The sequence below is a fragment of the Pan paniscus genome, chromosome 4 (genome assembly GCF_029289425.2).
Source record: "Pan paniscus chromosome 4, NHGRI_mPanPan1-v2.0_pri, whole genome shotgun sequence".
NCBI lineage: Eukaryota > Metazoa > Chordata > Mammalia > Primates > Hominidae > Pan > Pan paniscus.
In genome coordinates, this window is record NC_073253.2 from 122,777,158 (window position 1) to 123,353,873 (window position 576,716).

A 576,716-nucleotide genomic window follows, 5' to 3' on the forward strand; every position below is an offset into this window, starting at 1 on the left:
TGATTTGGCTCTCAGCTTGACTGTTGTTTGTGTATAGGAATGTTAGTGATTTTTGCACATGGATTTTGTATGTTAACTGCTGAGACTTAGGAGAGTAAATTTTCAAAAATTGAAATCATAGTTGAGAAAACAGAAAAGACTGGTCCAAGAGACCCAATAGTTAAGTAGTTGCTAATCCAGAAGAAGAAATAAGGAATCATGGAGAAGTAGAAATCAAAGAAATAATAGAAAAAACTTCCATAAACTACGCCTTTCCATAATATGAATCTCAGATCTTCAGATCTTTATTTCAGATATAAAAGGATTTACCACGTTAATGAAACAGAATTAATAAAATACTATGGAGGGAAATACATCCTAGTCAAATTTCTGAACTCTAAGGATAGAAAAACAAACTTAGAATTGTACAAGCAGAATTAACATATGGCTTACACAGGAAAGATAATTGCATCAAATAGGAAAAGTGTAAGGTGGGAGCAGGAATAAGGAGAAAGCCACATAGGTCAGGACAGGTGACTGCCTGGCAAAGTGGATTATGCACCTGCCTGCTATTCTCCAGCGGTAGCATAAGCTGTCCCTCCTCCCAGGACAGCAATGGCTACCTGACAGCAGATTGTTAAATAGCTCTCATTTCATTCTGCTTCAAATCTCTGACCCCAACTAGTTTAGACCAGACAGAGACAGTGGCAACAGGAAGAAGAGAAGGAACCTACATGATGGACTGGCACTGGATAATCTGGCCAGGATGGACTGGTGAGACAGATGCTCCTGTTTATCTGGATTAATTGAATTGCTATTAAAGAATCAGAAAAAAAATTCAACCTGAAAATTTTGGAAGCCTTGTGTGGCTCTTGGCCTATGGCATGCTGTACTTCCTTCTATGTTGATGACCTGGACTTTTTTATACTGAAGATTAAGAAACAGAAAAATCCAAATATGCCACACAGTGGCTAATCCACCATGGTATATTCAATGATTGGAATATAATGGAGAGGTTTATGGAACAGATAATCTTTAAATACCTAAGACCAGAACTTGAAGTCCATTGATTTCTTGTAATCTCTGCTGAACACTCCACAAAACGGAGAATACACTGCTGAATTAACATTTGAGCTTTTCCATTTTCTAGGCTTCTAACTGGCTGTACAGACCAGCTTTGCTTTACCTGCATCTTGGACATTAGGGACAATTAGAAGAACAAACAAAAACAGTCTTCTCTGGAGGCCAATCATGATCAGCAGCTTGAGACATGGCTTCCCAAGTGTTTGGAAGGGAACTGCAGATTCCATACATACTGAAATTAAGGTGAAGAATTGAGAGACTGTAGGAAGTCAAAGTGTACTGACACAGTAGCCATTACACATCACACGCACTTCTGGAGGCTCAACACTGGTTTCAATGCTTGAATTCTAGCCATCATGTCACAAAGGATTACGAATGACAGAGCTAGCATTTGTTATCACATTCCAATGTTTAAAGTCATGTTGTAGGATTGATTTTATAGTTAATGGGAAGGAGATCATCTTTCTTATTACCTAGTTTGTATGGATGGTTGGTAAACCTGGCTTGACAATAAGACTGAGTATAATGATTTAATTAGTATATCAACATGCGAATGTAGAGGCAAGCCAAAATACTTATTTTGCCCCAACTTAGATATCTAAATATTAGATAGTTATCTAATGTTCAGTGTAACAATAAAGAAAAGAGTTTTAGTTTTTCTGGCCCCGATATTTTGTATATTAACAAATTTTCCAAAACCGAATAGAATTTAACAATTCAAGAAAATAATGCTTAAGTCATATATATCTAAAGGTATAAGAACTTGTTTATTTTTTACCCTTATGCTTTGAGGGGAAAACATAAAAGAAACTATTGTTTTTAAAGAAAAAAGTAAACATTGAAAAAAAATCCCCACGATCTTGTTTACACATTTGTGAGATTCTAGTCATTATCATTTAAAAATTATTTTTTGTCATCCTGAAAAATATTAGGAGGATTCTTTTTAACAAATGCTCTTGGAGCTAAGAAACTAGTACAGGCTATTCTGCTTCAATGTGTGTATCTATAATACATATTAGCTTTCGAGCAGGTGGTAAATAGAGAATGGAGTCAATATAAAGTGGAGGCTATGTTAGGTGAGATGCAGTTTTTCTTAGCAAAGGAAACCAGAATAGTGAGAGTAAAATTATAGTTTTCAACAGGAAAGGGAAAAGCTCTAATGTTGCCTGCTGCTCAGTCATCACTTCTGGAGGAAGGCCTTTCTTGATCACCTGTGTGGTATAGGACTATCATTCTATATCCTATTACCCTGCTTGATTGACTTCGTGAGGCTTAGTATTTGAAGATGTATTATTATTTTGTTTATTCATTTATTGTTTGCCTTTCTAACTAGAATGTAAGCTCCATGAGGGTAAGATCTTTTCTGTATGGTTTACTGCTGTTTGGCACATGGCAAAGGCTCAATAAATATTGATTGATTGAATAAATGAATAATGGCTTCTTCTTACTTTGTCAATGCCAAATTTGGCTTTGTTCTTCCTCAGCATTCATCTTAGGTGACAGGGAAATATTCTCCTTTCACATCCTACAATTGCAATAATTCAGAATGAGAGCTGCAAATTCAGGAAGCTGGTAACCTAAAGGGATATAGGATAAAAAGAGCCTGTCTGTTTAGAAAAATATTTTCTTTTACTTCAAGGCTCAAGTCAGGTCTTTGATACTTATCCACAAAGCTAAGAGCCCCAGCTTTAGAGTTTTTGTGTGTCAAGAGCATTTTCATTATATGTGTCAATAGGTGACACTAAGCAATGCATTTTAATGAGAAATGTTACATTCAACATTTCCCTTCTTTGCTTCTATGAGTCCTCCATTACAGCCAAGTTGGTCTATTTGCTGATCTTCATTCTCCCTCCAGCCCCCACCATCTTCTTCCCTGCACTTCTCTCATCTCTACCTTTGCCCTTGTGGCTGCCTACACCACATTTGCACCAGGACTACACTTTCAACAGGCTGCTCTCAGGCAATGATTGAGCACAGGGGAAAATTAAGGAAGGCCTATTTTTGTGAGGTGCAGGACCCCTTTGATGGGTGACTTTGGCTAAAAGACTCCACTTTGGCCTGACCTAAACTACCTTAGAACTGCTTTTTCAGTCTAAGATTCTGCTTATCCAACTCTCCTTCCTTCCATCTCTCCTTACAGGACCCAACTTGCATCAGGCTAAAGAGAATATAGGAGCCCATCTACCTAGGCAAAAATATTTCATGTGGAATTCGCCCTATAGAGACATCTGTGTAGTCTGCTTTATGGTGGGACTCTGATTCCCTTACTTAAATCCACTGCTCCCTCTGCTTGGTCTCAGCCCAGTGACCTCAGTGGTATGCTGGTAAATGTTGAAAAACCAACTCACTAAAAAATTTTTAAAAGCCAGATAATCACGCCTATAATCCCAGCACTCTGGGAGGCCAAGGCGGGCGGATCACTTGAAGTCAGGAGTTCAAGACCAGCCTGGCCAGCATGGTGAAACCCCGTCTCTACTAAAAATGCAAAAATTAGCTGGGTGCAGTGGCGCATGCCTGTAGTCCCAGCTACTCGGGAAGCTGACACAGGAGAATCGCTTGAACCCAGGAGGTGGAGGCTGCAGTGAGCCGAGACAGCACCACTGCACTCCAGCCTGGGCGACAGAGTGAGACTCCATCTCAAAAATAAAGTAAAATAAAATAAAATAAAATAAAATTAGAAGGCACTGATATGTAGCACCTAACTGTTCCTATAGTGTAAATCCTCCCACCATGGGTAATTTCAAGCTTCCAACATGTCATCCCTGAATGCAGAGTAAGAAAGAGATGCTGAGTAGCTCACCATTATACAGCATTTTCACACTACAGATACAATAGATGCAACTAACCTCAAGAACATAGCTAATAGTAAAAGGTAGCAAATACTTTAATTTTTTCTTTTCTTTTTTTTTTTTTTTTTTGAGACAGGGTCTCACTCTGTCACTAGGCTGGAGTGCAGTGGTGTGATCACAGCTCACTGTGATCTGAACATCCTGGGCTCCAGTGATCCTCCCACATAGCTGGGATTACAGGTGTGCACCACTACCCTGGCTAATTTTTCTATTTTTTGTACAGACAGGGTTTTACTGTGTTGCCCAAGCTGGGCTCAAACTCCTGGGCTCAAGTGATTCACTAGCCTCGGCCTCCCAAAGTGCTAGGATTATAGGTGTGAGCCACCACACCTAGCTATAATAATTTTAATAATGGCTGTGTTTAACAAGTGGCTCATGAAATTCTGGAAAATTTAACAATTGGCTCTCATAAGTCTGTATGAGCTGCCTCAGCACATTACTAGTTTACCACAACCTTGATTTCTGATTGTTCAAGCAGGGGTTACAAGGTCTCTACCCAAGCCACTGATATTGACTTATACAGTAGAGGAGCTGGAAAGGAGCTGAGAGCAGGTTTTCTCCTACTTGTTCATTTTATGTCTAGGAAAATTGATGTCCACAGCGTTTATCCATTCAAGTAAGGAAAATGCCATGAACTGGGTCTCCTCAAGTGTATATATTTCTGATATACTCATTTTACCAGGATTAGATGATGGAAATTGGATTCCCTCTTTTGTTAATAGATCATCCAATGAATTATTTGGCCCTGGAGGAGTTCTATTCTCTAGCGGCTTTCCTGTGAAACACTGAGTTGGAGGATGACTTTACTAAAAGGTCCCAGATTCCCTTTAATATATAAACTCTTTGCATGAGGATTTATTTATGAATTGCCTTTCAGAAAAAGAAATGCACTGATGCACAAAGCTATTTAATCAATTGTTTATAAGTATACACAGACAGTGTTCCTTAACTTTATTAGAGCCCACTGGAGACTTTTCCCAGGATGCATGCCTAATTAACAGAGGCCATTAAAAATAGATGACTATGTTATAAGAGCTCAGTTAACTGTTGTTTTCTTCATATTAGACTAGTTTTTAAAAGATTCACTTTCATCTTTTTACTCACTGATTAGCTGGGCATTGATAAATAGCAATGGTTGGCCTTTATCCTTGGTTTCAGCTGCAAATTAAGTAAAAATAAAGTGTACTGAATATTTTATTTGTACTGCAGGTAGATCTTACTTCTGGCAGAAAACAAACTAGAGTTAAGCCATTCAAAAAAGGTAATCTTAAAACACCAGAATGAAAGGCTAGATTTTTCTTACTTGCCTGCGATATTGAGAGAGACCCTTGACAGGCTCTGAAATGTTGGACTTCAGGAACGATGCATTATTTATAAAGTGGAGAAAGGGAGAAAACAGTGCAAGAAAAAAGATACAGAGGCTTACAATATTGCTCTTTTCCCTCTTAGAGAAAAGTATAAGATGATTGCCAATGAATACCCTTAAACCCAGAGTGAGGAACCATGTATATTAATTAATAGAAAAATGCCTTTTTGTTATTAAAAGAGCATTTTTCCTTTGGTGAGAAAACTCATTTTTCTTTGAGATCAGCACATGGTACATGTAAGATAGGTTCCCACTGAAAGTTTTTGATGGCGTGAGCCAATATAAAAACATTATGTGACTCACTAAATGTTTTAGACACTTTTAAGACAAAAATCAGTATTAAATATCATAAATATTAAGAAGCCACATTGCCATTAAGTGAAAGCTTAAAGACTAAGCACAATCTATTAAAACACTGTCATGCAACTTTACATACAGGCATATACCTCAGATATATTGCAGGTCCCAGATCACTGCAATAAAGATACTATCATAATAAAGTGAGTCACACAAATGTTTTGGTTTTCCAGTGCATATTAAAGTTATGTTTACACAATACTATAGCCTATTAAGTGTGCATTATGTGCATTATAGCATTATATCTAAAAATGAACATAATTAAAAATACTTTATTGCTAAAAACTGCTGAGCCTTCGACAAATCATCTTTTCGGTAGTTTACGATCTTACCTTAATGTGGATGGTAGCTGACTTATCAGGGTGGTTGTTGCTGAAGGTTGAAGTGGCTGAGATGTTTTCTAAATATAAGACAACAATGAAATTTGTTGCATTGATTGACTCTTCCTTTCATGCAAGATTTCTCTGTAGCATGTGATGCTGCTTGATAGCATATTACCCATAGTAGAACTTCTTTCAAAAATTGGGGTCAATCTTCTCAAACTCTGCCACTTCTCTAAGAATAAATTTATATAATATTCTAAGCCCTTTATTGTCATTTCAACAATGGTCACAGCATCTTTATGAGTAGATTTCATCTCAAGAAATCACTTTCTTTGCTCATCCATAAAAAGTAACTCCTTATGTGCTATAACATTAGATTGCAGCAATTCAGTGACATCTTCAGTTCTAATTCTAGTTCTCTTGCTATATCTATGACATCTATAGCTACTTCCTTCCCTGAAGTCTTAAACCTCTCAAAGTCATCCATGAGGACTGAAATCAATTTCATCCAAACTACTATTAATGTTAGTATTTTCACCTCCTCCCATGAATCACAATTGTTCTTCATGGCATCTAGAATGATGAATCTTTTCCAGGCAGCTATAACTCTATAATACATATTTTTTAAATAAAAAGACTTGAAGTTGGACTTGATCATTGACCCATAGACTACAGAATGGATATCGTACCAGCAGCCATGAAAACAACATTAATATCCTTGTACATCTCTGTCAGAACTCTTGGGTGACTAGGTACATTGTCAGTGAGCAGTAATATTTTGAAAGGAATATTATTTTAAGAGCAGCAGGTCTTAATGGTGGAATTAAAATATTCAGTAAACCATACTGTAAACAGATATGCCGTCATCCAGGTTTTGCTGTTACATTTACAGAGCACAGGAAGACTAAATTTAGCATAATTCTTAAAGGTAGTAGGATTTGCAGAATAGTAGATGAGCATTGGCTTTAACTTAAAGTCACCAGCTGCATTAGCCCCTAACCAGAGTCAGCCTGTCCTTTGAAAACTTGAAGCCAGACACTGATGTTCCCTTTCTAGCTATAAAAGTCCTAGATGCATCTTCTTTCAATACGAGTCTGTTTCACTGACACTGAAAATCTGTTGTTTAGTGTACTTATCTTTATCAGTGATCTTAGCTAGACCTTCTGGATAACTTGCTGCAGCTTCTACGTCAGCACTTCTTGCTTCACCCTGCCCTTATGTGTTATGGAGATGGTTTCTTTCCCCTAAGCCTCATGAACGGATCTCTGTCAGCTTCAACTTTTGGTCTGCAGCTTTCTCACCTCTCTCAGCCTTCACAGAACTAAAGAGAGTTAGGGACTCGCTCTGGATTAGGCTTTGGCTTAAAGGAATGTTGTAGCTGGTTTGATCTTCTACCCAGACCACTCAAACTTTCTCTCTCCTAGCAATAAGACTCTTTCACTTTTTAAATCACTCATGTGTTCACTTGAGTAGCACGTTCAATTTCTTTCAAGGACTTTCCTTTGCATTCCTAACTTGGCTAACTGTTTGGCACAAGAGGCCTAGCTTTCAGCCCATTTTGGCTTTCGACACACCTTCCTCAGTAAGCTTAATCATTTCTAGCTTTTAATTGAAAGCAAGAGACATGCAACTCCTCCTTTCACTTGAACACTTACAAGCATTGTGGGATTATTAATTGGCCTAATTAAATATTGTAGTGTCTCAGGGAATAGTGAGGCTCAGGGAGAGGGAGAAAGTCAAGGGAACTGCCAGTTGGTAGAGCAGTTCGAACACATACAACATTCATTGATTAAGTTCATCATCTATCCACATAGTTTGTGGTGCCCCAAAACAATTACAGTAGTAATATCAAAGGTCACTGATCACGGATCACCATAACAGATATAATTATAATAAAAAATTTGAAATATTGCAAGAATATCCAAAATGTGACACAGTTATAAAGTGAGAACATGCTGTTGGAAAATGGGCACCAATAGACTTGCGCAATGCAGAATTGCCACAGACCTTCAATTGGATAAAACAACAGCAACCATGCAGTATCTGAGAAGCTCAATAAAGCAACGTACATGAGGTATTACTATATTACATAATGCAATACAAATTTCCTTTGTGACTGTTACTGGTTTTAAAGGCAGACTGATTTAAGCCAAGACAGCATCTCTTAGAATAATGGTGTTACTACACAAGGTGATGCCTTCCAGGAAAACATTTGCTTGGCTGTTCACATCCTGAATTATTCATTTTTAAAAACCAGACTCACCACTTCTGTAGTCAGAGCTCTACATTGTTAGAAATCAGTTCAGAGGCGAATGGAAAGCAAATTATTCGAGGGAAGCCTCAGAGGAATCGGAGACAATCAGTAGCTGCTCAGAGAGGCAGTGAATGTAGTGTCCCCTTACCCAGTGACAGAGCTGGCTGGTGAACCCAGCGCTTTTGAATATGATCAGCCAGTATCCAAATCCTCTGGCTGTGGTGGATTTCTTCTTGACATTTTTACTCACAGCTGTTCTCAGCATCTTGCCACTTGAAGCATGCAAAAGTGGAGAAGGATGCTTGTACATCCCCACTTCTTTTCTAATTAGAATAGGCAGCTTGCTACATTCTTAAGTAGAACTTAAAGATGTTGATTTGACTTATCTCTACTAGGATATAGAGGATCATTCCATCCTTTCTTGAACTCCTCTCCTTTTCCTCTCACCCCACCATGCACAAACCATGCTACCTCTTCCAAGTAGCATTGCTTTATAATGCGCAGAAGATTTTGCCATTATAATTAAGGAAATCTCATCTCAACTTAATGGTTAGTCACAGTCATTATTTAAGTCTCTGTATTTATTTATCTTACCTTCTCTCTGTACCTTACTATCTTTATTGTCTATTTTTGCAGTGCTGTGGAAGCGGCTTTTATTGTGGCTACCTCAAATTCTTTCTAGGATTGAAAGGAATGTACTCTAAATTGGTAAATCATTTTGAGAACGATATAGAAACAAGAGACAATGTGAAAATGACAAGACTGTTGACAGATTTCCAGTTTTGATACCTTGTGTGATCTTGATCAAGGTAATTCATCTCATTGAGTCTAGTTTATTTACTTGAAAAGGAAAGATATTGACTTGATTTTTCCTCATAGAATTGTCACAGCATGTACAGTGTACAATATTTTAAAACTCCAAGTGAATGTGCTACCTGCTGGAAAATAACATAAAATAGCTTAAGAGTAACTGAGATAATCTGTTGAAGCTAGAATTTACCAAAATTATCATTCTTGAAGGATCAAGAAAGAAGAGACATAAATGTGATTTCCTAGAAATAGCAAAATGTCATAAATACATTGCTGTGCTGACATGTCGTGCAATAAATTCTTACAGAATAGGGTCATGGGTGTAAACATGGAAAGAATAAGATTGGTAGTCCCAAATCCTAATTTAACCTATGCAGCTCTAAGATGAACTTTATGGGGAGCACTGTTTAAACAACTTTGCCTTCCATCTTATGGGTGTCATCTGGCATTTCTAGTAGCTGACCACATTAAAGAAATAAGGATGGAAACGTTTAAAGTCCATCAGATAATTTCTGGAAAGATTCCAACCTTTTTGGGATAATGCTGCTATTAAAACAATAAATATTATTTTTAATACAGAGATGATCTTATATAAGTGAAATATCATATTTAACTATAATGATAAACTTTATTTTTTGAAAGGTTTTAGGATCACAGCAAAATTGAGTGGAAAGTACAGGGAGTTCCCATTTACCTTCTCTCCCTATACATGCACAACTTTCCCCCATCCATATTTCCTGCCACAATGGTACATGTGCTACAATCAATGAACCTACATTGACACCCCATCATTACCCAAAGTCCATAATTTATATTAAGGTTCACTCTTTGTGTTGTGCATTCTACAGGTTTGGACAAATGTATAAATGAAATGTGTCCACAACTGTAGTATCACACAGAATAGTTTTACTGTCTAAAAATTCTCTGTATTTTTCCTCCTCCTACACATCTGATAACGACTGACCCTTTCTCTAGTTCCATAGTTTTGTCTTTCCAGAATGTTTTACAGTTGCAATCATACAGTATATATCCATTTTAGATCGACTTCTTTCACTTACTAATGTGTATTTATGTTTTTTCCAAGTTTTTCATGGCTTGATAGCTCATTGCCTTTTAGTGTTGAATAATATTGTATTGTCTACATGTACCACAGTTTACTTATCCATTTACCTGCAAAGGACATCTTGATTACTTCCAAGTTTTGGCAATGATAAATAAAGCCGCTATAAACATCCGTGTGTAGGTTTTTGTATGGATATGAGTTTTCATCTCATTTGGGTAAATACCAAGTAGGATGATTGTTGGATCATATGGTAAGAGTATGTTTAGTTTTGTAAGAAACTGTCAAACTGTCCTCCAAAGTGGCTGCACCATTTTGCATTCTTAACAGCAGCAAATACTTACATTAACCATTTGTTCTTGCATTGTTGCCTACTTTTTCCATTAAAAGCGTTAGCATATTAATTAGGTTTTTAAAAATTTCCTGGTCTGATAATTCCAACATTCCTTACGTATTTGACTCTGGCTCTGGTCCTTCAAACTGTATTTTTCCTTTTCAAATGCCTTGTAATTTTTTACTGAAAGGTGGGCATGATGTACTGGGTGAAGAAAATGTAACAAATAAACCTTTAGTAAAGTAGTAGTAAGGTGTAGGGGGAGGGGAAGCATTCTATAGTCCTGGTATTTATTAGTCTCCATCTTTTGGTAAGCCTGTACCCTTGAGCTGTGAACTTCACAGGTGCTGTTTAGTATACCCATCCCTCTTAGGTGAGACAGGATGGCTACAGGGGGCTGGAGTTGGATATTTTCCTTTCCCAACATCAGTTTAGCTGTGATAAAACCCCAGCAGGTTAGGCTCTGATAAGATAGTTTGTCCTGTAGGCAGGACTTGTAAAGCAGAACAGAATGCTCTGGAAGATTTCAAAATGGCCATTTTTTCTCCTCCTAGCAAGAGTGGATTTTTTTTTTTCTGTAATATTCACTGTGAGGACCAGGTCCAGCTCCTGAAGGTAAAACTCTCAGAAGCACTGAGGATCCCCATGACTGAGCCCCCCACTGGAGTTTCCAGCTCTCAAACTTGTCCATACTGAGCCGCCAGCGATTTGTCAATTACAGTTTAGGCTTTCCCACCTTGACACTCGTTCCTGTAGAGGGTTCCTATTCCTGGGTTTCTGCTTCAGTAAATCGTGATTCTCTGTATCCCCCTGTCTGTCTCTCCAGTTTTGGGAGCAGTGATTTGCCCTGTGGACTTACTTCTCTGACAGATCTGAGAAGAGTTGTTGTTTTTCAGTTTGTTTAGCTTTTTACCCTTTTAAGGATGGAATGGCGATTTACAAGCTCCTTATGTGCCAGAACAGAAACTGGGAGCCTAAAGTAGAACTTCTATGTTTAATGACTTTTATGACTTCCTAAAACTATGGACATGAAATTGCCTTGCAGAATAAATGCTGGATTCACTCCTTCTTCTTGAATATGCCAAAGGTTCTTGCTCCTTAGTTCAACACTAGAATTAAAAGGACCCATTTTGTATTACTGGGAATTTGTAATGATTAACATTTCAACTGTTCCTTTTCTTTTAATAATAGAAGAAATTTGCATATTGAAAAGTTTAATTTTTATTATTTTATGTAACTTGTATAAATATAAATATATTTATAATATATAAATATATAAATATATTATATATATGGTGCCATATGACATATTGTATGTAAAAAAATTATCCTTACCCTGTGGGAGCTTCCAGTCTAAAGTGAATTATCTTCCTTTCATACAGCAGCCATTTTTCCTAGGGTATGATGGCAAAGCCAAGAGAAAAATGTTAATGTTCTCCATCTCTTCTCAGTACCTGCTGGTCTCAGACTACAATAAAAGTTCTAAAATATTAAAATGCAAAATATGCAGCCTAAGAATAAGGTTCACAATATTTATTAAAATTGTCATTAAAATAAATGTAAGTAAATGTTCTTATACTGCTTAAGTCAGACTGCTGCTTTATTTTCTTGAAAGAGTCTAAAATGCATACAAACTGCATGATTCTATACTTTTTTTTCTTGTTTTTCTCATCCAACATATATGAAATAATGGCTGAATCCTTTTATGTCAAGACACTGCTGGGCAATAAATCACTTCTATTTTAAGCAATGTGATTTCATTTATCTCTGATCAAGGCATCAAAACAGTTGCTTAAATTACTAAGACAAACCCAAGAGAAACAAGGGTTGGATACCTCTGTTAACCTTTTATTTCTTTGCAATTATTTTCAGATACCTTGTTCAATGGTCTTATTACTTTTCAATACATGGTATCATCTTTGCTTCTGCTATCAAAGAATGTGCTGCACAGATTCAGAATCACATGTAATCTATACTGCGTTTTTAAAAAATGTATTTCCATGGCTTAAATTAAAACAGAGTATGGTCATTTATCACTTTTGAAAGCAAAAGATTCGTTCACAATCCTTCAGCGCATCAATCAGATGGGGCTAGGCTTTTTTTTAGTTAGTCCACAGCTAAAAGCTTACATTAGAATGTAATTCATTATCATGTCCACACAGATATAATGCCCCAAGGATTTGCTATTTGTTTTTCCTTAGTATCATGAAATTTTTGTGAAACAGCAATACGAAATGCAGAAAGTCCAGTCTCATGATAACTTGGCACTTTCCATTGCAGGGCTTTGAATTCTCCTACATCAAAGCTTCACTCAGAAACCAAAAGGGTTATGCAAAAAGTGGAATTCTACCTCAATACAAACTCAGGAAGAACTAGACATCCTGCAAGGCTGGAATGAAAAACCTAAGCTCCTGCCATAGATTTATGTCCAATCAGAGGAGAAACAGTACAGATTAATAACAATTTGCAAAGGAATCCCATGAACATTTGGTGAGTGCTCTCTGACCCAGCAGAGATCCATCTGTGGGATGTCCAGGTTAGAGAATACCCAGAGAGGCAAACAGCAGTTTGACTTGAGCCTTAGCCCTCATACCAAGAGCACAGTTTGATTTTGGCTTGGCTATAAGCATGTATGCCTAAAGTGGAATGCATTGTATAGAAATGCTTGAATTTGAATCATTTCTTAGATGTCTGGCATTGTGATCTTTACAAACTTTGAATAAATGGCAATCAACCCAAAAGGTTCAAATACTTACTTTTTTAGTAGCAAAGGTCAAAATTTGGATGTGCAAATTTTGGTCTTATTGTATGTCATTGGGAATGTAAAAGCTAACATTTATCTTTAAACCTACTAAACTATTCTGATCATCAGGGAAATAACCCAGTAGGCTTCAATGGAGGTTCTCTAAAAGGGTCTCAGGGATATTCGTTTTATGGACTTGACAAAAATTTTAATTAAACTCTCAAGAAGGCAATTACAGGGTCAAGAAAGGACATGGAACCTTAGGTCATTGAGAGAGAGGTAACAGCTTCCAAAAGCTTATATAAAAGTGATTCTGTATCCCCATAGCATTATGATTGATGATGCTTCATAGGACTCATGATTTAGAGCACATACAGATGCTCCCCAACTTATGATGGAGTTACATCCTGATAAACCCATTGGAAGCTGAAAATATCATAAGAAGTTAAAAATGCATTTAATACATCTAACCTACCAAACATCATAGCATAGCCTTGCCTATGTTATATGTGCTCAGAACACTTACATTAGCCTAGAGTTGGGCAAAATCATCTAACACAAAGTTGATTTTATAATAAAACATTAAATATCTCATGTAATTCATTGAATATTGTACTGAAAGTGAAAAACAGAATGGTTGTATTAGTACTCAAAGTTCAGTTACTACTGAACGTGTATTGCTTTTGCACCATCGTAAAAGCTGAAAAATCTTAAGTCAAACCATCAGAAGTACAGGATAGTCTGTACTGTCAAATCAATTGTAAGACTGGTAAACATTTGTTGGGGGTGATAAACTGGTTAAAACATAAGAGAAAATTATTTACCTGTGCTTAGAATATGTTATAAACCCTAATGCATTCATCTTATTTGTTATTTTTTTCAATGACTATTTATAATTATTTTTATTTACCAATTCAGCACATACCCATTGTGAATTATTTTAATCCAGATAAAGGAAAATAAAATTGCCTTCCAGAGACAGGAACAAATAACATTTTGTTCTCCTTAAACAAACAACACAAAGATCACACTGTGTGTTCTGTCTTGAAATCTTTTCTCATTGAACAGTTTTCTTTATCATTAAATGTTATTAAACATTCTTCTATATTTGTAATAGCTTTTATTAGTCTCTTCTATATATTTACCATATAATTTATTTAGTGATGTCTCTCTGGATATTTATGTTGCTTCTAATTTTTCAGTATTAATAAGACAGTACTATAACACATTTGTTTAGCTTTAATTATCTCCTTAGGAAAATGTTTAAAAGTGCCATTTATGACTCAAGGGACACACAAAAGTCTAAAGTATCTGATGCTTGTAGCCAAATTACCATCTGAAAGATTTAGTGCCAACCTATCTATAAATGTTTTCACCTTAAAAGAAAAAAGCAGGACGAGTGAGATGGCTCACGCCTGTAATCCCAGCACTTTGGGAGGCCAAGGTTGGGGGATCACCTGAGGTCAGGAGTTTGAGACCATCCTGGTCAACATGATGAAATCCTGTCTCTCCTAAAAATATAAAAATTAGCCGGGAACAGTGGTGAGCACCTGTAATCCCAGCTACTCAGGAGGCTGAGGCAGAAGAATCGCTGGAACCCGGGAGGCAGAGATGGCAGTGAGCCGAGATCGTGCCATTGCACTCCAGCCTGGGTAACAAGAGTGAAACACCATCTTAAAAAAGAAAAGAAAGAAAAGAAAAGAAAAGAAGAAAAGAGCAAGTTGTTAGTAGATTCCCATTCCATACGATGAACCAAGGTCTAGTTTTCTTATTTGAAATTTTCAGAGGTTGATACAAGATGGAGTAGAGAAGAATTAAATGTCTGGTAATAGACATCAACATGCATTTAATAAAAAGTTTTTTAAATTCTCTTTCATGTGTTTCTTTCTCTTTCTTATGTTTCTTTTTTTCTCTCTCTCCCCACCATCCTCTGTCCCCAGAATAAAAAGAGGTTCTCTTATTAGAGGGACAAATATACCTAAGGCAAAATCTCCTACAAAGCCTTTTGCTGGTGCCTATGAGCATAAGAAATTAATGGGGGTGTGATGGGGGACAGTGTTAATTAGCAAAAAGAATAATAATTAAAAAGCATTTGGTTCAACGTTTAGGGCAGGAAAATTAGAGTGGTTGCATATTACAGTGGGCACTTACATATGGCCCTTTCATCAGGCAGAAAGACCAACATTGGAAAAGAGGATTTAGGAGACTACTTTCCTTATCTTCGACTCCTCTATTTGATTATTAGTTAAATATAATGTTAAAAATAACTACTGGGAAAAGAACAATAAAGCCCTTCAGACTCACAGACCCTTTTGCTAGCGTACTTTTGTCAAGATTCCTGTGGTTAAATCAGTGTATTAAGAAAAGGAATAATTAGAGACAAATGTGTGTGTGTGTGTGTGTGCGCGTGTGTATGTGCATAGGAGGGTGAGGGTGGAAGATCGACGTGTGAAATGTAAACATTTTGTGTTTAAGTTGTGAAACAAACAACAAAACAGTTAAAAATATATTAAATGAGTTATATGTTGCCTTAGTCCATTTTGTGCTGCTATAACAGAACACATGAGACTGGGTAACTTATAAATAATAGAACTTGATTTCTCACACTTCTGGATGCTGGGGAGCCCAAAATCAGGCCCTGGCATCTGGTGAGGACCATCTTGCTGCATCATAACTTGGCAGAAGGGCAAAGAGAGGGCAAGAGAGAGCAAGAGATCAAATTTGCAGCCACAGCCTTAAGCCTTCAATTTAATTAATTTATTTAATGTCAATGAAAAGAGTCAAACTCTGTAATATGTTTTAAGAGATTTATTCTGAACCAAATATGAGTGAACCTGGCCCATGATACAGCCCTCAGGAGACTCTGAGAACATGTGCCCAAGGTGGTCAGGGCACAGCTTGATTTTATACATCTTAGGGATGAGACATCAATAAAATACACAAGATATACAGTGGTTCAGTTCAAAAGGTGGGACAACTTGAAGGTGGGGAGGACTTCCAGGTTATACGTAGATTTAAAATTTTTCTGTTTGCAATTGGTTGAAAGAGGTTGTGGCGACCAAAGTTTTATCCTTAAGATACAACTTTTATCATGCTACCTCCAGGTAACAGGCTTCAGAGAGAATAAATTGTATATGTTTCTTATCAGACTTAAGTCTGTTTGATGTTAATGCTAGAGGGGTATAATGAGGCATATCTGACCCCCGCTTTTTATCACTGCCTGAACCAGTCTTTCAGGTTACATTTTGCAGTGTCTGACCAAGGAAGGAGTCCATTCAGATGGTTGGGGGCCTTAGAAGTTTTAGTTTATATTAACATTATTTAAAAATAAATTTTATTGTGTATATTTAAGATATACAAGATGATGTTATAAGAAACATAAATATGTATTTATATATAACAGTGCATTCATCTTATTTATCATGTGTATATCCATATATATATATGGTTACTATAGTAGAATGAATTAACATACCCATCTTCTCATTGTAAAAAGTGAGGCCAAGCTGTAGTATATGGTGAAGGATGCTCTGACACCTGGGGCTCACATAGTATCAAAACTGGCTGCAGAAGAAGCATTAGCGCTTGAGGGTAACAACTATCACTTCTCCATAAATCTGAAGTGATAACCATCTCATTTCTTGAGTGTCATGATCAAAGTCACCTTAGGTCTACCCTCTAGATTGAAATATTTAACTTTATTAAATATTACCTCAAAGGTATGGGTAGAAAAAATATTCACATAATTTAGGGCTGCCTAGTTCTGCAAACTCCTCCAGAAACAAAAATCTACCCTCCTTAACATTCCTCCTTCCTTAACATGAGTGCAGAACCTGCCTCCTGTCTGTTTCCTGCCTTCTTCTTCAATGCCTTTCTGGCCTAGGCACTAGTCTGTGAATCTGTTTTCACAACCAGAATCACCTCTGCTCTCAGTTCTACCTTTCCAGCCCATCTCCTCTGTCCTCCAGCCATGAAATCTCTCAGACTCACTAGGGATGGGGCCAGTACCTGCATTTTTAATAAGCTACCTCCCCACCTCTGCCCCAAAAATATTTTTAAAAATGTTTAATTAACACATACTAATTGTATATATTTATAAGGTACACAGTGATGTTTTGATACGTACAATGTGTATTGATCTAATCAAGGAATAAAACATATCCATTATCTCAAAAATGTATCACTTCTTTGGGTTGGGAACTTTCAATATCCTCTATTCTAGCTATTTGCAAAAATATACTACTGTTAACTATAGTCATCCTATAGTGCTATGGAACACTAGAGCTGATTATTCCTACCTCACTATAATATTGTATCCTTTAACAAATCTCTCTCTGTCCCCTGGTTCCCCCTACCTCCAGCCTTCTTATAATCAGCATTAATTCATTCATGAAGGTGGAGCCCTCATAACCTAAACACCTCCCAATACTGTTGCATTGGGGATTAAGTTTCCAACACATGCTTTTTGGGGGACACATTCAAACCATAGCAACTATGTTACTGCAATTTTAGAAGTGAATCTTTTTAACATGAATTAATGTGATGTTATAAACCATGATATTAGTTGATGACTAAGGTCAAATGTGAAAGGCAATTTATTTTTAAAAATGTATTTCCTTATATTTATTCCTTCTTTTTTGTTTTTTTTTTTTTGACAGAGTCTCACTCTGTCGCCCAGGCTGGAGTGCAGTGGTGCGATCTCGGCTCATTGCAAGCTCCGCCTCCTGGGTTCATGCCATTCTCCTGCCTCAGCCTCCCAAGTAGCTGGGACTACAGGCGCCTGCCACCACGCCCAGCTAATTTTTTTTGTATTTTTAGTAGAGATGGGGTTTCACCGTGTTAGCCAGGATGGTCTTGATCTCCTGACCTCATGATCTGCCCACCTCAGCCTCCCAAAGTGGCTGGGATTACAGGCGTGAGCCACCGCGCCCAGCCTATTCCTTCCTTTCTTAAACAAAGAGAAGCTCTCTCCTTTATCAAATCCACATTATTTCATTTGTCACAAATTTTAACTCTGATCTTAAAGATATAAGAATGATACATAATTTCAGAAACAACATTGTGAAGCATAGGTACAAGGTAACTGACATTTACTGTAAAAATAAAAAAGCAAGTATAGGAATTACTTATTGGCAAAGTATACATTACAGTATGGATATACTCCAGAATCTCTAGAGATGACTCTTTTGTTCTTAATTTAACAAATGTTAACTAAGAATTAACTTTGTGTTAGCCACCAAGAGTAGACAAATAAATAGACTTTAGTTTAAATGTGGCTTGGTAAGCTATATTTGATCCCTTGTGCTTCATTACTTTTCATGAACTTAGACAACAGCCATAACCCAGATCCTCTATCCGTGGAGAAGTGTTGCTGAGAGCAGAGCAAATTGGACATGGTCAAGGGAGGAAGCCACAAGAAAATGTATTGTTTTCTTCTAATCATCTCAGGCAGTGAGTTCTCTAAAACTCGGAGTTCTCCAAAGATAGGTTGAACTTCCTAAGAAGTCTTATTAATAATCCCTTGTTTGGAAAAGTACAACTAATTTGAATGTGTATGGAAGCTGTCATACACATTCAAATTAGTTGCCTAAGTTCATACATACTGTAATGTATACATTATAGCCACCAAAAATCCAATGGTACAGTTTGGTGAATTCCTCATCTCAGTGGGAAATGTGAGATAGTATATTAATTCTTCATTTTTACAGTAAAAATTTACATTTTTATAGATGCTGTCTAAAGTTGATAAAGGAATAAAAATTTAAGTAAATTACATCAAGTTATAAATCCACTGAGAAAAAAAAAAAAAAACTTCCAAATTGGTAGGAAAAGCATGGACACACAAAAGTAAACAAAACACATCAATAGAGCAAAATATTAAAATCTAAAAAAGTATTGAAAACAGAAGGCATAAAACAAAATGGCAAAAAAAGATCAAATACATATGCCACATACAAATGTAAATAGTATAAACATTAACATGTCAGTATAAATGATATACAGGTAATATAAACAACATACAGATAAAAAATAAAACAACTAGTTGGATATACAAAATACATATAAACAATAAAGTGTTTGAAATGTTACAAGTGAAGGTGTAAGTAAAATATTACAGGAAAGTATTACAGGAAAATATTACAAAAATCAGGAAATTTAATGTTAATATCAGACTGCTAAACTCAGGTAGGCAACATTAAATAAGACCAGAAAGACAACTTATATCAATAAGTGGTTCAATAAACTATTTATCAAAACAAATATAACATCAGAATTTATAAATCAAAATAATAAGAAATACAAGAAAAATGATAAACATTATAATAGTAAGAGGCTTTAACTCCTAAAGTCAGTTCATGACAAAGTAGACAAATAGATCAGAAAAAAAGAGACTAGAAAGGACTTAAAGTAACTTAATAAGATGAATTGAACTTTATACTCTGAAGACAGAGAATACGCCTTGCATTCTACTCTTGCAATATTTTCTAAAACTAACCACAATTACAGTACAAAATACCTTATAAAATATAACTAGTATATATACATGTTTTTAAATGCTCAAATTCATTCATTACTTTAAAAAACACAGATTTAGATAAGACGTCATGTTTCACTTACATGATTGGAAAAGGTCATCACGTTTGGTGATACACAGCATTGTCAAAGTCATGGGGAAAAGAGACTATCATACACTGTTGATGGAAGTAAAATTTAGTGAGGTTCAGAAATATCTTACAAAATTTAAGTGATAGCCTTTTTTAACTTAGAAATTCTATTTTAGAAATTTAGCATCCAGTTATACTCATATATGTACATAAAAATGTAATTAGTATGTTTATTGAGGTCTTGTTTGTAACAAAAGCAACTGGAAACCATCCAAATGTTCATTCATAAGAAATTTGTTAATAAAATATGTCATGTCCATAGATCATAGGCTCATGTGAAAAGTTAGGCAAAAAAATACTGTTAAAGGGAAATAAACAGTGTTCAGGAAAGATCATGTAACATACCACCATGTTATAAACATTTTATATGCACAGAACATTTCTTGAAGAACATGCACACGAAAACCAATGGTAATTGCTTCTGGCTAAAGGACAGTCATTCTGTAGTGAGAAGGAAAGTTTTTTTTTATTGTATATACTTTTGTACTAATTTTTGTTAACCATGTCCAAATATTAGATTTGCAAACTTTTTTTTAAGTAAACAAGGAATGACAGGGACATTGTATGTGCCCATGAGGCACTTACAGGATAATGGAGGATACGAACATTTACATGAAAATGACAATACAATGTGAGAAATAAAATCGATTTTGTACAGATTGAGTGTAGAGGAAATGCCTAATTGTGATAGTGATTTTCTTATAAAAGTGAGGGAAAGTTTGTACAATGCCCCTCCCCCTTTTTTTTTTACTGTTAGCATACAACTTTCTAAGAAAACAGGCCTTATTTACCAACTTGAAACACGGGATTCAATGGTACCTAAAACTGCCAGATTCTCGTGAACAAAGGAAGCAAATGCAAGCAAAATCCAAGAGGAATTGTTACTAAATCAAATATGCCTTCTCCCTGTGGGGAAGAATCGTCCTTTAATACAGTCTTCTCTGATTATATTCTCCCATTCTCTCCTTTTATTTCGAGTCATCTTTCAGGCAGGGTTGAAAATTCTGTTCATGGTTTGCTGCTATCAATAATGAATGTAAAATATGTCCCCATGAGTATGGTCATGGACTCTGTATTTTAAGCGAATTCTCCCATCCTGGGTGATGGTCTGTCCTGATGACTCTGTGTCCTCTGTGGCACTGGCTTTGCCACGTATGTGACACAATGGTGGCGGTGCCATGGCAGTCAAGCTGAAGGCCATTTGCACAGTGTGACATGCCTCCTTGCTTTGTGCACTTCCAGTGGCTTTGATGATGTGATCATCAAATAGTCCATTGTTAGAAACAAGAGACCACTTCATCTTGACATGGACAAAAGGGGTGAATTACTGAAAAGCTTGAAGGAGTTAAGTTTCTCACAATAAATAAACAGGCTGGGAAGCATTGACAGCAATATAATCCTTTAGAAACACATTGATCTTTGGGTTTCTGTGCATTGTCTGCTGGAGTTCAGAATTCTACGCTTCTGGCAGAAAAAAAAATAGTGGAATGTTTAAATGTATGAAACATAATAGCTTATTCTAAGGGTGAAAGTATTGTGTTAGCAGGCCCCCATTTGACAGGATTTCCCTCAAAAGTTTCAGAAATCTCATGTTGAATTTTGATGCCTTTCATGATAAAATGCATTTCAACTCCCATATCATTGCATTCCTGCACTATCACAAACAGATGCTTGATTGAATTTTGCATTACTACATGTCTCATTACTCTTTTTTCCTTGCAGTCTACCATTTAGTACCACCAACAAATATTTTAAAATGGATTTACTATTAGAGTTTGTTGTTAGTAAAGATAATTCTGTGAATTAATATAGTCAAAATGAATAGAAAAAAACCATTAGGAAAATCTATTAGACAGGTTCTCCATTGGGCCCTTCAAATTTCTATTTGGTAAAAGTGGAAAATATCTACGGCAGGAAATTCATATCATGTTTCACTATTTTCAACAAAAGTTTTGTTTTCAACAAAAGCCTAAGAAAAAAGAAATAAAATAGCTGGCATAAATAGAGATTCACAAATCTTCTGAGTGGAAATCACAATTATATCAACATTACATTCTATATTTCCAAAAAGATTTTTCACCTAAATGAACGTTACAAAAATGACATATCATAACTTATAATTTTTAAATTCTATACTTTAGTTCTGTCGTCGATCTTTCATCCTATCATAATTTTAGAAAGCTATCTCAATATGAAACTGTGCCTCTTTCTGTATTCCACAGCAGATAGAGTTTAGATGATGTTAAAGAAAAAACAAATTGTTGCAATATTATTTTATCTTAATTTCAACTACCTCCTTAAAGCATATATTATGACAGTGCAAAGATTGTAATCTAACCTGTGTGAAACAAAGATAAACTTTAAATTCATTCACATTAAGAATTTAGTTTAATTCAATGATATAATAAATTCTTAGATTTTAACCCCTCTTTTTCAATTGAAATGATTTTACACTCATATTGAATTACCGTTTCACTCGAGAGATTTTACTAATGCTTGTTTTTCTCTGTCTGTATTTATATAACTTGTGAATTCTCTGCAACCAATTAATGATCCAAATTGGCTTTTCCTTGCCAAGATGTGTGCTATTTCCTTCTACCATGGACTGTTGTCTTCATAAAATGAAAAATCATTTTAATATTGACTTCAGTAAGACATACTAAGACAAATGGCCCCTGAATAATAATGTCAGACTTTTCAAAGCCAAATGGAAATGAATTTCAGATCATCTTCTGTTTGTGATTATCGGCACCACTGCTCTTCCCATTAATACAGGTAGTAAGAGCTAAATCTACTTTTCCTTAAATAAATCAAAGGTAGTGGTTTATATCAAGGTTTTTGCCAAGTTTATTTGGTTTCTGTTCCCACTCAATCATTAATCTATACTTTTTGACAAATGTTTAGCTCAAGATCAATTTCCTATCTTCCTGCAATAAGAACCCTGTTCAGCTTAGTATTCCCAATACCTCACCGAGTGCCCTGCCAGTAGTTTATGCATAGCTGGGTAACTACCAGCATACATGCCAGTCAATGTTCTAAGCTCTACATTATTGACTAATTTCATATTCACAACATGGAGAATTAATGGTAAGAACCATTATTATCCTCATTTTACAAGTGACAAAACAGAGGCTAAAGAACTTGTCCAAGGTCATAAACTAGGTGGTGGAGGAGCCAGCCTTTAAACCTTTAAACTCAGGCAGTCTGACTCCAGATCCTGTGTTCCTAACCACTAAGGTATGAATTCTCAAAAATATTAATTTTATACAACTGACTGATTTCGTTGAGTACTTTCGCAGATAGCATGGCCAAAATGCTGAAGGGGAGAAGATAAAACTTTCTTGGCCAATGATATCTAATAAGTCAACACAGCGGTCTCCAACCCTTTTGGCACCAGGAACTGGTTTCAGGGAAGATGATTTTTCCATGGATGGGGATGGGGGATGGTTTTGGGATGAAACTGTTCCACCTCAGATCATCAGGCATTAGATTCTCTTAAGGAGGGCACAACCTAGATCCCTTCCGTGTGCAGTTCACAATAGGGTTCCAACTCCTGTGAGAATCTAATGCCTGCTGATCTGACAGGAGCTGGAGCCCAGATGGTAATGCTTGCCCACCCACTGCTTATCTCCTGCTGTGCAGCCTGCTTCCTAATAGGCCACAGGCCAGTACGGATCCACGATCTAGGGAATGGGGGGGACCCCTGACCTAACAGATGAGGGAGTTACATTATTTTCTCTTTCTTCTGCTAATTTGTTTTGTGTTTGTTTGTGGTGCTATGAAGGAATACACGAGACTGGGTAATTTATGAAGAAAAGAAAAAAAAAGAAAACTCAGAAAACGAAAGTATCAAAAACACAGTACAAAACATTTGAGGGCCTAAGGATATGAGACTGTAGACTGGAGAGCCCCACTGAGTGTAAAGGATAATCAATGAAGGAAAAGAAACCTCTTACCAAAGCGCATCACTGTGAAATATCAGAACACGAGCAATTAAGAGATAAACTTGAAAGTTTCTGAGAGAAATAATGAAGTCATATAGAGAATGACATTGCACTTGTCAACAGAATGTGGGAAGGGATAAAGCAATGGAAAAATGCTTTTAAGATTCTAAGGGATAATGATTGTTAATTTAAAATTTCATATCTTCATACCTCACTAATAATCAAGTGTGAGAGTAGGATAAATATATTTTCAGATATGTAAGTTCTGAGAAGAATTCTCCTCCAGGCATCCAATTTTAGTAATCTGCAGAAGGATGTATTTTCCCAAAATAAGCTGGTGGACTAGGAAACAAGAAGCCATGGGGTCTAGGAAGTACAGGATCCAATATAGAAATATCAGGAAAATAGTAAAGAAAGTCCCAGGGCAATAGCCGTAGGAGCAAGTCAACAGACAGTATCCAAAATAAAAAATTCAAAAAGCAGCAGAAAAAATATTATTTAGAGACAATAAAGATAATTATTAGAAGAAAGAACTAAAGTGTTTAAACTGATTGCCTCTGGGGAGTGGGATTTAAGAATAGACAGGCTAGGCTTGCTCCTTTTCCTCATAAGCCTACACATGAAAGTTTTGATTTTTAAGCTTCTTGCATGACTTTATGAAAATTAACTTATTCAGTGAAGTATACCTATAAAATATAGAAATAAAATCAATGCAAAGTGGAATTAGTGATGGTGCAAAAAGAAAATATAAAAAATTAGATTAATCCAATTGAGAATGAGAAAGAAGGAAAAAGAAGCATAGAAAACTGGTAGAGATAAAAAGCACAAAATAAGATTATAGAAATAAATCTAAAATAAAAATAATAATAATAATAAAATGAATTAAACTTTCCAGATAAAAGACAAAGAGTTTTATATTGTGTAAAATAACAAAACCCAGCTCTGTGCTATTTAAAAGACGTACTCAAAAGGGCCAGGTACAACGGCTCACGACTGTAATCCCAGCACTTTGGGAGGCTGAGGCTGGCAGATTACCTGAGGCCAGTAGTTTGAGACCAGCCTGGCCAACAAGGTGCAATCCTGTCTCTCCTAAAAATACAAAAATTGTGTACCTAAAATTTAATTGAAAGGGAAATATAAATACATATGTTAGGGGAAAAATTGCCTGTATAGAGTAAGGATTTAACCTTTACTAAATGCCAGGAGGCAGAGGTTGCAGTGAACTGAGATAGTGCCACTGCACTCCAGCCTGGGTGACAGAGCAAGACTCCAGCTAAAAAAAAAACAAAACAAAAAAACCACATACTTAAAGCATAATGGTGCAGAAAAATAGAAATATCAAAGATGGAAAAGCAAACACTAACCAAAAGAAGGTGGTTGTTATTACATTAATTTCAAACAAAATGGAATGTAAGGCAAAAGATTTATTAGGGACAACCAAATTCCAACATGTGGCTAAATAAACAATTTACCCGTAAGCCATAATTCTGAACCCATGTGAACAAGATAGCTTCAAACTATGTAAAGAAAATTTGAAGAATTTCGAGAAAAAGTAGAAAATGTCAAACATTGGGAAAAGTATACACATTTAAAAAATCGAATTAACCATCTTGGGCTAACGTGTGTGTGTGTGTGTGTGTGTGTGTGCATAGCATAGATATAGAAATAGATATGGATAAGAATGTGGCTATATTTGTTTGTATCCTTATACATGGTATATTGAACTATCAAGCTTGTTGCAAAGTGCAAGGAGAAACTAACTAATCTTTCAACTTCTAAAGACTTTGCTCCTGAATGAAATATTGACAAGTTTTATAGCTCTTCTAATCATTTTCATGTGATAAAATACAGCATAGTCAAATATAAACCCTACATTCTCATCCAATTTTAGATGATTCTCCTTCCCCAGCTCAGCTCACATGGGTTCAAAAACTTACAACGAGAAAGCAGGACGTGGTTGGCTTCTTTCCTCTTTCTTGGTACACCCCCTTCTCACCTCCTGGATGTGCTTTTGGTCAATGGGAAGAGAAGGAAGGATATAAAAGGGGCATTAAGGAGACAACAATTTTTCAAGGCTCACAGGGTCACAATCTGGTATGAAGCTTTGCTTTGTATTCCACACGCAATGCTCTTTCTTTTAAAGGCAGTTTTGTAAAAAACTGTGAAAGATCCCGCAGTATTGCTTATGCATACAGCTTACAAATCCTAAGCTTAGCTACTAGATTCTAGCAGCTCACCCTACTGTTGTGGCTACCTATTCTTCTAAGTAATACTTTTAGGTAGTATGTCCCTCCCAAGTAGCCATAAAATCTTGAGAGAAATGTACATTCACTTTTGCCCTAACAGACTATGAAAGTGCAGTCCATTTCTAAGCAGATCACTTTGGCTCTAACTTTTAGAATATATTTACTCATGAACCCCATACCAATTACTGTGTCCTCAAATTCGAGGGAGCATCTGTCTTGCTCTTTGATTGTTTCTGTCAATATATGTCCCTGGCTGTGATTAAAATGAGAGTAGCATTAGCGCCACATCTAGATGGAGACGAGAAACATCATGATTCTCCAATTTTCTCTTTAAAGAAATACTGTACTTCTTTTCTTCATCTTTATCATCCCATAACCAATTCTCTAGCCTGGTTTCATACAGCATTTGAAGCGAAGGATGATTTAAGTTTTGTAAACCCAGTCTCACATTATCTTAGATGCCCAGCAAACATGCACATTGAGAAGCTGAGACTTTAGCTGAAACATCGAGACAACAAAAAAGTCACAGCTAAAATCTTCTCTTTCTCTTACACATGCGCGCACACACACACACACACACACACCTACCTGCACCCAAAATTTGAGCCTTAAAAAAAAACCCAACATAATGTAGACCCATTCTTGTATCTCAATGTAACAAAATTAGAAATCAAAAAATAAAGATAAAATCCTCATACAGTTGGAAAGTTTAAAACACAGTTTTAAATAAGTCATAAATCAAAGAAGATAATGGAAATTAAAAAATAATTAGAACAGAATTACCAAAAAATCCCTGTGGATCAAAATTTGTATACCTAAAATTTAATTTAAACTAAAATATAATTACATGGGAAAAATTGCCTATATAGAGTAAGGATTTAACCTTTACTAAATGCCAGTAAGATGTTGCTTATAGATTTTGTTGTATTAGATCATGTATATTCTTTGTGTTTTTTAGAAAGCAATTCATTCCTTTTAAAAAATTTTAATTTATGAGAATCTCTAAAGTAATTTCTTATTCTTCACATGGTTATAATGAAAACGGACTGTTCTCTAAATACTGTGATACTTCAATGACATGTTTATATTATTTAAGTAATTCGTTAAAAGCAATTTTTTCTCTTTTTATTCTCAGGTACACACATTAGGGTAAATCTCCTGCATTTCAATTGATCTTTTAAAAAAAATGAGGAAAATTCAGGGCCTTAAGAATAAAGTGCTAGCAATGACAACCAAGTGCTGAAAGCAGAGAAAGAAAAATATATGTATATATATATTATTTTAAAAGCTTTGAGCTCCCTCTAATGGCCTTTGGTAAAATTCCCAGAAGCAATAAGACAACTTTACTTAAGTAATAAATCTCCAATAAAGATGTTTTAAGAACATCTTCAAAATGTTCAGATTGCTGTTTTACTTTAAGTAGAGCATTCATTGTGGGGAAAAACTGAGCATATCCAAATGTTGTTGTGGGAATGTCCTTTCCTGTCTACCTGTTATCCTGTTACTGATGAGAGACACATTTTCTCTCCCCCTAGTGGATGTTTACAAAAATGACACAAAGATATTTCCAAACTAAGAGATTAAATTATTGCAATCAGAGAATTTAGATAGCACTAGCTGAGGCTCTTGACATGATTCAGCCTAACCTGTCATTTTGTGCTAGAGGAAATACAACAAATTTATGACTGTGTCATGGTCCAGGGGCACAGGCTCACTAAAATACTGAAGCAAATTTTAGGACTATGAACAATTTCCTTCACTCTACACCTTACTTCTCCTTAATAGGGTTCCTGTACAACAACAGGAATTACAGTGGAAAGAACTGCAAACCTCAGGAATGATTTAAGAAGTGTCCAGGGAAATCCAAAGACAACAGAGGAGACAAAAACAGGGAAGCCAGAGGAAACTTTAGCCTCTGACAGTGCTACTGCAAAGAGGAAACACAGTCAAACTCCCAGTCATATAAAACCTCACACTAAAGACATAAAACCTCACACTAAAGACATGAAACTAAAGACATAAAACCTCACAATAAAGACATAAAATATATAAACCATAAAACCTCACAATAAGGACATGTTTATCTGTTTTTTTTACCCAGTACTTCATATTTAGCTTCCATCAAAAAATTACAAGGCATGAAAAAAGGTGAAAACCACAGTGTGAAGAGACAGAGCAGGCCTCACAACTAGACTCATATATGGCAGAAATTTTAGAATTATCAGACTTGGAATCTGAAAGAATTCTGAGTGATATGCTAAGGGTTCTAATGGAAAAAGTGGACAACATGCAACAATTGATGGGTAGTGTAAATACAAATATGAAAACTCTACGAAAGACTCAAAAGTAAATGCTATTATACAAATTAAAAATCCTGCAATAGAAGGGAGGAATGCCTTCGATTACTTATCAGTAGACTGGACATGGCTGAGAAAAGAATCAGTGAAATTAAAAATATATCAGCACTAACCTGCACATTGTGCACATGTACCTTAAAACTTAAAGTATAATAATAATAAAATAAAAAATTAAAAAATAAAAATATATCAGTAAAAACATCTCAAACTGAAAAGCAAAGAGAAAAAAGAATGAATAAAAACAGAATAGTATACCCCAAAATTGTGGGACAATTGCCAAAGGTATAAATACATATAATGGGAATACCAGAAGGAGAAGAAAGAGAAAGAAACAGAAGCAACATTTGAAGCAATAATGACAGAGAATTTTCTCCAAATTAATGAGACACCAGATCACAGATTCAGGAAGCTCAGAGAACACAAAGCAGGATAAATATCCCCCCAAAATCTATACATAGGCAAATCACATTTAAACCACAGAAAAGCAAAGACAAAAATAATGTCTTAAAAGAAGCCAGAGGGGAAAAGAAACCCACCTTACTTATAGAGGAGCAAAGATGATAATTACATCAGGCTTTTATGTAGAAACCATGTAGGGCCCAGCATGGTGGTTCACATCTGTAATCCCAGCATTTTGGGAGGCTGAGGTGGGAGGATCACTTGAGTTTAGGAGTTCGGGACCAGCCTGGCCAACATGGCGAAACCCCATCTCTACAGAAAATACCAAAATTAGCCAGATGTGGTGGCACACACCTGTAATCCCAGCTACTCAGGTGGCTAGGAAGCACAAGAATCACCTGAACTCAGGAAGCAGAGGTAGCAGTGAGCTGAGATCATGCCACTGTACTCCAGCCTGGGTGACAGAGGGAGACCCTGTTTTGAAAGAAAGAAAGAAAGAAAGAAAGAAAGAAAGAAAGAAAGAAAGAAAGAAAGAAAGAAAGAAAGAAAGAAAGAAGGAAGGAGAAAGAAAGGAAAGAAAGAAAGGAAAGAAAGAGAAAGAGGAAGGAAGGAAGGAAGGAAAGGGAAGGGAAGGGAAGCAAGGAAGGAAGGAAAGAAGAAAGAAAGAGAAAGAAAGAAAGAAAGAGAAAGAAGGAAGGAAAGAAAGAAAAGAAAAGAAACCACGAGTGAGAAGACAGTGGTGCATAATATTTAAAGTGTTGAAACAAGAAAAACCAACCTAGAATTCTGCACCCAGCAAAATTATCTTTCAAAAGTGAAGTAGAAATAATTTCTCAACAAATTAAAAAGTAGGGAATTTGTATCCAGTAGACTAGTTGAACATGAGATATTCTGAAAGTCTTTCAAAAAGAAGGAAAATCATATAGGTCGGTAACTCTGATTTACATAAAGGAAGAGCATTAGAGAAGAAATAAATGAAAGCAAAATAAAATATTTTATTTTTCTTAGTTGATTTAGCAGATAACAATTTGTTCTAAAGAATAACAGCAATATTGTACTCAGTTTGGGGATAGGGAAAAGAATAATAGCAATGTTGTAAGGGATGGGAGGAAAACATTGGGAATTTGCATTACTTGTGAAGTGGTATAGTGTTATTTGAAAGTGTACATGGGTTAGTTGTAATTGCAAATCGTTAACTCTAGGGCAACCACTAAAAAATAAAAAGTGAAAGCATAATTTATTTGCAAAGACAGGAGAGAAATGGAATTGTATAAAATGTTTATCTAAAATCACAGAAGACAGAAAAAGAGTGGAAGACAAAAACAGGAAACAAAAAATAAGGGCAACACATAGAAAACAGTAACAATTATGGTATATATTAATCCAATTATACCAATAACCATATGAAACATCATTGTCTAAATATATCACTTAGAAATAAGCTGGATAGAAAGACGAAAACCATTTGGTCCCACTTGTATGAGGAATCTAAAACAGTCCAACTCACAGAAGCTAAGAGTAGAATGATGGTTGCCAGGGGCTGGTTTGGGGTGGGGGTAGGGGTTTGGTGAGGTATTAGTTAAAGGATGCAAGTTTCAGTTACACAAGATGAATAAATCCTAGAGATCTACTGTATAACATAGTGCCTATAGTTAATACTGTATTATGTTAAGTGTTCTTGTTGCACACACACACACAAATAATAACAAATAAAACTTGTGGGAGGAAAAATGAATCAATGAATAAATAAATAACCATTTAATTTACAGAGTATCACAATAGATTAAAAACAAGACCCAACTATATGTTGTCTACAAGAAACTTAAAGACACAGATAGATTAAAAATAAAGAAATAGAGAAAGATACACCATGCTAATACTAATCATAAGGAAGCTGAAGTAGCTATATTAATGTCATTCAAAGCAGATTTTTAAGAGCAAGAAATGTTGTCAGGGATAAAGAGGCATATTGCATAATGATAAAGGAGTCATATGTCCAAGAAGACATAACAATTCTTAATGTCTATGCACCTAACAACGCAACATCAAAATGTGTGAGCCAAAAACTGGCAGAACTGCAAGGAGAAATAAATGAATCTACTATTGTAATTAGAGACTTCAACATCCCTCTATTAGTAATTGGCAGATCCAGCAAGCAGAAAATCATTAAGGACATAGTTGAACGGAACAGCACTATCAATCAAGTGAATCTAAATTGACATTTATAGAATATTTCACCAACAGCAGAATACAGATTCTTCTCAAGCTCACATGGAACGTTTACGAAGAAAGCCCATATTCTGGGCCATAAAATACACCTTAACAAATTTAGAAGAATAGAAGTTATTAAAAGTGTACTCTCAGACCACAATGGAATTAAATTAGAAATTAATAACAGAAAGATACCTGGAAAATCCCAAATCAACAATCAAGGCTTCCACCTTAAGAAAGTAGCAAAAGAAGAGCAAATTTAATCCAAATGAAGCAGAAGAAAAGAAATAATAAGCATAAGAGCAGAAATCAATGTAATTTAAAAGGGGAAACCAATAAAGAAAAATGATGAAATTAAAAGCTTGCTTTTTGAAAAGATCAATAGAATGATAAAGCTCTAGCCAGGCTAACTAAGGAAAAATGAGAGAAGATACAAATTACTAATATAGAAATGAAAGACAGGCCATCACTCCTGATTTAATGGGTATTAAAAGGATAATAAAGGAATATTAGGAACAACTCTATGACCACAGATTTGATAACCTAGATGAAATGGACCAATTCCTTGAAAGACACAGTCTACCTCTTAAAAATGTAACCCTTAGGATTCAACAATGAGAAAATACACAACCAAATTTAAAAATGGGCAAAAGGTCTGAGCAGACACATAATCAAAGAAGATATACGGATGGCAAATAAGCATCTGAAAAAATGCTCAACATCATATGTTATTAGGGAATTGCAAATTAAAACAATATTGAGATATCGCTACCACCCATAGAATGGCTAAAATTCAAGAGATTGACAACACCAAATGCTGACAAGGATGTGGGGCAACAGGAACCCTCATTCAAAGTTAGTGAGAATGCAAAATGGCACAACTGCTTTGGAAGACAGTTTGGTAGTTTCTTGCAAATCTAAACATGCTCTTACCTTGCAGTCCAACAATTGTGCTCTTTGATATTTGCCCAAATGAGTTGAATACTTATATATACACAAAAACTTGTAAATTAATGTTTATAGCAGCTTTATTCATAATTGTTAAAACATGGAAGCAACCAAGATGTTCTTCAATAGGCTAATGCATAAGCAAACTGTTACAGAGTCATGCAATAGACTATTTTCCAGTGATAGAAAAAATGAGCCATCATGTCATGAAAAGACATAGAGGAACATGAAACGCATATTACCAAGTAAAGGAAAGCAGCCTGAAAAGACTACACAGCATATAATGCCAAGTATATGACATTCTGGAAAAGGCGAAACTATGGAGACAATAAAAAGAGCAGTGGTTTCCAGGCATTCAAAGTGAGGGAAGGAGGAATGAATGGTTGGAATATAGGGAAATTTGGGGCAGTGAAACTATTTTGTACCATATTATAATGGTGGATATATGAATCATACCTTTGCAAAAGCCCATAGAACTGTACAACACACAGAGTGAACCTTAATGTAAACTATGCATTTTAGTTAATAATAGTGCATCAATATTAGATCATTAATTGTAACAAATTTACTACACTAATGCACGATGTTAATAAAATGAGAAACTGTGATTGGGGTGATAAATAGAAACCCTCTGTATCTTCTGCTTATTTTTTCTGTAAACCTAAAATGGCTCTAAAAAATAAAGTTGATTAATTAAATAAGCAAGAGAGAGAGGGTTTTGGAGCCTAACAAAGATTCAAATCCTGGTTCTCTCACTTATAATTTGTGTGGGCTTCTGTCCTTACATTTTAGAAACTGATTTTTTTTTTCTCATCAGAAAATAAAAATATTTACCTCCTAGAATTATTTTGGATTTGAGTGAGCTAATACATGAGAAGCTCCAGAGAGAGCCTGGTACACAGTAGACATTCAGCATTTATTAACTCTTCTAGCTTTCCCTTTCTTTATGAACATTACTACTTGATAGTTACTAAACAATGTAGGAGAAGATGGGCAAGAAATCACCAGGAGCAGTAGCAGAAGCAAAAGTGTAGTTGAAGATGCCAGAGATGATCTAACAAAAAGATCAACTTTTGAGGCTGCATAACATAAAAAGCATTCCTGTTGAGAGACTACTGTGAATAAGAGAATATATTAAGCAAATGAGGCACTGAACTGGATTGAAATTTATACACTATGTGGCATTTGAAAATGAGCAGTAAGCTATCTTGTGAACTGAGACTTCATCTTTGAATATTCCACTCTCTGAGAATGCTTATGCAGTGCTGCCCAACAGAATGTTGTAAAATGATGGAAATGTTTTTGTCCACTGTCAAATATAGTAGGCATTCACCAAATGTAGCTAATTAGCACTTGAAATGTGGCTAGTATGACTGAAGAACAAATTTATTTTATTTTATTATGTTTCAATTTAAATTTAAGTAGTCATATGGGGCTGGTGGCTGTCAAATTGGACAGTTTAGACAATCTTCAAAAAAATGATAAGCACATAGCAAGGAAAATTAGAAAATAATTTGACATGAATGAAAATGAAGACACAACATAATGAAACTCACAGGATGTAGCTAAAGCAGTGCTTAAAAGGAAATGTATAGCTGTAAATACCTATATTAAGAAAGAAGAAAGACCTCAAATCAACAGCTTAACATTTCACCTAAGACAGTAGAAAAGAAAACTAAATGCAATGCAAACAAGGAAGAAAATTAGGATTCGAGCAGAAATTAATGAAACAGGGCCTAGAAAAACCATGAAGAAAATCAACAAAACCAGAACTTTGTTTTTTGAAAGAATAGACAAAATTGACAAACCTCAGCTAAACTGACCAAAGAAAAACAGAGGAGACTTAACTTACTAAAATCAGAAATGAAGCAGAGGACATTACCTTGCATAAATAAAAAGGATTATGAAGGAATACTATGAACAGATAATAACAAGTGTTAACAAGGATTTGGAGTAATTGGAACTCTCATATTGCTGGTGGAAACATAAAACATTGCAGCCATTTATGAAAACAGACCGACAGTTGCTCAAAAGATTTAACACTGAGTTACTCTATGATCCAGCAATTAGACTCTGAAGTGTATACACAAGAGAAATGAAAACACATGTCCACATAAAAACTTGTACATGAATGTTCACAACACCCTTATTCATAATAACCAAAAAGCGGAAACAACCCAAATGCCCATCAATTGATGAATGGATGAATAAAATGTGTGTCATTCATACAGTAGGATATTTTTCATCAATAATAAGAAATAAAGTACTGATATATGAATAAATTTTGAAAATATGTTAAGTGAAAGACACCAGTCATAAAGGGCCCCATATTGTCTGATTCCATTCATTTCAAATAGGTAAATTGGAAAGGCAAATCTGTAGCAATGGAAAGCAGATTAATAGTTGCCTAGCACTAGGGGTGAGGTCTGCTAGGGGTATGGGCAGGTCATCACCTGCCCATGACTAAGGGGTATAGAGATTCCTTTTGGGGTGGTGAGAATGTTCTAAAATTGATTACGGTGATGGATACACAGCTCTGTGAATATACTAAAGCCATTGGATTGTATACTTTAAATGGATGAGTTGTATGTCAACTATACCTCTTATAGCTGTAAGTAAAAAAAAAACAAGCAAAGTGGAGGGAGCAATACTTCAGGCACTAACAATTTACAAAATTGTAGCTTCAGCAGTGGTTGTTCTTTGTTTCCGGGGTTCCTAGAAAACCCAACACCATGTGTTCATAACAAAGTTTCCAGGTTTCCTTGGGCCAGCCCAATTCCACCTTATTAATTTCCTACTAACCTTCAACCTAATCTCACCCTCAACAATGCAAGCATACAGGAATTGAACCTGCATATGGAGTCTCATGAAACAATCAATAATTTTTTCATTTTGAGGAAAAAATTTTCTATTCTCTATTTCTGAAATTAAATTTACATTGCTTAATGTTTTGTCAAATTTGGATTTGATGATCATAATAACATGGTATTACAGTTGAAGTTTTGATTTGATCATTATTCTTCCAAAGATAACATGGATGCAAAATTTCATTTCTTAAATTTGTTTTGACTTTTAAAAATGCTTACACAGTCAAGATTTTATGTTAGAATTTTGTACAAGTAGGATTTTTTACTGATTTTTAGTTGCTTCGTTAAGGAGAAATAAAATCTCATGACAAAATCAGACTGTTGGAGTGTCTGGCAGTAGTTACAACAGTTGCCAAGATATTTTTATGTCTGAAAACCAGAACAATTACCCTTAATATTGTAGTTTTATATTCTTACATCTTTGGCTGCTTGATTTGTTTTTCCAGCCAACACCAGTGTTGGTGAGTAATGTAAGAAATGTGTCTGTAATCAGTCCTAACACCTTTTTCGTGTTTAATCTATATATGTTCCAGTGAGCACACCACTCGTCTACTGTTCTTTCTGATAGATGTTTCTAGTTATATAGGGCTTTACTTTGCCTATATTCAGGTAGAAGGGTTCTGATATTGATAAATGAAGAAGGCCCACATTATCTCTTTTCTTTTTTTTTTTTGAGATGAAGTCTCGCTCTTGTCCCCCAAGCTGGAGTGCAATGGCGCGATCTTGGCTCACTGCAACCTCCGCCTCCCGGGTTCAAGCGATTCTCTTGCCTTAGCCTCCTGAGTAGCTGAGATTACAGGCAGTTGCAACCATGCCCGGCTAATTCTTGTATTTTTAGTAGAGGCGGGGTTTCACTATATTGGTCAGGCTGGTCTCGAACTCCTGACCTCAGGTGATCCGCCCACCTCTGCCTCCCAAAGTGCTGGGATTACAGGTGTGAGCCACCGCACTGGGCCATATATTTAGCTTTACAACAAGAAGCACCTGTCTTCATTAGATAGTGGCAGCAGAAATCCCACATTCAAAACATGAACTTGGCTTCACCGACTCCTTCATAGATTCCAACTTCACAAACTTCATATTCATTTCCAAGAGTATTCTTACAAAGTCCATTTTATTTTGCTCCTCCAAATTTAATTGAAAATCATTGCTTCCTATAATGCTTCCTTGCTTCTCTTTGCCCAAATTTCTGAAAATATAGATCCCAGATTTGCCCATAGCTGCTAATTTTTATATTGCCCTGCTCAGATTTTCTGCCACAGTGACTTAGTTTTAAGCTTGTCTAGACTCTGATTTTGACTCTCAGATTAGATGTAAGAAGTTTAGATTGGAGGTACAGACCAGAAGACTAGGAAGGGTCTTGGGAATCATATTAAGCCCGTAAGTCAAGTAACACAAGTGTCTCATTTTAAAATTTAAAGGTAAATACTACCACTGAGAGTGATAGCTCACACCTGTAATCCCAGCACTTTGGAAGGATGAGGTGGGTAGATGGCTTGAGCCCAGGATTTCGAGACCAACATGGGCAACATAAGAAACCCCCGTCTCTACAAAAAATACAAAGAAATTAACCAGGTGTAATGGGGTGCACCTGTAGTCCCAGCTACTTGGGAGCCTGAGGTGGGAGGATCACCTGAACCCAGAGAGGTTGAGACCGCAGTCAGCCGTGATCGCAACACTGCACTCCAGCCTGGGTGACAGAGTGAGACCCTGTCTCAAAAAAGAGAAAAGGTAGATACTACCAAAAATATATAATCAACTGAAGTGAGATGGTAGCAGTCAGGAGAACCATGGGTGTATACTGGTTTCATCTTTTCTCATAGTAGGGAATCAATAGATGCTAATACATAAAGTTAAATATACAACATAAAGTAGTAGTTATAAATATAACCATTAGTACAAAAACATGAACTCTCCAAATTACCAGACAATACACACATATACAAAATATTATAGATGATATAACAAAAAATTATAAAAAGGAAAAAAATAACTGAAAACACAATATGAAATATAATATGAAATATATCAGATAAAAAGTAAACATATATGCCATATAAATAAAGGTAAGTAGATTAACTCCTCATTTTAAAAAGTCTCAAACTAAATCATAAAGCAAAATGTAATTATATTTTCAAATTCAAGATATGTATCTAAGATAAAATAACTCAGAAAAAACGAAAACAAAGGAATGAGTAAAGGCCTATCAGACAAATGTAAAGAAAATAATAAAGGATACAATCCACTTCAATGATCTCATCATTATGTATATCTATGAATAAAATAACCTCGTATCAACATACTTAAAGCAAAAATTACAGGAAACACAAGAGGAAATAGAAACACATTAGGTACAGGCAGTTTTAATGCCCATATCTCAGTTCATGACATAGCAAGTGAATAAAAAATAAGTTTGTAAATGGAACACATAAATAATGTAAGTAATAAGTTAAGTTTGCTAACTAATTGCTCTGCATGGAATTAAATTCCATGACTTCACATTCTTTTCACATACCCACAAAGCATTGGAGTAAACTGACCATATTTTAGACCACAAATAAAACCTTAGTCAATTTTTCAAAATTATAAGATGAAAATATGAATATAAGAAGTAAAAATATGGTAAAGGAAGAGTAAATAAAAGCAAATCAATTCATAAGCTATTGGAAACAAGCCAGTTCAGTAAGGTGACTGGTTACAAAATTAATATTAAATAAATAGCCTTCCTATATGCAAGCAATAATCAACTATAAAATGTAATAAAAGACTCTATCAATAATGGCAAGAAAAAAGATTAAATACCTAAGAGAAGCTTATGAAAAATATTTGTCTATATTTTTGCCAGGCACAATGGCATGTGCCAGTAGTTCCAACTACTCAGGGGCTGAGGTGGGAGGATGACTTGAGTCCAAAAGTTCCAAGCCAGCCTAGTCAATGTAGTGAGACCCTATCTATAAGACAATATAAATTAAAATGAATCTTTTTAATCTATATTTTAAAATATAGGATCCCCATAAAAATACCATCTGAGCTTTATTTTAATATAGATGAGCTGATTTTAAAGATATAATAAATTTTGCTCTAGAAAAAGTTTATATATGGCAACATGCACACACACACACACAAAGACAGAATTCATATCACAAAGAAGTCAAAATATTTGCAACATGCATTGCATATATATTTTCTTATGGTGTGAAGATCTCCCATAAACTAACTTTTAAAAATCAAGAAGATAATATAAGATGGAGATCACAGCAAAAGAAGCACAAATAACCTTAAACACATAAAATAATTTTACTCTTAATATGATAAACACACCTGTAAATTAGCAAAGATTCAAATCTTTGGTAACAAACTGTAGTTGGAGAAGAAGTAGGGAAGCAGGCACTCATAGTTCACTGGTGAGAGTATAAACTGGTATGACATCAATGCAGAGCGACTTGGCGATATCCATTGAAATTCCAAAGACACATATCATTTGATCAAACAACTCTACTTTTGAGAACTTATTCTACAGATAATACTTGCACATGTGTAAAATGAGACATATCTAAGTAGGATCAATATAGCATTGCTGGGATTAGCAAAAGATTAAAATGAACTAAATATTCAGAATTAATACAAGTTAAATAATTGGCAATCTACTCTCTTCATGGAAGGTTTAGGTAAGGAGGTAGTAGAGTTGAAAGTTGAATGGGACCATGTTAGTACAATCTGAAATCTAAGCTAAAGGATTTGGACTTTATCCTGTAGTCAAGTGAGGGAAATCAAAGTTTTCAAGCAAGGATCATGTGGTCAGCCTGGTGGTGGTATGCAGAAATCTGAGTTGGGGTCAAGAGTTCCAGCACAGGCCTTAAATTTGCACCAGAGCTGTGGGGATGATAAAGCCATTGATGCAAAAGGCCACAGAAAGCTTTACAGTTTCAGAATTTTGATGACTATAGTTGGTGCAGGAGGGAGAGCTGTGGAGTATTATTTAGAATTACTGCATAATAATGACAGTATTAATAAAATTAAAAAGGCAAAATCTGAAAATAGTTTCATGGATAAGGTAATTAATTTATCTTTTATCTGATTGCATTTGAGAAGATAGTGAGCTTTCTATGTGGTTAGAAACTGGAACTGACATTCTAGAGAAAGATTAGAGAGGGAGATGTAGAATCAAGTGTTTCTGTTAAGGCTTTGAATGTAGATTCTTTCTCTTGTGTATAAGCAGGGAATATACAATTGGGTTTGCCATCTTGTAAAGAGATACGCCAAGAGTCTGACCCTGATATGGTTTGGCTGTGTCCCCACCTAAATCTCACCTTGAATTGTAGCTCCCATAATTCCCTCGTGTTGTGGGAGGGACCCAGTGGGAGATAATTGAATCTTGGGGGGCAGTTTCCCCCATACTGTTCTCATGGTAGTGAAAAAGTCTCATGAGATCTAACGGTTTTATAAGCGGAAACCCTTTTTGCTTGGTTCTCATTCTCTTCTCTTGTCTGCCACCATGTGGGACGTGACTTTTGCCTTCTGCCATGATTGTGAGGCCTCCCCAGGCACACGGAACTGTGAGTCCATTAAACCTCTTTCTTTCGTAAATTGCCCAGTCTCAGGTATGTCTTTATCAGCAGCATGAAAATGAACTAATACAGACCCTTTCTGTCTAATGTAGTGGTGGGGTGAAGGGAGATAGATGTGGGCAGTGGGGCAGTGGCCGGTGAAAATCTCTTGCAAGCCAAATGCTAAAAGTTAGTTGACTATGTACTGGTTCCTGCCATTCTCGACTGGAGCAGAGGAACATGATTTAAGTCCTGGTGTCATCTTTCATAAGTGTGCGTCTGGGGACAGCAGAAATAAAAGGTGACAGAGCCAGCCCTTGTTAAATGATTCCAGTGCCTGATACTCACTTGAAATAAGTATCTCTCAAATAAGAAGGTAGAGAGACCTAAAAGAAAGTAAATTTGTAAGAGATAAGCAGAAGTTAAAAGGAGTTGGAGAACAGATGAATGCAGCATCATGAACCCAAAGAAAGAGTCTTGAAAAGGACTGGCTTTTTTTTCCATAAAAGTAATAGTCAGGCCAGGCGCAGTGGTTCACCCCTGTAATCCTAGCATTTTGGGAGGCCGAGGTGAGTGGATCACCTGAGGTCAGGAGTTCAAGACCAGCCTGGCCAACATGGTGAAACCCCGTCTCTACTAAAAATACAGAAAATTAGCCAGGCGTGGTGATGGGCACCTGTAATCCCAGCTACTCTGGAGGCTGAGGCAGGAGAATCCCTTGAACCCAGGAGACGGAGGTTGTAGTGAGCCGAGATCATGCCACCGCACTCCAGCCTGAGTGACAGAGTAAGACTGTCTCAAAAAAAAAAAAAAAAGTAATAGTGTATGAACAAATATAGAGAATAACAAAACCACCACAGATCTGTTTCCTGACTGCCAGCTGCAATGACTCTTCTCCCAATTACCCTTCTCTTTTCATACAACACTGTGTAGTTATGCCATACAGTTTGTGTTCTCTGCATCATTTTCTGTGTACTTCTGTTATAGTATCTGGCATTTTTTATTCTTGCATTTTTTGTGCTTTGATAGATATATTTCCTGCTGCCTGTAATCTCCTTTAGGGAAGGAATTAGTTCCTGTTATTTCTGGTATATGGCTTCTAGCATAGTGCTTTACTCAATAAATGTTGGTCGTGTGAATATTTTGAAATATTTCCAGGAATTGTAGCTTCTAGAAATTTAAGCTGTGGGCAATGCCACATGCCTATGCATATAAATTTTGGAAGGAATCTTAGCTCCCATCTTAGATCATATTCTGAGGCCAAGTTTAATTGACTCACATTAAGTAAAATGAATTTTATGTATGTGAAGGAAACGAAGAACTAAATTATCTCTGGAATATTTTTGATATGATGGGAGCAAATTATGAGCCTTTTGGAAAAGAATGATAAGAGCACTCTGCAGCATCAGCAACTGCAGTGCACTGATGAAACTTTATGATCCTTGGTGCATTCATTTATTTATTCACTTAACGAAGATTGGCTGTCTACTAAGTACTTGGGGCTAACATTGAGGATACAGTGGTGAATGAAACAGACAGACTTGCCCTTGAGTTCATAAGCTTATATTTATGGAAGATGGACAGTAAACAAATAGATTTATATTATAATATCAGGAAGTGCTCAGTGTTATGAAGAAAAATGAAGCAAGGTGTTCAGGGAAGCCCTCCCTGGGACAGATGTTATGAGGAAACAGGACTCCATTCAGCAAGAGGGAGCAGCTGCAAAGAGCCCAAGGTGTGAGGGAGCTGGAAACACCACTAGGCCAGGGCGATGGAACAGAGGGAGTGAGGGAAAGGGTGGTAGGAAGTGAGGGCTGAAGGCGGCGGGGGCAGGGATTGGGTCACGTGGGTCTTGCAGGCCATGGTAAAGCTCTGTGGAAAAGCACCATAGACAAGCAGATGTGGAGCAAGTGGGCCGTTACAGTGCTAGTGAGATTTCCAAGTGACACTGGGTGAAATCGGGGCTCAGGTGGGAGCAGGAGGGTGGAGGGGAAGTGGTCAAACACTGACTGTTTCCTCTGTGGAGCTGACAGAATTTGCTAAAGGACTGGATGTGGAGTGAGAGGGAAAGTGAGGAGTCAAGGAGGTCTCCAAGGTGTGTGTGTGTGTGTGTGTGTGTGTGTGTGTGTGTGTGTGTGTGTTTAAAATAAACTTACTTTTAGAACACCTTCAGATTCACAGAAAAATTGAAAGGATAGTGCAGTTTGCTTATTATTAATAACATCTTACATAAGTATGGCACATTTGTTTCAAGTAATGAGCCAATATTGCTACATTTTTATTAACTAAAGCCCATACTTGTATTCAGTTTCCTTAGTTTTTACCTAATGCCTTTTTCTGTTCCAGGATCTCATGCAGGATACCACGGAGAGACTGAATACCCAGTGGGTAATGACAGACCATATATAAAAACAGAGCTCTGACCCACAACCTGTAGCAACCAGTCCAGGAAGCTAAACAACAAGCCCTATAGCAATTGGCCCCACATGGCCAGAACCTAATGACAAACAGCTTCTGTAATTTTTGCCGCAGCTTCCAACTTAAGACAAACTAAAGGAAGCCATTTAAGTCCCAAGTACTTAGGAGGCACTTGAATGGTCGACCAATCTCCGTTAAATGAATGACTGCATCCTTAACCCTGCTTCTGTTTGGCCCACCTACAGCTTCCCCATGATAAAAGCCTCCAATCTGAAGCTTCTCTTTTTCCCACTCTGAAGCTTTTCCACTGCTGTGAGTCTGCCTTTGAGTTTCCACCAAATGCAAGTGATGGTGGCTACTCCTCTGCTATAGTAAGCTCTAAATAGCCTTTTCTTGCTCTAATTTAGGTTCTCTTTGTTTCTTTCCACAGCACAGTACATTTAGCTGTCATTGTCTTCTTAGGCTCCTCTTGCCTATGACAGTTTCTCAGGCTTCTCTTGTTTTCAATGACCGTGACAGTTTTGAGGAATACTGGCCAGATATACTGCAGAATATCTCTCTATTCTCATGATTACACTGGGATTACGGTTTTGAAGGAGGAAGACCACCGAGGAAAAGTGTCATTTTCATTACTTTATATCAAAAGTACATTCTCTCAACATGACTTATTACTGGTGATGTTGGATTGGACCCATGGTGCTTTTTATCAGAGCAACTAGAAAAGCACAGTTGCCATTTACCGAGTAGGAAGAGTACAAGAGGGGCAGGATATTTTGGGGAAACACTGAGAGTTTTAATTAGTCTCCTGCCTAGACACCAAAGTGAAGCTATTAAACAGTTGTAGAGTTTAGGAGAGAAGTTATGGTTGGACATATAGAGATGGAAGTCATTAGCATACAGATGTTGTTTAAGGCTGTGGACTGGTGAAGATCACTGGGAGCTTGAAAAGAAGTACAAGTACTACCTACTGGATCATTTCAACAGGAATTTTTACTACAAATAAGGATAGCTGTGTTTTTTCCATGTTAAAATTTTTTTTATCTCTTTTTACATTGTTACTTTAAATGAAAGGCTTCTATCTCACTACTTAAGTGTGTTGGCTATGTTATTTTGTACATGTCCTTTATCAGGTTAATGATTGCTTCTATTCCTAGTTTAACAAGAGTTATGAATAAGAGTTCAATTTTATCAAATGTTTTTAACTGTATCTACTGGTATTATCAGATTCCTTTTCTTTTTAAATTTGTTAAATCATCAATAAATTTTTCTGACGTAGGACCACTCTTCTATTCCTGGGAGGAAAACAACATTACTTAGTCACAATGTATATCATCAATCATCATCATCACTATCACCCAATTCAATTTTCTAACATTTCACCTAGAATTTTTTTTCTTTTTTCTTTCTTTCTTTTTTTTTTTTTTTTTTTTTTGTTTGCGGGGCTAACTCCGAGGCAGTGTGCCCAGAGTTAGCCTTTTCATCTATGTTGATAAGGAAGAATGTCTTATTTTCTTTTGTCTAGTTAGGAAGCTAACCATAATGAATGCTCACTACAGAAATCGTTTAACTATCCCTCACTCATCAGGGGAGGAAATTAAAGCTCAGAGAAGGTAACCGTCAGACAAGAGTTGCTTTGTTAATTAGTGGCAGAAGCTGTGCTAGATTCCTAATCTAGTGTATTTTCCACCTAACCCTGCTGACCTGCTTAGAAGCAGTTCTATGAGATAGGAAGCAGAAGGACACCAAATGGCTGTTCCCATGCAGCTGGTTTGATTGGGGAGTTACATAAATTGGACTCATTCACCTCACAGGCTCTCTTGTCAAAATTTCACTTCTAAGCATTAAAGAAAAGCTGAGTTGACAAAAGAAAAAGCACATGGCCCTGAGCTTTAAATATTGCTTGAAAATGAAGGTGCTTGTAGGAACAATTGTGTTATGTTTCCTTTTCTAAACTATCATAAAAATTAAAAGGGAAAAGTGGAATGTTCTGTGAATTAAAAGTCTTGAGAAACACTACTACAGATATAAATATTTAGGAGGTATCATGCACTGAGAGCTATTGCTTGAAGTTATGCAAACTTTTAACTTTGTAAAAACACAAAATTCTAGAAAACAATTAGAATACTCTGCAATATGTTATTGCATATTAACAGGGATTCCTTGGCCAGAGAACTAATTTTAGTGGCATGGTTTCTTATTCAAAGGAAAATTTCAAATTTTTCAAAAGAAACATTTGTTCTGTCTCCTACAAGAATATTTTTAGTGAACTCATATTTGGAGGAGAAAAAAGATGATTATGAGGACGTTTTGCTATGTGTGTGCTGCACATGAATCTTAATAGAAAATTCAACTAAATTCAAAACATGTTCGTAGTACTCACTCACGTAAAAATTTGAATGTAGTGGTATTCTAAACCCAAAGTTACTACCATCAAGGAGCTCATAAATGAATAGAGAATATAAGCATGTACGGCCAACAATACTACAATGTAAAAAGATTTTATGGTAGAAGACAACTTTGAGCAAGTCCTTGAAAAGTGAAGAATACCTATTAGTAGAAGGTGGAAAGGGAAAAACATGCTCAGGTAAAGGGATTGATAGGGGCAAAGGTGCACGGCTTCAGGCTTCGGTAGGGCAGATTCTTGCAGTGGGTGCCTGGGAAATATGGAGCAGGATGTAGGAAAAGGAGAAGAGTCTAGAAAGCAAGAGTAAGTTGAGTTTTTAAGATTTTACCATATGAGAAAGAAGGAGTGATAGACGTTTTCATAAATATGTATTTGAGAAAAACAATTGAGTTTGCTCTTCTTTTTTCTTTTTCTTTCTTTTTTTACAATTTAAGATTACCGTATTTCCTTGTAAGAGGAACGTTTCAATAAATTTTACAGGTGTCAATCAACCCTTGTTCAAATTGGTCACATATCAAATCTAGCATCATGGGTGTTTTATTTATTTGCAAGTGAATTTTAACTATCATTACAAATGCCAATATACTACGCAAAACATCCACAGGAACTTTTTTCATCTTTTTTTGAATTGTACACAAACATTTCCTACATAATCCAACATACAACAGAGAAATGGTACATCTTTTTCTTTCAATTTGCATACAATGGAAAAACAAGTATATATGTATTTTATAAAGTTTAATAAGACATTAGAGCAAGTTGACAGTTTATAGGTGAGAAATTATCTAATAAAAATAATCAATTTTTTTCAGCATCAGTCACTTCCATAACCAAGTGTTATTCTGATTAATAAAACTTGCTGCCAATCAGAATTCTGGTATATACTCATACCATTACTCAATTTGTAGTACTGCTCCCCACTTTAGTTCTTCACAACCACTAACATAGAAAATTGTTGAAAAGCAGGGGCAAGCATTTGCAAAAACAAACCAAAAATCCCCAGCTTTTTATAAGCATGAATATGTATGTTGGAATTTATTCCCAGAAATAGGCTTTCAAACCATCAAGAAATCACCAGAACTAAGTTTGCCGAGTTATTTTGCCTATGTCCAAGAAGAGATGCATTTACATATCCAACAGAGGAGCTGAAAATCAAACTTAGTGTTTAGTTTGGGGGTGGAGAAATTCAGCCACCATTTTAAAATGACTGTCTTAAAAAAAATGACCACAAAAAATAGGTTCACTAAATTTATTTTAAAAATCATAAAATGTTTCTTTAAAAAGAGCATTATATTCTGCACACTGCTCTGAACAGATGCCAGGGACATGTGGACTATTGTTACTTTTCCTCCCTGTCCCACCCCCCAAATGTTACAGTGACCACAGAGCAAGGTGTTCGCAATAATTACATGGGGGGAATTTTTTTTAAACCATCAACAATAACAAAAAATAAAATCCACTCACTCTGCTGCTGTTTCAAAATTTCAATGTTAGTTTTTGCACGGCCTTCCCCCACAACCCTATTTGTAAGGAACTAAAACATTACATCTGGTGAACAGCAAAGATTTCACTACACTTCAAATGCAGAACACCTACAAAGCAGAGGAATGTTGGCTTTTTAAACAGAAGCAAATAAAAAAAAAGATGCAGGACTCCTCCAGTTCTTCACTAGTCTTAGAAAAACTTTCCAGAATACTGCTTCACATTGTTCTGCAGCAAATATTGTGCATTCCGTATCTGGTCCTGTGTTCCTGTAATGATAGTGATCTGATCTTCGGATCCTTCTAAAGGCTCATCAATTTTGACTGAAGCTCCCAACTCATGACCGATTTGTTTAATCCGCTGACCACCTTTGCCAATAATAGATCCAGTCAAATCTTTGGAAATAGTTACTTGTGCAGTAGTAATAGGTCCACCAAGATCACCATATGAGCCACCAATCCCTGCATAGGAATAATCATATCCGGAGCCACCCTGTGGTTCATAAGCCATCTGCCATTCCGATGGGCTCCATGTATCTATTGCAGAGTTCCAAGTTTCATCAGGACTGAAACCAACCATGTCATCATAACAGTCTCCAGGTCTCCCTCTTCTGTCATAGGCCATTAGGTCTTCCCCTGTAGGTGGTGATGGTGGAGGAAGAGGAAGATTCCGAGCTCTGCTACCACCCCGGCCACCTCGTCCAGTAGGAGAAGGAGGTGGTCCTCAATGAGGGCTCATATCTCTTCTAGATGGACACATGGGACGCCCACCCCAACCAGGAGGCATTCTGTCAAAACCACCTCTTCCCCACATTGGAAATCCCACTGGGCGTCCAGGGCGGTCATCAAACATCATTGTAAAACCACCATAATCATAGGTTTCATTGTAAAAACTGGGATCATAAGGCTGTGCAGGTCCTTTGATGGGAGACTCAGATATAAGATCAAGGATGATCTTTATGCACTCTACAACCCTATTGGGTTTTCCTCCAATAAGAACAACTCTGTCAGTGGGATGAGAACAGCATTCCTAGAAAAGCTTGATGGTTGTTTGAGCGTTCTCTCAAAGTTCTTGGATTTTAGCGCCTTTGACCCCAATATTCCTCCTGCTAGACTCTGATAAATCAACAGCTTCAACTCCCACTCAAAGTCTCTTCCTTTATAGTGTTGGTAATTTAAGCATTCCACAGCATCAGATTCCAGCAGGAGCTGGCTGGTTGCAGTGAGTAATGGCAACTGGAGGCCCTCTTCCAAGGTAGGGATGATTTTCTTTAGAATTTCTCCAATTGTTTCAATACCAGCACTGATACTCAGTATGCACTCGGGGCCACTGCTGTCTGGGACTGAAACACTGGCACTGTAGTCTATACAGGGAGCCTTAATATTCTTGCCTCCTTCTCCAATCACTGCCCCAGCATTCTTGTTCTGAAGCAGAATGTGTAACTCAACCATCTCATCAGTGTTTCTAGATCTTTTCAATGCTTGTTTCTCTTCCATATCTTCTGCAGGGCATTTACTAAATTCACCATTGGTTTCAGTGTTAGGGAAGGTTTCTTCTGGCTGTTCAGTTTCCACTTGTATTAAAGGGACACACTAAGCTATAGGCCACGAACAAGTGGGACACAGGCTGAGTTTGCTCTTCTTTAAGGAAAATTAAAATAGACTCTAGTGATGACTGTGTGGAGGGGCAAAGGACAGGTATTGAAATTTTCACACTGAACTCGTGTAAAAATGAGTGACTTCTTGATATCTCTGTAATAGGATAACCCATAAATTCTACTGTCCAAATTGGAACATTTTTTAGAATAAGAGGTGGGTACTTTAAAAAATCATGCTGGGACAACAACCCTAAAGTGGGAGTGTCCCAGACAAATTGAGAGGTAGGGTCCCACTATATCTTATTACATTTCCTTTAGTTGAAAGCAAACTAGCAAACAAACCTTGATTTGGAAGTTACAATTCAGACTCAGCCAAATAAAGGTCCTTTTGGTTTAAAATAGTTATTATGAGATGAAGATGAATATTTAGGCAATTTTAAACTCAAAGAATAAGAGCTAACACTGTGAGTTAGGCACTGTGCTAAGCACTCCACACCTATTAAGTCATTTAATCTTCATACAAAAACTATGAGGTAGGTATTAATATGACTATTTGCTCCACTTTATAGGTGTTAATGGAGAGACTGTTTTAAGTGAAAGGTCCAAGGTTAGCTGATGACCCAGCAGAGCCAAGATTCCAATCCAGGATTTTTGGTGCCAGCTGATGTCCCAGTCCATGCTACATTGCCTCTCACACTCTAAGCTTCAGCTCACTTGCCTCCTAAATTTGAATTTCAAATGAACAATAATTTCTTTTTTTAGAACAAGTGTGTCCTATGCAACGTTTGAGACAAGGCTCCTCCTTTTTCCTGGTTGCAAAAGGAGCTTACTTATCCTCGGCGTGGTTGAGTGCTGAATGTGGGTGTGGGCTTCTGATCTCTGTGTCTCAGCCAGTACCCTTGGCATTACCTGCTGAAGTGTTCTTTTTGGTTGTATAACTCACAGCCTGTTCTCAGAGCCTGGTCTCCCAGCAGAGCCCATCATTTCTCAAGCCAGAATCAGCTCTGCCTCTACTCCTGGTTATGTTACAGATACCTAGTCTCAGCCTCATCTCTTATCTGCCTGGAAATATTCATATGAATATTTTTGAATGTTTGCATATTCATATGAATATTATGAACATTAAGGACTATCTTAAGAATATTTAAGAATAGGCCGGGTGCAGTGGCTCAGCCTGTAATCCCAGCACTTTGGGAGGCCAAGGCGGGCGGAACACGAGGTCAAGAGATCGAGACCACCCTGGCCAACATGGTGAAACCCCATCTCTACTAAAAATGCAAAAATTAGCTGGGTGTGGTGGCGGGAGCCTGTAGTCCCAGTTACTCTGGAGGCTGAGGCAGGAGAATTGCTTGAACCCGGGAGGCGGAGGTTGCAGTGAGCCGACATAGCGCCACTGCACTTCAGCCTGGCAACAGAGCAAGACTCCATCTCAAAAACAAAACAAAACAAAACAAAAACAAAAAAACCAAGAATATTTAAGAATAGACCTAATAAACCTGATTTGGGCTAGAAAAAAAAGCTCCACTCAAATAGGGAAGAGTTTTTTTGTTTGCCTATGTTCATGAGCAAGTAAAGCAAAATTCCACCATAGCACTTGCTCACTCACTATAGCTCACAAATGAATTCTATCATGTTAGAGAATTCCTATAAGGAAGAATTTGATGAGTTGTTAGCAATGACTGAAAAAATAACAAACCAAGCAGCTCTTCGTTCTCCCATAATTTTCCATTGACTCCCTTCATTGTCTGCCATCTAAGAAGAAATCTTCTTACCTTACCACCCACAAAGCAGGCAAGCAGTTGAGGTACAGCCTAAGGATTCTAGGTTCCATCTCCAGCTCTATGCACCATTTTCATAGCCTTAGTTTCCACGTTTCTAATAATGGAATAATAATACCTGCCACACATAGTTCTTTTGAAGTTCAAATGAAAAGTGGTAAGTAAAACATAAAACATAGTAAATGTAAATCAAGGTTAACTTCAAAGCTCATCTTACCTCATTGTCCATGTAGTGGGTTGAATAGTGCCCACCCCCCAAAAAAGATATGCCCACCTGGAACTTGTTACTGTGAACTTATTTGGAAACAGGATCTTCATAAGACCTACAAATATATTGAGATGATATCATTCTGGATTTAGGGTGGGGCCTAAGCGGAATGAGTATGCACTTATAAGGAAGTATGCTTATAAGAGAAAGGCAGAAGGAGATTTGAGACACAGAGACATGGAGGGGAAGGCCATGTGGAGACAGAGGCAGAGATTGGAGGTGTGCTGGCACAGAGGCAGAGATTGGAGGTATGCTGGCAGAGGCCAAAGAACACCTGGAGCCACCAGAAGCTAGAAGAGGCAAGGAAGGATTCTCCACTCGAGCCTTTGAAGAGGCCCTGCTGACACCTTGATTTTGGACTTCTAGCCCCCAGAACTGTGAAGGAATCAATTTCTGTTGTTTTCAGCCAACGAAAACATTAGTTGCAGTAATTTGTTATGATAATCTTAGGAAACTAATGCAGCTTACTCCCAACCCATCAGTAAATCATGACAGCTGCATCTTCAAAATACATCCAGACTGTGTGCCACCTCCACCTCCATTAGGGACACTAAGCCATCATCATCTCATTACTGGTCATCCTGCATTCATCCTCACATGGCCTGCAGTCACACAGCAATCAGAGTGTGATCAGAAATTGATGTCAAATCTTGTCAGTTCTCTGCTCAAAACCCTCCACGTGCTTCTCATTTCTCTCAGAATGTAATCAAAGGCTTTCTCATGACCTACAAGGCTAGACACGATCTGGCCCCACTCCCTGTCCTGTCTTCTTTACCACTCTCACAGTCCTGCTTCCCTGTTGTCTGCGCACATGCCGAGCACACTCCATCCTTAAGTCTTTGCATGCTCTTCTTTCTGTCCGGATAAGCACAGGCCTGCTGCATTACACATCTCTGCTCACATCACACCTATTCAGAGAAGCCTTGCCCATTCATCCTATCTGAAGTGGTCTACTCCAATTACTGTCAATATTACATCACTCTTTGTTGACTCCTCAAACTGCACATCACAAACAGTACTCACTTTATTTTCCTGTTCCTACCCTCTCTCCTATTATAAAGAACTCTCCCTAGGTATCAAGACCTTGTCTGTCTTGTTCGTTACTGCATTTCCAGTACCAATGCTCAGCACCTTGCAGCCACTAATAAATATTTGCTGAAAGGATGGAGAAACCAACATATCTTATAGCTATTAAGGGTGTTGATCAGAGAGGATGAAGATGGTTATCTGTCTTTAGCACCACCCCAAACAGCACGATCCGGACAGTAACCTGGATCTCCACCTACACAGATTCTTAGAGGATAGGAGCCACCGCCAAAGAAAACCACCCATGGTAGTTGCACAGTGAGATCTGAAGTCAGAGTATTGCTACATAGTATTAACTTTTCAGTGAGGTATTTTAGAATGCTTACAACTGTGAAGCTCAAGAGATAGATTAATGTTAAATCTCTAAATGAGTTCCTGAAAAAAAATTGAGAACAACAAAAACAATTTTTTATATATTTAATGCTAAGCAATTTAAAAAATGTTTTCAGACAGGTGCGGTGGCTCACGCCTGTAATCCCAGCACTTTAGGAGGCCGAGGCGGGCCGAGGTCAGGAGTTCGAGACCAGCCTGGCCAAAATGGTGAAACCCTGTCTCTACTAAAAGTACAAAAATTAGCTGGGCGTGGTGGCCTGTGCCTGTAATCCCAGCTACTCGGGAGGCTGAGGCAGGAGAATCGTTTGAACCCGGGAGGCAGAGGTTGCAGTGAGCCGAGATGGCGCCATTGCACTCCAGCCTGGGCAACAGGGCAAGACACCGTCTCAAAAAGAAAAAAAGTTTAAAAAGTTTTCATATGCTCTATTTTATTTGAGTCTGTCACCTGCCTGATTTAGGGATGGTGGATAGTATTATTCTCAGTTTGCAGGTAGAAATATGGAGACTTATGGAGACTAAGTGATCTGTACAAGGGCAGGCAACTGTACAACTGGCATTAGAGTAGTCTCAGACTCAAATCAAGACTTCTGATTTGAAGTTCCTTATTTTCCTCTATCGCACTCCATTAATTTATTTAATGTACATTATTGAACACCAACTATTTCAGGTACTGTGTTAGGTGCAGCATATAATAAGAAAGTTGATAATCTATTTTACAATTAAAAAAAGAATGTGCAATACATGTACTTGGGGAAAAATTCAGTACAGTAACTGCTACTCTTCTCCCCTCTCCCTCTTCTCCTAATCCCTCTCTCCTGATACAGTCAGTTATCTGGAAATCTTTGACTATACAGGCTAAGTCCCCTGTATCTGCCGCGAGGTCCTTCCTGGAGGTGCTGACTGGACTAGCTGACGTTGGCTAGATGACCACCAACCAGATGACCTTGGCTAACTGATCCTTATCCCTTGGGCCGCTGTGGCACAGGATGAGTGAGCTACGCCTGGTAACAAGAGTGCCACTCTCGTGTAAGGGGGCTGCGAAGTAGAAAGGAGGCCAGCCCTTTGGAGGATGTTTCTAGAGGGTGTGGGCAGAACCAAGTCTCGGTAGTTAGGAAGATCTTGGCTCCAAAGTTTAACTTGCAGCGTCCCGGCCGGGTTCACAGCGCATGGGACAGGCGGGGCGGGGCGATGCGGGGGCGGGGCGGGGCGATGCGGGGCGGGGCGGCGACGCGCGGCGCGGTGCGGCGCGCGGCCGACGTGGCAGCCGCAGGAGCATGCGCCGCCCGTGGCCATCTTGTCGGCGGGGACACGCCGAGGTAACTTCCAGGGCGCACCTTCGTTGTCTTCTCCAAGCTATAGTTCTACGTCCCTACCTCCCTATCATACCACACTCTTCAGCGACCACGCAGGCACTTTCCCGGTCCCCAGGTGAGCGCCAGGTGGCTCCGAGGCGCGTGTATGAGGGGGGGTAGCATGGCATGGTGTGGTTTGCAGGCGCCAGAACCAGACCCCGAGGGACGGTGTCCCTGGAAGGTGGGCGGGCCGCCGGCGCCACTGGACGCCGATGTCGTTTGCGAGCCCCCTAGTCCCTTGGTCCAGGCGCAGCTGTGGCGGCGTGCGGGGTGCAGCAGGCAGGAGTGCACATCGCAAGGTGAGCAGTTTCCGCTGGGGATGGCACGGTGGGCGCGGTTCGAGGGTCTCGCCCCGCGACACTTTGCTCCTGTCCAAGGACCAAGGCAGGAGCGCTCTGGCCCCACCTTCCAGGGCGCTGACTTTAGGGGAGACTGGCGGAGAGCGCCGGCGGACCTTAGCCCGGCCCTGTCTGGCCTGGAGACGTGGCAGAGCCTGAGGGGAAGCCGCTGTCTCCTGAAACAGGATTTCGGCGGCTCTGGCCCTGGAGAGGCCCAGGAGGCTCGAGAGTCATCACACCAGGACCTGCAATGAAAGGAAGCTTATTTTCCCTGAGGTTACCCCATCGGTGCTTAGCGCCGCTTGGGAGAGTTTTTGCATTCTCTGGTTTCTTTGTTTGGTCTTGGGACCTGCTTCAGGCAAATTTGCAGATAGCACGTTTCCTAGATTGACAGAATTTATAGCCAATAGTGTTTTTGTCATTCGAAGTAGTTATTTTGAGAGACAACATGTGCATTTCTGCGATCGTGACACATCTTGGCATTCAGTCTTTCTCCTGTGCAGCCAGTGTTTAATTCAGTGAAAATTTATAAAATTTTATTTCGGGGTCAGATTAGGCTCTAACTAGCGCTCACTGTCTGGTAGTAGAGACAATCTTGTGGCACGAGTAGGTCAGCAATAATTGCTCTTAATGCTTTAAAGTTTATCAGAGCTTCACTCTTCCATTTCTTGTAAACTTGTAAATAGACATCCACTTTTTTTTTTTTTTTAAACAGAAAAACCAAGGCACAAGCAAATTGGAACAACAGGGTCTAGCTGGACTGAGAACTCAGTTTTCCAAACCATTTTCTTCACTTTTTCTTTAGTGTTGATATATGAATAGTACTTTTCGTGACAAGACTTGAGCCCTAAAACAGTTACCAACTCTGACACTTCAGTATTGTTTTATCATAATAGGTTTTTTTAGTAGAAGGCACTATGTTTATGCATGTAAAATTTACCTCAGTATTGCCATTACGGCAGTTTTCATATAAAAAGCCATTAAAGACAAAGAAATTGATTATTTATTCCACTTAATGACTTTGTATTCATTGTACAGTTTCTTTTGCAGACACATTTGTTAATGTTAGGGATTCTCTTACAATAGGACTTCTACTAGTCATTGTAAGGATTGGGGAGCATCTGTAGTAGAGGGTGAATGACCAATAAAAAATTAAATGAAGAAAAGAGGTAGCTTTGGTTGAGGAGTGGTAAAATCTCCAAAGGGGCATTTCTATCTCAGGTTATTTACCTTCGATGTATAGGTACTGAATGAAAGGATTCAGCCTCCCTGGATCCCTGTTCTCTGCTTAGTGCCATAGATCTTTCCTACTGTTCACAGCCAAACTTTTTGAAAGTGTCATGCGTGTTAGTCTCACCTGCCACTGCTCGATTCAGTTTACACTGGAATCTTTCTCCACTCTTTCCATGAAAACCGTTCTCCCTAAATTCATCTCCAGTTTGGCAGATCCATTGAACTTCTCAGATAGTATCCTATTTGGCTTCTCTGCAGCATTAATACTGTTGCCCATTCATACTGCGAAACTCTGGCTTTTGGACACCACAGTCTCCTGGTTTTCTTCCTTTCTTTTAGCTCATCTCTTATTCTCTGCAAACTTGTCTTCCATCTTACTAAACCAATAATTGGTTTAACATCATATCCTCTTTTCTCTTGGTATTCTCTTACGTAATCTCATCTCAAAACATGACGTTAGACTATCAGTACACTGATGACACCCACATTTATGTGGTTGCTAAGCTCCAGACCAAGTCAGTGTCTCTACTTAGATGTTTGTTGCAAGGAACTTAAACAGCATGTCAAAGACTAAACATTTTATGATTTCCCCCATCCGACTCCCCCAGAAAGAACATCAAACACATTGGCCTTCTTCAGTGTTTCCTATCTTTGTGCATGGCACCACCATCTATCTAGTTGTGCAAGTCATGCCTCCTTTCCCTTCCTCCATACCCAGTCACTGAATTTTGCCACCTAATCTTGTCTTGAACTTATTTACTTTTCTCCATCTCCACTATCATCACTTGAGTCTAGGTCAGAGTTTTTCAACTTTGGCACTATTGAAATTTGGGGCCACTTAATTCTTGTGTGTAGGTTGTGCATTGGAGGATTTTTAGTAGTATTCCTAACCTCTGCATGCTATATGCCAGTAGTAGCCCTCTAGTTGTGACAATAAAAAATGTCTTGGGCATTGCCAAGTGACCCCTTGGGGGCATAATCAGCCCTTCCCACTATGAAAATCATTAGTCTAGGTTGTTACTTACTTCTGATGGAACTACTTCTGTATCTTCCTTAATGGCCTGTCTGCATCTGCTCTGTCTGCCCAGTGGCCCAGGCTGCATACTTTGTTCAGATCTTTTCAAAAAATAAATATGAATTGCTAATAACTGGAATCAGCCTAAATGTCCTTCAGCAGGTACATTTATACAATGGAGTACTATTCAGCAATAAAAAGGAACCAACTTGATATATGCAGCAGCTTGGATGAATCTCAAGAACATTATGTTGAGTGAAAAAAAGCCAACTTCAAAAGGTTATATGCTGTATGATTCGATTTATGTAACATTCATGGAACAAGAAAGTGATAGAAAACAGAGCAGTGTTTGCCAGGGCTTATGGTTGATGGGAAGGTAGATAAAGGAACAACATGAGGAAGTTTCTTTTTAGTGATGGAATGGTTCTATGTCCTGGTCGAGGTGGTGGTTATACGAGATTGTGCATATGATGAAGCTTCATAGAACTATGCACATACCCACACACAGTAAATGTAAAAACATGTGAAATACAAGTAAGATCTATAGTTAATAGTATTGTACCAATGTCAGTTTCATGGTTTTGATCATTGTAGTGTAGTTATGTAAGATGCTGTTACTGAGAGAAGCTGGGTTTGGGGTACTCAAGAACTCTGCTGTTTCTACATTTTTTTTTTGAATCTAAAATTCGTTCAAAACAGTTAAAACAAAAGACAGTTATGCTACCCTCAGCTTGAATGCCTTACAATTGTAGGATATGATAAATTTCTCTTCATAGATTTTAGCCTGTAAATTGTTAAGTACAATGAGTTCTGAGATCCTCTCCAAAGAACCAATGTATCAGTATGTTCAGCTCCCCTGTTCTTTGTTCTTCATTTTAAAGTTTAAATTCCTAGTTCTTTATTTCTCCTTGCCCCTAGTTTCAGTAAACAATCCCCTTCTAGCCTCTATCAACTGCTCTGACCTTAGTCACCCTTGGTCACCTGCTCTGACCTTAGTAATCCTTGGTCATCTGCTCTGTTCTTAGTCATCCTGGGTCACCTGTTCTGTAACCGTCCTTCCCGCCAAACTACTCACGCTGCTGCTCTGGCTCATACCCCTGCTCTCTTTAAAATAGCCAGTTGGAATTAGCTTAGACTGCGTGGTCCAACCCTAGCCAATGGGGGAAAGACACAGCAGTAGGGACTAGCTGCGTTAGGATAAGAACCCCTTCCCCTCCCTTGTTCAGGTGTGCTCTTGACATTGCTCCATCTGTGAGACACACCCTTCTATAGAAGTAAAATTGCCTTGCTGAGAAAATTAAATTTATGTTCGAGTGCTATGTCTTTTGTGGCACCGAAATTTATTTCTAACACAATGACACTCTGTTCTTTAAAAACCCAAGTTTTTTAACCTGGTTTATGAGGCTGAACACCTTCTGGGCTTCTGTCTGTCCCTCCAGTCCTGACTCTTCTTTCTCTCCCTTCACATGGATTTTATTGAATGTATCTTGTTCTTCCCAGCTCAGTTGGTATATATATTTGCTATATATTCACTTTTTCTGGACTCTGCCTTTCTTCCCTTGCCTAATTAAGTTCTTATCCTTCAAATCTCGGTTTATCTGTGACTTATTTGGGGAACCCTTTCCTTACCTCCAAGTCAAAATCATATTCCTGTCAAACAAAACTGTGTTCTTACCCTCAGAGCACATAATTCAGCTACCATTCATTGTAAATTGGTTTATTATTTGATTGTTTCCTGTACTAGACTGTAAGTATCCTATTTGTTTTTGCTAATCATTGTCATTTCCAAAGGCATCAGTATAGTGCTCGTCAAGCAGTTGACCTTCGCTAAAAACTTATTAAATGAATAAAAATATTAAAAACAAATATAGCATATTTAGAAGTTGGTTCTGTATTTGAGATACACTTCAGGATTTGTAATTTTAAAGAAAGTTTTCTCATATTTTATAATCCATTGTTGTCTATTAGAATGCTGCTATCTAATGGCATTTTTGCTATAGTTAACTTTTCTAAAACCTCAGATATACAATTTATCTGTTACTGGATATGCTTTAAAATGTGAACTAGGAAAATTGTGAATTAATGCTTTTATCAAGTGAAGCACATTTTATTTTATTTTATTGAGACAAGGTCCTGCTTTGTTGCCCAGGCTGGAGTGCAGTGGCATTCTCACTGCTGCCTGCAGCCTCAACCTCCTGGGATCAGGTGATCCTCTCACCTCAGCATCCTGAGTTGCTGGGACCATAGGGACATGTCGCCCTGCCTGGCTAATTTTTTAATTTTTTTGTAGAGATGGAGTCTTCCTGTGGTGCCCAGGCTGGTCTCAAACTCCTGGTCTCAAGGGATCCTCCCACCTCTACCTCCCAAAGTGTAGGGTTACAGCGGTCAGCCACTGCGCCTGGCTTTATTTTTTTTTTATGTTAATGGGGATATCTTATACACAATACTTTATGAGAGAAGAGGAAGGGCTTCAAAAATACATTAAATATTTTATTTATTTATTTTTAGAGATCTTGCTCTGTCACGCAGGCTGGAGTGCAGTGGTGCAGTCATAGCTCACTGCAACCTTGAACTCCTGGGTTCAAGGCATCTTCCCATCACAGCCTCCCAAAGTCCTGGGATTTCAGACGTGAGCCACTGTGCCCAGCCTCATTTTTATTTTAAATTTAATAATGACTGAAATTTATATTATTTACTTATTTTATTTTTTAGAAATGAGATCTTGCTATGTTGCCCAGGCTTGTCTACAACTCCTAGCCTCAAATGCTTCCCGTCTTGACCTCCCAGAGTGCTGGGATTATAGGCATGGGACACCACACCTGGCCCAGACATAACTATCTCTAACATGCATTCATGTGGCAGAAATCAAATTAGTAATTTACTATTTGAAATGTAGTAGATAATTAGTTATATTGTTATTATAACATGAAATTATTTCCCACTTATAAGGTATCTACATGGGAATGTTACAGATTGTTTGATATTAAATATTCTCATAGATTGCTTTCTTAGAAATTTGGACAAACTCTTCGTCTGGAAATAAGTTGCATTATAAACAGTAAAGGTGGACATCTATCTCTTGATGATTTTTTTTTTTAGTCGTTCTCTATTCAAGCTTTAAAAATATACTTTTGGTTACTGTGTAATATTTGTTACATTTTTATGTTTTTATAGTATACCATAATTGAAGAAAAATGATGGAAGAGAGTGGAATAGAGACAACACCACCTGGGACTCCTCCACCAAATCCTGCAGGGCTGGCTGCTACTGCTATGTCTTCTACCCCTGTTCCATTAGGTACATGTAGTCGTCTAACATCTCATGTGTTTTGAGAATAGTGAAGATACTGTCATCTTTTCTCAGAGTCAATTAAGAAAAGAATGCATATATTAAAACTTCTCTATTATTTTTCAGGATGAAAGGAAATAGCCTTTTTAATTTAAAGAATAGAAAGAAAGTCTTTTGTATTTAAAGTAAGAAAACATCAGTGTTTTCCTTTAGGTGGACTTTTGTTCTTTATGTTCATAATTTTACCATCATTTATATTATGACAGAAATATCCTAAAAAGCATGTGTTAGCTTTGTCTTCAGTTCTTTTTCTTTTTTTTGAGACGGAGTTTCACTTGTCGCCCAGGCTGGAGTGCAGTGGTGCGATCTCATCTCACTGCAACCTCCGCCTCCCGGGTTCAAGTGATTCTCCTGCCTCAGCCTCCCGAGTAGCTGCGATTACAGTGCTCACCACCATGCTCAGCTAATTTTTGTATTTTTAGTAGAAATGGGATTTCACAATTTTGGCCAGGCTGGTCTCAAACTCCTGACCTCAGGTGATCCACCTGCCTCAGCCTCCCAAAGTCCTGGGATTACAGGTGTGAACCACTGCGCTCGGCCTACTGCTCTATGACTTTGTGGTGATTAACCTTTCTGAGCCTTCAGGGCATAGGTTTTTATGCTCAAACTAGGGATGAAAAATCGCTTTATTTTATTAAAAATACACCAAAACAAACAAACCAAAAAGCAAAAATGAACAATGCCATAGGTTCATACAGCTGCTTCTTTTACCTATGGGAGTTGAAAGTCATTTACACTCAATTATATTTGTTGTATATTTTAAATTACACATTTTAAAATAATTCTTGGGATATGCTTTGGTAAGTTAAAAATTTTGCAAGAGGAAAGTAATTAGACAGTTTGAAAACTAAATAAAAAACATTTCTAATTCTGTGCTTTTATCCTCTCCACTTTTTTCTAGCGGCAACCAGTTCTTTTTCTTCTCCAAATGTATCCTCCATGGAGTCCTTCCCACCACTCGCATACTCTACTCCTCAGCTGCCCCTTCCTCCTGTGAGGCCTTCAGCACCATTACCTTTTGTGCCTCCTCCTGCAGTTCCTTCTGTCCCACCACTTGTTACTTCTATGCCACCTCCCGTTTCTCCATCAACTGCTGCTGCCTTCGGTAATCCTCCTGTATCTCACTTCCCACCTTCAACTTCTGCCCCAAACACTCTTTTACCTGCACCCCCTTCGGGTCCTCCTATATCAGGATTTTCTGTTGGTTCAACTTATGACATTACAAGGGGACATGCAGGGAGAGCTCCCCAGACACCCCTGATGCCATCATTTTCTGCACCTTCAGGAACAGGTAATTCTTTCTTACTGATACTTTGAAATACATGGCTATTAATTAATGTTTTATTCTTTTTTAAAATAATAGCTTTGTTGAGATATAATTTATGTACTCTACAATTCACCCAATTCAAAGCATACAGTTCCATAGTTAGTTTACATCAGAATTGTGCATCCCTTGTCGCAATTTTATAACCTTTTCATCACTTTAAGAAAGAAACCCTATACCTTTTAGCAGTCAGCCCCTACTGTCCCCCAAATCCTCACAGCTCTAGGCAACTACTAATCTACTTTCTATGTATATGGATTTGCTTATCCTGGTCATTTCATATAGATGGAATCATATAATACGTGGTCTTTTGTGACTGGCAACTTTCACTTAAATATTTTCACTTAAATATTTAACTTAAATATTTTCACTTAAATATTCAACTTAAATATTTTCAAGGTTCATCCATGTTGTAGCATTTGTCAGTACTTCATTCCTTTTCATGGCTGAATAATATTCCAGTTTATGAATATGTATACCACATTTCATTTATTCAATTAATCAGTTAATGTTGGGTTGTTTTCCACTTTTTGGCTATTTAGATAATGCTGCTATAAATATTTGTTTACAGGTTTTTATATGGACATGTTTTTATTTTTCTTGGGTGTCTACCTAGGCATGGAATTGCTGATTTACATGGTAATTCTACACCAAACTGTTTTCTAAAGCAGGTGTACCATTTTACCTTCTTATTAGCAGTGGGCGGGGTCCCACTTTCTCTGCATTAATGTTCTTCTCTTTATTCATTTCTTTGGTTTCCAGAGTTACCTATTTCACATTTTTGCCATTTAAATTATTAAAATAAGGCTGGTATAATTTAGTATATGATTTTTTTATGTGATATACAACTCAGTAGATGATTAGTATATGGAATGTCAGAAAATTCCAAAATTTTGTCCTAATATTTGTGCATTTATAGAGAAATTTAAAGGTGAAGTCTGAGTTTTTTTAAGTTTTACTGAAAAAATTATCAGGACTGACTGTTCCAGGGAGTAGTGTTTTTTTAGCCAGCTAAAAATTCAGAAACAAATAAAACCTCATGTATGCCAAAAGTTTGTGATACTGGGTCATTTCCTTTCCCTAGGTCAGTTACATCTACTTGTTTTGTTTCTTTGGAATAATTGTTGCAAATGAGTTATCAAAACTTCGTCCTTGTCATCCTCTGCCTGTTGTTTCTCATTTTAGGGAAAAGCAGTAGCTTTGCTGTGCTTTTTATTATCTATCTTTCCCTGTCTACCTTTACAAATGAAAATTATTGCAGAGTGCAAGTACTATATTCATGTCTGTGTATATGTGAATTTTCTTTTTGAGTTAACATGAAGTATATAGAGTATGTGTAATAATTGTGTGCTTTTTTGTGATGAACTTCAGTGCTCAATTAATTTTATGGATTAAAGAGACCTGAACTACAGCTGTTCATATCCAAGTGCTGAATAGGACAGACCTGAAGAACTTTTGGATATACGCTTTTTGTCCATTTTCAGGATACTTGGTTTAAGACTATATAAAGGGAAATAAATTTCTTTTGAAATTCTGTTTAATTTGCATTTTATAAAGGTTTGTGTTAATCTTTGATTGTATAACTCGGTCTTCAAATGCCTGAATATTAATATTAAAGTTGTTTGAGCCACTCCTTTTTATAGGAAAAAGTTTATGGAATAAATTATACATATGAAAATTTTTGCCATTGACTAGGTCTTTTGCCAACTCCTATTACTCAGCAAGCCAGTTTGACATCTCTGGCACAGGGAACTGGAACCACATCAGCCATTACTTTCCCAGAGGAGCAAGAAGACCCTAGAATTAATAGAGGTCAGGATGACGCATCTGCTGGTGGAATCTGGGGTTTTATTAAGGTAAGACGTGTTTTAAAATTATGTTTAATTTTCTAATTATAAAACTAATAGATATTCATTAGAGAAAATATTGAAAATACAGGATGGCACAAGGAAAAATAAAATTCTTTTTTATTAGCAGTTTTCTGTAGCTGCTCTCAGTCTCTTGCCTATGCATATCTGTGTAAACGTTCCTTTGAATTAAAATCAAATTGAAGTAGTGACAGGTCAGATGGATACTATTTCATGTTTTCTGGTCTTTACTGAGCATATATCATGGATATCTTCCTGGCCGTAAAATATTTTTTTCAGAAATGTATTTTGGTTTCTCTTATGGCTGCTTCACCATACATGCTGTTGCATTTATTTCCCGTGTTTTATTTTGCTAATCTGCCTATTGGCATTTTCTAATTGTAATTATTTTTTTTAAATTAGTTAATTTATTTTAATTGACAAAAATTGTATGTGTTTATTATGTACAACATGATGTATACATGAAGTGTCTATACATTCTGGAATGGCTAAATTGAGCTGATTAACATATGCAATACCTCACATATTTACCATTTTTTTGTGGTGAGAAAACTTAAAATTTTGAAATGTAAAACCTTATATTTCAAGAATATAATACATTGTTCCTAACTATAGTCAACCTGTTGTACAAGAGATCTCTTCTAATTGTAATTCTTATCAATAAATCATCATCATGATTAGGTCTGGCATGGTGCCTCATGCCTGTAATCTTAACACTTTGGGAAGCCCAGGCAGGGGGATTGCTTGAGTCGAGGAGTTCTGTATGAGACCAGCCTGAGCAACATAATGAGACCCAGTCTCTACCAAAAACTTAAAAAAATTAGCCAGGCATTGTAGCGTGTGCCTGTGGTCCCATGTACTCAGAGGCTAAGGTGGTAGGATTGTTTGAGCCCAGGAGGTCCAGGCTGCTTGAGCTGTGATCATGATACTACATTCCAGTCTAAGTGACAGAGTGAGACACTGTCTCAAAAAAAAAAAAAAAAAAAAAACAACCAAAAAACTATGATGAGCACTGTTGTATGTAAATCTTTATGGACATCTTTTTTTCCTCCGAATTAATTCCTGATGAACATTTGAGTGAACATTTGAAGAAATTGATACATATTCCACTTCAGGAGGTTTATACCAAAATACACTGGTATAGCATTTTTCACTTGCCAGCAGTAGTTATTAATTTGGACTAGGGTGTTTTCTGATTTGACAGGCAAAAAATAATACCACATTTTAATTTGCTTTCCTTTGCTACTGAATTTGAACATTTTCTCGTATGATTTTTAGCCATTTGTATTCTTCTTTTGTGAAATATCGGTTATGTTCTTTGCCTAGTTTTAAATTGGGATGATTTTCTTTTCTTATGAATTTGTAAGAGCTCCTAATACAGTAAGAATACTTTTCTATATGCTCTCATATGTTGCAGTTTTCTCAATTTTTAGTTTACATTTTAATTTTAATACCCTTTTTGACAGAAAAGTTCAATTTCAGGAGTCAGTTCTGTCAATCTTTTCTTTTCTTTTCTTTTTTCTTTTCTTGTCTTTTCTTTTCTCTTTTTTGAGACAAAGTCTTGCTCTTGTCGCCCAGGCTGGAGTGCAGTGGTGCGATCTTGGCTTACTGCAACCTCTGCCTTCTGGGTTCAAGCAATTCTCCTACCTCAGCCTCCCAAGTAGCTGGGATTACAGGCATCTGCCTCCATGCCTGGCTAATTTTTTTGTATTTTTAGTAGAGACGGGGGTTCACCATGTTGGCCAGGCTGGTCTCGAACTCCTGACCTCAGGCGATCTGCCCGCCTCGCCTCCCAAAGTGCTGGGATTACAGGCGTGAGCCACCGCAGGCAGCCTCTCTTTTTCTTTACATTTTTTTTTAATGCTAAAAAAGACCTTTTCCCACTATGATACTGTGATAAATGTTCTTCTGTGATCCCTTTCTGGTTCCCTTAATGTTTAATTTTTTAGACACTTAGCGTTTAATATAGTTGATATTTCTTTACTATATGAGGTAGATATCAAACTTAATTTTCTTCCAGCTACTCAATGGAGTCTTTCAATATCATATCCCCATTGATGTGGTATGATCCCTATATTATCTTCCTTAAGAAATTGTGTGTTAAAATCAGCTTCTGGCCTCTGTATTCTAGTCCACTGCTGTTTCCCTGTTCTTGTAGTAGAGCACACTGTTTTAATTACTTTTACTTTGTGTTCATTGTACTAATGTGTACTGAGGTGGGGATGTGGAACATTCAGTGATAAGTAAGATAGGACAGTTCAAGTCTGCATTTATAAATGTATATCAGTATTTAGTTGTGTAAGTTGTATAAGCTGGCTGATTTTTCTTTTAAATTTTTCTTTACTCATCTTTCCCAATTTTTTTTGCAATGAATTTTGAAATCATTCTGCGAAGTTCCAATATTCTGCTAAGGGTTTGTTTGCAATTTTATTATTATAATTATAATTTATTATTATATTAAAGATTTAAAATTGGTAGATGATTGGCTGATTTGTAGTATTTGAGCTTCATGTTTCAGGAATGTGGCATTTTTCTAAGCTTGTTTATTTTTTAATACCCCTCTGTACTTTAAAAAAGTTTTTTTTGCATACAGACTACAACATTTTGTCCCTCATTAAGAGCATGTGTCAGTGTGTTTGTCATGAGTTGTAATACCCAGTTCAACTCTATAGGTCTTGTAAATAGTAGTAAGTCATGATGTTTCAGCATATGGTTGGTTGGCAGTCTTAAATTTCAATTTTATGAACTCATCTTTTCCTGAGTCACCTTAGTTTAATGGCAGATTGGAAGACGGGGAATCATGGCAGGTTAGTCAGATGCCATCTCAGGAGGCACTGCTCCCTGGAGTGTCTTTTACCCTTTGTGAAGTATCGCACAAAAAGGAATACTCAAGACTTGGTTCCTTTTAGTAGTAACGGCTCTAAGAATCCAGAGGAATAGATCTGAATATAAATGGAGAGTTTGGGAATGTACAAAACAAGAAACGAAGTAGGAAAAGGAAGAAACTAGTAGAAGATAGCAAAATGTTGTACGTTAAGGTAATAAGTAACTGTTCTGCCCCCAGACGAGAGGTGTTTTTACTCTTTTTATTTTTTTTTATTAGGGAACAAGTATGGACTTATGTAGACACCTGATTAGGACCTTTATTTGGGACCCTAAGGGACAAGTTTTGCCCAATCTTTTATATAAATAAGTAGAAGTGAAATTATATATATGTAATAAATATATGTATATATAGTATAGCATCCTTTCCATACCCATGCTACTCAAAGTGTGATCTGTAGATTGCTGCTGGTCTACACACTGCTGAGTCAGGAAAAAAAATTGAGTATCATTTAGAAACTTAATAGCAATTTGATATTGTCATGACCTTATATATCTTACAAAAGTACTGGTTTAGGATGCATTGGAAACTTTTAAAAAAGTTTTCTTCACAATCATGAAGATCATGGTGTTGCTCACTTAGAGTGAATACTTACATATTGATTTGTTTTATGCAGGGTGTGGCTGGGAATCCTATGGTGAAGTCTGTGCTTGATAAGACAAAACATTCAGTAGAAAGCATGATTACAACGCTGGACCCTGGCATGGCTCCCTATATCAGTATGTACATAAGTTAGACCAGTATCTGCCATTTTTTTTAAAGGGTATGTCCACATCAGCCACTAATTGTAATTCTCTGTTCGTTTCCACTGATTGTGTAATCAGTGGAAATTCTTATTATATTCTTGCATTAATTTAATTGTCAGTCTTATTTTTTGGTGTTACTAATTCATCTTTTTTAAAAGTCATCCTTAAATAAATTTTGAAAATCCCACAGAATGATCCTAGAAGGAGTAAAAACCATGAATTATTGGTATACTTGCTGATTTTAATTTTAAATATAGGTTAGCATTGCTTTATATGAATTTTACTTTATTCACTACTGACATTTGAAGTGATGTTTGTTTCATACTTTTTTTTTTTACATTTCTCCTGTTATCTATTTTAATTAAATGTTTGTGTGTAATTGAGGGATAATATTTTTGGAGGAAGCAAATCTAGTTAATAATATCTAATGACTGGGTATATTGGGAAAGCTATTTTTAACCACCTCTGAACACTAATCACCCAGAATCATCCAGACAGTTGATAGATACTGTCTGCTATTTAATTTTTATGTACATATCCAATATGTGAAAAAATATCACAGGGCTCAGTGACCAATTATTAGTAATTCTGTAAAAGATGACTTTTAAGTCAAAATTGTGCAGCAGGTACCTGAACAGCGATTTCAGTGGCAATAAAAAGCCAATAGCTTTCACAAGTCTTGACTATGTTGGTAGTTTACTGTCTAGTAAATATCAAAAGATAAGGCCTAGCAATTGTTAAGTGTCTTTATTGAATGCTTCTGCCAGGCACTTTCTCATAAGAGCTCTGCAAGGTAGGTATTTTCCTCAAGTTTTGGATGAGGAATCTAGGTTTGGAGGGATGTAAGTTATCACCCTAGATCACACAACTTGGTGGAGCTGTATTGAACTCATGCTCAATTTTTTTACACTTAGCCACTTTGCTTCCCTTGTAGTAGAAAATTGAATCAAGCATTAAATCAACTGAGTTGTTCTTTGTATTTGTAACTGTCCAAAGAATTCAAAATTGGAGTCCACCATATATGTTCTTTCCTTTGCAAGTACATATTTTGAATGAAGGAAAAAAAGGAATTAATATTTTTGGAGCTTTTGCTGTTTTAATAGCTGTACTATGTTAGACTATGAAAGCAATTACCTTATTTAATCCTTAGAGCAAACCCTATGAGGTGCCAGGTGTTTTTATTCTTCTTCTTCTTTTTTTTTTTTTGAGACAGAGTCTCACTCTGTCACTCAGACTGGAGTGCAGTGGCATGATCTCAGCTCACTACAACCTCTGCCTCCTGGGTTCAAGTTATTCTTATGTCTCAGTCTTCTGAGTAGCTGGGACTACAGCCGTGTGCCACCACGCCCAGCTAATTTTTGGTGGAGACGGGGTTTCTCCATGTTGGCCAGGCTGGATAGCAGGCATTTTTCTACAAAGAAACAAGCTCAGTGACTTCCACAAGGTAAAGAAGCTAGTAAATGATAAAGGTAGAGCTCATACCCAAGGAAGTTTCTCAGGCCACTAGTCTTCATGACATCAAGAAAAATGTGTAACACTGAAGGGGAAAAAAGAAAGGTACAGAAATGAAATTTCTATTATTAGCAAATGTCATAACTTTATCAGCTTTAAAAAGTAATAAAATTGAATTTAGGAAAGCTGACATCTTTACTGACAGCAAAGCATCACCATTCTGATCTAACAAAACAACTCAAAGTAAATCTTAAGGTTTTTTTGTTTTGTTTTGTTTTGTTTTTGAGATGGAGTCTCACTCTACCGCCAGGCTGGAGTGCAGTGGTGCAATCTCAGCTCACTGCAACCTCTGCCTCCTGAGTTCAAGCGATTCTCCTACCTCAGCCTCCCGAGTAGCTGGACCTACAGGTGCACGCCACCATGCCCAGCTAATTTTTGTATTTTTAGTAGAGATGGGGTTTCACCATGTTGGCCAGGATGATCTCGATCTCTTGACTTTGTGATCCTCCCGCCTAGGCCTCCCAAAGTGCTGGGATTACAGGCGTGAACCACCGCGCCTGGCCATCTTAAGGTATTTTTACACAAATATTCTAGAAATCATTTGATGTAACAATTTCATATGTGTCAAGAAACTCAAAAAGTATTAGAAATGGCAGGACTACTCATCACAAGCTGAAAAGCCATTTTGAGCTGAAGCTTAATGGAGCAGTACTTAGCTAAGATCAAGAGATGTGTCCCATGTGGAGGAAAAAAGTGAAAAAAAAAAGTATATTCTTCTTCTCTTTTATGTTCTAGTAACTTCTGAAGTATCCAGTACAGATGTGATCTGTGAGACATTATGTCAGGAAAAAGGGATCCATTATTTTTAAAACCCAAATATTTGAAAATATCTTTCACTGTTCCACATGATATTTATTAGGGAAAAACAACCTTGTTTCTAGGGCAAAATGTTTTACATTATAAACAATTTTCATGAAAAATCTCTTTTGCCGGTAATAACTATTAATGCCAAATATCAAAATGTGCTGTGTTTAGAACAAGGGCTTTGAATTCATTATATCACAGAAATGTTTGGTTAAGATTTTTAAAAATAATGAAACATTTGGTCAAATTGATCTGTCTAGAAATAGTAGTACTTAGGTTGTTTAAGTAATTGAAAAATTAAAAATATTTGAAAATATTTTTATTTCATATTACTCTTAATATTTTAAATTTCAAGTTTTATATGTTATTTCAATTTCATATATGCTTGCATATTTATATTAGGGCAGTAGTACATGTATAATTGATAAATATCTATTTGTGGTGTATGCTCAGAACATTGTGGGGATATTTAATAAAAAGCTTGATGACCCCATATTTAAACTATTTTCTAGGTTAAAAAGTATATTTCATGGTAGTGCTTGTTTAGTACGTAACTTCTCTGCAACTCATTGACAAATCACTTACTATCAGTAAGTCTTTATTTTAATTTTCCGTGGAGTATACTAAATATGTAACTTACACTTCACAAGCCAGATATGTAATTTCTGGCTTGTGATATGTAATGTCAGTTTTGAGTCCTGACATTAGTGCTAAGTAGATATGTTACCTTGGGCAAAACTTTGTTGGCCTCAGTTTTCTCAAGCATATAAAAAAGATAATGATCTATATCTTGCATGGTTTTATGAAACTGGTAATAATTATGTATATTAGATGTTAGCACCTGGTATGGTAGTAATTATGAGAATTTCATTATTTTAATTTGAAATTTAAATTTTCCTCTGGTCTTTTTAGAATCTGGAGGTGAACTGGATATTGTAGTGACCTCAAATAAAGAAGTAAAAGTTGCTGCTGTCCGAGATGCCTTCCAGGAGGTCTTTGGCTTAGCTGTGGTTGTAGGGGAAGCTGGACAGTCCAATATTGCCCCACAACCAGTGGGCTATGCAGCTGGATTAAAAGTGAGTAACAGAACACCATTTTCAGGACATGGAAACTGGCATTTAATTTTTTCACAATTCTGATAATCTGTTGTCTCTATGGAGCTAATAGGCTTTTACATACTGAAATAACAATGAACTTTGCTTTTAGTAGACAGCCCTATTGTATTATGAAGATATAGTGGAGTTTTAATTTAAAGAAATTTAAGATAGGTTTTGATTATTGTGGGAGGGAAAGAAACATTGAGAGAGCACAAAAGGAATAGTTAGTCCTAAAAGAGATCTTCTTAATCCAGCATTAACATTCAAATCAATTACTGAGATGATAATATCCCTTGAATCCCATAAGCTTTTATTATCCCTATTGATAATGCTTAAAAATGTGTAAGTTCCAGGAATTCCGTCCTCTCTTTCATACTTTATTTTCCTCTCTTTGTGTTATTACCAGCATACAGTCATGCAAGAACAAATTAACAGTTCATTGGCATACAAACATCTTTCTCACCTTGAAAAAAAAAGAAAAAACCAAAGGAAACCCCAACAAATTCTTTGACCTCCCTTCCTCTATAACTTAATGACCTATTTTGCTTCCTTTTGCAGCCAAACTCCAAAGAGTTGCCAGCACTTTTCTCATATCCTTTTCACATTCAGTTAAGTCTACCTCAGTGAGGCTTTCATGTCCAGCACTCTACTGATAGTGCTTTCAGGCTCGTGCTAATGTTCTCCATCTTATTTGACTTACCAGAGGCTTTTGAGACAGTTGATCATGCACTTCTCTTTAATGCTTTTTTCACTTGATTTCTAGGATTCCACACTTTAGTTTTTCCCTCCTTCATTTATTGCTCACTCCTTCTGTACTTCCTTTGCTGATTCCGCCTCTTCTCTCCAGTCTTCTGACGGTCACCTTCTCCTTATCAATTCACTCTCAGACTATCCCATGGCTTTAAATACTGTCTCTGTGCTGACAGTTCCAAATTTGTATCTCCACCTGAGACCTTCCTGTAGACTCTTGATTTATATATAAGTTGCCTTTTTGACAAGTTTACTTGAATATCTCAAACTTAATATGTCTAGAACTAAACTTCTTTCCTCCACACTTGCTCCCTCTAGCCTTCTTCACCTTAATTGATGGCAGTTCTAGCCTTCCGTTTTCTCAGGCAAGAAACCTTGGAGTCAGCCCTGACTTCTCTCATTACCCACTTCTAATCCATCAAGAAATCTTATTTGTAAGACAGACAGTTCTTGTTTTTCAACATAATTGTGTTCCATAAGGTTGCTACAGACTGAATTTGTGAATACTGAGCCATTGCTCCCAGGGGAGATACGATGGTTAGGATACTGTGGGCCTCCGGTCACATTTTGCCAACCTGTCAATACATAACTTTGTTTTATGCCTCTTTCTGTTTAAATACATTTTTATACACATACATGCACATATTTTTGATTCATTAATATTGAACTCTCACAGTCAACAGTACTATAACTCATGCTTGAATGCAGCTTATTTAACACACTCGTTTTCTCATTAAGGCACATCATAGTCTTCTTGTGCTTAGGAACACTACAGCACTCCAGCACTACACTTGGGGGCCATTTGAAAACAGCAGTTAACATCAACAAACACAAAGATGCAAAAAAGAGGTGCTAAATAGACCCCAAAAAGGATACCTGTTTACATTGTGTCAGCTGAAAGAAGAAGACAGGGCACTGCCTTGTTCAACCTCAGCTAGGAGTGTATGCATCAGGCAACTCAAATTTCTCATAGCTCTGTGCATGTCCGATTTTGAGATTATAAATAAATTTCATGTGTAGTCAATGGAATCCACAAAAATAATAGGATCAACTGTATTTATGTTTAAGGAGAAACACATTTTCATATATGACATTCTGTTGTTTTATTTGAAGGAGCTTATAATAGCCTGCATTTATTGAGAACATCCCAAGCCAGGCACATAGACCCTTTACCTGCATTCATTTGATGTATGTAAAGCATTAGAATGAGGTAATTGACATAGCATATTTCATTGGGGAAAAAGTCTGTTGCATTAATTATAATTAGTCACTAAACACAAACCCACACTGACACTAAATTATTTTTAATTCTACTAGGTAGTGCTACATAAGTTTGAGGTGTTCTTTGAGTTGTATTTAGTACTTTATTTAAATAGAATATGAAGCCCTTTTCTTTTACAAATATGCATACTCACATACCACAAAACCACTTTTCTATATTAGGGGCTATTAGGCAGTAGTTATACCCTATCTAAATGTAATGCATTATATATAATATGAATTAAATTACATGTTTTCTGCCTTTTCACTTTTCACAGTGGTCTGTCCTTACACACAGAGCAAAGCTGCCAAAAGCACATGCACTTTGAAATGCTTCTTTTCTCTAGTAGGTTTCTCTTGAATTTGAGCCCTAGTATACATTGCCAATAAGAGTTTCTTTGGTGGTAGGTGTTTGGACTTAATAAAATTTAGCAAAGCTAACTGACGGCTGTGGGGTTTGAATTTAATCTAGAAATGAAAAAAAAATACAGCAAATGGGTAAAATAAGTATGTATACATGATAATTGCACATTAAACTAGTTGTATATATATAAGATAAACCGTAAGCATTCATACAGGCGATTTTTACTTGAAAGACTGGAACAAGTCACATACTTAGATTGAGAATGTATTTGAAGATTTCCCAAGAGGTTTTGCAAGTTGGAAAGAGTTTATAGATCTGAGAAAGAAGACTTTTCAAGATTTAGTTGCAGAGAGTAAACTGAGGAAAATCCTAAGTAGAAATGATTATTAGACAAAATGGTGAGTACATTTCACTGAAATTAGAGACTAAAACAAGGGTTTTCTGTAAATTGTGAAGCATTGTATAAATGTGATATGGAAGTTGGTAACCTTATTTGATGGAAATTATTGTAGTTGCATTTATCTTTTTATAATAGCATTTGACAGATTATTTTTGCTGCTGATTTTTATCCTTCAAATTTACAAATATGAATTCATTTTCCACAATTTTCAGTTCAAGCTCAAAACTAAAATTCATTGAAACTAATATATAAGAAAGTGATTTGTAAATTTGTCGGCTTTTTATTTTTTTTCAGAAACAGTAGAGGGAGCTAATGAGAAGAAAAATAATGTAGAGTCTTAGAGTATAAAATGGTAACCTGTTTTTGTTCTCCCCAATCAGATTTTATTTGAAGTAAATGGGTTTTCTGAACTAAACTTACGTTACCTTTTAAAAATAGGAAATTATTTAAGGAAGTAAATCAGTTCAGCCAAAATTAAAGTTAGGAAGCTTCTAGAACTTTTATGCCAAGTATTAACTTTATTGAAAAGCCAGTTGTAGTTATGACTACTGTTTTATATAGTTTTATATTCAACAAATATAATATCTATAAGCATTTATGAAAATATTATAAAATTTTAACTATTCACTGAACCAAGTTGCTTAGTATAAGCTCTTAGAGTACAATATTGTTCTTCAGTTCTGAAATGATTATTTTAATATGGTCTCTAAACTACCTAATTCTTGATCTCTTATATTGCTAAAAAATAAAATCTCCTTCTCAAAACATTGGTAGGGACTAATATTAAAATGTCTGTATTTGTAACTCCAAAAGAGGCCACATTTAATTAATGTAGTGGTCAGAGGAAAAAGAAAGGCCAGATATAACCCCATTTTCATTTTCTTATGGATTTTATAAACAAAAAAGAAACTTGTCTACCTAGCTTATTATCCTGTTTCTTGCAGGAACTAATTAATTTTAATTAAATGTTTTGTGAATCCTGTGAAATATAAAGCTCTGTGCTGTAGGATAGTGAAAAATGAACAAACTTAGTCTCTGTTCCCTGGAAGCATAAAATCTAGGAATATTTTGTTGTAGTGCATAGCTGAGATATCACCTTCAAAGAGTTAGGGGATGAATCTCTGTACATCTTACTAATCCCTTAATAGTTTTTACGGAATTAATGTTTACTTAAGCTTTTTAAAAATCAAACTTTAGCCATAACTGCTTCCTGGGAGGAGTGAATTAGGCAAATTTGTAACATCTGGTATAAATAACTAAGTTCATCTTATCTGTTAATACTGCTTTCAAAATCAACAGCTGCCTCTTTAAGTGTTATTAGATTTGATGATGCCATATTTACACTATTTGTATTCTTAACATTGACCACATAGGCCTTCAGAAGCATTTATTTTTTTCTTTGTTCAGTTTTTTTTGTGGTAAGTTCTTATTGAACACCTATTAAGTTAGGCACTGTGCTGGAAACTAGAGATAGAAGAGTGAGCAAAAATATACAATCTTGGTTTTATTGTACTTTAAATCCTATCATCTTCATCTTTACAAGCTAGTATCTTAAATTGTCTTACACGTTCTCGCACAGTTGTCACTTTCTCTTTTTTACTTCAGTTGTCTCTGAAGTAAATTGAGTTTTCTCGAGATGTGTCCTAGCCTTCTTAATTTTCATTTGGATAAGAATTTACCATTTAATCTGATATTGTCTGTTTACCTCTGCTGTCCTTATAAAAATTATCCATGGCTACTTTTGTTCAGACTTTTTATCTTGCGTTTTGAACACATATTCATCACATTGTTCATGGTCACCTTTTATGAAAGGATTCAGATAAAAGCAATAAACAGAAACCTTTTCCCTCAGTAATCCAGCTTTTAGTTTTCTATTACATATAATCAGTTCATGACTTCAATGGTAATTATTTTGTTGAATAAGCTGTGGTGTAATGTATACATTTGCAGCTTTTTATTTTAAGTAACTGGTCATTTTGGTGCATGTATATTTAAAAGGAATCAGAAGAAAGAGAAAAACATATTTATTATTGATATGATTGCCTACCTGAAAAATTCAAGAGAGAATTAACTGCAAAACTGCCAGAACTGATAAAAACTTTGTATGTAGTAAGATGGTCTCTTGCCAGATCAACATTAAAAAATACAGTTTTCTTAAATTATTTAACAGTAACAATCAATGAGAAAATGTAATATAAAAATAATCCACAATAGCAACCAACATCATAATGCATATGGAATAATTTGTAAGGTGTACCCCAAACTGTTGATACTACTGAAATGTAATTGTATTTTGTCATTTTTTACTCTACATTTTTGTATTGTTTGAACGTTTACAGTGAGTATATATGTTTGCATATAAATGTATGCATGTATTGTGTAATCATAAATTAGTATATTTAATATGTAATAATTTGAAATGGTCTCTAACCTCTGCCATTGTTGTTTAGGGTGCTCAGGAACGGATAGATAGCTTGCGTCGAACTGGGGTGATCCATGAAAAACAGACAGCTGTGTCAGTAGAAAACTTCATTGCAGAATTGCTGCCTGACAAGTAAGTGTATTATGTTTCTCTTGGAAGCAAAATATAATTGGGTCTGGGAGTTGACACTGAATACTTAGCAAAAAGTGTCTCCTGTTTTATAACCAGAGAGAAAAGTATATTTTGATGCTGGCTATATCACTTAACTAGCTGTGTGTCCTGCATGGCTTAGCTGGCATTTCTATCCTTGTGTCTCTTTTTTAATTATGAAATGGAGATGGTCATGCCTGCTTTCTGAGATCATGCTAATAATTAATAAAATGGCACTAAGTATAAGATGATAGATTTGGTGTGGATATAATTGACCATGAGTAGCAAACACAATTATTCTCATAGTTATTCAAAGTCGTGGAATATATGGGCAAGAAGGCCTGATGGCATTCTCTAGGTTTGAGTTTCTAGTGAGCAGTATCTCTCCTGTACTCATAATAGTTTAGAAAAACCTCCAGACAGCATAATTTATCATTGTTTTTCAGGTGGCTTTTTATGGGAAAAATTTTTAATTTGCTTAATTGATTTATATTAAAATAACTTCCCTTTGTTGAAATCTACCTTCTTTTGTATTTGCATTATGGTTTTGTTGTTTTTATTTTTTATTTGTTTGTTCAGTATTGAATAACAATGGGCATAGCATTTTGTGGCTTGTAATATGCAAAATATATCCTCCAACTTTGAGGCATATTATAGGCCAGTGGGAAAGAAGATATATGTAGTACACAGATGAGCAGTTTTAAGTAATTGTAAAAAGGAAACATAATTTTTTGCTGACAGGAAATATATAAAATTTCAGTGGAGGTAACTGTGGAGATAGTGTCAGGTGAAATTCATGAATATTTAGGGCTTGAACTGGATTTTGAAGAAGAGGTGAAACTTGGCCAAATGGAACAAAGGAAGTAGGATGTTCTGGGTGGAGAAAAAGTTTGAAGGTAATTGAAATGTATTCTTGGGTCAGTGATTATATCAACTTGGCTGAAGGTTTGTTGGATGGGAAATCAAGAGGCGACGGGACAAATTGTGAAGAGCTCTGAATTCTAGGTTTATAAGTTTCAACTTTCTATGTAAGCACTGAGAAACCATCCAGTGATTGTTGTGTCATTTTTTTTATTAACCTGTTACTGTTCATTTAATAATTAACATTAGAAATTACAATATGCCTTTTTGATATATTATAACAAAAATTATAACTTGTGATAATACTAGTACTACTTTTAATACTATTCACTCCCTTTTCACCTTTTGCGGTATCATTGTTAAGTATTTTAATTCTGCATATATTTTAAGCTCTTAAGACATAACTAGTAATGTACTTTGCAGTCAGTATTTGTTTATTCTCTGAATTCTTTCTTGCATTTCTGTTTTTCTGTCTGGGGTCATTTTTCTTCGAAAGGAAGCCTAAAGTACTTCCTTTGATAATACATTATAGTTCAGAGCTGCTCACTACCAATTCTCTCAGCTTTTGTTTATCTGAAAGTGCTTTAATTCACCTTTATTTTTGCTGGATGTAGAAGTCTAGGTTGGCAGTTTCTTTTCTTTCAGCACTTTAAAAATGTCATGGTACTGTTTTCTGGCTTCCGTCATTTCTGTTAAAAAGTCATCTCTCCATAAATGTTTTCTTTTGAGAAGTGTCTGTTCATGTCCTTCACCCACTTTTTGATGGGGTTGTTTGTTTTTTTCTTGTAAATTTGTTTGAGTTCATTGTGATTCTGGATATTAGCCCTTTGTCAGATGAATATGTTGCGAAAATTTCCTCCCATTTTGTAGGTTGCCTGTTCACTCTGATGGTAATAGGAGTGGTGAGAGAGGGCATCCCTGTCCTGTGCCAGTTTTCAAAAGGAATGCTTCCAGTTTTTGCCCATTCAGTATGATATTGGCTGTGGGTTTGTCATAGATAGCTCTTATTATTTTGAGATACGTCCCATCAGTACCTAATTTATTGAAAGTTTTTAGCATGAAGAGTTGTTGAATTTTGTCAAAGGCCTTTTCTGCATCTATTGAGATAATCATGTGGTTTTTGTCTTTGGTTCTGTTTATATGCTGGATTACATTTATTGATTTGTGTATATTGAACCAGCCTTGCATCCCAGGGATGAAGCCCACTTGATCATGGTGGATAAGCTCTTTGATGTGCTGCTGGATTCAGTTTGCCAGTATTTTATTGAGGATTTTTGCATCCATGTTCATCAAGGATATTGGTCTAAAATTCTCTTTTTTGGTTGTGTCTCTGCCCGGCTTTGGTATCAGGATGATGCTGGCCTCATAAAATGAGTTAGGGAGGATTCCCTCTTTTTCTGTTGATTGGAATAGTTTCAGAAGGAATGGTACCAGTTCCTCCTTGTACCTCTGGTAGAATTCGGCTGTGAATCCATCTGGTCCTGGACTCTTTTTGGTTGGTAAGCTACTGATTATTGCCACAATTTCAGCTCCTGTTATTGGTCTATTCAGAGATTCAACTTCTTCCTGGTTTAGTCTTGGGAGAGTGTATGTATCGAGGAATTTATCCATTTCTTCTAGATTTTCTAGTTTATTTGCGTAGAGTTGTTTGTAGTATTCTCTGATGGTAGTTTGTATTTCTGTGGGATTGGTGGTGATATCCCCTTTATCATTTTTTATTGCGTCTATTTGATTCTTCTCTCTTTTTTTCTTTATTAGTCTTGCTAGCGGTCTATCAATTTTGTTGATCCTTTCAAAAAAACCAGCTCCTGGATTCATTAATTTTTTGAAGGGTTTTTTGTGTCTCTATTTCCTTCAGTTCTGCTCTGATTTTAGTTATTTCTTGCCTTCTGCTAGCTTTTGAATGTGTTTGCTCTTGCTTTTCTAGTTCTTTTAATTGTGATGTTAGGGTGTCAATTTTATATCTTTCCTGCTTTCTCTTGTGGGCATTTAGTGCTATAAATTTCCCTCTACACACTGCTTTGAATGTGTCTGAAATTCTGGTATGTTGTGTCTTTGTTCTCGTTGGTTTCAAAGAACATCTTTATTTCTGCCTTCATTTTGTTATGTACCCAGTAGTCATTCAGGAGCAGGTTGTTCAGTTTCCATGTAGTTGAGCAGTTTTGAGTGAGTTTCTTAATCCTGAGTTCTAGTTTGATTGCACTATGGTCTGAGAGACAGTTTGTTATAATTTCTGTTCTTATTTGCTGAGGAGAGCTTTACTTCCAAGTATGTGGTCAATTTTGGAATAGGTGTGGTGTGGTGCTGAAAAATATGTATATTCTGTTGATTTGGGGTGGAGAGTTCTGTAGATGTCTATTAGGTCCGCTTGGTGCAGAGCTGAGTTCAATTTCTGGGTATCCTTGTTAACTTTCTCTCTCGTTGATCTGTCTAATGTTGACAGTGGGGTGTTAAAATCTCCCATTATTATTGTGTGGGAGTCTAAGTCTCTTTGTAGGTCACTCAGGACTTGCTTTATGAATCTGGGTGCTCCTGTATTGGGTGCATATATATTTAGGATAGTTTGCTCTTCTTGTTGAATTGATCCCTTTACCATTATGTAATGGCCTTCTTTGTCTCTTCTGATCTTTGTTGGTTTAAAGTCTGTTTTATCAGAGACTAGGATTGCAACCCCTGCCTTTTTTTGTTTTCCATTTGCTTGGTAGATCTTCCTCCATCCTTTTATTTTGAGCCTATGTGTGTGTCTGCATGTGAGATGGGTTTCCTGAATACAGCACACTGATGGGTCTTGACTGTTTATCCAATTTGCCAGTCTGTGTCTTTTAATTGGAGCATTTAGTCCACTTACATTTAAAGTTAATATTGTTATGTGTGAATTTGATCCCATCATTATGATGTTAGCTGGTTATTTTGCTCGTTAGTTGATGCAGTTTCTTCCTAGTTTAGACGGTCTTTACATTTTGGCATGATTTTGCAGCAGCTGGTACTGGTTGTTCCTTTCCATGTTTAGTGCTTCCTTCAGGAGCTCTTTTAGGGCAGGCCTGGTGGTGACAAAATCTCTCAGCATTTGCTTGTCTGTAAAGTATTTTATTTCTCCTTCACTTACAAAACTTAGTTTGGCTGGATATGAAATTCTGGGTTGAAAATTCTTTTCTTTAAGAATGTTGAATATTGGCCCCCACTCTCTTCTGGCTTGTAGAGTTTCTGCCGAGAGATCTGCTGTTAGTCTGATGGGCTTCCCTTTGTGGGTAACCTGACCTTTCTCTCTGGCTGCCCTTAACATTTTTTCCTTCATTTCAACTTTGGTGAATCTGATAATTATATGTCTTGGAGTTGCTCTTCTCGAGGAGTATCTTTGTGGCATTCTCTGTATTTCCTGCATCTGAACGTTGGCCTGCCTTGCTAGATTGGGGGAGTTCTCCTGGATAATATCCTGCAGAGTGTTTTCCAACTTGGTTCCATTCTCCCCGTTACTTTCAGGTACACCAATCAGACGTAGATTTGGTTTTTTCACATAGTCCCATATTTCTTGGAGGGTTTGTTCATTTCTTTTTATTCTTTTTTCTCTAAACTTCCCTTCTCGCTTCATTTCATTCATTTCATCTTCCATCACTGATACCCTTTCTTCCAGTTGATCGCGTAGGCTCCTGAGGCTTCTGCATTCTTCATGTAGTTCTCGAGCCTTGGCTTTCAGCTCCATCAGCTCCTTTAAGCACTTCTCTGTATTGGTTATTCTAGTTATACATTTGTCTAAATTTTTTTCAAAGTTTTCAACTTCTTTGCCTTTGGTTTGAATTTCCTCCTGTAGCTCGGAGTAGTTTGATCGTCTGAAGCCTTCTTCTCTCAACTCATCAAAGTCATTCTCTGTCCAGCTTTGTTCCGTTGCTGGTGAGGAAATGCGTTCCTTTGGAGGAGGAGAGGCGCTCTGCTTTTTAGAGTTTCCAGTTTTTCTGCTCTGTTTTTTCCCCATCTTTGTGGTTTTATCTACTTTTGGTCTTTGATGATGGTGATGTACAGATGGGTTTTTGGTGTGGATGTCCTTTCTGTTTGTTAGTTTTCCTTCTAACAGACAGGACCCTCATCTGCAGGTCTGTTGGAGTTTGCTAGAGGTCCACTCCAGACCCTGTTTGCCTGGGTATCAGCAGCAGTGTCTGCAGAACCGCGGATTTTTGTGAACCGCGAATGCTGCTGTCTGATCGTTCCTCTGGAAGTTTTGTCTCAGAGGAGTACCCGGCCAGCTGTGTGAGGTGTCAGTCTGCCCTTAATGGAGGGTGCCTCCCAGTTAGGCTGCTCGGGGGTCAGGGGCCACTTGAGGAGGCAGTCTGCCCGTTCTCAGATCTCCAGCTGCGTGCTGGGAGAACCACTGCTCTCTTCAAAGCTGTCAGACAGGGACATTTAAGTCTGCGGAGGTTACTGCTGTCTTTTTGTTTGTCTGTGCCCTGCCCCCAGAGGTGGAGCCTACAGAGGCAGGCAGGCCTCCTTGAGCTGTGGTGGGCTCCACCCAGTTCGAGCTTCTGGGCTGCTTTGTTTACCTAAGCAAGCCTGGGCAATGGCGGGCGCCCCTCCCGCAGCCTTGCTGCCGCCTTGCAGTTTGATCTTAGACTGCTGTGCCAGCAATCAGTGGGACTCCGTGGGCATAGGACCCTCTGAACCAGGTGCGGGATATAATCTCCTGGTGTGCTGTTTTTTAAGCCTGTTGGAAAAGCGCAGTATTTGGGTGGGAGTGACCCGATTTTCCAGGTGCCGTCTGTCACCCCTTTCTTTGACTAGGAAAGGGAACTCCCTGACCCCTTGCGCTTCCCGAGTGAGGCAATGCCTCACCCTGCTTCGGCTCGAGCATGGTGCACTGCACCCACTCTCCTGGGCCCACTGTCTGGCACTCCCTAGTGAGATGAACCTGGTACCTCAGATGGAAATGCAGAAATCACCCGTCTTCTGCGTCGCTCACGCTGGGAGCTGTAGACAGGAGCTGTTCCTATTCGGCCATCTTGGCTCCTCCCCCAGTAGCTCACCATCACTGGCCATCAGAGAAATGCAAATCAAAACCACAATGAGATACCATCTCACACCAGTTAGAATGGCAATCATTAAAAAGTCAGGAAACAACAGGTGCTGGAGAGGATGTGGAGAGATAGGAACACTTTTACACTGTTGGTGGGACTGTAAACTAGTTCAACCATTGTGGAAGTCAGTGTGGCAATTCCTCAGGGATCTAGAACTAGAAATACCATTTGACCCAGCCATCCCATTACTGGGTGTATACCCAAAGGACTATAAATCATGCTGCTATAAAGACACATGCACACATATGTTTATTGCAGCACTATTCCCAATAGCAAAGACTTGGAACCAATCCAAATGTCCAACAATGACAGACTGGATTAAGAAAATATGGTACATATACACCATGGAATACTATGCAGCCATAAAAATGATGAGTTCATGTCCTTTTTAAGGACATGGATGAAATTGGAAATCATCATTCTCAGTAAACTATCACAAGGACAAGAAACCAAACACCACATGTTCTCACTCATAGGTGGGAATTGAACAGTGAGAACACATGGACACAGGAAGGGGAACAGCACACTCTGGGGACTGTTGTGGGGTGGGGGGAGGGGGGAGGGATAGCATTAGGAGATATACCTAATGCTAAATGATGAGTTAATGGGTGCAGCACACCAGCATGGCACATGTATACATATGTAACTAACCTGCACATTGTGCACATGTACCCTAAAACTTAAAGCATAATTAAAAAAAAAAAAAAGTCATCTCTCCATCTTCTTGTGTATTGTCTCTGTGAAGATAATATGTTGTTTTCTCTGGCTGCTTTTAGGATTTTCTCTGTTGTTTTATTTTTTGCGGTTTTAGTATGGTATGATTATATGTATTTGCTTGCTTGCTCTCATAATTATTTTTTGTGGATTCGCTGAGCTTCTTGATTCTGTGGATTAATATCTTCAGTTTTGGAAATTCTTTACAATTATGTCTTCAAAACTTGCTTCTGGCCCATTTCTCTCCCTTCTCTTTGTAGGACTTTAATTACATGCCCATTCACCTTTGACAGTGTCTCACATTGTCAGGTTTTTTCCCCCACTCTTTTTTTCCTCTCTGTTCTTTAGTTTTGACATTTTCTATTCACCTGTCTTCAGGTTCACTAATCCTGCCTTCTGCTGTGTCCAGCCTGTTGTTAAACTCTTACATAGAGTTCTTACCTTTTAAAATGTAGGTTCAATTTATCTTTTGAATGCCTGTATCTTTAAATGTAGCTGAACTATCTTTACCTCTCTTTTCTTGACTATATGAACCATAGTTAACTTTTAAATCCTCATCTACTGATTCCAATATCACGGTCACTTGTGGTCTGTGTTAGTCTCCTTTTTCCTTTTGGTTTGAATATATGGTGCTGTCTCTCTGAATGCACAGTAATCTTTGAAAACCATTGTTTAGAAAACAAAACTCTAGAGTCTTTAAGTGGTCTTGAGAAGGTTCATCCTTTCCTCTATAATAATATACACAATTTTAGGGGTGTGAGGAAGGGGAGGGTAATGTAGTGTACTTCAGTCACAGTCTGAGCTGAGTCAAGGCTAGGTCGGTGTTCTAAGGTATATTCACTGGCATCATAGAAAAAACTTTCCTCATACCTTCAGTAACACTTTTTAGGATGTCCACACCTGAAAGCTTGGTTAGTATGTTATTCACCATAGACATTATTGTCTGCAAATTATGCAAAATAAGGCAAAATAAAATTTAGCTAAGCTCGACTTTATGGAGGCTTCACAAATACATTATCTTGATTGAGAAAGTTGTAGTAAAATACAAAATATCTATTAGTCTACCAAATAAAATAAATGTCATTATTTAATGTTTTTAATTTTAAAGTTTTAGGATATGAACACTATAGACATTATAAAGTGCCATTTTAGTATTCAGCAAAGTTATTTATGTTACTGTATATTTTACTTTGTTGTGTTTTTGAATGTGTAAATAAAAGTCTCCTAATCCATTTTATATTTCATTGCATTTTATTAGATTTACATTAAAAAATAGGCATTAAACATTTTCCTGCTTCATATCCTTTTATTGTTTAAATTCATTTTTGAGGGTATCTGGCTGTTTCATGATTTGGGTTAGCTAAAATTTGGGTGGTACTACAGTTGTTTTCAATAAAGTCATTTTTAAAATTTATCATTTTGTATGATATATAAGTCTCTTTAAATGAAGAGAAGTTTCCTGGATTTCATGAGGCTGTTTTCAAAGACTGACTCATTGTGAATAATTCAGAAATTGTGATTAGAAGGATTTATTATTAATGAAGAGAGTATTTGTTATTATTTCCTCTGAGCTTATTTTTTAATTTGTTAGTAACTTAGTTGAGTACATATTCATGATAGAGTTTGTATTATAAAATTTCCCATATTTTAGCAAGTGACAATTGAAAAATATTACTCATAAGCTGTTTGCATATTCAATGTATGTAAATTTACCTGTTGCATATTTGAGTACCCTTACTTTGATTATTCTCCCTTCCCATGGAGAGGAAGCTTTCCATGATAAGTATTTTTAAATTATTTTTTCTTTGTGGTTATTGTCTTTTTTCCTCTTAGAATTAATACAGAGTAATTTTATCTGTTGTTTTTATGAATTGTCCTTTTGCAAGTTGGTAAGAAAAAGATTTCCTTTTTGAAATCTGTTCTATCTGAATAATAGTACTTGTTTTTTCTTTTCGTCTATTCATGATAACTTTTATTTGGCATATAAACCATTTGAAACTCGTAATTCTGTTGCAGATGGTTTGACATTGGTTGTTTGGTGGTTGAAGATCCTGTCCATGGCATTCATCTAGAAACATTTACACAAGCCACACCAGTGCCTTTGGAATTTGTACAGCAGGTTGGTTTTCTCCTTTGCTTTTTCATTATGCTCCAGAGAAACTTACACTATTGTTTTCAGAATAAAAATTTGTTCGGTTTTTTTGTTAGAAATATGTTCTTGATTTTGTTTCAGTCATTTTTCTTTTAGTATTTTTCTTTGCTTTTTAATTTCCTGATCCTTCCATGTTGTTTTAGTACCTTCCTCCTTTTGTTTTCCAGGTGTCTTTGAAAGGTAATACATTACATGGTTAATCATTATTTCTCTCATTTTTTTCTTTGTTTTTACTCTGAGTTCCGGAAAAGATTTACCTTTTCTAGTTGTTTTATGTCCGCCTTTCGTTTGCTTTCCCTTTTATCTCACATTTCATTTTCACTGTTATCTCCATTTCCCTTTTCCTTGATTGATTGTCCTCCTGTTCATCTTTAGTGAAATCAACATTAGAAACCTTATAGGCACATGTCTTTAGGTTTTTGGCTGAAAAATGGACCTAATAGTGTACCTATCCACACAGTTTCCAGGAGAATGTAAGTATAAATGATAATCCTTATGATAATCCTTATTCCTCTTTTTTTTTTTTTTTTTTTTTGGTGTGTTTTCTCTAATCCTTTCATGAACAAAATGGAATATAAATATATACTTGCATTGGAATCTCTGTGCTCTTAAGTGGTATTCTATTGACTTTTTTCTGTCAATTTCATAAAAATTTTTGTTACAGTTGTAGTTTGTACATTGTTAAATATCATTTCAAAACTGCCTTTCAAACTTATTTGGGACATGAAGACATTTGAGAATCTAAGAAAACTATTGGGCTGTCTCCCAAGAAAAATGCGTGTATGTGTACTTTCATAGAACTTTGGCATATGTGTTCACATAATCCCTAAAAGTAACCTCTGGCCTACTTATTACAGTTTAGAAAGGGGGCTAAGAATTGATGCTTGGAATTTGAAATTTTACTGAAACTTTTATTTGTACCATAATTTCTTTTCATAAGTTCAAGAAAACCTTTTTATAGATATTAACATTACACTCATTTCAATATGAAGGTGATTAAAAGACTGTAAGTGAATACTATGCATACTGTTATGCCAGTAAATTAGAAAAATTAGGTGAAAGAGTGGATTTTCTAGGAAAATAGAAGTTTTGCCATAGTTAAGAGTATTAGGTTGAACCAAATGACGTTGTTGCCTTTGATGGTCAGAAATAGTTATATATTGTCAGTTTCATATGATTCAGCTTAATTGAAGCATTAAAATGGAAGAACTTTATGTAACTAAAAAAAAAAAAAATCACTGAGTACCAATGGTGTTACAAGTGAGTTCTACAAAATGTTCAGAGATGATTCTCTTGCTGTATGAGGTATCAAAAATAGAGGTAGAGAGTTTTCCAGTTCATTCTGTGAGACTAGCCTCTTTTAACTTTAAATGAAATTATAGTCCAAAGAACTAAATGTCAAAACCATTGGTAAAATTAATAAATAAAATTCAGAAATGTATTAGAAGAACATTGTATCCTGACCATGAAAAATTTGTCCCAAGAACAGCAGAATGGTTCAACAATAGTAAATTTATATAATTCAGTACATGAACATCTGCATTGAAAGGAGAAAAAAGATTTTGATAAGAGTTGAAGGTATTTGCTAGAAATAATCATACTAATAGCTCTTAGTATTAGACGGGTATGTGTGTACTACAAAATCAAAGCAAACTTCAGATCTAATAAATAAAACACTGAAAACGTTATAATTATGAGGATGCTCCTATCATTGCCACTGTTAACATTGCTGTAGATCTGGGGTCAGCAAACAGTGGCTCACAGCCAAATCTGGCCTGTCATCTTTTTGTAATTAAGTTTATTGGAACACACCCATGCCAGTTTGCTTACTTATTGTTTATAGCTGCTTTTGTACTATAGCAGCAGAAATGAGTAGTTGCAACAGAGAATGTCTGGCCCACAAAGCCTAAAATATTTACCATCTGGCTCTTTTCAGAAAAAGTTTGCTGACCCCTGTGTTAGATATCTGACCATTGCAAAGGACAATTTTTATGTTGTTTTTAGGAATATATACTGGAAAGAAGTAGACATGAAAGAATGAAGTGGACTCGTGTGTACCAGTACCAAAAGATAGCTATTACATATTGCTGAGTATAAGTCAAAAACAGCACATCTAGTATGATCCCATTTACTAGCAGGCGTGTGTATGTGTGTGCTTTAAAATTTTAATAAGAATAGGGAAAAAGGCCTGGAAAGATAACACAGCAAACTGTTAATAGTGGTTAATTCTGAATAATGGTATTTAAAGGATGTTTTTGCTTTTTACTTTGCTTTTTATTCTGTTTGTTTTATTTTGTGTCATTTGGTTTTAAAATTTAGAAGATACAAAACTGTGTGCATTGAAATGTCTTCTTTTTATCCTTAGCTATTCAGCTTTCCTCCCTGTTTCTTTTTATTCATTCTAAAATGTTTTATGCTTTTTTATTGTTGGAATTTTTTAATTTAAGGTAATGGAAATCAGCCCTTCAGGTAATTAGAATTATCAGTATATATTAGTAAAAATCTGGAAATAAATTTCATAAAATTTGTACTTGTTAAACTTAAATATAAATGATTCCCCACCCCCATAAAAAACCCCAGCTGTTCTGGATTTTTGCCAATAATATAGAATACCTTGTTTCTAAAAAGTGTGGTCCTTGGCTTAACATCATAAGCAGCACCTAGAAATTTGTTAAAATGCAGATTCTCGGGTCCTAACACAGGACTAGTGAATCAGGAGCTGCATTTTAACAAGATATTCAGGGGATTCATAGGCATGCCATAATTTGAGAAGCACAGTGTTACTGGTGTCTCTGAGGACATTAGTAGTATATCTGCTGTTTCTCTTTGAAATATAGTGAAATACTAATACTGTAGTATACACATTGGAAGAGAGTACTTAGAGCAGGGGTTCCCAAGTGCTGGACTGTTTGCATCAGATTGACTTGGAAGCTATTTTACGTACGTAATACTGTACTGTTTCTCTTGGAACCAGCTGTAGAGTTTCCAATTCAGTTATCTTGGTGTCTCAGTTATCTTAGTGGGATGTGAGAAACTGGATATTGTTAAAAAAGAAAAAAGAAACAAGAGCTCCTCAGGTGTTTGTAATACATGGCACATTTGGTAGTCATGTATAACTGTATAGATCCGTTCTAGATGTGGCTATACTTCTCTGGACTATACCTAACACCCTAAAACAGAAAAACCACATCATTCTTGGATATCAAGCAATGAGTTTATTCTTCTGTCATTCCTTTGTAGATGAATAAATGATTTGAATAGGAGCAAATATGAGTTGGGTCAATTAGGAATGTTGCATCAGTGGTTGATGTTGTCCAGGACTGGATATTACTTGGTACATATTAACATGTGAATCACATTTCCAGAGGGAATTTCCATAATTGAGCAATTCTTTTCTGAATGGATTTAAGCCTTAATTTTCAGTTTTCCTCTTTCTGGTTGAAATTTTACTACTATAAAAGATAACTTTAGCACTGATTTTAGTACCAATCTTATTATTAACCTGAAGTGACACTTAATTTAGAACTAGGACTCAAACCTTCCGACTGTTAGCCTCGTTAATGGGGATATTTTTTAAAAAGTAGATGTGTGTAATGTTACATTGATTGTGTTCTAGCCTTGTAAGTTGATATAGTTGGCAGCCTAGCTGTATTTCTCAGAGTTTGTCATAATCTATATTTAAAATAACATGAAACACTTTGAAATGTCACTTATAGCTAGTTCCAATGATATTTTTAAATGTATTATAAGTAATATCAATTTCATCTTTCCACAGGCTCAAAGTCTAACTCCCCAGGACTACAATCTGAGGTGGTCAGGCCTTTTGGTGACAGTGGGTGAAGTCCTGGAAAAGAGTTTACTGAATGTCAGCCGGACTGATTGGCACATGGCATTTACTGGGATGTCCCGTCGGCAGATGATCTACAGTGCAGCCAGAGCAATAGCAGGCATGTATAAACAGCGCCTGCCACCCAGGACAGTGTGAGAGGAGACCTACCTGGGAGACTGAGACTTTCCCCCACTTTTAGCTTGATGTTAAAGAAGTGGTTGTACCTTCCTAAATCGAATAGTCTAAATGAATCCAGTAGTTTTTATCATTTTCCTGTAGCCTGCAATTTTTCTTTTTCTAGAAAGGCATCATGTCATTCCAGGAGACAAAAAGAAACAAATCCTTTTTATAGTCATACCATTTCACCTATCATAGTACTCAAAAAAGAAAATACACAAATCTATTTACAGCACAATTTAATATACCAGATTTATAAGGTGGAAATTCATGTGCAGAGACGTTTAACTTAATGCCATGTACTTGATTATTTTGTTCTTTAAAGAAGACATTATTAAAGAACATGTTGGTTGAATGTTTATAAAAGCATGATTTGCTTTGGCTTCATCTCTTTTCTGTCAGTCTTTGACTACTTTTGTATGTGCACACGATCTCAGGGCTGGTGCTGAGCAGCCTGCTCAACAGTTACTATAATACACCTACTTGTCGGGAGATGTTCCACATTTCTGTGCATGTTTTCAGTAACATGGGCCAAAATAATGGAATTGATTATTTTCTTTTTTGGCCATCACGTACACATGTAATCTGGAAAATCGTACCTTTGTCAATTTTAAACATAACTTTTGGCATTTCCCAGATTTATAATATGAACATTGGGGTAATAAATTTATTTTTTCATTGCTATATGACAGCTAAGGGGCAAATGATTCAAGTATATTTTAAATCAGAAGTATTCAAGTTATTTTTGTATAATACTGTTCAGTACTTCCAAGAATAAGCTCTGACAACAGCCATTGTTTCTGCTTCCACTCATATTCTCTACACATTTTAATACAGAAATTTTTGAGAGGGGGTTACTTTATTGCTTGTGGGTTAGTATGTCTCTTACTTCAATTAAGGTTACTTATTTGGTTTGCCTTAAGCATTACTTTTTTAACTTTGTGCCATTTGGTCTTTACTTTTTATGGATGTTTTCAAAGAAACTATTTTATATTCAATCTAGTTTATTTAGTCTATTGTATTTCTATTTAGTGGAAGCCTTTTCCCCTCAAATAATATATTTTATCATTTTTGGACTTATATAAATCATAATTAAATAAATTTTTTTCTTAATACTGTTGGACTTTGTATATACAAGTTCAAATAACTTTTTCGAAGATAGTTTCTTATATAAATGTAATTTAATTTTTTTACTCTTCTCTACAGTTCTTTAGATGTAAAAGAATTAGCACAATCTCTGGCAGTTTTATAAAAGCTGTTGAAGCTCTTGTCCTGCACTGTCTTTAGGTATCATAGGTATCAGGTTTGCTTTGTGTTAATGCCACTTCAAGTCATTATTTGGTTTCTTCTGTTTTTTTACCTGAGGATAAGAAGAATGAATATTAAATTTGAATATTAAATATATGTTACTTTCCAAGCACTGTATAATGACTGTTCAGTGAATATCAGACTTCCGTGTCATTAAAAGTCATGAGAGACAGCACAGAGAAGTTATAGGTTGCCTTGGTGTACTTTTGTCCAGGAGTAACAGGGACAGAATACTTTCTTTCCTTCCTTCAAGTACAAGAAGGCTTTCTCTACCATTTGCTTCTACACTTTATTTTAAAAGCTATCCTTTTCTAGTAGTATTTTATCATGGCAATGGCATGATGACAACAACAGTCTTTCATTACAGACTGAAGGGAAGCATGTCCTTACTTAAAATAGTTCTGCTACTTTCCCTATTATAAGGAAATTTTACAGATTCTAAAAATACCTTAATTTTTCTTTGATTTTTATTTTACCAAGTCACAAATGTCTTTTTGATGTTTTGAGAATTGTTCTCATAGAATCACAAATACTGACATTTCATTAGATGATTATTTTCCTAGAATCCCCAAAGAGCAGTGGCAGTCCATGGCTTGGTTGAAGCTAGAAATTTTCCTGCCCCTGGTGACCTGGTAAGCCTCCTGCTCGGAACCGTGTGAGTGGGTGAGGAAGATGAGAGATGGTCAGATGGAAGAGAGAAATACATGAACTGCTCTGGCCTCTCTGGTTCTGTTCTTGGCCCAGAGTTTTTGAAAAGCAGCAGAGCATGACTGACTTCACATGCTCAGCTTTCTCAGCCTTTTGTTTATTTTGTTGTCCTTAGATTTCCCTGTTGTAAAAGGGGCAAGAAAAGTAACTCATCATCTCTAACACACCATGGCAGCTTAGCTAGGTAGTCTTAGTGGTGGTGTTCAGGCATAAGATATGCTGATCATCAGTCTCAGGCCACAGTTTCCTTCACTAATTATCCAGCTTGAGTGTTCTGTTCTCTTCCTGCCCATTTCCTTGAACCTCCTGCTCTAGCCTTGGCGGAGGGAGAGTGCTATTTGCTTTTGTTCTCCTTCTGTCTTAGGAAAAGCCATCTTTAATACAGTTCTTCACCACTGTTGGGGTTGTTTTGTGATTTTTTTTTTCTTCCGAAGAACTCCTGGTTGTTATTGGATTTTGTATTTTAATACAAATTATTGAATTTTATAAGCTTGTACACAATATTTAATTAGTGTGAAAGGAAACAATGCAGGAAAAATAATTTAATATCAACCTCAGTTGACAAGGTGCTCAGATTATTCAATTCGGGATCCTCCTTTTGTTAGGTTTTTGAGACAACCCTAGACCTAAACTGTGTCACAGACTTCTGAATGTTTAGGCAGTGCTAGTAATTTCCTCGTAATGATTCTGTTATTACTTTCCTATTCTTTGTTTCTCTTTCTTCTGAAGATTAATGAAGTTGAAAATTGAGGTGGATAAATACAAAAAGGTAGTGTGATAGTATAAGTATCTAAGTGCAGATGAAAGTGTGTTATATACATCCATTCTAAATTATGCAAGTTAGTAATTACTCAGGGTTAACTAAATTACTTTAATATGCTGTTGAATCTACTCTGTTCCTTGGCTAGAAAAAATTATAAACAGGACTTTGTAGTTTGGGAAGCCAAATTGATAATATTCTATGTTCTAAAAGTTGGGCTATACATAAATTATTAAGAAATATGGATTTTTATTCCCAGGATATGGTGTTCATTTTATGATATTACGCAGGATGATGTGTTGGGTAAAATCAGTTTTGTAAATATGTAAATATGTCATAAATAAACAATGCTTTGACTTATTTCTAAAGTTGTATAGCGATTTTTTTTTTAAATGCTAGTTTATATTGAAAGGACGCATATTTCTTTTTACCTAAATTTGTTACTGGCTGCCAAGAATTCCTGTACAACAGCAACTTAACCACCATCTTTCTAGTGGAACTATAACATTCACATATACCAGAGTTGCTAACTTCAGGGTGCAAGAACTCAAAGTATTTAGAGGAGAGGATACATTGGAGATAAAGGTAATAGGCAAGAATTTAAGGCCTATGGTCATGAGGACACTTCTTGAGTATTGGGTTTTCGAGTAGTTTTATTTCTTAGTTTCGGTTCACAGCAGAATTAATTAAAAGGAGGGAAAGTACAGAGATTTCCCATATATCGCCTTCCCCTACATATGCATAGCTTCTTCTCTCTTTATCAACACTCCCCACCAGAGTGGTCCATAATCAATGAACAATAAGTGGTCCATAATCAATGAATAATAAACAATCAATGAACCTGCATTGACCTAACATCTCCCATAGCCCATAGTTTACCTTAGTTACTCTTAGTGTTGTACATTCTTATGGGTTTAGGCAAATGTATAATGACATGTATCCATCATTATAATATTGTAGGAGATTTTCACTGTCCTAAAAACTCTCCATGTTTTTCTATCCCCCCAACCTCTGGCAACCACTAATCTTTTAACTGTCTCTATAGTGTTGCCTTTTCCAGAATGTTATATAGTCTGAATAATACAATATGTAGCCTTTTCAGATTGGCTTCTTTCATTTAGTAATACATATTTAAGATTCTTCCATGTCTTTTCATGGCTTTGTAATTTCTTTTTAGTGCTGAATAATATTCTATCATCTGGATGTTCCACAGATTACTTATCTGTTTGCCTACTGAAGGACATCTTGGTTGTGTCAAGTTTTGACAGTTTTGAGTAAAGCTGCTACAAACGTCTGTGTGCAGGTGTTTGTATGGACTATTTTTAGCTCATTTGGTTAGTGAATACCAAGGAGTGCCATTCCTGGATGTATGATAAGAGAATGCTTAGTTTTGTAAGAAGCCACCAAAGTGTCTTGTATAGTGGCTGTATTCTTTTTTTTTTCCTTGTTTATTTTGTACTATATTTGGTATTTTGAGTTTATGATCCCAGGACAAGAGATTTTTGTCTTGATTTGGCCATATTTGGGGCAGGGGAAGAGGAGATACCAGAAAACAACAGAATATTGATTGGGGGAAGGGGCTGCTGGGTGGGGTTTCTTGGTTGGTTGTCAGAAGACAATAATACTGTTTTAAAGAGACCAGAAAAATACCAGTTCAGGACCTGGGAAAGGCCCTGTTTCTTTGTATTTAATTTCAGAATTAACTGGAGGAGAAAAAAAAATATGTTGGCAATAGAAACAAAATTGGCAAAATGATATCAAGGAGGTTTAAAAATTTACAGAGGAAGGAAATCTTATAAATTATACTAAAGTGAGCTTATTTTAAGAAAAAGCTCACATTTTCTTAAGAATAGTAGTAACACTTTTTAAATAAATTTTTAAAAAATTTTTCTTAAAGCTGTAAGGAGTGAGGAACAAACATTTATATAAGTTTCTATTAGGCACTGGAGTAGAAACTTAAACCAACATTATGTTATTGAGCCCACAGATTTTATTACTCCTATTTTTATAGGTAAGGTAACTGAAACTTAAACTGCTTGCCCAGTATCACAAAACAGATGAATCACAGAGAATTCAAACAGTATGTGACTTGCTGAACCAGTCTCTTCCCCACCATCCTGAATATTTACTTCAGGAAGTTATAGGTACATAATCCTATAAATGTTTGTTGAATGTAAGTGAATTCAAATAATGGCATGAGGACTTTTCCTTAGTATACTTTTAATCTTACACTATTATGTTTAGTGAAAACTATTTTTACTCCGTATTTTTCTTTTGAGTTTGAAAGGGCTGTTTTGGGCTTTCCTGCTGGTATGAAACTATGTTCTTGACATTTGGATATCCTCCCCAATTTGAGAAACCATTAACTAGGTTTGAGTGTCATTTTTAGGATAAAAGCCACAAATGTTCTCTAGTGACATCAGGAAGGTATTTGAAGAAAATTTCCTGTTAAACTAGTCTTTAGGCAAGGTACTGACCACGTGCCTTTTAAAATATTTAAAAATTACTTTTGTTATTGACATGTAGGAAAGTACATAAATCACAAATGAATTATCACAACATGGATACACTCAGGTAACCACTGCTCTGATAAAAAAAAAAAAAAAAAATAGACCAGCCTCCCAGAGCACCATTAGGCCTCCTGAAATCTTCCCTGCTAAGATAACCAATACCTTAAATTCTAACAGAGATAGTCTTGCTGGTTGTTGAATTCAATATAAACGGAATCCTAAGATATATTCTTTTACCCCTGACTTCTTTTCTTCAACATTACGTTTGCAAAAATCATTTGTGTTGTATATAGCAGTATTTGCTTGTTTGTCTTGCATAGTGTTATGCAAGTTATAGTGTTCTGTTGTCTGAATATACCACAGTGTATTTTTGTTGCTGAAAAATTGGGTTGTTTCCAGTTTTTTTGGTTGTAATGAATACAGCCCTAGTTATCTTGTACAATTCTTTTGATCCACATATGTGACATTTGTGTTGGAAATATAGATAAGATGAATTGCTGGGGCATAAAGTATGCATATGTCAATTTTAGTAGGTATGGCCAAAATATTTTCCAACTATGCCTAAATTTACCACTCCCATCATTACTATGATGTTATTTCTACTTGCTGTACACCCTTGTCAAAAGACTCAAAGTCTCTTAAAATTAATTATATTGTAGTTTTAATTTGCTTTTCTCTGACATTAAGGAGAAAGTTGAGCAGCTTTTCATGCATTTGCCATTTGGATGTCCTTTATGAGGCATCAAGTTTCCTACCCATTTTTCCCTTGAGTTTTCTCTATTTCTTAACTGATTTCTAGAAGTTCTTTGTATACTCTAGGTACTATGAGTTGCAGATATCTCCACTTTTTATTTCTGTAGTGGTATCTTTCAGTGAGCAAAAGTTTAAAATCATAACATACAGGTGGTATCGCTCTCTTTTTTTACGGTTAGTGCAATTTGTCCTGTTTTAAAAACACCTTTTCTTACCCCAAGTTCTTAGAGACATTCTATGTTGACTTATAAAAATTTTTATTATGTTTTAGTTTTCACAGGTGAGATGGGAAAGTCTCCTGGAGTTATTTTGTATGCCTGTGAGTGGTGTGAAATAAGGGTTAAATTAAAAGTGTTCCCCTCCAAAGTGGATATCCTGTTGTCTTGACATCATTTATTGAAAGGGCCATCCTTAGATTTATTGGGCACTTTAACTGAGTTGACAATCTTCTACCATGTGTGTTTCCTCCTCACCCTTCTCTAAACAATTCTAAATGTATTTAAAGGTCTCAGTAGACATTGGTTTTGTTTAGAGTCAACATTGATTTATATTTCCCTACATTTTACCCTTCCCATTGCTCTCTATTCCCTCCTGTATTTCTCAGCTTCCTTCTGTGATTACTTTCCCTTTACCCTGAAGAAAACCTCTTTATAATGTCCTTTACTGTAGATCTTATGGTGATGAACATCCTCGCTTTCTTGTTTTGTTTGAAAATGTTTTTATTTCATACTAATTTTTGAATGATATTTTCACTGGATATAGAATTCTAGTTCATTATAGCCTATCAATATCTGTTTTTGTTTTTGAGATGGAGTTTTGCTCTTGTTTCCCAGGGTGGAGTGCAGTGGTGGGATCTCAGCTCACTGCAACTTCCGCCCCCCAGTTTCAGGTGATTCTACTGCCTCAGCCTCCCAAGTAGCTGGAATTACAGGTGCCCGCCACCACGCCTGGCTAATTTTTTGTACTTTTAATAGAGACGGGGTTTCACCATGTTGGCCAAGCTGATCTTGAACTCCTGACCTCAAGTGATCTGCCCACCTTGGCCTCCCAAAGTTCTGAGATAACAGGCGTGAGCCACCGCGCCTGGCCACCTATCAATATCTGTCTTCTATTGTTTCTCTTCATGAACCAGTGATCAGTCTTACTGTTGCTTTGAAGGTGATACACCCTTTTTCTCTGGCTGCTTTTCAGGTTTTCTGTCTATGCCTTTGGATTTCATCAGTAGTGCTGTGACATGATTAGAATGTTCAACTGCCAAATTCTGTATCACCTCTCTTTTGAGACTGTAATTATACATATGCTAGACATTTTCCCTTTTCCCATATGCCTCTTTTCTGTTTCGATCCTTTTGATTCTGAACTTCAGTCTATTTTCTTTCGGTTTCTCCTCTGCTTCACAAGTTCTTGCTTCACCTGTGTCTACTTTCCTATTAAACTCATCTGTTGAGTTCTTGGTCTATTTTTCAGTTCTAGAATTTATTTCCATTGGATTTTTTAATAGTTTCCACGCTTTGATGAAATTCTCCATTTTTGTTTCTTAATTCCTTGAAAATATTAATTCTAGTTATTGTAAAGCCCATGTTTGATAACTGTATCTTCTGAATCTCCTGTGGCCCAGTTTCTATTACCTGTTCTCATCTCTTGGTTTCTGGCAAAAACTTGTCTTCCTGTAATGGTAATGGCTGAGGATTTTGGGGTTTTTTGTTCGTTTTTAGAGACAGGATCTCACTCTATTGCCCACCCAGGCTAGAATGCAGTGGCACAATCGTAGCTCACTGCAGCCTAAAACTCCTGGGCCCAAGCGATCCTCCCACCTCAGCCTCCTGAGTAGCTAGGACTCCAGATGCATACTACCATGCCAGCTAATTTTTTAAAATGTTTTTGTAGAGACGGGGTCTCCCTATGTTGCCCAGGCTGGACTGGTTATTTTTATTGAGGGCCAGACACTGTATATGACCAGCTGTTGAGGTAATCTGAGGCTCTGACATTATCTTTCTTCAGTGAGCATGCATTTTTGCCTCTGGCAATCAACTAGGTTAGGGGTATATCAGTTTAATCTCATTAGACATCAAAATAATTTAAGGTGTTTTTAGTCTTTTTGAGGACTGGACTACTCTGTTTTTGGTGTACTCTTACTCTTGGTTTGTACCTGAAACCCTGAAACCTGGGGCAGGCCCTGCACTCTAGTTTCTATCTCCATAGTCCTATGAATCTGTCAAAATCTATTCTCAATTCCTTACCATCTCAGCCACTGTTTTCATATCTCACAATATTCCTAGGGGGCAAAATGGTGCCAGGCTTACACCTTTCATTGTCTCTCTTCTCCTGGACGTTGGTCCCACAAATTCTCATTTATTTGGTAGCGTTTTGATGATTTTAAACAGACTTTTTTATATGATATTGATCTGGCTTTTTCATTTGTTTCTGGTGGGAGAGTTGGATCAAAAAAACCTAGTTGGCCCTTGCTAGAAGTGAAACTTTCTTAGTTTTTTAAAGGGTGGCTGTTGGGCCTTTAAGCATACCAGGGGCTGGGGGAGCGGGAGGTATAGGGTTTATGATTTAACAGAACTTTTGAAATGAATAGTTATTTGTAGAAATCTGTTACATTCCAAGTAAGTTCATTTACAATGTAATGTGTCAGAACAAGTGGGACTGTAGAGGAATTAGCTTTTATATACAGCCAGGTCACACCTCAGCCTATATACCTGCACACCTCTGAGGCTTTCACTGGGGACGAGGGAGTCACAGGTGCATGAATAATTGTTGACTGCTAATGGTGGCTTTTGTGCTGGAGCAGCTACTTATCCTAAAATCTCCTTGCCTCTTCTGCTTCTGTGTAATTAGTATTATTGTATCAATTCAATAACAACTGCTAACAGTCAAATGGTTTCTATGTGTGACGCCTTACCACATATGTAGTTCCAAATTTGTTTTTGTAGTCCTTTAAAATAGGTAATAGTATTTTTGTTTCACACATTTAACAAAAGATTGTACCACTAGAATATAAGCCCGCTGAGCACCGGCACCATGTGGTCATGTCTACCGCTACACCTCAATGCCTCGCACAATGATAAATATTAATAAATTAAAAATCAATATTTTTAAATAAAGGAACTCAAGTCTGTTTGACCCCATAGGCTATATTCTTCGTGTACTATGCAGTGTAATTGTTAATAAATGTTTTAATTTTTTAAATAAAAACACTTAAAAAATACCACATGTAAGTCTGACTTTAAAGGACTTTGAATCGCATAATGTAGAAAGGGGTTGAAATTGATCTAAAGAAGAGAGCCCAATAGACCTGCTCCACTTCTGACAGGAAACTACTGAAGGATGGAAGAGCTAAAGGTTTAGAAACCTTGGATTTGAAACTTGTGCTCACCACACAGGAATGAAATTTCAAGCAAGTGTTTCATCCCTTTCAGCCTCAGTTTCTTCATCAGTAAAATAGAGGTGTTGATACCACAGGCACAAGAATGTTGTTAGAAATAAATGAAGCAATATATATATACTTAGTTCCTGTGAGTCTATTTATTATGAACATCTCCCCACACTGAGTATGCTTGTGATGTTTAAAAACGGATTTTTCATGAAATGTAGCCCCTAAATGCTAGCCAGCTGCTTACAATTGCCTGTTTTAATGCTGGAGAATTAACTTTTGGGCTTACCATGAGACATGCCAACCTCTACTCCAGGTCCTTCTAATGGAGTGAAGGTCTTAGTTTTTCAGTAGTACTTTCGAACATATTATAATTTGACAGACGTATTTCTGAAAACCCCTGCTTCCGGTAGAATTTTGTGCTAGAGATAACAGAAGTTTTGGGAAAAGATGGGATTAGGGACAGATCAATAAAAACGTATATAACTTTGAAACCGGGCACTAACAAAACTGGTAATGACCTCAATTAGAATATTAGCACAAATTTTACATTGTATGTTTCTAATAAATACACCAAAATAAGAGGCCTTTGCCTTAATGAACAAAAAAAGGTGAAGGTAGACTGATGGACAGGGAAGGCAGTGACAAAGGACTGAGCATGCTGAGCTATGGAGAAAGAGCAAAATACAGAAGGATCAGGGAGAACTGTGCAACGAGCACTTCCAGACAAAACTGGAGGCTCATCTAAGCCAGAAAGAAGAACATGGGCTGATGGGCATTGAATGTTTGTGATTTTGCATTTAGGTGCTGCTACTTAGTTACACGAACCAAAAAGACTTCTAGGTTATACAAACAACATTCACCCATTTACCAATTTTATTTAAGCTAATTGTTACAGAAACATGAGCTGTAGCAGAGCAGACTGAACTTGCTATTTATCTTATAACCATTAGAAACTAATTACCACCATACATAGAAGCCCTTTGTAAACCACCGTGGAAAAGTCAAAGGCCTGTAGGGGTCAGGCAAGCAATAGAAGTGAGTGAGCAGGAAGACACGGACTTCTCTAAAGAGGCATAGCCCATCTACAGGGGACAGGCATGCTCCGTTTCAGCCAACTGTTGCCATGTGGGATGGAGGACTTGGGTATGGCCAGATAACTTGATTTTTCCCCAGAGAATTCAGATATCTGGATTTTTAGGTAAAATTGCCCAATTCTTAAAACCCTGACCAAAGAAGATAGGACAGGGGGCTGGGATTCACTTTGGGCTCCCAGTTGTGACCTTAGGAAAACAACAGACTGTATAAACCTATTAATACCTGTTAAGTCCCCAGGGAGCTTTAAAATATGAGCATTTTGATGGTTGTAGGTGGCATGGCCTCAAGGGCTGGGATTGCATGGGAGGCTACTTAATGTGTATTCTAGATATTGAAAATAGAGTTAAATTAAGTTGTCTGTCAAGTAGGTTACCCACCATTCTTTGTTATTTCCCTGTAATTGGGCTGTTTCATTTGTGCTTTCTCCCAAAGAGTGAAAAAACCAGTTTCCTTTTGCGTTTGCAGAGTTGGTTTGTCCAGGATACATGCAAACACTTGTGGAAAATTAAAGCCTAATGCAATCGCTTCAAACTTCCTCTAACTTTTCCCCTTATCACTATGTTATTTAACATGAAAACAATGTGTAGAAGAATGTTCAAGTGTTTCTAATAAACGTAGCTAATTGGATTCTCAAGTCTCTTCTGTGACATAAAAACTGAAATAGTTTTGAAGCTGAAGCACCAATTAATAGGGCTAGTCATGGAAAGAACACTTACAGGAGCAAAACTTAATACCACATCTTTAGATTTGCGTAATGGTTTGCTGGCAAGCCAAGTCTTTTTCCCCTGTTTCTTTTGCTTATGTTAAATGCTCTAAAAGGGCGGAGGCAAGTATTCTTGTCAGCAGAGACTTGGCAACTAATGTCTCCTTCCTGGTCCCCTGTGCCTTGCTTCAGCCTCAAGACAGTGAGACAGCCAGCCACCCAGGCAATGTTTTATGAATCTGATGCTATGGAAAGGAGGGCAGTAAATTAGGGGAAGCTGGAATTCGCCTGTCTGTTTCAGAACACCCCATTTGGGGTATATGAAATGTGTGCTGCCAGCAGGAGTTTCTGAGACAAGATGATGAAGTGGCAGTTTGCTTATATGATTTTATTTTTTCAGCTGACTTGGCCCCAGTAGATATATAGGAGGTGAGAGGGGAAAAAATGATTAAATTACCTAGTAGTAAAAACACACTTTCCCCCTGCTTCTAAGTAGGAAAATAAGGCATGGTTGACAAATATTTCCATGAGGTAATAATTGATCCCTGAATAGGCTTCCATTAGTTAAAAAAAATCAGTTTATGCCATATGCCGGTGAAAATGTGCATGAAATCATGGTGGAAAGGAGAGATACATTCAATGTGAGATCAGAGAAATGAACTGGATTGTGTTTCCATGGTTTCTGCAGGAATCTATCATATTGTATCTGCCACACTGTATACGTATGTTTACAGTCATCCCTTAGTATTTGTGGGAGATGGGTTCCAGGATTCCCCATGGAACCAAAATCCACTGCCTCATTATTCCATGGTTTTCCAGAGGGCAGAGGAATTGTGTGATTTTTGGAGTATAGCTGTATTACCTGAGGTGGCCTTTAAAAACTCAGCTCCCATGCTAGGGAAGTTCTCAGAGATACAAGGTAGAAAGTGTCCTTTCTCCAAAAGAAAAGTGAAACTTCAAAAGCATTTGAGAACCCTTATCTTAGAGACCAAAGGATGCCTGCTGAGATTTGCCTTCTGAATTACAGTGAGACAGACACCTTCTGGCCTCCTACCTTCTCCCCTTTCTCTTCCCTTCTCGTAAATCTGGGGTTGGTTAAGTTAGGAAGATTGGATTTCTTTAGCTTTAGTGACTGAAGACTGTTCACCCTGTCACTAGAGGGCACCAGTTGCACATCAAATGTCTAATGTGTAGGCGTCAACGACCACAAACATTCTTCAAATACGGCAAAATGTCAAATGGAAATGGCTTGTAATAAGGTGGTTCCCCTAGTGTCCCTGTTCTTATTTACCCCATTTCTGCTGCTGAAAGGAGCATTCTAAATTTGACTTTCTAGTGCTTTCAGAATTTTCATTTAATTCAAAACTCTAATTAAAGTTGCAGATATGAAGAATCAATGTTTTTCACAAGATTACATGATGGCAATTTTGCTACCATTTATCTGGCTCTTGCTCTGTGCTGGGTAATATGTAAAACCTTATAGGAATTTTTTCCCATGGTTGTATTTCAGATCCTGCAACAAATGAAAATGGTTGTTATCAACCGGAAGCCTCCCCTGTAAGCTAAAATATACCATTCAATATAGAGTATAGATATGTCTCTAGAAAACCTACAAGTTGAGTTTTTCTGTTGAAATTTTACAAAGAAAAACTGTCCAGGCATTTAGTTTATGTTACTCTTCTCTTCATGGGATTGCACAAAGTGTTGTAAGGAAGTTGTCAACAGTCTGGTTTCTACTGGCTTTGCCTCGGGGGACTGACCCACTGTGCCAGCCCTTGCTTGGGTTTACACTGGGAAGACCAGGCTCATTGTTTCTCATCTGTGATGCTTCCCCTCAACCCATAGTTATGTTTTGGCAAAGGAAAAAAAAAGGAGGAAGTGAACATTCACCCCAGGACCATTTGATTCTGTTGATTGCTGACAGGTGCTATGTTCTGAATAGAATTAGAGACTCTGTCCACCTCAGACATACCCAATATCAGGTCAGCTATAATTTGTGCATGGTGAGAGGTCACAACGTTCTGGCCTTGGGAAAAAGGCACATTCCTGACTGTGCGGCGGCAGTTGCTGTGTGGTGTCCAGTAAGATCTTCAGTCATAGCGGGCTTTGCAATGTACACCCTAAAAATGGAAATGAACCCAACATCTCCTTACAAACTGTGTGAGTGCTGATGGATGAGCTTCCTGACCCTAGACGAAAGGAATCGGCCCAAATAGAAGGTCAAAGGAGGATGAAGAAGTATAAATTCCAATTGCTCTTGGAATCTGTGCGTCTTCTCCAGAACTGAGGCAAGTGAGTCGGAGGGGCACTCCCCGTGTGAGGTGGGGCTGGCTGGAGGAAAACAATTCAGCATCACATATTGAAAAGCCACTACATGCCTGGCCCCATCATCTCAACAATCTGATGAAGTAGAACCCTTATTTCTGTCCTATAGAGGAAGAAATGAGGGCTATTCTAGATTTAAAATTTTTCCCAAGGCTATGCTGCTTACTATAAGAGGTAACAGGATGGCAAATATCAGCCACTGCTGACTATGCACATACCCTGTACCAAGCACCATCATTATCTCTGATGCAACACCACAAGGGAGGCATCACCATACCCACTTTGTAGATGAGAAGCCTGAGGCTGGGAAAGGTTAAATCACCTACCCAAGTGTACCACCATCCTCCCCTCCCCTCAGCATTGTCACCACCCTTTTGTGACAACTCTTCCCTGCCACACAGTGTCCCCAGATCTGCTGCTTCCTTCTAGAATAGGAAAAAAAGCCTGATAACTAATTCACTTGCATACCCTGGAAAAATTGTGACTGCCAAGACCAGCATCTCCCAGAGGATGTATGGCAGAACAATAACCCTCTGCTTCTATCCAAACAAAGGATCCCTTCATCAAACACATCTAGAAAATTTAGAGTGCATAGGAAAAGGCTCTGAGAAATCCTGGAATACAGAAGAAACTTCCTTAATCAAGGACAGCCCCTTTAATTTGCACTGTTGAGGCACAGAAAACAGTACCACAAAATACGGTAAGTTGGCATGCTGAATGCTTTGAAGGAAAGAAAATGGAAAGGTCTCAGAAATAAGCCTCAGAACCTTCCCCCTCACACCTGTTTCTCTTATCCTCTCTTTTCTCAAGCACCAGAAGGGACTCTGTCCCAAATTTCCTTATCTGGCTAAGGAAGCTTTTTTTTCCAAAATAAATGCAATTGTCTTAAGACTCTGTTCTTAGGAATCTCATCAAATAACTAGGAAAAATTAACCACAGGAGAAGAGACTGGGAGTTGTCACCACACCCAGACAGACAAACTTTTCATCTATTCTTCTGGAGGCAGCTACTAAGATTACCAGGGAGGCTCTATCTGTATAAGACAAGCTTTGTTCATAATGAAGGTCCACCTTCCTGCCACCTCCCCCAGAGCCCAGAGCCCAGAGGAACATGGTCTCAGACCATTTTTCTTTGGGCTCATTCATTTCCATGGAAAATCGGTTACTCCTTCATCACCATCTTCCCTTCCCCTGTGAAGAAGGGTATGAAAGCCTCTGGGCCTCATTGGGTTATTGGGTAATCACTCTACTGTGATTTCCCCTGGACACTTCAAATACATTTTGTATGCCTTTTTCTTGTACTAATCTGCCTTTCATCCATTCATTTTCAGTAATCCCTCAGTGGGCAAAGAGGAAGATTTCTCTCTACCCTCACAGCATGAAACACCTGTGTTGTAGGTATTTGACTTTGAGCCCCATTTTCATCTGTAAAATTAGTTTATATATGTAAAAGCACTTAGAATAGTGTATGACAGTTAAATTCAGCATAAGCAGTAACCGTGGGACCCTAGTAAATCAATAAGTTAAAAGGAACCAGAAGGAGCCAGGCTGGTAGAACAGGGACTGGACCTAACCCAGGGATCTAACCCCATTTGCAACCCTTTTGTGTGAAAAACCACAGCCAATATCTTGCAACTCCAGAAACAGAAGGCATATGGGTTGCAAAATGGCTAACAACAGCAAAGCATTTCCCTTGGGCACCTGGAGAGGAAAGGGCTGACAGTTAAAAATTACCCCAACATAGTCTTAGCATATAGCATAGCACAAGCTTACTTGCACACAGCCCTCTCCAGCACGACCTTACAAAACTTCCCTCCAGCCCCTGCATCTTTGCAGACAGCCCCTTCTCTGCTGTGCTGCTTGTTGCATCCTTGCAACATTATCTTCATACTTCCTCTAATAAGTCTACCTTTCTTTACCTATGACTGTCTTGGTAAAGGAGCCCAAAGAAAAATGGCCTGAGACTGTGATAACCATGATCTTCTTGGCTCTAGGGGAGGTGGCGGGAAGGTGAACTTTCATTATGAACACCACCAGCCAGCCATCACATCCCCGACAGCAACTATTATTATTACTATCATCACCACCTGTAAACAAGGCACCACAGAGCCCTTGTGGGGCTGAATTCAAGGATGTGGGGCACGTGTGTGCAGATATTTATTGACAGAGCAACATTTCAGAGTCCCTTTGGCACATGTGAAAAGTGTGGCTTAGGGGAAAGATATGGATTTTTGATCAGATAGATATGGGCCATGCTCTAGCTCCACTGTTTACCATCAGTGCAACCTTAAAGAGTTATATAACCTCTCTATGCTTCCTTATCATAAAATGAGGATAAATAGTACCTTCCTTTTATTTTTTGTGAAGATTAAGGGGCAAATAACTCCACAGTTGTGGATTGTTATTACCATTAAAAAGCCAGTGGAGAACACCTGTTGAGCATGAGGGTGTAAAGCCTCCCAACCGAATGTTAATTTCCCCAACTGCATCTTAGAAGCTATTTTGGCAAAGAGTAAAACTGTCTTCACTTTAAAGTTTATTTGGCCAAAAGCATATTTGAAGCTTAATCTTCTCAATATGATTTTAAAAAGTGGAAGAAACTATGATAAAGCAACAGAGAAAGGGATTGACAGGTATGAAAAAACATATGGAGAAGAGTGAGTAAAATCTCTGGAAGAGAATGCAGACCTCTCCCTCCGTTTTGGATCAGTAAGTCTGTGTAGCCACATCAGATCTCATCCGTTGGAAGACCATAAGCTGCCCTTGGGCATGAGGCAATGAAGGGCAGGGGTGTCATCGTGGATGGGTATGACATAAAGAGAAAGTGGAAGAAGAGGGGAAGGAGGAGGAGGAGAGAGAGACACAGGACAACCAATAAAACCTTGCATACACATCACAGAACCAAAAGAAAGAGTAGATATTTTGTGTGTGCATATTTGTGTGTTTTTATCTTAAAGACAAATTGTATGCTGTCTAGATCACACAGGTAGGGCAGCTGTCTGGATATTGAGTATGTTAAGGACTTGGACATCTTAAAACAATACACTTAATCAACTGCCTTTGCTACTTTAAAAAAAACAAATCTCAATTGAAAATGGATTGATTGGAAGCATGACAGAATATTTCAGATTAAGCCAATGGAAGGAATCCTATCGTTGCTGCACTGATAATAATACTTGGAATTCCAATAATACTTGGAAACCACTTACCACCAAAGTGGGTGCTCAATAGATGTTAGTTTCTCTTTGTTTCCCCTTGTTTCATAAAAAAAAGGAAAGAAAAAAAAAAAAACCAAAGCTATACAGGAGGGAGAAAAAAATGAGGGAAAGGAAGAAAGTCAAAAGGAAAGAAGTTAAAAAAAAGAACGAAGAAAATTTCCCCCAAAAGACTTCAAGCCAACTAAGACACGAGAGAAGTTTGTCAATTTAAATATTGATGATATTTGTGGACATTGCAAGTTCTCCATACAACATCTTATGAGTGAGAAAAATCCCATAGTATAAGAGGCTTTTTTTGATTAGATGTAACAGCCAATTCACTACATAATACAAATTAGATATCTTAAAGAGATACTACCACCAATCAGATTTGACATTTTCTCTTATGCTTCTTTTGTATCTCTAAGGGTTGATTTTAAAGGAGAGAATAACACTTTTGACAATAGTTATGTAATGTACTTTTAAAAACTAACCTGTGAAATCGGGCTGCGATCAACTAGTTGACCTTGGTTGGACCATATTGAGAGGTGACAGCGTGCTAGCGGTCCTCACAGCCCTCGCTCGCTCTTGGCGCCTCCTTTGCCTGGGCTCCCACTTTGGCAGCACTTCAGGAGCCCTTCAGCCCGCCACTGCACTGTGGTAGCCCCTTTCTGGGCTGGCCAAGGCCGGAGCCGGCTCCCTCAGCTTGCGGGGAGGTGTGGAGGGAGAGGCGCGGGCGGGAACCGGGGCTGCGCGCGGTGCTTGCGGGCCAGCGCGAGTTCCGGGTGGGCGTGGGCTCGGCGGGCCCCGCACTCGGAGCTGCCGGCAGGCCCCGCCGGCCCCGGGCGGTGAGGGGCTTAGCACCTGGGCCAGCAGCTGCTGTGCTCAATTTCTCGCCGGGCCTTAGCTGCCTTCCCGCGGGGCAGGGCTCGGGACCTGCAGCCCGCCATGCCTGAGCCTCCCCCCCGCCTCCATGGGCTCCCGTGCGGCCAAGCCTCCCCGACGAGCGGCGCCCCCTGCTCGACAGCGCCCAGTCCCATCGACCACCCAAGGGCTGAGGAGTGCGGGCGCATGGCGCGGGACTGGCAGGCAGCTCCACCTGCGGCCCGGTGCCGGATCCATTGGGTGAAGCCAGCTGGGCTCCTGACTCTGGTGGGGACTTGGAGAACCTTTAGGTCTAGCTAAGGGATTGTAAATACACCAATCGGCAGGCACTCTGTATCTAGCTCAAGGTTTATAAACACACCAATCAGCACCCTGTGTCTAGCTCAGGGTTTGTGACGGCATCAATGGACACTGTGTATCTAGCTACTCTGGTGGGGACTTGGAGAACCTTTGTGTCAACACTCTGTATCTAGCTAATCTAGTGGGGACGTGGAGAACCTTTGTGGCTAGCTCAGGGTTTGTGAATGCACCAATCGACACTCTGTATCTAGCTACTCTGGGGGGACTTGGAGAACCTTTGTGTCCACACTCTGTATCTAGCTAATCTAGTGGGGACATGAAGAACTTTTGTGTCTAGCTCAGGGATTGTAAATGCACCAATCAGCACCCTGTCAAAACGGACCAATCAGCTCTCTGTTAAATGGACTAATTGGCTCTCTGTTAAACGGACCAATCAGCAGGATGTGGGTGGGGCCAGATAAGAGAATAAAAGCAGTCTGCCCGAGCCAGCAGTGGCAACCCGCTAGGTCACCTTCCACACTGTGGAAGCTTTGTTCTTTCCCTCTTTGCAATAAATCTTGCTACTGCTCACTCTTTGGGTCCACACTGCCTTTTTGAGCTGTAACGCTCACCGCGAAGGTCTGCAGCTTCACTCCTGAGCCAGCGAGACCATCAGAAGGAACAAACTCCAGACACGCCGCCTTTAAGAACTGGCACACTCACTGCAAGGGTCCACGGCTTCATTCTTGAAGTCGGTGAGACCAAGAACCCACCAATTCCGGACACAATATGATTCTCTTGAAGTCCAAAGATGTGAATAGATCTCTTTGTGTACTCAGCCCTCATCCAGGCCAAGCCAGCCTGGGTTTTGTTTTGTCATGTCCACAAGAACATCATAGGCAAGTAGGTTTTGATTTACAGATACATGTAAATAGATGTGATTTCCTTCCCAGGAAAAGGGCACAAAGAGCTAACAGTTTAATTTATACACATGAGGCTGTTTTAGAAGTTTGCATTGTAGTAAGGGCTAGTTAAAGTCAGTCTTTCAGCAGGATGCATTGCTCCCAAATGTTTGCTGGTAGACAGTAAATCTGGGAAAATATCAAGGCCAGCAGGTGACAGGGGAAGACCAGGACAGGAGAATTTTCAGAGCTGAAACATCTCACTGTAAAGATTTAATAAATTTCACATGCATCCCCTTATTTTTCCATATTTTGTTTTTATTTTTGTTTTAGCTGTTTCCTGTGTTTCAGGCACTGGTGATCCTTTTGCCTAGAAACACTAACTACTGTATTTTTTTCTGATGTGGTTTTCTGTTGGATAGGATTTCCGTAATAAATAAGGTTGATTTGGTCCGGTCAGCTTCATGTCAATTTTCTAGTTGTGTAGGTGGTTCCTTTTAATCATAAACAAAAGCTATAACTTAGCCATTTCCAAAGCTCAACGACATTTACAAGGGCCCCAGAGGAATAACTTTTTGGTTAAGGCAACTTTAGTAAGTTTAATAAGGATAAACAGGTAGTACCCTTTCAAGCTCTAGGACTCTACTCCTCGAGGAGGCCCCTCAGCCAGTTTGGTGATAGTGGTAAGGAGGTCAAGGCTGTTTCAGTTCCCATCAGCTGGCTTTGAGCAGAGAAAACTCATTGCATGGCCACAGGTTGAACCCCAAGTCTAAGGAAATGACTGTGTTGCTCAGAGGAGGTATTAATAAAAAGCATCCTTTGCACTTTTTCCAGCCCTATTCTACACATTTGTCCTTTGTTCCTTCACAACCCAAAGAGACAAAGAATGCTTCTGTCCTTTGTTGGGAAGGCCTCTCCTTTGCAGAGCTTTCTGTTCCCTTTCAATTTCCTATAGTCCATTAAGACTGTTCCTGTGACCGGAAGGCAATAAAAGAAACACATTTCAAGTAGTAAAACAAGCATCCAGGAAGAAGCTTTCCATCAGGTTAAAACAGATGAAAAAGCCTGGCCTCTTGTTTCTCAATCTAGATCTGGAACAGACAAGAGAGAAATATTAGAGACACCTGACGCTGGAGGGGTGTGAGGACACATTTCCAGAGCAGCTGCCCTGTACTCTATCTGGACAGTTCTTGCTTCCCACTGTCTCACTTCAGTTTTTTTGTTTTTTTGTGGTTTTTTGCTTTTCAAATTTTTTTACACTGTCACATTCTCACTCTTTCTGTACTTTTCATTTTGTTCCCCTCTGCTCAAAACTTTTGACTCCCTCTGTCACCTCCCATCCACCCAGCAAATCCCCAGTTCCTGCTCTATAGTGAGTTCCTCTCGTATGTCATGGCAGTTATAATAATAATAACAGCTATAGGTTATTGAGGGCCTTTCATGAGGTTTTTATCTCATTTAAATGTTTCAGCAATCTTAGAGGTGGTATGTTAATCAGGACAGGCTAATTGTTATAATAAGTAGTATCAGTATTGCCATGAGACCAAGTATTTCTTTTTCTCATGCAGAGTCTGATGTGCATGCTCCTGGCTGGGTAGCTGTCTTGGGCAGATTATCTCCAAGCAGTTGGGCACTCCTTTTATGATGTGGCTAGATTATCCTGGAGTATTTTGCAGAGAGGGGAGAGAGTGTGTGGAGGATCACATGGATGTTTTAGGGGCCATCTCTGAGTGACATCTCACCACCTCCCCCACATTCTATTGACCCTAAGTCTGATATATGGTCCTTCCTAGTTGCAAGAGAACAAGGAAATGTATTTTTCTCTTGTGTCCAGGATGAAAATGAAACTACATGGTGTAGGCAGCATTGCCTCTACCATGGTGGGTGGGGTGGGGGCAGGAAGGGCTTTCAACACCTCCAGGTGAGGGAATTGAGGCACAAAGATTCAGAATCATTAGCTAATATGTGGTGGAACAAGATTCCAACCCTATAAATATGACTCTAGAATTATACTCTTGACATTGTGTCCTGCTTTCTGTCTTTAAATAAAAATAACTATTCCCTCTTGTGCTCATGGTTTTCCTTTTTTACAAGTCTTTACTCCAGTGCTTATCACACTGTTGCACCTGTTACACCAGACTGTGAAACCCAAGGGAGAAGAAAAACCCCTTTATATCCATATGAGCAGTATGTGCCTGGGACACAGTGGGGCTCAATAAAAGTTTGATGACTGAAGAATAGCTGTGATCTGTGTGGTGGTTCATGAAAAGGCAACTTGAGGCACTGCATCGTGATTACATCACTGAACAGCTTTCCTATATTAAAGTCAAGGGTGTCTAAATTACTGTAACAATCATCTCCATGTAGCTGTTTTCAACCCATCCACAAGATGGAGCCTTTACAAATATAAGTAAGAAATGATGTCAACAAGGCGGTAGAATAGAAACATTCCACTATCATTCCCCTACAGATAAATCAATTTTGGCAAATATCCACAGTTAAGAGTACCTTTGTTGGAGTCTAGGAGTGCAGCTGAGAAGTTCCAGCACACCACTGAAGCAAAAATCCAAGAATAGGTGCATTGAAGAGTGTGGAAGAACAGTTTCATGTTATCTACCTCACCCCTTTCACAAGGTGGCATAGCTCAGTGCCAAGAGAGACGTTATTGGCCCATGATTTCTCCCATGAGGAAAAATGAAAGTGTAGTAAGGGGGTACCTGGCTCCCCCAGCCACATCAGATGCTGCCCAAGAGGCCTGCTTCTTTCTTAACCCACCCGGAATACTGGGGTGATTGGAATAAATGAGTGGTTGGAAGATGCTGGGAGCAGGGAAGAAAGGCTACCATGGACCTTACTAAGTTCTGCCTACTCCATCAGGAAGCAGGCCCACAAACCACTTGAGGAACCTCAGCTATGGACCCCATACCCACTGCCCCATGGGCACTCCATATTTTCTATATGCTTCACCTTCTCACCACAAGACATGAAGAATTACACCACACATAAGAATTACAGACATGAAGCACTGCATCCAGCCAAAAATGATTATTTTAAGGAAGCTCAGTGAGCTACAAGATAGACAATTCAGTGAAATCAGAAAAACAATACATGAACAAAATTAGAAGTTCAATAAAGACACAGAAATCATAAATTGGGTATGGTGGCACATTCCTGTAGTCCTAGCTACACAGGAGGCTGAGCACAACAATCTCATGTGGACAGCTGGCTTGACTCTGCAGGATTGGGAGAAGGCATACAAATTCAAGCAATTCAAGGTGCCATCATAGCAAAAACAAACAGGAGGCTCTTAGCACCCACTTCGGCTTTATGGGGTCATGATAAGCCATACAATCTTAAGAATTCTCCCCCCACCAAGAGGAAATAAGAGGGGCAGAGTGGGCACATTGATAGAAAAGGTCTGAGAGCCTCAGAATCCCTAGCTGGGCTATTTAGTTAAAGCATTTTTCTCTCGAAGCCAATCAGTAAATATGGGAGGAAATGATTACTTCTTCAAGTGCACACACAATGACGCAAAACTTTAAGGAACATGAAAAATCTTGAAAACATGACACCACCAAAGGAATAAAATATTCCACTAACCAACTCAGAAAAATTAGAGATCTATAGATTGCCTGACAAAAAAATTGAAATTATATTTATTTATTTATTTATTTATTTATTTATTTATTTATTTTTCAGAGACAGGATCTTGCTCTGTCACCCAGGTTTGAGTGCAGTGGCATGATCATAATTCACCACATCCTTGGACTACTGGGCTTCAGAAATCCTCTTGCCTCAGCATCCTGAGTAACTAGGACTATAGGCACATCCCACCCTACACAGATAATTTTAAAAAATTGTAGGGACAGCATCTCACTATATTGCCCAGGGTGGTCTTGAACTCCTGGCCTCAAGCAATTCTCTTATCTCGACCTCTCAAAATGCTAGAATTACAGACATGAAGCACTGCATCCAGCCAAAAATGATTATTTTAAGGAAGCACAGTGAGCTACAAGATAGACAATTCAGTGAAATCAGAAAAACAATACATGAACAAAATTAGAAGTTCAATAAAGACACAGAAATCAAAAAGTTGGTATGGTGGCACATTCCTGTAGTCCTAGCTACACAAGAGGCTGAGGTGAGAAGGCCACTTGAGGTCAGGAGTTCGAGACAAGCCTGGGCAACATAGCAAGACCCTATATCCTAAAAAATTCATTTTAAAAGAGATACAAATCATAAAGAACTAAACATACATTATGAAGCTGAAGAATACAGTGAATGAAATGAAAAATGTAATAAAGAGCAACAGCAGCAGACTCAATCAAGCAGAAGAATCTGTAAATACAAAAGACAGGTCCTCTGAAAATATCCAGTCAGAGAAAAAACATAAAATGAATGAAGAGGAATGATGAAAGCCTGCAAAATTTATGTGACACAGTTAAGAGTGCTAACAGTTGCATTATAGGAATTTAAGAAGGTGAAAAGAGAAAGAGGCAGAAAGATTTTTTTTTTAAATAGCTGAAAACTCCCCAAATCTGGGGAAACATACAGACATCCAGGTATGTGGCATTTAAAAGTCTCTGATAAGCTTTAACCTGAAAAAGAGATCACCAAGATACACTACAATCAACTGTCAAAAGTCAAAATCAAGGAGTTTTAAACGCAGCAGAAAAGAGGCTTATCTCATACAAGGTAACCCACATAACACTATCAGATTTCTTATCAGGCTATCAGAAGATTTCTCAGCAGAAAGCTTATAGGGTAGGAGAGAGTAGAAGGATATATTCAAAGTGCTGAGAAGAAAAGATAAAAAAAGCCAAGAATATGTAAACCTGACAAAGTTGCTTTCATAAATGAAAGAGAAAGAGTTTCCCAGACAAACAAAAGCTGAGGGAGTTCATCACTACTAGACTTGTCTTATAAGAAATGCTTAAGGAAGTTATTCAAGCTGAAATAAAAGCATGCTAATTAGTAACATGAAAACATATGAAAGTATAAAACTCATTGGTAAAGCTAAGTACACAGTCGTATTTAGAGTAAAATAATAGTGATGTGTAAATCACTTACAACTCTAGTATAAAGGTTAAAAGACAAAATATTGAAAATAACTACAACTGGCAGGGCGCGGTGGCTCACACCTGTAATCCCAGCACTTTGGGAGGCCAAGGCTGGCGGATCACGAGATCAGGAGATTGAGACCATCCTGGCTAATATGGTGAAACCCCGTCTCTACTAAAAATACAAAAAAATTAGCCAGGCGTGGTGGCAAGCGCCTGTAGTCCCAGCTACTCCGGAGGCTGAGGCAGGAGAATGGTGTGAACCCGGGAGGCAGAGCTTGCAGTGAGCCGAGATCGCGCCGCTGCACTCAAGCCTGGGCAACACTGCGAGACTCCGTCTCAAAAAAACAAACAAACAAAAAACCAAAAACTACAACTGCAATAATTTGTTGCTGGATACACAATTTTAAAAGATATAACTGGGATATCAAAAACAGATTGTAGGGATGGGGCAAAAGTGTAGAGTTTTTGTATGAAATTGAAGTTAAGATGTTATCAGCTTAAAACAGACTGTTATAACTATAAGATGTTTTATGGTAGCCACAAAGCAAAACCCTATGTAGATACACAGAAGATAATGAGGCAAAATCAAAATACACCACTGCAGAAAATAATCGAATCACAAAGAAAGACAGCAAGAGGAGAAGAAAGGAACAAAGGATATAAAAAACAGCCAGCAGACAATTAACAAGATGGCAATAGTAAGTCCTTACCTAGCAATAATTACTTTAATATAAATGGATTATATTCTCCAATCAAAAAACATAGAGTGACTAAATGTATAAAAAGGCATGACCCAACTGTATGCCATGTACAAGAAACTCACTTTAGCTTTAAGGACACACACAGAAAGTGAAGGAATGGAAAAAGGTATCCATGCAAGTGGAAACTAAAAGTGAGCAGGAGTAGTTTTACTTGTGTCAGACAAAAGAGACTTTAAGTCAAAAACTGTAACAAGATACAAAGCAGATCATTATATAACGACAATTCATCAGGAGGATATAACAATTGTAGGTATATATGCACTAAATATTGGAGAAACTAAACATATAAAGCAAGTATTAACAGAACTGAATGGAGAAATAGATAGCAATCTAATAGTAGGGGATTTCAATACCCCACTTTTTACAATGGATAGATAATCCAGACAGAAAATCAATAAGGAAACATTAGAGTTAAACTGGGATTTAGGCCAAATGAATCAAACAGACATATAGAGAATATTCCATCCAACAGTAGCTAAATATACATTTTTCTCAAGTATACACAGAACATTTTCCAAGATGGGTCATATATTAGGTCACAAAATAAGTCTTAAAAAATTTATCATGACTGAAATCATGTCACACAACTTTGCTAAACAAAATAGTATGAAACTCGAAATTAACAACAGAAGAAAAACTGGAAAATTCACAAATATGTGGAAATTAAACGGTATGTTCTTGAACAATGAATGAGTCAAAGAAGAAATCAAAAGATAAGTTAAAAAATATCTTGAGACAAACAAAAATAGAAACACAACAGACCAAAACTTACGGGGTGCAGCAGAAGCAACTCTAAGAGGAAAGTTTAGAGTAATGAAAATACCTACATGAAAAAGGAAGATCTCAAATAAACCATCCAATCTTACACTTCAAGTTACTGGAAAGGAAGAAAAATGAAACCTAAAGTTAGTAGGAGGAAGGAAATAATAAAAATCAGGAATAAAACAAATAGAATACAGGCTAGAAAAACAAAGCAAAGAACTATGAAATGAAGAGCTGATTTTTTTTAAAGATAAGTAAAATTGGCAAACTTTCAGCTAGACTAAGAGGAAAAGAGAGATGACTCAACTAAAAATGAAAGAAAATCAGAAATGAAAGAGACCTTACATCTAATACCACAGAAATACAAAGGATTATTAAACTGCTATGAAAAATTATAAGCCATCAAACTGGATGATCTAGAGGAAACACATATTTGTAGAAACGTACAACTTGTCAAGACTAAATCATGAAAAAAATCCAAGCAGGATAATAACAGCTAAGGCGACTGAATTAGCAATCAAAAATCTCCCATCAGAGAGCCCATATCCTTATAGCTTCCCTGGTGAATTCTATCCAACCTTTACGGAAGAACTAATACTAATTCTCAATTCTTGAAAAAAATTGAAAAGGAGGGAACATTTCCAAATTCATTTTGTAAGGCCAGCTTTACCCTGATACCAAACTCAAACAAGAACACTATAAGAAGAGAAAACTATAGGCCAATATCACTGATAAACATAGATGCACAAATCCAAAATAAAATACTAGCAAACTGAATTAAGTGTTAAAAGGATAATACACCATGATCATGTGGGATTTATTCCTGGGATGCAAGGATAGTTCAACATATGTCAATCAATAAATGTTATACATTACATTAACAGAGTGAAGGACAAAAACCATATGATAATCTCAATATATGCAGAAAAGGCATTCAATAAAATTAAACACCCTTTCACGATATGATAAAAAAAATCTCAACAAATGTGGTATAGAAGGAATGTACCTCAACACAATAAAGGCCATATATGACAAGCCCCTAAGTAACATTATACTCAATGGTGAAAAGATGAATGCCTTTTTTAAGATCTGGAACAAGACAAGTTTGCTCACTCTCGCCACTTCTCTTCAACATAATAATGAAAGTTCTACAGTAATTAGGCAAGAAATAGAAATAAAAGGTATCCAGACGTGAAAGAAGAAGTAAAATTGCCTCTCTTGACAGATGATATGATCTTATACACAGAAAATCCTAAACACTCCACCAAAAACTGTTAGAACTAATGATGAATTGGGCAGGCACAGTGGCTCATGCCTGTAATCCCAGCACTTTGGGAGGCCTCGAGATCAGCCTGGCCAACATGGGGAAACCCTCTCTCTACTAAAAATACAAAAATTAGCTGGGGCATTGTTGTGCATACCTGTAGTTTCAGCTACTCTGGAAGATGAGGTGGGAGGATCACTTGAACCTGGGAAGCAAAGCAGAGGGTGCAGTGAGCCAAGATCACATCACTGCACTCCAGCCTGGGTGACAGAGTGAGACTCTGTCAAAAAAAAACAAAAAAACAAAACAAACAAAAAAACTAATGATGAATTCAGTAAAGTTGCAAGATACAGAATTAACATACAAAAAGTGCTTGTTTCTCTATAAACTAACAACAAACTATCTGAAAAAAGAAAGAAAACAATCTCATTTATAATAGCATCAAAAAGAATAGAATACTTAGGAATAAATGTAATAAGGAAGTGAAAGACATCTGCAATAAAAACTATAAAACATCGACAAAAGAAATGAAAGAAGACACAAAGAAACAGAAAGGTGTTCTGTATTCATGGACCAAATAATCAATATTGTCAAATGTCCATACCAAAGTGTTCTGCAGATTCAATGCAATTCGTATTAAAATTCCACTGACACTTTTCACAGAATGAAAAAAACTATCCTGAAATTCATATTGAGTGACAAAAGTCCCTGAATAGCCAAAGCTATCTTGAGTAACAACAAAGCTGGAAGCATCACACTTCTTGATTTCAAATTATATACAAAGGTATAGTAATCAAAACCATATAGTGCTTGAGGCCAGGAGTTTGAGAGCAGCCTGGGCAACATAGTGAGACCTCGTCTCTCTAAAAAAAAGCAAAACAAACAAAAAAACTCAAAACCTAAAAAACTAAGCTAGCTGTGGTGGTGCGTGCCTGTAGTCTCCAGCTACCTGGGAGGCTGAGGTGAGAAGGCTGCATGAGCCCAGGAGTTTGAAGTTGCAGTGAGTGAGCTAGGATTGTACCATTACACTGGATGACAGAGTGGGACCCTGTCTCTTAAAAACACAACAGCTATAAACTATATGGCACTGGCATAAAAACAGGCACATAGAGCAATGGAACGGTACAAAAAGTTCAAAAAGAAACCCACACATATACAGTCAATTAATCATTGATAAAGCTGCCAGTAATATGCAATGGGGAAAGGATAGTCTCTTGAATAAATCATGTCGGTAAAACTGGATATCCACATGTGGAAGAATGAAATTATATTTTTATCTCATAACATATACAAAAATAAGTTTAAAATGGATTAAAAACTTAAATGTTCATCGAAGAAAACATAAAGGAAAAGCTCCATGACATTGGTTTGGCAATGATTTTTTGGATGTGACACCAAGAGCCCAGGCAATCACAAATAAACAAGAGAGACTACATCAAACTAAAAACTTTCTGCAGCGCAGAGGAAACAATCAACAAAATGAAAAGACAACTTATGGAATGAAACAAAATATTTCCAAACCATATATCTGGTGAAAAGTTAATATACAAAATATAAGGAACTCATGCAACTCAATAGCAAAAAACCAAATAACCCAATTTTAAAAATGGGCAAGGACATGAATAGACTTTTTTCCAAAGAGGATACATGAATGGCCAACAGGTATGTGAAAAGGTGCTCAACATCACTAATCATCAGAGAAATGCAAATCGAAATCACAATGAGGTATCACCTCACACCTGTTAGGATGGCTATAATCAAAAAGTCAAAAGATGATGAGGATTGCTGAGGACATAAAGAAAAAGGAAGTCTTATACATTGTTGCTAGGACTGTAAGTTGGTATAGCTGTTATGAAAAACAGTATGGAATTTCCTCAAAAAATTAAAAATAGGAGTACCATATGATTCAGGAATTCCTTTTCTAGATATATAGTGAAAGAAAACTAAGTTACTATCTTGAAGAGATGTCTGCACTCTCATGTTCATTGCAGTATTTTTCACAATAACCAAGATAAGGAATCAACCTAAGCATCTGTTAACAGATAAATGGATAAAGAAAATGTGACATGCACACACAGAGGAATATTATTCAGCTTTAAACAACAAATAAATCCTGCCACTGGTGACAACATGAATAATGTACCTGGAGGACATTATGCTAAAAGAACTAAGCCAGACACACAAAGACAAATATTGCATGATCTCATTTACAGTTGGAATCTTAAAAAGATAAACTCATAGAAACAGAGAATAGAAAGATGGTTACCAGAGGTGAGAGGGTGCGGAAATGAGAAGATGTTGGTGAAAGGGTACAAACTTTCAGTTATAAGGTGAGTAAGTTCAGTATCGTGTATAGTATGGTGTCTGTAGTTAATATAATATATACTTGAAATTTGCTAAGAGAGTAGATCTTAAATCTTATCACAAAGAAAAAAGGTAACTCTGTGAGGTGATGTATATGTTAATTAGTTTCATTGTGGTAATCATCTCAGTGTATACATAAAATATCATGTTGCACACCTTAAATATATGCAATTTTATTTGTCAATTATACCTCAATAAAGTTGGGGGAAAAAGGAATGAAGTGCTGATTCATACTATAATAATATAGATAAACCCTGATAACAATATGTTAAGTGAAAAAAGCCAATTGAATTATGTACTATATAATTCCATTTATATATAATGTACAGAATTAAAGAAAGCCATAAAAATAGAGTGCAGATCAGTAATTGCCAAGATGTAAGGAAAGATAAATTAAGAATGATTGCTAATTTCTTTTTGGGGTGATGAATATGTTCTGGAATTTACAAGAAAACCATTGGTCTGCACACTCTAAAAGAGTGAATTGGATAGTATGTGAATTTCATCTCAAAGAGCACAAAATCAAAAAAAGTCAAACAAACAAAATAAGTGGAAACAACTCAAATGTCCATGAACTGATAAATGTGGTACAGATTTATCATGGGTGATGAAAATGTTCTAAATTGATTATGGTGATGTTTGCCCAACTCTGTGAATATACTAGAAACCATTGAATTACACTTCAAATGAATGAATTTTATGGTATGCGAATATACCTCAATGAATCTGCAATGCATAAAAAAAAATCTCAAAAACCCAAGTCAGAGTGTTTCTCTCTTTTGCTCAAATCTCTGCAATGACCTGCACCCAGATCTCCTTCCCTTCCCTTCCTTTCTCTTTTTTCTTTTCTTCCCCTTTTCTTTTCTTTTCCTTTCTGTTTTTTCTTTTCTTTTCTTCCCCTCTCTTTTCTTCTTTCTTCTTTTCTTTTTTTTTTTTTCTTTCTTTTTGGGACAGGGTCTCACTCTGTCACCCAGGCTGGAGTACAGTGGTGTGATCATAGCTTACTGTACCCTCGACCTCCCCAGGCTCAAGTGATCCTCTTACCTTAGCCTCCTGAGTAGCTGGAACTCCCAAGTAGCTGAGACTACGGGTGCACAGCACCATGCCCAGCTAATTTTTTTTTTTCTTTTTTTTGGTAGAGACATGATTTTGCTCTGTTGCCCTGGCTGGTCTCAAACTCCTGGGCTCAAGCAGTCTGCCCACCTCAGCCTCCGAAAGTGCTAGGATTACAGGTGTGAGCCACCACACCAGGCCTCCAGATCTTGGTTCCCTGTACCATGTTCCAATAAATTGAACCAGGGATTCCTGGAGAAATGGCTGAATCCAAGGCGAGGGCAGGGAACACAGAAGATGAGCCTGGGGCATCTTATAGTACCAGGAGATGGAGCATACATTAAAAACAAGATTTAACAAAATGTTCATCTCAAATGGAGCCAATCTGAAACAATTCCCAATGTCCAAAACCAGAACAAATGGGGAAAAAAACAAGTAATGATAATATTAGAGTGTAACTCAAAGAATAATTATCTATGAGTCTACAGTGATATAAATAAGCAAATAAGGGGGAAGGGGTAAATCTTCCTTAGAAATATTAAACATAGAAGGAATGAAGGAAATAAAAAATCACCATTATAATACCACTGGCTATAGTTGAGAGCCTTTGATGGATACTAAAATTACTGGGCAAAATTTTAAGAGGAAGCAGGACATTTTCATAGCCTTAAGGTATCTCTTCTAAAAGTACTTATTAATTACTGTGGCAATTTTAACCTATGTTCACAAATTATTTGATACTCCTTTCTCTAGAAGATGAAGCTTAATTCTCTTTCTTTTGAGTGTGGGCTGGATTCCCAGAAGTGAGATCTACTTCTATATATAGAGCATGGAAAAATAAAAATAGTAACTACTGTGGAGTAACCTGGCAAGATGTCATCTTAACCTAGTGGTGAAAGCCAACATCACCAGTGGTAAGCCATGGGATATCATGTACCCCATGACAAGATGTAATGAGAAGGGCACTTCCTCGGTGTAACTATGAGAAAACATCAACCACATTCACATTAAGGGACATTCTACAAATACTTGCTCAGTCCTCTTCAAAAGTGGCAAGGTCATGAAAAGCAGGAAAAGAATGAGGAACTGTCGCAGATTGGCGGAGAGTAAAGAGACGTGACAACTAAGTGCAGCATGATCTCCTGGATTGGATCCTGAGACAGTGACAGGACATCAGTGGAAAAACCAGTGACACCTGAATAAAGTCTGTATAGTTTTGTACCACTGTTTATTTCTTACTTTTGATAAATGCGCTATAGTTACATAAGACATCAGCATTAGAAGAAGCTGGGTGAAAGGGATATGGGAACTCTAGGTTATCATTGCAACTCTTCTAAAATCACTTTAAAGTAAAATGTTTCTAAAAATACTGAGAAGATAAACCCCTCAATCTCATGCTGGGTAAAATCCAAAGTCATTCTTAATTGCCTTCTAAGCCTGATGTAATGCTCACATTCCCTCTCTGCCCTTGTCTTCTCTCATTCCTTCCCTCCTGCAGATGACTTTGGCTACCTGTCTCCTTCCTGTTCTTTCATTACTCCTGGCATGATTTTTTCTGGGCTCTTGACTGTTACTGTTCCTTTTGCCTGGAAAGCTCCCCATGAAGAAAGTTTCATGGCTAGTTCCTTTACCTCTTAGAGATCTTTACTCTGATGTCCCTTAATCACGAGGCCTTCTCTGACCGACCCATATAAAACCACACATAGTATGTCCTGTCATGCCCTATACCCTGGCTTGCTTTACTTCTTCATTGCTCTTATCACCACCTGTCATTCATTATATTTTACTGATTTTTTTCCTTATCTATTTCCCTTGTGGAAGGCAGCATAATGGCCCCTAAAGATATTCATGCCCTAATGCCTGGCATTGGTGATTATGTTATATATGGCAGAGGGGAATTAAGGTTGTTAATCAGCTGACATTGAGATGAGGAGATTATACTGGATTATGTGGTAGGCCCAGTATAATCACAAGGGACCTGAAAAGTAGAGAGAAAGCAGAAAATATAGTAGAGTGATTCCCTGTGAGAATGACTCAACTTCCCATTGCTGGCTTTGGAGATATAAGGGAACCATGAGCCAAAGGCTGTGGGCCGCCTTTAGAAGCTGAAAAACATGAAACAGATTTTTCCCTAGAGCCTCCAAAAGAAACACAGCCCAACTGACACCTTAATTTTAGCCCAGTGAGACCTGTGTCAGATTTCTTTACATAACTGTAAGAAGATACATTTATGTTGTTTAGGCAAAACAACACAAGACAGCATTCTTTTCCTGTAATACATTTGTGATGATTTGTTACAGCAGCAGTAGAAAACTCATTCATATCATGAACAAAATCCCATTGCTAATGTCCCTGTGGGATCTCAGGTCTGATGAGTATGGGAACTCATATGTAACACAAGGACTATTTTTTCATAAATTTTTCCAGTGGTGATGAACAAGTTTGTGAGCACAGCGAGTGTCTCAGGGTATGTGTGAGTAAGTGTGAGTGAGGGATTTTGTCTGTTGTGTAAAGAGTTCCTGCCATATACTCAGAGACCTCACAGGCACTGTTCCTATCCTTGGGTTAAATGCTAAGAGGTAAGGCCTTTATCATTTCCACTGTTTTTCAAATTTTATTTTTTGTTTTTTTAGAGACGGGGGTCCCTCTCTCTCACCCAGGCTACAGTGCAGTGGTATAATCATAGCTAACTGCAGCCTCAAATTCCTGGGCTCAAGCAATCCTCCTGCTTCAACCTCCCAAGTAGCTAGGACAACAGGTATAAGCCACCATACTCGGCTCTCCCATTTCTAGTGTTCAAGATTGAGAATCTTTACGTGGACTTGGAAGACATTTCTGAATACTTTGCCTAAGAACCCTGTACTACCCTGTCTGTTCTAAACAGGAGATAAACAGTGGCCACAGCATTCTGGAGTTTTATGTTTAAAACTGACTCTCAGACATTAAATAAATCTTACCAGAAGAAATTGATTTAGGAAGGCAGTGCAAATGCGTCTTTTGTTTTTATTTAGAGAACTTCTCATCTAGATTCAGACCTTTGAGGGGTTATAGATTGATGGGTGAATTTGCTTGTGTTCATTGTGTAAAATAACAGAAGAGCCAGAAGCAATATAACCAAAATACAAGAGAGCTTTATAAACAAAATAGGAGTAATAGATACTTGAAAGATAATGTCCCCAAGCACTTTAGAAATGTCTAAAGTATCGTAGAAATTTTTAGATGAATGGCTCTAAATTCATTTTGGAATGGGCTTTAGTTGTTAAATTTTCTTTTCTAAATAACCCAGAAAAAGTTTTAGCTAGATATAAAATACAAATTGAACACCAAGAGAATTCACCATAAAGTTTTCATTGATGTATTTAATATAGCTGTAATCATGATATGTCAGTAGAAGACTGTGGTTTACACATGACAAAAAACCCCTGACACAACCTGGCTTAAACAAGAATGGGAATTTACTGGCTTACATAACCATAAAACCCCAAGAGAGGGTGGGTTTCTGCAAAGTTGATTCAGATGTTTAGAATTCATCAACAAAGTTGATTCAAATGCTTACAATACAATTCCAATGTTTTCTGCAGTTCTCTCACCCCTACTCTCTCAAGTTTGTTGGCTTTTTTCTTGAACTGGCTTCTCTCACTTCTTCTGGCTCCCAGAGGGGTCAGCTTGCTCACATTTGACAAACAGGGCTACCCTGGAACTGCTATTCTAATCATCACGTGGCTAGGAAAGTCAGGATTGATAATAATAGAGCAGAAGTCTGCAAACCAGGGCCTGCAGGTGAAATCCAGCAAGCTTCCTGTTTTTGTAATAAAGTTTTAATGGACCACAGTCATGTCCATTCATTTGCATATTGTTTATGGCTGCTTTTGCACTATAATAGCAAAGTTGAGTAGTTACAATGGGAACCTTACATCATGCAAAGCCTAAAATATTTACTATCTGGCCCTTGACAGAAAAAGTTTGCTGAACTCTGTAGTAGATTAATAGAGAATAACTCTTTGAGGTAGCACTCAGCCCAGAAGCCAGTCTTCTCACCAAAAGCAGTTAATTCATGCTATGGCTCTTTTTAATTTTTTCCACCAAAGCACAGAAAGATTTTTCTTAGGCAATTACAGCAAGCAGTTTTTAAAAGTCAAGAGTCAGGCTTCCGACGTTTTAGGATTTGCATAGGTCTTCTAAATGGCTAATAGTTAGCTATAGCTAAGGAAATAGAATGGAGTACTGTACCGCAAATTCATACAAACAGCACACACTAGGGGCCAGATTCTGCAAGCACTTTATATCTATTCGTCTCTCACAAAATCATGTGAGGGGTGTTCTGTGATTTTTCCTACTTTATAGATGCACCAAGAGCTTAAGAAATTTCTTCTTACAGAGCTGGTAAATGGAGCATCTGTAATTGAAAGCCAGATTGTGGGACTCCAGCATCCACACTGTTAATCGGTAACAAGAGGTTGCCTGAGCAAATGCAAAACGAGGCTAAGAATTATCTGCAGTTTGTGGTCTGACTCAATACTGAAGATGAAAAAATGTGAGACATGCAATGAAAGAGCAGAGGACTTTCACACAGCCAGGAGACAAGACACAGATCAAATCAGAAGCAGAAAATAAACATTTGTTAATAGACACTGGGGACTCCAAAAGAGTGTGGGGAGGGTTGAAAAATTGCCTATTGGGTACAATGTTCACTATTTGGGTAGCAGGTACACTAGAAATCCAAACTCCACCAGTATGCAATATACCCATGTAACAAACAAGTATATATACCCTGTGTATCTAAAAAAAAATTAAGTAAATAAATAAAAAGAAAATAAACCTTCCCTCCAGCTGCCCCTTGCTAAGGGGCTGGAGCAAGACCCTGATGAGGAGGGTGCTGGAAGATAACACCTTACCTATACCAGTGTCAGCCAGAATGAGCTCCTTAGAACATGAGTACTGGAAATTTCTGTATAGAAAATTGGTCCTGTGGTCAGCTTAGTGGAGAAACAGTGCACACACTAACTCACTCAGGGGTATTCCCAGTGCAAATGTCAGAGACTCTGAGAAATGCTAGACTAGAGAAACTGGTTTGCTTAATCTAGTATTTACTGAATTTGTAAGACCACTGAACATTCTTTGTGAATCTGTATGACATCTGTAAATGTCCCAAAGAACAAAATTTCCATGCATTTTATTGTATAATTTAAATGCATCATTTGAATGCCTAGTAGTATAATTTAGTTCATAGCCTGTAGTGTGAAACCATTGCTTCTTAAGTTATCTTTTTTGGTTGTCTTTTTACTTTTTTTTGTTGTTGTCTTTTTACAATCTTAATAAGAGCCCTTCCAAGGTAATTAAACTGGGATTCTGAAGCAGATGGATCTCTGGAAGCCAGATGGACTGACCATTTGAACCAGGTGAGCTTCCTTGCCAAAGGGGGCTGGCAAGGCCCCCTTCTAGGAGGACCTGCCACCTAAGTTTACCCACTACAATGGCAGCATCAAAATAGTATTGTCATACTGATATGCTGAAGGACTAAATTGTGTGGAACAGATATGGAGTGTATCAGAGCACAGGTAAATAGCTGCAAATAGTGTAGGCAATAAATTCACAGGAACTTAAAGATTGCAGTTATGGGCATAGTATGGACTATTGCCAACAGGAAAGGGTGCACGGGAGGAGGAGATGCCTGAGCTGGACCTTATGAGGTCTAGCGGATGTGGGCAGTGGAGAGAAGTTGTGGGGGGTAGGGTGGAGGGTTTCAGACCAGCAGGAACAGATGGGGCCTGAATGTGCACAGGGCTGAGAGCAGTCTCTGTGATAGGGCAGGGGGTAACACTGGGCCTGGATTAGGCAGAGGGTGTGGTTGGTGAGGTCTGAGAGGTGAAGTGGACTAGTTTATGGACCACCCTGATAATCCGGCTGAGGGGTGTGGTTTTAATTCAGCTGATAACAAGGAAATATTGCAGGTTTGTGAGCACGGTCAAAGTGTGTGTTGTTTGACATAGATCTAGAGAACGGCAGTATGAAAATGGATCAGGAGGGAGAAATCTAGAAGGGTAAATAAAATTCCTTTATTACAGGGAATACCTGAAGCACCAGGAAGACCAAATGATTACAGAGTTGGAATTTTCATCCCCACTCACAGACCTCCAGGATGAGAAGAGAAAGAAGAGAAATGTGTAGACTATCTACAATTTCATGCTACCAAGAAGGCTGACTTCCAAATTACCAAAGTCAAAGTCATTGATTTTTCTAAGAAATGTCCAGAGAGATTGACTGTATAATCAACTGTAAGTGGCCCGCCCTGTTGTTTAACCATTGTTATAATTAAGAAGATGGTTTGCTTGCTTTCTTTTAAAGTAACACATGTGTATGTTAAGGGACTGTAACCACTGGGAAAACACACTGTTTTTCTACATCCTCACACAACGCTTCTGACACCAGATGTGTGGGGGTTTTCCACACCAGGCAATTCTTCAACTCTCCAAACACCAGTTGGGTATTCTGCAATTTAATTAGATTCTGACACTATCTGGAGTCAGCTCAATCTCACAAGACTGCCCCCACTTGCCAATCACAAGTCCAGGCCTCTGATATTTCTGATTGACCAACTATAAATCCGAGGTACCCAGGACCCCCTCCTCATGTTCAATAATTTGCCACAATGTCTCACAGAACTGAGGGAAGCACTTTACTTATGTTTACTGGTCTATTACAAAGAATACAACTTAGGAAAAACTAAGTCAGGTGATGCATTGGGCAAGATACGGAGGTGGGACTCGGAGCTTCCAGCCCTTTCAGGGTGCCTCCTCCCAGCACCTTCACATGCTCAGCCACCCAGAAGCTTATCAAATCTCTTTGTTCAAGAGTTTTTATAGAGCTTAATCTCTAGCCATCCCCAGTTCCCCAACGTCCTGGAGGTCTGTGAGTGGGAATGAAAATTCTAGCTCTATAATCACTTGCTCTTTCTGGTGACCAGACCCAAGGGAGACTATCTAGGGGCCTCACCCAAAGTTACTTCATTAGCATAAACTCTGGGGTAATCCAAAGGGGATCGGCATTAATAACAAAAGATACTGCTATGTCTCAATAAATTCCAAGGGTTTTAGGTGTTCTGTGCAAGGAACTGGGGAGAAAAACCAATTTTTAAAAATTGTACCAAAACCATGTATGATTTGCTTAACACAGCATATTTGGCAAATATAGAAAAAAACCTAAGGAAGAAAATGAATCATGCACAATTTCAGAGACAGTCATACATTTTTGGGGGTATTTCTTCCCGGGAGCAGTATGGTGGGGTCTCTGTGAGGTGATGAAGCCGTGGAGAGGTGGACAACAGACCTGGCAGTGCTCTGTGGTCACTGGTCACTGCAGTGATGCCTGGCTGGAGCCTCAGCATCCACCTGAGGCACTGAGGAGCGGGAGCAGGCTTGAGTGGCACTTAGGTGGGAGTCCATCAGTCATGCTTGTAAGCACATGTGGGTGAGGGTTAAATGCACTTGCCAGGTTTTGTGCCATTTCAGTCACTTTTCATGCAAGAGAACAGAGCCTTAAATGCCAGCACCACCGTATCTGACCTTTCTGCACACCACTCCAATAATTTGCGCTATCATACTCCTGCTTTACGAATCAGGCCAAGACAATAACACATAAGAAAAGAACACTTCTGCTTTGTTCCACAAGCCTTGAAATGTAATGTGAGTCTTTACTAAAGTCGTTTGAAGGGGGTTACATCATATAACATACAATGGAACAGCCTGGAAACCCCTCTGCGATTCAGCTCCTTGAAGCCCCGCACTGCCAGCACCGGCTCTGGCTCCTCCAGTTCCTCCCAGGACCCACTGGCTTTCTCTTAAATGCTCCTGATTCTCTGGCTTGCTTTTTCCTCTCCTTGCTGTTGCTTTGGGAATTTTCCTTTTTGGAGAACTCAAGCCTTTTCTTATGTAAATAAGTACAGTATCTCCAAGTTTTTTCAGCTTCTTCACTCTACCCACTACTTCATCCATGAGACAAGGGCTGAGGAATCTAGCAGTTCAGCTAGACTTCCAATCTTTCTTAAAAAGCTGGGGAGGGGAGAAGATAGAGAATCACTCTGTTTTTCTAATATTGCACCTGCCACACAAACAAGTGGGGGTGAGCCTTATTAAGAGGCTGGAACTTCTTAATCCAGATTATCTACAGATTAACTCTAGGCAAAAATGATCTCTGGAAAGCAGAAAGCTGATTATTGCTAGTAAATAAATGGGCTCTAAACCATAGTAGGTACCCAAATAAAACTCTTGCTTTAAATGAGCTCCTTTGTTGATGTTTCCTGCCACTTCAAAGCACATGCTGATTGACAAGCTGAAAAGACCGAATGTTGAGCGGAGCTGCATTTCTTCACTTGGCTGCACTTTTATATAAGACATTTCAGAAACTTCTTGGTGTTATCTCAGAGCTGAAATGAATTTCCAGCCTCATGTTTTCTTAGTTATTATTATCAGTCCCAAAGTACTTACTATATCTGGTGCACGGTCTAGGTCCCTGTGCTAATGTTATGATGATTAAAGAGGGCTGGGTGTGAGTTTCACTATTAATAATGTCTGTGGGTCTTTCTTCGAGCCTCCAGGCATTGGTACGAATGTCTTTCTCTCCTACTGCTGCTTGGGTCTGTGGATCTGATCTCATTTATGCCTTTCCTTGTCTCTGTCCCTCCAGTAGTTGTATATAATCCTGGCTAAATGCACTGGTGTCTTCTATTGTTAGCTTTGCCTAACCTCATCTCTACAGTTTCTTCAGGGATTCCTTGAGCACAGAATAGAGCACTGCCTTTCTGCCACAGAGAGATGGACTGTAAAGTCTGGCAATGTAACTCTGCAGAAGGGATTTAACAGCTTGTAGTAAAATATTTAAGGAAAAAATAACCAGCTAATGGGAAGAGATTAATTGGATATTAAAATTATTTCCATGTAACAAGAAGACTGGGCTAAGAATATATATTGCAACTGGGGACCAATTGCATAATGGGGACCATAATGGGAACCAAAAACTATATGCTCCCTCAATGGGGACCAGTAACTATAATGGGGACCAATTAAAATTTGTCCATAATGGAGATCAATAACTATGCCCCATTCCTACTTTCATCAATAATTTTAATTTATTAAGGTAAATTAAAATATTAAATATATTTAATATCATAATAGTGATTGTATTCATATTATATATAAAATATAAAATATATAAATACTTTAATACATTTAAGCATATTAAATCTATAAAATATAAATATATTAAATTTGTGACAAAGGCAAAATATGCAAACATTAATATTTAATATTAGTTTAAGGATATGAATACTTTGAAGAGTTTGTTTTTTAACAGTCAGAAGGGACTTTAACAATGACCTAGGAGTGCCTTGATTCTGTGGATGAAGACCCAAGGCCTAGGTGGAGCAACTTATTTAAATTTCCTCTGGTTACTGGCCAGAACTTCATTTATTGAGTGCCTACTGTGTGCCAGACCTTAGTCTAGGTCGTGATATGCAGCCACAAATGATATCAAGATCCCTGTTTTCTTGGAGTTTAAACGTCTGTTGGGGAGGCAGACAATAAACAAGTGAACAAAGAACAGATGAACAAGATCTTTTCAAACAGTGATGAATCCCTTGGTGGCTATGAAGAGGGGAACATGATTGAGAGGTGCATTGGGGGTTCTGAAGAGAAGACCTTGCCGCTGAGGCCTTGGTGGTGAGAAGTACCAGTCCTGCAAAGCTGGTACAAGCCTGAATGTGTGTGGCCGATCACAGCACTCCAAACTGCCTCCAGAGAAAACACCTGTGGCATCTTCATCAGTTTCATGGAGGTTCTATCATCTTCCTAGCATTTCAGAAAGAAATGAACACATAGTAGTGATATTTTGCAAATAGGCATCATGTATCAAAAACTGTAATATGCACATATTGGTGATATTTTGCAAAGGAGAATCATGTATCAAAAGCTGGAATATGCATTATGTATCAAAAACTGGAATAGCATACTATTCTAGGGCCTGTTAAAAGGAAGTTTATGTAGCATGCAGCCCTGCCCTTGATGAGCTTACAACTTTATGCACAGCTTCTTCCTCAGGAAGGCAACCTCCTCAACCTTCACAATTGCTCTGTGATCTATACCAGTATAAGTAAGGGAGGCAGCTAATTTGACTTAAACAAGATTCTAATCAAGAGCCTGTTCTCTTCTAGAAAGAGCTTGTAGACATGTATATCCAGGGCTTTGGCTTTATAACTTATCTACCACAAATAATGGTGTTTATATTATATTACACAGTTAAAAAAAAGTCTATGTGTATATTCACAATATTGACTCTCAGCCTGATATTAATTCCTAATAGTAGGGATGAATGAGAAGAGTCAGTGAAATTTCATCAAGCAATTGGCAACATGCAAAGCATTTATTTTTCTTTTAAAAATAAAATTTAGCCAGGCGCGGTAGCTCACGCCTGTAATCCCTGCACTTTGGGAGGCAGAGACGGGTGGATTACCTGAGGTTGGGAGTTCGAGACCAGCCTGACCAGCATGGAGAAACCCCATTTCCACTAAAAATGCAAAATTAGCCGGGCATGGTGGTGCATGCCTGTAATCCCAGCTACTCGGGAGGCTGAGACAGGAGGACCACTTGAACCCGGGAGGCGGAGGTTGCGGTGAGCCAAGATTGCGTGATTGCACTCCAGCCTGGGCAACAAGAGTGAAACTCTGTCTCAAAAAAATAATAACAAAATAAAAATATAACAAAATAAAAAAAATTTAGCTAAATTTAGTTGAGACTGAATGACAAGAATTCAAGCTACAACTTGATCATTGTTCTTTATCCTGTCATCATTTCAGAAGCCACTGTAAGATGGATCAATATATATTTATTGTTGATAATGGAAAAACACATGTTGAAAATATTATCTTCATATCTGTTTTCATAGAAAATTCATCCCAGATTATATGGGCTTCACATTATCTTTTATTTTTTATATATTTTATTTTATTTTTGAGACGGAATCTCACTCTGTTGCCCAGGCTGGAGTGCAGTGATATGATCTCAGCTCACTGCAACCTCCATCTCCTGGGCTCAAGTGATTCTCATGCCTCAGCCTCCCAAGTAGCTGGAACTACAGGCACCCACCACCACACCCAGCTGATTTTTGTATTTTTAGTAGAGATGTGATTTCATCATGTTGGCCAGGCTGGTTTCAAACTCCTGACCTCACGTGATCCATCCACCTCAGCCTCCCAAAATGCTGGGATTACAGGCATGAGCCACCATGCCTGGCCCACATTATCTCTGAAGAGAGAAAAAAAAATGTCTTAGATAGTTATAGTTACAGTTTGGAGAAGACAGCTGGACAAGGACAGAGGATTTTTTAAAAACAGGTTTAATGGAGATCCTGGGTTCTTCAAGACTTTTTCAAAGGACTTTAAAACAATTATAAAATTGTTTCAGTCCCACTGCATAGCGTTCCAGAAATTGTTAAGGTGGAAGGGAGATGGGATAACTATTAAAAACCTAAAAAAGTTTCATAGCCTCAGAAGTGTGAAAATCTGTGCGGCCTAGTCTTTGTCCAGGGAGCAGGGATTTGCACCCAGTCATGATATCTGAGAGCTAGAGTAGGGTGTGCTGTTTGCTACAAAAGAGCCAGACAACACAAGAAACTTTGATTCTCAGAAAATGCTGCATTTCTCAGAAGGTATGAATGGCGGAATAAAAGGGTGGCAGTGTGAATGTGTATCCTCACTGAAGTGTAATAGGAATTCAAAAGACTTTCTGCTGTCTCACTTGAGCCCAACCCCAAGAGTAAAAGACAAGCTGCCAAAGATGTTAGACCCCAATCTGCAGGGCAGGCTAAGAAGATGGCATAGTTCTGTGAAACTGATGAAGAGTTTTTAGACATTTTCTTTGGAGGCAGTTTGGAATGCTGTGGTGTTTCTCTTCTCCCTGTTTCCCTCACTCCATGTCTTGCTATGGGGTAGTGGAGACTGTTACCCCCTGAGCCAAGTGAGAGGAGCTTCAAGGAACCACTCAGACAGCATGACCTTGTGCCTGCACACCCCATCCTAGCCTAGGAACTGTGACTAAATCAGCCTTGAATTGACAGAGCAAAGGGAGAGAGCTTTTCCTTGGAAGGCAACAAGATAGCAGGGGAAAGACGCTTGTTTTGACTTTGAATGAATTTGAAGTTTTGTTTCTCTAGCAGAACAGACAAACTCTGTAACTTCTGACCAAACTGAGCTCAATACTGTTTGAAGGTGACTACAGCTTTTGTTATCTATGCATGATTAGTAACCACAGAACTCCTAGGCCGGGCACGGTGGCTCACGCCTGTAATCCCAGCACTTTGGGAGGCCGAAGGGGGTGGATCATCTGAGGTCGGGAGTTCCAGACCAGCCTGACCAACACGGAGTAAACCCCATCACTACTAAAAATACAAAATTAGCTGAGCATGGTGGTGCATGCCTGTAATCCCAGCTACTCGGGAGGCTGAAGCAGGAGGATCACTTGAACCCGGGAGGCAGAGGTTGTGTTGAGCCGTGATCATTACATTGCACTCCAGCCTGGGCAAAAAGACTGAAACTTCATCTCAAAAAAAAAAAAAAAAGAAAAGAAAAAAGAAACCACAGAACTCCTTAAGATGAATTGAGAGCATTTAATAGAGAAAAATAAAAAATAAAAAATTGGTTTCTAGGTCAATTGATAAGCTGGTTCTGTGACCTGAACACACATTTAAATTGTGTGGCTTTTGGGTTCCAAGGAAGAGGTTGAACACCAGTGATCAATAATGGTTTCTGTTTAACTTGCATTCTCTCTGAGACAATGTCTGTAAAGTGCTTTGCACAGAGTCTGGTATAGCAGAAGCCCTCGATAAATAATAATGTTATTATGCTCATTATCTTTAATTATTATTGCAAGCCATCTGATTTAGAACATATCCAGTTAGACCCTCAGCAGTTCTCATCCAGTTCCAGGCCTCTGTAGAGTGAGCCCTGAGACCATCCCTCCCCAGGCTAAGAGGTGGTGGGCCTCTCTAAGAGCTGTGGCTTCCTTGGGAAAACTTGATGTAGGTGACAGGTGGGACTCCAGGGAGGTACCATGGCAGACAGGTCAGGCCATCCTGACTTTGAATGTTGTCTCCACAATCAATGGAGATTTAGAAATCCAATTTAAAAATCCAAAAATAATATGTACCTATTGTGGAGGTTTAATACCTACTTAATTGGCTTCTTGTGCTACATAATGGAAATCCAGTTCATTTACTTCCTTCTTCCCATCTTACCTGGCAGTGTTTCTTTTCTTTTAATTCTTAAAACCCCTCTGTGGGAGGCTAGCATTCTTAAACTTCCCTGTTCTGTGCCCTGTTTGCTTTACTTACTTGGGAAAGTAACCTATTAAACCAATTTCTAATAAGATATAAATAAATGATAATTGCTTAGACTGAAGATTCCCTTTTAACAGAGGAATTTGGAAGCTGGAAAGCAGAGGAGAAATCTCAGACCCTGAACATCCCCACTGTGTTGACCTGGGAAAGGTCCAGGGCTGCAGAGCCACGTTAAGCACCTGCACTAGGCTGGGTCTTCACAGAAGACAAAACTACCTTTTCTCCAATGTGGGCATCCAACTATGACAGCCGATGAGCAGACAGTGAGCTGACATCTGCCACCTTGACTGGCCACCTGTTCTGAGCTCCTCTGTGCCCAGCTCTAAACTGGGAGCTTTACAACAGAATCGCATTGTGTCTTTGTAACATCTTGAAAGGAAAGGTATTGTTAGCTGAGAGACCCAAACCAGGCAAACTTCAAAGCAGTTGATCAACCCAGACACACCCCTATGAGAAGAGAGCATTGAAGATGTTCAAGAAACACATATGTGGGAGAAAAGTAAAAGATGAAAAAGTAAAAGATGAACACTTTGAAAAGAGGAGCAGTGAGGGGTAAAAGATGAAAGGAAAAGTCACCAACTTTAAACGCTTGAGGTTTTCCTTGAACTCTATCTTCCTTCCTTGCTAGTTAGTACTCATTTCTGTTAGATCAGCACACAAAGCTACTTTTCACAAATCTGCCAGGTACTCAACTGGTAACATGAGGTCAAACAGAAATGCGCATTCACACCCTTTAATCTGGAGCTGGCATTTGGCAGAGTTTGTGGAGACTTAACTTTAATTAATTGGGTCCTTAGGAATAGAGCTGACAGTTTCCCTTTCACGGATTTTAGAAAGTTGAAATATTTTCCTCCAAGAACTTGATTGTTCTCTAAATCCCCCTGCCTGTGGAGGAGGCTATCATAAAACAGATGACTTGATTTCTTAGAGAGTCTTTCTCGTCAGACAACAAACACGATGTTATTCATCCTTGCAGGAAAATGTAGGTCCTAAGAGATAAGCAAAGGGGTATTTGGTGATAAAACTGGAGAAAAATAGAAATATTATAATTGAGCTGTGATCCCTAAATACTCTTCCTGCTCTTCCTCAAAAAAATTCCTGGTGGCTTCCCAACTCACCCCACTGAAATTTAATGCATGATTTAGTTCTGCTGAAGAAATCTCAGCACCCACTTGAACAGCACCCCCCTGATCTCAACCTCTCTCCAGAGGTCTGAGCCCACAGCCATCAGCCATCTCTTAATCCATAAAGTAAATGGGGCTTAATGCTGGCGGCAGAGGTCGCAGCAGGAGACTGGGCTGCACTTGCCCAAGATACAGGCTTGTATGAGCATGCCTGTGGGACAAGTAGGTGAGCCCGCCAGGTGCAGTTTCCATGATGACCAGGGCATCTGCTAGGCAAGAAGATGCTCTAAAAGCAGAGTCAATTATGCTGCATAGATTGCACAAAGTGAGTTCTGAGGAAGCACTGTGTGGATCCATAATTGCCCCCAGGGGTGTTGGGTTGTGTCCAAGGGAGGGGGCTGAAGTGAGATGGTGGATGAAGCTTAAGAGCTCCTGATGATGAAGCGCCAGCGATCCAGGCTTCTGGAGTTGGTTTTGATGGACGGCCACTCCTTCAGTGTGGACAGTACCTGCGTTGATGTGACTTTGCTGGGAACTGCCGGTGGCCTTGTCATATGTTAGTGCCCTGGCCAGGTAGGAGCTGCAGGGGCAGCATTCTGGTGTGTGCCCACAGTGCTGTGCCTCTAGTGAACATTGTCAGTGATGGGTGACGATGGCTTACAACTGCCTTTGAAGATCACTGTGACAAGAGACAACTGTACAGTGAGCAGCACTAATAGCTGTAAACAGAGAGAAGGGCTTCACAAAACATGGGCAGGACCTCTTTGAGAATTCCCATTATTAACAAGCTGTATTCCCAAGGGAGAGGTGTGCTAGAGTTCCTCCTGACTCAGTGGAGGCTGAATCAGAGAAATTCTGTGTAATGATGTTATGTTAAAACTTCTGCTACCCCTGGGTGCTACCCCTACACGCTATAGGGAATCAAGCATATGTGTGTTTGGAGGTGGGTCTCTGCTTTGATTGTTGATGGCAAGCTATGAGATGAGACAGGCAGAGTGCTCACTGAGAACCATGCTGGGTCAGGAAATCAAGGGGCCCTGAGGCTGGAAGTTGAAGAGATCCAGTGTGGTTACTGACTTTCCCTCAAAGCCAAGTGAAAGTCAATAGCCACACTATATCTCTTCAACTTCCTGCTGGGAAAGGAAGTTGGAGAGATTCAGTCAACAGAAAGAGGAAAGGTCAATAGCCACTTTGGATCTCTTCTTACTGACAGCCAGGCCAGGCTGTCAGCAGCACCACTGATTCTCTAGATCTGGCCTACCCCTTTGACACTAGTGGAGTAGTCTGGGGACTCATTTTCCAAGGAGAGTGCCCTAATTTAGCCATGACAGTAAGTGGTGTTTTGGCAGAGGGATGACATTCTGGGCAAAACATGTGTTGGAGGCTTGGACACCTCTGACCTAGCCACTTTAGCATCCCGAGTAGTCTGGGATGGTGACTGAGTTTGTGTGTAGGGTGGGGAGCTATGTCTCTAGAGAGCTGTATGGCTGAGAGCAATCTTAGATGAACAAAATACCAATGCTTCTCTCCCCTGAGCGGGGAGCAACTCCTGTCAAGTTAGCACTGGTGGACTGCTGTGGTCTGCTCAGCAGGGAGGGCTACCTTAACACAGCAGCGATAACAGCCACTACCACTGACGAGCATCAACTACTTGACTGATCATGGAAGATGTCCCACTTTCTCTCCTGAAAGGGCTGCCTATCAAAATGACCCCTTTGACTAAGTAAATACCTCTGGGTCTTAGAACTTCTTTTGGGAAGGAAGGCCCCAGGAATGGAAGAAACACTTTCCTCCATGGGTGTACTGATACCTTCATTTAATTTGAATATTTAAAAAAATGGTACCTTATTTTGCTTCCCAAGTTGGTAAAGAAGGACAGAACAATTCCATATTACACTGTGCAGATTACTGAGACGCCAGTAAATGTGTGTTCCTATTCACTTTCCAATTGTCTTTAGTGCTGTCTTTAGTGTCTCGATAGGACTTTGAACATTTTGAGAAATCAGTAGTTCCTGCTGGTAGCTGTGGTCATGTGAAGATATGGAAGAGCTTGCAAACACAGGATGAACAAGTGAGAGAAAAAAAGTTTGAAGCTTGTCTTCATGAATTAATTATAAAGTGCCTGAAGTAGAAGATAGGACTTGGTTTGAAAAATAAGAATGTCCTGTGGTTTAAATCACTGAGCTGTCTCCATACACCATCAGCCTCTAGCAATGATCTCTGAACCCTGTCTTTCTTTTCAGTCCTTGTGAAATAATGAATCCTTCTGGAAGATGACTGGTGGATAAAATAAGAAATAAAACATTCACTTTCAGGAAAAATGGAACTAGGCACTGTCAAGTCTCATGAGCTTTGTTCTAAAAGTTTTCTTCTTAAATAATTACAACAGATATCTTCTTAAATTCTGCCACATATCCAAGACCAAGATTTAGAAATAGGTTGTAGTCTTGCTTTAAGTGTTTGATTGCTGATGCAGATCCATTTAAAAAATGGCTTTATTTTTAACATATTCTCTTTTGAAACATCGAATAGTCAGGCCTTCCCAAGGCCAAAATAGGTTTTGGTCAGGCAAATTAGATCATGTCCAGCAAGTGTAAGAATAAGCAAAAAAAAAAAAATGCTGTAAAGACTGTTAAGGAAACCATCTTAGTCTACAGATGCTAAAAAGTTGGTTGGAAGCTTTGTTCATAGCATCAATGTATCTTTCAATATTATTGCTGCTTACTGGAAAACCAGAGACTTACAGAATCTCTTAGCCTGATTTTATGATTTTTTTCTATTGGCAGTTAACTTTGGATCATGGCTGTCTTAGTTCCAGTTATCTGGAAACTGCCTTTGAAATGGAGATTTGTGTGTGGGAGGTTATTGAGGCCCACCCTCAAGAATAACACCTGTAAGGGAGCAAGTGAAGCAAGACTGAGTAAAGGAAGAAGTCGTGTGTGACATGGTTGCAGTTGAGGTTTGAGCTTATCCCACAAGGAGCTCTGGAGCTGTGATGACCTTTCTGTGTTGCCTGGAGTAAGGCAAGGAGGATGGGTCTTTGCCTCCTCTATTAATCAGTCATTGGAAGAGTCTCTCCTAAGGGAGGGTTGTACCTTGGCAAGGCAGCTCCTTTGGCTGAAGGCAATCCCTGGAAAGGGACACAGCTGTGAGCCCTTAACAGCCCACATTCCTCTCACCTGGCAAAATGAGTTCCATGGTTCTGATTGGAATGGAGAGAAGTGGAGGGGGCATTAAGGCAGTACACTAAAGATCTACAGCAAGTCCCCTTATTAAAGAGGCCCCTTAATTAAGGTAGACGGCGAAAGTTTGTTACTGTTATCTAATATTGTGTAACATCTCACCTTAAAACGTAGTGGCTTAAAACAACAAAAATAATTACTGACCCACTGGTTTCTGTGGGTCAGAAATTCATAAATGGCTTGGCAAGAAGCTTCTGTTTGTACTGCCTTGTGTGAGTGCAGTCAGCTGGTGGCTGAAGCGTCTGGGGACTGGCCAGGCAGCTCTCTCTGCTCATGCAGTCTTGGGGCCTCTCCGTTTGGTCTCCTTGTGTGGCCTAGTTTGGTCTTTCTCACAGTATGGCAGCCTGGCACTTCTTACATGGAGGCTTAGGGCTCCACTGGTGAGGGTCCCAAGAGAGACTGGAAGAAACTGCATGGCATTTTCTAATCTAGCTTCAGAAGTCATGTGGCATTACATCTTCCATGTTCTATTTGTGTCAGGGACCACCCAGTTTCAAGGGGAAGAGACAGATTCCACTTCTTGATGAGAAGTGACAAGATCTGTAAGAACATGGGCATTTTTGACAATATAAAGGCTATAAAGCTTATATGTTCTGATAGTAATAAATCCCATGAAAAAGAACTAAAAAACAATGGTATAACTAAAATCATTTGATTCTTTTTAGTTACACCATCGTATATATGTGTACCCTATATATGTATATATGTGTACCATATATAATTATACCATGTATAATATACAGTGTACCATATACACACACATACAAATACACACACGCATACACACACACACAAACACACACACTCAATGCTTAAGTTCAGCTCAGACTATTTCATCAATTGTAAGAAACTAGACCTAGATACCAAACCCAGCATTACTAGCTTCTAATAAGTATGCTATATGAGGGTATAAGAGACACTAGATAAACAAAAGTTATTCCTGTTACAAAAGTCGGTTGAATGAATTCCACACTAGTGTTGGTTCATTCTCAGCCTATATTTTTCATATCATAATGCACAGTGCCCAATAGTAAATCCCTTTTTTGCAACAGTACTGGGAAAGGATGCTTTGAACCTCAATTTTAGGCCACAGAAATACTACTGGCTTCCCAACTCTTACTTACCTGAAGAAATATGGTCACCACCTTGAGAATTTTGTACCTCAAGTTCAGTTTCAAAACTGGCAAAAAATTATGTTAGCTCTGGATTCATTTGGTCAATGCTAATAGGTTTGTCTTTCTGAAGTTTATTCGATGGCTCCCAGGAGGAAAACACAACTACCTCTGTGTAACAAAATGTGGGAAACAAAAACCAGCCATGATGCCTCATGGATTTGCTCCACTTTTAGCATCCTTGTCATTCAGCCTAATCTCTCTCAATGCCATGCTAAGTGACCAACATTACCAAACTGGTGGATGAAACTATGAAGGCAAGCACACCATTAGCATTTGCTTGGAGGAAACAGGAAGATTAGTTTTAGGTTAGAAATCCATCAAATTATGCTTTCCAAAAAGGCTTCTGGATTGTTTTATTACAATATCTCTTGGTTTAAATAGGAAAGGCTGTTTAGTTTACGATATGTTGCTATGGAGTGTACAATATACAATTTAGATGATAATAAATGGGACTCCAAATGCTTTTATGATGCAGAACATTTTTTAGCAGTGTTTGGCAGTATAATCAATGTTGTTTTCACAACTTAAAGAAAAAAGCATTTGATGGAAAACTGCTGTTACAGAATGACATTGTAATGTGCTTTCATCAAAAGTGAGCATCTTTAAAAATAACTTTTAAAAGAAGTGATTAAAACCTCAAAGATGTAAAGTTATCTTAAAGTAAATGATGAATATCTGTATATTTTAAACTATGTGCCAAGTTTGGAGATATTAAAAGCATTTTCACTGTTGAACAAATATTGCATATTTTAATCTCTAAAGAGAAGCTGTTCAACTCTTTATCTCATTGAGGCTAGAGGAACTAGTCGGAAGATAGGTTTGCATATTTATTTGAGCACCTTCAGAACTATTCTCAGTTCAGCCTCCATATGACCACAAGTTTGGGGCTCTCTGACTAGAGTTGCATTGTTTCTCACAATGCTTAAAACACAATAACGGGTAAGTCTTGGAAACCTTTTAAATCACTGAATATTATCAGCCGTGCTAATATGCGTTTTAGATACTCCCCCAGTACCTTTAAAGCCAAGATTAGGAAGGAAGATGGAAAGGGACAAAATGAAGGAGTAAGAAAGAAAGAAAGAGGAGAGAAAGGGATCTCTACCAGTGATGTCCAGTGATACCCGGTTCCATTATAAACTCACACCCAACTGATCCCAGCATCCCTGGTTATCACCAAAGCGTAAATCCCTCCAAGCACTGTTCTTCCTCCATCCGTTGCTTGGCTCATGGCTCTTCTGGGGAGTCTTATAAGAACACATGATATCTATGGAAAACTTCTAAACCTATATACCTAAATCTCTAGACCCAACCTTTTCCCTGAAGTTCAGAACCCCGTAGCTGAAAGTTTGCTGGACATCTCCAGTAATGAATGCCACACAGGCAACTCAAATTCAACCCATCCAGCAATAAATTATCCCTGCTGCCCACCTCATCTTGTCCCTGACATGTTATCTTCAGGATTCCTTGTCTCAACAAATTGCAATACTATTGACTTTGTCATGGTAACTAGAAATCTGGGAATTATCCTAAAGTATTCCATCTTACCCTACCCCCATCTAATCACCAAGTCCTAATGTTGCCTTTTCTTGAACATTTCTCAAGTCTGTCCTCACTGCCATTGCTGCAGCTCACATCCGCGACATCTCATACGTGGACTCTGACAACAGCCTCTCCTTGAGCTTCCTGCATCCACTCTTGCTCTGCAATCACTACTGAAGGCCACCAGGGTGCTCATCTGGAGTAACACTTGAGCCTATCCCTGCTCCCCCAAACCTTCATGACTTTCACTCCTTAGAGCTGTGCTGACCCTAAAGGAGCCATTAGCCCCATGTGGTTACTGGGCACTTGAAATGTGGCTAGCTGAATTGAGATGTAGTGTAAGTGTCTATACAATATATATCACATTTTGAGAATTACATGTTGAAATGATTTTTTTGATGTATTGGGTTAAATAAGATGTGTTCTTACTATTAATTTCACCTACTGCTCAATGTAGCTGCTCAAAAATTTAAAATGAACTATATGCCTTGCATGATCTATCATCAGTGCTAAAGTAGAGCCTCAGCTCCACAGGCTGTGTAGGCACCCCTGTGTCCCAGGGGTAAAGGTCCCCATGATCCCCAGGCTCAGGAAGAACTAAAAGTCTCTATACATACGTGTCAAATTGATACCAATTGGGAAGTGGCTTAAGAACTGTGTGTGTGTGTGTGCGTGTGTGTGTGTGTGTGTGTGTATGTCTATATCCGTGCCTGGAGCATGTGAATTTAAGCTTGGTCATTATCACACAGATCATTATGAGACTGGTTGGCACGACACTCGTATGCATTTCTATTTTTAATCCTGAAAAAAAAAAAAACCCTCAATGAGCTCGAGTGATGCAGTTAGGGCCATGGGCTGCCAGCTCAGACAACCCAGATCTCTGTCCTCCCAGCTCCACCTTATTTCTGGAGGCACCTCTTCCCAGTTAGCAACAATCTGAGACCAACACTTCCCCTTTTTATCTGCGGGAGAATTCCTAAGGATTCCTGGGAAATGACCTCGAGTGGTCTCTCAAAAAAAGAAGGCAGGTGGTTCTAGTCGTTTTTCAACTCCCATCCTTTGTTCTCCTCTGACTGTCTGAAATTTGTCACTTTTGTCACTTTCCTTTTCAGACAGTGACAGTTCCCTAAAGATTTTTCACTCCACATCCTCTCTTGACCTTTCCCTGAGAGGTTGTTTCTCATTTTACTGCCGGCTTGCTGTGTGGCCCTTTTTTATTTGCAAGTTTTTAGGGTGAGCACTTTCTTGTGTGAACTCTTTGTACCTCAGGCTGTATTTTACTCTGGGGCTCAGTCTCACTTGTAAAAGGGTAACTTACAGCCAAGATAAGATGAAGTAATAACATCCTAGCTTTTCCTGCAAGCTCTTGAATTCTAGGATTCAAATTTTCCCATTTCAAGTCTTATGCAAATTTGACTTTTCAGGAGCTCTCTTTATGTTTTGTAAGCACTTTCACTGAACCTGAAGAAATATACCTCCTTCATAGATTATTGCAGAAAGTCAAACTGCACAGAATTTGACTTTTACTTTCCTTCTTAATAGTTTTTTGTTGTTGTTGTTACATGAAAGTACAATGTTAATAGAGGATCAAAAGGATCCTCTATTTTATCCTTCCTAGCTTGAAGGATTACTGACATGAGTGGATGAGATTCTAAGAAGGGGTCCTTTATTTACTAATAAGTTCTAAAATAAGAAAAAAAAAGAAACTTTGGAGAATAAATTTTGTTTGACTGCACAGATTTGTTCTTGAAGTTTTAATGATGGAGAAAATATTTTACCAAGTTTCAATTTAAAATAAAATAACTAAATTACCTTATTGCTGAAATAAGATTGATTTGAACTTCAATTAAGTCACCTGATCTAGTCCAAACTAAATGGTAAAACATATATCCAATGTGAAAAATTACCTGGTAATAAAATAGTGGTAAAAATAGGAAAAGAGATAAGCAAAATAAATCCATCTCTCTCTTATTTTTTTCTGTTTTAGAAACTTCTGCACAAACCAAAGTAAGTGAAAATGAGTATGAGGAGTTCTGGAAATTAAGATAGCATTCATAGAAGCCTGATTTATTTAGAAAGCTTCCGTATTTTACATATGTTTTAGTTGTTTTAGTAAGCATACTATCTGTATTTATTTAGCTAGTTATACATTCTGATTCTTACCTCTTTAACAGTGTGTTCTGAGGTGTTATGTCAAAGAATGTTTCCATCATAGAATGTTTCATGTTACTTGGGAGAGTAAGGCAATTTGTTGACCCCCATTTTTCACTATTAAGTGCTCAGGCTAAGGCCAGTTTTAGGTTGGATGAGGAAGAGACCCTGAGGCTATTCTAAGAATCGAACACACTCGCCTCAAAGTAAAAGTGAGACAAAGGGCTTCATCCTTTATTTTCCTCTTTTAAAAAGAGTTTAATAAGTGTATTCATTTCCTATTGATGCTGTAATAAATTACTACAAACATAGGGGCTAAAACAACACAAATTTATTCTCTTGCTATTCGAAAGATGGGAAATTGGAAATCAGTCTCACTGGGCTAACCTCAAGATGCTGGCCGGGTCATTTCCTAGTAAAGCCTGTAAAAAGAGAATCCATTTCCTGCCTTTCCCAGCTTCTGATGGCTGCTTGCATTCGTTACTCCATGGCTCATGTTCCCTTCCACCATCTTCAGCACCAGTAGTGTAACATCTTCTGTCCTCTCTGACCCCGGCTTTGACCTTTACATCTTCTCTTTCTGACTTCAACTCTTGCAACCCTCCTGTAAGGACCATGGTGATTACTTGGTCTGCCTAGGTAATTTAGGATAATCTCCCCATCTCAAGGTCCTTAATGGCATCTGCAAATTCTTTTTGCTCTGTGAGGTAACATATTCACAGGTTCTGGAGGTTAGTATGTGTGCATATCTTTGGGGGAGTATTGATCTGTATACCATAGTAAGCAAATACTCTGTAGTTCTTAAAACTTTTCCAGTTGGACTTTCTTTTCAACAACAAATCAACAGGATGCCCTAGAATTAGCAGACTATTTTCATATATGAGGAAAGAGGCATGAAAGGATAGTGTAAAAGTTTAAGCTGGAACTACTGGTACAATTCTAATATTTATACCACCTTGTCTCATAGGGGTCTCTGGTAAAGGTTTATTCATGGAGTTTGGACTTAGGAACTTAGCTTTAAAACTTATACCACTGTTTGCAAGAGAAAACGAGGGCAGAAAGATCTAGATGGTGTGATATAAATTTTAGAAGTGCTTTACTTTTTTGGATTTCTTCCCAGCAAAAACATTTTCCATTTATAGTCTGCGCCTTTTTAAAATGACTTGTGAAGCTTTCTAGAGGCTGGTCAATGAATTTCAAATATTCTTATGGATGGACTAGATTAATTTTTACAGCACAAGTTTTTCAAAAGCATTAAATCAAGATGCAGATGCTTTTGTCAACTGTTCAGTTCTTACTCAGATGCCACATTCTGTGCTGATCCTCTATATAAAAAAAAAAAGGAGGGGCATTCAATAAAGAAGTTCTTGGGAGTGAGATAAGGACAAATGAATTCTTAAAACTCCAGCAGAGAACATTGAATGGTACACTAATTAGCAGAGGGCAAAACAGGCTGACTGGTTGCAGTCAGGCCACTCACCATCGCAGACTGGCACAAGTGATGACCCCCCATATACAAGTTTGTTTTGGAAGCCTGGGGTCATCTCAGGGGGTCTCAAGGAGCACTCTTGGCCATCACCGCCCACAGAGTACCTAAGGGCAAATCTGCATATGCAAGTTCTTAGATTTTCCATTCAGTCCTAGAGCAGCCCCCATGCTAGAATCTCACTCTGCTGGTGTGGACTTCCACAGAACTTCTGTGCTGCTCTCCCTCCACAGTCTGACTCTGCAGAATTTTCACCCAGGCAGCCACTGAAGGTTCCAGAACAAGGGTTGAGACCAGGACAGCCTCCATCAAGTACCCATCATTGACGTCACCCGTTAAGATGCCAGAGATGTCATTCCTCTCACTGGTGGCTCAACAAGGTTGTTGTCATAACGAAATAAGCCCTGAAAAGGCCTCTTTTAAGATTTAAAATCCTAATAAATATGTCTACATTTCAGCTTAACAAAAACCTTTCAAATTAGTCATCCAAATGCCACCAAAGGACAGTCATCTTAAATCCTAGTTTAAAAGTTTATTTAAGGTAACTAAGAGTTTTTGTGTATGTCTTTGTTTGGTTTTACTCCTCAGCTTTTCAAGTGAGTTAGGGATTTGATTTCAAGAAGTCAGAAGAATTTTCTTTGTAGTCAAGTACATATTTTTCTTAATAAACATAAACATTTTTGAACACATATCTTGAAATTAGTTCACATGTATAGTGATGTTCCTTTTTTAGTTAATCTAAGAATTGGATTTTATCTGTTACAATGGGTACCTGCTAATTGCTTATGAAAGTACAAATATTAAATCAGTGACTTTCACACTTTTTTACTGTTATCATATTAAGAAGTACATTTCATAGTGCATCCTAACACATATACATATTATAGATACATATTTACATACTTTTGAAACAAAAGTTTTATGAAAAATAATGTCCTTCCTATAGCTGTACTCTAATATTTTCTATTTTATTCTATTTCATTAAGAAAATGCTTGTTATGACCCACTAAATTGATTTCATGACCAGAAGTGTGAAAAATATTGTGTTATTAAGTGATACAAAAAGCCATTCTATTTTGAGTCAGAAAAACACAAGTACAATCCAAGTTAATTGCCTGAACATCTTCAATTATAAAGGGATTAAAAGTTCAATCCTTGAATCATGAAGAACATGGTTCAAATTTTTGTAAAACTTATTATTGGTAGATGTATAATAACTTTTGGAATAATGATATTGGGTAATCCAGCTATCAATAAAAATAATACTTTTAAAAAGATGCTAAGGCCCTACACTGTCACAATTTCACTGTAACCCATTGTATTGCTTATAAACACCAGGGGTTAAATTTTAGCACATAGAGAATTACATCAAGGGTGTCAACATAAACTAAATGCAGGTATCCAAGGAAGTAAAATAGTAATACTTTTTCTATCATTTGTGACTCAGAAGAAAAAAAAAAGAAGTTACAAGGACTAAAGTTTTTGTTTTGGAGTAATATCAAGATTACGCCCAGCTGGTGGTAGCTTCATGAAGTTCTAAAGGTAGTTCACTGGGTCACAGGAAAAGACACATTACTGAGAAAGGGGAAGTTTTGACCAAAGAAAGGTGAAGTGTACGTTTGCAGGTGAGCAGAATGTGATCTAACAAAGGGCCAAATGACCACCTTTCGAAGTGTCAGTCCAGAAAAGATTAAGTTGCTTCTTTATTCTGTGATTCAAATTTAAACCAAAACTAATCTGTAGAGTAAGATGCTTCTTTATTTTGTGATTCAAATTTAAACCAAAACTAATCTGTCGAGTAAGCATAAACATGAGCTCATCGAATTCTTCTTTTCCCACTGGTTATCACTTTGAGGTAGTATACCTATATACTCGTTTCAAGTTTTTTTCTCAGTCACTTTGGTGCTTCTGCTTTGGAAGCACCTTAGGCACATACTTACCATCCTTCATCCGCCCCTTACCTGTCTCAGCAGCTTCTGGAACGAAGTGAGTTTGTAATCTTGGTTAGTGGTTTGTGGCTCATGGGTTTTCCTTAACCGTGTATAAAGCATTCCTGCTGTGGAGACACATTTTTCTTACCTTACTCCTACAACAGATTTTTACTGAATATAAATAACTTCAGTTCATCTTCACTTTTATATTGCCTTAGTTGCTGCTTCTAAATGCATTTTCGCATGAACTGAAGAGTTGGCTAAGTGGGTGACCTTCATATCCTTGCACAGGAGAAAATACAAAATGAGACCTGGGATTACCATTTTAAATGGAAGAACTGTGGCTGGAAGAAAAATAGCTCCTCAAGGCCCTTGAAGCAGAGCTGATTAGTTACAGAGAGCTAGAGACAAAGCACCTCCCTTTGCACTGTTTTGCTGAATTTCTTCACTGGTTTTCAGCTTCTAGGCCCTTTATGCAAAGAAGAGTGGGTGAGGGATGGGAAATAACACTTGCATAGTGTCAGGGGCTTTGCATCTGCACTCATTCAACTGGCACAAAAATATCATTTCTTCCTTCATCAAATGGGGATTGAGTACTAACTATGCGGCATGCTAACACACACACACATATGATACATAGATGTATCTATACATTTTCTAGTAGGTTTTGGTGAAAACAACAATATAGCAGAGTAAGAGAAAAAAGGAGTGTGGTAGGCAGGCAAGATCTCTCAATTATGGTGACCTCTGACCAGAATCCTAAAGACGTGAAGAGGAAGAGCCTTATCAGCTTTTGCAAAGCCCCTGAGACGGGGACTGCTTGGCACCTCCAGGAAACAGGAAAGTCCATGTGGTGGGAGCTGAGTGAGAAATACCAGATAGGGCCACAGAGATAGGGAGGAGATGGGGTGTTGGGTGGCAACATATTGCAGGTGACATACTTATACTTAAAATTTTTTGTTACTTATTTAAAATTAAAATTTAACTAAGTGTCTTGTTTTTTGTGTTTTTTAAAAAAATTCTCGCTGTATCTGACAACCCTGTTCCTCCTTTCCTTCCTCTCTTCTTTTTTTTCTGTGTGGCTGTGGTATTCACATGACATAGTCAGGTTCACTTGTTTTGGTTTGCTTTGTTTTGCTTTTTGCCCTTTGTCTTTATTGATGCAATTTTATTTTTGAATGTGTAGGATATTATCATGCTTTTAAAAGTCAAAATTCTCTGACTATATAATTTACAATGCTACTCTTGTATTGTAGCACCACTACCTTTTCTAGCCAATTTCACCATTTTCCAGGTTTACTGTTCTCGTGGGTTTTCTTTCGTTTGATTTTTTGTAATGGTAAGAAAACAGATGCGTGCTTTCTTATTCTCTCTTATGCAAATTTTACCATTCTAAATATCTCCTGAAAATTATTCCACATCAGTTCATAGAGTTCTTTCTCAATCTGTTGTTTTTTTTTTTTTTTTAAAGAGACAGGGTCTCACTCTGTCACCACAGCTGGAGTGCAGTGGCACGATCATGGCTCACTGCAGCCTCAAATTCTGGGTCTCAAGCAATCTTCCCACCTCAGCCTCCCAAGTAACTGGGACTACAGGCATATGCCAACCATGCCCAGCTAATTTTTAAATTTTATGTAGAGACAAGAGACAAATTTTATGTATGTTCCCTGGGCTGGCTTCAAGAAATCCTCTGCCTCTGCCTCTCAATGTGCTGGGATTACAGGCCTGAGTCACCATGCCCAGTCCTTTCTCAGTATTTTTGTTAGAGCTGTATAGCATTCCATTGTGTGTAGAACAATAATTTATCCAACCAGTCTCTTATGCTTGACCATTTAGGAAGTTTTCAATGTTTTATATTTACAAGTAATGCTGCAAGTAATAACTTTGTGCATATGTATTTTTGTAATGATTGATGGTATTTTCAGAATAAATTCCTAGCAGTGGGACAACTGGGACAATAGTAAATCGGCAAGTAATTTTGTTAAATATTACTAACTTTGCCTTCAAAGGAGCAATATCACTTTACATTCCCAGCAGAAATATATGAAAGTACCTGTTGTTCGAAGCCTTACCAAGAGGCTGTATTATCAGGCTTTTGAATTTTTGCCAATCTGAGGAGTGAGAAATGGTACTTCAGTGTAGTTTTGATTTGCATTCCACTTATTATGAGATAGAATATTTTTTCATATATTTAAAATAAATTTTAGATTCTTTTATTGTGAATCATCTGTTTGTGTCTTTTGTCTATTTTTCCGTAGATTTCTTTCTCTCTCAATTAAAACAATTCATTGTATATTAGGGATTTACCTGAGACATATGTTGGAAATATTGTCTCACAGTTTGCCATTTGTCTTTTGATTTTATTTACAATGTTTTTGCCATGCAAAATATTTATTTTCTTGTAGTTATATTTATTTATAATTTCATTTATTGCTTAGATTTTTTTTAACTTTTGTATTAAGTTCAGGGATACAAGTGCAGGTTTGTTACATGGGTAAACTTGTGTCATAAGGGTTTGTTGTACAGATTATTTCATCACCCAGGTATTAAGCCTAGTACCCATTAGTTATTTTTCCTGATCCTCTCCCTCCTCCCAACCTCCACACTCCAAAAAACCCCAGTGTCTGTTGTTCCCCTCTAGGTGTCCATGTGTTCTCATCATTTTGCTCCCACTTATAAGTGAGAACATGCAGTATTTGGTTTTTGGTTCCTGCAGTAGTTTGCTAAGGATAATCACCTCCAGCTCCATCTATGTCCCTGCAAAGGACATAATCTCATTCTTTTTTTATGGCTGCATAGTATTCAGTGGTGCATATGTACCAAATTTTCTTTATCCAGTCTACCATTGTTGGGCATTCAGGTTGATTCTATTTCTTTGCTATTGTGAACAGTGCTTATTGCTCAAAATTTCAAGTCCCACTTAGAAAGCCTTTCCTTACATGGAGGTTAAAGAGGCAGTTACCCATGCTTTCATCTAGTATTTTATTACTTTATCTTTTACATTGAGACTTGGGTCCATTTTGAGTTTATGCTCATGTATGGTGTGAGTAATGAATTTAATTTCATTTTTGCCAAATGGCTATCCAGATGTCCCAACATCATTTTTTTTTTAAAGACTATCTTTGCCTCGGCGATTTGAGATAATACCTTTGTCAAACACTAGATTTATATATAAAATAGGTCAATTTCTGTGCTTTCTATTCAATTCTATTGATCTGTCTGTCAATTCATAAGCCTGGATATGTTTTGAAGGTAGAGTTAACAGGTGTTGGTGATGAATTTGATGTGAGGCGTGAGAAAAAAAGAGTCAGGTATGACTCTATGATTGTTGACCTAAGTAACTAGAATGTTGGAGTAGCCACCTACTGAGGAGAACTGAGTTTTTGTTGGGAAATACCAGGAATTCTGGGTTGGCCATATTCAATCTGCAATAACCTTTAAATGTCCTAGTGGAGATGTGAAGGGGCACGTGGCTATAAGCACAGATTTAGGGGAAAGGCAGGAGAAAGACATTTAGAGTCAGTCATGTGGAGACAGAATTTAAAACCATAAGACTATTAAGAGTTTTAAATGAAAGCATTATCTCCATTTGGGAGATATACATCCTACAGTTTTGAGGGTTTAAGTCACTTGTCCAAGTAAATTGTAGAGCTGGGCCATGAATCTAGTTCTTATTCTCTGTACTCGTTTCCTATGTCGGATGAAACAAAGTACCCTAGACAGGCTAGCTTAAATAGCAGAATTTATTTTCTCTCAATTCTGAAGGCCAGGATCAAGACGTCAGCAGGGCTGGTTTCTCCTGAGGCCTCTCTCCTTGGCTTCTAGGCAGCAGTCCTTTCCTCCCTGGTATTCACATGGTCTTCCCTCTGCTACCTGTAAGTGTCCTAATCCCCTTTTCTTAAGGAACATCAGTCCTATTGGATTCAGGTCTACCATAATGATCTAATTGTAGCTTAATTAACCCATAAAGACCTTATTTCCAAGTACAGTCACATTCTGAGGTACGAGGGGTTAGGCCTTCAACATATGAATTCCGGAAGGACACAATTCGGCAGGTAATATTCTGTTTTTGTGACAACAACTTGCTATGTGTTTGAGACTATATTAGTCAGAGTTCTCCAGAGGGACAGAACCAATATATGAGTTGATTAGGGAGAATTGGCCCACACAATTACAAAGGTGAAGTCCCACAATAGGCCATCTGCAAGCTGGGGAAAGAGAGAAGCTGGTAATGACTCAGTCCAAGCCTCAAAACCAGGGAAGCTGACAGTACAGTCTGAGGCCAAAGGCCCTAAAGCCCCAGGAGGTTGCTGGTACAAGTCTCAAAATCCAAAGACTGAAGAACCTGAAGTCTGACATCCAAGGGCAGGAGGAGAAAAATGGCTGCCCTGGAAGGGAGATAGAGGAAGCTCTGCAAAGTGAATATCTCACTTGTCCCACCAGCTTTGTCCTAATGGCACCAGCAGCCAGCTGGATGGTGCCTGTCTACATTGAGAGCATTCCACTGACTCACATGTCAATCTCCTCTGGAAACTTCCTCACAGACACACCCAGAAACAATACTTCACCAGTCATCTAGGCATCCCTCAAGCCAGTCAAGTTGACACTTACTATTTACCATCATACAGAGGAAACGAGAATTTAGGGCCTGAAAGATCATATGTTTCACGAGAGAATTAAAATGATGATTACTTTGGGCTGGTGCAGTGGTGGCTCACGCTGGTAATCCCAGCATTTTGGGAGGCTGAGGCAGGTAGATCACTTGAGGCCAGGAGTTTGAGACCAGCCTTGCCAACATGGTGAAAACTCATCTCTACTGAGAGTACAAAAATTAGCTTGGCATGTTGGCGCACACCTGTAATCCCAGCTACTCAGGAGGCTGAGGCAGGAGAATTGCTTGAACCCGGGATGCAGAGGTTGCAGTGAGCTGAGATTGTGCCACTGCACTCCAGCTTAGGTGATAGAGCAAGACTCTGTCTCAAAAAGAAAAGAAAAAGGAAAATGATGATACTTTGATGCCTATGGGTTAGCATTTCTCCTTTATTTGAAGGCTATTCATATGTGTGGCATAAAAATAAATGATATTTAATAAGAAGCCACAATCCTCAGATCTGTGTCCAGGAAAGAAAGGCTTGTCTTTCCTTGGGAAACATGGGACAGGAAGGACCCATGACACAGAAGTTACAGCAATGCATTTGAGCCTTGTCTGGGCTGGAGGAAAAAAGGGTGAACATTTTTTTTAAAACATGTGTCAATGTTTATCTTGAAGAAGTCATTTTTTGACCACTAAGAAATGTGGATTAAAATAAATAAGAAATACCTGTCAAGTAAAAAAAAAAAAAATCCGAAAGTTTATCAATATGTTTTTGGTTAGAAGTAATCAACTTCAAGAAAATTTCTCCTTTTCATATAGTCTTTAGTTATATATGAAAATCAAGTCAACTTATAGATTATTGTAATTAATTCATTAAATACTTGTATATTTGTAAGTACATTAAAAAATAATTAAGCTCTCTGAGCTTCATTCATCATTCTAAGAATGATGCCATAACTTCTCTAAGTCACCTTTACTTGGAAAGATTCTAAAAGTTCTACTTGACACTATTTTGTAATCTTTTTTCAATATTTTTGCTACTTGGTTATTACTCACTAAACTACAGTGTATTGGTGCAGGAAAACATCTCCATAAATTACTAACTGAAACTCATCAAGATTCTATGGGAAACAAATTACTTTGAGTTTGTCTTCCAAGAATTTATGTCATTTCCTAACAACTTTTGTCACTGATTCCTGAGACAATTTTTCAGAATGAGAATATGTTATCTGACATTTCTACTTCTCAGAAGAAATTATCTGAACTAAGTAAAATTTGCTCGAATAGAGTAAGCTGGAATACAGGTTGAAGCAGTTTGGATTTCGGCTCTGATGTTTTGATAGATTTTTAAAAGTGTAAGATTGGAGGGGGAACTCTGATGGAACATTTTGGTTGCCTTGGTTGCTTAGCAAGGTGGCACCAGGGTGTCTGAATAAGGGCAGCTTAGAAACTGATGTTGGTTGTTGTTCTCACTCATAGGTGGGAACTGAACAATGAGAACACTTGGACACAGGAAGGGGAACATCACACACCAGGGCCTGTTGTGGGGTAGGGGGAAGGGGGACGGATAGCATTAGGAGATATACCTAGTGTAAATGACCAGTTAATGGATGCAGCACACCAACATGGCACATGTATACATATGTAACAAACCTGCACGTTGTGCACATGTACCCTAGAACTTAAAGTATAATTATATATATGTATACATATATATATATATATAGAACAAAACTGATGTCGGTTGTAGATAATGGACTGAAAAAAGCATAGATACTGCAAAATGAAACAAACAAAAATCATAAAAATGTCAATGTTGATTTCATCAGTACCCCATCAGTTAAGTAAGGTTAATTTATCCTTGAAAACAAGAAAATCTGGCTGGGTGTGGTGGCTCACACTAGTAATCCCCGAACTTTGGGAGGACGAGGTAGGTGGAATGTGTGGGGTCAGGCGTTTGAAACCAGCCTGGTCAACACAGGGAGCCCTCATCTCAACAAACAAACAAACAAACAAACACAAAAACAAAAACCATCCAGGCAGTGTGGCATGGACCTATAGTTCCAGCTACTTGGGAGGTTGAAGTGGGAGGATTACATGCACCTGGATTTTGAGGCTGCAGTGAGCTATGATTGCACCTCTGCACTTCAGCCTGGGTGAAAGAGGGAGACCCTGTCTCAAAAAATAAAAATAAAGAAAATCTATCTAAGTTACAGCAACATGTTGAAAAGAAATTACTCCTAAATAGAATTGCATCTCCTGCCCTGCTCTTAATTGGATAGACCCTCATCCTTGAGAACCACTGGACCTTGATATGGTTTGGCTCTGTGTCCCCACCCAAATCTCATCTGGAATTGTAATCCTCACATGTCAAGGGAGAAACCTGGTGGGTGGTGATTGAATCATGGGGGTGGTTTCCCCCATGCTGTTCTTGTGATAGTGAGGGAGTTCTCACAAGATCTGGTTGTTTGTTAAGTGTCTGGCATTTCCCATGTGTGCTCTCTCTCTCTTGCCACCATGTAAGACATACCTTGCTTCCCCTTCACCTTCCGCCATGATTGTAACTTTCCTGAGGCCTCTCCAGCCACGTGGAATTGTGAGTCACTTAAATCTCTATCCTTCATCTATTACCTAGTCTCAAGTAGTATCTTTATAGCAGTGTGAGAACGGACTACAGCCCTCTTCTCTGCTGTGGCCAAAAGCTTCCTTTCACTAACATTACCTCCAAATTGCATATCCAAGCAGTTGCAGAGGTACATAGTCAGGACTGAACATTTAAAATGTTTACCTAACACTTCATTTCTGTTTTGGCATTTCTTCCTTTTCAATAAACAAAAGTAGCCTGGGCCTCTGTAGCCTTCTGAGATTCTTTGTAGATACTGATTATTTTAAAATGCCACCAATAAAACACAGCAGCCATTATTATGGGCTCATTGCTCTATTTAAGCACAGCATTCCCCAAACAAAATGGTTCTGGGAAGCGCCTGGATTCGCCTGGCCTGAGTTGACCTCTCCTGAGGCCCTGACTTGTAAGGCCTTGCTGTTCTCCTTGTCCTCATCACTGTGTTTTGAGGGAGAAACTTCTGTCTCCAGATGTTTTTAATTCGCCTGATTATGGCTGCTCTTGGTCAGTGAGGATGGTGACTGTCACATTCTGAAAACACACAAAAACAAAAACAGAAGAAAACCATAGGTTAAATACAACTCACCATGGCTCTGTTGTGATTAGCCCTTCCTCAGTTACCTTGCTTTTAAAACAGGTTGATCTTTCGAACAAGTTGTCCCTTCTCATCCCTATAACTTAGAGCAGGCCAGGTAATTTAAAGAGTTTGATAGCAAGTAGCATTTTTTCCTTCAGAGTCTTGGAGTCTCAGCCTCTTCCATCTATTTCTAAGAGAAAGAAGGCAAGTCTACATTTAGTGGGTTACTGCCACTTGCCAAGTGTTTTAATTTATCTTCATGACTAACATGCATTGTAAGTATGAAGATACCCATTTCCAGATGACAAAACTGCGATTTCAATGAAAGTTCATGCCTGCAGTTACTGAGCTAGGAGCAGCGGGGTCAGGGCTTTGCTGCAATTCAGAGCTTCCAGTCTTTTAAAATCATTATCAGGCTTTGCGTGAGATTGACCACATGCTAACAAACCATTCCTGGTACTATTTACTTGGCCATTTCTTTCTAACCATACTAAATGGTTAGAAAACAGACATTTTATCTCTCTGCCAAACATGTCATCCTCCAGAGCAATATGCTGTCCTAACTCTTCTTTAGGTAACTTCATGATCATTAGAACTAGGAGGAGGAAAATGAAGGATTCTCAAAACTCCTTAGCAGGGTTACCAGATTTAGCAAGTGAAAATATAGGACACTCAGTAAAATATTTGGGACATACTTATGCTAAAAAAGTATTCATTATGTATCTGAAATTCAAATTTAACAGAATATTCTGCTTTTTATCTGGCAAACTTATCCCTTAGCAACAATTTTGCTAATGTAAAGTTTAATCTTTCTTTCCCAAATAGCAATTTTTTTCTTGTTAGATATTTAGTTTATTTTCTTTCTTATAATTTCTTTGTAAGATACAAACAGGTGGAGGAATTGGCCAATAGGTGCTTATCAAAGGGGAGAGTTTTGTTTGGGTAACTGAGAAATCAGTTCTTTCTGCATGAAGAATTCACTGTAAATTTCATTCTGATTCTGAAAACCTCTGGTGGCAAAACCTTTTAAGTGACTTTATCCAACAATGTTTTTTTCTTTTCCCTGGTAAAGGGTCTTAGATGAAAATATAAGAAGGCAGGAAGAGGGCCTATACCATGAATAAAACTGGAAGCTATACTTTCTATTAAACTTAAGGCTTTTTTTCTTTTTTCAAATCTATTTCAGAAGACAATTTTATTATTATTGTTAAATTTTTTATTATTTTTTCTTTCTCTGTTGCCCAGGCTGGAGTGGAGTGGTACAGTCACAGCTCACTGCAGCCTTGCCCTTCCTGGGCTCAGGTGATCCTTCCCGCTCAGCCTCCAAAGTAGCTGGGACTACAGGCACACACCATCACTTTTGTAGAGATGGTGTTTCACCAGGTTGCCCAGGCTGGTCTTGAATTCCTGGGCTCAAGCGGTCTGCCCACCTCAGCCTCCCAAAGTGCTAGGATTACAGGTGTGAGCCACTGCGCCCGGCCCAGGGACAATTTTTGTAACACGAATATATTATGCTGCAGAGTCATGTTGGTAATCTTAATTTGTAATGAATGGTTCGATAATTAAAAGATGCAAAACCAATCTAAAACACCAAGAATCTATAGGCATTTGGAGGTAAATACACCAGGGAATTTCAGACAAATTCATTGTCAAGACTGCCGTGATGGGGTCTCAGACTTCACCTGTGGTTTTCAAACATAAAGAAACAATTGAGCATGGTAAATGCACAATCTCAGAAAGAGGACATTCTTATTTTTAAAGGACAAAAACTTCATGAAAAACTTGAAAATCGTTTCTAAATGTGATGTAAAACATACACCATAAGGAAACATGAAACAAGACAGACAGTAATGGAAGAAAAGCCTCTGGTTCTAGTCAACACCTACATATGGGAATTTAAAATTGCATATGTCACGCCCAGAAAGAAAAATTTTTATTATATTCATAACATGTTTCTGCATGCTATTGTAGGCATTTCTCTATCAATTATTACCTAGAAAAGTGTAAGAATGTATAGCCGACAGAAATTTCAAGGTGACCTGATTCAGCTCCTCTCAAAGTACAAAGTAAATTCAAATTATAGTTTTAATGAAGAGAGTTGATAATGGGGGTGGAGTAATGCAAGAATGAACATTTGTTTGTATCTTTTTTTTTTCTAGCTAATTGCTAGAAAGTTCCAATGAGAGAGATTCTGTGGCCTTCAAAATCAGCCATTCAAGTATCCCATTGACCTGGCTTTTTTTCCCTTAATACTTCATTAAAGTATCCTTGATTACACTGTGAAAACAATGAATACATCATTATTTTAAAATAAATTGTGAGATAGTTTCTCTAGAGAGAGGCACTCTGTCCAGCTTTGACAGGACAATGATAGAGTTGTATTCCCTAGATGTGATGGGGTCTTAGTGGACTGTCCCTTTTCAGTCTACGCTCACTTTGAACCATAATTCAACATTTCTTGCATATCAAAGAACAAATGCAGTTCCACAGTACTTTACAATTATTGTAGGTGTTAGCAAAAACTTAGTAAGAATACACAGAAATGAATTGGCATTGCCCACTGCATTAGTCCGTTTTCACACTGCTGATCATGACATACCCGAGACTGAGTAATTTACAAAGAAAAAGAGATTTAATGGACTCACAGTTCCACGTGGCTGGGGAGGGCTCACAGTCATGGTGGAAGGCAAAAGGCACATCTTACTTGGTGGCAGGCAAGAGAGAATGACAGCCAAGCAAAAGGGGAAACCCCTTCTAAAACCATCGTATCTCATGAGACTTATTCACTACCATGAGAACAGTATAGGGGAAATCACCCCCACGATTCATTTATCTCCCACCAGGCCCCTCCCACAGCATGTGAGAATTATGGGAGCTACAATTCAAGATGAGATTTGTGGCGGCGGGGGAAGGGCATAGCCAAACCATATCACCCACCACACAAACACACACACACACACACACACACACACACACACACAAACTTAATGAAATAAAATTCTTCATTAAATATTTCAGAACTTTGCCAAAATTTTCTCCTTGACTGCCTCATCTTTCTACTCTTTTTCTCCCCTCCTCCTTGTAGGGGCAAAGAGAAAACCTCCGCTTCACCTTCCGAAAGTTCTCTGAAAATCAATTGACTAATAGGAGAAAAGGCATACAAAATTTATGAATGTGTGCACGTGTGCATGGGAGTCAGATAAAATATGAAAGCTCAAAGAAAGGGCCAGATGGGTAAAGTTTTATACCATCCTGAGGTTAGAGAAAGAATGGGGGCTTGGAGCCTGGCAAGACTGGTTGTGGGAGAAAGAGAGAGGATAGGCCTGGCTTGCAAAGGTGCTCTTGTTATGCAGGTGAAACCTCACAGGTGGCAGCTCTCAGAAATAAGAAGTTTCTGTGAGACCCCCCAAAGGTGTCAGACTCTTAGTCTCCCTCTCCCATGAGCCAGTCCTTCCTAGATCAGGACAAGGTGTGGGACCCAGAGAAAGCCTGGCTATTTATTTCGCCAGTGCAGATTTTCCTACAGATGCAAATCTCCTCCACAAAAGGATTTGCAAGGGTGTATTCCTATGTGCAGACCCTCTGAATAGCCATTTCAAAATATGTCAACGAAGTATATTTTGGAGAAAAATATTTTTGGTTTCCTTTACCTTCATTGCTCTCTGTTTTCTGAAGTAATATTGCTGTCATGTTCAGTTAGCGTATTCTACTCTGTGAAACCAGAGGCCTATGAACAGTAGACTCCCACTCCCTTGGAAAGCTGCTCTAGCACTGACTAGGATGACCCAGAAAACACCTTGGGGGCCTCACCTCCCACACACTGTGGCTTTCCAAGTATTCATCAAACAGAAAAGTTTTTTTCCTTTGTGTAGCCATCCTCTAGATCGGCCCCCAGTGATTCTTGCCTGCTGGTATTCACTCTCTTGTGGATTCTTCACCTACAATGAGTCACAGCCAACTTCTATGACCAAGAGAATATGATAGAAGTGACAGCACATGACATCTGAAAATAGATCATGGAAGACATTCCACCTTGGTCTTTTGGATTGCTCACTTTGTGGGGAAGCCATGCTTTGAGGATGCTCAAGCAGCTTTGTGGAGAGGCCCATATAGACAGAAACTGAGGCCTCCTGACAACAGCTGCCACTGCCACCCACATTGCTACCATGTGGCTGAGCTATCTTGAAGCAGATCCTCCAGTTCCGATTAAGCTTCAGACAACTATAATCCTGACTGACATTGGTGAGCAACTCATTAGAGACCCAGAGCCATGATTATCCAGTCAAAGCATTTCTGCCTGATTCACAGAAACTGTGAAGGAAAATGATTAGTATTGTTTTAAGTGACCAAGTTTTGGGGTAACTTGTTATGCAACAATGAATACTTAACGAATTCTTAATTAAGCAGTGATTCTAATGCTTACAACGTTTTGTGATGTGAATAATGCTTTGAGATTTATAGTGTTGGATGACTTATTTCTTCTATTATCTTTTTTTAATAAAACAACATTGAGAAACTCAGATAACTATTATCTTGAATTTCTAATGGATTCATATTTTAAAGTATATCAACTTGAAATCATGAAATCTATAAATTTGAAAGAAAGAACTTTATTTCATATAAAGGGTTGCAACCTGCAGCCTGACAGGAATATCCTCTTGCAGAAACCAAAAGCAGTCACTTTGAGGGAGAGAAAGTGTCACAGAAATGTTATGCTTGGCAGATCAGCTAGACATACATATTTAACAGGCTATAGGAGGGGCCAGGAGTATACGTGAGAGGATTGTTGCACATGCATGGTAAACAAACATGTATGTTACATACGTTCCGTGTTCACTTTGGGGTGGAGAAAACATTAAAATGTAAAATTAGGCTCTATACATCAAAAAGTGAAATAGAGGGCACAGATGTGCCCTGTGAATGGCCTCTATGGGTTGGCCAGAACCAGTCTGTGGTTGGTGGTCCCTTATCAGAAAGGAATGCTGGTCAATGGCTGTGTCCAAACCATGAAAGGGGAAAGGAGTTCAGTAGCAGTGCCAGGTGGTTGGTTGAACTTAGAGGAGGAGCGAGTCTTCCATTCTTTGTTTTCTAGGGCTGATTTCTGTTTAACTTTGAGGGAAAAAAGTCTAATGGTAGTTATCAAGGAAGGGGGTGTGTAATGAGGCTTGACCAACCTCCCATCCCTTCATGCCTAGGAAACTTAGTTGTAAGTTTTTCTGGGGTCTCCTTGGCCAAGGGGGTTTGTTCAGTTGCTTGGAGAGTTTAGGATTTTGTTTTTATTTCACGAGTGTATTCTATCCAATACTGGGAACACTGAAGCATCATATTTAAGAGCATAGAAACTGGAGCCATGAAGCCTAGATTCTACAATCTCCCAGCTATGTGACCTTGGGCACATTATTAATCTGAGACCTGGTTTCCTCATTTGTAAAGTATGCAGAGTAATCACAAGTACCTCACAGGGATTTGAAAGGATGAAGTATGATAATGCATGTTCTTTGTACACTGCATGGCTTGTAGTGAATGTTCAATAAATGTCAGCTATTAATGAGCTGCTTTCAGCATTAGAAGTATGTCTGTTCTGATTAAATTTTAAATGGAAATTTGGCAGATAAAAGACAGAAGTTCAAACCCAAATCTTGCCAGCATGTTATTTTTTTGTTAATGATATTAACAGGATTAGAATGACTTTCTTTTCATCCAGACAAGCTCACAGACAACCCACTGACACTGTGAACTTGGATGTTGTGGAATGCTAATCATCCCTAACAATGTCAGTGTCAGGGCAAAGCACCAGCTGGAGGAAATTTAACCAAGGACACATCTTCTGCATTTTTATGTTACATTTTATGTACATTTGATGTAACTGTTTTGCATGGAAAAATCTTGCAACCATAGAATATTCATGAAGGTAGCTTCTATATTTCTCATGCTTTATCTCCTGGGCTTGTTCATTCTTCCATCACATATACACAGTATACTTTAAAAATCATTTATTGGTTGATTTACTGGTGATTGTAAAGCTCAGTTGGTGAGAAATGTTACTGATCTTGAATTTACTGAGCAAACAGGAAAAAGAAGCTTGTGGAAAATGAGTTGGAGAAGCAGCAAATAAAGAAAAATAAAGAACACTAATAGAAAATGACAAATAGAAGAGAAAAGGCATAGTGTATGAAAATACGGAAAATAAGGCAAGCCATATAGAAAATGAGCATTTGTTTGCTGTGAAAAATTAGGGCATAAATGACTCAAGGATAAGAGCTTATGAGAATTCCTAATGACTATCACCAGCATGTATATTTCATCCTGTCTCCCTTAGCTAATTTATTTAAGAAAAAGAGGGCTATTTTTAATTAACAATACTAAAAGGAAATGAAAGTTTAGGTTGTGGGTACCTTAAACATTTGCCATGAATCTTAAATAGTTACTGTTTACAAGCACTGACTTAATTTCAGTTTGCTGACTCTACTACCTGGATATTGGAACCTGAAAAGGGCAACTCATTGAGCAATAAGTTGATCATCAGGGTTCCCAGGTAAATAAGGGAGCTTACTGCTGAGAAGGCTCTCTGCCATGGATGAGATTCAGCTTTTCCATCTGTATACAGCAGAAATAATATATGTCCTTCCATCATATCTGAGCAGTTAATAAGTCAATGATTATATCTAGCCAATGAGATAGAAGTGAGCCATTCGTACTTAGTACTTTAAGGCAGCACTTTTCAAATGTATTCCACAACACAATGAGGAGGCCAGGGAAGGGGCAGGGATGAGAGCTGAGACCACCCCACCCCAGATGAAAGATATGCTAACCATACTGACAACAAACAACAGGCTTAGGCGAATTCATGTGTATTGATTCCTGAGGCCTTAGATACTCCAATAGGCTTCTACCACTCATGTAGAAGACAGGAAGATTCTACTTTGAAGAGTCTGAACAGCCTAAGAAGAAAGACCTAAAGTCACTGACATCACAATTTTCTAGTAAATGGGATACCCAGATTACATTACAGTGAAGCTTAAAGTCAACCAGCCTCTAAATATACATATTTAGAGTTTCTAATCAGGGAAGACCCCAAGATGGAAGATAAAAACCAGAACAGACAGGAAAAAAACAACTTGGCAAGAAAATAAAAGCCACTGACGAAGAAGAAATTTTCCAACACCTATTATGAATATCCTAGGGAGTTTTGGAAGATACTGCATCCCTGAACTGAGAACAGGATGCTAAGGCATTCAGAAAACAAAAAAGAAGAAAATAGAAGAAAAAGACAGAAAACAGGTCTAAGGAGATAAGAAATTTAGAAAACAGTATAGAAAATCTAATATGTAATAGTAGAAGTTCAAAAAGAGCAAGAACACAGAAAATTGAAGATAGGAAATCATCAAGAAGATAATTGAAGGCATTTTCCCAAGAGTAAAGGTCATGAATTTCCAGATTGAAAGGGTCCACAGGAAGCCTCGACAATGAATGGAAATAGGCCTATCTATGGCACATCATTGTGAAATTTCAAAACTGGGTACAAAGGGAAGATTCTCAAAGCTTCCAGATGGAAAATCAAGTCACTTACAAAGCACTAAAAATCAAATGAACTCTGCAAGCTAGTGGAATTGAGAATTCCTTTAAAGTTCAGGAATAATATTATTTCCTACGTAGAATTCAATATAGAGGTAAAAGATCAACCATATGGGAGGATAGAACACAGATACTGTTATCAAACATGTAAGGCATTCTTTTCCAGAGCACTATTGGAAGATGTGATCCACTGAAACTGAGAGAACAAATCAAGAAGGAGAAAAACATGGAACACAGGAAACAGGAAGTCAAACACAGAAGAGAGGAAAAAGAAAACCCCTAGGATAATAACAAGGAGGGATTTCAATAAGACTGCTCGGCTGCAACCATAAACGGCAGATTGTGCACAGTGTTAGCTGGAAAATTTGCAGCCAAGGACAGCGAAAGGTCCTTTCTCTCTTGCCAGCCTTTGCCTCATAGTGAAGAGACAGGTATAGTAGAAGTCAAAGAAACCACTGCATTTATTGATGAGATCCATATAATGGTGTATGACTGAGAATGAATGATGAGATATTTAAAGTATGGTTTCTGTATTTCTATTTCTCTATTTTGTATTACTGAGGTTTGGGTATCCTTCTGGCAATGAGTTGGTCACTACTTTTTTTAAGAGGTCACAATAATTATGCATCATGGAAATGGGCACTCTCAGCAGGATATCTGGAAGGCTGGGGTCCCCCACCCCAGATGGAGTAGTGGGCAAGAACAGGGTCCTTGTTATGTAGAGACGAGGTCTGCTCAGCTTTCCTTAGAAGGCAAAATAGGCTTCTTATGATATAAGACAAGATCTGTTGCTCGGTTTTCCTTGAAGAAATCCCTTGCTCTTGTATAAGAGAACTGTGTTGAAGAACACAGAACTTTTGTTTCACACTGTAGCAACTAGCGATTTCTGTATGAATTTGTGATTCTCAGTTTGATCCCTGGAGATTGCCTGATGGAGCCATTCCTCACATGGGCTACTCTAAGAGCATGCCCCTACATGTATAAATCTTCTTAAGACCTAGAATTTAGCAATTTTGTCATAGAAATATGCAGTTATTGGATTGTTTTAGATTTTTAAAATATAAATTAATGCAACTTAGTTTAACTGAGGGCAGTTGTTTAGAATATGCAAGTATCTGGAATGATATCAGTATTGATTAATGTCTTTGAGAATATCATAGACAAGATATTGTTATTTCTTCCTGTGCTAACATGTCAGGAGGACAAGTGGTAGCCCCATCAGGGGCACTGACTCTCAGTAAGTGGAACATGCCTCCATGCCATCAGAATTGGGTATATTTTCTTCTCAGTTAATATTATTACATGCTCTCAAGACAATTTAAACCTTCCTGCCAAATTTAGTCTTTTCCATTTATTAAAGTATTCTGTTCCCAGTTTTTGTTTTTGTATTGGGATTAGATGAATAAAATAATGATAACTATTGGAAATTATTGCAATGAAAATAATTTCCTTTACTTATGTTTATAAAAGTTACTAATGAAGTTCAAAGGCAATTTTTGCTTTATTAGAAAATTGTTTCATATTTATTTTCAGATGACTGAGAAAGATCAGAAATATTTCAGTTACATTTTATCTGAATTGATTGCTTTTGTAGAGGACTTGCATTTTCCCTATGACAGAGTAACTCCCATTTTATTTTTATGTCCCAAATCCCAATATGAGATTTAAAAGATACATTTCTTAGCTGATATCTTGTGTGGTTTATCCTGAAGAAAACATTTGTCATGGATGATTCTGTATCATCTATTTGGTTTGTCTAGAAAACACATCCCCTAAACCTTTATTTACTTGAAAATAAACAATGTGGACAAGACTATTATGATGTCAACAGCTATCAGACAGGAGCTTTACAAGCATGTGAATTAAAATATATATCTCACTTTGGTTTTAAAGGGGTAAGAATTATTAACGCAACCTGCTTTACATTCACTCAACAAAACTTCTTTAAGTGCAACTCAGTAATTTTAACATCATTTTGCATTCCCAGAGTTTCTGAATATTAGTTTTGAGTCTTATATTGTAAATGAAATTTTAAAAAATCACATGATTAGTTATGTCATGAGTAGTCATAAACCTGAGGTGTGCAAAGTAAACACAACTTAAAAATTTTTTCACTTCTGAACTTGGAATAGAATGGCTTCTGTTTCCATTCTGCCTAATAGAAAATTACCTATTTACTTCTAAGTAATCTGTATTACTTATAGATTTATCCTCAGTCTGTTTTGGGTACATTGTCAGTAAAACCTAGGGTTTTTCTTTGTCTCTTTCTTCTCCTTCTCCCCCAGGGTTGAGCAGTGTTCAGTGGTGGGACTGAGAAGAGCAGATACACTCAGTCCCGATCCGGAAAGGCACAGGAGCATTTCTCTGAGTGGAGTGTGTGTCTGTGTGTCTGTGTGAGTGGGGTGTGTGTCTGTGTGAGTGGGGTGTGTGTGTGAGTGGGGTGTGTGTCTGTGTATCTGTATGTGTGAGTGGGGTGTGTGTCTGTGTGAGTGCGGCGTGTGTCTGTGTGAGTTGTGTGTGTGTCTTTGTGTCTGTGTGTGTGAGATGTGTGTCTGTGTGAGTGGGGAGTGTGTCTATGTGTCTGTGTTTGTGATGTGTGTCCGTGTGAGTGGGGTGTGTGTCTGTGTGTCTGTGTGTGTGAGGTGTGTTTCTGTGTGAGATGTGTTTCTGTGTGTGTGTGAGTGTCTGTGTGTCTGTCTGTGTGTGCATACCCAGGCAGCAAAGCATCCCTGCTTACTGCATGACTCTAGTGTTAGCAGTGCCCCCTGGGACTGGATTTTAAAGAATGAGTTGATGAAATGCTATATTTTGGAATACAAATTGTGAATCTAATAAAAAAAAACTCAAGAAGTCAGGTGGTTAAGGAGATTTCAAGTTCCTGATTACTCTTTAGTAAGGAAATTTTGGGTGAGTTATGTAGGGAAGCTGAATGTCCTTATCAATTTCAAGATAAGATGGTTTACATAATCAGGCCATATATATATATATATATATACTTGCATATCAATACATATTATATCTCTATTATTTGAACTCACATTGTTTTTCTTGGTATTTCTAAATATGTTAGAAATTTTGTAAGATTATATATGTGTGTGCATATATCATGCACACACAAAAGCCACTAATAATATCTATTCCAACATTTTAACTCTTATCAAAGATATTTAGGTGAACTATGTTTTTAGAATACAATTTGTCTAGAAAAAACTTATGTGAGATTTCTGCAAATACTATTTTCACATCCTAATCACAGTGCATGAAATCCATAACTGAAGTGTGATACTCTTCCCATTTCTCATGCATGTCTGAACACCTGCACCCACTCCCGTCAGAGGTGGTTCTGATAGAAGCAGTAACGTACATGGCATTGCTTTTGGCCCTCCTCTGCCCCTGTGAACCCACCTCTCCTCAGGCTTACCTCAGCTCATTGAGTATTAATGTACACATACACGAGTACATCTTTGTGATTTTCTGTACTTTAGTGCGAGGGCCAATGAAGAAAGAGAAACAAAAGGACAAGAAAACCCTGAATAACTCAACCACATTGCCAGTGTGCAGTCAGCTGCAGTGGAAAATTCCCTGAGGAACTGTGGCCTCATCTTCTAGTCTAAGCCCAGCGTTCCAGTGTCAAGAGGTGACACACTCTATCCCGTGGTCCAACACCTCAGGTTCTGAGGGTTCCTTCTCAGATTTTACACAAGAGAGAAAGGGAACACTATTAACACTTTTCTGCCCTTATGGGCCTTTTAAAGATCAAAATCAGGAAGACAGCAGGCCTGCAAGGATGCCTTATGGTGACAGAGAATCTCCCCTTCCCATCCTGTTGGACTCTAAACACTTTAGAAATAACACAAGTCGTTTTCCAAATGACAATTTTGCTTTCCTAATGTGAAAATACACATCACTAGTGCTCTATGTAAAAGAGACTTTTTCTAGCCCCATCTTAAAAAACTAAAAGTTGATTTGTTACTAAAAAAAATGTGTATTTTGCAGTTTAACGATCACTTCAGTCTTGTGAACCCAATCACTTCAATCTTGATAGTGCCTTGTGAGTAATAATACAAACTAGCTAACAGGGCTTCTGTAAGAAGTAATTGACAGAATTGTATGTAAGGAGGCTGGGCTCCTTTACCCTAGGAAAATGTGAGCTAAGCCTGAATAAAGGATGACCCTATCCCACTGCCACTGCCCCCTCAGTCTGGTGAGGGACCTAGGAATGGAAGTGGCTGTGTTAAAGCTTTCACTCTTTTTCTTTTGGATATCCATGAACTTGTCTGTTGATCCACAAATGCAACCACTGACAGAGAACAAGCCTGAACAGATAAAGGTATCCTAAGAATGGTTGGGTGCCGTGGCTCATGCCTGTAATCTCAGCACTTTGGGAGGCCGAGGTGGGCAGATCACGAGGTCAGGAGATCAAGACCATCCTAGCTAACACGGTGAAACCGCATCTCTACTAAATACACAAAAAATTAGCCGGGCGTGGTGGTGGGCGCCTGTAGTCCCAGCTACTTGGGAGGCTCAGGCAAAAGAATTGCTTGAACCCGGGAGGCAGAGGTTGCAGTGAGCCGAGATCGTACCACTGCACTCCAGCCCTGATGACAGAGGAAGACTCCATCTCAAAAAAAAAAAAAAAAAAAAAAAGTACTCACTTCGGCAGCACATATACTAAAAATAAAAAATGAAAAAATAAAAATAAAAAGTCTCCTAAGAATTAGGCACAAAGCGAAAGTTTGTTCCTGGGCAGATTTCAGCATTGCATCGTTGTGCAGAAAGGCTCAATGTTCTTAGCTGCTCTGCAACTAATAAATTGTTTTGTATCTTTACTTAGAGAGAGAGAGAGAGAGAGACTTATAAGTCCTTCGGTTTTAGTACCTTCAGCTATAAAGTGATTACTAAAGTAATTGCCTTCTAAATGAATCTGCAAAAATAAATGAAGACATTGTAAGCCATAAATAGTGAATTCCAGTGGAAACAGCTTCTCTAATCAGAAAAGTCAGTGAATATAATTAAAAATATGAGGAACCATCCCTTTAAAATATTGTGGATATATATTTATGAAATTTTCTCATGGTAATGATATCACTTTTTCTGAAGACATTTCTAAATCTTTCCTTAAAGCTTAGATCTACATAAATACTGTTTATGCCACTGGCAAAAAAAAGAGGAATTCTTATTACTTGCATCTAGGGAAAACAAAATACATTTATGAGTTAGGATTCATTTAAATGTCTATTTTTACTGCTAAACATTTGTTTATTCAATGAAAAATATTTTACCTTCATTAAAATTTTGAATGCTTAGAGGAATTTAATACAATGATCAAAGTTCAGTTAATACTCTGAAATATTTATACCTGTAATAAAGAAAAATGGCTTTGCTTAACCTGAAAGTTGCTCTTTTAACCAGAGGAATATAGATTAAACACTGATTTATGAATTTGCTGACTACTTTTGCTTAATATGGTCGTTGTCCATTGTTTTGTCTTCAGCTGGAGCACATATTTAAGAAATATTTGTTTATGCCTTTATTAAAGACCACATGCAGAAAGGTATACTAAGACTAGTTGTAGTATGAGCCAATTGAAGTGCACTTTTGCAACTAATGACCTATTAATGGTAAGCTGTTGATACAAGAAAAAATTTTAAATTTGTTTTGATATTGGAAGTATAAGTGGGTTAAAATTCACAAATTGACGAATTATGCTCACAAATCCATGTATATAGATCAAGCATATGTCCAACTTGAGGAAATTCAGACATATAGTATTATTATTTAAATATAGACCAGAGATTTCTCATGTATAATTATTATGTGGAGGCCCTTGATAATCATAACCTTAAAATTTTGATGCATATATTATTTGCCATGAACATTTTTCATTTACAATCTGTATGGATAGTAATTACTATCAAGGCTATTATATACAGGTTGCATATCCCTTATCTAAAATGTGTGGGACCAGAATTTGGGATTTTTTTTCAGATTTTGGAATATTTGCATATACATAATGAGATGTCTTGGGAATGGGACCAAAGTCTAAACACGAAATTCATTTGTGTTTTATATACATTTTATACACAGTCTGAAGGTCATTTTATTTTTCCCTTGGGGACACTGAATAAGCTGTGTGTTGTGCAACTGCCTTTTGACTGTGACCTGTCACATGAGGACAGACGTAAAATTTTCATGGTGTCATGTCAGTACTCAAAAACTTTTGAATTTTGGAGCCATTTAGATTCTGGATTTTCAGATTAGCAGTGCTCAACCTGTACTGAGTACTTCTCTGAACTGGGCTATTTGGGTTTGGTGAGGAGAAGAATGCCTAGGTGGTTATATATGAGAGCCTTGATGAAGCTCCAAAGTTGAAAAATTTCTCCCTCTTTGGCCTGAAATTTCAGCTCTGATATAAATTCATTTCTCACATTCTGATTTTCTTCAATAAAATCCTGATTAAAGTACAGTATTTCAGAGAAAGTGATATGTTGTCACTAATGCCCATTAACATCATCGTACTTATCACAACTCTTTCTTAGCAGTTGAGAGAAGAATCCTGGGGAATAGGATATAAGTTGGTAAGTTTTGATGCAGGGAAATACAAAAGTCTCTTTTAGAAGTTAGCATGTGAGCTGACAATACAAAGGCTCAGCCCTGAAGACAATGTCTAAGGACAACTCTGAGACACGAAATAACTTAAATTCAGTCCCTGCTCTACACTAAATTTCAACGAAAGACATAAAAGTTGTATACTGGTTGACACGTTATGCATTTAACAGTTAAGTTGAATTAATAAGTATTCATGTTATATCATTAAAGGGGATACACTCTACTCTGGTAGATATCTATAGTATATATCTGGTATCTATAGATCAGATAGATAGATAGATAGATAGATAGATAGATAGATAGATAGATAGATAGATGATAGATAGATAGAGTACATACTTGGTAGATATCTGTAGTAAGTACACTAACAATAATAAGAATACGTACTTAGAGCAGACGGATTTGAAGAGAAATCCCCACATTTTTTCAGGGCTAGTGAGTAAATCTTTCGGGTAGATGTGTTGTTGGAGGAGCTGTTTACAGAGAGAAAGCAGAAGGGTTTGGCTTAGGGAAGGGGAAAGAAGAGCTCACCTTGTTGAGAGGGCAGGAAATTAGCTTATATTGTGCCAAACAAAAAGCCGCAGGTGCAAAACTGCTCTTGAATGATATCAAACATACTACATTTATTTTTCACTCCAATTTGTAGACTAGAGGAGAGTTCCAGGACCAAGTTTTTTCATTGATTGGCTTTTTATGAATCATCTCCATTTCTTGCCTTTCCTATGGCACATTTCCTCTATGCTTTTGTTAATCACCAGTGCAAAGGGAGGAAAAAACTCAACACATTTTTTACAAACTCCTCTGTCTGAAATGAGCTAAGCATTGTTCTGATAGATTTTGCGGAATGTTAGGTGATACTCATAATTTATTCCAACCTGGTGATTCTAAGATTTTTTTCTACTGGGACATAACTAGTATAGAGTGTATATCTCTTTGGCATTGCCCAAGTTTTGGAGATGTTGAGACTTGTGGCTAAGCACTCACTGTGTTAATAAATTCTAGTTCCTATGGTGTGATTTTTTTTAAGTATGTAAATCTGAAAGTGAAATGATTTGGTTTTATACCTTGGAGCTCTACTAGGGATCTCACTATCCATTTAGAAATGATGTGTCCCTGGTGATGAGGATACAGCAAGTAGGAAACTTTCTGAACTGGCAGTGAGCCTGTATCTCTCCTGGGCACCAGAGAAACTCAGTACAAGTTATCAGTAGACTTCAGTGTGGTTAAAGCTGTCCAACTGGGGCCCAGCAGCACCCTGCAACTCTGAAGGAATCTCTATTTCTCAAGGTTTTTCCTAGGTTCAGAAAGATGTAGCTTTATTTTAATTACTCTGAAAAAGCTTAACACTAGGGCTAGCATCAAAATCCACAAACAAGCATGAGATCTTTTCTTTCTATTTGGATTTATTTTCTCTTTCTTTTCCATGCAGAATGATAATAGGAGAAGCAGTTATTTCCATTAACAATCATGGCTTATATCCCGTCTTTTCAGCTCTGATGCTAATCACAGCAAAACCCCAGCAGCCTCTTGAAGCACTGCTGAGCAATCCATGTTCAACTGTGACCTGAATTTTGAAAGTAAAAAATAAAGGCAATGTTTCCAAATAGCTTATCAAGAAATGTTTTTACAAGTAGTATAGTACAACTCTTAAGGGTTGTATAGTATACAACCCTTATATAGTATATGTGCAGTATAGTGACCCTTAAGGATATGACATTTTAGTTATTTATTTCCCTATTCTTTCTCCTTCCTTGTATTGGTTTGCAAGTTCCTGTGACCCCTTAGCATTCCTATAAATTACTGATATTTCAAGCATCTGATTATCACTCATTTAGATGAGGAAAATATGATTGATGTCCTCAAAGAATATATAGAGTCGTCATCTCTTTTTCTATGGCTTATAAGCTCTGGATGGTTTTACATTTTTAAATGTTGGAGGAAAAATCAAAAAGAAGAATAATATTTTATGACACAGGAAAATTAAATGAAATACAAATTTCAGTGTCCAGAAATAAATTTTTATTGGAACACAGTCACACTCACTTGTTCATGCCTAATCTATGGCTGTTTTCATACTGCAACAGAGTTAAGTCGTAAGTACCAAGACCAAGTGGCCTGCAAAGCACTTTACAGGAAAAATTTGCTGGCTCTTGAATTAGAATATAAAACGGTAAAAGTTTAAATGTCGAAGTGAAGACAGTGTTGCCCTAATTAACTGCAGTTACATTTTCCACAATCAATTATTAGTGCTTAATATTTTGAAGAGATCTCATACTTGTGGAATTCTTTTCCATCAATAGTATTTAATTATAACAACTAATGCAAGCTAAGGTGACTCCACAATTACAGTGAGTCAGAAGGAAATGGCTTTTCCCATAGTGAATGAGGCTTAAGAAGAAAATTAAATTCATAGATGAGGAAAAGATTGCTTTATACCTAAAATCTTCCACTTAGTTTCAATCAACATATATGCATTGCTAATAGAATTAGAGCATTTTCTACAGTCCCTGGTGGGGGCTTGGCAGATTTCTGGCTGAATAAGAGTCTGCGTCTTGCCTTTCAAATATAAAATAATGATGGGCAGGGAGGAAATGCTTCCCAAGATTCCTCCACATAACACTCCCAAATTCTCAGTGTCTTCCCCTTTGCCTGCTTAGTCATTTTGGGTTCTTATCTTTGAGGCTAAGGAGACTTTCAATGCTTAATCCCAATGCATGTTGTTTTTATTCATGAGATCTGATCATCATTTGGTGAGAGTACAGAATTTTGTATTTTTTTATTTTATTATTTATTTATTTATTTTGAGACAGAGACTCACTCTGTTGCCCAAGCTAGGGGGCGGTGGCTCACTGCAACCTCTGTCTCCCGGGTTCCAGTGATTCTTCTGCCTCAGCCTCCCAAGTAGCTGGGACTACAGGTGCACGCCATCATGCCCGGCTAATTTTTGTATTTTCAGTAGAGACAGGGTTGCACCATGTTGGCCAGGCTAGTCTCAAACTCCTGACCTCAAGTAGTCCACCCACCTCAGCCTCCCAAAGAGCTGGGATTAGAGGTGTGAGCCACTGAGCCTGGCTCTGGAGTACAGAATTTTGGATGGGGATTTTCCATGATCTACTTCTCTGTAAAGTTTCTGAATGTCCTGTCTACTGGCTAATGTCTCAAAAAAAGAAAAAAAGAAGGGAAGAAAGAACTTGCTTTTAAGAATGATGATCCTGATTCTTCACTTTTCCAGCTAACTCAGTACAGACTTGCCCAAATGTAAGGTATAGGGAGAGGTACCAGCAGGGAAAACGAATCCTCGATTAGAATAGAAAAATCACCTTATTCCAAATGAATTCTGAGGGCTCACAATCCAATAGTATCACATAGGTCCACATATTTATGGAAGGCCTGCTACATGCCCTAATCCATACTGGACTTCTGGGAGAGAATCAGGCTCCTCACTGATGTTAAACTAGGGATCCAGGACATATGTAAAATGTTGCTCACTAAACAAAGCTGTGCCTCTGTGAAGAATCTAAACTTGGGCAATTCTGCTGACATACAGCTGACAATAATTTAATAGTGACTTGTTTACTATTGCACAATGGTAACTGTTAGCTCAGGAGTTGAAATGAGGAAATTTCTGTTCATAACAAGAAATAATAGAGGTTAAACAAGTGGTCTCTAGAATCTAGCTGCCTCCATCTGAATCCTCTGTTGATAATTTTCTACCTGTGTGATATTGGACAAGTTATATAATCAGTCTTTATCTAAGTTTCCTTAGCTGCAAAGTTATAAAAGCAGTGTCTAATATATTTATGAGGATTAAATAAATCATAGCATGTAAAGCACCTTAAAGGTGTTTGGCATATAAATGAAAATCCAATAACAAGTAACAACAACATACATGCATGATCTAGAAGATAGCTCAATATTTGTGCAGTGCTCCAGTTCCAGTTTGAGCATAGGGAATAGTTTTTAACATTATATTTGTGTTTAAATTTGCTGGAGTTATGCTGAAATGAAAAATTATAATTTATCATGGGAAGATGTGTGCAATCCGCACAATTCAAAGAAAAAAGATAAAAGTAATATTTATCTTACATAATAGCCTATATGATAGCCTAGACTTGCATGTACCAGAAACTGTTTCAAGCTCTTTTACATAAATTTAATGTACTTAATCTCTACAACTCTGGGGATAGGTAGGTACTATTATTATCCCCATTTTACATATACAAGAGTATAGGTAAGATGAGAAGAACAATGCAATGATTTGAATTGCTTTGTGTCTTATGTTGCTGTTAACTATGAACTCTCAGGCTACCATTAAAATCTCATGCTTTTATATGTCTATAATCTAGTTGTTTAATTTTTTAAGCAAAATTTCTTCTATGAGTTATTTATATTAAGATTTTGCTGGTTGTGTACTCCAGGGAGGGTCATTTTGAGACAGGGCCATGCTGATTGAAGAATAGACCTCAGTGGATGAGTGGTTTCTGGAGATCATTAAGAGATGTGTCAGCAAACTGGACAAGCCAGCACAAATGACAATTGCTAACAATAGAAGTACTTTTGAAATTACATTATAGTTGAATATGACCAAATACAAAATGGTAAAGACACTTGAATACATAGGTACTGAGTCAATCATTTAAGGGGAAATCCTAGTAGCAAAAACTCACCTAGCAAAGCATCACAAGAAACTCCACTGGAAACAATGATGAAGGCTTCACAATTTCTAATTACAACATGAAATGATTTTTTATTTAGGTCCTCACAGAATATGCTTCTGCTTGCAATGCATCAGATTTGTTTTCATTATGTAAATAGCAACCCTTGAAAGGAAAATAGCCAGTGCTATCAGCAGCCACTACGTTTGAATTGTACCAATTACTCAAATCATGGTGGATTTGAATTAGTTCTCTGTGTTTATGAAAACATGCTTGTAGAATTGAAGTTTTCTTTCCTATTATTTATCAGTAAGAAGTAAGCTCAAGTATTTTAGAATAACAGTATAATTCCCTATGACTGGCCAACAGACAACGCTGAGCTATTTTGATACTCACATGAATGTAGAAAATATTTCTGGATATTTGATATTTTCAATTTAAATGGTAGGATTGTGTATAACAGTTGATATTGTGCTTCATTCACAACAGATGTGATTCTCTCTTCTACCTCCCACCCCCATCCCGACCCTCCAGAGAGTACCGAACAAACATTAGAGCTGAGTAGAAGTTCCTGCAAAATGAAAATATGCCTCTCCCATTCACACCATGTTTCAGAGCCTTCAGCCCTCAGATTTCAACAGCTGACTTCTAACTCTGCCAGTGAAGACTTGAGGCAAATAGGAATGTAGAGCTACCCCCATTTCCTTCTGTCTTTGACGGAAGTAGACTGTAAGGCAATACTGCAAAGTATTTTCCTAAAAAATGTCCATGGGAACGCAAGAAATCAGTTGTATCTTCCAGATGAAAATTCCCTCCTGATGTTCCTCTTGACATGCTGGTGATCTATTCTTTGCTGGCAAGGTGGGGTTCTTAAAGGGCTTGCACTTGCTCCCGTTATCCCGAAGGACATGCTGAGTATTTTGGAAAGCTCAGCCATGCATGGGAAGAGAGTGATAATGTTTTCCTGTGGACATTTTATAGATGGAATCATACAATTTTCAGTCTATTTAGGGTGTTCTTATTTTAACAAGTGGAGAAAGTGGGACCCATGAGCTGACTTGCTTAGGGTAACTTTGCCCCATGGCCAGTGTAAGAATGCAGATCTCTAGGATCCTTGCACCACTTTGCCTCCCATAGGTCACAACTAAAGGGCCCAGGAGTCTTCAAGCAACTCTCAATCCTCTTTTCTCAGTAGAAGATTGCACTGCCTTGAACCATTTATGTCCAAAATTTTATAAAATTTTTTGCAAATTGCAGCGTGTTTACATTCTGGTTGTAATGTAGCTCGAAACTCAGAAATATTCTTCCTAAAATAAAGGAACTCAATATCCTTAAAGTAGCAAAGCATTGATTGCCTTATTTGTTGTTGCCTCCTGCAGTGCAACATCACTGAGAGGGAGTGTGGAGCTGTCTCTTGGTTCCACACTAATTAGAGTACAGTTTTGAGATATGATTTTATAATGGAAAACACAAACATGGAAAATATTGATGAAAATTTCTTCTTTAAATCAAGTGGTAATGATTTTTGGACTTTTAAGTGAGACAATTTTTCCTAACCTCCAACCAGTCTCTGACCCAGTGCTATGCTGAGTTTGGAGCCACCTGTTATGCAACATTTTAACTCAAGAGAAAATTCAATTGTGTAAGGGGTGGGAGTGGGTAGCAAGGGACTGAGGGGACTCAGCTGCCACTTGTTGAGTTAGCGCTGTTGCTACACGGTGGCCACTTTGAGACTCACGTTAGCCTGAAAACTCTTTAAATCCATGCAAGAATGTGAACAGGCTAATTTTTTTGGAGAACACTGACTTTAGGTCTGGGTTTTTTGGTTGGTTTGTTTGTGTATTGTTTTTTGTGAGGAGCTTTCTCTGTCTGCTCTCAGGAAGGCACCAGGCTTGTGTTGTCCTCAGAGAAGAATGAAGAAGCAGAAACATTAAGCAATGTTTACACCTTGTGGGGTCCCAGTAGTCTAACACTTACACCTCATTAGAAATGTTGCTGCTTTTTAAAAGTCTTGATTCTACATGCATCCAGCAAAGGGGTTGGTGAAGATCAGAGTGGCTAGAAGAAAGATTTCAGACGCACTATCCAGTCAAAAGAAAGCAATGAAACAATAAAAGATGGCACACGAGAAACAGAAAAGACAGACAAAAACAGTCTCTGATTAGCAATCTATTCTTGAATATTGAAGTAGGTCAGAAGTATGAAAAAGAGCCACCTAAATAAGTTTTCTCTAAGGATCTCAGACCCAAAGAATAGTTGCCTGATTATGGAGATCAAGCTCCCTCCCTGCCACCCACCTTTCATACTCACCTAGGCCACACTTACTCTTCATCTACTGGAACATTTCTGCAGACCAGAGATACAATTCTCAGACTCCAAATCTGATGCAATCTCTTTCAATGTCCACATCCACCGTCTCCACTCACTGAGAAAAGAATGTCATTGCTCTTCCAGAGGCCCCTATCAAACTTTAAGTTACATTGAGACCCACCATGGTTCTTTCATTTTTTATTTGTTTTCCATGACACAGCCTCCGGAGGTCCTGAGGACATGCGCCCCTGGTTCTTTATTTTAGACACTGCAGAAGAGCAAGAAGTGGGCAAAAATGTTTTCAATGTTATCTTTGTGTTCTTGAGTAAATAATTTAACCTCCTCACATCTTGTCTTTGTGGCTATAAAATTGCAATGATAATATTATGTGTCCTGGGATGGTATAGCTCCTGTGAGGTACTGGCTGTAATAACTGATCCATTAGAGATGGAGCCAGGACATGGGAGTGCATCTGGAAGTGTCAGACTGTGCCCTTGCCCCTTAGGAAAGATCTAGAGTTCTGGAGTGGCATAAGAAGAGCAACATGCTAAATAGACAGCTGTATTGTGCTGAGCTAGAAAGGAGACAAGATGTAATCCGAAACAGGATGCACTAGACCAGAGGCTAATGAAACTAGGTAAACTAAGGCACCACAAGCCAACATGAGGCTAGAAGCAAAGAGAAGGCAAGGAGGCTGAAGCAGGAGGTTCAAGCAAGTGCAGGTGGAAAAGGAGCAAATACTGGAAGATATTGTTGGTGTACAATGAAGCTCATGTATGCTGAGATGGGGGACAGTTATGCTAAAGAAAGTTTATCTTGGGGACATAATCTACGAAGAGTCATTCTGTAAAGGGTAACACTCTAGTTAAATGTTGTTGTAGACTATGTCATTGCTTGACAGTATTCCACGTTCCTTCCTAGGGAAAGATTATATTTCTTAGCCTTTTAAATCGAGAAGTAGTCATGAGATTTGCTTTGTCCAATGCAATTTGAGCTGCTGGTAGAGTCCTTAAGAGCCAGCGCATGCTTTGCCATGCCCTCTTTTCTCTCTACCTCCTTATCCGGTAGAATCCAACCTCTCTATCTGGGTCTTGGAATAAAGATGATGGTGACATAGGAGCAGAGTCCCTAAATGATCTTTCATGAACAAGTAGCAGCAAATAAACTTTTGGGGCTAGGTGTGGTTGCTCATACCTGTAATCCCAGCACTTTGGTAAGCCACGGCGGGCAGACCACCTGAGGTTGGGAGTTCGAGATGAGCCTGGCCAACATGGTAAAACCCCATCTCTACCAAAAATATAAAAATTAGCTGAGTGTGGCGGCACACACCTGTAATCCCAGCTACTAGGGAGGCTTAGGCACGAGAATTGCTTGAACCCTGGAGGTGGAGGTTGCAGTGAGCCAAGATTGCGCCACTGCACTCCAGCCTGGGTGACAGAGCGAGACTCTGTCTCAAAAAATAAACTTTTGTTATTTTTTGCTACTGAAAAATATTTTTTAAAATCATAGCATTATCTAGCCTATCTTGTCTGACACAAATGAAGATTGCTAGTTGGAAGCTAGCAATTAGTGGTTAAGCCAGTTTACACTTATTTTACTATGACAGGCAAAGTATAGCAACGATGTTGCAAGAGAAAACAACTGGAAAAAAATCCAATTGCTTTGATTGTTTACAATGATTTGTAACAGAGAGTGAAGTCTGTGGATAAATGTGTTACCTCTCCTAAAATCATAATCACTCAAGTGAAAAATAAATTAATAGAAAACTCAGCTTCCTTTATGCTCATATATCTTACAGCCTAACTGGAAGTCAAAAGAATTACACACAGGCACACACACACACATTTCACTGGATAAAAACCTGTAAAAGGTCAAATTCTTTTCTAAATTCGTTTTTTATTGAGGTAAAATACATAAAACATCACTCTTACTATCTTTAGGTATATTGTTCAGTGGTCAAAATTCATTTATACTTTTTTCTTCCTTCTTCCCTCCCCTCTCTCTTTCTTGGCCTCTGGTAACCACCAATCTACTTTCTATCTTGATGAGACACATGTTTTTAGCTCCCACATATGAGTGACAACATGAGATATTTGACTTTCTGTGCTTGGTTTATTTCACTTAGCATAATTGCTTCTAGTTCCATTCAAGTTGCTGCAAATGATAGGATTTCCATCTTTTTTATGGTTCAATAATACTCCATCGTGTATATATACAGTATTTTCTGTATCCATTTATCTGTTGATGGGCACTTAGGTTGACTCCATATTTTGGCTATTTTGAATAGCGCTGCAATAAACATCAAAATGCAATTATCTCTTTGATATATTGATTTCCTTTCTTTTAAATGTATATCCAACAGTGGAATTGCTGGATTGCACAGTAGTGCTATTTTTAGTTTGTTGAGGAACCTCCATATAGTTCTCCAATGTGGCTGTACTAATTTACATTCCCATGAACAGTGTATGAGGGTTCCCCTTTCTCCACATCATAGCCAGCATCTGTTATTGCCAGACTCAAACAAGACAAGGATGCCCACTTTCACTGCTATTATTCAATATAATAATGAAAGTCTTAGCCAGAACAACTAAGCAAGAGAGAAATACAGGGCATCCAAATTGGAAAGGGAGAAGTAAAATTAGTGTTGTTTACAGAAGACATGATCTTATACTTAGAAAAACCTAAAGACTCCACCAGAAGAACTGTTAGAATTGATAAACAAATCCAATAAAGTTGCAGGATACAAAATCAACACACAAAACTCAGTAGCATTTATATATGCCAATAGCAAATCATTTGAAAAAGAAATCAAGAAAACAACCCCATTTACAATAGCTACAAAAATTATAAAACACCTAGGAATCAATGTAACCAAAGAAGTAAAAGGTATATATTGGGAAAACTATAAACCTCTGATGAAAGAAATAGAAGAGAGGACACTGAAAAAATGGAAAGATATTGCATTCTCCTGGATTGGAATAATTAATATTGTCAAAATGGCAATACTACTTGAAGCAATTTATAGATTAAATTCCATCCCTATCAAAATACCGATGACATTCTTCACAGAAAAAGTAAAAATAATTCTAAAACGTATATGGAACCAGAGAAGACCCAAAGAACCAAAATAATCCTGAACAAAAAGAACAAGGGTATCACACTACCTGACTTAAAAATTTACTACAAAGCTATAGTAACTAAGAGAGCATGGTACTGGCATAAAAAGAGATTCATAGACCAATGAAACAGAATTGAGAACCCAGATATAAATCCATACATTTACAACCAACTCATCTTCTACAAAGGTGCCAAGAACATACAATGGAGAAAGGATAGTCTTTTTAATATATGGTGCCGGTAAAACTGGATAATTATATGCATAAGAATGAAACTTGACCTCTACCCCTCACCACACACAAAAATCAAATCGAAATGGATTAAAGACATGAAAAAAAATTGAGGAAATTCTTAAGAGTTTTTTTTTTGCATAAGGCCCCAAAAGCACAGGCAATCAAAGGAAAAATAGACAATTGGGATTACACCAAGCTGAAAAGCTTCTGCACGGCAAAGGATACAATCAACAAAATGAAGACACAACCCACAGAAAGAGAGAAAATATTTGCAAACTACCCATCAAACAAGGGATTAATAACCAGAATATGTAAGAAGCTCAAGCGACTCAGTTGCAAAAAAACCAAACAGTCTGATTTAAAAATAGGCAAAAATTTAAACAGATATTTCTTAAAAGAAGATTACACTCTGGGGCCTGTTGTGGGGTGGGGGGAGGGGGGAGGGATAGCATTAGGAGATATACCTAATGCTAAATGACGAGTTAATGGGTGCAGCACACCAGCATGGCACATGTATACGTATGTAACTAACCTGCACATTGTGCACATGTACCCTAAAACTTAAAGTATAATTAAAAAAAGAAGCAAATAAAAAAAAAAGAAGATATACAAATGGCTAATAGGTATATGAAAAAATGCTCAGCATCACTTATCAGAGGGTCCAATTCTTGCCATTATAAGAGTTCAGTTTCCAAGAATACCAAAGGTACAAGGTTGATGAGTTTTCTTATTTTGATTGTGGTATTAATATTAACATTAATATTATTTTACTGTTGCTTTTGCAGTGTTAGATATCAGAAAGACATAAAAACAGGAGTTGACTGAAATTGCAAAAATATGTTCTACTCTTTGTTGTATTTACTTTCCTGAGCCACATAGTCTTTGAATGGACAATACTTGAAGGGAAATACCTTGGAGAAATTTATTGTTTTGGGGGTGATGGGACTACAGAATAAGGAAGGTTGAAAAAGAGGTGCAAGAAACTATACCAGACAGAGAGACAAGTTGTAGATTCCATCCCTGGAGGGAAACCAAAACAGAGCCCTAGAAGCCAGAGAGAGAGCTCATTTCAGGGCATAGAGGCCAATTCTTGAAGGCAGGGCCAGGGAAAAGGTGACCATTTAATGATGAATGGCCCAGTCTGCCATCCTGACTTGACCTGGGAGAGTGGGCATGTGTGGGCAACCATGGAGAGATTCTTCTTCATCCTTTTCCCATTTGCAAACAGCTTTTCTTGGATTACACAGTAGTAATTCATAGTTCACTGAATATCATATTGGCATTTGATCCAATCCCCAACCATATTCATAATATGCAGCATGAATCTCAGGGCTATTGGCAATACCTAATGTTCATTTTTCTCAATTGACCCAACATCCACTTTTGAATTAAGAAAAATGTTGCAAACAAAGGCAAGGACCCTTCCTAAAAGCAGTGCAGAAAGACATTCTCATGAGGGTGAAAAAAAAAAATGGAAGCAAGACTTGGCTAATATCTGCTCTATCTCAGGTTATTTTAAAAGTGTTATTCTTGAGCCTTTCAAATGAAGAGTTGCTTTTTCACAAGTTCTTTGAAAATTGTTCCTGAATTGTATCCAGTTCCTATTAATTTACCAGCCAGCTTTTTCACCTCTGTGTTAGTAAAAAACACTGAACATATTGAAGTATATGCTATTGCATTTGCCTATGTACAATTGCTGCAAAAATAAATTAATAAGGGACACAGTTTTTTTAGATTAAATATGTGTAGTGTTTCAGCCAAACAATCATTCTAAAAGGATTTTATTCTTCAAAATTTGAAAACAAGTACATCCAGCCTTTTATTAGATTATCAATGAAAAAATTACATGATTTTTACATAAATACATAATTACAGAATATCACGTAATAAACATAATAAACGTGATATTCTGCTACAACTAATGACATATAATCTACTACATAACTTTCTTCAAACATTTCGGAAATGTAATGGGGTATAAATGTATACACACATAAATGAAAAAATAAATAATTAAATAGAAGTTAGCTATATAAGTGAATAAATAACTAACACATATAAAAACAGATCATGCCTGCCTGCTATGGAAAAACCAGGGCAGTAGTTTAGATTTTATTACACTGCATGTGATTACAATAAATTACATCTTAAGTGTACATAATATGCTTAAGGAGAACCAAGAAAGATTAGCTTTACTTATATGCAAAGCAGACCATATTGAGGGAAGACTCTGAATGTTCTAGAAGCCCCTGTCCTCAAAGAATCATCCTCATTTGGTGTTGGCACATAAGATGCTATTATATGAGATTTGTTGCCTTGGATAAGGGTGAGGTTTTATTTTTTAATGGTTTGCCCACACTATATTGATAATTTTTGCAAAGTAAATTACACATAGTTAGCCAATATGTGCATGGTTAAACAAATTGCATAAAAGGGTTTATAATGAAAAGCAGCAAACCTGTGCACTGTCCTCATCTTGAAGGTCTAAACACAGGGAAAAGGAATTTTAACAGTTGTTCTTTTTAATTCTCTTCTTGTTTTCTTAATAATAGATATTGACATCATTCCTGCTTATTTTATCAATGCTGACATTTTCTATGATGTTCTTACAATAATAACTGGTAATTTAGCTCAATCTTGCCACCACCTGTCCCAGCAGCTATATCAGGACTCCTGATCCACTGGCTGCCTCCACAGCCTTGGAATGTGATGGGTCATTCATTTGTCCATGGAGCTTCCACTTCTCCCTAATTTAGCCTCATGTCTCCTTCCTGACCATAGTCTTTCCAGCTGGGCAGTTACTCTCTTCAGCTGGAGCTGCCTTGGCATGTTTTCTAAGCTCTGTCACCATTCAGCATTCCTCCATTCGCTTTCCCTCTCCCAGAAATAGACCAAGCTTGTCTCTGCCTTTTGTTCTATTCTGTTGTCTTCCTCCTATGGGCTTTATGCCAGTCATTCTTTACTACCACTTTAGTGGAAGGAAACAAGGAGAGGGAGAAAGGAAGGGAAGAAGAGAAGATATATGCATTTTGAATGGGAATTCCAGGCAGAGGTTCTTAATGCAGGGCATGTACATTTTTCTAATGGTGGGTCCATGGATGTAATCAGTTTTTCACGGAAGTCTGTGATATTCAAAAGGCTCTTTCCCCACACAGTTAAACTGCTTATTGTGGCCAAATAATCAAAAAGGGGAAAAAATCATTTAACTTTATAATTTTTCAAAGTGTGGACTTCATATGCCCTACATCATCAATCACATAGGTTTCTTATTCCAAATACAGTTTCTTGGCCTTACTGAATTAAATTACCCGGGCCTAACTGCCCTCCTCACTGCCTCCAGGCTAAATATGCATGCTTAACAAGCTCATAAGGTAATTTAATATTATAGATAACAGAAATACAGGTGATTTATAATATTTACATACTTACTATACATAAATATGTAATATATATTATTTACAGGCAAAATTATAGATGATAGGCCTCCTATCAAAGTTTGGAAGAGATAGATATAACCTTAACATCTGCCTATTTTAATAATATATTACATAACTGAAACTCTTGATTGTTCCCACTGAAATTTTGAAATATCTGTAAAGTTAAATATTTTTGCAAGCAGCATTTAAGTGCATCATCTATAAGATGTAGCATAGAGGGGGCTGAAATTTGCATTCAATGCCCATATATCACAACTTCTGTTTATTACCACTTCCTCAAACTCCTTTCCACCATTCTACAAGTATAAATATCAGAAATGGAAATCGGGTTTCCATGATTTTTTTTAAACAAGCATTTTTTAACTGCTTCATATGATATTTTTCTCCTCTGGGTGTTTTCAAAATTGATTTGTCGGTGGAAAGATTTTCAGTTCCAGAATTGTGTTAGATATTAAAGTCGGGCTAACAGGTCAGTTATTCCCAGGTACCTTCTATTTCATTTTCTCAATTATCCTAATGTTCTAAGCTGCTCAATCCTCAAACTGTCCATGCAGTAGTTTCCTTTCTAAAACGTAGCTGTTGAACAGAGAAAGAACAGTTCCAAAATGACAGCATAAAAATATAGAGGAATGATTTGTATAAAACTCTAATTGGCACTTTGTATGATATTTTAAAGGCATTAAGTATTTCAAACCCATTAAGAAAATTGTTATTACTGTACAAGTCACTTTAAAAGAATAAATTTACCCACCAGTCTGTTAGAGCCAAAATATTTCCTTTGAACAGTGAATAATCCATAGTGATGTCCTTATACTTTTATACTGTAATTAGAATTAATAACTTAAATGTTGCAAATATTGCTTCTAAATAGAACTACTGCTGTGTATTTTGTGAAGCTGCTCCTTCTTAGGGTTGGAGATCAGCTTTTTGGCAGCATGATTCATCTCCTGGCTATATGCTTTATTGTTCTTACTTATACAGGAAAGGATGAACAACATTTTATAGAGCAATCTATAATCCTCACAAGTATTAAATTCTGTCAGTGTTTTTTTTCTTGCACATATATTTCCACTTCGTTGCAGCATTCTCGTCTTCATTTTGAGTGCTTCTCTATTCTAGATGTATCAGCTACTAATTGAGCATTTAGCATTAAAACAGATGTGATATATACAGAAATGCATTCAAGAAAAGATCAAACCAGGAGGCTGCCAATCTGCAGTTGGACTTTAACCTGCTTGCTTTTAATAGCTCTTAAATATAGATCCCAATGTATAGGCTTGGTGTGAATATCATTAAACCTTTCCCACTGTTCCCTTAAGCTTTGAATGTTCACTGATCTGTGAAGATAGCTGAATGGATAAATAAACTTAGACCTGGCAAATCAGAGAGATTTTAGAAATAGAGCTAATCTTGACTTTTTTTTTTTAAAGCAAAGCTTTATGTTGCCTGATATATTTATTTTTTTAAAACAAGAAGACAGAAATAAAAATAACACACATAAACTGACTAGCACTTTTTAAAAAATGAATTAAAAAGTGGCGGGGTTATTAACATGTATTCTATCCTGCTTGTCTTTCCACCTTCATTTCCCATTTGCTGGTAGTTGCATGAATTTTATTTGGCCTGAACCCCAGAGTGCAATAGAGAGGCGATGAAGAGAGAAGGCACTAAGGGAGAGGGGCCTAAGGGCTGAGATATATGTTCCCGCCACTCATTTTAATCCATGTGTTCTTTTTCTGAACCTTCCTTTCAGTGAGTGTTCAGCTGTGTTCAATGTTGCCAAAGAGCAAGGAAGATGAACACTAAAAGGACTCTTTGGCTTGAGGCAACCAGAAGCCACTAGTGACCTTGTGAAATCAGGTCCTGTAGAAAGGTGAGGACACAGTTCAGATGTCTGCTGGGTGAGCCATGAAGGGGGAGGTTGGGAAGGTTAGGAATTGGAATTTAGTGGAAGTGGGCCAGTCTGTCAAGAAGCTCAGCAACCATCGCTAGAAGTGGAGCTCCTCAGGGCCCTGTTTACCAAGGAATCTCCTAGAGTTGTTCAGTGCACAACCTGAAGAAACAGAAGCCAGGACCCAGTATTCGTGTTATTTATTCTTTGCAACACCTAACACAGAACATATCTGACATTGAGAGCTAATGAATGATCCCTGGATAAGTGAAAGAAAGAACATACACAAAGGAGAGAAGAAAATATTTTTACAAAGAGTCTATTGATAAGAACCATGTTTATATTTTGAAAGTTATATAGAGTTTTTGTTCAATTTTATTTTGAGAATTAGGCAGAGTTAGACAGAAACACAGTAATAATAATACAGCCTTGTACTGGCATGAAGACTGATGGCTTATAGAGTCTTTTTTTCAGATTCATTATCTATTTCTTCATGGAAAAGTGCATCATAAGACATTTAGGAAAGAATTGCAAATTAAAGAACATTAAAGGTGAGGCTTGAAATAAAAATGTAGAAGTTTTTAAAGTAGATTTCTAACTAATATTAACTCATGATGTTGTGTAACTAAAGAGAAAGACTAAGTTACACCCAGGAGTAGCCCTGGATCAGAATGGGTAAGTAGAAGCACAGCATATATAGCCATTTATACATCATAAAATCATCCTGTTTCATCACAATTCCGTGTGTATCTGGGCTGTGTACAGCTCGGTATAGTATTCTAGGTTTCCTATTTAAAGTTGCACCAGAGAGCAGAAATTTTAAGAATTCAGAGAAGAGATATAAAGATTATTAAAGACGAAAGAAATAGGATCTAATATAAAATGTTCAAATGGAACTTTGGTAAACCCTTATTCATTGTTTTAGAATTCATGATGATTCACATAATATAGCTGCATAAGGGGAAGGGCTGATTTTAATAATTTCAATTATAATTATCTTTAAGAAGAAAGGTTTAAATTTAGCTCCAAGCATAACACCAGATCTTCATCAAATACTCTGGTTTATCTAGTTTGGCTTCCCTGAAAGGAAAGGGCATTCTAACAAAATTTTGGAGTGGTTAGTGCCTGACTTCTTGCAGCAAGGACAGAATGAAAAGAAATGCGCCAACACATTTAGACTAAGTAAGCAGCAGAGGAGTTTGTTTAAACAGAGGTTGTCAGAGGAAGTTATGGAATCTACTTCTCTGGAGAGTTTTTAAAATAGGCCAGGCACTCATCTCTCTGGGATGGTTTCAGCCTGCAGAGTAGCTAGAGGACAGCCCCAGGCCTTTTCAGGTTCCCTTCTCCCTCTACGAGTCTGTAGGCTAAACCATATCCGAGAAGGCCTCTTTGGCAGGGTAAGCTACAGTCACCCAGGCTCATGTCTAACTATGATATTTTCTCACCGCATGGAATGATAATTATAGGAAGGAGGGTGAGGTCGGAAAGATTCCTCAACCACACTCTGTTGGCATTGCCAAAACAGGCACTCCCTCTGCCAGAATTGACTAAATGTAAGAGGGATGCCAGTTAGTACGGGATGATCGTGCTCAGTTGGGTTTCATGTGTCCCATTGTCTTACGGTGTGTGGTATGTGTGTGTCTGAAAATAGGGTAAGTCAAATGAATTGGAAAGAAAATTCAGTTAAAAATTAGGAAAACAAATGGAGAAAGAACCTGCATATTGTCTTGAGGTTAGACTCTAACATCAAGCATTCGATCCTAACATTTAGCATTTGATTTGAAAGGTTCCTCTGGGGTCCGAGGCCTATCCTATCCAGGATTGTGGTCTGTTGTGAGCAGATGGGGTTTCCCTCTTAGAAGATGAGCTTGGTTCCAGTTTCCTAGAGCCTTTGGGTAATGGCCGGTTGCTCACCAGAGCTGAGGAGACAGCATAGCTGACAGGCACAGTCAGAGGCAGCTTTAAATATCACGCACCCCATCATTTGGTGGGTGGGTGTGTTGTCGCTAACTGTGCCGCCACTTCAACAAAGAAAGTGGTGAGTTGCCAAAAAATAAGCATGCTCCATCTTAAGCATTAGGCTGAATTCTTTTTAGAGAAGTGTTTTTTTAATGAAGAATTTTATCCTAAAATATTTTCCAAATTTACTTATCCAACGAAAGTAATTTAAGCATTGTAGCAAGTAACTAGAATCTGCAGAATGAGAACAACTTTCTCTCACAAAAATCAATCTTCTTTATTCATCGAGTGGTCTCAGGTGCCCTGTGTGGGGTGGGGGCTTTCCCAATGCCACAATTATGCAGGCTGCTCAGAGAGACACTGGACCTGGCAACCAACTGCCCAGCTAATTTACAAGCAGGTGACAGGTGGTGAAACTATGATTTTGATATTTTTAAATGGTTCTTTCCTTCCCATAAATGCTGCTTTTTGGAAAGGTCACTTTAGTTTTCTTTAGGAAAATGAGCCTTTTCTTCCTCTCCCAAATGCTAAGTTGATGCCCTTCCCCAGAAGTCTTCCTGTTAATTGAGTTGGCCTGAAGGTCATCAACAATAATCAATATGAAGAGTTGCTGTGAGGTGCTAATTGACACTCCCAAAGAGGAATAGTGTCAATAATCAATAAAGAGGACAGAGCGCTGGTAGATTTATGGCTTTGATTTTGAAAAGGTATAGGAATGCCCTGTGATGTTTCCCCACCCCCCAACCCCGTACTCCTTTTGAATGTTAATGCTTTCTTGAAGATGATTTCAGACACACTGCTGGGATACTGCCTCTACTCGCTGAAGCAGAATCCTCTGAAGAGTTGCTGAGGCAGAACTGAAATCATGGCTCACCTCAAAGAAGCAGCAGTATTGGCCGTTAATGATGCCTCACACAGAAAGACAGTGCTCCTTTAACTCGGGGTTTTAATGGGAAGTTTCTAAGCCTGAAACAACAGCTTTAGACCTGGGGTGTGCCATCAGCTGCCTTGCAGCTACCACTGTCTACTGCTTTCACACAGCGTGGTCGGGAAGAATGGAGACTAAAGAGGCTTGTAACTACCTGTAACTGTTCCACCAGGAAATGGATCAAGTGTTTGTTCAGCCAGAGCCAGGTACTTGACCCAACCTGTATCTTTGACGGGCTAATTAAATGCTTTTCTCTAACTTTACAATTGATGCATGAGCAATCATCGCATACATGCCTTTCGGATCATAGTTCTGAATTTAGATCTAGCTGTTAGATAAGTCTAATTAAACAATTGCTAGATAAAGTTAAGAAGCGAGGGGGTAAAATGTAATGATGCCTTTATTTTTAAAGCATGGTTAAGTTTATAATGTTACTGATACTGGATGAAGAAGTAGTAAAACAGGCTTTTTTTTCTTTCCTAAGCTGCAGTAATTTATTTCTGAAAGCTGTTTGCCCATTATCGTATTTTTTTTTCAGTCACCTAAAACGTCCAACCTTCCAAAATGTAACAAGGACGTTCTGATTTGTTTACAAAGGATCACAACTCAACCACTCATATTGACAGCGTTGACTGTCCCTGGCTGATAAGCTGTGTGCAGCACTATCCTTTTGAGATATCAGCAAGTAGCCGTTTTCACTATGAAACACACAAAGAAAGACAAAGAAAACCAGGTGGAACAGTAGGGCTTATTATTTGAAGTTAAAAGTTCCAGTTCGTTAAGGGTGCCTTCTGATACCACCAATTCCTGACTAGGCACCCTCATGGTGTTTTCTGATGTTCTCAGCTAGGCAGTAGCCTTGCCCTGCAGTCCCTTAAAAATTCCTCAAACAGATATCAGGAGGAAGATGAAGATGGGGAAGAAGTAAAGCTGAGATTGGGGCTGAGGCTGAAGACAAAGGTCTCCTGCTGACCCAGAGCTTAAAAGCAGCAGTGAGTTGAGAATAACAGGGTCCACTCCCAGCCCAAGCAGACGTGTCTGCAGGCTGACTTTGCAGGAACAAGCAGAGAACAGACTTCCCAGTGCAGCAGTGGGGGATGGCAACAGTTCTGAAACTGCCTGTTGACATCTGTAGCTGAAGACATCCTCATGTTTATTAAATCATTGTTCGTAGGCTTTCTAGTAGACTTGAGTCTATGTTTTGAGAGTATAAAATAATATTTACCCTTAGCCCCCCTTTGAATTTTGAAGCATCAGGGCTATTGTATTGGAACAGGAGGTCTGTACTTGGAAAAAAATATATAGACGTTGCCGTGTATATGAGCCAAAAACAAGGGGAGTAGGAGGATTTAAAATCTATGAAACACCTAGAAAGAGCCAGGAAATCTTTACCTGAAGTTCTTTGCTGGTAAGCAAGAGGGCCACAAATTCTTTGAATTTATATGAAATATTTTGTATCTTTGTGTGTATATCCTGAATGCAAGTTACTGTTCACTAGAATAATACACAGAATTTCTAAAAGATTTGTAGGGGAATAATATTTGCTTATGTGGTGATTCTGTTGCTTAGATAACGAGGTGGCTTATACAGATGACTCACAATTGTGGTGGGGATGGATAATAGGATCATTTGGGAGATTTACACATCTAGGGTGGGTGAGTGGGTTGGAGAATGAAATGTACTTTGAGAGACTACAGTTATACAAACAGGAATGCAGCCCAGGCTTCCTTTAGTGCTAAAAGTAGAGAGGGATTCTATTTAGGCTCAGTATCAGGATGTGTATTACTTGAATCATTCAAAGCCATGTTAACATTTCCACAGTTAACTTCAGAACTGTTGCAGAATAATGCAGCATTTTGAGTAAGTTTGTCTCTGTTGGTCACCGCAAATTCAGTCCTGCCTAGCTAGACAATTCCGTTCCTGTTAAAGTCTAAAGACTGGTCTCGCTAGTCTGCCAGATAAATATAAATAAGGTTCATAGTATATCTTTGCAGGATAAAGTGTCCTGCCTATCACATGTGAATGGAAACTGGACAAGCCCAAAAGTACTTGACGTACTTTTGAAACCACGTCAAGTCACGTAACTAGGTTTCTGATCCAGAAGTTTTAAAAATTAGGTACTGCAATTATGTGGTTTAGGAATATTTAAAATACAGACAGCATTGCTTCACTGCACCCTACAGGCCATTAACACCTGAGGGATGACACCTTCAATTCATTCCAACACGCCAGTGAAAAACTTGGGATCTACCATCATTTGGCGGTGGGGTGGTAGGGGGTGGTGCTACCTTTTTGGTAACTGATTTTTATAATTCTGGGCAGTTTATTTATAATTTTTATACCTTAGTGTGCTTGATCACATAATAGAAATTAAAAATAAATATCATTTTGCACAAAAATGGTGTAAAAAGAAAACACTCATTCATCCCCACCTACTTATCAAACCCCCACTATGTGCCAGGCAGGACTACACAGGCACTGCAACTATTAATAAGATCATTGCACCCTATTACAAAAGGGTGGGCTCTTGAGTTGATGACCTGTAGAATCAAGTCCCTGTGTGTGGCTCCACAGAACAAGGTGTCCAATACACTTAAGTAATTCTGTCGCTGTCACTTAAAAAAAAAAAAAGAAAAGAAACATGTCATTGCTTTAAGATACATTTTCTTCAGAGAAAGTATTTTTTCCTTACTGTGAAATTGTATAATGAGATGCTAATGAAATAAAATGTCCAAGGGATCCAAGCCTGAGAAGGGTACATGCTGACATTAATAGTTTTTGTGTAAGACATTTGGATTCAGGATATTTTAAATGGCTGCCCTTCCCCACCAAAAAGTAGATTAGGTAAGAAAGAATTGACCTCTTAAATAAAAGGGTAACTTTCCATCTCTGGCTGATTTTTATATTTCAGATTCCACCCATCAACACGGAGGCCAAGGAAAATTTAATGAGCCAAATAACTTATGGCTCTTCAAATTACAAGATCTGTGGGTTTTAAGGTGTCATTGTGACTTGAACTAGCTGTGATTCTTTCAAACAAGACTTACTTCAAATGTGATGGTCCAGCACCTCAGTCCGACTTGATGACTTGTGCTTTTGTTTTTCCTCTCTGCATCAGTTAGCTGGCACCTCGGATTTTGAATTCAGTTCCCTGGACTGTAAGGGGTTGAAGATTTGATTTAACCTATATTTAAAAAGGCAATGATCCCAGAACAGCAAATAATTCCTCAAGGAGCTTATTGTATAATAAGGAGGAGATAAACACTCTCAAGACTTGCACTGTAATCAGTGCTGCCACCGAGTACAGGTGATGTCTCTGGAGATGGAGTAAAAAACACCCCATCCTTGGTGAAGGGAGACAAAGAAGGCGCCACCGAGAAGTGGGTATTTGGTGTGAACCCTAAGGGAGGGAGAGATGGAAAGAAGGAGAGGAAAGATGCTTGCCTCATAGTGCTTGCCTCCTCTCCTCTCCACAGATGGAAAGAAGGAGAGGAGGCAAGTATTATGAGGTAGGAAACCTGGAGGTGTTAGAGCACAGCAGGTATTGGATCAAGCTGAAAAACAGACAAAATGAGGACATTCTCCACAGGTGTCCACAGACTCAGTTACATGGAAGTTTATTCTGATCAACACATTGGCCATTTTACTGAGAACTAAATGTGATTTGGTGTTGACTCCTTTCTAAACTTATAAAAATAAAACTCAGATCTTAAAAATTCCATTGTCAGCATAGGTCCTAATCTGTGGTCCAGAAAACATCTGGGCATCAGGCCCACAAGGGGGTTAATGGGCTGTGGACACTGGGGTGCAAAGGTTTTCTGAGGGGAAGAGTGGTGAGATCTGGGCTTTAAAAGATGAATCGAGATGCAGTGTGTAGGAAGTATGGGCAAGGGATGAGGAACGCCACTTTGAAAATTACTAAAACTAAAGCAAGTGGTTAAGAGTGTGAATGACCCTGGCTGCAATGACTACACCTGCTGGGCTTCATAAGTAATTATGGGTGTCTTCTGTTTTTGTCAGTATCACAAGGGAGCTTGACTCGAGCAAGGGAATGTATTATATGACTTTTGAAAAGGGTATCTTTTAATTAAGGTTTTCTTTAATTTTTCAGTATTAAAATTAGACTCTATTTCCTGAGCACCCACAAATGGACCTGACAAAGGGAAGACACAGATGTACTGCGTGATGAGGAAAGCCTATCAGGATTAAAATATGGCTGTGAGTAACTGTGGTCCTTCTTTATACTTAAAATAGCTGCCATGTGTTATTATGAAGGCTTCTGATGGTGGTATCAAAATCCTTTGAAATAATAGACTTGCACAGATTTCCCTGGTCATCTAAAAGAAAGATGTCATTATTCAGTTAAAAGCAAACTTGCACATTTTCTAAGAATCATTTTTACCAAAAAGGGACATTTTACTGCGAGACAGACATTTAAAAATTTACATGTCTTGAGATATTTTTGTATTGTGGTAGCAAAATGATTACATTTATTTCTTTTTCTCCACCTTATAATAGCTGATGCTTCCTTCAACTTATACATGCCGTTGGAGCTTTCTAAATCGGTAAATTATTGATTAGCTGATTGCAGGTTTAAAATCAAGCAGACTCTTCCAGGGATTTCAATCAGTCCTGGGCAAAATTGTGAATTAGTCAGCATTGGTTTCTGGATCTCTTTATCCCTTTAGCAACCACCTCCTGATTGTCTCTACCCACCATCCTGCATCCCTCCCCTAGGGCTCTCCAGTGGGCCCCCTGTTCACACCACCATGCCTGTCTTCCTGTCTTGTCCAGGAGTCCCTCATTCCCAGCAAGGTCTTCCTTCAATCGCCTTTCTACTTACCACACTTTCCCCTCCTTCGGGCGGGAACGGTCCTCACAAATTCCTGCTAGCACATTAATGTGCCACTTTCCTAGGTAAAATATTGCAATTTAATAGGAGACGTTGATACTTTGACCAAAAGCAGTTATTTTTATAGGAACTTGGGCACCACAGTGTGCTGGGGGAGGAGAGGCTTACAACTCCCAATGTGCTACAGAGTTTTAAAAATTCTTTCACCTCTATTTGCTCATAATTTGGTATATCAGGAAAGGTTTGGTGATGAAGACATTGGAGAATACACATATTTATATTTTAGGAGGCTTCTCAATGCAAAGAGGGTTAACCTTTCCTTTGTACCTTGCCTTCTAATCAGTAGAGGATGGTAAAACTTCAAATTAAAACTGATTTTAAAAATCATTCTAATACTTGGCATCCTCATGCAGAATCTGAGTCCCAGAGTCATTCCTAGGGTGACTGAAGAGGCAGATATGGCAGATAATCTGAATCAGGATGAATAAGTTATTTGCTGGAGTTTCTGGAATGGTTGCCTACCACTGCAGCCCCCAAATGAATGGTTTGCTCGCTGTAAATCCTGAGTTGTGGGTGAAGCCTAGAAAGTATGAGAGTTGATCCAGGAGAGAAGGATTTGGCATTTGCCCTGTATGGAAGAGAAGGCTGGGGAAGACTACTCCTGGGGTCACAATGTTGCTCATCAAGTGGAGATCCCCGGTGGGAAGGGAGGGACTAAGCAAGGTATCACCGTCCTAGTCAGCCTGCTTGTGCTGAGGAGGTCATTCTCAAGGACTCAAAAGGTTCTCTATCTAGTTCTTACCTGAATTTTTGAATTTCACAGATCCAGAAATCCTTACGTCAGTTATACAGTTAATGGTCTTTTCTCTTCTTATATTTCCTTTTTGGATTATGTGGTGTTTTCCTAAAGAACTTTCTGAAAATGGCTAGGCGTGGTGGCTCATGCCTGTAATCCCAGAACTTTGGGAGGCTGAGGTGGGTGGATCACCTGAGGTCAGGAGTTCAAGACCAGCCTGACCAACATGGAGAAACCCCATCTCTACTAAAAATACAAAATTAGCTGGGCGTGGTGGTGCATGCCTGTAATCCCAGCTACTAGGGAGGCTGAGGCAGGAGAATCACTTGAACCTGGGAGGCGGAGGTTGCGGTGAGCTGAGATCGCGCCATTGCACTCCACCTTGGGCAACAAGAGCGAAACTCTGTCTCAAAACAAAAAAAAGAACTTTCTGAAAATGCATACCTGTCTCAGCTTTGTTGAGAATGGACAAAGAACAGGACTCTGGCCTCATTTGGGCTGGATGGAAAAAGGGCATAGAATGAGATTCTGATCATCCCGCAAGGAGAGTAGGAATCAAAGTGAGAGGATCCTCAGTAGGATATGACAAAGCAAGGAGTATGTCAGGGATGGCCTCAGCATCTGCTCCTCTGTCATCAGCGGGCTTTCCTTTGGTCCAGCCCTTGGAGGATTTTATATTTCGTATGATTAAGTATAGTTTGAATATTTTTGGTGGACACAGGTGGCCCTGGTCTGATGTGCTGAGGAGACCTGCATTGGAGGCTCTGGCCTCCCTTCCTGCCCCTCCCTTCCTGGCCCACAAGGAATTAATACCCAAGGCTAGGAGGGTGCTTAGAAACAAGCAAACCAAAAGAAAACCCAGTGCATTAATATCCTCTAAATTCCTAAAGAGTTTATTTTTTAAAAATGCAGTCAAATTTTTATCCCAATCTTACTTCCAAACAAACATGAATTATAAATGAGTTTTGCAACTGTTAGAGCCTTTAAAAAAATTCAAAGTGATAGAGCTGCAAAAATGATGCATTACCCAACTGGTAACTCCTTCCTCCCAGATCCTGGCTGGGATCCCCCTTATAAATTGTTTTTTAAACTGTAATTTTACAAACTTTGAAGTGTCAATATAATGCAAACTGTTATGCTATGATTACTAATGCTGTACTTGAAGGCAATGATTATAAGTTAACTGAAGGAACATTGTATTGATGCTTTAGGTCACATATTCTATTTTTATTTGGTTATTTTCATTGAGCAAAATTTATTTTGTGTCCGTGTTAATTTCCACAGCTAATTACTGTGCTATGTAATTTTTATTATAAATTCATGATAAATATCATTTAATTTTCTATATAGTAGTGTCTAATGTATATACTTTTATTTACGATGTGATTTAAGTAGATTTCGTTCAGTATCTGAAGCTTTTAATGACCTCTGTGTATACTTGTCATGTATATACTTGTACATTTATACGGTAATATACACTTGTATATTTATACAGTAATATCTACATATCTAAGTTTTTCCACCAGTAAAATTAAAATAGTGTTAGCTTGTCCTTTTCCTTCTCTTCCTCTCTACTGAATAGTCTTAAATGGTAGGAAGCCCCTCTAAGGAAAACTGTCCTTTTGAAAATATGCATCGATCAATTCCTTTCTCTTGGCTTAATTCTCTAGGTGCTTCCCAGGGTCAAGTATTGAACCTGGTCTTTGTTTTCTGAGGAAAAAAGAAAAAGCAGCAGTAACTTGATAGTTTGGGAGACTGAGATACCTCCGTTCTCCCTTGGCTCAGGCAGTGGAAAGGAAAGGAGAAGCAGCATAGCTCCCTTAGTTGTGTCTCAGGTGAAGCAACACTTGGCTTTGTTTGTTTTTCTTTTTTGTATACTTTTCAAAGGGTTTTCACAGCTCTTCATCCTTATTACAGCACCTGAAAGATGCAGGCATTGCTACTTGCATTTTTACAGCTTAGTGACCTCTCCAAGGTCCCACACCCATTTTGCAGTAGAGTGGAGCCCGGAGCCCAGAACCCAATGCTCCTGGAGAAGGTTTCTATTTTAAGCACCTTTTCTAGCCTCAGTTTCCTTGCACTGGGGCTAAAGAGATCCCTGCTTTCATGAAGCTTGCAGTAAAGTGGCTAACGTGTTTCAAGTTTAGCCACTGTGCTGACACATAGCTGAGGCTCCCTCAATGGCACTATCGTAAGAACAATGTGAGAGTAATATTAGTGGAGCAGAGCTGGAGGAGACTTGGCAGGGGAGGCTTGGTTCAGATGTCAAGTTGACAGTACACCCTGAGGTCAATATTACTGTGCACATTTCTCATCTTCTATATTATAGTCGTATTCCCTGCCCATCCCTCCTGGCCCCAGGTGGCTCTTCTGAGAACAATCTGGTGATTTCATGCAAGAGTAAAATATCTTTCCCGATAATTATACAGAATTGAGCATCTCTGGTGAAAAAGAAAGCTGGTTTACAGATTTCTTTTTCTCTCTGAAAAATATGACTGTGAACCTAAAAAAATAAGGCTGTTATTTTATAGGTATTCCTTTCCCTTCCTTTTTCCCTGCAGATAACTCAGCCTCTCCAGAGTGCAGCCACCATGACCTCCGCAGATTGATGATGGAAGAAAAGAAAACCAGGATATCCTGTGCTCTGGCTTCCCTGGACCATGGATGGAGGACAGCCCATCCCTTCATCCCTAGTGCCCCTTGGGAACGTATCAGCAGATTCTAGCATGTCCCTGGAGCAGAAAACGACATTTGTTTTTGTGATTTTGTTGTTTATTTTCTTGGGCATTCTCATTGTCCGATGCTTCCGGATTCTTTTGGATCCATATCGAAGCATGCCAACCTCTACCTGGGCTGATGGACTTGAAGGCCTGGAGAAAGGGCAGTTCGACCATGCCCTTGCTTAGGAGGGATGGTGTGGGATCTCCTCCTGAGGAGATGAAGTGCTTTGTGTCTTGGTGAGGATTCCCTTTATTTAGTGTTCTCAACAAATCAAATTTAAACAATATTTGGTCCCAGGACCATAATCCATTATTCCATAAATATGCAGTTGGGTTAAAGACATTTGAGGATGTTGGAAATGGACACTTATATAACTAATCCAACATAAGAAGGTTTAAATTTTTATGTTTGCTCAATGAATGAGTACTCTTAAAATTGTGTGATTGTGAAACCAAGAGCGTTAATACTGACATAGATTTGCCATCAAACAAAACACCACCTGATCTGACTAAAGAATAAAAGACTAGAAAGGATCTCATATGAATCTGGTGACAAGGCCAGGAAGAGATTTCCTTGCTCTAATTATGTCTATATTTGTTTTATTTCATGGGCACCTATCTGGGTCCTGAGCAGAATGAGGAAGATTGTGCTGAATGGACCCAAAGTAGTTTCTTGTTTTCTCCTAAAGCAGGGAGCATTGGCAAGCAATGGGAAAGCTTAAAAGAGATGATTCTGTCCTTGGTAAATGTGAGTGAGAATAGCGTTTTGTTTTTCAAGTAAAACTTAATTCAAAGGCTACAAAGTTTTAAAAACTATTTACCAAGCCAACTACATTATATGTATTCATATTAATAACATGTGTAGAGGTAGCTATACATTACTTGAATTTACACTTTACACAAATGATTTAAAAAATAGGTTGCAAGTGCAGCTTAAAGTTTTTTTTTTAATGAAAAGTTAATTGTTTAGAGGAGAAGACTTTTATAGTCTTCAGAGGAATGTGTATTTATGATTGTATATAGTCACCAAATAAAACTTTTCAAGAAACAGAAATGCTTCCTCTCTTATTTCACCAGAACTAATGCACGGAGGGTGCTACCTGGTATTGAGTGCTGAGGCTTAACATTTTTCCAAGAGAGGAGAAAAGAGTTAACAGCATGAAAGCTCATCTAATTCATCCCTCTCCCATTTCAAGAAGAGCTCCTATAAATTGCCCTGCACAGATAAAACCGATAGTTTTTAAGACTACCAAAAAGGGAGATGTGAATACCTCTTATTCCAACTTTTGTTGGAAGGAAAAGCTTGTATCTAAACCAACCCCGCAGATAACTCAGCCTAAACCAACCCCGTTAGGATGTATTTATAATCTATGTCTTCCAGTTTTCTCCTCAGCTAGTCATTACCTTTTTTAATTAAAAAAAGCACACTTCTTTAACCTATTAATTATAAGATTTTCTTTTTCTTTCAAATGTACTGTGTCATGTGTGTCCTCATTAATATTTTTTGTATTTTTGTTAGAGTCTATTCAAACCCACTCATGTATTTATGGAGCTCCTGCTTTGAGCCTGGAATTGCTAGCACTAGAAAGACAGAAAACACACAGGGCCAGTTCTTAATGTTGAATACTTTTCTATCTTGTTGGATGGAGAATACATTTAAAAAGGCATATGACTGAATCATTGTCCAAATGACTAACATGGACCTGATGGTTCCCACATCATCAGAATCAACTGGGGAGGTTAATATGTGTGCTAATTTTTATTATTTTTTTACTTTCTATTTTTTTTATTTTTTTAAGAGACGGGGTCTTGCTCTTTCGCCCACTGGAGTGCAGTGGCACAATAGCTAATTTTCATTATAAAAGTTGTACATCATCATGGCAAAAAATTTATTATACAATATAGAAAAATATAAACAGCACTGGTCAAAATTCTACCAGCTTAGGTCACCCTAACTCCTAACTCCAATTTTTCCTGGGTAGTTTATTGACAATGGAGATTATTACAGCCTTTCATCCCTACAGGTTGATTCTGTAGAGTTGGGTTAGTGAACAAATGCTCCAAGAGATAAAACATGAGGAAAGATGAATGTAGCCAAAATAAGGAAATGTCCAGGAGACAATGGCTCAGGTATAATTGTGCATGTTTAAGTGCTTGGCATAAAGTTCAATGCAATGTAAGTTATTATTATGAAATAAATTAGATCTTGACCTGAGAGGATGGAGGTAGTTTAGATATGTGCAAAGGAAAGGAAGAGGGAAAACCACAGAATAAGGAAACAGAGGTATGAGTGTGGGACCCGAAGGCAGGAGTGCAGCCTGGCTGGAGTAGAGAGTTGGAGAGGCAGCTGGAGCTCACATGGGAAGGACAAAGGCAGAGGCTGGACCTCAGAGGATCCTAAACAGAAAAATCAAGGGTGGGAGTCACCGTAGATTCACGAAGAAAAAAATGACCTAAAGAGTGGTGTGTCAGTTCCAGCTTCCGTGCCCTTCCTCAGGGCAACACCAGGATCCACTTCTATAATGGGAACACACTGAAATAGCCACCTGCCCCCTAAGAGGCCTTTGAGCACAGGCATTGCCCACAAGTGCCATGGGGCCTCCCAAAGCCTGCCCTTCTTTCACTCCTCCCTTTATTTCCCACTCTATTTTTGTTTTCCCTTCTCAGATTACTGCTCCTTGTTCAACTTCCCCTCCCTGGCTCTCCTGCCTCCTTCCTTGTCCAGAGCAAGAATACCATAACAAGTGAAAAAAAGCTTTGGGCTATTCACAGTAAATTGATCCCCCCCTGTAAGAAGTGCTAACTCTCTGTTTTAATTATTCTGGGCTTCTTGGAGTGAACAACTTATTCTCAAAAGGTCACATAATCCCTCTCTTTCCTGGCTTTCTGGCTAAAGGAGTTACAGGGCAGCACTTTGCCTATCTTACAAGATATTTATAATGAGTGCAGCTGGCCTTTATGGAGTATATCTGCATCCCAGGATGGGGGAGAAAATCCCTGGACTTTCCCAAGGTCACACTGTAGAATAGACCTGCCTTTTGATGCAGAAAAATGTGCAACCTCATTCTTAGCCTGAGCTCGGAATCACAACCCTGTGTTTTATTCCCTCAGAGATCCCAAGTTCTAGATCAACATTTCTCCCTCCAAAAGACCTTTTAAAATATTTTAAACACTGCGTAAAGCAAGTTTAACTTGGGTGCGAAGGAGCCTAATTTGACTCTGCTGTTAAATTAATAAACATTTCAAGACAGGCAATTCTTTTGCTATTATTAAGGGTTAAGGCTGAGGCAAAATAAACAATTTTAGGAGGCAAAAGTTAGATAGAGCAGATGTTTATGTATGCAGAAAAAATATGTATTCAAGTTCCTTTTTTATTGGATTCATTGCACAGTGTTTTACTGAAACACTGAAGTTTTTTTTTTGAGACGGAGTCTCGCTCTGTTGCCCAGGCTGGAGTGCAGTGGCGGGATCTCGGCTCACTGCAAGCTCCGCCTCCCGGGTTCACGCCATTCTCCTGCCTCAGTCTCCCGAGTAGCTGGGACTACAGGCGCCCGCCACCACGCCCGGCTAATTTTTTATATTTTTAGTAGAGACGAGGTTTCACCGTGTTAGCCAGGATGGTCTCGATCTCCTGACCTCATGATCCACCCACCTCAGCCTCCCAAAGTGCTGGGATTACAGGCGTGAGCCAGCACGCCCGGCCTGAAGCTTTTTATAATGTGAACATATTGATAAATTTGGTACAATGAGAAATTTCACTTGTTCACCATAAATGATTTTTTTTAAAAAAACCTTATTGTTTCAAGATGTCAACTTTCAGAATTGACATGTAAAATATATTGAAACATGGTTATTTTCAATAAATTTTGTAAGCCCAAAAACATTGAATAAAACCTAAGATATGATTTGTGAGATGTGTGTCGACCAAGAAAAATTATGTAAGATGGGTGTCTCAGTTATTGATTAATCCAAAAGTTGTAGAGTTGAGCCATGATCTCCAGAAAGTGCCCAAATGACTATATGTGTGTATGCAATCCGTGATCCAACTGGCCTACTCCAGAAGAGATTTTTTTGTTTTGTTTTGTTTTGAGATGGAAACGGGGAACCCTCTAAGCTTTGTTTGTACTTCCCGTTTCTAACAAAAATAAATGAATTATTTTCAGAGAGGGGTCTACTCTGAGGACATGAGGCCTCCCCATCTGGCATCTTGCTCTGGTCAGGTGAACCAAGCCCAGTACTTTAGCCAGTCTTTAGTCCTTTCCAAGGTCATGTTTTTAGAATAAAGTTCCTTGCTGCATTTAGTACAGTGGAAATTTTGCCTTCAGTTTCCTGCTATAAATTATACTCATGTCTTTTTCTAAAACACCACAAGATCCTCTTAGATCCCTCCATCCTACAGCCTTTCTCAATATCCTGATTGATGTTTCTCTACTTTCTGTGCTTCAGAGTAAGAGAAATTCCCTTTAAACTATCTTTTCAAAGAGATTTGCACCCTTATTCTCTTCTAGGCCCTATGACCAGCCCTAGAGCACCAAGCTTATGCCAGCTTTTAAGAAAGAGGCTCTTCCTGGATTCTTTGGAGTTTGAAAAGCTGGAAAGAAACATTGCTGTCATCTATTTCAACCTCCTCATTTTACATATAAAGAAACAGAGAAGCAGAGAGGTCATATGGCATGACCATGGCCACTTCTTCACCCACTGGTTGTAGCTGTAGCATCTTACATATGTGGTGTGCAGATGAGTTCAAACAGAAGGGCCAGTTGATAAAACCATAAATAAAAATACCCATTTGTTAATTGACATGAAAGTTATAATAATATTAAGTAGTCTCTTTTGGCAGGGAGTGGGGAAGACATATTTTGTTTCTGAAAAAGTCCTACGGATGATGTATTTTCTTTTGGAATATTCTGAAGCTTCAGTTTAAGTGTCCAGGCAACAAGAAGTATTTCCAGTTAGATTGTAGAGAATGCCTTAACAAAGATTCTGTTTCTCAAAACACGGGATAACCAATCTAGGATAAAGAATCAAAGTTTCTTTTTTTGTTTTTCTTTTTTTTTTTTAAATTTCCTAGTAGACTTTTGAGCTGTTTTTCTTAGCTGAAGAAGCTCGACAAGGGAGATTACGACATAAGTTTATAAAGGCTCTGGATTCTGCTCTATCTATGGCTTATCAAAGAGTTATCTGGATCCTCTTGGGACATAGAGGTGACCTCAGAAAATATACAATTAAGTATTTCAAGTTTGAAAGTACACTTTATCCTTTTCTGTCCTATCTTTTTTCCTAGTTACTTCACTTCTATTTTTCCCTCTACTTTCCGATAACTGGAGTGCTGGAAGAAGTTTAATACAACCACTACATTCAGTGCTTCTCTGGTATATTAATATTTTCCTCAATAGTCAACAACAAGTGGCTGCCTGGTTTATTCCTTAACATGTCTAATGTCTTAAAGTGTCCATCCCATTTTTAGCTTGTTCTGTTGTTTATAAATATCTCTTTATCAACCCCAAATTTGTCTTTCTGTAATTTTTGCCAGTGGAATCTTGTTTTGTCTTCTGGAGTGACAGAGATTTCTAATACTCGTTAACATGACAACTCTCAAGATATTGTTGAAAGTCACACTCCATGGATCATTGCTGTTTCTGCATGTCTTTACAGCAGAGGTAGTGACAATATTTTGTTCTTTTCAAAGAGATTTGTTTAGAGATCGTATCTCCCTTTCCCTAAAAAAATGGCTGGGCAGGTTTGCTTGCAGCCCATTATGAAAGACTGGGTTTTCCTAAGCTCAGAGTTCCCCTCCTGTAATGCAGCCCATTGTGTATGCAAGCACCATCTGCCTTTTTTTATGTTGCCCTGTGGGAACTGGAGCTTAAGGAATTGGCACAGGAAAATGCTGATACTCAGTGTTGTGATTGCTGTAAATGATAAACTGTCCTTTGCCTCTGACCCAAAGGTCTTGTGTCTTCTGCCGGCATCCATGAAACTGTGGCAAACTAGTTATCCTGCAAGTAGGGCAAAATCTCAGATCCTACCTTGTTCTTGATGGTTATCATATTCCCCCAGGATAAACGATTCCAGCAACTTCAACCACCCTATATAATTTTCACGTGCTTTGAATTATCTCTTATCCTTATCAAAAATTCTGGATGCTCTTCAGTTTGACCATCTCCTTGGTGCCTAGAAAGGAAAATAATAGTTCATAGTTAGTCTGACTAAAATGAGGGGAATCAAATTATCACTTACTTTGTTTTGAAAACCGCATGACATTTTATACCTGACTCCCTCATTATCATATTCATAGCAGTCTCCATCTTTGTATCACCTGTAAATTGGCTCAGCAAGCCTTCTATTTATTTATCCACATTAATGATAAAATTTGAACATATCTGAGCCAGAGAGAGAGAGAGTCCTGGGCCTTGCCACAGAGATCTCAATGCACATAAGAAGTCAATTGGCAGCAGTAATTGTAAGCAACTGCTCCGGTGGAAAGCTCCATGGAGGTGCTCCATGGAGATGTTCAAGGAGGGCGAGCCTATGAAGCATGATGACTTATACAAGTCATGCAGTGAAGCTTCAAAAGGAAACCACCAAAGTGATATTTGTGTAGCTTCCAGAGCTCAGCTAAAATGCCATGGATTCAAATGGGCAAGTGGAAGTCAACACTGAGTGGCGACAAGGGACTCTGAACACATTGTCTAGGACTTAAAATTCACTGGCACTGAAAAGACTTTTGGCTACACCTCCACGTCTCTGCCCAGCACTGTAAATGTTTATACATAATCATGCCTTATTTGCCTGAGGAAAACTTTTCCTGGAAGGGATTATCAGTTATTTATTCACCAGCTAGAGATAGCACAGGGTAGTGAAAGAGTGCATGCCTGGGACTCTGGCAACCTGGGTTCATTACTGTTTCCATAAGGAGTTAGCTTAGAGGCTTTTGAAAATCACTTAATTTTGGCCAGGTGCGGTGGCTCACGTCTGTAATCCCAGCACTTTGGGAAGCCGAGGCGGGCAGATACCCGAGGTCAGAAGTTCGAGACCAGTCTGGCCAACATGGTGAAACCTGTCTCTACTGAAAGCACAAAAATTAGCTGGGCATGGTGGTGGATCCCTGTAATCCCAGATACTCAGGAGGCTGAGGCAGGAGAAATGCTTGAACATGGGAGACAGAGGTTGCAGTGAGCCAAGATAGCACCACTGCCCCCCAGCCTGGAGTCTGAGGTGGACAGACTCCATTTCAAACAAACAAACAAAGAAAAACATTTAATTTCTCTGGGCCTCATTTTTTTTCATCTGTAAATTCAGTTTGGGCCAATCTCTAAATTCTGTTTTACTTCCTAATAAACATTTATAGCTAGAATTTTGGGAACAATTTGCTGAATACCAATATGAAAGAGGCTTGAAGAACTTGGATAGTAAGCCCCAGGTCGCATGGTCCATGTGAAGCAAAGCAGGAATTTGAATTCAGTTTGCCGTGAATGCTTTCCTATCTACAAAATAGAACCAGGCTTCAAGCAAATAGAAAAAACTATAGGAATAAGGAAAATTCTAGAAATAGAAATAAGGTTTTCCGGGAAACACTAAATTGCATTAACATTCTGCTGAAGTTATTATTGGCGTTTTTATGAAACCTCCAGGAAAAGAGGATTTATTAGCTAAAAAGTAGCTTTTGAGAGGGCTGTGAGGTTGTTCAGTATACAGTTTTGTTTTGTTTCGGATAGATCCTCATCCTGTTTGCATTCAGCCTCCAACTCTCACAATTTCTGTGACCTTGGGAAAATTAATTTTTTTATACCTCATTTCCTCATCTGTAAAATGGGCATGGTATGAATAGCATCTGCTCCACACAGGTTTTTATGAGAACTAAATGGGAAGGTGAGAATAGTATCTAATAAGCTTGTAATAAATATTGGCTCAATAAATATTACATTGCAGAAGATATTTTTTACATGGGTAGCTTGCTGAAATCCTAAATTATTTAAATATGTGCCAAAGCACAAAACTCTGGAATTAGACTAATAAGTGTAAACTTTGTAAAATTTTTCTTTATGATTGTTTCATTTGTTTTTCCAAATTCAGAATATAATAAAGAAAATGTTTAGTTAGAGTGAAGATTAATTTGAGCTCTGTGCTTGAAATAAAAGCTTTATCTTTGGAACTAGCACAGACCTCTAGGCATTGAGAGAACAAGTTTCTCTTTTTCGTTCCCAGAAGTGCTCTTTCATCATACATATTTTTTTTCTTTATATGAGCCAACTTTCAAAATATTTGGAAGAAGAAAGGATTCATTCTCAGGTTTCTCATCATTGCTTTGCTTGTGACCTTGGGAAAGTCAATTAAATTCTTTCATGTTTTTCATAACATGGAAATAATAAGTGAGACTATTCAGCACATAAATCAATGATTTGGGAGTGCTTAAAATCCTGCAAAAATATGAAATACCAGAATATTACTATTTGAAAATAATGAATTTCTGTTTGTGTTCCAAAAACAAAATAATCACATATTTTATTGATAAAGGAAGGTACATTGCACATGTGACAAATGCTATTTCCTAGTCCCCAATTAACATATTCAGTGCTGAAACATGGAGGATTTATTGTGGATGTTCTGTAGCAGTGTAATCCTTGCCCCTTGCCAGCCTGCCTCCCCCTCTAAGATAAGTAGAGGCTTTTGCAGCTATTTTTAGTTTGAAATTAGATTTAAATAGGGAAAACATTAATCTTGTGATTACCCTCCTCACAGAATTCCAAGCCTGAGCTTTCACGGAGGTCACACTGTTCCTTAGAGTGATCTGTAACTGAAGTTTCAAAGAATACCCAGCTAGTGAGTCCAGGAATGAAACTATGTGTTTATTTAAATATCTCACCAAGGAGGGCAAAATATGAGAATGATATGTCCTCTAACATTTGCAAAGAAATCTTTGGCAATAAATCCCAATGACTCTTTGGAATTGGATAGCTCTGCTCAGTATGTTGGACAGATTTACAGGATATCAGGTTATGGGGCACAGCTTTTGGTGATGATATTTCTATGGAAACAAGACCTCTGGGGAGATGTCTACAATCTGTGCACCCTACAGGACATCTCTGGGAGGTCAAGTGGAGTAGGCCCTGTGGTCAGCTGCCATCTTGCCCTAGCTTTTCTTCTCAGGGTAACTTTCCTCTTTGGCCCTGGAAAAGACCTGCCTGGTTTCTTGGATTGTTCTGTATTACCGAATCATTATTTTGTTCTATATTACCGAATCATTCTTTGCTTACCTTTGTGGATAATTAGAATTTAAGAGGTGAAGTTTTCTGAATTACTGCCAGGCCTTATGTTTTATTTATTAATTAATTCATTCTGAACATGCAATGCTGAGTGTCCATTGTGTATCAGGCACTGTACAAGATCCTCATTAGCAATACAAAGTGAAAAAACAGTACCTACTCTCAAGGAGTGTACATTCTAGTTAGGTAGCAGAAAACGTTCTGCTTCTATGGATACCTATTGACTCCTTAGTAACTTTTGAAGAAGCTAACATTTTGATAAAATTTTGCCCGAGATGCCATTTAAGTTTGGTTTGCATTTTACCTTCTAGAAACAAAATTTTCGTTAGTTTTTCAGTGAATATGATTTTAAAGCATTTCATAGAATTTAGTAAAATATGATATATGAGTAAATGTTATTGAAATATGTTAATGTTTTGAATGAGTTCTTCAGATTCCAGAACTGCTCAAAGTTTCATTTCTGAAAATGGGTTTAAGACAGATTTAGAGAAAATGCTTGGATTTAAGTCAAATAAAGAATCTTAAGTTATAGGAAGACAAATTAAATATGTTAAGTTATGACTAGAAACAGTTATCTGGGTAACTGAGACCCCTTCTTTCCCAGGAATCAGTGCTTATGTCTGTATGTGGAGAGGGGTTGATATTCAGATCAATTGATCTATGAACAGTATCCATACTGCCCAAAACTTCTGAGGATAGAAATTATTTGTAATCATCCTTAATTACCTTATATTTCCTAGCCAACACACTGCCTTGCATATAATAAACATTCAACAATTATTTGCTGCATAGCATTGAAGTGAATTGAATTAAGTCAAGTGTCTAAATATCTGCTTATCCCCATGACCACTAACCACTGGCTGTGATAAACTTTCTTGGTTTGACTCTTAATATTGAAAACACAAGGGCCTGTTCCTGACTTTTTCTTTCTACCCTCTGTGTCTCATTTTAAAAATTACTAGTAGGCCCACTGTGAGTGAATTTTGTTTTTGTGTGCGGATTTTCCTTAGGACTAATTTCATTTGGGGCTGAGCTTTTCCTTCTAACCCTCCCTTGAGTCCTATGTAAACAACATATTTAAAAATAGAAATGTATTGATTTTTTAAAAGATGATCCCATACAAGAGGTATATAAAATTACTGCTTTTTAAAAGTCACTGCCTCTCCCTCATCCAGCTTGAAATAGCATTTAGTATAATAAACATTTACTTACTAAACATACTGGAACAGAAAAATTGGGTGACAGATTATTTTATGTTTAAACATCCACTGGCAAACACTAACCAACTCTTTTTCAAGTTAACTAGACTGGGTCTTTTTGGCTGGAAGCCTCTCTTCACTCAGCTGAAATGGCACTCTGCATGTTTTAAGGAGACACATGGATTTCCAAACTTAATCTTTAAATCCCTAATACTCGGTCTCTGCTATAATTCACTAATTCTCTTCCTGTTAAAAGACAGTCTTAAAGAGGAGGAATGAAATTATTTTTAAAAAATCAATAGCAAACTTCGAAATGTGTGTGTAAGCTTTTTGTTCAAGGGAATCAGAATGGACTGCATGTTTGTTTTCACATTTTCATGCATCCATTTTCTAATATTATAGATTTAGTAGCCAAGGTCTAAATTGATACAACTTGTTCCTTTGTTTAATAATTTATTTGACAAAAAGGCATAGAGAGTTTCCTGTGTGGAAGGCATCTTCTCAGTGGACACACACTGTCTCAGATAGCATCATCACCTTCACTTAACCTATTTAAGATCCAAGACAGGAGCTAAGGATCACAAACATCTAGCAGGTTACAGACTCAGTGTGGGCAAATAGGCTGAGCGGTAGGTCACTGCTGGTTGGACACTGTGGAGGAAGTGCCATTTATCTTAGATCCTGAAGAACAGGGGGAATTCTAACATGCAAAATCAGAAGAAAAGAAGAAAAATAAATTATGTGGTGAAAAAAGTACAGGACTGGAAAGCAACAGATCTGGGTTCTGGCCTCTATCAGAAATTGATTTCATGAGCTCTAGTACCTCAAGCTTCTCATTTATAAAATGAAGAATTGGGCTAGATGATCTCCAACTTCTTTTCCAGTTCTACCATTCTGTGACTACATGGCACTTCAAACGAGGGGAATGACCTGAGCAAAGGTATAGATTTAGTATGAATGGTAATGGATGAGCAGTAATCATGATGAGCTGGTATGTAGGGTTCATGATGAAGAAAACAACAGTAGGCTTTGGTTTTGAATATCAAGGTGAGATTACCTGGAAAAATATTAGTGATCATAACAAGATCTAATATTAAAACAGTATTTTGATTGTAGTTTGGAAAAGCAAAACCTTTCATTTTGCTTTACCCATCTTCTGACACTCAGAAAATAGTACTGAATGGCCAGATACTTGCATAAAGTTTTGTTGCTCTTCTTGTTGTATTTCCAGTTGCTCCAATTAATTGCTTCGGGAAAGTTTGGTGATTTCTTGCTCTTCTCAGAGAGAAACCAGTCCCAATGGTGGGTAAAATTTAGATATTTGGGATGTTTAAGAAACAATGATATCAATCTTGGCATCTCAGAGGAGGAGCCAAGGCCTTCTGGGGGCATCAGAAACCTTTCTTTCTAGCCTGTTTGTTATATAGGTTGCTGGTTTTTGTCAACAAGTTGGTGGTTTTGGAAATACATAAAAGAAGATGTACTATTTCAGGTTATAAAATCCTTGTGAAGGATATCTTTTTGTGAGCCAGGCTTAGTCAAGTCAAAGTCACTGGGAGGTGCCATGAGACGCCCTCACTGCACACACACACACACACACACACACACACACGAAAAGTAAAGTTCTTCCAGCTAAACAGAGCTTCATCTTGCTGTGCATTTCTTTGCCATCCTAAAGCATCATAGCTCCTATGTGAAGAGCAAGGAGTAGGGGGCTGCAACAGTTTGGACTTTATTTGAAGGACAGGGAGGAGTAATTGTTTTTGTTTTTTTATTTTTGAGTGGAGAGTGGTTTTATTTGAATCTTTCATTAGTAAGGTTGATTTTGAGACAGAATACAGTTTGGATGAGACAAATTGGAGTAGGGAGATTGTACAGGCAGAGAAATCTGCTAGGATGTATTATGAGAAGCTTAAAATAGATAATAATAGTAAGACTAGAATGGAAGAAATTTTTTAAATGTTGAGAAGGAAGACTAGAATGATGTAGAACAATGCTGTCCAGTAGAAATATAAAGCAATCTACATATGTAATCTAAACTTTCTGATGACCACATTAAAACAAGATAAAAAGACATAGGAGAAATTAATTCTAATAATATATTTTATTCAACTGAGTCATTTCAACATGTAACCAATTTTTAAAAAATATTAGTGAGATATTTTATATTCATGCTTTTTGTACTAAGTTTTCAAAACTTGGTGTGCACTTTGCACTTACAGGTCTCAATTTAGACTAGCCAGATTGTAAGTGCTCAGTAGACACATGTGGTTAGTTGCTACCATATTGTTCAACACAGCTCTAGAATGATGACAAATTGTATGAATTGGACTAGAAGAAGGGGAGGGAGAATCTGAGGGATTGAGTCTAAAAAAAGAAGAGTGCCTCCTTTATTAAAACTGGAAATATCAGAAGATGCATATGATTGAGGAAGAGAGTGGGGATAGAGGATGAGCAAGTAATGATTCCATCATTTTGACTTAAAAGGGCCAGTAAAACACCTGTTGGGGGATATGTGGCAGGCAACCGTAAAAGTAGGGTTATTCAGCATGGAAGACAGAACTCAAAATGGAGATACAGCCTTGGGAGCTGGTTCTAAGAGCATGAACATCAGAAATGGTGATATTCAATGTGGTTACTAGTGCAGAGGTACGGAGAGAGGAGAAAGCCTTGAGCAACCCTGAAAGTGGAGGGTTCAAGGAAGAAGGTGATTTGGCAAAGGAGAAAGGGTCACAGTCGAAGGCTGGGAGGAGAGCCAGTTCTAGCAGTGCCTGAGTGAGGGATTGTCAAGCTGAAGTCTACCCAGGATTAGGAAGGCACATAAGGCAGGAGAAAAATGGAAGCACAAGAAGAAAGTTATGGTAACAAAGGGGTGTTTCAAGTTTGAATTTCATTCTGCCATTAGCTAACTAGATAACTTTAGAGAAATGACTCCATCTTTCTAAATCTTTGTTTTCTAATTGTAATAACAAAATAATAGACGCTAATACATACTACTTGCTTATTCTCCTATATTCCAGACACTTTGTTAAGTGCTTTAAGACCATTATTTCATTTCATTTTTATAAAAGACATTGTAAAATATATTTTAGGGGTTATGCTGACATAAGATATTATTAGATGATAATACAATCAAGGCACCTATTTTTAACTTATCTTAGACAGCTTGCTTCCTAATGAAGCTCTTATGAAGTAGACAGATGCATAAGGGACATGAAAAATAGCAAGTGTGGTACCCTTTACATTTTCTGGGTTCTGCCTTGAACCCCAACTTAAGCCTCTAATAAAAAGGCTGAAATGCATGAGCCTTTTCATTCCTCCGTGGGAGACCATGACTCAGCTCACCATCCAGCAGTTTAAAGGAGACGTGCCAGAGACAGACACACTCATGTGCACATCTTTCTTTCTTTTTATGAGACAGAGTCTCATTCTGTCACTTAGGCTGGAATGCAGTCACATGATCACAGCTCATTATAACCTCGACCTCCCAGGCTGGGCTCATGTGACCCTCCCGCCTTAGTCTCCAGAGTAGCTGGAACCACAGGTGCCCACCACCTCACTTGGCTATTTTTTTTTTTTTTGTAGAGATGAAGTCCTACTGTGTTCCTCAGGCTGGTCTTGAACTCCTGGGTGCAAGCAATCCTCCTACCTCAGCCTCCCAAAGTGCTGGGCTTACAAGCATGAGCTATGGCACCCAGCCCATGCATCCAACTTTCTTGTGCACAGTGACCTACCACTAGTAAAAATGGCTCAATAAATTACCTGGTTTCTAACCAACCAGGTTAGTTGAGGGTGTAAAGAGGAGTGATGGCAGAGTGGTGGATAAATTAAATACTCTCTGACTTTTCTTTGAGGTCTCCAGGAAGTTTTCTTGTCCCTATTTTATGAGAAAATTGAGGCCCGAAGAACTTCCTGGAGACTTGACTTTTGTCAAGTGGCAGAACTCAGATTCAAAAGCAGGCCTGACTGATTCCTAAGGTTCTTAATAATTGAACAAACTTAGAACTAGCATTCTACATTTCTGCAAGTATTTTATTAGAAAGTAGGATTCTCACCAATTTATTTTGACTTCTAAAGTCGTGTTATTTATATTACACTTCACTGTCTTTTTTTGTTATTGCTAACTTCATTTCTACAAGGCAAATTAGTTTAGTTATATTGCACTGACATGCGAGAAAACATAGGCAGAGGGTGTCGAGGGAAATAACATTTGCACAGTTATTTGGAACTAATGTTATTACCTAGCTGCCTTCTTGGCCTAGTTTTGATTTTAATTATTTTATCTCACATTTCAAATACATATATATATATATACACACACACATATATACATACATACACGCACATATATATGTATTTGAAATGTGAGATAAATGTAAAATATATTTGTATATATATTTTATACCTCATAAATTCAGGAAATTTTGCATTTATTTTATATATATGAAATTTTCTATACATACTATATATACATATTATACACACACACACACACACAGATCTAGTTTATATATATTTCTCCCAAGATCAACATCATTTCTGTCAGCTTAGCCACATACTTTCTTAGGCTGTGGAGGCATATGAACCTCAGAACACCAGGTTATTATATTAGGTTTGCTCCTAATATCAACTTTCTCTTTTCAATTTGATCTAAACTGTTAGGTGAGAATCTAAAAAATGATTAAGACTGGGGAAGGATAACAGTTCAGGCTTTTGGTACAGGCTGACCTTGATCATTTTTGTCTTGCATTTGAAATAAACCTCCCATCATTTAATTCAGACCTCACCATCCATATCTTCTTAAACAGATTATTTGTCATCTAGAATCTGAGCTTAAAATGACTTTGGTTTCTTCAAGCCAATACCAGCCAACTTTTTGTGTAAGTGGCCAATTTAGAAATCTAAGCTATGATTTTCATTCATTCAATCATAGCAAAATAGTCATTATTTGTACAGTGCTTTCTAAATACAAGGTCTTGTATATGCTGTTCATGAATTAATTTATTTAATTTTCATATTATTCTGTGAGTTAGCTGCTATAATTATTCTTATTGTATTGAAAGTAAATCTAAGCAGAGGGCATTTTGGTTACTTGCTCAAGATCATACAACTAGTAAATTGGAGAGCTGGGATTCAAGACAATGTGGCTTTAACTACTAAGCTATGTTATATTTCAAACAGAGGACGTGAATGCCTGGAATGCACAGCAACATTCTAAAAATTTTAGGCCCCAATTATAATTTTTTAATCAAAATGACAAGCTAATTGGAAACTTGGTTATTTCAATCTATTAATATTTATTTATTTAGCATCCGTGACACAGCAAAGCAAGAGAGGATATGGTAATGCATAATGATAAGACAAAGTCCTTGCCCTTGAGTCATCTAGTTGGGAAGATGAAACTGCCACATGGAATATTCAGAGAGCAATAAAAGTGTGTAGTTAAATGCTGAGTCATGTGGTGTATTAAGACGTGTACTAGAAGAGCATGGAGAAGAAGAAGAATGCAAAAGACCAGTGGTCAGGAAAAGACTTGTAGAGTCCTTAACATTTAAGATAGGAAGAAACAGGGTGAGGAGAGAGGCTATAAGGAGACCCTGGCAAGATGAGTAAGAGGAAGGTGACTGGAATATCAGAGAGTGGAATGAACGTGGTATGGTTTCTATATTCTTCATTCCCTTGGTCTCTCTTCTGTCTCTGTATGCAAATACATACATGCATGCATATTTGTGCTGTATATGAGTATATATAGGTATACTTCACAGATTTATAATGTTTGTTTTGTACCAGTATTAAAATGTCTCTGATAAACTCAGAAACATGATGGGAGTGATGGTTAATACTGAGCGTCAATTTGATGGGATTAAATAATACAAAGTATTAATCCTGGGTGTGTCTGTGTGGGTTTTGCCAAAAGAGATTAACATTTGAGTCAGTGGGCTAGGGAAGGCAGATCCACCCTTAATCTGGTGGGCACAATCTAATCTGCTTCCAGTGAATATAAAGCAGGCAGAAAAATGTGAAATGTTGAGAAGGACCTAGCCTCCCAGCCTACATCTTTCTCCTGTGCTGGATGCTTCCTGCCCTCAAACATCATACTCCAACTTCTTCAGTTTTGGGACTCCTGTTGGCTCTCCTTGCTTCTCAGCTTGCAGACAGCCTACTGAGGGACCTTGTGATCATGTGAAACTCAATCTTAGTAACCTTCCATATCTATCTATCTATCTATCTATCTATCTATCTATCTATCTATCTATCTATTATCTATCTATCTATCTATCTATCTATCTATCTATCTATCTATCTATCTCCTATTAGTTCTGTCCCTCTAAGAGAACCCTGACTAATACAGATTTTGGTACCAGGAGTGGTTCTAGAGGAACAGAATACTAATGATGGAGTTCTTTCATTGGTTTTGGGGTTTCTGGAGTTGGCTGCTTAATGATTAGACCCAAAAATGCTAAGGACTCTACTTTTAATAGTATGGAGAACACTGATAGTCCTTGGCATGAGCTGTTTAGGGAGTTATACAAAATAAATGCATTTGACACACTTGATTCATTGCTCATGAGAGGCAAGGAGTTTAGTAACTCTATACATAATACCTTTGACCATATGTGGAGAACCAAGGAACATAATAAAGCTGGTTGGTTGCCCCTAAATTCAGTGGACAAAGTGATGAAAGAAAATTATGAACTCAAGGATTCTGTCTCCCAGCTTCAGAAGCAGATATTGAACCTCAAATCTGCTAGGATTGCCCTGACTGAGAGGCTTATCTCCTGTAGAAAGAGAACTGAAATTGTGGACAAACAGACACAAGCTCTTATCATGCTAGTGGCTGACCTGCAACAGAAGATGCATGCACAGCCTCGCCAGGTGTCTATTGTTAAATGAAGGCATTGATTGGAAAAGAATAGGCCCCTGAAACTTGGAATGGGGATGTGTTGTTAAATGAAGGCATTGATTGGAAAAGCATGGGACCCTGAAACTTGGAATGGGGATGTGTTGGAGGACCCTGATGAAGCTGAGGACACTGAGTTTGTAAACTCTGATGAAGTTTTTTTGCCAAAAGAAACAGCTTCCCCATCCCCAGTAGTGGCAATATCCTCTCCCTGACCCATGTTGCCATCAGCCTATCCACCTTTGTCTGAAGAGATAAACCCTGTGCTGCCTGAGGCAACAGTGATGGCCTCCTATTAGGCAGTTGCCAGGCAAGATAATGTTGATTCTCCTCAGGAGCCACCCCCAACACCTCTGTTTGCTTCTAGACCTATAACTAGACTAAAGTTCCAGTGGACCCCAGAGGTGAGATTGAGAGTATGACCCATTAGGAAGTGCACTGTACTCAAAAAGAACTGTTTGAGTTCTCTGATTTATATAAATAACAATATGGAGAACAGGCATGGGAATGGATATAAAGGATATGGGTTAATGGTGAAAGGAACATAGAGTTGGATCAGGCTGAATTTATTGATTTGGGCCCACTAAGTAAGGACTCTGCTTTTAGTGTTGCAGCTTGGGGAGTTAAAAAAAGGTTCTAATCATTTATTTGCTTGGTTCACTAAAATATGGATTAAAAGATGGCCCACTGTGAGTGAGCTGGAAATGTCTCATCTCGCTTGGTTTAATGTAGAGAAAGAAATCCAAAGATTTAGGGAGATTGGGATGGTGGCATAGATTAGTCATGTTAGACCTACTCATCCCAGCTGGGAGGGCCCAGAAGATATACCCTTGACCAGGTATACCAGTTGCAAAATAGATCTGTGAGGGCAGCACCCACATCTTTGAATAGCCCTGTAATTTCTCTTCTCTGTATGTCAGATCTAACAGTAGGATCCGCAGTCACTCAACTACAAAATTTAAATACAATGGTAACAGTTGGATCCTGAGGTGGCAGGGGCCAAGTGGCAGCACTCAACAATCAAAGGCAAGGTGGGAGTAGCTACCATAATGGACAGCAGAGGCAAAGTGGCAATCAGAATAGTCTGACTCATGTAGAGCTCTGGCACTGGATAACCAATCGTAGTGTTTCTAGAAGTGAAATTGATAGGAAGACTACTGCATTCCTACTTAAATTATACAAACAGAAAACTTCTAGGTTGAAAGGACAAAAGACTAATTTGAATTACAAAAATAGAGAATCATGGCCCCTCAATTAATTTCCGACTTGAGCCAGTTTACTGACCCAGAACCCCTTGAATGAAGGGGAGACCAGGACCCCTTGAGGAAGGACCCCACTGCATTACCAACAATTTATGTGGTGAATCTTTCTCCCATTCTTCCCCAGGGAGACCTCTGGCCTTTTACCAGGGTAACTGTGCATTGGGAAAAGGGAAATGATCAGACACTTTGGGGACTACTGGACACTGGCTCTGAGCTGACGTTGATTCCAGGGGACCCAAAATGTCACTGTGGTCCTCCACTTAAAGTAGGAGCTTATAGAGGTCAGGTAATTAATGGAGTTTTAGGTCAGGACTGACTTACAGTGGGTGAAGTGGGTCCCCGGATTCATCCTGTGGTAATTTCCCCAGTGCCAGAATGCATAATTGCCATAGACATACTTAGCAGCTGACAGAACCCCCACATTGGCTCCCTGACTGATAGGGTGAGGGCTATTATGGTGGGAAAAGCCAAATAGAAGTCATTAGAGCTGCCTCTACCTAGGAAAATAGTAAATCAAAAACAATATCGCATCCCTGGAGGGATTGCAGAGATTAGTACCACCATGAAGGGTTTGAAAGACACAGAGGTAGTGATTCCCACCACATCTCTGTTCAACTCTGCCATTGAGCCTGTGCAGAAGACAGATGGATCTTGGAGAATGACAGTGGATTATTGTAAGCTTAACCAAGTGGTGACTCCAATTGCAGCTGTTGTACCAGATGTGATTTCATTGCTTGAGCAAATTAACACATTTCCTGGTACCTGGTATGCAGCCACTGGCTTGGCAAGTGCCTTTTTCTCCATCTCTATCCATAAGGCCCATAAGAAGCAATTTGACTTCAACTGGCAAGGCCAGCAATATACCTTTACAGTCCTACCTCAGGGGCATATCAACTTTCCAGCTTTGCATCATAATCTTATTTGGAGAGATCTTGATTGCTTTTTGCTTTCACAAGATATCACACTGGTCCATTACATTGATGACATTATGCTGATTGGATCTGGTGGCAAGAAGTAGCAAACACACTGGACTTATTGGTGAGACATTTGTGTGCCAGAGGATGGGCAATTAATCTGACTAAAATTCAGAGACCTTCTACCTCAGTAAAATTTCTAGGGTTCCAGTGGTGTGGGGCCTGTTGAGATATTCCTTCTAAGATAAAGGATAAGTTCCTGCATTTGGCCCCTCCTATAACCAAGAAAGAGGCATAATGCCTAGTGGGCCTATTTGGAGTTTGGAGGCAACACATCCCTCGTTTGGGTGTGTTACTCCAACCCATTTATTGAGTGACCCAAAAGGCTTCGAGTTTTGAGTGGGGACCAGAACAGGTGAAGGCTCTGCAACAAGTCCAGGCTGTTGTGCAAGCTGCTTTGCCACTTGGGCCATACGACCCAGAAGATCCAGTGGTGCTTGATGTGTCAGTGGCAAATAGGGATGCTGTTTGGATCCTTTGGCAGGCCCCCATAAGTGAATCACAATGGAGGCCTCTATGCTTTTGGAGCAAGTCCCTGCCATCTTCTGCAGATAATTACTCTCCTTTTGAGAGACAGCTCTTGGCCTGTTATTGGACTTCGGTGGAAACTGAACATTTGACCATGGGTCATCAAGTCACCATGTGACCTGAACTGCCTGCCTATGATCAACTGGGTGCTTTCTGACCCACTTAGCCATAAAATGAGCTATGCACAGCAGTATTCCATCCTCAAATGGAAGTAGTATCTATGTGATCAGGCTCGAGCAGGTCCTGAAGGCACGAGTAAGTTACATGAGGAAGTGACTCAAATGCCCATTGTCTCTACTCCTGCTACCCTGCCTTCTGTCCCCCAGCCTGCACCGATGGCCTCATGGGGAGTTCCCTATAATCAGTTGACGGAGGAAGAGAAGACTAGGGCCTGGTTCACAAATAGTTCTGCATGATATGCACACACCACCCGAAAGTGGACAGTTGCAGCACTACAGCCCCTTTCTAGGACTTCCCTGAAGGACAGCAGTGAAGGGAAATCTTTCCAGTGGTCAGAACTTTGAGCAGTGCACCTGGTTGTGCACTTTGCATGGAAGGAGAAATGGCCAGATGTGTGATTATATGCTGATTCATGGGCTGTAGCCAATGGTTTGGCTTGATGGTCAGGAACTTGGAAGAAGCATGATTGGGAAATCGGTGACAAGGAAGTCTGGGGAAGAGGTATGTGGATGGACCTCTCTGAGTGGTCAAAAATTGTGAAGATATTTGTATCCCATGTAAGTGACCTCAGCAGAGGAGGATTTTAATAATCAAATGGATAGGATGATCATGAGTGTGGACACCACTCAGCCTCTTTCCCCAGCCACCCCTGTCATCACTGAATGGGCCCATGAACAAAGTCGCCATGGTGGCAGGGATGGAGGTTATGCATGGGCTCAGCAACATGGACTTCCACTCACGAAGGCTGACCTGGCTATGGCCACTGCTGAGTGCCCAATTTGCCAGCAGCAGAGACCAACACTGAGCCCTCGATATGGCACTATTCCTTGGGTTGATCAGCCAGCTGCTTGGTAGCAGGTTGATTATATTGGACCTCCTCTATCATGGAAAGGGCAGACGTTTGCCCTTACTGGAATAGACACTTACTCTGGATATGGGTTTGCCTATCCTGCACGCAACACTTTTTCCAAGACTACCATCCATGGACTCAAAGAATGGCTTATCCACCATCATGGTATTCCATCCAGCATTGCCTCTGATCAAGGCACTCGCTTTTTGCCTAAAGAAGTGCAAAATGGGCTCATGCTCATGGAATTCACTGGTCTTACCATGTTCCCCATCATCCTGAAGCAGCTGGATTGATAGAAAGGTGGAATGGCATTTTGAAGTCACAATGCCAACTAGGTAACAATACTTTGCAGGGCTGGAGTGAAGTTCTCCAGAAGACCATGTATGGTCTGAATCACTGTCCAATATATGGTACTGTTTCTCCCATAGCTAGGATTCACAGGTCCAGGAATCAAGGGGTGGAAGTGGCACCACCCACCATCACCCCTAGTGATCCACTAGCAAAATTTTTGCTTCCTGTTCCCACGACATTATGTTCTGCTGGCCTAGCAGTCTTAGTTCCAGAGGGAGGAATGCTGCCACCAGGAGATGCAACAATGATTCCATTAAACTGGAAGTTAAGATTGCCACCTGGACAGTTTGGGCTCCTCCTACCTTTAAGTCAACAGGCTAAGAAGGGAGTTACAGTGTTAGTTGGGATGACTGACCCAGACTATCAAGATGAAATCAGTCTACTACTCCACAACAGAAGAAAGGAAGAGTATGCATGGAATACAGGAGATCCATTAGGGTGTCTCTTAATACTACCATACCCTGTGATTAAGGTAAATGGGAAACTACAACAGCACAATCCAGGAATGACTCCAAATGGCTCAGACTTCTCAGGAATGAAGATTTGGGTCACTCCACCAGGAGAAAAACCATGACCTGCTGAGGTGCTTGCTGAAGGCAAAGGGAATACAGAATGGGTAGTAGAAGAAGGTAGTCATCAATACCAGCTACGACTACGTGAACCAGCTGCAGAAATGAGGACTGTAACTGTCATGACTATTTCCTTCTTCTTTTGTTAAAAACATGTTTGCACATGTAAACACTTGTACTAAGAAAATATCTTCATTTTATTTCCTTTTCATTTATCATGTAACATAAGATTTATTGGCCTCATATCAGCATTTAAGTACTGTTAACTGTATGTAATAGTATTTGGGTTGGGGATTGGTGCATTTCCAGTTGCATGAAGGACGGTTGGATTATGTTAGGCATAATTATGACCTCATTATTGCCTTTATTTGAATATTATGCATGTGTATGGGTTCACACTGAGTCAGTGTGCTGGGGAAGGCAGATCCACCCTTAATCTGGTGGGCACAATCTAATCAGCTTCCAGAGAATATAAAGCAGACAGGAAAATATGTAAAAAAGAGAGATGGGCCTAGCCTCCCAGACTACATCTTTCTCCATGCTGGATGCATCCTGCCCTCAAACATCGGACTCCAAGTTCTTCAGTTTGGGGACTTGGGTTGGTTCTCCTTGCTCCTCAGCTTGCAGACAGCCTATTGTGGGACCTTGTGATTGCACATATATATGTGTATACATATGTGTGTGTATATATGGTGTACATATATATCCTATTAGTTTTGTCCCTATAAAAGAATGCTGACTAATACAATGGGTTACTGGGAGATGGCAATTGATAACTTCTAAATCTGCAATGGCTCGTCTGTAAGAGAGAAATGAGATAATGGCTATCCTTCAACCATATCCTGCAATACTACCCTCCTTTCAGAAATCAAGGACAAATCAATACTTACACCAGAAAGATATTTTTATTAAAAAAAAACTCCTCTGTATATGGTAAAATTGATTGTTTTTTGATTGACACCACATTTTACTCTTGTACACTTTTTTGGTTTTATCATTGCTGTAGGCAATAGAGAGGAAATTGCTCTGTAATATTATCCCTCTGTATTTGACAATAAAATCCAAGAAAAATAAAGTCTTCCTCCAGTACAGTGAGTTAGGTGATTGAGATGAAAATTCCCAGTTTTATGGGTAGGTAGAGTTGTGAGTCATGGGTGCTGTTACCAAAAAAAGCTACATTTTTAAGACCAGGATAGGAAATTCTTACATAAAATTCTCTCGTCTTATGCAGCCTTGATTATATGAAACAAAGAAACCAAAATTCCTGTTTTTTTAAAAAAAAAGTTTTGAGACATAGTAAATTGGTTTTTATTTGCCACAAGATTTTTTTACAACTGATAAAAAAATTTTTTCAATATAATTCTTATTTACCCCAAAACTGTAATCCACCGACTTGACTTAATAGCTATCTTTTTTTCGGGCCAGGCACGGTGGTTCATGCCTGTAATCCCAGCACTTTGGGAGGCTGAGACGGGTGGATCACGAGGTCAGGAGATCGAGACCATCCTGACAAACATGGTGAAACCCCATCTGTACTAAAAATACAAAAAAAAAAAAAATTAGCCAGGTGTGGTGGTGGGCGCCTGCAGTCCCAGCTACTCGGGAGGCTGAGGCAAGAGAATGGCATGAACCCAGGAGGTGGAGCTTGCCGTGAGCTGAGATCGTGCCACTGCACTCCAGCCTGAGCGACAGAGTGAGACTCCACCTCGAAAAAAAAACAAAGCTGTTTTTTCATGTCAGTTGAGTATAATATTCTTGTTCTATTTTTGTATCCTTAATAACCCACTTTGAGCAATTAGTGGAGGAAAAACCGTATTTGTATTCTGCACTCAGTGGGGCCATTTATATTTGGACATCATCATATCTGGTAGTTCACTGACAGTAGAACCAGATGGTAAAATTGATTCTCTTCTTATTTCTTTTACAAAATTCATCACAATCTTAGAGATATTACAATAAGCTTCAGTGGTAGTGTTGATCTTGATTTCATCAGCAGGAGGTACATTTGTATGTACGTCTGTGTGTCTGTGTGTGCAACCAAAATGGCAGCCTTTCAGAGTAATTACATATTCTCTAGATTCCTAGAGTCGCTTTTCCTTTAGTATTGAAGCAAAAAATTTATTCAGTTATCTTCTCACATATTATTGGAAACCTATCATATTTTCCCATAGCTATGCTGATTCCTGTTGAGTTTGATCAGTGGGGGGATGCCACTTGCATTTTTTCTGATCACTTCTGACTTCTAGTTCTTGCTCTGTTGAATTACAAAGTTCTTCTCAACCTTTCATTTCCTACCTGTAAGGCCATATTTCACTGTGCTTTACACTGTCCAAACTGTTTACTACTAAAGTCCTCTGAGTCTAGAATATGTGCATAGCAGACCTTCCTGAAGGACTTGGGAGACTAAAGGAGAATTATATAAAATAGGCAACATACTTGATGTAATCTAACCTTCAGTGTTAGACAGCCTTGGTCTTAAAAGTCACTTAATCATTCTCATTGCAGTTAATCATCATTGGTTATATATTTGACTTTGCCTTCAGCCTATTGCCATGCTGTTGGACTTCCCTTTCTTCCTTCAACTGTTTTCCCTCTCTCTTCAGCTTGCTAATCTCTAACCCAAAATTCCTGTTCATTTCTTCTATAGAATAGTTTATTCATATCCTTGAGTTGAAGAATATTAACAAGAATGGCTATACTCAGCTTTGCTCTGAAGTTCTTATCTCTGTTGCCAGAATACCCCTTGATATAATTTATATGGTCAACTCATAACTTAAAATGTTTTTCTAAAGAATGATACATACTAAAAATATTATAGAATAAATGATATGTCTGGGGCTTCCTTGAAAATAATCTGAGGGAGAAGAATGGGTAAACATAGAGGTGAAATGATATTGACTATGGGTTGTTTTGTCAATATTGTTGTGCTATATCAATATTGACCATAAGTGTTGAAGCTAGGTGATAGGTGCATGGGGGTCCATTATATTTGTTTACTTTACTTTTGTATATACTTAAAATACTCCATAATAACAAGCTAAATTTTTTTCTACTATGTATTGTAATACGTAGTACATGTTCTATAAATAATAGATAATTATGTAGATAATTACTATAAGCCAATGTAAGAAATTAATAGACTAAAACTCAGGGTAAAAGCAAATATTGGAAGGGAGGCAAACTTAAGGGTACATTGAAAAAATTGTAAGGAGAGATGCAATGATAACAAATATACTTGTTAGCTTCCAGGGCACAAAATATTACCAAAACTTAGTGGCTAAAAACATCAGACGTTCATTATCCCAAAGCTGTGGGTCAGGAATCGGGGCAAAGTTTAAGTGGATTTCTCAGGATCAAGATGCTTTGCAAGGGTGTCATGAAGTTGTTGGCTGGAGCTCCAATCATACAAGGCTGGGCTAGATGAATATCCACTTCCACAAACACATTTATGTAATTCTTGGCAGGTCTCAGATCCTCGCTGGCTGTTGTCCAAAGACATCAGTTTCTTGTTCACATGGTTCTCTCCATAGGGAAACTCTACAACATGGGAGAGATTTCCCTTAAAGAGTGATTGAGGGAGGAACTCCAGGTAGAAGCCACAGTCTTTTTGTAATCTAATCTCAGGTGACAGACACTTGCTTCTTCTATATTCTACTTTTTAGAAGTATGTCAATAAGTTAGGAGGAGGGTATCATTTGGGGCCATGTTAGAGGGTGCCCACCATATCTGGACTTTGGGCTTCAATAATTTACCTTTCTCTCACATTCCAAATACATTCATTCCCTCCCAAGGTCCCCGAAGTCTCATGTCATTATAGCTATCAGCTCAAAGTCCAGGATCTCATCAACTAAGTCAGATCCCGGTACGGATGAGATTTCTCAGGGTGAGTTACAAAGTTCAGCTCCTTATATGGATTCTCTTACTATAGAGACCTATGAAAATAGAAATCCAGGTTCTCTGCTTCTCAAACATCAATATACTGTGGTGAAACGGGTATAGGATAAACACTATAAATATTCCTTCAAAAACAGGGAAAATGCAGGGGTTGGGCACAAAGGAGTCTCTGATCCATAACAATTCTGAAATCTAACTGGGCAAATGTTGGAAATTCCTTAATTAGGTCTTAAGGCCTAGCAATAATTCTCTATGGCTGTTGGCTCTGTCCTCTGGAATTATACTGTCAGCCCAGGCTCCTATCAATATACCACCAGCTGGATGCCTTAAACAACAGAAATTTATTTTCCCACACTTCTGGAGGCCAGAAGTCCAGGATCAAGGTGTCAGCAAGGAGGTCTTTCTTCCTAGCTTGCAGATGGCTGCCTCCTCACTGTGTCCTCAGATGGTCTTTCCTCTGTGTGTGTGCAGAGAAAGAGGGGAGAGAGAGCGAAAGAGAGCACGCGCGTGAGAGAGAGATAAGACCGGTACAGCATGAACATAGAGATTAGAGGAACAATTTTATATATTATTCATACCAATCATCATAATAATTTCCCAGGATGCCTTTCTTGTAGGTGAAGGTAAAGCCACTAAAAATTCCATGGGATAAATCAAAATCACGTTGTCTAGCACTTAAAGAATTATATAATGGTACTATTATTCGATTATACTTTTTATCTAATACAACCTTGATTTTGTTAATATTCCATCTACTCATTTATTCAACAAACTATTGTTAACCACTTGCTAATTGCTAGGCATTGAGGTTACCTTAAAAGAGCTAGCAAATTTTAGTTTCTAATTCTATAGGGTGATTTAATTTTCTATGTAAGAAAGTACCTTAACTGAAATAATTTTTTCAGGCTTTTTGTAGACTTCCTAAATAGTTCCATTTTTGTAAATAGTTTGAAAAAATAATTTTTTCATGAACATGTTTAAAAGCTAGAAGAGCAATTGAAATTTTCTAAATATATGAATATTTTTAAATTTAGATTTTAAATACGTATTGGCTTTTTCACATCTGGCAGAGAAGATACTTGTGGTTTACAGTGAAACAGGTAGCTCGTGATTTATACTCTTTAAAGGTGACTGTCCCTGTGGAAGACTCAATAAGAGAAGGAATGATGCTCAGAAATCCCCTGGCTCGCTGTCGCCTGAATCAAGAGCTACATTTTAATATTAGTGCTTGGAAGATAAACACTGCAGCCTCCAAGGGAGATGATCCTCACTGGGTATCAAATGACTCCAAGTGGGAGAACAGAGAAACGACTCAGCTGTTGACAAGCAGAGCTAAGTAAATATTTACGCCAGAAATGTGCACATTTGCTATAATAACATCACCCCTACTCAGCCACCCCAATAGATAAATAGATATTTTAGATTCCTCCCAGGAATATGGCATTCGTGGGATATTATTTTAAGTTATGTAGCTTTTGATGGGATGTTAAAGAGGATTTCTGTACAGACAAATATACTACATACCTGATAATTCCTTGGCTAATTTAACAGAGCCCCAGCCAATGTTCTTTGTGGTCAGAGGCCATCACTTGACTAGTCTAAAATATCACCAACAAGTCTCTTCTAGTCAGCATGCTCTGCTCTTCTAATGCCTGGTACGGAGAGGTGCTCTGCCCCACTGGGAGAATATTACTCAATATTAGGAATGACCTGATATCCTACATTCATTTTGACAAATGAAATATTGTCCTAGAGTCCTTTTGCAGTTCCATCTTCTAGGCCATTACTGAAGGCATGGTGTTCAGAAACCCAATTACCTTTTTTTTTCCCCTTTGCTAGAAATGCCACACACATTGCCAATTTTCCTTCCAAAATTCAGAAGTGATACAACAATTAAAATGGATTTCTGTGTAGAAAGTGGTAGAGCCTAGCAGCTCAGCATTTCTTCACTTAAAAGCTGAAAATTGTATTTTCAAATAGTCTTCGTATTAGAGGAGACTTTTGTAAGCCTGCTTTGATTCTTTGCCTTTGATTCTTTGAATACTGAGTTATCTTGGTTGGGATATTTTAGTTTGTTTAGTAAAGCCCACATTATCATTTTCTCGGTGTAGGGAAAAGTCTTAGTTAATTAAGCCACATCCATGAATTGGATCCATTTCAATTATTTTTGAGACGTGATGCAATAGCAAATGTTCTTTAGAAAAATAACATTATATGAGTCATAATTGAATTCTAAACCACCTGAAACATAACTAAGTGAATGAGGAAAATATGCCACTAGAAAGAAGCTGAAAAGTAGAAAATTTTTTCTTGAGTTTATAATTACTATAGACTCTTTGGCATGAAGTATTGAACAAGTTACAAGAGCCTCAGTATGGCTAAGAATCTTTGTTTCACTGTAGCCTCATAAGAACAAAGGAGAGATTCCTAATTTACATGTGATGTTGTTCTTCATTTCTCGTGTTGTTTTTTTTAGAACTACCAGCAGTTTTTTTCAACCAGGTTAAAAAACAAAACAAACAGGTTCACTTTTGCCAGATGTCTTAGAATGAAGAAAACCACAGTGCAAGTCAGGCAAAATGAGAAATCTTGAATAACCATTTTTCATTGTGTAAGTTGCTGTGAGATTCTCTGGTTTTTATAATAAACAGTGCATACAATGAATGGAAGAGAAAATACCAAGTGTCTCAGAAGTCCGTCTCAGAAACTGTAAAATGAGAAAAAAAACCTTCTAAAACTCTCCTAATATATCTCTCAGGACTGGAAGAACTATAACTATTTTAGGCCTGCCCTTCTGACCCCACTTTCTTTCTAGCAAGTCAACAGAATTCAATAGTCAAATGCTTCAAATGATGCCAAAAAGTCTGACATAATACCCAAGCACAGTTATTGGAGTTACAGCTGGGGAGAGGCAGAAACCATTAGGTGGGTCTTTGTTGAGTCTAGGTCTGATTCAAAAACAAGAGAAAAACCATAAAAGCATCAAGCTAAGAAGACAATTGTATGTTTGACCTTCCTGTAGAGACAATGGAAGGACTATTAGACTTCCACATTGTTTCAAAGTGAGTTCCTGGATTTCCTGTATCATAATTTCCCTTTCTGAGACTTTCAGAGCCACCCATATTCAAGGACAAGGCATTGTAAAAACAAGATTTAATTAGGGACCCAGGAGGTGGTGAAGATTTAGTATTACCCAATCAAATTAAATATTCTTCTGTAGCTTTTTATTTTCTTACAACTTAGCAAAGTTACTCAGAATATAAATAAATCTAATGGAGAATAAGCCCAAGTGATTAACTCAATAGTGGCAAATGCTATGACCTTCTCAGAGAGCACTTGGTTTTCCACTTTTGTCTGAATCCATTTCAAGAAGAATTAAATTCAAAAATAATGTGGAAAATTGTTTGATCCAGTGTGCAAAAATTCAGGGTTCTTTCAGAAAGAATAAAATTGTGCCATATGTCTAAGAATTTACAGAAAACTATTTAAAGTTCTAAGTGTCCACTATGGAATAGCTAGGAAAGCACTGGGGTCTAGTTCTGGTTTCATTCATTGACTCATTCACTGTCTCACCCATTTATTCTTTCCATAAATGTTTGTTGAGAACTACTATATGCTAGGACCTGTACTAGGCACTAGTGATACAATGTTGATCAAAATCAGATTTTGTTCTCCAAAGTTTATTAGTCTAGAGAGGAGGAGGTATATGTTTCTAAATAGTTGCTATATTATAGATTCAAAAGGAATACGATGCTATGGGTGTAGACCTCAACCAATCTAGGCATCTAGGAAGGGTTCCTTGAAGAAGCAAGATTTAAGCTTTGATCTAAAGAATGAGTAGGAAGAGTTCATCATGTGAAGAAGGAAGGACATTCATGTAGAGGGAACAGCATATACAAAAATTATGGGGAAGCAGAGAGCACAGTATTTTGGAGACATTCTGTTCCTAGGGACAACAACATCCTAAAAGCCATGAGTAAACTAAGTGTCTAGATCTTGGTTTCTAAATATCACTTTTTACTAAAAAGAGACAGTATGCCTCAGAGAAAAGGCCATATTTTCCAGGACATCTTGATGTATCAGAAAGTAAGAAAGTGCTGAAAGAATAAAGGGACTTGGAACTTGTCAAAATAACACTGAAGCAATTCCAAGAGGTTCCTTTTGGCCAAATTTCTGACAATTTGAGTACAAAAATAAATGATGATAGCAATAGATTATAAAACATGGGATAAAATAATAAACTATGAGTCTATGTTGATCAAATTACTAGGCATGAATAAATTAAAAATTTGATAACAAATAGGATATTCACATAGTCTCAAATTACTTTCCCACAAATACTTGTTAATTACACAGAAAAAAAATAATACTTTACAATGGAGAACCTTGGCAAACACCACCTTAACAAAGTTAACATCATTAGTATTGGTACAAAATGAAATTGTGTGCCATTTTATAGTAATCAGTGAGAAGAGCACAGATCATTTCTCTAGCATTCCTACAAAAGTATACAACTATCATGAAGGAAAATCAGAACAATCTAAATTGAAGGAAATTCCCCAGAATAATTGGCTTGTAATCATCAAGTTTCAAGGTCCTGAAAGTCAAGGGATTCTATGAGTAACTTGTCCTAGTTGAAGGAGACTAACCAAACACAATAACTGACTCCAAAATGGAACTTTGGTTCTAAAGGAAATTATTTGAGTACTTTGTGAAAGTTGACTGAGTTCTGAGAGATGAAATGACTTTAAGTTGCTGATTTTGATGGTTGAATTTTAATTATGTAGAGGAATGCCCTTGTTTAGGAAAAAAAATGCATTGAATTATTTAGAGGTGATGGTATATCCTGTCATCAATGTGTGCACCCAAATGTTTCCTGAAAAAAAAATTACATGTACTATACTTGGAAGCTTCCTAGAAGTTTGAGATTGTTTCAAAATAAAAAATTAATCAATTAATTAAAAAAGACAAAAAAGGCCAGTGTGGCTAGAAACCTTGGACTTCAGTTTCCACATTGGGACAATAAAGAAGGGAGCTGAAATCCATGAATCTCAGATCCAGTTGTACTGTAGTGTGCTAACTAGTCCCCAGGAATGATATACAAAGGGGAAAAAATGTGCATTACTTTTCTATTGCTATGTAACAAAATACCCCAAATTTGGTAGGCCAGAAGTTTGGGATGGCCTGAGTTTTCTGGTGAAGGCTGAAATCAAGTTGTCGGCTTGAAGCCCCCACCTTCTTGCTGGCTGTCATCTGGGGACAGCTCTCAGCTCCTAGGGATTGTCCTCAGGTCCTTCCCTTATAGCCCCCTCTATCCCAGCAACAGAGAGCCTTCCTTACATCAAATCTCTCTCTAAGAGATTTGAATTTTCTCTTTCTCATCTGTTACTGTCTGCAGTAACTCTCTGCTTTTAAGGGCCTTGTCTGATTAGGTTAGGCCAGCTAGATAATTTTTCCATCTTAATGGATTAGTAACCTTGATTATGTCTGCAATATCCCTTTTGCCATATTATATAACAGAATCATAGGAGGAACAGCAGTGGAAAATATTGTGGGGGCCCTCACAGAATTCTGCCTATGACAAAATAGTTGAGAAAAATGAATTTGGGTCTGTTATCGATCAATATAGGTACAGAAAAAAAGAGTATAAAACTCTGCTTCTCTGATTCATGAATTGAGGGTTGGGGAATTCTAGACTGTGGTCTCTGAGACATCGTCAGCAGTGAAGTTCTTTGATTTGTCTTTATTAGGCTGTAAGAGCAGGCACAGACTGTTTCTGATTTACTGTTGCATTGCTAGCACTTAGCCCAATGCCTCGAACCTAGTGGATGCTCCAAAATGAGGGTATAAAGAATAAATAATAAGTGAATAATTATATATAGCAACCAAAAATTTGTTTTCTTGTTTGACTAATCAAAATCTTCAATGCTGGTCCCTCAGTGAATTATTCTTCCCAAATAGCCAGGTTAAGAAGAAATCTGACAGTTAATTTCCAGTTCCATTTTGATAGATAATATTTGTGTGTATATAGACTTCTGGAGGGATTTTTTTTAAGTAAATGTAATTTGCCAAGACTTGGAACATATCCATTTATCAATAGAAGAGGAAAATACATTGAGCATGAAAGGATCTTATGATGCTATATTGTTCCAATTAACAGATATAATAATGAAAGCTTGAAACATTCCTATATGAGGGTATAGGAGGAAATCATTTTAAAGATTATTTTGGAAATAGCTTTATTGCTTTTTAATATTATGAAATGTGAATATGCTTAAGATAAAATATTGGAAAATAAAGAAGGTATAAAGAAAATAAAGATAATTCGTTATCTACAAGTCAAAGATAATCGTTCTCAATATTTTGATAGATATCCTTTCACACATTTTCCTCTGCACCTATGGGTGTCAACACACCAGCATATACACATGCAGTTCTATATAGATAATGCAGTTCTATATAGATAGTTTGCTCTTTTCATTTAAAAATATATCAAGATATATTTTCATGATAATAAACATGATCATTTTTAATAGCAACAAGATATTTTATTTTATAGCTGTCATAACATATTTTATTTAGCCAATCCTTCCTGATATACTACTAAATAATTACCAATTTTTCTAGCAGCATACATATAACTTCAATGAACATTCTTGTACATCAATCTCTGAACTTTGGCTTAATTATTTCTGTAAAATAAATATCTAAAAGTACTATTGATAAGTCAAAGGGTATGCGAATCTTGATATTTTCAGATTGCCCTCAGAAATGTTTAACCACATAAGTAGATTATGAAGCACCTGTTTACCCTTGCCAACAATAGATATTATCAACTAAATGTTTAATGTTTGACACATGAAAATGATATATTGTTTTAATTTGTATTTCTTTTTATATAGTATTTTACATCTTTATTTCTCTTTTGAGTTTTAAAAAATATTTTAAGGTGAGGTTTTTAAATAGCTCTTAGACATTATTTTTTCTTATTACTTTGCCGGAAACTATAATTTTACCATTTTAAAATATTTGTCATTTTCTACATCATTTTCAAGTGCATCAGTGTGGTGGGCAACCTCTAAAATGGCGCCCAAGGATCTTAAGCACCTGATATTCACAACCTTCTGTAGTCTCCTGCCCTTGAGTATCAGCCAGTCCTGTGATTTGCTTCTTTGTACAGCCAGCATAATATGGAAAAGGGAATGGAATGTTGCTTCCGTGATTAGATTATAAAGTCTCATGACTTCTATCTTGTTAGCAGATTCTCTTTGTTGCCTTCTTAGTTTGCCTGCTCTGATGAAACAACTTGCCATGTCAGAGAGACCCTCCTGGCAAGGAACTGAAGATAGCCTCTGGCCAAGAGCCAGCAAGGAATGGTCAACAGCCCATGAGGAAATGATTTCTACCAACAGCCATGTGGTCATATAAGTGGATCCTTCCCCAATTGTGTCTTCAGATGAGACCCTAGGTCTGGCTAACACCTTGATCACAACCATTGCCATACTCATTCTTGCCACACCAATTCCATTCTTGCCATACCCATTCTATTATTACAATATCTCCAATGTTTACAATGTAAAGTTTCTGATGTACAGAAATGTGACTCTACCTTTTATTTTATAGTATATGGATTAAATATTTATGCGGAAATTTCATATTATGAGTTATTATATATTGTATGGCAGTTGGGTGATTTTAGTGTAACCAAATGGAAATTTGGTCTTACATCTGTTTATTTTTGACAAAGAAAGATGATAAAAGCTCTTGTAGATGAGCTGTAAGTTTCTTAGTCTGATAGGTGGTGTTGGAAGAAGAATAAATAATTATATTTCTTAGCATCTTCTGTAATGAGATTTTGATTGCCTTATTACCTGATGTATTTGACGTATTTGTGTCTTGTTTTTGTTAAAGAACTTATTGGATGTACACTCAACATTTTATTCTTCAACTAGCACTGAGGTTTTTAAGGACACTTCTGTTTTGATTTCATGATAAACATTGGAAATTTTATAACTATTTATTTGCATGTACTTGTATTTATATATATTTGAGAATATGCTTACTATGTGTCCTGACTCATCTAGATTCTGTTAAAAATAAAAGATAAATATCTTACTTTTTAATTCCAGCATGCATAATTCCCCTGGGAAATGTTCCCTGGGAGGGCTGGGAATTATATAAAGGCACCCCCATTTTGTCTTGAGAGGATTTGAGAGCACCTCAGTTTCCTTGCCTAGAATGACAGCAGTTGTCTCTCAGCAGTTCTGTATTAATGTGGGTGAAAGTAGTTAAAGATTTAAGCCATTTTATGAACATAAGGGAATTATCCATGAATGTCTTATTTGGCCCTCTGCTTATAAGGCATTGTGAGGGACCTAGAAATTGTAATTTAGGGAAAAAGGAGAGAGCCTCTCTTGCTTCCCACATTACCTTCACCTCCTTTACTCCTTGACTCCTGCCTTCACCACATTAAATATAACCTCAAGAGATTCCTTTGAGAAAAGGAGAGTAACGTTATTTTCTTTTCATTTAAATGTCCTTTATTCCAAGAGATAGAGCTAAAATTTAATAACAACTAATTGGGATTTTATTCCTACATTCACTAAGTGTAAGTTTCCACATTTTCACAAAATATTGAATTCAGTAGTGAACAAAACAGATTCATGGTTTTATCTACCATATACTTAGCTATTTCTATTTTATTCTCACATAAAGGAGGTTGACAACACAGGAAGTTTAAAGGTGAAAGTTAGTGGTAGACTGAAGTGGGTAAGGGGAGAACGCAAAATAAATAGATGGATGCAGAAAAGGAAATAGATCACCTCATTTGCGGTTGTACCCTAATCAAGCCACTTTTGAGTAACCACACATTTTGTTCTAAACAAAAGAGATTATTTGCTTCCCTTCTGGCCCAAAGTCAGATTCTTCTTCCTAGTATGAACTTTCAGCACTTTATTTTGATTAGTTAAGAGAAGTCCAAAAATCCATGCTAAATATCAAGAGAATTCTTAGCCTTGGCAATTCAAAAAAATTAAAACTTATGATGTTTCCTATGGAGGAGTTAAGAAATTAATCTACTTTTCCTAAGTACAGGGAAAAAAACCTGTCTTCAATGCAAACTTCAACAGAATTTACATCTCAGGAAGAAGATGGGGACTGAACCACTTAGAGCATCTCCAGTCCTCATTACAGAACACTGTAGTAGTAAGATGATAATTTAACATAAGAAAACTGCCTTCCTGGATTTTCCTTGAGAAGTGATTAATATGTAAGAGTGGACAACTCAGGGTTTCACTTCTACCTTCTCCATTTGATGACTCTCAGAATGACCAAATATGCCATGCACGGTGATGGAGAACAAGAACCATAGTTTGAAATCAGAACTATGGGATTCCACCCAGCACTGGTACCTATTAAATCTCTTCGAATCTCAGTTTTCTCATTAGTAACAATCTCAGCAGGATTGTTTTGAAATTCATTGATAAAAAGTATGAAAAGAGTTGCTGTATACATTACCTTTGTGATTTTTGTTGTGTCATGTGTGTAAATTCCAGAATATTCTAAGAGAAGCAGCATGATTTAGTTATTCAAACACAGATGCTGTGACAGAAATTTAACTCTGCCACTCATAAGCAGCATGAAGAATTTAAATGTTCATTCCATTCCTTCAGGGTACATCCAAAGATATGCCTACACAAGGGATCCCTGGAAAGCATTTTTCAATTGACATAAAATTTTTTAAAAGACTTTGAAGTTCATCATGCAAATTTTAAATATTAAAAGAATTCAACTAAAATATATTTTTCTAAAAATATATTTTCTTTCATCTACCACACAGAAAAACACCAGCCAGTCTTGTTATATAAATGACATCCTTTTAATTAATATGAGTTTTAAGAGAAGCCAACCCTTGAATTATTCTTGTTGAATTAAGTTGCCATGTCCCTTGCAGTCAACAGAAAGTGACTGCAAAAAAAGGTGAAGTTTGAGATAATATTACTATCTGTTGCTGAAAAGATGTGAGGCAGTGGGATGAAAGGAAGAGGGAATCATAGCCACTTCTCTAGTTCCCATAAGGATATATTGTGATCATTAGGCTTCTCTGACATATTCAGTGGATGAACTTGAGTGCCCTCTTTCATGATCTATGATAGCCAACATATATTTGGAGTGATGGGAGTGTGTAGGCAATAGATTTTTAGCATAGAGATGAAAAGTATGAATTTTAGCTTCAAAAAGACCTGTATTTGAATCTTAGTCATTCTGGTTCCTGGCTGTGGGATCTTAAAATTATTAAATTTCTGTAAGAATCATCTTCTTCATATGAGATGGAGCAATAATCATAACAATTGTTACCAGAGTTGTAAGAATTAAATGGAATAATATAAATAGAACACTAAATCTTGTACTTTATGAGAGCTCAATAAATAGGAACTCTACATATATTGCTATTTTCCATGTGCTCTTAAATTATGTATAAAAATTGAGATGTAGTCATATATTTTAATGATATTCCTAAGTTTCTGAGCCCATTCATCCTCATATTCAATACACATATATTTCTCATTTTATAGCGTCATTTTTCTTATACTTTCTTTTGTAATATAGATGTAGTCCTGATAAACTAAATCAATATTTTGTAAACCAAATTATATTTGGTGATGAGGGGTAAGTATTACATTAGAGAAACATATTCTTTTAAAGGAATAATTTTCAAATGTATTAAAATGCATATTCTTTTGAAAATCTGATGATAGCTACATATCTGTTTTCTACCCAAACGCACAAATCCTTACATGAACCAAACTTCATATATAATTAAAGGGACATATGGACCTTCCCTACAATTTTTAAGAAATTTTTAGTGAAATGGCTAAGCATTTGAGCCAATAGTTCAACCATTATTTACCTGTATAAAGTCAAATGTATGTATGGTAACTTTTAATGAAGTACCTTACATTAACTTTAATGTTTAATTCCATCTGAAAGATTTCATATGTCACAATGTTTGCTAATAAAATTATTTTTAGCCTAGGTTTATGAACTATGCTGTACCTAGCAGTTTCATATCCAGCAAATAAACTGTCACCAGAGAACCATAAATATTAGTGTCAGGTGGAAATATCAAATTACACAATCTGATTAATTACTTTTCTTTTATGTTTCTTCTGCACCAAAGAGCCAGAAAACATTTTTTTTCTAGAACAGTTCTTTTAAAACTCTATATTTTCGGTAAACATCTTTTAGAAATTTCTATAAGGTACTTATTCTCCCAGCATATCAAGATGTAACAGGCATTTGAATCTTAAAATGAGTCAGCAAGTTGGTAAGTTTACAACTAAACACTCAGCTTCACTCCAACACTCGATATTGTATTAAAGTTAATGCAACATGGTGTTTTAGTATTTAAAAAATCAAATTATTAATAGACTCCAAAGACTTCCCAGCAGCAAAATTTGGTATTTCTTTTAATAAGAATAAATCCCAGTGACACCTTCTGAATCTGAATTTAAAGATCGGTTTCAGAAGATATGAGATCTTAAGGAAATGTAGTTTAGTTATTAGATAATCTTTAAAATTTCATTTATGAAGTTGAACATTTACCAGGGATAACCTAGGTTACCATCTCATTTGCAATTTGATCTCCATTATGTCTCCAAAATTCAACTAAGGGAGTCCAATTGTTGGCTTCACCTTTTTTTTTTAACTATGAGATTTTGATAATCCATTATCTGTGATACTTTATTGCAAGATTTACCTTCATTTGTTTGCTTTAATGTCATTAGGTAAATCAAGAGGCACATAAAAGCAGTTCCCATCATGGTGCTGAGAAACAACCTACACTGGCAGTTGGTTGGGTTGTTTATCTGGTGCATCTGACATGTGTAAAATGACAGCAGGATCACTCAGGAAATTCAATATACCCACACACAGAAGCCAAATATGTCAGCTTATTTTGGGAACCACTCTATCATGTAGATGCATTTGTTCTTGGAGCAGCCTCAGAAAGCCTCTTCTTTATCCAACTGTCTCTTGATTAAAGAAGCAGCCAATGTATGCTACATAAAGAATGGTTTTTCTCTGGAAAAGTTGTCTTATAGTCAATATTTTTCTTATTGCAAGGAAGATATTTTATTGCTAAATATTTGTTAATTGTCTGTTTTGGAAGCACAGAATGAAAGACGGTTCCTGGAAGGCTGGTCATAGTCATCTGATAAATCACAAATAGTTAGTAAATCCTTGTAATGATGTATATGACATTTTTATCATATAAACGATATGCTTCTGAAGCAGGATGTATGGCAATGTATCTGCTGTTTGTTTAAAATGTTAGATTTTTATTCTTTATACTTGTAGTATAGTTCACCAAAAATTATTTAGCAACTAAAATTTAAAAATTAATTCAAATGCTATTGTGTTTTTATTAGAACATTTTGATAAAAGCAAATAATACTATATTAATTGTGACTAAAAATTAAGAATGATATTTGTTAGGGCACTAAACCAGGCTTTTCCTCTTTCATTCCCTTGAATTATTTTCTTTACTTTACCTATAATTTCTACCCTATCTTGGGATTTGCTATTCGTGTAGCTTCTCTTGCTAATTCTATCCAGAATAGCCAAAATAATACTTTATAAACGATAAGTGACAAATATGATATATTGAAAGTATGCGAGTACCTCTGTCTTATTAGTTTCTGGGACTTGACACTACTGAATTGCTTTTAGATTCAGCAAGGATTTCACAAAACTCACAGAAAAATAAAATCATCATCAACATCTTGCAAGGACAAGCAATGCTTCACTGGTTGAGATGTGTCAGGTAGATTTGGAGCATTTTTTCTCTGTGTGATATAGATTTAATGTTTCTAATTAAAACCAAGAACTGTGACAAAGCTGTTTGCCTTTTTGAGCTTGTCTACTGAAAAAAATATTTTTTTCTTGTTTCTAACCTGCCACACATTAAACCTCTCCAAGATCAAATTGTTCTTTCCTTACATTGCAGTTAACAATTCATTTTCTCCCCAAAATTAAAACTACAAATACAACATTTCTCTATACTTTCTAGTTGTTTGAGATAAACTTAATTTTGAACAGTACCCATATGTTTTTTATGAGGCAAATGCTGTTAATTTTGAAATGGGCAGTTTCTAGGAGGAATCGTTTCTCCACCATTTTTGGCATTAACCACACTGATAGCGCATGATGATTAATACTTCTAGAATGGCGACACATTCCCTGCATTGAATAAGTACAGATGGTGCTGATTGTTTTTCCTACTTGTCATTGACTTTTAACTCACATTCACATTGAGTCCCAAAGTGTTATCCTCTTGGTGAAGAATAATGATGATGTGACCTCCAGATTAAAGATGTGACTTGTCAGTCGTTTTCAGACTCTGGCTTTCGGAGTTGAGAACTCTTTTCCTGCTGCTCGGTGGCCTGCTATTAGCACTTTGTAAAGGCAAGATATCTACCTTTATTGCATCCCTGTTCTCTCTAGTCTCTACCTCAACTCTGAATCTCCAATCTCTCCTTCCTTGTTCTACGGGCTTCAGGAAGGGTTCCAGAAACCTCTTAAATTCCTTTTCATTTGTGCAATCACCACACACATGCACACACACACACACACATATTCAGTGCTTAGTGGAGTGCCCGACACAAACTATTAATAAAGTTCGGTAAATTGCCGATAAAATAAAAGAATAACCAATGAAATTAATTACATTGAAATATGAAGGAAGGTTCCAGTGAATTTTGGAGTTGGATGAAAACATTTGTTTTGTTGCTGATTCTATGAAGGTAAATATAAAGAAAGATTCATTATTTGAGGGAATAGAGAGATTAATGTGGATACCATTTATAAGTTAAATGCATTAATAGACATTAACATTTCAAAATAATTCCTGAGCTACAACTACAAGGTGATTGGTAATTTTCTGAAAGTAATGTAATTATTACATTGTGAAAATAAATTATATATATAAAACTAGTTAGTGTTTATTAAGTTTAAAGTTTTGTCTATGAAACTGATTCTGAAATTATTTTTCAGATTAAAATCTTAACTGTTCTCCTCACCCTTTCTTTAACTTTTTATTTTCCTTACTGGTACATTATACCTCATTAAGAAAGAATAGAAATAAAGAAAGAGAGAAACAACTGTAATTGTTGCAAAGTAAATTAATCTTATTGAATATTTTTCTAGTCTAGATAATATCAAAAAGATGTAAAACATGTATATATGTCAACACCTTATATTAGTAAGATATGATCATTATTATTTCTATGGTTGAGAAATGTATGTGAATTACATACAAATTGTATGCAAATATATACCTGCATTGGATAGTGTTAGAGCTCCCATACATATTTCACCCTTCCCCACTATGTAGTAGCCCTGGAATTTGAGTGGGATTGATCCCACTGACAGCTCTAAGGGTGAGTTCTGATGGATCCTTTCTCATTGTCACAGTGATTGGTTTGGGGTGGGCATATCTTTCAGATGGAAGCCAGTCAACATGTCCTCAGTCGTAGTGATTACCTATTTAAGATCAGTCAATTAGAATAAAACATAGGACTTCTGTTCTAAGGTCATGGAAAGCAACTCTGTCTCTATCTCTGGCCATGAACAAAGTCATCTGTAGTCCCAGTTCTGCTGGCAGCCACTCCATGCCTGCAAGGAAAGCCAGCCCTCAGAAGAAGCCACACTGTTTATGGAAAGATACCACATGCTGATAATATCAATGATTAACCTTGAAGTACCTTTAACTTCTGGACTTTATAGGCACATGAGCCAGCAAATTCCCTGATGAGTTAACTACTATTAGTCACCTTTTCTGTTACTTGTAGCTGAAAATATCCTTCACAGAACAATAGCCATCAAAACACCTTCATCCATTTGACAAGAAGCCATGAGAAAATCCTGGAAGATGATTTTTGAGAAATGTCTTCTTAGGATTCCCTACTGTCTTGTTTGTTTTTACTTATTTGAGACCAGATTCTTTATTGAAAGTATATGAAAATGATTTTTAAATGAAATATTTAGATGAATTACATTTAATTTTACAGCTAATAAATTTATGAGAAATGTTATTGGAGGCATAACTAGGGACATAAAGAACATGGATTCCACAAAACCTAGAGTAGCAAAGCATTAGAAAAAACATGAAGAATATTTTAAAACATACTGACAGCGGAAACAACCTGGAAGACATTTCTCGGTGAGGATAGCAGCCTAACGAATATGTCTTGAAACCATGACTGTTTTGTACCATGCCTATCTCTAATGGCTTGCATTGTGATAGGCACAAGACAATGATAAATGCTTCCAAATAAGTGATCTACTCTCAAGAAGTGAATGTTATAAAGAAAAGTAAATAAATCCTAGGAAAACCATAATTAGGTACTCACCAACACAGTAGTAACATTTTAAGGAAAACAGTGTATATAAGCAAAAGAATGAATAGAGATTGTGCTGTAAGTTGAACAATTGTTTCCTGGGTAAAAATCAAGAATAATATGAAAAATATAAGTATGTGAACTAGGCATTTATTGGTAGAAAGTAATAGGAAGCAATTTTGACTAGAAAAGAAAAAAGGAATTGATTGTTGGCATATTGGGGCTCATGGAATCAGCAGAAGGCTGAGTTAGGTTTAGAAACGAGCAGAAACCAAGACCACTCCAGAGACTAAGAAGCAAGACTTATAACAGGAATAGTTAGGTCAGAATGCTGCTGTTTAAGGACAAGATAGAGGTTGGTGGTGACCAAATGAAAGCTGTTTTGGAAGAGTCTATGAATACTCGATTGGAGAAGATTGAAGAGAGAATGGAAAAACAAGCCACTCTTCTGAAGAAGTTTTCACAAAAGGGAGCATAGAAAAAGATGAGGTCAAGGGAGGTTTGTTTGTCTTTAAATGGTGCTAGTTGAGCATGTTTCTGTGATGACGGGACTGAACCACCGGATGCAACACATTTCCCTGCAAGCGCCCCAAACTTGGTTCCTTCTCATCTTTCACATCTCTGCTCTATGTCACCTCCTGGTCCTAGTCTTATGACATCGTTTTATTTTCTCGATAACACTTGTGTCTGTCTGTAATTATCTTCTGTATTTGTTTGATTGCCCTCTACCAACTAAAGTACGAAATTCATGAGAGCAGCAACTTTGTCCTGCTTATCACTGTCATATAAGCATCCAGAACAGTGTCTGTCGCAAAGCTGAGCCTTAATAAATATTTGTGGGATAAAATTAAAAAACAGATAACTAGAACTTCAACTATTTCTTTCCTTCTTATGTTAACTGTTTGAGATTCAAAGACCCAGGATCCAGTTGCTGATGAGCCAAGTTCAACGCTGTGTAGTCCTTTGTCTGGGCAGGGTCTGCACCACCTTATATTATTTGACGGGGGCTAGCCAGGTAACTGAGTTTACTGTCAGTCCAAAGCCAACTATGAGGGTAGAGAGGCCATTCTCACAGGAAAATCAAATACTGCTAGGAATTTCCAAATGACAATTGCTCAGCGCAGTAAGGCACAGTAAGGAGGGAGAAGAAATGTTCATTTCTTGCCACAAACAAGCCAGAAACGAAAAGTTTATATTCCGGCTGATCCATTAACAGCTGTCAGTTTCATCCCTAGGTTTCCCAAGAAAAAATTTTAGGACCAAGGGGACAGACAAGTCTGTCTGCTTACACAGATAAACATCCCTCTTCATTAAAACAGGCTGGGAGTCTGGAGATAATTAGACCCACTGCGTCAAGCAATCAGCAACACAGGGAAGAGGTCAGAAAAACAATGACAAGTGACCTGGCTAATTCTTAAGAGAAACAGAGGAAAGCCTTTGCAATCACTTGAAAGACTTTTTGGCTGTTGTGGCTCATGGCCTGATCTGTACTTGTTTGTTTGCTGTTACTTTGGTTTCTCTGTCACTTTCGCCCTTCCTCTTGTCCTCCCCTAGCACAGACACACTCACCTAGACTCTCAGACATGGGCACAGTCACCTCGCGTTCATCACAATGAAAACATAGTGAACTTTCCCAGGTCAGCTTTGGGAAGGGTGGTCATTTTTCTCTGCAAGATTCTACCTCCCCAGGAGGAAAATCTAAGAAGTGCTCCTGTTTGTTTTTATTTGCTTATTTTTTTTTATTTTTTATTTTTTTCAGTGCTTGGGATCTGTTGTTAGAAGATCTTTTTGGAAATCCCAAACGTGCTTCATCAATTTTTTCCAATAAGACGTTAGTAGCTACTAGAATGATAGCGTGATAGAATAATGAGCTCCACGAGGGCAGGAACAGTATCGATTTCATTCGTGCTGAGCACCTTGCCTAGCACAAAGTGAGTTTTCAATAAATATTTGGTGAATAAACAAATCAATACATAAATGAAAGAGTGAGTGGACAGATGAAGCCAAAGGGCTATTTTCCAAGCAGAGGCTCCAAAGACCACTACAGCTTTCTCTGCTCTCCTCAGCCACACCACTTCATTGTAAATCTATTATCTCTTCTGTCTTGCCCTTTTCTCATTGCAATGTTCTCCCTTCCATTCTCCTTTCTGATCCTACTGATATTTACTCACCTAAGTTAGATAAGACATCCTGATAAGCACGAGCCATGGAACATATAAAATATGCATATTCTTAAGATTCCTCCTTGTTATATACGCATTATATGATTTCTGATTCTAAGAAAAGATATGTTTTTGATAGGCTACAAGGTAAGTTTTAAAATTGTACGTAATAATCTACAAGATCCCCAATGAGCTTACAGCATTTTTTCAATTTAAAACAATGTTAATGGTGGAAGTGTCAATGATTTATATGTATTTCTAGAAGTTTTGTTATAATACCTCTTTGTTTTCTTTACATTTAGAGGGAGAAAATGTAGTTTTTCTAAACTAAAGCTCAACTTTTTAAAATAAAATCATTTGAGTGACTTTCATAAGTACTTTTCCTTAATTATAAAAGAAAAATACCATTAATTTTATTAGTTAGCATGCTTAGAATTCTGTAGGTCAATATGCCTTTAATGACCCAGCCAATTTCCTCAGCACTACCTTCTGAAATCCTTCCCATGCAGTATTTTTTTAAAGGAGAAATGGGAATGGAAAAGTCACTTTGTTTTTCAAGGACTTTTTGAAAGTCTGCTTTTGTACTAGCCATATCTCTCCACCTCTCTTTTTGATCAGCTAGATGTATGATAAGATTAATAACCATTACAAATAATTAGTGCCTACAGTGCCTTTCACCAGCCATTATTGAGATGACTTTTCTTTTATAAAATATTATGACTACAACTACACAGTGAACATCTGGACATTCCTCTAAAATGCACTAAAGTGTAATCTACTCTGTGGGTTTTTTGTTTTTGTTTTTTTTTTTTTTAATGAGATGAGCTAAAGAAACAGAACAAAATGTTAGCTAGAAGGGATGACAGAAATAGTTCAAATGGTTCTTCCTTTTTTTTTTTTTTTTTTTTTTTGAGACAGAGTCCGGCTCTGTAGCCCAGGCTAGAGTGCGGTGGCGCCATCTTGGCTCACTGCAAGCTCCGCCTCCTGGGTTCACACCATTCTCCTGCGTCAGCTTCCCGAGTAGCTGGGACTACAGGCGCCCACCACCACACCCGGCTAATTTGGTTCTTTCTTAAAGTAACAAATCCAAAGCATAGAGAGGTAAGATGATTTCTGATCCCCAACAGGCTGCTAACTACATGCAAGGCCGATTGCCCAATACTTGCCTTTCCACAACTACCCATTTAGTGTTGGCTTTTCTATCCAGAACAACAACCGCTCAGTAGTTCTTAATTTTATTCATAGGGTTTTTTTTACCAAGGGGCTGGGTCACTTGAAGTTTTGTTGAAGAAGTAAATGCTAATTATACTCTTTAATAGATCAGTCTTAACTATTCATTCCTGTTACTATTGTAGTTACTTGCTCTATAATGCTCTAACCCTAGAAGCAAATTCTGTGATTAGAAACATTGCTGTCATGCCAGTCTAATTTATTTTAGGATGAGCAGTGTGACTAGATTGGGTGAGTCCAGGACATACAGACCAAAATCCAGGAATGATTCTGAGCTGTGGACTGCAGGGATCCTACCTGTACTTCCTGTCAGAGCAGAAAGTGAAGCGGATACAGGTTCACCTGGGTCTACAAATGCATCCAGGGAGAGATACAGCAACTGGCTGGGAGAAAGTAGCTGGTGTCTTTGGACAAGCAACAGGGAAGATGGAGCAGCAGTTGCAGGTGAACAGTGAGCAAACTACGAGCTAATCAGGCACAATGAATCACTTGTGCAATCCTGTGTCAGGAAAGAAGCTTTCATGAGAATGTGGCCGGGTGGGGTCTTCTGTCTGGGGCCGGCGGGTCCCAGGGAAAGCAGATCATCACAATAAGGGGTTGGTCTGTGGTGACACCACTGATTGCCTGTAAACCAATGCATTTCTGGGTGTGCACCCCTCTCAGACAGCAGTGTGGCTGTTTACTTAGCATTGGTTCTGGATGTAAACATGCCTTGGTTTGAGCACAAAACCACTGTTTCTGTTCCACTTTGAATGAGTTTTCCAGAAATGATGGCTATGTGGTGATTCTTCACCTATTCTCATGCCTGGATCTGATTTGTGAGATGTTTTGAGAGGTTACTGCAGCTTTGTAACGGAGATTTTTTTCTTTAGGAAGTTAACTGTCTTTTCCACAGCCATTGTGGTAGCCTAGCAACAAGGGACAGCAGAGCAATAGCAGGGATTCTAAAACTCTAAGGAATGATGCCTGTTGACGTCTGTCCCAGGGACAGGGGATCCCAGTGGGTCTGGCTTGAGATGGGACAATGCTATAGCAAGAAATCTGTGGTCCCAGAGTCTGACACCTCAGAGAGAAGCAGGTGAGTTCCCAGCTCCTCTCATCCCAAAATAATTCATGGGAATTTCTGGATAAAGTAGCTTTCACTCAGTACTTAAAAAAAAATCTTTCTTTAAAGTCTGGGGAATAACAGCAGACAGACTTTTTATCCTTTCCTGGAGAGTGACCCCTTTCTTTGAAAGCTGCTGTCTTCCCAGATCATAGGGCATGGCCTGACACACAGTAGGGGTTCAATAAATATTTGTTGAACAAATAAATTGTCCCTTACTTGGTCTTCTAAAAATCACACACTCACCCACCCCAGCCATTTTACTGATGTGGGAAGGGGGAGGGTATGAAGCCAGCCTTCTTTCAGTTGAAAGGAAATGTCATCTTCACTACTCTCTTGCCAAGAGATGCACACACAAAAAGCTGGGTCATTCCTCCTCTACATGTTCCCCACATAAAAACCTAGATCAATGTTGGCTAGAAATATGGAAGTACAGTTCACTTCTCTAATTGATCTGCATTTAATTACTAGAAATTTTGCATGTTGACACCATACTCATTTCCCTTTCAAATGTGGAAATATCTTCCATTTACAATTTTCTTTTAAATCTTGAGTGAGAGGTGGCCACATCTCTGTAGCAGGAGCTACATCCTATAGGGCAGTATCCCTGTGGGATGTTCACATGCAACCATGGTTCTGCTTTTTAAAGTTTTTGTTTGTTTGTTTGTTTGTTTGTTTTTGAGACAGAGTCTCACTCTGTCATCCAGGCTGGAGTGCAATGGAGTGATCTTGGCTCACTGCAACTTCTGCCTCCCGGGTTCAAGTGATTCTCCCACTTCAGCCTCCTGAGTAGCTGGGATTACAGGCATCTGCCATCATGCCCAGCTAATTTTTGTATTTTTGTAGAGACAGGGTTTCACCATGTTGGCCAGGCTGGTCTTGAGCTCCTGACCTCAGGTGATCTGCCCACCTTGGCCTCCCAAAGTGCTGGGATTATAGGCATGAGCCACCGTGCCTGGCCTGCTTCGTTAAGTTTTAAAACGTATTTTCCTTATGTGAATGTGTGATCCTTGTTCTTATTTGCTTTTCGTCTTGGGTCTATGGTCTGTGGATGATATGAGAAATTCACAAATCTAAGATTTTATGTAAAATGTTGTTTATTTGTGCAAAGGATTCCATAAGCCTCAAAAATTAAATAATCTATGGGAGGGAGTAAGGCTTTATCCATTTATTAAAGCTAATGAAATTTAGCAAACACTCATTTTCTTTTATTTTCCCAGAACAAAGCAGCTAAAGAGATAACATATCAATATGTAGACAATTGGGGAGTTGAACATAAAGTTACCAAATGGAGGGAAAATGCCCTCTGATGAACAACTTTCAAATGAATAGCCCAGTGTACAATCAGCAGAAAAAAACAAGTGAAAAGCAGGACTTTGTTCTCTCTGTAAATTATTGTTAGTATTTTTTACTCCTGGTGTATGGAGCTGAGTGTTCTGTGCAGGTAGAAAGCCAGGCTTTTGAGGCAGGAGACAGGGGAGTGTCACGCTATTCTTGTGGATTTGTAGGTGACTTCAGTTCAGCTTCTTCACTTCTAAGCAGGAACAAACTGGTCCCGTGTGTCTTGTTTGCCTTCCCTTCTCCTTTTCTCTTCTCATGCCCTTGAGACAGACCTTCTCCACAGTTTACATAAACTGAATGGGAACTTGCTCCTATGTTGTCTAAGTAAGGGAGAGTCAGGCCCTGGATGCAGTTAATCTAAGGAACGAAACAGAATTTTCCCAGGAAATCCTCTCCTATAAAAATGAAGTGCTCAATAGCTGTATTTCCTAACCAATTTTATTAAAATCATTTAGGCCGGGTGCGGTGGCTCACGCCTATAATCCCAGCACTTTGGGAGGCCGAGGCGGGCGTATCACAAGGTCAGGAGATCGAGACCATCCTGGCTAACACGGTGAAGCCCCGTCTCTACTAAACAAAACACAGAAAATTAGCTGGGCATGGTGGCAGGCATCTGTAGTCCCAGCTACTCGGGAGGCTGAGGCAGGAGAATGGCATGAACCCTGGAGGTGGAGCGTGCAGTGAGCCTAGATCGCGACACTGCACTCCAGCCTGGGCGACAGAGCGAAACTCCATCTAAAATAAATAAATAAATAAATAAATAAATAAATCATTTATTCACCCAGGCTAATTGGTGACTAGTCCTCCAATTTGACATGAAGAATGAAGTAAAAAGTTTAGAAAGCGGAAAGACATTTCATTTAAAGGAAGGAAATTTCAATGTTCTTATAATGCACTGAGAAAAATGCCGTATCATTACTCCCTGCCAATAGAAATTTAAAGAAGTTTTTCCAGGTTTCCAGTGAACCCTGAAGTAAGAAAACAATGCAATAAAAACAAACTTCAAAAACATATTTGTTAATTATATTTTGTCTTTATCTCAAAGCTAATAGGCTTTCTAAAGCTTTCTTCCCCCCTTAATTATTGTACAACATGACTTCTCCTGTGTATGCTGGGTTACCATGGTTACTCTGAGGCCATGACTCATGACCTTTAAATATAATTGTCAGGCAGCCAAAGCTCTCATTTTTAAATCACCAGTTTTGTTTCAGGCATTATTATTTAAAAGTAGTCTCAAATTGTACTTTCTGTGATGCATTTGTGGCACATCTGAGTATGCACATAAGGGTATTGCACTCACGTATTTTGTTTTGTTTGGTTTCATTCGGTGACTGAATATGACTTTTTTGCCCAGCATAAAAAACAAACGAAGCACAGTCCTTGTCCTCTATGAAGGTGTCACTGAGAAATGCAAAACACAGGTAGAGAAATAATCACATATATCATGAACCATAATAAGGGCTGCAAGAGGTGGATGTCCAAAACCTGCTTGTGGAATACAAAGGCAAGAAATACTTCTGACTGGTAGGGTCAGAGGGCCTTCAGGGAGAGGCAGCATTTGAGTTATGGTGTGAAGAAATGTAAGATTTCAACAAGCAGAGAAGAGAGTATGAGTGTTCTGGCCAGAGGAAACAACTAAGAAGAGGATAAACACACACTCTGGACTATTAGGCTGTACAGTTGAGGGAAAACATCCGTTTTGTGAGTTTCACTGATAGAAGATGAAATTCGTTAGAGGGCTCCATTTATTAAGATCCTTTAAAGCCATTTTTTGGTTTGTCCAGCAACTGTGATGACCAAGAGTTTGTTTTCCATTTCATGATAAAGAGGTGTTGTCAAGTAGAAAGTACCAAAATACTGTTTTTTTGCTGATTTGGGTGTCGTGCGAGAAAAGCAATTACATCTCTTAGAGCCCCAGTGTCTCCTTCCACTAAGTGAGAACTTAATTAATTTTGTTCAGTAGTCACTGATTACTTTGTGAACATTTGTAAATGGTTTCAAATTTTTTGAAAAATGAGTAAAAGAGAGACATGTGCACAGAAATATGGAAATAAAACAATGTATTCATGAGGAAGATAGTGGGATAGAAAATAATAAAAGTACCTTGGGATTTAAAAGTAAGGCTTTATTGGCAGGGCGCAGTGGCTCACGCCTGTAATCCCAGCACTTTGGGAAGCCGAGGTGGGTGGATCACGAGGTTAAGAGATCGAGACCATCCTGGCCAACATGGTGAAACCCCGTCTCTACCAAAATTACAAAAATTAGCTAGGCTTGGTGGCATGCGCCTGTAATCCCAGTTACTCGGGAGACTGAGGCAGTAGAATCACTTGAACCCGGGAAGTGGAGGCAGTGAGCCGAGATTGTGCTACTGCACTCCAGCCTGGGTGACAGAGCAAGACTCCATCTCAGAAAAAAAAAAAAAAAAAAAAGTAAGGCTTTATTGATTGACAACAATAGAAAGGAATCTATTACATCTATGAGGTTTATTAGATAATTCATTTATTTATTCAACAAATATTTGTTGACCACCCTATCCTTCTTCAAGATGCTGAGGGTAGAGTAACAAAAACAACAGAAAAAATTTCCTGTCTTCAAGGAGTTTACATTTTCAGTTGGGAGATGACACAAAAAATATAATAAATAAGCAAACTATATAGTATGTTAGAATGTGATAAGTATCACAGAGAAAATAGTATGGTGATGAGGTGAGGGGTTAAATTTTAAATGAGATACATATGGTAGGTCCCACTGAGGTGGTGACATTTGATCAAAGACGAGAAGGAAGGATGAGTAAGCCAAGTGGATAGACTGAAAGTATCCAGGGCCCTTGGATGTGCTGGGAACTGAGTGAAGAAAGTATTTCAGAGAGAGAGTGATAAGTCATGTCAAAAGCTGTTAAGGTGAGTTGTGTAAAATAATCACTGGGTATAGGAATGCAGAGATCTTTGGTGAATTGGACAAGTGCAGTTTCTGTGGAGTGGTACTAGTAGTGGTACTAGTCTAATTGCAGTGGCTTTAGCAAAAAAGAAAGAAAACTAGAAGGGAAGGAATTGGAGACAGTGAGAATATCGTTTTGCTGTAACCTGAATAGCAAAAGAGGTCAGTATAATCAAGTGGAAACTAAAGCGGTAAGAAGGCTCTAGGCATGATAAATAACAACATGTTTATAAGCTAATGGAAATGATCCAGGAGATAGAGAGAGAAGAGAGAGGGAGAGAGAACAGTGTAGGAGACAAAGAATTCTCCACGTCTGCTGATTCTTAGGAGGTTATGCTTTCCTCTCCCCACTTTTTTTTTTAGTTGAAATACAAGATTGTTCAGGTTTTCAGAACAGATTGTACTGTTCAGACTACTTATTCTCAAGAGAACTTTTAAAGGCTATTTTATCTTCTGCGAGTAAAGTTTACATTCCATTATTTTTATTTCCCTTAGAAATGTCCAGAAATTGACATTTGGAGGAAATACTTTAGAAAATTTATTTTAAATGTTACAGTGTAATGATCTATTCATTGTAGGTGCGGGGGTGTGTGTGCGCACATGAGTGCCTGAAATAAAATTTTGGAATTCTAAACGTTTACTTTTTTTCAGCATGACGTCTGGAAGTTTAGAGTCAGATATACAACAAGAAAACAAAGTATCGGTAAGAAATGAAGTTTGTATGAATTCTTTATTTAAAAAAATCATTATAGGTAATGAAACTAACTTCTTTAATTAATATTAAGGTTTTCTTGATATTGTTTAGTTTTCACATTTTACTAGTAAAGATTTTAGAAATAAAACATAGAAAGTTGTTTTCCAAGTAGAAGATTGATGTAAAGTGGGGTGGAGTGGTAACTATGGGATGTTACTGGGGCTTTGGAAAAGTTAGGTGTGATGTGGCACGGCCTTTCTTATTTTGACATGTAATAAATGCCACACTGCTCTCTGTGGCCCTACAATACTATAGACATCCTGGGCTATTTTTGAAGTGTCAGCTTGTGTATGAGGAAATCCTGGAATTCACACACGAATGATATACATTGGGTACAACACAGTATTTGGTTTAGCTAGACTGAGGTTTAAATCACAGTCTATTCCAGATACATCTAGTTTTATTCTCTTTCAAGTCGCTGTGACCCTTGAAGGCTTCTTACACCATGAGCTCCATTATGTCTTGGGAAAGCTGGGTCCTTTCTACCTGAGCACCACTGGGTCCCTCCCTAGGCCTCCAGTGAAAGTGTGGGTTGCTAAGAGGTGCTGGAGCTAGATGATGGGTATACAGAAGATCATTATACCAATTCTCTACTTTTATGTAAGTTTGAGGATTTTTCTTTAAAAAGAAAAACATTGCTATCTATATTTCCCTCAATCTCCTTTGATTCAGGTTGAAGACCCTCTGGAGTCCACCAGAGATATTTCTGGAACAATATTTTCAGCTCTAATATAGAGGCAGTATAGTATGGAGAAAAATTACAGACTAGGAATCAAGACTTGGGATGAGGCCAAAATTTGCCATCTCCAACCTTTGTGATGATAGCCAAGTCATTTAAACTCTCCAAGCTTTACTTTTCATCTGTAGAATAAAGATAATGGACTTAACTAGTGCACTTCAAATAAGATTTTTGGGATGTGAAAATGGTTAAGTGCCTGAGAGTGTACAGGAGCATGGTTATTCGGAATTGATAGCATTCCAGTGGGCTTCCGTGTGGGCCAGGGGACTTTGTTCTTTAATTTCTCTATTTCTTTCTGGATTCAGAAGTTCTGGCCTACCAGTCCATTGGAATCCCGGCATCACTAGGTGTAGTAGTTCGTTCTCGCACCACTATAAAGAGATACCTGAGACTGGGTAATATATAAAGAAAAGAGATTCAATTGGCTCGCAGTTCTGCAGGCTGTACGGGAAGTATAGTGGCTTCGGCTTCTGCTACTGGGGAGGCCTTAGGAAGGTTCCAATTAGGCTTTCGGAAAGGGGTGGCGAGGCATGTCACACAGTGGGAGCAGGAGAGAGAGAGAGAGAGAGAGGGAGAGGGAGAAGGAGAGGGAGAGGGAGAGGGAGGAGAGAGAGAAGAGAGAGAGAGAGGGGGAGAGGGGGAGTAAGGGAGAGAGGGGGAGAGGGGGAGAGAGAGAGAGAGAGAGAGAGAGAAATGCTACACACTTTTTAGCAACCAAATCTCCTGAAAACTCACTCACCATCATGAGAACAGCACCAAGGCACCAAGGGGATGGTGCTAAACCATTCGTGAGAAACTGCCTCCATGATCCAATCACCTTCCACCAGGCGTCCTCCTGCAACACTGGGAATTATAATTCAACATGAGATTTGGACAGGGACACAGATCCAAACCTTATCACCAGCTAAGAATAATTGATTCTTTTGTGAGTGATATATCTAGAACCTCACTTCTGTAGAATTATTTTTGATCATAAAATGTTAACATCTCTCTTGTCAGTGTAGTTCATTTTACCTGGTCCTAGACAAACTGGACTTAGCTCTCAAATTTATAATAATTTTCAGAAAGAGAGTTTCTCTTGAAGAAATATTAGCCAAAGGCAAATCAAATTAGTTTGGTTTCAGTTAAAAATGTATTTTCTAACTCTAGTGATAATTTAATCTTATGTTGCTTTTTTCAGCTAAGAAAACCTGATAATGAAGTTTTGCTTCATTTAATGGAGCTGTTTATGATACTGTTGCCCAAAGAGTGTCCCTCACTGGACCATATGAAAACAATTTTTCTCTGGTGGGTGGGGACCCTTGAATTTGGGATATGGGAATCTTCAGGGCACCAATTTCTACTTAACTGCCCTGTCTTCTAAGGATGCTAATGAACCAGCACCCTAGAGGTAACCCTCTCATGGACGGTATCTACACTGAAAAGGACAAGGTGCCAATTACCTACTACCTTTAGGATTTCTGCCAAGGGCTTCAATTAGCTTCCTGGAGTTCAGAATCCATCCCCTTCCAATTTACAATGGGTAAGCTTGGGATCCCTGGGGCTTGAAGGAACTGGTTGTGCTTCGGTTTCTGATTTTTAAAAAAATATTTCTAAAGAAATGCATTTAGCTGGAGGGAGTTGGGATTAGAGACTCAAAGTGGTGGGGATATCCATGATTACTGCTGCCTTCTTCCACAACGCAGTCTCTTTTAAGTCATGGAACTCACAGAGCACAGAACTCAGCAGAATGGATTCTGCTGTGAACCATGAGGAACCGAATTGCAGGTGGATCTCAGTTGCCTCTTTTAAATAATTGCTTTTAGTTTTGGTCGAGAAGACAGAGATGAGAAAATCTTTTCATGAAGATTTCTTGACCACCAAGCAGAATTAACCCCGCTCTCTCTGCCTTTGTGTCTTGGTGGTTCTTTATTTGCCTTTACTGCACTATTCTCTGAATCTACTTTGACTTTTGAACTCTGTTGGTAAACTGTGCATTCCTAGAGAAAGGACTGAGCTTTATTAGTCTTTGGGACAAAATTTCAGACATCAAAATGGCTCTCGATCGATATCATTTGAAATAAAACAAACAGACTGAGCTCCAGGCGTAGTAGCAGGTGATTGAAATTCCCTGTCCCTCTGAATCCGTAGAGCAGCCCATGAGGGTGGTGTCTGGCATCATCATTGTTATATGGATAATTTTCTTCCTATTGTTATAATTACCAATTTAGAAATTAAGAAATTGAGATTCGGGGAGATTCAAGGAGCTCCAGATGTTAAGCGATCAAAGAATATGTGTTTACTTTATCGCAGGAACCTGATGGGATAATCCAGTAAGACTTTGTTTAAATCCACTCTCAGGTGCCAGGTAGTCCCCATTTATCTCAACCCTATCTATTCTTTGGGCCTGCCGGAGAATTAGAATGTTATTTAAACTATTGCTTTTGCTGCATTTTAACATCTTCTGACAGAATAGCTAGTGCATATAAATTATCTCATTTGAAGCTGTTTAGGAAATAAAAATTCTATTGCAAGAAGGGTTGGCCAAAATAGGATCAGGACTGCTCCCTCTGAACTATTTCTGAGAATCTAGACACATAGAAATAAGCAATGTAAAACATATAATGTCATTGGTTATGTGGAGTGCCACATCTAAAAGTAAGACTATGGGTATGAATTCATTAGCTCTAGAATATATATGAAGTATTTTACTCAGTGTGCAAAACTAGGCTTATTATAAAATCCCATAAGCCCTTTAGCTTTCAAGTAGTAATTTAGTGGTCACTTTATTAAAGAATCACTATTTTAAGTGCCAAATATATGAAAGCACTTTTTGGTTTTTAATTTGTAAGATCAAATAATAGCCCACTATATAGGAAGTCAGCTTTATAAAGTGACATTAAAGTAACTAAAAGATATTATATTTGATAAGTTGGGGAAAGCAAGCAGTGTCTTATTTGTGTCAAATTATATAAATTCTGTTCTTCTTTTAATACTTAGTGTAATATACTATTAGTTTTGCTGGAAACATACATTTGGTCATATTTCTGGTATCTATAAATTTTAACATTCTAAGATGACTTTCAAAAGATTCTTTCCTTTGATGAGCAAACTTTCAAATCGTTAATGAATCAAGGTTATCAATATATCATTTGTGTTTTAAATAAGTGATTTAAAGGAGGTATCGCTGTTTATTGTTAAGATGAGAACAATATAAAATTGTATATGTATCTATATTTAAATAAAGATTTGTTGCTGTTCTGGGAAATAGGTTAATTTTTTTACCACTCTAATAGGTAAGAAATTACATCTCAAAACTCTTTGTTTTGCCTTTCCTTTCTTTCTCTCTCTTTCAGCTTTATTAAGACATAATTGACACATTTAAAGTATACAAGTTGATGAGTTTTGATACCATGTGAAGCTACCACCACAATCAGGATAATGAGCCTATCTACCACCCTCAAAAGTTACTCATGCGCCTTAGGAATTCCCCCACCTGCCTCTCCCCACCTGCCCACACCCCTCAAGCATTTCCTTGAGATTTTTATAAACGGAGACATACAGAATGTACCCTTTTTTACTGCTTTCTTTCACTTAGAAAAATTGTTTTGAAATTTATCCATGTTGTAGTGTGTATCAATAACTCATTTTTATTGCAGAATAGTTTCCCATTGTATTGGAGGTACCAATCTGTTTATCCCTGCTACAGATTGGATATGGTTTGTTTGTCCCCATCAAATCTCATGTTGAACTTTGATCTCCAGTGTTAGAGGGAGTTCTAATGGGAGGTGTTTGGGTCATGGGGGTGAATCCCTCATGAATAGATTAACATCCTCCCTTGGGGGTGAGTTCTCAATAAGCTGATTGTTAAAAAGAGTCTGACACCTGCCTGCGTTGTCTCCTTGCTTCTTCTCTCACCCTGTGATATCTGCACATTCCTGTTCCTTCCACCATTAGTGGAAGCAGTCTGAGATCCTCCAGAAACTAAGCAGATGCTGACACCATGCTTCTTGTACAGCTTACAGATCCATCAGCCAAATAAACCTCTTTTCTTTTCAAATTACCAAGCCTCAGATATTCTTTCATAGCAACACACAACAGACTAAGACAATCCTTTGTCTGTTGACTGACATTTAGATTATTTCCAGTTTTAGGCTCTTAAAAATAAGGCTTCTATGAATATTCATGCATGAGTCTTTGTATAGACATATGCTTTCTTTTCTCTTGGGAAAATACACAAGAGTGGTGGTAGAGTCATATGGTAGGTGTACTTTTAACTTTTAAAAAACCTGCTAAACTGTTTTCCAAAGTCATTGTATCATTTAACATCCCCACCAGCAATGCATGAAAATTTTAGTTCGTCTACATTCTTTGCAACCCTATGAAGGTCAGCCTTTAAAATTTTAGTCATTCTGTGGCCGGGTACAGTGGCTCGCGCCTGTAATCCCAGCACTTTGGGAGGCCGAGGTGGGCGGATCACCTGTGGTCGGGAGTTCGAGACCAGCCTGACCAACATGGAGAAACGCTGTCTCTACTAAAAATACAAAATTAGCCGGGCATGGTGGTGCATGCCTGTAATCCCAGCTACTCGGGAGACTGAGGCAGGAGAATCACTTGAACCCAGGAGGCAGAGGTTGCAGTGAGCTGAGATCACACCATTGGACTCCAGCCCGGGCAACAACAGCGAAACTCTATCTCAAAAAAAAAAAAAAAATTTAGTCATTCTAATAGGCTTAGTTATAACTCATTGTGGTTTTAATTTGCATTTCCTTAATAGCTAATGGTGTTGAGCAACTTTTCACTTGCTTATTTGCCATCCTTCAATCTTATTTAGTGAAGTATTTATTCAAGCCTTTTGTCCATTTTCAAGTTGTGTTAGTTTCTTATTTGATAACGAGAGTTTAAAAAAATATGATTTGGATGTAAAGAATTTTTCATATATATTTTGCAAGTATTTTCTCCTGTCTGTACCTGGTCTTGTAATTCTCTTAGTAATGTCTGTAGATGAACAGAAGTTTTTTATTTTGATGAGATCTAATTTATCAATTTGTATTTTCATGGACCACGCTTTGACATCTGATCTAAAAAAATCTTTGCCCGAGGCTACAAATATTTCTCCTAATTTTTATTCTAGGAATGTTATACTTTTAGGGATTTTTTCCTGTTGTTTTCATCTTTTAAAAAGTAATTGACACATAATAATTGTACATATTTATGGGGTACAGTGTGATGTTTTAATATGTGTATATAATATGTAGTGATCAAATTAGGATAATTAGCATATCTATTACGTCAGACACTTATAATTTCTTTGCTAAGAACATTAAAAATCCTCTTTTCTAGCTGTTTTGAAATATACAGTATTATTGTTAACTGTAGTTACTCTGCTTTGCAGTGGAACACTAGAACTTATTCCTCCTATCTAGCTATAACTTTGTATTTATCCCCCTATACCACCATCTCCGTAATCTTCTTCAGCCTCTGGTAACCCCTATTTTACTCTCTATTTCTATGAAATTGATTTTTTTAGATTCCACATATAAGTAAGATTATGCAGTATTTGTCTTTCTGTGTCTGGCTTATTTCACTTATCATGATGTCCTCCAGGTCCACCTATGTTACTGCAAATGGCACAATTTCAGTCTTTTTTGTGGCTGAAAAGTATTCTATTGTGTAAATAGATCACATTTTCTTTAGTCACTCATCCACTGATGGACACTTAGTTGGAGTTCATATCTTTGCTATTGTGAATAGTGCTGCAATAAACATGAGTGTGCAGATATCTCTTTGACATACTAATTTCATTTGCTTTGGATATAGACCCAGTAGTGGGGCTGTTGGATCATAGGGTAGTTTATTTATTTATTTATTTTTAGATAGAATCTCACTCTGTCACCCAGGCTGGAGTGCAGCGGTGTAGTCTTTGCTCACTGCAACCTCTGCCTCCCAGATTCAAGTGATTCTCCTGCCTTAGCCTCCTGAGTACCTGGGACTACAGGCACATGCCACCACACCTGCATAACTTTTGTACTTTTTTTTAAGTAGAGATAGAGTTTCAACTCCTGACCTCAAGTGATCCATCTGCCTTGGCTTCCCAAATTGCTGGGATTACAGGCATGAGCCACTACGCCTGGCCAGTAGTTCTATTTTTAATTTTTAAGGTACCTCCCTACTCTTTTCCACAGTGGTTGTACTAATTTACATTCTCACCAACAATATATAAGGATCTCCCATTCTCTCTGCTCTCACCAGCATTCATTATTTTTTGTCTTTTCAATAATATCCATTCTAACTAGGGTGAGATGATATCTTATTGTGGTTTTGATTTGCATTTTCCCAATTAGTGAAGTTGAGCATTTAAAAAATAAACGTGTTAGCAATTTGTCTTTTGAGAAATGTCTATTTAGGTCTTTTGCCCATTTATAATGAAATTATTAGGTTTTTTTTTTTTTTGCTATTGAGTGGTTCAGTATCCTTATATATTCTGGTTATTAACGCCTTGCCAGATGCATACTTTGTGAATATTTTCTCCCATTCTGTAGGTTGTTTCTTCACTATATTGATTACTTCCTTTGCAATACAGAAGCTTTTCAAATTGATGTAATCCCATTTGTCTAATTTTGCTTTTGTTACACATGTTTTTGAGGTCTTATTCAAAAAATCCTCACCCATACCAATCTCACAAAGTGTTTTCCCTATTTTTATTCTAGTGGTTTCATAGTTTCAGGTTTACATTTAAGTCTTTAATCCATTTTGAGTTGATTCCTGTAAGTTGGAAGAGATAGGAGACTAGTTTCATTCTTCTGCATGTGGATGTCCAGTTTTTCCAGCACCATTTATTGAAGAGACAGTCCTTTCTTCAGTGTGTATTATTGGCAACTTCGTTGAAGCTCAGTTGGCTGTAAATGTGTGGATTTCTGTATTTTATGCCAGTGGCATGCTGTTTTGTTTACCATTGCTTTGCAGTATATTTAGAAGTAAGGTAGTGTGCCTCTAGCTTGGTTCTATTTTATCAAGATTGCTTTGGCTATTTGGAGTCTTTTGTGGTTCCATACCAATTTCAGGATTGTTTTTTCTATTTCTGTGAAGGATACCATTGGTATTTTGATAGGGATTGCATTTAATCTGTAAATTTCTTTGGATAATGAAGACATTTTAACAATATTAATATATGTCCATGAACATGAGAAATCTTTCCATTTATTTGTGTACCCATTTCTTTCATCAATGTTTTGTAGTTTTTATTGTAAAGATCTGTTTTTGTGTAAAGTCTTTGAAGTTTCATATACAAAAGATCATGTCATCTGTAAACAGGAACAATGTGATTTCCTCCTTTGCAGTTTGAAGGCCCTGTATTTCTTTCTACTGCCTAATTGCTTTGACTAGGGCTTCCAGTACTATGTTGAATAAAATTAGTAAAAGTGGACATCCTTGTCTTGTGATTTTAGTAAAAATGTTTTCAACTTTTCTCCATTCAGTATATTAGATATGGCTTTGTCATATATGGTCTTTATTGTGCTGAGGCAGATTCCTTCTATACCAAATTTGTTGAGAGTTTTTATCATGAAGGGATGTTGCATTTCATCAAATGCTTTTTTTTTTGCATCTGTTGAAATGGTCGTATGTTTTTGGCCTTCATTCTGTTGATGTAATGAGTAATGTTTATTGATTTGTGAATGTTGAACTCTCCTTGTATCCCTGGTATGAATCCCACTTAATCATGATGAATAGTCTTTTTGATGTGCTATTGGATTGGATTTGCTAGCATTTTGTTGACGATTTTTGCCTCTATGTTCATCAGGAATACTGGCCTGTAGTTTTCTTGTTTGTTGTGTACTTGCCTGGTTTTGTATCAGGGTAATGCTCACTTCATAGACTGAGTTAGCAAGAATTCTCTTCACTTCAATTGTTTGGAATAGTTCAAGAAGAATTGATATTAGTTCTTCTTTAAATGTTTGGTATATTTCAGCAGTGAAGCTGTCAGGTCCTGAGCTTTTCTTTGATGGGAGATTTTTATTACTGATTCAATCTTCTTATTTGTTATTGGTCAGTCCAGGTTTACTATTTCTTCATGTTTTATTCTTGATAGGTTGTATGTGTCCAGGAAGTTTCTCTTTTTATATTTAGGTCTATAATCTCTCTAGAAATTTCCCTCAGCTGAGGGAGCTCCAATTTACCACAATTACCTGCCCCACCTCCTTCTTCATAGGATTAACCTTCATTCAATGACTTCTGATGCAGGGCCATAAGATGTGACCTCCTTGCTTTGATTGGAAACAGTTTTGAAGGGCTATCCTAGCTCCATATCTCCCCTTGGAATTGGCTGAAGCCTCTGTTGTATTTTTCCTTCTCTCCTTACTTTATAGGGGCCATCTCCAATAAGCCTTCTGCAGCCAAATCTTTCAGACTCTGTTTCCTGGAACCCTAACCTCATACAATCACAAGTATCAGAATAAATCATAACCTAATGAATGAGGTTGTGTGAATAGAAATTAATAAGAAATATTAAACAGCCATAGTGTTATCACTGAAAGCAAGACAAAAAAATATGAATAGAAACTGTCATTGTAACTGACAGCCCTTTAGAGAAATCTTTCTTAATACATATAAGAAATTAAATGAATATCTGCTTACAAACTTCAGGGAAGTAAAATATTTTATTTAACAAATCATTGCAATGTTCATATATTCAATTTTAAGAATTTACTTTTTGCCACAAAAGGACACAAATAGTATGTAAATTGAATCTTTATTTCTAGATTCTTCTGCTAAAGGTAAGTAATGTTATTTTCCCAGATCTTATTTACCCACATTATACTCTCCTGTTCCCATTCTGTTCCCTGCTCCTATGAACTATATTCACCCAATTTAAATAGTGTAGCCTAAATTCTCTGCAGAAAAAAGCTTCTGAAGATTTCGGCTCAAGCAGTGCATAGAAAGGTAGTAGTAATAGTATCCTTGTAATTGGGATTTTTTTTTTGCCTGATATCAAGAAAGATCAAAATTTCAATTAATTTAATTTGATTATCATTAATTTTTTGAACTTTACCTGCTGCAATTGACTAAATTCTTAATATTTTATTTACCTTAATAATTTATTTCTCCTTCATAAAACCCATTAAAGTTGGGAAGCAGAAGGTCTCCAGGGAACTCTCTGGATGGACACTTCACCTGGGAATGCCTTTCTGCAATCTGGGCAGCAATGGGTAGGAGGGGAAAAATTGTCATTGTGAGGGCTCTATCCAGAAGTTACACATATAACTTCTGCACTCCTTCATCAGCCAAAGCAGTCACATAGTCCCAAAAACTTCAGGCTTGTGGAAGTAAAATCATACTATGTGCCTGGGAAAAGTTTTAGAACTATCTTGTGACCAGAAAATTATAGCAATATAAAGCTAGACAAAAAAAAAAAAAAAAGAACAAAACAAAAAAAAACACAGAATTAAATCTAAGAAGGAAGCATTATCTCCAGAAGTTCTCACTTTAATAATAAGTGCTATTTAACTTGAGAGCAGAGGCCATAAAAAAGATCTTAGTGATTTAAAATGAGGTTGGCCAAATATCTGGGAAGTGTCCTTTAGAAAATGATCCTTCACAAACAACTGGGCAAGACGACCTATTTCATTTTTAATTTATATGATAGTGCAAATGTATAAGAAAAAAAAGGTCCTGTCTTCATGCAAATGTGTTCTTTTAATTTTTTTAAATGTCAACAGACAAAGAAATTTAGAAAACACGTGGCACTGAAACAGATTGTTTACAGACAGAATGTTTTTCAGAATTTCCCCAAGAGGCACCAGTGGTGCAAAGAACCTCTATAAATGGAAGCATCTGAGTGTCTCCAGATTTGTTTCATCAGATACCCATGACATTTTTTTCTCCATTTGGCTCCTTCAAATGGCAAAAAGTTCCTAACAACTGGCATAATTTGAGGAAAGCATACTAATTTGTGCTGTGTAGTGCTGGCACATTTTATTCTCTATGAGGGTGTTGAGGAGTTTGTATGTATAGAAGGAAGGTAATTTGGTAATGTGAAAAAGGGAGAGAAATATACATCCTTAGAGTTTAAGGGTTACTCTGTACTAACACTTTGAATAAAATCAGATTTTATGTGCAACTTGCTCATCCTCTGGAAACTGAATGTTTAGATCAGGGAAGACTGGGCAAGGGGAAGCAAGTTTTGAGGATCATCTTGTTAAAAATATTTAAAAATTTTTAATTGTTATGGGTTCACAGTGGTGTATGTATCTATGGGGTACATAAGATGAAATATTTTGATACAGGCATAAATATATAATAATCACAACAGGATAAATGGGTACCCATCACCTCAAGCTTTTATATTTTATTTGTGTTACAAACAATCCAATTATACTCTTTTAGTTATTTTTAAATGTACAATAAGTTATTATTGACTGAACTCACCCTGTTGTGCTATCAAATACTAGATCTTATTCATTTTCTCTAACTACATTTTTGTACCCATTGACCATCCTCACTTCCCCACACAGACCCCTTCCAGCTTCTGTTAGCCATCCTTCCACTTTTTATCTCCATGGATTCAATTGTTTTAATTTTTAGCTCCCAAAAATAAGTGACAGCATGCAAAGTTTGTCCTTCTTGACAGGTTTATTTCACTTAACATAATGTCCTCCAATTTCATCCATATTGTTGAAAAGGACAGGATATCATTCTTTTATATGGCTGACTAGTACACCATTGTGTACATCTACCACATTTTCTTTTTCTATTCATCCGTTGATGGACACTTAGACTGCTTCCAAATCCTGGCTATTGTGACTAGTGCTGCAATAAATGTGGGAGTGCAGGTATCTCTTCAATATGCTTGTTTCCTTTATATTTTATATATACATACATATATATACACACACACACACACACACATACATATATATATATATATATATATACACATACATACATATATATATATATATATACCAAGCAGTGGGATTGCTGAATCATGTGATAGCTCTATATTTAGTTTTTTTGAGAAAACTCCTGTATTAGTCCATTCTCACATTGCTCTAAAGAACTACCTGAGACTGGGTAATTTATAAAGAAAAGAGGATGAACTGGCTCAGGGTTCTGCTCATGGTTCTACAGAAAGCATGGCTGGGAGGCTTCAGAAAACTTATAATCATGCGTATCACCATATGCTGTTAGAACCAGCCAGTGCATATCTTGAATGCTTTGCTGCTTAGAAATTTCTTCCACCAGATACCCTAAATCATCTCTCTCATGTTCAACATTCTACATATTCCCAGAGTAGAGGCAAAATGCCTCCAGCTTCTTTGCTAACATATAACAAAACTGACCTTACTCCAGTTCTCAATAAGTTCCTTATCTCCATCTGAGACCACCTCAGCCTGACTTCATTGTCTATATCACTATCAGGATTTTGGTCACAACCATTCAACAAGTCTCTAGGAGTTCCAAACTTTCCCTCATCTTTCTGTCTTCTTCTGAGCCCTCCAAACTCTTCTAACCTATGCCCATTACTGAGTCCCAAAGCTGCTTCCACATTTTCAGGTATCTTTATAGCAATGCCCCACTCCCAGTATCAATTTTCTGCATTAGTCCATTCTCAAATTGCTATAAAGAACTACCTGAGACTGAGTAATTTATAGATAAAAGAGGTTTGATTGGCTCATGGTTCCTCAAGCTGTACAGGAAGCATGGCTGTGGAGGCCTCAGGAAACTTGCAATCATGGTACAAGGCAAAGGAGAAGGAGGCATGTCTTGCATGGCTGGGGCAGGAGGAAGAGAGAAAGGGGGGAGGTGCCACACACTTTTAAACAACCAGATCTCGTGAGAGCTCACTCATTATCATGCGAACTACAAGGGGGAGTAAGCCCCAATGATCCAATCACCCCCCACTAGGCTCCTCCTCCAACACTGGGGGTTACAATTCAACATGAGATTTGGGTGGGGATACAAATTCAAACCATATCACCTCCATACTGTTCTTTATAGTAACTGTACTAATTTACATTTCCACCAACAGTGTATGAGGGTTCCCTTTTCTCCACATCCCTGCCAGCATTTGTCATTGCCTGTCTTTTGGATAAAGGCCATTTTAACTGGGGTGAGATGATATCTCATGTAGTTTTGATTTGCGTTTCTCTGATGATCAGTGATGTCAAGCACTTCTTCATATGGCTGTTTGCCGTTTGTATGTCTTCTTTTGAGGAATGTCTTTTAGGATCTTTTGCTCATTTTTAATTAGAGTACTTTTTTTTTTTTTACTATTGTTTGAGCTCCTTATATATCCTGGCTATGAATCCCTTGTCAGATGGGTAGTTTGCAAATATTTTCTCCCATTTGTGGGTTGTTTCTTCACTTTGTTGATTATTTCCTTTGCTATACAGAAGCTTTTTAATGTCATGTGATCCCATTTGTCAATTTTTGCTTTGGTTCCCTGTGCTTATGGAGTATTACTCAAGAAATATTTGCCCAGAACAATGTCCTGGAGCGTTTCTCAATGTTTTCTTTTAGTAGTTTCATAGTTGAGGTCTTAGATTTAAGTCTTTCATCCATTTTGATTTGATTTTTGTATATGGCGAAACATAGGGGGTCTAGTTTCATTCTTCTCCATATGGATATCCAGTTTTCCCAGCACCATTTATTGAAGAGACTGTCCCTTCTCCAATGTATGTTCTTGGTAACTTTGTCAAAAATGAGTTTACTGTAGATGTATGAATTTATTTCTGCGTTCTCTATTTTGCTCCATTTGTCTGTTTTCATTTTTGTGCCAGTATCATGCTGTTTTGGTTACTATAGCTCTGTGGTATAATTTGAAGTCAGGTAATGTGATTCCTCCAGTTTTGCTCTTTTCGCTCAGGGTATCTTTGTCTATTCTAGGTCTTTTATGGTTCCGCACAAATCTTGGATTTTTTTTAAATTCTGAGAAGAATTTCATTGTCATTTTGTTAGAGATTGCATTGAATCCATACATTGCTTTGGGCAGTATGGACATTTTAAAAATATTTATTCTTCCAGACCATGAACATGGAATGTTGTTTCCTTTTTTTGGTATCCTCTTCAATTTCTTGCACTAATGTTTTATAGTTTTCATTGTACAAATCTTTCATTTATTTGGCTAAGTTTATTCCTGGGTATTTTATTTTATTTTTATCTCTTGTAAATGGATTTACTTTCTTGATTTCTTTTTCAGGTTGTTTGCTGTTGGCATACAGAAATGTTACTGATTTTTGTATGTTGATTTTGTATTCTACAACTTTACTAAATTTGTTTGTCAGTTCTAATAGCTGTTTTTTATGAAGTCTTTAGGTTTTTCCAAACATAAGATCATATTATCTGCAAACAAGGATAATTTGACTTCTTCCTTTCCAATCTGGATGCTCTCTATTTTCTTCTCATCTCACTGCTCTAGGTAGGAGTTCTAGTACTATGTTGAATAACAGTGGTGAAAATGGAGAGACCATCAAAATTAATCAGTCTGACTTTGAAAGCACAGTTCAATTGCTATGATCTGAAGAAAATTACTTTTCAAAACTGTTTAAAATTTCCTTAAGAGAAGATATCATTCGAAGGGGTTAGGACAGTTACTTAATCTAGCCTTTCTCTTTGAGAGGCTTTCTCTGGATACTTGGGGAAGTTGGCAGAGAATGCAGGTGGCAGCAGGGTAAATAGCACAAGGATGCAGCCTCTCAGGAAGGAAGTCTGACCTCTGGCTGCCCTCGGTCTCACCAGGCAGATTGGGTAACATCAGCTTAACTTATTTTGATAGTTTTGTTAAACTGAAATTTGCTGCTGGAAATAATAGCCCCAGGTCTTCATGTCAATAGCTAAACTGTTTATGTTAGATCAGATATCAGAGTCCATTGGTTATTTTGAAATAAGTTAAAATATTTCAATCAATGTGGTGTACTATCTGTACTTAGGTTCAGAGAAATGGAGGGTTTTTCTAAGTTTGATTAGAGCTTGCTTCTTCAAGAAGTTGATTGAATGAGGTTATGCATTAACACAGAAAGATGACAAGATAATTTGGATTCTGAAAATTCTGTATCTCATAAGAAAATTTATCACTTACCATTTTTTCAACTCATTTAAGAAGTATTTCCAAATACTCAAAGTAAGTGATTGAAAAATATTTATAATGTTTATTACAATATAATATCCTTCATATATTAAGGTCTTGCCTTAAATGCCTAAGGAGAATGCTATAAATTCTAGAACAACCTGCTTTCTCTAGGGCGTATTTCTACCTGCGATCTTCCTTACAATAGAAACATCTATGTCTGTGGTGACTACATTCTGAATCCTATTAATCTTTTTCTTCCAAATTATAGCAGCATGAGTTTTTGCCTCCTAATGTGTTTTTACATTCTTTTCTGATAATTATGTTATAGAAAATCTAGAAAGAAGTCTTCCATAGTATTTGCTTTGTGATCACTCATCATGTAATGCTCAAATCCAAATGTACTAAATGGTTGGAATTGGTTTGTGGTTTAAAAAAAAGTCTAGGCCGGGCACAGTGGCTCATGCCTGTAATCCCAGCACTTTCGGAGGCTGAGGCGGGTGGATCATGAGGTCAACAGATCAAGATCATCCTGGCCAACATGGGGAAACCCCGTCTCTACTGAAAATACAAAAATTATCAGGGCGTGGTGGCACGTGCCTGTAGTCCCAGCTACCTGGGAGGCTGAGACAGCAGAATTGCTTGAACCTGGGAGGCGGAGGTTGCAGTGAGCCGAGATAGTGCTACTGCACTCCAGCCTGGTGACAGAGTGAGACTCCGTCTCAAAAAAAAAAAAAAAAAAAGAAGAAAAGAAAAGTCTAGTACCTGCAAGGTAAGTTTCAAATTTTCAAGTACTTACCCCTATATATACTAGGAAAATAGTATCATCATTCACCATCTCAACTAAAGAAATCCATCTAAATTTTTTCATTTTTAAGTCATTTTTCAAATAATTTACAGAAGGATAAAGGCATAATAGAAAAACTGATTAGAAATTTTAATAAAAGTTAAACATAGCAAAACTTTATATCAAATAAAAAATTTGGCACACAAACATTATAAAAGATAAAAGAATATTGTCATATATGCAATTAGCAAACGAGGAAAGCCCAAATTCTTGTTGCAAAATATGGTGTGATACAGTCTGTCCTGTATGAAGTACTCTATTTTCTTTATTTTCCATAGAGACAGGTTGTTTACTCATTGATTCATGAATTTGAGGAAATTTGTTAAAGTTTGTAGGAAATCATGATCTAAAGATTCATAGTCTATTTCACTTACATGATTGATTCCATCATCAGCATTAGTGTGTAAAGTAGCACTGTCCAACAGAAATATATTTCATGTTATACATGTAATTAAGAAGTTTCTAGTAGCCAAATTGAAAATTTTAAAGTAAACAGGTGAAATTAAATTTGAATAATACATTTTATTTAATTTTGCATATTCAAAGTATTATTTCAACATATAATTGATATAAAAATATTAATAAGATATCTGACATTCCCATTTATTGTACTAAAGCTTCAAAATCAGTGTGTATTTTATACTTAAAACACATCTCAAGTCAAACTAACCATATTTTAAGTACCCGAATGTCACATGTAATTAGTGGCTACCCTATGGGACAGTGCTGGTCTGGAGAGCTTGCTGTAGCTCTTTATATTTGTTTTCTGATTTGTCTAAGAATTGTGAAATATCTCCCTCTGTCAGTTTTCTTCTGTTTGGTCATTATAGATGGAAAAAGAAAAAATAAGTATTCTCAACTGTGTTCAATGAAAGCTAAAAACATAACATACACATGGCGTCTCCTCTTCTATACCATCTTGAAAGATGATGCAATACTTTTGGCAACACAGTATAAAATTGAAAGATTATTATTAATTTCACTATTGTATTTGTCTTTCTAGTAGGTTCCATTATTTTTTGTTTTTTTCTTTAGTCTTTTTTTAAGTCATAGTTGAAAATAATTGATGAATAAGAAAAAAATAATTCCTAGTATAACAAAATAGCAAAATGTTTAAAATGTTAGAAAAAGAAGATCACCAAGATCTACAATATGTCTTAGCTTTATAAAAGGTTCAATAGACTTGTGTGATAATTGCAAGATAGAATAAATTTTATTTTAAAATAAATATATGTTATCTTTGTTCTTTGTAAGACTATTAAGAAATAATAAAATTCACAAAATATCAATTTTTACAGATAGAACTGCTCAAAAAAAGAAACAAAACTATAATTGAGTCCAGTGAACTCCTATGGTATATGGGGGGTTAAATTGCATTAATTAAACAACATGTCGGGGAAAATTTCAGAGACACATTTATTTTTTAGTCCCCCTTTTCTTCTCCATAAGCTTTCATCTCATAGGACTTTTCCCAAGTTTTCTCCTCAAAAATTCTTTGAAAAACTTTCTCTGGTAGCCCCAGTACACAATCTCTTCATCTCAAAAGCCCCAAAGAACCTATCTAACAAGAAGGTCACCCAGAGAAGGGGCAGCAGCCATCACTGCAGCTCCAGTCTGCCATTTTCTCCTGTGGGTGCTGGGGAGGCTGGGTGGTTTGGGCCCAGGAGGAATTCCCCACAGCACAGCACAGTGGCTGTGGCAGATCATGACCAGATTGCCTCTTGAGGCTGGACCTGGACCCATCCTTTCTCACTGGTCAGGGCCTCCTTGTGGGAATTTCAGCCATTCTGACCAGGGGTTTACGGACAGAGCTCTGATCTCCCTGGGATGAAACCCTGGGGTAAGGGGATCTGCAGACTTAGTCTTTCCCCTTGCTGGCTCTGAGGAATCCAGGCAGTCTGGAGGAGTGGGATTCCTCCCACACAGTGCACCCACTCCACCAAGGGGCCGCCAGAGTGCTTCAGTAAGCAAGTCTTTGATCCCATGCCTCCTGACTGGGTGAGACCCTACAACAGTGGTTGCCAGACACATTATACAGAAGCATTCCTGCTGGCATCAGGTTGGTGCCCCTCTGGGACAGAGCTCCCAGAGGAAGAAGTGGACAGCCATCTTTGCTGTTCTGCAGCCTCCTCTGGTGACACCTCCAAGTGTGGGAGGGACCCTGACAAATAGGGTCTGGAAAGGACCCTCAGCAAACCATAGCAACCCTACGGAAGAGGGGCCTGACTGTTAAAAGAAAAACAGGCTGGGAGTGGTGGCTCATGCCTGTAATCCCAACACTTTGGGAGGCCACGAGGCGGACGATCTTCTGAGGTCGGGAGGTCGAGACCAGCCTGACCAACATGGAGAAACCCCATCTCTACTAAAAATACAAGATTAGCCGGGCATGGTGGCGCATGCCTGTAATCCCAGCTACTCAGGAGGCTGAAGCAGGAGAATCACTTGAACCCAGGAGGCGGAGGTTGCAGAGAGCTGAGATCATGCCATTGCACTTCAGCCTGGGCAACAAGAGAGAAACTCCATCTAAAAAAAGAAAAAAAATCAAAAGAAAAGAAAAACAAACAAACAGAAAACAACAACAGCGTCAACAAAAAGTCCCCACAAAAACCCCATCCAAAAGTCAGCAGCCTCAAAGATCAAAACTACATAAACTCGTGCTGAAAACTCAAAAAGCCAGAGTGCCTCTTCTGCTCCAAATGATCACAACACCTCTCCAGCAAGGGAACAGAACTGGGCTGAGGCTGAGATGGATAAACTGACAGAAGTAGGCTTCAGAAGGTGGGTAATAATGAACTTTGCTGAACTAAAGGAGCATGTTCTAACCCAATGCAAAGAAGCTAAGAACCACAATAAAACACTATAGGGGCTGTTAACCAGAATAACCAGTTTAGAGAAGAAAATAAATGACCTGATGGAGCTGAAAAACACAACATGAGAACTTCACAATGCAACCACAAGTATCTACAGCCAAATAGACCAGGTAGAGAAAATAATTTCAGAGCTGGAAGACTATCTTGCTGAAATAAGACAGGCAAACAAGATTAGAGAAAAATGAATGAAAATGAATAAACAAAACCTCTGAGGACTATGGGATTATGTAAAAGGACCAAACCTACAACTGATTGGGGTACCTGAAAGAGATGGGGAGAACAAAACCAAGTTGGAAAACATTCTTCAAGATATCATCCAGGAGAACTTCCCCAACCTAGCATGACACACCAACATTCAAAGTTAGGAAATCCAGAGAACCCCAGTAAGATACTCCATGAAAAGGTCAACCCCAAGACACATAATCATCAGATTCTCCAAGGTCAAAATGAAGGAAAAAAATGTTAAGGGCAGCCAGAGAGAAAGGCCATGTCACCTACAAAGGGAAGCCCATCAGACTAACAGAGGACCTCTCAGTGAAAACCTTACAAGCCAGAAAAGATTGGGGGGACAATATTCAACATTCTAAAAGAAAAGAATTTCCAAACTAGAATTTCATATCCAGCCAAACTAAGCTTCATAAGCAAAGAGGAAATAAAATCCTTTTCAGACAAGCAAATGCTGAGGGAATTTGTCACCACAAATCCTGCTTTGCAGGAGCTCCTGAAGGAAGCACTAAATATGGAAAGGAAAATCCATTACCAGCCACTACAAAAACACACTGAAGTACAAAGACCAATGACACTATGAAGCAACTACATTAACAAGTCTGCAAAATAACCAGCTAGCATAATGGTGACAGGATCAAATTCACACATAACAATATTAACCTTAAATGTAAATAGGCTAAGTGCCCCAATTAAAAGACACAGAATGGCAGGCTGAATAGAGTCAAGACCCATCAGTGTGTTGTATTCAAGAGAACCATCTCATGTGCAAAGACACACATAGGCTCAGAATAAAAGGATGGAGAAAAACTTACCAAGCAAATGCAAAGTAGAAAAAAACACAAATTGCAATCCTAGTTTCTTTTTTTCTTTTTTTTTCTGGAGACAGAGTCTGTCTCTGTCACCCAGGCTGGAGTGCAGTGGCATGATCTCGGCTCACTGCAGTCTCTGCCTTCTGAGTTCAAGCAATTCTCCTGACTTAGCCTCCCGAGTAGCTGGGACTACAGGTGCATGCCACCACGCCTGGCTAATTTTTGTAGTTTTAGTAGAGACAGCGTTTCACCATGTTGGCTAGGCTGGTCTCAAACTCCTGACCTCAGATGATCAGCCCACCTCAGCCTCCCAAAGTGCTGGGAATACAGGCATGAGCCACTGAAACTGGCTGCAATCCTAGTTTCTGACAAAACAGACCTTAAGCCAACAAAGATCAAAAAAGACAAAGAAGGGCATTACATAATGGTAAAGGGTTTAATTCAACAACAAGAGCTAACTATCCTAAATATATATGCACCCAATGCAGGAGCACCTAGATTCATAAAGCAAGTTCATAGATACCTTCAAAGAGACTTAGACTCCCACACAATAATAGTGGGAGACTTTGAGACCACACTGTCAATATTAGACAGATCGCAGATCATAGTGACAGAACACTGACAAAGATATTCAGGACTTGAACTCAGCTCTGAATCCAGTGGATCTGATATGTATCTGCAGAACTCTCCATGTCAAAACAACAGAATATACATTCTTCTTGTGGTCACGTGGCACTTACTCTAAAATCAATCACATAATTGGAAGTAAAACACTCCTCAGCAAATGAAAATGAACTGAAATCATAACAAACAGTCTCCCAGACCACAGCACAATCAAATTAGAACTCAAGATTAGGAAACTCACTGAGAACCACACAACTACATGAAAATTGAACTACCTGCTCCTGAATGACTCCTGGGTAAATAATAAAATTAAGGCAGAAATCAAGAAGTTCTTTGAAACCAATGATAACGAAGAAACAATGTACCAGAATCTCTGGGATGCAGCTACAGTAGTGTTAAGAGGGAAATTTCCAGCACTAAATGCCCACATCAAAAAAGATTAGAAAGATCTCAAATCGACATCCTAATACACAAATAAAAGACCTAGAGAACCAGGAGCAAATAAACCCCAAACCTAGCAAAAGACAAGAAATAACCAAAATCAAAGTGGAACTGAAGAAGATAGAGACACAAAAAACCCTTCCAAAAATCAATCCAGGACCTGCTTTTATGAAAAAATGAATAAAATCAATAGACCAAAAGCTAGACTAATAAAGAAGAAAAGAGAGAGGAATCAAATAGACACAATAAAAAATGATAAAGGAGATATTACCACTGACCCCACAGAATACACAAACAACCATCAGAGAATACTATAAACACCTCTATGCAAATAAACTAGAAAATCTAGAAGAAATGGATAAGTTCCTGGACATATACATCCTCCCAAGACTGAACAAATATGAAGTTGATATCTGAATAGACCAATTACAAGTTCTGAAATTGAGGCAGTAATAAATGGCCTACCAACAAAAAGAAGCCTAGGACCAGACAGTTTTATAGCTAAATTCTACCAGAGGTACAAAAAGGAGCTGGTACCATTTATTCTGAAACTATTCCAAGCAATTGAAAAGGAGAGACTCCTCCCTATCTCATTTTATGAGGCCAACATTATCCTGATACCAAAACCTGGCAGAGATACAACAAAAAAAACTTTAGGCCAATATCCCTAATGAACATTGATGCAAAAATCCTCAATAAAATACTGACAAACCGAATCCAGCAGCACATCAAAAAGCTTATCCACTATGATCAAGTCAGCTTCATTCCCAGGATGAAGCCTGGTTCAACATATGCAAATCAATAAATGTAATTCATTACATAAACAGAACTAAAGACAAAAACTACATGATTACCTCAATAGAAGCAGAAAAGGCCTTCAATAAATTTCAACATCACTTTATGTTAAAAACTCTCAATAAACTAGGTATTGATGGAACATACCTCAAAATAATAAGAGCCATTTATGACAAATCCACAGCCAATATCATACTGAATGGGCAAAAGCTAGAAGCATTCCCTTGAAAACAGGCCAAGACGAGGATGCCCTCTCTCACCACTCCTATTCAACATAGTATTGGAAGTTTTGGCCAGGGCAATCAGGCAAGAAAAGGAATAGAGCATATTCAAATAGGAAGGGAGGAAGCCAAACTGTCTCTATTTGAAGATGACATGATCCTATATCTAGAAAATTCCACCATCTCAGCCTCAAAGCTTCTTAAGCTGATAAGCAACTTCAGCAAAATCTCAGGATACAAAATCAATATGCAAAAATCACGAGCATTCCTATACACAAATGATAGACAAGCAGAGAGCCAAATCATGAATGAACTCCTGTTCACAATTGCTAGAAAGAGAATAAAACACCTGGGAATACAGCTAACAAGGGGAGTGAAGGACCTCTTCAAGAAGAACTACAAACTACTGCTTGAGGAAATCAGAGAGGACACAAACAAATGGAAAAACATTCCATGCTCACAGATAGGAAGAATAAATATCGTAAAAATGGCCATACTGTCCAAAGTAATTTATAGATTCAATGCTATTCCTATTAAAATACCATTGACATTCTTCACAGAACTAGAAAAAACTACTTTAGAATTCGTACAGAACCAAAAAAGAGCCTTTATAGCCAAGACAATTCTAAGCAAACAGAGCAAAGCTGGAGGCATTATGCTACCTAATTTTAAACTATACTACAAGGCTACAGTAACCAAAACAGCATTGTACTCATACAAAAACAGACACATAGACCAATGGAACAGAATAGAGAACTCAGAAATAAGACTACAACCATCTGATCTTTGACAAACCTGACAAAAATAAGCAATGAGGAAAGGATTCCCTGTTTAATAAATGGTGCTGGAGAACTGGCTAGCCATATGCAGAAAATTGAAACTGGATGCCTTCCTTATACCATATACAAAAATTAACTCAAGATGGATTAAAGACTTAAATGTAAAACCCAAAACTATAACATCCCAAACAGAAAATCTAGGCAATACCATTCAGGACACAGGCTGTAGCAAAGATTTAATGACTAAAACATCAACAACAAAAATAAAAAATTGACAAATGGGATCTAATTAAACTAAAGAGCTTCTGCATACCAAAAGAAACTGTCATTAGAGTGAACAGACAACCTACAGAATGGGAGAAATTTTTTGCAATCTATTCATCTGACAAAGGTCTAATATCCAGGATCTACAAGGAACTTAAAGAAATGTACAAGAAAAAAAAAACCATTAAAAAGTGGGCAAAAGACATGAACAGACACTTCTCAAAAGAAGACATTTATGTGGCCAACAAACATATGGAAAAAAGCTCAACATCACTGATCATTAGAGAAATGCAAATCAAAACCACAATGAAATACCATCTCACACCAGTCAGAATGGCAATTATTAAAAAGTCAAGAAACAACATGCTGGCAATGCTATGGAGAAAAAGAAATACTTTTACACTGTTCGTGGGAATGTAAATTAGTTCAACCATTGTGGAAGACAGTGTGGTGATTCCTCAAAGACATGTAACAAGAAATACCATTTGACCCAGCAATCCCATTACTAGGTATATACCCAGAGGAATATAAATCATTCTATTATAAAGATATATGCACGCATATGTTCATTGCAGCACTATTCACAATAGCAAAGACATGGAATTAACCCAAATGTCCATCAATGATAGACTGGATAAAGAAAATGTGGTACATATACACCATGGAGTACTATGCAGTCATAAAAAGGAATGAGATCTTGTCCTTTGCAGGAACATGGATGGAGCTGGAAGCCATTATCCTCAGCAAACTAATGCAGGAACAGAAAACCAAACACCACATGTTCTCACTTATAAGTGGGAGCTGAATGATGAGAACACATGAACACAGGGAGGGGAATATCACACACCGGGGCCTGCAAGGGTGAGGGTGGCAGGAGGAAGGAGAGCATCAGGGTAAATAGCTAATGCATGTGGGGCTTAATACCAAGGTGATGGGTTGATAGATGCAGCAAATCACCATGGCACACTTTTACCTGTGCAACAAACCTGCACATCCTACACATGTACCCTGGAACTTAAAATAAAATAATACAATTTTAAAAAAAAGAAGGTCAAGGAAGAGAAGAAATGGAGCAGATCAAGTAAAAATTCTCTTTAGCTGGCAGGGGAGGATGCAAGGCTGTGCCCTCCCCACTTGCATTTTTGAATTTTTGCTCTTAGTTTATGCATAACTATGTGCATTTTCTAACAAGGAGTAACCAGGCTAGGAGGTATAGTCACATAAAGCCAAGAGTTTCTGGTCCTTACAATCAACTCCCAGACTCTCTCCTAGGCTGGGAACTCCCAGAAGCTGGACCATAGGAACATAAAACCTACAGCTTGATGAGAGAATTTTCTTTTTACTTGCTACTGTGGACCAGTCGTTATACTAAGTAAAGTTCCTGAATTACCTCATTTCATCATCACAGCAAACCCTGGAGTTATCATCTCCTCCATTTTTATAGGTGAGGAAATGGGGGCTCAGAATAATTAAATTACTGTCTTAAAGTCACAGAAACAATAAATATAATTGAGTCAAGGACCTTGCATCAGTCAGATTCATATTTGAAATCAACAGAACCCATACTAGTTAGGATTCAAGGGGGGAAAGAATTATTGGAAAATATTAGATATTTCAGAGGTTCTTTAGGAGAGCCAGAGAATCAACCTTGGAGGCTACACGCAATTATCTTGCAGATTCTGAGGACAAACCTGTTACTGCTGCCACCAGACCTATAACCTGTCACTTTCCCTGAATCTGAGATATTATTTCTAAGTCTTCTGTCACTGTAGCCTCTGAAAACAGAATGACCCCGTCCACCAAGCCAGATTCCACGCTGTTTGGCACCTTTTTCATTTCATTCTCATCCACATTGAAGTTTCTTTTTTCTTTTTTTCCAGTTTCCAATACATTTTTTATTTCCACCTGAGAATTTGTCAGCTATGCCTTCACTAACTATATTTCTTTTTTTTTTTATACTTCAAGTTTTAGGGTACATGTGCACATTGTGCAGGTTAATTACATATGTATACATGTGCCATGCTGGTGCGCTGCACCCACTAACTTGTCATCTAGCATTAGGTATATCTCCCGATGCTATCCCTCCTCCCTCCCCCAACCCCACAACAGTCCCCAGAGTGTGATATTCCCCTTCCTGTGTCCATGTGATCTCACTCTTCAATTCCCACCTATGAGTGAGAATATGCAGTGTTTGGTTTTTTGTTCTTGCAATAGTTTACTGAGAATGATGATTTCCAATTTCATCCATGTCCCTAGAAACGACATGAACTCATCATTTTTTATGGCTGCATAGTATTCCATGGCGTATATGTGCCACATTTTCTTTATCCAGTCTATCATTGTTGGACATTTGGGTTGGTTCCAAGTCTTTGCTATTGTGAATAATGCCACAATAAACATACGTGTGCATGTGTCTTTATAGCAGCATGATTTATAGTCCTTTGGGTATATACCCAGTAATGGGATGGCTGGGTCAAATGGTATTTCCAGTTCTAGATCCCTGAGGAATTGCCACACTGACTTCCACAATGGTTGAACTAGTTTACAGTCCCACCAACAGTGTAAAAGTGTTCCTATTTCTCCACATCCTCTCCAGCACCTGTTGTTTCCTGACTTTTTAATGATTGCCATTCTAACTGGTGTGAGATGGTATCTCATTGTGGTTTTGATTTGCATTTCTCTGATGGCCAGTGATGATGAGCATTTTTTCATGTGTTTTTTGGCTGCATAAATGTCTTCTTTTGAGAAGTGTCTGTTCATGTCCTTTGCCCACTTTTTGATGGGGTTGTTTGTTTTTTTCTTGTAAATTTGTTTGAGTTCATTGTAGATTCTGGATATTAGCCCTTTGTCAGATGAGTAGGTTGCAAAAATTTTCTCCCATTTTGTAGGTGCCTGTTCACTCTGATGGTAGTTTCTTTTACTGTGCAGAAGCTCTTTAGTTTAATTAGATCCCATTTGTCAATTTTGTCTTTTGTTGCCATTGCTTTTGGTGTTTTAGACATGAAGTCCTTGCACATGCCTATGTCCTGAATGGTAATGCCTAGGTTTTCTTCTAGGGTTTTTATGGTTTTAGGTCTAACGTTTAAGTCTTTAATCCATCTTGAATTGATTTTTGTATAAGGTGTAAGGAAGGGATCCAGTTTCAGCTTTCTACATATGGCTAGCCAGTTTTCCCAGCACCATTTATTAAATAGGGAATCCTTTCCCCATTGCTTGTTTTTGTCAGGTTTGTCAAAGATCAGATAGTTGTAGATATGCGGCGTTATTTCTGAGGGCTCTGTTCTATTCCATTGATCTATATCTCTGTTTTGGTAACAATACCATGCTGTTTTGGTTACTGTAGCCTTGTAGTGTAGTTTGAAGTCAGGTAGTGTGATGCCTCCAGCTTTGTTCTTTTGGCTTAGGATTGACTTGGCGATGCGGGATCTTTTTTGGTTCCATATGAACTTTAAAGTAGTTTTTTCCAATTCTGTGAAGAAAGTCATTGGTAGCTTGATGGGGATGGTATTGAATCTGTAAATTACCTTGGGCAGTATGGCCATTTTCATGATATTGATTCTTCCTACCCATGAGCATGGAATGTTCTTCCATTTGTTTGTATCCTCTTTTATTTCCTTGAGCAGTGGTTTGTAGTTCTCCTTGAAGAGGTCCTTCACATCCCTTGTAAGTTGGATTCCTAGGTATTTTATTCTCTTTGAAGCAATTGTGAATGGGAGTTCACTCATGATTTGGCTCTTGGTTTGTCTGTTGCTGGTATATAAGAATGCTTGTGATTTTTGTACATTGATTTTGTATCCTGAGACTTTGCTGAAGTTGCTTACCAGCTTAAGGAGATTTTGGGCTGAGACAATGGGGTTTTCTAGATATACAATCATGTCGTCTGCAAACAGGGACAATTTGACTTCCTCTTTTCCTAATTGAATACCCTTTATTTCCTTCTCCTGCCTAATTGCCCTGGCCAGAACTTCCAACACTATGTTGAATAGGAGTGGCGAGAGAGGGCATCCCTGTCTTGTGCCAGTTTTCAAAGGGAATGCTTCCAGTTTTTGCCCATTCAGTATGATATTGGCTGTGGGTTTGTCATAGATAGCTCTTATTATTTTGAAATATGTCCCATCAAGACCTAATTTATTGAGAGTTTTTAGCATGAACGGTTGTTGAATTTTGTCAAAGGCTTTTTCTGCATCTATTGAGATAATCATGTGGTTTTTGTCTTTGGCTCTGTTCATATGCTGGATTACATTTATTGATTTGTGTATATTGAACCAGCCTTGCATCCCAGGGATGAAGCCCACTTGATCATGGTGGATAAGCTTTTTGATGTGCTGCTAGATTCATTTTGCCTGTATTTTATTGAGGATTTTTGCATCAATGTTCATCAAGGATATTGGTCTAAAATTCTCTTTTTTGGTTGTGTCTCTGCCTGGCTTTGGTATCAGAATGACGCTGGCCTCATAAAATGAGTTAGGGAGGATTCCCTCTTTTTCTGTTGATTGGAATAGTTTCAGAAGGAATGGTACCAGCTCCTCCTTGTACCTATGGTAGAATTTGGCTGTGAATCCATCTGGTCCTGGACTCTTTTTTGGTTGGTAAGCTATTGATTATTGCCACAATTTCATAGCCTGTTATTGGTCTATTCAGAGATTCAATTTCTTCCTGGTTTAGTCTTGGGAGAGTGTATGTGTCCAGGAATTTATCCATTTCTTCTAGATTTTCTAGTTTATTTGCATAGAGGTGTTTGTAGTATTCGCTGATGGTAGTTTGTATTTCTGTGGGATCGGTGGTGATATCCCCTTTATCATTTTTTATTGCATCTATTTGATTCTTCTCTCTTGTTTTCTTTATTAGTCTTGCTAGCGGTCTATCAATTTTGTTGATCCTTTCAAAAAACCAGCTCCTGGATTCATTAATTTTTTGAAGTGTTTTTTGTGTCTCTATTTCCTTCAGTTCTGCTCTGATTTTAGTTATTTCTTGCCTTCTGCTAGCTTTTGAATGTGTTTGCTCTTGCTTTTCTAGTTCTTTTAATTGTGATGTTGGGGTGTCAATTTTGGATCTTTCCTGCTTTCTCTTGTGGGCATTTAGTGCTATAAATGTCCCTCTACACATTGCTTTGAATGTGTCCCAGAGATTCTGGTATGTTGTGTCTTTGTTCTCGTTGGTTTCAAAGAACATCTTTATTTCTGCCTTCATTTCATTATGTACCCAGTAGTCATTCAGGAGCAGGTTGTTCAGTTTCCATGTAGTTGAGCGGTTTTGAGTGAGATTCTTAATCCTGAGTTCTAGTTTGATTGCACTGTGGTCTGAGAGACAGTTTGTTATAATTTCTGTTCTTTTACATTTGCTGAGGAGTGCTTTACTTCCAACTATGTGGTCAATTTTGGAAAAGGTGTGGTGTGGTGCTGAAAAAAATGTATATTCTGTTGATTTGGGGTGGAGAGTTCTGTAGATGTCTATTAGGTCTGCTTGGTGCAGAGCTGAGTTCAATTCCTGGGTATCCTTGTTGACTTTCTGTCTCGTTGATCTGTCTAATGTTGACAGTGGGGTGTTAAAGTCTCCCATTATTAATGTGTGGGAGTCTAAGTCTCTTTGTAGGTCACTCAGGACTTGCTTTATGAATCTGGGTGCTCCTGTATTGGGTGCATATATATTTAGGATAATTAGCTCTTCTTGTTGAATTGATCCCTTTACCATTATGTAATGGCCTTCTTTGTCTCTTTTGATCTTTGTTGGTTTAAAGTCTGTTTTATCAGAGACTAGGATTGCAACCCCTGCCTTTTTGTGTTTTCCATTGGCTTGGTAGATCTTCCTCCATCCTTTTATTTTGAGCCTATGTGTGTCTCTGCACGTGAGATGGGTTTCCTGAATATAGCACACTGATGGGTCTTGACTCTTTATCCAATTTGCCAGTCTGTGTCTTTTAATTGGAGCATTTAGTCCATTTACATTTAAAGTTAATATTGTTATGTGTGAATTTGATCCTGTCATTATGATGTTACCTGGTTAGTTTGCTCATTAGTTGATGCAGTTTTTTCCTAGTCTCGATGGTCTTTACATTTTGGCATGATTTTGCAGCGGCTGGTACCGGTTGTTCCTTTCCATGTTTAGTGCTTCCTTCAGGAGCTCTTTTAAGGCAGGCCTGGTGGTGACAAAATCTCTCAGCATTTGCTTGTCTGTAAAGGATTTTATTTCTCCTTCACTTATGAAGCTTAGTTTGGCTGGATATGAAATTCTGGGTTGAAAATTATTTTCTTTAAGAATGTTGAATATTGGCCCCCACTCTCTTCTGTCTTGTAGAGTTTCTGCCAAGAGGTCTGCTGTTAGTCTGATGGGCTTCCCTTTGAGGGTAACCCGACCTTTCTCTCTGGCTGCCCTTAACATTTTTTCCTTCATTTCAACTTTGGTGAATCTGACAATTATGTGTCTTGGAGTTGCTCTTCTCGAGGAGTATCTTCGTGGCGTTCTCTGTATTTCCTGAATCTGAACGTTGGCCTGCCTTGCTAGATTGGGGAAGTTCTCCTGGATAATATCCTGTAGAGTGTTTTCCAACTTGGTTCCATTCTCCGCATCACTTTCAGGTACACCAATCAGACGTAGATTTGGTCTTTTCACATAGTCCCATATTTCTTGGAGGCTTTGCTCATTTCTTTTTATTCTTTTTTCTCTAAACTTCCCTTCTCGCTTCATTTCATTCATTTCATCTTCCATTGCTGATACCCTTTCTTCCAGTTGATCGCATCAGCTCCTGAGGTTTCTGCATTCTTCACGTAGTTCTCGAGCCTTGGTTTTCAGCTCCATCAGCTCCTTTAAGCACTTCTCTGTATTGGTTATTCTAGTTATACATTCTTCTAAATTTTTTTCAAAGTTTTCAACTTCTTTGCCTTTGGTTTGAATGTCCGCCCATAGCTCAGAGTAATTTGATCGTCTGAAGCCTTCTTCTCTCAGCTCGTCAAAGTCATTCTCCATCCAGCTTTGTTCCGTTGCTGGTGAGGAACTGCGTTCCTTTGGAGGAGGAGAAGCCCTCTGCTTTTTAGAGTTTCCAGTTTTTCTGTTCTGTTTTTTCCCCATCTTTGTGGTTTTATCTACTTTTGATCTTTGATGATGGTGATGTACAGATGGGTTTTTGGTGTGGATGTCCTTTCTGTTTGTTAGTTTTCCTTCTAAAAGACAGGACCCTCAGCTGCAGGTCTGTTGGAATACCCTGCAGTGTGAGGTGTCAGTGTGCCCCTGCTGGGGGGTGCCTCCCAGTTAGGCTGCTCGGGGGTCAGGGGTCAGGGACCCACTTGAGGAGGCAGTCTGCCCGTTCTCAGATCTCCAGCTGCATGCTGGGAGAACCACTGCTCTCTTCAAAGCTGTCAGACAGGGACATTTAAGTCTGCAGAGGTTACTGCTGTCTTTTTGTTTGTCTGTGCCCTGCCCCCAGAGGTGGAGCCTACAGAGGCAGGCAGGCCTCCTTGAGCTGTGGTGGGCTCCACCCAGTTCGAGCTTCCTGGTTGCTTTGTTTACCTAATGAAGCCCGGGGCAATGGCGGACGCCCCACCCCCAGCCTCGCTGCCGCCTTGCAGTTTGATCTCAGACTGCTGTGCTAGCAATCAGCGAGACTCCCTGGGGTAGGACCCTCTGAGCCAGGTGCGGGATATAATCTCGTGATGCACCGTTTTTTAAGCCTGTCGGAGAAGCGCAGTATTCGTGTGGGAGTGACCCGATTTTCCAGGTGCCGTCTGTCACCCCTTTCTTTGACTCAGAAAGGGAACTCCCTGACCCCTTGCGCTTCCCAAGTGAGGCAATGCCTCACCCTGCTTCGGCTCGCGCACGGTGCGCGCACCCACTGACCTGCGCCCACTGTCTGGCACTCCCTAGTGAGATGAACCCGGTACCTCAGATGGAAATGCAGAAATCACCCGTCTTCTGCATCGCTCAGGCTGGGAGCTGTGGACCGGAGCTGTTCCTATTCGGCCATCTTGGCTCCTGCATCTCCCACATTGAAGTTTCATGCTGGTGTGTCTGACTTGGTGGAGTCTAAGTCACATAACTACACCTTGGCTGCGAAGAATGCTTGGGAAGGAGCTCCTGGCTTTTAACTTTGGAAGACAGGATTTATGAGATGGGAAATTATCCAAACAGAGAACGACACTGGGCAGTCAAAACAGCTTGCCAAATGGCCAGTGCAGAGGTCAAGTTGAATGAGGTACAATGGTCTTCTCATTTTACAGATGGGAAAACTGAGGCCTGCTGAGTAGCTACAGTTGGCTGTACTATGCTCTCTTCTCCAATATTTTTGCAATGCCTCTTAGAAGCATTTTGAGTGCAAGACCTTAAAAGAAGTGGAAATTCACAGCAAAAGTGAGCCTTTCCATCTGTCTTCTGTGCCTTATCATATTATAATGTACTATGGAAATTGTTGCTAAACTTTTATCTGATAGGAAAGGATGCATAACACATTTCTCCTTCAGATCCTGGTAAAGAATGGAGTCTGTGCAAATGCCAGTCTGGGAGGTAATAAAAGGGTTTCTCATGAAAAAGGTTTCTATGAAACTTCAATTTCAATGAAGGATTTCCTTGCTAGGTTTTGGAAATAGCATTGTTGGAATATTGAAGTTCTTATCATTGTAATTAATTTTTTAAATTTTTAAAAAAATTTACCTATTTAGAATCTAAAACTTTTTAGTAGAAAAAAATTACCTCCAGTCTGAACAGTGTCAGTCATAAAACATTTGCTGTTGATTTTACACAGTATAGCAAAATTTATACAACAAAACTAATTTTGAAAAGCCACAATCAACTTGGGCAATGAAATGTCATCAATTCTATCACTTTACTCATGAGCTGACTTGAAAGTCCTACAGGCATGTGCGTTTCCTAAAACACTAAAATTCAGTTGGAGAATGAAAACATAGTTGGTCAACATGCCAAAGTACTCAAAATCTAAACTCATGCATGATGAGTGAGAAAATAAATAATCCTGTCAGACAAAAAAAGTACCATCTTTACAAATGGCAAACGTATTTGCAGTATTTTATATCCCACTTAACTGAAAATTTTATTTAAAAACAAATAGATTTTTTTTTTATTTAGTTGTTGTTGTTGTCGTCATTGTTGTTGAGACAGGTTCTTGCTCTATCATCCAAGCTGGAGTGCAGTGGCGTAATCTCGGCTCACTGCAGCCTCCACTTCCCAGGCCCAAGCAATCCTTCAGCCTCAGCTTCCCAAGTAGCTGGGACTGCAGGCACACACCACCACCACCTGCTAATTATTTTTATTTTTTTGCAGAGACGAGGTCTCACCATGTTGCACAGGCTGATCTTGAACTCCTGGGCTCGAGAGATCTGTCCATCTTAGCCTCCCAAAATGCTGGGACTGCAGTTGTGAGCCAGCACACCCAGCCTGTAATTTATTTTTGAATAGAAATTAAAGGTGACTAGCATGTGATATTCCCTCTAAACAAGGATTGCTTAATGTGGGCTACATGAATGGTATTGAGAAGGGTGCTTAAACACCCTGAAAGCATATACAAAATTATGTGCAGGTGTGCTTACTGTATGTGTGTGCAAGCTGTGCTCATACTTTTTTTTGATAAGAGAATTCACAGATGTTATCAGGTGTTCAAAGGAGTCTCTGTTGCTCATAAATCAAAATGATAGAGGGCTATTTTAGGTCACAGAACAGATTCTGTAACATATGTAATGTAATATGAACTTGAATTCAGGACTCCTCTAGCCCAGATCCTATTTTGCTATTAACTTTAATTTAAACCATGGAAGATATCCATCTTTTGCAAGGTCCTTTTTCTCCTCTGATGCTGTTTATACAAGGTCTCTAAGAGCCTATAAAGCAATGTTACTAGAGATAGACCTGGAATATTTGAAAACAGATCAGAACTGCCTCTTACCACCTTCTAACATCTACCAGAATCTTCATCAAAGAGGAAGGAACAAAGCCCTAAAGCACAAAGCAGTATATTAGGAGTGAGCATAAAAATGTTAAATTAACCACCAAACTTGTGACATTCTTTTCATTTTTACATAAACCTAATCCCAAGATTTCTGTATTGGAGAGAAATTCTAGGCTGAGACTCCTAGTGAGCATATTAACCACGTCTGCCTTGTTACTCCTTATTTCCCTGTTGCCTAGTATAGTGCCTGGCAAATAGTGAGCCTTCAATAAATATTTTTTGAACTTAAATGAATTGAATTGCTTTGAGCTGAATAAGTGTTGGCATGTTAAGAGTTTTGGGTCAGCCATTATTTAAAGTTATTTATGAAGCTATCAAATGTCACATGGGCATTTCTCTTTAACTTCCATGCCAACAACCTTTTTATAAATTAAAATCTGAGTCAACAATTTCTTTCCAATACCTTTTTCTTTTATTCTATCAGTGATGCTATAGAAATGGACAAGTAGTTAAATCTTTCACAGGGTGAAAGGTTGACTTTTAGGAATGTGTTTATTTCTAAAAAAAATAGTATCCTGGAACCTTGCTAAGGCAGATAAGTTGATGTAGAATACAGGTGCATCTTGGACTAGGTCCAGGGGAATTCAGGGACTCTAGTTCTGGAAAGGTCACCTGATAAAACATTCAATTCACAATTTAACAGAGATCATTTAGATAGGAGGTCTCTATACTTAGATTTCATAAACCAGTAAGAATTTTCACACCCAAAATAATTAGGGTTAGTTCTCATAGGACTGCCAACTTTTCAATTTTTTTCAAGACACTAAAACACAATAATTTCCATGTACCACCATCATTTGTTCAAGAAATATCCTCTTAACACCAAAGAAAGCAGAATGATTATAATCTCAGAATAAATGACAGTCTTCAAAGTGGAATCAATTTGGCTTCATGAAAAATTCACAATGATTTCTTTAAACGTTTGCCTTGTCCTTTTGTTGCTGGTTGGCACAAATGTTATCACAAACCAACACTGATCTATGGGGTGGCATTTGGGAACCACTAATATAATTAAACCCCTTTGGGCTGAGGTTTTTTTGTTTCCTCCTCCCTATCCACTCTCCGCCCTTCCCAACTCATCTTTTCAGGGAACGCTGATCTCGCTGGACATTTATTTGGGTTCTCCTGCCCTCTGGCTTGATGAGTTCAGCCCAAGAGAGACACAGACAGGAGAAGAGGGGATGAGAAGAGAGAAGGTCAGGCTATTTACTCCGCTGGTTCATTTCCTCTCCCCGCTTCCCTCCAACCACCAAGACTGCCTAGACATAGTTGGCCGTGGCTGTGTTCCTCTCCTCAAGCTTTCTTTCTAGACTTGTCAGTTTTGCTCTTCCCCTACCTCTTCAGGTCAAGATAAGGCAAAGGGCACCCGTACTTCCAGGAAATGCTTCACCAACCTTTGTTGGTTCCTTTAATCTTACCCACACCTTCTAAATCATCCCTTCGTTTAACTCTCCTCAGTTTCTGCATTGGAGTAGCCATCTATTTCCTGCTGTCTTGATCAATACATTCTTCATTTAAAGATGAAAATGTTGAGACGCAGACAAATGAAGTAGCTGGTCCAAAGTCACATGGTCACTTAGAATCAAGTCAGATATAGACCATGCCTTCCAGATTACAAGAAGAGTGCTCCTTAGGTTGTGCTCATCCAGGCCACCATCCTCCCAGGGCCACCACCTGCTCAGCCATATAGATGGGCATTTCAACAACTAGTTGTAGTTTGTTCACATTTCTAATTTAAATATCTTCTTAGGTGACTATTGAGGCAAACCCAAACACAGAGGAATACTGTTTTCACTGTAGTGGATTAGAGCCAGGAAAATGGAGTTTTTAAATATTTGCCTAAGTAGAAATGGGCAATTTAGTATAAGAAACTATTGCAGGGCCAGGCGCGGTGCCTCACGCCTGTAATCCCTGCACTTTGGGAAGCCGAGGCGGGTGGATCACGAGGTCGGGAGATCGAGACCATCCTGGCTTAACACGGTGAAACCCCGTCTCTGCTAAAAAAATACAAAAAAATTAGCCAGGCATGGTGGCGGGCGCCTGTAGTCCCAGCTACTCGGGAGGCTGAGGCAGGAGAATGGCATGAACCCAGGAGGCAGAGCTTGCAGTGAGCCAAGGTTGCGCCACTGCACTCCAGCCTGGGCTACAGAGCGAGACTCCGTCTCAAAAAAAAAAAAAAAAAAAAAAAAAAGGAAAAAAAAAAAAGAAACTATTGAAAACGCTAAACACAAAAGAACATGAGAATGGTGAAATTACCACTGTGATGTGAATTCTGATCATGAAAGGGGAGCGGGGAGAGATGAAATAAATGTGCCCAGGGTGAGGGGCTGGGGCATGGGTGGTAGGTTGGGGAGAAGATGATCAGCTGGGGAAAGACTTGAATCTGCATGAGAAAATGAGTAGGTTGAAGAAGGGTAAGGAAGAATAGGGTGATAGGTGCCTGTCAAGCAGAAGGAGAGAGGAATGGACAGCAGTAATGAATAGATATCAAACACGATATTTGTCAAATGTGTTTATCTGGCAGGAAGTTACTGTACCACTGAGCAGGGGCTGCTGCTGGAACCCTGACATATTAGAAGCCTCAGATTTTAGAGACACTGAATTCTCCAAAACTGACCTATGTCAAAATGCTCTTCCACAATGGTGAAATTTGCCATAACCACACTTTTATTTAAAAATCTTGCTCTTAAATAAATGCACATGCACATATTTAATACATTAACTGTTCTTAATTACAAACTTGATTGAATTTCCCACTGCTGTTTGGTCACTTGCTGTTACAAAAGTGTCCCCATGGGTATTTTCTTTTACTTGGGTTTTAAAATAAGCTAGAGAGTCTTAATACCAAATTATTCTCTTTAAAGGAATTGGGATAATGGAATTATTAACATTTATTGAGCACTTCTTCTGTCAAAGCATTTACCTGCTTTACCTCTTTCAATTCTTAAAACAACCGTTCCATCACTCAACCTCGTGACCACATTCTTGCCCTCATCTGCACAGTCTGGCCCCTGACCATGGCAAGCAGAGCTTCTCTGTGGCTCTGATCCCTGTCAATGTCCCAGGTCAGATGCATGAAAAGTATTGCTCAAAGAAGTCACTGTTATAGCCTCTCAGCATGAAGGACTGCCTGTTCTGGTACAGCCACCTTCCTTGACTGCCGAGCCTTTAATCAATCAACAATTATTTATCAGGCTCCTACTTACTGTTCAGCAAAGTCCCATCTGTCTTCTGCAGACAGGAATCTTTCTAGATACCGCACATGAAATTGGATCAGTCAGAAACCTTGAGCCAATCCTTAAGGGTCAAAGAGTTTGTACAGCTGTCATTTTAGGACAGAGAAATAAAGGCTTAACAGCAAGGTAGAGGATAATGAGAAGGTACTGGAATAGATTAAGAAATCAAGAAATATAAAATTAGAAAATAATATGCAAATTTTCTTTTAAATTATCCAATGAGAAACCTTTGCAACCAAAATGAAGTCTACTCTTACAATGTCATATAAGATTTGTTCAGTTAGTAAACTATCAACCTCAACATCCATGCATAATAATAGTCAGGTGTCTTTACTGTAATCAAAGAGTTTATTGAATTTTTAGTGTTATTTAGTATCATTTTAGATTGATCATCTTGGCTACATTAGGTATCTGTATTTAGATAATAACTTTATATTTGGGTAGACAATTTTAAGACAAAAAGTAGAAATTAACAAAGAGAATTTTTATTAAATTGTTGGAATTTACCATTTGGAAATCCATACACAGGTTCAATTCCCAAACACCTATATATTGCCTATATTTTCATCATTTTGATGTCATATAACAGACTGTTGATTAGTATTATTCACTTGCAACTACTTTAACCACTGAAAGTATTCATTTTCATTATTAATACAAATTGCATGTGACCACACGTACCTGGAAGTAAAATAAAATTAATAATGGAAGTCCTATCTTTCTGCCCTTCTGCCATTGCACCTTGCAAAACTGGGACAACGACTGAACACATCTAACTTTTTTAGTCTTTGAAACCACATATCCACCTCCCAAACCTCTATCTTTATGTGTTTACTTATTTTTGAAATTGTTCCTGACTTCATTTTTGTTTGCCTTTTTTCTGTTAATGGGGTTACCTCCTATTTAAAAAGTGCTTGCTTTTGTATAAGCTCTTTCCCTTAAGGGAGTGGGAGAAGCTGAAAGGCAGGTCAGAGAGCAGGGTGTGCTCACTGCAGCTGGAGTGAAGGTGTAAAAGACTGACTTTGCATTCTCCACAGTTTGCTCAGGTCTTTCCCTGTCCTAAAACAGATGACAATTTCCTAAATTTGTCTGTATGAAAAGTCCTATGTTATTTAATAACAATCCTCGGTTATGCCTGTTTCATTTGGCTTTGACTTATATTGCTTTTGTCTTATGGAAATGTTTGTTCTTCTTAGCCAGGGAAATTTTGGGTGTTTGGAGAAGGCCTGGAGATATGGATTAGACAATCTTGCTGAGTCTACTCATACAAATTTTAAAAACTTCCTCTTGAGATCAAACATTCAACAAGAAAATTTTCCCTGGGAATAGCAGTCTAGATCAGGGATTCTCAATCTTTTAAAAATAGTTTGGCCTCATGACAATTCCCCATTTCTGCATATAATGTCTTACAACATGTATTCATCTCTAAGTGTAAATACACAAGAATTTTGTTTAAAGCCTTTTTTTTTTGAGAATTTTTGAACCCATTTTTGAAATTACTGGAACCATCAGGGATCCGAGGACAATTGGTTCACTTCCTAGTATCACCATTCCAGCCTAAGATATTCCTCCCCTAATGGCAAACTTTTGAGGGTGAGTATGCACCTGTAGTGGCAGAACTTGACTGTGGAGCCAGGCTGTTGGTGACGTAGCAATATTTTTTTGCCCCTCCTCCCATAGAATTCTGTTTATATCAGAGGCCAGTGGCAGAGACTCAAGGTTCAATGTATAGTATGAACAATTACAAAAACTGAATGAATGCTGTATTTTTATGCCTGGTTTCATTTACCACCAGATGGCTCTATTGTATCATCAGGAAATGCACACATGTAAAATCAGTGGTCTCATAAGCCATAGGGAAAAAAATAAAGCAGAAGTTAGACCTTTAAGGTATGTAGGAATGCAGTTCGTTCTTTTTTTTTTTTTATTTCTTGTTTCTTTTTTTATTTATATTTATTTATTTTTTTTTATTATTATACTTTAAGTTTTAGGGTACATGTGCACATTGTGCAGGTTAGTTACATACATATACATGTGCCATGCTGGTGTGCTGCACCCACTAACTCGTCATCTAGCATTAGGTATATCTCCCAATGCTATCCCTCCCCCCTCCCCCCACCCCGCAACAGTCCCCAGAGTGTGATGTTCCCCTTCCTGTGTCCATGTGATCTCATTGTTCAATTCCCACCTATGAGTGAGAATATGCAGTGTTTGGTTTTTTGTCCTTGCGATAGTTTACTGAGAATGATGGTTTCCAATTTCATCCATGTCCCTACAAAGGACATGAACTCATCATTTTTTATGGCTGCATAGTATTCCATGGTGTATATGTGCCACATTTTCTTAATCCAGTCTATCATTGGTGGACATTTGGGTTGGTTCCAAGTCTTTGCTATTGTGAATAATGCCGCAATAAACATACGTGTGCATGTGTCTTTATACCAGCATGATTTATAGTCCTTTGGGTATATACCCAGTAATGGGATGGCTGAGTCAAATGGTATGTCTAGTTCTAGATCCCTGAGGAATCGCCACACTGACTTCCACAATGGTTGAACTAGTTTACAGTCCCACCAACAGTGTAAAAGTGTTCCTATTTCTCCACATCCTCTCCAGCACCTGTTGTTTCCTGACTTTTTAATGATTGCCATTCTAACTGGTGTGAGATGGTATCTCATTGTGGTTTTGATTTGCATTTCTCTGATGGCCAGTGATGGTGAGCATTTTTTCATGTGTTTTTTGGCTGCATAAATGTCTTCTTTTGAGAAGTGTCTGTTCATGTCCTTTGCCCCCTTTTTGATGGAGTTGTTTGTTTTTTTCTTGTAAATTTGTTTGAGTTCATTGTAGATTCTGGATATTAGCCCTTTGTCAGATGAGTAGGTTGTGAAAATTTTCTCCCATTCTGTAGGTTGCCTGTTCACTCTGATGGTAGTTTCTTTTGCTGTGCAGAAGCTCTTTAGTTTAATTAGTTCCCATTTGTCAATTTTGTCTTTTGTTGCCATTGCTTTTGGTGTTTTAGACATGAAGTCCTTGCACATGCCTATGTCCTGAATGGTAATGCCTAGGTTTTCTTCTAGGGTTTTTATGGTTTTAGGTCTAACGTTTAAGTCTTTAATCCATTGAATTGATTTTTGTATAAGGTGTAAGGAAGGGATCCAGTTTCAGCTTTCTACATATGGCTAGCCAGTTTTCCCAGCACCATTTATTAAATAGGGAATCCTTTCCCCATTACTTGTTTTTCTCAGGTTTGTCAAAGATCAGATAGTTGTAGATATGCGGCATTATTTCTGAGGGCTCTGTTCTGTTCCATTGATCTATATCTCTGTTTTGGTACCAGTACCATGCTGTTTTGGTTACTGTAGCCTTGTAGTATAGTTTGAAGTCAGGTAGTGTGATGCCTCCAGCTTTGTTCTTTTGGCTTAGGATTGACTTGGTGATGTGGGCTCTTTTTTGGTTCCATATGAACTTTAAAGTAGTTTTTTCCAATTCTGTGAAGAAAGTCATTGGTAGCTTGATGGGGATGGCATTGAATCTGTAAATTACCTTGGGCAGTATGGCCATTTTCACAATATTGATTCTTCCTACCCATGAGCATGGAATGTTCTTCCATTTGTTTGTATCCTCTTTTATTTCCTTGAGCAGTGGTTTGTAGTTCTCCTTGAAGAGGTCCTTCACATCCCTTGTAAGTTGGATTCCTAGGTATTTTATTCTCTTTGAAGCAATTGTGAATGGGAGTTCACTCATGATTTGGCTCTCTGTTTGTCTGTTGTTGTTGTATAGGAATGCTTGTGATTTTTGCACATTGATTTTGTATCCTGAGACTTTGCTGAAGTTGCTTATCAGCTTAAGGAGATTTTGGGCTGAGACAATGGGGTTTTCTAGATATACAATCATGTCATCTGCAAACAGGGACAATTTGACTTCCTCTTTTCCTAATTGAATACCCTTTATTTCCTTCTCCTGCCTAATTGCCCTGGCCAGAACTTCCAACACTATGTTGAATAGGAGTGGTGAGAGAGGGCATCCCTGTCTTGTGCCAGTTTTCAAAGGGAATGCTTCCAGTTTTTGCCCATTCAGTATGATATTGGCTGTGGGTTTGTCATAGATAGCTCTTATTATTTTGAAATATGTCCCATCAAGACCTAATTTATTGAGAGTTTTTAGCATGAAAGGTTGTCGAATTTTGTCAAAGGCTTTTTCTGCATCTATTGAGATAATCATGTGGTTTTTGTCTTTGGCTCAGTTTATATGCTGGATTACATTTATTGATTTGTGTATATTGAACCAGCCTTGCATCCCAGGGATGAAGCCCACTTGATCATGGTGGATAAGCTTTTTGATGTGCTGCTGGATTCGGTTTGCCAGTATTTTATTGAGGATTTTTGCATCAATGTTCATCAAGGATATTGGTCTAAAATTCTCTTTTTTTGTTGTGTCTCTGCCCGGCTTTGGTATCAGAATGATGGTGGCCTCATAAAATGAGTTAGGGAGGATTCCCTCTTTTTCTATTGATTGGAATAGTTTCCGAAGGAATGGTACCAGTTCTTCCTTGTACCTATGGTAGAATTTGGCTGTGAATCCATCTGGTCCTGGACTCTTTTTTGGTTGGTAAGCTATTGATTATTGCCACAATTTCATAGCCTGTTATTGGTCTATTCAGAGATTCAATTTCTTCCTGGTTTAGTCTTGGGAGAGTGTATGTGTCCAGGAATTTATCCATTTCTAATAGATTTTCTAGTTTATTTGCATAGAGGTGTTTGTAGTATTTGCTGATGGTAGTTTGTATTTCTGTGGGATTGGTGGTGATATCCCCTTTATCATTTTTTATTGCATCTATTTGATTCTTCTCTCTTGTTTTCTTTATTAGTCTTGCTAGCGGTCTATCAATTTTGTTGATCCTTTCAAAAAACCAGCTCCTGGATTCATTAATTTTTTGAAGTGTTTTTTGTGTCTCTATTTCCTTCAGTTCTGCTCTGATTTTAGTTATTTCTTGCCTTCTGCTAGCTTTTGAATGTGTTTGCTCTTGCTTTTCTAGTTCTTTTAATTGTGATGTTAGGGTGTCAATTTTATATCTTTCCTGCTTTCTCTTGTGGGCATTTAGTGCTATAAATGTCCCTCTACACATTGCTTTGAATGTGTCCCAGAGATTCTGGTATGTTGTGTCTTTGTTCTCGTTGGTTTCAAAGAACATCTTTATTTCTGCCTTCATTTCATTATGTACCCAGTAGTCATTCAGGAGCAGGTTGTTCAGTTTCCATGTAGTTGAGCGGTTTTGAGTGAGATTCTTAATCCTGAGTTCTAGTTTGATTGCACTGTGGTCTGAGAGATAGTTTGTTATAATTTCTGTTCTTTTACATTTGCTGAGGAGAGCTTTACTTCCAAGTATGTGGTCAATTTTGGAATAGGTGTGGTGTGGTGCTGAAAAAAATGTATATTCTGTTGATTTGGGGTGGAGAGTTCTGTAGATGTCTATTAGGTCTGCTTGGTGCAGAGCTGAGTTCAATTCCTGGGTATCCTTGTTGACTTTCTGTCTCGTTGATCTGTCTAATGTTGACAGTGGGGTGTTAAAGTCTCCCATTATTAATGTGTGGGAGTCTAAGTCTCTTTGTAGGTCACTCAGGACTTGCTTTATGAATCTGGGTGCTCCTGTATTGGGTGCATATATATTTAGGATAATTAGCTCTTCTTGTTGAATTGATCCCTTTACCATTATGTAATGGCCTTCTTTGTCTCTTGATCTTTGTTGGTTTAAAGTCTGTTTTTATCAGAGACTAGGATTGCAACCCCTGCCTTTTTTTGTTTTCCATTGGCTTGGTAGATCTTCCTCCATCCTTTTATTTTGAGCCTATGTGTGTCTCTGCACGTGAGATGGGTTTCCTAAATACAGCACACTGATGGGTCTTGACTCTTTATCCAATTTGCCAGTCTGTGTCTTTTAATTGGAGCATTTAGTCCATTTACATTTAAAGTTAATATTGTTATGTGTGAATTTGATCCTGTCATTATGATGTTAGCTGGTTATTTTGCTCGTTAGTTGACGCAGTTTCTTCCTAGTCTCGATGGTCTTTACATCTTGGCATGATTTTGCAGCAGCTGGTACCGGTTGTTCCTTTCCATGTTTAGTGCTTCCTTCAGGAGCTGTTTTAGGGCAGGCCTGGTGGTGACAAAATCTCTCAGCATTTGCTTGTCTGTAAAGGATTTTATTTCTCCTTCACTTATGAAGCTTAGTTTGGCTGGATATGAAATTCTGGGTTGAAAATTCTTTTCTTTAAGAATGTTGAATATTGGCCCCCACTGTCTTCTGGCTTGTAGGGTTTCTGCCGAGAGATCCGCTGTTAGTCTGATGGGCTTCCCTTTGAGGGTAACGTGACCTTTCTCTCTGGCTGCCCTTAACATTTTTTCCTTCATTTCAACTTTGGTGAATCTGACAATTATGTGTCTTGGAGTTGCTCTTCTCAAGGAGTATCTTTGTGGCGTTCTCTATATTTCCTGAATCTGAACGTTGGCCTGCCTTGCTAGACTGGGGAAATTCTCCTGGATAATATCCTGCAGAGTGTTTTCCAACTTGGTTCCATTCTCCGCATCACTTTCAGGTACACCAATCAGACGTAGATTTGGTCTTTTCACATAGTCCCATATTTCTTGGAGGCTTTACTCATTTCTTTTTATTCTTTTTTCTCTAAACTTCCCTTCTCGCTTCATTTCATTCATTTCATCTTCCATTGCTGATACCCTTTCTTCCAGTTGATCGCATCAGCTCCTGAGGTTTCTGCATTCTTCACGTAGTTCTCCAGCCTTGGTTTTCAGCTCCATCAGCTCCTTTAAGCACTTCTCTGTATTGGTTATTCTAGTTATACATTCTTCTAAATTTTTTTCAAAGTTTTCAACTTCTTTGCCTTTGGTTTGAATGTCCTCCCGTAGCTCAGAGTAATTTGATCGTCTGAAGCCTTCTTCTCTCAGCTCGTCAAAGTCATTCTCCGTCCAGCTTTGTTCCGTTGCTGGTGAGGAGCTGCGTTCCTTTGGAGGAGGAGAGGCACTCTGATTTTTAGTTTCCAGTTTTTCTGGTCTGTTTTTTCCCCATCTTTGTGGTTTTATCTACTTTTGGTCTTTGATGATGGTGATGTTCAGATGGGTTTTTGGTGTGGATGTCCTTTCTGTTTGTTAGTTTTCCTTCTAAAAGACAGGACCCTCAGCTGCAGGTCTGTTGGAGTACCCTGCCGTGTGAGGTGTCAGTGTGCCCCTGCTGGAGGGTGCCTCCCAGTTAGGCTGCCCGGGGGTCAGGGACCCACTTGAGGAGGCAGTCTGCCCGTTCTCAGATCTCCAGCTGCGTACTGAGAGAACCACTGCTCTCTTCAAAGCTGTCAGACAGGGACATTTAAGTCTGCAGAGGTTACTGCTGTCTTTTTGTTTGTCTGTGCCCTGCCCCCAGAGGTGGAGCCTACAGAGGCAGGCAGGCCTCCTTGAGCTGTGGTGGGCTCCACCCAGTTCGAGCTTCCTGGTTGCTTTGTTTACCTAATGAAGCCCGGGCAATGGCAGACGCCCCTTCCCCAGCCTCGCTGCCGCCTTGCAGTTTGATCTCAGACTGCTGTGCTAGCAATCAGCGAGACTCCCTGGGGTAGGACCCTCTGAGCCAGGTGCGAGATATAATCTCGTGGTGCGCCGTTTTTTAAGCCCGTCGGAAAAGCGCGGTATTCGGGTGGGAACGACCTGATTTTCCAGGTGCCGACCGTCACCCCTTTCTTTGATTAGGAAAGGGAACTCCCTGACCCCTTGCGCTTCCCAAGTGAGGCAATGCCTCACCCTGCTTCAGCTCACGCACGGTGCGCGCACCCACTGACCTGTGCCCACTGTCTGGCACTCCCTAGTGAGATGAACCCGGTACCTCAGATGGAAATGCAGAAATCACCGTCTTCTGCGTCACTTAGGCTGGGAGCTGTAGACCGGAGCTGTTCCTATTCGGCCATCTTGGCTCCTCGCAGTTCGTTCTTTGTGGGGTTAATTGGAAGCAGCTGCAGCAGGAGTATTCACAAGAATACAGGACACACCCACAGCCAAGCTATAGGAAGGTTATCATCCTAGCATGTACAAGGTTTTCCAACTTTTCATATTTCTTTCTAATTATTAAGTATCACAATAGCAAAAGAGTAGTTAGGAAGTGCTCTAGTCTCACAAAGGCCTGTACCTTGTGTTTTCCTACCAATTTTGCATACTCTTCAGCTTGTAGCTGAGAAAAAGTAACTTTAGAAACATTTTGAGTCCAGGCGCAGTGGCTCACACCTGCAATCCCAGCACTTTGGGAGGCTGAGGTGGGCAGATCACGAGGTCAGGATTTCAAGACTAGCCTGGCCAACATGGGGAATCCACGTCTCTACTAAAAATATAAAAATTATCCAGGCATGGTGGCACGTGCCTGTAATCTCCAGGGGCTGAGACAGGAGAATCGTTTGAACCCAGGAGGTGGAGGTTGCAGTGAGCCAAGATCGTGCCCTTGCACTTGGCCTGGGCAACAAGAGCAAAACTCTGCCTGGAAAAAAAAAAGAAAAAAGAAAAAGAAAAAATTTGACAGGCAGAGTCTACACATCTGCTAATTTAAGTCATATTAGCCAGGCTCTGGGGAAGAATGATCTGATTCTAAAACATGTGGTATCTTTGCTTTAATGACATATGCTAAGAAGGTGAAGATCAGAGGAAACAGGGTTTCTCTGAGTTCAGTTGACTCTGTTCCTACTGTTAGATGAATGTTAAAAACATAGGCATTCTAGGTGACATCTTCCATCAGGAATGTGAAATTTTCATCCTAACCTTTTGGAGTAAGAATAAAAGTTTCAAAGTAATCAAATTCCAATGACAGTTATTTAATCTAACTTTCTAAAGCTGTTCATTGTCATCATTTATTTTTTACTCTTTTTACTTTCTATATTTTAAATGAAACTATTGTTAAAACATTTTGCTGTTTTATTTCCATGTTAAGAAAAGGGGAGGATTTGTGTGAGTTTATCAAGCCTATCATTAGTCCATAAGATTGTTTGAGATGCGCTCAAACTATCCATGTCAAAAAGTAATACTTGATTTTCTTTTTTTAAAGAAAGCGTCCCTGGATACTGGACAGATGGCGTTTACCTTGGCCCAACTTGAGTCCTTGGAGATTTGCCTGAAAGAAGCAGAAGAAAAGGCTAAAGCTTTATCTGAACAGGTAACACCTGTCATGGGAACTGGAAACAAATGTTCCTCAGTGTGCAGCATGGCAAGTGTAAATGTAAACACACGTTTTAACCTCTCCCTCTACTGATACACACATACACACACACATACACATTGCAGTTATGCCCCCCCACCCCCCCCACACACAGCATTCCATTCATTTTAGACATAACAGTGCTTACTTTAGTCTGTATGGACCTTTTCAGCGTTTAAAACTTTTTTCATCTTTATATTTTATTTGACTTTCATTCACCACAGGCCATGAGTTAGGCAAACCTTCTTTAACTAAGTGATTTTCCTGAATAAGCAAAGCATATTTGCATGATAAACAGATAAGCTCAAAGATAAAATAAAGCCTATTGGAGCCATGCAGAAGTAATTTTCTTTTATTTTTAGGAAACTTTACTTGGAAGAGAGTTTTTCAAATATTGACATCCCTCTTGGGTTTTTGAAACTTACAGAAGCAAAGCAGCAGGTGATAAGTGGAGCCTGGTCTGCCCCAGGTGGCCTGGACACGTTATAGGTGCCTTGCATGTACAACAGCTCCATGATTTCAGAGACACTGGCTGTGGGTATAAGTAAAGCTCAGACCAGGGCTGGAACATTTCCCAATAAGATTATACTTTGCAAATAGTGCAACTATTGTTGCCTTTCCCCCTGGTCAGAGAGGCTTGGCCCCAGGGGACAAACTGCTTGGAGTCTCGGTCCCCCAGTGCTCTCTTTTGGTGACAGTCAGTGAAGGGAAAAGGATGGAGGAGGCCCTGCAATGTTAGAAATGTTTATTAATTTCTTCTGGATTGATACATTTAGATAAAAGTATATTTTAGATACATTGGAAAAAAAGAATTTTAAGGTACTTTTAATAAAGGTAGTCTCTCTGTATAGTGAAACCTAATTGCATCAGAATTTTAGCAGAAACTAAGGAGGAAAGGTGCTTGTGTTATGAGAAAAAGTATAATTAATATATAATTTAGTGATACACACACAAATGCCCTTCATTTCTTTTTCAGCTTACCAAAAAAGGTGCATCCCTTACTTTGGCATGTATTTATTGTTTACTGACTAAATGCGATTGATGCAAGCGGTCTCAGGGGACTTATGTCAATTAATAAAAATGTGTTGCCCTTTTGGAAAAGTTTCCATCTCAGCCTCAAGCCATAGCTCTAGCCTGCCAACTGTTGGGTTTTTTTTTTTTTTCTAAAATAAACAAAAACAAGCCTCGAACTGTGGCAAAATTAAGAATTACCAAGAACATAATGATAAACATAAGGTACCATTTCAAAGCAAAAAAAAAAAAAAAAACTAAGAATTTCAGAGTCTCCAAATTGGGAAAGATTTTTCAATGGATAACTAAAAAAGGGCACCCATGCTGGGATTAGGTTACACTAAGAAGGTATATAGGATTTTTTTTTTTTTTGGTAATCAAATGGCTTTTAATGATTTCTCGTTTGAATCAGTAAGATTGAATTCACTCATAAAAGTACCCATTCCTGCACTTTGGGAGGCTGAGGCGGGTGGATCACGAGGTCAAGAGATCGAGACCATCCTGGCTAACATGGCGAAAGCCCGTTTCTACTAAAAGTACAAAAAAATTAGCCCAGCGTGGTGGGTGGCACCTGTAGTCCCAGCTACTCGGGAGGCTGAGGCAGGAGAATGGCGTGAACCCGGGAGGCGGAGCTTGCAGTGAGCCGAGATTGCGCCACTGCACTCCAGCCTGGGCGACAGAGCCAGACTCTGTCTCAAAGAAAAAAAAAAAAAAAGTACACATTATTTTTGTTCTTGATGAAATATTTTTATCCAATGCAAATGTAACCACCCAATCAATGGGTTCACCTTGCCCGCTGCCTAGACAGAATCGATTTATCAAGACAGGGGAATTGCAACGGAGAAAGAGTAAATCACAGAGCCACAGAGCCGGCTGTGCAGGAGACCGGGATTTTATTATTACTCAAATCAGTCTCCCTAAGCATTCAGAGATCAGAGTTTTTAAAGATAATTTGACGGGGAGGGGCCCGGGAAGTGGGGAGTGCTGGTTGGTCAGGTTGGAGATGGAATCATAGGGGCTGGAAGTTAGGTTTTCTTAATGTCTTCTGTTCCTGGGTGTGATGGCAGAACTGGTTGGGGCAGATTACCATCTGAGTGGTGTCAGCTGATCCATGGAGTGCAGGATCTGCAAAATATCTGAAGCACTGATCTTAAGCTTTACAATAGTGATGTTATCCCCAGGAGCAATTTGGGGAGGTTCAGCCACAGGCTGCATGACCCCTAAATTGTAATTTCTAATCTTGCAGCTAATTTGGTAGTTCTGCAAGGGCAGATTGGACCCCAGGCAAGAACAGGGTCTTTTTGGGAAAGGGCTGTTATCAATTTTGTTTCAGAGTCAAACCATGAACTGAATTCCTTCCCAAAGTTAGTTCGGCCTATGCCCAGGAATGAACAAGGACAGCTTAAGGGTTAGAAGCAAAATAGAGTTGGTTAGGTCTTATTTCTCTCACTGTCATAATTTCCTCAGTTATAATTTACAAAGGTAGTTTCACAAATAGCTCCTAATATTTAAGATTCTTAGCTGGATGATCTCTTTATATAATACCAAACAATTAGATGTATTTATTTTTTCAGTAATATAGCAGATTAAATATATAAAATGGAAACTGGATTTCACTTAACATTTTTGTACCTACCATAAGTAAGGTGCTGGTTAGGTGTTTTGTGGGAAAGACATGTAAGCCAGAGCTTCTCTACCCAAGTAGCTCACAGAGAATAGAAAAATTGGAAGACATGGAGAATGAAAATAGGTGTTTATATGACTCCAAGATAAACTGCACAATAGCATTAAGTTGCAGGATCTGTACATGTTAATTGTACTAAAGGATAGTTCTTGAAGTTGCCAAATTTGCATAACCATGTGAGTTTAATTGGAAGTTGGCCATAGTTTGAGGAAAGGGAGAGTACGATGTGTAAAAGCACATTGCAGCCATTTTCAATATTACATTTTTAATTAACTTGAGCATTTTATGAGATCTGGCTGTCTTCATTGTTACTGTTGAGAGGGGTCAATCAACACTGTTGTCAGAGGATTTAATCCTGAGATTTTTGCTTTCTCCAGTGTTTAGTCTTTTCCTTGAAAAGATAAAAACTTTAAGAACAGTCCTCTGTCCCCTATTTTAAAATTTAAGTCAACATTAAAAACATATGGATGAGAGGATAGAGAAAGGGGAGAAACTGATATTTCCTAAGAATGTTCTTGAGAATATTTCAGAATAGAACACCTGTCACAAACAATCAAACATTTGTCCACTGGGTGCCACTGTCTTCCTTACCAGGCCATGCCACTAAGGGATTGCAGTAAGACTGTCTTTAGTGTTAAAGACAAGGATTACACACACACACACACACACACACACTCTCTCTCTCTCTCAATCTGTGTGTGTGTGTGTGTGTGTGTTTGAAGGAATATTTTTGCCTGCTGTACACGTTAAGGCTTTTTCTAAATGTCATTAATTTAGGATTTGTCACAAGGATGTTGGGAATGCTAGCTTGCCTTTACTGGTAACCCAAATTATGGGCTAGCCGGGTGAAGTAGAATGAGGTGGGGAGTGTGGAAGACACGACAAGAACCAAGATTTGTGCTGGAATGAAGCAGTGGAAGCTTGCAATATTATCAAACAATGGATCCTGCCTTTGAGAAAAGGGTTAATCTCACTGTTATTCAAGACCTTATCTCTTAGCTTTGCCTCTGAGAACACAGAATTAACTCAGAATGGAAAGTATAGGTGCCTAATGTTGTTACCTGCATTAATCATCTGTTGGTCCTGGGCCTCAATTTGTGCAAACTGGGCATTTCTAAGGTCTCCTTCAGCAAGGTCCACTGTTACAAAGAAAAAAATCAGAAATAGCCAACAAATAAGAAGGTTGTGGCCACTTCCTCCGATGAGGTCACACAGTCAACAGAATTCTTTGTTGGGCTTCACTTTAGCTTACAATTATTCTTTATTTCTCTGCAGCCAAGTCACTAATGTCAAAATAAAAGAAATAATGGGATCAGGATAACTTGCAATTAAGACTTATAATCTGGGTTAGTCAAGGCTTTGAGAGATAACTGCACCAATTCAGCCAAAGTAGAGTGAGAAAGTGTCATTTGGCTCCAACTTCTAACCTAGGTTATAATGATAAACCACTCAACATATTACCAAGTTTTGCTTAAGAAAATACTTTATTGTATTTCCCATAGGTTAAGATCAGGTGGGAGGAAAACTAAATGCCTGGATGTTGGGTAATAGATAAAGAAAAAGGGTGAATAAAAGGGAGAAAAGCTGTTAGGAATGTGAAAGAAAGATGAAAAGTAAAAGCGTTTCTAGAGAAGCCCATAAAAAAAAGTTTTTTCATGTGTGCTGGCTTCTATCACCAGTGAATATAAGAGGACAAGGAAAGGGACTCTGGTGGACTGCTGTTTATGACCATACACAAGCAAATAGACCATACAGCTTTTGTGCTGAGACAAAAGATAGTGTCAAGAAAACCCATACTTTTGCAATGAAGTCTGGATCCAGATGCATGCCAACATAGAGCTTATGAGGTAACATTCCTTTTGGCAGCAGTGTTAGCCCAGAGTCTCTCCCATTTATCAATGGCTTCTGGTTCCCAGCTCCAGGTATCAGATCAGGGAGAGCCCAGGCTTTGTTCCTGCTCCACTATCTGCTAGCTTTATGGCCTTGGGCAATTCACTTTGTCTCCCCAGCTACAGTTGTCTTATCTAGGAGGGTGTAAACATGCTAGTTACATAGGGCTATTGTGAGGCTGTTATTAAATGGGATAGGTATCTGTCCCTCTGTCCCTTTGTGGTTATTATGGCTGAATGTTTCTGTCCCCCTGCCAAAAAGAAAAAAATCATATATTGAAACCTAATCCTCAATATGATAGTATGTGGTGGTGGGATCTTTGGTGGATGATAAGTTCTTGAGGGCACTGCCTCAGGAATGGGACTAGTGTCCTTATAAAAGAGACTCAAGGGATCTCCCTCACCCCTTCCACCATGTGAGGACAGAGCAAGAAGCTGCCATCTGTGAACCAGGAAGCAGACCCTCATAAGACACCAGATCTGTTGGTGCCTTGATCTTGGACTGCTCAGCCTCTAGAATTTGAAGAAAGAAAGAAATTCCCATTGTTTATATGCTAGCCAGTTTACGGTATTTTGTTATAGCAGCCCAAATAAACTAAGACAGTAGGTTCTCAAAAACATCTGTTTATTTTCACTCCTACCAGTGGTCATAGCAGAACTGTGTAGTTCTCTTTATGCCTTCAGCCACATAAATTAACGAGTTCCAACCTACCACAAAAGTCTTTCTTTCTCACACACACACACTGCCCCGCTCACTACCCAAGCTCCCTTGTCATAACTTGGCTGGCTTTTCTACTATCCAGTTTTCTCTTCTACTCTTTCTCATCTCTTCATCTGGTAAAGGGATTTTAGTTCTTTAACCTTGTCTTTCCTTTCTGCTTCATCTCTTGGAGCTTCTGTCTGTTTCTGCCCATTATCTGATTTTGTACAGACTGGGAGCTGTTTTCCTTGGCAAGCTGGGGCAGGGAGGGTGTCAGGAGGTGAATCCAGTAAGGACTATGTAGTAAGAATTCATTTCATATATCTTCTGGGTAACATACCTAGCAAAATATAGTTACATATGAGAAAACTTTTTAAAGTTCATGGAAAAATGGAATTAAACAATAAGAATAAAAATTATAAATTTTATTTTTCAACATAAGCTTCATCAAGTTCAAGACACTTTTGAAGTGATGATACCAGCCCTTTAGTCCACCTTAAATAACTGAGGGTCCTGGGGATTTAACCATTTTAATACAGTGTTTTTTTTTTTTTTTTTACATCATTAACTAAAGAAAAATGAGTGCCCTTTAAAGGTTTTTTAAGACTAGGAAACAAAAATAAGGCAGAAGCAGCCAAATCAGTACTGTAAGGAAGATGCCTAATGATTTCCCATGGAAACTCTTGCAAAGTTGCCCTTTTTGATGAGAGGTCTGGGTTAGCATCTGGTACTGAAGCGAGATGAGGTAAGTTTCAAAACTTTGCATTTATAACAAGTTCCCATCTCGCTTTAGTACCAGATGCTAACCCAGATCTTCAGGCCGAGGTTCTTTTTCACCCTTGTCCTGTGTTCTCCAACTGCATGGCTAACACAGTGCAACCCCATCTCTACTAAAAAATACAAAAAATTCGCCGGGCGTGGAGGCAGGCTGAGATCGCGCCACTGCACTCCAGCCTGGGTGACAGAGCGAGACTCTGTCTCAAAAAAAAAAAAAAAAAAAAAAAGGAAAGTTTTAGGAAGAATGAAAAATAATAATGCTCCAAGAGCCCCGTGTTATAGTTTGCAGAGATAATCTCAGCAAGACAGAAAACCAAGTCTTAAGTTAGCAGAAGATGGCAAGAGCTGAACTCTAAGATACCCCTCCTTGTTGGAGTCGTATGATGAGACTCCTGGAATGTAAGAGGTGGGGATAAATTACCCGTAATTTGTATTTGAAGAAAGAAAATATTATGTGTATGTTGTCAGAATGAACAAGAAAGTTAAAGGAAATTCAAGAGGAGGCAAAAACGCAAAAGAAACATTCCGTTCTGAAAAAGACTTGTATCTATTCTGACTGGCTCCCCAACATCCTGCTCCCCTTCAAACCCATTCTGGCTTATTGCAAGAACCTAATTTGGGGCATTTGTGGCTTTGCACGCTGTTCAAAGTCAAGATCAAGCCAGGTTTAGTTTCTTTGCTGTTTTTTCTGTTTGTTTGTTTTTGTTGGCCAGCACTCATTTGTTCATTTAACAATTGTTTATTGAGTATTCACTATATGCCAGGTACTATGTCTAGAAGTGGGAACACAGCAGTAAACAAGATTGATAAGACCCCTGACTCATGGAGCTGACATTCTACTGGAGGACATAGATAGCAAACAAATAAACATTGAAAATACATGGAGCTTCAGATGGTGTTAAATACTTTGCTGGGCCACACTAAAGGGTATCTGTGGGACTACGCTTAAACTTAAATCCCACTGGGAAGTCTGGTTCCTGAGAATAACCTTGTGGGCCCTTGTCCTTGAGAAGCTGGTGACTGTAGCTCTATGTGCATGTGTATGTTCATGTGTGTGTATGTTGGAGTGTGTATGTTATTCCTGTTGTTTTTGATATGAAACAATAAAACCTAAGGCCAAATTATTGCTCTAGGTTAGATCAAGGTTCTTGGGGCTCAGGTTTTCTCTTCAAGATGGCATTTTCAAAGAAACGGGAGGATTTTAATAGTTTACTTTCTCTTGAGAGTTTTAACTATTTTGCTAATATTTACCCTAAATTCTTCAGGTATATTTATGTGTATTGTTATAAAGCTTGGACTAGAAACAAACAACGCCCCACCAAAAAAACTAATAAGTTATGTTTGACTCTAATCAGCAAGAAATTATGAATCATTTTATGCCTAAGGCCCTAACAAAACTCCCATTATTTCTCTCTTAGTACATCTTAGTGTCCAGTCTATCTTTTCTTTATGTTTAGGAATAGAAGGAACAAAGATACCAGCAAATTTTTGATACTGAATTTGTGTATTGAGTGGCTAAAAGTAATCTGATGCCTACTGAGATTATCCAAAAAATGCTCTGTTTTTTTTTTCATTGTTTATATGCAACAGTGGATCTTTTGATGTCAAGTTTATTTGAAATAAACAATGTGCCCTTGGTAGGAGTATTCATTTCTGCAAATGCTCAGAAATTATGCTTGACATGCCAATCTGAAATCATGAGTTTTGTGAATGAGTTTTTGTTTTCAGAACTATTTTGAAGTGTACTTTAATGCCATAAAATCACAAGCAGTCTGTTTGACCCAAAATGAGTTCCTTATCAACATGAAGCCCAGTTATCAGGAACTTCATTAAACAATTTGGCTAGCCAGAGTTCTGATTGATTTTATAGCAGACAAGTTCCCTCCTTATTAAAAAACAAAACAAAATCCAACAACTTCTCATTTAAGCAGATGTTCATCTTCATCTTGTTACTGGGTTGTTGGCATAAATTGGTAGCCTCAGAGAATGCAAGGAAAAAAATAGAAGCTGGTGAAGAGATGGTGTTGTTTTGAATAGAGTCAAACACAATGACAAATCAGCTTCTGTAGTATATTGTTGTTGCAGGCGGGATGTGTGGATTGTTGGCCTGTTACATAACTAAAAACTTCCTTTTGCTTGTAAATGTCAAGATCAAACAGAGGTCAGTTTTAAGTAGCTGACTGGTGCTAATAAATGTGACTTTCTTGTCGTGAAAAAAGCAAAAAGCCTCATGCCTTAAGAGTCATGGCTCTGCTGTTAGGAGGAGGTGTCTTTGTGTATGGGCTTAACCTGTATTTTGTTCATGAGATTTTCTTTGAGATGGTAAATGAACTTTCCCTTTGCTTATTGTCTACAAATAAATTAGTAAGTTAGGTGTATGCTTTTGTTCAATTATTCATTCAATAAATATTAATCAAGTTTATACTATGAGCTAGGCATTCTGTTTGGTACTTCTGTGAATTTTAGCTATGTATTTCTCCAAACAGTCCTGGAAAATTGTATATGCCATTTTGCAAATGATGAAAGCTCTTTTGTGGGCTTGCAGCCCTCTTGTCTGCTCCTTCTGTAGACTCTCCTTGGTGATCTGACTTTAGCGTACACAATCTGCTGAAAAGCCTTAAGTCCTCACTACTAGTCCAGGTCTTCCCTGACTTCAGACCTAATTATGTATACTGAACAGCTCCACCAAGGTTCTCACAGACAACTCAAGCTCTCCATCTCCATCTCCAAAATTCAACTTACCTGCTTCTTGCCCCAAACCTGTTCCTTCTCCCACATTCCCTAGGCCAGTGATCAGTGCCACCAGCCACCCTGTGCTGCTTTGATTCTTTCCTTTTCCTCATGCCTCATATGCAATCAATTGCTGAGTACTACAGGTGATGACTCCCAAATCACTCTTGAATCCATCTTTTTTTCTCTATCTCCACTATCACCATTTTTGTCCAGGCCACCTTCTGCAGTGCCTCTCCTGACTTTACCTTCATTATGGCCCTTGTTTAATGACTCCTCAACACTACACCAGAATGAAGGTTCTGTAACAAAGATCTCATATTTCTCAACTTTAAATCTCAAATTAGCCTGATTTCACTGTCAGGGTCAAATCTGTCCTCTAACAGATCTTACAATGCCATTTATGATCCGACCACCTGCTTGTTTCTCCAGCTTTACCTTACACCACTCCCTGTATACCACTATTACACCACTTTCAGTTCTTTAAAGGTATCATATCCTCTCTCACCTTTCTAATCTAGAAAAAACAAAGGCCTCATTTCTTAGAGTCAAATTATCATTAATACACCCCTTTCCCTCTGCTTCTGCCTAGAATTTCTCTGCTAACTTTCTCTACTTCCTCTTATCCCCTTACTCATTATCCAAAGAACCCCAAGAGACTTCTTTTCAGATCCTCAGTTAGATGCCATTCCCTCCAAAATGCACTTCTTCTTCCTTCAAGTTTGGGTTAGATGTCCTTAGGTGCTTTCATAATCTCTCTCCCACCTCCCGCCGATAATAATTGCTTGTCTGTGTCTCCCACTATACCATATAACACATGGAAGAAGCTCAGACAGTAACTCCTCTGAGGTCCTAAGCCAAATTAGAATTCATTACTTGTCCCTTTTCTGTCAAAGCCCATGTTTTTTCCATTATACACTTGGAGTTGACCCCTACACAAGGAGGGCCATTGAAGGAGGCACATTCTGATCTGTGCTCAAGAGAGAAAACAGTGAGGGACTGAGAAGGACAGATTTGAGAGACCAAAGCCAGGCATATCAATGTGTAGGCTCTTATAAAAATCCAGTTTGGAAATGATAAAGGCCTAAATTATTGGTGGAGAGAAGACAGAGACAAGATATATTTATGAGTTGGATTTGGTGATTAATTAAATGTACAAGTTGAAGGGAAAGTAGGATTCAAGAGAGATCCCAAGTTTCAGGTGACTATGTAACCTGTGGTTACCCAACTATCTTATGTTAGAATCATTAGATGTTAAAAATGATTCATTTCTTATGGACAACTCCATGCAGGCTCAATTTACCACTTACGCTATAGATTCTTCATCCAAGTTTTGGATGATTTTAATCTCCTTTTTTAGATCTTCTGAATCTTGCAATCCTTGGATATTATGTCAGATCCTTTAACTCGGGGGTGTCTAATCTTTTGGCTTCTCTTGGCCACATTAGAAGAAGAAGAATTGTCTTGGGGCACACGTAAAATACATTAACACTAAGAATAGCTGATGAGCTAAAAAAAAAAAATTCACAAAAAACCTCATACTGTTTTAAGAAAGTTTACCAATGTGTATTGGGCCACATTCAATGCCATCCTGGGCCGCATGTGGCCCACGGGCTGCAGGTTGGACAGCTTATTTTAAGCCATTTCCTGGAAATAGGTTTTCTTCTATTTTTCAGTCCCTGGAGCTTCAGGGAGAAAATTTTGGAAGACCATGTGTTTTGTGTATGAAGGTCTCATTTATTAGCCTCAGAAAGTGTTTAATGTTGAAGTCTGGAGTTACACCAATGCAAATCTCTTGAGGTTACTGAATGAGTGTATAGTGACATGCAGTGGTCTAGTACAGAGGTCTTCAAAATTTTGCCCAGCAGGCCCCTTGGAGGTTCCTAGCACTCTTAAATGATATTTAAAGTTAAAAGATTTGGATAATAGTTAAAATTATTTGGATAATAATACTAATAGGTTATTATTCTTTTCTACTATCATTCTTTTATGGGTGGAGGAGAGTCTTCCAGATTCTACATGGCAGAATGTACGCAGAAGCAGATATGAAAGTCCCAATGTCCTTTATTAAACCAGACATTAAGGAAATATGCAAAATGTAAAACAATACCACTTTTTTACTGCTTCGTTTTTGTTTAGTTTTGAAAGAGTTACTTTTAATTAAAAAATATTTTTGTGTTAGGATATACTGAGTTTATTTTTAAACAAATTAATAAAAGCACTTTTAAATTTCTAAGTTTTACTTTCTGATACAATAAATATCAGTACATATAGCCCACATTAACAAAAACTTTTTAAAGTCCCCAGTAATTTTTAGAGGTGTAAAAATGTCCTGAGCATCAAAAGTTTACAAACTGCTGATTTATGACTCTGTAGAGTGCAATTCAAGGAGCACAGCCTGTTTGGGAATATGAATCATGTTGGAAACCACCATTACATAAAATAGATAGTAAATTAACATAATTTTATTAATAAACAAAATAGTAAATGCTAAACAGACCTTCAAAGAGGGGAGCCTCATCAGTGGCTGGTAACTGTAACAGTTGGTCACTCTATCACTGAACAGAAAATGTCCTTCAATTAGTAGGAGGATATCAATGAAATGAACATGTTCCTTATTCATATTTCCAAAGACCGTGAATGAAAAAGGAGTTGTCCATATTATGGAGACTCTTCGTTTTCTTCCTGATCCCCAGTATTTGTGCGTCTAAGCTCCCTGAGTCTGTTTGCTTTTTCCCTGCTCACTGAAATTCTTCCTCCACTGCCTGTTGTCAGCTTCTTAAGCCTATTTTCACAATATGCCCTATGTTAACCCATCCCACTCACTTATGCCCTACGTTGACACTGCATTTCTGATTCTGATGGGATGATTTTAAATTTATAGCATACTCAGGCAGATAAATGCCTTTTTCAGAATGGTTTAAGGGAGGAAAGGGTAAAGGCTTCTCTCTGGTTTTGCCTAAGATGGAGAGCAGTCTTGGTGTCAGTGGTCTGAGTCTGATCTGCTCAGTCAAGGAAAAATACCTCCAGGGAGTGTTCTTTAACATGGTGAACAGCAGAGAGGCATTTGCTGAGAATGACTGATTACACAGAGTATAATATGCAGGCAAATATAGGAAAAAAATGTTCTAGAGAGGACATATAATGGGTTATGAAATCAATCAAATTCAATTTCCTCCCTAAGGAACTGGTAAACAAAACAAAACAAAAACCTGTTACCTAATATAAATAAGGGAGCAGTTCTAACCTTTTCTAGATTTTAATTTCAGGCCATGGGACTTCTGTGGATTCTATTCTATTCTTGTCCTACCCCATCCAAGATGTCTACTTCTTACTTCAAAGTCCATTATTATCTGTGTATGTACTCACGTCCTGTGTAAAAAAAAAAAAAAAAAAAAAAAAAAAAAGTACGAACTCTAAAGTTTCACTTACCCGAACTACCTCAAATATGTTGTCTCAGGTTGTTTCCCTTAGTAACACAATGGACTGCTGCATCATCCTGCCACTTTGAGTGTGTGGTGTCCTTGTCCATCCCCACTTCCCATCTCTATTCCTCTGTTCTCATCTTGAGTATTCTGTGTTTTCTTTGGAACCCACACACTCTCTAAAGAAGCAGTAAGCTGAATTAGGATTCCATTCTGGTGGGAACAATCACTTCCTGCATTCATCTGGGAACAGTTGCCTTCCTCATTCAGAGTAGGGGACTCTGTATTTCCTAACCTCAGGGACTTTCCCTGAAGTTGCCTAATTTTTGTTTCCAAAAGCCTAAACCCATCAAAGAGACTAATAAGGCCTTGAGAGAAAGGGAGACTCCTGAGACAGACTCAAAGATAGCAGAGTGCCTTTTCCCCAAACTGGAAAGTAGAGAGTCAGCTCACTGAGTCACACCAGCATGGGAAGCCTGTACCCTGTTCCATGAAAATGCTCTGAGAATGTGCCAGTTAGAGGGAGTGTTGTATCCTAGGAATGTGTCCCAGGCCCCTGTGAAATGTCAGCTACCCTGTAGGATCTAGGATTCCACACAAGGGTTTCTGGTGGGACGAGAAAGGGCATTGCCAGTGCCCTGAAGATATATAGGGTTCCCAGATGGGTAAACTACCGTGGGGAGAGAAGATCTTCGAGAACGGTTGTGTAACTACAGGTGAGGACTTAATGTTGAAATAAATAAGATTTATAGAAAGTAAAAAGTGTGCTATTTTTTGTACACTTGGATTTGTGGATTGAGAGCTGTCTGCTTTGCAGTAGCTCTATTTCTGTGTAATTACTTTATGTCCAATCTCATGTTGACTTTAATTTCTTAGAACCCAATATTATTGCTTTTTGACCTTTACCTTTAATGATTGCCCTTTATATCCAAGTCAATGATTGATCGCCTCATCTTTCCCATGTCTTTTCATTTCTCTCTGGTATTCTTTATCTATTCTTAAGGCCTAGAGAACTTTTTTGAAGATTAAAGGAAACTTAGGAATCTCTTTGCCTGCATCCCTAACTTTATATTTCAATTATTGCTTGGCCTGTTGGTAAATATTTCTATTTTCACTTGGAGTTTAAATGAGCCTTTGTTAAGGCTTATTAAATGATCCTTTATTAAGGATAATTTTCCCCAAAATAACGTGAGGGTGTTATGGGTTAAATCGTATGTCAACCCCGCAATTAATTTGTTGAAGTTCTAACTCCCAGTACCCTAGAACATGACTTTATCTTTTAAAAGGGTCATTGCACACGTAAGTAGTAAAGATAAGGTCGGCAGGGTGCGGTGGCTCACTCCTGTAATCCCAGCACTTTGGGAGGCCGAGGTGGGCGGATCACGAGGTCAGGAGTTTGAGACCAGCCTGGCCAACATGGTGAAACCCTGTCTCTACTAAAAATACAAAAATTATCCAGGCGTGGTGGCACGTGCCTGTAATCCCAGCTACTCAGGAGGCTGAGGCAGGAGAATCGCTTGAACTCAGGAGGCAGAGGTTGCAATAAGCCAAGATCCCACCACTGCACTCCAGCCTGGGTGACAGAGAGAGACTCCATCTCAAAAAATAAAAAAATAAAAAAAAAATAAGGTCATACTGGAGTAGGATGGGCCCCTAATTTAATCTGATTGGTGTCCTTATAAAAAATGAAAATTTGGTCACACTCATATAGGGAGAAAGCCATGTGAACCTGAAAGCAGAGACCAGAGTGATGCTTCTGCAAGCAAATGAATGCCAGAGATTGCCAGCAAACCGTTAGAAGCTAGGAGAGGGGCTGGAATAGATTCTCCCTCACAGCCCTCAGAGGGAGCCATCCCTGCTGACACTTTGATCTCAGAATTGCAGCCTCTGGAACTGTGAGATAATAAATTTTTGTTGTTTAAGCCACCCAGTTTGTGGTACTCTTTTATGGCAGCCATAGCACACAAATACAAGAGATTATTATGCTTCTAAGTAGACCCTTGGAGGTCTATTTTATGTGCGTAAACCTAGAAATGACTACAAAAGCTATTAAAGCCAAAACGTATTAATAAACATAAAAGTCTCTTCTGTCTAGGATGGGGTTAAGATAAAGATTTTGTTGTTTGTTTAACTCCTAAAATTGAAATGAGACTAAACCCGTTCTGTGAGCTAAATCTACATTCAGATATAGGGCTTCCTGCCCATTCCACAGGTAGGATAGGTAATTTTTAAAGTGCTTGCCTCTGTTATTTACTGCCAGGAAATTTCCTAATTTGTGTTACTAATCCAGTTCAGCTTGCAAAGCATTTAGCACAAGAGAACGCTTTGTTTTTAAATTAAGTCCCTTCTTTCTCTGTAGCATGAGCTCTACAAGGTCTGGCAAGACTTAATTTGTTTTTCAGTGGTTTTTGAGTGACAGTGGAGAACTATTCTGCAATATTAATTACCGCATGTAAATGTGTGGGTTGTGGAGGAGAAAATTTTGGAGAACAGACAATAAGAAGAGGTAAATAGGAAATTCACATTACTTAATGGAGTGGTTTTAATAATTGCACCAAGTATGGATTGGGTGAATGGTGAGAAAAAGAGAAGTCTTTTATCTTTGTGGCTTAAACATATGAATGGATGGTGCCATGTATTGAAAGAAGGAAGTCTGGGGAAGGAACAGATTGTGAGGAGTTCATTTTGAACATATTAATTCTGATTTGCCTGGTGTGCATTCAAATGACAATATCAAATAGGTTGTTGGATTTTGTGTGTGTGTGTGTGTGTGTGTGTGTGTCTGAAGCTGAGTGGTTGTACATTTGAAAACTGGGAGTCATCAATATGTGATTGGCATTTAAACTGTGGTACCTAATGAGATTACTTAGAGAAAGAGTATAGATAAAGCAGAGAGGAGTGCCCAGGAACAAATCCTCAGATCTCAATATGTAGATTTGAAGAAGAGGAAAATCCAGCCAATGAAACTGAGAATCTGAAAGAAATCCAGAGATTTCTGTCCTAGAAACAGAAAGAGGAGAGTGTTTCAAGGGGCATGAGGTGCTCAAATATGTAATATTTTATTGTGAGGTTGAATAAGATGCCCAGAAAATTGTATATGGCATTTGGTAAAATGAGGATCAGAGGAAACCTTGACAAGATCCATTTCAATAACGTAGTGGAGGGCAGAAGCCAGATTAGAAGAGTGGTTGGGAGAGGAATGTAATTTAGGCTGCTGGCAGCCCTCTTCCCAGTTACTGGAAAATTTTTTCCATAGTGAGAGAAAGATATACAGATAGAGATAAAAACGGAAAGAGGGAGGGAGGAAGAGAGAGAGATTAAGAGAGAATGGGCAAAGAGCCAATGGTAGAGTGAGAGATTTCTAAAACTCTAATTTGAGATTCAGGTTCTAGGGATGCCTCTACTTCCCAGTTAAATGAACCAATTTATTTTTTATTTTGTTTAGAGACTGGACCCCACTCTTTTGCCCAGGCTAGAGTGCAGTGGCATGATCATAGCTCAGTGTAGCCTTGAATGCCTGGGTTCAAATGACCCTCCCACCTCAGCCTCCCAGGTAGCTGACATTACAGGTGCAAGCCACCAAACCTAGCTCAGTTATCTTTTTAACCTAAACATATTTGCACTGAGTTTCTATAATATAACTGCAGTGACCTTGACAAATAGATAAATTGGTGACATACCTGAAACTGGAATTTAGTACAATTCCCCCCAAAGGAATTCTCTGTAGCTCTTTTCTTGGCTATGGCCATGGAAGTAAAGGACAAAGAAAGCTCTCAGAGGTCAGAAACAGTCAAACTGTTCAGCTACCTCCACTCACTGCACTGCCAGGACAGTAAGGCCTTTCTATCTCTGACTAATAGAATGTGCAAATAGAATTTGTGATGGCTGGTGACAACTGTAAGTGATTTCCCCTTGCTCCTGATTGTCCTGTTTTTCTGTATATTGGGCATATTAGGGATGATACATTATTTACTTAATTTTATATGCTATATCATGACAATTCTCATCTGGATCTGATTCAGGAGGGAATGCACATAGTTTGGAGATCTGAATGTAGAGCTAAAGGCAGTAACTTGATATAATTTTGGCTTGTTTCCTTTTGAGAGGGAGTGAATGCATTATTGGATTAACATAGAATAGATGCATTATATTATGCAGGAACATTTTAGGAAATGCATATTATGTATAGGTATAAGGGTTTAATTGTGCTGAACACCCACGGGGCAAGGGTGGACTGTAATTGGCTTCCGTTTTTATGTCTGCTTTATTTGGAGAATGGCTCCTTTCTCACTCCAATTTTTTAATAATTCTATGGCTGTAAATCACAGTATTCCTGGCTAGAGGGAATGACTTTTGAGCACAATATCTAGGTTCTTTCAATTATACTATCTCATTTTCTTGACCATAAAAATGGATTCAGGAGAAGTTATATGATCTAATAGAGTCTTTTTTCAATTTCTACTGGAAGATGAAGTGCCTTACTACTAAGGCCATGAAACTGGAAGTCTATAGGTGCCATTTTTCCTACTGTGTGAAGATAGCTTGTCTGCACTGGGAAATAACAAGGCAAACACATAGGAGCAGCACTAAGAATTGGAGGTAGGAAGAGACAGAATACTATGACCTTGTTTGAGTTTGTGGAATCTAGTTTATGTGAAACAGTACCTATTTCTGACTCCTTACTTATATAAGCCAATAATTTTTATGTGCCTTTTTAAAAGAGTTCAATTACAAAAAATGACAACAGTATGAGGTGATTGTTTTACGAAGTTTTGGAAAAGAAGCAAAAGTATGGGATGATAATGGAGAGGGAGGCAATGGAGGGTTCAGTGGACACCTTTCATTCATGGAAATGTCTATGTCATGTTTATATGCTGAATGGAATCTTTCAGAAAGAGTAAACTAGAAAACGCAGAAGTGGATTGGGGGGTAGGGTACAGAAATTACAGGAGCAAAGGCTTTGTGACAGGTAGGCGTGATAGGAGGCAAAGCCAAGTGCAGTGGCTGGCCTTTGATAAGCAGAAGAATATCATCTCTATTTGTTCAGTAAGAATGCTTTCCTCTTCAAATAACAGAATCCCAATTAAAGTAATGTAATAATGTTGCAGGACTTTTCCTTAGTTCAGCTAAAGATAGGGTCCTTGTCCAATGACCAGCAAGGTTTAGGCTCACAGGTTTGAAGGGTGACTACAGCAGGGTTTTATTGATTGAAAAGGAAAAAAAGGGGAAGCAGGGATTCTCCGCGAGGCCAGAGTTCCTGTTGGTGTGGTTCCCGCCTTGCGTTTGAATCCCAGGTTCCACACAGGAAGAGGAGAGGCAAGCTCCTGCCTGCTGCAAATGGTGTGAACTGTGTGGCTCGGCCCCAGTGCGCATTTCTTCCACTGCGCAGGCCAGTTGAAGTTTTGCCAGGCACCCCTTCCTACCTGGCTGTTTCAATAATGCCAGCTATCATCTTATATAACAATATGTCTATAGGTGGGCCAGTTTTACAGTTGGTTAATTCAGTGGTTCAAGAATGTCACCAACGGCCAGGTGCAGTGGCTCACACCTGTAATCCCAGCACTTCAGGAGGCCAAGGCAGGTAGATCACTTGAGATCAGGAGTTCAAGACCAGCCTGACCTACATGGTGAAATCCCATCTCTACTAAAAATACAGCATTAGCCAGGCGTGGTGGCGCGCACTGTAATCCCAGCTACTCTGGAGGCTGGAGCAGGAGAATCACTTGAACCTGTGTTGGGGGGGTGCGGACGTTGAGGTGAGCCAAGATCACACCACTGCATTTTAGCCTGGGTGACAGAGTGAGACTCTGTCACAAAAAAAAAAAAAAAGTCACCAAGATCCTTTGCTCTACCCTCCTTTGCTCCACCCTCTCTGTTTGTTGGTTGTGTCATACTTGCAAGATATCGGCAGTAATTCCAAGCAATAAGCAGTCAAAACTACATCCTGATAAAAAGAGATGTGCTTCTTCCTGTGCATCTTCTTAAAAATCTGGTAAAAATCCTCCTCAAGCTCCAGGGGCCTCTATATATTGCATGCCCGTGTCAGAAATGATCTCTTACAGTGGAAATGAAACAAACATGACTGATTTAGTTCAATCATGATTCATGTCTCAGGGCTGGACAAGGCCAAGCTCTCCTGAACACATGGATGCTAGCTAATCCAAGTTGGGTTTTGGTTAGCAAGAGATAAAAGGGGAAAAAAACTCATGGGAAATAGATGATCAGTATCTGCTACAGTAAGGTTTATAGATTAACTGGTGGGAAGGTGAGGGAATAGCTATCTGGCAGCTTCTATTTTTTTCAGGGACTTACTGAGGTTGTCATTTGGGATGGGTAGAATTTTTGAAGAGAGGGGAAGTATGAAATGATATTTGAGGAGAAAGTTGAGGGAAATAAATAGCTACCTCACAGAAGAGAAAAGTCAGTTTACTAGGAGAAAAATATAGTGCTATTTTTATTTCAGGGTATTGTGGAGTACTCACCTGAGGTTTGTATTTATTAATTTAAAATGAAACCAGTGAATCCAATTTTGTGATGTTTTTTCTGGTAACATTCAATGAGTGGATGTAATGCTAACAATTTTCTAAACCTAAGAAAATCATTTATTTTCTATTTTTAATGGAGGTAAAATTCACAGAACTTGTAATTCATCATTTTGAAATATGCAATTCTGTCACATTTAGTGCATTCCCAATATTGTGCAACCAACTCTTTCAAGTTTCAATGCTTTTTCATTACCCCAGAAGAACACTTTATGCCCATTAAGTAATCACTCCTCATACCCTCTTCCTTTCATCCCTTGACAATCACTAATCTGTTTTCTGCCTTTATGGATTTATTTATTCTGGATATTTCAGATGAAAGGATTTATCTAATATGACCTTTTGTATCTGGCTTTTTGCACTTAACAAAATGTTTTTGAAGTTTATCCAAGTTACAGCAAGTGTAAGTACTTTATTCCTTTTTATGCCTGAATAATATTCCATTGTGTGTACATAATGCAATTTGTTTATCCACTCATCTGTTGATGGACATTTAGTTTCCAACTTTTAGCTATTATGAATAAATATTTGTATGCCATATTTTGTGGGTGTAAGTGTTCATTTCTTTTTGGTATATATGTACAAGTAGAATCGCTGGATCACATGGTAATTCTATGTTTAACTTTTTGATCGGTCACCAATTATTTTCCACATTGCATGTAACATATTACATTCTTACCAGCAATGTACAAGGGCTTCTATTTCTCCATATCCTCAGCAACACCTTTTATTTTCCATTTGAAAAATTATAGTCATAATAGTAGGTATGAAGTAGAATCTCACTGTGGTTTTGATTTGTACTACCTTAACAACTAATGATGTTGAACATCTTTTCGTGTGCTTCTTGGCCATTTGTGTGTCTTCTTTAGAGAAATGTCTACTCAAGTCCTTTGCCCAGTTTTCAGTTGGGTGGTTTGTCTTTTTGTTGCTGAATTATAAGTTCTTTATATATTCTGCATACTAAACCTTTATCATATATATGATTTGCAAATATTTTCTCACATCTCGTAAGTTGTCTTTTCATTTTCTTGATTATATTCTTTGCTACACAAGTTCTCAATTTTGGCCAAGTCAAATTTAACTATTTTTAACATTTTTTGTGTGTTTTTGCTGTCAAAGAACCCATTGCTTAATTCAAGATCATGAAGATTTACCCCAGTGTTTTCTGTTAACAGATTTACAGTTTGTGCTTATATATTTAGGTCGTTGATCTAGTTTAACATCATTTTTGTTTATGAAGTAACATAGGGGTCCAACTTCAAGCTCTAACATGTTGGTTATCCATTTGTGCCAGCACCATTTGTTGAAGATCCTCTTCTTTGCCTATTAAACTGTCTTGGCACCATTGTCAAAAATCAATTAGCCATAGATTTTTGGGTTGATTCTGAACTCTCAGTTCTATTTCAGGGGTCTATGTGTCAATCCTTATTCCATTCAGATACTATTTGGATTACTGTAGCTTTGTAGTAAGTTTTGAAATTGGGAAGTGTGAGTCTTCCAACTTTTCTTCTTTTACAAGATACCATAGGCTGTTCTGGATCCTTTGAGATTTCATACGAATTTTGAGGGCTGACTCTTTTATTCTGAAAAGAAGAAGCCATCATAATTTTAATAGAGATTGCGTTAAATCTGTAGATTGCTTTGAGGCATATTGCCATCTTCATAATATTAAGACTTTTAATCCATGAACATGAGACATCTTTCCATGTATTTAGTTTTTCTTTAATTTCTTTCCATAACATTTTGAGTTTGCACTGTACCAGTGTTTCCCTTCCTTGGTTAAATTTATTCCTAAGTAGTTTATTCTTCTGGATCGATTGTGAATGGAAGTATTTTATTTCCTTTTCAGATTGCTCATTTCTGGTTGTATAAATCATGCCTTTTTTTCCCTGTATTTCTGATACTTTGACATCTGAGGCCTTGGTGACCCTGGTTACACTACCTCTCCCTCCCAGGGCTAGCCAATTCCTAGAAATAGCAAATAACTTGCCTTGGAGCATTCCTTTCATATGGAAAGTAAACAGTCCAAAGCCCACACCCCCATTACCTCCTCTATTGGGTTCTCAAGCTCAGGGCCACAATTCTTCTGCCCTAATCACCCCAAGTTCTGGTACCACACAACTAGGGATAAGACCCTATGTTCCAGAGTTTGCTGAAATTTTTCAAACTAGCCAATCCAATGCTTGCCTATCTTGACTTATTCGTCCCTTCTTAAGGAAACCACAACAAGGGCTCTTGCCCATGTTTTCCCCTTGCTCCTGACCAACTCCAGTGCTTTTCTGTGTGCCCCCTGTGGTGTAGCATGCTACCTCCTCTTGGGAACTGAGTGACAGACTACCTTTTCAGTGGCAATCATCTCCTGATTTCTTAGCGTCATCACACCTGAATAATAATAAAGCCTACACTTTAAAACACTGGTGTATAGAAACATAAACTGACTTTTGTGTGTTTATCTTTGATGTGGTTTGGCTGTGTCCCCACCCAAATCTCATCTTGATTTGTAGCTCCCATAATTCCCACATGTTGTGGGAGGGATCTGGTGGGAGATAATTGAATTATGAGGGCGGTTCCCCCATACTGTCCTTATGGTAGTGAATAAATCTCACGAGATCTGATGGTTTTATAAATGGGAGTTTCCCTGCACAAGCTCTCTTTTGCTGGCTGCCATGTAAGATGTCCCTTTGCTCTTCTTTCATCTTCTGCCACGATTGTGAGGCCTCCCCAGCCATGTGGAATTGTGAGTCCATGAAACCTCTTTTCTTCATAAATTACCCAGTCTGGGGTATGTCTTTATTAGCAGCATGAGTACAGACTAATATAGTAAATTGCTACCATTAGTGACTTGCTGCTGTGAAGATACCCAAAAGTTTAAAAGCTACTTTGGAACTGGGTAATGGGCAGAGGTTGGAACAGTTTGGAGGGCTGAGAAGAAGATAGGAAAATGTGAGAAAGTTTAGAACTTCCTAGAGACTTGTTGAATGGCTTTGACAAAAATGCTAACAATTATATCTAGGCTGAGGTGGTCTCAGATGGAGATGAGAAACTTGTTGGGAACTTAAACAAAGATTGCTCTTTTTATGCTTTAGCAAAGAGACTGGTGGCATTTTGCCCCTGCCCTAGAGACTTTTGGTACTTTGAACTTGAGAGAAATAATTTAGGGTATCTAGCAGAAGAAATTTCTAAGCAGCAAAGTGTTAAAGAGGTGGCTTGGGTGCTGTTGTTAAAAGCATTCAGTTTTATAAGGAAAGCAGAGCATAAAAGTTCAGAAAATTTGCAGCCTGACAATGCGACAGAAAAGAAAAACCCATTTTCTGAGAAGAAATTCAATCAGGCTGTAGAAATTTGCATAAGTAATGAGGAGCCAAATGTTAATCATCAAGATGTTGGGGAAAATGTCTCCAGGGCATATCCAAGGTCTTCACAGCAGACCCTTCCATCACACGCATGGAGGCCTGGGAGGAAAAAATGGTTTCATGGACTGGGCCCATGGTCCCTCTGCTGTATGCAGTATAGGGACTTGGTGCCCTGCATTCCAGCCACTCCAGTCATGGCTAAAAGGGGCCAAGGTACAGTTCAGGCTGTGGCTTCAGAGGGTGCAAGCTCCAAGCCTTGGCAGCTTCCACATGGTGTTGAGCCTGCACGTGCAGAGAAGTCAAGAATTGAGGTTTGGAAACTTCCGCCTAGGTTTCAGAGGATGTATGGAAATGCCTGGATGTCCAGGAAGAAGTTTGCTGCAGGGGCAGTGCCCTCATGGAGAACCTCTGCTAGGACAGCACAGAAGGAAAATGTGGGGTGGGAGCCCCCACACAGAGTCTTCACTGGGGCACTGCCTAGTGGAACTGTGAGAAGAGGGCCACTGTCCTCCAGACCCCTGAATGGTAGATCCACTGACAGCTTACATCCTGTGCCTGGAAAAGCCACAAACACTCAATGCCAGCCTATAAAAGCAGCCATGAGGGAGGCTGTATCCTGCAAAGCCACAGTGGCAAAGCTACCCAAGACCATGGGAGCCCACCTCTTTCATTAGCATGACCTGGATGTGAGACATGGATTCAAAGGAGATCATTTTGGAGCTTTAAGATTTGATTGCCCTGCTGGATTTCAGATCTGCCTGGGACTTTTAGCCCTTCTGGTTGGGCCAATTTCTCCCATTTGGAATGGGTGTATTTATTGAATGCTTGTACACCCCTTGTATCTAGGAAGTAACTAACTTGCTTTTGATTTTACAGGCTCATAGGCAAGAGAGACTTTCCTTGTCTCAGATGAGACTTTGGATTGTGGACTTTTGAGTTAATGCTGAAATGAGTTAAGACTTTTGGGGACTGTTGGGAAGGCACAATTGGTTTTGGAATGTGAGAATATGAGATGTGGGAAGATCCAGGGGTGGAATGATATGGTTTGACTGTGTCCCCACCCAAATCTCATCTTGAATTGTAACTCCTGTAAGTCCCACATGTTGTGGGAGGAAGCCAGTGGAAGATAATTGAAGCATAAGGGCTGTTCCCCCATACTGTTCTTGTGATAGAGAATAAGTCACAAGAGATCTGATGGCTTTATAAATAAGAGTTCTCTTGCACAAGCTCTCTTTTTGCCAGCTGCCATGTAAGACATTCCTTTGCTCTTTCTTCATCTTCTGCCATGATTATGAGGCCTCTCCAGCCACGTGGAACTGTGAGTACATGAAACCTCCTTTTTTTTTTTTTTTACAAATTATCCAGTCTCAGGTATGTCTTTATTAGCAGCAGGAAAACAGACTAATAAAATCTTATACTCTGCAACTTTACCAAATTCATTTATTAGCTTGTGTGTGTGTGTGTGTGTGTGTGTGTGTGTGTGTGTTGTTTGGAATTTTTCTTAAAATAGAATTATGTCATTTTCAAATACAGATAGGTGAACTTCTTTGTTTCCAATGTGGATGTCTTATTTGTTCATATCATAGCTCTAGCTAGGACTTTCAGTACAAGGTTGAGTAACAGTGGTGAAAGTAGACATCCTTGTCTTGTTCCTGATCTTACCAGAAAAGCTTTCTGTCTTCCACCATTGAGTACAATGTTAGCTGTGGAATGTTCATAAATGTCTTTTATCATGTTGAGGAAGTTTCCTTTTCTTTTCCTACTTTGATGAATATTTTTATCATGGAAGAGTGTTGGATTTTGTCAATTTTTTTGCATCTGAATTGACCATGTAGTATTTTTCCTCTATTCTATCAATGTGATCTATTGCATCAATCCATTTTTAGATATTGAACCACTCTTGTACATCTGAGATTAATCCCACTTGGTCATGGAGTATAATATTTTTACTGTGCTGTTGGATCCAGTTTGCTAGTATTGTGTTGAGGATTTCTGTATCTATATTCATAAAGGATATTAGGCTATAGTTTTCCTGTACTATTTTGTCTGACTTTAGTATTAGGGTAACATATTAGGAAGAATTTCCTTCTCTTCTGTATTTTGGAGGGGCTTGAGTAATATTAGTGTCAGTGTTAATCCTTTTTGAAATGTGTAATATACCAGTGAAACCAACTGGCTCTGGGCTTTTCTTTGTTGGGAGTTTTGTTTCTTTTCTTTTCTTTTCTTTTTTTTAAAATGGATTCAATCTCTTTAATTGTTGTAGGTCAATTGACATTTTCTATTTCTTCTTGAGTCAGTTTTAGTAATTCATGGTTTCTAGGAATTTATTCAGTTCATCTAAATTATCTAATTTGTTGGCACTCATTTGTTCATACTAGTATCTTATAATCCTTTTATTTCTGTAAAGTTGGAAGTATTGTTTCCACTTTCATTTCTGATTCTAGTTATTTACATCTTATGTCTGTTTTTCTTAGCAACATAGCTAAATATTTATCAACTTTGTTGATTATTTCAAGGAACCAATATTTGGTTTTATTGATTATCTCTGTTTTTTTATTCTCTAGCTTGTCATCTCTGCTTTAACCTTTATTATATCCTTCCTTTTGTTGGCTTGTTGATGTGACATCTTTTTCATTTTGTAATGTAGGCATTTTCAGCTATAAACTTTCCTCTGCATCACATAAGTTTTTTTCTATATATATAGATACATTTTATATGTGCATATATAAACAAATAAACATATATGAGGATCTATGTAACATTTTTTTTTTGAGATGGAGTCTCGCTCTGTCACCCAGGCTGGAGTGCAGTGGTGTGATCTCGGCTCACTGCAAGCTCTGCCTCCCAGGTTTATGCCATTCTTCTGCCTCAGCCTCCCAAGTAGCTGGGACTACAGGTGCCCGCCACCACGCCTGGCTAATTTTTTGTATTTTTAGTAGAGACGGGGTTTCACTGTGTTAGCTGGGACAGTCTCGATCTCCTGACCCTGTGATCCACCTGCCTCAGCCTCCCAAAGTGCTGGGATTACAGGCATGAGCCACTGCGCCTAGCCTGGATCTATGTAAAATTACATACCATCACCCAATGCAGAACCCATGCATTAAATAAGTAAGTTGTCATCAACCTGAGACTGATGTTCAAGTAGTAACTTCTTTTTTCTTCTCAATCTCCTTTGTTCTTTTTTTAAAAAATGTTTTTATTTTTCCATAGGTTATTGGGGGTACAGATGGTGTTTGGTTACATGAGTAAGTTCTTTAGTGGTGATTTTTGAGATTTTGGTGCACCCATCACTCGAGCAGTATACACTGCACCCTATTTGTAATCTTTTATCCCTCACCCCCCTCCCACCCTTTCCCCTAAGTCGCCAAAGTCCACTGTATTATTCTTATACTTTTGCATCCTCATAGCTTAGCTCCCACATATCAGTGAGAACATATGACATTTGGTTTTCCATTTCTGAGTTATTCACTTAGAATAATAGCCTCCAATCTCATCCAGGTTGCTGCAAATGCCATTAATTCATTCCTTTTTATGGCTGAGTAGTATTCCATCATATATATCTATATTTATCTATATATACATACACACACATATATATACACACACACATATATACGTATACGCACACACATATATATATATATATCACAGTTTCTTTATCCACTCGTTGATTGATGAGCATTTGGGTTGGTTCCACAATTTTGCAATTGTGAATTGTGCTGCTATAAACAAGCATGTCCAAGTATCTTTTTCGTACAATGACTTATTTTCCTCTGGGTAAATATCCAGTAGTGGGATTTCCGGATCAAATGGTAGAACTAAAAAGTTCTACTTTTAGTTATTTAAAGAATCTTCACGCTGTTTTCCATAGTGGTTGTACTAATTTACATTCTCACCAGCAGTGTAGAAGTGTTCCCTGATCACTGCATCTATGCCAACATCTACTGTTTTTTTATTTTTTGATTATGGCAATTCTTGCAGGAGTAGGATGATGTTGCATTGTGGTTTTGATTTGCATTTTCCTGATCATTAGTGATGTTGAGCATTTTTTCATATATTTGTTGGCCATTTGTATATCTCATTTTCAGAATCGTCTATTCATGTCTGTAGCCCACTTTTTGATGGGACTGCTTGTTTTTTTCTTGCTGATTTGTTTGAGTTTGTTGTAGATTCTAGATATTAGTCCTTTGTCAGATGTATAGATTGTGAAGATTTTCTCCCACTCTGTGGATTGCCTGCTTACTTTGCTGACTGTTCCTTTTGCCATGCAAAAGCTCTTTAGTTTAATTAAGTCCCAGCTATTTATCTTTGTTTTTATTGCATTTGCTTTTGGGTTCTTGGTCATGAAATCCTTGCCTAGGCTAATGTCTAGAAGGGTTTTTCCAATGTTATCTTCTAAAATTTTTATAGTTTCAGGAAAGCACATAAGATTTAAATCCTTAATCCATCTTGAGTTGATTTTTGTATAAGGTAAGAGATGAAGATCTAGTTTCGTTCTCCTACATGTGGCTAGCCATTTATCCCAGCACCATTTGTTAAAAAGGGTGTCCTTTCCCTACTTTATGTTTTTGTTTGCTTTGTCAAAGATCAGTTGGCTGTAAGCATTTGGGTTTTTTTCTGGACTCTCTATTCTGTTCCATTGGTCTATGTGCCTATTTTTATACTAGTACCATGCTATTTTGGTGACTATGGCCTTATAGTATAGTTTGAAATTAGGTAATATGAAGCCTCCAAATTTGTTCTTTTGTTTAGTCTTATTTTGGATATGCAGGATCTTCCTTGGTTCTACATGAACTTTAGAATTGTTTTTTCTAATTCTGTGAAGAATGATGGTGGTATTTTGATGGGAATTGTGTTGAATTTGTAGATTGCCTTTGGCAATATGGTCATTTTCACAATATTGATTCTACCCATCCATGAGCATGGGATGTGTTTCCATTTTTTTGTGTTGTCTATGATTTCTTTCAGCAGTGTTTTGTAGTTTTCCTTGTGCACGTCTTTCACCTCCTTGGTTATGTATATTCCTAAGTATTTCTTTTTTTTTTTTTTTTTTTTTTTGCAGCTATGGTAAAAGGGGTTGAGTTCTTGATTTGATTCTCCACTTGGTTGCTGTTGGTGTATAGAAGAGCTACTGATTTGTGTACACTAATTTTGTATCCAGGAGCTTTGCTGAATGCTTTTATCAATTGTAGGAGCTTTCTGGAGGTGTCTTTAGGGTTTTCAAGGTGAACAATCATGTCATCAGCAAACAGTGACAGTTTGACTCCTCTTTACTGATTTAGATGCCCTTTATTTCTTTCTTTTGTCTGATTGCCCTGGCTAGGACTTCCAGTACTATGCTGAAGAGGAGTGGTGAGAATGGGCATCCTTATCTAGTTCCAGTTCTCAGAGAATATGCTTTCAGCTTTTCACCATTTAGTATTATGTTGGCTGTGGGTTTGTCATCTTTTATTACATTGAGGTGTATCCCTTGTATGCTGATTTTGCTGAGAGTTTTAATAATAAATGGATGTTGGATTTTGTCAAATGCTTTTTATGCATTTATTGAGATAATCATGTGACTTTTGTTTTTAATTCTGTTTTTGTGGTGCATCACATTTACTGATTTGCATATGTTAAATCATCCCTGGTATGAAATCCACTTGATCATGGTGGATTATCTTTTTGATATGGTGTTGGATTTGGTTAGCTAGTATTTTGTTAAGCATTTTAGCATCTATGTTCATCAGGGATATCGGTCTGTAGTTTTCTTTTTTGGATATGTCCTTTCCTGGTTTTGGTATTAGGGTGATGTTGGCATCATAGGATGACTTAGGGAGGGTTTCCTCTTTCTCTATCTTGTGGAATAGTGTCAATAGGATTTGTACCAATTCTTTGAATGTCTGGTAAAATTCTGCTGTAAATCCATCTGGTCCTGGACTTTTTTTTTGTTGGTAATTTTAAAATTTCCATTTCAATCTTGCTGCTTGTTATTGGTCTGTTTAGGGTATCTAATTCTTCCTGATTTAAGCTAGGAAGGTTGTATCTTTCCAGGAATTCATCCATGTCTTCTAGGTTTTTTAGTCTGTGTGTAAAGAAGTACACAATAGCCTTGAATGATCTTTTGTATTTCTGTGGTGTCAGCTGTAATATCTCCCATTTCATTTCTTATTGAGGTTTTTTGGATTTTCTCTTTTCTTGGTTAATCTTGCTAACGATGTATCAATTTTATTTATCTTTTCAAAGAACCAGCTTTTGGTTAATTTCTCTTTTGTATTTTTTGTTTGTTTCAATTTCATTTAGTTCTGCTCTGATCTTTGTTATTTCCTTTCTTCTGCTGGGTTTGGGTTTAATTTGTTCTTGTTTCACTAGTTCCTTGAGGTGTGACCATAGATTGTCAGTTTGTGCTCTGTCAGTCTTTTTGATGCAGAGTTTTAGGGCTATGAACTTTCCTCCTAGCATCGCCTTTGCTGTATCCTAGAGGTGGGGTTTTTTTTTTTTTTAAGACGGAGTTTCACTCTGTCACCCAGGCTGGAGTTCAGTGGCACGATCTTGGCTCACTGCAACCTCTGCCTCCTGGGTTCAAGTGATTCTTCTGCCTCAGCCTCCTGAGTAGCTGGAACTACAGGCATGTGCCACCATGACCTGCTAATTTTTGTATTTTTAGTAAAGACCGTGTTTCACCATCTTGGCAAGGATGGTCTCGAACTCCTGACCTTGTGATCCACCCTCCTCGGCCTCCCAAAGTGCTGGGATTACAGGCATGAGCCACTGAACCCAGCATCCCAGAGGTTTTGATAGGTTGTGTCACTATTGTTGTTCACTTTGAAGAATTGTTTAAATTTGCATCTTGATTTCATTTTTGATCCAGTGATCACTCAGGATCAGATTATTTAATTTCCATGTATTTGCATGATTTTGAAGGTTTCTTTTGGAGTTGATTTTCAGTTTTATTCCACTGTGGTCTGAGAGAGTGCTTAATATGATTTCAATTTCCTTAAATTTATTAAGGCTCATTTTGTGGCCTATTATATGGTCTATCTTGGAGAAAGTTCCATGAGCTGTTGAATAGAATGTGTATTCTGTGGTCGTTGGGTGGAATTTTGTATATGTATCTGTTAAGTCTATTTGTTCCAAGGTATAGCTTAAATCCATTGTTTGTTGTTGTTGTTGTTGTTGACTTTCTGTCTTGATGACCTGTCTAGTGCTGTCAGTGGAGTATTGAAGTCCCCTACTACTATTGTATTGCTGTCTATCTCATTTCTTAGGTCTATAAGTAAGTGTTTTACAAATTTGGGAGCTCCAGTGTTAGGTGCATATATATTTAGGATTGTGATACTTTCCTGTTGGACAAGGCCTTTTACCATCATATAATGTCCCTCTTTGTATTTGTTAACTGCTGTTGCTTTAAAGTTCATTTTGTCTGATATAAGAATAGCTACTCCTGCTCATTTTTGGTGTCCATTCATATGAAATGCCTTTTTCCACCCCTTTACCTTAAGTTTATGAGAGTCCTTATGTGTTAGGAGAGTCTCTTGAAGGCAGAAGATAGTTGGTTGGTGAATTCTTATCCATTCTATTGTTCTGTATCTTTTAAGTGGAGCAATGTGGCCATTTACATTCAATGTTAGTATTGAGATGTGAGGCACCATTCAATTAGAAATCCTTTAATTTTCTTTATTTTCACACATTAAAAATGAAACACACTAAAAAAAATGGTTTTCATAGCAGATTACACATGGGTCCATTCAGACTTGCTCTCAAAGTGCTGCCAATATGACAAGTGCTGCCAATACAACAGCTGCTAATTGGGGAGCCCATGTCTTGATTTAAATGCAGTAGCGTGCAGCCTTCAGCATGGGAGGTTCGGTCTTCTCTGTTCTTTAATTAGGGTAAATGGCATTGGTGTCCATATTTACAGACATGAAATGTATCTATCCTGAGCAGTTCCAATGTAAATCTGAGACCAGCTGATGGGAGTCTTGGTCTCAGCTTTAAAAAGGGAGGTACAATGGTGGCAGGCTGGCTGCTGTAAACTTGAGTTGTTTCCATTCTTTCCAACATGAACTATTTGCTGTGGGACACACAGTCAGACCCTTCCTGGAGGGTTAAGCCAAGTAACTGTAGGTGTGCTTTTCACCATCAACTTGCTCCAAATATTCTTTCTCAATTAGAATGTCAATGCATTTCTTGGTCAGGGACCCGGGATTTGAACCTGGAGGATAGCTGAGTGAGGGCCTCATCAACTAACTGCTGGTGTTTCAGAACCTTCCTCATCTTCATGATTCTCATGATGGCCATCTGAATCAGTAGTTTGCAGTCTTCCTCAATATTTTTGTGTGTGTTTTCTTGTTCCTGCTTCTGTTCAGTTTCATGGGCACATTGATGTTAACCCTTAATTTCTAATTTTTATAAACAAGATGTAATTTTATTAAGGTATCTGTCTTCAATTCCACCTCATCAGCATTTACATTTTCATCTTCCAAGACCAATAACTTCAACTTTAATAAAATCTGTAGGACTTATGCCAAAATGTCCATTTTAATTTGAGTGCTATCAGTCAGCTGCTGTACAGTGTAGGCATCTTCTGTGTTGTACTGAAGCAGGATTGCCATCTGGAATGTGGATGCCTGCAAAGTATATCTGTTTGTAAAGCAGTTAGTTACCAATTCTCGTTTAGACAACTGATATAACCATGTCAATTTTCAGCCACTGTGACAGCTGGCATAGAAAGCTGTGAATTGCCGATAACTACATTCCAACCCTAGGGGAAGGCAAACATACAAGACTGCTTAAAGGGCCAGGACCCAGAGCTCAGCACCTGAATGCTGAAATCCCAGTCTAGGGGTTCTGAATTTGTCAGGTGATTTTTGAATTGCTCATTCAGATCTTTGCTCACACCAGTGTCTTGAAACATCCACTGAAGTTTAGAGGTATACTCAAAACCACAAGCTTGCTTTAACTTAGAGAACATGCTGGCTTCAGCATTGTCACTCACTGCCTTCCCTTAGATTTGGAACATAGTTATCAGCAATTCACAGCTTTCTATGCCAGCCATCACAGTGGCTGAAAATTGACATGGTTACTGGCATCATCATTCGCATCATCCCTGTTCTGGTAGATGAGCCTCTTGGCCAGCATTTTTGCATAGAACTTCTGAAACACATCTTTGTCCTCTATGTACTTGAAGACAACCATTATATGATTGAGTGTATCTTCTAGTTCTGCCTCATCTGTGTTCTTGGAACTTTTCTTCAAGAATGAGTCATAGTATTGAGCCAATGACTCATGGGATTTACTGGATAAATAGGCCATCTTGGTAACCGCATTGTTGTTTATGAAGCAACCACAACCTTGTCAAGAGCAGCCACAAAGCCAGTGTCATTGTTAAATGCAGACATTACCAAGGCAATGCATTTTTTATGAAGATCAAGCACCTTCTGTACATACATTTTGGGGTCATTTAAAGCAGCTTCTCCACATTTTTCAATAGCTAAAAGACCCTGATTATGAATGTGTGTCTCCAGCAGTTTTTTCAATTCTCCTAGGTCATTCTGGATTCTAGATACAAGATTATACATGTGTCCCAAATCTTCATTTTTGTCAGCATCCAATAAATTCTGAAGTTCTGTGTGGAAAATTTCCAAGTGTTTTTCAATGAGGACTTGCTCACATTTCCTTGCTCATTCATCTTGTGTGCCTTCATGAAGGTAAACCTGAACTCTTCATTGTTCCTGAAGCACACAAGCCTCTGCCTTATTCATATATTCAGTAACTGGGTTCTGCTGCAAGAATTCAGTACTCTCTTTGACATAAAATCTCTCTGTGACAGAAAAAAAAAAAGAGAGAGATTCAAAGGATTCTTTATACACTGTTAATGTAGGGCCCTTTGCAAATGCATCATCTTCCTTCAGCTCCAATTCCATGTAACACTGTACAACTCCACTCACAGTTTTGTATTGATGGTTTCACCATTTCCTTCCTTTTTGATCAGCTTTCAAACAGAATTTCTTACCTGTTTATTCAGTGGCCTAAATGGTCTCTCCAAGTCACCAATGCAAGGGAATAGATTTCACATATTCCTTTCGTCCTTTGTCACATTCACGGTGAACCCAATGTCTACTGAGGTAGGCACAAATTCCATTCAGCACTTTGCTTGAAAATCAGTAATTCCCATTGTTGAGTGTAGAATTTCAGTACACTCTTGTCCATCAAATCTTCTCCATGCTTAAGAAGACTTGTCAAATAATTCTTCAAAAATTACTTCAGTTGTTTGTATAATTCCAGGCCAATGAACTGAGCTCCTTCAGGTGTCTGCCCCTTTTTTGACTTAGAAACTCTGGCTCCTCATGCTTGGTTTGACTGGTGCACACTAGCACACTAGTTATGAACATGAGTGTGGAGCTCCATGTATCTGGACCTGGTCATGCTGTGCCACATGTACACCTGCTGGATGGTGGCTCTGAGGTCATCCCAGATCTGGTCTAAGCCAATCTGCTTCAGGCTATGGGGGTTCTGGCTCTGGGTTTATGACATCGTGAGGGATGTTCTAAAGCTGTCCAGTGCAGCAATCCTTATTCAAAGTTCAGCTAGTTCTCCATTAGATAAAAATATGCAGTACCATTCCAAATTTATTCACAGCAGTTTGGAAAGAATGTCCTTTAAGTGTAGAGAGTGAAATATATTGCAGGCAAACTCACATCTCCATGGTACCCAAAAGGCTCCCCTGATGCCTCCACCTGGTCACCAGGCCTAGGCCTTGGCAAAACCCCCATCCCACCAAGGTCTGGCTGCATCCCTCAGCCACTGGGCTGCCCTGCCTGGAGTTGCATGTGACATGGCGCCTACCTCCTCCTCACCTGCCAGCCCAGGCCTCCTCCTCCTGCTGCCGCCACCTCATCCCATAAGTTTTTGTATGCTATGTTTTGTCTTCATTTGTTTCTAAATATTTTTTAATTTGCCTTGTGATTTTTTCTTTGTCCCACTGGTTGTGGAAAATTTTTCAATTTTCCTTCTGTTATTGATTTTTAGCCTTATTCTCTATTGTTGTGAGAGAAGATACTTTAAATGATTTTATTCCTTCTAAATTTATTGAGAATTATTTTTATGAACCAAATTATAGCCTATCCTGGAGAATGTTTCATGTGCACTTGAAAAAATGTATATTTTTCTGTTGTTTTGTGGATTGTTCTATCTATCATACTACGTCTGTTATGTCTAGTTGATTTATAGTGTAATTCAAGTCTATTTTCTTCTTGTTTTTCTGTGTAGATATTATATCCATTATGAAACTGGAATATTGCACTTTGAGAGGTCAAGGCAGGCAGATCACTTGAGGTGAGGAGTTTGAGACCAACCTGGCCAACATGGCAAAACCTCATCAATTCTAAAAATACAAAAATTTGCTGGGCATCATAATGAATGCCTGTAATCCCAGCTACTTGGAAGGCTGAGGCAGGAGAACCTCTTGAACCTGGGAGGTGGAGGTTACAGTGAGCCAAGATCACACCACTTCACTCCAGCCTGGGTAACAGAGTGAGACTCCACCTCAGAAAAAAAAAAAAAAAAAAAAGGGGGGGGAATATTGAAGTCTCCAACTATTCTCACAAAAGTGTCTACTTCTTCTGTAAATTCTATCAATAGTTGCTTCATGTATTTTGGGACTCCATTGTTTGGTGCATTTATGCGTATAGTTTTATATCTCCTTGACAAATTGCCACTTTTATCAATATGCAATGTATTCCTTTTACTTTTATAAAAATTTTTGACAACATCTATGTGACTATGTGACTATGAATATAGTCACATTGGCTGTTTTTGGGCTACAATTCACATGCAACATCTTTTTTCATTCTTTTACTTCCAACCTATTTGTTTCTTTGAGTCTAAAGTGAGTTTCTTATAATCAGCATATAATTGGATCACACTTTAAAATTTATTCTGCTAGTTTCTGTCTTTAATTGGGAGTCAAAGTCACTTAAATTAAAATATTACGAATAATAAAGAACATACTTCTGCCACATTGCTATTCATTTTCTATATATTTTATGTCCTTTTTATTCCTCAATTCCTCCAATACTATCTTCTTTTGTGTTTGATTGATATTTTCTAGTGTTCCATTTTGATTCTGTATCTTTTGCAGTTATTTGCTCCTAGAATGTGTATGTTAGTATGCTTAATAGTGTCCTGTAGGCCTCTTAGGTTCTGTTTATTTCTCTTCATTGTTTTTTCTTTCTGGTGTTCAGACTGGGTAATTCCAATTGCTGTATTGCTATGGACTGAACATTTACACCTCCTCCAATTCATATGTTGAATTCCTAATTTTTAATGTGATGGTATTTGGAAGGGGTACATTTAGGAAATAATTAAGGTTGTGAGGTTGGAATCCTCATGATGGAATTATTGCCCTTATAAGAAGAGAAGGAGATAAGAGCTCTATTTTTCTCCATCATGTGAGGATACAGCAAAAAAAAAGGGGCTGTCTGTAAAATAGAAAGAGGGGCCTCACAAGACACTGAATTTTTTGTCACTTTGGCCTTGGACTTCTGAGACTCCAGAATTGTAAGAAATATTTTTTCTTTAAGTCACCAAGCCTATGATATTTGTTATAGAAGTCTGAACTGACTAAAATAAATTGGTAACAAGAAGTGGGATGCTACTGTAACATATACCTTAAAATGAGTTTTGAGCTTCAGGCTTTAAAAAGTAGATATTTCCATGAAGGGGCTGCTGAAGACAATCTGGTGAGGCCTGACCAAAATAGGAGAACTGGAGAGAAATCCTCCCTCTTCTTCGAGAAGACATAAATAATCATGAGCAGAATGTTGATGGAAATATGAACAGTAAAGGCCATTTTGATGAGGTTTTAGATGGAAAAGAGGAACATGTCATTGGAATCCAGAGGAAAGCAATCCTTGTTGTAATGTGGCAAAGAACCTGGCTAAATTATCTTTGCATTCTAGTGTTTTGCAAAAGATAGAACTTGTGAGTGATAAAAGTGGATATTTAGCTGAAGATGTTTCTAAGCAAAGTGTTGAGAATACCAAGGGTGTGGCCAAGCAACTGTTTGTTAAGGAGATTGGTATGGGTGTGAAACACGGACCTAATCAGTACTCCACCAAGAACACTGCCAGTCTGAACTGAAGGAGATGAAGGTGGGGGAAAATGAAGAAAGTTTCTCAGACTTCTTAGAGGCTACAGGACAGGATGATAAAGCTATTCAATAGCCTTGTGCTGTTCTAGAAGATGGGGGAAATGGCCCCAAAGACAGTTCAGAGATTATCAGGGACATCATCTCAGCTTCAACAGGCCAAATATCCTCCAACTAAAGCCATGATGGTGAGGTCACCTGGAGCCATGAGAGTACAACCCTACCTGGGAGAAATTTGAAACCAAGATCCTCGTGTGGTAGAGCCCTTGGGGTTTAGCTTCTCTCTGACAGAAACCTGGGGGAGAGATCACCATTCTGCAGAGCCTTTGGGCATAACCCCCATGCAGTAGGGCTGGGTGGGCACAAGCCCTGCTCAACCTAGCCACAGCATGGATGGATCTCTGCCAAGCTGTGGGGGTGACATTTCCACTCAAGTGGTCCTGGAGGGCAGAGTATCAAACCAAAAAGGATTATTCTAGATTATTCTTGAGCATTAAAGTCTAGTGGAATTTGCCGTGATAGGTTTTGGATGTATGTGGGACTCATCACCCCTTCCTTCTTTCATTTTTCTCCCTTCTGGAATGGAAATATCTATCTTATGCCTGTACCATCCTGTATTTTGGGGCTTGGAGGCCATTTTGGGATATGTTTTGTACTGATATATCATAGTTGTACATATTTTGGGTACATATAATATTTTGATATATGTATACAATGTGTAATGATCAAATCAGGGTAATCGGGACATCCAACACTCAAACATTATCTTTTTTTTTGTATTGGAACATTAATATTTTTCTTCTAGTTATATTGATACACAATAAATTATTGTTAACCATAATTTTCTTACTGTACTAATGAGTACTAGAACTTATGTCTCCTATCTAACTATTTTTGTACCGTTAACCAACTTCTCATTATCCTCTCCTCTTCCTTTTACTTCCCAGCCTCTGGTAACTACCATTCTACTCTCTACTTCCATAACATCCACTTTTTTAGCTCCCAGATAGAAGTGAAAACATATTAGGCATTCTGCCTAAATTCACATTTAATTATGGGATAGCAAACAAGGCATCAACATAAATAAGAGGAGATTCAAGTTAACAACTGCAAGATATCAGAGCTGAATTTTTAAGCTCTGAGAAACTTGGGCATAGCTTCCTTTTTATTGCTTTTTAAATGTTTATTTATTAATAAAAACTGCTTGTTTTTACAGCATAGAAAAAGAAAGCTCAGGCTAATTTAGTTTCACATATTTGCTTACAAAAAAGAAAGTAGAAATGCATCCATTCTTTAAATGACCAACTTCTATATATTGTAATTAGCCACCTTTGCTGAAATATATAGTTTACATGATGTTGGAAAGCTGATATTCTACATATGATACCTTATGAAGACCAGGACTCTGTCCCCTCCACCTGTGGTCCTAACAAGTTTGGAAGGAGAAGATCATTTAAAGAGAATGGACAACATTCGTCTGAAAAATTGTGTACAGCAAAATAACAATTGTCATATTATAAATTTGAAGCTCTGCAAATCTACTCAGAAAATTCAACTTTCAATATTTACTCCAATGTCCGATAAAAGAACACTATAAAGTTATTGCAATATATTAAAAGTCAAAGAAAGATAAACTATATCTATTGTACCATATTGTTGCAGTCAAGAAAGGGTACTGATATATTTTGGAATTATATTTAAGTAACACTTAAAATAAAATGATTTGAACATCACAGAAGATGACAAAATAAGAAGTTCTAGGAACTGGTCCTGTCACAAAAATAACTACTGAACTGGCAAGAACTGTCAGAATCAATCATTTCAGAACTCTGGAGTGTAGCAGGACACTTTCAGCTTCCAGAGAAATGCTTGATGAAGAAAGATACTGGAATACAAGGAAATTCCTGTCAGGTCACTGGCCGCAGAAATATTAGAATAGAGACTTCAGTAACCATACATGATAAGGAATATAGTCTTTGCAACATTAGTTGAAAAAGTCATTAAACAAATGGATGATTGCAGTCTTCAACAAGCAGCAATAACAAACCTTGGGGTAGGAGGAGAATCTGATTTCTAGAATTATGAAATTATATACAATGTTAAATTCTCAGCAAAATATTATAAATCTTACAATGTAAAGTATGGCCCATTCATAAGAAAAAGAAGACACTGACAGAAACCATTCTTCAGGAAGCCCAGAGAGCAAATTCCAGACTTACTGGACAAATGAATATGTTCAAAGAGGTGAAAGAAACCATGTGCAAAGTAGTAAGGAAAATCAGGAGAATGATGTATGAGCAAGTTGGGAATATACGTAAGGAGACAGAGATTATAAGAAGGAACCAAGTAGTGCTGGGTGTGGTGGCTTATGCCTGTAATCCCAGCACTTTGGGAGGCCAAGTTTGGTGGATTGCTTGAGCTCAGGAATTTGAGACAAGCCTGGGCAAAAAAGTGAGATTCTGTCTGTATTAGTCCATTCTCACACTGCTAATAAAGACATACCTGAGACTGGGTAATTTATAAAGGAAAGAGGTTTCATTGACTTACAGTTCAACATGACTACGAGGCCTCAGGAAACTTACAATTATTGTGGAAGGGGAAGCAAACATGTCCTTCTTCACATGGCAGCAGCAAAGAGATGTGCCAAGCAAAAGGGGAGAAAGTCCCTTATAAAACCATCAGATCTTGTGAGAACTCACTCACTATCATGAAAACAGCAGTGTAGGGGTAACCACCCCATGATTCAATTACCTCCCACAGGGTGCCTCCAATGACATGTGGATTATAGGAACTAAAATTTAAGATGAGATTTGGGTGGGGACACAACCAAACCATATCACCATCTCATATATATATATATATATATATATATATATATATATATATATATGTATGTATGTATAAAAATTAGCTGGATGTGGTGGTGTGCAGCTGTAGTCTCAGCTACCCAGGAAGGTGAGATGGGAGGATGGCTCGAGCCCAGTAGATAGAGGTTGCAATAAGCTGAGATTGTGCTGTTGCACTCCAGCTTGGGTGACAGAGCCAGACCCTATCTCAAAAAAAGAGGCAGAAGCAGAAAAGGAGAAGGAAAAGGAGAAGGAGAAAGACAAGAAAGAGGAGGAGGAGAAGAGGAAGAAGAAGAAGAAGAAGGAGGAGGAGGAGGAGAAGGAGAATAAGAATACAAATTGTGGAGTTGAAAAGCACAACGGCTAAAAGAAAAAAATTCACTAGAAGGGTTCAATAGCAGATATAAGCTGGCAGATAAAACAATCACCAAACTTGAAAATAGATGTCTTAGTCATTTCAAGCTACTATGACAAAATACAGCATAGATTGGGTGGCTACCTATTGGGTACTATGCTCACTACCTGGGTGATGGAACCATTCATACCCCAAACCTCAGCATCATGCAATATACCCATGTAACAAATATGTACATATACTTTCTGAATCTAAAAAAAAAGTTGAAATTATTTTTAAAATCCTATCATAGGCACCAAGGTTATAGAGTCAGTGAGTTGTGGAATTAAGACTAAAACATAGATATCCTGATTCTAAGTCAACATTTCTTAGAATTAAGCTGAACATGAGTTAAATATATCTGAGTCAAAGAGATATTCAGTAAGAAACTTGTTACAAAAGGAGAGGAAATAAGGGGTTAGTATCTATATAAAAGGAAGCAAGATGGTGGGTTAGAGAGAATTCTAAGGTATTAGAAAAAAGTTTCCTTTAAGTATATAAGTTAAGACCCTGAGAAATATTGCTGAAGTCCACATGGTAAGGAAAAAAACATCACAGGCCTCATTGTGACAGGCAGCCTGAGTTAGGATTTGGATATGATCTAAAATCAGGAATGGAGGCAGACAAATGAGGGCCCAAATCTAACCTCTTCTTTTTAGCTTTGGAGTCTTACACAAGTTAATTCACCACTAAAGCATTTAGTTTCTCAATCTTTACAATGAAGATAACAAAAAATATAAAGAAAATTGCTGATAGGGTTTTGAGCAATGATGTAAGGTAACATTTATATATGTAGCACCCAGCAGAATGCCTAGTATACTATATCTACCAAATATATGTTAGTTTCTGCTGTTTTTCATAAACTTTTCTTACTTGTGGTCAAGAGCATGGAATCTTAGAACCAAACAGCATATCCGTAGAATACTTTTGGCAACAGGTAATAGAAAACTCCTTAAACAATAAAGGAATTTATTGGCTCACTAAGTGCAAGTTGTAAGGTAGGGTTTGCTTCAAGATTGGTTAATAAAGCACTTTAATAATGTTATCAAGAACTTAAGTTTTTTCTATTGTTTACTCTTCCTTTCTGAGTATGCCTGATTTCCTGATGTCTGTGGGATAGCTGTAGTAGCATTCGCGTCTGGTCGGTGACAGAGGGTGCTTCTCCAAATCACTCTCCAATTCTGTGCAGTGTGAGTAACCCAAATTAGGTCACATCTCCTTATACGATAACTGTTGCTACAGGAAAGCCAGGCTCTGATTAGTTTATGCTTTGATTCCTGAACCAATCAACAGCAAAGAGGATAGAATTGTCATGATGACCAGGGCCTACTTTGGAGCTGGGGTCAAATTTGGGTGTAGGGAGTCAAACCTGATGTCCACTACTGAAAACTTGAACTCCAGAACTTACTTGTTGTATCCTTTGATAAGTCATATAATTTTGTTGAAACTCAACTTCTTTATCTGCAAAATGGGAGCTATAATAGAATGAACCTTCAGGATGTTTTGAAGATAAATTGAGATACTAAAATAAATTTGAAAACAAAAGGCTCTGCAGACTGACATGTAGTAAGTGCCCAAGAAATGTTAACTATTATTAATATTATTTATTCACCTATACAGTTTTGCATTATATAATAGCTATTTTTAAATGATCTGACTTTCTGGCTAAAGTATGAGTTTTTTGAGGCTGTGAACAGTATTGTTTTCATTTTTTAATCTACAAATTCTTACATATAATAAATGTCCAACTTATTTCTTTAACAAATGAGTGAATAAATGATGTCTTTTGAGTGAATGAATAAAGGCTTTCAAACAATAGAAGGTAGATTTAAAAGAAAGACAATAAAATGGTAACGATGGATCACATAACAAACAGGATATGGGAATAAAATGGGCCCAACTGAGAGAGATTATATTTGAGAAAAAAATAATTCCAGACATAGAGAGGAGTTTTCTCTGAACATTAGAGTGGTTATAGGAAATGAACAAATCAAATATAGTTTGAATTCAGAGTATGCAGCTCATAAAGATTATGATGTCTTCAGATATGTTGTTTTTGTTTTACAATTTGATAAATAGGCCGGACACAGTGGCTTACACCTGTAACCCCAGCACTTTGGGAGGCCGAGGCAGGCGGATCACTTGAGCTCAGGAGGTCAAGACCAGCCTGGGCAACATGGTGAAAACCCATCTCAAAATTACAAAGAATTAGCCAGGCGTGGTGGTGTGAGCCTGTAGTCCCACTTACTCAGGAGATTGAGGTGGGAGGACCCCTTGAGCCCCAGAGGCGAAGGTTGCAGTGAGCAGCGATTGCGCCATTGCATTCCAATTTGGGTGACAAGGTGAGACTCTATCTCAAAAAAAAAAAAAAAAAAAAACAATTTGGTAAATATTTAGATAAAACCCAGAAGAACACCTACTGTGAGCTAGAAGAGGTAGAAGAATAATTATAATAAGAGCTGCTAGATGTTTGATATGTTCCAGGCATTGTTCTAAGTGTCTCTGTTGTTTAAACTCATGTAATCCTCAAAACCAACTGTTGAGATAAGTAGTATTCTTTTCATCCCCATCGCTATTTACAGGTTAAAAAACTCAAGCCCAGGTAGGTCAAGTAACTTGCTGAAATCACACAGATAGTAAACAGCAAAATTGAGATTTTTTTTTTTAAGACAGAGTCTCACTCTGTTCCCCAGGCTGGAGTGCAATGGCGCGATTTTGGCTCACTGCAACCTCCGCCTCCTAGGTTCAAGTGATTCTCCTGCCTCAGCCTCCCTAGTAGCTGGGACTACAGGCACCTGCCACCAAGCCTGGCTAATTTTTGTACAAAATTGAGATTTTTTTTTAACCCAAAGGATAAAGACACTAGACTCCTTGGCTTTAACCATTACACTATACTGTGTCTCTAATAAAATAGAAGGGTAGGCAGAGAAGCCAGACTGCAATCCCAAACCACCATGCACTCAGGAGTTAAACACATGTTGGTGATCATGAGGAGCACCGCAGGTCTCCAAGGCCACCAACAGCCAAAAGGCATGGCCAGCAGTTCGTAACATGTGTGTTCCCTCTAACCCTTATTTTGCACTTTGTTAATCTGCGTCACATAACACAATAGCTGTGGAGGAGGCAACTGAACAAACATTTGTCCAGTGAATGAGCGTGTGGCTGGATGGTTCGGTGCCAGTATGTATGATGTGCTCACAGTATATATCATATGCCAGTATATCTGATGGGCCAGTATAGATAATGTGCTTATTTCCTTGGCAGACTGACCTCTTCATGCTTCCACATTTGGTAGATTGTCTTTAAAAATTTAAGGACAATTAAGTTTTCTCAAAATGAGACAACTTGCCTTGCAATAACATTCACAGTAATGAAAAAGAAATGTAGAGATAATCCATGCTTCAGAGAATACCCTGGGAGTTGCAGTGAATACAGAATTGTGTGTCCCTTTCCAGGGAGTCTTTCAGGACTGTTGCTGACCTATAGAGAAAAAGCACAATAGCTGTCAGAATGAAAGGAGAAGCTAGTACAGGCACTCTCTAAGGGAATTAGAGACTAAGGACTATCAAACTACCACTTTCCTCAAAAGGAATCTACAGTCAAACAAAAACAAAGTCATTGCTAGGAATTTTTTGGTTGTGGCTTAGCATAGATCTGCCTTTGATCAGACTTTTACTTGAAATTCCTGCATATACCCCAGTTCCATGCACCCTGATGCTTCTATGGCGAACATTCAAAGGAGTCAGAACTCCCACTCTTTCTAGATTGCTGTAGCCCCCCAAGAGTTAAGTTTCAAAGACCATATATAAGCCAGAATACAAGTTTCAGATTCAGCTGTACAAATAAAGTGCAATCTTGAAACACAGTGAAGATGAGTGTTGAGATCTTTGCATTCAAAATTTCTCTATTTCTAGTATTTCTATATTCTCCATTGTAACTATGTGATTTTATCTCTTGCTTAGAAAGAGCTTAGTTATAAACAATAAATAAAATCAATTTTTCCTTCTTTCTCCATGCTAATTTATCATCTATGAGGAATGCTCCAGAAGCTATTTTCATATTTAATAGATATTGGTGGAAGATAAATTATTTGTAAGTTGAATTTTTAAAAGGAGCTTTTAAAATATCACTGTACTTACATACTCTTATAAAGAAAATATCTTTAGCTTTCAGTCTCTGAAGGAACAAAATCAAAACTGCTTGAACAAGTATCCCGGCTGGAGGAAAAACTGGAGGCTGTGGACCACAAGGAAGCCAGTGGGGGACCATATGAAAAAATGGTTCTTGTGAAAGACCAGGTATGTTGTAGAACAAAGTCATCTTTATTTTAAAAGTTACCTAATTTTATATGAACTGACAATCCTGGAAAGCCATTTCAGTCTGGATTAAAAGTCCGTATTTTTAAGTTCATAATGGTAAATAACAATATTTGTATTTGCTAAAAGTAATTTTATTCCCTGGCAAATATTGAGATAAAATTAATTTTGCTAGTAGTAGTTTTAAAGTTTGTTTGATATGTAACCCTTTGAATAATATTAGCTGAATATTCTATTTATTTTATAAATGGTATTGACTGTACAAATGTCTCTTAGTTGTTAATGTTGGAGTGTTTCTTTCTGTGGAGTAAAACGAGAGGCTCATAACATTTGGCATATGTTTTTTAATCAATTACTTTATAAGAAATGATTAATCTCTGAATATCTGAGCATTAAAATATATATCATTATGTAAATTTACCTCTTGTTCAATCCAAAGGGTTTGTATCTGCTTTTGGAATATATGGATATGCTTTCATGTGAAGGTGTATATATATATATATATATATATAATATATATTTATATATATATTATTTATATATTATTTATATATATTTAATATATATTATATATTACATTATATATATTTATATATAATGTAATATATATAATATAATATATATTATATTTATATGATATAGGGGCATTTGCATTAACTGTAGCACATCAAGCTAACATTATCTTACTCAGGCATATCCTAGTTCTTAATATATTTGTGTGTTTTTTCTTTGGGTTCTTTCATAGAATGGAAGAGAAATAGGAATGGGGGGATGATTTCTCCAATGATGATTTTCAAAACATAGCTGAAATAATGCTGCCATTCACGAGATTTGAAAACTGATACATATTTATGTCTGTAATACGTTGAGTATGTAAAAGAAAGAGTTACATACTTAGTTTCTAAACTTTTCTCCTTTTCAGTGCATCCAGAAATTGCAAGCTGAAGTAAAAGCTTCCCAGGAGCAACTTATAGCCCAGGTAAGTGTTTTCCTCCTTTTTTCATCCCTTTATTTATGTCATTGTTAGCTTGGAAATGAACAGAACATGGAAAGAAGTTATAAATGAGTTTTGTCTGGAGCAAACCAAATCACAAGGCTAAAAATGAGTATTTTTACTGCGTCTACACAGTTTCTTTTCATACATAAAATTCTGATTTTTGTGGATGACCAAAATTCCAAACTGAGCTCTTATATATAATCAGATGGTCTAATCAGGTGCTATCAGAAGAAGAGAACTGGAAACTTAGGACAGAAAGATGAAGAAGCCAGTCTAGTTGGGTGAGTAGGTGGAAGTGGAGAGATGTGGTAATTATTGACCCATCAGATAAAGGTCTAGAGCAGTTCTTCTTAAACTTTACTGTATGTAAGAATCACCTGATAGCTTCTTAAAACAAATTACTCAGATTCTGTTTCCTGCATGCCTAGGGTGGGGCCTGGGAATTTGCACTTTTTGGTGATTCTAGACTCAGACAATGCTGATGCTGCCAGTCTTCAGGACACACGTTAAGTGACATTATTTTTTATACATTTTTTATACATACATATATATTACATATATTTAATATATATTATTAACATTAATATTGATTTTAGGCAAGTGACCATATAAACCAATCAGACTACATAGTTGCCCATTTTCTCCTGCAAGTACTCGCCTGAGAGAGGCCCCATGAATTTCTATGGCAAATTTCATTTGCACACTAGCCTATGTTTACTCTGAGAACAACACATGAGCATCTCCTGCCACAATACCCTGTGTGTCCATGACCATAAATCTGTCACCCTGCCACTATTCCTTCCCAAGGATCTGAACAACCCAAATGCCTTAGACGTCTCCTCAAAGACTTGATTGCCATCCTTTTGGTCATCTTTTTCATCCACATCTTGGCTGCTATGGAATGACTTCTTGATTAAAGGCACTGACCAGTCATGTTAATGGCCAATCTTAACTACACCAGGCCCCTCAGACAGACCTGAGAACTATGAGGTTGCCCTCCAAAAGACTGCAAGATAATACATTCTGGTGACCATTCCTTTGGGGTTTGGAATGAACTGACTTGGGTAAAATATTGGTAATTGTCCCCATTTTTGTGCTAGAGAAGAGAAAAGCTAATCTGCTGTGGCAGTTAGCAGAGCTTTTAACTCTAAATTCAGAATCTTTTTTGGGCTTGTATGTTCAATTGTCCAATATTGAAAATGACTAAGGCTTGCATTTGTAGCATTGTGACATATTTAGACAGAAATATGTCTCATTAGCCAGTATTTTGTTGCAGATGCCTTTCCCCTGGTCTCCCCCTGAGGGTGCCAGATAATGACTATTGTCAGAGGATGTCCCGTCATGACAATTTGATACCCACAGTCATTCACATGGAAGAGGCTTTTAGCTCAGAATTTTATATGGAGGGCAAATGTATTCACTAAAGCTCAGATATTAGCTTCCAGCATCTCTTTGTGAAAAACAGATGAAAAAAGCCATAGTTCCTGGTGCCTTAGGGAAATTCCTATGGTGTCTTCTTTCACTGCCTAGTTACTATGGATGCTATTCCTGTACCATGCTGTTACTGCTTGAGACTTGTCTGAACTAGAATTGCTTCCCTGTATTAGGGTATTGATACCAGTGACTGAGATTTCTCATATGTAATTGTCCAACATTCAGGTTTCAATACAACAGTGTATTCATGAAAGTTTTGCTTCAACGTGTCAAGAAAAACTTAAATGAAAACAGTATTAACAATAGTATTTATTGAAAGTGGATTATGTATTTTCTATGTGGAAGATATTTCACATATCTATTTTAAATCTCAACACAACCCAGCAAGGTAGTCATTAATTTTCAGAAAGAAAATGGAATCTTAAAAAGATTAGATCACTCGTCACACTCTGAAACCCATGATTTTGCTATTACAACTTGCTGTCTCTCCAAATTATATTCTCGATGTGCCATTTGAGGTATCAAATTGTGTTTATAAAGGTTCTATCTCCAACCTCCTTTTCTCTTTCTGTTCACTTTTGGTGATTCAGCAGTTCATAATGCTTCAACTCTCACTCCCATGCAGACAAACTGCCTTTTCCCACAGCAAGTTCCTTCTATCTTAAGTCTCCCCTGATTAGAGATCTGTAGTGTTTTAATGAGCACTTCTTAGAACATTGTCCCTGAAAAAAACATTCCATAGGATGCTAAGAGGTATTCTGAAAAAAAAAAAAAAAAAAAAAAAAAAAGTAGGAAGACTGTTGGAAACAAAGTTAAATGGGTTTATTTCCTGCAAGAGTTATCCAGGTACAAACAATCTCCAAGAACAGGCTGTTGTCAGTCATTTTTCCAAAAGAGTTTGATTATGAATGATGATTTGTAACACACAGGTTTAGAGATGGTTGGTACACGGCATCAAACTGAAGTACTCTGGTTCTTAAATATGACCTGAATATCTTGCTGACACCTCAGGCTAAGAATATACAAAGCCAAATTTATCATCTTCTGTTATTATCTCTTAAATATGTTTCTCTATTCGTATCCCCCAGCCATGGTGGATAATATCACACTACTGTTATTTTTTCTAGATTCAAACTACAAAGCAGTTTTAAAATCCTACCTCTCTCTGCCTCTGTCCTACTTTGGTTAGTTGTCAGGCCCTGAATATGTTTCTACAAGTTATCTCACTTCCATGTCTTCTATTCCATTATACTGCCACTTCTCTAGCTCTTTTTAATCATCTTATATTTTAATTATTGTAACTGGCCCCAAATTGTTAACATATGTGAGTGAATTCAGAGACCCCCACAACCCCACTCCCCGTTACAAAGTAGCCCACTTGGTCTGGCACCATCAAGCCCTATTGAGTGAAGAGAGAGGATAAAAATCTGTGTGTAAAGATTTGGAATGGGTGCAGAAAACCAAACAGAGCAAAAGTGTAACACTCACAGGGTGAGTGTGATCTGCTGGCGTGGCAGAGAAGAGAAAGGGGATTTAAAAACCAGGGTGGTAGAAATGGAACACTGAAGATGGGGTGAGGGTTCTTCTGGAATAAGAGATGAGAGTTCTGAGGATGCTGAAGATTAGGAAATAACTTGAAGTATTAATAAGAGTTGCCTGGCAAAATATGTACTTGAACCCCTTTAAGTGAGAGTCCCATGGAAAGTTTGGAATTTCTGTTTGGAGTGTGCCTCCTTAATGTAACACCTGTGGGACCTGACCTCTATAAGAGTCTCCTGGTTTCCGTGCCTCCATCCTGAGTGAAGTTTCCAAAGCATAGTCCCTGCCCCTCATCTTCTCTTCTCCCTCACTCCCCTCTCTCTGCCTTACACTGAGCCTACTACTAGAATGGAGCTGCTGTCTTTCTTTACACATCCAGTATTATTTGATGTTCTGTGATTTTGCTCACAGTATTCTCTTAAACTGGAATATCCTTCTCTCTTCTCTTCATTCAAATAACTCTTTTCTGTCCTTGCAAGACTCAAGTTATGTACGAACTTCTCCCTTAGTCCCCAGATTATTTTCTGTGGGTCCCCACAGCCTCCTTTAGATACATCTATTTGAGCTGTTAAAGTAAACATTGTAGACAAATTAAATTTAACAGAGTTCATTTGAGCAAAGAATGATTCCTGAATTGGGTAGAAATCAGAACCAGAAGAGGTTGAGAAAGCTCCATCCAGCAGCATGAGTAGCAAGCTTTTATAGGCAAAACACAGAAGCAAAGTAAAGACATTATCTGTTGGCTACCTAAGTTAGGTGTTTGCCTTATTTGGGTGTGGTTGGATCAGTTGGGTGCCTGTGATTGGCTGAAGCTCAGCTGTTTGTGACTGGCTGAAACCCAACTATCTGTTACAAAAAATATACTCCTAAGTTAGGTTTCAGTTTGTTAAGTAGGAACTCAAAATAGGGAGAGAACCTCAGGCCAATGGCCTCCTGCTTATTTAACAGAGCTCAATACACTACACTTTGTTGACATTATCTGTTTATATATCTGTCACCCACTAGACTCTAGGGACATTGAAGGCAGCACTAAGAATGTGTCTCTGAATGCACTACACCCAATACAGGGCTGGGTGCATTGTAGCTACTCAATACATTTTGCTGAATTGCATTGAATTTTACTCTGATCATGTCATTTCCTTAGTTCCAAAGCCTTGAGTGAGACATTGCTTGTCCATTATCCCAGAATAAAGTCTAACCTCCTGACCATGGCATTTATCATGTTGACAGTGGGCACCTGACCCCCTTTCCTGCCTCATCTCCATCTCCATCTGCGACCCCCAAGTGCACCCTGCATCCCTGCCCTAGCAGCTTTGCTTGTAGCTCCTTGCTACCCTGAATACCTGTCCCTGCCATTGAGTTTGCCAGACTTTCCCCATTCTTTATCAAGATTGTTTTTTCCACGAAGTTCTCCCTATCAATCCAGAAGTAATCTCTCTGTCTTTGGTGCGTTCACAGCACTTCTCTGTGCCTCTTTTCAGTCATTTGTCACACTATGCCCCACAAGAGAATGATCTGATGCAGCCTCTTTCTCAAGACTGCAAGTTCCTGGAGGAAGTATGTCTGTTTATCTTTATTCCTCCCACAGTGTCTGGCTCAATGTCTTGTACAGATTTTATTGAAATGAATTGTTAAAGTGGCTAAACTAAAAATAAAATTATTTTGGCATTTGTAGGAGCACCCTTTATATATCAGGGAAAATCACTTTATGACAAAGAATTGTATTCTGTGAAGATGTCAATATTACATCAGGCATTAATTTAATGAGGCTGACTCTTTCAAATATAACATGCAAGTGACAAAAGGTAAGGATCTCTTAGAGTGGAAACAGAAGGAAAAAAATAGCAGAGAAAGAAAACACAGTTGCTGGAAATTCCTATTTCACGTGAAATAAAAAGAGTTTCTAAAGGAAACATGGTCTTAACATGAAAATTAACAACGTAATGTCTTGGCTTGCTTTTATTCAGAGTTCACTGCTCTAGAACTCAATAGTTGAATAATATTATTGTTTAATTAAATTGATAGCTATGAAATGGAGAGGAGATGAAAGCCTTAACATTTCAGAGTTATCATTTGCTAATACTTTGAAGATTAAATTCTCACCCCATTAAATTTACTGTGCCTAGTCACAACTTATACTTCTAAAGAAATTATTAAGGGTCACCCCTCCCAGTGCACATGTGGGCACCCAGCCTGAGCCATCACTGGGCTAAGCTGCCCTGGGCATCTTTATCACTCCCTCCCATGATTACTTATCTGCTTAAAGACCTACATGGGATAAAACAAATATTTGAAATGAATGTTTATAATTACTTAAAGATATCTGTTCTTGTTAGGGCGATTTGAGTCAGGACTAGGTATCTTAATAAAAAATTCCTTTTAAAATTAATGCCTTCCAAATTATGGAATCCATATGTTGCCTGTGTTTAGTATTGGCAGGTGTAAGTGCTTAGCCCCATCTGTTCACTCCTTTGTGGATGACCTGAATATCTGCAGTACTCCAGATGTCTGCCTCCCCTCTTTACCTCCATCCCAACGGCCATCCCATCTCTCAGTTTCCAGCCACCCACAAGACCTGACCAGGACCAAAAGCTCTATAATATTCAATGGGTTTATTTCAAAGTGGAAATCTGGGTAATTGGGTGGTAGGCACTCAAGTGTGATGTTATTCTCTATACTGTCCTGTATGTTTGATACATATCATAATAAACTAAACAGTTAAAAACATCCAGATGAAGGAATCCTTCAAATGAATCATACAGCATGCTTAAAAGTGTAGGACAGATGAATGAATTTTAAAAACCAGAAGATCCTGAACCACTGAGGCCTGGAAGCTCAGGGTGAGGAACTCAGGGCATGGGAGGCACCCAGGACGGGGGTCTCCCAAAATGCTGGTTTAACTTCCTTTCCTCCTACAAAGAAGCTATAAACTGCCATTTAACTTTCTAAATTAAGAATCTGTAAGAGCGGACTGCTCCCTCCTAGAATTCCAGGCCCTCTGCTAATTGACTTGTTCTTACCATAACAGAGGACATGGCCTGTTTCCTTGGGTTTGGTTCTGTTTTGTTTTGCTGCCTAAGCATCCACTGACACACCTTTGGCAATAATACCCAGATATTCTCTACAATTGCATTTCTCCCACTATGTGCAATCTTCCAGGGCCTGTCATTCAAAGAACTCTGTCAGCTACTAGCTGAGGAGTGGACATGTGCCAACTGGACTCTCTCTCCAGGGACTCAGCACATTAAATTCAGGTGAGGAAAGAGAGAAAAAACAGTTGGAGCTGGTACATTCTACCAGGGATACCCAGGCATCATGGTGAAGTAGCTTATGCTGCTTGAACCAGAACTGTCCTAGATCCTCTCCATTTCTGAGTCTGTTTCCTACTGATTTTAGGAGGTACCCCCAAACCCTCCAATAAATTCTCTTTTTCTTTAAGCTAGCCAGAATCAGAGTCAGTTGTTTATAACTGAGAACCCATCATTCTTCTTTTATCCCAGTAGTTCTCAAAATGGGGCTCCTGAACCAGAAACATTAGCATCACCTAGGACTTTGAAATGCAGATTTTGAGGACTCATCTCATTCTGCTAAAGTCAGAAATTCTGGGAAAAGGATGCAGAGTTTTAAAAGTCCTGTAGGTGATTGTGATGGTGGTAACATCTGAGGTATACTGCACTGTCCAGTGAAGCCCCTAGCACTTCCAGCATAGACCCTTACTTTCTGACCAGGACATTGTCCCTGACCAGCATTTCACAGATGAGGCTGGCCTCACGGGCCTCACGCTCCTTGTGCTGGGATACCTCTCCGGCCTGATTCCTAGTGTAGTGCCGGGGATTGAGACATGGAGACATGCTGCAGCACACAATACATGTCTGTTCAACTGATGAGTCAAATGAGAACGATCTTCCTGCCCTCCCTCTCCCAGCCCCACACTTCTATGTGCTCTAGAAGCGTCACTTCATTCCTGATGCTTGTCATGACTAATTCTACTGTAAAGTGACAGCAGTTAATCACACGTTAGAGTCACATAACAATATACAGCTTCCTAAATGCTCCCACCCACATCATGTCATTTATATTTCACAATAATCCTATGAAGTAGATATCACTCCCCCTCCTTGATCAGCAGAAGAAAGTGAGAGTCAAAGACACAAGATCCCTGCTCACAGCAAATAGCTGGTATGTAGCACAGCAGACTTGCATGTAGATGTTCTGATGTAAAGCTCCTGTTTTTAAAGCTGAATTTCACTTCTAAGTCAGGATTTTTGCTGCATATATATGCCAATGCACAGATGCCAGCTGTGGCAATAAATTAATTTTAATGATCTTTTAACTTTATTTTAAAATATCATATGGCAGACTCAGACCACATGGCAGAGTTAATCAGTGGTTATAATAGAGTTCTACCTGTGCCAATGAGGAATAGGGAAATTCCTTTCCTGCGGGCCATTCTCTTAGTGCCACATATACATTAATCTAAATGGAACATTCCTCAGTGATTATTTATGAACAGAACCAGGTGGTACTGAATGATTGCATGTGAGATAAATCTTGGAAATATTTTTGTTGCATGTGTTCATTATATTAAAATGAGCCCCTCTCTGTATCCCACCTTCTTTGGTTAGATTATCTGCACTGGATGATTATTTAGCCCCTCATTTTAACCCTTTATGTCATTACCCCATGGCTCATCTTTCCCATGCTGAATCCGGAAAGGTTGAATATCATAGAAGAATAGCAGAAGCTTTCAAATTGCATTAGTGGGTCTTGCTGCCAAGCTTCTCTGTGCGCTCAGAAGAGGAGGGGTTCTGAGCTCTCTTCACATCAGCAGGTTGCTCCTAACCTAGATAGAATCAGCACTCTCTGAACTGTGATCCACTAACAGATCCTGCCCAGTTAGATGTGGTTAAGAAGCTAATCTGTAACGCATTGAAGCAATATTCAAAGTGAAACTTTGGAGCCCCACCAGGATATTATCTTTTCTTTTCCCCACCAAATAGCCAATGCACAATAAATTGCTCTAGAAGCCACTAATTAGTTGTTGGCTTTACTAGTGAGGACACACTGAGGGACAGAGACCTAAAGTTTGAGTTGGGTTCATTACATCACATAAGGACCCTGGCTGGCACCCAGGAGGCTTATTTTCCCCTCTCTGATCAGATCTAAGTCCTGTTTCCTCATTTTCTATAGATGATGAATAAGTTTAAACTGAACAACCACCTGTACCAATTCCTGCCACCCCCCCACCCTACCGCCCCCAGCTACCGTTGCAGGTGTCTAGTCTTTGCTTAGCTATTTGATTGGACACAGGGGGTAGACATTTTTTATAAATACCTATTATTAACCACACATTTCTTCAAACATGTATTTCAGTTTCTTACTTAATAAGCTTAGACTTCTCACATCAACATTCTATCAAAGGAATATACAGATTTTAGAGGTTCTCATATTCAAATACAGATCATCATTACAATCCCTATTTACTTGCTGAAAAATCAGATGGGAACAATGTAAGACAGTCTCAGCTCTTCCCCACTCTGATCCTGAGCCACATTTCTCTATATAAAACTCCAGCCATCGAGGCTCACCTAGAACTCACCCTTTACTATTACTGTAAGAATCTAATAGAAATCATATTTTTATTGTTCTTAAAAATTTAAATTACTTTAAGAAGACTGAGAGGCATACCTCTCCATTACAGAGAGCAGAAAGATGAGCTATTTATGCAAATCATGAGGGGTTTTAAAAGTCCTCTGGTCCTGCTGCCTAATCCCTGCCAGAGAGGAAGACAGCATTGGGGAGTGAGACACTGGGCTAGACCTCATCTCTGATACCATCTGTGGACCTGGCAAAGGTTACTCTACTTCTGTTCCTTCTGTCAGTAGAAAGAAGCTGACATTACTTAGCCCCATAGGGTTTTTTGGAGGTTACGTAAAGTTGTGAAGTGAGATAATTCACATGAAGTGGTTAGCAGAGTGCCAGAACATAGTAAGTGTTCAATAAATCTATTAACAGGTTATTCTAAAATTGAGTTATCCCTTACAGTAACTGTTCCCCAGTTTATGAGATTATAGTTTATAATTCTATGGAATAAGGCACCTCATGTTAGCTGCCTATTTATTTTATAGACAATACTAGGAAGTTAATTAATTAAAGACAAAATTGCTTTCTGAAGAGAATCCTGTCATGTCCTGTCAGGTCAGTACTTTCTCGGCACATTTCTTTCCATGGTCAACGTCTTCTTAAGCCTTTCCCAGAGCTATCTGCTTGTCTTTAATTGTCTGTTTCTTTCTTTATCCACCATTAGATTATAAGCTTCTTGGGGGTAGAGCCTGGGTCTAGTTCACTATGCCTTCTGAGTACTAGATTGTCAATTAAGTATTTGTTCAGTCAATCAGTTGTTCAATCAGTCCTTCAGTCAATCAAAGGATGAGTGGATAAATGAATGTGGGTAGTTCTTCAATTCAAGAAATATCAAGAAAATCATTTCCAAAAGATTTCTGTTCTACCCCTAACCCAGCTGGCCATTTCAACCAGAGAGCTCTGTGCTTCACTCCACTCCTGGGCCGATCAGGAGTCGATATTTGAGCTCAATGCTTAGCTTTAAAAAAGCTTAGGTGAAAAGAAGCAGGACTATCTAAATATAGTCCTTATTTTCAGATATGTAACTTAAAATCCTTCCTGAGTTAAGTGAGATCAGCAGAGAGCCACATTCCTAGACTTCACCAAGGTGCCCTAGAGCTACTTTATTGAATGGCAGGCAGGAGGGGGTAGTCTGATGTTCATGACGTACTGTGGGAGGATTTTATAAGAAACTGCCCTGTGAAGCTTATTACTGTGTTTACTGTCAGGTTATTATTGAGGACATTTATTATTCTATTAGGTAGTATGCCTTCCTGCACCAGTAATGTTGCTGCTTCCACTGAGCGCTGGGCTTGATTTTATTCCATGGATGCGTTTTTGTTTTTATAAATGGTTATTTTGACCATCAGAAAGACTACAGCCAACTTTCGCCTTACCTCTAACAAATGAGTATTTTATGTTAGGGCATGAATTGTGTGAACCTTCCCTCTTGCCCCATTTTACTTCTCTGCCCTTAAATTCTCTTTATCACATCTTTTGAGTTCTTATTTTAGTGGCTTCTCACTTAGTATATCTACCTTTTTTTTCAAGCTACACTAAATCCTTTCTGAAATGTACAGTCTCAAAGTAAATCAATGAATCCTAAGGGAAGTAGTCAGATCCATATTGACCCTAAGTGGTTCTTCCAGAGTCAGTTTCATGGACTGTGGATTCAGTTACATAATTCTCACTTAAAACCCTCAGTGGCTGCCCATAGGTCTCCTGATACTCTCCCCCTACCTTCTACTGCTAGTTGACAGCCAGTGATGGTGCTCATTTGAGGACTTGGAATTCACTAAGAATTCCTCTAGGTTCAGGCCTCCATCCCTTTGCAGAGTGAGTCTTTCCCTCTGCTCCATCCACTACTTACTTTCAACAACTGGCACTCATCTCCCCTAAAGGGCAAGCCTTTCTTGACTTCTCAGTAAGAAGCCAACCTCTCCTTGTGCATATTCCATGGATCTCTTTTTTGCCTTTATTCTACTCCATTAGTTGAGTTCCCCAGGTTCTGGGACTTGGCTTTATTCATATATAGTTCTTGACACACAGGAGGTGCTCAGTAAATACCTTGTTCAATGAATGAGAATGGAGTAAGTGAGAGAATGTATAAATGCCATATACCTGGATTTAATGTTGATTTTTTTAAAATGAGCAAAGTAACAGCAGTTAAGTGTGTCTCTCTATAGCAAATCGTCCAAAAAAGATACTAAGAGATTTATTTGTAATTTTATCTTTTTTCAAAAAGAAAGAAAATCAAATAAAAATTTGCATCTCAATGGGATACAGCCTGTTAATTTATGAATGTTAAACTTTTGCTGTTCTCTTGATACAATTTTACACTGTTATTAAATATTAACTATAATGTTTAATTTAACCATATTTATTTATTTATACTCTAAGTTTGAAAAGGATCTGAGATTGTTAATAAGATGCAAATGTGTGAAATAGTTGAATTTTTAAAAAGCACTTAAAGAGCCATAATTGAGAATATATATTTGAATAAAATAGAAATATCAGGAAAAAAATAGAATACACATATGTGAGTTCTAACTTCCCATGCAATATAGCTGAAACATAAATATGGCTTTTATCTTTCTAACAGCCAAAGGCAGATCAAGGAAAATGATCAAATAAATAATTAGTGTGTTGGGGGGATTCTACAGGATGCTACCATTCATTTCTATTGAGTTAACCCTAAAATGAGATTCTATGTTGAATTTCATATAGGGAATATTGAAAGACATAGTGAGGGGAACACTCATGAACATATCAGACCAGCAAATGTAATAATTGGTTTTATTTGGCTGTTTCTGTAATTTCCATCAAAAGAAGCCAAGGACATAACATGTAAATAGTTAAAGTAATCTTTCCTTATTGTAATTCTAGGCTAGCTAGTATTGCATACAGTTTTAATCCCCAGCTATTTATGATAATCCAGCTGGCAAAGTCTACTGCAGTTGAAGGCCAAGTAAGTAATGTAGAAGAGGGAAGATGGCCAGAACCAGTCATATGGGTCTGGAGGGTGCCTGACTCACATAAAAAGGAGAATAAAGCCCAAGATCACTGATTTTTCAGTCAATGAAAATCCAGATTTTTGGTGTGAAATCTTCTCATTTGTAAATGTTTTCAACTGATTTGAATAAAACAGATTGCTCTGTGTGGCAAACAAAATACATTTATTCATAGCCTAAATATGAGCCTTACACTGGATTTTACATTCAGGCTGCTATTTTCTTACATCTCTTCTACAATTTGAAAGATGTTCTCCAAAAAAGGCCAGGAATAAGTGAAGGAGAATTAGGTATTGTGGTGGTTGTTTCAGCCACTTTAAGTTTGCTAGTTAGATAATGCTAGCTTTTGTAACACATAGATCCCAGAATTTCAGTGCTTACCACAATAGAAGTTCATTTCTTTCTCATTCAAATAACAGTCCATTGTGGGACTTGCTGGTGGGCAGACTCTGCCCATTCATTGTTATTTAGTGTCATTCTGTGATAAAAACTGTTGGAGCCTCTGCTGTGCTCAGCATGTAGGATCCAAGGTTATTTTGGGGTCATCTCTATCCCAATTGGCCAAAAAAGAAGAGATTGTTGAGGTGTGGGCTTGGAAAACTTCTAATTGGTCATACGTGGAAGTGGTGCATTGGTTAGAACTCAGTCATGAGACCACATTAATTACAAGGAATGCTAAAAAGGGTAGTGTAGCTGTATACCCAGAAAGGAGAGGGGAATATGGATTTTTGTTAAGCAGCCCTAACATAAAATACTCACTTGTTAGAGGTAAGGCAAAAGTTGGCTGTAGTCTTTCTGATGGTCAAAATAATCATTTATAAAAACAAAAGCGCATCCATGGAATAAAATCAAGCCCAGCACTCAATGGAAGCAGCAACATTACTGGCGCAGGAAGGCATACTACCTAATAGAATAATAAATGTCCTCACTAATAACCTGACAGCAAACACAGTAATAAGCTTCACAAGGCAGTTTCTTATAAAATCAAATCTGACTCAGGCTCCATGTGTCATTGTTAGCAGAAAGTTCAGTTTTGGTCATTTGGGAGGAAGGGTGGTCCTCTCTCCTTCCTGGGATTTGCAGAAGTACCCCAGTAACTTTACTTGCCAAAAGTTGGGGCCACTAACTTCTAGTGGGTTGTGACTTTTCCTTCCCTCTGCTCCATGTCCATGCCTATGGGCCCATTCAGAGCCTTGTGGCTCTTTTTATTCAGTGCTAAGCTTTAACAGAGGGTTTATGGCAGCTCCTGGTCTATACACAACACTCAGCATCAGGCCTCTTTACATATAATTGCCTATTTCAGGTCTTATTACCCAAAGGACCTGTGTACAAGTGGAGTACGCTCTCTGCTGTCTTAAGAACCCCCAATACTTAATCTGCTCTAAATTCTGAAGCAACTTCCTCCCCTTAGGTTTTTCTACTTCCTTTTCTTTTTCAAAGCACCAATCTCCATTCCCTCCCTTGTTGGGGCATTTTCAGGTTGTTTTATTAATGAGTCCAGGTTTCCCAACCAAAGGCTTTCCAGATGCTCAAACTCTACCACAAAAGTTAATTTCCTCTCCTTGCATAGGAGTTGGGGGTAGTGTTGGTAATGTAGTAGCAGCAATTCCTCTTTATGAAGAAGTTAATGTTTTAAGGCTGAACTTATTTGAAACTTAAGGGATTTTTTTAAGAGGGTTGTGTACTTAGTAATGCTTAGATAGGAAGGCTTAAACAGAAATGCTTAGACAGAAATATGTGCTTAGATAGTTGAGTCAAAATGTGATATATTTTTATTTATTTTGTTCGCGAATGTGAAGAAATACTAAAATTATTAGGTAAAATAAAATCAAAGCTGTAAGAGTTAGTTCTTAGCACTGAATTTGACTTTGCCTACTCTTTCACCTGTTAGATATCTTTTACTCCCCAGTGATAAGTTTATTATCATCAGATTTACCAGGTGGTAACATACATAAGAGGAAATGTGAGTACCTACACCAATAATCATGATACGTGATAGAGTCATTGACAAGGTCTGAGAAGAAAAGGGAGACTCAATAAATGCCTGTCTCTCCTCTCCCCAGCCTCTCCTCACACTATACACACCCTCCATACACACTGCTCCCTGCCCCAGTAAATTGGATGAGTTGACTAAATATTTAAGAAATTCTTGAGTATAAACTGCATGTATAGAACATTTTCCCCTCTGAACATTCAAGACAGACTGCTTTGGTTTAGAGCCCAGCTCTACCAGTTACTAGCTGAGTGTCTGAGTAGATTGCTTGATCCTTCTGAGGCTTAATTTCCACGACTGCAAAATGGGGATACTAAATGTATCTAGCTCACAGATTTGTCATGAGGATTAAATGTGTTAATTTTTATAAAATCTTTAGACTGGTACCTACAACACAATCAATTTTATGTAAGTGCTTGCTAAACAATAAAACAAAACAAAAAAATAAAACAACAAAACCAGCATACATTTCCATGTTTTGCTCAATGGTAAGTTTTAACCACATTCTTTGTGAGAGAATGCTCTGAATGTTCAGCATTGTGGTTATCTGTAAAATGGAATAATGGTAGAACCTACCTCAACAGGATTATTGTGAGAATTAAATGGGATGACACTGGTGAAGAGCTGAAAGTGGTCCTGGGATATAGCCAGCCCTCATTAATGTTGATGATGATTATCAGTGCATCAGTGCTGCTGCTATTGTTGCCTTGTCCTGACCCTCATTTGCTACATATGCTTTGACATTTATCTAAGTGTTTAAAAGCATATATTTTTTGGTACCAAATTCCATTTTATTGATTTTAACTCTTAATTATTTCACTGTCTTCAAAAAAAATACATGTCCCTGTTGAGCCCAAGATATTACTCACTCATTCTTTCTGTGCACGAGGAGAGCATGTAGGAGACTGTTTTGTTTCTGCCAAAGGAGGAATTAGTACGGGGCGTTTCTGCTCACCTTCACTTGAGTAAGAACACAGTGATTGCTTTAGGCAGAGGTCAATGCCATGGGGAATGGAAAACTACTGCCTACGAGTTTTGCAACTGAAAAAGACAATCTTTGATGTTTCAAGGCAATTCTGACCACACTCTTTTTCCTCCACCTTTGCTGCCCTAACCTTTACTTTCTCAGCTTCCTGGAGAATGCCCTCCTACCTGTTTATCTCTAACTCTTGCTTGACCCCATAACCAAATGCCCCAACTGGGAATTTTTATGATGCATATTTCCTGTGCTCAGTGCTAAATCAAATGCAGCTGATTTTACCGTTTCTTTGACATCCATTTTTGGATGCATGTTCCTGGAGACATTTGTGTCCCTTTAGAGTGGGAGCCCGTGCAGGGCGGAGAAGGGCCTGATGGCACACACCTTTCCATGAGACCCTTTTGACGTTACTGTTCACCTTCCTCATTGCGGGGGCCCAGGATGGGACTTAAACTGTCCCTATTTCATTATGTTGTTCTTTTTCTGCTTTAGCCTTTCCACTCTCAAATTCTCTTGTCAGGAATTCCTCTAGAAGCACCCTCAAGGAAATTGAATGAAAAAACTCAGAATTTTTGAAAATTTAAACAAGTAAATTTTTGTATAGTTTCCTAAAAATCATTGAGGATATCAATACCCTCTTTTGCAAAATAAAAAAGGAAGTTGTATCTAGCTTTAAATTTTATTTAAAATTTAAGTAACTGCTCATGTGCAGATTTTTATCATTTGTAGTGTTTCAAATATAAATAATTCTATGTTTTGCCCAATCTCTTCCCTTTCTTTTATGTGCCATTTACTGAGGGCTGACATAAATCCCACTGGGAGACTACAGAGAGTAAAAAGCGACCTGGAAGAGTTTGCTTGAGCCTTTATGACTGAAAAGTTTCATCATAGTCTCAGAATCTGTAACAATAATCAGTGACCATATTAAAAAAAATGATTCAGACAGACTTGTTCAAGCAGGTGTGATTTCTGCAAGGATAGCCAGGTCAGAGTCCACAAATGGTTTAAATATGAATCATCTTAAAAAACAAAGAAAAACTAAAATAGTAACTCTACACTTCTTAAACTTTTTCCATTAAAAACTCATGACAATATTGTGTTATAGGAACTAAGAAGGACCTGAGCTTCTCATAGAAAGGATACCAGTAAATCACAAAATCCAAGAAGAGGCAAAGGAATGCAAAACCAAAATAAATAGTTATTAATTATTCATTCTTCAACTATTTTTACTGATCCTAACAAGCCAGTTTCTCATCCTTCAGGCTTAGTGGGTGCAGGGAGCCTTGGTTGTGAATTGCTATTGTCTGTCCTCACAGAAGAACTGGTTTAGAGGAAGGATTAAAAGGAAAAGCAGGAGGAGGTTTGGAGGGTCAAACAGGGAGGCTGCTTCAGGAGTAGGGGAGAATGCAGATGGCAGTAAGGGCAGGAGTGGGAGCAGGAACAATGTGAACAGTGAGACTAGAAGTTCAGCAGAGGGAATAGTCGGAAATCAGAATAGGAGGCGTTATTCTTCTTTGTGGAATTGCTAATAAGAGTACAGCTAAATGTTTGCATTAAGCATTAAAAACAAGTTATGTTGAGTTTGAGCCCATGGGCATGTTTCCCCCTCAATGCTCTTTCCCGCATAAAACACACTTCCCCAGAGTGTGGAGCTCAGGAGGTAACCAAAGTAACCAAAGAACTCTGCCATGGTAACCCTTGCAAGGCTGCCATGTTGAGTTAAAGTCATCGTTGTGGATAAAAGCTTCACTGAATGGAAATGGAGGGTTGAGATTTTAGCCTAAACAGTAGCATGTTTAATGCTCATAAATGTGTAGTTTTTAGTTAATTGGAATAGCTAAAAGCTTAGTTGGGAAAAGACTCAGTAACATTTTGGGAGATCTTTCTATGACTTCTCCAAAACTGTGTTGCCCGAGGAATTTACTTTGCCTTTCAGCCCTGGATCTTAGAATAAGAATTTAGACTTTAGAATGACTTTCCAACAAAGCAATCCCTTGCTGGTTAGTTTCAAGTCTGACATGTTTGGAAATTTGTGCCAATGAAATTCTAGCTGCAGAGCTCCCACTGTTCTCCCATTCATGTCTTACGTACCTGTGTTGTCTTAAACATTGTTGAGGGTAAACAGTTGTTTTCAACATCTTCAGTATGGCGAATTTTTAAAAATATATTTTAATTAGTTTTCTCTGATGGGTTATTTTTATTTTTATTTTCAAGACAGTATGTGTTGGGAAAATTTCTGGCCTCAAAATATAATTCTTTGCACCTCTCATGAATAAATATTATGACAGAAGGATCTCTCTCTTTTAGCAATGACCATGTGTAGCCTTAAAAATGCTCAGTAGTAAGACTCTAGGCTGGTGTTTCTCTATCTGAAACTGTAGGTTCATAGGCATATTTTCAGACCTGTGTGGTGTATTAATAGACTGTGTGACCTGGGAGCTATTGTACACATCAACTTTAACATATTTTAGAAAGAGTCGATGGATACTTGTGTGCCATTTTCTGTTGACTCCCGCATAGCAGAGCAAACTAAATCTGAGGAAGATGGTGAAATGTCAGAACAGCAGGTAAAATTCTTCCTCTCTCTTGCTGGATTTCATTTAGGAGCAAGTGATCAAAGAGACTGAAAACCTGGAATCTTGAGGCTGGGTCTGTCCATTGGCACATTTGGGGATGATAGGGGGTGGGGAAAATCAGGTTTTACATGATTTCTATAAATTCACAGAGTTCCTGCATGGAATCTACCTTCAGCTTCACAGAAACAATCTTCTCTAAGCCTTCCAGATTGCCCACAGGAGTCTAAGGAGTTTCTTTAAAGAGAGATGTATGGGCCGGCTACGGCGGCTCACACCTGTAATCCCAGCACTTTGGGAGGCCAAGACGGGTGGATCACGAGGTCAGGAGATCAAAACCATCCTGGCTAACAAGTGAAATCCCGTCTCTACTAAAAATACAAAAAAATTAGCCGGGCATGGTGGCGGGCACCTGTAGACCCAGCTACTCAGGAGGCTGAGGCAGGAGAATGGCATGAACCTGGGAGGCGGAGCTTGCAGTGAGAGTAGGTTGCACCACTGCACTCCAGCCTGGGCAACAGAGCGAGACTCTGTCTGAAAAAATAAAAATAAAAATAAAAGAGAGAGATGTACAAGAAAGAGAATTTGTCAAAATCAATGATTGATTATATTTGGGATCAGGTGTTATTAAATATACAGTATGTATATAAAAAGTACAAAAATCACATATTTTGTCTCTAAAAGGTTTCATCCATCATTGGTTAGATAAAGCCATTAGACAATGTACTTTAAAGAAGTTGAGGTACATTAATATGTGTTAGAGAAAAGTAATGAGGAAGGGAGGGGCTTATGATGGACTTGGCAAAGAAATCATGATTCGGAGTTAGTGTTCTGGAGAGAGTGACTTAGAAATCAACATACTGTTGTGTGGATAAATATTTTATAATTAGCATTAAACATTACAAAGGGTTCAAATTGCATCAGTAAAGCTTTTTAGAGGGAATTTGCTCATTGAGCCATGAAAAGGGGGGATTTTCTGCAAAGGAGGCAGACAGAGATTTGCTAGGACCCTAAAGCTAATAAGCAAATTTGGGATAAGCTTGTACTTAGTTTAGCTTTAGTGGGGCTTCTAAGGTAGAGTCCTGTTATATCAGTCATGTTCTTGTTTTACAGAAATACCAATTTAAGCAGAATAGGTATTAAGTGAAGGCCATGGCTAACTCTCACTCTCCAGGAGAGCCAGAGAACCAGATTTGGAAATGGAAGCTGAAACAATGGTCAAATCACACCACAGAACTTCCCCAGGTAGCTTCCCACTGCTGTATAGTTCTAGCTGGTACCTCTGGCTCTGCGCACTGGAAGTCTCCACTAGAACTTTTGCTTCTAAACAGGGTGTTTCTGCTGTGAACAGAGGGCACATAGCAGCTATTCTTATCTGAATTCTGGCATAAATGTTTCAAGCCTTGCACTGAGGATGCAAGGGAGGCTTCTGCTTTGAGAAGGTGAGGTCTCAAGGTGGGGAAATAACCAAGCTTAGGAAAAGTGTTCAAAGATGGTTGGCAGGCAAAAAGAATGCTATAGTTCCATCACACCCAGTAAGTTTGTGGGTCTCAGATAAAAGAAAATCAAGGCAAGTTCAACTGTAGGCTGGAAAAATATTAGAGTTCTTAATGATTGACTTATTCCATGCTATTTGTTTCTTTAAACCTTGTCCTTCAATATATCTGGATTTAAATTTGTCAAACAAAGGTGATAATGTGATATTATTAGTTATTCATATTGTTAACATTTTTCTTATGAATCATAATTGATTGGATGCTGTGATAGTCTTTCTTTTCCACCTATTACCGGGTGCAATGTCACACCTGTTGGCAGTTGGTGGCTTACAGGTACAGTGCCTTGGAGGAAATAGTGACACCCTAATAAAGTGATTCTCAAATTTAGTGAGTCTTAGATTCACCTGAAAGCCCTATTTAAAATACAGGTAGAAGAGTTAAAATATGACCCAGCAGTTCTGTTCCTAGGTATATACTGCAGAGAATAGAAATATGTCCACACAAAAACTTGCACAAAAATGTTCATGGCAACATTATTTACAATAGCAAAAAACTGGTAACAACTCAAATGTCCAGCAATTGATGAATGGATAAACAAAATGTAAAATATTCAACTAATGGAATATTATTTATCCATAAAAAGGAATGCTGGTTCATACTACAACATGGACAAACATTGAAAATACTGTGTTAAGTGAAAGAAGCCAAAAACAAAACTCCACATATTGTATGATTCCATTGATTGAAAATGTCCAGAATAGGTACTGGTTGCCATTGGCCTGAGGGGGTGAGATGGATAAGGAGTGAGGGAGTGACTGCTAATGGATATGAATTTATTTTTGTATTTATGAAATGTTCTGGACTCCGTAGTGATAGTTGCACAACTTTGTGAATATACTAATATTGCTGAATTGTACACTTTAAAAGGATGACTACTATATCTCAATAAAAAATAAAAATGAAAACAGATTCTTGAATTATTTCCCAAAGAATCTAAATGCATATCTAGGATGAGGGCTGGAAACATGTATTTTTATTTGGACGCAGCTGATCTCTGAACCACGCTTTTAGAAACATTGCATCTAGTCCTTACATGTGTAAATCTCCTAAGCTATGACATTGTAGAAGTAGTCATACAAATCCACAATTCTTCAAAGTTCATGACCTTGCTTTAGAAAATATTCATAAAAATAGTACAAATTACTATCAGAAGAGTCTTCAGAATAAAGTATATGAAAAAACCCAGCATGGCTTTTTCCCAAATCACTGCTCTAAAATCAATGGGCGTAGTGATTTTTAATCAACATGATATTTACATATTTTTTTGCTTATAACCTGCTTGCACTCTGGAATAAATAAATTGCTACCTCTTAATGTCACTTGATAAGAGTCTAAAATACTTTAATTTGAATATATAAGTCCATTAATTTAGCAAAATTTTAACATCAGTCTTATGCATTGGGTTGACATACTAAAGACTGAGTCTCTAGGACTTTGTCATCTAATGCAGAGGTTTTCAACCTTGGCCACCATTGAAGTCAACTGGGAAACATTTTTTTAAAAAAACGAATCCTGGGTTCTACTCCTAGACATCCAAAATTCTATTGATTTGGAGTACAAACAAGACATGGGGACTTTTAACATTTCCTCAAGTCATTCTAATGTGCAACCAAAGTTTGGAATCACTGCTATCAAGAAGAGATTACATACAGACCCCATACATAGGTCTTATAGCACATTATGACAAGTGGAATGATCGTGGCTGTCAAAAATTACTATGAGAATTCAGAGGAACCATCCCTAACCCAGGGTGGAGCTGGAGACTGCTCAGAGAAGCCATCAGATATGTCAGTGATACCTGAGCTGAGTATTAAATTAGGGAGAGGAACTGTCCAAGGGAAGATGGGGGTGGGAGTGATCTAGGCAGAGGAAGTAGCCTGTACAAAGGCAAGGAGAGTTGAAAGAGCCTGGATGTTAGCTAGGGGAAAGGACTGGTAAGGAAAATCCCAAAAGGCATGTCACATATTTTATAGCTGGCTACAGCCATTGGAAGTTTCCTCAGAAACCAACTTGAGTTGGCAATGCTGGGACTTTCAGGTCATGACATCTTCTTGCTTTGTTTCATTTGAGGAAAGGCAACAACTCCTTAATACCCCACATAATGGATTCATAGTAGAAAAAGAAAACCTAGCAGGGCTGGGCTCTTCCTGTGAGATTATTAACTGTTGAAAGGGATCCTAGCTTTCATTATTTGTAAACTGTTTCATACATGTCTACCCATATCCATTTCAATGTTACTTTTCCGGAAGTCCCTGAAACCCATGGCTCCAGATAAAGACCCCCTACTGTCCCTAAATTAAGCCACCATTGAAAGCAAGGAGGGTACACGCTAAGGCAACTACTAGGAAGTGCGCTAACAACGACTTTCCCTCAAGAGATGCCTGCTTCTTTCTTATCCCCAAAAGAACTTCAGGGCTTGGGTAGTCACCACATAATTATGTCAACAGACTCTGCTCTAGGTTCCTGACTCTGTATTCTTACTCACTCCCCAGTCAGATTGCCATACAAATACAGGCGGTTCTCAGGTAGGGTAAATAACCATGTTATTTCCACAGGAATATTTGAGATTGTAGGGAGGTTGCCTTTATCTGGCAGGGTGGAGTCAGTGATGTGATAATATATGTTATCTTTTTTGAGTCTGGGTGGTCACTTCCATCATGTGACTTTAAAGACCTAAAATGAAAGAAGTTTACATCTTAGCAAACATTTAATGCCACAGTGAAAGATAGCATGGGAGCCAAACCCTCTGATGGTTGTTTCTTTTTAGATGTCTTTACTTCTAAAATGAATCTATTTTATAGATTGCATCATAGATTCTGAAATCCTTTCATGAAGAAGTTTGCTCTTTCCTTAGACCGCCACCACGATCCCTATAAAACAATTTACAGGGAGATTCAATAGCAGGTCCAAGGTCAGAGAATCATCTTTGTCATACTTTAGGCAGAAGGAGGTTTAGACTCCTGCTCCTCTGCACAAATGAATAGTCCATGGTCTATAAGGTGCTTGCACTTGCACAGGCAGCCTTAGTTTCCATTCTCAGGGATTATCTTCATCCTTGTTTGTTTTCACAAAGTATTTTAAAGCACGCACGCACACACACTCTCTCACACACGTACATCTCTAATATTGAAACTTAACCTTAGCATTTCATCTTCATACTCTTACTGATTGTGTTATTTTAAATGTTCTTATTTTGAGCAGATAATGCTGTGAATTATGTGTGTGAGACTGAACAAAGATAATTTCCCTTAGAACTTTTTCTGTATATCTATGACATTTCATTCTTATTACATTTCTAAATAGGTTATTCTTTAAAACAATTTTACTCAGCCTTTGCTCTGCAACCACAAAATATAGCCAATGAATATTTGGCCAGAAGGTCAATAATATAAAGGCATATAAATTTTAAAATATCGGCTGGGTGTGGTGGCTCACGCCTGTAATCCCAGCACTTTGGGAGGCCAAGGTGGGTGGATCACCTGGGGTCAGGAGTTCGCGACCAGCCTAATCAACATGGAGAAACCTCGCCTCTACTAAAAATACAAAATGAACTGGGCATGGTGGCACATGCCTGTAATCCCAGCTACTCAGGAAGGCTGAGGCAGGAGAATCTCTTGAACCCATGATGCAGAGGTTGAGGAGAGCTGAAATCACACCACTGCACTCCAGTCTGGGCGACAGAGTGAGACTCCATCTCAAAAAAGATATGTATCTAAAATAAATAAATTTTAAAATGTCTTCCTTCTCCTTCCTACTTTCTCACTCCCTATGTTAACGATACATACTTTCTACACTCTATAACATAGAAAAACACATATATACATGTTATTTCTTTTAAGTTGATTTTTTGTTTGTTTTTACAAAAATGTGATCTTCTCTATGTATTACTTTTCAAATATATGTATCATCTGTGTCCTTTATCAGTTTGTCATAGACATAACATGACTTTAAATGATATAATCGTAAACTAGTGAAATGTCTACCAAGGATTAATTTAATCTAAATATATTTTAATATAAAAATGTCTCATTAAGTTCGAGATCTCACTTTCCATCTTCCCATGCTCTCTGGTCTCCATCTAGCTAGTCCTTTTCAAACATCCTTTTTTCCCTCCCATCCCTATAGTATCCAAACACTACATGTACACACACACATATACACACACACTGGAAGCTCAGGCAGGCAGAATTCATAGTAACATTGAGTGATGACTAACAGCTAGTGGTGTGCTGGTAAATGTTTAACAACTAGCTTTGGTGGAAGGGTGGATGATTTATAGTGTTTGCCTATTTCTGTGGTTTAAATGCATCCTTTCGACATGGCCTTTTTTGAGCTACTGATGTTAGATCAACCAGTTCACATTTCCTGAAATTTTAACAACTGGCTTTCACAAATCTAAATGAGCTGGCTTCAGGCTGCCACTGACAGAGGTTATGTTGTCAACAATAGAAGGTGCTATGATTTATATAAAGTATCCTGTTGTTGGTGGAGAAACTCATCTAGGGGACAGCCTCTTTTTCAGGAAATCCAAAAAGTCATCTCAGACCTCTGCCTTGATCCAAAGTTGACAAGAGATTGGAGAATTCAACTTTCTAAGGATCCCGTGAGTCCCTTTTAAATACTCTAGGGATCTTTAATGTAGCTCCCAATCTGGCAACTAAGCTTTTGTGAACTTTATGCGCTTATCTCCATTTTACCAATGTTGAAGCTAAGAGTTTGCCCAGGCATCCTGCAGGAAGTCTTAAAGCCCAGCTCAGAACCTATTGTCCCTGGCATCTGGAATTCAGAGTTATAGAAAAAAAGGGAACCTGGGAGATCAAGTACCTCCTCAGGTGGTCCTTAGACCCAATGATGTTTGAAGACCCTTTCCTAGTAGGTGACTATTTCTTCCATGGCGGCATAACTATAACTGCCATAAAGACCCTGAGATAGAAGGTGGTACCCAGAAAGTGTGCAACAGAAGGGCTAACATAACATCCAGCCAACTATGAATCTTCCCACACAACTGAATTATGAAGTTAACTGTAAATATCTCACAAGCTCTATTGGCTCAAAAAGTTAAATCAAGGGACAATAAAGGGAAGATTTAAAGAAATTAAAATGTAAACACAGGTTAGTAACTACTGAACTCTGGCATTTTCCTCAGCTACTTTTAATTAGTTGTCTTCATGCTTTTTGCCTAAGAAACAGGAACTTGCCACTGCAACTCCAGGGACAACATTTTGGGCTTGGTAGGTCCCTGCCTTAGACACGTAATTAGAAAACACTGAAAACTGTTTGCCCTTTTTCAGAGCGAAGGGCCTTTCACATTGTCCCTTCATACACTGCTGAGGCTCAGGACCATGGCTGCTTTCAGGCTGTGTCCTCTGAAGAAAGCCTTTTCTATTTCTCATCCCTTTTGGGGTTCAATCTGCCCATGGGTCTTAGGAAACAGAGAGATTAGAAACAGTTAACAGCATTGCTTAAAAACTCATTCATTCCTTTCTAAAATATTTACAGGATGCCTATGGCAGGACATAGCAGTAAGCAAAATAGACTAAATCTCTATCCTCAAAGAACTTATGTCCTAGTGGGGTTAAAAAAAAGACAATAAGCAAATAAACTTATAAATATATGAAATATCAGATGGTTAAATGGCTAAAAATAAAAAGAAAAACAGACTATGAAAAGGGGGAGGGGTTCTGGGAGAGGGTGTGCAATTCTTTGCCATGATGTGGTCAGGAAGTCCTCACTGGTGAGTGGATGTCAGAGCAGGGATGTTCAGGGAGTCAGGAAGAGAGCTCTAGGAGCAACTGTGGAAGGATGCTCCCTCAGAGGCTCCAGGAAGGACAAAGATCATTCCTTTAGGGGTCCTAGGAAAGATTTCAGGGCACAGGTCTCTGCAGTCTATGATTTCCAAAGGATAACGGATAAAATGGCCCTCAAGCACGAAGTGCTGTTGCTGCAGGGTTGGAGGCTCTGCCCAAGTCCTCAGACCCCTGAGGCCCAGTGAGTGACACCTAGCTTCAGGGTTAGACCATGTCTGCCTTGTAGGCTGGATATCTTCTTGTGGTTCCAGGTCTTAAGACAAGGTTTCCAGGGAGAGAAAGAACCAGGGCCCTCTCAACGCTCCTCAAGAAATGCCCCAAATCCACAAAAACACCACATTACTCTCTGATGAAGATAACCCTGCCTATCAGCTCTGCATCGCAAGAGGTCAGCCCAGGCAAACCTGCTACTCCCCAAAAGCATCTCTCATGGGGTTTTATTGATTTGTGCTTCTCCTCTGAGTACTTGCTGACAGCAATAGTGCAGCGACAGTAATCTCATTGTACAGGTGTCTCTCCCACACTTTGTACGGGTCAAGTCTGTCTTTTCAAATCTGTGGGTACAGGTGATGTTGACAGAGCCTGGAGCTGTTTACAACACGCCTCTTTCCTCTACCATCTGCCCAGGTCTTGGGTCAGAGAGAATCCCTCTGCTTTTGATTGTTGAGTGCCAGGTTGATCTATTTGCCCTTGAGATCATCCAGCAGTCTCCATTATGCCACATGAGTGGGTGTCACATTTTAATAGATTCTTAACATATTCTTCTCTCACCACTGATTTTACTTATTCAATTTCCCACACTGAAGACTATTTTATTAATGAACTACCCTTTCTCCACCTATGAATTAAAGGTGGCTAAACTCTATTAGGCCAGCTTTCCCCTGTGCCAGCCAATAAATTTCTATTTTCAAGCCTTGTTGGAGTTTCTGCCTTATATCTAAAAAACCATTTAACAGGTGGGACTGTTCTCATTGGAAAGAGTTGTCCTCAAAGCTTCATTCCCTCTCTGACCTCCAGAGTCACCCTAGGGTCACCCTGAGAGTCCTTCTTGTAGACCTCAAAGAGGTCAAAGGATTTTCCTTAGTGCCTCTCTACAATCGTGTTTCAGAAGTGTTATTAAAATTGGTGAAAGGCTTTCTGTTCCAACTGTGCCTACACAAAAGAATCATTATTGATTGGACCTTTAGTTGCCAACTGACCAATTTTTTCTTTGCTGATGGAAATCATGGGCTTTTCCAAAATGTGCAGTCCTCATGTCACCTAGCACAACAGGCCAACCAGAGGCCACATCAGCTGTGTGTGCACCTCCACCCAATAGCAAGGTTTCTAACCATGAAGCACACTCAGGGAAGAAATGAGAGCAAACTAATGAAAGGCCAAAAACTTCTATTACTACTGCTTGCCCTTAGGGAAATATTAGGCCTAAAGGAGCCTATCTTTAAGGACAGGATGAAGGTTAAAAGATGTGCTTCCCTTAAGAAAACAATTAGCAGCTGTGCTAGGGTTTCCTTGAGACACTAACAATAATATCAACAACTTCTTTCTTAGCCATTAGAAAGGAAAGAAAAAGGATAGCGAGAATAATGTAACCTTTAGTTTTGATTGAGAAAGGTACCGGAATTGCTCAATGTCCCATGAAATCCATTTGAATGGATCCTGTTTAAGCGTGCCAGCTGGAGGCAATATTATTTATAAAAGCAACAGGCAACATTCAGTAAGGAAACAGAACCTGTGAAATAATGTGGAAAAATTTTATTTCTAAACTTCCATTCTTAATGCTTTTCTCACTGGGGGTTTATATAAATTAAACAGATTTTGTTTGAGTATTTCCAAAACTCCCCAAATCTTTCACTGAATGGAGTGCTTTCTGAGCACTTTTTGCATGGAATTTCACAGACCCAAGGATAGAGATACAGCTGGGAAGATTTTGGATATCATTAAATTTAGAAATTGCCTCATAGATCAAGAAGAAGTCAGAATCTCTGTTTAAAAATCCATTGTGATTGCTGGAGCATGGGAGCCCTGTGGGCTGTGTAGGATGTAGGATCACCTCAGCATGCCTTGCCTTCTCTCCTCAGGCTCCTGAGGGTCACTCTGTCTTAGAAAAGAGAATATTCAGGAAGTCACAGAGCTCCTTAGGAAGTAGCCTATTTTTCACCTCCTGTGCTAAGATAAATGAGGTTGTGTTGGTGACAAATACTTGAATCCAAACATGCTTGTTTCGAGAGAAGCAATGAAAGGGATTAAAAGTTTTTAATATGGGAGAAGACTAGGTTGGTAGTTGTTCAAGCACACAAACTTCATCTTTAAGATAATCTGGATACCTAAACTGGAATACCACAATAGCGCTGTCAAACATTTTGACCAGATTTTGATACTCTTAGAAAACAAAAAACTAAGGTATCTTCATCAAGTGTTTTCTTGAAGAGTTTTGAGGAGTATTGACTAAGAATGGATAATCACTTAGAAAAGGTTTGAGAATAGCATTTACTTATTTTCTAATCTATTAAAACACATTAATATAAAAGCACATCATCCACAATGGCATAGAGTAACAGTTCAGAGAAACAGTCTAGAAGCTAACAAGTTGCATTAGTGGTATCTGTCTTAGATCATCAAGAGTACAACTTTTGAAATATGACTTAGAGCTAAAACTCTGAGTAGAAATATCTCCTCATCAGTCATAAATGGTGACTTTCAGGTCAGCAGGAGCCTTAGAGACCATTTTGTTCAAAGTTGATGCAAGACTGGAACCTCTCAGCAGCATCCCAGTACTTCAAGGACAGCCCACTCTGCTCCATCAGGAATTTCTCCAGTTCTTAGAGGTTTATATCCCTCCATTCATGGCATGAGTGGCTGAAGCTGTCTCCTGGACATGACACTTGGGTTTTCCAGAAAGGTCCACACCCCCAGGTGCTTCTGGGAGGTTCCTCCTGACTGGTCTCTAACTGCTCCAAACATATACATTCTTCCTTTTATTTATAGCCAATGTTGTGCATTTTATGTACAATCTATATACATTCACTTTATGGAGGGCCAAAGATTTTTGCTAGTTAAATAGAAGATGAATGATTATAGATTATTAATATTTGAGGCTCATCAATTAAACTTAGCCACATTGTTAAAATTTAAGGAAGAAGATATTCTGTAAGAAGATATTCCATATTTAATGCAATGCTTGGCAGTACTAGCAAGCTACTTCTATGAACATGAACAAGTAGTTGATTTTTGGTTTTTAATTGTTGCATTTTTTGGGTTTAAATTATAAATGAATGTTACTTTAGCTTTATCATTTTTGATTTAATTTGTTGAGATTTATTTGGCCATTTATTGAGGGTCATTAGGTTAAACATTATTTGGATATTTGGTTGATGAGTATTAGCATTAATAGTATAAGCTCAAACTGCAAATTGTTTATTTTTTTCTTCTAAGTTGTCACTGGGTTCTTTTTCAATTGGAAAGGTGGAATGAATCAGAGAGATGGATTAAAACCATAAAAAATGTTCCACATCACTAATATCAGAGAAATGCAAATTAAAACCGCAGTGAGATACCATCTCACACGAGTCAGGATGGCTATGGTTAAAAAGTCAAAAAAACAACAGATGCTGGCGAGGCTGCAAAGGAAAAGGAAAACTTATACTCTGTTAGTGAAAATGTAAATTCATTCGGCCTCTGTGGAAAGCAGTTTGGAGATTTCTCAAAGAACTTAAAACAGAGCTACCATTTGACTCAGCAGTGCCGTTATTGGGTATACACATCCAAAAGAAAACCAATCTTTCTACTGAGAAAACACATGTAGGTTCATCACAGCACTATTCACAATAGCAAAGACATGGAATCAACCCATCAACGGTGGATTGGATAAAGAAAATGTGCTGGAGGCCATTATCCTAAGTGAATTAATGCAGGAATAGAAAATCAAATACCACATGTTCTCACTTTGAAGTGGAAGCTACTAGATGGGAGAGGGAGGGAGGGGGGCAAGGGCTGAAAAACTATTGGGTACTATGCTCAGTGATGGGATCATTCATATCCCAAACCTCAGCATCACGTAATATACCCAGGTAACAAACCTGCACATGTACCCCCTCAAGCTAAAATAAAAGTTGAAAAAAATAATAATAAAATAAAATATTTTTTAAAAAGAAAGAAATCATTTTACTGGAGAACAAGAATAAAGACCATCTCTCAAGCTTCTCCACCTCCAATATTCTGACCATGCCTTGGTGATAAGTTTAATAGAGTAATTTTTTAAAAGAGGAACAATGTTTTCATCAGTGTGCTTTTCTCCAGATATTTTGAAATCAAATAGTAAAACTTGTGTGTATATTTATTTTTAAAATATGACAAATGAAGATAATATGGAAATGCTGAATGGATCATGATTTGTGTAGTGGATGAATTATGTCACCTATAGAGGCCTGCGTTCCCAAATGTGGTGGAAGTGAGACATTTGTAGGGCTGTCTGGGCCAGCTCTACAGAATAAAAAAATTACACAAAGTAGGGAAAATTCCCAAAAAGCCGAACCTTTTTCAGAGAAGTCAATTTGTCCTTCATTGATCTGAGGAAGAGTAAAGGGAGTAAAGGCTTCTCAGTAGGCACCAAGTACCCATTTGGTCTGTCAAGATATTAGATCTTGGTAGCAAACTTCAAAGGGCAGTTTCTAGTGCTTTTTTCCAGCATCTGCTTTTCTTGGGCCACACAAAATATCCACCGTGTCCTTCGGGAATAAAGCCTGAAAGAAAAAGAACAGATCCCAGTTGTTTAGAAAATTAGCTTATTTTTATTATTCTAATGGTGAATGATTAGCCTTGGAAATGTCTGATTTTAAAGATCTTGTAATTTATACTGGCATGGTTTATGGTGTCTTTAAATACGGAACCAATCTGTTCTTAAATATTTAATTAGTGTAAAAGAATTGGGCGTGGTCTGCGGAAGAACGCCTTGTGCTGTCTATTGTCATTAACTCAGCAGTTCTCCCCTGCCCAGACACAGCTGTGCAATGTGCAAGGGCTGTCCTGAAATAACTGGACCAACATATAAATGTCAAAACAATAAACTAATGCTTCCCTTCAACTTGATCATTTGGTCAAATGCTAACTTCCAACTCCTCTGGCGCAGTCTCACCAGTACCTAGACAGAAAAATGAGAGGTATATACCTCAACTCTAACCATGTAAAATCCTTCACCAAGGTCAGCAATTTCCTACCCATTATTTGCTAAGAATTTTTTTTTCCTTTGAGACTGAGGCTAACTCTTGTTGCCCAGACTGGAGTGCAGTGGCGCGATCTCTGCTCACTGCAACCTCTGCCTCCCAGGTTCAAGCGATTCTCCTGCCTCAGCCTCCTGAGTAGCTGGGATTACAGGCACCTGCCACCATGCCCGGCTAATTTTCATATTTTTAGTAGAGACAGGGTTTCACCATGTTGGCCAGGCTGGTCTCAAACTCCTGACCGCAGGTGATCTGCCCACCTTGGCTTCCCAAAGTGCTGAGATTATAGGCATGAGCCACCACGCCTGGCAATTTGCTAAGAATTTGAAGACTTGACTCCACGATTCATTTTTCAGTCTTCACCCAATCATTTCAAGAAATTTAAAGCATCCTTCAAGTTCTATATATGTGGTGTCAAGAAAAGGTTAAGCTTCTCCTGAGTAATTAGAAACCCTAGGGAAAAATGCATCACACCTTTAGAGTCATCTGGTAGACTACTAACAAAAAGACAAAAGAGGTTCATTAGAAGTAGTATGATCTTTGTTTGCCAACTACTATTTTCCTGTTCATTTAATAAATACTTAGTCATCATCTGTTATGAGCCAGGCTCTGTGCACACATAGTGACAAACAACATGAAGATGATTGCCTGTGTCTCTTCCGGTACTTTCAGACCAGTGGAGGACATCATTAAATTAACAGACATTTGTAAGGCAGAGTGTAGCATGCTAAGACAGGGTAAATATGCATCTTTGTGACAACATCTGGGAATAGCCCCTAATTGAGCCTGAGAGTAGGTGGGGAGGTCTCTCAGAAGAAATGAAATGTAAGTGGAAATATGAAGTGTCCATAGGAATCGAGGTGAGAATATCAAGGAGAAGGGTATTATATTTAGTCCCTTGAAAAGGAATAAGGGCATTTCTTGGAACAGAAAATTGTCCAGAAATAAGGGTAAGGAGGTAGGCATTGCCAAGAGCAGTTGGTAGCCATCAGGTGATTTTAGATATAGTCAGATTTATATTATAGAAACAGACTGGGAGCAATGTGGAGAGAGGATTGGAGAGCATGGGCCAAGGTTAGCTACTGCAGCAAACCTGGTTGGGGGCAGATATTGGCTCTCCTTTGGAAAGAGGTAATGAGGATAGACACGGAAGCCATGATGGGTGGGATGGTGAGAGATGGGAGATGTCTAGAGGGAGAACCCGGTATGCTGCTCCAAGAGCTTGGGCCAGAGAGTGGAAGGTGGCAGCAGTCATGGAGAGGGGGGAGTCTGTTGAGGAGCAGGCTGGGGAGTAGGCTGAATTTGATTTTGAACACACTGCCTTTTGGAATATCTAAGTACATGTGGTGGTCAAGAGTAAGTTGAAAATGCAGATCTGAAAAAGAAAGTGCAAACAGGATTGGAAACTGTTTTAAATACAAGTTAAGGAAACAAATGGGAAATTTAGATCCTCTTTTATATGTTTTCCTAGAATTGTTTTTTGGTAATTAACTTTATAAACATCCTTTGGAACCTTCAAAGGGGAAGATATCATCTCCCACCTTTGTCTTTCAAATATCTATGACAGCACTATAATTTCTAATGAGCTTGTTTATTTTTAACATTATTCCTGGGAATCAAAGAGAAAAGAATAGCAGGGAATAAAAGAAATTGCTATAGGAGGAGCTAGGTGAAGAACACCTACACCATGAAATATAGTTTTAATATACAAAAAATGAAATAGTTCCAATCTCATAAAATATTTGCAAAGAAAATTAGATGCATGAAGAAGTACAACATCTTAGTGGGCTTTTATTGGTCTATTTTTTAAAGGTTACTTAATTCTCAGTTTACTAATTTCCAGAATTAGTGTTTTTGTGTCTTTGTTGATTTTTATGGAGTCAATTAAATACAGCTCAGGGACATGGCAGTATCTTTCCCCAACTGTAGCCCCCACAACTGTTACTAATAACAACACAAACACAGACAAAGGATCTTTAACAAATGAGAATAACATACTGGTGGCTTGAGTAGAGTCATGAAGGAAAAAATGTACTCTATTTTTTAGTAAATTATCCATTTTCCCAAAAATTTGCATTGTGAAATGGAATGAAAAATAAAACATGAACTCATATTTATTACCTACTTTTTATTCATTCTAAATTTATTTTCTAAGACTTAGAACTGTTTTTAAAACAGTCTACATTGTCAGGTCATGATACACCTTATATAGCAAAGGGGGGGAAACAGTGCAAGGCTCACATGCAAAAAATACACAGATGCCTTTCGCAGTCTCAAAAAAAATATCAAGGATTCCTGTAGCATGTGTGTGTGTTTTTCTGGTTGATTTTTAGTCAAGAGTTTGGTAGATACATTCTTGCCCTGACCAGGCTTCTAAGGTCAGTGGTTTCCATTTGTTGTTGTAGAGACTGAAGAAAAGGAATGACTACCCTGTGTGTTAGTCTGTGAGGGCTGCCATAACAACATGCCACAGACTGGGTGACTTAAACAATGGAAATGTATTTGCTTATCATTATGCAAGCTGGAAGTCCATGATCAAGCTTCCAGGAGCTTTGGCCTCTCTCCTTGGCTTGCAGGCTTCTTGCTGCGTCCTCATATGATCTTCCCTGTGTACATGGGCATGTCTAGTGCCTAAATTTCCTCTTCTTACAAGGACACCAGTCAGACTGGGTTAGGGCCCACTCTAAAGATCTCATTTTAACTTAAATATTTCTTTAAAGACTTTATGTCCAAATATGGTTACATTCTGAGGTACAGAGGGATAGGACATCAATATGTGAATTTGTGAGGTGGGGGAAACAATTTGGCCCACAACATTCTCTTGCCTCAAGTTAGCATGCAGGAGATCAAGAACAATGCTAAAGGTTTTTGAGAAAAAAAAAAAAAAAAACAGGAAAGTTTCCTTCTACCCCCATGACTTTATAATCTACAAATGAACTAAAAAACGAATAAAACTACTCTTCTTTATGAAAAAGTAAAAATTTAAATTTATCTAAACACAGAATGTTAAACCACATCTTAAGGACATATTTTGGCAACCTATGGAAATCCTAATTGAGTATCTGTTAATGCTCTGTTTTCAGCAAACTCACCTAGCAAGCTTAGTTAGAAAAGAGGCAAACCTCCAGGGCTGGCGAGTTAGTTATGGTTAATTCTGAGGGATGACACTTCTAAATTTGTACAAGCTGCAGCTCAGCTCATGTTTTCTGTAAATAAGTACTGGAGACATTCTAATTCCAGTTGAGTTAGCAGGTTAAGCCCTAAAAACAAATTTTTCTCCTTAAAAACTGTGTCTTCTATCTTGAAGATTTTGTATTCTTATCCTATTAAAAATCAAGAAAAGCTATATTTTTTAAGTTCATAAGATTTTGGCATTAATTGTAGTAAAAATTAAACATTTAAAATCAAGTCTGTAATCATCAGAAGAATAAATTGTGCTTTAAAATCTTCAAAATCTTCAAAAGTGTGTGTGTGTGCATGTGTATATGTGTGCATGTGTGTGTGTGCGTGCGTCTGTGTGTGTGCATGCACATCTCCAATCGTTGAATTAACAACCCATGTTGCATATTGGGCATTTTTATAGTCTGAGCTTTCTCACATTACTTTCTTCCCAACAAAATTCAATGCCTATATTGTGTGTGTGTGTTTTTTAAGTAGTTCTTATTAGAAAATAATCACATAATGCCGATAAGGAAACAACTTATGGAGGTATTAATCACTGGTTATGACATACTTATTTAAAGTCTTGGAAATAAACAAAATGAATACATAAAGGTAATCCCTAATGATAGAAATTCAACTATTATAGCATATTCAAATTCATTAGTATAAACATAATTAAAAATACACTTGAAAGTATACATACACACATATGTACACACATACTCCTGATTAACATATGATCTTTAAATATTACAATTCACATTATGAAAACTTAGAAAAAATACATAATAAGAATATTATGTCAAAAAATCTTGTGAAATAAAATCTAATTTGATACAAGGAAAATCAAAACATTAATTGCAAGTTTTTTAAAACTGTAAGTAAGTTAAATTGCTAATTTAAAAATGCAAGATAAAAATAGCATAGTGAATTCAAATAAATGGAAGAAATTAAATAATTAAAGGAATAGAAAAAAATATGAACCCTGGCAAATCAATTTTTAAAAAAGAAAAAGAAAAAGAACAACCCAGTAGAAAAATAACCAAAGTTATGAGAAAGCAAAAGTTACAAATAAAACTGAATAGCTAGTAAATACATGAAAATATCTTTAATCTCACCAGTATTCAGGAAAACAGAAATTAGTACAGTGAGGTACAATTTCACACTCATCTGATTGGATAAAATAGAAGAGGCTTCAATACTAGAGAAGAAGTGAAAAATACGAAGTCTTGCAAAATGCTGGTAAGAGTTTACATTGGCGGAATCACTCTAGAGCCATGAGGCAAACTCTGATTCGGATGAAAATGCACGTGTCCTCTATCTGTGCAATCCCACTTCTGTGTATGTAACCTGAAGAAACTCCTGCACCAGAAGAATCGCTGCAAAATGATCTAGACAGTATAATCGCATTAATGTGAAAATTTTTAAAGATATATGATAAGGGCATAAAACACACCTGTGATAAAGGCATATGTAAAAGAATCAGTGGAAAAAAATAGAGTAACAACTTTTTTCAAAAAAACAGAAAAAATTACAAAATTCAGAATAGTGATTGCCTCTGGGGGGAATAAAAGGGAAAACAGAACTGGGGATTAGAACAAAGTAGATATCAAACTTAGTAAATAAATATGACACACACACATGCATACATGTATATTTAATATATAAGTTACCAATAAGAGCTGAACCAAATCACCAAAACCCAAACTATATATTTATATCTTGTTCATGTTCACATCTAGCTAAAAACCAAACAAAATAAAAATTCCCTGGAGCATGGGCATCTTTAAATTATGTTTCATGTGTCAGCAAGTCCTGTCTACTGTGGGTTATCTTGGGGCTTCAATCTCCTAAATATTGAAACTGTAGCCAGAATAGCTAACTTTTTCAAGCTATTATAATATTCTCCTCTAAGCCAAAGAAAGGAGTTATTCTGCAGGCTGATAGAATTTGAGGGAAAAATTTAATCCTGGCCACATTAAAAGGCTTAGCCCTCTTCTAAAAGGTGATCTTATTCTTAGGTTATTGTCTGTGTAGCTCTTATTCGGAAAATATAGATTGGAGCAAAACTCAAGTGTTAACATTCTTATAACTCCTTCTTTCTCATTTCGCAGTCCTGCCTTGTTCTTTTTCACTAATGGGTTGATAATAGATGATCAGCTAATTAATTCTCCTATGGCATTTAATTTATACCTCTACTCTATCATTTTTATTGTTTGAATTATTTTATTAAAATTGCATCTTGTCAGAATTATTTTACATGTTCATCACTTTCAAAATTATTTAGGCTTTTAATTCACTGTCCTATTGTCCAATGGTGGGCACATGCAGAGCTCACTAAATAAATACTGATTTGAACTTCTTTTAATGATCTCTTCTGGTCTCTGTTTATATTACATTATAAATATAAAATAGTAAACTCCTTGAGAGCAAGGACATTATGTTCCATGTATCCTCCTTATACTACATGCCATCATACATATAGCAATTGCTTCATATTATTTGAATGGTTGTTTAGGTAGAAGGATAATATTTTTGTTTGTTTTCTTTACCAAAGCAAAGCTGTATTTCTGTTAATATTCAGGGGGTACCTGTGGTTGAAAGCTAGTATTTCTTTGCAGATGACCTGTTTGTGCTCCTAGAATTAATAAACCTATGAATAGAAAACCTATATTTTCTAGATTTGCAAGATCAGATCACTGCAGTTAGCAATAAGTGTTAGAGTAAGCTGTATAAAAAACAATTCAGTTAAATTTTCTGTCTCAGAAAATGTCTCAATTTTTAATCAAGACAGAGAACTTGAAAATTTCTCTTCTATCTTACACCAGAAAACGTACACAATGTTTACCATGCATCCACAATTAAGTGACAATTAGAGATCAGCTTAAGAAAATGGACATCATAATGATGAAAGGTAAGAGAATATGCCATCCCAAAATATGCCACTTTGACATAAGAATTATTTTGAGCTGAGGGCAATTGAGCTACAAAAAAGCCTCTCTTCCCTCTTCCTATTTGTCTAAAAGCAGGACATAAATTGGTAAAGGTGTTCTTACTCCCCTCTCTGCCCAAATAACAGAAGTTAATCACCAGAGATGTGCCTAGACCCTTATCAGCCCAGAGATGGCACTAGAGGAATCTACAAAACAGATTACTGACCAGCCCTTATCTTTCATTAGTTCCCCCATATATTAACCTTCCCACAATTTGTTGCCCTGGAAACTCAAAGTCCTTTTCCTTTGTCTCATCACTTGTCTAAAAAATGTATTGTTCTTTTGTTAAACTATACAAGCTGAAATTCTAACCACTCCTTTGAGTTACTCATCAACTGAATACTCCCATGCACGGTGTACAGATGGACATGTAAATAAACTTCTGCTTTTCTCGTTAATCTGTCTCTTGTCAGTCTAATTTATAGGGCCCCAACCAATGAACCTAAGATGAGTGGAGGAAAAATAACAATAACAAAAGCAAAACTTTAATATCAATTATAGTGCTTAGACAAACTTTAGAAGACATACAAATGTGTTTTATAGTATTACATGCGATATTCATAGTATCTTTGCAGGCAAGAATTTCAAGTTGAAAAATAAGCCAAAATTCTCACCAGCAGAATTTTTTAAAGGGAGCAACTGTTGTGTGCAAACACTAGTCTCCTGGGCGCAGTCAAACAATACCTTCCCCAAGGGTCAGCTGCTAATTGTTAAACTCTCTAGTGAATAGTAAAACAGCTGTGAGTGTCTTGAATCTGCAAAAACATTATCATCTAATGAGTGAAGAATATGTGATTGTGCAATAATAAAAAGGGCCCAGTGTGTTGTTAAGTGTGCCAGTAGCACAAATGGGCCAGTGTGTATATATATATATATATATATTTTTTTTTTACAAAGCAGAGAAAAGCAGATTTTTAAGTTATTAGTAAACTTGACATGAAAATATTAAAATGAAATGGTTCCAAAACATTTTCTTTCTCTTCAGCCAGTCTATCAACTGTCTCAGAAAGCATATGCAACTTGAGAAAAGAAATAAAAGTAATGATCATGTCTTTAAATCCTATTTAAGCTAAAAGGCAGGATGAAAAGAAAATTATTTAAACTAAAGTTCTTTCTATTTGGTTCTATGGTATGTGTTAGGTATAGATAAACTGCATCAAATTTTACAGGAAATTTACATTCTCAAATAAATGTTATATTTATTGAAATTAAAATATTAAGGATAAAATTGGTTCAGTTTACACATCAGGAAACACTCCATATGGTTCAGCAGTCAGCACAAAATCTGAAAGATTTCCCAAATTCACTCTGATATTTTTCACTTTTCTCAGCATGTTCCTTTTGCCCAGTTTCTAAATTCCTAATCAACTTTCACAGTCTTCTCTGAGGATGCACACAGTGTTTTCTTCCTTTGCATGCTGGATGTCTCTTTTGGCCCTCCTCAAATGGCACTTTGGTTTAATGGTGATTCTGGAAATATCTCTCTCCCTCTATTAGAATGTGCGTAGGTTTGTTTTCACACTACTGTAAAGACATACTCATCACTGGGTAATTTATAAAGGAAAGAGGTTTAATTGACTCACAGTTCTGCATGGCTGGGGAGGCCTCAGGAAACTTAGAATCATGGTGGAAGGGGAAGCAAGCATGTCTTTCATGGTGGCAGGCAAGAGAGAAAGTGTGTGTGAAGTGAAGAGGGAAGAGTCCCTTATAAAACCATCAGATCTTGTGAGAACTCACTCACTATCACAAGAATAGCATGGGAGAAACCGCCCCCATGATCAAATCACCTCCCACCAGGTCTCTTCCTCAACACCTGGGGATTGCAATTCAAGATGAGATTTAGGTGGAGAGACAAAGCCTAACCATATCATTCCAATCCTAGCCCCTCCCAAATTTCATGTCCTCACATTTCAAAACCAATCATGCCTTCCCAACAGTCCCTCAAAGTCTTAACTAATTTCAGCACTAAGTCAAAAGTCCAAGTCTCAAGTTTCACCTTAAATAAGGCAAGTCCCTTATGCCTAAGAACCTGTAAAATCAAAAGCAAGTTAGTTACTTCCAAGATACAATGGGGCTACAGGCATTGGATAAATGCTCCCATTCCAAATGGGAGAAATTGGCCAGAATGAAGAGGTTACATGCCCCATGTAAGTCAAAAATCCAGCAGGGCAGTCAAATCTTAAAGCTCCAAAATGATCTTCTTTGACTCCATGTCTCACATCCACGCCACACTGATACAAGAGGTGGGCTCCCATGGCATTGGGCAGCTCCACCCCTGTGGCTTTGCAGGGTACAGCTTCCCTGCCCCAGCTGCTTTCATAGGCTGGCCTTGAGTGTCTGTAGCTTTTCCAGGTGCATGGTGCAAGCTGTCAGTGGATCTAGTGTTCTGGGGTCTGGTGGCCCTCTTCTCACAGCTCCACTAGGCAGTGCCCCAGTGGGGACTCTGTATGGGGGCTCCAACCCCACATTTCCCCTTTGCACTGCCCTAGCAGAGATTCTCCACAAGGACTTCACCCCTGAAACAGACATCTGCCTGGACATCCAGGCATTTTCATACCTCCTCTGAAATCTAAGCAGAAGTTCCCAAACCTTAATTTTTGACTGCTGTGCACCTGCAGGCTCAACACCATGTGTAAGCCACCAAGGCTTGGGGATAGGACCCGCTGAAGCAATGGCCTTAGCTGTATGTTGGCCCCTTTTAGCTACTTTTGGGATGCAGGGCATCAAGTCCCAAGGCTGCATAGAGCAGCAGAGGGCCCCTGGACCAGGCCCACAAAACCAGTTTTCCCTCCTAGGCCTTGGGTCTGTGATGGCAGGGGCTGCTATGAAGATCTCTGACATGCCCTGGAGACATTTTCCCCATTGCCTTGGTAATTAACATTTGACTTCTTGTTACTTATGCAACTTTCTGCAACTTATTAAATTCCTCCTCAGAAAGTGGGCTTTTCTTTTCTACTATATGGTCATGCTGCAAATATTCTAAACCTTTATACTCTGCTTTCCTTTTAAACATAAGTTCCAATTTCAGATCATCTCTCTCAAGTTGAAAGTTCCACAGATCTCTAGGACAGGGTAAAATGCCACCAGTCTCTTTGCTAAGCATAACAAGAGTGCATTTGTTTCATTTCCCATTGCCTCTACATTTTTGGGTATCTTTATCATAGTACACTACTCTCTGAGATACCAAATTACTGTATTAGTCCTTTTTCACACTGCTATAAACACATACACAAGACTGGATAACTTATAAAGAAAACAGGTTTAATTGACTCACAGTTCTACATGGCTGGGGAGGCCTCAGGAAACTTACAATCATGGTGGAAGAGGAAGCAGGCACATCTTATATAGTGGCAGGTGAGAGAGAAGTGCAAGCAGGGGAAATGCCAGATGTTTGTAAAACCATCAGATGTTGTGAGAACTCACTCACTATCATAAGAATAGCATGGAGGAAATGACTCCCATGATCCAGTCACCTCCCACTAGGTCTCTCCCTCAACACCTGGGGATTATGATTCAATATGAGATTTAGTGGGGACACAAAGCCTAACCATATCAGAATGTAAACACTTTGTGCACAGGGATTACACTTCACTATGGCCAAGAGCCACCTGGAAATTGGCACCATTTGTCTCCAAACAAATCTTCATTATTTTGTACTGATGAATAAGAATTAGACCAGATTCTGGCTAATTCAGTGGCTCACACCTGTAATCCCAGCACTTTGGGAGGTCGAAGTGGGCAGATCATGAGGTCGGGAGATGGAGACCATCCTGGCCAACATGGTGAAACCTCATCTCTAGTAAAATACAAATAATTAGCCAGGCATGGTGGTGCACGCCTGTAGTCCCAGCTACTCAGGAGGCTGAGGCAAGGGAATTGCTTGAACCCAGGAGGCGGAGGTTGCAGTGAGCTGAGATTGCACCACTGCACTCCAGCACTCCAGCCTGGTGATAGAGCAAGACTCCATCTCAAAAAGAGAAAAGAATTAGGCCAGATTCCATAACATAGATTCTGAAATGTGAACTCTCTATTAAGTATTGGTTATGCAAAGAGACGTTATCTACCCAATTCTCAACCCCGCATGGGTAAGCAATCCTGTTCAGTCTTCTTTCATCTCCCTGACTCCTACAATGCCTTCAAACTTTGCCTCAATTTGTAGCCTCTGGGAAAGCAAGAAGCCTAGTTTCTACAGCACCTAGCACAATGTCACATATAGTTGGCATGAGTATTAATAAGGACATAACAAGAATAATGTATTTTTGTTTCACTTAGAGAAAATTATAGTCATGGTCACTTAAAGAGTTCTAAATTGTTCAACTGAAAATGGAAAGATGTTATTAAAGACTTTTAATTGGTGATACTGAGAAAATAATACCTCTTCGTCTTCAGGGGACATTAATTTTCAAGATGCATTTAAATTATATTAGTAAACTTGTATGTACTCAGGAAATAAAAGCCACAATTGACAGTGTTTATTTTCTGAAGGTGGAATAGGTACAGAATGTCTTTCTCAGGATAGGTGGATGGGTTGTCAAGAATGTGCTGTCTTCCCATGGTCTCTCTTAAAACTTCCTTTTCTTAGATCCACTGAAACCTTTTTTAAAGACTGAGTTCTGCTACGATGGTTACTTGTACATTTCACCTCCTTGTTGCCAGTACTGAGAAGAGGTGAAAAAGAAAATGAGGCTCAGAAGATCAAGAGCGCTAAAAATGTACACATCAGATTGCCTAGACCCCAATTTCCATATTCACTCTTCCTGTGTATCCCACACTCTCTCCTCAACACTGTGAAAGCAGCATCCTGTGTGTAGTCTGTACTTCAGTGGTGTGACCAGAACTGGTAGGCAGCAAAGACTGTCGCTAGGGTGACTCAGCCTCAAACACACTGACAGCCTGGGCCTCTTCCCGTGAGATTAAATCCCCTCCCAAGGAGGCTGAACAATGCCAAGTAGCAGCTCCACAGGAAGCTGTTATTCTCTTTAGGTAAATGGTTTTCACCTGAACCCTGGATTTTTCAGACACTTAAGACTCACAGGTCTTCCTCCATATGGGAGGTATACACTCTTAATTCTCTTGATAAACTGAGAAAGGCCTGATAACTTAAAAATAAGTATAAACAGTTCTTGGAATGCTAAGGTAATAATAAGGCTACCTATTACAAGTGCTTAAGGTGAAAAACTGGAAACAAACTAAGTGTTAAATTACAGTACAACTCCACAAGAGGAAGTAGATGACCATTCAAAGTCATGTTATCACAGAACATATAATAGCAAGGGGAAATGGTCATCATTCAGTGTTAAGTGAAAAGAGAGGAATACATAACCACATCACTACAAATGTTATATGTATTAGTATGCTACAAATGTTATAAAGTATGTTTTAATGTACATAAGAAAACAAAAGCCAGGAAGAAAATACACCAAAATGTTAGCAATAGTAATCTTAGTAGAATTTCAGGTGATTTATAATTCTTTCTTAAATTTTCTATTTTTAAAGTTTTTATAATGAATACAGGTCAACTTTTAAATCACAAAATAAAAATAATCATTGGTTTTTAAAATAATAAATTTGAATATTTTTATAAAGATATAATTATGGAGAAAAGTGGCAAGTACCATTACACCACATTGCAGGGAAGTGGTCAAGGGACTGGGCTCTGGAATGACTGTACAGCCTCATGACCTTAGGTTAACTTCTCTGAGCTGTGTATCCTTGCCAATTGAATAGGGATACTGTATTTCATCACACTAAGAGTCTATGGATTGTAAGATATATATATATATATATATATATATATATATGATCCTTTTATGTACAAATAAGAGTTTTTAAAAATACTGCCAATACTCCATCTTAAGGCAAATTCTTATTTCAGAGATTTGAAAAAAAATGCATCAGAGCCTCAAAGAACTATGGTAATATTTGCACCTACTTCATAAAGTTTCGTGAGAATTAAATAAAACAATCTATGTAAAGTTCTCAGAAGAGCATATGACAATAAACACTTAACAAATGTGAGCCATTATTGCAGACTCACTTAGGATGGCTAGCAAAGACCCTGAGGGTGAAGGTTGATGTTTCAATTTGAGAGGTCTGAGGGTGGCTGTCATGAAAAGCTGAAGCCAGAGTCCCCTACCCTTGCTAGCTAGGAATGAGAGCCACAAGTAGAAAATACAGCCATTGTTTTAGAAAGCAACATTACATAGGATTCTTGGACTTGACATTCTTAAATAACTGGGTAAGAAGTTAAATGTATAAGGTTGAGAAAGAAAAAGAGGAAGTGAAGAAAGTTTGAGGTTGGCTTCAGTTTTATAATCGTCAAATTATCTCTGTATCCCTAATATTTATTGAGTAACCACAGGACACACAGAGCCCTGTAGTTGCATGGGTGGAGTAGAAATAAAGCTTCAAAGAAAAAAAGCACATTTGCAGCCTTTTTTCTTAGAACATTCCAAACAAGTAAACAAAATAAAGACATACATATAGGAAAACATGCAATGTATGTGCCTATAATGATATACATAAATGTCAATAGAACAGAATAAAGACAAGTACAAAAATGAAGGTGTGGTAAAATTATTTTATTAAATTATTAATTAATTTATTAAATTGTTAAGTTATTTCACATTTTTTGAGCTGCAGTAAGACTCCAGGAAGTTAAGCACTTTTTGAAAAAGACCTATTATGACTAAATGTAAAATATTCATCATTATCTAGGCTTAAGAGCAAGACTAGTGAAAGAGAAAGAGTTACTGGAAGCATTAAAAAGCAATACATTTCATCATATTGCTCACTTAAGGGTTAAATCTATCATGTTTTTAATTACTCACATATAAAGTTTCTACCAAATATTTACCATGTGGGTTTTTAAGTTTGATGAATGTAAAAGCACTGGCACAGGCTTCAGCTAGGAAGTGAAGTAAAAATGTTGACCAAGTGGGAGAAATCTGGCAAAACAAGTCAACCAGAACCCTGACCTTTGAGCCTTTTCAGGTTTTGTATAGAACAAATCTTGTATAGAAATAAGATGTGACCTGGAAATGGTCCCAAAAATTGAAATACTTTACAGTGCCAGGAACCACATCATGTCAAACAAAGAGGAAAAGGAACTGTTAGCAGAAAGACATTTCTTCAGTTTGTATGTGCCCTTAAGAGGCAAATTAGTATTAGGATGTAGAGCAACAGTATAGTGGAGTCCGAAATACACTTTTAGCTTATGGTGAATTTTGAGGCCCAAGAGAACAAAGCACGTAATTTTGGAGTATATTATAACCTGGAAGAGCTGAGCCCTTCAGATTTGTCCTCTGAGTTCCCAAAGTGCATTACTTTCTCTCAGGGGAAAGATTCATCAATGTGCATCAGATGGGGTTGAAGGGAATGACTGATGTTCAACATTTTGTGTGGGTGTTGATTTGCAAACAAGGAGTGATTTTTTAAACTAGCATCTGTGTTTGCCATTTTTTTTTTAATCTTGGTTTTCATTTTAGAACACAATCTTTCAAGTTTTCATAAAATGGTTTCAAGTTTTCATAAAATGGTAGATTTCTTTGAATACTAGAATGAAAGAGGCTTCATCTGTCTCCTAGTCTGCATTATTCCATGTAACCCCTCTGGAGCAAGAAAGGCATGTTGAGGTCCTGGAGCGGGGAGGCCCTGTGGTCCATGCTGAGCTGCTTCTTAACATATACTCACCCTTGACTACACTGTCTTAGAACAAATGGAGTTGTCCAACGTGTGTATGGGTGGCTCCCATGGTCATGAGCCATGACCCAAGCCTTGGGTCACCAGCCCAACAAGTGATCAGTAAGCATGCCTTGGTATGGGGGCAGTTTTAATGTTTGGACCAGAGGGAACAGCTCTTGTTTCTACAGGGGCCAGGCAGGTTGTGTAAATGAGTTCAGTGAAGCTGCAGTGAAAAATCCGCTGAGCAAGTGCAATGATGAATGTTGACTATTGCTTGGCCTCAATGAGGACAGAAAAGGGAGTGACAGAGGCTGTGATGACCCAGAGAAGACAGGCTCTGTTTTAAAGGGGGAGCCACCACTTAGCTCCCATTGCTTTTTGTAAGGAAAATGGGCCCAGGTGCCAGCTCCTCTGAATTTTCTAGCAGGGCTGGCTTCAAGGGCATGCATTCCCTGCAGTGCCCCAGGGCCAGCACTCAGAAGGACCCACACCTGGTTTGATGCTCTGCTATCCCCATCTTGAAATTCTTGTGTTGAACCCATCCCTATAAAAAACGTAAAATAAACAACATCATCCCTTTTCAAGAGTCTGCCAGTGTATATTTCTTTGCCTTTATGCCCCCATTTTTGTGTCTTTCTTCTTGCCCTATTCCATGGCATCTCATAAGACAGGAAAAATCTTGCAAGCCATCAGTAATTGAATATGTGCTTTGACAGATCCTGCAGCAGGCAATGAATACATTTCTCATAGTGAAAATTTATACCTGAAGCTGTGCTAGCTTAATCATTTCATCCCTGTTTGCCTCAAAGTCTAATTTTCAAAGTAGATTAAACTTGTTAATGAGGCAACAGGATTTAGAGACAATTTAGTTGAAAGATATTGTGATGGGTAAGACAGGTGATTTCAGAAATGGATTTGACAAAGACTACAAAGCCAACCATCACAGTAACAGAGCTGAGTAGAATAGAGCCCGAGTTCTAGACAGATTCAGGGTTTGGTTTAACTTAAGCAATTTTTCTTTGGAATGCTCACCCCTGCCTTGTGAGGGTGTCTGCTCCTGCCCAGGTCACTCTGAGTGACCTGGTGAATCTTTCTCATCCAGCACTAGGCTGGATTTCCCTCTAGCAGAGACAAAGGGTGAGGAGACAGGGCTGTGTGGCGGATGAGTGAGATATTTTGGGGACGCAGCAGGATGTGGATGGTGTGGCTGCTCTTTGTGCATTCACAGTGGCAGCCTGCCGAGCAGCCCAGCCAACAGTGCCCTGTCTTTGCTCTTTTGTTGTTTCGTACCATGTGGTGCCAGCAATATTCTGGCAGCTGACACCGTCAGCAGGTGTCCCTAAAATACCAAGAAACCCTGGGAAGACAGGAGGAGGAAATAATGTCTGAAGCCACACAGGGCCTTGTGCCACCATTTCAGCGGAATTGACTTTTGTTATTTGTTTATTATTTTTTAAACCAAAGGGCGCCACCCTTCTCTTTGTGGTTCTTTGAAGATAGCAAGATTGCACTGCTAGTCTCTGTTCTTAAGAAGGGTCATGTGTGGAAGAACAAATAACCCTGAGATACTAAGAAGGAGCTGGATGGACTTGAAAAAGCAGCATTTGGAATAAAACTAGTAAATACCACCATCTAAGAAAAGCAAGAAAGATGCAGTTTTTATTTTAATAAATGGCTGTTATTAGCCAAGAAGCCATGTTCTTGCCTCCATGTCAGTCATGGAGACTGGAGCTGTCTGGAGGAGAGTCAGGGAGTGAGTGGGATGCTGCTAGTAGGAATAGTGAGAGTGGGCCGCCCTTTCAAGACATGTGGCCACGAATGAGAGCACAGGGTGAGAGCTTGAGGGGCATGTGCACTAAGAAGGTGGTTCTTTTGTTGATTTGTTTGTATGAAAGGAAAGTCTTAAGCATATTTATAGCTGTGAATAGTACTGAGGAGAGAGTTGAAGTAATAGGACGAGGAAACCACATGGGACAGACTTGACCGAGCTCAGGGAGGTGGCATTTGAGATCATTTTGCAAGCCCCTTAGTGAACAAATAAGACAAGTGAGGCTCAGAGGAAAAACAAATAAACAAACACAGTTTATTGATTTATCTGAAAAATGTGTCATCAAGCAAATCATTTCAAGGTATTTGCTAGTTTCCCATGTGAATTTTGTCATAAATGAAGATTCTATTGCTGAGCAAGACCTTGGGTTTAAATAGATGATAGACAGAAACAACAGAATGCAATTTAAAAAAAAAGCTGTAACTCTTACTTTAGCATGAAAAAATTATGCTGAGTCAAGAGGGACATGTATGTGCTATACATATTAATGGTCCCTCACTGTACCCAAGGAGTAAGATATCATTCCTGTGTATCATAAATTTGTCCTGAAATTAATATTCTAACTACTTTCAGTAGAATGTAACCTTTATAAAAGCCAGCACTTTGTCTTTCCTGCAATGGTCTCCCTTGAATCTAGAATAGGGCCTAGATAAGTAGCATGCAATAATAAAAGAATATTTGTTTGGCCGGGCTTGGTGGCTCACTCCTGTAATCCCAGCACTTTGGCAGGCTGAGGCAGGTGGATCACGAGGTCAGGAGTTCGAGACCAGCCTGGCCAACATGGTGAAACCCCATCTCTATTAAAAATACAAAAATTAGCCAGTGGTGGTGGTGCGTGCCTGTAGTCCCAGCTACTCGGGAGGCTAAGGCAGAAGAATTCCTTGAACCCGGGAGGCGGAGGTTGCAGTGAGCCAAGATCGTGCCACTGCACTCCAGCCTGGGTGACAGAGCAAGACTCGGTCTCAAAAAAAAAAAAAAAATTGTTAAATGAATGAATACATGAAACAAGGCTGAATCTTCTCCTTGACCTCTTACAGGCATCTAAATGTTAAAACTGGACTTATTTTGCACCCATTTTCACCCCACACACCCCTTATGCCCATAAAAGCATATTATCTTTCTTTGTAGTGCCTATTTTATTTTGCTTTTATTTTTATTTTGAGAAGGAGTTTCACTCTTGTCACCTAGGCTGGCATGCAATGGCAGGATTTCGGCTCACCGCAACCTCCACCTCCCAGGTTCAAGCGATTCTCATGCCTCAGCCTCCCGAGCAGCTGGGATTACAGGCGCTCACCACCACGCCCGGTTAATTTTTGTATTTCTAGTAGAAACAGGGTTTCATCATGTTGGCCAGGCTAGTCTCAAACTCCTGGCCTCAAGTGATCCACCCACCTCAGCCTCCAAAAGTGCTGGGATTACTGGCGTGAGCCACCGCGCTTGGCCATAGTGCCTATTTTTATTAAAGATGTTTCCATTCACCTAGTCAATAAAGCAAAAAACAAAAAAAAAAAAACAAAAAAAAACAGGGAAACATCAGTGATTCCTCCCTTGTCCCCATTTCTAGAACTGATGGGTTCCCACGTTCTGTCAATTCTACCTTGGAAAAAGGTCGATTAATATTTTCCCTGCTCAGCATTTCCACAGTCTCCCTCTGTGCAGGCCTTCATCATCTCTCAACTGGTCCCGTGTTTATTTTCACCATCAAACCAGTGTTATTTCCAAATGTCCATCCAATGGTTAAAAGTATGACTCATGATTTTCTACAGAACAAATTTCCATGGTGCAACCTTTAAGAGTTTGCACAATCTAATCTCTTGCTATGCTTTGTGTTTCATTACTTTCCACCATGCACTTTTGCCCATTCAAGGTGGACCCATACTTTCACAGTCTCATGCCATTTCTCATGCTGTTTCCTCTGTTTAGAATATCCTTGCCTCCTAGCCATCTGATAAAATCAAAATTATTTTTCACATTTTTCCTCCATTATTAACTCATCTTCCAAGAAGCTTCTTCCCTTGAAATTCACATAGTGAATAGTCTGTTATATTTTTGCTGCTGACAGTATTTCTTTTAAAGACCAATCTACTTTCAAAAGATATAGAACTTTATGATAGAAGGTGAAAACAGCCAATTTAATGTTTAAACCCAGTATGTCCAAAATTAATGGACATCAAATATAAACAGATAAGATGTTTGACTTCCCTCATAACTAAAGTAAGTCAAAATAGCTATATGTCATTTTGTACGTTTCTGATTGGCAAAATATAAAAGTTTTATTTAAAAAACAGGACTGGTTCAAGATCAGCCTGACCAACATGGTGAAACTCCATCTCTACTAAAAGTACAAAAATTACCAGGTGTGGTGGCGGGCACCTGTAATCCCAGCTACTCAGAAGGCTGAGACAGGAGAATCCACTTGAACCTGGGAGGTGGAGGTTGCAGTGAGCCAAGTTTGCACCACTGCACTCCAGCCTGGGCAACGGAGTGAGACTCCATCATAAATAAATAAATAAATAAATAAATAAATAAATGCTCACTGCAACCTCCACCTCCTGGATTCAAGCGATTCTACTGCCTCAGCTTCCCGAACAGCTGGGATTACTGGTGCCTGCCACCACACCCGGCTAATTTTTGTATTTTCAGTAGAGACAGGATTTCACCATGTTGGCCAGCCTGGTCTTCAAACTCCTGACTTCAAGTGATTCGCCTGCCTCAGCCTCCCAAAGTGCTGGGATTACAGTGATTTTTTTTTTTTTAATCTCTATGTTTGGTGACCAAACTCTTGAGTGGCTGCAGTTTTCTTATCATTACTGCTCCTAAGCATGGCCCTGGTTCTCTCTTATGGTTGCAGTCTGTGAAGCATTTCTGTGTCCTCCTGGAGTCAGTGCCATAGTAAACCCTTCACGTGGTCACACAGGCTCAGTCTTTTTATTCAGAGGGTCATAAAACAACTTCACAACAGATGGAACACAGAGGGATTTAGCCATTGCCCAACTTGAGAGTGAACTTGGAACTTCCTCCTTCCCTGGGCCTGTTTGCATTTCTGTACTTTTATTTTCTTGGTCTGAGTTTACCTGATATCCATTGGTTATCCAGTTCCTGACCTTACTTCTAGCCTTCATATTTTCTTCCTGGAGAGCCTGGGTAACTTTCCTTATTGAAGCCAGTCCAACAATAGCAATTAAAAGCTCAGGCCGGATAACTCTTCAGGGATTCAAAACCCATCTCTGCCACTCACCTTGGCCTATCTTCTGTACCTTAGTTTCCTCTACCACAAAATAAAAAGGATAATGAGAGTCTCTACCACATAAAATTCTTATCGTGTTCTTATGAGTTAATATATGTAAAGTGCTTAGAATAGTATCTGACATGCAGAAAGTACTGAATAAGGATTAGCTCTCATTATTACTTCAGAGACACTTAGGTCGTTCTGGGAAGAAAAGGCAGTATTCATTATTTAAATTTGAAAAGACACTAGTTATGTAAATTTTACATTGAAGATAAACTATATAAAAGGAGCAGTTTGCCACCTACTCAGAAAGAAAGGCTTCTGTGTAAACTTTAGAAATCCTGTCTATATAGCCAGGTGTGGTGGCTCGTACCTGTAATCCCAGCATTTTGGGAAGCTGAGGCGGGCAGATCACTTGAAGTCAAGAGTTTGAGGCCAGCCTGGCCAATGTAGTGAAACCCCATCTCTACTAAAAATACAAAAATTAGCAGGGCGTGGTGACAGGTGCCTATAATCCCAGCTACTTGGGAGGCTGAGGTGGGAGAATCAATTGAACCCAAGAGGCAGAGGCTGCAGTGAGCTGAGGTCGCATGCCGCTGCACTCCAGCCTAGGCGAAAGAGTGAGACTCTGTCTCAAAAAATAAATAAATAAATAAATAAATAAAGGACATTGAATTTACTTGAAATTAGTAAGCCTAGACTGCCTTATTCTCCCCAGTTCTACAGCCAGGATTCCCACCTCCTCAGCACTCTCAGCTTAGCAGCCCACAAGCCACAGGGGCTGGAGGCTGACTTCAACTGGCCACTCTGATCTAGGATGATCTCCAGAGGTCTGTCCAGCTTGGCTCACCACTGTTCAAGAGAATGTCTGCAAGATAGTCTCAGGAATTCCAGAATATAGAAAGAGTTGGCTCTCCTGGGACAAAAGAGTGATTTCGTCGGCCCTGAGAGAACCTTCCTCCACTGCCTACAAGTACCTAAATACCATCATTAGAGATTCATATTTTTGGCCTTAGGCTCCTAAAGCCTGTGAAAGAAAATGAAATGTTGCCAAATGAGTAATTTATACTTGACTTAGGTTAGAGATTTGTAAGGCTCATAAAGAGGTGGAGAGAGATACAAGACCAAGGAAGCAGAAACAAATCTTCAACTTCTCAGTAATACTTTTTCCTAAAGCCAGTCCTCTTTCCTAAACTAAATCAAGACTTACAGCTCAGGATCCAGCCTGAGAAAATTTTTTTGTGAAGAAGAATCTCTCAGGATAGGACTCAGAAAATCCAAATAAGACCTTTCAAGTCTTTAGTGAAAACAAGATCAATTGCATTTATTATACCTACCAGACTTCTGTACTTACTCAGATCCACACTTGGAGAATTACAACAACAAAAGAAATAAAAGAGGGTTTATCTGCCTTTTCTGATAACATCTGCTAACTGACTGTAAAGCAATAGTAGTTTATGCCTTTAAGGCTGGTTGTAAAATAAAGGCCGTACGGATTATAGAGCTTGGGATCAGTGCTGCCGCCTGAATCTGTCGCTTCTTTGCATGTGGTTTCATGATCACATTTAATCCCCTTATCTCTGGCAGGTGTAGAGCCACCAGGAACATCGCATATATTTGGACAAGGGCACCCAGCTCAGGGGCAAGTGGGGACTAAAATTCAGCTACATTCTGCTGGTCTAACTGAGCTCCTTGACTCAGGAAAGGATCCCCCCAGAGAAAGAGTAATTTTTAAAAATTCTCTTAAAGGTACTCCCAGGGCTAATGCACAAGAATGCAACTATCTCAATGGGCATCTTTTGCTGATTCTCACAAAGGTACTCCATGGTGTGCAGTAGGCATCTTGGTGGATATTTTAGCTTCCCAGAATTTGGAACCCCTTACCTATAACAAGGAAATTCTCCATTCTATAGGTCTTCAAGGAAAGCAGAGCCCACTGTATAAACAGGCCAACATCCCTTGCAGCCTGGACGAAAGAATATGATCAGTCAGATGTACATTCCCTGCACTGAGAATTGAGAGTTTGAGATGCACAGGAAAGGGCAGGGAGAATTCCTTGGGGCACTAGCAAATTTCGGTTTCCAAAGCAGCAGAGGGCCAGGTGCGGTGGCTCAAGCCTGTAATCCTAGCAATTTGGGAGGCCGAGGCAGGCAAATCACCTGAGCTCAGGAGTTCAAGACCAGCTTGGCCAACATGGCGAAACCCTATATCTACTAAAAATACAAAAATTAGCCAGGCATGGTGGCAGGCGCCTGTAATCCCAGCTACTCCGGAGGCTGAGGCAGAAGAATCGCTTGAACCCGTGAGGTGGAGGTTGCGGTGAGCTGAGGCCACACCACTGCACTCCAGCCTGGGTGACAGAGAGAGACTCCATCTCAAACAACAACAACAACAACAACAACAAACAAAGCATCAGAAGCAGAGGTTGCAGGAGCAACAAGAAGCACCTGTCCCTGGTGCCATCATGGAGGCTTTGCAATCTGGGCCACCTGAGACTCTAGTTCTGCTGAAGGATTAGGTGCTTGTTCTGGCTTCTGCAAATCTCCCTTGTCTTTGGCCTGTTTTCTGATCTCATTCTCCAAATTTCTCAGCAGTAAATTATTTTTATTAAATTGGTATCTATGATTTACAACTAAGAACCCTGAGCAGGGATTAGGAAATTATTCTAAAATGTTATCAGACAGGCCAATTCAGCTTCCTACCACCATGCAAACCTGTGTACCTACTTCTTCGAGACCAATATTCACCTAGCTTTGGGTCAAGTCCTCTCCCACTATCTCAGGAATCTTGGAATATCAACTATTTATGATATTTAATATCAACTATTCATATATCAACTATCCATGTCTTTCTTGTTTTTTTTGTTGTTGCTGTTGTTGTTTTGTTTTGTTTTTTGAGATGGAGTCTCGCTCTGTCACCCAAGCTGGAGTGCAGTGGCATGATCTCAGCTCACTGCAACCTCCACCTCCCAGGTTCAAGCAATTCTTCTGCCTCAGCTTCCTGAGTAGGTGGAATTACAGGTGCACGCTACCACACCTGGCTAATTTTTGCATTTTTAGTAGAGACAGGATTTCGCCATGTTGGTCAGGCTGGTCTCGAACTCCTGACCTCGTGATCTGCCCGCCTCGGCCTCCCAAAGTGCTGGGATTACAGGCGTGAACCACCGTGCCTGGCCTCTTTCTTGTATTTTTAAATTTCCCTTTTAACTAGATTCTTCCTGTCAACACTTGAACATGGTTACATCCCTCCCAGTTAAGAAAAATGACTTACATTGAGCCCACACATCTGTCTAGCTATTGCTCTGTCTCAGAGTTTACCAACTGGTTTGCCAGAATACTGTGTGTTCCAAGAATGGGTTGTAGGTGTTCTGTGATATATTGAGGGTTGTAAATATTTATGGTAATGAAAAATTAAACCAGTTTTATAACCATTCAAAATTTAACAGTTAAAATTAAATGTGAACACTAGTTTTATGGTCCCCTCTCTGCTGAAGTCAATAATTCTTATTTTGTGCTCAAAATGTTTTCCACAATACCAACCCCAGAGAGCAAACACTAGTGCCTATCACACGTGCCTCCTCTCCTTGACTTCCCCTTCAATTATTCTCATCAGTCTGGCTTAGTCACAGTTCATCCTGTTGAAGGTATATGTAAAATAGTGCTTGATTTTGCATTTGATTGAATTTACTCACATTTTCACAATTATTTTCTTTATGCATAAAGCATATGTTTGATTATTACCTTGTTTTACATGATAGACAGGAGAAAAGGTGGGTGTAGCCCTTAAGGGGAGTACCTGTTCAGCCTGTGGAAGAGAGGCCTCTGCAGTATTTTCTCACATGGGGGAAGTATTGGCTGTTATGTGAAACACACAGTCACATTTACACACTCTGAGGGGTCAGGATAGCCTTCAGAGCCACAAACTTCTGTGGCATTCACCCAGATATCTCTATCTCACATTTCGGGGTCCCAGGTTGTCCCAACCAGAGCCTCGGCTGAGCCCTCTGTTGTCTTTGAAGCTTAGCAACCCTGACTATAAAACTCTGAGTTTGCTCCTCACTGCAGCCATTCTCCCATAACAGGAGGGAGAGACACTTTGTAAGCTACTAAAGATGCCTGGTGGTCCTCACACTTAGTTCTTAACTGTTTGGCAACTATCATCAGTTACCCATTATTCTCTGTAGGCTTCATCACAGCGAGCCAGTTCATTGTTTTCAAATGCTGCTATCCCTGGCCGGGTGCGGTGGCTCACACCTGTAATCCCAGCACTCTGGGAGGCCGAGGTGGGCAGATGGTCAGGAGATAGAGACCATCCTGGCTAACACAGTGAAACCCCGTCTCTACTGAAAAACACAAAAAATTAGCCGGGTGTGGTGGCGGGTGCCTGTAGTCCCAGCTACTCGGGAGGCTGAGGCAGGAGAAAGGCGTGAACCCAGGAGGCGGAGCTTGCAGTGAGCTGAGATCGTGCCACTGCACTCCAGCCTGGGCAACAGAGCAAGACTGTCTCAAAAAAAAAAAAAATGCTGCTATCCCCATGCTGAAAGAGTCTGAATCTTTGCACCAACCCAGATGTTTACTGTCCACCAGAATATTCTACCAAGTTAACACCAGTGGAAGTTTCAGCAACTGGACTACCACCTCATTCCAGGGACTATCTATGCCCCATATGCTACCCAGAATGGGATCCTCAGTATCCCTTAGAAACATTATTTTCCATATATATAATAATTCAAAAATGTTAAAATTCTTCCCTTTCTCAAACACATACCCCTTTCTGAACCAAGGACTCTTAACAAGTTGTCTATGCTTCCTGACTACATTTGCTAAATTCAGCCACCTTTTTTTAATTTCACAATTTTTATAGATAATACATTCCTAGTGTACAACATTCAAAGCATCAAAAGCACCTGGAGGCTGGGCGTGGTGGCTCATGCCTGTAATCCCAAAACTTTGGGAGGTTGATTCGGGCAGATCACCTGAAGTCGGGAGTTCGATATCAGCCTGGCCAACATGGTGAAACACTGTCTCTACTAAAAATACAAGAATTATCCGGGCATGGTGATGGGCACCTGTAATCCCAGCTACTCTGGAGGTTGAGGCAGAAGAATCGCTTGAACTTGGGAGGCAGAGGTTGCAGTGAGCCTAGATCACACCACTGCACTTCAGCCTGGGTAACAGAGTGAAACTCCGTCTCAAAAAGCAAACAAACAAACAAACAAAAAACAAACCAAAAAAAACATCTGGAGTGAGAATTCTCCCTCTCAACCCTTCCCTCAGCCCCATAGTCCTTCTTAGAGATAACCGTTGTTTCCAGGTGTTGTGTACTTCCAAAGATGTCTGCTTATGTGTTTATGCATCACTCGCTTTTCACCCCACCCTTTCAATGACTCTATTCCCAGCTCCCCAAAGGCACCATGGCACCTTCATCATGAAACCATTTAAATCTTTATTGCATTTGACCACTCAGCAGCCTGCAGCACTGTTGATCACACCCTTCTAGAAACACTATTCCTTTGGGTTCCAGGTCATAACACTCTCTTGATTCCTTCCTCCAAACCCCCATCCTTCCATTCATTCTCTGTCTTAGCAGGCTCATCTTTCTTGATCCTTCATTAAATCCTTGAGTTCCTCACAGCTCAATCCTACGCATTTTTTCTCTTTTCACTCTCTGGTGTTTCCAGAGACAATCTCTTCAATTAAATGCCTTCATTTACCCTTATCTGCAGATGACTTCCTGATTTGTACACTAGTACCCCCTTATTTATGGTTGTGCCTTCTGCAGTTTTGGTTACCCACAGTAGAGTACAATAAGATAATTTTGAGAGAGTCCACAGTCACATAATTTTTATTAGAATATATTGTTATAATTTTTCTATTTTATTATTAATAGTTAATCTCTCACTGTGCCTAATTTATAAGTAAAACTCTATCATAGGTGTGTATGTATAGTATAGGAAAAATCATACTAAAATATCTATAGCGTTCAGTTTCAGGCATCCACTGGGGGTTTTGGAAAGTATCCCCTGCAAATAAGGGGTGACTCCTGCATATCTAACCTAGACCTCCTTGACTGAGCACCACACTCATATAGCCAAATTCCAAGTCACATACACGCATACCTCAGAGATACTGCAGGTTTTATTCCATACCACCACAGTAAAGTAAATAATGCAATAAAGTGAGTCATAGTAATTTTTTTGGTTTCCCAGTGCATATAAAAGTTACGTTTACACTATTCTATCATTTATTAAGTGTACAATAGCTTTATGGCTTCATGACTATTGCACACTTAATAAACTATAGAATAGTGTAAACATAACTTTTATAACAATGTAAACATAACTTTTGAGCCTAACTTTTATAACAACCTTTATAACTTTTATAACAAAAACAATGTATATACCTTAATTTAAAAATAATTTGTTGCTAAAAAATGTTAACAATTATCTGAGTCTTCAGCAAGTGGTAATCTTTTTGCTGGTGGAGGGCCTTGCCTCAGTGTTGATGGCTGCTGATTTGTCAGGGTGGTGGTGGTGGATGTTTGCTGCACTGATTGACTCTTGCTTTCATGAAAGACTCTGTAGTATGCCACACTATTTAATAGCATGTTTCCCATAGCAGAACTTCTTTCAAAACTGGAGTCAATCCTCTCAAACCCTGCCACTGCTGTATCATCTAAGTTTATGTAATATTCTAAATTCTACTTTGTCATTTCCACAATGCTCACAAAATCTTTCTCATCCACAAGGAGCAACTCATTTATTCAAGTTTTATCATGAGATTGCAGGAATTCAGTCACATCATCAATCTCTATTTCTAATTCTACTTATGTTACTACTTGCACCACATCTGCAGTTACTTCCTCTGTTGGAGTCTTGAACCCATCAAAGTCGTCCTTGAGGGTTGGAATCAATTTCTTCCAAACCCCTGCTAATGTTGATATTTTGACTTTCTCCCATGAATCACGAGTGTTCTTAATTAGTCTAGAATGGTCAAGCCTTTCCAGAAGACCTTCAATTTACTTTGCCCAGATCTATCAGAAGGATCACCATCTATGGAAGCTATAGCCTGACAACATGTATTTCTTAAATATTAAGACTTGAAAGTCAAAATTACTTCTTGATCCATGTACTGAAGAATGGATGTTATGTGAGTAGGCATGAGAACAACATTAATCTTGTGCATCTCTATCAGAGCTCTTGGGTGACTAGGTGCATTCTCAATAAGCAGTAATATTCTGAAAGGGATCTTTCTTTCTGAGCGGTAGGTCTCAACAGTGTTCCTAAAATATCAAGTAAAGCATGCTGTAAACAGATGAACCAGACTTTGTCGTTCCATTTATAGAGCACAGGCAGAGTAGATTTAGCATAATTCTTAAGGACCCTAGGATTTTTGGAATGATAAATGAGAAAGTTATCAGCTGCAGTTAGCCCTTCACAAGAGAGTGAGCCTGCCCCTTGAAGCTTTGAAGCCAGGCATTGATTTCTCCTCTCTAGGTATGAAAGTCCTAGATGGCATCTTCTTCCAGTTGAAGGCTGTGTTGTCACCATTGAAAATCTGTTGTTTAGTGTAGCCACTTTAATCAATGATCTTAGCTAGATCTTCTGGATAACTTCCTACAGCTTCTACCTCAGCAATTGCTGCTTCACCTTACACTTTCATGTTATGGAGACAGCTTCATTCCTTAAACCTCGTGTATTAATCTTTACTAGCTTCCAACTTTTCCTCTGCAGCTTTCTTACTCTCTCAATCTTCCTAGAATTGAAGAACATTAGGACCTTGCTTTGGATTAGACTTTGGCTTAAGGAAATGTTGTGGGTGGTTTGGTCTTCTATCTAGACTACTCACATTTTCTCCATATCAGCAACAGGGTTGGTTTGCTTTTTTATTCATGTGTTCACTGGAGTAGCACTTTCAGTTTCCTTCAAGGACATTTCCTTTGCACTCACAACTTAGCTAACTCTATGGTGCAACAGGCCTAGCTTTCAGCTTATCTTGGCTTTCAACATGCCTTCCTCACTAAGCTTAATCATTTCTGGCTTTTGATTTAAAGCAAGAGACTTGCAACTCTTCATTTTACTTGAACACTTAGAGCCATTGTAGGGTTATTGATTGACCTAATTTCAGTATTCTTGTGTCTCAGGGAATAGGGAAATCCAAAGAGATGGAGAGATATGGGAAAACAGAGATGGTTGGTTGGAGCATCAGAACACACACACTATTACCACCAATTATGTTTGGTGTCTTATATGGGTACAGTTTGTGGTGCCGCAAAACAATAACAATAGTGATATCAAAGATCACTGATCACAGATCATCATAACAGATATAGTAATGATGAAAAGTTTGAAATATTGCAAGAGTTACCAAGATGTGACAAAGTTAGCACATGCTGCTGGAAAGGACACTGATAGACTTGCTTGACATAAGATTGCCACACACTTTCAATTTGTGAAAAATGTGGTGTCTGAGAAGAGCAATAAAGTAAAGCATAATAAAACAAAATATGCCTGCATTCTCATGGAAATCTCAAAAGCCTCTCAAATAATTCAACATTCTTCAAATAGAGCTACATCTCCATGATACCAACAACAACACCCCACCTCACATGGAAACTTTTACCCATCTTACATCAGTGATCCTTACATAGGGTTACTCAACTCAGTGTGTACCATTATAGTCCTTCCAGTTGTAAGCTGAAAACTGGGACTCATCCTGAATACCTCCCTCAACTTTCCCACCCTTATCCAAACCAGCACCAAACCCTGTTAATGTTAACTCTCTAGATCCATCCTCTTCTGTCAGCTTCTGCCATCATTACTCTGGTCTCATCATAACATGACTAAGCTATTGAATTAATATTTCCTACCTGGTGTTCCTGGATTCATTCTGTCCTACTTAAATTTATTCTCTACATTGAAACCAGAGTGTATTAGGGTTCTCCAGAGAGAAACACAACCAATAGGATATACATACATACATATTTTATATATATATGAGAGAGAGAGAAAGATTTATGTTAAAAAATTGGCTCACATGACTGTAGGGGCTGGCAAGTTTGAAAGCTGTAGGGCTGGCCGGTAAAGTGGGAATGCAGGCAAATTAGTTGATGTAGTTTTCAGTTCTAAATCTGCAGGATGGGCCAGCAGGCTGGAAACTCAGGCAGCGTTTCTAGGTTGCTTTATTGAGGCATGATTGCTTCTTCTTCAGAAATCTTCAGTCTTTGCTTCTAAGGCCTTCAAAGAATTGCGTGGAGCCCATCCACATTATTAAGGGTAATGTGTTGTATATAAAGTCAACGGATTATAAATGTTAATCATACCCACAAATACCTTCACAGCACATCTATGCTAGTGTTTGACCAAATAACTGGGCACTATAGCCTGGCCAATTTGACACATAAAGTTAACCGTCATGCAGGGTGACAGCTCTAAGTCTCCATTTGCTTATATGTATAATGGGAATAGCAATAATATCTATTTCACAAGGCTGTTTTTCATGTAAATGAGTTAATATATACGAAACACCTAGAACAATACTTAGCCCATAGCATGCGCTAAATGTTAACCACTACAAATATTAATATTATAAATCTGATCCTATTGACCACTTGCATAAATCATTACAATCACCTCCCATTGCTTTTAACCTCACATACCAGGCTTCTGTCTGTCTTTGCAGACTCCCACTCTCTCTGCCCGAGGCCCCCTGGATTTCATCCAGGCCCTGGTGCTCACCATTTCTCTTTCCATTGCAAGACCTTTACACACAGTGTTTCCTCTGCCTTAATGCTCTTTTCTCCCTGCATTACCTAATTAATGCCTCTTATCCCTAAGATTCCCTTCAACTGTGAAAATCTTTCCTAACTTCCTTAATGAGGTCACTTTTCTTATCATAAGCTCTCAGAATGCCATGTGTCATTCCCTCATAATACTTGTCACAGTTGGCAACTAACTGCATCTGTGTGATTATTTTAAGTCTGTTTCCATAACTAGACTCTAAATACCATAAAGCCGGAGACTATGATTGTCTTGCTTATCCCAGTATTCCCTGGGTTGCTAAGTTTGTCTGCGATAAACAAATAATGGCTTCATACATCGCTGCATGAGGCATTTACCCAATCATAGCACCAACTTACAAAGAACAAAGAGAAGCAAGGCCCAGTCACTGTGTGAACTCATATGACCATTTCACAGCTAGAAAAATGGAAGAAAGGGACAAAATCAAGTACACAATTTGCAGCTGTATTCAGAAAAAAGGAGCCAGCTAATATTTCATAAGGCAAGAAAAACAGTACGATAAAGTCACATTAAATCATCATCAAGGAGCTCAAATCCTTTGACACTTTTGTGTGCTTATAAAAAAAAAAACACCGTCACATAAAAATTGTGTTGAGTATAGATGTACTAAATTAAAAAATGAATCATGAAGCTCTACCTGGAGCATTTGTCTGTTCACAAACACTGCCAATGTCCTCATGGAGCTTATATTCTTGTGACTACTAATGTTCCCAACTGCCTTTTTCCTTACTGTGAAGAAAGATCTATCCCTTTGAGGAGAAATCTATTAGTTATTTTGTGCCTGAGATGTTTATGTAGACAAACTCTAAATTGTAGAATAAGCTATGATTTATAGCTTACCTTTAATTCTTTTCTTAAATATTAACAAACATGTTTTGTTAGTATTTATTAAATAATAAAACATGTTTGTTAATATTTAACTCAACTTTCTGAGAGGGTCTTCTCCAGTCTAATGTCTCTATGGTCAGACACAGGAATCTGTATTTTAATTAGTTCCCCTTGTGATTCTTATGTGTCCTTATGTTGGAGAACTACTTCTAGGATTCTGGAATCTGGCTGTGCAACAGAATCACCTAGGAAGCTTCTCCCAAATACAGATAACTTAAGTTCCACCTCAGCTCTGGTGAATCAATCTCTAGGAACAGGACCCAGGATGTTCATTTTAAAGGTTTTTTTTTTGTTTTTAAACCAGAACTCAATGTAATTTTTAAATCTGAGGAACTGTGCCTTCCTTCATTTCCAAAAATTTGCCCACCATTTTTACTTCAAATATAGCTGCTCTCCCATTCTCTCTTCTTTTTCTCTGGAAAGCACATTAGATTTTATCGAAGATTCCCTTCTCTACTCCATGTCTCTTAAATGTCCTTCCATATTTTTCATCTCTTCATTTCTGTGGATTCTCACAATTTTCCCCACATCATCTACCAATTTACTAAGTCTCTTGTCGGCTATGTCTATTCTATGGTTTTACACATATGTATTTCCATTATTATAGTTGTTTACATTCTTACTTGATTCTTTTTCATGACCAAGTCTTTTTGCCTTCTTTTTATCTCATATGGTTCCTTACCTAGACAATGCTATTTATCAACCTCCAGTTTTGTGCGTACTGGAATGACTTCCTCCTTGTACCCCTTTCTTCCTAACCTGCCTAACTTCTTAGTACTTCAAGACTCAGCTCAGGTAATATCTCCTCTAGTAAACCTTCCTTGAACCCCAGTCTCACCTCTGTGCTCCCAGATCACCCTACATAAAGCCTGTCACAAAACATATTGAAAATTTATTATATATCTATTTCCCCCACAAGACAGAAGCTCCAAAAGAAAGGGATTATGCTTATTTCCTTTTGCTTTATTTACCCAGCATCTGGCTTACAGTCTGGCATATAGTACATACTCAATAAATGTTTGTTGAATAGAACTAAATTATTGAGAATCGCAGAAAAACAAGCTCTTTCTAATGAGCTGTATCCTCTCTTAAAATTTTCTCTGCTTTGGAAAGTTTAACCCGGTGAGAAAAACATGCAAGTCTTAAGCTAAAAAGTTTTTTAGTAGGTTATGTACTTGGAAAATTGGGATCAGTCCAACAGAAATGTTCAATTCTTGCTAAATGCCCACTTGACATTCCCAGGTTAAATACCACTTCTAGTAGAACTTTCCTTGTTTAATTTATAGGTTTTCTCCCACTTACTCTATCATAAAAGACAGCAATAAAAGTCCCATCAAGAAATAAAGAGAGCTATTGAGCAAAGTAATAGAGAAGTGACTAGATGCATTATTTCTTTCCTTAAAAATTTGTACAGTGTGATGCCAGTTTGGGACAGAAAGAATAAACAGAAACCATGCAAATAATCAAAGTCTGTCTAGTAACTATACTTCCCATTAAGCCTTTTCAGATAACACATCAAGATTCCTTCTTTTCATACGTTAGAGTAACAGAATACTTCAAGATCCCATAAGACTTTTTCCCCCATAATAGACAAAAATTAGGTTAGCCAGCCAAAGGCCCTGAGATATTTTGTACCACAAAAATGACCAGTTTTCGCTTTCTTTTATAGCATGTGTGTTTGTGTGTTAAGTAGACACAGGGATTAGAAAGGATTTAAAGCATTTTAAGAAGCATGGGTTACTTTTTTTTTTCTTTTTTTTTGGACAGAGTTTTGCTCTTGCTGCCCAGCCTGGAATGCAATGGCGCAATCTTGGCTCACTACAACCTTCACCTTTCGGGTTCAAGCAATTCTCCTTCCTCAGCCTCCCAAGTAGCTGGGATTACAGGCATGCGCCACCATGCCCAGCTAATTTTGTATTTTTAGTAGAGATGGGGTTTCTCCATGTTGGTCAGGCTGGTTTTGAACTCCTGACCTCAGGTGATCCGCCTGCCTCGGTCTTCCAAAGTGCTGGGATTATAGGCATGAGCCACCACGCCCGGCCCATCTTGGGTAGCTTTTGAAATAAAAATAAACTATAATTTTAGGCTAAAAAAAAAAAAACTGCCTGGCCGGACACAGTGGCTCATGCCTGTAATCCCAGCAGTTTGGGAGGCCGAGGTGGGCAGATCACCTGATATCAGGAGTTCGAGACCAGCCCAGCCAACATAGCAAAGCCCCGCCTTTACTGAAAATACAAAAATTAGCCAGGCGTGATGACAGGCGCCTGTAATCCCAGCTACTCGGGAGGCTGAGGCACGAGAATTTCTTGAACCTGAGAGGTGGAGGTTGCGGTGAGCTGAGACTGTGACACTACACTCCAACCTGGCGACAAAGCGAGACTCCGTCTCAAAAAAAAAAAATTTTTTTTATTCTTTTTATTCTCTCTGTTCCACACCTCACTTTGAACATTTGACGCTCAAAGCATTTAAACCATATGAGTTAATTCATGTGTATGTAAACCCTGAGGTGATTTTAAAAATCCCATTTGGCATTTGGAGAAAGTGAACATCAAGGCACTTGCCTCAGATTACTCTGCTGTTGATGGAGTTAGGAAAAGGACTTAGATTTTTTCCTGCTAGATTTCTTTGAAGCCTATGAAAGTCATTGAAATAACTGAAAAATGCACTGAGCGTGAAGACAGGTATGGAAACATTTTTAGTTGTTTTGATCTGCAATGAGTTTTAAGGGAGTTGTGAGTGGGAAATAAGAACCAGAAAGACTGGGGTTTTTTTCTCCAAGTCAGAGACAGAGGGAGTGCTGGAGCATTGAATGACTTGGTGCAGTTTGATACTTTGATTACTATTTCTTCATATCTACGCTAAGAAAGGAAGCTGCTATACTCCACAAATTCCTTAACTGCACTGCAATATTTATAATTTCAAAAACCTGCAATTCCTTTGCTTCAACAAATCTCTTTCCCTCTCAAGCTGAAACTGGCCTTCTACAGAAAAATGGCAGGCATGTTACATGGACCAAGTTCTCATGGGAACCTCCCCATCTGCAACATTCTGGAGTTACTGCCATCTCTACTTCCCCCAAAACATTCATGCTGGCCTCAGTGCCCTCATGGATACAAGCATACACATGCCCACAAGGACTCTCACAGCTTTTGTGGCCAGCACCTGGCTGTTACCTAAGATACTCTTTCAGTTGACAGTTGATCTTTATAGTTGTATATATCAGAACCAACCAGAAAGCCTAAAAGCCAAATTACAGTCTCATGCCCAAACTTCCCCAAACTCTGACTGAGTAGGATTAGAGAGAATCTAGAGCATGCGTATTTTTAAGAAACTCTTCAGATAGATCTGATGTGCAAATACCAAACTATAGAACAACAGGGGAAACCTTAGCACCCCTTTTTCAAAAGAGTAGAAGATTGAAAGAAGTTCACCACTTAATTAGCTTATCTGATGGTAATTTCTTTTCTAACAGCCCCTGAATATTTATCATAAGTTTTCCTATTTCTTATACTAATGCATTGAGTTTTCCTATTTCTTATACTAATGCTTTGAGTGATGTCTGCTTGATGACTTCAGGCCTGGCTCTATCTGTCATTGAGGTTTTGCATTTCCCAATAAAAGCATTGTAAGTCACAGTGACAGCAGTATAGACTGTTCCTTTATTTAAAAAAAAAAAAAAAAAAGGAGGAAGGCTCTAAGTGAGACACAAAAGGAAAGCTTAACTTACAAATCTGTGATAGAAATTGTACTACCAGAACCATATAATAAGATCTGAGATGGCTTCAAAATGTCTTCCCACTTTAAGGCCTATGTGCCTCTTTGGCAACAAAAACAAAAAGTAAGTATTTTTGAAAAGAGAGAATGAAATTTATAATTAAAAGGTAAAAAGTTTCAGTTAATTTAGAAAAGGCAAGTATTGTAATTATTGTGCTACCATGATCACTACCTCAAGAAATGTCTTCTGCACAGTAACCAAGGGCTGGAAACAACCCAAGTGTTTATCCATGGATGAATGAATAAACAATATGTATACATACCATGGAATAGTATTCAGCTTTAAACAGGAAGGAAATGCTGACACATAGTACAACATAAATAAAGTGCTAGATTTGTAATGGAATTAGAGAAGATGCCTTGCTGGAGAGTAAATTATAATGAGGACATCATGCCAAGTTAAATAAGTCAATCTCAAAATAAATACTGTGTGATTCCACTTATATGAGGTACCTAGAAGAGTCAAATACACAGAACTAGAAACTAGAATTTTAGTTGCCAGAGGCTGGAAGGAGGAAGAAACAGGTAGTTGTTGTCTAATGGGTATTGGACAGTTTTGCAAGATGAAAACTTTTTGGAAATTGGTTGTACAACAATGTGCCTATATGTAATACTACCGAACTGTACACTTAGAAACGGTGAAAATTAAGATGGTACATTTTATGTTATGCACTTTTAAATCACAATTAAAAAGAAAAAAAAAGTCTTCCAGTTGAAAAGTCAAATTCCTTTGTGACTCAGAGTAACTGACATTGTCAGTTTAGATAAGGCACTATAAAACGGAAATTAGAGCAAGTAGAAGTCACTTTCAACTTTGACGCATAAAAACTGAGCAAAATTAAGGAGCATATTATTCATCTGTTTGTTCTTTTAAACAGTCAAAATATATGTATTTGTTGTGCATCTCCTGAGCTTTAGTTTTACAGAAGCTTGGCTGGCCTTGGGTCAGCCTCACTCTTACCTAGAAAAAATCAGAGTCAATCCAGGGTGTACCAAGGATGTATTTCTCGGCACCAAACATTTTCATATCTGAGTGGTCTTGTTTCAGGTCGTTGTCGCTCCCACTATTACAAAGGTTGATCAGAAAGTTTGAGTTCAAAACATAACTGATTAAATATGACTCACTTGAGTTTTCTGGGTCAGGACCATAGCAGGAAACTCACCATTTATCTACATTGGGAAATCCTCAAACTCCTCTTTATTAACAACTGATATGATTATTCCTAAATTTTACATTCTCAGACTCTGGGAAGTTGTGACACCACAAGTCACTAGTGAGAGATGAGGCAAGTGGTTTTAAGCCAAATCCACAAGTTCCCTCCCTACCTGTTATCCGTGCATATCTCCCAGAGATGAGCATGTGTTGATGGAAACAGGCTTAGAGGGCTACCAGATAGGATATTGAGATCTACTTAAAGATCCTTGCTTGGGAGTTCAGCTTCATGTGCTGTCTTTTCTGTGCTAGATTTGTAATGGAATTAGTTAAGACATCTTGCTGGTGAGTAAATTAACAAGATAGTCCTTGAATCCAACAAAACCAAAGAATAATCTGTATGTGATGATTTGTTTTAGAGCAAGGACATTTGTTTAGGCTTGTTAAAATATGCAATATGAAACTTACTAATATCTCCATAGTAAAAGTTCACATCACCACCACACCTTTCCCTCTCTCTCTGTTTACATGCTATTTACAAGTATCAAGTGCTTCTTTTATTGGGTCATGTCTTGGCAACCTAACCTTGCATACATATAACCCAATTCACTTGCAACATCACACTCTGAAATTAAACTTATGTTCTAAGGACTATTAAAAATAACTATATATAATGGCTGGTCATGGTGGCTCACGCCTGTAACCCCAGCACTTTGGGAGGCCAAGGTGGGCGGATCACGAGGTCAGAAGATTGAGGCCATCCTGGCTAACATGGTGAAACCCCGTCTCTATTAAAAATACAAAAAATTGGCCAGGCGTGGTGGCACGTGCCTGTAGTCCCAGCTACTTGGGAGGCTGAGGCAGGAGAATTGCTTCAACCTGGGAGGCAGAGGTTGCAGTGAGCCGAGATCACGACACTGCACTCCAGCCTGGGCAACAGAGCGAGATGCCGACTCAAATTAAAAAAATAAATAAATAACTATATATAAATCTAAATATTCTTGTCTCTCCACCTATGAAACATGGCTTCATAACATGAACAAAAAGCTTCTCTAAATAGGGGAGAAGGATAAAACAAAAAAAGTAACTAAAATCACAGCTGAAATGTTGAGTATGAGAAATTAAACTTGATTTAGAGTGCAAATACTGCTTGAAGTTCAGACCATTTCCCCAGGTGCTCAACTACTTCCACAGAGCAGGACTGACACCTTTAAGTAAAGAAGTTTTCAGCTGTAGCAGACTATTGCTATTTTTTCCATCACCTTTCAAGGTTTGGGGTGTAGGTTGCCCTAGTGGTCAAGGACAGGAGCTTCAGGAAAGCTGAAGGGAGAGGTTAAGCTAATGATTGTCAGACTGTTAGACTCTAAGGTTTTAACTCAGAAAAACAAGGAGTGATTTTGTTTCAGTATTGGAAACATGGTTTTCTTATCATCAAATGGACAAAGACTACAGAGTCATCCATACTAGATCAGATATCTTCAGTACACATTTATAAAATTGTATGAATGTGGACAGAATTGGGAGGGACTATAAAATATGTTTGCAATGAGACCCCCAAAGTGACCTTGTCTTGTAGGTATCAGGCAAATGAACTTGAAGGTAGTTCAGCTTTGATCACTGGGTTATATCTATCATTGTCAAGATCACATGTTTGTAATTTATTTGCAGATCAACTCCTTTCTTTGCTTTGTGCCTATAGTACCCTGAGGAACTTGGTTTCTCTAAATAAAGAACAGGATAGAATTGTAGTGGCATTTGCTGTCCCCTCTGACCTTTTTTTTATATACCGTGCTCCCTGTGTTACAACAGATAACTGAGAAGAGGAAAATCAAGAACAGAGAGCTTTCAGGGTAGGAATAACAACCAGACTGTTGAACGCTATCTGCGGTTCTAGATAAAAGTAGTTGTTCTCAGCATGTGCAGACCATATAGCAGTTCTGCAGCTCAGCAATGCTACGTGGTTATGAGTACCCCAAGGAAAAAAATCTCTGCTTCATCAACTTATTCTAACTTCTTAGATTGCCCAGTCAGTTTGATATTCTAGTGAATATTACCTTTCAAGTAAAAGAGTCGAAAAGGAAAACCACATCTTGAGCTAGGAGCCAAGTTTGATGCTTTAATTTTTAGTAATTTCTCCATATGCGTTTAAATGTCCTTAGTCAAATTAACTATCACACATTGCTTCTAATGAAGTCAGTGGAAAATTTTACATTTTCTTAGGAAAAAACTTAGCTTGAGATTCTTGCCTCTACAAAACCATTTTTTGTTTGTTTCCAGACACATACTAGATGAAAGCAATGGAAAAATTAGAGAACTGACTCATTTAATTGCAGCTATATAATATTCAACTTACAGATAATACTGTAAAGTCATGTGCTCACATGATTCATTGCCAAGAATCAATTACTTTCTCAGAAGTTTTACTTATAAAGAATAAAGATTCTAAAGTATTAATATCAGTAACATTATTAACTAATACCATGCAACTCAGCAATTTTCAAAACATTCACCTACATACTCCTTTGCTTTTAACACGGAAAACATGTTTATATGAGATCACGTCCATTTCACATTAAACGTAGACATTTCTTCTATAAATGTCTAAATTAACTCTGCCACAAGAAAGCTGCAGTTTTTAAAAAAATATTGTATTTTATGGGAAAATAATACATATCACAGAAAACCTCCCACTTGGCTGTTTTCTCTAATTTCTCCTGTACAGTGTGTGAAGCTACTTCATGCTGTTATAAGCATCATTTCTCCTCTTATGATAATTTTCCTTTTCTCTACTTTGGTTTCTTTATCTTTTGTAAGTTGTTTTAAGGCCAGCTCTTGTACTTCACTGAACCTGTATCCCATGAAATTTCACTGCCTTCGGGGCAGAGTGGGGTTTGTAAAGGAGAAGAATATTCATTGGGAAAGTTAATTTAATTAGGTTTTCCTTACTACACCAAAAACTCTAAAGGTGAATTAAGTACCTTGGTACTTCAATACCTCAATTTTCCAGTCCTTGAACACATGCCTGTGCTTTCTGATCCCAGATTAGTCACAGATGGCCAATAGCTATTAATTTTCTTCTGGAAGACAGCTTCAGTCAAGTTCAAAGGGAGTGCTGGACACAGAAAAAGCAAAGTATCTGACCGATTATAAAGTTATTGCTCTTCATTATTTTTGTAATCATGTTAGAAGAGCTTAGCAGCACTTTCACTAAGCAGGTATGGGAATTCTTTTCCACCACTTGTAAATTCTATCCTCTCTGGTTTCTGTGCTCTTCTACCCACGTCACTTCTTACAGATGTTTGCCAATGATATTATACCAACAACTGTAGAGGTGGGGCTGAGAAACTGAAATTGCTTCATATATAGCTTTGGCCCTTTGGGCACTTTCTGTCCCCAAGGGGAATTGGACTGGAAAACAGCTTCCTGCCAGGCACTGCTAGGTGTGACAGTGCACTTCTCTGTCTGTTCTCAGGGTGTGATTTGAGATTGTAAGACCAAGGAGATCTTGCTTTACCAGATCTCTTCCTTGGCCTACATTTTCCCTTCGCATGACCTGCTTGAGCTCTCAGTTTTTTCTTTGCTATGCTCAGCTGGTAATATGAAAAATTATTTATTGTATGATAGCTTCTTTCTTTCTCAAAAATCTTGATTATCAACTTCATTGATGTTTACTGGGTAAAAAGATGCAGCAGCATTACCCAAAGAAAAGAACCTGCAAGTAGAACCTCCTTAATCTCAGAAATGGGTTGGAATATGGCATATAGCCTAATGCTCTGTGAAAACAGGTTTGCTAGTAGACATTGATCCAGCTTTTTTTTTTCTTTTTTTTCTTTTTTTTCAAGTTAGCGAGATCTTAGTTGCCTAGACCGTTCTATCAACTTCCTGGACCTTTCTCCCTGTCTATGTATACTACATAAAGGGGCCAGAGCCCAGTCTTCCCTGGCTCTCTGTAAAGGGGGTTTAAGTGAAGGCTGCCTGCCAAAAAGTCCCGCTGCTTCTGATACTGGAACCTTACACTTAAAAAATCTTAGGTCCCACTGCAGATTCCCATGACGTAGCCATCCCATTGCTCTTCAGTTCTTATGGCCAAGGAGCAGCATAATATGGGGTCAGAGAAGGGGGCAATAAGACAAGGAATCAGAAAATCTGGCTCTGAGTTTTGCTTCTTGGAGCTTTATATTAATGAATTTGGTAAATTATTTCATTTTCTCTGTTTCTACTTCTCCATCTTCAAAACGCTGGACAGTTTGTCCTCTAAGAGGGCATCCAATTCTGTGTCATCCAAGATTTGATGATTCCATCTGACTCTAATTCATACTCAGTGGTGAAGTCCATGTCTATAAGACTTCATGGTCAGAGGTTAGACACTGCTTTCCCTTGCTTTAAAATAGATTTATAGAATCTGAAATGCCTTGGCCAGGTGTGATGGCTAATGCCTGTAATCCCTGCACTTGGGGAGGCCAAGGCAGGCAGATCACTTGAGGTCAGAAGTTCGAAACCAGTCTGGTCAACATGACGAAACCCAGTCTCTACCAAAAAATACAAAAATTAGCTGGGCGTGGCGGTGGGCGCCCATAGTCACAGAGTGAGACTCTGTCAAAAAAAAAAAAAAAGAGAGAATCTGAAATGCCGTCTTATCAAAACTCCCCACAATGTAGGACACTGGGTAAGACACTGAGGCATGCACAGCATAGTGATAGAAGGCAAAGTCTGGAGATAGACCGCAGAGATTTAAATTGTGACTCACCATGTCACTTTGGGCAAGATACTTAAAACTTTTCTGTGTCTCAGTATTTGCACCTAAAAATAGGATTTATAATACTTCTCTTTCATTGGCTTGCTACAAAAATGAAATGAGGCCGGGCACGCTGGCTCATGCCTGTAATCGCAGCACTTTGGGAGGCCGAGGCAGGTGGATCATCTGAGGTCAGGAGTTCGAGAGCAGCCTGGCCAACATGGTGAAACCCCATCTCTACTAAAAATACAAAAAATTAGCTGTGCCTGGTGGCACGTGCCTGTAGTCCCAGCTACTTGGGAGGTTGAGGCAGGAGAATCACTTGAACCCGGAAGGTGGAGGTTGCAGTGAGCCGAGATTACACAACTGCATTCCACCCTGGGCAATAAGAGCAAAACTCCATCTCAAAAAAATAAAATAAAATAAGATAAAATAAAATAAGCTAGTACATATAAAGTTCTCAGAATGATGCCTGGCATATTGTAGGGGGCCAATAACTGTTAGCACCTCTCTGGAACACTCCCAGCAATGGCCTGTCTACCACATGCAGGGGAGGGAACAGTGCCATATTTTAGGGCAAAACATTCCAATTTTTGGACAACTCTACTATTAGAAAGTTCTATCTTATCACTGGAATTCATCCCAAGTGTAAGGTTATCCCTTTATCTTGTATTAATTTGAAGTTTCTCTTAAATAAACACTTATACAGGCATCCTGGAAAGCAGAACATCTATTGTCAAATGCCACTTCTGTATCTAATAACTTTATTTATCCTACAGAGGGAAAAAACTGAGACTTTCCTCCAACTATAGGCAAATTCTTCCCTTATAGTGAGTCAGGTTGTTTGTTGAATTACTGGGATTTCATTTTCTTTTTATTATAAATCCCAAACCTTGGGTTTCAGGAGTAACTAAAATATATTTCTATAGCATTTTGCAACATAAAATAAGATGAGTCGGGACTCAGATGGGAGGGCTACTGCAAAGAACTGAAAGGTGTTAGCTTTGATTTCCAAGATCTGACTCTCTTGGCTATCAAGCACCTACCAGTGGTCATGTGGGGTCAGGCTCTGGGTCAAGGTTAGCGTGAGTCCTAAGGGTTTGTGTATCAACTAGCTCCCCAAAACTTTATCAAGTTAAATAAGAAAAAGCTGCGTCTTGCACTTGTGATTGTTTTTCATTCGAGGCATTTGTAAGAAAGGTTCTTCTGATCCATTCTTTGTCACTTTAGATGACTCAACAGAATGGTCACAATAACAAGAATCAATTCTGGATACTCCAAGGAAAGATACTAAAGGGAAAGAACAATACCTGGCTCAGAGTGCCCTTAGCTGGGTTCATCAAATCTTTCCTTTATTTCCTAGGTTCTCTAAAGATATCTTGGCAACTCATGCAATAAATGCCATCACACTTCACCAGCACACTTCAATGCTAAATTTTTGTAACCAAGCTGTCACATTGCCTTTCTAGGTTACCTTTAAGTAACTTAAAACAAAAACAAAAACAAAAAAACTAATGGTGCTATTGCTTAGTGCAGACTGAAGTTGTCATTGGAAAGAAAAATCAACATCTGGAAATAAAAAGACCTTGGTTCAAGTCCATTTAGCTGTCTACTCACTATACAACAAGGATTAGGTCCAGCTGAACTCTGGCAGCTCAACTTTCTTGTCTACATAGAGAGATACTAACACGGATGACAGGTTTCATCAATGGGCAGTGGCTGCTGAAAGTGTGACTAAACGATTGTGAATCCAGGGGTGCAACACAGGGTTAAAAAATCCCCAAATCAAAGGCCTGCCATGAACTGAAAAAGAACATACATGACACATATTTGACATCCCTAGACTTTAAAATATTCTCCTGAGGGTATATAAATACGAAACATGTAAAATTGACTTTTAAAGACAAGTTGTATCCAAATTCTATCACTATTTATAAGTTTCATTACTATTATTGATTGGCTATTAGAAGAGAAATGCAAGGAAGAACCTATGTATAGCTTCTGTATTCAAACCAAATTTTCTTTTATGTCTTCAATAGCGAGCATTTTGCTAGTGGGCCACTGAAGACAAAACCCCTTTGTTACACAGGCTCTCTAAGTGAAGGAGGCTGGGATGGACAGAGTAAATTTCAGACAAAGTGGGAGGAAGCTCTGCCCTAGCAGGCCCAAGAGAGAGCTGCCGTGAGGAGCAAGAGGCAGTGCCTTGGAGTGCTCCTCACATCATTACACGCAGGCAGCCACTGACTTTGCCTAGGCACCGGGCCAGCTCTGGCAGGAGATTGAATCAAGGCTATTTGCATGTCTGTTTTCAAACATTAAGTTTTGTCTACCCATCCAAAGTGAGGAGATCAATGTAATCATGCAGAAAACTTAATTTCTAAAAAAAGAAGAAGAAATGAAACATCTTGCTTTCAATTAAGTATGAATTTTATTTTCTGTAAAGTATGATAACTCCCATTTTATTTTCTGTAACGTTTCAATTCTTCACTAAAACACTAAAGTATACTTAGAGAAAGTGCTTAGAAAAGATACTTTAGTGTTTTAGTGAAGAGTTGAAAATTTCTCTTATGTGTTTTAAGAGTAATGACAAAACCAGAAAGACATAACTACTACACGGCATAGTGTCGGGTAATGTCATTTCTATGTTATGTCCTTGGATCCCCACAGTAGTCCTATGACATGAATCTAAGGCTTAGAAATGTCATGGGCCAGGCAATTGGGTAATTGCCACAGTTTAAAGTATGTGGAAATACCCAGAAATTTTAAACAGTGCTGGCAACTTTGTGTTGACGCTCTTCTATGAATAGCTCCCTGGTTATTTCTAATTCTCATTAACTTGGAATAATGCAAGCCATTCAGCAATATGATACGAATAGATATTTCCTTTTCAAAACATTGCACAAATACATGATTTCCTCCCTCTTTCCACCCGGTAGGAGAAGTAGGAAAAGAGCATGGTAATAGGAATTTACCTCCAAGCTATAAAGCCTTCCTATCCTTTCAGTAATCACCAAAGAGAGTTCCTAGTTACTAAGGAGACCATAATAGACTGCATTAGATTCAAGTATGACATTTGGGTTGCCTGGCTAGTGAACGCCAAACAGCAAGGAAAATATTATTGTTGCTGAAATCATTTGATGTCTATGACTAATAAAAAACATGTTGGCAAATTGAATTGTTTGAAATGCCCAAAGGGCTTGGTTAAAGCTATGAATTAATAGCAAAGAGCAGTTCTTTCTGGAGAAAAGAAAAAAAAAGATGAAGATGTTGAACTATTTTTAAATGTATCTGAGTAATCAAAAGGTCTCAACAGAAATGTTAGACAACCAATCTAAGTCTTTTATCCAATTTTTAATTTAAATTTCATTTTCTCCTCCCTTATAGCTAAATAATAAAGTGATATTTTGGTTCACATTATCCTTGAATTCTAAGGGACGCACAGGCTTTGTTAACCTTCTTATCTAGCTTCTCACAAATACCAGAATTATCTTTAAAGTATACCAACTGTACCAACCCTGGAGGCTTTGAGGGCTGAGATGTCCATTTACTCATGTGCTGTGCCCCTCGGGGAGCTGGAGAAAGCCAGAAGTGGAAAGAGTTGAGGGAAGCCCAACTTCCAGTGACCTCTCAACCCAAGTCCCACAGGTCACCAAGGGCCTGCCTGAAGATGTCCATCCAGTCCCTGCTTGATCTTTCCCAGAGCAGGAGGTCTTTGCCAGGATGCATCCTATCCTGTTCTGGATGCAGCTCTGATTGTGTGGAGGGCTCTTTCTCATGTTGTGCCAACATCTGCCTCCTCATGGTTTCTACCCATTGTTCTTCATGTTATCTTGAGAACAACATTGTTTGACTCAGCTTCCTCTCCTTTTGAATAGTCCCTTAGGTAACTAAAGTCAACTGCATGACTGCCCTGTACGCTGTAATGTCTTCTCCAAACTAAATAGTCTCAATTTCTTTCTCAGATTATAAGGTAAATATACAAATATATAATAGTAAGAAGAGACAGAACATATAATCACCATAAAAGACAGACAGCAAAGTGGTCTGGTAATTGAATTTTTTTTAAAAAGAGTTAAAATTTGTACCTAGAAAGGTGAAATTCTTAACTGATATTGAGAACCCCTGTGTCTGTCCACTGAGTTCCTGCATTCTATCCATCAAATTATTCCATCAAAATGAAAATGTAGCTTGGTAAGACTTTTTCTTAGTGACAGACACCATGCCAGCTCCTAGTGACTGTTCATTAATTCTCACCTCACTGCATTTATTTTTTCTTGTGTTTATTTACTGTCAATGCATACTTTGAGAAAAGTTTCTGAAAAAATACATATCTGCATATGAATAGTTGTGACATGATTTGAGAATTTGAATACCATTTATTAAGAATTAAGGGAGGGGCAATGTAAGGAAGATAAATCTTCAGTTCTTTCTCCCCCTAATATCTTATAATGAAAAATTGCAAACATACAAAAAAGTTGAAATAATTATATAGTAAACACCCATATAACTCAAAAACTAGATTCTACAGTGAATATTTTACTATCTTCAGTTTAACACGTATCTATTGTTTCTCTATCAAACTGTCTTATTTATGCATTTCAGTGCAACTTGCTCTCATCAGCACACCTAGTCCTTAACATTTCAGCACACATATCATTGTTAGTTCTTTTTGGACACTTTCTAGCACTCCCTTCACAATCTCTCTTGCCTCATTTTCCCTCATTCTCTCCACTTTCTCAATTTTCATTTCTGTGCCCTTCCTCCTACTCTATATCTCCAAAGTTCTAAATTGTAAAAAGAAAGTGTAGAAATTTGAGCATGGAACAGTATTGAAGTGGAAAAGGTCAATGGTGACCATCCAGGACCTCACAAGGTGCTGTCACCACAGGCCTGGGATAGATGAGATCCTCATGAACAAGTTGACCCAAACCAACTCACAAGAGACAGAGGTATATATTAAAATGCCAACTTAATAATTGAAAAACACAGCTGTCCAGCTGTCAAATACCCAGACATATTTCTTGGTCAGCTTGGTCTCTCCTGAATTAATCTACATGACAGGCCAAATTATGAAGGCTTTTAGTGAATGGAGGCTCAGAAGAAGGGAATTCATTAGAAGGTCTTCATGATTTGGAGGCAGAGACTATCAGCCTTCATGTTTCAACAGCTGGCCAGCATCGTGTCTGACACCCAGAGGATGCATTCTAATAATTAGTGCCACCTCTTTACAAGTACTGCCATGAAAACCAGGCCTCTGTGTTGTGGCTCACGGTACCTCTCACCTGGATTGTGCTGGCTGAACCCTGCCTAATTCTACCCTCTAACTCCCCTTAAAGAAGTTCCATGACTACCATTCTCCTTCGAGTAACACATTTCTTTTAGCCATGTTCATGCCATTAACTAAGCTTTAGTGAAGTCCTGATCTTGCTGTTTGGGGTCTAGAAGATAACCTGATCTGGGTGACCTCCCAAAGGTTTAGATCTCATAAATCATCCAGATGATGTATGTAGTTGTGCTGGCAACAAAGCAAAAAGTGAAATGAGGGGTCTTTGAAATGAGAGGCCTGTTTCTATTTAAGACCATTTTTGATAAATTGATTTTACTGGTGTTACTCTCAAAGAGCAGAGTGGTTCCCTACTGCCTGAGTATAGTGCCTTCAGAGGCCAGGGAAGAATATGATCTTACCTAGTGAGCAAAAACCATCCCTTCCCTATCTCAAGATTTATGTCTGATAAGAAATGTTAGTAGATTATTTTCCCGGCTTCCTAATTACCAGCCCACAAAGACTTGGCAAGGTGGAAAGGTAGCTGTACAAAAGCAACACGAAAGCGCAAATGCAACACCTTTCACAACAGACAGCTTCTCCAAAGTTGCAGATAAATCCAATTTTAATGAATCAAATCTACTCTGAAACCCTAAAAGGAACTTTCGAGTCATGAAGTCTTGAGGTGAATCCTTTGATTATGTAATAAGTTCCTAATGCAGTTCTCCCAAAGATTTCGATCTCATAAATCAAATTATTTTAGAGTAAGGCATTCCTGTTCATTACTGCTTAAAAACCATTCTTATGCTTGACCCTTTCTTACCTTGACACTTTCCCCATATGGATCCCATACTAAATATCAGAAAACACCAGCATTTGGTGGACGTATCACACTTTAGAGTGTATTTGAAAGCAAACCATTATAGTGTTGAGGGGGAAATGACTTAGAATCAAGGCTCTATTTCACATGAGTCTACTTACAGATGGGAAAAAAATCTGATACTAGTAGGCATCAGTACCTCGGTGGCAAATGCCAACTGGCAAGTAGAGTTCTTCTAATTGCCTCTATTATAAGCAACAGGGTTCTGACCCAGATAAAAACTCTTCAACAGTGTAAAAGATACTATGATGAAGAGAGTGGGCTTTTTTTTGTTGAGGGTTCAAACGCTCTGACAGGAGCACATACACTGTTTCACAAACCTCAAACAGGACTCAATCTAGATAAACAGGGAGTGTTTCATCTAAGCAGGCTTCAAAGGCAGTGTTTGTTCAGACATCATTCATTCCTTTTATTTCTTTGATGCGTCTGTCCCTAGTGATGGAAACTCTTTCTTATTTTTTTTTTAAGAAACTAAAGCATGAAAAGAAAGTGAAAAAACTACAGACTGATTTGGCAACAGCTAAGCAAGAGGCTGCCATCACACTTCTGGAACTCAATGAGAAGATAAAGACTCTATATGAAGGAAAGCCAGCCCCTAGAGGTCAGTATTACCACGTGACAGATCCACACTGGCCCATCAGCTGGGTGATGTATGTAGTTGTATTGGCAACGAAGCAAAAAAAACGAGGCTACAGGCCTGGTCTGACCTCTATTGGTGTGGCACCAATAGAGACAGCACATGAACTACTAACTCCAGGCTGGATTCACTTTCACCTTGAGAGGGGCAGGGAATGAATAAGCGGTTTGCTCGTTAAGGGAAAGTCTGTGAGGCTGAAGAGCTAGACTGAAATAGATCTGAGAAGTGTCACTGCACAAGCTGGGTGGTAGCAGGGGGAGGGCAGGGTGTAAGAAGGAAGGCAGGTGCCTGCAGGGACTGAGCTCTGGAGTGAGACAGAGCTGTCCGAAAGCACAGGCTGACAGACTAGGGCACGGGGAAGAGAACAGAATTTTTTTTTTTTTTTTTTTTTTTTTTTTTTTTTACCAATAGGCAAATGAACCAGAAACAAGCAGAGAAGGCTGGCTGGAGATGAAATCTGGGTAGTTCAGAAAATTGTTAATAGCCACATTGGTTCTGACTTTTTAAAAAAAGACTTCTCCAGCTAACAAATTATAAACACACCATTAGGCAACAAACAAGCAAACAACAAACAAAAAAAACCCAAATCTCAGACTGTTACTTTAGCAAGAATACTAGTTAACAATTAATACAGTACTATGGGCCAGGTATTTTGCTAAGCATTCCATGTCTATTTAATTCTAAGAATAACCTCTAAGGTAAGTACAGTTAAGAATTCCGTAAGAATAAGCAGAGGCTTAGAGATGTGCATTACCTTGCCACTGCACAAGCAACACTTGGAGAGTCAGCCTCTAGAGCAGCCGCTGACCATACCCTAGTGTGCCTTTCCCAGCTTTGGGAGACTCAGGGCATTCCCTCTGCTATGTCACAGTAATATCAAACTTCACTCCTGCCTGGTGAATCTCTTGCAAAGCTGTGGTTCCTGGGAAAAATGTCTTCCTTTGATGTGTGCCACTCTTGCAAAGCCAGGAACATGCCATCGTTCTCACTCTGGCTTTCTTTATTACTCATGAGTAATTGTGGAAAAAGAGGAGCAATGCAGAATCAAATGGAGGAGGAGGAAGCAGGCGATGTGGTAGTTTCAGAAAGGGAGACACTCCCAGCACCTGACTACATGGTAAAGCTTTTCATGTGAATTTGATTTTCATTTTCAATTTCATATAGTGCTTTCCCAGGATTCAAATGCCATGTAACATTGTGAACTTGAAACACAGTTTTTTCTTTCAATAAAACAACATAAAGGCAGTTTGTAAATTTGCTTTTACCACCAAGAAACCTAAAAGAATAAAATCCGTCAGGAATATTATCCATTTAAAAGTCCTTATTCTGAGGCATTAGCCAGATTTTCCACTGGTTTCATTAGAAGAAACTGACAATGATTGTAGAGCACATTGGAGAAAGTTCCCCAGCTCGCTTAAGAGAAGCTTTCAACTTTTCAATTGCGTTTTAAACCCGGTGCAAAAAAATGTATATATAATCGCAAGGTCTCTAATTCTTATTAGTTTCATTTTTTTCAATATTATTTACTGTATAATGACAATTTTGTTTCTTGGATATTTTGATAGGGCAAAATTTAAATAATACTGAGGGACTAGAACTCTAATGGCTTGGGATAGGGAAGAAAACATTAAATCTTACCCTTTTTTTGCCCATTATTCTCTTTATTTTTGTGGGGTTTTTTTTTAAACTACCTGTATAGAAAAACATGGGTATTTATGAACAGATGCAAATTTAAAATTTAAATGAAGCCAGTCATTGTAAGATCCATTATGGATCAAAACAGTGATTTTCTTTTGGAGCTACATGTTGCTTCTCTTATTTGGTGAGGAAACTAAGTCAGCCGACTGACATGTAGCACTAAAATCCTAAATCAAATATTTGCACATTCTTGCTCTTCCACAGGCCCCTTGCAGCCTCACCCACATTCAATAGTCCGGGAGATTGTCAAGGCCATTGTTGTCCCAGAATAATATTAACTGGCATTCTCAGAAATCTTTGTCACCATGGCCTCTGAATTCACTTCAGAATAAATTGTGAAAAGATGTCCAGTAACTTTAATACACAATGACCCCTATTTAATCACAGGACAATGAAGGCTGGCCCACCCCCCCACACACACACATTTCTGGACCTAGAACACCACCACTCCCCTGATTATCTTGTAAAATGTTTGTTTTGGGTTCTCAGACCTCTGTTTGCAAATGAAAGATGCTCCAGTCATAACAGCTTAAGGAGAAAGGGTGATTTACCAGCACATGTAAACAAACCAAGAGAGAGCATTGCACTAGCCTTAGAGTAAGGTGGATTCCAGTCTAAGTACCATCAGGAAACTCTGTGTCACTCATCTCCGCTTCTCTCTAAAGATGGATTCCAGTCTAAAGTACCATCGGGAAACGGTGTCACTCATCTCTGCTTCTCTCTGCATTGAGACTTGATTCTCTCAGGCTAGATTTCAGAAGAGAATGGAAATATGGCCACAAGCAGCTATGGGCTGCCCTCCTTATCATATAATCTCCAGGGAAGAAAGAAAGCATTTTTCTACTAGCTCTAGTTGGAAAGTGCAAGAAAGAACTCAGTCCTAGCTTAGGTTGGGTACCCATCTGTGGATATGAACCAATCTTTGTGGCCAGGGCTGAGGAAATAAGGTTGAACAAACTGTGGTCATGTCCCCACCACTGGGTGGCAGGGTAGAGGGAGTAAATGTGGGGAAGGAGAATGCTCCAGCTGGCAGCTCCTACGAAAAGCACAGAGCTGGATTAGGAGAAATCCACTTTCTTAAAGGAATATCTCACTACTGGAAAGGAGTGATAGGCAAAACCAATATCTCCTAGCCAGGCGTGGTGATGCATCCCTGTAATCCCAGCTACTTGGGAGGCTGAGGCATGAGAATTGCTTGAACCTGGGAGGCAGAGGTTGCAGTGAGCTGAGATCATGCCACTGCACTCCAGTCTTGGTGAAAGAGCAAGACTCTGTCTCAAAAAATAAAATGAAAATAAATTTAAAAAAAAACAAAACATCTCCAATACACCTTCAGCTGGTGGTCCAGTTAAAATATAGTATAGGCCAGGCACGGTGGCTCACACCTGTAATCCCAGCACTTTGGGAGGCAGAGGTGGATGGATTGCCTGAGATCAGGAGTTCGAGACCAGCCTGGCTAACATGGGGAAACCCCATCTCTACTAAAAATACAAAAATTAGCTGGATATGTTGGTGGGCACCTGTAATCCCAGCTACTCCAGAGGCTGAGGCAGGAGAATCGCTTGAACCTAGGAGGCAGAGGTTGCAGTGAGCCGAGATTGCACCACTGCACTCCAGCCTGGGTGACAGAGTGAGATTCGATCTCAAAAAATAAAATAAAATATAGATACATACATACAGTGTAATACTTAATGAGCAACCCATACCATGGGTATTTGTACTTTAAAAGTCGATTCTTCTCAATGAACAAAAGACCTTCATGATCTAAGAAATAAATCTCCAGTGGTATAATTTCAGACCCCATAATAAATATTTCAGACCCCATAATAAATAGAGAGTGAACCACTTTGGAAAAGGAGTCCCCTTCTAGCCTTCAGTAAGTGATACATGGTCACCTACTCCAAAGGCTTGCTTTGTTGTAACAATTATATGGCAAGAAGAGAAAAAAAGTGTTGATTCTAAGTGACATTTGTTACCTAGGTTAATATTCAGCTATTTCTCTGTTATAGTTACAAACTGATGCTTACAGTTCTAACAAGCAGATTAATGAAATGTTTCCAAATAAATTAGAACTCCTTTTTACCTCTGTGTGATTTTTCCTTGCTTGGTTCATTTTCTAAGCAGTCTATAGGTCATTCAGGTCTGCCATTCAGGTCTTCTGATCAGAGGGATCAGAGGGATGTTCCAAAATATTAGGAATATTTTTAGGCATATTCATATTCAAATTAATGAAACAGTGTGCTACCAAACTTCTTTCTTTTTAAAACCATAAACACAGTAAACTATTTCATTGGCAGTGTGCTTAAATTACCTCCAAGGAAATAAACGATTTAAGTCGATGGAAAGTTCAGCTGAAAAGAAAAGCCCCTTTATTACAAAACTGGCACAGCAGGAAACTTACTTACAGCCTGAGTGTTGTTTGTTGATTTTACTATGTTCAAATAATCACAACCCAAGGCGGATTCCTTCCATCATTTCCACACCTGAAATGCTTACAGCTCTATTTAGCAGAACTCAGTAAAACACCTATTGTATCCCTTCAAAGCTTGAGTCCACCTTTTGGTACACTTCAGTATGCAGGAACCTAAGGTTAAATTTTAAAACAATCCTTGTGACCGGTTGTGGTGGCTCACACCTGTAATCCCAGCACTTTGGGAGGCCGAGGCGGGCAGATCATCTGAGGTCAGGAGTTCAAGACCAGCCTGGCCAACATGGTGAAACCCCATCTCTACTAAAAATACAAAAATTAGCCAGGTGTGGTGGTGGGCGCCTGTAATCCCAGCTACTTGGGAGGCTGAGGCAGGAGAATTGCTTGAACCTGGGAGGTGGAGTTTGCAGTGAGCCAAGACAGCACTATTGCACTCCAGCCTGGATGACAGAGAGAAATTCCATCTATCACACACACACACACAAAAACAACAACCATCCTTGTTTCCTTTGGCTTAAAAGGACAGTTACTTTGCAAAAGACCTTATTGACTGTGTCCTATTGTTGCTGCATGAGTATTTACTTGATCTGATGAAAATGCCTGCCTTTGACCAGAATATCAGGAACTTAGTTTATAGATTTCAAGCTAGCATACTTAAGGGAATGCATCCTTCTGAACTTTTTTCTTTTAATTTCTTTTTTTATTCCTCTCTTAACACACACAGCTACCAAATAAGGGGTCTAGCCTACACATGCATGTCCCCATTATCCCAATGAAAGTCCTGGCAACTCTAAAGTTATCTCTTTGTTTTACTCCCATTAAGGAGGTACTCCCCAGGTAGTGCTGGTACATTCCAGGGTAGACTTATCCAAGACTCAATGTCTGAATCGAGCCAGCTACACTTTTGAGGGGAAGCCTGTAATAGGATTGACATTTTAGTGATTTTTCAGTGACACATAACTTTTTAAACACTAGACAACTTATCCCATTTATTTTAAGTATCAAACTATTGCTGTCCTACATTCTTGAGAAAGTCCGGAAATACATTTCTTTGCCAACACCCCAGAGCCAATTCTCATTAATATTTTAAAGTGTATCTTTTATCATGATGCCCACCCCTAGGCACTCAGCTCAAACCTCTCTCTTGCAATATTCTTTTTACCTCTCCACCTGCGAAATTCCTCAGGATCAAAGTTCCTATGGCAACTAGGTGTTAGGAAAAGAGGGATTTGGAGGTGATAAAAATGTTCTGGAATTAGATATAGCAATAGTTGCACGGTATTTTTAATATAGCAAAGCCATTGAACTGTACACTTTAAAACGGTTAATGTGGTGAATTTTATGTTATGTGAACTTTATCTCCATTAGAAAATAAAAAAAAAAAAACAGTGATTAAAGCAATCCTCACTAACACTGACTAACAACCCTGTCAAGTGTAAGTGTATTTTAAAGAAAGTGCGTTGGGCCTAAATAAAGTCTTGAGTTGGCAGCATTCCAAGCATTTAGAGAGAGGTCACGTTAATATTTATTGGAATAAGACTAGGCGTGAATAGTTGTCCACTTGGGTGTAGGTCTGTTGAACAATGTCACCTTTTCCTCTTCTAATTTCTCCCAGCCTAGCTCTTTCAAAGCTGTTATTCCCCAGACTAGCAACCAATTATTTGACCAAGAGTTCTACAGGTAACCTTCTTTCACCACTGAAAACAGATATTTGTTTTACCAGTCTACCTAGGGTTTTCTAAGAAAGTAACTAGTCTGGTCTTGGAATTTCACTGTTTGAGATGCTGGGACTTCGTCAAAAACCACTGCTCACCATCATCAGACTTTATGGAGCTCAGGTTGATATGTAGTCAAAAGCACAGTGTTTTTGCACTCTCTGCTCCCTACTCTCTACTACGTCCAAGGGTGCTATTGCCTTGACAGAAAATGACAAGAACTTATGAAAACAAAAGGCAGAGATGTCTCCCCCACAGGAATCATTATCCTACCATTTGCAGGAAGGAATTTACTTTTACAGCACTACCACTGAACTTTCAGATACAGAAGCTATACCAAGATGGGATATTTTACATTTAGACCAATACACACCAGCAATTAACAGTGGGAAAAAATAAGAGAGCATAGGAGTGATCAGTTAAAGGTGTACTTTCTAAATATGATAAATTCCTAAGGAGTTTTGATATTTGCCTCATAGAAATAGCTCATATTTAACTAAAAAGTTAAATGTTAAAAAATCTATAGGTCTCATTCAGAGATTGCCTGTTAGTTATCTCTTCCTTTGTCCACTGGAAGTATTTTCCTGAAATAGAGCCACTATATCCCTAAACCAAAATCTTCTTCCTGATTTCAGAACTTCCCACAAGGATAAGCATCTGTTTCAGGAGTCCCTGCAGAGCTTAGAGATTTATTGCACAGAAGATCCCAGGAAATGTTACTTCTTCCAGCTGAAGGCTGTGGCCTAATTCAATATGTACAAATTTAGTGTGATTGTCATTTTCAAAAAGTCATTTTAGAGACCTATAGGCTTAAATAGCACTGACGTAAAAACTAAGCATTGATCAGGACTTTGTTGGTTGCAAGTGACAGAAACCAAAATGAAACTAGTTGAAGCAGGAAAGGGATGTATGAGCCGCTCAGGCTGGTAAGGAGGCTGAACCGCGGGCTTTCTAGACTCCTCCCATGGCCCCTCCTTGCCTATTGACCCCACGTGGACTACTGCAGGCACAGAAAGGGAAAGGGTCCCTTGGCTGTCCAGGCTTAACAGTCTATAGTGAACATTTGTTGTTTCTACTCAGAACCACTTCCCCCTTCTTTCAGTAACAGAGGCATGATTTCTGTTACTGAAAGAAGAGGCTGAGGCAGGAGGATCACAAGGTCAGGAGATCCAGACCATCCTAGCTAACACGGTGAAACCCCGCCTCTACTAAAAATACAAAAAATTAGCCAGGCGTGGTGGCAGGCGCCTGTAGTCCCAGCTACTCGGGAGGCTGAGGCAGAAGAATGGCGTGAACCCGGGAGGCGGAGCTTGCAGTGAGGCGAGATTGCGCCACTGCACTCCAGCCTGGGCGACAGGGCAAGACTCCGTCTCAAAAAAAAAAAAAAAAAAAAAAAGAAGAGGGAAGAGACTGCATCTCAAAAAAAAAAAAAAATACAGAAAGCTATCTTATATCATTACCATATATTCTTTTTTTTCCTTAGGTAGTTAGCACTGGCTTATGGTACTTGCAATCAAGGAACATTAATTCACACCCAACTCCAGGTAACAGAGCTTCCTTCTCACAGTCTACAAGGAAATCTCAGAGAAGGAATTTGATTTCCCTGCTCATATCCTTTCTAACTCCTTAGATCAATTACTGCGGCCAAGGCAATGGGATATTATCCTGGACCACACCTGAGTCATGTGCCAGAGGTGAAGGGCTAGGGAGTGTTATCAGATAAAAGAAGATGGGGAAGCTTTCTGGATAGAAGACAAACTACACCTCTCACTGTGCCTTCTAACCTGTTTTAGTTAAACTTTATAAACTTGGAGAAGACAACCATCCACTGTTTTAGCTTGTCAGGAAAGTACAAAGTTTCTCTTCTTTTTTCTCCCTATCATTTTTACGCTACTTATTTAGGTCCTTCCTTTGCGAGAGGTCTGGAAATCTATTTATTTTGTAATTAACAAAGGGCAAAAAGATCTACCCTGAAATTTTTGGTTGGGGTCCAGTGTTTTCTAACTACACCAGCTGTGGGAATTCAATGATGTCAAGGTCCCCTCCCTCCTTTGTTTATAAGACTAATTTTGGAATTATACCATTATCAGGAAATGGTGTTCCCTTCCTTCTGTCCATTCCTTAGGAATGGTACTTTTTGTTTGTTTGTTTAAAAAAAAAAAAAAATCTTCTTGCCTCTGTATCCAGAGAGGTTGGATGAAGGGCAAGCACCAGCTAAATGTCAGACAAAGCACAAGGGAATTGGAGCTTGATCAATTTCAAAGGTTTTGTTCTTAGCTACAGAGACTGCGCTGATTACCTGAAGGGCATGTACTGCTTGGGAATGCTGCTAAATAGCTCAGACTGGAGCTGGGGAGGAAGATACTTCCTTCCAGTATATTTGCAGAACAGTCTTGGGCACTCCTTTGTCAAACATCAGCAGATGGACATCAATTTGTCAACATAAGCTGAATTGGAGGCTTTGGGGTTGCAAACAACTGGCAGCCAGCTGTCAGTAGTGGAGCAGCTGTCCCTGGTATAAACCACTTGTTGACAAAGCAGAAAAAGTGAATGGTATTCTCTCCTGTAGCTCCCCAGAAACCTCACTATTATTTTATTTAGTAACTCAGTGTTTCCTGATAGGAGGTTAAGGATAGAGATTAGCTACATTGGTCATATGAATACATTTGGAGGAAAGAGTAGATACTTCTAGGGAGCTTGAGCTTATCAAATCAAATTTAGAAAGGATGCACAAAACCAAATCCTGCTGGACAAGCAGGAGACTTCTGTATGAAGGCACAGGATTTATTTCTGGCCAGTGGGATAATGTTATATGTATCTAATATGTATGTTAGACATATACCTCTGTGCATTATGGTAATCTATGTGTATATGGTAATTTACTATGGTATTCTAAAGATACACTGGCTTGGACCAGATTACCCTACTGTGCCTCTAAATTCCTCAATTAAATAAAGCCATAATTTGATATTTGCCAAAGAACATATGACTAAAAAGAAGAAATGTAAGAGGAACAGCATTCATTGCTCCTTAGTTGCCTCGTATGCAGCTGGATCCCAGAAAAAGTGTATTATTAACTCAGGCAAGCCTAAGAAACAGGTCTGGCAAGACTGAAAATGTTACTGCTCTTCTGCACATGCTTTTCTTAATCTCAGAAACTGTGGCTGTAAATGTCCCCGACTCCCCAGTTTTCCACTAAGACCTGGAAGTCCTGCCATGCCAAGCTATCATCTGAATCTGGGCACACCGATAGAGCATCTGCTGCATAAAGATGGTCAAGACATTTTCCAGGGGCTACTTTTTTCCCTGGCTTTCCTGGTACATAAGGAAGGAGCCCCATTCCTATTCTAGAGAACTTTGAATAGAACTTGGCAAACAAAGGAAGGAGGAGCCCTCAGTCACAGACTGAACTTGTATTATTATACAGTTGACCCTTGAACAACATAGGTTTGAATTGTGCTGGTCCACTTATACCCAGATTTCCTTCTGCCTCTGCCACCCCTGAGATGACAAGACCACCCCTCCTCTTCCTTGTCCTCCTCAGATGCTGAGGATGAAGATCTTGGATCCATTTATCTACTTAATGGATACTAAATATGTTTTCTCTTCCTTATGATTTTCTGAATAACATTTTCTTTTCTCTAGATGACTGTGTTATAAGAATACAGTATATGATACATATAACACATAAAATTTGTGTTAACCAGCTGTTTATGTTATCAGTAAAGCTTCTAGTCAACAGCAGGCTATTAGTAGTTCAGTTCAGTTTTGGGGGTGTCAAAAGTTGTATGTGAATTTTTAACTGTGCAGGAGGTCAGCAACCTTAACCCCTGTGTTGTTCAAGGGTCAACTGTAAATTGATTGATTGTAACTCAAAAAGGTAGATTGCTGAGGCCAAGGAAATGAAAGGATGCAAAGAGAGATGGCAAGAGAAATAGATGTATGCTTCAGGAATGAAAGAAAACAAGAATTGTTACCAGTCCTCAAAGGCAGAACAAGTACTTACAAGACAGATCAAGGGGATAAAACTTAGCTCTATAGAATCTCTATGTTATAATCTATATTATCTTAACTCTTAAAAAGGCTGGGTGTGGTGGCTCACACCTGTAATCCCAGCACTTTGGGAGGCCAAGGCAGGCTGATCACTTGAGGTAGGGAGTTTGAGACCAGCCTGGCCAACAGGGGGAAACCCTGTCTCTACCAAAAAATACAAAATTTAACTGGGTGTGGTGGTGCATGCCTGTAATCCCAGCTACTCTGGAGGCTGAGGCATGAGGATCACTTGAACCCGGGAGGCAGAGGTTGCAATGAGCCGAGATCGCACCACTGCACTCCAGCCTGGGTAACAGAGAGAGACTCCGTCTCAAAAAAAAAAAAAAAAAAAAAAAAAAAATCCCCAAATGTATAAGGCAATAGGATGGCAAAATTCTTTATCACACTAGGCTGTCTATAATAGGATTCTGACTTCAGGGAAATGTGTCATGCTCTAAGTTGACTCACAATACATCAACCTGTTTGAAAAACAATGCCTTCCAGTCCCTTTATCCCAGCTGACCAGAACAATTTTGATGGCTCTTCAGAGTAAATAGGTTTTTGTAACTTTGGATGCGTGCCAAAACCTCTGGAAAATTTCTGACAATATGTAGTTAATTTTTATTTCATTTTTGTAAGGTTTTGCCACAATCAGACATTATTCATTTTCATTTTAAATTATGTGTAACATTAATTAATTCATAATTTTTATTTACTATTTTTTTTTTTTTTTTGAGACAGAGTTTTGCTCTGTCACCCAGGCTGGAGTGCAGTGGCATGATCTCGGCTCACTGCAAGCTCCACCTCCTGGGTTCATGCCATTCTCCTGCCTCAGTCTCCCAAGTAGCTGGGACTACAGGTGCCCGCCGCCATGCCCGGCTAATTTTTTGTATATTTAGTAGAGACAGGGTTTCACCATGTTGGCCAGGATGGTCTTGATCTCTTGACCTCGTGATCCACCCGCCTCGGCCTCCCAAAGTGTTGGGATTACAGGCGCGAGCCACCGCACCCAGCCTTATTCACTATTTTTTAAAGATTAACAAGCTTTCAACATGAGAACTCCTTTAAAATACATATTTTTAATTTTCAATTTTTAATATCTTATATATGTATTGTGATCGTATTGTTAGATCTAAAAGTCAGGACAGCCGGGTGCAGTGGCTCCCGCCTGTAATCCCAGCACGTTGGGAGGCCAAGGTACATAGATCACTTGAAGTCAGGAGTTCGAGACCAGCCTGGCCAACATGGTGAAACCCCGCCTCTACTAAAAATACAAAAATTAGCCAGGCATGGTGGTTGGTGCCTGTAGTCCCAGCTACTCGGGAGGCTGAGGCAGGAGAATCACTTGAACCTGGGAGGCAGTGGTTGCAGTGAGCCGAGATCGCACCACTGCACTCCAGCCTTGACAACAAAGTGAGACTCTGGCTCAAAAAAAAAAAAAAAAAAAAGTTAGGACATCTCTTGACATAAATTCTGACATATAAATTTACATTCATACTCAAAGATATTTGAAATCAGGACCATGCTCCTGAATACTAGATCTAGTATCACTATACTTCTAATTCAAATAGGATTGCAGGAGAAAATGGAAATGCCACGTTTATTTAACTGTTCTCATTTATGGATGTTAACCACTAAGTGTCACGTAGTCATAGAAGCAAAAGTTAGAATTGAACATACTAATTTTTAATAGAATGTACGTAACTCCACAAATCTAAGAGATTGTCAAAGAAATTGGCGGAAATACACAGCTGACTACTCTGAATGTGAGAATCAGTGCTTAGTTTTATTAATTGTAGCAGAAGAAGACAGTATTTAAACCAGACCTTATATAATCCATCTATCTTGATGCTATAAACAAAATTTCCAGATACAAGGGGCTAATCTTTTCTTTTTCATAGCCATAACTTTTCCTTGTAAGTCCCAAGAGAGAGTCAATAATTGAATTTCAGAAAAGATGACCTTCTTTTGAGGTTGTTTTTGATCTGAAGCCAAAGGGAGGTAATTTATTTAGCAGAAGCTGTGGGTTCTAAACAAAGATACATATGTGGAAATAATGGCAAACAAAATAAAGTACCTTAATTTATTCATCAATAAAGCAGTATCAAGATGCTAAGAATTCACATCAGAATAAATGCTCATGGGAATGGAAACTGGTTTGAGGTTTTCTTTTTTCCTTTTTCATGAGCACATGCTGCTGAATGCTTTTACTTCTATTATATAAAAAAGCTTTCATCCTTTGAAAACATTCCTGAAGAAAACTGATAGATCTACAAGTCTTCTGTTGCCTCAATTATATCAGCTTTCCTTTTGGTTAATTTAATCTAAGGCAATAAATAAGTAAATACTCTTATCCCTTTTAAATGACTGATTTCTCATGCATATTTCTTTTTTTTTCGTTTTCTTTTCTTTTTTTTTTTTTTTTTTTTTTGAGACAGAGTCTTGCTTGCACTGTCCCCAGGCTGGAGTGCAGTGGCACCATCTCGGCTCACTGCAACCTCTGCCTGCCAGGTTCAAGCAATTCTCCTGCCTCAGCTTCCCCAGTAGCTGGGCTTACAGGAGCTCGCCACCACGCCCTGCTAATTTTTGAATTTTTAGTAGAGACAGGGTTTCACCATGTTGGCCAGGCTTGTCTCCAACTCCTGACCTCAAGTGATCTGCCCACCTTGGCCTCCCAAAATGCTACGATTACAAGTGTGACCCACCACGCCGGGCCCACATGTCTATTTCTGTCTTGGTTAAATTTTATTTATATTATTCCTGGATTTATTACATGCATCCATTATAGTAAACACTCTTTTAAAATTAAGTGCTTATGAAAATTAAGCAAGAGTGAAAAAAATCTTGATTGAACTTCGAATCAAGGAAGGGGAAAACAAAATAAATCAATATACTAAAGAATTAAAATCCACATGAAATAAGCAAAATCCAAAGCTAACTGAAATGTAAGGCCGGTGGCAGTGGCTCACCCCTGTAATCCCCGCACTTTGGGAGACCGAGGTGGGCAGATCACCTGAGGCCAGGAGCTCGAGACCAGCCTGACGAACATGGTGAAACCCCATCTCTACTAAAAATACAAAATTAGCTGGGCATGGGGGTGCGTGCCTGTAATCCCATCTACTTGGGAGGCTGAGGCAAGTGGAGGTTGCAGTGAGCTGAGATGGTGCCATTGCACTACAGCCTGAGTAACAAGAGTGAAACTCTGTCTCAAAGAAAAAAAAAATAGGAAATGTGATAGTAGTAGCTCCAGCCATTATGCAACTACAGGGAATTCTCCCTCAAGGCATCACTCTGCTCCATACCTGCAGGAGTCACATTATTTCCTCTTTCTAGATTGTCCTAACCCTTACTCCCACCTCATCTGCTCTGTCTTCAGAAGTCTTTTGTGACTGTCTCCATCACCACTACCACCTCCCACCCTTTTCCTGGCCTTCTCATGAGTTATATACCCATAAACCTGTGCATATGACAATCAGAATATCTATTATAGATATCTTTTTGCTCTGCTTTTCATTTTTTATCAATGTACTGTAGGTTTCTTGAAGAGAAACAAAGATGATGTCTTATTTCTCTTTGTATTCATGGCCTATCGCAGTGCCTGATGCTTGGTAGTCATAAGATGTTGGATAGATGGATATTGAATAAACCTTAATGGAATTGTGTCTTTGTGTACTGTTGTTTAATATGTTTATTAATTGTGAAGTGACAAAGATAATTTGCTAATGAAATGAAAACATGTAAAGGGACCTGAGTGGCAGATTTACCAGGGAACAGATTGTACTTTCAGATTGCCAGTGATATTCATGGGATCCCTAGACAGCTGCTGGCTCCCAGGTTTAAGAATATTATCAAATCCTGAGATTGGTTTGGAAGATTGAAACCGCTTTTCCAAAGATTATGACAGCCAGAGAAATCTAGCATGGTTGACTCCATCTTGCTTTTAGCCTCATAGGCTGGCATTCTTGCTCATTCCTGGTTGTAGGCCAAGCTAATCATGGCCTGCAGGCTGCATGCGGCAGCCCAGGGTGGTTTTGAATGTGGCCCAACACAATTTCATAAACTTTCTTAAAACTATGAGACTTTTTTGCAATTTTCTTTTTTTTTTTTTTTTTTTTTTTTTTTTTAGCTAATCAGCTATTGCTAGTGTTAGTGTATTTTATGTGTGGCCCAAGACAATTCTTCCAGTGTGGCCCAAGGAAGCCAAAAGATTGGACACCTCTGGTTTAACTTGAAAGCAAGGATGATAATAGCCCCTCCCTAGAACTGATCGCTTCCTCATTCCTGGACTGAAACCATCTTTGTAAGACTAATGAAAGACCACAAGATTAGGATTATGTGAGGGACCTGCCTTTCTATAATCTCTTGCTGCTCAGGAGTCACGTGACTAGAAGTCACAAGACTTGTGACTATCCCAGTTGCCCCTGTAGATAACAGCACTATTATAAAACCTATGATTGGCCTTTTGAGATGTTTTACAGATTTTTGCATTCTGGCAACCAACTAACCCCACCTGGATCCATGATTCATGACTCAACTGGTCCTGTGACCCCCACCTAGAGGCAGACTCAGCACACAAGGACCACTTTCCATACCCCTTTGATTTTACCCCCAACCAATCAGCAGCATCTATTCTCTAGCCCACTGCCTACCAAATTATCCATAAAAACCCTAGCCTCTGAGTTCTTGGGGAGGCTGATTTGAGTAATAACTCTTCTGTGTGGCTAGCCTAGCACTAATTAAACTCTTTCTTTACTGAAATACCACAGTCTCAGTGAATTGGCTTTGTGTGGTGGGCAGAAAGAACTCATCAGGTGACCACATTATTAGACTGATTTTGACTTATTTCTAACTATGTTATATTATGACTTTTCATTTCACTAGCTCAACTCATATATAGATGGCACATGTATTTAGAGTGCTTGTAATCTAGAGCTCAGTGTTCAAATCAGAGCTTTGTCACTAAGTTGGCCAATCCTATAAAACTGAACTGAACATTAATTCCAAAGTGCTTTCTATTCTACTCTTTTTTTTGTGACAGAATTTCCCTCTTGTCGCCCAGGCTGGAGTGCAGTGGCATGATCTTGGCCCGCTGCAACTTCCGCCTCTTGGGTTCAAGCAATTCTCCTGCCTCAGCCTCCCAAGTAGCTGGGATTACAGGTGTCCACCACCACACCAAGCTAATTTTTGTATTTTTAGTAGAGACGAGGTTTTACCATGTTGGCCAGGCTGGTCTTGAACTCCTGACCTCAGGTGATCCACCCACCTCAGCCTCCCAAAGTGCTGGGATTACAGGCGTGAGCCACCATGCCCAACCTCTATTCTACTCTTTAAATTGGTTGGCCTCCCTACCCCAGTTGGCACGCTGGGCCAGCACCTGGCCCCTGTATTGGCTTGCCTATCCCTTCAGCCACTTTGAACCTGTCCATTCTGCACACCTCTTTCTGAACTCTTCCTGACCTCCTCTGGCCATGCCACTGGTCAACAGTTTTATAAATTTTTTTTTTTTTTGGATCCAGTATTCAAGGTAACTTTTCTGGTTCTTACTGCATTCCTTAACTAATCAATATGTCCCTTGATGGATGTTTGCTTCCATCTGTTTTAGGTAATACCTTGCCCAATTCTGGTCTAGTCCTTAGCATTGTCTCCTATGTGGTCTGATGTTCCCACCAAATGGATCTGGATCTCACAGATGCGAAGATCTCTTGTCCATGTATGGTGGCTCACACTTGTAATCCCAGCACTGTGGTAGGCCAAGCTGGAGGATGGCTAGAGCCCAAGAGTTTGAGACCAGACTAGGCAGGATAGTGAGACCCCATTTCTACAAAAATTTTTTTAAAAAAATAGCTGGGTGTAGTGGTGCATGCTTATAGTTTCAGCTACTCAGGAGGCTGAAATGGGAGGATCACTTGAGCCTGGGTGGTCGAGGCTACAGTGAGATGTCATTTTGTGACTTTCCCAGTTGCTCCTGTAGATAAGCATCACTATTGTAAAACCTAAGATTGGTATTTTGAGATGCCACTACACTCCAGCCTGGTCAACAGAATGGCAGTGAGAGACCCTGTATTTAAAAAAAAAAAAAAAAAAGGCTTAGGAATTTAACCTTCATTGGTCTGGCTCAAGTCCACTGTTGCTTACCTTCATCTAGCCATCTAGAGCTTCGTTATCTAATCTCTGGTCCTTCACAGATAGTCTCATAATTTCTTTTCTTTAACCAACTCAGTGCTTTACACTTAAGACAGGTTAATTATGTAGGAAGACAGTTTTGGGAACATCATTTTCAGTCAAAAATTCTTTCATGGATTCCCATTGCCTGTGAAATAAAATTTACATATTTTAGCCTGACATTCAGGGCCCTCTATGAACTGGCCTCAACACTTATTTCTAGATTTATTTCTTAAAACTTTCTTTCTTATACTCATATTCCCTGTCTCCATCATTTGCCCGACAAAACATCTGGTGGAAGCTATCTATCTCTGTTCTCCACTGCTACCTGGTTGGTTTCACTTTGTTTGCATGGTTATAGATCTCAGATGAACATATAATTTTGCTCAGCAAAGCAGCCATGATTTTTTCCCCATAGATTGCTTTCTCACTATTCTGTACCCTCACACTTCTCTTCAAACTTCTCTCTTCATCCCCTCTATGTACACCCAGGAGAATGACCTTGCTTGTTTGTTTGTTTTGAGACACAGTCTTGCTCTGTCGCCCAGGCTGGAGTGCAGTGGCGCAATCTCGGCTCACTGCAACCTCAGCCTCCCGGGTTCAAGCAGTTCTCCTTGTCTCAGCCTCCGGAGTAGCTGGGATTACAGGTGCCTGCCACCGCTCCTGGCTAATTTTTGTATTTTTAGTAGAGACAGGGTTTTGCCATGTTGGCGGGGCTGGTCTTGGACTCCTGACCTCAGGTGATCCGCCTGCCTTGGCCTCCCAAAGTGCTAGGATTACAGGTGTGCACCACTGTGCCCAGCTGAAAATGACCTTACTTATGACTCATTGAGAGTACACAAGCCATCCGTGAGGGATTCTTATCTTTTATCTTTCCACTACCAAATCTAAATTCTTGCTTCTTCACTTGTGTTCTCCTGATTGCTTTTTGTTACAGTGGAAAAAGGGTCCTTCCTCCCATTCAAGGTCTCTCGTTCCACCTAGTGCTCCAGACTCATCATTCTCATCTTTCCAGTGATGTACATATTTGCCTCATCTCATGCGTGCATCATATACTCCTCTTTACTACCTCATTACTATCTGCATAGGAACATGTTGGTATTTCACATCTCTGTAAAAACTTCCTTTGATGCCTCATTTCCCAGTCTCTTTGTCCCACTCTCACCTTGGAATAAGGTCAACATATTGTAAAGATTATCTCCACACACTATCTTCACTTCTTCACCTCCCTCTCATTTGCTGTTTAATCCACCACATTCTGGTTCTTTCTACTCCATCTAGATGATGGTATTCAACTGACAGTGCTTTTATGTATGGCATTTACTATCTTTTAGCTTACCTGACAATTTTTGTCCATTTCTTCCCATTGGGCCACAAGCTCTTCGAGGGTATATATTACATCTTCAGCATATTTGTATCCTCCCACATTACCCAGTACTGCTGCCTTGCATAAAGACAGGCAGAAGTACTGTCTTTTTTTATCAGAGTACTATTGGGTTTTTATCAGAGTACTATTAACAGGAATGGAAATGAAAGATGTTGTGCAAATTACTAAGTCTAAAAAAAGCCAAGAAGCTATAAAGAATGTTGGTTACAATAATTATCATTTGAAGATTGTTATGTGCTTATGTCATAATCAAGTTGTAAATTATCTGGTGCTATCATATACTTGGAGCAGTGGAGAAAGCCCTAAAATTAGAGACTAAACATCATAGAAACACATGATTTCAAAAGAAAAGGTAGACAATCCTGAGATAATTAAGGTGCTGTTGTTTGTTGTTTTGTTACCATGTAATTCTGATTACATGACAAAGATTAACTCCTGGATGGAACTAGCAGAACAGAAAAATACAGATGTAGTTATTTCTAAATTTATAGAGAAATTGGTTTAGTATCTAAGATGCTGACATTAGTTGAGCTGTAGCGTGGATTCAAAATGCCTTTAAAAAATCTAAAATGAACTCAAAATGTGTTTCCATTATAATCAGAAGTGCGTATGTACATTTCAGGTATGTAGGTGATGTGGAAGAAATTTTAAATTTTATCTTTGTGAGCTCTAGTAGCTCACTTGGCAACTGGTAGTGCAGTCCTCTGACATCATTTTCTCATTGTTGACTAGTTTTATGAAGATGTGGCATTGTTCTAGAGAGAAATTGAATAATTATGAATTTAAATAAAGTACTCAGAAATCTGTGTTATAGTTGGCCAAATGTGCAAATAAAGATTTTATTTTATTTTTAAACGCAAGAGCTGGTTAAATAGAAACACATAGCTCAGGGTTAGGAAGAGAAACAGTGTAGAGTAGGTTTGTATGAAAATAAAAGAACAGAGAAAATAATGCTCTCCATTGTCTCGAGTGACACAGAATTGGCAGTAATCCAAATACCGCAAGAGACAAGATTAATATTAAGTATATCTGTCAACATCCTGTTTGAAAATCTCAGCCAGGATCGGAGATATCTGAAAACATCCAAATGGGGTTTCGCCTAAGAATGAGTCATAGTCTCCATAGCAGAAAGCCCTAAAATATCAGTATCGGGTGTTAGAAGTCAAGCAGACCTTAGCGATAATCTTGTCCAATCCCATGTTTTACAGATGAGAAAACTGGGGTCCAGACAACCCTCTCTCCACCCAGCTACACTGGCAGGCACCAGGAAGTAATGAACAGAATATGGATTTGGAACTACACAGAATTAGGACCAGATCCCAGCTCAGTCACTCAGACAAGTCCCTTACTATCTCTGAGCCTCAATTTCCTCAACTTTAATATAAGAATCAAAATAGCTACTTTGCAAGGTGGTTGTAAGATTGGGAGCAATGCACATATAAAGCATCTGACACACAGAGAATCAACAAATGCTAGGTCTTATTGACCATAGTCCTGGGATTAGTAACAGAACAAGGACATCCACTGCAGTCCAAGTGTGTTCTCACTATACCTTTAGAGATCCCCAGTCCGTAGACCTCTTCCAAAAAGAGGGGAAGGGGAGGAGTTATTACACTCTTCTATAAACACGTAGGCTTTTGATAATCTGGAAATATCAAATGAGCCAGTATCATATAAAATGCCAACTGGAACTTACTAACTTGTCCAGAACATCAACATGACAAAGGATAGTTTAACATAAGGGACAGAAATCTGATAAACATTTATAAATACAGCCCAACAAAACCTTTCTGAATTGAATCTTTCACACTTAAGTATGTGTGGGGACGGGGTGTCAGTGTTGCATATATATATACCAAACCAGGCTTTGTAAGTTACACAATGGCCTATTTTTAAAAATTCAGCAATAATGCATTAATTTTTCTAACATTTAAGACAGACCTCCTGTATCTAAAATAAAAGTTGAAATTAAAGAAAAAAAATTTTCATTCCAAATTAAAACTAAACTTTGGGGGAAAAAAATCCAAACCTTTAAAGATGGAATGAATTATAGCAAAAAGATAAAGGAAAATTGCTTAAGCCTTTGCGGTTTGTAAAAGAGTGAGACAAAGCTGAAATGTTTATGTGTTCTAATTACCTATCTCCATTGCAGGTGTATATGACATGGAAATACAGGCCCTACTACTTAAAGGATAGACTTAATGACTCGTGGGCAATCTGATTGCTCGGATACTTTAGTCCTATCTAATTTTTTTTTTTTTTTTTTTTTTTTTTGAGACGGAGTCTTGCTCTGTCGCCCAGGCTGGAGTGCAGTGGCGTGATCTTGGCTCACTGCAAGCTCTGCCTCCCGGTTCATGCCATTCTTCTGCCTCAGCCTCCCGAGTAGCTGAGACTACAGGCGCCTGCCACCACACCCGGCTAATTTATTGTATTTTTAATAGAGACAGGTTTCACCATGTTGGCCAGGATGGTCTCGATCTCCTGACCTCGTGATCCACCTGCCTCGGCCTCCCAAAGTGCTGGGATTACACGCGTGAGCCACCGCGCCTGGCCAATCCTATCTAATTTTAACTCATTTATATAAATATAGTCATTAGCCATGACATGTTAACTTTGAATGGACAATGTAAGTTTCCACAGCTAGATTCTACTGAATACCTTCTCAGGATAGTCCCTTTGAAAATGAATAAGAATCTAAATCTATAAAGGAATGCTAAGTAACTAGCTTCTCCAAGTTACTACTTGCATTGTTTCCAGGTGCCTAGAGTCACCAGTATGGTAATATAAGATCTAAATAGCTGACAAAAGTAAGAAATCTGTAAGATTTTAGAACTAGAAAGGTTGTTAATGAGGCCACAAATTCGCCCATAGGCTAAATCCAGCCAACCAAAGTGTTTTAATTGTTCCTTAAAGTATTTGCCCATGCCATATGTTAGATACTTTGCAATAGTCTCAACCATTTAACAATCAAGAGATTTCACATTGCAAACAAGATTTCCAGCTTCCTTTGAAAAGTTATATAATCTGGCAACTCTGGGCTGAATTTTTTTTTTTTTCCCTGCAACTTTTATTTTGAGTTCAGGGGTACATGTGTAGGATGTGCAGTTTGGTTACGTAAGTAAACGTGTGCTGTGGTATTTTGCTGCACGGATCATTCCATCACCTAGGTATTAAGCCCAGCATCCATTAGCTATTCTTCCTGATGGTCTCCCTCCCCCACCACCTTCTTCTGACAGTGGGTCTGAATTCTTGCATGGGAATCCTTGGTTAGAACTGAACAGTGGCCACCCCTTAAATGCAATGAGTTCTCTCCAGTTGCCCCATCTCCTATTACTCCTGATGGGATTACACAGGCCGATTCTGCTTACTGACATTGCCTTCAGAGCTCCTGCTCTGGTCCGAATTCATATTTTACAGAAAAGAAAAGCCAACACCCAGAGAGATCAAAAGATTGAAGCTAGCTCCAGAATCCAGATCTCCTAGCCAACTATGCCTTTTCCCATATCAGAAAGTCTTGAATGATTATTTGTTTTAATGAGTATTCCCTAAGAAATGAATAAGCACAAAAATAAAATCTAGAGCACAATTTGCAAGAGATTAAATACTTAGGTAAAAAATAGTAGGGCTGGGTGTGGTAACTCACTCCTGTAATCCCAGCACTTTGGGAGGCCGAGGTGGGTGGATCACTTGAGGCCAGGAGTTTGAGACCAGCCTGGCCAACATGACAAAACCCTGTCTCTACTAAAAATACAAAAATTAGCCAGGCATGGTGGTGCACACCTGTAGTCCCAGTTACTCAGGAGGCTGAGGTGGGGGTATGACTTGAAGCCTGGGAGGCAGATGTTGCAGTGAGCTGAGATCACGCCACTGCACTCTAGCCTGGGTGACAGAGTCGTACCCTGTCTCAAAAAAAAAAAAAAAAAAAAGTAATGCCACCTCAGACAAAAATATTACTGATTATCAGTTGCTGCTTAGCTTGTTCTTAGAAGGAGGACTAATTATTAACAGGCAATTGGTTTCGTATAATTTTTTAAAATCTCTAAATTGGCTTTATTTGAATCTTTAATGTTAACATACATAAGAGTCCACTTGGTGGAATTTAAGTCCCTAGGCCCTTTTTGAAGAGATTCTGAATAAGTATGTCTGTGTTGAGATGCAGGAATTTGCATTTTTAAGTGACTATCACAAGAGATTGATTGCACTTACCCATCAGACTAATATGTCACTTTCAGGTGGGTGTGGTGGCTCCCTCCTGCAATTCCAACACTTTGAGAGGTCCAGGCAGGAGGATCATTTGAGGCCATGAGTTAGAGACCAGCCTGGGCAACATAGTGAGACCCCCGTCCCTACAAATAATAATAATAATAATTTTAAAAAATTAAAAGTCACTTTCACATTTTCAATTCTCATCTTAAGCTCCAGACCTTAATCATGGTACTTGGTTCCCCTCCATTCAAAGAATGAAAATTTCCCACTTGTAGCTCCTGATTCTTTTCATTTTCTTCTTCTTTTTTTTTTTTTCTTGAGACGGAGTTTCGCTCTTGTTGCCCAGGCTGGAGTGCAACACTGCGAACTCGGCTCACCACAACCTCCGCCTCCCGGGTTCAAGGGATTCTCCTGCTTCAGTCTCCTGAGCAGCTGGGGCTACAGGTGTGCACCACCACACCTGGCTAATTTGTTTTTTGTTTTTTTGTATTTTTAGTAGAGACGGGATTTCTCCATGTTGGTCAGGCTGGTCTCGAACTCCTGACCTCAGATGACCCACCCACCTCGGCCTCCCTAAGTGTTGGGATTACAGGCGTGAGCCACTGTGCCCAGCTGATTCTTTTCATTTTCTGTGTTTCCTGTTTTGCGGTTTATTAAAGAAAAACCCAAAGAACATATAATGACTGGTATAGCACAAAGGACCAATCCCATAAATATAATTGCTCAATCAGAATGTTTTTATAATGGTGACTAGGTTACTAGTATAGAGTATCTCCTACAGACTCTACTGACTTTATTCTTCTTTCTAAATAATGCTTTCTTTGAATTGAAAAATATTTCCTTTATGGAGCAAATGTACCAGAAGTTTTTATAGCTTTCGCTTAAAACTGCAGGTCAACTTTTGTATTTCTTCTCTAATGTCTCTTTTTTCTTTTTTTAAAGGTTTTATCATCTTCTATGCCTTTTAAATAGACTTTTAGTATAACCAGACAAGCAAAATAAATAGCTACACAGTAGTCTCCTCACATATGACTATTATTTGATTCCATCTAACGAACTAGATATTATATCCTACATTATATCAGAATCACTTTATTTTACCTAAGGCAATTTTAAAGTGAAAATTTCTATATTCAGCCCCCCGAGAATAAAAATCAACAACAAAAAATCAGTCTCTTATAGGAAAGAGGGATATGCCAAAAAGGGATATGACGTCTGTCCACAATTAATTCATACTGAAACACTGCAAAAGTAGCACCAGATAAAGGGAAAAGAAAGTTCATTGAAGCATTTAGCTGGATTCACAGTAGGATATTTTTGAAGGTGAAAGTTAAGGCTCTCGGGTTCTAAGTGCTTATGACAGAGCAATTCTTGATGTAAAAGCAGGCATATGTAACCAGGCCACTTTTAGAGGAAGAAATAGGACCTCAGAGGATTTTTAATATTATTCAATGGAAAAGAATCTTGTGTATATATGGAATAATGCAATTTTAGAAAAAGTGCATATATCGTATTTTGGGTTTTTCTTTTTCATTTTTCCTCTTAGGAATTAGCCTTTAGAGAGGATTCTCATTTTTTTTTCTTTTAAAATTTTGCATTAGAATAGGTGTTCTAGTTTATGAAAGCACTTTTGAAAAAGATCATTTGAGAATGTGAAAATATTTAAGAATGTTTCAACTTCTCATGTAGTTTACTTCAAAAGTAACCTTTATAATATTAGACTATAAGTTATGCTGCAGAAGTAATTAATTGACCTGATTCTATTCATTAATTAAGACTCTCCCTGGTATCAAATGAGAAGCTTAACATACTGGGCAGTATAACAGTAATCATTGTGAAAGCGCTCACTTTGGCTTTATGATTAACATAGGAACTTAAGAACTGCTTAGCTTAAAAACTTGCTAGAGTATATTTAACGGGGCCTGAAAGAGACCTAGTATATTTAATGGGGCCTGAAAGAGACCTTAATATGGTCCAGTTTTTTTTTTTTTTTTTTTTGAGACGGAGTTTTACTCTTGTTGCCCAGGCTTGAGTGCAATGATGCAATCTCCATTCACTGCAACCTCCACCTCCTGGGTTCAAGTGATTCTCCTGCCTCAGCCCCTCGAGTAGCTGGGATTATAGGCACCCACCAACACGCATGGCTAATTTCTGTATTTTTAATAGAGAGGGAGTTTCGCCATGTTGGCCAGGCTGGTCTTGAACTCCTGGCCTCAAATGATCCGCCCGCCTCAGACTCCGAAAGTGCTGGGATTACAAGCGTGAGCCACTGTGCCCGGCCCAAATGTCTGTTAATAGAGGAGAGGAGCTGGTTTTGTTCCTTGATTCAGAGTTTCCTATATAATAGAAAGCTTGTTTGTAGGTGTAGTAATTTTTAAAAAGGAAAAAGAAAAACTGAAATCATGCCCTACTTTTAGCAGTGGTCCTGTTTTGCAGGTGTGAGAAGGAGGGAGGAGGAAGGGGGAGGTGGAATACAAGAGAAGGAGCTGAGCATGAACACAACAGAGCACGCAAGAAGGTTTTTTGACTCCATGAAATGCTGAGATGTGGACAAAGCAGCCTTCCAGGGAGCCCGTTCCCATCCCTGCATGGTACCCTTCATGCTAAGCAGTGTCCTTCAGTGAAGGGTGGGGTGAGAGAGGGAGGGAGAAAGACAGAGGTTACTGTGACTGAGATGGTTCAAGGGTAAATCCATAGTAATTCTGTACTTAGGACAAAAGTATGGTGTTCTAAATAACCCCTGTGGCTCTAAGGCCACAAGTCATATCTAATGAGGACAGATTTTCACTGTGAACAAGGGTCCCTAGCCTCAGTTTTGCCTTTTCTGTGGCACCTACTCTGGCTCCAGGGCAGTGGTTACAGCGAGAGTGGGTTTCTTTGAGTCAGCTAGCTGTTTAGGAAGAAAATACATTTTATGAATGAGGAATGACTCACAGACACATTTTGAAATTTAGTTTCATATGTTATAGAATGCTGCTAATTTTAAACTCCAGAGCAAAAGTTAGGAATTACGTCTTTATTTCTCTGTTTTGCGTTTTTGGGGGGAGTGAACAGGGGGAGCTTCTTTTCAATAAAGCGAAAGAAATGCTTTAATACAGAGGAGAAAAGAGGACCAAACAGGGACCATTCTCTATACAGACATTTGTCTGAGGAGAGAAATATGTTCAAGAAAAGCAGTGGAAAGGTTAAGGGACCATCCAAAGAGAGATCCAAGCCCTGCTCTGAGGCTGTTGACCAAGTTCCTCATCAGCCTGGACAATGCACACGTTGGCAGGAGAGGAAATGTTTGGAGATGCACATGTTGGCAGGAGAGGAAATGTTTGGAGAGTTTCTGGAACAACATGTGGGCTGGCTTAATCATAAAGCCTCAAGGTTGGCAAGCCAGAGGGCCTGCTCCTGAACTTAAAGAACATAAACACAGCCTCTCAACTGCCAGCCATAAAAGTAAACCATCATCACACTGCACCAAAAAAAAAAAAAAAAAAAAAAAAATTGATATGATGAGAAAAAAAGAAAAAAAGATCTTAAACAGCTATCCATTCAAACCCAATCACCCAGCAGTGAATCTGTTGATTCTAAGCTCATTTGTGGGCTTGTGGAAGCCTCATGGAGACGCAAACCTGATCTTAATCTTGCAGGACCAGACTCACAATTTTACTGTGTTTTCAAAATCACAGCAAGTTCTCAAAACAACCTGCATGTTTATCTTCGAATATTTACCCAAATACCCTGAATGTACAGTTGTTCCATAGGAATGGCAATGGGCATCACAAGGGGACACAGGTCCTGATTTCTGTGTGGGACCTCAGGTGTCCTCTGTGGTTGCCTCAAGTTTGTTTCCCCTGACTCAGGTGTCCTCTGTGGTTGCCTCAAGTTTGTTTCCCCTGACGCTTAACTAATACCTTCAGATTCCCAAAGAAAACTGCCAAGCTGATTCCAAAAGTCCCTGCCTTCACCAGTGTTTAGCATCATGTGTAGATTTAACCACCACTTATCGGACACATGTTAACACTTACTTTGAATATCTAGCATTCAGAAGAAAGAGTGTAGAGCGGAAAGAATCAGAAAAACTAGGATCAAATCCCAGCTTTGCTAACCCTAGTATTTGGGCTATGCCTCAGTTTTCTCAGTGCCTTAAGACCGGAATAGCGTTACAAAATTTTGTTGAAAAAAAATATGGAAATCCCTAGCACCACAGGTGCTCCTTCCTTTTCCTGGAGGTGTCTGTTCCTCTTAGAGATGCTACAGCTTTAAAGCAGGGTAGCATCCTAAACTCAGATGTACATGGAAAACGGAATTGGGTTGATTCTATTAATTACAAGAAAGTCAGTAAGGCCAGTGCAGATTCAAGGATATAGGATGAGATTCCACCTGTTAATGGGATGTGGCAAGTTCACATTCCGAAAAACATGTGAGATGAGACATAGTACTGTGGTCTTGGGAAATACGATCTGCCATCCATGGTTTGCCATATAACCCACTTTTGAAGGTCAGAAGCTGAAAACAGGCTGTTGGTGTTTTCTTTGTAATAAATTCCAATTTCTCCTTAGCCAGATGCTTAAATGAAACTAGCACAAATGATTTTTTTATTCAAAAAGACAAAAGAGAAAAGTATATTAAACATTATAGAACATGATCACAAATGCACCTCTAATTAAATTAAATTGACAATGTTCCTGAGCCATGACCTCATGGATAGAGTGGCTTGGCTTCCTAAAGGCCTAGGTAACAAGTAAGGGGGATATGGCAAACTCTCCTATTGAATTAGCTTTTCTTAAAAATTCTTTTTTATTAAAGCAGTACTGTATAAACGTTGCTATGTTCTATCAGAATCTATTTGAGTGAAAAATAAATAAATACAGTTACTGTGTGCCTCAGATCTTACTAAACAGTCCCTCTTCTGAAGAAAAGACCAATTTGAGAAAAAAATTAACATTTGGGTTCAGAATAAAACTTTTTTCCCCTGGAGAATACATATTTTGGTTAAAAAAAAGTTTAAGTCTGTATAAGTTGTTTTTTAAGCAGAAATATAAATTAGTCAAAACAGTGGGACATGACTTAAATTATAATCAATTTTATCCCATGTAACACAATTGGGTATCTACTTACAGTAAACAAAAAAGATGAACTCTTTCTTTTTATGAAGTTTAAATGATGAAATTCATTCCACATTGTTTCACTGAAATATTCTTAAGAAATTAAACTGTTTTGTTAAATCATGACATTGCTAGGTAATATCTTAAAAAAATTATTCCTAAATAATAATCATCAATGATTTGCAGTTATTTTGAATCAACCTAGGGTGGAAAAAAAGTAATCATTAGGCAGTTATTACCAAACCTCTTTTTCATTTGTATTTTCATTTGTATATATGAGGGGGAGGAGCACCTTGTAAAAACTATATTCACATCCCTACAGGATTAGACTGGTTTAGAGAAGTAGAAAAATATAGTTTAAAAACAAATAGAGAAATTCAGAGAGTCATTAGATATGAAAAGCAAACATAATTAAAAATAAAATTAATTAAATCATCCCTGAGGGATGGAGAGAAGAGAAGATGGTTATTTTTGTACTCGCTTCAGGGAAAGCCTAACGGAAAAGTATGGCATCCAAGAATCTTCTCTTCCTGCTCCCAATCAGTCAGGGCTTCTTTACCATTCATCTCTTTCCATTCCACACATGTTTGAAGGTTCATCTATATTTTAAAGGCTGCTGGTCCTTCCTGTATTTTATAGGCTGCTGCTAGTATTATCTTATACTAGTTTTTACAGTCCAAATACTATTTTGTATTCTGCAACTTTATTTTGTATTCTGCAACTTTAATAAGATCTTTTAAATTTCAGTACTACAGGGATCCCAAATAAATCCCAAGTAAATTGTGATGAATAAATTATGTATATAAGACAGTAATTGCTGAGGAACACAAATCTTTCTTCTAATAATAACCACAGACCGGACATGGTGGCTCACGCCTGTAATCCCAGCACTCTGGGAGGCTAAGGCAGGTGGATCATCTGAGGTCAGGAGTTCAAGACCAGCCTGGCCAACATGGTGAAACCCTGTCTCTACTAAAAAATACAAAAATTAGCCAGGCATAGTGGTGCATGCCTGTAATCCCAGCTACTAGGGAGGCTGAGGCAGGAGAATCGCTTAAACCTGAGATGGGGAGGTTTCAGTGAGTCGACATCCTGCCCCTGCACTCCAGCTTGGCCTGGGTGATAGAGTGAGACTCCATCTCAAAATAATAATAATAATAATTAAAAAAATAAGAACCACATAATCTAGGCAGAACATAACAACAGGAGGCTATAAAAGTTTTTTTTTTTTTTCCATTCTTGAATCTGGGTCCTGACATTCACAACATGTTTGTTAAAGAAAACAGAACAAAATCAACAAACAAACAAAAAACCAAAAAAACTTCCTGCTCTCATTTAGTTTAGGGAATGCTCTTTAACTAACATAAACGTTCCTTACTTGATTATCACCCCCGGTTTTCACATACCTCCTATCTGCATGCATTCATGAGACATATATCATACTTGGCAGTGAAAGTCAAGAGATGAATCTAATGTTGGACTAGCCTTCAGCCTAGCATTCAACAACTTGCATGACTATAAAGTGTGAAGCAAATGCCTAGAAGGATTGCTGCCTGCCATAGCTACAGAAAATTTTCTGGGTTCATGTGCATCATAGAGTAACCTCCTGGGCAATTAGCAGTGGTATTTTTATAAACGATGACACCAGTTACTCTGGGCAGATAGAGCTTGTGAAGTACCCTAGTGCTTCAGCAATGGCTTTGAGAGTGTAGGTCAAAATTCTTAATTGCCTGGAGTTGCTCTGGAGCATGTGAGCTTAACTTTATTGTGTCTATCAGTCAACACTCATGTGGTTGCAAGTGTCAGGAATCCAAATTATACTCGCTTAAACAAAAAAGGGAATGTATAGGCTTTTTTATTAAAAATATCAGTCATGGCAAGTTCCAGATGCTTGGAGAGGATCAAAGGGAGTCAGGAATCCATCTGTCTCCCAACCCTGATTTCCTCTCTAATGGTTCAACTTTCCGGCATGCTCTTCCATTGCTGTAAAGAGGCAGACACCAGCAGCTCCACACTTGCAGGTTACATGGTTAGTAATCCCAGCAGGATAAGAACTCCTCTTTTAGAACAATCCTGCCTAAGTTCTGTAATTCATTCTTTTGGAGGAATTTTTTTTTTTTTTTTTTTTTTTTTTTTAGATGCAGTTTTTGGTCTTGTCGCCCAGGCTGGAGTGCAATGGCGCAATCTCGGCACACTGCAACCTCTGCCTCCCAGGTTCACGTGATTCTCCTGCCTCAGCCTCCTGAGTAGCTGGGATTACAGGCAACCGGCACCACGCCCAGCTAATTTTTGTATTTTTAGTAGAGACGGGGTTTTGCCATGTTGGCCAGGCTGGTCTCAAACTCATGACTTTAGGTGATTCACCCGCCTTGGCCTCCCAAAGTGCTGGGATTACAGGGGTGGGCCACCGCGCCCAGTCTTTGAGGAATTTTTTGAATGAATCATTATGGCTGGATGATGAAAAGTTTTGGATGGGTATGTCTGGTTCATGCAGGCATGAGTGGAGCCTCCAATAATGTCAACTGCTCCCAAATCATATAGCCTGGGAACAGAAAAGGGGAGATGACCAAACAAAAAATAGCTGTTCATTACAAATACAAATGTTAAAAGCTTGGTCTGAAGTCCAATTTTAGGTGACCAAAATTTGAGCCAATAATTTTTAAAAAGAAATAAAATCCAAAGAAATGAAAGCTTTTATTGAAAACTGTTTTGTTGGAGGTGGCAGCCAGTTATTGACATTAAATTTAAAGGAGAGTGAATTTCATCATGACAAAAAGTGGCTGTTACAGGTAAAATAATGACCCTCCCCCAAAAGATGTCTTTACCTAAATCCTGGAACCTGTGAATACTTTCAGGGACTTTGCAGATGTGGTTAGGTTAAGGATCTTGAGATGGGGAAATTGTCCAGGTGGGCCCAGTGTAATCACCTGAGTCCTTAAAAGCAGAGAACCTTTCCTGCCTGTGATCAGAGAGAGATGTGATAGATTATGAAGGGCCAGAGAGATGCAGCATTACTGTCTTTGAGGATAGAGAAAGGGAGCCACGAACCAAGAAATATGGACAGCCTCTGGAAAATGGGAAAGGCAAGAAACAGATTCTATCCTAAAGCTTCCAAAAAGAAGACAGCCTTACTGTAACCTTGATTTTAGCCCAGTGAAACCTATGTTTGGACTTCCAACCTCCAGAGCTGTAAGGTAATGAATGTGTGTTGTTTAAGCTGCTGTTTGTGGTCATTTGTTAGAGCAGCAATAATAAAGTAATACACCAGCTATTCCTGCACCTTCATACATTCTGTAGCCTAAATTCTTAGCACGTGGTTTGTACAGACCACTTAGAACTGCTCAGACTGAAAAGCCTCATTTTGGCAGAGACCTTTTTTTTTTTTTCTGAGACTGAGTCTCCCTCTGTTGCCCAGGCTGGAATGAAGTGGCATGATCTCGGCTCACTGCAGCCTCCACCTCCTGGGTTCAAGCCATTCTCCTGCCTCAGCCCCTGAGTAGCCGGGATTACTGGCGCCTGCCACCGCACCCAACTAATTTTTGTATTTTTAGTAGAGAAGGGGTATCACTATGTTGGCCAGGCTGATCTCGAACTCCTGACCTCAGGTGATCTGCCTGCCTCAGCCTCCCAAAGTGCTGGGATTACAGGTGTGAGCCACTGCACTTGGCCTGGCAGAGACATTTAATGCTCACTGAATACATCTGCATCACCCGCCTTTCCCAGTCTCTGTGTAGTTAGGTAGGGTTGTGTGGTTTGCTCTGACCAGTGTACTGTGAGTTTAGGTGACAGATGTCACCTTCCAGGCTCAGACAATGAAAAGCCTCTGTGCAACCATTTGGCTTGTTCTTTCCCCACCTGGGCAAATTGGAAGACTCATGTTGAGGTAGTTGCTGCTACTAGATGCAAATATCCTGAATCCCTGGGCTTTTGCTGAAAAGGAGCTGCCTGGAGGACCACTGGGAGTACAGAAGATTTTGCATGAGTAAAAAATAAATTTTTATGTCTTAAGCCACTGAAGTTTACAGATTGATTTGTTTCTGTAGACTAACTTGGTCTATCCTGATGAGTTAGAATAAGGGCTACCTCAGGAGACAAAAGTTTCAACCTATCAAGTTTAATGTGAAAACTAATTTCTAATTCAGTGTCTCTTATTAATCTATGAAGTTGCGTCTTTAGGCTTCGGATTCCCTCTATGTATAATAAGGAGATATGCAATTTTATATAGCACTTGGAAAAATATTGAATATTATTTAAGTGACTATTCCCTTTATTTGTGGTGTTTACATCATATAATGACGAGTTTTAATTTAGAAAACAAAAAGAAGTTTCGCATTTTATTAAAAAGTAATACTTTTTCTGTCATTGACTGGTAATGCTGATGCAGATACCATGCTTTCATGTCAAGTTCACAATTTATGTGATGAAAATTGCCCTTTTTCAAAATATTTCACGTTTAAGACCTTTGACAAGATACTAATACACTTTAGCAAAATAGCATACTTACAGCTATCAAAAGGTGTGACTGACATGAAAAGTAAACTCACAGCCTATGTTTCTTTTCTAAGAGAATTGGAATGCAAAAAAAAAGTAAGCCAAAAGCATAGTCTATTTTAAGTAATGGCTTAGTATTTTCCATTTAATCATCCAAGGTGAGAATCATAGCTCAAAAAAAAAGCAGGGATTACCCAATTTCACTCCTTTATTTGATGGATGAGAAAACTGAGAATTGCAGAAATTAACTAATTTATGCCAGGTAGCCAATAGGGAGAGAGATATCATTCCTGAGGGGAAATCTAAGTGCAGGTAGAAAGCAGCAATTTTGTCAAAGGCAAGCTGGATTTGCCTGATCAAAAATCACTTCTTTTTTTTATAACTGTTTTTTTATTGTGGTAAAATATATACAACATACAATTCACATTTTGGCCATTTTCAAGTGTACAATTCAGTGCCATTAAGTACATTCACGTTGCTGTGCAACCATCACCGCCACCATCCACCTCCACAACTTTTCCTTCTCTCAAACTGAAACCCTGTGCCCACTGAAAAATAACTGCTCTCCCCCGCCTGCAGGTAACCACCATTCTGCTTTCTGTCTCCATGAATTTCACTATTCTAGGTACCTCCTACAGGTGGAATCACACAATATTTGTCCTTTTGTATCTGGTTTATTTCACTTAGGAAATGTTAAGGTACATCCATGTTGTAGCATGTATCAGAATTGCATTATTTTAAAGACTGAATAGTTTTCCATTGTATGTATATACCACATTTTGTTCAACCAATCATCTGACAATGGACATTAGGGTTGTTTCTACCTTTTGGCTGTTGTGAATAATATTGTTATGAGCACAGGTGTACAAACATCTATTTGAGGCTAGGTGCAATGGCTCACACCTGTAATCCCAGCACTCTGAGAGGCTGAGGCGGGTGGATCACTTGAGCCCATGAGTTCAAGACCAGCCTGGGCAACATAGGGAAACCTCAACTCTACAAAATATACAAAAATTAGCCAGGCATGGTGGCACATGTCTGTGGTCCCAGCTACTTGGGAGGCTGAGGCAGGAGGATCACCTGAGCTCGGGAGTTAGAGGCTGTAGTGAGCCATGACCACACCACTGCACTGCAGCCTGGGCAACAGAGTAAGATCCTGTCTCCAAAAAAACCCCAACAAAAACAAATATCTATTTGAGTTCCTCCTTTCAGTTCTTTTGGGTACATAGCTAGAAGTGAAATTTCTAGGTCACATGGTTGTTCTGTTTAATTTTTGAGGAGCTGGCACATCATTTTTCACAGCTGCTGAACCATTTTACATTCTTATCAGCAGTGCACCAGGATTCAAATTTTCTCTACATGTTTGCTAACAATTGATATTTTGAGGGTTCTTTGGTTTTTGTTTTTTTGTTTGGTTGGGTTTTTTTTCACGATAGCCATCCTAACAGGTGTGAAGTGTTAGCTCATTTTGGTTTTGAAAAAAACCACATCTTTATACTACTGAAAAGCTCTACCACTACCTTGTTTGAATTTGGAAAAAGTTACAAGGAGTCATATCTGTGAACAAAGTCCAAGAAACCCACAAGTTAGCTGTAATTTTAGTGTCTACAGAGACTAAACAAATAAATAAGAGCAGAACAAAAAATAAATAAAATAATTCATTTATATAGGGGTATTTTTTTCAAATTTTATGTTTTAAAACAAACTGAAATGTTTTATTTTACCTAACTTAAAACTTCAGATTTGGGTTATAAAGTTATCTCAAGTAATTTACATTGAAAACAATTTTGCATATTACAATTCTTCAGTTATTGTGATCCAATATTAGTATCAATTATAGTAATTTTAGATATAAAAAACTATTCCAATTATTTATTTCCTTTCTCAACAGAGAGACTAATATAAATAGATGTTAAAGTCTGACATCTATTCAAAGTTTTGCTTTTAAAATAAATGTTAAAGTCTGACATCTATTTCAAAGGTTTTGCTTTATCTTAATCAGCTATTTCAAGTAATTAACGATTTTTGCCTCGATTTTACTTCAAAAGGGTTTAAATTTTCATTATATCTGTCTGTTACCAGTGGCTGAAACTGGTAGAAGTAATGTAGCTCACATAACAAGATTTATTATTTATCAAAAATTAAGTCATCAAAAATCTTTGGTATGCTGGTGACTCTTCTCTCAAAAGAAAACCTACAAAAATCTTTAGCCGGTTTGTAAAATTAGTTGAATCCATATGAACTGAAAATCCAGATATTTAATCTGATAACCCAGAGCATTCTGCCTATCTAGACCAAATAGAAATGGTGCATAAACTCTTTAAGTCATAATCAGGTTGTAATAAACAGGCAGTGTATTTGTGAAGGAAGGAAGATTATTGTCTACTCAGGGTTGGTACTTTCTAAGACTACAACCACAATTTAATGGTTTTGGATAAACCATTAAAGATTGGCTTAATGCCATTATCGTGCTCACCTGTAGAGGACCCATCTCATCTAATGTCTCGTCTTATACACACACAGACCACACACATCTCACAGCTTGTTCAGCACTGGGACAGCTAACTTCATGCTTTTTTTTGTTTCCAGATAGATGATTATTTTGGAGGGGGAAATGCTCAAAACATACTAATAATCCAAACACATTTATTTCCCCTGGTCATATAATTTAACAGCTCTTTGATATGGGACAAATCAGTTTCTCCCCTTAGGAATTTAGAGGTCTACAGGTTCTTACTCAGAACTAAATGAAATACAATTATATGAACAGGGTTTTTCTAAATCTTAATTTTCAAAGAAGTGTAAAGGGGTATTATTCTTAAAGTAATACTACAAGTCATTCTTTTACTTTCCCAAAACAGAATAAAAACCTCAAACAAATTAGATTAGAAATAAAGTTTAACATCACTTCTTCCTGCTAAAATATAATCATGTTGGCGTTGTCACATGCTCAAGAAAAACTTAAAACTGTTATATTTGTACCTGAGTTGAATTTTTATACTGGTAGAACACTAATATTTTGAAATATCCTCTGATATAATTTATAGACTTGGTAATTTTATTTTATTTTTATTTCTCCCTCGCATTTCCTTTTGTCATTAAGTGTAAACCTTGTGGGAGGCTGAGGGTTACTCCTCAGGGTAGGGAAGAGTAAACACTGCATAGTACAAAGAATAACTGTTCAACTTTGGCATTCAACTTGAGATTTTTAAGCTCTATAGGGAAATAATGGTTGTGAAAATCAGGTTTTGAGAAGAAAAAATGATTTTCTCAGACTCTCAAAATCATATCTTCATAGGTTGAGTTGCACAAAATTTTTAACATTCAACCATTTTTTGACCAATGAAATGTAACTTTATTATTGTTCAATTTATAGTGTATATCAAGAACTCAAGCTTGGAGAATTGGCCCTAGATTACAGCATGAAGAAGAAAGGGAGGTCATGTGATGTGATATAAAGAAAATGCTTACCTTTTTGTTGCTAGTAGGAGGAGCTGAAGAGAGAATAGGGAGAAAGGTCTGTGAAGGCAGACACAAGATCAACCCCTGAGCGAGAGCAGTGGACAGGGAGATACACACCCAGGTGGGTTTGGGGCCAATTTCACTGCCTCACCACACAGAGCCTGAGGACTTTTCAAGGCCCTTCACAATACCTTACGTTGACTGGCCACAAGTAGGAGCACTTCTGTTTCCAAACTGCAAGGACCGAGTTACCCTAAATGGGCAAGTTTAAGTTCACTTCTTCCCCTTGCTACTATGCAAGAATAGAAGATCAATAAAAAGAAGAAATCAATTAAATTTTGAGGTATTCCATACTAGATTTAGATAAACATGTTCTTCAAAATGGGTTGCATTTAGGAAGAAAACAGACTTTTCCTATTTTTAACATGTTTGCTACTTTTTAACTTGCTACCTAATTTGCAGTCTTTTATGTCCTTAGTATACAATAGTTCCAATATCAACAGCTGTAAAGTGACACAATTCATTCATTGTCACATTGCTAGTTAATGGAAAAAAAAACTAGAAGCAACTTTCATATTTTCTGAGCTTGGTCCAGGGCACTTCCTAATAGCATTACTTTATTTTTAAGCTTTAGTTATAAAGTGCTAAGACAATGATGCACTGAAGTTTACTGGACTAATGATAAATTCTTCTTTTTAAAATTTTCTGGTCAAAATAGATGAATAGAAGTGTTCAAAGCTTGACAGAATGGTTTATATATATATATATTAATTCTTAAGGGAGACCACAATCTCAATTCATCTCTACAATGGCTTTTATTGCCTCTTCTATGAAAAGGAATCAATACAAGGATCACATTTCCGTATTTTCAAAATGTGCTCATTTTAATTTGGCACAGTTTCCTCATTTCCTCTGTGGATGCCAAGAAAAGCACCTGTGTGAAAAAGGCTTATGTTAAACTTAGACAAAACAGGCCAAGTGCCTATAAGAAGATGAAAACAATCAGAATGTGTTGCAAAGAAAAGTTGACCTTTCTGAGCCTCCAAAGCCTCAGATTTGCATCTTCTGCATGAAGCTAGAGGCTAGACTCTTCCTGTCTTATTTATTATCTGAAAATAATATGTGCCTTTATGGCTGTCAAGATGATGAATGTAAAATCCTCTATCAACCTTTAAACAAGATCACTGCTTGGTGGGTCCTTCGAAGCTTTTGGCATCTTCACTAAATAAAAATTGCAAAAGCTCAACACACAAGAATGGGTGGCAGCTCTTTAGACTGGCTTCTTAAGTAAATTAACTAATACAAAGAATTCAGATCCAGATAAAACCAATGTGGCTGGCTTTCTCAGATCTGTGGGTTAGTGCATCCATCTTTACTAGCAAGTGATTGGTGCAATATAAAAGGAGACTTCCAGCTGTGCTTATAAATGGTTGGGTGTGTAGTTAGGGAAATCCATACAACCATAAACTCCCAGTGTTGAATTAGTAATTGTTCAGAACTGAACAAATATGTAGAAGCGTAAATAACTGAATGTAGCACAATTCCCCAAAAAGTCCCATTGTTTCCCCGCTGCAGTAAACATGGAGATTTCTTTTCCCATGCAGGAGCCACAGGAAAGGTGGTATCCAGTAGTAAGTAGAGGACCACTGACTCTCCAGATCACAGTATTTCACATGACCCCATACACAGGCTAACAGCAGTGTCCTGCCAAAGTATAACCCATGGGGAATAGGCCTTTGAGGTTGTTTAAAAGTGGCAGACTGTGAGAGAGAAGCATATTTCCTTTCTGGGAGCCTAATTTAGCTGGAAAATGAAGATAGGCAGAATGTGAGTTTCCTGTAGCTTCATGCATTGTGTAATTTTATTAGACATAAAAAAAAACTTCCTCTGAATGACTTATATTAACCAATTGAGATGTTTACTTTTATGTAAAATGTGACCTTCAAACTATGTAAACAATATCATCCAATAAGAACACAAAATATTAATAGCTACCTAAAATGCCCATCACGGTCAGTCCAATTATCAAATCCTGCAATGGAAATCGCTTTCTTTAATTTCACAAGGCATGCATTGAGTCCCACAATATGTGTATGTATGTCAACAAATATTTGTGGAACATCCATTGTGGGTCATAAAATTGTTCAAGCCCAGGGGACATGAAGACAGGTAACACAGTGTCTCTAACCCCAAGGAATTTTCATGCCAGAGTGAGGAACAGACATGTAGACAAGCAAACACTAAGATTAATGCGGGGTGTTATGATGGCTGAAGAGAAGCTGGGAGCTAAACCTGCTGTTGGTATATAAGTCTCTGTAATCCTCATGGCTCTGGAGACATTACCAGTTACTTGTAATACTAATGGACAAATCCTGCATCCTCTTCTTTGAAGTGATCAAAAGAAGCTGAAAAAGCATGTATTATATTCTTCTCAGCACCATAAGTTCATGCACTCTATAATTTAGATATATTTATTGATAGATATAGATATACAAAGAGACAAGTTTTCCTTCTAGGTCCATAAAGGGGTACAGTAAACTTACTAAACAATGTACAGTAAACTTGAAAAAGGGAGTGACAGATAATACAACAATTCTCTATCTTTTGCCTTATACCACTTTTTTTTTTTTTTTTGTACAGACAGGGTGGTGTTACTCTGTCACCTAGGCTGGAATGCAGTGGTGTAATCATAGCTCCCTGCAGCCTTGAACTTCTGGGCTCAAGCAATCCTCTCACTTCTGTCTCCTCAGTAGCTGGGACTACAGGCAGCACACCACCATGCCCAGATAATTGTTTTTGGGCTTTTTTAAGTTCTTTACTCACTTATCTCCCACCTCTCACCAAATTTTTTTTTCGGATGGAATTTTGCTCTGTCGCCCAGGCTGGAGTGCTGTGGTGCAATCTGGGCTCACTGCAACCTCTGCCTCCCAGGTTCAAGCAGTTCTCCTGCCTCAGCCTCCCGAGCAGCTGGGACTACAAGCTCACATCACCATGCCCAGCTAATTTTTTTTTTTTTTTGTATTTTTACTAGAGACAGGGTTTCACCATATTGGCCAGGCTGGTCTCGAACTCCTGACCTCATGATCCACCCATCTCAGCCTCCTAAAGTGCTGGGATTACAGGTGTGAGCAACTGCTCCCGTCCCAAAAAAAATTTTTGTCAGGAAACAAGGAAACAACATCAAGCAAGGAAACGCTACTGACAGTATATTCAGGCTATTTTTCCAGTAGCCTCCCCTTAAAGCATAAATTATGAGTCCTCCTTAACAGAGTACAACAATGGGTTGTATAGCTGTTTTCCTTATCTCTAGTGAGAATAGATTCCTGGGTTCAGCAAAAAAAAAAAAAAAAAAAAAAAAAAATGAAGCTGTACTTTACACTTCTTTTTTTTAACTGTAATGTTTAGAGGTTATACTAAAGATGTTTAGAGCTTACTCTGGGAAGCCAAGGGCTTCTGCACTTGCAGACATCACAGGAGAACACCGAGCCTCTGTGATAGTGGGAGGTTTCTCGGCAAGGGAGGCAGCCTCTTATCAGAGGTGGATTCCTTGTGGTGATAAGAAGGTGTTCATTGGAGCTATTATATCCAAAAGATGCAGGATTACCTGGGGAGGAGGAACTCTTCACTCTCTGCTTAGGTATTTGAAGCAACTGGAAATTTCTGCTATAGGTTCTTTCTTCCATTCAACTCTCAATGAGTTCCACAACGCTTCCAATGAAACTTCCTATGGCTTGCTGTATATACCGCAAAACCAGGCTTATACCTAATCATAGAATAAAACACAGTCAGTTCCACATTGCTCTACCCTTCACCATGTTAATTAGGGTGGGTGACACTGTAGGTGTGTTCTGCACTGGCCCTGACCAACACATGGTCCCATCATCAAAAGTCAAACTGTCCAAAAGCTTTTCCATGCCCTATTGACAGCTAGCTGTATTGTTTAGCCATAGAGGAAATGTTCTGGTTTATATGTGAACTTTCTGGAGATAGCATGATTCAAGGACAAGACAAATGGTTTTGGGGTCAAGCAGATATGAACTTAAGTCCCAGCTCCATAATTTTTCAGCTGTGACCTGGGGTAATTCTGCAAAAGCATGTATTATGATGCCTAGTCTACAGACCAACAAACTAAAGCCCAGAGAAGCTCCAGGAACACAATAAGAAAAGGAAGGTCTAGGAAGAATTCAAATGCAGATGCCACTTTACCGTATTTTCCAAAAGATTGTGTCTTCTCCTCCCTGGCCTTTGAATGTTCCACTTGTTCAGATTACCATCTGTGATAAACCTACGTTTACCTCTTCATTGTTGGCCACCTTAGTAACTGAGTGGTTCTACATCTTGAGGCCTCACTGACCACCAAAGAGAAAGAAAATATCCTGAGTATCCTGGAAAAGGGATTTTTAGGTTCACTTCTACCTAGACCACTGCTTTTTATTAGAAATGGAAGTGAGATCAGACTTTTAAACCCAGCTGCAGTTACTGTGGTTAAAGCTGATGTGGAGGTCAAGTCTATTTGAAAATTTTAAAACATATGAAAAGACATTTAGAATCCCTGGAGATAAAGAGGAAAGAGCCTTAGAAGAATTTTCTCCTGGACATCTCTGGAGATCTTAGGAGTAGTTAACAAGAATAGGTCTTTTAGATTGGGATCTGTTGTCAACTTCCTCAGATAAAACCAGATGAACTGCCTGAAGACAAGATAGTTCTTCCAACCAGTAGTTCATGCATAATAGCACATGTGCTGGAGTTAATAAGCTTGGCAAGACCCAAACATCTTGATTCCTTGACTTACCCCATGTGGAGGTAGATGGAAAAAACAATAAAGAACAGGGATGAAGGAATACATAGCTATGCCTAACAATTTGAGTTTGCTTTGACTGGTATTTTATGGTATATTTGTATGAATGTGAATAAAAATGGAGAGGGGGGTAGAAATTAAAATAATGGGGAGAAAGGCAGAATTATGATAACTTGGTAAATAGTCCAAAACCAAAATAACTTCTCCTTGGAAATTATAGCAGAGAGAATGAGTAGGAGGAAAGACTGATCTAGTGATAATGAATGTCATGGAGAAAATAAGGCTCACATTTTTTGGATGTGGAGAGCTGATTGGTTCAGGATGTTTGTAATGGAGAAACTCACATTCTTGCTTAATAAATCTTGCCTTGCAGAGCTACATATGAAAATTTCTTCTATACTGTCTGCCCTGACTAGTATGTCTATAATGTCTTATCTGAAGCTTGGGGGCCAAATATGTTTCAGAATGTGGACTTTTTAAGATGTGAAAAGTAACCCAGGTATGGTCTGGGACAATATTCTAGTATCAAATATAATAATATTTACACCAATGTATAAATACTATAAATAGCCTCCCATCAGTTCATATCAGGTTTTGCTGCCAAATGAATTGAGATTAGGTCAGGTCAGATTTTGCCACCAGATGACCTATGAAAAACTTAAATTTTCCAGAGGATTTAAAAAATAGAACTATGAGATTGTGAACCTGTACAAATGGAAACTTTTACTTGACTATTCTACTAAACAAAAATATCAGTTGATTTACAGGAAGATGGAAGACTTTGATTTGGGCAACGTGCTTGGAGATAGGGTACAGACAATAATAACAGTAGTTAACATTTCTTGAGCAATTACTATGTCACAGCACTATTCTAAGAGCTTAACATGAATTAACCCACTTGAGCCTCTTACAACATTATGAGATATATTGATGTATTGATGGGCCGACTGACACATGAATAAACTGAGGCACAGAAAGTTTATGTAACTCTGCCAAATGCATACAACAATCAATTGGAAGGGCCCAAGTTTGAACATGAATTGATTCCTTCCCTGACTATTAATATCATAATTTTATGTTCTACACAAGGAAAATAGGACTTATGTGTCATTCAAATTACATTATTCCTGACAATAGAAAACTAAGGGATATATTTTACATTTTCAGTTAGTATAATACAGGCATAACTCAGAGAGATTGCAGGCTCAGTTCCCGGGAACCAGAATAAAGTGAATATTGCAATAAAGTGAGTCACATGATATTTTTGGTTTTCCAATACATATAAAAGTTATGTTCACACTATACTGTAGTCTACCAAGTGTGCAAAAACATGTTTAAAAAACAATGCACACACCTTAATTTTAAAATACGTTGTAGCTAAAAAGTGCTAACAATCATCTGAGCCTTCAGCAAGTCCTAATCTTTTTGCTGATAGAGCAACCTGCTGCCCGCGGGCCACATACAGCCCAGGACAGTTCTGAATGCAGCCCAACAAAACTTCGTAAACTTTCTTTTTTTTTTTTTTTTTTGAGATGGAGCCTCACTGTCGCCCAGGCTGGAGTGCAGTGGCACAATCTCTGCTCCCTGCAGCCTCTGCCTCCCGGGTTCAAGCAATTCTCCTGCCTCAGCCTCCCGAGTAGCTGGGACTACAGGCACGCACCGCCATGACCAGCTAATTTTTTGTATTTTGAGTAGAGACAGGGTTTCACCATGTTGGCCAGGATGGTCTTGATCTCCTGACCTCGTGATCCACCCGCCTGGGCTTCCCAAAGTGCTGGGATTATAGGCGTGAGCCACTGCGCCCAGCAATACTTCATAAACTTTCTTAAAACATCATGAGATTTCCTTTGCAATTTTTTTTTTAGCTCATCAGCTATTGTTAGTGTATTTTATGTGTGGCTCAAGACAATTCTTCTTCCAATGTGGCCTAAGGAGGCCAAAAGATTGGATCCCCCTATGACAGAGGGTCTTACCTGGAGGTTGATGGCTGCTGACAGATAAAGGTGGTGGCAGCTGAAGGTTTGGGGGGCTGTGGCAATTTTTTAAACTAAGACAACAATAAAGTTAGCTGCATTGATTAGCTTCCTTTCATGAAAGTTTTCTCTGTAGCATGTGATGCTGTTTGGTAGCATTTTACTCACAGTAGAAACTTTTTCAAAATTGAAGTCGGTCCTCTCAGAACCTGCCACTAATTTATCAACTAAGCTTATAAAATATTCTAAATCATTTGTTGTTATTTCAACAAGATTCACAGCATCTTCACCAGGAATAGCTTCTATTTCAATAAAACACTTTCTCTGCTTATCCGCAAGAAGCAACTCCTCATTCATTGAGGTTTTATCATGAGATTGCATGATACACACCTTTAGTCTCCATTTCTAATTCTAGTTCTCTTGTTATTTCCACCATTTCTGCAGTTATTTTCTCCACTGAAGTCTTAAACCCCTCAAAGACATTCATGAGGGTTTGAATCAACTTCCTCTATACTGTTGTTAATATTGATAATTTGACTTCATTCCACAAATCACGAGTGTTCTTTATGGCATCTGGAATGGTGAATTATTTCCAGAAAGTTTTCAATTTACTTTGCCCAGATCTATCAAAAGAATCATTATCTATGGAAGTTATAACCTTACAAAATGTATTTCTTAAATAATAAGACTTAAAAGTCAAAATCACTCCTTGAGCCATGGGCTGAAGAATAGATGTTACATTAGCAGGCATGAAAACATTAGTCTCCTTGTACATCTCTACCAAAATTTTTGGGTAACCAGGTACATTGTCAATGAGCAGTAATATTTTGAAAATAATATTTTTCTCTGAGTAGAGATCCCAGTAGTAAGTTTGAAATATTCAGAAAGCCATGCTATAATCTGATGTGCTGTTATTCAGGCTTTATTTTTCTATTTCTAGAGCACAGGGAGAGTAGATTTAGCATCATTCTTAAGGACCCTAGGATTTTGGAATGGTAAATGCACATTGTCTTTAACTTAATGTTATCAGTTGTATTAGCTCCTAACAAGAGTCATCCTGCCCTTTGAAGCCAGGCATTGATTTCTCCTCTCTAGCTATGAAAGTCCTAGACGGCATCTTCTTCCAATAGAAGGCTGTTTTGTTGCCATTGAAAACCTGTTCTTTAGTGTAGCCACCTCCATTTGTTACCTTAGCTAGATCTTCTGGATAACTTGCTGCAGCTCCTCCATCGGCACTTTCTGTTTCAGTTTGCACTTTTGTGTTATGGAAACAGCTTCTTTCTTTAATCCTCATGAACCAACCTCTGCTAGCTTCCAGCTTTTCTACTTCAGCTTCCTCACCTCTCTCAGCCTTCATTGAATTGAAGAGTCAGGGCCTTGCTCTGATCTGCCTTTGGCTTAAAGGAATGTTGTGGCTGGTTTGTACTTCTATCCAGACACTAAAACTTTCTCCATATCAGCAATAAGGCTGTTTTCTTTTCTTATCATTTATGTTTTCACTGAATAGCACTTTCATTTCCCTTCAAGAACTTTTCTTTGCATTCACAACTTGGCTAACCGGCGCAAGGGGCCTAACCTTTGGCCTACCTTGGCTTTCAGCATGCTTTCCTCACTAAGCTTAATCTTTTCTAGCTTTTGATTTAAAGTAAAACAAGTGTAACTATTCCTTTCACTTGAACACTTAAAAGCCATTTAAGGGTTATTAAATAGCCTAATTTTAATATTGTTGTGTCTTAGGAAATAGAGAGGCCAGAGAAGAGGGAGAAAGATGGGGAAATCGTCAGTAAGTGGAGCAGTAAAAACCCACATGCTATTTATAGATTAAGTTTCCTGTCTTATATGGGTGCAGTTCATGGCACCCCAAAACAATTACAACAGTAACATCAAAGATCATCGATCACAGAACACCATAAAAGATATAATAATAATGAAAGAGTTTGAAACATTATGAGAATTACCTAAATGTGACATAGAGACACAAAGTGAGCACGTGCTATTGAAAAAATGGCACTAAAACCGGGCATGGTGGCTCACACCGGTAATCCCAGCACTTTGGGAAGCTTAGGTGGGTGGGTCACTTGAGCCCAGGTGTTGGAGACTAACCTGGGCAATATAGTGAGACCTCGTCTCTACAAAATAAAATTAGCTGGGTGTGGCGATAGGCACCTGTAGTCCCAGCTATTCGGGAGGCTGAGGTGGGAGGATCACGTGAGTCCAGGAGGTCTAGGCTGCCATGAGCTGAGATCGCACCACTGCATTCCAGTCTGGGCAACAGAGCAAGACCCTGTCTCAAAAGCAAAAAACAAAACAAAACAAACTCAATGGCATTGGTATACTTACCCAATGCAGGGTTGCCAGACACCTTCAATTTGTAAAAAAAAAAAAATGTAGTATCTACAAAGTGCAATAAAGTGAAGCCCAATTAAATGAGATATGCCCCTATCTTTCAAGATGCTTGCTTTTATCACGGAGTGTCCTTTTCTATTTGAGAACAACTGAAGTTTTGTATCTTGAAACTGAGTAAATTAACAGATTATTGACACAAACCATGTTAGCATGAGCAACATAAGAAGAATCAAGCATTTGCATTTCTCCTTGAGAGTAGGGACTGGTTTTTAGTCATTGTTTTATCCCCAAGGCCTAACTTAGAGGCTTGTATATATTACACACTCTATGGGATGAATGAATGTGTCCCAACCTCAAAAAAGCCCCAAAATGAAGGAGTCCCATTCAAACATGCTAATTTGCATTACTCCATTTACACTTTTCTCTTGGTTAATGTTAATCCATTAGGTTTTAGTAAATCAAACTTTTATATTGGTTCATATTTATATAAAAGTGTAGCATTGATGAGGAGGGGGCAGTTAACAGCTTTGCATTTTGTTGAATGTATTATTTTAGCTGGTCCCTCCTGACTCCTACTCATGCTTATACGTGTGTCTGTATATATGCATGTGTGTACGTGTGTGTGTCTCTGTATGTCTCTCTGTGTGTATATATGTATGTGCATGTGTGTGTATATATGTATGTGTACGTGTGTGTATATATGTATGTGTACATGTGCATGCATGTGTGTATGTTTATATGTTCGCATGTGTGTATATGTGTGTCTCTGTGTGTATATATGTGTGTCTGTGTGTATATATGTGTGTGCATGTTTTATACATGTGTATGTATATATGTGTGTATGTGTATATATGTGTGTGTATATATCTGTGTGTGTATGTGTGTGTGTATATGTGTGTGTGTGTGTGTGTGTGTGTACCTATGCACATGTAATATGTAACGTCTCCAGATTAGATCAGGCCTTATTCCAGTAGCTCTCGGAAAATGATGCAGCTTATCCAGTTTGACCACTCTGGATACTTGACTGTCAGAGTCAGGTGCTTTCACCTGGTTCCCATGACTATCTCTGACAATATCTGAAGAGTTCTTTGACTTAGAACTTTGTCAAAGATGATAAAGGTGAGAATCCCTTTATCATACCACAGGACAAACTACAGATAATTTTTTAAGTTACCTTGAACAAAATATGTACTTATAGTATTAATGTCCAATATTTATTAATTAAGAAATCTGTGGATAAGAAAAAAAACTCCTTCCAGAACCCATCCATATTTTGCACCACTGCCATGGTTCTGCAGGATCCACGGCTCCCAGCTTCTCCTGTCCTGTCTCAGTTTCAGACCGTAATGGTAGAGTCACTCTCTTGTCTCAGTGCTTCGGTACTCAAAGCAGATTCTCAGTATCACTATCTGCAGTTGTGCAACAGGCTTTCCTCAGAGCATGGCGTTGTTCTCACAGAGCTTCTACAGCAAACTGGACTTTGCTACTCCATAGGAAAGTGCTGAGACATCAGAGTGTCACTCTTTTCCAAAGCATCCTCTCCAAAATCACTGGATGACTGCTCCTTCCTGTAGCTTTTCCCTCTGCTATTCTATCTCACAAGATATCACTCTCCATCTCTCTCTGTGTCCCTCTGTCCCTCTGTGTCCCTCTGTCCCTCTATCTGTTCTGTACTACAGTGGATAGATGCACTATTTTGACAGAGAATGCCACTTTCAGGTAAGGCAAGACCAGGTAAAGGATTGCCCGTTGGCTAGCAGCCACTTACTCTCTGTTACTTTCTGTGGCACATCGTTATACTTCCTCTCTGGTTATTCTTGGATCTGACAGACTTATGTCTATACATGCAGAGCTACACACACCTGCACTCCTATACCATCCTTGCAGAGAGAAGAGAATTTGAGAATTTAAGATGTCCTATTTGCTTTTCACACATTTCTTACACCAGTTGTTAACATAGAACCATTTTAGAAATAGTTCTTTTTCAGTTTTAATTAAAACTCTAACTTGCCAACATTCTTATTTTACCCATTTGAGAGATTTGTGCTCACACACAAATACATAATTCTGTGATTTATCATGAATAGATAAATCAAAAAAATTATCTAAAAATATAAACCCAAGAATTAACATTTCATTGATTTATCATCATCAATGATGATGATCATCATTATCATCATCAATCATCATAATTTCTAGGAAGCTAAAAGGAACTGAAGAGGCTTTTTTTTTTTTTTTTTTGAGATGGAGTTTTTGCTCTGTTGCCCAGGCTGGAGTGCAATGGTGCAATCTTGAGTCACTGCAACCTCTGCCCTCCTGGGTTCAAGCAATTCTCTGCAAACTTGACTCCTGAATAGCTGGGATTACAGGTGCTTGTCACCACACCCGGCTAATTTTTGTATTTTTAGTAGAGATGAGGTTTCACCATGTTGGCCAGGCTGGTCTCAAACTCTTGACCTCAGGTGATCCACCCACCTTGGCCTCCTAAAATGCTAGGATTACAGGCATGAGCCACCGCGCCCGGCTGCTAAAGAGGTATTAATAAGTTATTTTTGCTCACTTTCTTTAAGAAAGGACTGGCAGCTGGGAGTAGTGGCTTATGCTTGTAATCCCAGCACTTTGGGAGGCTGAGGTGGGAGGATCACTTGAGCCCAGGAGTTTGAGATCAGCCTGGTCAACAGGGTGAAACCCTATTTCTCCAAAAAGACAAAAATTAGCCCGGCATGGTGGTGTGCACCTGTAGTCCCAGCTACCTGGGAGGCTGAGGAAGGTGAGGCTGCAGTGAGTCATGCTTGTACCACTACACTCCAGCCTGGGCATCAGAGTGAGAGTCTTTTGGAAAGGAAAGGAGGAAGGAGGAAGCAGGAAAGGAGGAAAGGAAAAGAAAGGAGAAAGGAGAGGAAAGGAAAGGAGAAAAGAAAAGAAGGAAGGAAAGAGAGAGAGAAAGAAAGAGAGTAGTGGAGGAAGGAAGGGAAGAAAGGGAAAGAAGGAAGGGTAGGAAGGTAAGAAAAGAAAAGGAAGGAAAGGAAAAAAGACTGACAAGGTAGTTAAGTAGTTTGGGGGTCATGATGACATTAGTATACTAAATAAACCACTCCAACCCATCCACCTACTAAAGAAGTCACTCATAATCACCATCATTGCCTCCAATTTAACTCAACAAGAATTTAGCACTTACCATGTACCCACTATCTGGCAACATAGATGCAGAGTGAGCTGTTAAACAAGGCATAAGAAGCTTAAATGTCAACATGTGCATTAACAACAGAATGCATTATGTTAAGTATTAAAATAGTCTAGAATAAATGCTCAGAAGTCCAAAGTCCCTAATACAATCATAGAATTGTAGAGTCAGGGAAGTCTTTCATTAATTATATGGATTAACATTTTTCTTTTATAAATGAAGAGACTGACACATACGGAGGGGCTGATTTGTCCAAGGTTTTATGAAATTACTATAGTGGCCATCCATGTGAGTGTAGGCCCCGAACCTCCCCTTGCTTGTTTTGGGAGCTGCCTTCTCTCTCCATACTGGGTCAGGCAATTCATTCCCTGGCTCTCAGATGGTATTAATTGGCCCGAGAGTATATCTTAGAATATATAAATAATTTTTTAAACTTTGTGATGTATGTGGTAGCCATGCTGGAAATGCTGACACTTCTGTCATTAAACATCGTCGTGCACTAAAAAGTACATGCTACTAAAAATATTTCTTCCTATTTTGTTTGATGTTAAAAGTCTCTTCAAATGATAAATATGAAAGCCAATTTGGACCTCAACGAATTGGATTCTGTGTTAGTTCTCTAGCCAAAAAATAATTGATTAAATTTCCTTAATATCAACATGTTACAATGAATAACTTCTTAATCTTCGTCAAAATCAATAAACTGCATGTGAAACAACCAGCTTCTTATTCTGCTTAGAATTTTGATACAGTTGTGACTTTCCCTAGATTTTTCCATAAGTTTGATTTTTATGATTTGCTTCATTTTAAGCTATCTTCTAGATAACATTATTTAATTTATTAAAACTCTTACTAAGAAAATGACTACAAAATGAGACTTGTAATAATGGGGAGGAGCCTCTGTTTATTATTTATTTATTTATGTATTATTTCATTCACTCGTCTTCCTGATTTCCTTTCATTTCTGTTATAAATCGCAATGCTTAAGTACATTGCAATGTTGAAAGTTTAAACATGGCCAGGCATGGTGGCTCATGCCTGTAATCCCAGCACTTTGGGAGGCCAAGGCAGGCAGATCGCTTGAGCACAGGAGCTCAGAACCAGCCTAGGCAACATGGCAAAACCCCATCTCTACATAAAAATACAAAAAGTTAGCCTGGTGTGGTGGCACACACTTGTAGTCCCAGCTACCCAGGAGGCTGAAGTAGGAGGATCACCTGAGCCCAGGAGGTAAAGGCTGAAGTGAGCTGGGATCACACATCACACTACTGCACTCCAGCCTGGGCAATAGGGTGAAACCCTGTCTTAAACAAACAAACAAAGCAAGGAGGAAAGAAAGCTTAAACATCAGTTGCATAGCTCACTCACTTATTCAGAGGTGAACCTTGTCATCTAAATGAACCAATGGGATGTGAGGAGTATTTGTTGAAGCTAGCAGGAAAGACAAGCTGCCTGTTTTTCTGTAGTAAATAAATACCAGTAGAAACATTCTTTGACACTAGACAGAAAAGAGAATTCTCTCTAGAAGATAATGGCAGCCATCTGAGTACCAAAATAGTATCAGGCTTAGGAAGAAGCTGGCACTGTAAAGGGAGAGCAAAGAGACCAAAAGAAGCCACATTTTCAGTTACATTATTGAGGCCACTAGTTCAAGACTTGCCTGAAGCTATCTCTGGAGCCAATACATTTTCTTTATTAGTTAAGCCAGTTAGAGTTGGGCTTTCAGGTTGTTGAACAAAAACAGTAGTAAATGATACACTATTATTGAAATTTGGTATAAAGAAAAGTTTTGTTCATTGTGGCAGACCCTATTAGTCACCTACACAAAAGATACTGTTCTTCCTTGTGAACGGAACTCCAATTTTACTCATAGTTCATTCATACAGTATTTTAGGGGTCCTCCCTCACCCATTTCAGAATGCTAATTTTCATTAATCTTTTTTTTTTTTTTTCTTGAGACGGAGTCTCACTCTGCCTCCCAGGCTGGAGTGCAGTGGTGCCATCTTGGCTCACTGCAAGCTCCGCCTCCCGGGTTCACGCCATTCTCCTGCCTCAGCCTCCCGAGTAGCTGGGACTACAGGCGCCCGCCACCAGGCCCTGCTAACTTTTTGTATTTTTAGTAGAGACGGGGTTTCACCGTGTTAGCCAGGATGGTCTTGATCTTCTGACCTTGTGATCTGCCCACCTCGGCCTTCCAAAGTGCTGGGATTACAGGCGTGAGCCTCCGCGCCCGGCCTTTTCATTAGTCTTAACCAATCATGGCGTTGATTTTTTTTTTTTTTCTTTGTCAAGGGCTGCTTTAGGAATATGATGGACATACATGCACAAAAATATGAGGTAAATTCTGTTGCAAGCATCACGGAAGCTTACCTAACTTTTAAAAAGATGAGACAAGACAGGACTTTCTCTTCCAACTTTCAGACAATGCCTTATGAAGAATGCAACCACCTTGCAGATAGAAAGGAGAAACAAAAGAATCCCAGAGAAGCCATCCTGGCTCCCCAGAGCTACCAAATGAGCTAACCCTGGAATTCCCCCAGGTTTCACCTTAGGTACAATAATAAACTTCCCATTGTATAAGTTGCTGATAGTCACATATCCTGTTATTTAGAGCTGGATCACTCTGACCAATATATTCACAGACAATATTGATTCTTTGAGGTTAATCTCAAGTAAAATATTACCTTACTTAATTGATTAAAGCTAATCTGAGTCCTAAAGAGGAAACAAGTACTTTCACCATTTTTGGCACACTTTATCATTTGATGGTTTAAGTGGTTTGAAGAACTGAAGTGACCAATTAATACATAATGCAGATTAAATTTAAATAATTTCTATATCTTAAGCCTCAGGTGAAATGGAAAGTTTGCCTGCTGAAAATGAATGTGTGCCCTAAGCCTTTGTTTATCCAGGTGGTTAGAACCAGAAAACACTGGGAGGGTCATCTTGGGAAGCAGCCAGAACAAATGCCCATAAGTCTTAATGGTAACCATGCTGCCAATTCCTAAGATTCTTAGCATTTGCTAGATCAGAAATTAATAATAGATGGAAACAAAAAAGAATGAGACAACTGGCCTGTTGTTTTATCTTTTAAAGCCAGGAATATTCCATAAACAATTGAGAAGTGATTAGCATATGACCCCCAAGGGTATGTTGTGACCCCAGATCAGTAGGAGATGCTAATGGGACAAGACTTCCATGGACTTACATATTTACCTGACAGTAGAGGCAGGATGGAGTGATGTGGTTGAAAAGTGGCCTGCATGTTTCAGACCTATCTGAACAATGGATAGGTGCTGTGATCTATACAAAGATTCTGGTGGTATCATTCATAATAGTAGTAATAAGAGGCAAATATTTACTCTGTTCTGGTGTAATTGCTGAACAAGTTCTTAGTAAGATGACATGGAGTAGGTGCTCTGTAAATGTTTATCTTTCCCCACTTTCCTTTTATCCCCCTCTTTACTCCTATCTCACAAGTACAGTGGAGGAAGCTATGGGAAAAAAATCATAGCCACGGAATTTTTTGACATCTCTAAAAATTATCTTATTTTTCTATTTTGATTTATGTACAATACATCTCAACAAATATATACAACAAAACTTATATGCAACAACAGAAGCATTTTGCTGAGTATTCCATCTGTCCCCTTGACAATTTTTTATGCCTCTCTAAAGTGCCTTGGATTTGAGTCTAACCTGAAAATAACTCTATTACCATTAGCTTTAATAATGTTCTCAAGGAATATAACTTACCTGATAAAGTAGGTAACTATTGGAAAAAACACCTATGAAAATTAATGTTTATAATAGAATATCAGAAGATTTCCTAAACTAAAAAATCTTGTTTGAGTCCCCTCTTGGAGAATTTCTCTATAACTTTTGAATTATCTTTTGTAATTTCAAGATGAAATCGTATCTTGATATGAAAAAAATAAAATCAAGCTGATAAAATCGGAATGGCATTCCACAAGGAGGAGGAATTGAAAGACGAGTATTCCACAAGCTGTCCTCAAGAACGGGGCATTTTTATGCTGCCAAGTTAGCTTAGCAGACACATCCCTGTCCCTCAGCCCATCCTTGAGTCAATTTCTCACTGTTGTTTTATTACAGTAAAATTTAAACTAAAAGCAAGTAGCACAAAGTAAAAGTGAAAGAAAGTTGATAAAAATAAAGTTAGATATGATTGTTCGTCTTGGAGAAGATTGATAAGCAGTCATTGCTTTTGTAAGTTCTTCCTCTCAAGTGTGCAAGGGCCCTCCCACTTCGACATTATTTTTACCCACTTCAACCCTGCTATTGCTTCTCGTTCGCTTAAACCACTTTCATGGCTGTCTCTCTAAAACCTACTTTCCCCTTGGCATCTTCTGAACTGAACCCTGTAGTTTCAAACAATAAATGTCCAAGTGCTCAGGCATGTCACTACAAAGCCCATTTGTATTATCTTAATACAAGAAAAGCTTCAGCCAAATTAAATTTAAAGGCGTTTAATTGAGCAATGAATGATTAGTGAATCAGGCAGCCCCCAGAATCACAGCAGATTCACAGAGACTCCAGTGCAGCCACGTGGTGGAAGATTTATAGACAAAAAAAGGGAAATGGGGCATGCAGAAATTTGAAGTGAGGTACAGCACAGCAGGATTGGTTACAGCTCCGCCTTTGCCTTATTTGAACACAGTTTGAACACTCAGCAATGTATGAGTCATTGAAGTTCTGCCGCTGCAATTGGCCAAGACTCAGCTATTGTTACAGGTGCATACTCCTAAGTTAGGTTTTCAATTTTTGTCTATCTATTAAGCTAGGTTGCAGTTTGTCCACAAGGACTCAAATATAGAAGTATGGAGTCCTCAGGCCACATTTAGTTCACTTTAACAATCTGATAAGTGACTCCTCATCAGCTTGTTACTTCCTTATGGCTATTATATCTCCTAAAGTGACTTAAACCGAGGAGGAAACATGGGGTTTGGACATGTCCTTGATAAACTAGTACCCCATAGAGATTGAGAACGTATTTTGTGAAAGAGAATTATAAGGATGTGGAGGTGAAGGAAGTTGCAGGAGCATGTTGCATGACCTAACGGGGGTGGAGATAATAAGACAAACTTAAAAGGTATTTAGAAGTCTAAATCAACAGAACTTTGTGAAAAGACGGATGAAAGAGCATGGGGGTAAAGGAGAAACTGGGTATGAGATAAGCTTCAGAGGTTAGATAATGAGTTCAGTTTTTGGCATATTATATCTGAGGTGCTTATAAGATATCTCAGTAGGAGTTCAGAGTCTAGAGCTCAGGTCCGACCTAGAGTTGTAAATTTGGCATTATTCATACCAATATATTGCAACCAAGGCCACAGGAGGGAATGAAATGACCTATAGAGAGGGAAAAGAAAGTTTAAGACCAGGAGTTTAAGAATCTCCATGCAGTAATTACTCTGAGGAAAAGCTCACAGGGGACCAAAGGAGTAGGCAGAAAGTTTGGAGAAAAAGAGTGTCCTGTTACCAAAATGAAGGGGAGAGTGCTCTGAGGAAGACTGTCAACAGGGCAAATGTTTAGAGGTCAAGCAGATGAACTTGAAGCAAATCCATTGGATTTGGTGGCATTGGTAACCTCAGTAAGACCAAGTTTAGTAAGGTCCTTTTGAAAACAAAAATTAGATTGTAATACGTTGACATGAGAAAAATACAGCCGTTCCCTTTTATGCATGGTTTTGCTTTCTTCAGTTTCGGTTACCAGAAGTAAACCATGGTCTGAAAATAGGTGAGTATAGTACAATAAGATATTGAGAGAGAGAGAGATCATGTTCACATAACTCTTATTACAGTATATTGTTATAATTGTTCTATTTTACTATTAGTTATTTTTGTTAATCTCTTATTGTGCCTAATTTATAAATTAAACTTTTTCATAGGTATGTGTGTACAGGAGGAAAACATAGTATATATGAGGTTTGGTACTATCTGTGGTTGCAGGCATCCACGGGGGGTCTTGGAAATATCCCCCGAGAATGAGTAGGGACTACTGTAGAGGAAAGAGGGCGAGTACAGACAACTCATCCAAGAGCTTTGACTGCAAAGGCAAGAAGAGTGACAGAGTAATAGCTGAAAAGGCGTTAAGTAGCTTAAGAATTTTATTTCCTATTTAAAATGGTAGCAATTAAATGTTTAAATGTTCATGGCTTGGAGCCAGTAGAAAGATTAACATTTACAAAGAAGAGGGAACTATAATGTTTTAAGATTCCAGAGGAGGCAGGAGGGTCTGTAATCCAGATCTCTCTGGATGTCTGGAAACCCTCAGTTGCCCTTAGTTGAAATCCAAGTCCACTGGTGACATTGCACTAAATGAGATTTCTGGCTCTCCTATAATGGATAGATTTTCTTCATTATTCAGATGTTCTTTGGTTTTTTTCCCTTCTCTATTCATTTCCTGTTGCTGCTATGACAAATTATAGTATAACAGTAGCTTAAAATGACACAAACTTGTGATCTTATAGTTCTTTTTTTTTTTTTTTTTTGAGACGGAGTCTCACTCTGAGTGAAGTGGCGCAATCTTGGCTCACTGCAGCCTCCGCCTCCCAGATTCAAGTGATTCTCCTGCCTCAGCCTCCTGAGTGCCTGGGACTACAGGCACCCACCACTATGCCTGGCTAATTTCTGTATGTTTAGTAGAGATGGGGTTTTACCATGTTGGCCAATCTGGTCTCGAACTCAGGTAATCCGCCTGCCTCAGCCTCCCAAAGTGCTGGGATTACAGGCCTGAGCGACCACGCCTGGCTGGTGATCTTTTATAGTTCTTATAGATGGAGGTCAAAAGTCCAACAGGTGTCACCTGACTAAAATCAAGGTGTCAACAGGACTGTGTTCTTTTTATAAGTTCTAGAGGAACGTATCTTTCTTTGTCTTTTCCATCTTCTTTAGGCCACTTACATTCCTTGGCTTGTAGCCCCTGTCTCTGTGTTCAGAGCCAGCATTGTGACATTTTCAGATATTTTTCTCTGACTCTGACACCCTACTTCCCTTTTATCATCCTTGTGATTACATTGGGTCCACCCAGATAATCCAAGACAATCTTCCCATCTCAAAATTCTTAATCACATCTGCAAAGTCTCTTCGGTCATATAAAGCAACATATTCAAAGGTTTCGGGGATATCTTAGGGGCGTATTATTCTGGACATCTTTGTGGACAGGCAGTCATTATTCTGCCTACCACACTTCCCTGTTTCTAAAGTACTCTTCCAAGCTTGCTGAGAATTATGGATGGAGCTTCCCATGCTCTACATTTTATATAAGTGAAAATCTCAATAACAAATTTTAGCCATGTTATTCTTTTTTTTTTAAGACGGAGTCTCGCTCTGTTGCCCAGGCTGGAGTGCAGTGGCATGATCTTGGCTCACTGCAACCTCTGCCTCCCAGCTTCAAGCAATTCTCCTGCCTCAGCCTCCTGAGTAGCTGGTACTACAGGCACCTGCCACCACGCCCAGCTAGTTTTTGTATTTTTAGTAGAGACAGGGTTTCACCAGGCTGGCCAGGCTGGTCTTGAACTCCTGACCTCATGATCCACCCACCTCGGCCTCCCAAAGTGTTGGGATTACAGGCATGAGCCACCATGCCCGGACTCAGCCATGTTATTCTTAAACGATAGAGGGGCCACCACTCAGAGAATATGTTCTGAGAATTATGTGATGATCCCACTTGGCTGGTACTGGTAGCATTTTATTTCATCATTTTTAGTATTCAGAACAAAATTAATGAATGACAAAAATAAGTTCTGTGTGAACCTGCCGCTGCTGTAGTATCTTTTGCAGTTTATTATGTCTTATGCACGCATTTTTAAGCTCTGGCCAAAAGACACTGACTTCAGACCTAGCACCATATCTAGGGGGCTAGGAAAAGAGAGACTCCTCTGCAGACCAGTAGTGCTATCTCACTGTCATCCCAAGGCTGATCAAAAGAAAGAAAATGAGGGATGGGGTGAAATTTTAAAAAGAGGAGGGGCTGTGTGTAGAGATGTATAGTTGCACATGTCAGTCAAAATTTGGTACAATAAAAGATTGCATTCAAGTGTCCTGTCATCAGGAACATTTAATAGCAATGTCAAGTCAGCTAAATCAAAATAACTTGTACCTCCTCTGTACAAAGCCCATTCCTCTGCACAGTTTAAACAAGTAAAATCCTGATAAACAATAGCAATGGATCCTTTATCCCATCTTTCTCAAAAATTTTTTTCAGTCATTATCAAAGAATAGCCCTAACAATACTATTATTACTACAGCATTGTTTTGTTTCTCAGTGCTACACAACACTAGAAACTGTCATATCTTTTTAAAATTGAGGCAAACAAATTATCTAAGTAGGCATTCCTTATTTCATAAGGAGGTATCCTTAACAAACCCTTGTGCACCACCAGGAAGAAAAACTTGAAAAAGTCCCACATTTGACACTAGTGCAACATGCAGTCCAAAAGATGGAAAATGGCCAGGCGCAGTGACTCATACCTGTAATCCCAACACTTTAGGAGGCCAAGGCAGGCAAATCACTTGAGGTCAGGAGTTCAAGACCAGCCTGACTGACATGATAAAATCCCATCTCTACTAAAAATACAAAGTTAGCCAGGTGTGGTGGCGCGTGCCCATAATCCCAGCTACTCTGGAGGCTAATGCAGGAGAATCGCTTGATCCCTGGAGGCGGAGGTTACAGTGAGCCGAGATTGTGCCACTTGCACTTCAGCCTGGGTGGTAGAGTGAGATTTCGTCTCAAATTAAACTAAACTAAACTAAAAAGATGTGAAATCATCTTTACTTTTGTACCTTCAATTGACTTTGAGTCCATACTGATTCATTTTCAGATAAGCATAGAAGCAGTGCTTCATCTATTGTCTTCTATCTTTCTTCCATTCATTCAATCTCATGGACTCTCCCTCCTGGAATTTCCTGACCTCCCACCAGTGTCCATTTTTACCTTGTGGCTTCTGGCCAGGCTGCTGGTCACTGCATTCCATCCATTATTCTCTTCAAAGCCAGAGTTGTGGGAGGAGACTTCAGGTCCTACTCATAGGAGGAAGTAAGAGAGATTCCAGAAACCCTTTCTTCTGCTCAGATTGACTTCCTCTTGGCATAACTCAGGTACATGGTTATGCTAACAGTCTTCTCAACCTTACCAAGAACCCCTTCTGTAAAATATTCTGATGTGGCCTGAGACCCTGCAGTGGGTGGGAAGGAACTCTGCCCCAGAAAGGAACTGATGAGCTAAGTAAGTTAGCCTAGGTTATCCTACCCTCAATCCTAATGGAGCACTTTGTGCTACTGGAGAGTAGACAGAAGATGGGATACACACTTCACTCTGCTCACCAGCCAATGTCTGGCCACTGGGGCCTACCCCCACCTCCCACAAGCCTATATTCATTTTGTGGCGTCATCTTTGAGACATCATCACTTGCTTTTCCGCACAAACGACCAACACCCTGCCAGCCTTTCCTGTGCTAGCAAAGATGTGTATGCACACATCTTTCTGTGATGCTGTTCTTATCAGTCTTCTTGGACATATGCGCTGACTCCAGCAAGCTCCAGGAATAAGGGCCTGGATTCAGATTCTCAGGAGGGGGGGATTCACTTCCTCCCTGCATGGTGGTGGTAACTGTTAAACTTCTGTGGAAGCTGGGGAGTCACTGTGCTTCCAACCCAAAGTCCAATCTCTTCCTTCCTCTCCCTCTGGCTCATCCTCTCTTTCCCACCCCTACCCATAGGAAGGAAAAGAGAGTCTAAGGAAATAGATCTATTCATCCACTGAAACAGAAATGGAAGCAAAAACAGAAACAAACCCCTGAACACTCATCATTTTTTCTGTATGTTCTGGAGATAATTTAGCCAAATTGGAACTGGCAAGATATTGTTGGGATGTAAGCTAATTAAAGCAGCGGGGCTGGGTTGCAAGGACCATGGATGCATTCAGTCAGCTAGTAACATTTAAAGGCAAAGCTTTGTCAAGTAGCCAGCACAATAGATGTGCTCTCCCTCCTCCAGCTGTGCATATTGCAGCCTTGTCAAGAATAGGCTTGCCTGGTGATTTCTGGCCTACCTGTTAGGATTTAGCCAAATCTTGGTTCACCATAAATCTTGCAGGTCAGCAGAAATTCACTTGTAGAAACCTGGCTGATCATCAGATTTCCTTGGGAAGCTCTGTAAAAATATCGATTCCCAGGCACCCTTCTAGATTCACTCAAGCAGAATTTCAAGGATGAGATCTTGGATTCTCCATATTAACAGAGATTTCCCAGTGCCAGACTTGGGGAACAATTTTTATAGCTTATAGAAATCTAAATCCTAGATTGGGAAGACATCTAGGGGATCAATTTTTCTAACTTTCTGTTTTCTATCAAAAAAGAAAGTGGGCTGGGCACGGTGGCTCGCACCTGTAATCCCAGCACTTTGGGAGGCTGAGGCAGGTGGATCACGAGGTCAGGAGATCGAGACCATCCTGGCCAACATGGCGAAACCCTGTTTCTACTAAAAAACAAAAAAAAAATTAGCCGGGAGTGGTGGTGTGCGCCTGTAGTCCCACCTACTTGGGAGGCTGAGGCAGGGGAATCGCTTGAACCTGGGAGGCAGAGGTTGCAGTGATCCGAGATCGCGCCACTGTGCTCCAGCCTGGGCAACAGAGTGAGACTCCGTCTCAAAAAAAAAAAAAAAAGTAAACTCAGTGATGTTACATGCAATGACAACAGTTTGTTGTGGTTTTTTTGAGACAAAGTTTCACTCTTGTTGCACAGGCTGGAGTGCAATGGCACGATCTTGGCTCACTGCAACCTCTGCCTTTCAAGTTCAAGTGATTCTCCCACCTCGGCCTCCCAACTAGCTGGGACTACAGGCATGTGCCACCACACCCGGCTAATTTTGTATTTTTAGTAGAGACAGGGTTTCTCCATGTTGGTCAGGCTGGTCTCGAACTCCCAACTTCAGGTGATCCTCCCACTTCGGCCTCCTAAAGTGCTGGGATTACAGGCATGAGCTACCATGCCCGGCCACCAGTTTATTTTTTCTAATGCAGTAGTGAAAGCATTATTTGAAGAAAAAAATACTCCTGGGGAGGGAATCTAGGATATTGTTGTATCCACCCTAATGATACAGCAATTGTAACCTTTGGGCTGATGCTTTCTTAGGTGATTTGTGTTATATATGCACTTAACTTTCATTTATTTATTCACTTGACAAATGACCATCACTACAATCCATGCACTATTTTGGGCACAGGGGATACAGTACTGAACAAAACAATAAAAAAGCTCTGCTTTCATGGAGCTTTCATTCCACTAGGGGAGAGTGACTGCAAACAAGATAAAAACCAGATCTAGAATAGTCAGATACAGCATGTCAGTAAAAACAAGGCAGAAAACATGGATGTGAAGTGTTCAGCAATGGGGCTTGGGTTGAAATTGTAGGTAAGATGGCCAGGGAAGGCTTCCCTGTGTGAAGGTGACTTTGGAGGGTTGAAGACCTGAAGGAACTGAGAGAACTAGCCATGTATGCCTCAGGTATACAATTGTGCAGGCAGAGGAAATAGTAAATGCAAAGGCCCTGGGATAAGAACATGCCAGGCCTGGTAGAACAGCAGTGAGAATTGTGGAAATGTAGCAGAGGAAATGTTGCATTTACTCTGGAGAGGAGGAAGGAGGAATAGGTTACGTGCTATCGAAGTAAAGAGGTCCCAGATCACATAGGGCCTTGAAGATCAGTGTGAGACTTTGGTCTGCATGAGATGAAAAGTCGCTGGAGGATTGTAGGCGAGAGTGTCAAGACCTGACTTATATTTTGATGGGACCTCTCTGTGCAGAGTTGAAACCAGCCTAAAGTAGCAGAAGCAGGGTGACCAGAGAAGAAGCTATTGCAATACTTAAATACTAGGCGAGAGGGAATTACCACTTAAATAAATGATGAGCATGGGCACTGGAGTGAGTATATGCCTCAGACTGAGCATAAGAAGTAAGATAGGAATCTGTATTTCTCTTGGTCTGCTTAACTCCCACACACCTCTCACCGTGAGAGCATCTAATTGCCACATGAGTGATGCTAGTGGTTAGAGACAAGTGTTTTTCATTCATTCTACGTGTTCACTAAACCATAAACAAGTCCTAGAAGTGTCTTCATCAGCCAGGCCCCTCACTCTGGTCTGGAGACTGGTGGAGTACTAGGGTCTGAATGTTTGTGGTCCTCCAAAATATGTATGTTGACATCCAATCCCCAGTGGGTTGCTATTAAAAGGTAAGGTCTTTAGGAGGTGACAAGGTCATGAGGGCAGAGCCCTCATGAATGGGAGTAATGCTTTATAAAAGAATCTTGAGGGAGCCTATTGGCTTTTCCACCATATAAGGACACAGCTGGGAGACACCATCTATGAGGAATGGGTCCTTACTAGACAATGAACGTGCCGGCACTTTGATCGTCAACTTCCCAGTCTCCAGAACTATGAGAAATAAAATTCTGTTGTTTATAAACTAAGGCATCCTAAGCAGACTGAGATATGCAGGCACCACAACTTCTCAAGGCCCAGATGAGCAGTAGGCAACAACTGCTTCCTACATGGTCTCTCTTGCCTCTTGTTTTCCTTTTCACTGGGTGTTCTACAGGCTCTCTGATCCACTGCTCTCAGGAGCACTACCCCATGTCATTCAGGCTGCAGCCCTTCCATCATGATCTCAACTAAGTATTTGTTCCCTTCTAAGTCACTTACTAAAACAGACAGATCTTCTTAAACTCTCAGGTTTGGGCCTGTTGCTAGGTGAAAACATATATTCCCTCCACTGTGCCATTACATCTCGAATTTTTCCTCTAAAATATAACTATTATAAGACTGATCTTCATTATATTATCAAAAGTTTCTAGCTAATATTATATACTACATTTTAATTCTTTTTAGTGACCAAACCTCTTTGCCAACCAATTGTATTCTTATAATGCTGCTTGTTTTTTCCAAATCAATTAACACGTGCCTACTTCAGATGGATCCTAAATGTTGACAGCTTTAGTGGAAGGAAATTGAAGTACCTTTGAAGTCAGTCATTTGGCACTATAGAGATTGGTCTCTTTACAAGTAAAAACATTAAAAGGGGAGGACAGATGAAACTTCAAGACATAGGACTAATTTGATTTTCAAAAAGAAAAATATTTGTACTACAATACAAAAAAAAAAGTGAATCATTTATTTCGGAGAATAGCCATTTGCAAACGTTCACTGTAAAAATCTAGAGGAGGATAGAAAACCTAAAAAGTTTTGTTTAGGTTTGTCAATTTAAGTGGGAGGGATATATTTCTAAAGAATATGTCCTAAAGCTGTGCCAAGTATGTGCAAGTCCAAGTATGGCAAGAGATGACCCTGGACTCTGTGGTGGTTGCAGACAAATAATACATAACTTTCAAAACCAGCCCCGTAGTGAGTCAGAGTAGTGGGCATTTGTACAGAGGAGGAAGCTGACATTGTCTTTTAATCCAAACAGCAATCCTGGGTGGCTCTGGTGGAATGAGGTATTTAATCACCTCACCGGTGATCCTTGTTGGGTCTTTCTTGTTGAGTAAATACTTGGCAGCCTTAGTCATTAGCTTGAAAGGCAGAGGGAAAAGTAAACCTTCATGAGTGAGTACCCAGCTGAGGTGTTTGTTTAGGCTAATCCCAAATGCCCTTTAGGGCCTAACTCAGTGCTGCCCCTCCCCTACTTCACTGTGAAGCAGCAGCTGTGGAGCCAACATTTTATCTTATTTATTCTCTATGTGCAGGTTCCCAAACATAATTATTGGATGAATGAATGAACAAGAAGATGACTATGGAGGATACTTGGGATCTGGCTAGCAACAAGTATATTTCCCATTGTTAGAGGTAGTTGGGTCAGAAATTAGATCAGTGCTTCTCAGCATTTCTCTGTTTAATGCATACTTTTTGGTGGCACCCATAAAGAAATCAAAAGGGGAACATCCCTTTTTAGCAAGAAGTATTTAGAAAATCTAAAAGAACTCTTCCTCCTATTCATTGGGTCACTTTTCAGCCCTGCATCACTGTTTACAGAAAAGTGTTAACATCTTGGACTCGTGAAGCAATGTTTTCACATATTCTAGGTATGTTGACCTAATATGAAACCACTCCTTCTTGCTCTGATTAGCAACAAGTGATGCCCCACTGTTTTCCCAGTCTATGTATGGCAGTGTTCCCTCTGTCAGGTCTCTCTGTGACAGTGTACAGCTGCAGTGATCACAAAATTCAGATTTTTAACTCATTGATTACAATTGGCAGCCAACCTCTGAAGAGCTGGAGGGACACCAGTGACTGAGAGCCACTTGCTTAGAAAATTATCAAAGAGAGGCCAGGCACAGTGGCTCATACCTGTAATCACAGCACTTTGGGAGGCCGAGGCAGGTGGATCACCTGAGGTTGGGAGTTCGAGACCACCCTGGTCAACATGGAGAAATCCCGTCTCTACTAAAAATACAAAATTATCCGAGCGTGGTGGCGCATGCCTGTAATCCCAGCTACTCAAGAGGCTGAGGCAGGAGAATCGCTTGAACCCGGGAGGCAGAGGTTGTGGTGAGCCAAGATCGCACCATCGCACTCCAGCCTGGGCAACAAGAGCGAAACTCCATTTCAAAAAAAGAAAAGAAAAGAAAAAAAATTATCAAAGAGATGTTACAGAAATAATTCCTATACTGGTAGCAGATGAGACTAGATCACCCCAAAAATGTAGTCAACGCTCAGTCTCTTAAGGTACTCCTTCAACTACAGTCACCTCTATTGTTATCTATTTAGTTATTATTAGTCATTTTTGATGTAACTCTCACATGTCACTTTTCTCAGCGCATAAAGGTTTTGAGGGTATGAAGAACAGGAAGCTGGAAATGGCCAAAGGCAAGGTCATATTTTCTTCTGGGCCTTTGGTCTTTCAAGGCTGACATAGAAAAGTGAGTACAGCCTGGGTCAGCCGAAGGCAGAATGCTGGGACTGCCTCTCCTCTCACTAAATCTTTCTAACCCTGCCCAATTCCCACCGGCCATCCCCTGTAGTCTTTTTGCGAGAACTGTACACCATCATTCTCAGTCCTGACTTACATCTATTTTAAGTCATAGAAGAAAGAAGGAAAATGATGAAGAATGATGTATGACTGTAAAAACCCCTTCAGTAGTGGCGAAAGTGATGAGTTTATACCCTCACTGTTGCTAATCAGGTTTTTCCTCCGTCTCACATAGAAGAGCCTTTCTTGTTGCAATCTCTGGGTTTCCTGGATCCTGTGGGTGTGGGGTTAAGGCTGAGATGATCTGGTCAGATAACAGCACCTCCAGGCTTCAGGGAGACCCGCCTTGGCAAGAATGTCTGAGCTGCCAGCAGAAGCCTATGAGGGACCACAGGTGTGTGAAGTGTGGGACATGTAGAGCTGTCAGGACTTTGGGGACACACATCACTTCCTGTTACAGATGAGGGAGACTAGATGAGGGGAGAGGAGTGAGATGGTTAGTGGTAGATTCTAGAAAACTCACTGGGGTGGCCTTGGGCACTTTCCAATACAAATAGGACTTGAGGCTCTTGAAGTCCCCCACTTTGCTAAAGAGTTTTAAACACTTTTGTTAGTTGTAATGTATTTAGAAATGGAACAAAATATTTGTGTTTTATATGTGTAAAGAGACTAGTAGTAAAATATACTTGTATGAGAATTTTTTTTATTTTTAGTATGTCTTTAGGTTGTCTATTAGTATTTTCATTTAATGCATGAGAACAGTACAATGGGAATCCTCATGCCATCTCTCTTTTTTTCAGCATCTACTCTACCCCTTTTCTGACTGTCCTCTTCTTGTGCTATGGACTGAATTATGTCTCCATCAAAATTCCTGTGTTGAAGCCCTAGCCCCCGACTAGATGGCATTTGGAGATGGGGCCTGTGGGAAATAATTAGGCTTGGATGGGTTCATGAGAGTGGGCCTTTCATGATGCAGCCAGTGCCCTTATAAGAAGAGATATGAGAGAGGTTTTGGTCTCTCTCTTTCTGCCATGTGAGGACGCAGCATAAAGGTGGCCAGGAAGAGAGTCCTCACCAGAACCTGACCATCCTGACACCCTGATCTGAGACTTCCAGCCCCCAGAACTATAAAAAAGTTTCTTGTTTAAGCCACCCCATCTGTAGTACTTTGTGATAGCAGCCCAAGCTGCCTAGACACTTGCTTCTCCTCTCATTTTCTTTCCACCTTCTCCCTGTAATACTCTCTTCCAGAAGGGCGATGTGGTCCTAGTGACCGTGACTGCCTATGCAATGCCGCTTCGCCGCATTTTTGCTGCTGTATCATTAGAGCTGGGTGAACTCTACCTATACTGCATTGTCTAAAAACGTTTTGACCAGTTTGACCAGGGGTGACACTAAACTCCTTTCTTCATTGTACAAATCCGTTGAAAATAACTCATTCTAAAAGCAGAGGAAAAACAGGAGAGAAAAGATGGAAGGAGAAGTCAAAGAGGAAGAAGACGTCAGACAGGCAGAGTGAGGTTCCAATGCACCCCCCTCCACCCCTGCCCCCTGCTGAGGCCCTGCATCCCCCACTGTTCACTGCTCCTCTCCTCAGCATCTTCCCTGGCCACTTTGCTGCCATTTTCCTTCTCCTACTCCTGATGAAACTCACTTCGACCCACCTGAATCAGTTTCTTATGTAGTTTAAGGAGTAGCTTAGGGACTGAGAGAAACATTACTGTCAGTCACGGATACAAAAGCCTGCTACCTGGGTACCTACACACCTGCTTAAGGTTGGGCAGCTTTGCTGTGGTAGTGCATTCAGGCAAGAAATCACCCATTCCCCAGCAAATAAAATTAATTGGCAGTCATCCCTTTTTGCCAAACTTTGATTTCCATGACTCCATCCTCTGGGGTAACAGAAAAATAATCTGTGTGCCAATGCTTGAGGACCAGAGATCCTCCCTCTCAAATAATATCTGTGCAGGTTAACTAGAGCCATCTCCAGGTAACACATCCACCTGGGTTTCAGAGAGAGCTCATCTGGAAGGAAATGCTAGCCCAGCATTATCCAACAGAAATATAATGGGAGCCACAAATGCAAGCCATGTATTTTAAATTTTCTAGGAGCCACATTTTTAAAAACATAAAAATAAGTCAGTTAAATTATTTTAAAAATACATTTTCTTTAACACAATGTATTCTAAATATTATCATTTTAATGCATAAGCAATATAGAAAATTTGAAGTATTTAACATTTTTTAAACTAAATCTCCCAGTCAAATGTGTATTTTACATTAAAGCACATCTTTATTCAGACTAGCCACATTCCATTGCTTAATGGTCACATGTGACTAGTGACTACTGTATTGGACAGCACAGCTCCAGCCAAATGAAAGGAAAGGTGAGACCCTGGCACATCAGGAGATGAGGAAGGCCTCCTGCCATATGGACTCCCTCTCCTGGGCTGGAAAGCACAGGCATGAAAGGAAAGGTGAGAGCTTGGCACATCAGGAGATGAGGAAGGCCTCCTGCCATATGGACTCTCTCTCCTGGGCTGGAAAGCACAGGCTTATTGCAGAGGCAATGAACTAAATGCTCTTTTGAAATTTGAGCTGTTTTCCCGTTGCTTGTTAACTTATGAAAGGCACTCAAACCAACATCTTTTTTTTTTTTTTTTTTTTTTTTTTTGAGATGGAGTCTCACTCTGTCGCCCAGGCTGGAATGCTGTGGCACAGTCTCAGCTCAATGCAACCTGCAACTCCCAGGTTGAAGTGATTCTCGAGCCTCAGCCTCCCGAGTAGCTGGGATTACAGGTGTGCACCACCACACCTGGCTAATATTTGTATTTTTAGTAGAGATGAGGTTTCACCATTTGGCCAGGCTGGTCTTAAACTCCTGACCTCAAGTAATCCACCTGCTTCAGCCTCCCAAAGTGCTGGGATTACAGGCGTGAGCCACCGTGCCCCACCTTCAAACCAACATCTTAAATATTATTGTTATAATATTAAATATTCTAACAAATTCAGAGCAAAAATTTCCCCATGGATTCTTAAATGTTAGTAAAGAGCTAATAATTTCTAAGAGCAGAGAATAGCCTGTTGTCTCCTCTTATCACTTTTATGAAGCCAAAAACACCCTGCCGACTGTGCAATATGCTGCTGAAGATTTTACCCCTTGATCCCTTGGGAATGTGATGACTGCCAATTAATTTTATTTGTTGAGAAACGGGTTATTTTTATGTTTTGTTTTTTTTTGCCTGCGTGCACTACTACAGCAAAGCTCGTCCATTTTCAGCAGGTGTGTAGGTACCTAATAGCAGCAGGCTTTTGTATCTGAGACTGACAGTAATGTTTCTCTCAGGTGAAGCTGTGAGATTTGTTTTCACTGGGAATCTCATAAATGTGGGACCTCAATCTACCGTGGAGACCACGCATCAGGTTCATTCATACATGCCATTAGCTCCATTAGTGCTGAAATGATACCCAAGCCCTTGATATCTCTTCCTACTTATACCTAAGTCTGCCTTTTATATAGCTCCGAGACATTTAATGCTGGAAATTTTGAGAGTGGTGGGGTACTGCTAAAGGCTAGTAAGATGGACTTGAGTTTAAGGTGCTGCATTTTTTGATGGGCTAGAGAGGTGTGTTTTCAAGGACTCCTTATGGCCACTCGTCTTTTATCTCTTTGTGGAACCTCTCTCTGTCCTTTCTTACTCAGGCCTTTATCCTCATCTGAGTGGTTAACTGATAGAAATTGATAAAGGATAAGCTTTCATGTCCAAGAGGTATCTGTGATTTTCTTAAGAAGTGCCAAAAAGACTTCAGGCCTAAAAGAAATGAATCTGTATGGGAAATACCATGCTAATAGAGTTTTCCTGGATCACCTCAAATTGCATCCTTGCCGACTCTAAAGCTGACTTGGGTTAAGAAACTAGTCTTTCCTTATTATCACTTTCCCCAGAAAGGGCAATGGCAACCTTTTCGTTATTTATTTATTTATTTATTTATAGACAGAGTCTCGCTCTGTCGCCCAGGCTGGAGTGCAGTAGCATGATCTCGGCTCACTGCAACCTCTGCCTCCTGGGTTCACGCCATTCTGCTGCCTCAGCCTCCCGAGTAGCTGGGACTACAGGCGCCTGCCACCACGCCCGGCTAATTTTTTGTATTTTTAGTAGGGATCGGGTTTCACCGTGTTAGCCGGGATGGTCTCGATCTCCTGACCTCGTGATCCGTCCACCTCGGCCTCCCAAAGCGCTGGGATTACAGGCATGAGCCACCGCGTCCGGCCCTCATTTTTTATTTTCAATTGAATTAGAATTCAAATCAAAGCATAATTCTACTTGATTATAGCTCTTGTGAAAGATTCTTAGGGAAAAGAATAACATGAACGTTGGGATGGCCTTTGTTTGTAGATTGGATTTTCATGAATTATTCCCATGGTTAACTGAAAGTTAAATGCATATAAACAAGAGTTGGCAAGGGCTGATGCTGTACACTCTCAAGAGGCTCCCAAGTTTTGTTTTGTTTCTTTTTTCATGAGCACCCAGAATCTTTCCTCTCACTGGATCCAGATTTTATTCTCAGGGTATCTAACCAGATGATGCAACATCTGTGCTGTCTTTTAAGAACGTGAGAAATGAAGCTTTTTCATTTTTCCTTGCTTTGACTTCTGGGAAATCTAATCAAAACTGCTCAGACTTTCCTTTTCTTGTTTGCTTTAGAAGACAGCTTGCTGGAAGGGTTCTGTGGAGGTCTCCCACCTGTGGAAGAAGGTGATAGAAAAATTAGCCTGATAATGGAACTGTTGACCCAGGTTTCCCTTCAGACTGAGAGAATTACTCAGCTGAAAGAAGTTTTGGAGGAAAAGGAAAGGAAGATTCAGCAGCTGGAAGCTGAGCGGAGTCCCCATCCTCCCCAAGAGGTCAAGGACCCTCCAGGATGTTTACCAGAAGCCCCAGTTTTCTCTACCCATGACATCCCGCCTGTGGTCTCTGATGAGAATTTGTAGATTCCCAATAAGAAAACAATAAAAGTTTATTAAGTGTCATCCAGGTAAAGTCCGATCCCAAATAGTCTCCTAGGTGACAAACTCAAGTTCAAGTTCATGTGTTTGAATGTATACTATAATGTTCGTATTGGAAGGAAACAAAATAAAGGAAATGTTCAAGAGCAAACACTGAATGTTTCCCCTTTGGACAGCAATAGTCACGTAAACCACGCAGCTGTAGAATACTATGTTTTTAGACATTCCTGGTAGCAGTGGGGGAGGGAAGAAAACAAAACTAGACAGATGGTGAAAGAACTTAGCATTATCCTCTTAGCAGAGATTTGTCACACTGCAAGGGAGGGGTGGCACCGACCCCATTTAGTATGCAGCTCTATTGTGAACAGAAAGCGGTCGCGGAGGGCCAGCTTCAAACTGGTGAATGCGCGGGTACTAAAGAGCAGGAGCTAAAGAGCAGGAGCCGTCAGCAGAGTAAATAGCCATGAGGTCTGTCCTTTCATGTCCTCAGGAGTTTATTTCTTTATGGCATGCATTTTATTAACATTAGCAAGGATAGAAAGGAAATAAAACTAAAGCAATAAAAAAAATTAAAAATGGGTGAATCAAAGCTGCATTCCTTTGGGAAAAGTGTCCTGGTACAGCATCTCCCTGGGAAAACACACAATACTGATTTTTCCCTTAGGAACAAGACTAAAACCAAAGCAAAATACAATCTTCTGTTATGATTGTACCAATGAGCTGTGAACAGTGCAAAACACTGGCAGGAATAATGGAGAATGGGCAACGGAAAGCTGCCCTGTAATTAATGGAATAAAAGAAATCGGATCATATTCCTCTTCCGCTCAACCCCTTCAAATAAGCTATTTTCCACTCAAAGGGAGCAGCTAGGCACTAACTGTGAGGAAGACTTCGGTCCTTAGTTCTTCCTGTTCTGGTACAGCATGACTCAGGCAAACAGCTCTAGTTTCATGAGTATGACTGTAATGCTAGTTCTCAATTTAATTCAACCAGTTCAACAAATCCTCATCAAATACTCTTCTTTCTGGAAGGCACAATTATAGATGTTAGAAATCACAGCAAACATGAGAATCACCATTTTCGCCATCCAGAAGTTCATAGACACACAAGGATCTCCTTAAAGTAAGGCTGATTGTATTGAGAGATGGGAAATGGGAGAAGGGAAGTGGGTGAAAGTGGGGTAAACCTGATCAGCATTGTTTCAGCAGAGGTTCTCAGATATACTGAGCATGAGTAATCAGCAAGAATGTATATTCCTGGCCTCTAGTTTAGGGCCCAGGAATATGCATTTTAATAAACACATGTGGTATTCCTGATGAATTTATTCCAGAAACTACATTTAGGCCACATTGGCTTAGGGATGGCTTCAAGCAGACCTATTATACTTTTGCTCCCAGACTAATAGACAATCCCCAGAAGGAGATTTCTCCTTGAAATCTGGGGTGAGTCTTCTACACTATTTACCTATTGCATAATCTGATTATGGATCCCAACTACCTACAAAACACAGTTTCCAAATGTGATTTTTCAAAAACAAAAAAGGAATTAATTGAGTTCTTGACTCGCATAAGATGACTTGTTGATATTGACTCCAGAGGTTCACTACCCCACCACCAAAGAAACCCAAAAAACGTGGGTCCTATCAGTAGCCTCTGTTTTCAACCACAGCAAGAAATTTCCCATATTTGTATTTAACCTCAGTTTTGCCTACAATGGCTACAAGTATGTACAGGTGCGGTTCTATATCAGAAACGAAACCAACTCACTGATCATGAATATACACTACCCCAGAAAGAAGTTAAAAGTACCTCTTTATCTTTTCCATAAGGTGCACTTCAGTCCCTACAGAATCCACTTCAGAAATCCCTTCTCGCTGGTCCCTCCTTTTTCTCACCTCCCCCAAATCCATGATTTCCCTGATCTTTTCTATTTCTCTGGCCTAGGTGTCCCTGTTGCAGTCATGAAGGGCCCATTGCCTCTGACACTATAGTGAGACTGAGGGTTGGTATGTTCTTACTGTGTATTTGTAGGAGAAAGCTTTAAATCCTTCCCTTTGTTAAGAGTGGACCATCTGCAAGACAAACTGTCATCTCCACGATTTTGCTGTGTTATTATGCTTACCAAGTTTCCATCTCTTTATTTTACCAAAGATTGTCTTAATCTCATGGGATATTGGGAATGAGATATCCCAGTCTCACTATAGGAAAGTAGAGAGAGAGAGAGACAAAAATTTTCATCACATTCCAGATAGCAGTGTGTCAACTTCTAGATCAGTTTCCCCTGGCTAATGCCCTGAGTAGCCCTCAGTATGAAAGCAGCCTTACAGTGGAGATAAAGTAACAGGCAGAGCAGAAGCTGCTATTAATAATTAATTGAGCTTATCACCTCTAAACATCCGAGGACCAGCCACTGAAGAAGAAAGCATCAGGGGTCATATTACCCCGCAAAACCATCTTTACAAGAAGCTGATCTTGACTCAGGTCTAGGTTACTGCCAAATTAGAAGTGGGGAGGAAATGTGTCCCAAAGGTACGAATAGACTAATCTCTGTTAGGGACATCTTAGTAACAAGAAATTTTTAAGTGTCCAGGGTTGGAGGAGAGGGGATGGGAGAAGTATTATTGGCCTCTGAGAAATTTATTCTTTTCCTTTATTTGTTTATTAATTTAATATCTTTTAGAGACAGGGTTTCACTCTGTGGCCCAGACTAGAGTGCAGTGGCACGATGATAGCTCACTGCAGCCTCAACCTCCTGGGTTCAGGCAATCTTCCTGTCTCAGCCTCCGGAGTAGCTGGGGCCACAGGCATGAGCCACCACACTCAGCTAATTGTTTTAGTTTATTATAGAGACTGGGTCTTGGAATGTTACCCAGGCTGGTCTCGAATTCCTGGCCTCAAGCATCCTCCTGCCTTGGCCTTCCTAAGCTCTAGAATTACAGGTATGAGTCACCATGCCCAACCTGAGAAATTCCGAAGTGGAAAAATTCACCTTCCCAGCCAAATCTCTTTGTGATTGTATGCCCCAAAGTTCATTTCCATGTCCTGCCAAACCTCTAGAGAATTGAGTAGTAAACTTCAAATTGTGCTAAATACCTGGTTCAGACAAACTGAAAATCAGATTATAGCCTACACTGTAAACACAAATCTCATTTTCTTAGAGCAAATCGGGTTGCTGAAGCAGTTCACACTGACCATTAAAATATTGCGTATAAATATAACAAAGCAATTAATATGCTAATGATCCTATTTTTAAATGAAAATTCAGCAAATCATCAGGTAATATATCTGATTCAAAAATACCTGAAAATCCAGGAAATAAGGTACTTAACAAGAGTAACACAAGCCATTCTCTAATAGTATAAAAACATTTACAGAACTATATACATAGTTTTAATTCTCCTTTTTCACCTGGCATGAAATTTTCTCAGACAGAAAGTTAAATATGTAACATTTCTAACCAATTTAGGTAAATGTTGGATTTAACAATTTAGTTTCATTGTTATATTAGTGGACTTCCAAATACTTTCATGCAAAGCTGAAATCATAGCAATAAACTTGTTAAAAATTAGCAGAAAAGCAAGCCATTGGAGTAACTGGCCCAGGGATTGCTCTAGTATTCAGTCCAGCAAAAGGAGATAAATTATAGTACTTTCTAAGTGCATTTCTGGAAAAGAATGAATCTAATCCAATTCTAATTATCTCCTATACTCTCTCTGCTTATTTCAAAATCCAATCATTTTCTTCTATATTACACTGAAATAAATAATTTTTGGTTTAATGCAATAAAAAGAGAATTGTTGGTAAATGTTATAGGGTTAAGTAAAAATAATGTTTATTTGGCAATTATCAAGTATAGGAACTGCAAAGACAAAACTATTCTAAAAGGTTTTTTTAAACATTTTAAAAAGACTTAGGAAACCAAATGTTTGAGATTCAAAGCTTGATTCTCATAATTTGAAATTAGACAACAAAAAAGAACAAATTATAAAGAAATAATTATTATTTCTCCATGGTTTTACAACAAAATTTTTTATTAAGATTTCCCACACGCAAGAGAACTTTCCTGCTAAAACAGGAGAATCGAGTTCAAGTAGGAAATAACCTTTTTAAAATAGAAGAACAAGTACACTGGGACAAAGTTCACAGCAAAAGACAGGCCTCACCATGAAATTTCCCACACCTAATGAAATTAGGACTTTTATGGTAAAACAAAACAAAACAAAAAACAGTTCTTATTTTCAGTTTCCCAAAGAAATCATTTTCAAAGCCAGACACTCTCCCTCTCCCCACCCTCCACCCTCAAGTAAGCCTTGGTGTCTGTTGTTCCCTTCTTTGTGTTCACATGGACTCAAGGTTTAGCTCCCACTTATAAGTGAGTTTAGCTCACTTATAAGTGAGAACAAGTATTTGGTTTTCTTTTCCCTGACATTAATCTGCTTACGATTATGGCCTCCAGCTTCATCTATGTTACTGCAAAGGAAATGAGCTCATTCTTTTCTATGGCTATAGTATTCCATGGTATATATGTACTATATTTTCTTTATCCAGTCTACCATTGATGGGCATTTAGGTTGATTCCATGACTTTGCTATTGTGAATAGTGCTGCAATGAACATATGTGTGCATGTGTCTTGTGGCAGAATGATTTATGTTCCTTTGGGTATATGCTCAATAACCGGATTGCTAGGTCAAATGGTACTCTGTTTTAAGTCCTTTGAGAAATCGCCACACTGCTTTCCACAATGGCTGAACTAATTTACATGACCACCAGCAACATATAAGCATTCTCTTTTCTCTGCAACCTTACCAGCATGTCTTATTTTTTTTGACTTTTTTTTGTTTTCTTTTTTTTGAGACGGAGTCTCGCTCTGTCGCCCAGGCGGGAGTGCAGTGGCGCCATCTCGGCAAGCTCTGCCGCCTGGGTTCATGCCATTCTCCTGCCTCAGCCTCCCGAGTGGCTGTGATTACAGGCGCTCGCCACCACGCCCAGCTAATATTTTGTATTTCTTAGTAGAGACGGGGTTTCACCATGTTAGCCAGGATGGTCTCAATCTCCTAACCTCGTGATCCACCCACCTCAGCCTCCCAAAGTGCTGGGATTACAGGCATGAGCCACCATGCCCGGCTTTTTTTGACTTTTTAATAATAGCCATTCTGACTGATGTGAGATTGTATATTATTGTGATTTGGATTTGCATTTCTCTAATGATTAGAGATGTTGAGCATTTTTTCATGTTTGTTGGCCACGTGTATATCTTCTTTTGAAAAGTGTCTGTTCATCCCCTTTGCCCACTTTTTAATGGAGTTGTTTGTTGTTTTCTTGGTAATTTGTTTAAGTTCCTTATAAATTCTGGATATTAGACCTTTATAGGATGCATATTTGGCCAAATTTTTCACCCCTTCTGTAGGTTGTCTGTTTATTCTGCTGATAGTTTCTTTTGCTGTGCAGAAGCTCTTTAGTTTAATTTGGTCCCATTTGTCAATTTTTGTCTTTGTTGGAATTGCTTTTGGTGTCTTTGTCACAAAATCTTTGCCCCGACCTGTATCCAGAATGGTGTTTTCTAGGTTATCTTCCAGGGTTTTTATAGTTTTAGGTATTAACATTTAAGTCTTCCATCCATCTTGAGTTGATTTTTGTATATGGTGTAAGGACAGGGTCCGGTTTCAATCTTCTGCATATGGCTACCTAGTTATCCCACCCAGACATTTTTTGAATATAGCTAGTGTCCCACCATTTTTTGAGTACAGCTTCCTTTTCCCATTGCTTGTTTTGTAAACTTTGTCAAAGGGCAGATAGTTGTAGGTTTGTGGCAGTATTTCCAGGCTCTCTATTCTCTTCCATTGGTCTATGTGTCCGTTTTTGTACCAGTACCATGCTATTTTCATTACTGTAGCCTTGTAGCATAGTTTGAAGTCAGGTAATGTGATGTCTCCAGCTTTGTTCTTTTTGCTTAGAATTGCCTTATCTATTTGAGCTCTTTTTTGGTTCTGTATGAATTTTAAAATAGTTTTTATTTCTAATTTCATGAAGAATATCATTGGTAGTTTAATAGGATTAGCAATGATTCTCTAAATTGCTTTGGGCAGTATGGTTATTTTAGCAATATTGATTCTTCCTATTCATGAGCATGGGATGTTTTTCCATTTGTTTGTGTTATCTCTGATTTCTTTGAACAGTGTTTTATAATTCTCATTGTAGAGATCTTTCATCCCTCTGTATCTAGCTGTATTCCTAGATATTTTATTCCTTTTTTGGCTATTGTGAATGGGATTGTGTTCTTGATTTGGCTCTCAGTTTGGATGTTGTCGGTGTATAGAAACGCACAAATGCTTTTTGTACATTGATTTTGTATCCTGAAACTGCTGAAGTTGTTTAGCGGATCTAGAAGCTTTTGCAGAGACTGTGGGGTTTTCTACGTATAGAATCACGTCATCTGCAAACAGAGATAGTTCGACTTCTTCTCTTCCTATTTGGATGCCTTTTATTTCTTTCCCTGGACTGAGTGCTCTGGCTAGGATTTCCAGTACTATGTTGAATAGGAGTGGTGACAGAGTACATCCTTGTGTTGTTCCAGTTTTCTAGGGGAATGCTTCCTGCTTTTGCCTATTCAGCATGGTGTTGTACATTTTCAATAATATGAGCTTGTGGCAGGATGGCATTTAATTATCTGACCATTTCCATCTCTATGGTTTATTATTGTTTTTTGTTTAACAAAGAATGACCCTTAGTGCACAATTCCAGTAGTACCCAATCTTTCTGTTCTTGGATGGGAAAATCACATGGCATGTGGTCTAATAACTTTTTAATCCATTTTCCTAAATGTCACAAATAAGCTTCACCAACAGTTCATTATCTGATATCACCCTTTTCATATGGCATGATGATATCACAGGCAATGGATGATAGCAGAATGGAAGAGAAAGAACTAGCCCTAAACCAGCCCTTTGTCATATGAGGTCCAAGCAATGATAACAGTGAGTTATCATTAAAAGAAAAATGCTGACAATATAATCTTTGGCCTTGCAATAAAAAAGTGTGCCTTATTGCCTAGCTCCTATTGAAATACAGTTGGTGTGGTGATAGTGAAAGGAACAACAAATACCCATCATGGATGCCCACTATCTTGTTCTGGACCTGCATTCACTAACCATCAGCTATATATACATATAGGAATGTAACTAATATTTACACAGCAATTTACAGTTATTTAGAACATTTCAAATAGATTGTTTTATTTGATCATCATGAGAAGGTTTCAGCTAGATAACTAGTGCTAAACTTATAAAAAGAAAATGCCAGAACCAGGATCTGTAGCCCCCAGGCCAGTATACATTTCATCAATCACCACTCCTGTGCAGTTAGACAAAAAAGATATTTATTGCTTATACCCCCTTTCTCAAGTCAGCCTCCATCCCATTTATAAGAAAAACAGCTTTCCATGGGTATCTTCTTTCTCATGCTTGCTCCACTATAGGGGGTCCAAAAAGTGGTCCAGATTCAACTGACCGACTGGTTTGGCACAGAACAGTGTTTTGTTTTTTGTTTGCTCATGTTGTTTTATTTTGTTTTGTTTTAAAGTAAATTCTTTTAAGGGTAGGGGCTGCATTCTACAGTTTGCTCCAGGTTCCACCATTTCCTATTGTTTTATGCAGGGCTGCTTAAGGCATTTGTCTTGCCTGCCTGGTCCTATAGGTGTGTAAACCCTTCCTGAAATACTCTCAGTTGTGTATACCAGGTCTGATTTGCTATGCTATGGTTGTGAACTTCTGATTTATAGTCTAAAATAAACATTCAAAATGAGTGCATTACATCCTACATTTAACATTAATACATATTTCCAAATGTATAATAAAGAAGGAAAAGAAAACCTAAAGGAAGTTACTAAGAGCCCACTGCCTCATTCTCATGACTTCAAGACAGCTTATAAATCTTTCTTTTTCAATCCGTTTCGTATGTGGTGGGGAATTCTGATAGCAAAATGTCATTTTATCCACATCACGAGCATAGGTAAATAGGTAAGTGATTACTACTAGAACCAGCATTTTCTGAAGGCAGGAGACCCACATATAGACATTCTACTCACTTGATCTTCAAACTTGCCTTTAAGGTCAGTGGCCTGATCTCATGGACTTCAACTATATGTCCTAGAACCTGGGTTATTCAAGCCTAAATGACACCCTCTGTGGGATACCAGAAGTCCTATAAAAATCTATATTTAGGAGGAAATGTTCTCAATACACACTACTTTACAGACTGCTTAGTATCTCAATCTGTGCATCTGCACTCAGATATATGGTGACTTCCATCTCAAGAAGTAGGTATTTGCATTCTCATAATTAAATGACCATTTTTGTGACTTTCTAATATAAAGGAAGGCATCTCCAAAGATGAATTAAAGTCATAACTCTAGAAATCCAGCTGCTGATAGCTCATATGAAAATTTTGTATGTCTTTTTTGTTTGTTTGTTTGTTTTGAGACAGGATCTCACTCTGTCACCCAGGCTGGAGGGCAGTGGTACAAGCATAGCTCACTGCAACCTTGAACCTCTGGCCTCAAGCAATCCTCCCACTTCAGCCTCCCTGGTAGCTAGGACCACAGGCACATGCCATCACACCTGGCTAATTTTTTAATTTTTTTGCAGAGATGGGGTTTCAATTTATTGCCTAGCCTGGTCTTGAACTCCCGGCCTGAAGCAATCCTTTTGCCTTGGCCTCCCCAAAGCACTGGGATTACAGCTATGAGCCACCAAGCCTGGATTCATATGGGAGTGTTTAAGCTAAAACAAAGTCTCTTTCTCTGCCATACCATCCTCTACTATTCAAAGACTTACAGAGCAGTACCACTATAAGCTGAAGTATAAATCTTCTCACCACACTGTCATTTTTGTTAAAATTTTCTATTTTTTAAAAATAGATTAACAGCCAGAGTATATATTCACTCGTTCACTCAAGAAAGTTACTGAATACTTATTCTGAGCTTGTACATATCATATGCTCTAGCAATCATGTCAGATATCTAGATTTAGCCCAAATTTATACATAGAATAATATAGTTTCTTATTATTGCCTCAGAGATGTTTACTATACCTTTTAAGTTTATTAAATAGTAGGTTCAAGAAATGGCTGGTAAAAAGAAATCAGAAGAAGGTTTCCTATGCCATAGTTTCTCTTACAAATATATTTGAAATTGATTAGAAGGAACTTTTTTTTTTTTTTAATTCTCCATGCTCTGGACCTTCTGGAGAGGATGAATGCTACTTTGTAGGGGCAGATAGTCTTCAGAGAGCCAGGTGATTTAGCATCTGCAGTAGATTGCAGATTCAGGCACTCAGATGAAGGTCTAGGGCTTCAGTCTGCAGATTCAGATTTCTGAAGGAAGGTCTAGGGATAGAGAAGAGCCATGGCTTCCTTTCTTCTCTACCTGACCTCCAGCATAGCAAAGATGCCAAGAATTTAAATTAATCCGATTATCCTCTGGGAGTTACCCAATCATACTATTTTGCCATAGAAACTTAGACCCATTCCATGAGGTTGTTCTCTAGATTGCTGGTTGCTATATACTTTAATAAACTGAGATTCTGAAGACAGAATATTTTTTTTCCTTCTTGGTGTTTGCTCTGCAGTTGTGAAATATAGCAGTTATCTCGTAAAGATGTCAGAGTGCCTGTGAGTCAGGAGCTCAGGCTGTGGAAGGGCTAACTATAATGTAGGGAGTTGTTTCAAGCATCAGAGCATAGTGACGCTTGCCTGAGACCCCATCCAATACTGAAATTCAATAGGCCCCTAGAGTGATGTATAATTTGAGAGAGCTTATTCCCATCTGCTACTTTTTCAGCAAGAACTAGAGAACTCAATCTTTCCTGAGAAAAAGGAATTAAATTTTTAAAAGAGAGCCTGTGTCTATAAGTAAATTTCCTTTTTAGTAATTAAAATTGGAAAATAAAATAGTTGCATTACAAACCAAATGCATGGAAAATATCTTCCAGGGAATCAACCCCAAGAAACATCTGTTCTCATCAGTACTAGTAATAACCTTTAATAGGTTGGGGTATTTGTAATTTTTCCCCATAGGGAAATGTGTGGTAAATCTATAAGTCATAAGTCCCAACAAACAAACAAACAAACATTCTACTGATTTAGTGAGCTCTCTACAGAGTAAATCCTTGGATGAAATGAGATATGTTACGTTACTAAGTGGAAAATCGAGATACAAGTTACTTTTTTCTTTCTACTACAATAGTTGTCTTATATGTTTGATTCGACTAGAGTTTTTCCAGATGTCTTAAGTAGGCACGATTAACTGTAATAGCTAAAGACTAAACAGGAAACTACTGATCTGAACTTCTTGAGCACTTCGCCCAGATAAATGAAAAGAGAGAGTTAAAATTTTTGTATTATTTCCAGCCAGCACTGAGACAGTGAAGTTTTGTTATGAGTCTGGTGAAAATTACCCCAGAATGAGGTTGATTAGAACTTCCCTTAAAGTGAGATAACTTGGGAAAGCACACCCATACTGTGTCTTACACCAATCAGATGCTCATAGATGCTTCTTCTTTCTCTTCTGGTGACCAAAGTTACGGTGGAGTATAGTGGCTTCACAAAATAAACAACTTAATTGTCCTCCCTGTCAGAGAGCATTTTATAAGAGTCTTCATTCTCTTCCATTTCTTTGAAAGAGTTCTGTAGAATCACAGTGGGTTAGATAATGAAATGGCACTGATACACCTTTCAGCCTGAAAATAATCCATACATGATTAAGAGAACTAACATTAAAAATTCATTGAGGGCCAGTCACAGTGGCTCATACCTGTAATCTCAGCATCGTGGGAGTCCAACGTGGGCAGATCGCTTGAGCCCAGGAGTTTGAGACCAGCCTGGGCAACATGGTAAAACCCCATCTCAACAAAAAATACAAAAATTAGCCAGATGTATACTTACTGTCCCAGCTACTTGGGAGACTGAGGTGGGAGGATCACTTAGGCCCAGGAGGTGAAGGTTGTAATGAGAAGAAAAAAAAATTGAAATCTTGCAATATTTTTTCATCTCCAGTGGTAGATTTTTTTTTTCTTTGAGAATGGGTATCACTCTGTCATCCAGGCTGGAGTGCAGTGGCTCAATCATGGCTCACTGCAGCCTCGATCTCCTGGGCTCAAGGCATCCTCCCACCTCAGTCACCCAAGTAGCTGGTACTACAGGTGTGTACCAGTGCTCCTGGCATTTTGTTTTGTTTTAATTTATTGTGGAGACAGGGTCTCAGTATGTTGCCTAGGCTGGTCTCAAACTCCCAGGCTCAAGCGATCCACCTGTCTTGGCCTCCAAAAATGCTGGCATTGCAGGTATGAGCCACCATGCTTGGCCAACAGTAGATTTTAATAAGTTGTGAGTATAGAATTTAATACCTAAAGTAATCACTTAACAAAAGCTATACAAAGAAATACACTTTAAAAATGGTATAGTGAATCAAAATTGAATTAAATATTCAAATAACACAAAGAAAGACAGAAAAAAGAAAACAGAGAAAAAGAAGAGCAAACAGAAAATAAGAAACAAAATGCAAACTTAAACTCTGTAATAGCAGTGGTTACATGTAAATGTAAATGGCCTAAATACACAGATTAAAACATAGATAATGGTAGACTAGACAAAACTATATATCAAACTATATAATGTTCAATATATAGTTTTAAGAAACTCCTTTCAAAAATAACAACATAGACTGATTAAAATTTTTTAAATAAAAAGAGATGCATTATGCAAACAGTGATCAAAGGAAAGCAAGGGTGGCTCTATTAACAAGAGATAAAATAGGCTTCAGAGGAATGAAAATCACTAGCATGAGAGAGGAACATTATACTATGATTTTTAAAAAGTCAATCGACCAAGAAGACATAGCAATGCTGAATGTATATACACCAAACAGACCTGCAAAACATGTGAAACGAAATCTGATCGAACTAAAAGGAAAAATAAACAAATCCAAAATTATAGCTGAAGATTTCAACACCCCTCTTTCAACAATTGATGGAACAACTAGACAGAAAATCAGCAAGGATATAGAACGTAATGGCACTATTAATCATTAAAATCGAATCAACGTTTATAGAACACTCCACCCAACAAAAGAAGAATACATATTCTTCTTTTTTTTTTTTTTTTTGAGAAGGGGCCTCGCTCTGTCGCCCAGGCTGGAGTGCAGTGGCGCAATCTCAGCTTACTGCAACCTCCGCCTCCCGCGTTCAAGCGATTCTCCTGCCTCAGCCTCCTGAGTAGCTGGGAATAGAGGCGCACGCCATCACGCCCAGCTAATTTTTGTATTTTTAGTAGAGACAGGTTTCACCATGTTGGCCAGGATGGTCTTTATCTTTTGACCTCATGATCCACCTATCTTGGCCTCCCGAAGTGCTGGGATTACAGGCGTGAGCCACTGCACCCGGCCATAATACACATTCTTCTTATGTGCCCATGGAACATATACCAAGATAAACCACATTTTGGGCCATAAAACAATTGCAAAAAATTTAAAAGAACTGAAATCATATAGATAGTGTTCTCTGACCACTATGGGATTAAACTAGAAATCAATTAAAGAACAATAATAGGAAAATCTCCAACTTGGAAGCTAAACAATATACATAAGCCATGGGATAAAGAAGTCCTAAGAAAAAATTTAAAAGTACATTGAACTAAATGAAAATGAAAATACTACTATTAAAATTTGTGGGACATTTCTATAGCAGTGCTGAATAGAAGTTTATAGCCCCAAATGTAAATATTATAAATGAGGAAAAGTCTCAAATCAATAGTTAAGGTTTCTTCTAAAGAAACTAGAAAAAAAGGAACAAAATCAACCCAAAGCAAGCAGATGGTATGAAATAATATAAAGAAGAGAAGTCAATTAAATAGAAAACAATAAAACAGTAAAGAAAATCAATGAAAAAAAGACCTAGGATTTTTTTTAAAAATCAATATAATTGACAACCTCCACAAGACTGACAAGAAAGAAGACACAGTACGCAATATCAGTAACAGGGGATATCAGTATGAACATCAAAGGATAATATGAGAATACTAGAAACAAGTCTATAAACCTAAATTTGACAATTTAGATGAAATGGACCAATTCCTCGAAAAATATGAATTACCACAACTCAGCCAATAATGAAATAGACCATCTGAGTAGACCTATAAATATTAAGGAACCTGGTTTAATCATTTGAGATCTCAAGAAAAGAAATCTCCAGGCATATATATATATATTATAGACAGACAGAGGGAATTTATTTTAAGGAATTGACTGATATGGTTTCAGAGGTTGGCAAACCCAAAATCTGTAAGGTAGGCCAGCATATTACAGACCCAGGGAAGAGTTGATGTTGCAGTTTGTGTCCAAAGGTAGTCTGTTGATAGAATTCTCCCTCCTTCATAGCGGGTTGGATGAGGTTCACTCATATTATGGAGGGTAATCTGCTTTACCTGATGTCTGCGGATTTACATGTTACTATCATCTAAAGAGTACATTCATAAAAACATCTAGAATAATGTTTGACCAAATATCTGGTTACCGTAGGCTAGGCTAGTCAAATTGACACATGAAATTAACCATCACAAGGAGGGAACACTTTTCAATTTATTATATAAAGCTAGTATTGCCTTGATATCAAAACCAGACAAAGACCATTAAGGCCAATATAGCTCAAAATACAGGCTCAAAAAATTCTGTAAAATAAAAACATATGGTATTTAACAATAGTGAGGAATAATTATAGACCGTGACCAAGTGGAGTTTATTCTAGAGATACAAGACTGGTGCAATATGCTAAATTCAATCAATGTAATCTACCAGTTTAACAGGCTAAAAAAATTACCTGATCATATCAATTGATAAAAACACTTGGCAAAATTCAGTATCTATAACTAAGAACTCTCAGACAAATAGAGACAGAAGGAAACTTAATTAACTTATTCTCTTACAAAGAACTTACTCTCTTTTTGGAGAGCATTTATAAAAAATCTTATAAGTATCATTATACTCAATAATGAAAGACTGATTGCTTTCCTTCTAAGATTGGGAACAAAGCAAGAATTTCCAGTCTCACCATTCTTATTCAACATAATGCTGGAAATCACAGCCAGTGCAATAAGGCAAGAAAAGAAAAGAAAAGGAATACAGGTTGGAAAAGAAGAAATAAAACTGTCCCTCTTTGAAAAGTTGTAGAAAATCCCAAGTATCAAAAACAAAAACAAAAACAAAACAAAACAAAACAAAACAAAACAAAAACCAAGCCTTCTAGGACTAATAAATGAGTTCAGCGAGGTCTCAGAATACAAGATAAAAATATAACAATTAATTGTATTTTTATATAGTAGCAATGAACATGTAATTAAAAACACCAAAATAAAAAATGCATTATCATTATAATCACTTTTTACAAAAATGTCTTAGGTGTAAATCTAACAAAACACAGAGGACTTGTAGGGTGAAAATTGTAAAATGCTAATTTAAAAAATCAAAGAAGGTCTAAATAAATGGAGATAAATACTGTCTTTATAGATTAGTAGACTCAATATAGTGACACTCTCCCCAAATTAATATACAGGTTCAATACAATTCCAGTCAAATCCCAGCCATTTTTTTTACCTATTTAAAAGATTATTCTAAAATCTATATGTGAAGGCAAAGGTACTAGAATAGCTAGACACTCTGAAAATATTTGAAGTAATGTGGAGAACTTTCCAAAGTTAATGTAGTTATCAAGTCACACATCCAAGAAGCTCAGAGTATTCCAAGCAGAATAATAAATTAAAAAATCAATAAATAACCCATACATATTTATGCATATTATATTGAAGTGAAAAAAAAGCAGAGACAAAGAGAAAGTCTTGAATAAGGACACAGGAGGAAAAGATACCTTACCTATAGAGGAACAAGGGAAATCACCAACCTAGGATTTTATATCAGCAAAGTTATTCTTCAAAAGTGAAGAAGAAATAAAGACTTTCTCAGAAAAGCAAATTATAGAAATAGAGGACAGATTAGGGGTTGCCAGCTGTAAGTGCTGGAGAGGGAAGCAGGTATGTTTATAAAAGGGCAACATGGGCCAGGCACGGTGGCTCATGCCTGTAATCCCAGCACTTTGAGAGGCTGAGGCAGGTGTGTCATGAGGTCAGGAGTTCGAGACCAGCCTGGCCAATATGGTGAAACCCCGTCTGTACTAAAAATACAAAAGTTAGCTGGACATGGTGGCGCGTACCTGTAGTCCCAGCTACTCGAGAGGCTGGGGCAGAATTGCTTGAACCCGAGAGGTGAGGTTGCAGTGAGCCAAGGTCACGCCACTGTACTCCAGTCTGAGCAAGAGAGCAAGATTCCATCTGAAAAAAAAAAAAAAAGGGCAACATGAAGTTCCTTCTGTTGATGGAAATGTTCTACACCTTGACAATATCCTGGCTGTGGTTTACATTGTTTTGTAAACTGTTACCACTAGGGAATACTGGGTAAATGGTACCTGGATCTCTCTGTATTATTTCTTACTGCAAGTGAATCGACAATTATCTCAAATATAAAATTTAGTAGAAAAAAAAAAAAACTCAGCCTGTTATGAATTGTTTTTATGTATTCTCCTCCTGGGGTTGACACTAATAAGCTGTGAGAGAATGTAAGCAGATGGCACCCCTGCAGCAGTGGGCAGCAGGTGTCCATATCTGTGTCAGGCCCATGCTGGCCTCCTGCTCCAGGTGTGACTCATCCTGTCTGGTCCTGGGCAGAGACAAAGTGTGCTGCTTATTCCCACAGCGGCTGGAGGAGCTGCAGACCTTGGCCTGGCTCCCATGTAGCATCCTGGCATCCATCTGCTAGCAAGTAGCTTCAACCCCCTACTAACAATGCAACATCTCATTCCTGCCACAACAAGACCTATGTAGCACAGTGGTTCTCCTCAGCTTGGATCAGTGACCTGCTCTAGGGGATTGGGGAACTTTTCACATGCCTTTGCCCAGGACTTCAAGAGCACATAAAACTGGGGAGACTCTTTCTGGCCCTCTCCTGCCTGGATCCACTGTGTCACCAGTTCTCATCTATACCTGTCAGCTGCCGTATCAGGGTGGCATGGGAGAAAGGATCATTTCCCTGAGAATTGCTATTGCCTAGTTCAAACCACGGTTATAAGTTTCACTCTATTTTCCAAAATGCACACACAGAAAGGGTTCCATCATATTCCCATTTCCCAGATTTGACCATGAGAGATACTAGTTCTATACGGGATGCTTCTGATTTTTTTCTGTCTTCCTTCTAAACCAGCAGTTTTGAACTTAAGAATCAAGACTATGCTAACTTTGTTATTCCAGTTTCATAGCATCTTTCTTTCCCCAGGGCAATGTGCAAGTTATGTCTAACTTCTCTGGGCTGAAGGGAAACAGCCTTAGGTAAATAAGTGAAGAGAAAAAATTTAAAGAGCTTGGCAATGAGAATAAAGTACATAAATGCATACATGGGTGGGGGGAGGTTATGCTCCTACAGTTAAGTATCTCTGTGTTGTACTGTACATATTAGCAATGCTCCCATATGGCTCTGGATGCTGGGCTTCTGTTACTGATGCTGCATACAACTTGTCTTTTAATGATAATGCCGTCCTATTGCATTAAGACTCAAGACTCTCTTTGAAAGTCAAGAGTCTCTTTGAAAATGCTTATTGATGTGAATGCCTTCATTTTTCTTAAAGAAAAAGGAAGAAACACATGCAAGAAAAGAAGCATAAGAGGAAAACCTTGAACAAAAACCCTGAGAAATAATTAATGATTTGTAATCTCTTGTCTTAGTTTTATCCTTACAATAAAGCTTTCCTTTTCCCTTCCTCTGTGCTGTCTTCCAACTTCCTGATACCTTTCACTGCATGCTGAACCTCTGTTTCCATGTGGGCCCTTTGTGGTGCCTCCCCACTATGCACACAAAGGTCCTTTTCAAAAACTCAGGCAATATACTTGTTTGGTACTAACCAGCTGCTTACTAAGTCACCTCACATCCTGGTGCACAGAGCACTATAGATAATTAACATTGTGAATTCTCCGTAAAAATCCAAGCCAACGTACTGTTGGTCAGAGATTTCAAACACAAGAAAATCCTTTGTGTGAACAGGAAACTGATTTGCGTACTTACTGTTAACTAGACAAACAACTTGTAAGTGAATTGCATTTGTGCTCTTGGCAGCCCTGTTTGTATAAAGAGGCTTAGCTAGAAGATTAAAACAAATTCTCTTAAAATATTGCACTGTAAAACCATACACCTGCCCAGAGTTCAAAGACTGTGGTCTGATATGTTGTATAAGCATCAGGAAACTCTGACATGGGAAACAGTTTATAGTCACATAGCTAGACATCTAAGGCAAATTCCCCTAAGTCCAAGGCAATGTGAAAAGAGAAAGCCAGACTCATCCACTTCCTGAAGAAAGGCCAGGAGGAATGATAGCAAGGCGTACTTAGGGAGCTTCCAAAGTCCTGTGGATGAGGGAAACTGATGACTACTGAAAGTCAGGCAAAACATGAAGCCACTCGGGTATGCAATGACAGAAGACAATTTAGGATTTTGTTAATTCCAGCAATTGTTATGATTATGAAAAAAATGCTTCTTCTTAGCCTATATGGTGATTATCCTTTAGTTTCTGTTGAAGATTATGGGCTGAGGGAAATAGTAGTATATAGAAAACATAAGAAGTTTTAGAGAAGCAACAAGGCTGTTCAAGCTTTCACGCAGGCTGAAATTTTCTGGGAAACTACCCACACACCAGATATTATTAATATAACCCAGGTGTGCAGTGGGTGAAGCAGGGAGAGGCCCATTCATCTAGGTGTTAAAAAAATAACTGCTGTTTTTATTACTACCTGTAATTTTCAAATTAATGACCTAATGCTGCACAGGATAAATAGACCACCTCATAGAGGATAGTTGAATTTATTTTTTTAACCCAAAGCAGGAAATGCTCTTGCTGGGCTCTGTCCCTCTCCTGAAGCTGCTCTGGGCACCCTGCCAAGGATTGCTCACCAGGCTCCTATTTTCCTTTTTTGATCTCATCCAATCCGTTTACCTTATGCTCTCACTTTTTTTTTTCTTATTTCTATTATATACCTCCTGCATGTTAGGTAATACAGGCAAACTGCATTTCCTGTCTGCCTGCTTAAAGCAGGGAAAGATTAGCTTGGACAGATGTAAAAAGCACTTGCTAGTTTTGCCTTTAAAGACACAAGGATACATAAAAATCCTTTAAAAGTGAGACTAAACTGCACATCCATAAGCCTCTGGGATGACTGTGTTTCTTTTAGATAAAACAAATGGTTTTGGGGAACTTAAGCTATCCATGTGGATCCTTCCTACGTGGTGTGCAAACAGGTGGGCCACTCATGGGCTCAATGCCAGTGAGTACCCCCACTCCATGGGAATTCATAGAATGCCCAGTGGCAGCCTTCAATCTCTGGTTCCTTGCAGAACAAGGTACCCAATCTCCTGTTAAATTAGGCTCTGTTTCTTTCACTGAAAGAATTATGTCTTTATTATTTACTTTCCAGAGAAACCTTTCTTTACAAAACTCCAAGGTTTAAGCCTGTTAGCATTTTCTCATCAGTTTTAGCAGACATTTCAAACTAACCAGACTCAGAGACACATTCATCATTCCATCTGTCTCTCAAGCTCTCCTTCTCTTCAAATGGCTGTTCTACTTCTGGGTAACTGATTTAATTTTATAAGTCTAGCTACAATCCCCTTAATAAACTTACAGGGATCTAGTTCAGGTAGGTGGAATCATGAAAGCTACATGGAATGCCACCTGTTGGAGTTTGCTTTCATTGTAGAAGAAACTTTGCACCATATGAGCTGCTCTCCAGGAAGCACCCTTTACATCCATCACGTTGCTTACTCTTTCATTTCCTGCTATTTCAGCTGGCAGTGGTGCACCCATGTTCAATTTCTGATTGCACCACTTCCTAGCTGTGTAACATTGAGGAGAGTCCTTTAAGCCTTGGTTTCTGGCTTAGGACCATGCCAAACACAGTATTATCTGGTCTTCCTTTCTGGATTTTCCCTTGGAGCCAGAGGCCATTTCCACTAAACTGAAAAAGACAAAGCATTGCCACGCAACTAACAAAGAATTGATGCCTGTTCCTTGACCCTCCCTTTATAAGATTTCCTATTTCCTGCTGCAGCTGCTGAAATTAGGGATTCACTGACTTCAACAGTTGATATGGACTCATTTTTTATCTTCCTGTGATGCCCACAACACATACACACACACACACACACACACATATATACACACACACACATATATATATATATAGAAAGAAAGAGAGATTGAAAGAGAGAATTACTTAACAAGCAGTGATGAAAACTTAAGACATGTTTGTTGTATGAATGAACCTTACTTAGTGAAAACTTGAAAGGGTAAAACTTTTTAAAAACTAAGATGGACATGCCTAGACCCACAAATGTGTTATTTAGCAAAGCACTTTGAAACACCAAAGTAGCACACCACAATTACCAGCTAACTTCACCGAAAAGATTTAGGGTTTTGAACAGGAATGTTCCATAGACCATTCTGTTCAACACTGTTCAATAATGAATCCAGAGAGTCCTGATTTTTCAAGTTGAAGAAAGGCCAACTTGTCTTGTCCGTGACACTTATCAGGTGTTTCCTGAATGTCATGTGCCAAAGTCTATTTTTATGCAGGCCCAGAAGTCTTTTGTTGCTACCGCAAAGAATCATAGACCAAAATCCCAGATACAAAATGATTTAGAAAACACTAAAAGTATAAAAACTGAGAGTAGCTGTCTCATATGGTCATGGTGAAGATTAAATGAGATCATATGTTATATACTCAGCAGAGAGCCTAGTAAGCACTCAGCAAATGTTAATAACCATTGTTATTTTTATCAAAGTGTAAAATAGCATTTTGAAATTTCACAGAGACTGCAACTAAGCTAAAATATGCAACTCTGCTTATAAATATGTACTAATGACAAGTGCTGTCTTTTAATATCCTATGATCATAAAACATCTGTCTTGGTAGGGATCCCTTGAAATAGGTCCTGAGTCAGGGAATTGGGTGCCTATGAATTACTGAGAGAGTCCTCATCAGGAAAAACCTGTAAAGGGGAGACGAAAGTAAGACTAGAGAGGGATAAAAGAGCAAGGATGTGGTCTCAGACAAAACCTAGCCTTGCCTTGATCCATAGGAAGGCTCTGGGGCTTAAATCATACAGCGTTGTTGCCTATTGAGGATCAGCCTTTTATACTCCCACATCCATGAGCCATTTGCTGTGAGCTGCACCTCCTTCCTCCCACATGAAAGATGAGGGCATAATCTCTAGGGCAAGGCAGTCCCCTTCAGCACAGGGTAATTCTTCAAAAGTGGAGAGGTGTATTTGTTAGCTTGGGCTGCCATAGCAAAATAGCACAGACTGGGTGGCTCTATTTCCTCATGGTTCTGAGAATAGAAGTCCCAGATCAAGGTCCAGCACAGGTGGTTTCTTATGAGGGCCCGATTCCTGGCTTGCAGGTTGCTGCCTTCTTGCTGTATCCTCACATGGCAGAGAGAGAAAGAAAAAAATTCTCTTTCTCGCTGTATAAAGTCACAGCCTTATTGAGTTAGGACCCGACCTCTATGATCTCATTTAACCTTAATTACCTCCTGAAAACTCTATATCCAGATATGGTAACTTTGGGGATTAGGGATTCACCATACGAACTTTGAGGTGACACAAGTCAGTTCATAGCCAGAGGCATCTGTGACCCTTTGGCAGTCAACACTCATAGCAACTGAGGCATGTGTACAAAGGCCAGGTATGATAGATTGTTTGCAAAAAAGATGGCAATTCTTCTTTCTGTATGCATGACCCTTTCAATATGACTTTGCAACTCCCTCACTACTCTTTGTACCTGGACTGGCTTTATGAATTATTTCGACCAATGAAATGCAGAAGTGACATTGTACCACTTCTAATCTTAGAGCTCAAAAGGCTTGCTTCCACTTGCTCTCTTGCAGCTTGGATGCCACCACATGAATAAAGCTGGGTTGTCCTGCTGGATAAGAGGCATCATCCTGGCCAGTAGCAAGCCAGCCAATGACCAAACACATGAATACAACAGCTAGCCTCCAGTCAATCCTCAAGCTGACCACAGCCACATGAGTGAGCCCAGCAGAGATTAGCTAAGCCTGGATGGATCAGCAGAACTACCCAGCTGACTGGTAAATTTGGGAGCAATAATAAATGGCAGCTGTGTTAAGCTACTAAGCTTGGAGCATGGAAGGGGCCTGTTAAACAGCAATAAATAACTGATACATACACTAAAGTGAACCTGGACAGAAAAATGGAGTTAATACAGGTCACCAAGCATCTTAAAGAAATAATTCATGAAATTCCTATGTTTTTCTCAGGGGAGCTTCTTTAATGAGTAGCTAATTCTATGACTTTTAAAAATAATATAAAAACTTAATCTGTCATCGGCAGACATACTCTTCTCAGTAAATATTGAATCAAATTCCTAGAGTCTAGTTCAATTACTGTCTAGCCTCAAGGATACATATCTAGATTTAAAACCAATCTTGTTCTAAGGACATTGATCTCACCTCAGCTTTCTTTCTATACTGCAGTCCACAGGAGGTATAGAAGCAAAACACGGTACTCAGAAAAAGAATTTTGGGGCTTATGAACTGGCTTTTCCATTTTGTATTTGTATAATTTGGCAAAGAACCTGTCTGAATCAATTTCCTCATGTGCCAAATGAGGATAATATTCTATAACTACAAGAAAATTATCAAGAGGCTTAAACGAAATACCAGTGTAAAAGTCTAGATAAGGTGAGAAATGTTACACAACCATGAGTGAATTTGAGGGGACCTAATCTGTATATCCTTGGAGACTCCGGGATGAAAAGATAACCAGGAGTTCTTGTTGTATAAAGGTTCTGATACTTCCTGAGATAAATGCAAAGTGGATTTTGAGAAACATGCTCAAAGTTTGAGCCTTTGAGATAAAGGTGGTCCCCAAGTTCTTACCCTGAAGTAGAAGATATCTGACATGTGCCTCAGCAAGAGACTGTAATCATGAAGCAGAAAACAGCATGTTTGGGGCATAGCTCAGAATACTTCTGACCTGATTTGAGACATCTGTTCTAAATCCTTCAACAGAGGGAACAATAAAAAGGAAAAGTCCTGGTTATATATTGAAGTCCTAAACAAAGAATTGGCTTTCCGGTTCACATTGGCTAACTGAATACAAAAGTTTACTGTGGGGGAAAGAAATCCCATTAAGATGACAGAAAGCCACATATACATACACATAAAAAGTGAATCCGTAATAGAGTGGGAAATTCGAAAGTGATGCCACCGATCAAATTTCTAGAGGATATGGAGTCATTCAGACTAGATTGAAAGTGGAAACTAAGAGAGCTGAGGAAGCCACGATCTCATATAGAAGAAACAGAAGGTCAAATAGAGTGTGTTTTCCCAACTGTGCCCCCAAATAATCCAAAGAGCAGAACCAGTGGGAACTAGGGGAAAGAGCAGGATGAAGACCGTTAGTAAGGTGACTAATTAAAGGATTTCAAAACATTTACATCAGTGTCCACTCATGTCCCTGATGTCATGAAGAGAGTGGTTACTTCTTAGAGCTACGACTCCAGATTCAAGCCATGAGAACACTTCTCTAAAGTGAAAGTTGGGGCATAGAAAACTCCAGAGTAGCTGAGGCTGGAGAAGCAGAGCGGTACTACAACCTATGGTTACTGTGAGGGACTGGAGCTCTTGGCATTTGTGATCTCATTCATACTTTCCCTACATAAGCTCCCAGGGCTCCTGTAATCAGAACCTGTTTCTGTGTCACATGAACAGTGAACTTTTTAAAATTTTTGAGACAGAGTCTTGCTCTGTCACCCAAGCTGGAGTGCAATGGCGTGATCTTGGCTCACTCCAATCTCCACTTCCCGGGTTCAAGTGATTCTCCTGCCTCAGCCTCCCGAGTAGCTGGGATTACAGGTGCACGCCACCATGCTTGGCTCATTTTTTGTCTTTTTAGTAGAGACGGGTTTTCCCCATGTTGGCCAGGCTGATCTTGAACTCCTGTCCTCAGGTGATCCACCCGCCTCGACCTCCCAAAGTGCTGGGATTACAGGCATGAGCCACCACACCCAGCCTAAGAGCAGCGATTTTCATTCAGGCTAGGATTCACATCTATAGCTAAGAACAGATAACCAGAATATCTAAATATTTGTGGAAAATCAACCATAAATATATCAACTATAATAACAATAACAACAACAAAGTTCTAAACTCAACAAGTAGAAAAATTAACCCCTGGGGAAATAACAAAATCCAAGCAAATGAAAGAAAACTACAAAGGAATATAAACACAAGAAATTAAATAAAACTTCAAAATAAGAATAATTTCCTCAGATTGGTTTGAAGAGATACTGTGTTCAAAAGAAAATAATATATTGTAGTGAAAAAGCGACAAGGGAGATCTCCAAAGTAAAAAATATGATCACCATCTATTGGTGGCTCAAACAGAAAAATGTACACAGCTAAACAGTCAAATAGGCAGAAAATAGAGCCAAGTGATTCTCCTACTATGTAGTCCAGAAGGACAAAGAGGTGAAAAATACAGGGGAAAACCTAAAGAACATGAGGAAGAGACCCAGAAGAATATTCATCCATTTATTAGGCATTCTAAAAAACAGAAGAGAGGGGATGAAGGGGAAGAAATAAAAATAATAATAGAGTAAAATATCCTCATCCTTCAGATGAAAAACCTCAAATTAAAAACAAAAACAAAACCCACTAGGCTTATCTTGATGAAATTTTGGAAACAAACAATAAAGAGACTATCCTAAAACACTTCATAGAAACAAAACAAAAGGGTATACCAATACCCTTCAATCAGATTAACATTGAACTTCATATCTGCAAATACAGTTGCTAGAAAATAAAGGGACAATATCATTACAATACTGGGGAAAGGCCATTTTGAATCTCGAATTCTATACCTAGCCAAACTCTCACTAAAAGATAAGAACAAGGTAAAGATTCGAGGAGTGTGTCCTTACTCAGAAAATGTACCATTAAAAAAAAGAAAACTTTTCTAAAAGATTTTATATATATGTGTGTATATATATGTATATATGTATATATATGTGTATATATGTATATATGTATATATGTGTATATAGGTATATATGTATATATATTACCTAATACACATTAAGAGAACAGTATACTGCACAGTAAGAGAATATACATTCTTCTTAAGATCCATAGAATATTTACAAAAATTGACCACATACCTATGCATACCCAAACACATACATTCACACACACGCTCTTGATAAATTTCAAAATGCAGAATTTATTTTAGCAACAATTTTCTAACTCCAATGAATAATAAATTAACAACGAAAGAGGAGCAAAAATTATTCCATTTGCTTGAAAATTGTTAAACATCTTTCTATAATAAATCATGAGTAAAGTCAAAAGTAAAAACTGAATGTGTAAACAAATTGGAGCTGAAAGACAAGGAGAACAAGATTTATAGGATGTGGTCAAAGCAATGAAACGGAAGAGTTCCCTGATTCCCCTTGCAGGGCGTGCGACAGGGGTGTGGCTCACCTGTTCAGTAGCCCCCTCTGCAGAAACCCCTTGCGAGATGGGGAGCACGCAGATGGGCAAGTGCAGAGGCCGGGGTGAGGGCTTTGGGCTCTGGCTCTGCGGTAGCGTCTAGAGGTGGGTGCCTGCAACCCCAGTGTTACAAAGCTCTTTCAGCTTGGCCACCACAGATGGCTGGAGTGTTAACCAGCTCAATGGACCTTCTGCTTTTTCACAAGGGCAAAGGACCAGGGGACAGCTTTCTGTATTCCGAGCTCTTTTCCAGAATCCAGGAAAAATCGGGTCACACACGGACTTGAAGGATGAATGCGAGGTTTTATTGAGTGGTGGAAATGGCTTTCAGCAGGATGGATGGGGAGCTGGAAGGGTGGGGATGGATGAAGTGGGAAGGTGATCTTCCCCTGGAGTTGGGCCGCCCAGGAGCTGGACTCCGCTCTGACTGCCCCGAGCCAAACATCTCTCGGTGTCCAGACGTCCCTCCTCTTCTCTCTTTCTCTGCTACGTTGTTTTGCCGTCAGTCGGCTTGCCTCGTATCTCCTCACCTGCTGGTATGCTCTGGAGGTTGGGGTTTGGGGTTTATATGGGGGCAGGATAGGGGGCGTGGTGGGTCAAAAGGCAACTTTTTGGGCCCCAAACAGAAATGCCTCTTCTCATTTAGGGCCGCGGGTATCCAGGCTTGAGGGTGGGGCCTTAGCCAGGGAACCGCCCTCTTCTACTCAGTATTTCCGTCTCCTGTTCGTGTCAGCAATACACAGAAGAAAATCCATTCCTAAAAACATTTATAAGAGAATAATAAAATTGAAAACTAAGTATTTGTGAAACCACCTTTGCAAAAATCATTATCAGTGAGAAAAGTATGACAGTGAAAGAGAGCGGAGCTAAATGCTTTTGTAAAGCTCATAGAAAGCCATCAGGCTTGGGGAAGGAGAGGAGCCTGAATCCCGCTAAGGCCCAGACATGAACGATTGTTAGGCGGTATTCCAGAGGTTTTAAGACATGCAACTTCCCCATTTACTCCTACAAATAACACCACTACTTGACATTGGCCTTTTGAGATATCTTTTCAAGTTTCTTTGCATGTCTGACACCCATGACTCCACTTGGGATCCCCCAAGCCTGCTCCCGTGGCCCCACCCAGACGTGACTCAGCAAGCAGAAGGACAGTTTCGACCCCCTATGAATTCATCTCTGCCTCAACTAATCAGCTGCAAGCCTAGCCACCCTCACCCTTTCCCCTATAATGCCTTTGAAATACTTTTAACCTAAAGGCTTTGGAGGAGAATGATTTGAGTACTAACTCCATCTCCCACATGGTGTGGCTGGCCTCATGTCTATTAAACTATTTCTCTACTACAATGCCATGGTCTGTCTTTGTGCAGCGGGCAGGAAAAACCCCTCAGGCAGTTACATTTCAACTAAGAAGATTAATAAAGGAAAATAAATACAAATAAGAATAAAAGAAGATAACTATAAAATAGAAAACTAAAAGATTAATAAAGCTTTGATTAATAAAACAAACCAATGTTGTCTTTTTAAAAGACAAATAAACGAGTCAAATCTTCAGCAAATATTAAAACAGGGAAGAAGTCAGCACTTCTGTAAAAACAGGCACAGAGGAACAATCAGGATCTTATAAGTTGAATTATGAGGCCTGAACTATATTCATTCTGAAGGCCAGGGGGAGCATTCTAGGGATTTCTGATGAAAGGAATGGCCATGGTCAGATCTGTGGTTTTGGGAGCAATCCCTCTTGTAGATATGAGGAAGGAAGAGAGGAGAATCAAGTTAGAGATACCAGCAAGCAGGCTTTGCAAGAGCCCAAATAAAGCAGTGGCAGCAGGGATAGAAGGCATGAGAAGGATTCAAGAGGTGTTTATAGTGAATAAAATATAGGCTTTGGTGACTAATTGAATGGCAGGAGTAAGGAAAACAGAAGAAAAGCAGACCTGGAGGGTAAAGATGAGTTCACATTTGAACATGTTGAAACAGAGTTATCCCTAAGTCATCCAGGTAGAGATGGCACATGGGCTTTAGACATTCAGATAGGCAGCTTGGAGGAGGCCTGGATTAAATACCTAAATTTGGGTTTTATCTGGGTCTAAGATTAATTAATGGCAGATCCAAGGATAGAGTTAGTCTTTCATGCCAATTTGGATCAGTTTGTAGTGTCATATTGAAGACACACGTTCAGAAGGACTGTGCGGCCAAGTCAAGGATGGGCAGGAATGAGTACCAGGACAAATCAGCAATACATGCCATGGGCCTAAGCCAGAGGTACAGTGGCAGGCAGGCAGCACATTGCCTGACTCTGTCATAAACAGTTGAACTCATGGTCAAGTTTGCCCCCCAAACAGCATGTAGCATATGAAGAAAACCATGATCAAGAGGAATCCAGTGAATCACCAATATTTAAGAAGTAGATAAAAGAAGGTTTGTCTTAGGATAAGTTCAGCAATTTTTATCAACCTGGGTTTTTAAGCATTTCACCCTTTTCACAAGGAGTCACAAAGTTTTGCCCAGGTTGTACCTGTAATGATGCAATTTGAAAGCTACGTGTATCAATTGACTTCACTGCTTCCCAATTTTTATTAATACAGAATTCCTATCCATTGTCTCTTGCCTTTAACTGAAGCCTCTTATGTTTGAGATCTAGTAACTATGGTCCTAAACTAATATCCAAAACAAATACTCTCTTTGGCTATCCTTAATACACTGCATTGATTTTTTTTCTCCATTCAATAAAGACAGAAATAGCCTGCTATCCTTATTAAATTTAAATTAGATTAAAAATGTATGTACTAATGCTGAGTTCTTAGGGATAAGATGGCCTAAATCAGAAGTCAGAGAAAACTTTCATAAATATCTAGAACATAAAGTCGACCTGACCATTATAGTATTCCAAAGTCTTAATATGTGGCTCATGAATGAGAAACTATTTTGATTGTATCATGTTGTCCTAAGAAAGGCTTTGTGCTAGAAGTCAGCATGTGTTTTAGTTTGCAATGTGTCAGTAACGGCTGTGAAACTTTGAGTTAGGTAATTGGTTGCTGGGGTGACCAACTTATTCCCAGTTGCCTGGGACTTTCCCAGTTGTAGCATTGAAAGTGCTGCATCCCAGGAAACCTCTTACTTAGCTCAGGGCAAACCAGCATAATTGGTTGGTCACCATATTGGTTGGTATCTCTGAACCTTAATTTCCGCATTTGTAAAATGGGATAACTGAATTAAATAATCTGTAAAATCCCAGTCGACTCTAAAATTCTAGAGACAAACAAATTATACATGCAAAAAGGTGGCTCCTTGCATAACACAATTTTTCCTGCAAGAAAAGGCCAACTATTCAAATATACTGCCTCCGTTACATAGCATAGTACTTTAAATCCCGGAGATTTAATCCCACAAGATTACACAAGTGGGTCACGCCCTGACTAACACAGTAAGATTAACATTTTTCAGGGATCTAAAGCTAGGGGAAACTAGGAAACAAGCGAGCAAGTGGCACTGCCTGGGCCAGATGAATGCCCCATTTTGGGACTAAGAAACTTCCACTTCACAGTTCTGCCCATCCTGGCCTGGCCAACATCAGATCCCTTTCCTTTTATTTGGTGGCCATCAACAGCAAAGGTCCTGAATAGAGATCAGCCTCCAATCAGAATGAAAGCAGGGCTTTGTGAAGCCATGAATACAACATGCAGTGACCTGGTTTGTATAGGGTTGGTCAAAATAAAAGGGAATCTTTCTTCAGCAGAGACCAAGTGGTTGCTTATCTCTAGGACTCCCAATGTGAAGTCACTCAGAAAAATAGCAGGTCCCAAAGAGTGTATATAGTTGTTTGCACTGCCCTGCTTCTTTCTATCAAAACTCACTGTCAGACAATTTTCAACTGCTTCTGAGACACAAGCAGTTCTCAATAGGGCCATCTGAGTTTTACTAGTATCATCTCTCTGAAAGACATTTTACAGCACCAAAAGAAAACTGACTTGTCATGTTCTGATAAAGTTTGTTAAATCTAAAAATGTTTTCTATAGGAAAATAATAAAGGAAAACTAAATGTGGAGCATTAGGAGTCCATGTTCATGCTTCACAGACACTGACTTGTTGAGCCATCTTAATCACTGACAGTTGAGTCAGATGCTCTTACCTGAAATTCTCTGACAGAAAAACAAAGGCTATAGTGTTTTTTCAAGGAACTGAATTGTGGTTAAAATATCTGGAAAAGTTCAGCTGAATACCTTTAAAAGAATGGGAGATGGGTTCACAGATGCATCTAGTTCCAGGAAGAGAAGAACATAATTTAATAATTAGCATCTAGTACATTAAAATTTTAATATATGGAAGACAGAAGCTAACAATCCTTTTTCTATAGAGAACCAAATAGAAAGTAGGTTTAAATTTATCATGTTTCTCTCTTGCTTAAACATAGCCTCCTACATCCCACACAACAAATTCCAAGTTCCTTGGATCAGTTATATTCAAGATTTGCCACTGTTTATTCCACCCCAGATTTCCAAACTTATCTCCCATTTCTGAACTGAAACTTGCTCTCTAACCATTCTCTACTAACCATCATTTCCCAAGTACCCATGAGCCTTTCCACCTCAATGCCTCACTTGTACCGTGCCTTCAACCTGGCCTGCCCTCCCCACTTTTATCTTCTTCTTGGTATCATATTTATCCTCCAGTCTCTAACCCTTCACAAAATTTTTCTTGAGTGTTCCAGACTACACTGATTTCTCCTGCTTCTGAATTCTTACAGCACATATTGTCAAGTACTTATATTAGGCACTTAATAACCTACTGTGTTAGCTGTTTTTTCACACACATGTCTTGTCCCAACTAGATGCTTACAGCCTTGAGGGCAGTGCTTTTTATACCATGCATTCCCCTACAACATCATTAAATTGAACAGTACAATTTACTGAGTCCTGAATTAGGTCACAAGAACATGCCCTTCCCCGGAGATTAGGAGACTTGCCCATTGGCCTGAAACAATTTAAAAGAAGAATAATTGAAGCTGGAGGGATAATAATAGACTCTAGAGGATAATAATAGAAAATAGATAGATAATAATAGATGATAATAATATACTCCAGAAGGATTCTAAAAGTCTAAAATTAGATACAACTGACAAGCCACTTGTCCTAGGCCAAGCAGAAAATAGGATGGAAAATGTGGCAATAGCCATTGACTGAGGTGTGAAAATATTTAACCAAGTAATCAATTGGGTTATAGTTATTACGTCAAACACTGATTCAGAAGTATTATATTATTAACTTTTTGTAGTGAATTGACTTAGTCAACTAGTATTAAAGAATGATTAGACTCAGAGGTCTACTGCAAATCAAGCCAAAGCTAGAGTAAGTTCAATTTCCTCCTTTCTCTTTCTTCTTATTAAATTTATCTCCACAAGAGACTGTGTTTTGGCAGAATATTGGGTGTATTTACAGCAAACCTGAGGGAAAATTAGAATCTGCATCAAATTTCAAATGGTGAAATTTGCTCAGTGACTACTGTCAAATTTTAGTTAAGACATGAAGACATGAGGAATATGAGAGAGACCAAAGTTTAGAAATGAGCCTTCTCAATATTCTGGTAGCTCATATGGGATATGTTGTTCCTCCAGAGCCCTTCGGGATGCCAGATGTCTTGCTTTCTCTCTCCCTTCCTTCCTCTATTTTTTGGTATCTCATCTTCTACAAGATATCTAGAGCTGTGCTTCTAGGCGAAAGTAAATGTAATATGCAAGCCATGCCAAATGTAAAACAGTTACCACTGAGAAAGCATTTTTCCAAAGGAGAGGAACTAGCTTATCAGTAGGAAGTAATTACTTTTAAGACAGCACAGTTGATTAAATTTTGTAAAATTGCTGGACCTATGTATGAGAGGGTATAGAGAAACTTGGAGTTCATAGGACTCTAGAATAACTTCTCTGGTATGGCTCCAAAAATCGATTTCTAATCCTTCTTCTGATAGTTAAAATGTCCACAACCTTAGACTAGGTCTAGGTCGGCCATACCTGCATAAAAATTCCTATAGAAAAAGAAATGGTGTTTCAGTCATATCATTGCCCATAATCAGACAATTCTACCACCATTTAACACATTTGTTTTCAAGAGCTCCATATTCTTCCATTCCATCAGCCGTCCTCTGACCCTGAATTCCTTCCTTCTCAGGATAGACTTACGTCTGCCATTTCTGTCGTAGTCTTTCTGACATCTGAGATTCCACCACCTGTCCTATTACTTTGTCCCCCTTTTCAATACCCAACTCTACACTAACCCATTCTCCCTCCTTCTCTGATAGGGAGCCATTGCAGATGTCTGGCCAGTGAACCGAAGGGTCACCTTAGAAATCACTGCCCTTAATTTCTGATCTATAGTCCTTACCCTCCCTCATCTCTTGCAGACTTCCACAGCCATCCATGATCCTCAAACTCCCAGCTAAATCAATGCTTCTCTCAGTCTTTGCAGCAACTTCTCCTATACTTTACTCACAGAAGAAAAAGCCATAGACATAGACTGGGAGAGACTATTCACATAAATATTTCTAATTTAGAGTTTGTGTCTATAATATATAAAGTATTCATAAAGTCAATAAAAAGATATATAAATCCATTGGGATTTCTTGTTTGTTTTTCTGTTCTTCTTTTTCAGAAGACAGGCTCTCTCTGTCACCCACGCAGGAATGCAGTGGTGCCATCATAGCTCACTGCAGCCTCAAACTCCTGGGCTCAAGTGATTCTCCCACCTTAGCCTCCCAAATAGCTGGGACTACAGGGACATGACCGGTTATTTATTTATTTATTTATTTATTTATTTATTTATTTATTTAGGTATATACAGACTCTTGATTGCTCAAGCTTGTCTCAAATTCCTGGCTCTAAGAGATCCTCCCACTTGGACCTCCCAAAGTGTTGGGATTACAGGCATGGCCACCATACCCAGCCCATAAATCCATTTTTAAAAGACAAAAGTTTGACCAGATACTATACAAAAGAAGATATGCAAATAGGGAATAAGAACATGAAAAGGTGCTCAAAATCATTAATCATTAAATAAATACAAAGTACAAACTATAATGGGACACCTTGTCACATCCACTCAAAATAAATAGAATAAAAAAGACTGGCATAACTGGTGGTAGGAATTAATATAGCCATTATGGAAAACAGTATGGAGGTTCCTCAGAAAACATAAAATAGAATTACCATATGATTCAGCATTCTGCTTTTGGGCATATATCCAAAGGAATTGAAATCAGTGTGTTAAAGAGGTATCTGCACTCCCATATTCATTGGAGTATTATTGGCAATACCTAAAATATGGAAGGTATCCATCATCAGATAAATGGATTTTTGAAAGGTGGTGTATATGCACAATGGAATACTATGCAACCTCAAAAAAGAAGGAAATTCTGTCATTTGAGGCAACATGGATGAACCTGGAGGACATTGTGCTAAGTAAATAAGCCAGGCACAGAAAGACAAATACCACATGATCTCACTCTTATGTGGAATCTAAAAAAGTTGAACTCATAGAAGCTGAGAGTAGAATGGTGGTCACCAGGGGCTGGGGATGTTAGTGGACAGGGAAAGGGGAGATGTTGATCAAAGGGTACAAAGTTTCCATTAGACGAGAGGAATAAGCTTTAGTCACTTATTGCACACAATGTTGATTATAATAATGTGTTTTATATTTCAAAATTGCTAAAAGAACAGAGTTTTAATGTTTTTACCACAAAAATGCTAAGTATGCAAGGTGATGAATTTGTTAATCAGCTTGATTTAATTATTCCACAAGGTAAAAATGCTGCATATCAAAATACCAGGTCATACACCGTAAATATATATGATAATTACTTGTCAATTAAAAATAAAATTTAATATAAAAAGGCTAGCATACAAAATATTGGTGAGAATGCAGAACAACTAGAATTCTCAAATGTTGCTAATGGGAATATAAATACTGTTTTGAAGAATGTTTTGGTAGTTTCTTATAAAGTTAAATAGAAACCTATCCTATGACCCAGAAATCCCATTCAAGGTCCTCACCCAAGAGAATTGGGGAAAAAAAATTGTCCACAAAAAGACTTGTATAAGAAAACTTTATTACAGTAGTTAATGCCTGGAAACAGCCCAAATGTCCATCAATAACTGAATGGAAAAACAAATTGTGGTATAGCTATACAATGGATCCTACTCAGAATTAAAAAGAAACAAACTATTGATATACACAATAATATGGATGAATCTCAAAAATAATATTTAGAGGAAAAAAACCAGAAAGTACATACTATCTGATTCCACGTATATGAAGACCAAGAACAAGCAAACCTAATCCACAGTGAGAGAAATAAGGTTCTCTGGTATTGGGAAAGGAAATAATTGGCTGGAGGAGGAAAGGAAACTTTCTGGGATGATGGAAGCGTTATCTATCTTAACAGAAGTGTAGATGCCATAACTGTATGCATTTGTCAAAATTCACTAAACTGAAAATTTAACATCTACCAATATTATTATATGTAAATTATACCTCTATTTTTTTTTTTTTTGAAAGAGTCTTGCTCTGTTACCCAGGCTGGAGTGCAGTGGCTTGATCTCTGCTCACTGCAACTTCCGCCTCCCAGGCTCAAGCGATTCTCCTGCCTCAGCCTCCTGAGTAGCTGGGATTACGGGCACCCACCACCACGCCCCAGCTAATTTTTATATTTTTAGTAGAGACAGGGTTTCACCATGTTGGCCAGGCTGGTCTCGAACTCCTGATCTGCCCACCTCAGATCAGCCCACCTTGGCCTCCCAAAGTGCTGGATTACAGGCTTCAGCCACTGCACCCAGCTTATACCTCTATTTAAATAAATAAATAAATCAAAAGTAGAAAAAAGTGAAAATGTCTGTATGTCTATATATTCCTCAAAAAATTGCATCTGGGTTTTATTTGTAGAATATCTTACATTCAATGGTTCACACTCTATAGGTACTTTATAAAGCTTGATACATTGTTGATTTCAAGGTGTACTCTTACAAACTAAACTGTTTCAGTCTTCAAAAAGGATTTATTGGGGAGTGTAGCATTGCTATGTTTGAAAGTATCAATATTCAAGTCAAGAAATGAACTTTTTTTTTCTTTGTAGTCACTGAAGGCTAGTAAAAACCAAGCCACTTGAAGAAACAAGTAAATGTGAAGCTCTGGGATGACCTAGCCATGTTGATCTGTTCACTTACGGTGTTTCTAATGCCCAGGACATAGCTGAATGCCTTGTAGGCATTTAATGTTTATGGAATAAATGAACAAGTCAGGATGGGTAGAAAAGAGAAGACAATAGGGTTATTAGAAAAGAAAAAAAAGGTATAATTCCTAAAAATAGTTACTCTGCCAATAAAATAATTAATATTAGACCTGTAATTATATTATATTGACCATATTATGAATTTTGCATCATTGTCACCTCCTAAATATGTTATAGAAGAAAGTGAGTGCTGGATAATAGGAATGGTGTTGGATTAACCATGCATGAATAATTCAAAGTTGATTTTAGGCACCCAGGACTGAGATAGGAATAATAGAAAGATCTTTAGAATTTTTTCTTAATAAGTTAATGTTTACTTTTCAATTGACACATAATAATTTCACATATTTATGGGGTACAGTGTGTTGTTTCAATGCCTGTATATGTTGTTTAATGATCAAATCAGGGTAATAACCATATTCTTCACCCTAAGCATTTTATCATTTTTTAGTGGTGATAATATTAAAAATGTCTTCTAGCTAACTTGAAATATACACTACATCGTGCTTTGCTATAGTCACCCTTCTGTGTACTAGAACACTAGAACTAACTCTTCCTTTCAAACTATAACCTAAATGCCCATTGATAGGTGGATGGCACACGGATGAACCTGGAGGACAGTATGTGAAGTGAAATAAGCCAGGTACAGAAAAACAAACATCAAATGATCTCACTCATATGTGGAATCTAAAAAAGTTTATTTCATGGAAGGAAAGGTAGAACAGTGGCCACCAGTGGCTGGGGAGGGTAGGAGAGAGAGGGGACCAGAAGAGGCTGGTCAACAAGTTCAAAGTTACACTTAGAATTCTTATTAAGCTTGATAATCATATTATGAAGGTTCAGGGTTCATAATTTAGTCTGCTATCATCCACACAGAAAACATGTTAGGTCACCTATAAATTATACTACAATCTTCTCTCCAGTTATTATGGTACGTTATTCTAACTAAAGGCAAACGTATTTTACTTTGTCTGGGATCTACCAAGATCTTCAGGGCTGGGAAGTGTTACTGGTGGAGGGTGTCCAGGCTCTTGGCATTTTGAACAAAGAATTGGACAAAACACACCAACAAAGCAAGGAAACAATAAGGCAACAAAAGCAGAGATTTATTGAAAATGAAACTACACTCCACAGGGTGGGAGCAGGCCTGAGCATAGGGGCTCAAGAGCCCAGTTACAGAATTTTCTGGGGCTTAAATACCCTCTAGAGGCTTCCACTGGTTACTTGTTGTATGTCCCATGTAAATGAAGAGGCTAAAGTGAAGTTGCAAAGTCATTTATTAGTGTACGCCCTATGTAAATGAAGAGGCTATTTCCCGTCACAGCTGATGTGTTTCCGTTTGATTTCGTTCTAAGAAGTCCTTAGGTTCCCTGCCTCCATGCCCTATTCTCCTGCCTCAGAAGCACGGCCCTCATTTTGCTACACCCCAATCTGTATCAGACTATCTCAAAGAGCATTCCAGTTTTTAAGAAAAGTTTTCAGAGAAAAATTCTTTTAAATAAACTCTATAATAAAAATCTCTTGCATTTAACATTGGCAGAGTGAAGAAGGGGTATCTCTAAACCCGTCATTCTGAGAAATTATTGTATAAACATATTAGTAAGACAGAAAAAAAGGAAGACTGGAGCAGAATTCAATGGAATGGAAATTAAAATAGCAGGAATAGGAAAAAAGATAAATAAAGACAAGAATAAAAGAAGATGACAGGCAAAAGGAAGACATGTGAAGTAGCCATGGAAATGAGATACAAACACAGCCAACATCCGTCCTCATACGGCTACTTACTATGGCCCTGCAGGAGGCAGAAAGAGAGAAGACAAATAGGACTTCATCTTTGCTTTATCTTTAAACTCCTATTCCTAAATCTAGCCTTATTACCCCTTGTTTTAAGAGGAAAACATTTTACTAAAGGCCTTCTTTCCATTGTTCGAATCTTCAAGACATTTTACAGAAATGAAGCAATGCTGCTAACCTTTTGGGTGACAGTAGGAAAGGAAACAAGAATACAAGGGAGAGCTTATTTCCCAGTCCAGGGAACTTTGCTTCAGTTTTGGCTGAGTGTCCAGTTTCGGATGTAACATCTTTTTCTGAATGTAGACTTCATCATGCTGGTAGCTCAGAACAATACACTGTAAGCAGTAGTGGCAGCTCCTGAGCTCCGGCTCTCAGGACTCTGCTGCAGGTGCTTTAACAGGCATTTCCCTCCCTCCCTCCCTCCCTCCCTTCCTTCTTTCCTTCCTTCCTTCTTTCCTTCCTTCCCTCCTTCCTCCCTCACCCCCTCACTCCTTCCCCCCTCACCCCCTCACTCCTTCCCTTCCTTCTTTCTTTTTTTAAATTAAAGCTTATTTTCAAAAATACTTTCCACTGCAAGTCTCAGCTGGGGTGAAGATGAGACCCAGAGGCAGAGACACAGGTGCCTCCACTCTTCCAGTGAGCTTCCTAAGTCCTGCCTCACTGATCCCCACTTCACTTCTTTCCCAATGCCTCCCTTCCTCTTCAGTCCCGAAAAGGATCTGATGTTGCATTCAAGGAAAACGTTCAAAGCCATTTCAATCCCATTTTGGATGCCATTCCTTTTTTTCTGTAAAAGATACTTTAAGCTTCATATGTACATTTTTTAAAAAACAAGTTTTCGTAAAATCTGAGTCCTTAGTAATGCTTAATTCTAATCCTTCCTTCTCTTAATAAAAATTCTGAAAAGGCTGCCTTCCCTAACCTCACAACAGCTACACATTACCTACAGTGTTTCATACTATTTAATTAGGCTTTGTTTCAGCATCCACAACACCTTAGTCAATTTGGCATTTATTTCATATCCACAAATGCCAGAATTATCTCAGAGTATTTAACACATACGCTGAAATATCTGCAAGGGAATGTTTTACCTGCAGAGGAACAGTCAGTACAAATTCAGTACATTTTCATCCTCTATCCCCTAGGGCGAATCTTCTTGTTCAGGCTTTTTCCCTCTCCACTATGCTTGAAAAGAAGAGAGCAGAGCATTGTGTTGCCTATCCAAAAATGGGGACAGAGCTTCAGGTTAAATGGGTGGAGGAAAAGGTAAACTATTACTGAATGCCCACTATGTACAAGACATTGATGCTAGGTGTTTTATCTATATTTTAAAATTTAACCCTCACAATTCCCTCATGAGGTAAATATAATTATTTCTATTTTCCAGATGATGGAACTGGAGCAGAGAGAGGGTACATGTTAGGCAGTTAAGAGTTCTATCAGATTTCATTACACTACCTACTTCTTCACTTCACCGGATTATTCATATCAAACCCAAACAAGTAGCTACGACAACCCTAGGAGGACCTAAATCTGGTCCTACCTTGGTTGGTGATTTCACAAAGGTTATGACAATGAGCAGGTAGCCCCTTCCTCTTCTGAGTAGAGTGAGGTCACAGTGCAGGCATACCACCTGAATCATCTGTGTGCCGAGGTCACCAAGGACACAGGCATTGGGGTTAGATAGCTGTTTAGGTCCCAGTTGGCTATGTGACCTTTGGGTTGTTTGTGCATTTATTCATTCATGCATGCATGCATACGTCAGTCTACAAGTATTTATTGAGCGCCTATTATGTGCCAACCATTCTAGATTTTGAGAAAACAGCAGTAAACAAAACAAATTAGGCCATCACAGAGTCTACATAGTCAGGGAATGTAAAACATTATGCCTCTACTTTCTTCTTGTGTGAAGTGGAAGTAATAGAACTGCCCTCATGAGGTTGTGCTAAAGATTAACTAAGTTAATCTGGGATTTTTTTTTTAACTTTAAAATGAAAACCTTTATCTCTAGTACAAATTGAGCTAAAATCAATATAGGTGATAACAGCAGGACTTTTTGTGTATAGAAATGGGGTGAGAAGGAACAATTGTCCCCCAAAGTGCCAGGGGTAATTTCCTGTCACATTTAGTTGAGAGGAGAAGTCTCTAATGTGAGCTGCTAGGCTACCATTCATTTAAGTGCTAATGGAAATGTCAGGCTGAATTGAGGGTCTCATTTTCCTGCAAATTTCAGTGTGCAAAGTAGTCCTCGGGTTTATTTCTGCCTGGTACAGAAAATAAAGGAAAGTACAGGTGTTACAGTAATTATTTTAAATAACCCAAGCTTAAGCTTAAGAGAGAGTGCTTATCTATAATACCTTTGGAAAATCTGGCATTTTTTTCTCTCTCTCTCTTTTTTGGAAAGCTGGAGCAGTATCTAATCTGCTTTCTAAGGTTCAAGAGCTAATAGGAGTGCACAGAACAAAGATTTGATTGGTTAATGGTTTCCTACCCATTCCAAGGACTTTCTAGACTCCACAGGTCATGGGTGCCAATACAGACAGCACCAGGAGAGTACAGGGGTCAGCCCAAGTTTCAGTAATCAACTTCCTGAAATTAAGGGGGAAGACAGGGAAGACAGGCAAGAAATGAGACATAGCTATAAAAAGCTTAATCATCTGCCCAACATCTCAGGTAATAAATACATCTCCCAGGCAGTGACCCCAGATCTCTCCATTTGATTGTAGACTTTAGAATTTTAAAAATCATAAATTTTGTTCACTTCATTTCTGAGAATACTTTGTGGTGTTCTCGATTAAGGGGAGAAAAGGTCATTCCATTTCAAACCTATTCATTAGAATTTTAAAAAGAAAGAAAGAAAACCAAAGTCTTTCATTTAGCCCATGCCTTAAATAAATATTTATTTGCTGATCTATCTTTGGTTCAGGGTTAGCAAGACAGTCTGGTGGTTATGGTTTTTGATACAAGTTTCATTTTGGTATAAATTCCTGCCCAAGAGGTATAAAAAGACACAGAAGTGAAGTGAAATCAAAATAAAGACAATGAGGAAGAACAGAAAGGGATTCTTTTGGAGACATTTTACAGCAAACATACCTAATAATGACAATCTTGGTTATAATTTAATAGTTATATGATGTTTCCATTCACTGAATCCCCTTTATTCTTACACAAAATAATGTGCCATGGCTTCCCTACCTCTTCAAAAATCGACAGGGCAGAGCCACGAGCTTCAGATAGTTTTCTGAGTCTATAGGCCAGCCCCTCCAAAGGGGTAGAAAACATCTGGCAGTAGCTTGTGGAGGCCTGCAAGCCTCCCTCATAAAAGGGGCTCTGAGGGATCATTTTAGCTGATCTCTTTTGACTATGCAAGAAACAGTTATTAGTTTCTTGGCTGGAAATCAATGCTATATGGGTTTTCAACCTATCGGTTTTCTGAATTACATGAGGGTGGTTCATATGAGTAAGCTGGCCGGGCTATCTCAGCTGACTTCCATGAACATTAACTGCATGTCACTTGTACGTGAATCTGGATGCCAAGTGGGCAGCTCCTTTGGTAGAAAAACTAAAAATCACTGGATGTTTCTGTATGTATGTGTGTGACAGCACTACCTAGCTGTCTCTGCCAATGTTCTCCAAGAATTATTCCAGGATTTTTTTTAAAGTTTAAAAGAGAGAAAAATATTGAATACAAAAATCCTATGAGGCAGGTTTAACTTAAGCTGTGACTCTGCCCATAAATGGAAATTTTGAGTACACAATAGAAATTAAACACAAATAACTAGTATTTACTCAAGAAAAGTACACTCACATATTTGCCAAGGGTGAAAAATAAAGATGTGATTTTTCCTACTAAGTAGGAAGGCATCATAGATTTTGCAGAATGACCTTTATAGATCAGAATCATGGAGGGCAACAACCAGGCTAAGTCACAAAATAGACTTTGAGTCTTCTGTCCCTGAGTAGACTTGGTCCAATATCACTGATGAGAAAGCAATGATCCCAGCTTTGAAGATGGCAATCTAGCTCCAGGGTCTAACTCCAACTGTTGCATACAGAAGAGGTTCTATGGTGTCACAAGATCTGAGTTGGAGTCCTGACTCTGTGATTTTGGATATGCCACTGAGCCTCTCTGAAGGTAAAATTAGATCTTGTAATGGAGAGATTCTTACGTGCCAGTCAGCCCAAATCAGAATTCAGGGTCTAGCTAAGCTTAGAAACTGGAAGATATGGTGATTCCTGAGTCTATTTTAGGAGTTTATTTGCATACAAGTAAGAGGTAGTTAAGTTACAAATCTGAACAGAAATGTATATTGGGAGAGAGAAGGAAAATAGGCTTATAGAGAACATTTTGTCTAATCTCCAGCCTGAAGCCTATGGGCCAAAAGGTTGAAGGCAGAGGTTAAAGGGACTCTTTTACTCCAAATTTTATAAGGGCTGAGACCCTCACGTGGGCATGTGTGAAAACACATAGGACATTCCAGAAATACCTAGAGGGAATGGGGAAAGAAGAAGGAGGGTGTCGGGATGCTCGGCAGCAATGTTTGAAGTGAATCTGAGCCAGAGAAATTGGGATAAAGATGTTAACATGACTTTGTTCTCCCATACATGAAAGACCATTTAATCCTCACAAAACATGAGGAAATAAATATCATTAACCCTGCTTACTCCATTTCTGGGTTTCGAAAGGTAGATAGATGAAGTTAATGCTGTTAACTGTGCATAACAGGATTTGAGTTCTATCCTGTAAGTAGATCATACTGTCTTTAAGCACTAAATTCTGTTCCTTTGCCTACTTGCAGCTCTAAAATTCTTAAAGAAAAAAACAAGACAGACAACTGAAAGGGATGCTCAAATTGTTTTAGATACAGGATAATTAATAGTGTCAAAAAGAGAATGAGCAGGGATTGGGTTTGAGAACAACCTAGGCATAAATCAGGAAGCTCGAATTTTTATACTTTCTGCATCAACACTTTTCTTTCTTAGACTCACATGAAAACAGAGTGGAAATACTGAGAGGGAGATCTCTCTCAGTGCCCTTGCAGAGGTCAAACACTTTCTTATCTAACTCTGATTTACTTGGGTTGCATGGAAATTAGTGAGCTTGGCTTGATCACTGATGGTTCTGGCATTTCACATTGGAGACTTAAGCCATTTTGGCCAATGCCTTGGTTTGCCTTGGAGTAACATGGTAAGCAGCTCTCTCAACAAGCCATTTCAATTATTTTTAATGATTATTTTAACCTTAGATAGTAAAGAAAAACCTCAACAAGGGTGAGACACTCTCTAGCAGTTTTAATTTTACTTAAGGTCATGTCTGAGATATCTGGATTTCTTTAATTCTGAATGGAACTACACAAATCTTGCCTTTCTCAGAAGGAATTTCAGTCATTTATCAAGAGCAGAGAGTTCTTTTCATGTTTTGGAAATACAGCTTATGTTCCGAGGGGCCAGGATCACTTTCCCTGCAGCGTGGGGCCAGCTCTACCTAGGGAATGATTAAGCCTATTTGATTTAGAAAAATATGCATATAATTGACTCAAAAGATAGTCTTTATATTTATGCAGCTCTTCTTATTTATTTATTTTACATCCATTTCCACAAAGTGCTTTCATATTATTTTCTCAGTTGATTCTCACCAATTCTCTGTGGTTTTGGAAAGTCAAATAACACTGTACTCCTTTACAGATAAGGAAACTTGAGCCCAAGAAAGCTTACTTGATATGTGGAAGGTCTTAAGGGTAACCGATGGCAGAGGTATTACGACTCCTTATTCTTTGCACTGATTTATGAGTGTTCCATTTACTTACTTCTGTGTAACAAACAACTCCAAACTGTTCATGGATTCAGAGCATCAGGAATTTAGACAGGACACAGTGGAAATGGCCTATGTCTTCCCCCCGAGGTCTGGGGCTTCAGCTAGGAAGAATAGATGATGACCAGGCTTAAAGAAGACTCACATGTCTGGTGCCTGAGCAAGGATGACTAGAACATCAGCTGCAACTATAAACCAGAACACTTACATGAGGCCTCTCCATGTGGCTTGGGCCTCTCCCAGCACATCATCTGCATTCTGAGGAGCACTTCCAAAAGGGAGCATCTAGAAGGGGAGTGTTCTAGAGAACTAGGCAGGAGATGAATGGCCTCAGATGTCACACAGAAACCCTGCTGCTGTATTCTCTTGGCTATAAGTGAGTCAGTAAGCCCAGATTCAGTGGAAGATGACTGTTGGTGGAAGAGTGGCAGGGTCACATTTAGAAGAGCATTTATGATGGCAGATGCTATTGTGGACATCTTTGAAAAATGTCATCTTCCACTATAAGCACAAATATATTTCCTGCACAAATAACAGGGAAATAAAAGAAAATAATATAAACTAGGGCTTTAAATGGTTATGAAAAAACTAGACAAATAGTAAGAGCTTTCCTACACACCAACAATAACAGGTACGAAAATAAAGTGCAGCCCCTGGCACAGTGGCTCACACCTATAATCCCAGCACTTTGGGAGGCTGAGGCATGTGGATTGCTTAAGCCCAGCAGTTCAGGACCAGTGCCCGGGCAATATGGTGAAACCCTGTCTCTACAGAACATACAAAAATTAGCCGGTCATGGTGGCATATGCCTGTAGTCCCAGCTACTTGGGAGGCTGAAGTGGGAGGATCACATGAGCCAGGGAGGTCAAGGATGCAGTGAGCTGTGACTGCATTACTGCACTCCAAGCTGGTGACAAAGCAAGACTCTATCACGAAAACTTAAAAAAATGCAAAAAAGGTGGAAAAAAAATCCCATTTACATCAGTACTACAAAATAGAAAATAATTTAGAAAAAAAGTTTAAAAATTACATGGGCATAGATGAAGAACTCATCAAATGTTCTGATTTTTTAAATGAAATGAAGATATATATAATGTTTCTTAAAAATGTCCTTTCCGACCAATGCCATACATCATATTCCTGAACGGTGTTATTTCTGCTCCAAATGTAACTCAGTTCCAAGAAAAAAATCCCAACACAGAGATATGTGAATTTAATAATATTAATGTAAAGTTCATCAGGAAGAATAAAATTATTAGAATAGTCAATAGCCTTATTAAATAAAAACAAAGAAATATAAAACATATCAGATATTAAAATCTTACAAAACTTCCATAATTTAAAGACACTGCTGGTATTAAATTGGATAATCATGTGCCTGAGACCAGGTTTCACCTCTTGTCCTAGTATAATTATAATTCTTTTTACCCTCAAAATTATCCAGTTTTGGATGATAAATTATATGGCCACCCTACAATTAATCATATATATGTGTCTGTACTCCCTCCCCAAACCCTACTTAAAAGTAGGGTTTTAAGGCAATAAATACATTTTAAAAATATTAGTCAAAAGGTCCAAGAGAAGAGATGGATTGATGGATGGATGAATGGATGGATGGATGGATGGATGGATGGATGGATGGATGGATACATAAGTAGGTGGATAGAAAGAGAAGTAGATGAATGGATATGTAGATGGCTAGATATATATAAAATAAATAGACTGATCATTCAGCCAACAACTAACTGGGAAAAAAGAGAATCAAAGAGTGAAATGTGTGTTGTGGTGAGAATCAAAGTTTGGTGTGATGACCAAGAGTGACTTTGGCTATTTCTGGCTGAAAGTTTTCTCTGAAAACATTAAATTTAAATTGATATTTGAATGGCAAGAAGGAGCAAGTCCTTCAAAGAGTTGGAAGGAACACTTTCTATTAGGGAAATTAATTAGTGCAAAGGCCATAAGCTAAGATTAAATTTAGCTTGTTTGAGAAACTTAAATACTTATGTAGCTGAAGCATAGTACCCATCTAAGATGAAGTCTGAGAGGTAGGTCAGACCATTTAGGATCTGTAAAATAGAGTAAGTTAGAGTAAGAAAGCAAGCTGGAGCAAGGAGTTTGGATTTTATCCTAAATGAAATGTGAATTAAAGAATTTTAAACAGAGTAATATCGCATAAATATTTTTTAAAAAGAAAGACATGGACAATGAATTGTGGAGAGTCAAGGGTGGAAGCTGGCAGATCAGTTATGAGGTTATTGCAGTGGTCTTGGCAAAAGAAAATAGTGTCTTAGGCAAGAACGACAGAAAGAAGAGTGAAGTGTTTGAATTAGGAAGGAAAATTTGACAGGGCTTGCAGAAGGCATAAGGCAAAAGACTGACAGATGTTGCCGTATGAAAACATAAATCTTATATATCAAATAGACCATAAACAAAGTTAACAGTTAAAAAATAAACGAAGAAAAAATGTGTAATATATATAACAAAGGATTAAAATAAAATATATTATGTATATTAAAAAATGTCAAAAATACATTTTAAAAGCTATAAATGAATAAGAAAAAGACAAACAACCCAATAGAAAAATGCGCAGTGATATAAAGAGATAATTTACAGAACAAAATACAAATGAAATAACATGTGCAAAGACATTCAACCCTGTCAAGAAACAAAGACTTACAAAATAAAATAATAAATCACTTTAATCTTTTTCACTGGAAAAATTAAAGACATAAAATTTAAAATATAATAAAAGAAAAATATATGTTTAAATATTTTGTATTGGTTGAGAGTAATAACGGGAATATAAATGAATATGGAAATTTGGAGGGCAGTTTGTCTACATCTATCAAGTTTTTTAATTGACTGTGAAATTCTCCCAGTATTTATTCTAAAGATACACTTTTATTATTTATTATTTATTTTTAGACAGAGTCTCATTCCATCACCCAGGCTGGAATGCAGTGGCACAATCTCCGCCCACTACAACCTCTGCCTCCCGGCTTCAAACAATTCTCCCACCTCAGCCTCCCGAGTAGCTGGAACTACAGACATGCACCACCACACCTAGCTAATTTTTGTAATTTTAGTAGAGACAGGATTTTGCCATGTTGGCCAGGCTGGTCTCAAACTCCTGACCTCAAGTGACCCACCAGCCTCTGCCTTCCAAAGTGTTGGGATTACAGGCGTGAGCCACCTCACCCAAGCTAGAGATATACTTTCAAATGTGTACATGAAGATATATACAAGAATGTTCATTGCAAGGGTATTTGTAATGGAAAAAAAAAAGAAAACCATCTATTTGCCCATTTTTGGTGACATTCACCCCAAGAAATATAATGGAAATACCGTGAAGAATTTTTAAAGAGTAACATTGATATATAGGGACTTACTCAGAAATATCTCTATGACTTTTTAGAAGTAAAAAATCAAGTCAAACAATATAAGGAGTTTGGTTTTCCTTATATGGAGAAAACTGAAACTGTATGTGAATGTGAATGTAAGTAGATTCAGAGTAATATCTTCAATGTCTTAAAATTTTAACAGTGGTTCCACAGTAGGGTAGGAAGTTAACTGACCTGACTTAGGGGAAGGCTGATGGATGAGGAAGCACTTTTGCTTTTTATGCTACACACATCTTCATTGTTTGAATGTTTATAGCACATATTATTGTATTACTTGAGTAATTCTCTACATTGGATTTCAAATCCAATATATTTGGATTTCAAAAAGTAAACAAATGAAACTCAGATTATGTTGGCAGTCGTAGAAGGGGCTTCAATCATAAACAGTTGTGAAAGTTTTGGTGGTAGTTTGAATTTAATAAATCTTTACTGAACAAAGCTTGCAAGAGTACAGTTCAATGTGGAGTCTGGTCAAATGGCATTTAAAACGCTAAAGGAAGTGCTCCAAGCAGGGAGAGTCCAAGGACTTGGTGGGGTAGAAAGAACAAGGCAAAGGCTTGAATCTGTAATGTCTTTGAGTTTTTTTCATTTCCCTTATCCATAAAATAAAGTATTGGCCAAAGCAGCATTTCAAACTATTTTTTGGGGGGTGGGGGTGGGGGCAAGGAACAGAACACTTTTGTATTCCCAAAATGAAATCTTATGAAAATCTCACTATTTACAACTGATAAAAGCAGTATTTCTCTGATTAAAAGAGGTCAAAAGCCAGAGCTCTACCAGCTCTGCTCCTTGGGCAATACTGCAGCCTTCCTCGGGATGTCCCAGAGGAACCCGAGGCCATGGAGAACACTCCTCAAAAACTTCCAGCCTGGATCATTTCTAAAGCCTTTTCTACTCTAAAATACATAATTCTCATTTACAGATGTAACTCATGAGAGTCAGCCTCAGTAAGTGTAGAGTACGGTTAGAATTCAACTGAGGAGAAGCAAAGAGGAGCAGCATTTATTACACTATTTACATGTGCTACACATTGTTTAAGCCATTTTAATACCTTACTTTGTTTAATCCTCACAACCATCCAGTATTTTTAGCTCCATACAGGGAGGAAACAAGGAGATAAGGAGCTTTCCAGAGGTCACACAGTAAGTACTGAGCAAATTCTAACAGATTTGCCTAATTGGAAAGGTCACACTGGGTAGGCCTAGAGCACAGTGTCCTATTAGGGGAAAGGGGATACAACAGTAGTACTTCTGGGGGCTGATGGGGAGGGTGGTGGAGGACACCAGGAGAGGGTGGGTGGGAGGACTTCCAATACCAGCTCCTCATGCTTCCCAGCTTTGTCAGGGACTATGCCTTCTAACAGTCTATTTGGGGAGCTAAGACTATCACATGTGGAACAAATTAAGGAAAACATAGGCAGCATGTAATTAGCTGTTTAACCACATGGTATATTCTAGAATTTGAGGAGCTTTGAGGTTTTTTTGTTTTGTTTTGTTTTGTTTTTTCAGAAATGATTATAAATTTGCACTACTCTTGTTCCATCCTCTCCAGATACCTGGTTGTGGTCAGTGTCTGTGGTCAAGGCAATGCGAGGCACATCCAGCACCCCTGAGCAAGATGTGCTCAAACACATGTACGCTACAATGTTCCCATAACATCTGCCTCCATAGCATCAGCAACTGACTTAAATGCCTGCCTTAATGGGCAGGGCTTTTTTGCATGCTAGATGTCCAGGATGCTTGCTGTCCCTACTTGTAATTTACCATTGCAGTTGTTATTTACATTATTTTCCAAGTAACCAATTCATAGAACAGCCAGACAAGAGCTGAGTCATCTTGGAAGAGAGCCCCAAAATCTCCCCTGCACAGCGAGCTTTACAAAAAGATCATCCTTTGTGGAATGCAAACAAAATGGCCTCCACAATTTATTAATGTTCCCAAGAGCTGTGATTATGAATCCAGACATTTTAACAATGTTGAATCTAATTATGCCAGGTGAACAGAGTATCTATCACAAGTTACTCCAAACCATCCAGAGGTACAGTGTAAGCCTCTTGTTTTTACAGGTTCTTCTGTCAAACCTAACTGAGAGCATTTTGTCTTTTGAGCTAGACTAAGGTTAAACAAGATTTACACTGAAGGCAGCCACAGCAATCAATGACTGATGCTTAGACTAAGCCAGGATGCATATGTTTCAGAGTCATCACATTCTCCAATTTTAAGAAGAATAAAATATTGGCATATTCCCAATTCAACATATTTAATTCAACTGCTGTTTGTTTTCAAAGGAAATTTAAAACAATAGCAAAGAAGGAATTCACCAATACTAATTCTATAACACTAAAAAAAATTTCTTTTTTTTAAATTATACTTTAATTTCTGGGGTATATGTGCAGAACGTGTAGGTTTGTTACATAGGTATACATGTGCCATGGTGGTTTGCTGCACCCATCAACACGTCACCCTACATTAGGTATTTCTCCCAATGCTATCCCTCTCCTAGTCCCCCCACCCTCTGACAGGCCCTGGTGTGTGATGTTCCCCTCACTGTGTCCATGTGTTGTCATTGTTCAACTCCCACTTATGAGTGAGAACATGCGGTGTTTGGTTCTCTGTTCTTGTGTTAGTTTGCTGAGAATGATGGTTTCTAGCTTCATCCATGTCCCTGCAAAGAACATGAACTCATCCTTTTTTATGGCTGCATGGTATTCCATGGTGTATATGTGCTACATTTTCTTTATCCAGTCTATCATTGATGGACATTTGGGTTGGCTCCAAGTCTTTGCTATTGTGAACAGTGCCGAAATAAACATACGTTTGCATGTGTCTTTATAGTAGAATGATTTATAATCCTTTGGGTAAATACCCAGTCATGGGATTGCTGGGCCAAATGGTATTTCTGGTTCTAGGTCCTTGAGGAATAGCCACACTGTCTTCCACAATGGTTGAACTAATTTACACTCCCACCACAGTGTAAAAGCATTCCTATTTCTCCACATCCTCTCCAGCATGTTGTTTCCTGACTTTTTAATGATCACCATTCTAACAGAATAGAAATCTCAATAGAGATTTGCATATCTCTATTGACCAGTGATGATGAGGTTTTTTTCATATGTTTGTTGGCTGCATAAATGTCTTCTTTTGAGAAGTGTCTGTTCATATCCTTTGCCCACTTTTTGATGGGGTTGTTCGTTTTTTTCTTGTAAATTTGTTTCAGTTCTTTGTAGATTCTGGATATTAGCCCTTGTCAGATGGATAGATTGCAAAATTTTTCTCCCATTCTGTAGGTTGCCTGTTCACTCTGATGATAATTTCTTTTGCTGTGCAGAAGCTCTTTAGTTTAATTAGATCCCATTTGTCAATTTTGGCTTTTGGTGCCATTGCTTTTGGTGACTTAGGCATGAAGTTTTTGCCCGTGCCTATGTCCTGAATGGTATTGCCTAGGTTTTCTTCTAGGATTTTTATGGTTTTGGGTCTTATGTTTAAGTCTTCAATCCATCTTAAGTTAATTTTTGTATAAGGTGTAAGGAAGGGGTCCAGTTTCAGTTTTCTGCATATGGCTAGCTAGTTTTCCCAATACCATTTATTAAGTAGGGAATCCTTTCCCTATTGCTTGTTTTTTTCAGGTTTGTCAAAGATCAGAGGGTTGTAGATGTGTGGTGTTATTTCTGAGGCCTCTGCTCTGTTCCATTGGTCTATATCTCTGTTTGGTACCAGTACCATGCTGTTTTGATTACTGTATAGCCTTGTAGTATAGTTTGAAGTCAGGTAGCATAATGCCTCCAGCTTTGTTCTTTTTGCTTAGGACTGTCTTGGCTCTGCGGGCTCTTTTTTGGTTCCATATGAAGTTTAAAGTAGTTTTTTCCAACTCTGTGAAGAAAGTCAATAGTAGCTTGATGGGGGATAGTAATGAATCTATAAACTACTTTGGGCAGTATGGCCATTTTCATGATATTGATTCTTCCTATCCATGAGCATGGAATGTTTTTCCATTTATTTGTGTCCTCTTATTTGTTTGAGCAGCAGTTTGTAGTTCTCCTTGAAGAGGTCCTTCACATCCCTTGTAAGTTGTATTCCATTCCTAGGTATTTTATTCTCTTTGTAGCAATTGTGAATGGGAGTTCACTCATGATTTGGCTGTTTGTCTGTCACTGGTGTATAGGAATGCTTGTGATTTTTGCACATTGATTTTGTGTCCTGCGACTTTGCTGAAGTTTCCTATCAGCTTAAGAAGATTTGGGGCTGAGACTATGGGGTTTTCTAAATATACAGTCATGTCATCTGCAAACAGAGACAATTTGACTTCTTCTTTTCCTATTTGAATATCCTTTATTTCTTTCTCTTGCCTGATTGCCCTAGCCAGAACTTCCAATACTATGTTAAATAGGAGTGATGAGAGAGGGCATCCTTCTCTTGTGCTGGTTTTCAAAGGGAATGCTTCCAGTTTTCCCCCATTCAGTATAATATTGGCTGTGGGTTTGTCATAAATAGCTCTTACTATTTTGAGCTTTCCAGAGTTCCAGCAATATCTAGCTTATTGAGAGTTTTTAGCATGAAGGACTGTTGAATTTTGTCGAAGGCCTTTTCTGCATCTATTGAGATAATGATGTGGTTTTTGTTATTGATTCTGTTTATGTGACAGATTACATTTATTGATTTGAGTATGTTGAACCAGCCTTGCATCCCAGGTATGAAGCTGACTTGTTTGTGGTGGATAAGCTTTTTGATGTGCTGCTGGATTTGGTTTGCCAGTATTTCATTTAGGATTTTCGCATTGATGTTCATCAGGGATATTGGCCTGAAATTTTCTTTTTTTATTGTGTCTTTGCCAGGTTTTGGTATCAGGATGATGCTGGCCTCATAAAATGAGTTAGGGAGGATTCCCTCTTTTTCTACTGCTTGGAATAGTTTCAGAAGGAATGGCACCAGCTGCTTTTTACACCTCTGGTAGAATTCAGCTGTGAATCCGTCTGGTCCTGGACCTTTTTTTGTTGGTAGGCTGTTAATTACTGCCTCAATTTCAGAACTTATTATTGGTCTATTCAGGGATTTGACTTCTATGCAAATAAACTAGAAAATCTAGAAGAAATGGATAAATTCCTGACAAAATTTCAATCTTACTATTACTTAATACAAGTAACACCAGCAGCTTCAGAGAGAAAAAACAGATGTAGAAGTTGAAATTTTTTTTATTCAAAACAGCAGATGGGAAATGTTTTATTCATACATGCATTCCCCATGACCAGTATGACCTTGCATGCAGTTGGTGCTCAATAAATGTTGATTATATAAAGAAAGAAAATCTAGTTATGGGACTTTGTGTGATCAGTATAATATCCATTTTTGTTTGAAGACAAACTTTAATTTTTTTTTTCTGTTCTCCTTCAGTGAAGGGTATTTGATTTTTCTTTTGATGTTAAAAAGTTAGTAGGCTCTTATCCATTGTAGTAGAAGGTCCACCATACATTACATTTCTATTTCTCTTTCCTCTCTAATGAAAAAAGTTTTGAAGAACCAAACATCCTAGCTTCCCTTGTTTATGAGTGGAGTTCTGGTACAATTATTCTTAGTGTCCTTTCAAAAATATCACAATTTAGGAAACAAACAAACTATAATCTAAGCCATCTAGAAAAGTGCCACAAAATCACCAATCACCTTTATCTCACTGAAGATTATACCCTGGGGACAGTAATCCTTCCCAAACAAAAGAAGAGTAGCTGTCAGTACCCTGGAATCACTTCTGAATCCTTTTCAGAAGATAAAACACTTTTGAGTTACTGAAAGTATTCATCCTCAGAAGAGAGTTGAACAAGTCTTCTCACTATGAACGAAATCAAACTGAGTGGATCCTGAAGGAGAGAAGGGAGATGTTGTTTTGGGTCTATGAGTGGACAAATATCAGGCCAGACCAACCCAGCAAACCTGGGACCTATTAATGTGCTGTATAGGAAAGAGCCAAGCAAGTTTAGTGTTGGTGGGGTGGTATTGGACTCCCTCTAAGGACCCCTTCGGCTTATGCAGGGTCTAGATCAGCCTAAACCATAGAACCATCACAGCTATGATACACACCACTTGTCTTGAGAGCAGTCATCAATAGTGACATCCCGTGACAGCCAGAGGCAATGGGAATTGATCAGACTCAATTTCTCTCTTTGCTTGTATATGAAAGTCAGGCTCCTAACTCTCCCTTTGTCCCCAGTCTTTGGACTACGTAAATTCCTAGTGTTCTTAGAGACCTGAAAGACACACACACAGACATACACACACACACAAAACAGGTGAGACTAAAAAGATTATTTGAAATGAATAAAATAATGGTGGCATTAATTTCATACCAAGTTTGTAGAGGAATTCACACAAGACAAACAAAAAGAATAAAATTTAATGGGCAACAAGCAATTTTATTTAAGATTTTGGGAAGAATGTCTTGACTATACACAGAAAGTCCACACCTGGAGTTGTTTAAGACCCCAAGTGGCTTGCAGTCAAATGCACACATGATCTACTTGGGCCCCAGAGTCAGGCAATGACTAGGGTCTTCCACTTCTAAGCAACTCACTATAAGTTAGCTCTGGAGCTTGATTAGAAAAAGACTAGAGGGCAAACTTTTCTTTGTCTATAGAAAAATCTAGGCTCATGAAAAATGTAATCGATGCTTAGATACTTTGGGACACTGACATGGTTATAGAGCTTATCATTGTTTTGAAAACTGTCTGAAACAGTTTTCTATACACATAGAGGTATTATCAGAATGGCTGCCAGAAAAACTAAGACGGTGGATACTGAAAGCCAAACTAACAGTGCCAATGGGAATAAGGACCTCCTGTTTTCATCACTTGTCATCCAACGAGATCTCTTTAGAGACGTCATAAGATTCAAGGAAGAAGAACGTAAAGAATACATAAAAACCAAGAGCACTCAGGAATTTATGGAAATTATGGAAATGATGCATGTAAAGAAGATTGATAAGAACAAAGAAAGAAAGGCAAGGTAAAATTATATAAGGAAGACAAAGACGATAAAAAGAACACAAAAGTTACCCCAAACATGGTGTATGCTTTGATAAGACTACTGAGATTACACTAAGATTTTAGGGGGAAATTCCTCAAAACAAAAGGATGGCCAAGAGATGTGAATGTGTTTACATTAGAAGAAAATAATGAATAAGACCCTAAGTGTAGAGTTAACTTTCCTTTTACCTTTTAGGTACAAGGCCAGCATGTGTACAGCTCAGTGTTTACATTTACACTTATGTAATGTGTGAGGTGGCACACTGAGTGACCCATGCAAACAGTCACAGATTAATTTTGTTGATGAGTAATTCAACAGCTCCACAAGATGGCACATAGGAATTTTTCACTGCTTATAGACTGGGTCAGCCCCTCCATTCCATGAAATGTAAAATCATTTATTTGTGAGGAGTTTGGGACCTCAAAGGGAAAACTGCAGATGGAATCTCCAAGTTCAAAAGGGCTCATTGCTGCCAATTATAAAGTACTTCTATTATTGGCTATTTGGTGGTGGGGTGTCATTTTTTAAAACTGGATTTACTGATAACTATGGAGCACAAAGTTTCTGTTCTAATTTCTCTGGGATTTGATCAATGGTTTCCCAGTTTTGAAACAGAAGTAGGTTCTTTGCAAAACTGTATTTGCGTCAAGTTCTGATTTTGGAAATAAAAAACTCCCAGTGAGAATGTTATTATTGATCTAATTAATCATAATTTAAGAATTGCTTTCAGTAATACTTAATATAGAATGAATCATTTAATTAATAGCCAAGCAAAAGAGCTTGTAGAATTTCACTCTACTCATTACTTCTCCACCCCAATCCTGTGAATTGATTTGGTTGTTAAATACAGTTGCGAAACATATTTGCAAGAACTAAACAAATTCAAACACATAAAGGACATGTTTAGCATCCGGTCAGGTATGAAAAAGTAACTCTTGTATTATAGAACAGAAGACAAAAAGAATAATTGTGAATTAATCCAAGTAAACAGGACATGCTGTCATATCAATTTAAAATCAAACACAAGGATCTGGCAATCTGAATCAGGAAAGAAAACAAGGAAAAGCTTCCCTCAGCCAGTACTCAAGAAGAATGCCAGCCCTGGTGGACACGTGTCAAGAGAATTTAGTGGGGCCTCATTGTTGCACACATCTTCACTTCTCTTTCCCCCTTGTTAAGGCTTTACTCTGTGACATTAGCAAAGATATTTTCATTCATTCAACAAATGTGTATTGATGTATACACTGAGCCAGATTCCTAGCACACTGTACTCAATGCCTTTGTTGCATGTAAACTAAAAATATCCTTGCTTGCCTCAATTTAGCAAAATATATAGAAAGAATATTTGACAATGAGACAAAAAGATTCAGTTCTAGTTCATGTTCTATTACTTATTAAATATGTTACCAAAGGCAAGTATGGCCGAATACAAGCTCTTATAATTATAATTATAAGCAATGATAAATATTGGGCAAGTTGCTGTATGAAGGCTCTCTTGGTCTCTTAAATCCCAGACTGGCAGATGTCAAAAACAGTTTCGTCAGGGAAAAGGATGATTGGTAATTCCATTTCCCCCTTTGCTTTACTCCCCACAGAATTTCAGTGAACATTCAAAATAGGAAAGAAATCTCAGAATCCAGGATGTGTGCTATAATACACAGAGATTATTTAGAATATTCACAGGAGCATGTGTTCTATCTTCCCTATTTGCAAGCAAATTAATTTGAGACCTAGATTCCAGAGACGTGTATCATGTGAGCCTACAAAGAGCCATGAATTGCCACCTCGCTCAGAAGAAGCTAATCAGAGTATATGTTCTGTCTTCCTTTTACCATTTTCCTCCTTCCACTCAAAACAGACCCCAGTACCACCCAGAGCCTCAGGGATTCACATATGACTCAGATTGGGCCAATTATAATACCTTACCCCCTCTCCTTGGCAATGATGGGCACACAGTCCAAGCCAGGCCTGTTGTGTTACATAATCAGAAATCCGTAAGATGGTGAGTCTGGAGCTGCTAGTGGCCAAGTCCCTAGCACGTGGGAAGAGCTGGTCTGGAAGAATTAGGGCAACACTCTGCTTCTCTAGCAGATGACAGAAACAGAATACTGATGGAATGTGAACTCCTAGTTTTAGTCTTCTGAAGACCTCTCAAGGGTCGTTGCTCACATCTTCTTTCAGTTCTAATAAATCTCCTTTTTTGGGTAAGCTAATTTGGATTGGTTTCTGTCACCAGTGTAATGACTGATGCATAGAAAAGGTCAGAAATACTCACTTCTTTTTTGTTTTTGCATTAATGCTTTCTATAAGAATGCCTGGAACTGGGAAAGCGGCCGGAATGGAGATTCAAGGCCACAATATCTGGCTCTTGTGGCGAGAAGAAGAATGCAGATTTATTGAGAGGACAGTGGTAGCATGAGAAGAATGAGCTTGGGGTCCTCTGGCCAAAGTCTGAAAGGCCCCCCAAAGCTATGCCATACTGACTTTCAAGCAACAATTAAAGTATTGGAGGCATAATAGGATACTCATCCTGGCACTGCAACCAAGTTTTTCACTTTGAGCCATTCATATAACCTTTCCAGGGCTGGTTTTCATCTATAAAATAAGAGTCTCAGACTGCAAAGTGCTGTACTTCTTGAAGCACTTGTGAAAACTGACTTTAAACTTAACAAAAAATAACTGTGAGAAAGAGTGGATAGGGAGAAATTTAGATGAAAATAGTTGATTGAGACTATATTTATTTTTAATAATAACACCAATAATAACTAAAATATAGCATAACTTTATGGAAGGCACTGTTTTATATGTAGAACATTTGTTAACTCATTTAATCATCACTTCAAACCAAGAGATAGATACTTTTATTATTCACCTTTTAAAGTTGAAGAAGCCAAGGCACAGATGAGTCTAATAACTTTCCCAACACTACCCAATTAGCAAGTCAGACATAGGAACCTAACGCATGCAATCATTGTCCAAAATCCATGCTCTTAATAACTATGCTACACAGCTGCTGTTAAGTGTACCTGCTTCTCTGCCTGGCACATGTCGGCAGATGAATATAAAGTGTCCTCTGTGAAGGCATTGATAACAACCAAGGGATGCAATTTTCAAAGTCATGGTGCGAGTGGTGAAGATACCTGTCCATGGGACAAGACAGCTTCTGTTGGGATATTTTGCAGCCATACTCCCAAGCACTCACCCCTTTTTGTCCCACTCTGGCTAGAATTCTCGGAAAATTATGTGCAAGGGTTAAGTACATTTTGTTAAAGGTAGGACAATCCTTGTGTAATTTCCTGGGCAACTGGATTATACTAAGTAGACTGGTTTATGACAAGTACTTCTACCTCATGCCAATGAGAAACTTGTCAGAAATAAACTGTTGGAAACAAAGAAGAATAGAGAAGTAGAAGAATATGTTCACCAAAAACACTTACTTGTTTCCTTGTCATGTGTTAAATGAAGGCATTACTTACTCTCTCTCATCAGGGACCTAAGTAAAAACTGTCCTTTCAATCATGACTTTCTTAGCCCCCAGAAAGTTGGCAGAAATGGCTTCTGTAATTAGCAACTATGATTGGAAAATGTCCATATGATTAGGTTTCTTGAAGACTATGTATTAAGCAAATTAGAATTTAGATTAGAGCAAAATTTTGATAAATAACTTCACTACCCCTTTAAGTAAGAATCAGATTTTCCTACATTAACTCTATTGTAAAAAATTATGTTGCTAGAGTCAAACTTGGTTTAATAAAGCCACTCCCTCATTGGAATGCTGAGATCAAGTTTATTAATCCATACCAGCAGAGCTTATCTAAGCAATGGAAAAGACCATTGTAATTGTTATCTACCATGCGGTTTTATAAACCAGCTGAAGTTTAGCAATCTGCACTTTCATTGTCCAGTGGCTTCAAAGATCTAAGGAACAAAATGGCTTAAAGGTTAGTTTAGCCTACATCATGACAATTGCCAGGGTTTGGAAAATTTGTATTAAAGGACTACGAATAGCCTCATGCAATCAGAACAATAGCTGTGGAAAAAAACTATTAGGTCATTGCATCTACCGATCCCCCTGTTGGTTCTAGAGAAGCAATTAGAGCTTCGGTTGCTCCGGTATTGCTTCTCTGTGTGCAGAGAGAAAGCTTTAACTCCTTGTGGTGTAGCCAGGCTGGCTCTGGTGAAAGATAATGGAGTGCTGCTCATCCAGCCTCATCCACACAGGAGAAGCTGTCCAAGCTGAATCCTGGACTGAGTCCATTGGTGTGCTCAAATATGGATCTTGTAGTTCCTAGTCCAGAACTGTTTATTTTGCAGATCTTTCCCCCTGTGGAATGCAGCAGCTCCAAAAGCAACACCTCACCAAGCCCTGAGAAGACAAAAACACTCCACACAGGGGATGGTCTGTTGTGTTCGGCCCACAGAAGAGTCCTGCCTGCTTGAAGCAGACATTCTCTAGTGGCACCAGGACACAGGTGCATGTCCTCACTTGCCATATGACTTTTGAATGATTTGCATAAGCTATAAAACTGGAGTGGAGGTAATGCTCTCTAAACAGAAATATAGCTTTTTTAAAATAAAGACTGTACTAGAGGTTTGAGGGAGCCTCTACAGTGAAGATAATCCTAATGTCAAAGAGAGGTTGGGTAAGCCAGAAAATGAGGGTTTGGAGTGACCAAAAGAATTTACCCTCAGTCCTGTCTAGAAAATTAGCTAATAAAAGCTGAATTGAAAAGATGACTCCTTTCTGCTTCTCCTGACAGTATGGGCAGATGAAACTGATTCAGAGATAATAGACTGGAAATAAATTTCTGACTTTAGGTCCCAAATTGGATGGGTTTCAGAGCAGTCTGCATTCCAGTTCAAATATTATAGCAGAAACCTACAAGAGAGATTTGGGGGTTTGATTTTTAACTTGTTGACAGCTTACTTTTTAATTTTTTTAATAATTATTCAAAAATTTCTATAGCCCACCATAGACTATAAACTCCTTGAGGGTTAGGATTGGCTCACTTTTTCCTCTATTGGGGGACATACTGTTTTGGAATAGTCCCCATAGCTACTACTGTAGCTGGCCTCTAAGATGGTCCCCAAAGATCACTGCCTCCTGTTACTCACACACTTGAATAGTCTTTTCCTACAATGTTCCAAAATTGGTTTGTGCAAGCAACAGAATACAGAATACAGAAGTGATGAGATGTCACTTCTAGGATTAGATTATAAAAGACTGTGGCTTCTGTTCATGTTTTCTCTCTCTCTCTCTCTCTGTTTCATCACTGACTCTGGGAGACAGCAATGTGCCATGTTTGAGCAGCCTTATGTAGAGGTTCTCATGGCAAGAACCTGCCAGCCTACCAACAGCCAATGAGAAACTGAGGCCCACCATCAACTATGGGAGTGAGCTTAGTAGACTCTCTAACCCCAGTCAAGCCTTGACATGGCTGCAGCCCTAGCCAACAGTTGGACAGCATCCTCATCAGAGGCCCTGCGCTGGAACCACCCAGTTAAGCTGCTCCTGGGTTCCAAAATAAATTGATATGTTTTAGGGTAACTTTGTTATTCGGCAACAGACATAAATAGCTGATGAATAGTCCATTAGGTTATCAATTTTTCTCAGTGGCCCTTGATCTAAATACTCCTCTCTAGTTAACCCCAGACCAGAACTGTCTTCCTTGCTTCCTGGGGAAGATAATATGGCCTTTTCTAGTTTGATGACTTCTAATTTCAGTTGAAGCTGAGTCATGCTCACATAATTTGCTTTTGGTTGGTTCCCCTGCTGCCTGAGCCACCTGAGATGCCCCCACTGCATGTCCATTTCTTCATGCATTCAACAAATACTTAGTGAGTGTCTTTGTTCTAGGAGCTATGGCTGCAGCAGTGAACAAAACTCAAGGCCCTTGCATCTAGCATACTCTCCTGATAAGCTGTATTTCCTGAAGTATGGTGCCGTCCTTTGGACCTCTTCTACCAGCTATCTGGGCTCCGAATCCCTATCTAAGTGCATGCTTATGGAGACCCAGCAATAGTTAGCCTTTTCAAAGTAAGCCTGAAAGACATTCTTATCATTTACAACAACTCTTAATAATTACTGATAGTCATTTAGCCCATAAGAAAAGCAATTGCATAACTCCATGGTCCTGGTTATAAAAACATGCATACATTTAGTAGAGGTAGGAATTTGCCACACATGTCTTGCTTCCCTCTAATGTCAACCTTCCATGGCATTTAACAATGTTCTTCACACCATATATTTTTAATAAATCACATTTTATCAGTTGATAAACATTCTAATGTCACATTTCCCGCCCAACATCCAACTAAACCATGCAGATCAGTAATATACAACCAATTCACTTAAATCTGAACTATAAATATTGTCTAAAATGCATATATAATCATGTTTCAATGTCTCAGATATTTTTTTCACCCACTTCAGTCATCTTTATTCTAGCACAAACTCTAAGCTGGTGGAAAATCCATGTTTCCTAGGTCATCACAGCCAGAGAATAAATATATAGTCAAAACAATGATCACAAAACAATATTTCCTGACTCAGCTTCTGTTTCTGCTAAGAAGTATGAGGCTTCTCAAGAACTTCTTCCTCTGTGTTCCACAAACTAATGTTCTTGGTGACCCCCTGCTAGTGCTTCTCTTCTCCTGTCCTTTTTACAGGGTAATATTTCCTCCTACTGAGGACATCAAAGGCAGCAGCCACCACCCGTGTCTAGCTGAGAGTGCAATACTTGCAGCCAAGGCCATCATCTACTGAAGCTTCTAGTCCACTTTCTGGCAAAGTTACTGAACCTGTTACATGTATATACCAGGGATTAGTCTGAGTATTAAGGATTAATTTGAGGGGGAAGACACAGTGTCACCCCTTTTCTATAGTATTGGTCAAACTCCTTCTTTTCAGGAATAAAATTTTGCTCAGAAGACTCATGAATACAACATACTCCTTACCTCCTCTGCAAATTTTTCAGACTTGTTTATATGTACCTAAAGGTTGGGTGAATTTGGTTTACTCTTAAGCTAAGACACTTGATTTAAGGGTATCCTAGGAAAATCAGTCTGGGAGCCAGGTTAACCTGTGACTATTTGTGAAAGGCTAGAAGGCCTAAACTGGATAAATTTTAATTAATTCTTTCATCCCATGTGAATTTATTGACAAAAACCTGTTTCCTGCCTTCAACATTTTCATTTCAGTTTTTATATTTTCAATCAGAGCCAATGAGGTTTATCACCTTATCCACTCAATAAGGTTAGTTTTTAGAAAGCCTTTGAATTACAACATGACAAGTTCAGCCCATTATAAAGAGGAAAGAGGAAAGAGGAAAATCTTTTTTTTTTTTTTTTTTTTTGAGATGGAGTCTTGCTCTGTTTGATTTAGAGACACTAGATTTTTTTTTTTTTTTTTTTAGCTGCTAGGAATGAAATTATTTCATTGGTGTTATGTTCAGCTGTGATTTTAAAACAACAAAAATAGTTCTTTTTGTGTGGTTCAGAAAGTAAGGGGGTTTTAACTGAGCAGGTAAGATTGCAAACTCAAGCTGCAGTCACAGCTTTTTCTTTTGTCTTTCACTCTGCTTATTCATTATTTGGATGTGTGCTGTTTCTTCCCTCAAGGTTACATTTTATAAGACAAGTTTGTTTTTTACAAACATAAACTTTGGATTGAATACACTAGAAGATAAAATAAATATATTAAGATAATTAGTTGAAATATATAACCCAGAGCTATGAAGAAGAAGATTCTGGGAATAGAGCCAAAATGGAGGTGAACATAGTATTTCAACCAGACTAAAAAAAAAACATAAAAATCAGAGATATATATATATATATATATATATATATATATATATACATACACATATCCTGGTCCTATGTTATGTGACAACTGGATAAGATGACCAATTCTGCATTTTCTTTTCCTTCCAATAGTTCATAAAAGGATCATCTGTAATCCCTACACCGTATTGACCTGAAATTTGTCTTTGTCGAAACTAGTCCTTATAGGCTCAAAATATTTCCTGACTGATGAACATATACATTCATTTTATGTAATGAAATAAATATATTCAGAAGTATAGAAAAATAGAAATAATAAATCTTGAAAAAGGAAGAATTTTAAAATGCACAGTATTTGCATTAATTTCAAGGTGGGGGAAAGGGTTATTTTTGTTTTCTTCTTTATACCTTTCATCACTACAGATATAATTTTCTATAACAAACATTTTGCATTTGAGGGAAGTTTAAAAATAAAAAGGAGGAGGAAGGAAGATGGAAGATGATAACTGCCTGAACCCCATATGTGCATTTGTCCCTTTCCTTTGGTAGGACACTGTGCTAACTAGCTTACTTCACACTAGTTTACTTAAGCCCTTTCATCCACCTGATAAGGCTGTACATTCTGTGTGAGTATCTTGAATGGCACACATCTAGGTGCCAGGGATGACTATACAGACTGTTCTCTTGGTCTATATAATAACAGTAACCACAAACAACCAGTGGTTACTGTTACTTCCGTTAGTAGAAGGTAACAGTCACCTATAGAATATAGTAAGCAAAATGTGGATTTAAGTCTGCTTCTCTTTAAGAAACGAGGGTCAAAATGCCAGAATGGACCATGGTAAAAGGAAAGCAATATTCAAAGATACTCAAAATTGAATTTGAATATTCAAGCAATATTCAAAAATGTCTTCTCCAGAATGTGAAGTTTTTGATAGGTTTTTCTGTGAATAAAGATTTATATATTGCTTTACAGAACATTTCCATTTTTATATTATATTTTATCTTTGAACTATGGGTTCAGAATACAGTCCCATGGTTCACTAGTCTTATTTCCATGCCTCCAAACAGGAAGGAAAAAAATTGAGCCATTGAATGCCTGTGGGAAGAGACAAAAAAAAAGTCTATACCAATTTGCAATTAGGTGATTAACACAAGAGCCAGTGGTAACAAGCAATGTGTTTTTATTCCAAACATCTTTGCTACAAATTGCGGTTAAAAGCTTCACCCTGAATTTTCTTTTTGTCTTTTGACTGTAGGGTGATGATATAAGGTAATTGCACAGTAACTGCAGAATGCTGCATGTTATTTCATGCAAGTCATTTAGTAACTACGTCAGGTAACCACACAGAAAACCCTTTTAATTACAAGATAGGATAGCTTGCATTACCCAGCTGCATTCTTTCTGGTTAGCCTTGACCTATCGGCTCATTGCTAAAGCTTCCATTTGTCCCAGGTTGTGCTTCACCAGCTGCCAAGGGCTACACTGACTCTGGTCGAGTGCTCCTGAAGCTTGAGCCATCACCACGTGGGGATGCCCTCTCTGGTCTCTCCATACATGGACTAATGGCTTGGCTACGATTGCTACTTGGATCTGCTCAGTTCTGGTTAGCAACACTTGAAAGATTCTTCTTGTCCTGGATTCTATGAAAAAAGTGAAAAGTATAGTTGTTGATGACTCAGCCCACACTGACGAATAAATTAAATAGAGCTTCCTTAACAGCTACTTTAAGCAAATATATGCAAACATATATTCACTGTAAGTAATTAACAGTCTGGAGTTATTCCCTTTCAGCACTCCTTCTAATTTTTCCTCCTTAGAAAATGGTGACTCAGTTAGCTATATGTAGCTAAGAATAATATACCTGCAGTGATCTTACTTGTGTCCTCTTTTTTCATCGTCCTGGTTTACATGTTATCTACTGATATTCCTCCATTTTTGTGTAGTTCCACTTTCTACTTAAGTACGTGTCAGGGCTGTTATTTCATTTAGCAAGGTTGGCATGCTAATTTGCAATGCATATTCAGTATTTTTATGCTAATTGCTCAAAATTCAATTTCAAAATACACATAATGAATTGTATTTATAACTCTAGCTATTGTTGTTCCTAATTTGCTATGGAATAGATACTGAAACATTGAGAGACACTCTCTCAAGTCCTCCATAAAATATTTGCTTCTGTAAAGATTCCCTTTTCTGGGACCCTGGCTTTTGACAGTATGAGAATGACTGACTTCCAGGCTAAACGCTACTATGGAGGAGAGACTAGATCTTATGCAGAAATTGGATCACCTTACCCAGTGTTTTCTCCAGCTGCAGCTACTGGAGGCCTGTTGCTTGACTATTTCATGGTGGCTTATTTGTGGGCTACAACTGTTATGTCTAAAGGAAATCATGACTTTCCCCCCATGGGATTTACAGGTATGAGCAGTGACAGAAAGTATAAGTGTAACTTTTACATTACCATTAGAATAGGCCTATTTTATCTGAAAATTGCATCTAGAAGTTTTTCAGGTTAAAATATTTCACACTGGAGAGAAATATCAATGTGGTGTTTCCGGCCTCCAAAATGTTTCAATTCTTCTTGTTTTTGTAATGGTTCGTTGGTAGCAATATTCTGCCATGGGTCCTGAGTGAAACTGACAGCCCAACATGCCTCTCTTACTCCATCTCATCTTCAGCACCAACTCTTCCCAGAGGGGTTCTTTTCTGACCTTCCTGTTTTGATCAATACTCCATCCTCTTCCAAAACAGACCTGAACCTAGAGAGTCTTCCTTGACTTCTAGACCCCACACACATTATCAAGTAGCAAAATCCTATAGTTTTAGAACCATAAAGACAGGAAAGATATATTCAATTTTAAAATATCTAGTTTAAATCATATATTTACCCATAAAACCACACGGGTTTCTTTGCTTTGGCTGATTTTTTTTTTTTTTTGACAGAGTCTTGCTCTGTAACCCAGGCTGGAGTGCAGTGGTGCAATCTTGGCTCACTGCAATCTCTGCCTCCTGGTTTCAAGCAATTCTCATGCCTCAGCCACCCAAGCAGCTGGGATTACAGGTGTGCACCACCAAGCCCGGCTAATTTTTGTATTTTTAGTAGAGATGAGGTTTCACCATGTTGGCCAGGCTGGTCTCGAACACCTGACCTCAAGTGATCCACCCGCCTCGGCCTCCCAAAGTGCTGGGATAACAGGTATGAGCCACCGTGCCTGGCCTGAAATTATTTTATATCAGTATGGTAACATTTATTGTCTAAGGATTATTAAAACATTACAATGTCTTTTGATAGCATCAGAAGAATACCTGAAACATGAACGTAGATCAGACTTAAATTTAAAATGTTGATCATGTGACTGACCTTGGATGTGGGCATAGTAACAAGGATCTGATACGCAAAGCAGTAAAATATTTTAAAATTTCTGCTCCCTTTTTCAAGTTTGGCGCTTATCATTACCACAACCAGGATAGTGCTGTGACTTTTTTTTTAAATATTTGATGATTATGAACTGTTAGTTACAATCTAGATTTGTGCCATAATGGGAAAAATACTAATCTCAAATGGAACATGTTTATCTTTGTTTAGTTAAATATAGTTTGCTTCATAAACCAAATCTTTTGGATCACGGAATCACAGTTGGTGGTAAGATTGGGAATCACCACTATAGCCTCCCTACAAAAATAGCTCTTACCTCCATACCCTTTACCCCATTCCAACTGCAAATGCCCTAGTTTATTCTTTCCTTTCCTCTTACTTGGGCTGTTATAAAAGGCTTCTAACTAGGCTTCCATTATTTTCTCTCTCTTGATTATATTCATTGCTACTCAAGTAATTAATCCTGCTAAAACATTTTAATACATCTCTATTGACATCCTAAGTATAAACTTCCTTACCCTGGCATTAAGCCCTCTGAAATACAACTGCAACCTGTATCCTAAGTCTTAACTTTCATTACTGCTTCACAAAATGCCTGTGTCAATCCAGATGTACTAACTCTTACTATTAATCATGGCAATTAGATATAAGGTTCTGAATTGTTGACTCCATGGGTCCAAATTTTGACTCTGCCAATAATTAGCTCTATGACTTCAAGTCCATTCTTTACCCTCTCTGAAACTTAATCCCCTCATTGGCAAAATTGAGATAACTCAAAAAGTTAGTTGTTTGTCATTACTATTATTATTATTTAAAGTACCCTTCAGTTTCCTGCCTCTCAAATTTGCTCATTTTCTTTTGTTTTGCTGAACATTCTCCACTCCTTTTTAATCTCTCTAAAGCAGTGGTTCTCCAAGAGTTGTCTTTGAAAAAGCAGTAACAGAATCACCTAAGAACTTGTTAGAAATATAAATTCTGGGCCCCATTCCAGATGTATTAAATAAAAAATGTTGAGTATGGGGCCTAGCAATCTGTGTTTTAACAAGTCTTCCAGGTAATCCTGATGCACACTAAACTTTGAGAATCAAGACCAATCTCAAATGCTGCCATCTAAAATTCTTTCTTTCTTTCTTTCTTTCTTTCTTTCTTTCTTTCTTTCTTTCTTTCTTTCTCTCGCTCTGTCTCTCTTTCTTGTTTTTTTTGTTTTGTTTTGTTTTGAGACAGGGTCTCGCTCTGGCTCTGTCACCTAGGCTGGAGTACAGTAGTACCATCTCGGCTTACTGCAAACTCTGCCTCCAAGACTCAAGTGATCCTCCTGCCTCAGCCTCCCAAGGAGCTGGGATCACAGGCATGTGCCAACACACACAGCTAATTTTTGTATTTTTAGTAGAGACAGGGTTTTTCCATGTTGGCCAGGCTGGTCTCGAACTCCTGGCCTCAAGTGATCTGCCCACCTCAGCTTCCCTAAGTGTTGGGATTACAGGTGTAAGCCATTGCACCTGGCCTAAAATTATTTCTTATCCTTCCAAGGGCACCTGATCTCTTTCCTGACTAAAACATTTTGAGCAGCACTTTGTACCATACCTTGGCATTTCTGCTTTACCTTAACCATATGTGTACATTCATCTTATTCCTCCTTTACTTTTGCCAAATTGTTAACACTTTGCAAGAAGGAACTCTGCTTACTAATCTTCCACTAGCAATCAGGGCTTGACAAAGTGTCCTTCAAATATTTGTTTGACTACATTGGAATGAAAGAATCTGTGGTACTTACAGTACTAGAGAATAAATAACTAGAAAGAAAACTTTCTTTTTAATATCAATTAAAAATTTCCATTCTGGAAAATTCAACAGCAACATGGATTGGATGCTTCAAGTTCTTAACTAGCAGAGTTTCAAGAAAGGCAAAGGAGTTAAAGCTCCATCCTTATAATCATCTCTTCATTCTTTGGTTCTGTAGTGTGAGCCCATTTTTTAAACTTAACTTTCTGAATGCATAATGTTGGATGGGAAATGTAATATCAAGAATTGAGGCAAAATGTATGTGTAAGGCTGATGGTTCTGTAAAAGTACTTTCCATTTTATCTGCCTATAAAAGGTATACACAATGCTATTTGTGCTTCCCATTTTGCTTAAGTAACGTTGAACTCAGAAAGGAATCCAAGCTTGGCCCATTAAATTGCAAATCCAGTAAAAATAACACATAGTCTCTTTCTTTCTAACTGGATAGAGTCTATCATATACAAAAGGAAATTTAAAAATACTATTTTCTTAAACATCATTCACTAATTAGTACTAATAAGCAACGTTTTAAAAGAAGGTAAAAAGAAGGAACTAGTGGCTACTTAGATGTCTTCAAATCATGTGTGCACAGTGTGTGTGTGTGTGTCTGTATATATATTAATGTATATGTGTGTATATATATATAACAACACATATATACTGGAGACTAACTAAAAATAGAAAATATATACATATATACACTAATGAGATCTTTATTTTTAATTAGTTGGATGCTTGATATTGTCCAACTGATAGTTGGGTAGTAGTTGGGCACAGCCTTGTTTTCAAGCAGTTGTAAGTTAGTATGACTTGCAGTGATGAAAAAGGAATTCACTGTCATTGGGTTTCTTTTGAGGCAGTGGTTTGTCTGTACTACTTACTTTGCTTGGAGACAACCTTTAATTCTCCACAACTTTAATAAATTGATATGCAGGCTGAACTCATAGATAACAGAAAGATGTCACCCTCTTCTAACTATATCTATCAGAAGATTGTTGACTTTTATTATTTTTTTGCCTCGGACAGAGAGTCATGTGCTTGCTGCCTTGTCAGATGTAAGGCAAAGGTTTATGAAACAAAATACAGTTAGTGACTTAAAAATTCTACTGTCTTTTAAACTTTTCCATAACAGTAGCATCTACTTATTTTATTTACTGAATATGTGAGAAAAAACAATAACCATGTTAACGACAGAAAGCTAAAGAAGCAGCTGCCTTGCAGGTAAAGTCCAATCAATACAGCTTCTAACAGGTATTTTTTCCCTCTATTTCTAAGGCCCTCAGCTTTACAGATTACTTCCAGAAGGAACTAGAAAGAGACCTCTTGGAGAAATTCTATGACACTCCTGAAATGTTCCGGGAAAACTCTACTTGCTGTGGCTGGCTATGGAATAAGATAACAGCAGAGATTTCAGAGACACTCTGCACAAGTCACAGAATAAATAATCAGCACACAGAATTCTATTCACCTGCTAGTAAAGACCAAACAGAAACAATTCCAGAACCCATACCTTTATGATAAGTAGACTCAGTTAAAAAGAAAAAAAAAAAGGGAAGATGATTATATAATAAAAAGAAGAGAGATTTCTTTTGGAAAAGGGCTCTAGAAAAAATGCAAGCTCCAATAAGAAATACAGATTATAAGAGCAAGCAGGGATGAACCTTGAAAACATTATGGTAAATGAAGTGAAATGAGCCTGACACAAGAACAAATATTGTTGGATTCCATTTATATGAGGTACCTAGAATTGGCAAATTCTTGGAGACAGAAAGTAGGATTGAGGTTACCGGGGCCATAGAGAGTGGAGAATGGGAAGTTATTATTTAATGAGTACAGAGTTTCTGTTTTGGATGATGAAATGGTTCTGAAAATGGATAGCATAGCCTTGTAAATATACTTAATAACATTCAATTATACACTTTCAAAAGGTTAAAAGAATAAGCTTTATGTCACATATATTTTATACACTTTCAAAAGGTTAAAAGAATAAGCTTTATGATACGTATATTTTGCCACAGTTTTAAAAATATAATGTAAACAAATGAAAAAAAGCAAGTAAGGAGACCTTGTGATAGAAAGTCCCTCTGATACTAACATGTTATGAACTTACAGAAAAGAAAAAAAAAGTTTTCAGAAGAACTATAAAAAGAAGAAATACATTGGCTCCTCATCTGCAAGAATTATACTATGTTACCCATACAGAAAAACAACAGAAGATCAAAAAATAGAACAGAAAGCCAGCTAGCACTGAGCAGTGATATTTTTGAAAAGGGAGGTGATCATAAGTAGGACCGATTCTAATAATATCCTGTCCATTTACAATGTTTTTATAAAAGTTATTGTATTCTGTAGACCACCATCCTTACCTATGAAGAAGAAAAAAGGTAAAAAACAAGCCATTTACTGATAAAACAGTTGGCCAGAGAGGAAGACTGATTCTTTACCACAAAGTTAGAGATACTGAGTTGCAGCATAAAGGGTGAAATTGTATTTAAAGCTTCATAAAGAAAGGAAGGGCCGAGCGTGGTGGCTCACGCCTGTAAACCCAGCACTTTGGAAGGGCAAGGCAGGTGGATCGCCTGAGGTCAGGAGTTCGAGACCAGAAAGGCCAACATGATGAAACCCCGTCTGTACTGAAAATACAAAAATTAGCTGGGCATGGTGGCGGACGCATGTAATCCTAGATACTTGGGAGGCTGAGGCAGGAGAATCGCTTGAACCTGGGAGGTGGAGGTTGCAGTGAGCTGAGATCATGCCATTGCACTCCAGCCTGGGCAACAGAGTGAGACTGTCTCAGAAGAAAAAAAGAAAAACAGAGAGAGAGAGAGAAAGGAAGACGACGAAATTAGAAAATCTGGCTCCGTAAGGTAATGCCCAACACTTGAGCTTCTGTGATTTTGTGATTCAGAGATCTTTGGAAACATTTTAAACGCTCAGCATCTAGCAGTAAAAAGTGGTTAGTAAGTGTACCCCTGGATTACAGAAAATGATCTATATTTGTTAATAAACAACTATTTAAAAATACTTCTACTGTATATATTAAAGCAGCATTTCTTCAAGATGTAGCAATAGCATCTCCAGGGAACTAGTTAGAAATGCACATTAGTAGGCCCCACCCCAGACCTGCTGAATCAGAAACTCTGAGAGTGGGGTCAGCAATCTGTGCTTTTACAAACCAACCCCCCAAGTGACTGATGCCAGCCAAAGTTTGAGAGCCATTGTTTAGGATGGAAATCAGCAGAGGCAGTTAGCAGGCCCAGCAGGTGGTTAACAAGACTGCACTGACCCAAGGGAGAATCATAAGCAGGACTCTTGCTGGAGGGAGCTGCTCCTGAAGAAAGGAACATTGCTGAAGCCCTCAAGGGAGGACTTTCTTCTCCTTTTCCAGGAGGATTTCTTATTTGACTAGGGAATTACTTGTCTGTTGCTAGTGTTAGTAAACTACGGTTTTAGAGAAATCTGGAAAATAATTCTTCTCAGGAGACAGCATGAAGACTCCTCCTGCTTTCAGAGCACCTGCTCCCCAGCCTCTTCCTCCACATTTCTTCATATTGGAATATATTTGCAATTTATTATGTCACTCAAATCTTTCAGAATGTATGCTCATCTCACCATTACTAAGAAGACCTCTCAAGTTAGGCCTGCCTGATATCACTATCCAAATATTCTACAATAAAAGGATTTAGCTGGAGATTTCAGGAGCCCCATTAGATGTGTGTGTGTGTGTTCTTTTAACCTTTGGTCTTCTTTCTGTCATGGAGTATCTGGGAACAAGGTCCATATATAAATTAGCAGCAAAACCATCTGTTTATACTTACATTAAGGTTATGAAACCCCCTTAACCTCAATATGCTGTCAAATGTGACTGTTTTTTTTAAATCCGTGAACATATATATATATATATATTTAAATCCATGGGCATATGTTTCTTTTATAGCATCATCCAGGTTGATGAATATTGACGTTTCTTTGTGCCAAGTCTTATCATCTTTTTCTAACTAGACTGAGAGTCTAATTTAGTTCTACAACCTTAAGCCCATGATCTGCCCCTCAGCACTGATACCTGCCTGTTCCCTTTTCAGGTGTATAACTAGCATTCAAAAAGAACAAGATCCAGCACTCTTTCTTTGTCCAGGCCCTGTTTCCTAAACCGTCATGTATCCTACCTTATTTCCCAACCTCTTGCACTGTGATCTTACCACTTCTCTGCAGCCTCATACCTGTTTCCAATCTGACATTGCTGCTACTTTTTCTTCTATAATTTGCACTGGTCTCTTGAATTATGTCTACTTCTGGAAGCCCCTAGTAACAACTGCACAGGATTCAGGAAACAGCACATCAAGCTAGGATTTCCAGCAGTCTCTTCAAAGAAAGCTGGGTAAACTGAACCATATTTAGAATTACACCACTAAAAAGTGTTTAATAGAGGTTTACCAAATCGTTTTGTTTTTCCTCCAAAACCAAAAACACACATATTCACTCTGTGCCAGTGCTTGCTAATGCCTTAATGCTAAATGTAACTTACCAGCCACCTAACCAAGAATCAGTGATTATAGGATTTATGACTATTAGAAGAGATAGTACACAACTTTAATTAGACCTTTTTAAAAAAATGTCTTGGAGGAGGATTTTTGAACCAATGAAATTTAGAAGAGAGAAAACATAATTTCTAAAACTTTGATAAAGAGACATTATAAGTCATGAAAATATGCATTGACTCTTAGAGTGTTTCAAGGAAATAAGGTAGCCTAATAAAGAGGATTAGCTGGGGAGCCAAATGGAAAATTTAATATACTTTTTTCTCCCTCCTATGTTATTTTCCCTTAATTTTCTTGGAATCTATGTTTGTGAAAGAAATAAAGGTTTGATTTGCAACAGGAATATTTACTGTCTCCATTACCTGAGGGTAGGCACCAACACTTTAGCTCCATGTATCAGTAAAATTGCCAAAGTTTGAGTAGTTCTGTTCAATTCAATAGTAACAACAACAACAATAATGACTGGATAATGCTAGGCAAAGTGCAGTGACCAAAAAAAAAAAAAAAAAAAAAAAAAAATCCCCAAGTCATAGTGGCATAACATAATCAAATTTTAATTCATGTTCATACAAAGTCCAATACAGTCTAGGAGCTCTCCTGAGAAGTTCCCATTTGATAATGACTCAGAGATGCAATTTCCTTGCATATTATAGCTACACCATAGCCAAGGTTCCTGCTGCAGAGGTGGAAAGAGATGCAGAAAATACACTGGCATTTAACTGTCCTGGCCCAGAAATGCTAATTTCTCTTCATATTTCATTGGCTAGAGCTACTCACATGACACTAACCTAACTGCTAGGTAGTCTGGAAAGTATACAAGAGCACCAGAATATCTGGTGAGCCCTAATAGCCTTTCCCACAAGTAGTGCTGATATATTGATTAATGCTGTCTATATTCTAAGAACTGTGCTAATTAATTTATGTGCATTATCTAGGATCCTCAAAACAACCTTTCAAGATAAGTGTTAATAATTTCACTTTATAAATGAATAAACCAAAGCTCACAAAAATTAACTAATTTACATGTGTTCTTCTTTCTATCATGGAGTGTCTGGGAACAAGGTCCATATATAAGTTCTCTGATTCCCACAGAAACTTTTAAAGGTTTGTATTAGCTTTGGTTTACAATTGAGCCTCATAAACATAAACTAATTTTCCAAAAGTCAAAGGGCAAAAGTAGGATTTGAACCCCGGAAAGACTCTATCTTTTTACTTCTCCACATGCTGTGTACCAAGTGTACTGCTAGGCTCTGGGGATACCACAAACAAAAGGAAACATGGCGAGGGGAAAGAGAGAGGCCTTATTTCTACAAAATGACATCAGGTACTGCCACATCAGCACCATGAACTGGTGCCCCAAGGGAATGTTCACACCTGCACCAGGGATATAAAGAACATTATTTCCAAAGTCATAAAGACCAGGCACTTGGTCAGAGTTAGGTTTTCCTTAAAGTGAATAGAGTTTTAGGTTCAGAATCCACAGACAAAAATCCATAATTTTACACAATCAATCATGGGTTGTAGAAATAAAATAAATCTTTTTAAACAACTAAGAACAAATTTGTATCAATCATGCTAGAGAAAAGTTTATTCTATTCTCTTTATAGAAAATGATATAAAATTTAAAAATTGTTGACATGTAAAGAGGTAATCAAAGAGCTTACATCCCAAAATACTGGGAAAAGGACAGTTTAATTTCAGGAAGTTAATTTAATTTGTGGTATTTGTCAGCTCTTTTAAACTTGTGTGTGTGATTTCTTTTTCTACGTATATATCACTATCGTAACTACTTTGTGTTCTTTTTCTTAGAGAGTCCTCTCCCACCCCCAATTATGTAAGGTTCAGGCCCCCCTAAACCAGGATTCACCCTTGCACTACCACATATTGGCAGGTAAAATGCTCATCTCACTGATCTAGCAGAATTTTATTTTTATTTTTATTTTATTTTAAGTTTTGGGGTACATGTGCAGGATGTGCAGGCTTGTTACATAGAATTGGTGTAAAATTTGAAAACCATGAAAAAATAAAACAATAAAGGATCTAGATGCTAATAATGTGGTTAGTTAACATGTTGACCATTTCAAAGCAAAATAAGTCTTTGATGTTTTATACTATTCATGGCAAGATATAAGTATTTAATCTGCAAAGACGTGGATTTGAAAATTCAGCTGCCAAATGTAAAGAACAGATTCCTAGATTATTATTAATAATATCTCTATAAATATTATATTTATCAATAATGGGTACTATTCAACTTTAAAGGACACCTATGGCTCAGTTAGGCCAGGGAATAAAGATACTTGGATAAAAGTAGTGTTTATAAAATGAAGAAAGGGGCCCTTCTGATTCACTGTACATAAAATGAAACACTCTAAAGTCTCTAGGGAGAATTAGAGTTTCTATCTGGCACAAAATGAAGTCGCCCTCTTGTTAGTAGATATAGGATACATTTAATCACCAAGATATAAAAGGAAATTTGATAGTGCCCAGAAAAAAAAATGCAATGCTAATGATTTGAAATTTAATAAATAATGTTAATGCTTATGCTCAATAAATGCCTGATGGACTTTTCTTTTAAAAAATTTGCTACTATAGTCAACATTTTCAAAAATTCTACTTGGAAAACAGAAATAGCATTTCTCATACTGAATGTCTTTAATAGCATGAAGAGGAAAATGAGACTAAAATAAGACATTGTCTTTATCAGTTTTTTTTTTTATTATACTTTAAGTTTTAGGGTACATGTGCACATTGTGCAGGTTAGTTACATATGTATACATGTGCCATGCTGGTGCGCTGCACCCACTAACTCGTCATCTAGCATTAGGTATATCTCCCAATGTTATCCCTCCCCCCTCCCCCATCTTTTTATCAGACTACTTAAAACATGTTACAGAGTTTAACTCGGTAGCCCTTACATTCCAGATAATTTTGAAATATACCACTGTTCTTTAACTGGGTAGCCTGTGGCCCAGAGAGATGAATCGATTTGTTGAAGGTAAGTAGTAAATACACTATAAGAATAAAGGTGGGGAGGAGGGGAGGAGAAGCTAGAATCTTGAGCGCAAACTCCGAGCACAAACTTAAGAAATTCCAGTAAGTTTCTTAAAATAAATTATTCTATTTCTTCTCAGGAAGACACTAAGACCCTGTTTTCAATAAACTATGATAGCTCCAGAAATAATTGAGTGGTCAATCTGAGAGTCATTTAGATCAATCTAATTATATTCCAATGGCTCTAAATATACTGGGAACTATGGATAATTTTGAAGAATTTAATTCACAGAGAAAGTACAGAACCACAAATCAATAGAGAATGTGTTATGGTAGAAAATCCTTCTCATATAAAAATAGTTCTGTTCACACTTTGTACCTCCTCTAAATTCTACTTCACTCAAATTCTGGGAAACCAAAAAAAAAAAAAAAAAAAAAATCTAAAACTAGATGGATAAAATCCCAGGATCTTTTTAAAAAAAAAAAAAATCTGGAAAGGATTTTAAAGATCATCTCTTTAGCCTTCAACTCTCTTGTTCTACAGACCCTGAATGTTTAAATGACTTGTCTGAAATAGTCATTTAGATAGAGGCAGAACTAGGACCAGAAACCAAATCTCTCCACTCCTACTACCACAAGACTGTCAAAAATCACACTGCCTCTTCCCAAACCTTTTCCCACTCCCAAAAAAAGATTTTTTTAAAAAAAAAAGTCTTACAGTGGATAATCACATTAAAAAAGAATCTGAGGGTATATGAGTAGAATTCCTAAGAGTTCAGATTTTTAAGAAAATTTTTATTAAGATAAAACTAATATTCCCAAGAGACAGACATTGGGAATACTATTTGGCTTTAAGGTTAGGAGTGGTGATAGCAAAGGAGCAAAACAGAAAGGTAAAGGCAGGGAGAAACTATGCAGAACTATATACTCAGTAACCCTATTGTGAGCCATATGCTGGATGCTGAGGAAAAGGAAATGAAAAGCTTTGAAATGCAGCTGTCCTACTTCCTGCTATTTCCATTTGAACCAAACTATTTTTCCACCAGGATCCAACACGTGTGCAGTGACACATGGAAACAGGGTGAGCTCATGAACACAGGGGAATAGTGTCCAGCATTCCCAGCACAGCACCCTGGAAGCACACAGCCACTCCCAACCTCCACCCCAATGGATGGTAAATGTGGAAGAAGACCTATTGATGGAAAAACCCACTTTGGAGCAGAAAAGGAAAGCCAAAAAATAGCTCAGGCACCTGGCTGCCATTTATGAATAATGCCAGCAGACAAAAAACGTTAGATCTAAAACATCTTAGTTCGAAAAGATCTTTATTCATTCAAATCATGGCAAGAAACTCCTTCAGGAACACAGGAGATAGTGGTACCAAAAACAGATAACCATGCAAACTATGCAAACTTGGAAAAGTGCATTGCTTTGTCAAAGTTCATTAAGTAGGTCTTAATATTTTAGCAAAAGAAAATCTTCCATCTGAACACAGGGCATGACAAAGCTCATTTCACACAATGGAAGGAAGGCTTTTTTTCTTGTTTCATGTTTGTATGTTTCTGACACTGCAGTATTAACATTTTAAATTGAATCTTTAAATGATTTTTCTGATGTCAACAACATTATTGGGAAGGCCAAGCTCGGTAGATGACCTTAACTGAGGTGGTTACAGCATTGTTCCCGGTAATTCGGCTTTGTGATATATCCTTCTTCTCCTAGGTATTAAGGTCTGGTTTGAATTAAAGTCCACAGCATACTCACAGCTGTGGGGAGTAACTGAAAGGACTTGTTTTCATCTGATGGCCAAAAGACTTTCTTGTAACATACAGTTTGTACATTTAATTACTTACTTGTTGGGCATTTATTGACCCTCTACACACCTGATGCCAAGCACTGTGCTAGGTATAGATATAAATCCTGAGCTAGTTTCAAGCCCTATTTTTGCTGAGTAATTACATTTCAGTGGAGCATGATATTTAACCCCCGAGCTTGTTTCCTCTTAGGTTTATTATAAAAACTGAATGAGATAATATATGTAAAATACTCAATACATTATGGTTTTAAGATGACAGTTTCTGCCTTTGAATAGCTCGATTTGAAAATGACATGTACATGAATAACCAAAATGTAATATGCTATTTGCTACAGCAGAAGGTGTAGTCTATAAGACAGTACAGAGAAAGGAGTGGCTAATTTTGTCTGGAGTGGGGCTGGGAGAAGGTCATCAATGAAGTGTCAGAAAGAAGGTAACCTTGACAGATGAGTAAAGAGGGGAAGAGAGAGACATTTAGAAAAGTTAAGATTAAATCTCCCAGGTATCCTGGTAGCAGCAGAAAAGTTCACCCCCTCAGGCCACTGATGCTCCCTTTCTTGGAAGTTGAAAGTTGCGCACATTTCCAGGTTTGCCCCACACTGCCTGGCCCTGATGGCATTTCCAAAAAGCATTCTACTGAGGGGACTGATCCTTCCAAGGAAGCAGCTTAGGAAAAAGATAAGATAAAATCAGCAGATGAGTCATAGAGGAACTGAGGGAGAGGGAGGGGAGGACACCACTGGATAAATCTAGAGTTAAAAAATAAAATAGTTAAGATCACATAATACACTCAGGGTGCTTAGGACTTAGTGTGTGTTCTACTAGTTTTCTAAAAGAAAAAACTACTGGTTAAAAAAAAAAAAAAAACCTATTCGCCAAAATGTTAGAGTGTCTGTTTCTTCTAACATGTAAGGAAAGTATTCTACAGTGACAGACAAAGCAATAAGAATATCACTAATGAAGCAGTGATCTAGTATGGAGGTGGCAAATAGAAGAAGCCACTGCCCCCTCCCCTCCCTTTCCTCCCCCTAGGCAGGCATTATAAATTAATGATGGCACACTTTCCTTTTGAGACTGGATGCAACCTCTGATTCTTGGTCTTTATTGTCATCCCTCAACTAGTAGCCCTACAAATAATATGCTGAAAACACAGTGAACAACATGATATTGTGCCCACAGAAAGATCAGTATTGCAGTCTCATTGGTCTGATTAAGAGAATCATATAAACTCTCAAATTTCAACTTGATTCTAGATATTTACTGTGAAATGAGGCTGAGACACATTGTTGAATATTATGGATTGGTTTACTCAACATTTATGCCAACTCTCTTCTAGCATGCAGAAGCTGGAAAGCTAAAAAACAACATCTCTTGGTCCTTTTACATTCAGGTTTTAGGTTTCAATTCAGAAGGACTTGCATGAAGAGAAAGGTAGAGTTCAACATACATATTCCTAGAAAGGTCTGTGCTGGAGGCAGCATTGTCTCATGGTCAGCCGCAGTAACCCAGGCTTCCTGATCCAGGGTCTTCCTGGCCCTGGTGGAGGAGGTGGCAGCACCTCACCCGGATGCCCAGTTCTCTAATAAGGTTTGAGAGTCATTCCTGGAAGCTCAACCTAGACCCTGTTTCTTCAGCTCCCTCTGTCACAATGATTTCACAAACCTCTTAATAGCCAAATATCTTTCAGCTTAAACAGGCCAGACTCTTATCTAAAACTGAACTCTGGCTATAACAAACATGAAAAACTACTGTAGACCATATTCACTGGAAAAAATAATTTGGCAAAAATAGTTCTAATGGCATGGATATTTTAGGTAAAGCTCATATTATTGTAGCTTCAACCGTTAACTCCCTACGAAAATAAATTCAAAATCTATATTTATATCTCCAAAGTCTGACCTTATCTGCCCTCCCATATCTTAAATTGCTTCTTAAACTTCTACACTTGGGTTTTCTGCCATCACCAATAAGTCATATATTAATAATTTTTTCAATCTTCCCTTTCATTATTCTGGTCACCTGGGCTCAAAACTTCAGAATAATCTCACTTCTCTGTCCTTTACCAAGCCCTAACAATTCTTTTTTTGCATAATCTCTCTTTCCCATTGGCACTATCATCAATCTAGTTCAGCCTTTTCTCACCTTGTGCTTGCTCTAGTGTAATATTCTCCTGTCTGGTTTCCCCTGTTTTTAGTATCTCCTAATCGCTTTGGCCCACAAATTTTTCCTAGCTATGGCACCCAAATTAGCACTCCTAAAAATCATTCTCATTTTGACACTTCCTGCTCAAATATTTTAAGACTTCCTATGCCCCAAATATAAAATTCAAACAATTTAGCTTGGCGCTCAAGGCTTCCACAGTCTGACTGCCAACTATTTATCCAAAATTACTTCCCATTACTTCCCTTCTTAAGCACTATAGCCAACTACAGCCAAACTTGCTTCTTCACATTCTCATTACTTACTGAAATACTATTCTGAAGAATCATGTTTTGTACACCATTTTTCCTTCCTTCATTGCTCCTTACTCTCTTCTCCACATTTCATGTAATATGAATGGAAAATCATAAACCTCCTCCATTACAAGGCAAAAAGGGGAGTGAAGACTCCAGAGCTATCTGAATGACAAATAGAAAAGAATTTACTAAATTAGGAAAATAACATTTTAGATTATTTTATTGTTTCAGTCAACTGACTATCAGACATATGTTTTATTTGGATTTTGGGAGAGTTGCAAGTTCTTGTTAGTCTTATGGTTCTCCAGGTGGAAAGGAGACCAACATACTATTCAAATGGACTAACATCATGAAATTATTTACACTGGATGACAGATAATGACAGATAATACACTGGCTTATGTAACTGACTTTTTTGGTGCATATAATTGTGAATAAAGCCAGATAAGAACTTGGTTAACTTCAGCCAATTGAGACATCCATGCAGATGATCAGCTGGCTGAAACTCTCTATCACTACTGTATATTTTTTTTTCTGTGACAATTTTAGAATCTGCTTCAGGAATGCATTGTTCATTTTATCTATCTCATCAGAGAGCCCCAACTCTACTTGTAAAACAATGGACTGTTTTTCTTTTTTCTTTTCAACCTTTCTCCTGTCCTGCAGTGTGCTTGCACCAGCAGGTAGAAGGATTCTCTTCCAGGTATGCAGCATCCTGACACACATCACCTCTCCCCTCTCCCTGCTTTGCCACTGTACTTTTCCACTTGAGGGCTCTGGCACAGTAGACCATCTGATGCATCTGAATTCACGCTTGCTGATTATGGTCTTAGGCTTATTTTGTTCATCTTGTTTGCTACGTCCATATCACCTAAGGGATGGATGTTTAAGGCTTCAGTGTTATTTTTGGCTTCCCTGCCTATTTTCACTTGTCAAAACCTGAGAAGCTCCCATAATGTTTTCCTGTTAACCAGCTCTTCCATAGATAGTTAGTCTGGATGTTTCTCTTCATGTTCTCTTCATACCTCCCATGTCCAGTTCATAGAACTCTAGACCAGGCAAATACATTCTTCTCCATTCTAATAAGATGTGTGCCACCAGTAGCCTACAATTCATCTTCCTATTAATGACAACCATGATTCAGAGACTTCCCATTGTTGGTCCCATCTTGGTAATGTTTTAAATACTTTTAAATACTTATTGCTCATTTAAAGTCACAGAAGTTACTGGGAAAAGGTGAATGACAATGCTTCAAGTCTGTCTGGGATTTTTCCCCCCTAGGACCTTATTGCCCAAATATCCTCCAGAATCCCTTCCTTTCCCAACAAATGGGCTCAACAAGTCTTTTTAGGCTTTCCAAGCCAACTGTTGTGCTAGAGAAAGACAAGAAATAGGTCACACCAAATCTGCATATAGCCACATACAGGGATTCACTTTCTATTCTCCTGACTTAACTGTCAGTTCTCTTTCACCATGCTGGAATCCTGTATTTCCTGGTTTTCTTAATTTTCTACAAGAACTTTGCATTCTCTTTCTTTTTTTTTCTTTTTTTCATTCCCCAAGTCTCTTCACACTCTGCTCAAGCTAGATTGCATTTAGTTCCCACATGTCTGGTTCTTCCCTCTGGCAAGAAGATAAACAGTACTTTCTCTGTCTCCCCCTAAGCCCCATTCCTCTTCAATCTAGGATTGAAATCTGAAATGGAATCCTCACCCTTTGTGACTTCTCTCCACAAATACCTTTCTCAAAAACAAAGGTTAATCATACATTTCTCTGCCCAAAGAAGCTGATAGCTGCTCTCATTGTACTTCATTCACCTATTTTTGGAAAACGTAGACACTTTTAAAACTAAAAAATGAGGGTCTTTGGGCCCTTCATAAATGTAAAACATGCCTGTCTTCCATCTTGTAAACTATAATGATCAAAAGCTTAGATTTCATCACTCATCGGGCCTGGCCAGGTACCCCCGTTATATGTTCTCAGGGGGCCCTATACCTTTCCTTTATTGCCATCTTCAGTGTTATTCTCAATCATTTGTGTGATTATCTGCTAAACAACTGAATTCTTAACCCTGCAGCTACTATTACCCTCCAATTTGCTGCTTGCTATCCAAAATATGAATGGAAGGCAGTAGGTTTCACAAGCATCACAGTGAATATTCAGCAGTATATGGAGAGATAACATTTCAACCCACAGCAAAGGCAGACAAGAATGAAGATGCACTGTAGGCATATGCTCTGAATGCAGATGGGCTGACAGCCTGTAGGCACCACAGAAAGCAAAAGAAAGAACTTCTGCTGGTACTGCAGAGTCACTGCAGAAGATTATAAACATGCCAGAACCTTCTGAGCAACAGAGCCACAAGAGATACCTCAGTGGAAAAGGCTGTTTGACTTCAACTCTAATAACCTGAACACGATGAAGGGCAATTAGCCTCAAGCTGTGGCCTCCACCAGGGCGTGCTTTTGGTCACCTTGCAGCAGGTGTGCCTTCCTCCTGTGGTCCAGAGCAGCCCCATACTGCTTCACCATCCATGCACCCCACTTCTCCAGGAAGAATCAAGTTTCTCCTCTCCTGCCTCAAACTGTAACACACTAAATATTTTTTCTCCTGATCACATATCAATTTGTTGTGGCTTCTTATAAACCCCTTTTGTGCTTGTTCCTAGGTCATGGAAATCAAGAGTAGAACAAATAATGAAGTGCTCTAGGACAAAAGAGAACTGAATTCTAATCCACTGTGCAAATTTGAAGAATTTAAATAGCATTATCACTCTGCTATGACCTGGCTTTTGTCTTGAGCAAGTCACATTGCTGGGCCTGTTTCTTCAGCTGTTAAACAAAGGAGCCATCTGCTTCAGGGTTAGGTTGGGCTGGGTTTTCAGCTAGGGTAGACTCTCTAGGACAGAGTTGGTCAAATTGGGTTTGTAACCATTTGGTTGGTCATAAAACCAATTTTTGTAATAAAACCAATTTTTGTAATGGATTGGAATACTTAAGAATACATTGCACAGAACAAGACTATTTGTCTATAAACTTTTGTTCTATCTGTGAGTTGGGTGTTAAACATATTTCTTATTGTTAATAGAACTGAAATGTTTTTAAAATTCTGAGCTACAAATATAGAGAGACAGAAAATAGATTAGTGGTTGTGTAGGGCTAGAAGTAGGAATGAGGAGTGACTGTAAATTGACTTAAAAATTTTTTTTAGGGTGATGGAAATGTTATAAAATTAGATTGTGGTGGTGGTTGGACACCTCTGTAAATATACTAAAATTCATTAAATTGCGCATTTAAAATGGATGAATTTTATGGCATTAAATTACATCCTAATAAAGCTGTTTGAAAACAAAGCAAAATACTGCTCTACAGGGCAGTGAATTTGCTTCAGGGCATCTATGGACTCTTCAAAAGTATATCATAAATTTTATTTTTCTGGGAAAGAGAACATAGCTTTTATTAGATTCTCAAAGGGATCTAAGACCCATAAAACTTTTTAAGAACCACTAGATTAAACTGTCAATTTCCTCCTACCACTAAAATTCTAAAGTTTATTTCTTCAAAATTAAAATGATAAAAAAAGTTTCATTTCCAAAGCACTTGCAAGAATCTGTTTATTTATCCAGTGAACTGAGTGTATTGGCTCACATGTGTTAACATCTTTTAAGAAATAAATCACTGTGCAAATTTGAAGTATTTGAATAGCACTATCATTATTTGATTATATTTTTATATATTTTATTATATTTATCTGCATTTGGTTTATATCCACAGGGTTTTTAGTCATAGATACATCTGTAATTTATATGCCAATTACATATGATAATGCTATTTGTACCTCCAATTTTTTTTCTCATATTGGTGATCCCTAATTCCAGGTGTGGTAGAGCCCACAGATCATGCACAATCTTCTCACTATGTGCAGGCCCTTTGGTAGCAAACACAAAAGAAAATCAAGAGATATAAAGAGATCATACAAAAGGAATTTTGTATATCTTCTGTAAACAGAAAGACAGATTGGAAATTTGTAAGCAAAGTTGCAATATGGAAATAGGAAAAGGCATTTCTGAATAAGGGGGATGTTTATTCAAGAGGTTGTGTTAGGTCCTTGTGTACGGGCAATGAGCTATCAGCCAACTACAATTACTAGGTTATGAGTTCTTGGATGGAAAGGAATATGCCTACTTTGTCTAACAATGCTAAAAAACAGGCTATATGTACATGGTAAGTGATTAGTGTCTGTTGGTAATAACCAAAGGGATGGATACAATCTAATTATCTATCGAGAGGGGACAGGTCAAATAAATTGATATTTTCAAACCTTTATAATAATGAGGTATGTTTACCTGTGCTTTTAGAAAATGATCTCCAGAATATATTATTATATGAAAAAAGGCAAAGTTTAGTTTATCCCCTTTAAAATAGTAAAAAAGAAAAATAAGGAGATTTTATATATAATATTTCTAGAAGAATTCAGGATATCTGTTTATGGTGAATGTCCTAAGGAGTAGGACAGAGTTACTGGTGGGAAGGAGAATTGCTTTTCATTGTATACCTTTTTATCCCCTTTGAATCTTTTAATTTATAAGTTCATTAATTTTTCATTTAAAATATTTAAAAAATAGTATTACAGAAAGTAATTCTGTATCACTATGCATTCAGCTCTTTAACATACCACATCCCATTTAATATAAACAACAACTCATCTTATGGATGAATACATGAAGGCTCAGAGACCACAAGTGACTTATATAAGGTCACATAGCTAGACAGTAAATAGCATATTTAATACTTGACCCAAATCCTTGGGCTTCCTACTCACTGATGCTTTTCCCACAACTCCACAGACCAAGTGCATATGGATATAAAACCACAGTACATTTCAACATAGTTCAGTCAGGTCAATTCAGTACTCAAGCATGCTGGTTTTGCTACAGATGACAGATCAAGCTTAAAAGTACTACATGATATTTTTCCACATGGCTCCTGCTCCTTCTAGTCCTTATAATTCTTTCCTATTGGGGCCCAACTTCTTCATTTACATGGCTCTTATCTCTGGCTTCCAGCTTATACATTACTGTTTTCCCATAGCTGTAATTAGCCCCTGAACTCCCATCATCTTGGATCTTCCATGCTACATTCATTGTTCCCTTCCAATATCTTTTATTCCTTTTTTTAATTGAACTCTTAGCTTCTACCTATTTCCATTTCTTTTTTTCCAGGTACTAAGTTATCTCTCCCTTATTTTATACAACTTCCTGTCTTCCTACCTACTCCCAAATTAATAAATCCCAATTAATCAACTCCCAATTAATCAATTATCTCCCAATTAATCAATCTCTGCTAAGAGTTCCTTACCCTTCCACTGAGCATGGCTACTTTGATCCTTTTACCCCAAACATAAGTATTTATAATATTTTTATACCTTTGTGTAGTATCCATTTTATAATTTTACCATATTCTTTAATAGCGACTCAACTGCACTTCTCTGATATTAAGACCATGGATAATATAACTCAAGAGTACGTTTTTTTCATACCAACAATTCCATGGTTGGCAGTGTCCAAGTGGTTAAAAACATGTCTCTAAAATTAATCAAACCTGGGTTTGAGTCCTAGTTCTGTCATTTAATAATTGTGTGAGCTTGGGAAATTTTCTAAATCTTATCTGCTTCCCTATTTGTAAAATGAGGAGAGGAATACTTATTTTATAGGTTTCCCATGATAATTGCGTGGATAATGCAAGCAAAGTGCTGCAGATGTTAGTGGACTCAATGTAAGTAGCAAGTAAATACCCCTTGTCTTAGCCTCACTACCACATCAGCTCTCCACAAACCTTGCAAAACAAATCTTTTCCTTCTCCAAGACCCATCCCACCCACCTCTCAGCCTCAACACTACCTCAACACATCATTTGTGTTGAAACCAAGAAAATCTCATCATGCCACTTACACTAAGGGATTCATAGGAAAAATACCAAATATGCATCCTTTGGCACAGAATATTTTGTGCCTTACCCTTTTTGGAGTAAAGCTATAAAATTTCCTCTAAGTCATAAAACTCTAGATTTTAATCTCAGACATTTTCTTTTTGGAAACAATTAAAGTCTCTTTGTGCTGCATCAGAATTCACAAAAAAGCTATCCAGTGTCCATTTACATTAATTATACTGGTGATTGACTATGGCTATGCCAGAGAATGTATTCCAGGCTCAAGTTCTATTTTTTGATGACTGTTCTCAGGATCATCAGACACCTGTCCGATGTAGCAGCTGGAATATTTAAGCATCACAGTGCTTTTAAAATAGCAGACAACTGCTGTGGCTGCAAGAAAAAGAAAAATAAATTAATTAAAATAAAATAGCAGATAAGCCAAACCACAAAGACATATTTTAAACCAGGGGGTTTTAACACTGAACACCCTGATTTCAATTTTTTCAATGCTATCTAAATAGAAGTATATTATAATCCAAGATAATACAAGCCTATGGCTCCAAGCAAAGTCAGATGGAGAAAAAAGTAGATTTGGTTAAAGATAAATGAAAAGAAACACTTCTTCCTCACCTCTACTCTTTGATTGTAGTTCCTGGAATCAAATCAGAATGGAGCTAGGCTCCCTACAAGCCCCATTGGAATGGATAAGGGAAACTGTGAAAAACTCTAAGGGACCAACAAGTCTTTTGCACTGGAAGGAATCTTCAGAGATTTTCCTGACCCTAGTCTAACTCCAGTCCCCTTGTTTTACCAAGCAGGAAACAGAGGATTAGCAAGATAAACTGAAAGTCCCAACATGAATTCTAAAGATTGTCAAAGGAATCATAATAGTGAGATTCAAAATAATATATCTCCTATTTCTTACCCAGCCCTAGGTGATGAAGGCTGGGTATACAGTATAATTGGTCTAAGTGAGCATTGTAACCCACTGGGTTACCAAATCAGGAATAAGCATGTGACCTAGTATCAATCAAACAAATATAAAGGAAATTTCTATGGGGATTTCTGGAAGGAATTTTGATCCTTAATAAAAAAAGAAACAGTGAGAAGGACTATATCTTTTTCTGGTTGTGAATGCATAACTTTGAAGATGCAGTTCCTGGAGCTATCATAGGTGTACTGCAAACTTGCCTTAGACAAACCTTAGAAAGAAAATCAAACCACTGAGGGTGGCAGAAGGGAAAGATACAAAGAGCAATGGTCACTGAGAGTACTGTTGAATTGCTGCACCCAAGTAGAATAATTACTAAATTTACTAAAAATTATTGAATTGTGCACTTTCAATGGGAAAAAACTATGGCATGCAAATTATACCTCCAGAAAGTGTAAAAAGCAAACATTTGATGAATTATTGAAATACCTAAATCATTCAGTAAAGGATTTGACGTAAACAACTGGTCTACCCAATACCAAACAAGATATAAAGATGCAAATATATTCCTTTAGGTGAATTAACAGATGAGTTGTTCTGACTGAAAAATTATTAAGTCTAAAGTGAATAAAAGAAGAGAAAAAGGGTACTAAAATGTCAAAACAAGAAGCAATCATTGACAGCTACATTTTAGGAAATATATTCTAATATCTGAGGCAGAACCTCAACTGGGTTTGGACAAAAAAGAAGTATTTGGGGTAAAACAAAAAAGTGTTTAGCATATTCTGACAGTGGAAAAAAAGTAGGTAAGTGCGATTGTTAAGGGTTAGGTTGAGTGTTTCAGTTTGTACTCAGAAAGGGCTATTTATAGTTATTTAGGTTTCAAATTAATATTCAGATATTTTTAAAGGTAAGATATTCTTAAACCTTTGAGGTCAACATCCAAATCTTTCACTTAAAAAATCTAATATTTTTGTATAAAATAAGAATAATCACTTTCAGATGTTCTTTTATTGTTGTTTTTAACTGAACATGAGTTCAAGTAACTCATGTTGAACAGATTACAATCATGTAAATAATTCTGTTTAAATACTTAATTACACTTTGCCACATTTTAAATCATAAATTTAATAGATTTGATTTTTTGCAAGCATTTCAAGTGTCTGCACAGGTACACCTATACCCTAAAAAGTAAGGCCTTCCACAGCTCCTTCATCACTTCTATAGAGCTAATAAATTATTTCTATGAAAATATGAATCACGATTGTTCATAAATATTCCGAAACTGATTTTAATAATTTATTCAAATTATCTTATATTTTTCCTCTTAAGTCACATATCTAAACCAAATACATATTTCAAATGAAAGTGACATGTGTAATCTCTTAGATTAAATAACACATACACATATTTTCCTAATGATTGTGTAAAATGTTATTATATAAAAGCCTAAGTATCATGGGTTTCATTTATTTCATTGCATCCATTTTAATTCTAAACCTTCCTGAGTTTCAAGAGATTTACTTAGTGAAGGAGATTTACCAACTCAAGTATTAATAGAATGAAGTTATTAAATCAAAGTTCTAAGATCTTGATAGTTATTTATTGTTCAGAAATTTAAGACCAGAGAGTGGAACTTGAAATCTATACTTCCATGATTCTTCCAGAATCACAAAATAGATTGCAGCTATTTTATACAAACTGTGTCAGCAAGTCTATGCAGCTCACGAACCAATTTTAATCACCTAACTGGGATAGCTAGAATTCTGCATCCTTACCATGACTGCAATTAACTTCCTTCATGCTCTGACTTGATTCCATTAATTTCCTTACTGTCTGATAGGACTCTGCAAAATTTTTGCATTCTTTTAGTCCTGATTGGATTTTGTATGCCTCTCATACTTTGGTCTGACTCTAGACATACTCATAATCCTTTTAATGACACACTTGACTTTGCAGTGGATCTGGCCCACAGTGTCTTCTATCCTTTAACAGAGTTCTTTTTGTCAAGGATCAGGTGCCAAAGAAGAAAGTTTGTGAGGTCACGAAATTGATGCCCAGGTCATTACTTTCATGATGGAAGGTGATCTATAGTGTTGGAATGGTTAGAGTGGAAGCCAAGCAGGGAATAAGTGCAAGGTGGTCAAGAAAGACTCACTGGGTGAAGTAATACTAGTGGCCTGATAGAGGAGTAGAGAAGACGGAAGCTATAAGAATGTGGTCCTACAGGAAAAATGGCTCCATTTACTCTCTGGGAAATTTATGATGATAAAATCCAGGGTTAATGCCACGCCCATATATGGAAAATATGTTGGGAAAGTGAACCTGTGCAAAATTAGAGAGTGAAAGATTTCAAAGTGGAGAAGCCTAAAATGTACTAATGTAGATGTAAAAGGCATTAGGGTTGGTAGCAAAGGTAAAATGAAGAAAGAAATTTGATCCAAGAGCTCCAGCCATCTACTAAGAGAACCCCAAGCCAAAAAATCCCTATTCAACTAACATTTTGGACAGTCCAAGGATGTGTGAGCAACAAGCCAGCTACCTCTTCATTTTAAGCCACATATGGTATATCAAAAATTTCTACTGGTGACAAGAACTGAAATAATACAGTTCCTTCAGAGCTGGTAGTGATAATTAAATTTGATCTGTGGCAACTTTAAACATAGTGTTTTTGAAAATAAAGGTTTGAAAAAGTGATAAAAATGTGTTATTGTACTACACTGAGCTAATCTCATCTTTATTTAAAATCATACTCCAAGGTTGGTCTACATTGCCTTCTATATTCTTGCAAATGTTTCTGAATTGGACGGCCTGTGATTCAAACAGAAAAAGTGAAATATAAGAAGCCAGAAAACTTATTGCTCATAAATTTCCTTAAAGGAAAGAAGAGGAAGAAATGTTGGCACTCAGCTTCTTTCCCTAAATGGTGAATGGCTTCATCATCCCACCCCTAATTCAAGTGCTTAGAAATTTAGCAGAACAATTGACGACAAATTTAACTTGATCTTTGCCAGAGATATGAAAATTTTAGTTACAAATAGGATTGCCATATTTATCAAATAAATATTCAAAATACTCAGATAAATTTGAATTTCAGATAAGTAACAATTTTGGTAGAAGTATTTAACCAAATATTGCAATAATGCATGGGACATCCTTATACTAAAAAGTTATTCATTGTTTATTTGAAATTCAAATTTAACTGAATATGCTGAATTTTATCTGGCAACATTATGTTTTCAAGTGAGTAGACTTTAGTGACTTGAAATTAAAAAGCAATGAACCAGAGGCTGTATGACAAATATAGCTCATAAGGGTAATAACTTTACCCAAGACTCTAATTTCCTTCCATTACCTATCCCGTGCTCCCATCCCAGTATTTTTTAAATTTTCAAATTTTAAGTTTTAGTCCAATTTTTACATAGGGATAGTCAAGTGAGTAGCAACTTTGAAAACCAGCTTGACTCTAACAGAAAATCAGTTCTTCTCCCAGTCAGAAGGCATTCTAGATTTAAAAGCTTCATTTATTTATGTCAACATTTTTAGCTAATAAGAAAATAAGCACAGTTTATACATAGTTGTTACAACCTACTAAATCAGCTAAAACCTTGCCTGTTTAATAACTAATATACATGTCATATAAATGAAAATAAGTAACAGATTACTGACTTCACTTTTTTATTATTATTATACTTTTAAGTTTTACGGTACATGTGCACAATGTGCAGGTTAGTTACACATGTATACAAGTGCCATGTTGGTGTTCTGCACCCATTAACTCGTCATTTAACATTAGGTATATCTCCTAATGCTATCCCTCCCCCCTCCCCCCACCCCACAACAGGCCCCGGTGTGTGATGTTCCCCTTCCTGTATCCATGTGTTCTCATTGCTCAATTCCCACCTATGAGTGAGAACATGCGGTGTTTAGTTTTTTGTCCTTGCCATAGTTTGCTGAGAATGATGGTTTCCAGCTTCATCCATGTCCCTACAAAGGACATGAACTCATCATTTTTTATGGCTGCATAGTATTCCATGGTGTATATGTGCCACATTTTCTTAATCCAGTCTATCATTGTTGGACATTTGGCTTGGTTCCAAGTCTTTGCTATTGTGAATAGTGCCACAATAAACATACGTGTGTATGTGTCTTTATAGCAGCATGATTTATAATCCTTTGGGTATATACCCAGTAATGGGATTGCTGGGTCAAATGGTATTTCTAATTCTAGATCCCTGAGGAATCGCCACACTGACTTCCACAATGGTTGAACTAGTTTACAATCCCACCAAACAGTGTAAAAGTGTTCCTATTTCTCCACATCCTCTCCAGCACCTGTTGTTTCCTGACTTTTTAATGATCGCCATTCTAACTGGTGTGAGATGGTATCTCATTGTGGTTTTCATTTGCATTTCTCTGATGGCCAGTGATGATGAGCATTTTTTCATGTGTATTTTGGCTGCAAAAATGTCTTGTTTGAGAAGTGTCTATTCATATCCTTCGCCCACTGTTTGATGGGGTTGTTTTTGTTTTTTTCTTGTAAATTTGTTTGAGTTCATTGTAGATTCTGGATATTAGCCCTTTGTCAGATGAGTAGATTGCAAAAATTTTCTCCCATTCTGTAGGTTGCCTGTTCACTCTGATGGTAGTTTCTTTTGCTGTGCAGAAGCTCTTTGGTTTAATTAGATCCCATTTGTCAATTTTGGCTTTTGTTGCCATTGCTTTTGGTGTTTTAAACATGAAGTCCTTGCCCATGCCTATGTCCTGAATGGCATTGCCTAGGTTTTCTTCTAGGGTTTTTATGGTTTCAGGTCTAACATTTAAGTCTTTAATCCATCTTGAATTAATTTTTGTATAACGTGTAAGGAAGGGATCCAGTTTCAGCTTTCTACATATGGCTAGCCAGTTTTCCCAGCACCATTTATTAAATAGGGAATCGTTTCCCCATTTCTTGTTTTTGTCAGGTTTGTCAAAGATCAGATGGTTGTAGATATGCAGCATTATTTCTGAGGGCTTTGTTCTGTTCCATTGGTCTATATCTCTGTTTTGGTACCAGTACCATGTTGTTTTGGTTACTGTAGCCTTGTAGTATAGTTTGACTGACTTCACATTGTTAACTGAAATTTTAACAAAAAGTGATCAATTTGTCATATGTTGGTAATAAAAAGTCATCCTCATTAAATATCAAATGTATGAGAATAAATGAAATTCCTGGAGAAGGAAGTGAAGAGAAGATAGAATATCCATGGTATCAGTACAGACAGGGAGAGGAAAGAAAGTAAAGGTGAGCAAATGAATGCCTCCCAAGGTGTAGTGGGCAGAATAATTACCTCCCCAAAATTGTCCATGGCCTAATCCTGGAACCTGTGAATATGTTGCCTTATACGGCAAAAGGAATTTTCAAGATCTGAATAAGGCCAGGCACAGTGGCTCACATCTGTAATCCCAGAACTTTGGGAGGGAAAAGTGGGAGGACTGCATGAGCCCAGGAGTTCAAGACTTGCCTGGACAACAAAGGAAGACCCTGACTCTCCGTATAAATAAAATTTAAATAAATAAATAAAAACATGTGAATAAATTTAAGAAATTTGAGACAGGGAAATTATCCTGGATTATCCGGGTGGGCTCAATCTAATCACCTGAGTCTTTAAAAGTGGAGAACCTCTCCTGGCTGTATAGAACCAGAGAGATAGCAGCATAAGGACTAGACCCACTGTTACTGGCTTTGAAGATGGAGGAAGGGGCCATGAACTGATATGGTTAGGCTTTGCGTTCCCACCCACATCTCATCTTGAATTGTAATCCCCATAATCCCCACATGTGAAGGGAGAGATCAGGTGGCACTAATTGAATCATGGGTGTGGTTTCCCCCATGCTGTTCTCATGATAGTGAGTGAGTTCTCACGAAATCTGATGGTTTTATAAGTGGCTCTTCCTCCTTCGCTTGGCACTTCTCCTTCCTGCTGCCTTGTGAAGAAGGTACCTTGCTTCCCCTTTGCCTTCCACAATGATTGCAAGTTTTCTGAGGCTTCCCCAGCCATGCTGAACTGTGGGTCAATTAAACCTCTTTCCTTTATAAGTTACCCAGTCTCAGGCAGTACTTTATAGCAGTATGAAAATGGATTAATACATGAACCAAGGAATATAAACTTCTAGAAACTGAGGGAAAAAAATGGATTCTCCCCTACAAAGGAACTAGAAAGTTCCTAGAAAGGAACTCAGTGCTGCCAACACCTTGCTTTTAGCTCAGTGAGACCTATGTTCTGGCTTCTGGCCTGTAGAACCAATTATAATAAATTTGTGCTGTTTTAAGCCACTGTTTGTGGTAATTTGTTAAAGCAGCAATAAAAACCAATACGTAAGACTTGACTGTTTTTAATTAAAACACATACAATTTTAGAGTGCGCATTTTCCCAGGAAAGGTCTCAGTGTTGGGATCTCTACAAGGATATAAAAGGATTTTCTCTTGATACCTGCCTGTGAATTTGCATGCTAACTCCCACCCTGCCCCCTCATCTTCACCCCTGAAATTTAGAGTTTCTAGGGATTGTCAAGATGTTGGCTACTCCATATGCAAAAGAATGAAGCTGGACCCTTATCTTATACACAAAAATCAACTCAAAATGGATTAAAGGCCTAAGCATAGACCTGAAACCATGAAACTTCTAGAATAAAATAGGGGAAAAGCTCCTTAATAGTGGCCTTGGCAATGATTTTTTGGATAGGAAAAGCTCAGGCTACAAAAGCAAAAATAAACAAGACAAACTACATCAAACTAAACAATCAGCAAGATGAAAAGATAACCTACAGAGTGGGAGAAAATATCTGCGAACCATATGTCTGATAAGTGGTTAATATCCAAAATATGGCCAGGCGCGGTGGCTCATGCCTGTAATCCCAGCACTTTGGGAGGCGGATGCAAGCAGATCACGAGGTCAGGAAATTGAGACCATCCTGCCTAACATGGTGAAAACCCATCTCTACTAAAAAACAGAAAAAATTAGCCGGGCGTGGTGGCGGATGCCTGTAGTCCCAGCTAGGGAGGCTGAGGCAGGAGAATGGCGTGAACCCAGGAGGCAGAGCTTGCAGTAAGCCAAGTTCGTGCCACTGCACTCCAGCCTGGGTGACAGAGTGAGATTCCATCTCAAAAACAAAAACAAAAACAAAACCAACCAAACAAACAAAATATATATATATATCTCTCTCCAAAATATATATGAAATTCACACAATAGCCAAAAAAATCTGAATAACCCAATTTTAAAATGGGAAAAGGACCTGAATAAACATTTCTCCAAAGACTAAAAATGTCCAACAGGTGTATGAAAAGGTGCTCAACATCACTGATCATCAGGGAAATACAAATCAAAACCATAAGGAGATACTACCTCACAGTTGTTAGGATGGGTCTGTAGTCCTAACTACTCAGGAGCTAAGGTGAAAGGATCATTTGAGCCCAGGATTTGAGGCTGCAGTGACCTATGTATGATCACTCCAGCCTGGGTGACAGAGTGAGGCCCTGTCTCAAAAAAAAAAAAAAGAATGAAAAGAAAATATTAATGTTCTATTGTAGAACCCTTAAAAGGACCTTAAAGATGAACCAGTTCAACTTCACTCATTTACTACATAAATGCCTTTTTCAAATTCTTCATGTGACAGAAAAATGAGTTGAGCTAACAAAATGAAGGCAGAATTGTTAATCTGATAACAGTAGTATGAATAATTCAACAGAAGCAAGGAATTTTTGTACTGATACATTGACTCATTTACAAAGCTAGATGGAACTTTTCTGCTGTTTGTAAAATTTTTGTTTAGAGAAAACCCACCAAGCAATAGAGTGAACATTTAGCACCTTAATCTTAGATGATGAATTCGTTAAAGAATTTAATGGCAGGCTATTAAATAATTTGCATTCACTAGCAGAATACAGCAGTGTGGTGACAAAAATCTATCAGACTTAAAATTAAATGTAGTACATTTGCTAAAAAGAGTGATCATGTAATCTAAAAGCAAGTCTAGAAATTAGCTGGTTAACATTACGTGTTTTTCAATGTTTTGAATTTTTCTCTTTATAAATGGTTTCAGCATAGTTTTTAAAAAGAGGTCCCAATTACTAGTGTTCCTATACACCAACAACAGCCAAGCCAAGAGTCAAATCAGAAAGGCAATCCCATTCACAATTGCCACAAAAAAAGAATAAAATACCTAGGAATATAGCTAACCATGGAGGTGAAAGATCTCTACAATAAGAATTACAAAATACTGCTCAAATAAATCACAGAAGACACAAACAAATGGAAAAACATCCTATCCTCATGGATAGGAAGAATCAATATAATCAAAATGGCTATACTGCCCGAAACATTTACAGATTCAATGCTATTCCTATCAAACTACCAATGACATTCTTCACAGAACTAGAATAAACTATTTTAAAATTCATATGGAACCAAAGAATAGCCTGAATAACCAAGGTAATACTAAACAAAAAGAACAAAGCTGGAGTCATCATGTTACCCGACTTCAAACTATACTGCAAGGCTACAGTGACCAAAACAGCATGGTACTGGTACAAAAACAGGCACACAGACCAATGGAACAGAATACAGAGCCCAGAACTAAGGCAGCACATCTATGACCATCTGATCTTCACAAAGCTGACAAAAATAAGCAATGGGGAAAAGATGCCCTATTCAACAAATGGTTCTGGGAAAACTGGCTAGCCATATGCAGAAGATTGGAGCTGACCCTTTCCTTAGACCATATACAAAAATTAACTCAAGATGAATTAAAAACTTAAATGTAAAACCCAAAACTATAAAAACCCTGGAAGACAACCTAGGCAATACCATCCTGGACATAGGAACGAGCAAAGATTTCATGACAAAGATACCAAAAGCAATCGCAACAAAAGGAAAAATTGACAAGCAGGATCTAATTAAACTTGAGTTTCTGTGCAGCAAAAGAAGCTATCAACAGAGTAAACAGTCAACCTACAGAATGCGAGAAAACATTTGCAAACTATGCACTTGACAAAGGTCTAATATCTAGCATCTATAAGGAACTTAAATTTATAAGAGGAAAACAAATAACCACATTAAAAAGTGGGCAAAGGACATGAAGAGACACTTCTCAAAAGAAGACATACATGTGGCCAACAAGCATATTAAAAAAAGCTCAACATCACTGATCATTAGAGAAATGCACATCAAAACCACAATGAGATACTATCTCACACCAGTCAAAATGGCTATTACTAAAATGTCAAAAAAAACAAAACAAAACAAAAAAGATGCTGGCAAGATTATGGAGAAAAGGGAACACTTATACACTGTTGGTGGGAATGTACATTAGCTCAACCATTGTGGAAAGCAGTATGGTGATTCCTCAAAGAGCTAAAAGCAGAACTACCATTTGGCCCAACAATCTCATCACTGGGTATATACCCAGAGGAATATAAATCATTCTACCATAAAGACACATGTACACGAATGTTCACTGCAGCACTATTCACAATAGCAAAGATGTGGAATCAACCTAAATGCCCATCAATGACAGACTGGATAAAGAAAATGTGGTATATATACACCATGGAATGCTATGCAGCCATAAAAAAGAACAAGATCATGTCTTTTGTGGGATCATGGATAGAGCTGGAGGCTATCATCCTTAGCAAACTAATGCAGGAACAGAAAACCAAATACCACATGTTCTCACGTATAAGTGGGATAGAAATGATAAGAACTTATGAACACAATGTAGGAAACAACAGACACTGGGGTCTACTTGAGGAGGTAAGGTGGGAGGAGAGAGAGGAGCAGAAAATATAACTATTGGGTACTGAGCTTAATACCTGGGTGATGAAATAATATGTACAACAAACCCCCGTGACATGTGTTTACCTATGTAACAAACCTTTACATGTACTCCCAAACCTAAAAGTTAAAAAGAAAATAAAGTTCCCAAAACTTTATTTCTCTCTAGCTTCTTCTCCAAGAGCAAGTGATTAAATAATGACAATGTTTCTAACTATGAATGTCACACATAAAATATGATACCAACTGAAAGTATATAGCTTGCAAGTACATCTGGGAATTATAGAAACACAGACAGCTCATCAGTGTTAATTCAGGCATGCTTTTGAACAATGTTCTGTCTACATATTTGGGTTTTCTGATTACCTAACTTTCCTTTCTTGTCTACATTTCTCAACAGAGATTTTTAGTTTATCTTAGAGTATTCATCATGGCTCAACTTATAATTTCAAGCGAAGCATGATTCAGAATGCCCTCGATTTTTAGCCCTTCACAGCCTTTGGTTATCTAAAAGTTACCTGTTCTGATGTCCACATCAGTATGCTAAAGTTAGGAGACTATGATACTATATTCCAAAGATTTTCCTCAGAAAAATGAAGACAGCTGTTGGCTAATCAGTCTGAAGTGCTTGTCTTTTGCTTATAAATCAGGTGCTCCTTAAGTTATAGTTCTTTCTTTCCTTATCTGTATTCATTCAGCAGCTGATGAAACCGTGCTATTATCTTCCAAATAATCTGGCATTTTCTCTGCAGAATTGTAAAATCAATATAAATCAGCTGAGAATTAAGGAAAGCGGTAATAAAAATCCTGAGGCAAAGTTAAAAAATTTTAAGTTTTCTGATGCATGATTCTGATTTAGATTAGTTTTCAGGTAACTGTTTGAGGGTCAAGAAAGAATACATAAACTGATGATGATCTGGGTAAAATCTGTGAAAAATAGAAACTTGGTGTTGATATAAAAAGATGTTAACTGTATTTATTATACAACATAAACATCAACATGTATCCAACAATGGAAGAATGCTCTGTAGCTAAAGCCAATGAAGAGAGAAATTTGGTAGATGATAGATAGACAGACTGCACTGATTCTATGAGCCCCCAGGATTTTGTATTCCCTTGAGATATCTCAGTGCCTGGTCAGCAGCTGGTGGAGAAAGGTCAGAGTGAGCTGCACCATAAATCAATGGTACAGAGAGGCAGGATAAGTGGCTGGGCAGAGGCGGGGGAGGGAGGGACTTAATAGGAATAAAAAGAGGAATAGGTTTTGAGATGGCCAGTTAGTGGTTACTGAACCGGAAAAACAGCACTGCAGGTTGCAGAAATGGCTAATGTCAAAACTTTGCATTATAATGAGATCTAGCTCAACCGTAGAAGGTTTTTACTTCTACAGTTTCTAATAATCTGAATAAAGTTTCTTAAAATGCCACATTTATTCTCCAAAAGTTTAAGCATTGGTAAATTCAGAGGGCATACTATTAGGGTTTGTAAAACAAACAAAGAAAACCCACAAAAATATTATTTTAGTAATAAATTTGCAGACTTGTTCATTATTTAACTTATGCCATGTATAACTCTGAGTTGTAACTTCTGGCTCTATATCTGAATTCTCATCAAGTATAAAATCATCCTACTGAATCCAAAAACTCATTTCAGAGAGATGTATGGTTACAATTTTTTTTTAACATCAATAAAGATCCTCTTCAAATTCCCACTAAAATTAAACCATAAGTGCTACCATTTCTAGGGTTTATAGTTTTTAAAGCAAAAAACAAACAAACAAAAAAGAAGGGATATTTACCTGAGTATACCAAATAAACAAATATTTTTAAACATTTGTTTAAATTGTTAACTTTGGCATATTGTAATTTAGAGGAAAATATCCCGAAATCTTTTAGCCTAATTCTCCTCATAGTACAGATAAGACAGCCATGCACATTGCAACCCTGGGTGCCCAAAGTCACACTACAAATTAAGGTCACAGGCAGAAAATTGAATATACGTCTCCTACTTCCTGGTCCATCTTCCTTTCTTCACCAGAAAAAAATAATTTTAAAAATGTATAAAGACTATCATGGTAAGATATTAGAAGAATGCTTCAGCAATGATGTTATGTTTTATCCAAGTCAATGTTCAGTATGAGTAGAATATAATCAAAATTAGAGAGAAGATAGAAGAGTCAGGAAACGTGCTGGTTTGGTTATCATATCTTCATAGTGTGTGTTCGTAAAACTTAGGAAAAAACCCTGGGATTCAGCTGCCCAGATATATTTAAAGAAATATGATTGTTCTACAAGATTTCTTTCAAGTAATAATAGAAAAAAATAGCATCAGTTTTGCTATTGTTGTAGGAGTAGTAGAATTAACAGAAATTCATCAATTGCCTCATTTTTTTTTCTAGTGAAAGGAGATGGCCAGCATTCAAGAATTTGCAGAGGCTACTACAAGGAAGCGCAGATTCTTCTCACAATTGTTTCTTTTCTCATGTCCAGGAGAATTCAGCATTGCTTAAGCATATTTGCCCCAGGGTCTAGATGACAACTGATTGGAGTGATGTTTGCCCTATGCTTTTCAGACTTGATTAAAATGACTAGTGGAATGAATGTGTGCTGTGGTTGATAGCCTTCTAAATTTGATAAAGAAAACTATAATTATATCCAATCTTACCTGATGTTTTAAACAAAATATTTACAGTGTGCAATGAAGATATCTTTGTCCTTTATATGACCTGTAAGATGGCTTAGAAATTATAGCTTAACTGGATGCCTTGATATGATTAAATATATACTTAGTTGACTACCTAAGAACTTGCACGACAAAAATGAAAATGTAAGCCTGTGTTTTTTTTTGATCTTCCCTAAGAATCACTTATGTCTGAATGTGAATACAATTTTTAAAGTAATGCTCGTTAGAAACATAAAAATAAGAAAAGATACTGTATTTTATTTTCACAGAAAAGTGCTTCTATAATTTTAAATAAATGCAATATGTAGGGGACTCATCCAACTCTGTATCAGAAAGGAGACTGAAGAAACTGGAATACAAAATGCATCTGTTTATCCTATTTTCAAATATAGTCAAAATTGAGGTCTTTTATGTAGATGTTAATCATTTTTAGTATTTTAAATTCTTCCTTAAATTTATCTTTATAGCCCAAATCTCTCTTGCCATGATTTGGATCCAATTTCCATTTTTCACCTTTAACAGAGGCAAATCAGTGGGTAGTGTCTAAAATACGTGATAACCTTCAGTTGAAAAGTAACCATCAGTTTACAAATATTTTGTATTTTTAAGGATGGATCTGCTTCTATTAAAATTAAGAATGCAGGTGAAGGCTCAGGACTGTCACTCTGTTTACAGACTGAGGTATGGTTAGCTCTCTCTCATGCTTCTTTATAGTACCCAATGATAATCACTAATTACTAATAATAACTACTTTATTATCATTTCCCACTATTCCTTTATTGAATGAAATGCAGATGGGTAGTGAGGTGTGGAGGTAATTAACACTCTCACATGAAAGTCCAAAGGTAGTCAAACATGACTGCCACTTAAATCCCATTGTCCAGAAGGGAATTACTTGGCCATACCCAGCTGCAAAGAAGGCTAAGAAACATAGCTTTGATATGGGGCAGACATGTACTCAGATGGACACCGGGACTTTGTTAATACAGACTAAGCGGAAAATGGATTTGGGGGAGCTACTAGCAGTTTCCATTACACTCCACTCCACACATTTTAACATTGTATTAATAGTCAAATCCATTGTGCCTGGCTTAATCTCATATGGACCTTCATTGTTTTCAAACTTCTGAATTATATTTCATGCAGAGAAAAAAGAAATTGGTGTCAAGGACAATACAGAAGAAAAAAATTCTAAGCATCAAGTTACCAAGAATTTATAATTAGACATGCTCATAGTATATTTTAGAAGTGAAGAAAAGTATGACAAATTGAACTATAGGAAAATCTCTTAATTTAACTAAGAGCTTGGCTCTGATCCTTTTATCAGTGACTTGTGCAGGATCTCAAAATCTTATTAAGTGTGGCATTAAAGAGATAGGGCTCAGTCACAAACTTAGCTTTGTTTAGGAATTCTAAACATGGCCAGACCACTTCAAAGTGCTTCACAAAAGATGTACAATTACTTAAAAAACTAATGCAATCTGTGGTCCCAAGATAAGGATTGAAAGCAGAAGGAAACAAGTGAGTCATTACAACTATTGGCTTCTATTTTTGATGAGATAAAGGAATTGCCTGCTTGAGTTCTAGCTGCTTCCTATGTGAATATGCACAAAGAATGTAGGTGTGGTAAATAAAACAGAAGAAGCTATTTTAATACATTTTCATAATATTTTGCATGTAGTTTTAGACTGGGTTCATTTGATAAAATCTGACCTTCAAAATAATTACATAGTAAATTTTTAAAAATTTAAACAGACAGTTCTTATTTTTGCTAAAATAAGTTCTTGATTTGGTGGCCGCCAAACTCCTATTTGCATTCTATGTCATATGACTTAAATTATCTATAATTAATCTTTCAATATTTAAATATTTTCTTTTTCTTTTTGGCTAGGACTATTGATCATATAATAATTAACACTTCCAGGCTTTGGGGCTTTGTATAGCAGTTAGGGAAAATATATATATAAAGATGAATCTTTTTTCTTCCTTCAAAATTTTGTGCCTTTCTGATTTACTGTAGCCTGGAGCAGAAGGTCACTGTCTGATCCTCAAACTTCTGATTGTTCACATCTTCATTTTGCTGCTACTGATAGACTCGCCTTCCTGGTCTCCGTACATTTTGACTTAACTCTTTGTGTCTTTTGTGAGCATACACACATAAACCTGGAGGAATGTTTTAAAAAGATGACTAATAGCTGGGCGCGGTGGCTCATGCCTGTAATCCCAGCACTTTGGGAGGCTGAGATGGGTGGATCACAAGGTCAGGAGATCAAGACCATCCTGGCTAACACAGTGAAACCCCATCTCTACTAAAAATACAAAAAATTAACTGGGCATGGTGGCGGGCACCTGTAGTCCCAGCTACTTGGGAGGCTGAGGCAGGAGGATGGTGTGAACCCGAGAGGCGGAGCTTGCAGTGAGCCGAGATCGCACCACTGCACTCCAGCCTGGGCGACAGAGTGAGACTCTGTCCCCCAACCAAAAAAATAAAAAAATAAAAAAAGAAGACTAATAGTCAGAATGGTAAACACATATCTGGGATTTCCAATAAGGATATCCTGTGACAAATTTAATTTAAGTTCAAACTACGAATCTCTACCAGCACCTAGCAAATACATTGGACAATGAGGGTTAATAGACAGGAATGACAAGTGCTATACTGCTGAATTTTATGCTCAGTGTTCACCACTTTTTCTTTAATGGTAATAACAATATCAATAGCTAACATTTTTTGAGCATTTACTAATGTATGGACAGTTATACATATCTTATCCATTTGCTAATTAAATCCTCATAACAATCTACAAGGCAGGAATCATTTTCTTCCCAATTTTACTAATAAGGTAGCTGCATCACAAAGAGCTCAAGAATTTGCCCAACATCACACAATCAGGATGTAGCAGATGGGAAATACCAACATAGGCAGTCTCATCCTAGAACCCAGGCTCTTGCTTAGCACAGGGATCCATCTTCCTCTTTTGTTCATGACCTAAGCCATAGCTGCAAAAGGATATTTCTCCTAAAATAATTGAAGACACATTGGAACCACTTGTAAGTTCTGTAATTATATTTGAATAACATTTGTGTTGCTATTTCCTTCTCTGATAATTATCCTCTATTCTCCTTCCATCTGTATGGCTGTAATAGAAACATCCATATGACCCTGTCTTCTAGACCATAGTTTATTGAACCATGAGTGGGCATCTGACTCAAGATGAGCCACTGAGATCTCTTCTAGGCTATATGGTGTAGGTAGAGATTTCAGTTTTCGCCTATCTTCTTGAACAGCAAAAATATAAACTTGGGCCGGGAGCAGTGGCTCACACCTGTAATCTCAGCACTTTGGGAGGCTGAGGCGGGAGGATTACCTGAGCTCAGGAGTTCAAGACCAGCCTGGGCAACATGGCAAAACCCCGTCTCTACCCAAAATACAAAAAATTAGCCAGGTGTGGTCGTGCACGCCTGTAGTCCCAGGTAATCAGGAAGCTGAGATGGGAGGATCACTTAAGCTTGGGAGGCAGAGGCTGAAGTGAGCCGGGGTCATGCCACTGCATTCCAGCCTGGGTGACTCCATCTCAAAAAAAAGTAAACTTGGAAGCTGGTGGCAGTGGCCATTTACTACAGTACTACATGGACCAGGTAAAAGAGAAAGCTGGTCTGCAGTAAAAGAAGAATAAGCAACCCTTCCCTGGTTTACTACAGGAGACAGATTCCATAACTGTCCCCAATTCTTTATTCCCCTTCCTGTATGCCACTCCCTTAACATTATGACTGCAGGTCTTCCCAACAAGAGGTGGAGCCAGTAGCCCATCGCTTAGATCTGGGCTGGACTTGTGACTTGGCAAAAGTGACAGAATGCTAGTTTCAAGTCTTAATCACAAGAAGCTTTTCATATTTACAGTTTTTATCTTTGACCCATCTTCTCCCTAAGAACATGCCTGGCTGGCTTGCTGGAAGGATAACAAGCATAGCTATGGTGCCATAGCCAAGATCATCCTAAAAAGCCAGGAGATAGCTGACCCACCAACTGACTAAAGAGACAAAGAGATGCCCCCCTGAGATCATCCAAGCCTAGTCCAAATGAGCAGAACTGCCCAGCCAGCCCATAGACTTGTGAAAAATAGTAAATTGTGGTTTTTATAAGGGTGGCTTGTAATGCAGCATTAGCTAACTGATACAGTTACCTGCAGTTTTCCCATCCATTAAGATACTAGAGGCCTGGATATGTTGCAGTAGCAGGTTTCCATAACTCACACTTATAGTCTTTTAATAAATTTTCCATTTGTCTTAAGTTTTCTCAGTTGGGTTTCTGTTATATGCAACCGTAAGAATCCTAAGTGATGTGAGTTTTATAAGATCTGAGAATAACAAGAACAGCATCTTACTTTTACAGAGTCCTGTTAAGAGGTAACCAGTTTAGTAATAGTGTATTAAAAAGAGATACACCATGAGCTTTGTTCTGACTGCTTCAACATGTTTGGGGCTGGATCTCTACTTTTGTTTTGTTGGTAGTGATATTGGCAGATTTTTTTTTTTTTTTTTTGAGACAGAGTCTCAATCTGTCGTCCAGGCTGGAGTGCACTGGCACGATCTCAGCTCACTGCAAGCTCCGCCTCCTGGGTTTCCGCCATTCTCCTGCCTCAGCCTCCCAAGTACCTGGGACTACAGGTGCCCACCACCATGCCTGGCTAATTTTTTTGTATTTTTAGTAGAGACAGGGTTTCACTGTGTTAGCCAGTGGTCTCGATGGTCTCGATCTCCTGACCTTGTGATCCACAAATGCCACTAATACATAAATATGTCTACACTGCAACAACTTAAAAGTCTACATATGCCTCAAGCATTAAAATGGAAAAGTTCCCCTTTCCTATTCCCAACCTATAGTAAAGACCCTCCTCAGAGGAACCAGCGTTAATAGCTCAGACAGCTAATAAGGAGCAAGAACTTTAAACTTGTACCTTTACTGAAACTTGGACAATTGAAACCTGGATGGAGAAGATAAGAACCTACATAATTGTCAAAGGAGTGAACTGGATTTTACTGTTGTTTCTTTTGCAGTTATTGGATCTGCTTTTAGGGCAGATTGTTGCTTGTTTGACCTGAAAATCCTCCATAGGCCATTTAATGATGTAAGTATTACACTGATCTCTCACCTGGATAGATGTTGGAGATGGTGAGCCCCCAAAACTTGAGTGTTTTAGCACAAAGAGGTTCACACAGGAGGCTGGCTGTATGGGTAAGCTAAGTGTTCTTATTGTATGACAAGTATTAGTGTCTTCGAGATAAATGTTTTACTTTATATATTTAGCTTAAGATCTCATTGTCTTAAAAATGTCACTTGTTCTTATAAATAAACATTCGTGTTTGTTTGCAGGATTGCTGATAGGGAACTGAGCTCTAAGAAGCTAAAGGAGAGTCATGGCACATGGCAATGCTGTTTCGAGGCCTGCAAGATATTTGCCAGCCTTCTAAGCCCCATGAGAACCTTCACACAGGCAGGGGACACCATCAACAATGGTGATGATGAGGTTCCTTCAGGAACTGCAATAGTAAACATGGACCCAGAGGAGCCAGGGCAGGGAGGAAAGAAGGTGATAGATACCTGTTGGAGATCAGGATAGATAGACTACACAACAACTGGAAATAATCTGGGTGTCAAATATTCATACAAGCCTAGTTTTTAATTATAGACTGTTAAAGCTTGCAATATAACAGCTACAGTTTATGTAAGTATACACCAAAAGAAATATTTGGAAGGATATACACCAGAACTTATACACAGGATCTCTGAATAATAGCATCAAGAGATCTTATAATTCTTGTACTTTTGGCTTTATGTATTTTCTAATTTCTTGTAGTGTACACGTACTAGTTGTATAATTTTTAACAATTAAAAATTATCCCAAAGGGGAGAAATAAAAGAATGTATATCACATTTCCCTTAAGATAAACATCTGCTTTGATTTATGCTTATGATTGTTTTTAAAGGGCATGTGAAAGCATCTTTTGATTTTTTAGAATATCTTTAGTTAAAATATAATTTTCTTTCCTTGGTGACCTGATTATTTGGAGCAGCAGTATTTGGGTGTGTACTGATAATTTGGTAACATGTCTTTTATAGTCATTACTGGGGCTTGGTTTATATGTTCTTAGGGATACAATGATAGCAGTGTGATTAGAGAACTTATCTAAAAGTAAATAGGTCTGCAGGCCACTGAAGTTACTTGCTTGATCCTGTTTGCTACATATTCAATATCCCTCTAGGTTTCTGGAGTTCTGTGGAGCCGTAACAGGAGGAATAAAGAAGGCATCTGTGTCTTCCTGTGTGCCCTAATAGAAGAACATATATCCATGGAATCTTAAGGTTGGACTTTCTTATTTAAGTGCATAGGGTGGCCAGATATCTTGATTCATAAGAACAGTCCCCAATTTTAGATACTGTCAGGCCATTTGTCTTGAAAAATAAAGTTTAAAAGGAGAGGCTTTAGACTTTAAATGTGTGAATTGTATAATACATGAATTATCTCTCAATAAACCTGTTTTCTTTTAAAAAGGGGATACTGGTCAGGTTCCAAGATGGCAGAATAGGAACAGCTCCAGTCTGCAGCTCCCAGCAAGATTGGCACAGAAGATGGGTGATTTCTGCATTTCCAACTGAGGTACCTGGTTCGTCTCATTGGGACTGCTTGGACAGTGGGTGCAGCCCATGGAGGGCAAGATGAAGCAGGGCAGGGTGTTGCCTCACCCGGGAAGCACAAGGGGTTGGGGGATTTCTCTTTCCTGGCTAAGGGAGGCCATGAGAGACTGTACCTGGAGAAACGGTAC

The 576,716-nt window shown here is 38.4% G+C and overlaps 3 protein-coding genes, 3 long non-coding RNA genes and 3 pseudogenes across 7 annotated transcripts; 4 read left to right on the plus strand and 5 right to left on the minus strand.

The window, feature by feature from the left end:
• Window positions 1–45,367: 45,367 nt before the first annotated feature.
• LOC100978752 (heterogeneous nuclear ribonucleoprotein K-like) lies at window positions 45,368–50,173 on the minus strand (annotated as a pseudogene).
• A 1,754-nt stretch (window positions 50,174–51,927) lies between these two features.
• Window positions 51,928–88,479, plus strand: PRRC1 (proline rich coiled-coil 1). Of its 2 annotated transcripts, XM_014344990.4 has the most exons (10): window positions 51,981–52,136; window positions 57,821–57,943; window positions 58,896–59,285; window positions 61,014–61,174; window positions 64,687–64,789; window positions 68,045–68,208; window positions 73,454–73,557; window positions 82,230–82,332; window positions 86,141–86,309; window positions 88,241–88,479. In XM_014344990.4, the coding sequence occupies exons 2-10, from the start codon at window positions 57,841–57,843 to the stop codon at window positions 88,336–88,338; spliced, it is 1,395 nt and encodes a 464-aa protein (XP_014200476.1). In that variant the 5' UTR covers window positions 51,981–52,136; window positions 57,821–57,840; the 3' UTR covers window positions 88,339–88,479. The 2 variants fall into 2 exon arrangements, with proteins under 2 accessions (XP_003826719.1, XP_014200476.1); XM_003826671.5 differs by lacking the exon at window positions 88,241–88,479 and having other exon boundaries at window positions 51,928–52,136; window positions 86,141–86,585.
• A 94,357-nt stretch (window positions 88,480–182,836) lies between these two features.
• On the plus strand, window positions 182,837–194,378 carry CTXN3 (cortexin 3). Its single transcript, XM_003826669.5, has 3 exons — window positions 182,837–183,188; window positions 187,094–187,200; window positions 191,192–194,378. Exon 3 carries the CDS (start codon window positions 191,291–191,293, stop codon window positions 191,534–191,536), a length of 246 nt encoding a protein of 81 aa, XP_003826717.1. The 5' UTR covers window positions 182,837–183,188; window positions 187,094–187,200; window positions 191,192–191,290; the 3' UTR covers window positions 191,537–194,378.
• A 15,709-nt stretch (window positions 194,379–210,087) lies between these two features.
• Window positions 210,088–213,547, plus strand: LOC129397814 (uncharacterized; annotated as a pseudogene).
• Window positions 213,548–233,779: 20,232 nt separating this feature from the next.
• Window positions 233,780–473,928, plus strand: CCDC192 (coiled-coil domain containing 192). Its single transcript, XM_003826668.6, has 7 exons — window positions 233,780–237,192; window positions 242,149–242,200; window positions 287,183–287,290; window positions 329,979–330,110; window positions 331,051–331,107; window positions 406,711–406,843; window positions 473,545–473,928. Exons 1-7 carry the CDS (start codon window positions 237,074–237,076, stop codon window positions 473,829–473,831), a joined length of 888 nt encoding a protein of 295 aa, XP_003826716.2. The 5' UTR covers window positions 233,780–237,073; the 3' UTR covers window positions 473,832–473,928.
• On the minus strand, window positions 308,917–321,772 carry LOC100994336 (cullin-1-like; annotated as a pseudogene).
• LOC117980371 (uncharacterized) lies at window positions 357,377–428,635 on the minus strand. Its single transcript, XR_004671641.2, has 2 exons — window positions 428,508–428,635; window positions 357,377–360,378 (listed from the first exon to the last, which is right to left on the minus strand). It is a non-coding gene; the product is annotated as an uncharacterized LOC117980371 (long non-coding RNA).
• Window positions 444,376–473,539, minus strand: LOC134730456 (uncharacterized). Its single transcript, XR_010112225.1, has 2 exons — window positions 450,494–473,539; window positions 444,376–445,319 (listed from the first exon to the last, which is right to left on the minus strand). It is a non-coding gene; the product is annotated as an uncharacterized LOC134730456 (long non-coding RNA).
• Window positions 473,929–547,571: 73,643 nt separating the features above from the next.
• LOC134730455 (uncharacterized) lies at window positions 547,572–556,811 on the minus strand. Its single transcript, XR_010112224.1, has 2 exons — window positions 549,527–556,811; window positions 547,572–548,745 (listed from the first exon to the last, which is right to left on the minus strand). It is a non-coding gene; the product is annotated as an uncharacterized LOC134730455 (long non-coding RNA).
• Window positions 556,812–576,716: the final 19,905 nt, after the last annotated feature.

What these genes read in the sequence shown, in the direction of transcription:
- PRRC1 (XM_014344990.4), top strand. Translation starts at nt 57,841, where the DNA reads ATGATGGAAGAGAGTGGAATAGAGACAACACCACCTGGGACTCCTCCA. An exon ending in GAATCTGGGGTTTTATTAAG is followed by an intron (nt 61,175 to 64,686) that starts GTAAGACGTGTT and finishes TGTTTTATGCAG; the next exon opens with GGTGTGGCTGGGAATCCTAT. An exon ending in GCAGAATTGCTGCCTGACAA is followed by an intron (nt 73,558 to 82,229) that starts GTAAGTGTATTA and finishes ATTCTGTTGCAG; the next exon opens with ATGGTTTGACATTGGTTGTT.
- CTXN3 (XM_003826669.5), top strand. Translation starts at nt 191,291, where the DNA reads ATGGATGGAGGACAGCCCATCCCTTCATCCCTAGTGCCCCTTGGGAAC.
- CCDC192 (XM_003826668.6), top strand. Translation starts at nt 237,074, where the DNA reads ATGATGCCTGTTGACGTCTGTCCCAGGGACAGGGGATCCCAGTGGGTC. An exon ending in TGGTTCTTGTGAAAGACCAG is followed by an intron (nt 330,111 to 331,050) that starts GTATGTTGTAGA and finishes TCTCCTTTTCAG; the next exon opens with TGCATCCAGAAATTGCAAGC. An exon ending in AGGAGCAACTTATAGCCCAG is followed by an intron (nt 331,108 to 406,710) that starts GTAAGTGTTTTC and finishes TTTTTTTTTAAG; the next exon opens with AAACTAAAGCATGAAAAGAA.